Below are 444,602 nucleotides of genomic sequence, written 5' to 3' on the forward strand. Positions count from 1 at the left end.
AGTTCATTAGACATTTTAAGTATACAGTGCAGTCTTACCAGTTTTATTACACAACATTTCACCACATAAATAATTAAGGAAGTAGTATTAGTTTGTTAGTTATCTTATAATCCATTACAGTGTACAAAAAAAAAAAAAAAAAAAAAAAATGGCAGCAGCTGTGTTTGTATGAAACAAATTGACAGAATTAAGAAGTGGTCCACATAATATTGAATTAAGCTTTAATATCTTAAAAAAATAAAGTTTATTTATAAACCCAAATAGGAAAGTTTAGAGTTATCGAATAAGCATGTGTCCTATTCTCTGTCCTAAACTCCTGAAACATTGTTATGTCATTTTAGAGCAGTCAATGCAATTTATTGAAGAAGTCAATTAAATCTGTAAGTCGGGGTGAGTGTGTGAAAAAATTCAGATGTAATCCCCTTTGTAATCGCTGGCATTTTTCAGAAGTAACTGTAATTTAATTACTTTTTTTTTTAGTAACTGTAACTAATTACAGTTACATTTATTTTGTAATTAAATTACGTAATTCCGTTACATGTAACTAGTTACTTCCCAACACTGGGTATAGTATAGTATAGCAGATGGTATTGTCATTAGCCATGACAAAGACAGACATCTTTTATTTTTCTCTTCCGCAAACCAAAAAAGTTAGCAGGAAAGGACACTAGCCGCCATTTTTTTAAATTGATGTCAATGGTGGAGAGGCTTCAATAGGCTGAATGAACAGCTTTTTAGAGGAAATAGCTTATGATTTATTGAAACGACAGCCTATCAGCTAATCTTCAACATGTCTTAAACTAAACAATAGTTTCGGATTGAACTATTTTTAGAGTTTCTACTGAAATTTTTTTTTAAAAAAAGAGAAGTCACTGATTTTTGGATTCAGCTTTCAACACATCCCATTCATTCCTATGGTGTCCGCAAATTGCAATAAAGTGTCACACAACTCAGAAACAGAAATTCAATGACATTAATGCTGTAATGTTATGCTTTACCATTACGTTTTATTCAGTAGTAGGTAACACAAATCCTCTCATCTCCCAATAGTAAGACTTTGGTGTCTTTGGTGATCTTACTATTTAAGAAGTTTGGTGTGTGTGCTGGGATTATATGAAGTTGTGCAGTGTTCCTAATATAAAGATGGGAGAGCGGGTTGTCCCATGATCGGGAGGTCATAAAAATAAAATCACCATAAAAATCTTACTCATCATGAATGTACTGTAATGTAACAACACACACAGGATACAGACAGTGTACCTTGATCTTTGAAAGTCTGTCATTACCCTCCTCCTGCTTCTCACCCTCCTGGTGCTTATATTTGGAAGCCCATCCCTTTTTATTGTTTTATTGTACTGACTTTTAGCCCAACTCTTATTAACATAAGTTACACCACCTTGCACATACATCTTGTCAAAAAAGCACATAAAATCATCATAGATGTCACAATTACAAACCTACACACATGCCTTCACATTAAGAAACAAGAGAGAGTGGGAGATAACTAAGTAAAGCACCAGTTGGTGCAGTCAGTTACCTTTTTCTTTGAAGCCTTCCCAGTCTGCCCCGACTGCTCACTGTACTTTGAGTTTGGGATGTGAGGACGTTTTGTTTGCCCTTGTGTGTCCTTTTTCTCCATCTCGATCGCACGCAGTTTAATTTGGAGAGTTTTTTCAAATTCTGGTGCAATAAAATTGAAATGTTATCATGAACTGCAAACGTCTGTCTAATCATGTTTAAAGTTACCAAATCTAACATTAGTCCCAATTGAACTTCGCTAACATTAGCAAATTAGGTAGCTAACATGAACCAGAAAGCTTAGCTATTGCTAGTACCTAGTAAAATCCATTTACACTTCTTTAAGTGCAAGCAAAACCATTTAATATGTTGTGTAACTACATAATGTTAGCTAAATTCGGTGTGTAACATACTTGCTACGTCAATAATTCTGGCTCGGTGCACCGGCCAGGGTTTGCGGCCTTTTCGCCATTCCACCAGCTTCTCGGGTTTATCGGTCCTTTCAATAAAATCTTTATATGAAAAATTCCGGACACAGTCGAGGGCCAAAATACTATGGGCCCCTCTATCCTCACCCTCAGTCCATTCAAGTAGGACATAGCGGATCTCCAATGCTGATATCTCCATTTTTATTCCCAGCCGTTATCTTTCGGCGCGAAATTACGTGAATGCCGCACATGCGGATGACGTCATTAACTATGCGACGTAACTACGCCACGCTGCAGAGGCCGATCGGAGTAAACGCTTGCCAGTATAAATAATAACGTTAAGGAAATAAGACGCAATTAAAGAAAAGCAATAGATATGGATCCAGTACGTTACAAAAGGTACCTCATTGACGACGAAGCATCCGTTCCAGAATGAACAAAGAGAAGACGTAAACGAACGTAAGTATTGTAAAAAAACGTGCTAGAAGCTAGCTTGCTTTGTTAGCCAGCTATCAAAGCTATACCATGTAAACGTATGTGGCATAATTTCCCTTAATGTATGTTAAAGGGATGGTTCAGAGTATATTTGACTTCATTGCTATGCACTCCGAAGCCCATACCCCATACGTAGTTTTTTTTTTTACCTTAGTAGAACATTGAGGGAGAAAGCAGAGCTTTTCGAGTGGCTTGTTACAGCTGTACATGGAACATATGATGTATCTCGTAAATTGCACAAATAAACGTGCACGTAACATCGGAACATTTGTAAGTCCACCATGAGTGTTTTAAAAACACGTTTAACTAGAGAACTACTAGTCTCAAAAACTACAAGTCGACGTCACTTCCCTGGTTTGGGAAAAGCACGTAAAAGTCCTCCTACAAGTTGACATGCACACAGATGTAGTAGGAGGACTTTTACATGCTTTTCCCAAACCAGGGAAGTGACGTCGACTTGTAGTTTTTGAGACTAGTAGGGATCGGGTATGTTGTTTTTAAAACACTCATGGTGGACTTACAAATGTTCTGATGCAGCGTTTTGTGAGTACGTAACCTATTTACACTACTGTAGACGTTTGGTAAGATTACTTGTACGTTAAGTGGTGCAATTTACGAGATACATCAGATGTTCCATGTAGCAAGCCATTCGAAAAACCCTGATATCTCCCTCAATGTTCAACTAAGGTAAACAAAAAAACTCTGGATGGGGTATTTACATGGGCTTCGGAGTGCATAGCAATTAAATAAAATGTCCACTGTATACCCCAGAAAAAAAAGAAATGGTTTATGTTACTGTATTTATTCAAAACTAAAGAAAACAGTTAAAGTTGGAATTTTAGCCAGGAAAATATTGCTAATCCAATGTTTTAAATTCACAGATGAACCAACCCATACCTGGCCCTAGCTCTTCACCTGGGGAGCCAGTAGAGGAACATCTAGAAGACCCCACAAGTCCAACTTTAGACCAGAAACCAACAAAAGAACAGGTGGAACTCCTGCTGCTTGCATTAAAACTCAAACACAGATTAACAAATAGTGCCTTGGAGGACATCATGCGTCTTATCAACTTTAGTGCTGGTCCTGGTGGGGAATTGGTTAGTGGCTCAAAGTATCTTTTCTACAAAGCATTTGATTCCGTGAAAGACATATTAGAAGTACATTATGTGTGCAAGAGTTGCAATGTAAGCATGCATGAAGGTCCCTTTAATGTCAAGTGCCCAGTCTGTGACCAGGACACATCAAAAGCGCATGCACAGAAAGACCAGTGTTTTTTGTACTTGCCACTAAAATACCAAATTAAAAAACTGCTTGAGGACCACCAATTAGGGAAACACCTGAAACACCGTTTTGAGAAGAAGGATGCCTCCATCAAGGATATATACGATGGACATTTATACAAAAACCTATCACCCCTAGCATCACCAGAAAACATATCACTGACTTTCAACTGTGATGGAGTGCCAGTGCACAAATCAAACACAAAAAGTTTGTGGCCTATTTTATGTACTGTTAATGAACTGCCAATACAACTACGTGCAAAACATGTTATGCTTTGTGGCCTGTGGTTCGGTCAAAACAAACCAAATATGAACACTTACATGAAACCATTTGTTGATGAATGCATAGAGTTGTACTCTTATGGTCTTATATGGCAAAGTGAAAGTGGGGAAGTTGTCACAAGTAAAGTACTGCTTACTACCATGGTGGCAGATTCAGTTGCTCGGCCAATGATTCAGAACTTTAAACAGTTTAATGGAGAGTTTGGGTGTTCTTTTTGTATGCAGAAAGGAACATGTGTGTTAAAACGCAGGGGGCATGTAAGGGCTTATCCCTGTGAAAAAGCAGAGTTGAGGAATCCCTCCCAGACTGATGATCTGGTAGAAGAGGCTCTTGCTGGAAACCCCACTAAGGGAGTGAAAGGGCCTAGTATTTTGTCTTGTCTACCTGATTTTAATATCATTGATGGCTGTGTTCCAGATTATATGCACTATCAAATATGTGCATATATACTGAATATAGGTTTCATATATGCGCATATATCCTCATATAGGTTCTTTCCATGTGGGTATATACAAACAGCCCAAAATGTACCTATTGAAAAAGGTCCATATAAGAAATAAATAAATAAATAAAAACATAAAAAGGGACCTTACAGTTCCATCAAACTGTGTGTATATTATGCTTTTCTTTTTTCTTTTTCTTACAGTGTAAAGCAAAGAGTTTAAGATCGCCAAGTGTCTAAAATAAAATGTTAGCAGTATCTTGCCAGAGCAAAACAATCTTGAAAATAAACAATACTGCAGCCGCAGTAGGAGAGATCAAAATAGGGTCTTGTGAACTGGACCAACGTTTTCTCCTTATAGTTAAAATTAGTGGTTATTCAGTTCGTCAGGAGATAAACGTGAAAACAAAGATCACTTATACCAAATAGATTGAGTCACTTCGTCCAGTTATCAAAGCTACTCAAGTGGCAGCGGCTCCAAAGTGCTGCTCCGCGAACTCATTTGCTCTCTTTGGGTCCGTGAAAAAGTGTTCCATGCCGTTGAACGTGACCCGCAGCTTCGCGGGGTATTGCATGCCAAACCTCACTCCCGGTTTATCCTTCAGCAGCTCTCTGGCTCTTTTGAACAGGGCACGCTGTTTCACGACTGCAGGGGGATAATCCGGAAATATCAGGACCCTTTGACCGCAGTAATTGATCCGCTGCATCTCGGCCGCCTTTCGTAGTATTTCTTCCACATCACGAGTGTAGTGCATTTTAAGAATGAAGGGACGAGGCCGCTTGTCGTCACCAGGCCGGGGCCCATGCACTCTGTGGCATCTGTCGATAAGCGGAGGCGCCGCAAGCGATAGTGCGTCTTGAAGTTGTTCTACAAAATCTCTGGGTTTCTTACCCGCTTCAGCCCCCTCGTTTACATACAGGATCCGCAGGTTTTCTCTCCTACAACGCCCTTCCAGGTCGGTGCATTTGTCGGGGAGTTTGTCCACAACTTTATTTAGACGTCCAACGTCCCGCTCCAGCTTAGTGATCGTGTCAGCGGCACTGGACGCGTTGCGCTCCAGATCCGATAGCTTAGTAGCGTGCTCACTTGAAGTAGCTTTAACAGCTAAAATTGCGGTGTTGGTTTCGTTTTTGAGAGCTGTTAATTTGCCCCTGATGGTGGTTGAGAGTTGATCAATTCTTGTGTCAATTATGTCCACAATCTCCGTTTTTAGCGAGCGTAGTTTGGCATGGAGGGAAGCAATAGCCTGCAGCACTGTGGAGTTTGGAGCGTCTCCACCCGAGGACTCCACTTCAGGCGTTAACGAGGCTGCAAGGCCTGGTTCAGTATGGCGGGCACCCCTTGGCATGGTCGTAGTTAACGGTCTAATCAAATGTAACGGCAAGAAATGGTCGTGTAGTAATTTATTACAGTTTTTATATCGTTTGTAGGCTGGCTTATTCCATCTCAGACAGGTTTTTTTAAAGTTCGACTGCGGGAGCGCTGTAACTCGCGTCTTACTCAGGCATGGGTGAACAGGAAGTCCCTGCTGTTATCACTTAGGGTGTACTCACTTTTGTTGCCAGCTATTTCGATAAAAATGGCTCTATGCAGTTATTGTCGGACGACAGTAAATCTTTACTACTATACTGCACATTGACTACTGCATATTTTGCATGTCTCTCTTTGTTAACACGCTTGATTCAGATCATCAGCTCGTTAGAAGTGAGCTCTGCGCATGAACTGTGTTCCAACTGACATGGTCCATTGCTCCCTACTCCCTGAGCAGGGGAAATCCGTTTAAGTTTGCTTCCCTTCGAAACATTCATTCATGAATTTGCACTGAGCCATTGCCTGCAGCGTTTTCACACACAGACATAACTTTCTACAGAAGTTACAACCTAACAAATTTGTCTTCATCTGCATATGTTTAACCATTTTTAATTTTTAGGAGAAGTATATCTAAGTCCTTAATATTAATTTATATAATAAATAGCCTATAATAAATCAGTACACTCAAAGAGGTCATGTGTATGAGTCGACATTGTACTTATTAGTGCATATTGGTGAAAGTGCAGTACTTTTAATGAAATGTAGAATAAATTTCTTAAATTACATTGCTGTTATAATTTTGAGCAAAATAATCTTTTTTATCACTTTCAACATTAAACAGCATGTAGTTTGTACTGTTCTGTTGCGTTAACGGGAGCTGATTGCTGGCACCTGCTACCCATTTGCTGATAGCCAACTAGCACTTTACTCATTGGCTCCTCCAGGGAAGAAATCAGCTATAAAAGCCATCAAAAGGCACAAATGTGAGAAGGAAATGACAGAGATATAGAGTGTGTAATAGTTGAGATATTCAGTACAGGGAAAGAGGGAAATATTAAGTTGATTAATTTTTACAATCCATGCAAAAATATAGATATTAATCAGTTAAATAAAATAGCTGGGACTGCCTACAGGAAAGAAATATGGTGTGGGGATTTCAATGCCCATAACAGCCTGTGGGGTAGCAATCATACAGACACAAATGGGAACATAGTTGAAGAACTGATGGAAGAAAGATCATTGGTATGCATCAATAATGGACAGGGTACTAGAATTGATGTAAATAGGGGTAAAACATCATGTTTGGACCTTACATTGGTATCAAACAACTTAATAAATGTATGTGACTGGTATATTAAGAGTAATTCTACCCTAGGAAGTGATCACTATCCAATTCTTACTATAGTTAATACAAACATAAGCATTCAAGAAGGAAGTATAATCAATAGATGGTGTTTTGAGAAAGCGGAGTGGGAATATTTTAGGACATGCTGTGAAGATACCATAAACATAGTTTCACTACAAGGAGACATAGAGGAATGTACAAAGGAAATTACAGAACATATTTTTAATGCAGCAGTGTTAAGTATTCCAAAAAGAACAACAAAGGTTAAGAAGAAAGTGGTTCCTTGGTGGAATGAGGATTGTTGTAGAGTGGTAAGAGAACGAAACAAAGCATTTAGAACCCTGAAGAAGAATCTGACTCAAGAGAATGTTTTGGAATATCAAAGGAAAAGGGCAGAGGCACGCAGGACAATTAAATACACCAAAAAGAACAGTTGGAGAGAGTTCTGTTCCACCATAGGTAGAGGAGTAGAGTTAGGAGATATATGGTCTATGTTTAAAAGGATGAGTGGGAAGAGGAAAACTGTTAAAATTCCAGCTTTGAATGATGGGGAAAATGTGATAGTGACCGATAAAGAAAAGGCAGATCTGTTGGGCAGGACATTTATGTTAGTGCATAGGGGTGACCATCTTACAGACATTCATAAACAGTTGAAAGATCTTGCACTCAATGAGAATAAGGACATTAAGCTGAAGAGGGAGGATAACAATTCAACATTAGATGTGGACTTCACAATGTCGGAACTGAACATAGCTTTGCTAGGCACTGGATATACAAGTCCAGGACAAGATCAGTTATGTTATGCCATGTTTCGACAATTACCAATAGAATCTACTAAGTTAGTGTTAAGACTCTTCAATAAAATATGGAAGGATGGAATAATTCCAAATAGTTGGAAAAGTGCAGTTATTCTACCATTTAACAAACCTGGTAAAGATCCAACAAATCCTAGTAACTATAGGCCCATAGCACTGACATCTCACTTATGTAAATGGATGGAGAGGATAATAGTTCATAGGATATCACATGCTCTAGAGCAGAGAGGATTATTGACTAACATACAAAGTGGATTTCGAAAAGGATGTTCCACCACCGATGCTTTAGTAAGAGTAAGTAATGAGGTGGAGAAGGCATTGAAAATGAAAGAGTTGTTGACAATAGTATATTTTGACATAGAGAAAGCTTACGATACAATGTGGAGAGAAGGTCTGCTCATTAAACTAAGTAGAATGGGTTTTGGAGGAAGGATGTATAATTGGATAATGGACTTTTTAACAAATAGAAGAATTAGAGTTAAAGTGGGATCAGAGGTTTCTATGGAGTTTTATGTAAACAATGGTATTCCTCAGGGGAGTGCAATTAGCCCTGTTCTATTTAACATTATGATAAATGATATGTTCTCAAATTTAGGTGATCGTATCAAAACAGCATTATATGCAGATGATGGGGCCATATGGATGAGAGGAAGGAATGTGTCACATGTGTCAGAGAATATAAGAAAAGCAATAGGGAAAGTAGAAAAATGGTCATGTGATTGGGGGTTTAAGATATCAACAAGCAAATCTTGTTATATGATGTTTACAAATAAGCGTAATTGTCACATTGACAAGCTAACCTTATATCAGCAACCAATAGAGAAAGTTAATGAGTTTAAGTATCTGGGTTTATGGTTTGATAGTAAATATACATGGAAAACACATATAAAGCATCTTGAAACCAAATGCAAAAAAGTTATTAATTTACTCAGAGCTGTGGCTGGATGTGATTGGGGTGCAGATAGGCAATCACTAATTGACATATATAGAGCTTGCATGAGGTCATCAATAGACTATGGTTGCATAGTTTACAGTGCAGCAGCAAAAACAATATTAGAAAAAATCAATAGACTTCAGTATAGAGCATTACGTGTATGTATTGGAGCCATTAAGACCACACCTATTGATGCAATACTCATAGAAGCAGGAGAACTGCCATTAAAGTTAAGAAGAGAAAAACTTACTCTAGCATACTGGATACGACTAAAAGGAAGTGGGAAAGAAAATCTTGCAAAGGAGACAATACAAGACTGTTGGGAGTATTCCAAGTTTCAGAGACAGGGTTTTGGATGGAATGGACAAAAGAGAGCAATGGAATATGGAATGGAGTCCTTAGATTTCACTAAGTTCACCCCAGTTAGTAATATTCCACCATGGTTTTTTCCGGAGGTAAAGATAGATTTTAGTATCATAGAGAAAAAGAAAGAATGGAGAATGGAGGAAATAGGAATTAAAACAAATATTTATCTAAGAAACAGTTATTATAATTACCTCAAAATTTATACAGATGGATCTAAGAACAAACAAGAATGTGTGGGAATCGGAATACATATCCCAGAATTTAAAGTGAACATTTCCAAAAGATTATCTAATCAGCTCTCAGTGTATACAGCAGAAATTGTAGCAGTCATCATTGCGCTACAGTGGGTTGAAGAGGTCAGACCTGACAGAGTGATATTATGCACAGATGCCTTATCTGTTATAAAAAGCATACAGTCCATGACATCTGCAAGAGAAGATTTACTATTAGAACTCTATTATAGTCTATTAAGATTGCATAGGGGTGGTATAGATGTTCAATTTTGTTGGATACCAGCACATGAGGGAGTGAAAGGAAACGAATATGCAGACAAACTAGCAAAAGAGGCATTACAAAAGGAAATATCAGTTCCAATATTATTGGGAAAAGGTGAGGGAAAAGCAATAATCAAGAAGAAAGGTATTGAATTATGGCAGAAATGGTGGGAAGAAAACAAGAAGGGAAGAGGATACTATAAAGTACAAAAGTCTGTCAGTATTAAAAATTATAAAGAAAAGAACAGGAGGGAAGAAATTTTAATAACAAGACTAAGAGTGGATCACACAGGACTGAATAGCACCTTGTTTTTAATGGGGAAAAGGAATAATAATAATTGTGAAAAATGTGGGGTTACAGAAAACACAGAACATGTTATTTTGCACTGTGCATTGCACAAATTAGAAAGACGGGTACTTCAGGATAAGGTTCAAGAGGCAGGAAGAGAGTGGAATTTGATGGGCATACTGGGAACAGAAGGTGAGAGAGAAGGGATAAGGAGCACTAGAGAGGCATTATTTACATTTCTTAAAAATACCGGTTTAATAAGTAGAATTTAAGGCACAAAGACATGATGTTACACACTCCTGTACAGTAGGTGGCGGTATGCACCTTTAAGCTGGTTGCAATCCACCATAACCAAAAGAAAGAAAGAAAGAAAGACACCTTTCTCCCCACATAGACCTGCTCTGCAACCCTAAACTACTGTTTTTAGTTTTGGTGTTAACTAACTGATACACAGTGTTAAATGGAAAATCTCTGATAGTGTTTTAGTTAGTGTTGTTGTGCTCCTGCCTTAAGTTAAGCCATAGTTTTTTATTTCTTCCTGTTGAATTTAATGCTTTAGCTGTAATTTGTAGGAAGAAGGGTGCCATTTTCTTTTGTTAATCTTTTGGAAATTATGTCAGCAACTAATTTGTCTTTTGGAAAATGCACATGTCAGCAACTAATTTGTCAGATTCCTCTAATTCTGTAAAAACAAGTAGCTAACAGACGGAGCACAACAGACTAGGAATGCAAAAAAAAATATACATTTTGTTAAAATATTTGTAGTTGAAAATTTAAATGTTGCACATGCAAAATTTTAAACCCACATATAATTGTATTTTTATGATAGAAGTTACTGAAAATTAAATGTAAGCTAGCTAGTACAGCTTTAAATACTAGCTCAAATGTGTTCATGTGTAATCCTCTTATTAGTTAATCGGTAAATCATTTATACATCATATACATCAAACTCATGTATATTGTTGTTTTTTCTTTAGTAACTTTTGCCCCTGTTTCTTTACAATATCTCTCCAAAACTTCCATTGCTTTATCTATACGTTTAATACCTTTTACAATCAATGTTGCGTCGTCTGCATATTGAAATACTTTGTTTTGATTTTACTCCTTTTATCCAAGTTCTTTTTCTGGTCTATTTCCAGTTCTAAAGCTTCAGACACTACCTTGTATAATAATGCTGACACAGGGTACCCGTGTCTAATCAATCTTGTTATTTTAAAAAATCTTCAGTTAAAAACCCATTTACACAACTAGTTATATAAGAATCAGAATGGTTCACAAAAGATTTTTTTTTTTTTTTTTTTTTTAAGGTGCTCCTGGTACATACATGAACATATTTATGCATTATTTACTCTATATACGGCTGTATAAATAAAGAGAGATGCATATATTTTCATAATACTTGAGAAAGAGGCAATAATTAGAGATGTTCTAGTGCTTCTAGAGTGGTATCAGTTTGTTCTGAAGGATATCTGGAATGATGGTGTTGAAAGTGAAGACACAAAAAGGATCCTTGCATAAGTGGCATAATTATGTTTTGTCCAGACGTTGGATGTTGTAATGCAATGCCATATTGACTGCATGGGGGTCCAGCAAAGGTCGAGGGCAGGATTCCTCAAATCAAAAAGGGCCAATGCGCTGCAGAGTTTAGCTCCAACCCTGATCATACTCACCCACCTGTGAGTTTTTAATGATCCTGAAGACATTGATTAGCAGGCTCATGTGTGTTTGATCAGAGTTAAACTCTGCAGGAAAGTGGATCTTGTGGACCAGAATTGAAGATCCCTGGTCTAGGGTCTAATTTAAAGGTGCCATAGAATGGAAAACTGAATTTACCTTGGCATAGTTAAATAATAACAGTTCAGTACATGGACATGACATACCATGAGTCTCAAACACCATCGTTTCCTCCTTCTTATATAAATCTAGTGTTTGAAAAAGACCACTGAAAAATAATCAATTCCAACATAACACCGACTGTTACGAAACATTCCCGAGATCGTTAATAGTTACGCCTCCAACATTTGCTTCGCCCAATCATCACTAACGTCAGTACATCAGTAAAACAACGTGAGTCACAGAAGGGACACAGTTAGCTTAATGCTAACGGTAGTCTGTTACATAGCATTTCACTTACCACATAAACGGAGAGATGACTGTGCTGATGATGGTGAATGATTTACAGATCTGGAGAATCAATGTCAAGCAGCTGAACGTGTGTGGTAAGGGAGCACTCTCTCTGCATTATAACTTTACACAGAGCGATCACAGTAATGAAACTAAAATATCCGCGATTCAAAATGGCAGATTCAACAAACCGCATATCAAAAGCGGCTAGAGCTCCTAATTAAATATATATTTTTCTCCATGTGCGAGCTATAGACGAGCGGCTCTGTGAAACATACAATCAGAGCAGAGCTCATTAATATTCATGAAGCTTCCAAATAAGGCAAAAACATACTGTTTCATTCTAGGGACAAATTCTAGGGTTGTAAATGGACCTGTAAAACCATTTCTGGAGATTTTTTGCCCTTTCCTATGCCATATACCTTCGATGTAGATATCAGAGAACAATTTAAAATATTCTCTCAATGCATTCTATGGCACCTTTAACTCAAGTAGGCCAACACCAGTCTCTCAAATGCCTTCATGACCACATATGTTAAAGCAACAGGTCTGTAATCATTAAGTCCTGTGATTTTTATTATTATTTTGTTTCTTGGGTACAGGGATGGGGGACTGTACATAACTCCAGGGATCTGTTGAAGAGGGGGAGAGTGTTAATGGCTGTGTTGAGATATGGTCGGTATGGGTGTAGGGTGTCAGACCAGGCTTTTGTTTTGTCAAACCTGCAGTAAATATTGTTCAGGTCTTTAGCCAGTTGTTGATTGGCCTCAGTTCTGGGGGATGGGCTCTTGTAGCTGGTGATGGCTTACAGACCATTCCACACTGATGTCAAGTCGTTGCTTGAAAGCTGTTTGTTTAGCTTTTCAGAGTAGTTTAACTTTTCCACTCTTATGTCCCTATTCATTGTGTATTTGGCCTGTTTGTACAAGTCTTTGTCCTCACTCCTGTAGGTGTCCTATTTGGCCTGGCGAAGCTGTTTTGGTTTTGCATTGAACCAAAGCGTGTCATTGTCATTTTCCTCATACTCCACCTTACATCTGCATCTTAACCCTTTAGAACGTACGATCACACCGGTGTGATTTGTCTTGGCTGGTCCCTTATGCGTATGATCACACCGGTGTGATTCGAACGTTCGCCGCATCACGTGATCAGCTGCTGAATTCAAATCTGTTTTGGCGCTTTTGCTAGCTCTGAGCCAGATCGGAGGCGCTGAGTGCTTGTCATATTATCACAACTATTCAGTGTTTTCAACCATATAATGCTTATTTTAGGTTTCAGACATTTAAATAGACATAAGTACTAGCAAAACCATACATTTTTTAGTTTGTAAAATACACACTGATGTCTATGGAAGCGGCAATAATGATCCTACAAATATATTCTGACAGCATAATTTATTGATATCATATACAGATTATGCAGGTAACTATAAAGTTCACTCTCTTTTTCTCCCAGCTCACCAGAGACTTACTTTAATGTCTTTCGGGAGGAGAGGATGCATTTGCGTGTGTTAAATCCCACAGCTCGGATTCAGCGCGAACAAACATGGCGGCGCCCATCACCCGGTATAGATTAACTAACGCGGTCATTATAAAAGTATTTGGACTTTTAAATACATTTACTTACACATATTTCGAAATCGGAATATCAGATATTTCAAAATATAGCGAGCTTGCTTGTGAATATTAATAATAAAAAAGGGAAAACGAAATAAAAGCGATCCAAGTGTCTTACAGTGCTGTTGTGGCTGCGGTGTGTCACATGACGCGTCGCCATGGAAACAGTAATGCCAAACATTCCAAAATAACGGTCGCCTAAAAAAACTCACTCTTTGGGGTTAGATAGAATATTTTAAACTCACGTGTGAAAAGGTTAACATTGCTTTGTAGCAGCCTTGGTGCTACAGGACTTTACAGTCTTGCACATAATGCCCCTGTTCAAGACAGTCTCTGCATGTGGATTGAGGACAATCCTTTTTCTCATGTTCCACACTTGCACAAATCCTGAATGTATTTACTTGAAGTATTTCACTCATTCAGTCTTGAACTTTGTATTATATAGTAAAGATGTCACTTCTTGTGGAAACTTTGTCTTTTAAAAAAACATGTTCTGTCTGCCACTGTTGTCCCCAGGTGATATAATCTTCTTAGAGGCAAAATGGGAGTTACACCCCAATTGATCAGTTTTCAGATGATTTCTTCATCTTCTATATAGCTGGGCAGGGTAGGGTTCAACACAGCTGTCTGAAATTACCAAGTGCTACCTAAGAGGTTAATTAGCTAGTTTAGGTGTGTTTGATTAGGGTTGGAGCTGAACTTTGTAGAATGGTAGATCTCCAGGTACAGGTTTGGGCACCCCTGTCCTAGACGGTTTGTCTGATTTTCACCAAAATTGGCTCAGATCATCTTTGGACCATGTAGGCAAAAAGTTATGGAATTCAAGTTGATTAGTCAGACTGTTCTTGATTAACACACAAATGTATACCTGGTATTCATCACGTTGTGGGGACCAAATGTCCCCACAAGGATAGGAATACCAGTAGATTTTGACCTTGTGGGGACATTTCTCAGGTCCCCATGAGGAAACAGGCTTATAAATCATGCACAATGAGTTTTTTTGATGAAGTAAAAGTGTGCACAATCTCCTGTGAGGGCTAGGTTTAGGTGTAGGGTAGGTGTAGGGCGATAGAAAGTACGGTTTGTACAGTATAAAAACCATTACGCCTATGGAATGTCCCCATAAAACATGTAAACCCAACGTGTGTGTGTGTGTGTGTGTGTGTGTGTGTGTGTGTGTGTGTGTGTGTGTGAAATTGTAGGGTGGTTTTCGGGGGGTTTTTTTTTTTAGTTTATTTTCTGCATGTCTTCATTTGCCTTTTTCTTCCTTAAACCTTGTGTACACTTATTTTTTATTTATATATATATATTTATTTATTTTTGCCTTTTTTCAATTAAAAATACTCAATTACAAGTTCACTACAATGCATTGTAAGCTTATAGACCAGCTGTTCTTGAGAAGATTTGTTTTTTTGTTGAGGGATAAAAGGAGGGGATATAATATAAAGGGGTTATAAAATGCGTAATGTCAGTCCTACATATAATTTTTTATGTTGATTTATAAATGTCATTTACTTTTCTTTAGGCTCTTCACTAATGCTTTAATGGCGCAGTTCAATATGAAGGGGAAGGGGAAATGGGCAAGAAATCTTTGGAGAACACCGTTTATAGAGCAATAAAAGGTAAGCCCATATTTCATGTTGACCAAGTAAAGATGATTAGCTCCTGCCAGCCTGTGAATAATGATCTGATTGGACAAAACATTTCCTTTCCAGTTGACTTAAAATTCACCGCTAACTGTAACACAAAACCATTAAAATTGCCATGGTATAGTCCAGTATTGGCAGTTGATGCATAGTGTTGTTTTTGCTTACAAATATGGGGACTTGTGTACAGGGGCGGATCTAGAAAATTATTCATGGGGTGGCAAGGGGGTGGCATGAAACTTATGAGGGGTGGCAACACTGAAGCAAGCATCCTTGCATGTTTTTTTGTGGATTCAAGGAACGCTATTCTTTTTCGGTGTATACACCAGGGTGCACATTTTTACATTGTCCTATAAAAATTAAATAAAATCTGATGTGTGATTGACTTGAACCTGATATCTGGATTGGAAAGTCAGATTTAATTAGATGGTATGGTATATTTAACTTCTCTTTACTGAGTTCTATGCAAACCTGTAGCAAGTTTAAGTCTATGCCAAGTTTAATTTACAAAGCATGACAAACAATGCAGACTGCATATGGATACAAAGTCTCAGTGGATCAAGTTTCCTTAAGTAAAAAACACATAATAAATATACAGAAACCACATTTAAATCACCAACAATTATCTTCAAAATGAATAAAATAAAACACAGTATTCAGTGCAACAAGAGCAACAAAATGACCTTTTAAAGTATTCAAATATCTTGGAGGAGACATGAAAACAAATTCAATAATTTTAGTGCAAGTAAAGCAACAAAAGTCCCTTTAAATCCAAGTATCTCTTCTTTTTTAACAAACCAACAAATTAGCATGGACTGAAAACTAAATAACAAGGTTATGACCAACAGTTTATTTAACCATTCACACGTCAAATTCAAGCACTTTCAAGGTGCATTTTCAAGATTTTCCAGCACTGTGGTAAATGACATGTTCACATACATGAGTTCTTCATTTTAAAACTGATGTTATTGTGCTATTAAAAAACAACTGTCTGGATTGCATATAACATTGCCTAATATAAATAGCCAACATACAGTATACAAATTATATAATTTAAAATATTTAATTAATATAATTTACAGAGTATCTCCAGTATTTTTATTTTTGTATTTTTTAAGACCTGCACAAATAAAAGTAATACTGAATGAGTGGGGTAGGGCAATGTCTATGGGAACATATTAATGACTGGTATAAAATGACTGTAAAAAAAAACGATACTAAACTAAAATTCTAAAACTTGCAGTTCAAAAACAAGTTTTTCACAAATACATTGCACATTTTAGCCTAAAAGTACTAAAAGGTAGTCAAAAAGAATCTATAAAATTAATTATAACATTAATTTAACTAGCCCAAATAAAAAAAGACAATATTTTTAAATATAGAAAATCAGATAGGAGTCTAAATGGCAATCAAAAATATTTTTAATACACAAACAAACAAATATGAAGAATTTTTCTTTTTTTTTTTCACTATTTACAGTGCATCTGCAGAATTTTAAAATATCAATTTAGGGCAATGTATGACCCTTTTTAAGAGCTGCACAAGTAAAATGAACACAGTATGAGTGGGGTTGGACAATGTAACATACTGTATTAAGCCATAAAATGACATGACTTAGGCTGTAATTCAGATTTTCTCAAAAACAAAACGTCTTATACAATGGCATTTCAGCCTTTATACCTTTAAAAGGGATAAATCAAGTAAATATTTGATTATATTTATTTAAAACATAAATATTACTGTCTTAATTGTTTCGATTTTTAGAAAGCACATTAATTTGTTTCACATTTACAACTCTATGTGTTTGTTGCATAAAAACGTGGGTCGATATTTGCAATAATCTGACTATAAACATCTGAAAATTTGCAAATTGACATCCGTGCTGCGTTTTGACTTTTTTGAAACTTGCAGCGCGCATATTTATTCAATGACATCATTGCCTTTTGAAGTTTTATCCAGCCCTATCGCGATTCTCGTCTTTCCGTCCCCAACTGAGACCTCTTAAAATTATATTTAAGCATTTTCTTATTCTATTTAACGTATTTAAAGCTTTTTATGGCCTTAAATTTGATACAACTAAATTGAGGAGTTTAGAACCCGCAGGAGCCCTCTACTTTACGATAGTCCGTCGGGGAGGCTGGTGAAACATTTTGGTAGCCCGACAGGAAAACACAATAGCCGAGCTCCGACTACTAATTTTAAACATAATTCGTATTTGTCGTTTTCAAGCCATCGCGGACTGATGCGACAACCTCCCGGCATGTTTTCGCTTGATCGCTTGGCTTTTGACTAGCTCTTCCAGCTGTCCGTCCTTGGTTTCCAGGGCGACGCTGATAGATGATTGGGACTCACGCTATTTTTATCTCATCAAAATACAGAGTCGCTGCTGTAAATCGGTCAGGGAAACCCTTTTATTTTTAGAACACTAAGACAGTGCTGGGGTGGCAAATGGGGTAGATCCGCCCCTGCTTGTGTATGACTGCAGATTGCCTTTGCATATTTCTAATCATTTGTCTTTTTGTACTTGTGCAGATGCAGTCATGAAATTTTGTGCCACAGCCACAGAGGATTTTATACGGATAACCGCTTCAGAGCATCTAAAGCATGCACTACAACGAAGTGGAGGTGGAGGACACACAGCAGTCACTCAGAACTGATAATCATTTTTGGAGAATATTTTGTCTTTGCTGTTTTTAGTATAGTTGCTTGTTTCAATTTTACCACTATATACATTAAAATTTTATTGTTCAACCAAATATATATATATATTTTTTTTGTACAGACCCACGCAAGGTGGCCTGTGTAACTTTTTTTTTTTTTTTTACCACCAATGCTGATTTACAAAAGTTTTGATTGACATGTTTAATTTACAAAAGTGCGTAGTTTTATAATGCACAATATTGTTCTTTGATATTAATGGTAGCTGGCAGAAATTAAACTAATCGCTTATTGATGTTTGTGCCAGTTAAAAACAATAAAGCTGGAAATGAGTGATTGAGTTGTGATGTGACTACAGTTTTTTAAGCAGTATAAAATGTCAAATGTTTGATGTAGAAAATGCGTCCACAACGACTTCATTTGACCTAGAGTTAGCCCTTATACAGAGGTCCTGTCAATACTGGACGTTCGGTAGACGTTGAAAAAAGACGTCATCTGGCGTCACAGTCTGCACCTTAAGACAACCAAATTTAGACGTTAAAAAATGACGTACAAAAGCCATTTGAACACGTCTTTGCATAGTTTAAACGTCTAAAATGAGTAAGTTTGACATATAAAAGACGGCCACATTTGGCATTAGTTACAGATACAGCCCTCATACAGAGGTCCTGTGTACGTCAATACTGGACGTTCGGTAGATGTTGAAAAAAAGACGTCATTTGGCGTCACAGTCTGCACCTTCAAGGGACTGAAATTGGACGTTCAAAAACGACTTACAAACAACGTCGTTTGGACGTGTCTTTGCGCAGTGGAAAAGGTCGGTAATACACAGTTGTGTTATGTGTATGTAGTGGAGGGTTCATAATCTTATTTCCTGAATAGAGTTTGGCTTTTAGATGCCATAATCTATTGAATTCATTTCATGGAATACAATCCTTCAATATGTAACATTAATGTAATTCTATCTTGTAGACAAGGAGGGCAGAAATAAAAATAGCTGTGATGCTGGCAAATCACATTATACCACTGGCTGTCACAGATCATCTCAGTCCACTGATAAAAGAGTGCTTCAAAGACTCTGCTACTGCACAGGAGTACAGATGTGCAAGGACCAAGACCACCTATATTAAAAAACACACTGGTAATGCAGATGAGAGAGAGTCCATACACCCTTGTTACAGACAGCTCAAATGACACAGGTAAGAAGGAAACGTGGTTACATTTTGGTATAAACTGAATTACATTTTCCCCCTCTTTCTCTTACTACAGTAGAAGTCCCAGAGAGCAGCCATTTGGCTTTTCCACCTATAAAACCCACAGGACAGCCGATGGGTTGGAAGGCTTTTAGCTAATATCCTTAATCAGCTGTGAACAGATGCTTTTGTTATGTAAACAAGGTGGGGCCATGCTGAGCCACTTCAAGAAAACTTGTGTTTCACTTTGCCATCTTGGGGAGAAATCAACACACATGTTTTTTTCCCCTTTGTTGCTGAGATTTATTGATAAAAACAGTACAAAGTAAAATAAAAAAAACAACAACCAACCATTTGTACACATATTTACAAATAATAATAAAAAGTGAGTGAGTACATTCCAGCAATCACTCACAATCCTGGCACTGCCATGGTATCTCCCATCTGCATTTACCACATGTGTATCTGTAGCAGTGAACACATCGCACAGTGGCATGATTGTTCTTGCATTGGTGTTTGACCTGACACATGGCTCTTTTTCCTGGGCTAGGTGTGGAGGGTTGTGTCGTTTACTAATATAGTCCACCTTACAGAGATAATGAAAAGTAATGAGTGACTTCCGACACTGACGAACAGCAGCTGTTAATGAGCAGAATCACTGATTGACAGAGAAACAAGACAAACACAAGGGCTGCGTTCGAAACCGCATAATTCCATACTATATAGTAGGCAAAAAGCAGTAGGCGAGCAAAAAAGTATGTTTGAATGTTCAGTATTCATAAAAGAGTAGGTGAGAATCAGTAGGCGAGTGCACTAATTCTCGCGAGATTCGGACGAACGTCTACTTAAAGTGCGTTCGAATATGCCTACTTACCTACTATATAGTAGGAAAAAAGAGTACGTGAAGAAAGAAGTACGTTCGAAACCTCAGTATTCATAAAAGAGTAGCCGAGAAATCCCCGGATGTCCTACTGCTTCAGCCCAGATTCTGAAGTGTTCATCTGATGCACACTTTTCAATCCCAGGAGGCCACAGGAGGCCAAAACGTCATCATCGAACGTGATTGGGAACCTCAACGAGAGTGTTAACAAATGTGAGTATTACAAACCAAAACACGGTTCCCTGTCTTAAAATCGTATTTGTTGAGCTGTATCGTAAACTGCTGATTTGCATAAGGTGTCAAGACGTGTAACGTTAAAGTATATTTGTGATTTCGCTGTAAAACACGTTTTATTACGTATAGCGACCGTAGCATCTTAAAGATGATTACTAAATGTTTAACAACTGACAGGAACATGTTCTGAGAGAATTAAATGAGCACAGCACAACACCAAACAGACATCTAAATGAGTGATGGACGTTATGTGAGTTTATGTAGAATTCTCTGTTGTCAACACTGCTTTAGATTAATGTAATGTAAATAAACATATAGTTAGTAAACAAGTAAACATGAGTTATCTATTTCATTTGTCTATTAGTACTGTTGATAAATTCAGGAGCATTTGTATTGGATAAAAAGCCAATGAACACAACAGCTACCCCATAAATGTAGTATTGAGCACACGAATCAGAGGGAACTGAATCTTGTGTGGATGTTACAGGGACAGATGAGACAAGTATGCTTGTCTGGTGAAGAGTGACTGATGAAGCAGTGCTGCCATCAAAGGCTTTGAGTGAGTACACTACAGACATCTATTTAAACCTTAATTTGCAGTTTTTTTAATAATAATAAAAAAACTTTAAGCACTTTTCTGATTCTAGATTTCTGTGCCTTTGTTGCAGGTATTTTGCGGTGGAGCAGGACCTGAAAGGAAAGGTGACAGCAGCATTTGTGGGGAAAAAAGTTAAATCTGTAACTTAATATAAAGTTTGGTCATTTTGTTACTTCTAATACAGAGATCAAATGAAATTGTGCTGTTAAAATGACAACTTTTGTATTGTATTTGTGCATCTTTGTATGATCTGAAATGTCTGCTGCAGACTGGTGTGTGCAGTGAGAAAAGAGAAATTCACTGCAGCATCCTGGAAATGGTCAAGTGCCATCGATGAGACCCTCCATCACTCCACCTGCCCTTTGTCTCATCTGGACCAGATGTTGCTGTGGTCTCTTCATCCTCAGAGACCAAAGAGCCAGCGAGAGCATCTAGAGAAAGATTAAAATACCAATATGTCTGAATAAAGCTTTGTTCCATGTGTCTTTATTTATGTTCATGGTTATTTTATTATTTTACTCATATATCCATGTTGTTATCAGTAAATGAAATATAAGTTTCATTAACATATGCATTAATTAATTACTTGATTTAAAAAAAACATGCTTGTTTTACTAAAAAATATAATTAATTATAGGTCAGCATTTATTATTTTTATAATCAGTGCATTCTGAGGTAATCTTAATTTCTAAGCAGTCATACTTACATTTTTTGAGTGTAAAATCCTCAAAAAACACCTCCAAACACAAGATCTTCAAGCAGCTGATCCACGTCTCCTTTGTGCAGATATTGCAAACATGGAGGAAGATGTACTAGGTAGGGTTGTTGTGTTACTGATGCCATGAGGTGTTTGAGCACCTGTTGTGCTTATTTTCATTTTATTACTAATACTACCTAACTTACAATTACAGGCTCAGGGTAAATTGGTATTTATCTTTAACAATGAACAATCATAATGGGAAAAACTAAAAACATAACTATTAGGCTTGCTTACATCATAGTATGCAATTATATACACTGGGAAATATGATTAAATATCTCTGAATAATCAAAATATTCACATCATCGTTTATCAAAAATTGGATTTGTTTTTGTTATTGATAAGCCTCAGGGATGAAAAGAGAAATTCAACAAGAATTTAAGCTAGCTTTGCGTATGGATAAACAATTTTGAATACAAAACAAAATAAATAACTTATTCAAAAAAATAAGAATTTGGGTTTTCCTAACAAAAATTATTTCTTTAAGAATTAAAAAATACAAAAACCTAAATGAACCCAAAACGTATCCGTTATACTACAATCACAATAAAAGAACAGCTGTTTCTTCAACATGACCACAAAATTAACAAATTTCATCAATATCAAAATATTTATAGAAAGATGAATTAAACCTGTCGCTATATGTTAAGTTGTTGCACTTGTCATAACGTCGTTGGTCACATGATAACGTCAACATGGCGGAAGACGTGCAGATCACATCCATACTCAACGAGATTTGGCTGTAGAGTACGTACTAGTGATGCGTGGATGGCGGTTATATCCGCGGGCGCTACGGATAATCCGCGGGTCGGGTGGGTCGGGTAATAAAAAAATGCATTCTGATTATTTGCGGGTGGGTCGCGGGTGGATGAGATAAATCAATAATGATGCAAATATTAACTACATTTTCTAAAACTTGAACGTGTTTTAAATATGTTTTTCATCAGGCAGAGACGATTTCATTTGTGTGCGTGTGTGTGTTTGCCTGTTCTAAGTTTTTGGTGACAGAAACGTTGACATTCCATATAAAGTTTGAAGGGAGTTATGCCTGTGCTAATGCTATTGAGCACGGTAATGCAGCGGTGTAGTGCATTGGTCGCTTTGCGTTTACCCACGTCTCTGATGCGCATCATTCAGAAGTGTCCTGCATTAGCGAAAATCACGACAGTCCAACACATGAATAGCTAATTCAGTCGCATGTTAATAAATTGAAATATTCCCTAAAAACACCCAGTAAAGACAGTGATGTGGTCAGGACCGTGGCGCCGGCTTCTTTTGAAATATATTTGACGATTTTGCCTGATGCGTCCATGCTGCCTGTTCATTCTTACGCGAAAGCATGTCAGGCTAGGCGCGCAGTGGTAGGCTATAATTATTATTGATTACTTATTTGAATCAGTAGATTATAATGAAAACAATACCTTAAAAATGAAAAGAAGCAGATTTTTACACTCAGACCTTTCTTAAACTGGTGAACCCCTGTAAACTTCAGTCCAAGCATGCGTTCAAATACTAAGTTCAGAGCGGCTCTAATAGAGAGAAAACCCGACCGATTTCGTCAGAGATTGCGGAGAGTCGCATCCAGATGTCAGTTAACGTTATTCTTTTCTGCATGGATTTGGCTTAAAATCATGAGTGATAAACGTATAAGTGTGCAGCGATTTGCAGATCAGCTGAATCAATCTGCTGTTAACATGAACCATCAATTTATCATATCATCATGCAAAACTAAGAATTACAATAAGTGTAATATGACGATCGGGTGCGGGTCGGGTGCGGTTATCTAAATCAGAGAAAAATATAGGTGCGGGTGGGTGGCGGGCGGATAATTTATTTGAAGCTGCGGATTCGGGTGACGATTGAGCCCATCCGCGCATCTCTAGTACGTACTCTTTTAGCGCTCGTTAAGTAAGTACTTATTGAAATTAAGTACCTACTCATTGAGTATGCGGTTTCGAACGCAGCCACGAACTATATAACTGACTTCAGCCACAGCCTTAGATGAAATCAACTGAAAATTTAAACAACTCAACACACAGCTTTACCAACTTCACACATTTCTTACCGGACAGATTTTATTTCTGTCAGATGTCTATAGAAGATCTTATTCAGAATGAACAGATGTTTAGATGATGATGTTTTGTTTTGTTTGACGATACCATTGTGGAGATCAGTGTTTGCTTTAATTTAATTGGGCTCCGGACTCTTGATATTTAAACATAGATTTTTTTTTTTTTGTTGTTGCTGCAACTGGTTTTTTAATGATGCATTAGCCACAGTAATGCTGGTCAGTTGATGTTGGCTATTTTTAGTTGAGCATGAACATGATCTATAGTTGTTGTTGTTTTTTTCCACCAAGTGTGTTACAGTACACAGCAAAATCCCCAGTGTTAATTTAACACTCTGAGTGTGGACACATATAGACACTAGGGTTGGGCATCTAAGGTATAATGCCGATCCGATACACATCTCGATACAAAGTATCCGATCCGATATATTAACGATACATTTGTGACATATTGCGATGCAATACGATACGATTCACACCCATATCACGATACGATGCTATAATTCAGCACTAACTAATTAGATCAAGTTTATGTGATGATGTGAAAGAGGATGCGGTGCCAGTGAATCAGTTTGATTATTTATTAACAAAGTAAAACCAAGACTTTTTGATTATGTATATATACATTTATTTTTATATATATATATATATATATATATATATATATCAATTTATTTATTTATTTATATATATATTAGACAGATTTAAAGCTCCTGGACTGACCGAATATCTACTGTTTGTATCCATCATAAAATGAACATACAAATGAAAAATACAGCAAATACATACTATATCTGTTGATGCTGGTGCTCATATGTGCATAAACACCACTGACCCTTACAAGATCCACCTCTATGGGTGAGCATCCATTATAAAACACCCACAAGACATTCATTTTGACAACTATGCAAATATTTAAAAATTTCACACACTATGGATCAGAGCCCCGAAAATATGACTAGTTTACGAATCAACAGCGGACTTATGCGTGCCTAGACTCCGATATGCAAGAGTGTCATTGTTACTATTACTCTGATCGTCTTTACTTTCACATTAGTGCGAGGGTTTGTTTCATGCAGTCAAGAGATGAAGTAGAGACCCATTTTTCCGCGGGAGTATAGGTTACTTTTATGTAGGCTTTTGCTGGTGGGAGTGGGACAAAAAAACATACATTTCTGCAGGAGCGGGACTAAAATATCCGTCCCTTGCAGGTCTCTGATGATGTTTGCGTGCCACGGTTGAAAGTTTCGAGCCGCCGTTCAGTCTGTATTTAACAGTGCGTTGAGGCTTGCTGCGCCGAGTCCAAAGCAATCAATCACAGAACACGAAAGAGGCCGTGCTTTAACCATTTTAGGATAAAATTTAAATTAATTTTAAGCCATCTTGCGGGCCACCGGTTGAGAATCCCTGCTCTATGTGACTTTCTGGACACGCCCCGGTCTCTGTAGTGTTGTGATAGTCTATGTCATTCACGCAGCAGTGAAGGGAGACGTGCTTGCGAAACAGTTCAGAGGGGAGAAAACAATCTAACAATATTTTCCACTTTCTAAATAATAAAAGTATTGTATGTCTACTAATAATTATAAAGAAATAAATCGGGATTTACCGATGCAGATATGTTAGAAACGATGCATCGCGATACAAATGCCAATTTGTATCCGATGCGCACTTTTTAAACCGATGCATCGCATCGTTAACGTTTTAAACCGATGCACCGAGTGAATCAGGGAATCTTCCCATCCCTAATAGACACTGAAGCAGTTTTGAAATAAACGAGATAATTAGGTGATTAACAAAGTGATGATTGATCATTATTGAAAATACCTGATGTTAACAAGCAGAATCACCAAATGAGAAAACCAAAAGTTTTAAGCAACCATTATAGTGGTCAATGTTTGCATTAGTTGGGCTCTTGACCCTTAAATCTTCAATATTAGGTCTTGTCTGCCTGCTGTATTTGAGTTAAAACAGCCAGATAAGCTCTTCTTATCAGGTGATGATTATGTTTTAACATATTCATTGTTTAATGTGGATCACCTAGTCTCTCTTAGGTTTTTTTTTTTTTTTTTTTGCTAATTGTGATAGCCTTTACAAGCTATTGAAGATCCAGCACTACCTATACTTTTTGGAAAGATTTTTTTACAACCCGTGTTTCAAATCGGCACACATAGACATCAAGAACCAGTCCATGAATCTCAACAATGGTGACGAACGGCATATTCAGATAAACAGATCAACTCTGAACTCTCATAATTTATTCATGCCGCAATGCATGATGGGAGTCATGGATGAGTTCTGATTGGTTACAACATGCTTTTTGATGGTCAATGTTGTTGTGGTTCTCACGCTGATTCTTCATGTTGACTTTTTGATGATCTGATGACTTTTGCTCTTGGCTTGTCTGGCTGTTATAACTCAGTAATTGCAGTCAAACAAGATCTAATATTGAAGATTTAAGGGTCAAGAGCCTAACTAATGCAAACACTGACCACTATAATGGTTGCTTAAAAATGTTGGTTTTCTCCTTTGGTGATTCTGCTTGTTAGCATCAGGTGTCTTCAATAATGATCAATCATCATTTTGTTAACCTAATTATCTTGTTAACTTCAACACTGCTTCAATGTCTATAGGTGCGTTCCATTCGACCGTAAGTGGACTGCGAAGTGGACTTCATAGGGTATTCCGCCATCTTAAGTGAGATTCCATTCCGAAGGGAGCGAACATGTTCAGTTCGAAGGGCACTGCGAACGGCATAGGGAATAAGGGAACATCGGTACATCACTTCGCCGAAGTGCAGCGGGAAAATCTCCCAACTGTCTTTGCGCACCGCGTCATCAGTCAGAACGATCTTTAACCAACGATGGAGGAATATACTTACAATTGTAAGTATTTATACATGTTTTGTTATTATTATACAAATGTTAGTATTTTTTATGTTTTTGGGGATGAATATTATATTTGCACATATGTCATGAGAGTCTTTATTTTGAAACAATAATTATAATGATGGTTAAGGTTTACCTCAGTGAATGCGACGCTAGCCAGCTTAGCTAGTTTGTTAAATAAAGTTATGCTATTTTAGTTTAGGCAAGTTTGGGTATCGGTAAAATAGTTTTTTTTTTAATCTGCTTGGACACGTACTATTGTGTGTGTGTGTGTGTGTGTGTTGTTTGTCTGTGTGTGTTGTTTGTCTGTGTGCTTAGGGTCTAGAGAACAGACTGTTGAGTTCATTAAGTTAAGGAGCCGGCATGAGCGCCTCTTTACAGGGAAAAGAAATGCTGCAAAATATGGATGGGAGTAGGTTATATAAGTGTTATTGATGATTATAGAACATATAATGAATTATATGAGCCTCTCTTAAATACTACTGTGATTTATACAAAAAAAATATGTAAATCATTTGTATAAATCATTTCTATATTATTTTACAGAACAGTGATTCAAGAGATGGGGCTAGAAGGAAAGGTGTCTGTCCAGCAGGCATCTAGGAAGTGGGAGAACTTAAAAAAAAAATACAAAGTAAGATATTACTATATCAGCTTCTGTATATGAATATAGTACAATATTCCTTTTAATCTGTTTTAAAATGTTTGTAACATAGAGATTACACAGATTTAAAATAACTAATATATATATATTAGTTCATGTTCCATGAAGATTTTTTGTAAAATTCTTACTGTAAATATATCAAAATGTAATTTTTGATTTGTAATATGCATTGTTAAGAATCTAATTTGGACAACTTTAAAGGTGACTTTCTCAGTCTTTTTTATTTTTTTGCATCCTCAGGTTTCTGATTTCAAATAGATGTATTTCAGTCAAATATTGTCCTATCCTAACAAACCATGCATCAATAGAAAGCTTATTTATTGAGCTTTCATATGATGTATAAATCTCAGTTTTATGACTGGTTTTGTGGTCCAGGGTCACATATACATATACATATACATATATATATATATATATACATATATATATATATATATATATATATATATATACATACACACACACACATATACATATACATACACACACATATACATATTTATTCATTCTCATAGGAAACGAAGTACCCACCAACTGGGTCAGGACGAGACAATGGAGAGGAAACTGCTACATCATGGCCATGGTATAATGCCATGGATGAGGCGTTAGGTCAGAAGGCATCTATATCACCACCACTAGTAATGTCATCACTACTTTTAAATGAAGACCTGACCATCATTTCTCCCACTCACTTTACCATCCCTCCTGCTATGGCTTCAGTCAACAGTCCTCCTCCTATGGCTTCAGCCACCAGTCCTCCTGCTATGGTTTCAGTCAACAGTCCTCCTCCTATGGCTTCAGTCACCAGCCCTCTTTCTATGGCTTCAGCCACCAGTCCTCCTGCTATGGTTTCAGTCAACAGTCCTCCTCCTATGGCTTCAGTCACCAGCCCTCTTTCTATGGCTTCAGCCACCAGTCCTCCTGCTATGGTTTCAGTCAACAGTCCTCCTCCTATGGCTTCAGTCACCAGCCCTCCTTCTATGGCTTCAGCCACCAGTCCTCCTGCTATGGCTTCAGTCAACAGTCCTCCTCCTATGGCTTCAGCCACCAGTCCTCCTCCTATGGCTTCAGTCACCAGTCCTCCTGCTATGGCTTCAGTCAACAGTCCTCCTCCTATGGCTTCAGTCACGAGCCCTCCTGCTGTGGCTTCAGCCACCAGTCCTCCTGCTATGGTTTCAGTCAACAGTCCTCCTCCTATGGCTTCAGCCACCAGTCCTCCTCCTATGGCTTCAGCCACCAGTCCTCCTGCTATGGCTTCAGTCAACAGTCCTCCTCCTATGGCTTCAGCCACCAGTCCTCCTGCTATGGTTTCAGTCAACAGTCCTCCTCCTATGGCTTCAGCCACCAGTCCTCCTCCTATGGCTTCAGTCACCAGTCCTCCTGCTATGGCTTCAGTCAACAGTCCTCCTCCTATGGCTTCAGCCACCAGTCCTCCTCCTATGGCTTCAGCCACCAGTCCTCCTGCTATGGCTTCAGTCAACAGTCCTCCTCCTATGGCTTCAGCCACCAGTCCTCCTCCTATGGCTTCAGTCACCAGTCCTCCTGCTATGGCTTCAGTCAACAGTCCTCCTCCTATGGCTTCAGTCACGAGCCCTCCTGCTGTGGCTTCAGCCACCAGTCCTCCTGCTATGGTTTCAGTCAACAGTCCTCCTCCTATGGCTTCAGCCACCAGTCCTCCTCCTATGGCTTCAGCCACCAGTCCTCCTGCTATGGCTTCAGTCAACAGTCCTCCTCCTATGGCTTCAGCCACCAGTCCTCCTGCTATGGTTTCAGTCAACAGTCCTCCTCCTATGGCTTCAGCCACCAGTCCTCCTCCTATGGCTTCAGTCACCAGTCCTCCTGCTATGGTTTCAGTCACCAGTCCTCCTGCTATGGTTTCAGTCAACAGTCCTCCTCCTATGGCTTCAGCCACCAGTCCTCCTCCTCCTATATGGCTTCAGCCACCAGCCCTCCTCCTATGGTTTCAGTCACCAGTCCTCCTGCTATGGTTTCAGTCAACAGTCCTCCTTCTATGGCTTCTACTGCCAGTCCTCCTCCTATGGCTTCAGTCACTAGCCCTCCTGCTATTGTTTCAGCCACCAGCCCTCCTCCTATGGTTTCAGTCACCAGTGCTCCTGCTATGGTTTCAGTCAACAGTCCTCCTCCTATGGCTTCAGCCACCAGCCCTTCCACAAGTTCTACACCTACCAGTTCTGGTATTCCTCCTACCAGGCGACCAAAAAAACGTTTGGCAAATGAAATTTTAGATTTCCTTAGAGAGGAATCTTCCAAAGAAGAAGAACGAGAGAAAAGATTTGTTGATTTTAATGAGAAATTTTTAACCCTCTTTGAGATGTTTGTGAAAAAATAATTTCTTTTCTCAAAAGCATTAGGGATGAATGCTTCACTCTAACTTCCTATTTCTATTTTATAATGTTGTTTATGGTTTAAGCAATATTTGAGTAATATTTATTTGTTGTATTTGTTCATTTTCAAACACAAACCCCCCACACAAATATGTTTGTTTATTTATTAATAGTGAATTGTATGTTTGTTTATTTATGGAGAATTGTAGGTGTTTATGTATTCTATTTGTATTAATGTAAATTCATTAAGATAAACAAAAAAATAAATTTTATGTTATGTAGTAATTAACATTTAATCAAATTAATTAGTTGTCAAATTCATTCATCCAGTATGTCTGTTATTCATTCATCCAATGTGGCCCTCTGTGAAAAAATACATGTTGTTGAAATTCGCAATGCTAATCTGGCTTTACCACAGACAACTAATATAATAAATGTTAACGTAACTACATTATATTGGGCAAATTTCCTTAATTTCTTGAATACTTAGATTTTAATCCAATACTTCCCTGAAGTATGATGACGGCATCCCGTCAAAAAGCTTCTGTCACCACCTCACATGAGCACACAGGTCTTTAGCATCTATACACTCTCACCGCCCTTTTCAGCTGTATAGTCTTTTAACACTATCCCTGTCTTTGCGGTGTTTTTTTGAGCATAGAATCTTTAGTACTTATATTCCTCAGCTGTGCAGAATATACCAGACATCACTCCCAAGTTGTTCTTTGAAAGAATGAAAGTGGTCACAACAACTAAGAGAGACTCCCTGAACAGAAAGATCAAAATCACTCAAGTCTTCTTCACTGTAATTGGTTATATTGGTCTTGTTTTGTCATATGACTTAGTTATACAGTTTGAAGCACTTTTTTGGGTAAGTATATTCTTTAATCATGAAGACATGGTCTTTGATTTGAGGTTCCTTAGTCTGCACTTTTCTGAACATTTTATGTTGAGCACACCCTTTTGACCATTAAACAAAAATTTCTATCACAATGTAAAGAACATTCTCTGAAAATATAACCTTGATATCTTTAATATTGACTGAGTCAAGGCCATGTCAAAGACTTGCTCTATTTCTCAGAAAAGAAGTGTAGGTAAACTGAAAATCCTGTTTTTTTGCGACATTCTAATGTTAAGAAAATATTTGATTTAAAACTGCAATACATTTGAACCAAAATTATCCTGGTTAGACAAATTCAAAGATTCTCTCATTTTCAGTGATACATCACACATTTTGTATGGGTTAATTCTTAACATTTTTTAAACGTGTCTTATTATTATGTGCATGTCCAAAAACACACACAAAAAATGGAATGAATAGAATTAGCTGGTGTGGATTGATATTTGCAGTTCCTAATGATATAAACTAAGTTTCTGAACCAAATGATATGAGATTCAGTATGTTCTGCTCCTAAAGTAAACCCAGAGACGATTGAAATTAAAAAAAAAAATTTTATTTCACACATTTGTTTTTTTTACAGAATAAGGAAACATAGTAACAATTAAATAATAATTTCAGCAATTATTATGTTACATTTATTCATTTATAATTGCATATACAAATAATTCATGAGTTTATATTTTTCATGCACCTTTTCTCATTGAATGTTTTGTTTTGTATTTTTTGTCTTCACTCATAATCATGGTGTTGCAGGGCAATGGGTCTTTGAAGAGGAGCAGAAATCCTGGCTGCCAGCTCATCCCTTCTGGCAGATCCTCTACTTTCTGCCACATGACGTGATGGTCTGGTAGGCTCCATCGGCTCATTCACAACATCTCCTACGCCGAGGCAGATATTGTGCAGCATTGTGCAGGCAATTACCACTTTTGGGACAACTAATTGATCTAGGAGTAGAGCCTGAAGAAAAATTGCTCTCCACTGGCACTTCATCCTGCCAAAAGATGTTTCCACTACGCATCTTGCCCTCGAATGGTGTCTGTTGAACCGGGCTTGTACTGCTCCCTGGACTGGTTCCCTGTAAGGTGTAATTATGCTGATAGGATGGTCAATGCAGGGATAACCTCCATCACCCAACAAAAAATGTCCAGGTGGTGGATATGCGGCAAGCTGGTAAACTGGGCTGCAACGCAGGACTCTTGCATCATGTGTTGATCCAGGGTATCCACAGAACACATCAATGAACCTGCCATTGTGGTCACAAATGGCTTGCAACACAACAGAATGAAAAAGTTTTCTGTTGAAGTAACAGCTGGCATCTCTTGGTGGGGCTTTTATACGTATATGGCAACCATCTATAGCACCCAAAGCCCCCAGGAAGGCATTATGGTTTGCCAACCTGGCAAAACCTTCGCTTACTGCGTTTCTTTCATCTTCTGTGGATGGGAGTTTTATAATATTGCCTCTGTGGTGCAAGAGGGACCTCAGTACCTCTCTTATTGAGCGGAAAACTGTGGTCTTGGGTATTGAGAATGCCCGGCAGACAACTCTGTAGGAGGTGCTGCAAGCCAACCAGAAGATGAATACCAGCACCTTTATGGTTTGCCCCCAGCCATGGTGTCGATCCTCTTGAAGCATGCTCAGGAGTGCATTTAGGTGTAAGGATTAATTAGCTCAAATTTATAATGATTCAAATAATGAATCGAATCAAGAGATTCGGAACTTGATTAAATTGATTCAGAGTTAATAGATTACACTTCTTGACCATTCGTCTGGCGAAGTTGTCAATTCGGTATACTGTATCAACTCAAAAAGGTTTATATTATGATCCTGGCCAAGATCATAATTAAACCAAAGTATTACGTTAGGAAATTTTTAAAGCTGAGGTAGCTTGATCTAAACACAGATAGAACTTTGTGAACATAAAATTCAAGACAATTCTTTTAATGAAACAATGATTTATTGACTACTCTAAGACACAAAACTAATCTCTACTAAAACACAAATAAACACACACACACACACACATACATTCACACTCACACTCATACAGTTCCGGGGATGAGAAATTACTGAGTTGAAGAGAACCCCAAATGTTCTAGTATCTTAACTAGTTCTTAGATCGCAACCTTAGAAAATCAAAAAAGCAGAGACTTAGCTTTTAACTACTTAGGGAGTATTTTGCACAGGTTTCAGCAAAGTAAAGAGAGATCTTGTTACTTGCGTTAGTGCCGGGAACGGGGGTTCCGGGGGCTCGTCTGAGCAAAAGTTCTGGTTGGTTGCTGGTCGATGACGTAGTTTGGGAGATCCTTCAAAGTTGAGGATTGGGTTGCTGGAGCCGATCTTTCGGTTGCCTGGTTACGCAGGTTGATGCGCTGGAAGTTCTTTTGAGTCGGCGTTGCGAGACTTGGAAAAGTTCGGCAGTCACGAAGCTTCAGTTCTGTAGAGTTTTGATGGCACCGTCGCGTGCTTGGTCGAGTGGTCGAGCGCAGATGGAAAAGCACTCAAACCACAAGAGGCGAAAGGCGTGAGACGAGAGCTGAGAGCTCTGAGTTCGCTTAGTTTTCTTGCTTTTTGCATTGAGTTCTGTTAGGAACATGAAGTTTTAAACGGGCCGCTAGGGCACGTCCCATGATGCTGGGATCCAATGGCATTGCTAAAGGGGCGGGTCTCGCCAACCCCTTTCTGTCCTGTAATTCCTTCTGGTTGTGACTTATTAGGATATGGATTTCTCTGCAATTTTTGTCATTAACTTCAATAAACTATTTATGCACAAAGTATACAAAATATCATTTTCTCATTCACTCAGTGTCACGTGGAGATAAAGGAGGTCTGGGTCCAAATGCAGGAGAGTAATGAATTTAATAATAAAACAATAAACAAAGCAAACAAAGCCAACACGGCAAACTAAACATAAACTTAAACATAAACTGAACAAAACAGAGAACAAGGTCTAGAGCTGGAGCAGGAACACAAAATAACATTGAGGACAAAAGACAATGCAGCCAGCATGAGTAGTGGGAAATGAGTGTTCTTATAGACCAGATGTGATTGTGAACAGGTGTGCGTGTAATCAGTGATAACGACTAGACAGGAGTGTACAATTAGGGATGTGTGTGCAGGGAAGGGAAAACAGCGACCTCAGGTGGCTGAGGGGAGCCCCACAGCCCAGATCATGACACTACCCCCTCCCCACGGAACGGCTCCCAGACGTTCCACAAGTCTGGAGGGTGGAGGAACGGGGGAAGGCAAATCAGGGGGAGGGACGGCGGGCCAGGCCCGTGCAGCGCAGTCACCGCCGCGTCAGGAACAGAAAGCACGGTCGCCGCAGTGTCAGGAACAGAGATTGCGGTCTCCGGCGCGTCAGACACGGAGATAGCGTTCACTGCCGCGTCCGGAGCAGAGAGAGCGGTCACCGCCGCGTCCGGAACAGAGAGAGCGGCCACCGCCGCGTCCGGAACAGAGAGAGCGGTCACCGCCGCGTCCGGAGCAGAGAGAGCGGTCACCGCCGCTTCCGGAGCAGAGAGAGCGGTCACCGCCGCGTCCAGAACAGAGAGAGCGGTCACCGCCGCGTCAGGAGCAGAGAGAGCGGTCGCAGCCGCGTCAGGAACAGTGAGAGCGGTCACCGCCGCGTCCGGAACAGTGAGAGCGGTCACCGCCGTGTCCGGAACAGAGAGAGCGGTCACCGCCGCGTCCGGAACAGAGAGAGCGGTCACCGCCGCGTCCGGAACAGTGAGAGCGGTCACCGCCGCGTCAGGAACAGTGAGAGCGGTCACCGCCGCGCCCGGAACAGAGAGAGCGGTCACCGCCGCGTCAGGAACAGTGAGAGCGGTCACCGCCGCGTCAGGAACAGTGAGCGTGGACCCTTCCGCCTTCCCACGGAAGAGCCACTCCACCCCCACTGCAAAGCCGGAACGCCGTCGCGCCGACTCGGCCCTACAGGCCTCCATCTCGGCCAGTTGGAGGTAAATGACCTCCTCGAACCGAGCTGCCGACGCCGCCTCAAACGCCGCCGCCTCCTCAGAGAGAAAAAAAAAATTACTCCCCGCTGGACCCATAGGTGATGTCTGCATTCTGTCACGTGGAGATAAAGGAGGTCTGGGTCCAAATGCAGGAGAGTAATGAATTTAATAATAAAACAATAAACAAAGCAAACAAAGCCAACACGGCAAACTAAACATAAACTTAAACATAAAATTAAACAAAACAGAGAACAAGGTCTAGAGCTGGAGCAGGAACACAAAATAACATTGAGGACAAAAGACAATGCAGCCAGCATGAGTAGTGGGAAATGAGTGTTCTTATAGACCAGATGTGATTGTGAACAGGTGTGCGTGTAATCAGTGATAACGACTAGACAGGAGTGTACAATTAGGGATGTGTGTGCAGGGAAGGGAAAACAGCGACCTCAGGTGGCTGAGGGGAGCCCCACAGCCCAGATCATGACACTCAGACAAACTGCAACCGCCAAGATCATTCATCCCGTATCAAACAATAGTATATCGCTTGCATGCTAATACATTTGACAACTTCCTTTCCTAAAGGCATATAATGCATAGGTTAAACTCCAATGATCACATAAAACACATAAAGCATATAAAAGAAAACATGAAAACATATGAAACTGTTGAAAAGCTGATTGTTTCTTAAAGATTGTCTCTTAAAGTTTGTCTTTGCAGTGTACGTATCTCTATTGAGAGACGGGGTGTTTTGGAATGTCAGAGGAGAGGGGGACAGGAAGTCTGAAAAACCATGTGAGTCACGCTGGACGCATCATGTGCCATGCCAGCTTTATTTCAGAAGACTGGAGGTTTGTTTCTTAGGTGCTCTGAGACAGAGAGTGTTTTCTTCTCTCTGGATGCGTAAGACGCAGATCTCAACAAAAGCGGTCCATACAATTAGCGTCTGGTGATCATCATGTGATGGTCATGTGTCAGCATTTTGACTGAGAAAGAGGGTCCTTTTGTTTCTTTGGAATATGGCCATTTCTGTTTTGTACGTTGTTCAACCAGGATTCCTACATAGGGATTCACGACTGAGGCGATAGTCTGGTCTGGTGTCATTTTCCTCATTAAAAAATAAATGAAGCACTGGCACAGTAGGATTAAATTGAATGTATGCTGCTGGATTTTCATCCTACAATATAAATGGAGGGTCACACAATTAATAAACTTCCATACACTGATTGTGAAGTCATTCTATTCAATGCTACTGATTTATGTTATTAACTACCTTAAGAAAATTTCCCATGGTTTTACCACAAATAAAACAAAGATAGCAGTATAGTTAAGCCATGGAAACCATAGTATTTATAGTAATACTAGGTGGTGGAGCTAGTTGCTTAACTTACCTGTTCAAGGCTACGTTTACATTAATCCGGATACATTTGAAAACGGAGTTTTCATTTTAAAACGCTCTCCGTCCACACTAGCGTTTCCAAGCGTTTTCCAAAAGTTTCTCATCCACACTAAAACGTAGGAAAACTTTAAATTCGCCTTACTGGGCATGCGTAAAGCCTCCAAAATTATACAGACTGTAATAAATTTTCACGCAATTCTTCTGGCGTGATAATTCACGGAAATATCTCATTATCCACTGACGCGTCTATATCACGCTCATTCATATTTTATCTGAAAAGCAGTTGTCTCATGTTTTGCAGGACAGCAGCTGTGAGTAAATTTTCCGTCATCATTTTAGGACTGTAATTTGAAGAGTGTACAAGGTAAATCTCTTTAGCAGCAGTGTGACAGTGAATAGCACAGGCCCAATTACTGGTGGAAACATAGATATCTATTGGTACAATATGTGTCACATGACTATAAATATGCGTCATCATTTTCAAAAGCCTCCTGTTTCACAGTCCACACTACAACGTGAAAACGGCGTTTTCTAATTTATCCACTTTGGCCGGAGTTTTTAGAAATAATCGTTTTCTGTGATAAAAACGGGGTTTTCGTGTAAATGAGAGGCCAAACCGCAGGGAAATATCTGCGTTTTCCCTTCGTGTAAACGGGGCCCAAGAGTCATAGCCAGAAGAAGCCTTCTCCTAAGAAGTCTTCGTCTTTGAAGTCTTCTTTCATATTCATTACGGAGTAAAAATAGGTATGACAAAGTAAAAGCTGCGAGAAGCAGCTGAGGCTCTGTCATTTTTTTATAGTTTAACGGCACCTCAGGATTGTTTACAGTACGGCTGTGCACGCGAAGAAAGCGCACGAGATGAGACATATACAGTTATAATTACCATAGATTATAAAAACACAGGTACGCTTAGTTAAATAAGTTTATTTTCATATTGCATGACACTTACAATTGAGCTTCAGATCGACTAATAATTAATTGTTTAAATTGTCAATTAAATATATAAGTATATAATACACATATAAATGTTCATTATATTTATCAAATACATATTGTTTGATTTGTATATCTATAGTATAAATGTTTTAAATGTGATAGTATAATTATTTACAGTGTTTATTTATGTTATATTATAATCTGCGTGACTCTGCCGTTGGCTTTGTTTGATGACGTTGCAGGGCGTTCCAAATGAGCGATTTTTGTCAGCGAAGTCCACTTCAACGGATATACCGTGCTAAGGGAGTAGGGAGCAGTGAACACTGCGTAGGGACCCTGTCGATCGGAACGCACCTTATATGTGTCCACACTCAGAGTATTAAATTAACACTTGGGATTTTGCTGTGCAGGAGATTTTTTTGTAACATGGCAATCAGAAAATAAGGACTCAACAGATAATATTTATGACTACTATAGAATTTATACTCAAATGGAGACATGAAGAGTCAGCACATGAATCTCAACAATGGTGAAAATTCAAAAGTTTCATGCTGCAATGCAAGGATGTTTTACTGTAAATACAGCTCAACTCAAATGTTTTCAGAAAAATTACATTTTTTGCCTAAACCCATATATTTTGTTTATATTCAATTCATCCTGTTAAGATGGTCTGTTGGCTCATTCTGAACAAGTTAAACAATGATTGTTAAATGAAACAATATTGTTGTTCATACATTCAAAGTTTATTTTATTTTTTTCAAAACGCTACAAATCCATTCTTTTTTTCTAAAACATTGCTCGTTTATGTCTTAAAAAAAACAAAACAAGAGAACATGCAACATATGGCATAAGGGACTCATACTATAAATTAATATAAATCTTTATTTTTAATGTCATTCTTTTAGTTTGTTTAGACTTTCAGATGCTGCCTTTCCACTTGCGTTATGTCCAGGAGAAGTATGGTCCAGTCCTTGTAAACCTTGTTTGGTCTTTCATAAAACAAAATTTATCATCAGCTTTTAGTTTGCGTGGTTTAGTTTGAAAACTCCGGTGTTGCGTTTCATTGTAAATGGACCAAAACTTTTGGAGAATTTTGAAAACGAAGGCGTGGCTGTCCACATTCTTTCTGCATATCCTTGATGACCGACAGTGTCTACAATTACATCTTGATCGTTGCTGTACCCATAGATATGTATAAGTAGGTTCCCATTCCCCTAGTCTGTGTTTTGTAACCACAGGTGCAGTTATCACTGCCTCATTCAGGCCATCAAAATTGTTAATCGAGTTTAAAGCTCTCATTTTGAAGATGTAACATCTCTCGCTTCAGAGCGCCGCCATGTTAGATTGCGTCGAACGCTCGCCGAATTCTTATTGGTCGAGAGGATATATCACATTTAGATAAAAAACAGGTTTGGCGCTTATAGCATTTTGGAAAGAAACTGCATCTTGCAGTACATTTTAAACAAGGAAATAAAGCGATTTGGCATGAAACATTTATGGAGCAGTGAATAGGTCCAGTACACTGCAAAATGGCATCATTAACTAATTTTTTGGGGAAAAGAGCTCTTCAATTCAAGGTCTGCTGTGGTAAACTATGGAATGTGGGATCAGGTGTGCGTTGACCACGGCAAGGAATTCTACTTGACACTCTTCATTCAGGAAATTCTTGCGTCCTACAGACATTGTCAGGACAAACTACCATACTACAAGAGCATGTCAACAAAGGTAAAAAAAAAATAAAAATAAATAGAAAGAAAGGAGTATGCTGACATTTCAAAAACATTCACACATGTAGTTGTTGTGGACTGCGCCTTGGTTACATTTAGTTATTTAATTGATGCTTTTATCCAATCAACTTACAACCGAGAACTATATTCAAGCTACAATTCAACAAAAGCCTTGGTGTAAAAAGTGTAAAATTAAAGCTACATTTTACTTACTCCAAAAGGTCTCTAAAATATTTTCACCCCTTACTATGCTTCATAAACACATTCACATTTGTTTGTTCTATAGAATCATAAAGTTGAGCGGTGTGGCCTGAGGTTAATAGCAGGGTCAATTACCCACTGAAAGAGGCCCTTATCCACCTTACCGACCAAGAACTCCTGGACATGGACTGCAACATCAGCAGATACTGTGTGTCTAACCTGACTAGACAACTGTCTGAACTGGGCATGAGGAGAGTAATTGACTCTTGGAATGCACACAGAATTCCTGGTATGGTAAAACCAGTTACAGAAAAGAAAAATCATAAACTTTCCTCAGTTGCAATGTATTTTATTGTAACAATTTAATTACAGGAAAAGGAATACCTAATTAACTAGCAAGAAATGGGTGTCTGAAAAAAATCCAAGAGGGGCTACTACCTCACGCGCCTGAAGCAGCTGACCTTTATGCAGAGGAATTGGGACACCCCTTAACAAGAGTCTCCACCTTGGAAGCAAGCAGACCCATTCCGAAGTGAAGAGAAGTTGAACGTCTTTTTGGGCAAACATATCCTGATATGTCATATCTGTACAACTGTGTTGTTAACAGGGATTTTAAACCTTTTCAAGATGATTTGATCCACCTTGTGAACTTGTCTAAATCTCACAGTACAACTATGCATGTACAGCATTCATAGCTGTATAATAAGGGGATAATGTATAGAACGACAGTCATTACTAGGAAAACAAGTCCTTAGGGGGCGAACCAGACCCTGACACGACGTGGAGGTGTCTTGCTTAGCACTGAAGGGACTTATTTTCTCAATAATGACTGCCGTTCTATACATTATCCCCTTATTGTATAGCTACTTGGCAAAAGACAGAAACTTCACATAACGTGTTTTTTTCATTAACATTTTTTCTTGACCTCTGCTAAGAAACAAAGTTTACCAAAAGCTACTTGCCAAAATGTAAACATAAACTTCACCCCATGTAAAAAATTGTTTAAAAGTATTTGTTTGTTACTGTTTTGCTTCTGATAAATAAAAACATTCTTTGTAACACAGTTTACATGATTCAAAAAGGTATTTTTTTCTTGACAGTGGTCAATTATACAGCACAATGGTCAATTATTCAAAAAGGTCCGACCTCCGAACATTGGTGAGGCCGATCAAGTGAACAGAATATTTTACAGGATAATGAACAGCATCACTAACAATAACAAAACAAAGTGTTTAATCCACCTTAATTATCTCCTCAAGATTGTTATAAATGGTTAAATATTTTCTCTTAGTATTTCCAAATTTATGAATTAATCTATCTTCCCCTTCATATGCTGCAAGTTTCTGTGCCAGATAAAGCAAAGCATCACCTAACCATTTCCAAGCTTGAATTTAGACAGTGGACTTTATGTATGCTTCTTTCTTCCTCCTCCTGACACGCTACAGTTACATAGGCCCAATCAGAAAAGAATCCTGAACAAAAATGAAGGTATATGAATAAAAGAACTTTGAGGATTTTCTTCTGTGGAATTATGAAACAAAACTTGATTTTTTGAGCTAACTGGCTTGGTCTGGAGGATGAAAAACTAATGAAGAAGTGTAATATGTTAAACGCATAGCATCTTTTTCCATGAGAAATGGATTACTGTTTCTCAGGAACAAGACTAAGCCCTGGTTTGTGGCTAACATTTCCAGTAGGCCATAGCAGAAAAAGAGTGTTCTTCTTAGTACAAAAGACATAATGTCATAAAGGGTTTGAATAATGTTGATACTGCAGTGGTTATTAAAAGTGGCATTTTGTATTGAATAAAAACAAAAGAAAACAAAAAAAACGAATCTGTTTGCTTCAAGGAACACACCAACTTTTAGGAGAAGTAGCTTGTTTGAAAGTGTAACAATCAACATACCCTTGCAAACAGAACAGGTGAATGCAGCACGAACATGCTCAACTTGTGTCTCCATCAAGACGTAAATGTTTCTTTACTCGATGGCCAGCTCAGACAGGTTTTTTATAACTTGAGTCACATCTTGGAGCGACTGGGCAGCCATCACAACCTCTTCTATTTTATCAGAAATCTCCTGATGGTCCATTGATTCGTCACCTTTTCTGCTAAAAACAAGAACAGCAGTAATAGCTTTGAGTTATTTGTTTTATAGACCAATTATTTTGACAGTTCATTTGTTTAAGGGTGCTTACGTCGATCTCCTTTTTTCCAACTCTTCATATCGGCAAACTGCTGCTCTGGCACTGCAAGGATTTTTCTCGCATTTCTGCTTTCAATAGATTGAGCCTATAGAGAGGAAACAATAATATTTCAGATAAATAGATCCATGAATGCATAGGCAGTCAGGCAAGAAAAACATCCAAATATCTATGATTGAAATGACCCAGTACTTTTTGGAGGGACCAATGTAAGCAACACAATATTCAAACCTTCGAAAGGGGCGCCTAGCTTGCAAAGGTTTAAGAACCCCTGATCCACACTACAAAGATGAAGACATTTTTTTTTAACCTCTGGTTTCCTCCGAATCTAATTTCCCTGTCCGTCTGTCAGCACCAAGGGGTCATAGGCTCCTAGGGCATCTTGGACTTTTGTCAGAACGCTCTGCACAATGGCATCACCCTCCATGAACCTGATGACGATCATTCCGCTGGGCTGAAGTTTTCCATGTACAAATTCGGCCATGAACACAGATCTGGAATATATTCAAAGTAGATTAGTAGATACCCATTTACTTCAAGGCTGAAAGACGGGACTAATGCTAAAGACAACATATGGAGTACAATGTCACAGCCAATTAGGTTAACTGGCAACATGAGTTTGTACATAAAAGAGCATAATCTAAGCATCAGTAAAGATCTGGATTTGTTCATTACTTATTTATCAGAAGATCCGGACAAATTTTTAAATGCATATAATTCTCAGTGTATTTCAGTGTATTTTGTGCATTTCTGTACTTTCTATTACTTCATTTATTTTGTGCAAGTGAGATGAATAAAGACCATATTTTTCATGAATCATTATCTCTCTGGTGATTATAAGCAGCACACACAGTATTTAACTACATGTAAAAATACACAAAATTAGCTATATTAATTTGTTTGTGGTACCTACAGTTACAAATGTAAAACATGTGATAATAATATTAATTGAGCAATTGATGTAAGGTAAGTGAAAATATATGCGCAGAATTGAGAAAATAGTACTAATGGAGATAAATTGTAGCCTATCACAGCTAGGCAAACGTGTGAATGTTCACGGTGCATTTTATGCAAACAACTCTAATCGTAGTTGTAAATCTATATTTACAGTAGGCATAATTGTCATTGCGTATGCAGCATGAGTCAAATACAATCTTCTGTTCGTGAACAGTTGTTTTTCATTCATTATATGACTATGCATCCGTGCATTTAATTGCCATTGGCTCGTGTGATAGTAATATGGATCTTAGTAGTATTTTAAGTGATACTAGACAATAATAATAATTGATACCCGCACGACGGTGTAATTTACTTCCGGGTAAAGATAGGATCAGTCAAATTAAATACAATAAATGTACAAATAAATATTACAAATTAAAAACGATCGGAAATGCGTCCAATTTTCTAATACTATTATTTGATGACAACAATACATTTGGAAAACAAAATACAACAATTTCTGCTTTTTTTCTTTTAAACAAAAAACCAAGCTGCAAAATTTAAATTTTAAGCTTTAAAAAAGCTTTAAATTTAATCAGTCATTCCAAAATATAATAATGAATGAACGAAAAAAAGTACACGGTCCGTGTACTTTTTCGTTCATTCATTATTCTATTTTGGAATGAAAGATGAAATTTAAAAAAGGGTGCAGCTTGGCTTTTTGTTTAAAAGAATAAAAGCAGAAATGGCTGTATTTTGTTTTCCAAATGTATTGTTGTTATCAAATAATAGTACTAGAAAATTGGACGCATTTCCGATCGTTTTTTAATTTGTAATATTTATTTGTACATTTATTGTATTTCATTTGACTGATCCTATCTTTCCCCGGAAGTAAATTACACCGTCGTGCGGGTATCAATTATTATTGTCTAGTATCACTAAAAATACTACTAAGATCCATATTACTATCACACGAGCCAATGGCAATTAAATGCACGGATGCATAGTCAGATAATGAATGAAATACAACTGTTCACGACAGAAGATTGTATTTGACTCATGCTGCATACGCAATGACAATTATTCCTTCTGTAAATATAGATTTACAACTACGATTAGAGTTGTTAGCATAAAATGCACCGTGAACATTCACACGTTTGCCTAGCTGTGATCGGCTACAATTTATCTCCATTAATAGCCTACTATTTTCTCAATTCTGCGCATATATTTTCACTTACCTTACATCAATTGCTCGATCAATATTATCATCACATATTTTACATTTGTAACTATAGGTACCACAAACAATTTAATATAGCTAAGTTTGTGTATTTTTACAGGTAGTAAAATGCTGTGTGTGCTGCTTATAAACACCAGAGAGATAATGATTCATGAAAAAGATGGTCTTTACTCATCTCACTTGCACAAAATAAATGCAGTAATAGAAAGTTCAGAAACGCACAAAATACACTGAAATACACTGAGAATTATATGCATTTAAAAATTTTGTCGGGTTGAAGTCATCCCCCGGATCTTCTGCATCCACTCAGCCTGTACGCAGCCTCAACGGGGAATGAGACGAAACGGTACAAAAATGCACACAACGATGAAGTGCTGAGTCTCCTCTCTTGAATCCTAAAAACACTCAATGTGAAAAAATATCTCTGTGACGACAAAATCATGGATCAGATTCATTACATGTTGTTTAAAGGGCCAAAATGGGTCAGCCTCCGAGAAGAGGACATGACCTCCATGAAACTGTGTTTTTTTGACAAGTGGTTAGGTTTAGGGGCAGGGGTTGGGTTACGTGCTCGTAAATGTGTCTGTTGTGACTGTTTGCATTGAAAAATCACACCCCAATACATATGCAATAATGGCAATATTATTACCCAATAGATCATTTAATCATGACGATAAAATTCACAGTGCCTTTCGCGTCAGCTTATTGAAGCCAAGGGTTTCTTATTTAAAGTAGTGGAGGACCCTGCACGTCCAAAAATGACGCTGAAGGGGTACCCTGTGCGTCAAAATGCGACGCCAAAGGGTCCTGGCCAAACGTCTATATGTGACGACTTGGGAGTGAGACTGTGTTGCGCGAGCGCACATTCAGCTCTGCAGGCCTGGTGCTATGCGTATTTAAACCTCCTCTGATGCTCATTTTCCTGCATTAGCCAAAATAATGACAGTCAACCACATCCAGTCATATGTGAATTAAAGTAAATATTCGCTAAAAACACACAATAAAGACAGCAATGATACAGTCAGGACTGTGGCACCGGCTTGCTTTGAAATGTATTTGGTTATTGCGCCTGATGCGTGTGCGCCCGCTGCTTCTACCGCACCCTAGTCATTTAAACAGTATAGCCATAATAACGAAAACAATACCTTACAAATAAAAAGGAGCCGATTTTTATGATCAGAACTTCCTTAAACCAGTGAACCTGCAAACCTTTCAGTTCAAGTAAACGAATGCGTTCAAATAGAAAGTTTAAAACGATATTTATAAATGAAGCATATAGCCTACACACTTTTCTTCCGGCACCACTAACGTTACACCACTGATTATCTTGTTATTAATATGATTTGATTTATGGTTCATATTCATAATCGTACAGTATGTTGTTGCCAGTTTAAAGGGCGATGTTTCCAAGCACTTTCGGGCTAAAAAAAGCTGTTTTCATTTGCATTACAATGCATAGTATGTTTATTTAATGGTCGCGGGTGCGGGGCGGGTTGTAAAAATAGACACAGTGGTGCGGGGCGGGCTGGCTCGGGCCAAATAATTTCATAATTGCGGGACCCGAGGGTTGAAAAAAAAACAACAACCCGCGCATCACTATGGGCCAGTACTTCAGGTGAAAACTTCCGGTGATCTGACAGCGAGAGCGAGAGACAACAGCGACCGAGTTCCATTACCACAGAGATATTTTTTCACATTGAGTGTCTTTAGGATTCAAGAGAGGAGACTCAGCACTTCATCGTTGTGTGCATTTTTGTACCGTTTCGTCTCATTCCCCGTTGAGGCTGCGTATGGGCTGAGTGGATGCAGAAGATCCGGGGGATGACTTCAACCCGACAAAATTTTTAAATGCATATAATTCTCAGTGTATTTCAGTGTATTTTGTGCGTTTCTGAACTTTCTATTACTGCATTTATTTTGTGCAAGTGAGATGAGTAAAGACCATCTTTTTCATGAATCATTATCTCTCTGGTGTTTATAAGCAGCACACACAGTATTTTACTACCTGTAAAAATACACAAACTTAGCTATATTAAATTGTTTGTGGTACCTATAGTTACAAATGTAAAATATGTGATGATAATATTGATGAGCAATTGATGTAAGCTAAGTGAAAATATATGCGCAGAATTGAGAAAATAGTAGGCTATTAATGGAGATAAATTGTAGCCTATCACAGCTAGGCAAACGTGTGAATGTTCACGGTGCATTTTATGCAAACAACTCTAATCGTAGTTGTAAATCTATATTTACAGAAGGAATAATTGTCATTGCGTATGCAGCATGAGTCAAATACAATCTTCTGTCGTGAACAGTTGTATTTCATTCATTATCTGACTATGCATCCGTGCATTTAATTGCCATTGGCTCGTGTGATAGTAATATGGATCTTAGAAGTATTTTTAGTGATACTAGACAATAATAATTGATACCCGCACGACGGTGTAATTTACTTCCGGGGAAAGATAGGATCAGTCAAATGAAATACAATAAATGTACAAATAAATATTACAAATTAAAAAACGATCGGAAATGCGTCCAATTTTCTAGTACTATTATTTGATAACAACAATACATTTGGAAAATAAAATACAGCCATTTCTGCTTTTTTTCTTTTAAACAAAAAACCATGCTGCACCCTTTTTTAAATTTCATCTTTCATTCCGAAATTGAATAATGAATGAACGAAAAAGTACACGGACCGTACACGGACCCCTATTATTATTATTATTTCATTTTGTTTGAGAAACGGAAAAAACGAAAAGCTTGATTTTTCGTATTTTTGTTCGTGGGTAAAACACATGAGCTTATTGCTTGAATATTAATTTAACATGCCTGGGCGGCATTGATACTTAGTATGATTATTTATTATTTATTATTAAATTTTATATTTAGCTGAATCAATCCATGAATCCGTGGATTATAGGCTACTGTGGAAATATGCTGCACTGGCTCTGAGTGTAAGCACAATAGGTTACAGATAATGAACTCACACGGGAAAGACTCTACACTACCTCTTGTTGGATTTATACTTATTAAATAAACACAATTTTGTTTTTGATTCATTATTGAAGTAGACCTTTCAAACTGCATAGAGACATAAATTGCAAGACCGCACCCTTTATTTTTACAAAGGCAATTTGTAGCGTTTTGTTGTTATTGTGAAAGTACATAAAATAATGCAGACATTTATATTTCTTTGCTCTGTAATCACAATGGAAGGAATCCGACCGGAGAAGTGCAGTGTTGCGATTTATATATGAGACTTGCAAAGAAACGTTACTGTGACTAATTTGCAGAGCGGTACATCAGACGAACATTTATTCTGCGTGATGGGATAGACAGTAGACAGGCTGAGTTGAAAAGTTGCACAAATATTAAAGCATAACATAAGCACTCTTTCATGAAAAAAAAAAAATTATAATTTATAATAACAGAACGAAATTATCATCATCATCATCATAACACGATCAAACGTCATTTTTCTTTAATTTATTTCTGATACTATTTAGGCCTAATTTTCTGTAAAATCAAACTTTCATCCAATATTCCATGCTCAGAGTAAGAAATAACAGTTTTGATCTGATCATCTTAAATCCTCTGGGTCTGAGGGCAGATTGGAGATTAATCCTAATAAACATGCCGCTACCATTGAAACAATTACATTAAAATTATTAAAACAGTGTATTTCTATATGTGTGCATCCTCCTTTAGGTCAGGACTGTGGCGAAGCTCGCTCACATAATGCTGTCAATGCTTAGCTAAACGCTTAGCTCGCTCACATAATGTTTATAACAGGAACATCAGATAATTTTTATGACACAATATGTCATTATAACGAAGAAAAGAAGTCGTTTTAACAAGAAAATTGTCCTTTTATGAGAAAAGATGTCGTTTTAACGAGAAAAGATCTAGTTTTTACTAGAAAAGATGTTGTTTTAATGAGAAAATATGTAGTTTTTACGATAAAAGATCTGGTTATAACCACATAGCTGAGTGGGGAAAAAAATAAGTGTGTGGCAGCAATGCGTCACCGTATCAATCTGCCAAAACATTTCCCTCAGACTTTAACTTCACGTCTTGAGCTAACAGAGGCGGACAGAGTACACAGCTTCACTACTTAAAAGTACAGATACCCCTTGCTAAATTTTACTCAAGTACAAGTAAAAGTACTACAGTCAGATGTCTACTTAAGTCAAAGTACTGAAGTACTTGTTTTTAAAAGTACTTGAGTATGAAGAGTACATTTTCTAAATATTGCATTACTACTGCCACAGTGATTACATTTATGTGCAGAAACGTCCTACATGGAGATATGAACATTTTTGATGTTAATACCTGAATGTAAGAGAATGTAAAAGGAATTGAAAGTAAAATCAAGTCATTTTCATATTTTTAACCATGTTGCTTCATTTAACATGTAACACAAGGCAATAGCACAATGGCAACGCTCAGACATTGCATACTCAAGAACATTAAAGCAAATGCTCAGCTTACATTTAATGTGTAATATCAGAAAAGAAAATTCAGCTAACAATTGTGTGTACATGTGAGTTTCTCTGTTTTTTCATCAATCAAATCAATAAACCTAAACCAGCTAAGAAGGCAAAATAGCAATGTTCTGACACACCTCAACTTTGTTGTTGACATTACGTCAATCTGTCAAAGCACTCTGAAAACGCTAACCTAACGTTACTATACTATACTATACTGAGAAGAATCCACAATGGATAAATATTTAAAAATGTCAAGTATTGATAATCCCAAACAAACAGCAAAGTGAGGAAGTACGATGAAAATTATATTGTGTATGGATTTATTAAGAACAGCGGTGGGAAGCCGATGTGCGTTGTGTATCTTCAGGTCTTAGCAAATTAATCGATGAAACCGGTTAAGCTAAAGCGCCACCTCATAACCAAGCACCCGGAGTATATGGATAAACTGAAGGAATTTTTCGTCCGATAAAGCGAAGGGTATCACCACCAGCGAACAAAAATGACTAATTTGGCCACAACATCTGAGAAAGCACAGAAGGCTTCTTATTTTAGTAGCCCAGCGAATTGTACAGTGCAAGAAGCCTCATACAATCGCACAAGAACTGATCCTCCCAGCAGCAGTCGATATGTGCGAGATAATGCTTGGGACAGAGGCAGCAAATAAATTAGAAAGCATACCCCTCTCGTATGACGCCGTGAGGCGGAGGATTGGTGACCTGGCTGATGACATCCTATCACAACTTGTGGGGAGACTTCGTTGCTGTGAATTTTCCCTTCAGCTGGATGATCTACTGATGTGGCCAGCACAGCACAGCTAATCGCTCTTATCCGCTATCCGTGGGATGGAACAATTCTAGAAGACTACTTGTTCTGCAAAGAAGTACTGATGGGGCAGCAGCAATGATGGGCAGAAAGAGTGGTCTTGTCGCTCGGATAAAGGCAGTAAACCCCAGAGTGAAATCTGTCCACTGTATGCTGCACCGAAAAGTGCTCGCCTCCAAAGGTATGGAACCAGACCTGCACTTTGTGTTGAGCACAGCTGTGACTGCAGTTAATTTTGTTAAGTCGAGGGCATTGCAGTCGTGTTTGTTTAAGCAAATTTGTCGGTTGATGGATGCAGGCCATGACACACTTCTTTACCATTCTGAAGTGAGGTGGCTCTCCCGTGGTAAGGTGCTTCAGCGGGTTTTCGAGCTACGCAGCGAGATGTCAGAGTTCCGACCCTGAGTATGTTGCCTAGTTGGCCTTTCTGGTGGATGTATTCAACATTCTCAATAGCCTCAACCTCTCCATTCAAGGACGCTATGCATCCATCCTTGACGTTAGCGACAAAATCACAGCATTCATGAAGAAAGCTGAGCTATGGAGAAGAAGACTTGGAGATAGAGTGACCGACATGTTCCTTCAACTCACTGATTACCTCAACGCAAACATGCCACCTCTCACCTCACTGCACAAAGAAAGCACATCACTTCCTACTTCAAGTATGTAAACACAGATGTTTGGGACTGGGTGCGAGATCTGTTTGCTCTATCAGCAACATGTAGCCTCTCTAGTAAAGCAGAGGAGGAGTTGGTGGACTTATCTTGTGACCGGTCTTTGAAGGCCCGATTCCAGCAGGTGAGCCATGCAGACTTTTGGCCCTCCCTCTCACGTGAGTATCCTGAGCTAACAGCACAGGCCATGCAGATTTTGCTCCCATTCCCTACCACTTACTTATGCAAGTCATCTTTCTCAACTTTGACTGCAATGAAGATGAAGTACAGAGCTTGTCTCCATGTGGAGAATGATCTTAGAGTCTGCTTATCATCCATCACGCCAAGACTGGACAAACTATGTAGTGAGAGACAGCCACACCCATCTCATTAGTTACACACCATCTTCTTAAGGGTAGGCCTACATATGCATCTCTTTCTGTTTAAGAATATGCATTAGTTTCATCTTTTTTTTCCTCCCACCACTGAATTTGATTCACTCTGTTTAAGAGTACATGAAGCACTTGGCCTTTGATTTCTTTGTTTGTTTGTTCACACTATTTGATTAATCAAAAAGGTGATGTTGTACTATTTAGTGTGTATTGTGTTCCACTGTGTTACTGCAGTTAATTGTTAAACTGGGTAAACATATACTCTCTGTTTATTGCCTGTTACTGCATTGGTGCATTGTCATTGTATTTTATATTTTAGCACTATATTATCCATATCAAAAATCATTTTGCACTATTTTCACTGTGTTCCACTATGTTGCTGCAGGGTTAATTTTTACTTGTACCCCCCTCCACCCCTATCCCACACACACACACCAGTTAACATTCTTTTAAACAAACTTGAAAATTATGCAGGCATTAATGGTAGTGCACTGGCTTGGTTCGAATCGTACTTATCAGACCGTCATCAGTTTGTGGCAATAAATGAAGAGGTATCATTTAAATCGCAAGTGCAGTATGGAGTACCTCAAGGCTCAGTACTAGGGCCATTACTTTTTACGCTTTACATGTTACCCTTGGGAGATATCATCTGGAAACATGGTGTTAGCTTTCATTGTTACGCTGATGATACTCAGCTCTATATTTCTTCGCAGCCTGGCAAAACATATCAATTCGAAAAACTAACAGAATGCATATGTCACAATCTCAGGCAGGAACAGACGAACAACGACGTAGTAAAAGACGAATATTTAATAAATCCAACGGAATACAAGCAGACACAGGAACAGCAGGGTAAGACATCCATATAACATTAAAGACCGACAGGAATACAGGGGAAACACACACCTTATAAACACACAGACTAATTACACAGACAGGTGCAGACAATGACAATGGAGAAACCAAAACACTCAGAACAGCGGGGAAAATGGGAAAAACCAAACAAGAAAGTCCGGGGGTGTGACAGCATAGCTGATATTAAAAACTGGATGGTGAATAACTTCTTACTGTTAAATCCTGAAAAAACAGAGGTGTTAATTATTGGACCTAAAACCTCCACAAGTAATAACCTAAAACACAGTCTAATACTAGATGGCTGCTCTGTAAATTCGTCGTCTTCAGTTAGGAACCTAGGCGTCCTATTCGATAGCAATCTCTCCTTTGAAAGCCACATTTCTAGCATTTGCAAAACCGCATTTTTCCATCTTAAAAATATATATTGAAATTACGACCTATGCTATCAATGTCAAATGCTGAAACATTAATTCATGCGTTAATGAGCTCAAGGGTAGATTATTGTAATGCTTTATTGGGTGGTTGTTCTGCACGCTTAATAAACTCCAGCTGGTCCAAAATGCAGCAGCTAGAGTTCTTACTAGAACTAGAAAGTATGAACATATTAGCCCGGTTCTGTCAGCACTGCATTGGCTCCCTATAAAATATCGTATAGATTTTAAAATCTTGCTAATTAATTATAAAGCCCTCAATGGTTTAGCTCCTCAGTACTTGAGTGAGCTTCTATCGCATTATAGTCCCTCACGTCCGCTGTGTTCTCAAAATTCTGGCAATTTGATAATACCTAGAATATCAATACGCTGTCGACACGTCACTTCCTGTTTGTCCTAGCGTGCACCTTGAGTTGAAGCTCCGTCGAGTCAAATTACTATTTTCTATTTTTAAACCTAAAAACAATTCTATACACCATCGTTCTTGTTTTTCATAACATGTGAATATACCCGTCGTGTGGTACAACAAAAACAATCGGAACGCCTTGTTATCATTAGTTTTTATTTTTGCTTTCCCGAGTCTGCTACTAAGCTAGCTTATAACCCGTTTAGCTTTGCCAGCGTGGTCGCGGCTAATCTTGCATACATCGTTTATTCTCTATTCACAAACACTTAAACTGCTTACTCACTGTTACTTGCTTTAATGGCGAATTTGTGTCTACCTTTGAGTGCAGGTGAAGACACGTTCGAGCTGCACTCGGTTCTGATGGAGCTGGAGGCAGTGGAGAAGCAGATCCAGGAGCTCCAGGCAAGACAGATTCAGCTGCGAATCCGAAAGGATGCTCTGGAATCTGTCCGGGTAAGTGTACAGCTCGATCCTAACACTCCCATAACCTCTACTCCGTGTGATTCTCTGCACAGATCCGCCGCACCCAGGACGTGATCCTCCCAGATGTCGTTCACTCCGGCGCCGGGACACCACGGACCCTGGGTGCAGCAGCAGAGGAAAGCGCGAGCCAGACCCCGAGCCAGGACCTCTCCCCCTCCGCCGCCCCCGGTCTTCGAGATCTCCACCCGGAACCGCTTCGCTCCCCTCCGCGAGACGGAACGCGACGCTGTGATCGTCGGAGACTCCATCGTCCAGTACGTTTGTGCTAACTTAGCTAACGGTAAAGTGCACACTCGCTGTTTCTCTGGTGCTCGCGTTGTTGATGTCTCTTCACAGATACCTGCCATCCTGAAGGACGATGTGAGCGTCGGCGCGATCGTCCTGCACGCAGGGGTGAACGACGTCAGGCTGCGGCAGACGGAGGTCCTGAAGAGGGATTTCAGGAGCCTGATCGAGACGGTTCGCAGCACAGCGCCCGCGACGAGAATCATCGTGTCAGGACCGCTTCCCACGTATCGACGTGGACACGAAAGGTTCAGTAGACTTTTTGCTCTAAATGAATGGTTGTTGTCATGGTGTAAAGAACAGAAACTGCTCTTTGTCAATAATTGGAATCTTTTCTGGGAGCGTCCTAGGCTCTACCGCGCTGATGGCCTGCACCCCAGCAGAGTCGGAGCAGAACTCCTGTCGGACAACATCTCCAGGACGCTGCGCTCCATTTGACTAGTAAGCAATTCTTCAAATAGTTGCGTTGATGGCTTTTGTTATGCACATTTAAACGATAGTATTGGTGCTGTCCAACCTATAAAGACTGTGTCTGTTCCTCGAATAGTGAGGTCAAAACAAAAATTTAATGCAGGATCTAGAACAAATCTAATCGTGATTAGACCAAAAAAATGCACAATAAATGAACAAAATCAATTTTTAAAGCTTGGGCTCCTAAACATTAGATCACTCGCACCCAAAGCACTTATTGTAAATGAAATAATCACAGACAACAGTTTTGATGTACTCTGCTTGACTGAAACTTGGCTAAAACCAAACGATTATATTGGTCTTAATGAGTCTACTCCACCAAACTACTGTTATAAGCATGAACCCCGTCAGATTGGTCGTGGCGGTGGTGTTGCAACAATTTATAGTGATATTTTCAATGTTACCCAGAAAACAGGGTACAGGTTTAATTCATTTGAAGTACTCCTACTCAATGTTACTCTGTCAGATATGCAAAATAAATCTCTCCTATCTCTTGCTCTGGCTACTGTGTATAGACCTCCAGGGCCGTATACAGAATTCCTAAAAGAATTTGCAGATTTCCTTTCTGACCTATTGGTTAATTTTGATAAAGCATTAATTGCTGGGGATTTTAACATTCATGTTGATAATACAAATGATGCGTTAGGACTTGCGTTTAATGACCTGTTAAACTCTTTTGGAGTCAAACAAAACATCACTGGGCCCACTCATCGTTTTAATCATACACTAGATCTAATTATATCGCACGGACTTGATCTTACTGATATAGATATCATACCTCAAAGCGATGATGTTACCGATCATTTCCTCGTATCGTGCATGCTGCGTATCACTGATGTTAACTATATAGCTCCGCGCTATCGTCTGGGCAGAACTATTGTTCCTGCTACCAAAGATAGATTCGCAAATAACCTGCCTGATTTATCTCAACTGCTCTGTGCACCCATAAATAAACATGAACTAGACAAAATGACTAGTAACATAGGCACTATCTTCTCTAACACATTAGAAGCTGTTGCCCCAATCAAGCTAAAAAAGGTTAGAGAAAAACGTACTGCGCCATGGTACAACAGTAATACCCATTCTCTCAAAAAAGAAACTCGTAATCTTGAGCGTAAATGGAGAAAAACTAACTTAGAAGTTTTTAAAATTGCATGGAAAAACAGTATGTCCAGCTATAGACGGGCTTTAAAAGCTGCTAAAGCCGAGTATATCCACCAACTCATAGAAAAAAACCAAAACAATCCAAGGTTTTTATTTAGCACAGTGGCTAGATTAACAAATAACCAAACACCTCCTGACCTGAATATTCCTGCACAGTTTAATAGTAACGTCTTTATGAATTTCTTTACTGATAAAATAGACAACATTAGAAACACAATAACTAATATAGATACCACAGCAACTGATACTTCAACATTAGTCATTACACCGGAAGAAAAACTCCAGTGCTTTAAAACTATAGAACAGAAAGAATTAAATAAACTTATCACCACATCTAAACCAACAACATGCCTATTAGATCCTGTACCCACTAAATTACTAAAAGAGTTGTTACCTGTAGCAGAAGTACCGCTTCTTAATATTGTTAACTCATCGTTATCTTTAGGTCATGTCCCAAAACCATTCAAACTAGGGGTTATTAAACCTCTTATTAAGAAACCACAGCTAGACCCTGGTGAATTGGCAAATTACAGACCAATTTCTAATCTTCCATTTATGTCTAAAATTCTAGAAAAAGTTGTGTCTGCTCAATTGTGCTCCTTCTTGCAAAATAATAATATCTTTGAAGAATTTCAGTCAGGTTTCAGGCCCCATCATAGCACAGAAACTGCACTTGTAAAAATCACAAACGACTTGCTACTTGCGTCAGATCAAGGCTGCGTCTCATTGCTAGTTTTACTTGATCTTAGTGCTGCGTTCGACACTATAGATCATGAAATACTCATAAATCGATTACAAAACTATACAGGTATTCAAGGGCAGGCTTTAGGATGGTTCAGATCATACCTGTCCGATCGCTACCACTTTGTTTATTTAAACGGGGAGTCATCGCAGTTATCACCAGTAAAGTATGGAGTGCCACAAGGATCTGTCCTAGGTCCTCTGCTATTTTCAATTTACATGTTACCCCTCGGTAATATTATTAGGAAATATGGGATTAGTTTCCATTGTTATGCTGATGACACTCAACTATATATTTCAACAAGACCAGATGAAACTTCTAACTTAGCAAAGTTAACAGAGTGTGTTAAAAATGTGAAAGACTGGATGACCAATAATTTTCTACTGTTAAATTCAGATAAGACTGAGATATTACTTATTGGACCAAAAAACAGTACACAGAATCTCTTAAACTGCAACTTGCAACTAGATGGATGTACTGTTATTTCCTCTACAGTCAAAAATTTGGGTGTTATATTAGACAGCAACCTGTCTTTTGAAAATCATATTTCCTATGTTACAAAAACAGCATTCTTTCATCTTAGAAACATTGCTAAGCTACGGAACATGTTACCTGTTTCTGATGCAGAAAAGTTAGTTCATGCATTCATGACGTCTAGACTGGACTATTGTAATGCACTACTAGGTGGTTGTCCTGCTTCTTCTATAAATAAGCTACAGGTAGTCCAAAATGCAGCTGCTAGAGTCCTTACCAGGTCAAGAAAATATGATCATATTACCCCAATTTTACAGTCTCTACACTGGCTACCTATTAGGTTCCGTATCACTTACAAAATATTACTTCTTACCTATAAGGCCCTAAATTGTTTAGCTCCTGCATACCTAACTAGTCTCCTACTACGCTACAATCCCTCACGCTCCCTAAGGTCGCAAAACTCTGGACTTTTGGTAGTACCTAGGATAGCAAATTCCACTAAAGGAGGGAGAGCCTTTTCTCATTTGGCTCCCAAACTCTGGAATAGCCTTCCTGATAACGTTCGGGGTTCAGACACACTCTCTATGTTTAAATCTAGATTAAAGACTCATCTCTTTAGCCAAGCATTCACATAATGTATCTCATAACGTTGTAATTTCAGTTACATCTGATCAAATGCACATTAATATTCCTCAGCTTGGGCTAAACACATCATTTTTGTTTGGTCGGAAGTTGGAACAGCAGCTACGCTAATTATTTCTTTGTTTCTCTGTCTCTGCCACGGGATTTCCATCCCGTGGTAACTAGGGTTTACACAAGATTCAGCCCGGATTCAGAAGAAGAGATGATGCCAACCCCTCAGAGGACCGCAGATGATGCCAGCCTTGAAACAACATACAGCACTACATAATTTTCCTACATTCATTCATTCATTCATTTCATTTTATTTAAGTGTCATACACAAGATTTGTGCCCAGCCCACATGGGCTTATAAGACACTAACATTTCAAATAAGAAGATGACCATATACCATTATAAACAATATCATTACATCTTTGGATAGAGCGTTCTTTGCCTTAAAATCCAAGCTTTCTCCACAAATGTTGCGACACTAAACCACTCATTATCAAACAACCAGCCCAACATATCCCCTTCAGACAACCAAAATAAATCAGGATTCTTACATTGAATCTTTTCAAACAAAACATTTCTCAAATCATTATACAAAGGACAGTAAAACATAAAATGAAATTCATCCTCAACTAAACTCAAATCACAGACAGCACAAAGCCGGTCTTCCTCAGGAACCCCTTTATACCGACCCACCTCCACCTCCAAAGGCAACACTCCTACTCTGAGCTGCGCACACAGAGATCTCTGTCTCCTTTTCATATTACAATTCACATAGGGCTCTGTAGACAAGCAGTCCTTAAATTGCACATAAATTCTCAATTTAGGTTTCTTTAACACTTCTAACTCCCACTGCTTTTTATAAATGTCAAATAATGTTTCTTTAATAGTAGATATCTTAAATTGTAAATTATTCTGAAATAAAGTTTGAGAGTTTACTTCATATGAAATCTCATGAACCTCTTTAGTCCAGGGGTACCCATTGGCTTTATCCCAGTTAAAAACTTTCCTGGTAAGTCTATAATCAGGTAGGCTCACCAGGCGGTTCCACAGTCTAATCATTTCCACCCGTTGCTTCACCACACAGGGCTCCCAACCCATATCTCCCTCTACAGCTACCTTAGGGGCGAACCTATGAACACCGAGAAAACAACGTAAAGCTCTATACTGAACAGAATTACACTCAGTACCCTCTATAAATCCCCACACCCCAGCAGCATAAAACAACACAGGTACAACCATAGAATCATATAGCCGCGTGAATATAGGGAAACTCAATTCAGGACATACCATTAATTTATTAATCACTGATCCCAATGCCCTTCCAGCAGATTCCCCTAAAACTCTCCTACCCACAGAAAACCTCATATTTTCTTGAAAAACAAAGCCAAGGTACTTATATGTCGCAGAATAATTCAACAATGTTTGACCAAAATAAAATGCATAATCACTTTGGCAAGTAGATGGCTTTCTAAAATGCACAATTTGAGTTTTCTCTGAATTAATAGAAAGTCTCCATTTGGTACACCAATCATTCATAATATTCAACATTTTTTGCAACTCAATTTCTTTTTCTGCAATCAACACAATATCGTCAGCATATAAAAGAATACTAAGATTAAGGTCTTCAATAATTATTCCCAAATTTGCCATTTTAATTTCTTGAGCCAAATCATTAACATAAAGAGCAAATAACGTTGGAGAAAGAACATCTCCTTGTTTTACCCCAAACGGAGTAGGAAACCAACCAGTCCTTAAATCATTCACCTGAACACAAGCTACTGGTGCCTTATACAAGGCTTTAATTGATCTATAGAATTTACCGTTAATCCCATAGTTAATCAATTTATACTCCAAAAGGTCTCTATTTATCCAATCAAACGCTTTTTTAAAATCAACAAAACAAACAAATGTACTTTTTCCCTCCTGGAGCCGTGCTCTCACCACAGATGATAAGACATAGATGTGTTCAATACATGCCCTATTTTTCCTGAATCCATTCTGCTCATCGACCAGTATCTGATTCTCTTCAATATACTCACAAAGCCGATTGTTCAAAATGGCAGAATAAACTTTATAAACTGTACTCAGTAAACTTATGCCTCTGTAATTCAGAGGTATTCTGGGGTCCGCCAGAGAAGACTTGGGGATAGGCTTAATGATGGATTTATACCACCCTGATGGAATGAAACCACTACAAAAACAATTTGTAAACAAACAATGCAGAGTATTCAAGAGCTTGGGACATTTAAGAACTTCATTTGTCAGTTCATCCTCTCCCACAGCTTTTTGTAATTTAATCTTTTCAATTACCTTCTGTACCTCCGCCACTGTAATCTCACTATTTAACAAGTCATTTGTTGAAAGCAGTGGTAAACAAACGTTGTCCCCTTCAAGAACCACCTTGGCCTTACAGATATTCATAAAAAACTGGTCATCAAACTGATAAGTGCAACTTTCAGCAAATAAATTGCTATAATCTGCCTCCCATCTTTCCAACACCTGAACAGTTTGAAAGACAGATTCTCCACTCTCTGTAATAATTTCAAGTGGGATGGGTTTTTTTTTTTTCTTAGGACCAAGTTTATTTAATTCTTGCCAAAAGTATTTAGGATTACTATTTTGAAACTGCTCCAACTGAAGAATTTTCCCCCTCCTATAACGCCTTTTATGAGCTCTGAGTTTTCTATCAAATTCAGATTGACCACTTCTAAAAGCTCTGTATAACTCCTGCCTAGAGGTAAGATCTTTACATTTCAGGTATTTTTTCTCAACCATACGAAGACTTTTCCATACACTTTGCAGTTCATTATTCCAGTATGGCTGTTTAATTCTATACTGCCTTTGTTTAGTTCTACTATGCATGTCAATTTTTGGTCCGTATTTATTAATTTCCTTATCTAATACCTTACAAAGACGTTCATAACAGTAATCCATGTTGTCCTGTGTTTTTTCTCTAAGTTGTAAATCCTCTCTTATACCACTTAAAGCATTATCACAAACTTCAGACTCCAGAAAATTATCATGCAACTTTCTTATCAATCTTTTCGTTTGTAGCCCAAACTCAATATCATTCCTAACACACAAAGTCTGCTTTGTTTGAAAACGCAGATAAAGCACCGAATGATCAGGGAACTTACATCTATCATCTATCATATCTATTACCTGTAGCCCATTTTTTTCCACCAGATCATGAGGGGTAAAAACACTAAATTCAGAGCATGTTTTTAAATCCACATGTGGGATCACTATATAATCCACCACAGCCCTCCCCTTGATTGATACAGAAGTAAAGCCATCATTTTCAGGGTTAACCCTTCCATTCAGAACACAGCATTTAGAATCTCTGAGAAAATCAATAAAACTTTCTCCGTGTTTGTTTAAGCTTGCATCCAAGACAACTCTAGAGGGGATATCATCTTCATCAACATAATCTCTAAGGTGCGCAATGCGACTATTTAAATCCCCACATATATAAATAGCATCAGCATCAGCAGCATATATTAATGACAACAGTTGAGCAAAAAAAAGGTCAGCATTACGACCCCATGTTGAGGTTTCTGGAGATAAATAACATGACATTAGCATAAAAGAATACTGAGAAACAATATGCTTAAAGTATAAACACAAAATTCCATCAAATGTCTTATCAATGGATTTTATAATATAATAATTCAAAAAGGTGGTTTTAACAAAAACACCCACACCTCCAGAGGCTTTTACAGCTTTTTTGTGTACCACCCTATTATGTCCAATCCAAACAAATCCACTAAGTTCAGGGGTAATTGTAGATAAATGGGTTTCATTTAAAGAAATAATGTCTGGCTCAAGAGACAACAGCAGATGCGCTCTGAGTTTACAGTTATTTAACGTCCATCCATTAACATTCCAATGAACCAAAACAACACAGTCAGCACTTACAGACTGGGCATGGTCTCGTCACACCCGAGGGCCTCTTCCTGCAGTATCCTCTGAACCAGCACGCTTAACCAGTCGCCCATTACCGGCCACATAGTAATCCTTTGCAGCAGGGATCTCTCGAAGAAGAGTCCTTAGATTAATCTCCATCATCCGCTCCGCGTGTGATTTTACAGACGATATAAACACTCTTCTGTATATATCACTATCTTTGAGTTTAAACTTCCTCCGAAGCACCGCAACTTTATCCCGAACCGTCTCTAGCTCCACTTTCACCAGTGTAGGCTGCCGTCTTCCTCTCGCCCCCTACAAGTCGATTACAGCACATAACCATTGCAATTAGTGTTCATCATCTGTTTGATTACACAGTTACTGAGTTTAATATTTATATCATATGTACATCGACTCAACATACAGTATTCACCACTAATAAGCTACTAAATATATTGTAGTAGCCTAAAACTTTTGTACAGCTGCTCTGCAACAATTTGTATTGTAAAAAGCGCTATACAAATAAACTTGAATTGAATTGAATTGAATTGAATATCAAAATCAACTGCCGGCGGCAGATCATTTTCTTATCTAGCGCCTAAACTCTGGAACAATCTACCAAACACTGTTCGGGAGGCAGACACACTCTGTCAGTTTAAATCTAGATTAAAGACACATCTCTTTAACCTGGCTTACACATAAAACATTAACACATTCCTATAATTCAAATCCGTTAAAGGATTGTTAGGCTGCATTAATTAGGTCAACCGGAACCGAAAACACCTCACATTACATCTGATGCACTCGTTGCATCGTAAAAAGAATGGCATCTACGCTAATATTAGTCTGTTTCATTCTTATTCCGAGGTCACCGTAGCCACCAGACCCAGCCTGTATCCGGATCAGATGGTCACTGCAGTCCCCCGGATCCAGTCCGCACCAGCTTAGATCATGGATCACCATCTAGAGATGACTTCAATAGCCATGGATGTCAACCAGATGAGCTCCAGAGACGATCATCAATGAAGACCTCGCCAACCTAGATAGCCATCGGTACTACACCACAGGAACCTGATGAGTTCTCTACAATTAGACATTGGTACAAACTGCTGGTTCCGTCTGGCCAGAGGAGAACTGGTCCCCCGACTGAGCCTGGTTTCTCCCAAGGTTTTTTTCTCCATTTCTGTCACCTGTGGAGTTTTGGTTCCTTGCCGCTGTCGCCTCTGGCTTGCTTAGTTGGGGACATTTTCCAGCAATATCGTATACTATTTGAACTGAACTGACGATGATCTCACTGAATTCATTGATGAACTGCCTTTAACTGATAATTGATTATCTTCAATAATGCGTTACTTACACACTGTTGTTCTGTTTTAAATACTGTGCAGTTGCTTTGACACAATCTGTATTGTTACAAGCGCTATATAAATAAAGGTGACTTGACTTGACTTGAATTGAGATGTCGTCGTTTTAGATAGCAAAGAGTAATGAGGTTTCTTTTAAAACGTAAATTAATTAATTATATTTACTTAATAATTAAATAAAACGATGTTATTGTGAATATTACAGTTACTTGTTTATCATTGTGTCAGTGTTTTTCCGCTAGAACAACAGTGATGAAACGTGATCTGTAGAGCAGTTTGTCCGTTTAGGGCTACTGTAGAAACAATACGGCGACTTCCATGTGAGGAGACCCGCGGTGTATGTAGATATAAACTGATAATTCTAAGGTAATAAAAACATAATGGTTCATTAAGTAAGGTCTTTATAACATAGTTATGTATACTATATTGCATTTCTGTCTAGAGATCCTCTTAAATATTACACATTGCACCTTTAATATATACAGAATAATTTTATTTCCTCATATAATGTGTTAATATCACAACAGGTCATCAGAAGTGCTCTTTTTCAAACATGTAAGCATATTTTCAGTTATGTTATTAAACTATTTGTAATATACAAATCCTTCTCAGAAAATTATTATTCTGTCATGTCATTATCATTATTTTCTGTAATGTACTGATAAACATTAGACTTTCATATATTTTCATATATATTTTATATGGATTCATTACACACAACTGAAGTAGTTCAAGCCTGTTCCCAGAGTGCTGTAGCAAGGCACATCAGTGGGAAGTCTGTGGGAAGGACAAAGTGTGGCAGAAAACGCTGCACAACGAGAAGAGGTGACCGGACCCTGAGGAAGATTGTGGAGAAGGACCGATTCCAGACCTTGGGGGACCTGCGGAAGCAGTGGACTCAGTCTGGAGTAGAAACATCCAGAGCCACCGTGTACACCGTGTTGGAGCACTTCATGCTTCCATCTGCTGAAAAGCTTTATGGAGATGAAGATTTCATTTTTCAGCACGACGTGGCACCTGCTCACAGTGCCAAAACCACTGGTAAATGGGTTACTGACCATGGTATTACTGTGCTCAATTGGCCTGCCAACTCTCCTGACCTGAACCCCATAGAGAATCTGTGGGACATTGTGAAGAGAAAGTTGAGAGACGCAAGACCCAACACTCTGGATGAGCTTAAGGCCGCTATCGAAGCATCCTGGGCCTCCATAACACCTCAGCAGTGCCACAGGCTGATTGCCTCCATGCCACGCCGGATGTAAGCAGTCAATTCTGTAAAAGGATTCCCGACCAAGTATTGAGTGCATAACTAAGTGATGTTTTATAAACGCGTTTCGGGAGGAGCTCGCGCAGATAATTAACACGGCCAATACATCATTAGTAATCAGTCTCCCTATCTAATCAACACAGGGAAAATCCCTATAAATAACACAACAATCCTACCTTCCTCATCTCTTGTCTCGTCAACACTTTGGCACATCCAACCACCGAGAACATGTCCGAGATCACCTTTTATCCAGAGGATAACGCTTTTGAAGCAGCACGAGATCCCGTAGCAACCCTAGCCGCAACTAAGCCACCACCGCCCCGCAGGATCCTACAACCGAGCCCGCGGCTGCACCACGGGGCCGCAGGCCTTCTCGCAACGCCATCACCGGCACCTTCCCCGGCGTCTTCCGACGCCCCAGCCTTCTCATCCGCTCCAGCAACAGCGAAATGGACCGTGGCAGGTCTGCGGCAAGCACTCGCCAGCCCCAGCGCAAACATCCCGCGCCGATCTACCAAAGCGAACGCCAGCCCGTCGCTCACGGCTTCGATCACAACCCAGCAGCTTCTTCAAGCCGCCGCGGTAGCGTGAGTTTACCGCCGCAGTCTGCAAAAGTCCCATTCACAGCCCATGCCTCAGCACACTCCCCTTTCCTTCCCATGGCCGGCAGCGCCGTCATCCAAAACCAACGCGAACATCCCTCCACTTATTGCGCAAGCCCCAGCGCCCGCCATTCCTCCCCTCCCCCCTCTTTCGTCCATTACAGGGATTACGTCTAGTGTGATTTCGAATCATTTTTACCGACTCGGATCTTTGTGGCTCGTTCAGCAAATGAACGAATCCTTTTTCGAGTCATTTCATTCATTTCGTTGATTTTACAAAAGCTACATGTTATTTCCAAAACACATGTTCTAATTATACAATCTGATTCCTTTTGAAGCCTTATCTGCCCCAATCTCCAATCTGCCTTTGCCTAACCTGAATTAAAAAAAAAAAAAAAAAAAGTCACTGTGCTTGGCTGGCCAAAGTCGACATCGCCTCTACCCCAAAGTCATGCCCATCCACCCAGATTTTTGGCACCTATTCAGTGTCTGCTGGCAGAATAATATTACTTCACTGCCTCACTTCTGCTGCAGAAGCAGCCCTTAATTTTTCAACATGTTGTCAGAGGCAATTTGCTGGATCCTCTCCAACAATCATGACATACAGTTCCCAGTTCATATCCTAAATGACTTTCTGATCATCTTGCCCCCCGACTCCTCCACAGCTGCACATTTTTGACTACCCAAAAGCCCTTCAGCAGACCCGAAGAGAAAATCGATAGAACGATTCTGGGGACTTCCTCACTCTTAACTAACCGTTCCAAGCGCAAGCTTTTAGGCCATTTAAATTTCGCAATGCACATCATCCCTCAAGGCCGCCCCCTTCATCTTCCATCTACCCTTTCTCACATCCTCCGCCCACGCCCTAGAGAACCAAATATCCCTAACCGACCCATGCTGCAACTAACTCAGTCTGTGGATATCCTTCCTTAAACAATGGAACGGATAATCCTTATATAAAAACCTGATTTCTTCCCCAACCGACATCCAACCGCTTACAGATGTCACCCCCTCCATCGGTTTCGGAAGTGTTTTCCAAGGCCGCTGGTTCGCATCCACATACCCCCCCCCCCCCCCAGCTGCCAGATTTCCGCATCAGCTATCATCCTCAGCGCTAATTTGAGCTATACCCTTCAGTCATTGCAGCTTTTCTATAGGGTAAAGAATGGCCCGTCACTAGCATCCTTGTCTATTGCGACAACGAAGCTACCGTGCACCGCGTCAACAAAGGCCGCTCCCATTCCCCCACTCTAATGCCTTTTGTTAAGACGCCCGATTTGGATTTCGGCTTGCGACCAATTCATTATGACCGCAAAACACATTCCTGGGTCTAGAAATCAATAGTTAACTCTCTTCTCCTTTTTTCCTTCCAGAAATTCAGATTCTTGGTGCCGGAGGCGGACCCACTCCCTACCCCAGTACCTCCCTATTCAGAGCTGATATTCCCATAAACCACCCCCTGAGACCCCTCCTCGAAGCTTCCCTCAATTCCATTCTCCAAGCCGTTTCCCCCAGAACCCTCCAGTCCTACCTAACAGCGTGGAGATGTTTCAAAACATTTCACGCGGCTTACAAGCTATCGTTCCCCGACTTCTCCTTGCTAGCTACCACCTCCTTCATCTCCTATCTTAACGCCATCAAAAACCTCCAAGTCAGCTCCATTAAAGGATACCTTAGCGGCATTCAATTCTTCCACAAATTTCTATACGGCTCACCTTCCACCCAAATTTCCAATTCCCAGACAGCCCTACTTATTAAAGGTATACAAAAAACCCACCCCACCCGCCCAGACACCCGCCCAGACACCCGCCAACCTATAACACTGAAAATACTATCAAAGTGCATTTCCACCCTCCGAAAAGGTTATCAATCCATCCACATCGCCCGCACGCTAGACGCCATGTTTATCCTGGCTTTTTCGGCTTCCTCAGATGCTCTGAGCTCGCCATCACATCTAGCTTCAACCCAGCCATCCACCCAACCATTTCTGACCTAGCAGTACTAGGCAGTGAAGCTATTTCCTATTTCATTAAACAAAGCAAAACAGACCAATCCAAGAGAGGCCACTTCATTTACATCTTCAAACCTCCAGTCGCCCATCCAACCTTTCCAAACCCTCCTAGCTTTTCTCCAGATCATGAAATCTAAATCAAAAAAAAAAAAAAAAAACATCTGACCCCCTCTTTACAGACGACTCCAATCGTCCTGTCACCCGTTTCTGGTTTCAGAAACCCCTTAAGTCTGTTTTACTCTTATCCGGCATCCCAGCCGACAACTTCTCCAGCCATTCCTTTCGAATTGGCGCAGCAACAACAGCAGCCCAAAAAGGCCTCTCCCAGCAGCAACTCGGTCGCTGGTCGTCAGAAGCTTTCAAGAGCTACATCCGATCAGACCGCTCCCACATCAAAGAAGCCCACCAAACACTATTAAGCTAAAACAATCATCCCAGTCCATTCCCTACCCACCCCCACTATTTCGTACCCCGTACCGCAGAGCCCGCTTCCGCAGAAGCCTCTAGTCCCCTTCCTCACACCGCAGTGCCAGCTCCCTAGCCCCCCCTTTCCCGCCCACCCCGCCCATCCCTTCCCCCCCTGCCCCTCCCCCCCATCCCAGCTCCCTAGCCCCCCTTTCCCGCCCATCCCGCCCACCCCTTCCCCCCCTCCCCTCCCCCCCATCCCAGCTCCCTAGCCCCCCTTTCCCGCCCATCCCTTCCCCCCCTCCCAGCTCCCTAGCCCCCCCTTTCCCGCCCCCCCCCCTCCCAGCTCCCTAGCCCCCCCTTTCCCGCCCACCCTGCCCATCCCTCCCCCCATCCCAGCTCCCTAGCCCCCCTTTCCCGCACGCACAACCTTTCACTCAGCTTATTATCAGTAAGAGGGAACTCGTGAAGTGATGTTTTATAAACGCGTTTCGGGAGGAGCTCGCGCAGATAATTAACACGGCCAATACATCATTAGTAATCAGTCTCCCTATCTAATCAACACAGGGAAAATCCTTATAAATAACACAACAATCCTACCTTCCTCATCTCTTGTCTCGTCAAACCCATCCTCCACCCTGTCTCCTCACCTTCAGCCCATAGGGGGAGCGCTTATAGGGTTCGGGCCAGTGCTGAGCTCGGACCCCTCCCCCTGGGCGGGGGAGAGCCCCGGGCTCGGCAATTACCACAGAGCTCGAGGCCCTCTCCCGGACAGCACGCCAAACACGCACAATCTTTCACTCAGTTTATTATCAGTAAGAGGGAACTCGTGAAACATAATTATTTGAAGGTTGACTTTTTTTGTATTAAAAACACTTTTGTTTTATTGGTTGGATAAAATATGCTTATTTTTTTGAGATAGGAATTTTGGGTTTTCATGAGCTGTATGCCAAAATTATCAATATTAAAACAATAAAAGGCTAGAACTAATTCAGTTGTGTTGTAATGAATCTAAAATATATGAAAGTGTAATGTTTATCAGCACATTACAGAATATATTGAACTTTATCACAATATGATAATTTTTTGAGAAGGACCTGTACAAATGTGTTTTTTTTAAAAACAATTTATATTGAATATCTCTTTTTTTGTGAGCACTGCAGGTGGAGTTAGCACATAGCACAGGAATAAAAATCATCAGTGGACTTCAGCCCTGCAGGCCGAAACTCTTTTAATGGCCCTTTTTTCACCGGAGGTGCTGATCCACAGCAATTGAATGAAAGGTAAACAATTTTGAAGATCAGGTCAAATTGTTAGATATGTCAAATAAAGTATTTTAGAATGGCTAATTCTACTTCTCTTTCATTGGTTTTACTGTCCAAAAGATACCAATAAAAATCTCTCTCAATAGCATATATTTTGAATCCTAATGTTAAGATGCACAAAACCTTTTGGAAATCTAAAACTAGTCAGAAGACTGTTGCATATCCACTGTACCGTATTCAAATGTTCATGTATTGTGTTTTGTCTTTTGCAGGAGGACAGAGCAAAACTGACTGTTTAGACAGTTTAGGCCTAATTTTCAGAAAAGACTCAATCATGTGTATTGTGAGCAGATTTAATTTACCTATAACATAAACTTTGTTCAGCAAACAAACAGAAGCTTAACCATACTTGCTTGATGTGCAAAACAAACTTAGTTTTTTATGGAAGCTCAAACATGATGTGTAATAGCAAGGAATGAACCCCATTGGTCCTCATACATCAAGCAAGCTTGCTTGAGCTTCTATTTGCCATTACTGATGTGTGCGTTGATTTGTTTCTATGTGGATATGTGATGGACCACCCCTTTAAAATATAGCTGTGATTTTTGTCTGTTACAGAGGCAGTGAACTGGTTTTCCAATGTGTTCAAGAAGGCTTTGAGGATTGGAGTGAATTCTAAGCTGGGGGAACTGAGACTGCTTGAAAGCTGTACATGTTTTAGACATCAAATAAAGAGTTGCTTAAAAAAATGTTAGATGTGAATGTATTTTCTTGGACTGAAATATATGGAGGGCAAAATATATTTTTTTATGATTTTAAAATATATTTTTAAAAACATATTTTCAAAAATATACAAAAAATGGCCAAAAAATTTATTTGTAGAAAATATATTTCTGTAAAAATATTCTGTTGATGCTCAATACCATGATGCTTGTCTATAACTTTAAGTCATTTTTATTGATTTGTGCAGATCGGCTTTTTAAAGAAAAACAACAGCGCACCTTATAACAAAGTCATTTCACCCGCATTATTTTCCTCCTTTCGGCGCTTCACACTCCAGTCCAGCGGGTGGCACTAAGACACTAACTTCTGTTTGACAAACACCATTAAACATAAGAAGAAGATTAGTTACACTGCGTTCTCTGTTGTTTTGTCTGATTCTGTTTTAGTACAATCTGTGAGAAATGTAGTTTCTGTAAACAGAAAAGTACAGTTTTGAATCAGATCAGTAAATACCTTTGCTATTCTCATCCTTATATCTGTGACTAGGTTTTGAAGCAAGCAGGAATATCTGGAGAAGTATGAGCTGAACTGAGATCTGCTGCTGTGAAGATGTTTATTAAAGTAGAGAGTGAGGAGAACACGAGTGAACTAGAAATCTGGAAAATAAAACATGAGGAACCAGAGCCTTTGAAAATAAAACATGAGGAACCAGAGCCTTTGAAAATAAAACATGAGGAACCAGAGCCTTTGAAAATAAAACATGAGGAACCAGAACTTTTAAAAATAAAACTTGTGGAACCAGAACATTTTAGAATAAAACAGGAGGAACCAGAACCTTTGAAAATAAATCAGGAGGAACCAGAACCTTTGAGAATAAAACAGGAGGAATCAGAAGCTTTGAGAATAAAACTTGTGGAACATGGAGGTTGGTGTTTAATCTTCATTCATCTTTAGTGACTGTTTGTGGTACATCAGGCTTTCATAATACTTCATAATGAGCTTTAATAATACTTACAGCAGTTTTAGATTTAGTTAACTGTAATAGAAACAATCTTTAAAGGGGATCAGTTTGTTGAAAAGTATATATGGGGGCAGTAACACTTTCGATGAAGCCCCATTCATAATACATTACAATGGTATTTTTAAGGCACTATAATGAACACATAATGCATTATATAAAAAAAACCCTAAGTTATATCATCTCATGAATAATCATAACAATTTTAATACATTATAATACTTGAGTATTTGTGGTTCTAACCTAAGATTGTGATTATTTATAAGACACAATGGACGGCATATTAAATCTAGGTAATTTATAATGTATTATATCATATCACATTTATTTTTTACATTATATTTTACAGTTTTATTTTGATGGTCCCTCGGTCTATTAACTATAAGCAACTTTCCAACTACATGTCAACTAACACTCCTTTATTATTATTATTAGTCTAGAATTAGTAGACTTAGGCTAGGTAGAAAATTCACATACTTGCAAAGTTACATATTAGTTTATCCTTAGGGGATCCATCAAAATATGGTGTTAGAATATATTTAGCATAATACTAATAATAATTACTGCTAGCTGTCATGCAGTTGCAGAGTTACTTATCAAAAGCTGTCTAAAGGGTACCATCAAAATAATCAAACTGATAATACAAATGTGTCATGTTACACATTCATCTGATACATGATGATACGAGATGATACAACATACTATAAGATTTTTATAATGCATCATTAATTCATTATAATTCCTCAAGAATACTCTTATAAAGTATTATAAATGCAGGCTTCACAGAAAGTGAATTATTTTTTTAACAGATCAAACAAGGCTGATACAGAAACAGTAGTGTTAACTAAAGTCATGGTGGTGAGGAAGAAATAGTCCAATGCTATTACATCATTAGTTTCAGGGTTTGTACAACATTTTGGGAGAGAAGTTCAAGAACTTTTCAATGACTTTTAAGTATTTCATACAACTATTTTCAGCTCTTTAAAGCTCTAAAATAATCCAGTTTAAACGAGGTGTTCTCTGATTGGCCAGCTATCCGTGGTTTGTGATTGGCTGAATACCTCAAGTGTGTGTTGGAAATGTAACACCCCTAAACATGTCGTGATGCCATTTCTTGGTGCATCGAGACAGAAATGATAAAACCCATTATAAATTAGGCATTTGATGCATACATTATTGTTTATATTGATTCTTGATTTTGATGATTGATTATAATGACTCATACTGTCTTTTTATGCATTTTGTCACGGCGTGTAAACATAACCCCATGTCTGCATTTGCAAATGTAGAACGTGAAACAAGCACTACCCTACACTGCTCAAAACTCGCATTCAATAGTCAGTACTGAATTCTTTAATGTACTTACAGGCCGTCAGTCGGAAGCACCGACCCACTTTATAGCCTTAATTTTATATTTAAAACATTAATCTCAGCTCTAAAACTTTTAGTTTAGTTACTTTTTTATATTATCTGTTTTATATATTTAATACTTAGTCAGTTTGGTTAACTTTGGTTAAATCTTTTATGTTAATACTGTGCAGTGCACAAAACTTAAGATCTGAGAGATGGTTCAAGTCAGTGTTCATGATGTTAAGTTTAGAGATGTTGTGCATCCATTTATTATTAGTGTGACATTTTAGCATGCAAATAAAGGGGAGAACTTTAAGATATCGACCCTAAAAGTCGGCCAAAAAATCGGTAGCACATATCGGCAATCGACTGACGCTGACCTCTAAACATCGGCATCGTTTATAGAAAAATCCTAATCGGTCGATATCTACTTTAAATGATCATTATTTTTGATATCCCACACACCAGCTCTACCAAATCTGCTTCTGGCGCCACCATCTGTAGGACTTATTGGCACTGCTGTCAAATGTTAGTTTGTTCATGTTTTTCAGCTTATAACAAGTTCCTAAATATGAATCATTTTACTTTCATTTCAGAGTCGATTAAAGAAAAAGAGGAGAATGAAGAATCAAGTCAAGTTGAGGAGAAAAATCATTTCAAAACAGAAAAACCTTTGAGTTGCTCTCAAGTCAAACAGAAAGATTTAAAGAAATGTTGCACCTGTAGTCAGTGTGGAAAGAGTTTCACAAGAAAAAGAGATCTTGAGCGTCACATGAAAACTCATACTGGAGAGAAACCATTCACTTGTGATCAATGTGGGAAGAGTTTTTCACGCTCATCAAGCCTTAAGGAGCACATGAACATCCACACTAGAGAGAAGCAGCACACATGTGATCAGTGTGGTAAAGTGTATTTAGCAGCTTCAGGTCTGAGGTATCACTTGAAAGTTCATACAAAGGTGAAGCCACATTCATGCCATTTGTGTGGAAAGAGATTTTGCCGTCTACAAAGTTTGAAAGTATATGAGAATATAAATACTGGTGTGAGAGAATGCATGTGTTCAAAGTGTGAAAAGATTTCTATTTCGGTAACTTGTTTAAAACTGCATAAGAAGATCCACACTAGAGAGAAATCTTATGAATGCTCACACTGCAACAAGCGATTTAGTCGTTCAGGAGACCTGAAAACACATGAGAGGATCCACACTGGAGAGAAACCTTATGAGTGTTCACACTGCAACAAGAGATTTAGTCAGTTAGCATGTCTGAAAACACATGAGAGGATCCACACTGGAGAGAAATCTTATGAGTGTTCACACTGCAACAAGAGATTTAGTCAGTTAGCATGTCTGAAAACACATGAGAGGATCCACACTGGAGAGAAATCTTATGAGTGTTCACACTGCAACAAGAGATTTAGTCAGTTAGCATGTCTGAAAACACATGAGAGGATCCACACTGGAGAGAAACCTTTTAAGTGTTCAAACTGCAACAAGAGATTTAGTCAGTCGGTACATTTGAAAAGGCATGAGAGGATCCATACTGGAGAGAAACCTTATAAGTGTTCACACTGCAACAAAAGTTTTAACCAGTCATCATATCTGAAAATACATGAGAGGATTCACACTGGAGAGAAACCTTATAAATGCTCACACTGCAACAAGAAATTTAACCAGTCATCATATCTAAAAATACATGAGATGAACCACACTGGAGAGAAACCTTATAAATGCTCACACTGCAACAAGAAATTTAACCAGTCATCATATCTAAAAATACATGAGATGAACCACACTGGAGAGAAACCTTATGAGTGTTCACACTGCAACAGGAGATTTAACCACTCATCATATCTAAAAATACATGAGAGGATCCACAAAAGAGGGAAATCTTATGAATGCTCACACTGCAACAAGCGATTTAGTCAGTCAGCATGTCTGAAAACACATGAGAGGATCCACACTGGAGAGAAACCTTTTAAGTGTTCAAACTGCAACAAGAGATTTAGTCAGTCAGTACATTTGAAAAGGCATGAGAGGATCCACACTGGAGAGAAACCTTATAAGTGTTCACACTGCAACAAGAGATTTAGTCGGTCAGAACATTTGAAAACACATGAGAGGATCCACACTGGATAGAAACCTTATAAGTGTTCACACTGCAACAAGAGTTTTAGTCGGTCAGAACATTTGAAAACACATGAGAGGATCCACACTGGAGAGAAACCTTTTAAGTGTTCAAACTGCAGCAAGAGATTTAGTCAGTCATCATATCTGAAAATACATGAGATGATCCACACTAGAGAGAAATCTCATAAGTGTTCAAACTGCATCAAGAGATTTAGTCAGTCAGTACATTTGAAAACGCATAAGATGTTTTACCCTGGAGAGAAACCTTATAAGTGTTCAGTACATTGGATCCTCACTGGACAATAACCGTATCATTTAACTGCATGTGGGAAGCGTTTTATTCGTCATCTGCTATACACAGTCATGCAGAAACAATCTTTTTTATTTTATTTTTTTTTTAAATCTTGTGTGTATCTCTGGCAGATTTACACATACTGGTCTGACATGTATATGTATACCCATCCCTACTTGTAAATTAGTAGGAGTGAGATCAGTCTCATTACTTTTTTATTAATACATTATATTTACATTTAATATTTTACAACATTGCTGTCAACTGATTGTATTTGCATAAGAAATTTTTTTTTTTAGCTTTAATAGTTGAAAGCCATGATGTTTTAGGTTTTGTTCGAAATATATAAATAATATCAATGGGATTGAATTAAAAGCCTTTATTGTCTTTGTATTTTTTTGCATACAGTGAAATTATGATCATTACTGCTGACTGGTGTTAGAAAACATGTACCACAGACAATATATGAGACTAGAGACTACAGACTGTACAGTATCATTATAAAAGTATATACAACAACCGATGTGATTTCCCTGTGGGCCACTGTACAATGTGCGTTGGCCCATTGCATCTTGTTACTCACCTGTGCTGTTTTGGAAAGCGCAATATTTAAATCCATTGGGGATGATCGTGCAGTAGTAATATTATTTCGTTTGGCTTCAGTCGGTTTTGTCAAGAGCTCTGGTTTTTGATTCTATTTATTAAATGATGAGCTGTTTCCCCACAAAAGCTGTTGTTTTAGCATAATGAACCCATCACCTCTGTTGACATTTAATCAAACTAAACAGCCTCTGGTTTCCTTCCCTGCATACTGCCGAAGCAGCAGCATTAGCCATTTAACTTTTTTGGCTAAAGGTTGAAGACCTTACCCCTTGAGTCAAAAGCAACGTCTTTACTAATAATCCACAGGCAGGGAAATTCACAGACAGGAATGGTAGGAACACACAAGAGGTAACCTTGCAGCCGGACACCAGAACACGAACACAAATCAAATAATAAAGACAGGTTAACCAGACAAAGAAAGATGATGGGAATAACTATATGACAGGAAAACCAAATATGGGTATATGGGAGAAATCAAGACAGAGAGAATGATGGGGGTGTAACATTATTCCCCCCTCCCGGAAGGCGCAACTTGCCGTAGACAAGGAATGAAGAAAAAAGTGGACTGGAGAGAATGGAGAGGGCTGGGAAACAAAGTCTATGCAGGCCCAGGTGAAAAAAAAATATACTTAAATGCAATTAAAATACACTTAAATACCCGCAAATACATTTTTAGTACATTGTTTTTTTTGTGTTAAATAAAAGTTTGATGGTTATACACTATAAATTTACTAATTAAAAGTATGTTTATACTTCAGTAGGACTTTAGTACACTTGACAAAAGTATACTAAATACCAGTAATACTTAAATATTTTTTAGTGTACTACAATAAAGTACACTACAGAAAAAACATCCAAAAGAGTTTTATTAGTGTGTTTTTCAAAAGTGTGCTTTAAAATGCTTTAAACATTAGTTGATTTTTAGTACACTGTTTACATACTAATCTTGAGTTTAAAATAAGTTAATATATAAAAAATCTATTAGTAATGTATTGTAGTAGAAGTACATTTTCCCAAAAGTTGTACTTAAGTACACTTAATATGAATGCATTATTATCACTAACACTTAAATTGATTTTGAGTGTGGTAATTTTAAGTTTACATTAAATTGATTTTATTAAAAATCTATTAGTAATGTACCGTAGTAGAAGTACATTTTCTCAAAAGTTGTACTTAAGTACACTTAATGTGAATGCATTATTATCACTAACACTTAAATTGATTTTGAGTGTGGTAATTTTAAATTTACATTAAATTGATTTTATTAAAAATCTATTAGTAATGTACTGTAGTAGAAGTACATTTTCCCAAAAGTTGTACTTAAGTACACTTAATGTGAATGCATTATTATCACTAACACTTAAATTGATTTTGAGTGTGGTAATTTTAAGTTTACATTAAATTTATTTTATTAAAAATCTATTAGTAATGTATTGTAGTAGAAGTACATTTTTCCAAAAGTTGTACTTAAGTACACTTAATATGAATGCATTATTAGCACTAACACTTAAACTGATTTTGAGTGTGGTAATTCTCCCAGGTTAAAAAAAAGTGCACTAAAATACACTTTATTTAAGTATACTTAGTACACTTTTCAGTAATGTACAAAAGTGCTCTATTTTCGCACACTAATTTTGTACTTATTGTACTAAAAAACTGTATTAAGTATATGTTAAGATAAACTTAATACCATCTAAGTGTACTCAACTGTGCTATTTTGAGACACCATGAAATTGAACTAAAATGTGCTTTTAACATACTATATCTGTATTTAAAAATATATATTTAGTTACAACTAGAAATACACTTAAACCTTACTTTTGAACATTTATAAATATATTTATGACTAATTTAAAGTATAGCAATAATATATTAAAAGAATATACAAAGTGTGAAAAAAAGTGTGCTAAAATACAATTTAAGTACACTTAGTGCACTTCCCTAATGTACTTAAAGTGCTCTATTTTCGCACACTAATTTTGTACTTATTGTACTAAAAAATAGTATTAAGTATATGTTAAGATAAACTTAAGATCATCTAAGTGTACTCAACTGTGCTATTTTGAGACACCATGAAGATGAACTAAAATGTGCTTTTAACATCTCAGCATTTCCAAAAAATGTATTTTGTTATCATTTCTAATAGGATTGAAACATATTTCATAAACCTTTAAGTATACTAATTATACATAAAAAATAAACTTACTGATTATTTAAAATACATGAATAATATATAACAAATGTATACAAAGCGTATTTATAATGTATTGCCCAGATATTTTTATCAATAAAAAATACACTTGTTGATTATTTAAAATACATGAATAATATATGACAAATGTATACAAAGCGTATTTATAATGTATTGCCCAAATATTTTTATCAATAAAAAATACACTTGTTGATTATTTAAAATACATAAATAATATATAATAAATGTATACAAAGCATATTTATAATGTATTGCCCACATATGTTTAATAATAAAAAATACACTTCTTAATTATTTAAAATACATGAATAATATATGATAAATGTATACAAAGTGTATGTCACGCCCTTGGACTGTTTGTCTTGGTTTTTCCCAGTGTTTCCCCCATTGGACTGTCTGTTTGGTTTCTCCCATGCCCTTTTTTGGTCTTCCTGCTCATTAGTGTGATCCCCTCCACCTGTTGTTGTAATTATCTCCCCTTTATAAGTTTGTTTGATTTCCTTGTTTCTTTGTCCGGCTACAAGCGTTACACCTATGTTCCTTCGTTGTGTGCGTGTCTTCTCCCGCCATTCCTGTCTATTGTTACTCTGCCTGAGGATTTATTGAAGACGTTATTTTTTGCTTCCCTACACGTTTCGTGACAACGTATTTATAATGTATTGCCCATACATTTTTATTCATTATAATACACTTATTAATTAATTAAAATATATCAATTATATATAATAAATTTATTCAAAGCGTAATTATAATGTCTTGCCCACATATTTTTATTAATAAAAAAATACATTATAAATACGCTATGTATACATATATTATTCATGTATTTTAAATAATCAAGTGTATTTTTTATTAATAAATATTTGGGCAATACATTATAAATACGCTTTGTATACATTTGTCATATATTATTCATGTATTTTAAATAGTCAACAAATGTATTTTTTATTAATGAATATATGTGGCCAATACATTATAAATACGCTTTGTATACATTTTTTTATATATTATTATTGTATTTTAAATAATCAGTAAGTTTATTTTTTATGCATAATTAGTATATTTAAAGGTTTATGAAATATGTTTCAAATGTATTATAAGTGGTAACAAAATACATTTTTGGAAATGCTGAGATAGTATGTTAAAAGCACGTTTTAGTTCATCTTCATGTTGTCTCAAAATAGCACAGTTGAGTACACTTAGATGATCTTAAGTTTATCTTAAGGAGTACTTAAGAATAACTTTTAGTATATTAAGTACAAAATCAGTGCCCGAAAAAAGAGCACTTTAAGTACATTAGGGAAGTGCACTAAGTGTACTTAAATTGTATTTTAGCACACTTTTTTCACACTTTGTATATTCTTTTAATATATTATTGTTATACTTTAAATTAGTCATAAATATATTTATAAATGTTTAAAAGTAGGGTTCAAGTGTATTTCTAGTTGTAACTAAATATATATTTTTAAATACAGATATAGTATGTTAAAAGCACATTTTAGTTCAATTTCATGGTGTCTCAAAATAGCACAGTTGAGTACACTTAGATTGTATTAAGTTTATCTTAACATATACTTAATACTATTTTTAGTACAATAAGTACAAAATTAGTGTGCGAAAATAGAGCACTTTTAGTACATTACTGAAAAGTGTACTAAGTATACTTAAAGTGTATTTTAGCACACTTTTTTCACATTTTGAATATTCTTTTAATATATTACTATTATACTTTAAATTAGTCTTAAATATATTTATAAATGTTTAAAAATAGGGTTCAAGTGTATTTCTAGTTTTAACTAAATATATTTTTTAAAATACAGATATAGTATGTTAAAATTCAATTCAATTCAATTCAAGTTTATTTGTATAGCGCTTTTCACAATACGAATCGTTGCAAAGCGCTGTACAAAAGTTTAGGCTACTACAATATATTTAGTAATTTTAGTATTTAGTGGTGAATACTGTATGTCAAGTCGATGTACATATGATATAAATGTTAAAATCAGTAACTGTGTAATCAAACAGATGATGAACACTAATTGCAATGATTATGTGCTGTGATCAAACTTGTAAGAAAATTGTGTAGTGCTGTATGTTGTTTCAAGGCTGGCATCATCTGCGGTCCTCTGAGGGGTCGGCATCATCTCTTCTTCTGAATCCAGACTGAATCTTGTGTAAATCCTAGTTACCACGGGATGGAAATCCCGTGGCAGAAACAGAGAAACAAATAGAGAAATAATTAGCGTAGCTGCTGTTCCAACTTCCAACCAAACAAAAATGATGTGTTTAGCCCAAGCTGAAGAATATTAATGTGCATTTGATCAGATGTAACTGAAGTACAACGTTATGAGATACATTATGTGAATGCTTGGCTAAAGAGATGAGTCTTTAATCTAGATTTAAACATAGAGAGTGTGTCTGAACCCCGAACGTTATCAGGAAGGCTATTCCAGAGTTTGGGACCCAAATGAGAAAAGGCTCTCCCTCCTTTAGTGGACTTTGCTATCCTAGGTACTACTAAAAGTCCAGAGTTTTGAGACCTTAGGGAGCGTGAGGGATTGTAGCGTAGTAGGAGACTAGTTAGGTATGCAGGAGCTAAACAATTAAGGGCCTTATAGGTAAGAAGTAATATTTTGTAAGTGATACGGAACCTAATAGGTAGCCAGTGTAGAGACTGTAAAATTGGGGTAATATGATCATATTTTCTTGATCTGGTAAGGACTCTAGCAGCTGCATTTTGGACTACCTGTAGCTTATTTATTGAAGAAGCAGGACAACCGCCTAGTAGTGCATTACAATAGTCCAGTCTAGACGTCATGAATGCATGAACTAACTTTTCTGCATCAGAAACAGGTAACATGTTCCGTAGCTTGGCAATGTTTCTAAGATGGAAGAATGCTGTTTTAGTAACATAGGAAATATGATTTTCAAAAGACAGGTTGCTGTCTAATATAACACCTAGATTTTTGACTGTAGAGGAAACAACAGTACATCCGTCTAGTTGCAAGTTGTAGTTTAAGAGATTCTGTGTACTCTTTTTTGGTCCAATAAGTAATATTTCAGTCTTATCTGAATTTAACAGTAGAAAATTATTGGTCATCCAGTCTTTCACATTTTTAACACACTCTGTTAACTTTGCTAAGTTAGAAGTTTCATCTGGTCTTGTTGAAATATATAGTTGAGTGTCATCAGCATAACAATGGAAACTGATCCCATATTTCCTAATAATATTACCAAGGGGTAACATGTAAATTGAAAATAGTAGAGGACCTAGGACAGATCCTTGTGGCACTCCATACTTTACTGGTGTTAGCTGCGATGACTCCCCATTTAAATACACAAAGTGATAGCGATCGGACAGGTATGATCTGAACCATCTTAATGCCTGCCCTTGAATACCTGTATAGTTTTGTAATCGATCTATGAGTATTTCATGATCTATAGTGTCGAACGCAGCACTAAGATCAAGTAAAACTAGCAATGAGACGCAGCCTTGATCTGCCGCAAGTAGCAAGTCGTTTGTGATTTTTACAAGTGCAGTTTCTGTGCTATGATGGGGCCTGAAACCTGACTGAAATTCTTCAAAGATATTATTATTTTGCAAGAAGGAGCACAATTGAGCAGACACAACTTTTTCTAGAATTTTAGACATAAATGGAAGATTAGAAATGGGTCTGTAATTTGCCAGTTCACTAGGGTCTAGCTGTGGTTTCTTAATAAGAGGTTTAATAACTGCTAGTTTGAATGGTTTTGGGACATGACCTAAAGATAACGATGAGTTAACAATATTAAGAAGCGGTACTTCTGCTACAGGTAACAACTCTTTTAGTAATTTAGTGGGTACAGGATCTAATAGGCATGTTGTTGGTTTAGATGTGGTGATAAGTTTATTTAATTCTTTCTGTTCTATAGTTGTAAAGCACTGCAGTTTTTCTTCCGGTGTAATGACTAATGTTGAAGTATCAGTTGCTGTAGTATCTATATTAGTTATTGTATTTCTAATGTTGTCTATTTTATCAGTAAAGAAATTCATAAAGACATTACTATTAAACTGTGCAGGAATATTCAGGTCAGGAGGTGTTTGGTTATTCGTTAATCTAACCACTGTGCTAAATAAAAACCTTGGATTGTTTTGGTTTTTTTCTATGAGTTGGTGGATATACTCGGCTCTAGCAGCTTTTAAAGCCCGTCTATAGCTGGACATACTGTTTTTCCATGCAATTTTAAAAACTTCTAAGTTAGTTTTTCTCCATTTACGCTCAAGATTACGAGTTTCTTTTTTTAGAGAATGGGTATTACTGTTGTACCATGGCGCAGTACGTTTTTCTCTAACCTTTTTTAGCTTGATTGGGGCAACAGCTTCTAATGTATTAGAGAAGATAGTGCCTATGTTACTAGTCATTTTGTCTAGTTCATGTTTATTTATGGGTGCACAGAGCAGTTGAGATAAATCAGGCAGGTTATTTGCGAATCTATCTTTGGTAGCAGGAACAATAGTTCTGCCCAGACGATAGCGCGGAGCTATATAGTTAACATCAGTGATACGCAGCATGCACGATACGAGGAAATGATCGGTAACATCATCGCTTTGAGGTACGATATCTATATCAGTAAGATCAAGTCCGTGCGATATAATTAGATCTAGTGTATGATTAAAACGATGAGTGGGCCCAGTGACGTTTTGTTTGACTCCAAAAGAGTTTAACAGGTCAGTAAACGCAAGTCCTAACGCATCATTTGTATTATCAACATGAATGTTAAAATCTCCAACAATTAATGCTTTATCAAAATTAACCAATAGGTCAGAAAGGAAATCTGCAAATTCTTTTAGGAAATCTGTATACGTCCCTGGAGGTCTATACACAGTAGCCAGAGCAAGTGATAGGAGAGATTTATTTTGCATATCTGACAGAGTAACATTAAGTAGGAGTACTTCAAATGAATTAAACCTGTACCCTGTTTTCTGAGTAACATTGAAAATATCACTATAAATTGTTGCAACACCACCGCCACGACCGATCTGACGGGGTTCATGCTTATAACAGTAGTTTGGTGGAGTAGACTCATTCAGACCAATAAAATCATTTGGTTTTAGCCAAGTTTCAGTCAAGCAGAGTACATCAAAACTATTATCTGTGATTATTTCATTTACAATAAGTGCTTTGGGTGCGAGTGATCTAATATTTAGGAGCCCAAGCTTTAAAAATTGTTTTTGTTCATTTATTGTGCATTTTTCTGGTTTAATCACGATTAGATTTTTTCTAGATCCTGCATTAAATTTTTGTTTTGACCTCACTATTCGAGGAACAGACACAGTCTTTATAGATTGGACAGCACCAGTACTATCGTTTAAATGTGCATAACAAAAGCCATCATCGCAACTATTTGAAGAATTGCTTACTAGTCAAATGGAGCGCAGCGTCCTGGAGATGTTGTCCGACAGCAGTTCTGCTCCGACTCTGCTGGGGTGCAGGCCATCAGCGCGGTAAAGCCTAGGGCGCTCCCAGAAAAGATTCCAATTATTAACAAAGAGCAGTTTCTGTTCTTTACACCATGACAACAACCATTCATTTAGCGCAAAAAGTCTACTGAACCTTTCGTGTCCACGTCGATACGTGGGAAGCGGTCCTGACACGATGATCTTCGTCGCGGGCGCTGTGCTGCGTACCGTCTCGATCAGGCTCCCGAAATCCCTCTTCAGGACCTCCGTCTGCCGCAGCTTGACGTCGTTCACGCCCGCGTGCAGGACGATCGCGCCGACGCTCACATCGTCCTTCAGGATGGCAGGTATCTGTGAAGAGACATCAACAACGCGAGCACCAGAGAAACAGCGAGTGTGCACTTTACCGTTAGCTAAGTTAGCACGAACGTACCGGACGATGGAGTCTCCGACGATCACAGCGTCGTGTTCCGTCTCGCGGAGGGGAGCGAAGCGGTTCCGGGTGGAGATCTCGAAGACCGGAGGCGGCGGAGGGGGAGAGGTCCTCGCCCGGGGCCTGGCTCGCGTCTTCGGCTGCTGCTGCACCCAGGGTCCGTGGTGTCCCGGCGCCGGAGTGAACGACAGCCGGGATGATCGCGTCCTGGGTGCGCCTGACCTGTGCAGAGAAGCACACGGAGTAGAGGTGATGAGGGTGTTAGTATCGTGCTGAATACTTACCCGGACAGATTCGAGTGCAGTCTTCCTCTCCTGCAACTCAAACTGCCGTTTGAGCAACCCCTGGATCTGCTTCTCCACGGCTTCCAGCTCGACCCGCACCGCGTGCAGCTCGAACGTGTCTTCACCTGCACTCAAAGGTAGACACAAATTCGCCATTAAAGCAAGTAACAGTGAGTAAACAGTTGAAATGTGTGTGAATAGAGAATAAACAATGTAAGCAAGATTAGCCGCGACCACGCTGGCAAGTGCTAAACGCGCTATAAGCTAACTAAGTAGCAGGCTCGGGAAAGCAAATAAAAACTAATGATAACAAGGCGTTCCGATTGTTTTTGTTGTAAAACACAACAGGGTGTATATTCACATGTTATGAAAAACAAAAATTATGGTGTATAGAATTGTTTTTAGATTTAAAAATAGAAAATAATAGTTTAACTCGACGGAGCTTCAACTCAAGGTATGCGCTACGACAAACAGCACATTTTAGCACATTTTAGTTCAATTTCAGGGTGTCTCAAAATAGCACAGTTGAGTACACTTAGATGGTATTAAGTTTATCTTAACATATACTTAATACTATCTTTTAGTACATTAAGTACAAAATTAGTGTGCGAAAATAGAGCACTTTTAGTACATTACTGAAAAGTGTACTAAGTATACTTAAATAAAGTGCATTTTAGTGCACTTTTTTTTTACCTGGGTAGCTTTTCACCACACACCAAGCATAACGGAGTCGGTGACGTTGCATCCCCGGTGAAAGTAAATCCAAATGAAATATAGCTTTCACTGTATTGCCTCGAGGTCACCGTCTTTGCTTTCTTTTGACCTCCATTCCTACTAGTGCCTTCATCTGGGTCCGAATTTTGTCCAGGGCCCAGGTCGGAGTTGACATTTTTCCTTTTGTAAAACTTCTCCATCACTGTCTCCGTATTCTCACTAGCCACAATGCCACTGTCAATGCTACCTGTCACATCCAGACATCACCCATTCTCGTCTTGAAATACAAGGCAATTAGCTATCTGCTGTCACCTACTTATATGGAAGAGTGTGACATGATTTAGGGGCCGTTCACATGAAGCGTCTTTTGCGCGCTCAAGTTCGTTGTTTCAAATGTAGGCTCGCGGTAAGCCCGCGTATAATGGAAGCGATGCGCTCGTTTTTTCCAGACGCGTCCGATTTTTAATGCTGAAAATCCATTTATCCTTTGCTGAAACTTCTACGTATTTATGGAGAGCGCAGGTCATGGTTGCATAGCAACGGCAGACGCTACCGGAGCGCAAGCGCCCGAGCTCTTTGTTGATAAGAAGGAACGCGTTTTTAGGCACGACATGTGAACGGCCCCTTACTCTGCCGGTGTCACTAGACAGCGTAGACACTCGACAATGGCATATTATTCGCAGACAATAACTTATTTGTTTTCAAAAAAATTTTTATTTAGACCAATTAGGGGAAATATTATAATTTCCCACGGCACACCTGACGATCTCTCACGGCACACTAGTGTACCGCGGCACAGTGGTTGAAAAACACTGGCCTACACAAATCATGCTTGTACTTTTATAAGTTTATTTACAGATTAATTAATTTATACCTTGCTTAAGTAAAATATTTCTTATGGTTTTCGTAGCACAAATTGATTTATTTTATGAAACTGTCCAAAAATCGCTTGGACATCTGGGATGCAAAAGAAACATTTTCCACCTTTGACCACAAGATGTCATTTACGGTTGGGTGTCGTTTGGGGTTTTTTCGATACCGGTGCCAAATCGATACTTTTAAAACGGTACCGGTGCCAAAACGGTGCCTGAACTGATACTTTTTAAAAAAGCCACAAAATGACACAAGAACATCTTTTTATTGGACAAAAAATTTCTTTAAAACGAAAAATTTATTAAACAACAATATTATTAACAACAATAAAACCTAAGCACCTAACCCAACTACAATAATTTAACAGCTACAAATTTCAGCAATTCTTTTGCAGAAATATGACCATATTTGCCTTCTCTGGCAAAATAGGACACCTCTCCTATCTTATTGCATGTCCTGGTATGACTAGGGTAGATGGCAGGGTTGTGGCTAGAAGGGATACAGCTCCGACTGGAAACTAACAATGAAATTAATTGTTCTACCTAAAATATTGTGTTTTTTTAATGTCTACACCTACCCCAACCCCAAACTTAGCCCTTACTATAATACAAAAACAGTATTATTGTTGCACAGTGTGATAAAAATAACGTTAGATTGATGTGCGCATGCCCAGTGGTCAGATCTGTCTCCCTTCCAGTCTAAACCAGGGGGCAGAGGGGGATGCTTTTGAAAACCTTTTTTCTCTTCCTATGGGTGGGAGGTTGACCAAATTGTTTGTGTAATCTGTTACGTGTCACGTCATGAAATGTTTTTCATATGAGAACTGTCTAATGTGATTACAATTTCATAAAAAACATTGTAAGTTAGGCCTATTAATTGTAATGATTTCATTTCAAACAACGAATAAATTCTATAGAGAAAGTGAGCAAAGTATAAACTATTTGAAACTATTTACGAATTAGTAAACCACTGCGTCGCAAAATGATTCACTGTTTCGAAGCACTCCAATCAGATCGCGAATCATTTGATTCAAATCTAAACTTAAAAGCAAGTACGGTGAATCATTTGATTCAGAACAGGACTTTAAAGCGCTGATTGCGAAAAATTTCATCAGGACGTAGGAAAGCTTCATGGTATGCTTTATCCCCACCGAGAATAAAAATAATGCAGGGCTGCACAGACTAGAGCAAATCACGTCCTGCTGATAGAGCCAGCTGATGTCCGCAAACTGTCAAAAACGGTCCATCCCTCTGCTTTCAAGTTTATTCCATGTGCCCTCAAATGTTTGACGTGTTTTCCCCTTTACACACAACTGTTGTAAAATGTGCTGCATGTCGCGGTGTCTGAATCATTTCTCGTAAAATATAGCCACACTTTAGAACATTTAGTTTTTGCCATTTTAAGTTAAGCGTGTTTCATGTAGCTAACGGCAGACCAGCTGCTGCAGTCAGAGCAAGAGTAACGATAGCTGCTGCATTCACGCGCTTCTCGGATGATTTCATTTCCCGACGATTTGTGCTTTTAATTCGAAATGTGAAAATGGATGTCTTGGATTTGTATCATCAAAGCTTTCCGACGTTCACGTGAGTTTTCTCATTCAGGAAATAATTTTTCAGATTATTCTGACACCCCATGAATGCAGTATTTAAATTTAACTAGCGATCATGCATGTTGGCAAATCAATGCTTCTTACATCCGTGTCATAGCACCAGAAGGCAAATATTTCAACAGACAGTTCAGGCACTTAAGTGGCACCGAAATGAGAAAATTCGCGTTCTGTTTCGGTCTGGTACATATTGGTCATATGGGTTTCAGTACCCAACCCTACTCATAGAGCTGGTGACCTATACCTGCCATTATATGACTGAGACTATAACGATTGGACTTAATCTCAAAATTGAAACTGATGAAGAAAAAAGACACCTACACCTTAGAGGCCCTTGGGGTAAGCTGGTAAACTTAAAATTTCAATTTAGAAGTGAACTATCCCTTTAATTATTGCTTGTTTGTCTGAAGCCTAATGAACATACAAAATTTTGCCAATTTTGCAAGCAATTTCTAATTTCTCTGGGAAATAAACTCAGTAAGCCAGTAAACTGTCTTATCATTTAAAAATTAGCTTAAAAATTAGACAAAAAGCACTTTTTGTACCAGGTAGTATATCACTGTTTCATGGAATCACAGTATGAAGTTGTCATGATCGGGGCTGTGGGTCTTCCCTCAGCCTCCCGAGGTCGCTGTTCCCCTTGCACTGCACTCCTCTGATCGTTCACATCTGTCCTGTCATTAGCACTGATTTCACTCACATCTGTTCACAATCATCTGGTCTATAAGAACTCTCACCCTTCACTCCTGTTTCATGGCTGCATTGTCTTCCGTCTTGTATGTATTTTGTGTTCCTGATCTGGCCTTGACCGTGTTCCCTGTTTTGTTTATTTAGTATTCAGTTTATGTCGTGTTGTGCCGTGTTGGCCTTTTGGTTTTGTCTTGTTTGTTATTATTTTCATTAAATATTCTTCCCCTGCACCTGGACCCAGACCCTTTCTCTCTAACGTGACAGAATGCAGCCATCCCAGATGGGTCCAGCGGGGAGGATTTTTTTTGAGGAGGCGGCGTCCCCCCGTCCCCCCAACGAACTCTGTTCTCGACACGGCGGGGATGTCTTTTGAGGCGGCGTTGGCCGCTCGATTCGAGGAGGTGATCCACATCTACCTGGCCGAGATGGAAGCCTGTAGAGCTGAAACGGCGCGACTGCGTTCCCGCTTTGCGGTGGGGGCGGAGAGGCTCTTCCGTGGGAAGGCAGAAGTGTCCGTTGTCTCCATTCCTGACGCGCAGGTGACCGCGCCCTCTGTTCCTGATGCGGCGGTGAACGCCATCTCCATTCCTGACGAGGCGGTGTCCGCTATCTCCGTGCCTGAGGTGGCCGTGACCGTGCTCTCTGTTCCAGACGCGGCGGTGAACGCCATCTCCATTCCTGACGAGGCGGTGTCCGCTATCTCCGTGCCTGACGACCCGGAGACCAAGACCTCTGTTCCTGACGCGGAGGCGACTGCGCTCTCTGTTCCTGACGCGGAGGCGGCCACGCTTTCTGTTCCTGACGCGGAGGCGGCCGCTGTCTCTGTTCCTGACGCGGAGGCGACTGCGCTTTCTGTTCCTGACGCGGAGGCGACGGCGCTTTCTGTTCCTGACGCGGAGGCGACGGCGCTCTCTGTTCCTGACGCGGAGGCGACTGCGCTTTCTGTTCCTGATGTGGAGGCGACCGCGCTCTCTGTTCCTGACGCGGAGGCGACCGCGCTCTCTGTTCCTGACGCGGAGGCGACGGCGCTCTCTGTTTCTGACGCGGAGGCAACTGCGCTTTCTGTTCCTGACGCGGAGGCGACTGCGCTCTCTGTTCCTGACGCGGAGGCGACGGCGCTTTCTGTTCCTGACGCGGAGGCGACTGCGCTCTCTGTTCCTGACGCGGAGGCGGCTGCGCTCGCTGTTCCTGACGCGGAGGCGACTGCGCTCTCTGTTCCTGACGCGGAGGCGACGGCGCTTTCTGTTCCTGACGCGGAGGCGACTGCGCTCTCTGTTCCTGACGCGGAGGCGGCTGCGCTCGCTGTTCCTGACGCGGAGGCGACCGCGCTCTCTGTTCCTGACGCGGAGGCGACCACGCTCCCTGTTCCTGACGCGGAGGCGACCACGCTCCCTGTTCCTGACGCGGAAGTGACCGCTGTCTCTATTCCTGATGCGACACTGACTGCCGTCTCTGTTCCTGACGCGGACGTGACCGCTATCTTTGTGCCTGACGCGCCGGAGACCGCTATTTTTGTGCCAGACGCGCCGGAGACCGCTATCTCTGTTCCTGACGCGGAGGCGGGGCCGGCTCGCGTTCCTCGGGTGGCAAGGCCGGTCCATGGGACTCCGCTGCACGGGCCTGGCCCGCCATCCCTCCCCCTGAGTTGCCTTCCTCCGTTCCTCCTCCCTCCAGACTTTGGGAACGTCTGGGAGCCGTTCCGTAGGGAGGGGGTACTGTCATGGTCGGGGCTGTGGGTCTTCCCTCAGCCTCCCGAGGTCGCTGTTCCCCTTGCACTGCACTCCCCTGATCGTTCACATCTGTCCTGTCATTAGCACTGATTTCACTCACATCTGTTCACAATCATCTGGTCTATAAGAACTCTCACCCTTCACTCCTGTTTCATGGCTGCACTGTCTTCCGTCTTGTATGTATTTTGTGTTCCTGATCTGGCCTTGACCGTGTTCCCTGTTTTGTTTATTTAGTATTCAGTTTATGTCGTGTTGTGCCGTGTTGGCCTTTTGGTTTTGTCTTGTTTGTTATTATTTTCATTAAATATTCTTCCCCTGCACCTGGACCCAGACCCTTTCTCTCTAACATGACAGAAGTATGAAGGAAAATAATCATATAAAATATATATATACTTACATCGGCTTTGGTCTCCTTTTTGGTCGATTATCCTCCTCTTCCTCTTCAGACTGTAGATCTGATGTGTTACACATCAGAGATTTCTTCAAGAGTCGACGAGCATCAAAGTAGCCATCTAAATTAATTTGATAAACTTTAGTAGTGCCATACTAACAGCAAAAAAAGAAACAAATAATAAACAACAAAGCATTATGAAACGTCTAGGTTACGAAGGTAACCCACGTTCCCTGAAGGAGGGAACGGAGACGTTACATGGGATCTCGCCTGAGAGACCGATCATCTCTGAGCCTTATACAAAAAGGCCAATTGTAAATTGGCGAGTGGACGTGCGCGCCGGCCACGCCCCGTACATACGGGTATATAAGATGGCCGCGCGCATCACTCAGTTAGGCTTTTGCTGAAGAGCCGGTCGAGCCGGCGTCAGCGCGACGTCAGGACGTGGCAGGGGAATGTAACGTCTCCGTTCCCTCCTTCAGGGAACGTGGGTTACCTTCGTAACCTAGACGTTCCCCTTCAGTCGAATCACTTCGACGTTACATGGGAACTAGCCCTATGGAAAAGGCCACGACCCTGACGCCGCGTTACGCAACAACTTCACGTGCTGACAAGTATACGTGCCGGCAGGCGAAGTGTAACGTAACCTTCCCAACGCCCTGAGGCCCAATAAGGGGGCCCTTCCAGGGATGCCAGTTGTACTGAAGCATGGGTTGGGGGGGCGGAGCACATGAAATCTTTACATGTGGAAATGAGAATAATTCAATATATCCATAAAGGTTTTTAGGGATACACGAGGGAAACAGCGGTCTCCTCCGCTGGAATAATAAAATCTAAGCCACAACCTGCGGGGCGAAGGAGACCCAGGCAGGATCACAGTCAGGGACTACTCCGCATCTAGGCCGGACTGCGGGGCGCGGAGGACCCAGGGTTCGCCGGAGGGAACATTCTGGGAAATAGCGCACGGATCCACGTGGGAATGGCGCAGCAAGCCGACACCAGCCATCCTCCCGCTCGCCTAAGTCTTACGTCAAGACACGGGAGGATACGGCCTCTACGCGGAGGTTGTAAAACCTAGCGAAGGTGTTGGATGTCGCCCAGCCCGCAGCTCTACAGATGTCCGCTAGTGAGGCGCCATGAGCCAACGCGTAGGATGAGGCAACACTCCTAGTGGAGTGGGCATGAACACCTAAGGGGCATGGCTCTCCCTGATATAAGTAAGATAGGGAGATGGCTTCTACCACCCAATGGGCCAACCTCTGTTTGGAGACAGCATTCCCTTTCTGCTGACCTCCGAAGCAGACAAAGAGCTGCTCGGTGCGCCTGAAGTGCCGAGTACGGTCTACGTAAGTACGCAGAGCACGAACGGGGCAGAGCAGCGCAGAAGCTGGGTCTGCCTCCTCCGGGGGCAGAGCTTGCAGGTTCACCACCTGATCGCGGAAGGGCGTGGTGGGAACCTTGGGCACATAACCGGGCCGGGGTCTCAAGGTGACGTGAGAATCTCCGGGCCCGAACTCAAGGCACGTTTCGTTGACAGAGAAAGCTTGTAGGTCCCCTACCCTCTTGATGGAGGCCAGTGCAGTCAGGAGCGCTGTCTTAAGAGACAGAAATTTTAGCTCAACTGAGGCAAGTGGCTCGAATGGGGCGTCCCGTAGGCCACGGAGGGCGACGGAGAGATCCCAAGAGGGTATGAGGTGCGGTCTGGGAGGATTAAGTCTCCGGGCACCTCTAAGGAACCTCACGACCAGTGGGTGCTTACCTAGGGATGTTCCATCTACTGCGTCATGATACGCCGCAATAGCAGCGACGTAGACTTTGAGAGTCGAAGGGGACAGCCTGCGCTCCAACTTCTCTTGCAGGAAGGAAAGCACTACTGCAATCGTGCATCTCTGGGGGTCCTCATCTCGAGAGGAGCACCAGTCAACGAACAGACCCCACCTCAGAGCATAAGCCTGCCTGGTAGAGGGGGCTCGGGACTGAATGATGGTGTTTCTCACGGCCTGGGGAAGGCCGGCGAGGTCTGACGCGTCCCGTCCAGGAGCCAGACATGAAGGTTCCACAGGTCGGGACGCGGGTGCCAAATCGTGCCCATCCCCTGAGAAAGAAGGTCTTTCCTCAAGGGGATTTTCCAGGGAGGGGCTGCCGCGAGGGAAATGAGTTCTGGAAACCAGGTCCGGGTGGGCCAATAAGGCGCGACCAGCAAGACCTTCTCCTCGTCCTCCCGGATCTTGCACAGGGTCTGTGCAAGGAGGCTCACTGGGGGAAAGGCGTACTTGAGCCCCGGAGGCCAGCTGTGTGCCAGGGCGTCTCTGCCGAGGGGAGCCTGGGTCAGAGAGAAAAAGAGCTGGCAGTGGGAGGTTTCGGGGGAGGCGAACAGATCTATCTGAGCCTGGCCGAATCGACTCCAAATCAGCTGGACTGTCTCGGGGTGGAGCCGCCATTCTCCGGGGTGGGTGGACTGCCGTGAGAGCTGATCCGCTGCACGGTTGAGTTCCCCTGGAATGTGAATGGCACGCAGCGATTTCAGCCACGTTTGACTCCAAAGGAGCAGACGGCGGGCGAGTTGTGACATGCGAGGTGAGCGAAGGCCGCCCTGGCGATTGATATACGCCACAGTCGCAGTGCTGTTGGTGTAAACAAGCACGTGCTTCTGACGCAGCGTCGATCGGAAGCGACGAAGGGCCAGAAGCACGGTCAACAACTCGAGGCAATTGATATGCCACTGCAGCTGAGGTCCTATCCAGGAGCCCGAGGCTGCTTGCCCGTTGCATATAGCACCCCAACCCGTGGTGGAGGCATCTGTGTGCACCACGACATGCCTGGAAACCTGTCCCAAGGGAACTCCGGCCCGAAGGAAGACAGGGTCTGACCACGGGCTGAAAAGGCGGCGACACTGTGGGGAAACGCCAATCCGAAGTGTGCCACGGTGCCATGCCCGTCTTGGGACTCGATCGTGTAACCAGCGCTGAAGCGGTCTCATATGAAGCAAGCCCAGCGGCGTGACCGCGGCTGCAGCTGCCATATGCCCCAGGAGCCTCTGAAAAGTTTTGAGAGGGACCGCTGGTTTGTGTCTGAATAAGTCCAGACATCTCAGCACCGACTGCGCGCGCTCGTTTGTGAGGCGGGCTGTCATATTGATCGAGTCCAGCTCCACGCTGAGAAAAGAGATCCTCTGCACTGGGGAGAGTTTGCTCTTTCCTCGGTTGACCTGAAGGCCCAGATGGCTGAGGTGCCGGAGCACCAGGTCCCTCCGCTCGCACAGCAGATCTCGTGAGTGAGCTACCAAGAGCCAGTCGTCGAGATAGTTGAGAATGCGAAGCCCCGACTGCCAAAGAGGGGTCAGAGCGGCTTCCGCAACCTTGGTGAAGACGCGGGGAGAGAGGGACAGGCCAAATGGGAGGACCTTGTACTGATACGCTCGGCCTTCGAAGGCAAACCGAAGAAAGGGTCTGTGACGAGGAAGGATCGAGACGTGAAAGTACGCGTCCTTCAGGTCGATGGCTGCAAACCAATCCTGGGGACGAATGCAGGTTAGCATGCGTCTCGTCGTGAGCATCTTGAACGGAAGCCTGAGAAGGGACCGATTCAGAGCTCTGAGGTCCAGGATGGGTCTTAACCCACCGCTCTTTTTGGGCACGATGAAGTAGGGACTGTAAAACCCTGACTTCATCTCGGCTGGAGGGACTGGCTCGATTGCGTCCTTCGCCAGTAGGACTGCAACCTCCGCACGCAGGACAGTGGCGTGCGTGTCCGAATGGACAGTAGTAAAATGGACACCTCTGTACCTGGGCGGACGCCTGGCGAATTGAATCGCATAGCCGAGACGTACCGTCCGTATCAACCACCGCGAGGGGTTGGGGAGCTGAAGCCACGCGCTCAACCGGCTCGCTAGCGGTATCAAGGGAACGTTGACCGACGTGACCGCGGTGGGGCAGCCTAAGGGGGCGGGGGGAAGGGGACTGACCCCAGAGAACGCTGAGTTCTGGGGGAGAGTCTGGCCGCGAAAAGCAGCGCTTACCTTCTTCCCTGGATCCCGCGCTGGCGATGCCGGGCTCCGAGTCCGACGTCGAGGAGTGTAAGTTCTGCTCGAGAGGGGAACTCGGGGCCGAGGCCCCAGAGGTGAGGAAATTTGCTCTTTCTGTGAAAATGTGGGTACCGTCGGTTAAATTCTGTGTGCACAGAAGCTCCCGGCCCTCCACCAGGAGTGGGGAAGTGGATGCCACAGACCCCCGAAGAGCAATCTCCACCACCTCTGGGTTGCCCGCATCAGGGACGCCTCGCAGGTTTCTTGCGGGGGGTTTTCTTAGCCGGTCCCTGAGAGGCGGGCGGCGCCGCTCTCCTGCGGCCGGCTCTGCGCCGGGTAGCCATCCCGGCTTCGTGACCCTCGGCGGGAGCTGGAGTTGACCTACTGGCCGCAGGGGGGCGCCCTCGGCGACGGGCAGGCGGAGGCGGGGCCACCGGCGGCGGGATGTTGACTTCGCGGCGGGGCAGAATATGCTTGATGGCCTCCGTCTGCTTTTGGACTGCCGAGAATTGCTGGGCGAAATCCTCGACAGTGTCGCCGAACAGGCCGCTCTGGGAGACGGGGGCGTCGAGAAAGCGAGCTTTGTCGGCGTCCGCCATCTGAGCCAGATTGAGCCATAGGTGTCGCTCCTGGACCACGGCTGTGGACATCACCTGACCAAGAGACCGCGCCGTGACCTTCGTCGCTCGAAGAGTGAAGTCGGTGGCGGCGCGGAGTTCCTGCATCACTTCTTGATCAGGACCACCCTCGTCCAGCTGTTTCAGCGCCTGCGCCTGGTAGACCTGTAAGGTGGCCATGGCGTGGAGGGCAGAGGCAGCCTGTCCAGCAGCGCGGTAGACGCGGCCCGCAAGGGCGGACGAGCGCTCACACGCTTTGGAGGGTAGATGCGGTCGGTCCCGCCAGGTGGTGGCGCCACGCGGGCACAGATGCACCGCGACAGCGCGCTCCACCTGGGGAACCGACTCGTATCCCCGGGCTGCCCCGCCATCGAGGGTGGCGAGGGGGGAGGATCTGGGGCGGAGACGCGATGAAAACGGCGCCCGCCAGGTTTTGACCAGCTCCTCATGCACCTCCGGAAAGAATGGAACGGAGGGAGGGCGCGGCGGAACCGCAGGCGCCCCCTTCAGGAACCAGTCGCCAAGCCTAGAGGGATCGGCAGGAGGTAGATCTGACACCTCGAGGCCGATCCCCCTGGCGGCACGGAGGAGCATAGCCGACAGCTCAGCGTCCATGTCAGCCGGAGCAGCAACCACGGGAGGGCGCTGGCCCGGCGAGATATCCGCCTCGCCGTCAGACTCACCCTCTGACGCAGCGACAGACATCTCTTCCTCTGGAGGAGCGCCAAAGGAGATGCTCGGCCCGGATACCGGGGAAGCATACTGCTCTGGCCACTCAACGGGGCCACGCTGGGGTGCAGACGGCCACGGGGCTTTGGAAGCCGGCGGCGCGGTCTGCACCGTAACCTTTAAATCCCCCCTTTGCCTCGCCACGGCGGCCGAAAAGCACTGACGGCTTAACGGCGGGGCGCAGAGGGGAGCCGTCTCGCAAAAGAGCGGCGGTTTTTCAGCGTGACCATGGTCATGCACTCACAATGCTGGCATGAACCATCCGTGAACGCTGCCTCAGCATGCTCTAAGCCCAGGCATGTGAGGCAGTGTTCATGTCCGTCCTCAGAAGTGAGGAAACTGCCACATCCAGTAGCGCACGGCCAGAATACCATCCTGAAAAGGACGCTTCACGGCCGTGAGAAATTCCTCTTATAGATCCTGGTCTGCCCAGGGAGGAACCGCGGCACTCTGTGCACTGCTGGGGCTGCTCGCTGGAGCGCAGGAGGCTTTTAATGGCCATTAAAACGGCCGCCCGCAGGATACCGCTGACGGCTGCCAAAGACACTCTTTTAGTCAATCTCTTTTAGATGGCAGCACGTCAGCGGAGAAGAGCTCAGGAACGTTGTCTTTCCTTCAATCGAAGTTGTAGAGGCTCGAGCAGAAAGGCTCTGAAAGCAAAAGTCTAACTGAGTGATGCGCGCGGCCATCTTATATACCCGTATGTACGGGGCGTGGCCGGCGCGCACGTCCACTCGCCAATTTACAATTGGCCTTTTTGTATAAGGCTCAGAGATGATCGGTCTCTCAGGCGAGATCCCATGTAACGTCGAAGTGATTCGACTGAAGGGGAACTGATTTTTTTTATTACATATTAGCAAAATATTTTGATATTTGCTTACAATAGCCTTACATTTATAATTAAAAAAATAAATTATCATACCACACGATTTAGTAACTCTGACATCATGTGTTTCCCAGTCAGGCCCAGGGTCCGCAGAATTTTTTACTACCCTGTTTACTCTTTCATCATTTCGGTAGTTTGGCCAATAGACAACGCCATCACTGAACCACTTTTGTGGCACCACTGCTACAGTTTTGTTGATAATGTAGTATTTCAGCGAGAATCAGACAATTTAGGAGACTCGATCAGAAGTTAAAACACTTTTACGTCTACACACTCAAATTCCACAAGAGGCCTCCGTCATAAATCTGACGTTTGATAGCCTGGCGCCAGAACGCCAGCCTGAAGCAGACCTTACTAACCAAGAACAAAATTAACACAAAGACACTTCTTCATAATCAAATCCTTCGAATAAGGAGATTGTCAAATTTGGAGCAAGTAACCAAGATTAATGGTCAAAGAGATGCACATTTTGAACATCACATGATTAAAGTCATTAGCGATATGGTTGGTTTTCCCCCACACACAGGACACAACGGAAATTCCTTCCCTAAACTTTTGACCTCCCAGCTTAGAGAACAGACCCTCACAGAAGGGCACAGAAAACTGTCTATTGATGTACATATGCACCCAAAATTATGCTTAAAGGACTCATGAGCAACTCATCATTTCTCTGCATAATTTCCTATTCATATATGTAACCCATAAATTTGTCTATTATGTTTTAATCACTCATTGTGTATGTCCCTTTTGATAACTCTTGAATAGTTTAATGGTTTATATTGATGTTTGATATGTCCGAGTTGGAAATCGCATTCTCAAAATGTTCCTGTAATTCAATTCTTTGCGAAATGTATTATAGTCTTGTTATAGAAATCATGTCCAAATTTATCTCTGCAAAGAGCGGGAATTTGGGATCACGGGACTAATAAGATAACATTGTGATTTGTGGTTTGGAAGGTGAAACCAGCAGCCCACCGGAGTTCAGCCAATGTTCTAATTGGTCAAGACATCATTTTGGGAGGTGTCCAAAAGCTGAGTTTAAAAACTCAAGGACACCCTCAAATCTCTCTCTTATCTCTTGCAACTTTTCTCACACCTTACAACGCTCTTCACGTGCTTCGCGCCGCGGCGTCTCGACGCCGCCTGGCCTGAATGCCAGCCTCCTCATCTAAAGGAAACATGAGGAGATCATTCCACTTCTGTTTTTTCTTTAATCTTTTTTTTATTTCTTTCCGTTGAGAGTTTCGTGTCTAGTTAAGTTTGTGCAAGCCGCGACCGACTTAAACGTCTTCGCGAACCTGAACTTTAACAGCGCACGCACATCTCTCATATCCAGCCAACGCCCAAGAAGACATCACATTGACCGACCACCAACCAATCAGCAACCTCGGGAAAACCCTTTCTGGAACGAGCGACGAAAGGAATTCCCTTCACAGACAAAGGCAACGCAAGTAACTTCCAGGTTCAAACTGAACTGGTGCATTTGATAAAGTTTAATAACCTCTTTGAGAGACTCAATACGAGGGTTAATTAAGTGATTGATGGTTGTTCAGGTCTAAGCAAATGCACATTGCTATAACTTGGGACTTCATATGTTCATTCCTTTAAACTCATTCTTTCCTCACTTTCTCTTTCTGCAACCTGTGTGAATGCGTGTGTTTATGTTAGATTAGTTTGTATGTGTTAGGTTTATCCAATAAATTCATATTTTTATTAAGTATCTTGTGTTTCGTGCTTACAAGTTATTGCCTTAAACTGCTGATTTTGCTACTGTGCTTATATATAGTGTTTTCACTATATTCTGGATAGTAATATCCATTGCAGAGTTTCTGTTAGACGACTTGTGAATGAATCGCGCGTCGACTCTGAAACAGCCGTAAAACAGCGATTCTGTTCAAATTCCCTATTGAATCATATTCGATTCCCTTTGAGCTAAATTATAAATTATTATGTAATTAATCCCTATTACAATCTTACATATTTATTTAGGGTTTTCTGTTTGTCTTGGTGATAGTGGTGAACAAATACATCAATGTTAAAAAATCTGGATATTTTGGACATTCCTCAAATAAATATTAATATATATACACATGTTGATACATTACTTGCCTTTTACTTTTAGAGATTATACACTGGAGTCTGTTCATTTTGCTGTTGATCTATGAAGCAAACTGGTTGGTAAGAAAGGGGGAATTTTACCCAACTGCTGGGGCAAAACGCCCCCTTTGTACAAAAATATGTTCAGTCAAAATACTAATTAATAATGAAGGCTGAGCAATTTTAATATTTGGTGAATAACTCCTGCCATAGTCACTCAAAACCGGGATGGCAATTCTAGTCACATTTATGTTTTGTTTTCACTGTAATGTCACATTTTCCCCCACTCTACCCTATATATATATATATATGTAAGGGATAATCAACGGTTTGCCGTGCGTTAAAGGATTTTAAATGCATGACGTGGAGGCTAATAACCACCCGACGCGAAGCACCCACTTATATCCCACTTATTCCATGGTTATAGACAAATTATAGACAAATTAAAACTAGGATTGATATTTGCAGCGCAAAATTTGACTGAATGGATTAAAAAAAGACGGTTATTTTCGTCAGTTATGACACGCAGCTCTAGCATTCTGGCCGCTTCAAATCAGACACAGAGATTAAATAGTCCGGTAAAATCACATTTATTTGAATGAAATATAGCATTTGTTTCAGTAGATTATCGATCGACCAAGAGTGAGTGTGAAGGCAAGAGTGATGACAGTTGTGTGTGTGCGTAACGTTACCTGCCTGCATGCTGTGCGTCTCTCTCTACAAACAACAATGCATTCAAAAACAGCAGCTTTACCACCCCGTTGCTGAGGAATATAATGTAGCGATCTAGTATCTAGGATATTGTAATAAGGATCGCAGGCAAACGCTGACAAGAAGTTTATGTATGTGCGCAACACAATGTGATCTGCGACCTCTCTCTCTCTCAATCTCTCTCTCTCTGTGCCTTTGCGTGCATCAATTAAAGCAGCGCATTAATATAGAACGGTGATTAAACTGACTTGGAACTACCTGTGCATTAAACGGTTTTACTGCACACCTGCCAGCCAATCAGAATCCAGTATCCAGACATTCCATGGAATAAATATATATATATATATATATATATATATTAGGCTAATTCCATAATATTGTTACAACTGAACCAAATGCATGATGTCTACACACATTATTCATTAATATATTTTATTTATCTTTAAGAATGAAAACCAACCTGTTTGTTCCTCAGTATCTTCATGTTTGACTCTGAATGTTTCTTCAATCCTCATGTCTTCACTCTCCTCTTTAATAAACACCATCTTTGTTTGTTCCTCAATATCTTCTTGTTTCAATGTTTCTTCAATCTTCATGTCACTTGGATCTCTGTTGATTCTCCAGGAGTTTTTCTGTGTGTTTGTACACTTTGTCCTGTTTAAGATGACAGTAATTAATAGAAAGAAAAATCAATGCAAACTAAATCTCTGGGTGAGTCTCAATCAGCTCCTAGTTCAGTAGTCAGTGCACAAGTAAGACAATCAGAGTGTTAATAGACTTATATATAAAATTTATAAAATATACAAATTACCAAAAAGGTTTATATTTAGGCAGGCTATTTTTAATTTATAACTGGTATTCAATTATTTGTTCATCATATCTAATATATTACACTTTCATGAAATCATTCAGAATAATTAATAGAAAGAAAAATCAATGCAAACTAAATCTCTGGGTGAGTCTCAATCAGCTCCTAGTTCAGTAGTCAGTGCACTAGTAAGACAGTCAGAGTTAATAGACTAATATATACATTTGTAAAAAATATACGAATTACCCAGAGGGTTCATATTTAGGCAGGCTATTTTTGATTTAGATATGGTATTCAATTACTTAAACATTATGTCTCATGAAATCATTCTCGGTTGTGATTCACTCGTTTGTGTTTGTTGTTGTCGTTTGTAGTTCGCGTGCCGCTGAATCGAATCACTGAATCATTTCACAAATGATTTGATTCAAAAGATTCAGATTCTCAGTTTCTCTCATCACTTCTTATCATCACACGATTGATTCATGATATAGAGAGCGAAATGAGACGCACATTCTCTGTTACTAAAGGCTAACGTCTCCAGTATCTCTAAAGCATTACAACGTTATATTTAATAATGATGCATTTACTTTACATAGCTTGTAAAAAACGCTTTATTGATGCAACAATGTCCATTGGTTTAAAAACTTTAAAAGCACAAACCTTTCTTCAGGTGACTCACAACAGATAAGGAGCGCAGCGCAGCTTTATGACGTCACATCACCAGAGCAAAATAAAAGTCCCATTGGTGCACTGCTCTCTAGAATCACAAACTCATCATAGAAATGTTGTATATAGAATAGAATTTCGTACTCATATGATGATGCTTTTTTAAAAGTTATTAACATCGTGAATCTATTAATATTATTCTCTATTTTTATGTACATTTATAACACTTTGTTTTATGTTGATATACCTTGCCATTAAAATCACATTAAACTAGTTCATGCTGCTGTTACTGTTACAAAGAGGGTGTGTTGGCAAATTTGAACTATCACTCTTCTGACTATTGTAATCAATCTCTTGTTATTGTGTTTGTTTGTTTATTCCTTTTGGAAAGTTGCTGAAACACTGTCAGGGTTTTTATTTTTATTTTGCTATTGAAGCAAATGTGTCAGTTTCTATTTACCACTACAGAAGTTTATTTATAAGGAAATATGACTTAGATTTCCCCAGAGTATTATTACTTTTTTAAATTTGTATATAATCTGTGATAAAATATGATTATAATATAAACAAGTAACATATTAAGATTTCAGTTTTGGAAATGCATTTACAAACAAAAGTCATTAATAACAGACCCACACTGAAAATGAACAAATCCTCTGTAAGGATTAGATGGAAAGATATGGTCTGTATCTGATCTTTTCTATTTCAATGGTAATGTTTTTTTATGGTGATTTGGTTTTAAATACATTTTATTTTATTTTATTTGCAGTGTAAAGGAATATGGTTAATTCATTATTACCTTTTCAGTTTCGTTGATTGGCAAAAATATGCCAACATATTCAGTTCACTCCATTTCTTAATGAGCTCATGAGCTACATCTTCAATATCTACATGATTATAGTGAAATTAAAAGCAATATACCTGCAGTATCCAGTTACACCTGTAGTAAACTCAGGAGAGAAGATCAGGAGACTCTTGTTTGAGCTGGTCCTGTGTGTCGCTGCAGTCATCCAGACTGACTAAAACACTCAATCACTGGAGTTTTATTCAGATTTCAGGATCGTCATTAGAAGATAAAATATGCAAAGGATGTAAGCAGTTACAGGAATTTGCCCAGATTTTCAGCGACTCTAATCCAATCAGCAGAACAATAGACTCATTATGACAGAGATCAGGGAAAGTCTCACCTTCAGCCTCTGCATTCATATTTAACTCAGATATTGATCAGAAACAAAGACACCAATTAAAGAAATGAGGCAGAAACATCAACAGCCAATAAAGACAAAAGATGACACTTACCATCATTTCACATTCATATTCACACACTCCTAAAGCTAAATATATTCATTTAAAATTTAAATGCCATTTATCTTTCTGATCAACACAATGAAAACAGTGACAGGAAAACCAAATTAGAGAACACCATTAGAGAACACCAGGACAAACAAGGACAAGGAGCACATTGTAAAAAAACAACAACAAAAAAACTCAAGAACAGTCCATAGGTGTGACAATCATTACTGCAAAAAACACAATTATATTGGTTGAAATAAAATTATTGCTTAGGAAATTAAGCAGAAATTTTCAATTGTAAATGAACCTCTTTTGCTTTAGGTGTCACAAGGAGGAGTCAGAGACGTGCGGATCCATTTGCAAGGCTTTATTAGAATAGTCAACACGCAGGAGTAAACGCCAGAAAACAGGAACAACGTAGGTAATCCGGGAAACAGTTCAATACTCAAGCAGTGGTCGCAAATGGCAGGCAGCAGGAATCAAAAACGGGGTACACAGTCCAGAGTCATACACAGGCAATCCAATCCAGAGAAACACGCTTAGAATAATGACCATGGGAACAATTAGACTTCGCAAGGTGGCTGTGTGTGAGAGTGGCTTAAATACATGTGGGTAAATGATAAACAGGTGTATGCAGCAATCAGTTCTGTGGGAAATGAGGAACAGATGTGTGCAGTGATTGGTGCAGTGGCTTATGGGGATTGTAGTCCATGAAGTGTGGTGCAAGAGTTCATGAAGACAGGGAAGACCAGATACGTTACATAGCCCCTCCGCAAGGAGCGGCTTCCAGACGCTCTAACCACCTTAACAATCTTGAGGGTGGTGGAGCGGAGGCGGAACAGGGGGAGGGATGGAGGGCCAGGTCCATGTAGTGGTACTGGAACCACGAAATGAGGCGGAGCCGACGGAGGGAGAAGCCATGGAGGAGGAAGGGTTGGCTCCTGCATGGGGCCGACCGACGGAGGTAGAGCCGGTGGAGCCCGAGGCGGAACCGGAGAGTCGATGGTCCTGGGCGACACAGAGGATCCGGAGGGCCAAGGCGGAACCCAAGGCTCTGGCGACCCCGGCGGAGATGGAGGTCCGGAGGTACGCAGCGGAGCCGGAGTGACAGAGGATCGAGGCTGTGCCCACGGGAGGGAGGAGGTCCACAGAGCCGGCAGGACGGAGTGACGAGGCGCAGCCGGAGGAGTAGAGTCCAGAGGCGAAGGTGGGGTGACGACTGACCGGGGCGGAGCCGGAGAGACGATGGAGCCCGGAGGAGCTGTTGGGCCGACAACGGAGACGAGGGAGCACAGAGCCGGGGTGGAGCCGCAGGGTCGGAGGACCGAGGTGGAGTCCAGGACTCTGAGACTGGAGGTGATGGTGAGGGGTCCTTCAGTCTGGACACCGATGGCGACTGGCAGTCCCACGGCAAGTCCTCTGCCACGAAGGTGGGATGGGGGTGAGTAGAGGGACTGTCAGGAGACAGAGGTGGCAGGACTGGAGCAGCAGGGAGGGTGGGTGGGAACAGTCCATGCTTGAGCTCCGTGACCAGAACCGGGCAGACAGGAATCTCAGGACGACTGGATGTAACCAGCGGAGTCTCTGGAAGGCTGGGCGGAACCAGCGGAGGCTCTGGAAGGCAGGGCTGAACCAGCGGATTGTCTGGGAGACTGGGCGGAACCCGCGGAGTCTCTGGAAGGCTGGGCGGAACCAGCGGAGTCTCTGGAAGGCAGGGCTGAACCAGCGGAGTGTCTGGAAGGCTGGGCGGAACCAGCGGAGTCTCTGGAAGGCAGGGCTGAACCAGCGGAGTGTCTGTAAGGCTGGGCGGAACCAGCGGAGTCTCTGGAAGGCTGGGCAGAACCAGCGGAGTCTCTGGAAGGCTGGGCGGAACCAGCGGAGTCTCTGGAAGGCAGGGCTGAATCAGCGGAGTGTCTGGAAGGCTGGGCGGAACCAGCGGAGTGTCTGGAAGGCTGGGCTGAATCAGCGGAGTCTCTGGAAGGCTGGGCGGAACCAGCGGAGTCTCTGGAAGGCAGGGCTGAACCAGCGGAGTGTCTGGAAGGCTGGGCGAAACCAGCGGAGTCTCTGGAAGACTGGGCGGAACCAGCGGAGTCTCTGGAAGGCAGGGCTGAACCAGCGGAGTCTCTGGAAGGCTGGGCGGAACCAGCGGAGTCTCTGGAAAGCAGGGCTGAACCAGCGGAGTGTCTGGAAGGCTGGGCGGAACCAGCGGAGTCTCTGGAAGGCTGTCTTGAGGAGCGGGCTCTGGACGACGCTCTTGAGTAGCGGGCTCTGGACGACGCTCTTGAGGAGCGAGCTCTGAAGAACTGGACGACCCCAGCGGAGATTCAGGAGGGCTGGGCGTCTCCAGCGGAGACTCTGGAAGAGCAGGCTCTGAGCGAGCGGTCACTGGAGGGCGCTCTGGCGGCGCAGTCACTGGAGGGCGCTCTGGCGGCGCAGTCACTGGAGGGCGCTCTGGCGGCGCAGTCACTGGAGGGCGCTCTGGCGGCGCAGTCACTGGAGGGCGCTCTGGCGGCGCAGTCACTGGAGGGCGCTCTGGCGGCGCAGTCACTGGAGGGCGCTCTGGCGGCGCAGTCACTGGAGGGCGCTCTGGCGGCGCAGTCACTGGAGGGCTGGTTGGGAGACCAGCTGCTCGAGCCGACAGCAGCGGTGGGTCCTCCACGCTAGAAATTAACCTAGGATAGGCCCTTTTTGTAGCAGGCTCTGGCGTGGTAGACTTCTTGTGCTGAGGCTCGGGGCTGGCAGACATCTTGTGCTGTGGCTCTTTTAAAACATCCACAGTAAAGGGAGAGCCACTCAATCGCAGTGCAATGTCTATATAATGTCCCAAAGTCCAATCAGGTTCATGAAGTGGCATTAAAGAGTGGAGTGGCTCAGAAAGGCCTCCATGAAAAAATATCATCAGGCATAGACTGCTCATTGAAGTCTGATTAGTTAGTTCAATAAAGTCTATGATGTAGTCCTCTATGGGACGCTCACCCTGACGGAGACGCATGATTTGAGTGGCTGGGTTCATGGTGAACTGCTGGTGGTGAAATAAAGCCGCTGGATCCGGGTTGTGGCGAAGTCTTCTGTCACAAGGAGGAGTCAGAGACGTGCGGATCCATTTGCAAGGCTTTATTAGAATAGTCAACACGCAGGAGTAAACGCCAGAAAACAGGAACAACGTAGGTAATCCGGGAAACAGTTCAATACTCAAGCAGTGGTCGCAAATGGCAGGTAGCAGGAATCAAAAACGGGGTACACAGTCCAGAGTCATACACAGGCAATCCAATCCAGAGAAACACGCTTAGAATAATGACCATGGGAACAATTAGACTTCGCAAGGTGGCTGTGTGTGAGAGTGGCTTAAATACATGTGGGTAAATGATAAACAGGTGTATGCAGCAATCAGTTCTGTGGGAAATGAGGAACAGATGTGTGCAGTGATTGGTGCAGTGGCTTATGGGGATTGTAGTCCATGAAGTGTGGTGCAAGAGTTCATGAAGACAGGGAAGACCAGATACGTTACATTAGGTGTGTGTGAATACAAATGTAAAATGAGACTGTCATCTTTTGTCTGTGATACTCTTGATACTTCTGGCTCATTTCTTTAATTGTTGTCATTGTTAATGCTAATGAACACTTGAGTTGTGTGTGAATGTCTTTCCCTGATCTCTGTGATCATGAGTGCTATAGTTAGAGTACAGTATAGATCTGCTCACATCCCTTGAAAACTGTGTTTAAGCTTGTGATCTGAGAGCTTTGTCTTCATCTGTAAGAACAGCCTCCTGAAATCTGAATAAACTCCAGTGATTGAGTTTTTTAGTCGCTTTGGAAGTCGCTTTGGATAAAAGCGTCTGCTAAATGAATAAATGTAAATGTAGTCAGTCTGGATGACCACAGCGACACACAGGACCAGCTCAAACAAGTCTCCTGATCTTCATTTTCCTGCAGGTGTATTAAAGGTATTTTGTTTTCAAAACATTTAACTTCACTAAAATCAAAAAACTAATACAACATGTTTTTTTTTTCTGATAGATGTACTTCTAGTTAAAGTTTCTAATAAACAGTTTATTGTGTCTTGTATTTATTACCTAAACTTTTCACTGTTAATAAAAGAAGATATTGAGTGAACTGAATATGTTGGCATATTTTTGCCAATTTATCGAAACTGAAAAGTTAATAATGAATTAACCATATTCCTTTACACTGAAAAAATGTATTTAAAACCAAATTACCATTAAAAAATAAAAAAACATTACCACTGAAATAGAAAAGATCAAATACAGACCATATTATCATTTCCATCCAATCCTTACAGAGGATTTGTTCATTTTCAGTGTGGATCTGTTATTAATGACTTTTGTTTGTAAATGCATTTCAAAAACTGAAATTTTAATATTTTACTTGTTTATATTATAATCATATTTTAGCACAGATTATATAACAATTTAAAAAAGTAATAATACTCTGGGGAAATGTAAGTCATAATTCATTATAAATAAACTTCTGTAGTGGTAAATAGAAACTGACACAAATATATTTTTGTGTCCTCATTTGCCCTAATAGCAAAATAAAACTAAAAACCCAGACAGTGTTTCAGTAACTTTCCAAAAGAATAAATAAATAAACAAACAAACAAAATAACGAGATTGATTACAATAGTCAAAAGATTGATAGATCAAATTTGTCATCACACCCTCCTTGTAATAGTTAAACAGCAGCATGAACTAGTTTAATGTGAATTTAATGGCAAGGTTCATCAACATAAAACAAAGTGTTATAAATGTACATAAAAAATAGAGAGTAATATTAATAGATTTAAGAAGTAAGTAACTTTAGAAAAGCATCATGATATGGGTACGAAATTCTATTCTATATACAACATTTCTATGATATATTTGTGATTCTAGAGAGCAGTGAACCAATGGGACTTTTATTTTGCTCTGATGATGTGACGTCATAAATCTGCGCCTCGCTCCTCATCTGTTGTGAATCACCTGAAGAAAGGTTTGTGCTTTTAAAGTTTTTAAACCAATGGACATTGTTGCATCAATAAAGCGTTTTTACAAGCTATGTAAAATAAATGTAATGCTTTATTTAGTGTTACTGAAGACGTTAGCCTTTAATAACACAGAAGATGCGTCTCATTTCTCTCTCTATATCATGAATCAATTGTGTGATGATAAGAAGTGATGAGAGAAACTGAGAATCCGAATCATTTGAATCAAATCATTTGTGAAATGATTCAGTGATTCAATTCAGCGGCACGCGGACTACAAACGACAACAACAAACACAAACGAGTGAATCACAACCGACAATGATTTCATTAAAGTGTAGCATATTAGATACCATAAATAATTGAATTCCAAATATAGATCAAAATAGCCTATATATTTTATACCTTCAATATAAGTCTATTAATTTATTTATAATACTGAGTCTATTGAAGTCTATTAACTCTCTGACTGTCTTACTAGTGCACTGACTAGTGAACTAGGAGCTGATTGAGACGCACCCAGAGATTTAGTTCGTATTGATTTTTCTTTCTATTATTTATTCTCATCTTAAACAGGACAAAGTGTTCAAACACACAGAAAAACTCCTGGAGAATCAACAGAGATCCATGTAACACACTGTTAAGATGGCATTAATTAAAGAGGAGAATGAAGACATGAAGATTGAAGAAGCATTCAGAGTCAAACATGAAGATACTGAGGAACAAACAAACGTGGGGTTTATTAAAGAGGAGAGTAAAAACATATGGACTGAAGAAGCATTTAGAGTCAAACATGAAGATACTGAGGAACAAACAGGTTGGTTTTCATTCTCAAACCTGAAGTCACTACAGAAATGAATGATATTTATGAATAATATCACACAAGTGTAGAAATGTTTTGACATTTGAGAGAAGTTGAGATCACATACTAATGCTGCGTTCACACCGCCCAAACCGTCATGCGTCAGTTGCGGCAAGATTACATGTAAAGTCAATGGTTGAGTCCGTCAGAGGTCCGTCAGAGGCTCTGCGTTGCGTTGTGTCCGTTGGATCCGTCAACTTTTCAAGCGTTACCTGCGTTTCAAGCGTCAACGCAGCCAACGCAAGCAACGCAGAAGTTCAGCTAGTTGAACTTTTGACGGACTTAACGCACTTGACGCAGTGCGTCAACCAATGAGAGCGTCTCACTGTAGCGACGTCACCACACGTATTTTGAATGAAGCGGGAGCAGAAAAAATAACAACAAACAATTCTCTGCGATTGAAGACGGCTACAAACTTATTCTAGCCGTCTGCAATCGCAGAGAATTGTATGATCCGTCCTCGTTGTTGTATAAAGACAGGAATGTAAAGGAACTTGCTTGGATGAAGATCGCTGAAGAGATCGGGTTGTCAAATCTTTTCTCAACGTAATTATTTCCCATTTCGTTAGCTAGCAATACTTGTTCATGAGAGGATTCCAAAATGTCCAGTCCCAATAGTTTGCCATGGTTTATTCAGGGGAAGTGTGCAGAAAACTAGATGCGTTGGGTGCGTTGCCTGACGTTTGCGGTGTGAACGCACCAAAAAGCAAGCGTTGCCAGCTTCAACGTACATGCGTCAAACTAGATGCGTTAGGTGCGTTGCCTGACGCAGACAAAGTGTGCGGTGTGAACGCACCATAATGCTGCCTTCAAGTACAGCTGAGAAGATCTTACTTTAGCACTGGCCATTTGTTATTATGAGATTGTGCATTTAAGTTGTAACAATAATATGGAATTAGCCTAAACCAAAGTTATATTTTTTTCTGTAACATTAAACCTAGTATCTGCCTCTAAAATTAAAACCATTGATTTCTAGCACTTTGTCTACTTATGAAAAAGTAACAAAGCAAACCTTGAAATGTGAGTAATCATGTTTGGCTTCTGCTTGCTATCTACATTTGTTAATTTAATGTATTTGGTAAGCAAATAAACAAGTAAACACTTAGGTTACACCTAAATTAATCTGCATACAATTGAAAACAGCCTTTTTTATTTTCTCTATCCACATAAGCGTTTTCAGGCATTTTCCAAAAATTTTCTCATCCACACTGAAATGTCAGAAACGTTAAATTCGCCTTACTGTGCATGTGTGAAAACTCATAAAAGCTCTCTGAGACTATACAGATGGAACAGGTTACACTTTTTCATGCAGTTTTTCTAGTAAGATCATTTCATTTACCATTTTTTTGTAGAACAAGACAATGTAGGACATACAGAAAAACAGTACAAAAAACAGTGCTGTAAATATAAAGCAAGTCTGAAAAAAAAAAAAAAAATAAGCCAAAACAAAAGCACAAACATTGATGTTAAACTCTGATGTAATTATGTGAGGTGTAAGATTGTAATGTATAAGTTGCACAGCTCTATATCTTGTGTGCATATAAAGTAATTTAAAAATGGGATATAAGGAGGAAAATTAGAAAAAAGGAAAAAAAGAAGGAACAAAATATATTAAATATATAACCAGATAGATCTATATCTGTTGAAAATCAATATAATCAAGTAAATAAATAGATGACCACTGTTCAGGAGGCATCAGAGTGGAGCAGTAGGTCATACTTACACCAAGGTACTGTATTTTAACATATGAACAATAGAAACCAGTGGTTCTCAAACTGGGGTGTGTACACAAAAAACAAAAGGCAAAGATTTGGCATTAATTTAACTCTACCCCAACTTAAGGTGAAGGTGATGAGTTGGCTTAAGTTGGGCTCAGGTGGTTGTTCTGTGGTGTTTCCCATACATTGGTTAATTTGTGGCGACACAAATATCATTTAACATGACCACAATATCAAAACTGACCACCACAAATAGATTTTCCAAAAGGCTTTAACTTTGTTGAACAAACATGAGAACTGTACGTTTCAAAATCATTGTTTTATATCACTGTATCTCTGAAGGAAACCTTCAGAACATTCCAAGAGAACCTTCTTCAGAACATTTTCGATGTAATTTTCATTTTGTCTGTATGTAATGCCTGATAAAGCTACCAGTCTCAGATGGAACATGTGAGTTCTCTCGATCTGAGAGCCAAGTCTTATAGTTGAGCACAGCAGTGCTCTCCTCGCTCTCGAGAGTCGCCTATGAGTTCAACATTCCCAAAGTGAGCATCAAAGTTCCCTTCTCATCGTTTAGATAAGTTCTCCGCTCCCTGAAGCTGCGTAGGAGTAAATGCAAAGTCTTTAATAAAATCCTCAGGCAGGGTAACAGACAGGATTTTTCACTTTCAATTGGAAGTTTAAATTTAGTATTTTTTTTTATGTTTCCAGAGGCGTAATTATAATATTACTAATGTTTTTGACAGATATACTTTAAATCGAGTGATTTAATTTTTTTTAAATAAGATTTTTGAGAGATTAATGACCGTTTTCCACCGCTTCTCATCCTCTGACAGTCAGTTTTGGGGTGTTTTCCACTTAAAAGGTCAGTGTAACAGCCAACTTGTAGTATTGGCTAACATAATTGCCCCCTTCATAAAACCTCAGAAGTAATTATTGTGTGATGAATTTTCCATCTGTCGGTTGAGTGCGGAGTTTGTCCCCTTTCTTTTTCGTAGTCTCTTTCTAAATTTGTTGAATTTTATTCCCTGGGAGACATAAAAATGGTATATAATAATTGAGATCGGTCTGTATAGATTTCCTAGATTTAATTAATTGTATAACAGCCAACTTAATCTGGACACCTTAGTATAGGATCTAGCATACATGCATTACATATCTACATGTTGTGATGTTAATTGCTTTGTGCCATTAAACTGGGGTTAACTTTTATCTTTTTGTTTTTCCACCTTAGATCTAACAGCGCTGAAAGAGGAGAGAGAAGATCTAAATGAAACTGAAGAGAAAGATCAGTTTGAGAATCTTCATGATTTCGTATCTGGAGAAAAGTCTTTTTGTTCCTTAGAGTCTGAAAAGACTTCTAAACAAAAAAGTGCTCAGAAGACTGGAACTAGGAGTATTTTCACTTGCTATCAGTGTGGAAAGAGTTTCAAAGAAAGAGGACACCTTAAAAGGCACATGAGGATTCACACCGGAGAGAAGCCTTACTCTTGCAAGCAGTGTGGAAAGAGTTTCCAACAAGGACACCTTAAAATGCACATGAGAATTCACACTGGAGAGAAGCCTTACTCATGCAAACAGTGTGGAAAGAGTTTCACTGAAAAAGGAAAACTTAACAGACACATGAGAATTCACACTGAAGATAAGCCTTACACATGCAGCCAGTGTGGAAAGGGTTTCAATCGTAAAGAATGCCTTAACATTCACATGAGAGTTCACATGAGGCAACAAGGACAACTTGAAAGTCACATAAAAATTTACAATAGAGAAAAGCCTCACAGATCCCCTCAGTCTGGAAAGAGTTGCAGTGAAAGTGGAAACCTTGAAGTTCACCAGAATGTTCACATTACAGGGAGCCTTTTTACCTGCCAACAGTGTGAAAAGAGTTTCACTCGTAAACTATACCTTTACATTCACATGAGAGTTCACTCTGGAGAGAAGCCTTACACATGCAAACAGTGTGGAAACCGTTTCAGTCAAAAAGGAAGCCTTAACAGGCACATGAAGATTCACAATAAAGAGAAGTCTAACAGATCCCCTTATCATGGACAGAGTTTCAAACAAAATGTCTAGAATGGACATTTCCGGTCCTTGATTCTGATTGGCCACAATCAAAGCTGTTGTAAATTACTCTACAGACTTACACCTCTTTGTTTCTTAGCAACCACATTGTTGCAAGAATCTGCAAAATTGTTCCCTTGTCAAAACAATCCGAAAGGATTCCAATAAGAATCCTATACAGGGCTCCTACAATTATATAAATTCTAATTCACTTTTTAAAGCAATGTGTTTTGTCCATGGTACACTTTACTGTGTCAACTAGCTCTATTGTGTTGGACTGAGCTTAATGCATAAACGTGCAAGGAATAATATGGACTATAGACAATGTGTTTGCTCTGTCTACAATGTAAGAACTTCACATTTGTATATCAAGAATTGGAAGGAGAGCTCACAGGAAGTGCACTGTTTTTTGATTGAAGCCCAATAAAGGACACTGTTAGCAATTTAACATCAGTGTGCATGAATTTAATTTGCACACACCAGTTACTTGCTCACTTCTACCACCTACATTGGCAGCTTTGTGGAAGGCTGTAATAATTAGTTTTGGAACCAATTAGGAATGGTCTTATAGGATTGTCTTATAGGACAAGGCATAAATATGCTGCATGATCATTTCTACAGGATTTTAAAGGGATCCAATTTCATCTTAATTTTTGAAGGATTGTACTTAGTCATTGCATCTATTACAAATGTTTTGCAGTTTACTTAAACTCACCTTGAGTGAGTTAAGTGCAATAATTCAAAGAACCTAATAAGATTGATGAAACAAAAGACAAATCAATTAATGTTCTGTTTTAATGTCAATAGTGATTTAATTTAGTCTTTCTTTCACAAGTTCACTCTTACGGATCATAAACTGAGTGAAAGGTTATGCGTATCTGGCATGTTGTCCGGGAGCGGGCTCACTCGGCAGTAATTCCCGAGCCCGGGCTGAAGGTGAGGAGACGGTGTGGTGGAACATTGCTGAAAAAAGGGGGAGGAAGAAGTAGGTCTGCTTTGGTTATTTACAGGGATTCTTTCTCGTGCTGATTGGATAGGGAGTGTGATTACTGATGATGAATTGGCTGTGTTAATTATCCGTGTGAGCTCTTCCCAAAAATCCTGAAACCGAAAGCCAGGATAAACATGGCATCTAGGGTACGGGCGATGTGGATGGACTGGTAGACTTTACAGAGAGTGTAGATGCAAATGTTTAGAATTTTTAGGGTTATAAGTTGGCGGGTGTCTGGGCCAGTAGGATGGGTTTTTTGGATTCCTGGAAAAAATTGGATCCCGCTTAGGTACCCTTTGATAGACCTTTTTCACAGAAACCGGAAATACGCAATCGCAGGGTATGCAGACTTCCTGTGTAATGTCAACACAGCAGAAAGCCGGGTAATTTAAAATTAAAATGGAGAGAGTCTAAACAACTTCCCTCGCTGGTTTGCCAAAAATAACTTTTGCCGACCTGATAAGAGTCGTGGAGGAAAACTCCGTCACAAAGAGGAACAAATTGGATAAAGGATATACATTTTTCCACTAAGAGTTTATCCGGGACGTTCTAAAACGCTTAACATGGCTTAACGTACGTAAAAAACGACCAGGAAACCCCAAATTTCTGTCATACCTTACTTGGAACAAACACTAACTACTATCAAAAGAAAGAGCCCTTATCCCACAGATAAAGTGCATAATATCACGTTAAGCGTTTTCTCCCCCATAGAATCCCATTATAAGGAAACCGCTTGGTTTAACTTACCTTAACAGCGACCAGGGAAGACCAAACTTCTGTTAAATTTCACTTATAATAAACACTTTCTGTTCTCAAAAGAACGAGCTCTCATTCAGCATATAAAGTGATCGCCCCCCATAGAAGTCCATTATACAAAAAAAAAAAAAGGCTTAACGTGGCTTAAAATTTTACTTATAATAAACACTTTCTGCGGTCAAAAGAATGAGCTCTTATTCAGCATATAAAGTGAATAATATAAAGTGAATAATATCTCGCTTTTCTCCCTATAGAACTCCATTAAGGAAAAAGCTTAACATAGTTTGGTTTTCCCTGGTCGCTGTTGAGGTACGTAAACCACGTTAAGCTGTTTATAATGGGCTTCTATGGGGGAGAAAACGCTTAACATGATATTATTCACTTTATCTGTGGAATAAGGGCTCGTTCTTTTGATAGTAGTTAATGTTTGTTCCACGTAAGGTTTGACAGAAATTTGGGGTTTCCTGGTCGTTTTTTACATACATTAAGCCACGTTAAGCGTTTTTCACGTTGTTTAGCTGGTTACCGGCATACCGGGGCGGAAATAAGTTTACACAGCAATTACGTATTTCCGGTGCAAAATACGGAAGTTGTGAGAAAGGTCTATTGAGCCAAGTTGGAGGTTTGGATGATGTTTAGGAAAGATATGAATGTGGTAATCGATAGCAGGGAAAAATTTGTAAGCTGAGTGAAATGTTTTATAACATTCCATGCGGTTAGGTAAGACTGAAGGGTCCTGGGGTAGACGCCTTGAAGAATGGAAATAAGAAAAGCTTCTAGGAGAGGGGGTGGGGGTGTCAGGGGTATCCATGAGGTGTGGGACATAGCTGGTAGATTTTGGCTGGGAAGGTTCAGCAGATGGGTTTATGAAGGGGCAGGTGATGGTGGAGTGGGAGATGGAGATGAGCAATTCCACGCAAATGTCAACCTTACCATGAAAAAATAAAGTTTATACAAAAATAACAAAACCCAGTTTAAGTTTTGCATTTAGGTCTGTATTTAGCTGCATCAACGTGCTTTAATAGAAATTTGAAGGAAATAGCTATTTTTTCTACCACATATGATGGGTGCACCTATTGTAAAATTACAATTTCATTTGACTGTATTTCATGGTTTCAAATGAGAGATTAAAGACGGCCAATTTTTTTTTTATGTCAATAGTAAGTATTTTGTAGAAAGATGGAGGCCTGTATGAAAAGTAAATAAACTCACTTTGTCTAAACAGCAATGATTTTTGGATTTATAAGGGCTAGATGTATGACGTCAGGACGCTTCAGCGTTGTGTCACGTCCGTAACGTTTTAAAGATTAAGTTTATTTCATTTAGTAATTACTAATGCAATTAACTTGAAACTTTCTGTAAAAAGCCAATTTATGGCCATGATTATTATGATCAACAGCCCATCTCAATTCTTTGCTCTTATCAGCCAAAATAATGCGTTACGGACGTGACTCTTATGCTTCATATTAATTCATATGCATTCTGGCACACAAGTTGATGCCTGATAGCCTGTGTATTTCTATACTACTGTTACCTGTTTGAGGTTTTTCCTATCATTAAATTTTAGAAATTAATTCATTCTAAAATTTCAGAAATTGCATTCTCAACTAAAAACAGCACGGAGATAGACTGATTTTACTATGCGGGACAGAAATGCACAGGCGGACTAAAGGAAAAAATCGTCAAAACTATTTGAAATGTCTTAGAATTTCCATTGTCAGTATTATCTTATTTAAACATTTTATGTATTCAAATAACTTGTGTCGCTATCTGCGCTGCATTCATGCAGAGAGCAAGATTTTGCGGGTTCTGCGCGCATGCTGCTGAGTGAGCAAGAGATGTGCTGTGGGGTTTCTCATATTTGTCTAAATATTATTTTCGTCATTACAAATCTTGTTTGGTTTTATTGTCATTGCATGTTAAAAATAATTCACTGTTTTATGCAGATGCAAATTGCTAGATTGCGAATAAGATTAGGTGTTCCCATTTTATAAATATTTGTAGAAAATATATTCAGCATATTTAATAAACCTGTTTTGTGTCTTTATTATTTAATGCATAAGCGATTTATTAAAACAAGTTTATGCTGCGACATCTGCGTAATCTTGATTAACAGCAAAAAATGATCAACGAATTGGAGCGGCTTCGGCCCATAAGATCATTTTAAAACGTCAAATATATCCTTCAATTTGCAGGTTATAACTGCGTTTGTCTCGGATGTAGACTTGTGAAGATTTATTTTAATGCGGATCCCACACTCTAGCATTAACCTCATTTAAATATGTTATTACTGATATTTAAGTGTTTGTGCGGAAAACTAATGCACATGCATGACAGGGAGGTGCCTGCGTGGTCACTTTTTTCTGATAAAGCATTTTTTCTGATTATGAAACAACTTAAAATAATAATAATTAAAAAAAAAATAAAAGACTCAAAATTGGGGTGCATCTGCCTCATATACCTACATGAGAAATACAACTAAAGAAAGTAAAGTTTAATTGGTATTAAAAACATAAACGAAAACTGAATTGAAATTGATATTTTATGCTTTGTGAATTCTCCCTTCAGTAGATGTGCTCGTTTGCGCATATTGCTTCTTATCAGCGCATGTTTACTTCGTTGCTGATGACTAATCTGCTATGACAGTTTCAGGCTTACCATATACAATTTTAGAAATAAATTAATTCTAATAACATTTTAAAAATCACATTCTCAGCGAGAACTTCGTGGATATTTTTGCTGTCCGGGTATAAATATGCACAGGCGGACAGTACATTTTTTTTTAAGTCATATAATGTGCATTGCACTGAAAAAAGTATATCTAAGAATTTGTAGTTATGACATAATTAAGCCTTTGATGATAACAATAAAAAACATTGTTTGTCTCCTGACATGAATATATCATGTTGTGAATTATTCTACATTTGTTAAAATCACTAGTCATTTTGTTTTTTGTCCTCAACAAGCTGTATGTAAGTGGCTCAACAAATCTTATTGTGCAGACCCACACAACAAACAATTTGCTCGTTGTATTTACTGCGCCGCGCGTGGTGCATTCTGGGTATTTCGCGCCAACCGTCGTCCGGCACTGTCGAAAGCAGCAGCCACTGGAAAGCGGGAGACTGAACTTTAAGGTAAGAATTACGTTAATTTTAATAATATAGTTGGTAAATTTCTACAGTCTTTCAGGTTTTATATTGTTGTAGAAATGAATAATCAAGACAGATACAAATCAAGAGAGATTTGTAATTATGACTTTGTGTGTGCCTGGAAACTAATGTTAGCAAATTTTAAAATACTGGCTTCAAATGTATTTCACATTTGCTCACATTTGCAAGTGACAGTAATTTAAAGTAAGCAGGGATGGTTTTTTTTTTTTTTGTAGATATTTTTTTTTATTTTTTTTGTATATTTTTTTATATGTCAAGTGCAGGTCTTTCTTCTTAAATTTACGTGTATTTATTTATATGTTGAGAGTAGGACCTGAGCGATATCATGTGAGGTGGTGTTCGTTCTTGCGCGCGCTGAAACAAACTGGGTAACGTTACCCGGCTGGTTTGCTGCCAAAGATGTAGGCGAGTTCGCTTCCATTCAAATATATGGAATATGGAATCAAATAGCCACCAAGCTAGGATGAGCAGCTTCCCATATCAAAAGAGGGTTAATTATAATTTTGTGAGGTCTTACATTTGGGGACAGAAAGACGAGAATCGCGATAGGGCTGGATAAATCTAATAGGCAATGATGTCATTGAATAAATATGCACACTGCATGTTTTAAAGACTAATGCTGCAGGGATGTCTTTATATGAATGTATCTGAAGGGAACCGACTGTCCTCAGAAACGTGTTGTTGGCATTTTCATTTCATGTCTGATAAAACTGCGTTAAAGCTGCTTTGCTTACAGCCGTTACAAGGGAAACCGTAATATTTCAGCGCTCCTAAAGCGCCCCCTAGTGACAGAGCATGAATTTGCACGTCCAAATTTTCAGCTGTTTTTTGTCAGATTATTGTAAATATCCACCAATGTTTTTATGCAGCAAACAGAGTTCTAAGTGAAGTTAAAGAAGTTAATGTGCTTTCTAAAAATCTAAACAATTAAGACAATTATATTTATGTTTTAAATAAATATAAAGCATTATATGCTTGATTTATCCCTTTTAATGGTACAAAGGCTGAAATGCTATTGTACTGTATAAGATTTTTTGCTTTTGTGAAAACATGTATCTGAATTGTAAATCATGTCATTTTATGGTCTAATATGTTACCATACATCGCCCAACCCCGCTCATACTGGGCTGCGTTTCCCAAAAGCATTGTAAGCTTAAGTTGATCGTAGCTCCATTGGATTCAATGGGTCTACGATGTACTTAAGCTTACGATGCTTTTGGGAAACGCAGCCCTGTTCATTTAACTTGTGCAGCTCTTAAAAAGGGTCATAAATGGATATTTAAAAATTCTTTAGATACACTGTAAATAGTGAAATAAAATTAATTCATTGATATTTGATAATATTTGTTAATTTAAAAAAAATTTGATTGAGACTATAGACTCTTATCTAATTTACTATATTAAAAAAAGTTTTCTTTTAGTTCACCGTGAAATAAGCGCAGGAAGTTTGTTTGTTGTTGTCTTTGTTCGTTTCCCTTAGTTTGGCACCACACACATAACTACTTATGCTCTTACATATATCCAATTTGAGTTTAAGTTAAACTTGGATATTCACTTGGCTTATATAGTAAGATATATTTGAAATATCCATGCATCTTGTTTTATTAGAAATCTGCTGCATTTGGAGTCTTACAGTTTTAGTGGTCAGTTACTAACTATGTCATTGTTTCCTTACCAGGTGATTTGATTGTGTCAAGCACACTGGATGAAGGTATGTAAAAACAATTGCAATTGTTGTGGGGAAGGTGGGCAAATGTTAGATTGTATCAATTAATTTCAATTCAATTCAAGTTTATTTGTATAGCGCTTTTTACAATACAAATTGTTGCAGAGCAGCAATTAACAGTTTTAGGCTACTACAATATATTTAGTAGCTTATTAGTGGTGAATACTGTATGTTGAGTCGATGTACATATGATATAAATATTAAAATCAGTAACTGTGTAATCAACCAGATGATGAACACTAATTGCAATGGTTATGTGCTGTGATCGACTTGTAGGAAAATTATGTAGTGCTGTATGTTGTTTCAAGGCTGGCATCATCTGCGGTCCTCTGAGGGGTTGGCATCATCTCTTCTTCTGAATCCGGGCTGAATCTTGTGTAAACCCTAGTTACCACGGGATGGAAATCCCGTGGCAGAGACAGAGAAACAAAGAAATAATTAGCGTAGCTGCTGTTCCAACTTCCGACCAAACAAAAATGATGTGTTTAGCCCAAGCTGAAGAATATTAATGTGCATTTGATCAGATGTAACTGAAATTACAGCGTTATGAGATACATTATGTGAATGCTTCTTTAATCAGTCTTTAATCTAGATTTAAACATAGAGAGTGTGTCTGAACCCCGAACGTTATCAGGAAGGCTATTCCAGAGTTTGGGAGCCAAATGAGAAAAGGCTCTCCCTCCTTTCACGAGTTCCCACTTACATATAATTAGCTGGAGTATGTAAGCATGTTTGGCGTGCTGTCCGGGGAAGGGCTCCGAGCTCGGGAATGGCCCGAACCTAGAGTACCCCCCAATAAGCAATGTAGGACAGCCGCCAGCAGAGGACCCCCCAAAGCGCTGAGATCTGGCGGGGGCCGTTGTTTGGGAGAAGATGTTTGGTTAGCTGGCCGGGGGAGCCTTTCGTACTCTGATGGGAGAGGTTTTTGTATCAGGTCGAAAGGCTCTACCGGCTGCTAGTATGGATTACGGGATTTAGGGCGTCCGGTCGGGAGAGCTCAACCGATACTCAACGGGATGTGCACAGCGTTGGAACGGGTGAGCCCTACCGGCCGAAGGAGGAGCAGCGTGGTTGGGGCCCGATCAGGAGAACCCGGGTTGCCTTGGCCGGAGCAGCTTACGATGTTGGCATTAGGGCTCTACTGGTCGATCGGCCCCTATTGGTGCTGACCGAGAGGACCCATGAAGCCTCCGACGGGAGATCAAGACTCAGAACGTCAGACAAGTGGGTCTTCTTGGTTTGGCAGGTAAAAAGGTTTTGGGACGCCTGGTGCGGGCGACTCTCGCGACATACGATGGGAGACCAATGCAAACGGCATCGCATGGATAAGTCTCGCTTGCAGGCGCCAAGTAAGTAACCCGACCGGGAGAACTCTGCCGACGTCCGACGGGAGACCAAGGCTCGCGACATCGGACGGGTATGCCTCGCCGGCCGGGAGGGCAGAAAGGAAAACCCGACTGGGAGGGCTCTCGCCAAGCATACGAGGGGAGATCAGGACTCAGAACCTCGAATGGGTAAGCCTCGCCAGGTGGGGGGAAAAGATGTGAAGTTGGCCTGAAGGGGCTCAGATAGTGTCCGGCGGGAGGCGGAGACTTGTGGAGTCGGACGGATGAGTCTCGCCGACCGTCGGACGGAACGGAAAAATTGCAAGGTCGGTTTGGCTCTCGCAGCGTCCGATAGGAGACCAATGCTCACGGCATCGGACGGGTAGGCCCCGCCGACTGTAGGGAAGAAAAGTGCAGTTGACCGGGCGGGGGCCCCTTGCAGCGTCCGACGGGAGACCAATGCTCACGGCATCGGACGGGTAGGCCCCGCCGACTGTGGTGTCGAAAAGGTTAGGTGTCCGACCTGGGGGCCCCTGCGCATCGGACGGGAGACCAATGCTCACGGCATCGGACGGGTGGGCCCCGCAGGACGTGGGACGGAAAGGTAAGTTGTGGTCGGGGGCTCCTTGGGTGTCTGACGGGAGGCCAATGCTCACGGCATCAGACGGGAATACCTCGGCGACCGTAGTGAGGAAAAGGTCAGGGATGGAAATTTTTTTTTTTTTTTTTTTTTTTTTTTGGTAGTTGAAGGAAAACATTTACGAGCGGAAAGGCTCTCGCAGGGTCTGACGTGAGTTTAATACTCGCGGCTTCAGACAGGTACGTTGCGCCGGTAGTTGAGAGTCGAAAGAGAAACCGGGACGCTCTAGCAGCATCTGACAGGGAGTTCGATACTCAATTTGAGTTGTCTAAAAAGGGGTAGATGCTTTGAGGATTACTTTACGTAAAATGTTTGCCAAATCCAAAAGCCGCTTCTGATAACGTCAGAAAATCTTGGTGCTGCTTGCATCTGAAAGTTAGGTATATGACATAGGCTTCTTGTGTTAACGTACCCTAAATAAGTGCCATGGTTCTGGATGGATGGCATAGCTTTAAAAGCTGAGGTGATGTCGACTTTTGCCAGTGTGAAGACCCATGATTTAACGAATTGGTTGCACGATCAATGTCCTACTATTGTGAGAGAATTCGTGAAGAGGATTTTTTTTTTTTTTTTTTTAATGCGGAGTTATGCGGAGCTGACAGATAGACTGGAGGGCATTTCGTACCCAAGAATTATGCTAGTAGCCACTTCGATTGGCTAATGTGAAACCCTCGTTTAATTCATGCCACCTACGGGGGAAATGCTGGTTATTTGTGAAATGACTGAATGTAATGATAAATTCGGAGGAGTGCTAGCTTTGATGTCCGCATCCAAGGATTTGCAATTCCAACAAGTCTGTTGTAAAGAAATAGCCAAATATTAAAGATTAAGTGGTAATTTCAATTGAATGTGATTTAGTCAAACGAAAATGAAATTGCACGGTGACATGTAAAAACAATCGTCAGCTCATTGGTGCTCTACGGTCTGCTACAGGAATTGGAGGCCAGCTGGCTTGATCTGTGGGCCACGGGATGGGAGTCTGGAAGAACCCGTGTAGCCTGCATTGCTAGCAGAGGCAGCATCACAGTAGTGTTTGCTACAGGAGCTGGAGGCCGCGTCATTCCATAGACTTACATTCATATGTGAATGGATAAGACTGGAAGCACGATCTTGCACGAGAAATTGCTGCATTCTTAAGTTCAAGCTTTGTGAACTTAGAATAAAAACACATTTAAAACCGCGTGCTGTGGGAAGGTGGGGCGGGTAGATTGTATGTTGCAGTATGGTAGTGTTACCAATTGGACAAATTGTTACCAGATTTTGCAACTTCTCAGATTACCTTAGTGACGTCTTTTCCAAAGCACATAGCAACATATTTAGTAGGGCTGGGTAAAAAATATTGATTCTCCTATTTTAATCGATCTTCAGTTGAATGCAACTATATCCATTCGGGAGATCCCCGAATCTATTCTTAATGCAGGTGCTTCACGTAAGAGGATATGAATATTCACCTCTCGTCCTGAAGGTGTCACTAGTGTTCCTGCTGAGAGAGTTTTCTCAACCGCTGGTGATCTAATCACAGCGCAAAGGAGCTGCCTTAGATCAGATCAGAACATGTTGATCAGCTGCTTCTTTTGCAGAAAAATGATTAGGCTGTAATTAAGAACTGTTAGTTTTATGGACAGTTAGAATGTTTTGTATAAGCAGACAAAGGCTTTATGATGGGCCTGTTTTGAGTGTTTTGAATTTAGAAAAAAGTTTTATTTCTTAAACATGTTTGAAGTTCTTAATGGATTTCACTGTTGCGCATTTACAGGTTTTTTTTTTTTTTTTTTTTTTTTAACAGTAATGTGCATTTTGCAGTTTGTTTACATGGTGTACAATGGATGCACATATTTATGACTTCTTGTTACAGTGTTCATTTAAAATAAAAGTCGTTTAAAATAACAACTGTGTGCCCCTATTATTAATGTGGATGTGTATTTCAGTAATAAACTTAAGTAGGAGAGTTTCAGTTACCAACATTTATATCAAAATATCACATGTCTGCAAAACTAACATTTTAAATGAAATAGATATCAAAACGAATCAAACCATAAAAATAAGAATCGAATCGCCAAATTGGTGACAATACCCAGCCCTAATATTTAGTGAAATATCCTATAATTGTAAAAAATTTAGCAACTTCAGGCATGCTTTGAAAATAAGATGCTAAAAAGACATTTTCCTCTTAACCATGCAAAGTAATAAGTGTTGAAAAGCTAGCCTAGTGGCACATCCGCTAGAGACTTGGAGAGAGGTGCTTGCAATATGCACATCACGAGTGCTTAGTTGCACTTGCTCTGTTTATTTATTTATTTATTTTTATTTTAATATTTATTTATAGTCATTTAGGCAAACACTTATTTCTTGAAAATCGATCTTTTGTCAGATTATGAGTGAAATGTGTAATTTAAAATTAAAAATAAAAATAATATTAATTCAGAAACTGAGTAATTTGTTGTGTTTTACGGAGTTTCTTCAATCCTAGGTACAAAAATTACATTGACATCATTTTATGTCACATCGTTTAAAAGCCTTTAGCAAAAAATGACCTACCTTTGCAACTGTTTCTAAAATTTATTTGCAACATGACCTGTGTCTCTAGCGGAGACGTCTTCAGGCTATAGTGTCTGCTACGAGAGCTGCATTCGATGCTGTGGCCGGGAGAGCCACGTTAAATGGTTGAGCCAAAGCGGGCAGTGAGTGGCTTTGGTGCGATGAGCTCTGGGGCGCGGCCCAGGCTCGTTGAAGGCCTGCCGGTGAGACCCAGTGCACGAGCCGGGTCTAATGCGGGGCGGTGGTGGTATCGAACGAGGGGAGTACGGGGCTTTGCGAGTTTGCTGGAAATATTGGCTGCCCTGCTGGAGTGGATTTAAGAGTGAGGTTGGCTGATTGAAGGGAAACGAATAACTAAGATCGTACGGATTCACTTTGTTTATCCTCCGCGAGGACGGTGCGTCGGAATTGATCAGCGTTTGCCTCAGGCATTAAAAACGATCCACTTTCCGATCGGAGGAATTGTTGGCCCGGCCGGATGACAAGAGGATGCCGGGGAAGAAGTTTGGAAGTGACGCCGGTGGGGGCGAGATTACGTTTTAAGGGCTTTGGTGAGAGCGTGTGTGGCTGGTCAAGCAGAGACCGCGATGAATCCTGTAAATCCTGGGAAAGATCTGTGATGTCATGGCAAAAGGTGCAAACCGAATGCTGATAATCCGTCAAATGGGTAGAGGTGAGTCGGCTGTATTTATGCATGATGTAGATTGGCTTGAGTGAGTTCCAGCTGTGTTAATTAGGCTAAGTATCTGACGTGCTCCTCCCGAACTTTGCTTTAAGAAGCATCATTTAGTGGACTTTGCTATCTTAGGTACTACCAAAAGTCCAGAGTTTTGCGACCTTAGGGAGCGTGAGGGATTGTAGCGTAGTAGGAGACTAGTTAGGTATGCAGGAGCTAAACAATTAAGGGCCTTATAGGTAAGAAGTAATATTTTGTAAGTGATACGGAACCTAATAGGTAGCCAGTGTAGAGACTGTAAAATTGGGGTAATATGATCATATTTTCTTGATCTGGTAAGGACTCTAGCAGCTGCATTTTGGACTACCTGTAGCTTATTTATTGAAGAAGCAGGACAACCACCTAGTAGTGCATTACAATAGTCCAGTCTAGACGTCATGAATGCATGAACTAACTTTTCTGCATCAGAAACAGGTAACATGTTCCGTAGCTTAGCAATGTTTCTAAGATGGAAGAATGCTGTTTTTGTAACATAGGAAATATGATTTTCAAAAGACAGGTTGCTGTCTAATATAACACCCAGATTTTTGACTGTAGAGGAAATAACAGTACATCCACCTAGTTGCAGTTTAAGAGATTCTGTGTACTGTTTTTTGGTCCAATAAGTAATATCTCAGTCTTATCTGAATTTAACAGTAGAAAATTATTGGTCATCCAGTCTTTCACATTTTTAACACACTCTGTTAGCTTTGCTAAGTTAGAAGTTTCATCTGGTCTTGTTGAAATATATAGTTTAGTGTCATCAGCATAACAATGGAAACTAATCCCATATTTCCTAATAATATTACCGAGGGGTAACATGTAAATTGAAAATAGTAGGGGACCCAGGACAGATCCTTGTGGCACTCCATACTTTACTGGTGTTAGCTGCGATGACTCCCCATTTAAATAAACAAAGTGGTAGCGATCGGACAGGTATGATCTGAACCATCCTAAAGCCTGCCCTTGAATACCTGTATAGTTTTGTAATCGATCTATGAGTATTTCATGATCTATAGTGTCGAACGCAGCACTAAGATCAAGTAAAACTAGCAATGAGGCGCAGCCTTGATCTGACGCAAGTAGCAAAGTCGTTTGTGATTTTTACAAGTGCAGTTTCTGTGCTATGATGGGGCCTGAAACCTGACTGAAATTCTTCAAAGATATTATTATTTTGCAAGAAGGAGCACAATTGAGCAGACACAACTTTTTCTAGAATTTTAGACATAAATGGAAGATTAGAAATGGGTCTGTAATTTGCCAGTTCACTAGGGTCTAGCTGTGGTTTCTTAATTAGAGGTTTAATAACCGCTAGTTTGAATGGTTTTGGGACATGGCCTAAAGATAACGATGAGTTAACAATATTAAGAAGCGGTACTTCTGCTACAGGTAACAACTCTTTTAGTAATTTAGTGGGTACAGGATCTAATAGGCATGTTGTTGGTTTAGATGTGGTGATAAGTTTATTTAATTCTTTCTGTTCTATAGTTGTAAAGCACTGAAGTTTTTCTTTGGGTGTAATGACTAATGTTGAAGTATCAGTTGCTGTATTATCTATATTAGTTATTGTATTTCTAATGTTGTCTATTTTATCAGTAAAGAAATTCATAAAGACGTTACTGTTAAACTGTGCAGGAATATTCAGGTCAGGAGGTGTTTGGTTATTTGTTAATCTAGCCACTGTGCTAAATAAAAACCTTGGATTGTTTTGGTTTTTTTCTATGAGTTGGTGGATATACTCGGCTTTAGCAGCTTTTAAAGCCCGTCTATAGCTGGACATACTGTTTTTCCATGCAATTTTAAAAACTTCTAAGTTAGTTTTTCTCCATTTACGCTCAAGATTACGAGTTTCTTTTTTGAGAGAATGGGTATTACTGTTGTACCATGGCGCAGTACGTTTTTCTCTAACCTTTTTTAGCTTGATTGGGGCAACAGCTTCTAGTGTATTAGAGAAGATAGTGCCTATGTTGCTAGTCATTTTGTCTAGTTCATGTTTATTTATGGGTGCACAGAGCAGCTGAGATAAATCAGGCAGGTTATTTGCGAATCTATCTTTGGTAGCAGGAACAATAGTTCTGCCCAGACGATAGCGCGGAGCTATATAGTTAATATCAGTGATACGCAGCCCTTGACTAGGGCTGTGACAAGATCTTGTGACACAAGATCTCACAAGATGTGACTGGTCTTGTGAGAATGTGACGATATCCTTGCAAAACATTTTGCAGTGTTTAACTTAAGCTGCATGATTAATTGTTAAATGTCACATTGGGGTTGGGCGATGTCGACCAATTTGGCATTGTACGATGTCTAATGTGAAACATCGCAATAGGTGATGGCCCATCCAAGTGTTTCCATATTCCCAATGTATTTGAATGATAAACTGTTATTTATAATGTATACAAGGCTTTGTATTGTAAGTTTGTGTTTCAATGGAAAAAAATATATTCTCTTGTTTTTTGTTCCAAGCTCTGTTCGTTATGGTAAAACCATGAAAAAGACATATTTGGTGTAGTTTATTTAATCCAATTTAATTGAAATTATTTTGATTTTTTTTTTCTGCTGTTTTTGTATGCTGTAACAGCCAGAGTACAGCAGAGCATTACCAGTTGACGCCACACGGTGGCGCCCCCTTTTTATTTTGTCACTGCGTAACACCTTTAGTAATGTGGACGCTGGTGAAAGCTACCTGCATCTGAGAAATAAATGAGCAATGTGAAAATCCCTCCACTTTGTCTCCTTCATCGCTATTTTATTTCGTTACCGGAATTGTACTAATAGCTTCGTGGCTTGGCTTCCCTCCATCTTCACGTTACAATGCCTTTTTTATTAGTGTAAACAAACTAGTTTGTGTAATTCTTTTGTAGTTCACTGTAATTTGTATTGTGATCAGAGGTGGGTAGAGTACCCAAAATCTGTACTCAAGTAAAAGTACAAGTACTTATGAAAATATTTACTCACGTATGTGTAAAAGTAACAATTTTAATAGTTACTTGAGTAAGAGTAAAAAAAAAAATATCCGATGGAAAAAGTACTTAAGTATCTAGTTACTAGTTACATGTGATCTGATTGATGTGAAAAGAAGACCCTGTATTTCAAACTGTTTGGAAAGCTTCCACACACCTCTCCTTGAAAACAAGCTGAAGTAAGGTGTTTATATATATATATATATATATATATATATATATATATATATACACATACATACACACTGTGGCGTCGCCAGTGTTCTCCGTATTGCCTTTTTGTTTGTTTTTTATTTTCTTCCCTTCAGTCCGCCTACAAAACACATGACAAATTAAGCGAAGACCAATTAGGAGAACGTGTGTGTCTATATATAGTGCACGGTTTTGAGACAAAAAAGGAGGTTGTACCGGAACTTGGGGAAAAGGAAGTTGAACCGGAACTGTTGCGTCACGTTCCTTCGGGAGGCAGCCCTTGCGGGTGGATTTGGCGGATTGTGGATTTCTGGGAAAGTTGGAAGAGGTGTGCTACCAGTTTAGCCTGTTGGCAAAGGACATTTTACTAGTGGATGTCTCGTTGGCCATTTGGGATTTCACAGGAGGTTTTCGTCATACTTCAAAAAGCGGCTTTTTGGAGCCAGGAAAAGGAGCCGAAATAAGCCGACGCCACACATGTTCCCAAGCCCTTCACATCTAGCCATCCGTGCTGCCAGCTTGGTCAGTGTTCGCTCTTAATCATCGTCACACATATTATACAATGCACTCATTGCTCACTCATATTTAGAAACTTATTATTCATTTAGTTTTTTTTGTTATTCTGTTTTGATTTGTTTCATTATTTCTCTACCTTTGTAGTGAAATTATGTTTTTTGTTCATATGATGCGAATGTTACCCTGCCTGCCCCATTAAAAGCCAAGAAAATAGTATTTACTTTCTCAGTTGTATTGTTTTTGTGATTAAGTTAGTATTATTTTATTTATTTTTTTTGTATGTAACGGATGGTAATGTGTAGCGTGCTATCCGGGATAACTATAATGAATATGTGACAAATTTATTTGTCTGGCGCCCGAACATCAATAACTAATTTTTTTTTTCTTTCTTGTGAGGTTTGTTGGTATGTCAAGTAAAGTTTGAGTGCCGACGTCATTAACAAAGATTAGTGGTCTAGTGGTCCGGACACAGCGTCATCACACGGGCGACCTGGGTTCGCTTCCCGCATCTGATGAACTTTTATTCATTTATTTTTTTTTTTTTTATAAATGAATTACTTTTTTGGGCAACCACCGTTACAACACACACAGGGCTCACAAAATTTCTGGTAGCCCTTCGGGCAGGTACTCTTCAGATTTTGGTAGCCCGAAAATTTATTTAACTAGCCCAAATAAAAAAAGACCTTTTTTAAAATATAGAAAATCAGATAGGAGTCTAATCAAAAATGTTTTTAATACACAAATATAAACAAATATCAAAGAACAAATTTTATTTCATTATATTTATTTCATTTAATGTATCTGCAGAATTTTTAAAAATGAATTTAAAGCAATTCATAACCATTTTTAAGATCTGAAAAAGTAAAATGGGATTGGACAATGTAAAGTAGAATATTAAGCCATAAAATGGCATGATTTAAAATACATATACAGCTTCACACAAAAACAAAATATGTTACACTATGGCATTTCATCCTTTATAAAATTAAAAGGGATACATTGAGTATATAATTTATTATGTTTATTTAAAACATAAATATTACTGTATTTGTTTAGATTTTTAGAAGGCACCCTAACTTTTTACATTTACAACTCTGTGTTTGCTGAAAATTCCAGCGACACGTTTCTGAGGACAGTAACGGAGGAATGCCATCAAATGTAGCGAAGTAAAAGTTTTTTTTTTTCACTATAAATGTACTTGAGTAAGAGTAAAAGTACCTATCTTTAAATATACTCTAAAAGTACTAGTTACCCCAAAAATTTACTCAAGTAAATGTAACCAAGTAAATGTAATTCGTTACTACCCACCTCTGATTGTGATCGCTAACAACTTCCTTGTTATTATTTCCTCATTATAATAATAAAAGAAGTAAAGATGCAGAAATTGAAAGCATACATTTCATTTGGCTATATAGTGCGATTAAGTGTGTTTTTCGCGAGCACATAATGATCATTTTTTTCTGTGTTACAGACTTTTAAATGACAAAAGTACTGAGACTAAAGTTTATAGTTTGAGTATAAACACTTATTGTCTACAGTAGCGATCAAAACAAAAGTATCTTTAAACCTTGCACATATTGTAACGCTTATCCTCTTCTGCCAGGAGGCGGCGACAACTGCCTGTTTAAAAAAGTATTTATCGTTGATTCGTTTATTCAGGAGATTCCAATAGTGAAACAAGTCTTTATTAATTGAGACACTGACTCTTTTTTTTTTTCAAATATATATTTTTAAAAGACTTACGCAATGAGAATTTTGTCAAACCACTAATAATTTATTTTTCGATTTTTAAATCTTCTTATCATCAGAATCATGATCTCAAATAAAATAAATAAAATATAAGTTTAATTTCATAAAGTACAAGTGGATATCAAAATAGACCTACATTTGTTTTATTTAGATTCTCAGTTGAATAAAATACTATTTTCTCTATTTATTTAATCGTTGTGGATTTTTATTTTTTTTTTTTTTTTTTATCTTGTCCCAGTTAACTTTCATGTGTCACCTGACAAGGAGGAGTTTGAGTTTATCAATCCTTTACTTACTTTACTTACAGGTGTACTTTGAATGTTGTTGTCGTTGTATAACTGAATAAAAGCAGCTCTCTGTAACATATCAAACTTTAAAATAGTAACTATGCTCACATGATAGCTAGGTTTGGTGCTACGACAAAGTTTTATTTTTATTTTTTATATATATTTTTTTCATTTCATTTACACAAGCCATCCCAGGCCTGGTTTCAGAGTGCACTTTGAAAGGCCCAGTATATAAAATGAAGCCTTTTGATAGTTTTTTTTTTAATGTGGAAATAGTGGCCAAAATGGGTCACCTTCAGAGTTTATACAATGACTGTAGAGAATTTTGGTTAGCTCAAAGAATTTAAGATGATCAATATATGTGTGTATATATGCATGAGACTGTTTCTCTCATCACATATACACTGCAAACTCCACCAGGTCTTACGACCAATGAATAGGATGAAATGAGTTATTTAAAACATACATTTCAGTCAGGGAAAGTAGTTTAACTCACAGGAAATCGTGTATAATAATCGTCATTAAATATACGCGATTTCCAATTTCTGATCAGTAACAGTAATGATGATATCGACTTGTTTCTTTGTCCAGCAAATTACTCAGCGATACTCATTACTCTGACGTTGGCCCGTCGTCACGGCAACGCATTTTACTAACCAGAACGGAGTCAAAACAATTGAACAGAATAGGGCTTAAGGTAGCAATATGAGATCGAAACAGTTTAAGTGACTATGGCCATGTAAGCATTCAGCACAGAGAATCATTATATGTGAATATATGGTTGTTTATTAAACTATTCTACTTACAAACGATCGCACATAGACAAACATACATAAAACACAAATAGACAGAGAACGCGTGAGAGAGAGAGAGTAAGAGAGAGAGAGAGAGAGAGAGAGAGAGAGAGTAAGAGAGAGAGAGAGACAGAAAGTGAGTTTGCAAAGGGACAGGAATGAAACGGTTCTGAACATCCTGAAATCGTTTCTTTTATAAAACGCCTTAAACGCAGCTATCTACGTTTGTAGAAAGGACGGATACTTGCAAGCTTGTTGTTGTTGTGCATTGTTCCGTTTGTGTTCAGTTCAGAAAGTCCTTTCCAGTTCCTTGAGAGTATTGCAGGCCTCATCATCTCCTCCGCTAGGTGAGACCCCCCCCCCCATGGATCTGGGGGGAGGTGCGGGTGACGTGTCTTTGTGTCCCGAAGGCAAGAGCGAGAGAGAGATGAGGTAAGGTTTATAAACCTGTAGGTCGTTCACGCCCACAGTTGGACCTTGTCCAATCCGGTTGATCTGAGTTTTGGAGGGAAGATTGAAAGTCTTTGTCTCTCACAATGGGGTTTCGCATGTGAAAGCTGATTGGTTGTTTGGCCACAAAACTTTCAAAAGTTCAATAATACCTATAAAGCAAGGAGTTATTAAGATGCCACAAACATTAACATTTAGGGAATAATAAATGCTGCTCATAGACACCAAACATGATCTATGTATCTTCTCGTTTAACTGAGTGATTCTAAATGTGAGAGTCTTAGCATGCACGATAATTCACCTATTGCGGATTAATGTTTGAGGCCGACATACATAACAGAAACAACAATATAAGAAAAGGTAACACATTGATACGTGTACATTTCTATATAACTGTATGTGGGACTGCATGTCTGAATAAGGAAAGTCTATCTTTCCCTGAATTCCTGTAGGAGTCTTATCTTGATGGTGGGGGGATGAGCTGGATAGTGAACAAAGGACTGGCTCATAGCACATAGGTGTTAATCATGGGGGAGAAGTCATTTAAGGAATATAACTAGTTATTTCATGTCTGATTGGCTCCATGCACTACATATCCCCTCTTTCGAATGTTGTTGTCCGTCCAACAGACAACAGCGAGCGACGTCAAAGGTGCGGAACAATCAGGCATGCACCCGGCACTCCTGGCTGGAAGAGAGAGGTGGCTCTCTGGAGGTTGGTGCTTCAAGGAGTGGCTGTGGTGCCGTGGTCGACGTTATCAGGTGTGATAATATAGACAGTGGCAAGGTATGGGTCCTCGAGCTTTGTGCAGCAGGTGTCGAGGCACTGTCACTTGTCATCCTGACCCAGGTTGGTCTGTGTCAGGTGGTTGTTATCTAGTATCTGTGGTCCCTGCAGTCTGGAATCGCTGGTTGGACTCTCACTTGTGAGAGGGCAGGTAGTTCCAGGGTTCGCAGAGAATTGTCGTAAAGATTTTGTAGTGTAAAGAAGTTTCCGATGGACCCGGTTAGGGTGCAGGAGGGCAGCAGGTGTCTGTTATCCCGCTGTTTTGCTCAAATGTCATCAGGCGTCTGATGTTGGGGGTGTCGACACTGACTTGAGCGGGTCTGAGTTGTGTTGGTAGGGGTTTTGCTGTTGGGCCTGTGGGCCCGTTGCTCCATTCAACATTGTCTGGCTGCTCCTGAGGTGTCGGCTGGTCTCATGGGATGCTTTTTCCTTTTAGGAAGTCTAATGCGGTGTTGCGTTGGGCAAGGAGTCAGAAGTTTACCTTTCAGTACTTCTCAGTGGAGTTTCATTCAAGGAGCTCTTTGTTAGCATCAGAAACTCTGTTCTGGAAAAGCAGGTGTGTCCAGCTGTCCTTGTGGGTGTCGGTTAATTTTGGTACTCGGAGACTTGCAGGTTCAGTTCATTTACCTCCTGTCTGAGGCCCTTGAGGGTGTGGGCCAAGGAGAAGACGATGCTGCTCAGCTCCTGGTTGTCCAGGCTGGATGCGAGTTGTCCATTTGTCGCGGTCCTGCTGTTCCTTTCTCTGCCATTGCAGGCCGTTGGCTGCTTTAGGCTGAAGGATGCCGTTCTCTGTACTCTGCTGAGTCTCCAGTTGGTCCTGGTGAGTGGCAGGGCTGGATGTCCGAGACACGCTGGTTCACAGTTCCTATTGTGAATCTCGCTGGCTGCGGCATGCTTTTGGTTTCCTGCGCTCTTTGGATGCAGGTGTCGCACTCAGGCATGTTTCACTGAAGTACTGGTGAGCAATGTAGGTGGTGACAAGGGTGGTCTCTTAGTTGACACGGGTGTCGTTTCTGGTGCCACCTGGTGGTAAACGTTCACAGATGTTTCTCGTCGACTGACTGCTTTGCATCGTAGAGAGGCTGTGTCGTTTGAAATCCGCTGGTTTCGAGCTGGCATCAAACTTAGCATATTCTGATGTCCTCTGTCACTGCATGCTTGGCAGTGCGCCACTTCTGCGTTGGTAGTGGCTTTGGTACTCTGGTGTGTTCTGCACGGTGCATCTTGGGCCTACATCAGCAATGACCCCCCTTTGTTCCTGGAAAGCTGGGAGCTGTGGCGGTGTTTGGTTATCAGGAACAAATGTGAGGATGTGTCATCTAGATGCGGCATGTGTGTGACATCACTGAGTTGTTTTCGGCTTAGTGCCTTAGTGTGGTCGGACAGTGCAAGGTTGAGTGTCAGCATTGGCAGAGGCTGCTTTAGCAGAGCTATTTTGTAGGTGGAGCCAGTGTGCATGGGTGTGATGCAGGCGGCGTAGCAGCGTGAGGGGTTTGCTTGTGGCTTAGAAGCGATGCTTGGGTTGGGTGGGTGGGTTTTTTGTTGTTGAGAACCTTAGGCAGCCACAAAATCCCTCAGTTTTTTACTGGGCCTTTCACTGTTTTTCCACGAATAGCATGTAATGTTCCTATTGTGATGGCAATGCTTGTCTGAAGCAGGTGTTGATGCTCGGCTCTTTCAAACTGAGTGTTGTTGTTTGAAACTGAGCTTAGTCTACTTTGGGTCTATGCAGGTTAGCAATTTTAAGAGGGAGTTCTTGTGAGTCGCTGCGACACAAGGGTTGATCCGATTGCCGTCACTCGTGCTGTGATGTCATGTGGCCCGGCTTAAGGTGTTGCAGTGGGACAGGCTTGTCGTTTTCCACTAGGTACCTGCTCTGGGCGTGTCTTGCCTCGCTCTTTGGTCTATAAGCACATGGGTTTGTGTGCGTGGGACCCTTGGTCTGCAGGCATTGATAGTTATAAACATCACACGTTGGTGGCAGGTCTCTGTGATTCCCTCTGTCTTTTGGTGCGATTGGCACATCGCTGGATGGTTTGTGCAGCGCAGCTGTTGTCATCTGGGTGCTGGGCTCTGCTGAGAGCCTTGTACATGACATTAGTTCTGCATCATCGTCATATGTGGAGAGCAGCTTGGCACCACTTCTGAGTGGCCATTTTCCTTTAGGCTCTTCATGACGGAATTGTTTAAAGTCTTTGAAATACCTGAATGGTATGTACACTGCAAAAGATTACTTTTCAGAAAGGGGGTGTGGCTTCTAGAGTGGGCACTGCTTCACGTATTCCATTGAATGTGTGTGCAGCGTTAGGGTTTTAGCCACACTGTGTTTTGAGCCGAACAGTGACCCCTTTTGGTGAATGCAGGTAGTTCGTTCGCCAGAGTGTAAACATCTGGGAGTAATCTTATCTAGCAAGGCTTTCTCGCAGTTGAGGGAGTATCGTAGGGCTGTGAGAAACAGGAAGTAGCAGGTTTTGCATTGTCTATTCCAGGTTAAGTTCAGAGCACAGGTGTCCTCAGTGTTGGCCTGCACTGATCTCAGATCACTCCCACACAGTGATGTCGCTGCGTGTTCAGCTCCCATACACCACTGTATGTTTGTTCACCTTGGTCAGTCAGACGTCCCCCCTTGGCATGGGGCAGCTGGACAATCACTTTGCTAATCTTTATTGCCTTCTGATGCTTGGCTGTTTTCCGGCGGTCTGTAGAGTCCGCTGAATCGAGCAATCGCTGTACGGAAGAAGGCTGTAGCATTTGGGTGGTGACTCACAGTGTGATGTGGATATCTGAGGGGAAAGATTTTCTGGCGTTGATGCCATCTTCCCTTGGTGCCTGTCGCGTTGTCTCACGTAGGCTCAGATGCTGGTCGTAGCAGTCGTGTTCTTAGCTGCTGTATTCAGTTTTGACAGTTTTGACTGCTGGGACAAATGGCTGGGGTCCTGTTAGCTGGAGGTGGAGCTAAGCAGATCTGTCTCGTGGTCACACTGGGCAAATGTTCTTGCTTAAAAGTCAATGTTTTGCAGACAGGCGTGTGTTGTAGCCTACTGCAGTGTTCAGGAAGACAGCGTTTTGTGGTGACAGCTGTCAGATTCCCGGCCAGCTTGCTGGCGTGTGAGGTGTGAACGGTGGGCTGTTAGGCCCGGGAGAGATTTTGTGTTGAGCTCTCCTGTTTGTTCATATTGTTATCTGCAAGAATTTGAGTTCTATAAGGTGTGCTGGGTTCATTGTAAAGAGAGCTTCCGCTGTTTAGGAGTGTTCTCCTGTACTGCTCTCTGCGCTCAGTCTGTGGGGGGTGTTGCAGGCGTGTCTTGAAGCTTTTCTCCTCTCTCCTCGTGTAGGTCCTTGTCCTCTTCATCCGCTATCTCTGAACATCCAGATGGTCTAGGCGGTTCTGCGCGCTGTCCTGGTTCCGTCGTGGGTGAAGCTTTCTCCGCTGCGGCTTTAGTCAGACGATCTTGTTGAGGGCGTGGTCACTGATGGTCCGGGCTGTAGATGAGTTGATTGGTTCTCTGCAGCCGTAGCTCTTGACTGGATCGTGATCCATTCGCCTGTGTGCGTGGTCGTCCGGCTGTTCTCCGCTCAGGGGCTGTAGTCACTAGACCCAGGGCAGGATGGCATCTTTGCCTTGTCTGGACTGGATGGCGAGACTGGATGGTGACATGTTGACACAAATAGAGAGGGAGAGACAAAGCACAACGAGCCAATGCAAGTCCGTACAGAACTAATGAGCTAAAATGTTGCTATGTGTTGGCGCACTTAACTGATGTCATCAGATGGTGACGCACTAAACGCTTATTATCCTAGCTGTAAAGAAGGGGTCAGATAGTTTGTGTGGGTAAACACAGGAAACTATGAGTAAACTTAATGATGAGCGATTAACTTTGGAGCTATTCAGTTCATCGGTGTAGTTACCACAAGATTTCACTGATGTTCAGACAGGTTCAGTCTCTAATAGGGAGAAAAATAAAAACAAAATCCATCAGAAAGAGAGGTATAAAGGGTTAAAGCAAAAGAGAGAAAGTGAGCTGACTGCCAGCCCTGAGGTCAGTGACGGGGCCCACCGGGTGGGGGCGCTATGGAGTCGTCACACCTGGGAAATGGCAGAGCTGAGAGAGCAAAAGAGAGAAAGGCCCCCCTGGGATGGGCCGAATTACCCGGGGTAGTGAGAGTGCAACTTGATCAATTTGGTCAAAGTTTAAATTTAAATCAAGACTGTTTAATCAAAAATTTAAAATGAGCAAATACGATTATAATTGCTAAAGGGAGAGTTGAATCTAAGGCGGTGAAATAATTAAAATTAAATCACACACACAAGAGAAAAAACATACATTATGTTAATTATCATTATGGTTTAAATAACAATAATTAATAATGTAACATCAAAAGGAAAAGAGAAGGGAGAGACTGACTGGGACTATCTATAAGCGTTGTTGCTCAAAGAAAAAAAAAAAAATAAAAAAAAAATAAATAAAAATAATATGAAATCAGGCATAGGTATTGGAAGAGGTTTTAGACAGACTTCTATCTTTTAATAGAAGGAAATACCTTTTATGCGGGATTTCAGATTCCACCTTGTGTGGATTTGAACGCGCATCTAAGCGCAGTTACCATGGCGATGCGTTATCGCGGGTGTATATTTCTTGTGTCCGTTTTACTGAACACAGGTACATGTTTTGCAAACTTTAACTTAATAGGATGCTTACACTATTAAAAGGTTGCTTTAGTTACGATGCGTGCACCTTGATCTTGAGTCAGCCTGCTGACACAAGACTTGTATGTGCTTTGCACAAAACAAATAAATAACACTCGATCAAGATTTGTACAGTAATAACGCGAAGTTGTTTACTATATTAAATCTATTCGACGAGCAAACGGGGTCAACCTAATCAGTTAGCTAAGCTGAGGTTTTAACCCAAAGGAGCAAGATAGCTGATTAGCATTGGAGTGCACATCAATGGCTAATCTATCTACACTCAAAATATAAAGATATGGCCATTGTAAGGTGAAAGAGGAACATCGCTCAATCAGCTTCTTCACGCAAAAATAGAGGTTTTCTTCGCTCAATTTAGGGTGGCTTTAGGACGCTCTATAAAAGATTTCTTCGTTTTATAGGGTCAATATATAAACTGCAGTTAAGTTACATCTTCAACAGCGGTTTAGTCTCTCTGTGCGAGAGGCTCAAACATCTGTGAAGGTGTTAAAGGTGGGCTTGGCCACACCGTTCTAACACGCACACACACACACAAACAAAAGAGACGCGAGTCGCGAGCCGAGTTTGAATACACAAGCATGCAGACACACAAATTATTCCTGAGCTGCTCACATCACATAGTTTAAAACTGCCCCGCATTCTAACGCCAATTAATGTAGAGAATTTTGGTTAGCTCAAAGAATTTAAGATGATCAATATATGTGTGTATATATGCATGAGACTGTTTCTCTCATCACATATACACTGCAAACTCCACCAGGTCTTACGACCAATGAATAGGATGAAATGAGTTATTTAAAACATACATTTCAGTCAGGGAAAGTAGTTTAACTCACAGGAAATCGTGTATAATAATCGTCATTAAATATACGCGATTTCCAATTTCTGATCAGTAACAGTAATGATGATATCGACTTGTTTCTTTGTCCAGCAAATTACTCAGCGATACTCATTACTCTGACGTTGGCCCGTCGTCACGGCAACGCATTTTACTAACCAGAACGGAGTCAAAACAATTGAACAGAATAGGGCTTAAGGTAGCAATATGAGATCGAAACAGAATAGGGCTTAAGGTAGCAATATGAGATCGAAACAGTTTAAGTGACTATGGCCATGTAAGCATTCAGCACAGAGAATCATTATATGTGAATATATGGTTGTTTATTAAACTATTCTACTTACAAACGATCGCACATAGACAAACATACATAAAACACAAATAGACAGAGAACGCGTGAGAGAGAGAGAGTAAGAGAGAGAGAGAGAGAGAGAGAGAGTAAGAGAGAGAGACAGAAAGTGAGTTTGCAAGGGACAGGAATGAAACGGTTCTGAACATCCTGAAATCGTTTCTTTTATAAAACGCCTTAAACGCAGCTATCTATGTTTGTAGAAAGGACGGATACTTGCAAGCTTGTTGTTGTTGTGCATTGTTCCGTTTGTGTTCAGTTCAGAAAGTCCTTTCCAGTTCCTTGAGAGTATTGCAGGCCTCATCATCTCCTCCGCTAGGTGAGACCCCCCCCCCCCCCCATGGATCTGGGGGGAGGTGCGGGTGACGTGTCTTTGTGTCCCGAAGGCAAGAGCGAGAGAGAGATGAGGTAAGGTTTATAAACCTGTAGGTCGTTCACGCCCACAGTTGGACCTTGTCCAATCCGGTTGATCTGAGTTTTGGAGGGAAGATTGAAAGTCTTTGTCTCTCACAATGGGGTTTCGCATGTGAAAGCTGATTGGTTGTTTGGCCACAAAACTTTCAAAAGTTCAATAATACCTATAAAGCAAGGAGTTATTAAGATGCCACAAACATTAACATTTAGGGAATAATAAATGCTGCTCATAGACACCAAACATGATCTATGTATCTTCTCGTTTAACTGAGTGATTCTAAATGTGAGAGTCTTAGCATGCACGATAATTCACCTATTGCGGATTAATGTTTGAGGCCGACATACATAACAGAAACAACAATATAAGAAAAGGTAACACATTGATACGTGTACATTTCTATATAACTGTATGTGGGACTGCATGTCTGAATAAGGAAAGTCTATCTTTCCCTGAATTCCTGTAGGAGTCTTATCTTGATGGTGGGGGGATGAGCTGGATAGTGAACAAAGGACTGGCTCATAGCACATAGGTGTTAATCATGGGGGAGAAGTCATTTAAGGAATATAACTAGTTATTTCATGTCTGATTGGCTCCATGCACTACAATGACAGAATCTATTTTATTAGCCAGTGTATTGTTTAGTCCTACAATAATGTTTTAATGGACATGACTTTGCCCAGGCAAACCTTCACAGAACCCTTTGTCAAAAATTACTCAGGGTAAAACTAATATGGGTGAACTTTGAAACAAGATTCCACATATAAATATGCTTAATTTATATTTTTTATTTTTCCTCCAGCTATTACCTTGTATGAACCATATGACATTTTATTTTTACAACAATTTATGGAAAAGTTGTCAGCTTCATTTATACAGTGCTTTGAACGATACAGAATTTGTTAAATCAGCTTTGCAGTATTAAATTCCCTATTTTATAAGAATAATAGTGTCAATATTTCAAAAGGGCAATAGTAAACACTCAATTTTCAGTTAACAGTCAGTTCCTCATTGATTCAGTGATGTCATCCTCCAGCTCAGTTCAGTTCAAATAGTATCTGTGCAATCAATCAACGATATTGTTGGAAATGAATTGAAAATGCTCATCTTTGAAAATACTTTATTTCTTGCTGTTCACATCAATACCAGTGAAAATACACCACATTCTGTGTATGCGTATTGGTCAAACAAGCCATAAGGCTGTATTTAAAAACACTGGGTCATGTGGTTAATTTCACTTGAAAAGCACCAACAGAACAGGAAATCAAGTTATTTGTCAACTGTGATAACATACAACATAAAGTTAAATCATAACATAATTTTTCTGTTGCATACTATCTAATCCATTATACAAGTACTTAATATAAGTGTAAATGTACAATGCGCTTATAACGGAGTACCATTAAATGTAAGAGTTTTACTACTCTTTTTTAAATTAGAACAAAGATATGTCTAAAACAAAATAAAATAGTTTGTTGAAAACTTAGTTCAAATGTAATTCCTGTTAAAACATTTTTATATCTTAATTTATATCTGGTTTACCATGTTTAAAGCAAAAAATTAAAAAGTGCATCACAGTTTCCCTAATGTTTAAGAAACATGATTTAAGAGACAATTTTTCCTGTTTTATCTACAATCTATCTAGTTTCACTGATGATTAGGACATAACTATAAGGGACAGGAAATCATTGGAAATACCCATGTGTCCCAGTTTTTTAATATTCATATATTTTTACATTCATTATATTGAGGTGGCATTTCTGCAGGATGGTGATACATGGCAGGGTTGCTGACCACAGATATCTGCAAGAAAAACAGTTATTGCACCAGTTACTCAACTGCTACTTATTGTACCGTTTTACTCAAAGTCCTGAGCTTCTCTTACCTCTGAGTTGTTAAGATCATGGTAATGATTAGGTCTAAATTCACAGGGCTGTGGAGGAAGGCAAACTTGCGGAACAAACGGGACCTTTGGAAAAATGAACATAGTAGTATTTTATGACTTCTTAATATGAAATGCCATACATGCAATAACTTTGGCTGACAGTTCCAGCATTGCAGCTTTTGCTATTAGTAGAGATGCTGCTGCTAAACACTCTTGAAAGTTGCGCAGATTCAGGTATATCACATACACACTAATCAATCTGCACATTAATGGCTCAAGCCTCCATTATTAGCTTTAAAATGACGTTTCGGAATTAGGGAGGCATAAGAAAAGTAGTTCAGCAAGAAGGAACATTTTAAAGACAAAAATATTTGAACAATTTTTTTAAAGGGCCTTTCACACTAAGTGCGATTTTGCACTGTGAATATACATTGTGATAATGCTCCTGAATCAAAACAATAGATCCCTATGGAGCTGTTCACACCGGGAGCCTTCAATCTAGGGGTAGGCGATACCACTTCTTTTGTTTTCGATGCGATCCCGATACTTTTCAAGGCCAGTATCATTGATATTGATACTGATGCGATACTTCTAAACTAAACTTTCAAATTATGAAATGTATTAAATCACTAAGAGTAAAATAGGTAAGGATAACCACTTAACTTTTGTTACCAACCTTGCCCGTGTTCTTCCGCCCGCTCATTATATTGACTCTCACACTTCACCCTGGACTACACTTCCCATCTCCCATTGCACAGACTGCACTTTCACCCGCCAATCATGAACCGTATAAATACGAGGCCATTACAGTCATTCACTGCCGAGTATTGAGTTTGCATTGCAACCAAACAAAGCGTTTCCCTTGTTTTCTAGTCTTGTCTTTTTGTGTTTGCATTCCTGTCTGGATCTCCCGTCTGTCTATTTGGATTACCCGTTTGCCTAGCCCCCTGGATTGCGTTCGCTGCTGTTATCGACCCTCATCTGTTTGGATTACTCTTGTGTTTTGCCCTTATTATATCTGTTAGCTGTTTTTGTTTACACATGGTTCAAATATGTTTTAAATCTACAAATTAAAACCATGGTTCATTTTCATAAGGCAATGCCAGTGTTTTTAATCTCACAGTGAAATATTTCTATTAACATTACAGAATAGAATATGATCAATATGAACTTTTAATTTAAATAAATGTAATTGCAACTATGTAGGCTACAATTTTAATTTCATTATTGTGAAAAAACCCAAAAATGTTTTTTCTGTCCTCTGATAAGCATTGTTCTGGGTTGCCGTTTCCAAAAGCAGAAGCTTTCTTATGATACTTTTGGGAGGGGTTCAGTTGACAAAGTTTGTGAACTCCTGACTTGATGCATTGCTTACCTGTGGAGGACAACAGTAGCAGCTGGTGGCTTTACAGGCAAATGCGGACAGATAGATGGAGATGATGAACTCAAGGAAGGCAAATATCAGCAATATACTACGGATTCCCCAGTAGAGGGTCTGAGAGAAAATTCAACATTAGTACAAATAATACTATATAATATTTATAGTAGAGCTGTCAACCAATTCAAACTTGTAATATAATTAATTACACAATGTTGCGATTAATAAATCACCTTAATTGCATATTAATCACACATCAAAAGTATTTTTTTTTTTTTTTTTTTAAGACATGCACTGTAAGTGTTGATTTTAAAGGCAAGCAGGCCTTGAACTACTGGCCTAGAATACGAAATACAGCATTTTTGGCAGTACTTGATGTGTAAACCCAAATCCTTTTAAAAACGTTGTGTATACATGAAACTTTTTAAATACACAAGGGACAAACTTTTCAGTTTTTGACTCCTTCAAAGGGCTGATTCTTTCAGGAATTAAATAAATGGCTCTCCTTCTGAATGGGCTATTGAAATGGTGCTGGTCAGACCAATCTGTGTATTATATCAAACTTAAATGTCAAACACTTATGAGTCTGCAACTATATCAACTATAATGTCATACAGTGATTGGTCTGAGTAGAGCTGATTCAATTTGAACACACCTAATGAAATGCAAGATGATGTACATTGGTCTTGGGGCGGGGTGAGAGTGTTATTAGTGTTAAAAGTTTCAACGTGTTATTTTTTCCAAAAGGAATTAATTCGATTAACATGATAAATCGACAGCCCTAATTTATACAATTTATACACAGTTTACAATTATGTCAATGCTTTCTTGAATTGTTAATTATCAGTAATAGATCTTTAAACCACTTCTGAAATGTTGTGCAGATTAAGGCTTGACTTTTCACTGACCACACAGTCATCTTATTGTGATTACTAAATAAATGTGAACGTAAAAGTTTGTGACATACCTCATACTTTGCTTTAAAATAAGTACAATCATGACCGTGACAGTGCGTGTCAAATGGTCCTAAATCAAAATCCAATGAAATTAAAATAAATACGCTTCCTGCAGTTAAAGCACTGAAAATGTTCATTCCAAGTGAACCGTTCACCTAGAAGCAGAAAAAATGTATTAATACATTAGAAATAACTATTATGGAGAGTGATACAAAATAAACAGAGTCAAGAACCAGTGGCTCATGTAAGTAATTAATACAGTTTAAATGTGTCTTTCAAAAAAAATTGTTTTTTGGTTACTTAACAGCAAAGAGCAGTCAATATTCACTGATAGTGTAGGTTACAGCAAACATGCTGGTGTCAAAAGCATCAACTGGAAGCCTCATTATTTTGTTAGTCCAGAGAAAAAATAATAAAAATCTGGATCATAAGTTCACTCTCGAGGGAACTTTGAAATGTGTCTTCTAGGGGTTGCTATGGGGAACACCATCAGCATGGCTTGTAAAACCGTTCCCCATAGCGACCCCTGGAGGATGCAGTTCGAAGTTCCCTCAAGAGGAAATGTCTCTGGTTACATATGTAGCCATGGTTCTCTGAGATAGGGAACGAGACACTACGTCCTCTTGTCTCATCACCATGCTTTGGATGTAAGCATCAGATGAAGAAGCAAATGTTGTATTCTACCGGCGCCCCTTTATACTGTGGTTGCTCCGGTAGTGAGCAGGGTTGCTCCGGTAGTGTAGCCTTTGTAGGCTACAGCACAGTAGGATAGCATTAAATACAAAAATAAACACAATTAAATCAGACAAAATGGTAACCACTTAGCCAACTTACCGACAGTAGAACTCCAAAAAAACAACAAATATATAAGGATAATAAACAACAAAACGACATCTGACAGGCAAATCATGTGGTCTTGCAAATCCAGCTGCTTCATTTCTGAAACGCTCCTGGTGAGTTGTAACCGTATATAGAGGATGAAAAAAAGCTTGTTGGGGCTGTAATGTGCCACAGACGTGCGCAGTGTAAATAAGAGTCAGATTTAGAATAACTAATGATAAATAAAAACTTGCTGATATAACCCTGCTGAAAAAAAACAGCTAAAACTAGCCTAGGCTGGTCTTAGCTGGTTTAAGCTGAAAGTAGCTGGTCTCCAAGCCTGACCAGGCTGGGAAAGTGGACAAAACCCCTCTAAAACCAGACTGCTGACCAGCGAAAAACCAACCAGGTTGACCAGCTAAAACCAGTCAACCAGCCTAGGCTGGTTTTAGCTGTTTTTTTTGTTTTGTTTTTTCAGCAGGGAAGTGCAATCATTTCAAATGAATGTCCAATAAATACTATAAAATAAGCATTAAAATAAACCTTCCTGACTGTGTTGCTTCCCCTAGGCTCTGCTTTGGGGTTTTTTATTCTTAAAATACTGTAGTCAAATCTTCACAATGCTTTGATAACTTTTTGTCAGAAATATCCTTAGCTGTGATGTGCATTTATGTGCCTAAGTTTTTGAACCTCTCTGTCAAGTTTGGGGTCTACAAATTACAGTCATAATCTCCACACACTTTTAGGGCCGAAGGAAGAAGAAATCATTACGTAAAAATGGCACAAACACATGACAGGGTTCCAGCGCCTGTGCTTGGACCCATAAAAGTAACAGTTTACATACCAAACACAAACTGGAAGGGGAATTAAATTTGTTTTCTGCAGCAATGGAGAGAGAGCCTGAGATGATGTACTGAGAGGAGAGAGAAAGACAAATATTGAGGCTTAAGTTGGAATATTTAGCTTGTGTTATATAAGACAGAATACTTTGTGTTTTTACACTGATAGATCCCCAGTAAGTAATACCACTGAAGACAAGGATGGATTCTGCATGAACTGTAGACACAACACCACACAGGAAAGTGAACAGACCAATCATTATCTGGACAGTCTGTGAGAGACAAAGAATGCACAGAGTAAATTTTTGTAAATTAAAACATTTTTCAAATTTTTAGAATCATTATAAAATGTACATTTATAGCAGTTGTAGTTATGACCTTATGATTGTACTAAAAAAAATCCAAAACATTTTCAAAGAAGAGAAATTTAATATCATTCTTCTCTGTGACGTCTTTAACTGGAACCGTGTAAGTTTTATTACTCTGTAAATGATTAACCTTATTATATAATGGTCTTTCGTGGTTTGTCACCAACGCAAAACATTGTGCAATAAAAAATATTGTCAATGTTATGTCTGTTTTTTTAACCTCACACATAAAAGTCAGTTATTTGGGTTAATGAAAAATTACTCACCCCAAGGGCTTTTGGCTGGCTTTTCAGAAATGCCTGAAGTCCATGAAGAGATGAATCTGCTGGTATCTGTTGTACATAAACAGGCACAGGAGCATTTGTCACAGTCCCAGCTGGTGTGGTTTGTGTCGGTGGTTGAATGTGGATGACAACCGTTGAAGAGCTCATGGTGCTGGACGTTCTTGTTTCTGAATCTGAATCAGGAAATTAAAACGTGAAGGATGTGATTACAAAATAGAAATCCATTCAATAATATTTCATTATGTCTGCATAGTAGAAATCAATTTAAAGATAAGTCATGTGTATAAAGGTAGTAAGATATAGTGTAAGTATTTAATTAATTTTACCCGGGAAAAAAATCCTCTCCTCAGTTGATTTTTCGCACTTAACTCTGTAGTCGAACTTTGCTCTATGGAGCTCAGCTGATTATTAGGAGGGGTGGCACAGCTGGCTAATGCTACCAGGAAATATATCTTCCCTTTCATAAGATAATAAGAAGTTTATCTACTAAGATAATAGAAAAAAAAAATGTGTTTATGTTGTACTTTATAAGAAGTATTCTAGATGCACTCAACTACACACTCAAGTATTTATCTTACAAGCAAATAAGGAATTTAGCTATTTTCCCAGCTTTATATATTTTTTTTAGCTCCCTAGACCTCATGACTGGAGGGGTCACCTGCCAGGTGATGGGTGACGACATGGGTGGGGTGCTCCACATTTAACCAAAACCCCGGACCGAGCCAACCTCGATTCAGTTTCAGCAGGTCTGCCACTGCAACAGCAATTCGGCCATCAAACCAGAGGCCAAAACCTAACAAACTGCATTATTTTGAACTCCTTGAATAATTCTTCCGACTGTGTGTAAATAAAACATAATTTTTGTATGCAAATATACTGAATGAAAGACCAAGTGGAAGACCAACAGCCCTAAAAATACATGTTTGTTGTCCAATATGTGCTCTCTGACCCCCCAAAATCTCTTTCAGCTTGACATGAGAATACTCAGTTTTCAGAATTTAGCAATTTTATATGGGATTTTTATAATGTCAAGATACATCGATTCAAGAATATGGGTGAACTCCACAAGGAATGGACTGAGGCTGGGGTCAAGGCATCAAGAGCCACCACACACAGACGTGTCAAGGAATTTGGCTACAGTTGTCACATTCCTCTTGTTAAGCAACTCCTGAACCACTGACAACGTCAGAGGTGTCTTACCTGGGCTAAAGAGCAGAAGAAATGGACTGTTGCCCAGAGGTCCTAGAGTCTGGAGGAAGGGTGGAGAAGCTCATAACCCAAGTTGCTTGAAATCCAGTGTTGATTTTCCACAGTGTTCCTTATGCTGACCAGGTTTTTAAAGATGCTGATTTCATTTTCCAGCAGGATTTGGCACCTGCCCACACTGCCAAAAGCACCAAAAGTTGGTTAAATGACCATGGTGTTGGTGTGCTTGACTGGCCAGCAAACTCACCAGACCTGAACCCGATAGATTCTCGGTAATGTCAAGAAGAAAATAAGAGACAAAAAAATGCAGATGAGCTGAAGGCCACTGTCTAAGAAACCTGGGCTTCCAAATCACCTCAGCAGCACCACAGACTGATCACCTCCGCTGATTTGAGGCAGTAATTAAAGCAAAAGGAGCCCCTACCAAGTATTGAGTACATATACAGTAAATTAACATACTTTTCCAGAAGTCCAACAATTCACATAAAATGTTTTTTTTTTTTTATTGGTCTTAGGATGTATTCTGACTAGTTAAGTGAATTGGTGGGTTGCTGTTAATTGTGAACCAAAATCATCACAATTAAAAAAAACAAAAGACTTAAACTACTATAGTTCCTTGTGGATAAACGGCTAAAACCAGCATAGACTGATTGGCTGGTTTTAGCTGATCAACCAGCATGGTTTTCGCTGGTCAGCAGGCTGGTTTTAGAGGGATTTTGGCCACTTTCCCAGTCTGGCTAGACTGGGAGACCAGCTAAAACCAGCTACTTCCAGCTTGAACCAGATACAACCAGCCAACCAGCCTAGGCTGGTTTCAGCAGGGGTCTGCATTGAATTTAAAACATGTTTCACAATTTGAGTTGAATTACTGAAATTAACTTTCTCACAACATTTTAATTTATTGATGTGCACATGTATTAAACTTTGATGTGGATTTATAACTCAAAGGTTTGACACATGGGACTACAATAATGTGTTCATTGGTGGCAAGAGACAGTTCTTCTCTGAAAGGTGGGAGCAAAAGTGTGAGGTTTGAAAGGGTAATGTAGTGTTTCAAGTCATGTGTTTTAGGGTCATGTGGAGTGTGTAACAAAAGGGGTGGGATTTTGTGAGTAGGGTTGTATTAAAAGGTGTGGTTTAAGGTAATGAGTTTATAGCTGTACTCAAAGGTGTATGTTTTGGGGTCTGAATCAAGCAGTGTTGTGAACTCAGTTTTGTACTACAGAGGTTTGTAAGGTAAGCTGATCTTGTGTTTTGTGTGTAGTTCATATGTTGTTGTGGTTATTTTGTCATGAGTCATTTGTAATTAACTAAAATGTGTTGGGTTTGCAGGAAGAAAGTCTTTCCACGTGTGGAGGTAAAATAATTTTTGAGAATCAGAGAGCAGTTCTGTTTATTAGTAGTAAGTATAAGGAGTCTTTGTAATTGTGTGTGTGTGTGTGTGTGTGTGTGTGATATGTTTGGTGGAAGTGCATTTACTGTTTTTGTTTATGTTTCGATAAGACAGTCTGCAGAAGGGAACTCCAGAAGGAGATGACAGAACTAGGAGTGAAGGCCATGAGGAAAGTAGCTGGGCTGGATGCGGAACGAAAATATCTCCGCAAAGAGTTGGCAGATACTGTCTGTAGATTGGACAATACAGAAATGGAGCTGGAAGTAGCAAGGCCTGCCCTGGATTCTGAAAGAGATGGCGTGTAGAAAGATTTTAAAAATGGTTTATATCATGTTTTGTTTGGTTAGTTGTCAGAATGTGATTTTGTTGTTAGAATGTGTGGAGATTGAATGTACAGATTGTTTGTTATATGTATTAAAGTTTGTAACATTGTTTTAAATCCACATATTTTGGAAGTTGAGTTGGAGAGTGGCAAAGAAGATGGAAGTGAAACTGGAGGCATGGATATTGTGCAAGAAGAGGATGTACTCAAAATGAAGGCAATTTACTGTTCTAATTTCTGTGTATAGTTTGTTGGTGGAATGTAAATAGTAATGTTTAAAGAGAAATAAGAAAATAAAATAATTATAATAAAACAAAATGCGCTCAAAGACAAGCCAAGCAAAAAATAAACAAATAAAAAAGAAAAAAAACAAGATAAACTGCAGGTCTCATGGAGGTCATGAGAAATTCTCTTACCATGTTACAAAGGAAGGCTAAGGCTGCTAAATGCAAATACTATAATGATCTGCAGTGTTGGAAGTAACACATTACAGATGTAATGTGATTACAGTAGTACATTACTTTTTGCTGTAACACAGTAATATAATTGCTATTGTAACAGTTGTGTGCCTTGAAACAAAAGGCGGCTGCAATTGCTTAAAAAACGATTTAGGGGTCGATGAAGTTGATAAATGGCTGGTATCTAATCCAGTATCAAGAATTGTGTATCATACTGCTACAGACAAATGTTTATTGCTATGGACAAAGACCAGTTGTTCCACCACTGCATCAGAGTGCCTGGAAGAGGTCAGTGATAGAAAGTTGATTGTCCCCACAGTGAATGAATGAATGAATGAACGAACGATGCATAAATATAGCGCTTTCATTGTGTATTGCCATACACCCAAAGTGCTTTAGAATCAAATGGGGGATCTCTCCTCAACCATCACCAGTGAGCACAGTAACATGGCGGAACTCATTCTATGATGCCTATGCTCGAATCACAGAAATGCCTTTTACTGACATCAATAACCTCTGCACACAGCTTCAGATTAAATGTGAAGCACGCTGTGTCTTGCCAGCTCACCCCATGCCAAGAACCCCAACATACTACAACAATAGCTTGGACTGCCTGCCCGACCCAAAATACCCCAGAATCAGAAGCTCCACCCTCGTCCTTAGCCCAGAAATGCTGGCTGCTTCCGAATCAAGCTCTGCAGTATTTTCAAACCCGCTGGCTGCTTCACACTCAGCCCTGCTAGCCATTTTTTTCTTGAGTCGAGAGATGACTCCAGCCCCAGACCAGAATCGAGAGATGGTTCTAGACCCAGCCCCAGTCACATGATGGTTTCTGACACTCACCTGAGTAGAGAAAGAGACTCTGTTGCCATATCAAGCACAGTGAGGGCTCCTGTTTCTACGTAAGGCCTAGTGATTGCTCCTTTTCCTACAGTCAACCAAGAGAGGGCTCCTATTCCCATGTCCAGCCCAGAGAGAGACTTTCTTTCCCAGACTGGCCTGGAGAGTGCTTCAAGTCCAGCTCTGTGAAGGCCTCTAGACCCATAATTCCCCCCAAGGAATTTGAGGAGGGAGGGGGGTATAGGGGTCCGTCCATAGTGGCCGGGCCAAGGTCAAGGCCACAGAGGCTGTTCTGACATTGCTCCCTGGGCTCCCTGCTCCACTATGATCCCCTGGACTGTCTGATCCGCCATGGCTCCCTGGACTGTGTGCTCTGAGCTCCCTGCTCCACCATGGCTCCCTGGACTGTCTGCTCTGAGCTCCCTGATGCACCATGGCTCCCTGGACTGTCTGCTCTTTGATCCCTGATCCGCCCGGGAGACCCTCCGCGTCTCCTTCTGGTACCAGCTTCTAGGGGTTTTTCCACCATTGACTCTGCTGTAAACGTTTTGATATGGTTCTAATTTGTCAAATATGGGTTTTGCTGTTCGATTAGGCATTCCTTGTAGCTCTCTTTTCATGTTTTATGAGTTCTTCTTCACATGTGTCAACTTTTTGCTTCCAGTATCAGACTGCCAAGCTCTCTCAGTTTTTGTCAAATATATTGGTGCTGACTAATTACATTCTTTTTCTTGTTAAACAGTCTGAAACCATACTCAAAAATGCAGTGGTCTTCCTTAATCGCAACTGTAACCCCGTCTAAAGTCGCGGGTCGCGTTTTTTTGGGCTTGTTTCTAAAGTGTAGTTGCTTATTTGGGCTTGATCCCAGCTCCATAATTCACGAGTTCCCACTTACATATAATTAGCTGGAGTATGTAAGCATGTTTGGCGTGCTGTCCGGGGAAGGGCTCCGAGCTCGGGAATGGCCCGAATCTAGAGTACCCCCCCCCCCCCTATGTATATGTGTAGAAGGAACTCGGAGTGAGGAGATGGGGTGGTGGAGGGATGCTGATAATCCGTCAAATGGGTAGAGGTGAGTCGGCTGTATTTATGCATGATGTAGATTGGCTTGAGTGAGTTCCAGCTGTGTTAATTAGGCTAAGTATCTGACGTGCTCCTCCCGAACTTTGCTTTAAGAAACATCATTTCACGAGTTCCCACTTACATATAATTAGCTGGAGTATGTAAGCATGTTTGGCGTGCTGTCCGGGGAAGGGCTCCGAGCTCGGGAATGGCCCGAACCTAGAGTACCCCCCAATAAGCAATGGATTGTAGGACAGCCGCCAGAAAGAGGACCCCCCCCCAAGCGCTGAGATCTGGCGGGGGCCGTTGTTTGGGAGAAGATGTTTGGTTAGCTGGCCGGGGGAGCCTTTCGTACTCTGATGGGAGAGGTTTTTGTATCAGGTCGAAAGGCTCTACCGGCTGCTTGTATGGATTACGGGATTTAGGGCGTCCGGTCGGGAGAGCTCAACCGATACTCAACGGGAGCACACGGCGTTGGAACGGGTGAGCCCTACCGGCCGAAGGAGGAGCAGCGTGGTTGGGGCCCGATCAGGAGAACCCGGGTTGCCTTGGCCGGAGCAGCTTACGATGTTGGCATGAGGGCTCTGCTGGTCGATCGGCCCCTATTGGTGCTGACCGAGAGGACCCATGAAGCCTCCAACGGGAGATCAAGACTCAGAACGTCAGACGAGTGGGTCTTCTCGGTTTGGCAGGTAAAAAGGTTTTGGGACGCCTGGTGCGGGCGACTCTCGCGACATACGATGGGAGACCAAGGCAAACGGCATCGCATGGATTAGTCTCGCTTGCAGGCGCCAAGTAAGTAACCCGACCGGGAGAACTCTCGCCGGCGTCCGATGGGAGACCAAGGCTCGCGGCATCGAACGGGTAAGCCTCGCCGGCCGGGGAGGCAGAAAGGAAAACCCGACTGGGAGGGCTCTCGCCGGCATACGAGGGGAGATCAGGACTCAGAACCTCGAATGGGTAAGCCTCGCCAGGTGGGGGGAAAAGATGTGAAGTTGGCCTGAAGGGGCTCAGATAGTGTCCGGCGGGAGGCGGAGACTTGGAGTCGGACGGTTGAGTCTCGCCGACCGTCAGACGGAACGGAAAAATTGCATGGTCGGTTTGGCTCTCGCAGCGTCTGATAGGAGACCGAGGCTCGTGATCGGACGGGTAGGCCTTGCCGACTGTAGGGAAGAAAAGTGCAGTTGACCGGGCGGGGGCCCCTGCAGCGTCCGACGGGAGACCAATGCTCACGGCATCGGACGGGTAGGCCCCGCCGACTGTGGTGTCGAAAAGGTTAGGTGTCTGACCTGGGGGCCCCTGCGCATCCGACGGGAGACCAATGCTCACGGCATCGGACGGGTGGGCCCCGCAGGACGTGGGACGGAAAGGTAAGTTGGGGTCGGGGGCTCCTGGGGTGTCTGACGGGAGGCCAAGGCTCACGGCATCAGACGGGAATACCTCGGCGACCGTAGTGAGGAAAAGGTCAGGGATGGAAAGTTTTTTTTTTTTTTTTTTTTTTTTTGCAGCAATCGACGAGAGTTCAATACTCAAGGCATCAGATGGGTAGACGGAACTGGTATACGGAACTGAGGGGCCAAGATTTGCTTGACAGGAAGGCTGTTGTAGCGTTTGACAGGAGTTTAATAATCACAGCGTAGACGGAACGGAAAAAATTTGCAAGTTCGGTTAGGCTCTCGCGGCATCCAATGGGAGACCAAGGCTCTTGATCGGACGGGTAGGCCTTGCCGACTGTAGGGTGGAAAAGTAAGGATGACTGGCCGGGGGGCCCCTGCAGCATCCGACGGGAGACCAATGCTCACGGCATCGAACGGGTAGGCCCCACCAACTGTGGTGTCGAAGAGGTAAGATTGTCTGGCCAGGGGGCCCCTGCGTATCAAACGGGTGGGCCCCGCCGAACCTACGACAGAATGGTAAAGTTGTGTGGTCGGGAGGTTCCTGGGGTGTCTGACAGGAGACCAAGGCTCACGGTATCAGACTGGAATGCCTCGCCGACCGTAGGAGGGAAAAGGTTAGGGATGGGAAGATCCAAAATGTTTTTTTTTTTTTTTGTAGTTGAAGGAAAACATTTACGAGCGGAAAGGCTCTCGCAGGGTCTGACGTGAGTTTAATACTCGCGGCTTCAGACAGGTACGTTTCGCCGGTAGTTGAGAGTCGAAAGAGAAACATATTTGCACCACCGGGATGCTCTAGCAGCATCTGACAGGGAGTTCGATACTCAATTTGAGTTGTCTAAAAAGGGGTAAATGCTTTGAGGATTACTTTATGTAAAATGTTTGCCAAATCCAAAAAGCCGCTTTTGATAATGTCAGAAAATCTTGGTGCTGCTTGCATCTGAAAGTTAGGTGTACGACATAGGCTTCTTGTGGTAACGTACCCTAAATAAGTGCCATGGTTCTGGATGGATGGCATAGCTTTAAAAGCTGAGGTGATGTCGACTTTTGCCAGTGTGAAGACCCATGATTTAACAAATTGGTTGCACGATCAATGTCCTACTATTGTGAGAGAATTCGTCAAGAGGATTTTTTTTTTTTTTTTTTTTTTTTTTAGGCGACAATGCTTGGAAACAGGGAGTTATGCGGAGCTGACAGATAGACTAGAGGGCATTTCGTACCCAAGAATTATGCTAGTAGCCACTTCAATTGGCTAATGTGAAACCCTCATTTAATTCATGCCACCTACGGGGGGAAATGTTGGAAGGTTATTTTGTGAAATGACTGAATGTAATGATATATTCGGAAGAGTGCCAGCTTTGATGTCCGCATCCAAGGATTTGCAATTCCAACATGTCTGTTGTAAAGAAATGGCCAAATATTAAAGATTAAGTGGTAATTTCAACTGAATGTGATTTAGTCAAACGAAAATGAAATTGCATGGTGACATGTAAAAACAATCGTCAGCTCATTGGTGCTCTACGGTCTGCTACAGGAGTTGGAGGCCACTAAAAAGAAAAAAGGGGTTATTAGTAGTTGCAGGAAAAAGGCTGAGATCACGCAGAGGCAGCCTCACGCTGGCTTGATCTGTGGGCCACGGGATGGGAGTCTGGAAGAACCCGTGTAGCCTGCACTGCTAGCAGAGGCAGCTTCACAGTAGTGTTTGCTACAGGAGCTGGAGGCCGCTTCATTCCATAGACTTACATTCATATGTGAATGGATAAGACTGGAAGCACGATCTTGCACGAGAAATTGCTGCATTCTTAAGTTCAAGCTTTGTGAACTTAGAATAAAAACACATTTAAAACCGCGGTGCTGTGGGAAGGTGGGGCGGGTAGATTGTATGTTGCAGTATGGTAGTGTTACCAATTGGACAAATTGTTACCAGATTTTGCAACTTCTCAGATTACCTTAGCGACGTCTTTTCCAAAGCACATAGCAACATATTTAGTAGGGCTGGGTAAAAAATATTGATTCTCCGATTTTAATCGATCTTCAGTTGAATGCAACTATATCCATTCGGGAAATCCCCGAATCTATTCTTAATGCACATGCTTCACGTAAGAGGATATGAATATTCACCTCTCGTCCTGAAGGTGTCACTAGTGTTCCTGCTGAGAGTTTTCTCAACCGCTGGTAATCTAATCACAGCGCAAAGGAGCTGCCTTAGATCAGATCAGAACATGTTGATCAGCTGCTTCTTTTGCAGAAAAATGATTAGGCTGTAGTTAAGAACTGTTAGTTTTATGGACAGTTAGAATGTTTTGTATAAGCAGACAAAGGCTTTATGATGGGCCTGTTTTGAGTGTTTTGAATTTAGAAAAAAGTTTTATTTCTTAAACATGTTTGAAGTTCTTGATAGATTTCACTGTTGCACATTTACAGTCTTTTTATTTATTTATTTTTTTTACAGTAATGTGCATTTTGCAGTTTGTTTACATGGTGTACAATGGATGCACATATTTATGACTTCTTGTTACAGTGTTCATTTAAAATAAAAGTTGTTTAAAATAACAACTGTGTGCACCCTATTATTAATGTAGATGTGTGTTTCAGTAATAAACTTAAGTAGGAGAGTTTCAGTTACCAACATTTATATCAAAATATGGATCACATGTCTGCAAAACTAACATTTTAAATGAAATATTGATATCAAAACGAATCGAAACCATAAAAATAAGAATCGAATCGCCAAATTGGTGACAATACCCAGCCCTAATATTTAGTGAAATATCCTATAAATGTAAAAAATTTAGCAACTTCAGGCATGCTTTGAAAATAAGATGCTAAAAAGACATTTTCCTCTTAACCATGCAAAGTAATAAGTGTTGAAAAGCTAGCCTAGTGGCACATCCGCTAGAGACTTGGAGAGAAGTGCTTGCAATATGCACATCACGAGTGCTTAGTTGCACTTGCTCTGTTTATTTATTTATTTATTTTATTTTAATATTTATTTATAGTCATCTAGGCAAACACTTATTTCTCGAAAATCGATCTTTTGTCAGATTATGAGTGAAATGTGTAATTTAAAATTAAAAATAAAAATAATATTAATTCAGAAACTGAGTAATTTGTTGTGTTTTACGGAGTTTCTTCAATCCTAGGTACAAAAATTACATTGACATCATTTTATGTCACAACATCGTTTAAAAGCCTTTAGCAAAAAATGACCTACCTTTGCAACTGTTTCTAAAATTTATTTGCAACATGACCTGTGTCTCTAGCGGAGACGTCTTCAGGCTATAGTGTCTGCTACGAGAGCTGCATTCGATGCTGTGGCCGGGAGAGCCACGTTAAATGGTTGAGCCAAAGCGGGCAGTGAGTGGCTTTGGTGCGATGAGATCTGGGGCGCGGCCCGGGCTCGTTGAAGGCCTGCCGGTGAGACCCAGTGCACGAGCCGGGTCTAATGCGGGGCGGTGGTGGTATCGAACGAGGGGAGTACGGGGCTTTGCGAGTTTGCTGGAAATATTGGCTGCCCTGCTGGAGTGGATTTAAGAGTGAGGTTGGCTGATTGAAGGGAAACGAATAACTAAGATCGTACGGATTCACTTTGTTTATCCTCCGCGAGGACGGTGCGTCGGAATTGATCAGCGTTTGCCTCAGGCATTAAAAACGATCCACTTTCCGATCGGAGGAATTGTTGGCCCGGCCGGATGACAAGAGGATGCCGGGGAAGAAGTTTGGAAGTGACGCCGGTGGGGGCGAGATTACATTTTAAGGGCTTTGGTGAGAGCGTGTGTGGCTGGTCAAGCAGAGACCGCGATGAATCCTGTAAATCCTGGGAAAGATCTGTGATGTCATGGCAAAAGGTGCAAACCGAATGCTGATAATCCGTCAAATGGGTAGAGGTGAGTCGGCTGTATTTATGCATGATGTAGATTGGCTTGAGTGAGTTCCAGCTGTGTTAATTAGGCTAAGTATCTGACGTGCTCCTCCCGAACTTTGCTTTAAGAAACATCATTAAGTTGTCAAGCAGATATTTTCTATATGTTATTTAAACCATAGACAGATATAAACAATTTAAACGTAGGAGTTTGTCTAGACTGTTCCCTCTGTCCCTCCCTCCCCTTTCCTCATACACACAGCAGTTTTTTCCCCACCCACATCCTGCTTCTAATTGGCTCTGACCCAGATGGCAACGAGTACTAGCCAATCATAGGCAGGGCAGGGCAATCTGTTTTTTCTGGTTAGGAAAACGTGAGTGAGTGACGTTTAAATGAATGCGCGCGAGTTGCGACTGATGGTGACTGACTGGATTGTAGGATAGTTTTTTTGGAGGAACAAATGCCCGAGACAAAGTGGGCGAAATACGGCATGATATGATATTTATTTGATATTTATTTGTGTGTGCACATTTTTCTAATGTTTTTCAAATGTTTTCTAATAAAGTTTTCTAATGTTAAATAATGTTAAAAGGTGGTTTAACTCCCTCTTGTGGTCATTGTCCTGAAGGTCAGGGGGGAGAAAAATAAATAAACTAACGTTACTGTATTGACAATCTGTATCCACAGTTTAAAATCCGTCCCCACGGATTGTAAAACTGCACACAGTTTATTTATTTTTCTCTTCCCTGAACCTAGGGGGGCTCCGTAGAAAAAGTCGCTTGTTTTGGGCTTTTGCTTATTTATCTCGCGAGATCTGGCAACACTGGCAGTCACAAATCTTCAGGCCAGAGCTAATTTGAGTCCAGTCAGAGCAGAAGCTTTGAATCAAGTCAAGACTCAGTGCAAAGATTTCCTTATAGCAGTGTCAAAAGAAGCAGAGAGAAAAACGTAGCGAATGTATAGTAATAAGGAAATGAGTGTTTCAGTTCCACTTGAAGAAGAGCCATCTGTCTATATTAATCCAGTTTTTAAAAAAGGGGGATGGTTCTAGAAGGTATACCAAGAAACATGACTGCTTGTATTGTATTCAAGTAGTTCAGAAAATGTCAAGACACTTGTCGTGTAGACCACAGTGATGTGGTGAAGGTTGCAAAGGCATTAAGTTTGCCAAAGAACTCGAAATAAAGGTAACAGCAGTTAGATTATATCTGAATCAAGGGGACCTTTGAGCATAACATTGAAGTTTTGGAAAGCTGCAAAAGGCAAACTCATTCCATGGAAGCAACCAAAGAAAAAAACTGAAGAACAAGAATTTGTACACTGTTTACTGCTATGGAGTGTTCAGAAAAGGAGTGATATGGTAACATTTAGAGGTCTGCAATTTCAAGCCTCAGAGTAAGACATCTAAACTAGGTAAAACAAGAGTTCAGGCGTTGTTTGCTTGTGCTCTTTGCTCCGACTTGAAAACTCAAATTAGCTCTGACTTCATGACTTGATTCTGCTCTGACTAATACACAACTTTGGTTTATTTTCCAGGGATAAATCCAAGCTGCAAAAATGGTCATTGCTTTAATATAAATATATTTTTTTTATCTCAAATATTTTAGTGGGTGGTGATTATACTTGTCTAGGTGGGTCGTGAAATGAAAAAGTTTGGGAACCCAAACTGTTTCTCTGAACAATAGACTACTTTGGTTTATTTTCCAGGGATAACTCCAACACTGCAAATGCTGTCATTGCTTTCCCCTGTGTTTTCCGTTCACACCAAAAAAAAAAAAAACTTGCTGCTGCTGCTTATAATCAAAAATTTGTTGCGGGAAAACACAAAGGAGGTGCCACCGCTCACAGTTCTGCAAAAAAAAAAGAAAAAAGAAAAGAAACAAAACTCGAGTAAGGACAATCTTGAGAATAAGTTAGACACAAATCGGTTTTAAGGATTGTGACAAAATTCTGAAAAACAAGACTTGGTGGACAGTGGTTCAGATCTTCAGGTTGAAAAACATGGATCATTAGGAAAGATCAATGGGATGCATCTGGAACTAAAGATGACTTTGTAGTTTGCCATCTAGACTACATTCATTGCATTGAATGAATGTCTGTATGTGATGCTCACAAATGTCCTTCCTCTTTCCAAACTGGAATGTTGCTGTAGTGTATGTACTATTTTTTGTTGTTATTTTGCAAATATCTTGGGTTTCATAATGTCAGTACAAATCCAGCATAAAGCTTCAGAGTACCAAATCAAGTGCTTGATTTACAAATTCTCAAACAATTGCTTAATACAGGTTACAAAACACCCAAGCACACACACTCAACTGACAACAAGGCATGCCGAGAGACATTTAAATCAGCTGGGCGGCACCTGATTGGCTGCAGAGAAGACTCCCTAATGATGACTGACAGGTGATTTATCCAATCCATGAGGACCTGGGAGTAAGACAACAAATCTATCTATTTGTGTGTGTATGTATATATATATATTGGTGCATCTAAAAAAATGAATATACTGAAAAAGAATAAATTACGGGTATTTCTTGTTCTTTGAAACCACAATAATGGGGAAGACTTCTGACTTGGCAATGGTCCACAAGACAATCACTGAGACCTTTCACATAGAAGGTAAGTCAAACAAGGTCATTACTGAAAGGGGTAGCTGTTTACAGAGTGCTGTATCAAACTATATTAAATGCAAAGTTGTCTGCGAGGAAGAAATTTGGTTGGAAAAGGTGAACAAGCAAAAGGGATGACTGCAAGTTTAAGAATACTGTCAAGCAAACCCGATTCAAACACTTGGGAAAACTTCACTAGGAGTTGCATTTCATGTTGAAATCATGGTCCCTGAATCTGTAGAAAGACTGGAGAGGCACAGAATCCAAGCTGTTTAAGGTCCAGTGTGAAGTTTCTGAAGTCAGTGATGATTTGGGATGCTGTGACATCTGCTGGTGTTGGTCCACCGTGTTTTATAAAGTCCAAAAGTGACTGAGATCAGATTGTGTGGTTGGTGTGCTGGGATCCGAAGGGTGGCTTCTTGACAGCAGGGTGCACATGCGCCACAAATTAAATATTAACTATAATTATCTTAATAATCGGCTCATCTTGACTACATTAACAGAATATTAGAGATGACAGAGGAAGTGTGTGTGTTGTACCTTAAAAATTAAGGGATAGTTCACCCAAAAATGAAAATGTAATGTTTATCTGCTTACCCCCAGGGCATCCAAGATGTAGGTGACTTTGTTTCTTCAGCAGAATACAAACCAAGATTTTTATTATTATTTTTTTTTTATTAATTATTTGAAAATAACAAAACAGTGGTATGGGTGTCTCACAGCAGAATATACAACCATCCATCAGCTTGTATTCAAAGAATCAGTGAAGGGCAATAGCACATACACACACACACACACACACACACACACAAAAATAAATAAATAAATAAATAAGATTTGTAAAAAATAAAATTAAAAGAAAACATTCAATATACATTCTCAAGAAAATCCCATAGCGGACACCAGATACGCCAGAAATCATCAGACCTCTGACGCAAGTCACAGGTTAGTTTTTCCAGAGGTGGGAAAGTAGCAATTTGATTCAGCCACATATTAATCGAGGGAGCATGAGGAGTGGACCACAACAACAGTATACATTTTCTCGCCAGATAAGTACTGAGATGTAACACAAGTTCTAGATTATGACTAAGGCGTAATTCGGTTTTACAGTTCAATAAGTAAATACTTGGGGATAAATCAAAAGTTTTACAGATCTTCTGAACCCTTTTATGTACTTCTTCCCCGTACGCCTTAATCATGTCACAGTCCCAGAATACATGCATCACAGTACCAATATTAGACTTACATTTGAAACACAACTGGGAAATGGAAGGAAAAATCTTGTGGATACGGACTGGTGTTAAATAAGTCCTATAAATGAATTTAAAATTTTGCTCATGGTTTGGTATCGAGGCATTTCTAAAAAAGACACCAGAACAGATCGACAACCATTCTTCATCACTGAAATTAGTATCAAAGTCTTTTTCCCATACCGCTTTCAGGGAGTCAAAAGAGGAGGTGCCAACATTAGATAACATAGTATAAAAAACAGAAATCTTCTCTTTGAGAGAAAAAGAAGAAAACAATTGTTTCTCTACGTCACAAAGATCAAAACGTATTCGTTCATCCTTTAGAACCGATTCCAGAAAATGTCGCAGTTGCAAAAATTTGTAAAAGTCATTATTGGGTAAATTAAACTCCTGTTTTAACAACTGAAATGATTTTAGACTGCCATTGTCAAATAAATGGTCCAACACCAAGATTCCCCTCAGTTTCCATGAGCGAAATCCAATGTTCTGAATAGCAGGGGGTAGGTCAGGGTTAAATGAAATAGGAGATTTTAAGGATGAGATATATGTAATAAATACTTCAAAACATCTTGTAAGTACTGAACACTGATTTAAGTTTATGTACATTGTTAATAAATGGTAAGGTGCATAGCAAATTTGGAAAACATCTCGTAGACTCAATCCCTACCCACCGTAAATCCATTCTATTAAGAAACCAGTTTAACATATTTTTAATCTGGGCAGACCAGAAATATAACTGGAAGTTAGGGAGCGAAGCCCCTCCTAATTCCCTGGGTTTCAATAAAAAAGAAAATTTGAGTCTAGTTTTTTTTTTTTTATTCCAAATAAATTTTGATATGTGGGAATTTAACTTTTTAAAGAAAACTGTAGTCAAATAGCAGGGCAGACATTGAAATAAAAAATTCAACCTTGGTAAGATGTTCATTCTTATTACATTGATCTTACCAATAAATGAGATGGGGAGATTTGACCAGTCTGATAAGTCTTGACTAATTTTAGAAGTTAATGGGGTATAATTAGCTTTAAATAAATCACATAAGTTAGGTGTTATATTTATTCCCAAATATTGGAAACCAGAAGGAGCTAAACGAAATGGAGAGCCAACAGCGGCTTCGGGGGTGTCAGAGTCATGTCTGTGTATTGTCCTGTTCTGTCATGTTTTCCAAGTGTTTTTCCCCCATGTTTCTAGTTCATTTGGTTTAGTCCTTGTTTCTCCCCCTTTTTGGTTAGTCCTTTTGGTTCCTTCTATGCCCATATTTGTATTTCCCCCTCGTCATCCTGTTATCTCGTTTGTGACCACACCCCCGTTTCAGTGTATTTAAGAGTCTGTGTGTGCACTCCCCATTTGTCCGTCAATGATTCTGTTACCCCTGTTTGCTTGTTTACATGTGCTCATCTTATACTCCCGGTTTTTGTTTGTTTGTATTAGTTACAGTGTTTTATTTAATAAACTATTTACGTTTTCATTTACTCCGGTTCTCCTCATCATTCTCCACTCCACAACCCAGCCTGATCGTGACAGATTGACGGACCAAAACAGAAGATGAATCGGGCTGAGGCAGACCTGGTGAGACTGCGGCAGGGCGGTCAGAGTTTGGAGCGGTATGTGGCGGATTTTGTCGAGCTCTCACATCAGGTGGGCTGGCCCGATGCCTCTCTCGGTGCCGTGTTTCTGATGGGGCTGAATGATGAGACAATTCGTTGTGATTCTCCTGCCTGTAATTTCTCCTTGATCGAACTGATCAATCTCATTCTTTATTTAAATTGCTCTGATTTTGAACTGGAAGAAGTAAAGAGTGTCCGGTCTCATCGTTCAGTCCCCTCTGAAACACGTCACGTCGGGTCAGCCTATCCCAAGCCGAGAATCCCCACATACCGTGCCAATAGATCGGACCGCCAGCCCAGTCTCCAATCTCCAGTCATCCATCAAAGCTCCGCTGCTGTCCTCAGCCTGATGCGGCCGGCCTCCTCCCCGCGCTCTCATCTACCGGCCTCCGCCCAGCGCTCTAGTCTGTCGGCGGCCACGCCAGCTCACAAGATGGCTGCCACGCCAGCTCACAAGATGGCTGCCACGCCAGCTCACAAGATGTCTGCCACGCCAGCTCACAAGATGGCTACCATGCCGGAATCTGCACGCAAGATGGCTGCCACGCATGAGTCTGCGTGCAAGATGGCTGCCACACATGAGTCTGCACGCAAAATGGCTGCCACACAGGAGTCTGCCTGCAAGATGGCCACCGTTCCTGAGTCCTCGGCCAAGATGGCCACCAAGCCTGAATCCCCGGCCAAGATGGCCGCCGTTCCAGAGTTCCCGGCCAAGACGGCCGTCGTTCCTGAACCCTCGGCCAAGATGGCCGCCAAACCTGAGTTCCCGGTCAAGATGGCCGTCGTTCCTGAACCCTCGGCCAAGATGGCCGCCAAACCTGAGTTTCCGGTCAAGATGGCCGCTAAGCCTGAGTTCCCGGCCAAGATGGCCGTCGTTCCTGAACCCTCGGCCAAGATGGCCACCAAACCTGAGTTCCCGGTCAAGATGGCCGCCGTTCCAGAGTTCCCAGCCAAGATGGCCGCCGTTGCTGAGTTCCCGGTCAAGATGGCCGTAGTTCCTAAACCCTCGGCCAAGATGCCCTCCTGAGCCGGAGCTCTCTCCTGCGCGCCCTTCCGTGCTCTCCTGTGTGGACTATACCCTAAGTTCCCCCAAGAAAATGTTGGGGGGGGGGGGGCTACTCCCCTGATCGGCCATGGCTACCTGGACTGTTTACCCAGCCATGGCCACCTGAACTGTTTACCCAGCCATGGCCACCTGGACTGTTTACTCGGCCATGGCTTCCTGAGCCTCCAGATCCGCCATGGCCTCCGGAACTATTGTCCCGGCAATGGCTGCCTGAGCCGCCAGATCCACCATGGCCACCTGGACTGTTTACCCGGCCATGGTTTCCTGAACCCCCAGACCCGCCATGGCCACCTGAGATCCCAGATCCGCCCTGGAGACCACCTCTATGTCCCCTGTGTCCTCCTAGCGGTCTTCGGGACGCGCCTTCGGGGGAGGGGGGGTAATGTCAGAGTCATGTCTGTGTATTGTCCTGTTCTGTCATGTTTTCCAAGTGTTTTTCCCCCATGTTTCTAGTTCATTTGGTTTAGTCCTTGTTTCTCCCCCTTTTGGTTAGTCCTTTTGGTTCCTTCTATGCCCATATTTGTATTTCCCCCTCGTATCATTATCTCGTTTGTGACCACACCCCCGTTTCAGTGTATTTAAGAGTCTGTGTGTGCACTCCCCATTTGTCCGTCAATGATTCTGTTACCCCTGTTTGCTTGATTACATGTGCTCATCTTATACTCCTGGTTTTTGTTTGTTTGTATTAGTTACAGTGTTTTATTTATTAAACTATTTACGTTTTCATTTACTCCGGTTCTCCTCATCATTCTCCACTCCACAACCCAGCCTGATCGTGACAGGGGGGTGCATACAAATATAAGGCCTGAGATTTATTTAAATTTATCTTATATCCTGAAACTGTACTATATTCTCCAATAATGGAGATAATTGCATCAACAGAAGTCTCAGGGTATTTGAACATTAACAAAGATAATAAATACTGTAACAAATGTATTGCTCATTGTTAGTTCATGTTAGTTAATAATACATTAACTAATGTTTAATAAATTAACCTTATTGTAAAGTGTACCCAACCAATCATACGATAACATGATTCATTTACATTTTTAACATTATTTCTTAACAAAAAGGCAGCCTATGAAATCTAATCTAATCAATCAGAAAATGATTGAGGTGATTAAAAAACTGTCATTACACTATCTGCCTCAGGAGATGATTGAGGTATGAAGAACTGTGAGACAGTGCTTTGATTTCTGTGACCTCTGGCATTGCGGGAATGTTGCTCTCCCGAGGCATGCTGTCGCACATCTGACAAGCCACCGTGCGCAACAGAGAACACCCGCCGACAAATTGTGCAATTGGCTTGATATTCATTGCCCCTGACACTTTCCAGCCAAGTATTTGATTCCTCCCACTCTCGTCTGTACTTTTGCATCCGCTTTCGTTTCAGCGCTGGACGCGGGGGGGTATCTGGAGCAGCCTCCGCCATTCTTTCAAATTGACTCTCTGAGTGCTAACCCGCCCTCCTCTGACTCTGATTGGCCGTGACCCTAAAACAAACCAATCAATCCAACAATGGCAGCAGCGAGTATTACCCAATCAGGGGCAGAATAGGACTTCACAAATGATTTGCATGAGAGATGCTGCATTGAAAACAACTCCGAAAATACGGGACAAACCCCGTCCTGTATTGATTCAAAACGGGACGCGCTATTTTATTCTAAAATACGGGAGGATTCCGTATTTTAAGGGACGAGTGGCAACCCTAGATGCATGCCAGATAAGTGTTAGTATTTCGTTGTTTTTAGCGTCTTTAAATCAAATTTTAACAAGTTAAACACGGTTAATCACGCACTGCTTTTCCTCTTTGACCATTATTTTCAAATGATGCACACTACAGATGCACACTCGTGCTATATTCAAATTTCAAAGGGGACGCGTCGACAATACCTTATGTTTATGTTACTGGGAATTCTTAAAGGTGCCATAGAATGGAAAACTGAATTTACCTTGGCATAGTTAAATAATAACAGTTCAGTACATGGACATGACATACCATGAGTCTCAAACACCAACATTTCCTCCTTCTTATATAAATCTAGTATTTGCAAAAGACCACCGAAAAATAGGTCAATTCCAACATAACACCAATATAACTGTTACGAAACAGTCGGTGGAGATCATTAATAGTTACGCCTCCAACATTTGCATCGCCCAATCATCATTAACGTCAGCACATCAGTAAAACAAGGCGAGTTAGCTTAATGCTATTGTGACGTAGCGGTACAATTTGAAAACCAACCTTTTACCAGTAAAGAAGTCCGACTATGCCACCCTAGGAATTAATTCTAGGGAACAATACTCAAAACCCAAAAATGAAGTAAATTAAGCACACAGGTTCGGTTCCCTCATAGAAGTAAACAGAAGACGTGGGTGCAGTATAAAAATACAAATTTTATTAATACAAGAATGTTTTAAAATGGACAATAAAAATGTCAGGAACAGCAGGAGACTCCACTTTAAATGGAAGAAAATGAAATTACAAAAAGAATAAATGTGGATAACACAAAATCAACTTTAAATATAAAAAACAAAATAAAATAAATACCAGCAGGGCTGAGGCTCCCAACGGCAGGAAACAAAATGGGGTCTGGTTTTACAAGAGCACACTTCCACGCACACACACACCAAGGTGCACTCAGATCACACTACCACACACTCGAAGTGGTACACAGCACGCAATAAAGAAGAACCACCACCACAAGGAGGAAGATCCGTTCACCCGTGGGACCCCAGCTCCTGCAATAAACCAAAAATAAATAAATAAACTATAACAAATAATCACAATTAAACATTCAACTCAACATACAATATAAACAAATGATAATGACGGTTAAAGCAACTCCAAACAAAAATGAGTAGCAATACTACATGAAACTAAAAGAAAACATTTAGAAGAAGCAAATAAATTGTAATGAAATTACAAAGCAACTTGGAGGCAGATGTAACTAGCATACAAATCAAGTTGCATTAGTAAAGGAAAAAATAACATAAAACAGTATTACACAACAATATATTTGTGTATATATATATATAATAAAATGAAATAACAAAAACAAGGCAAAAACAATTACTCACAACAGTATAAACAAAAGAAAACGGAAAAGTCACAAAAGGAAGAGGAGTTATTCTCTCAAACTGAGATCGTCGTATTCTCCATGCTGACACACAGTCGCACACACAAAGAGGGCACTAAGCACCGTAAAAAACCAGACGAACAGTCCCCTTTCATTAACGGTGATGGCGGCGTCTGCACAACAGTATGCACAGGAGGACCGTAGGATTGTAAGAACGTTTGCAGCGCAAAGCAACTGTACATACAATATAAAAACTAGATGAAACGATAGAACGAGAGGGAGAATCCGTCAAGGTATCACACTGAATAGAAAATATACCGGCACAGATTTATCAATCAGTCCACCGATAGCACAATAGGGTACAGGAAATCATACCTAGTCAGCATGCAGCAGGGTTAGCAGCACATCACGCTAGCACAAGATGAATTTTATACAGATGCACATACACATACCTGAGAGGCGAGCAGTCATTAGATCCCTAACGCAGCGCCGAAAACACACTGACATCCAGACAAAACGACACTATAAAGTTTACAAACAAAACACTTTAAAAGACCAACCAGTTTTAAAAGTACAACCTGTTACAGCACAGCGCGCTTACCTGTGACCACCGTAAACACGGGCACAAAGGGGAAAGTCGGACGTGACGCACCCCGGGCAGCAACCAATCAGACTTTATATTGAGGATACTGATCGCTGATAGGCAAATCCGGCTGTCAGTCACCTAATTTCATTACACTAGCGCTAGCCTGTTACATTGCTATACATAGGATTTCACTTACCACATAAACAGAGAGATGACTGCGCTGATGATGGTGAATGATGGAGAAATAACTGCGCTGATGATGGCGAATGATGGAGAAATAACTGCGCTGATGATGGTTAATGATTAACAGATCTTGAGAATCACTGACGAGCTCAACTTGTGTGGTAAGAAGCACTCCCTCTGCATTGTAACTTTACACAGAGCACATGCATCACAGTATGAGCATCATGACACTAAAATATCCGCGATTCAAAACGGCAGATTCAACAAACCGCATATTAAAAGCGGCTAGAGCTCCTAATTAAACATATATTTTAATCCTTGTGCGAGCTATTGAGCTCTGTGAAACAGCCAATCAGAGCGGAGCTCATTAATATTCATGAAGCTTCCAAAAAAACAGAGCATTTTCATTCTAGGGGCAAATCTTAGGGTTGTAAATGGACCTGTAAAACCATTTCTGGAGAATTTTTGCCCTTTCCTATGCCATATACCTTCTATGTAGATATCAGAGAACAATTTTAAATATTCTCTCAACGCATTCTATGGCACCTTTAAGTCACATGTAATACACATTTGAACTCATTCGTATATTATGAAGTATCATTTTATTATCTTTGCCTTAGTTTAATATTATGAATTTCAATAAACACATATAATGTGTTTATATTTGTGTGTATTCATATAGGCTGCAATTGATTGTGGGTTACAAGCACACACAAACATGCAGTGTTACACTAAAAAAGTACAATTAAAAAGTAATTAATCAACAGAATCAAATAAAATCCTACAGGACAAAAGTCGCTTTACCACTATCGTGCCGAACCGTTCTTGGAACGTTTGGGTACGGTTCCAGTTGTGTTTCCACCTGAGCCTGGTACGGCACGGCACGATTACAAACCGTTCTCGGCCCGGAATTCTCGGGACGGTTAGACAACCATATATTCATATTTTAAATTTGCAAAGAAAGCCAACAAGAACTGCCTCATAAATATGGTTCCTTGTGCTCCAGTAGAGTTAAAAAAAGCTTATTTTTCCGGCTAAATGAGCTAGTGCGCATGCGCAGTACTGAGCACACGACTAGAGCGCCGATTGTTTCTATAGCAACCGGGACTTCTAACGGCAGCTGCAGTGACGCGCTGACTTATCTAATCAACGTTTGGCTCTTTCACTAAGAAGGTGGGGCTTCGCGGCCATAATGAACGTTGCATTTTTCCCCATTCAAAACTATACGAGTGACATGTCTTGCGTATTCTATAGTCTTTGAACCTATTCACTCCCTAGCAACCATCCAAACACATAGCAGTTGTCTAGCAACCACCCATAACCACACAGCAACTGCTTAAATTTATATGTCTTGGATTTAAAGGATTAGCTCACTTTCAGAACAAAAATTTACTCACTAGAGGTCGACCGATATATCGGCCGGCCGATATATCGCGCCGATATTTGTCATTTTTTAATATATCGGCATCGGCCGATATCCTTGTTTAGTAGCGCCGATTTAAAGTCAGGCACATCCGCGGGCAGTCCCATGATATTGATGCGGTGGAATGTGCTGCTGCCGCGTGTGAAGGACCCCAAGCCAAAACTTCAAGAAAAGGTTCAACAGTCCTGGGAGATAAAGGTAAGGCTTAAATTCTGATATTTCAAAGTCCCATAGTCATATATTTACTATATATTACTAGTGAACTATGAAGTGTTGCTTCACTTAGTGAAAGAAAAAAACCGAATAATAATAGAACCGTCTGGTACTGGCATAATGCTACAGCTGGTTGAAGGTTCGCTTACTTGCAGTTAACTTTAAGGACTGGAGTCAAAAACAATCAGCAGCTTGCTGCTACGTTATTCCGCCCCGCTCACAGACAGCACAGTACAGTCAGTGTATGACATTTATTCAGAAGCATGGTTTGATGCAGACTAGTTATGCGCGGATGGCGGTTATATCCACGGCCGCTTCGGATAATCCGCGGGTTGGGTATTTAAAAAATGCTTTCTGATCATTTTTGGGTGGGTCATGGGTGGATGAGACAAATCAATAATGATGCAAATATTAACAACATTTTCTAAAATGTGAACCCGTTTTAAATACGCTTTTCAAAAAGTTTCAAAAAGTTGCAGTGACAGAAACAGTGACATTCCAGATAAAGTTTGAATGGAACGGGAGTTGCCTGTGTTAATGCTACTGAATACGGTAAAGGTTTTCTCCAAAAACACCCAGTAAAGACAGTGATGTGGTCAGTACTGTGGCGCCGGCTTACTTTTAAATATATTTGATGATTGCGCCCGCTCCAATTTATTTGAAGCTGCAGATTCGGTGACGTTTGAGCTCATCCGCGCACCTCTAATGCAGACAATAGCCGGGTTTCCATCCAACTTATTTGCATTAATAAAAGGTTCAGCTCAAGAATACGATATGCGCATCTGCCTGTGTTTCCATCAACTATGTAATCAGGGCTCTACAGTGCGACCATTTGACTAGCATTTGCGACTGAAAATTACTGTGTGTGACTTTGAAAAAATATTTAGGAGCACCATGTGCGACTGACCCGAACAGCATATTGTTTGCGCTCAAGGGAACTTCAAAGCTTTCTACGTGTTTTTGCAACGTTGAGTAATGTATCACAGACATACCTCACCAATCCCTTCATAAACAAAGTGTAGAGAGACTGTGCAGTATAGCGAGCGTCGTAGATTATAATAGAGCTTTGTGATTTCACGAACTAAGATGAGTGATAGCTTTTAATAATTTTTAAGGAAGTTTGTAAATGAGATATTGATTTAATACAGCAGTTAAATAAACAATATTTTATTATTAAGTGACTTAAATTGTCTGAATATAACATTATTGCCTGATTTTGCTATATTTCGTCGTCAAAAGTAGTCTGAAACAAGTCACAACTGAGCCGCTGCACATCTCCACTCAAACACAGCGGTGTTTCATTTATGAATGAACGAACCTAATGAAACGATTCAATTTCCCATTCATAAAGACGGTCAATTGAATGAAGCAGCTGCTCAAACGAATCAAATGAATGGTATGATTCAGTAATTAAATCAGTGTCTTGCCTCCACCTGCTGGCAGATCTTTAAAGTTTTTAAAATCTTAAATTATTCTGTATTCAAAATTTTACATTTAAAACATTAATCTCAATATGAATTTATGAATTTGATTGCACGCATGCCAACTCTGAGCCTCATTTAACACATGAAAAGGTAAAAACAAAGGTTTAAACAAAATTCCCTGTAAATCACTTTAAGGAGTCAAATATCACCTCGTAATGGGAAGGGTAAACAGTCAAAATTTCAGGAGCACATTCTAAACAATAATCAAAAAATCTGATTAAAAAGAACAAGAAAAGTAAGCGTAGAGCCCTGGTAATGCAAATAAAATGGACATCAGCCTGATAAACTGACATGTTCTGACCAATGACTATATATACACGTCACAATTATTTTCCTCATTAAACCTGTCTAACGTTAACCGTCAAATGTCAGAAATCACTAAGGGTTTAGCACTGTTCTTGCATACATGGCTGTGCAACATGACAGTTTTTATTTTTATTTTTGTGATCACTACATTATGGTACTTTGGTTTGTAATTTGTAAGCAATCTGTTAACAACACAAACAACACATTAGTGAATGGTTTTGGTTCTTTTACACTTTTCTTCAATTAGAGTGTAATTGTTATAATGTGAATTGAATATTGGAATTATAGACTGAATTGAAGATGAAGGCACTACTAAAATGCTAACCATGAATGTTTCTTCTGTTTAGTAATGCTGTCTGATGGCTGAACAAAAATCTAATCCAGTATGGCAGCATTTCACAGGGCCAACTTCAGGGAAAGCCAGGTGCAATATCTGCAATGGAATGGTGAGCTTGGGAGCTGAAAAAGGTAGAAAGAAAAACACCTCTAATTTGTGGAGTCACCTGAGGTGTCACCATCTCCAGGCTTACAAAGATGCACAGAAAGAAAAAGAAAAAGCAGCTGCCTCTGCCTCTACTGCCAATGTATCTCAGCCAACTCTAACAGAAATTTTTGATGCCCAACGTAAATGGCAGAATTCGGATCCTAGGTCAAAAAAACTTGACACTTTAGTTACGGAAATGATTGCCACAGACAATCAGCCATTTACATTTGTCTCAGGTATTGGTTTTCGGAGGCTGGTGGCTGCAATGGAGCCCAGATACAACCTAAAAACTGAGAAGCACTACCGCACAGACATCCTAGATGGTATAGTTGCAAAAGCTGAGAAGAAAATAAAAGCACTGATTGCAGAGGATGCTGGCCCTTTTTTGTCTTTCACAACAGACTGCTGGTCTGAGGACACTGAAGCACTGATGAGTCTAACATGTCATTTCATTGACGACAACTGGGAAAGGAAACAAGTCGTCCTAAATGCCAAGGCCATGTCTGGCTCCCACACTGGGGAGTACATCAGCAACTTGTTCATCAGCCTTCTAAAGTACTGGGACTGGGGTTGCACTTGTGCTCCGTGATAGTGGTGCTAACATGGTTAAAGGCCTCAGATTGGCAGAAATACCTGATCTCAACTGCAGCACACACACCATACAGCTTGTGGTGACCGATGGCATCAACAGTCAGCGAGCAGTGCTGGACATTAATGCCAAGTTAAAGAACATCGCTAAACATTTCAACCACTCTGTGCTCGCAAAGCAGAATCTGAAAAAAATTAAAAAAGAACTTGGCCTCCCCCAGCACAGTCTCATTCAGTCTGAACCCACTTGCTGGAACTGCACGCTCCACATGATGCAGAGGATGCTGGAGCAGAAACGAGCACTCAATATCTATGCTGGAGAATATGGAAAAATTGCGACTCCAGCTGCAGATCAGTGGGACATAGTTTCTAATTTGATTGACACGTTGGAACCTGTTGAGGAGGTCACCTGCGAGATCAGCAGGGCAGAGGCTTCCATCTCCAGTGTCATCCCAAACATTGCTGTGCTGAAGATGGTGCTTCAGGCAGAGGGTCCTAACACGAGGGGAATTAAAACACTGAGAGACACCATGCTGCAAAGCTTGCAGAAAAGGTTTACAAGGATAGAGGAGACAAAATATTTGGTGTTAGCGACACTGCTGGACCCTCGTTATAAGGGTCATGTCTTTTTTGCAGTGGACACACTGACCAAGGCAAAGCAATGGATAAAAGAAGAGTATGCCATTGTGTCCGAGCAACTGAAAACAGCCTCCACTGAAGACCAAGGATCAGATCCGAAACAGAGAAGAGTGGAAGATGAAGAATTACCTGGTCCCTCTAGTGTTCTTGAACAAATGTATGCAAACATCTTGGGGCCTCATGCAACTCCTACTCAGGAGGGTGACGATGAGCATCAGATCTCTGAGCAGCTGGATCAGTATCTTTGTGAGCCATTGCTTGACAGAAAGACTAGTCAACCACTGGAATGGTGGAAACAGAATACATCCCGCCTACACCTTCTTGCATCACTGGCAAAGAAATTCCTCTGTCCACCCCTTTCCTCTGTTCCCAGAATGAAATGAGGGGTTTGCTGCTATGTTATTTGAACAAAATAGATTTTTTTTATGCTGCTAAGTCAAGTGCATGAAAACCTTTATTCACAGTTGGTTACTTGAGGACTTTGTTTTATATAAAAATGCAGGAAATTCCAAAAGGGCAGAAAGTTAGAATGCACTTCAGATGTTCTGTGTCATTTATACCGAACACAAATGTTGCTGGTTGCTAGTGTGTTTCAGCACGTCAACATTATTTTTTTTATTATGTTTTGTATATATTAGTTTTTATTTTTATATTTTTCAGTTTAATTGATTTTTATTTATAAAGTTGTATTTATTTTATTTAAATGTATATTTAAGTTTATTCATGTTCCAACAAACTTGAAAAATTCTGCTAGATAAATGCTCTAAAACATTTATGTAAATGATTCAGGTTTTTTATATTACCTGTTTTATTTATAAGTCAGTGTTCAATAAATTATGTTAAGTTTAGAAATGTTGTGCATCCACTCGTTATAAGTGTGACCTTTTAACATGCAAATGAAAGGTAAAACTTCAAGATATCGGCCCTAAAAATCGGCCAAAAATATCGGCAGCACATATCGGCCATCGGCTGACCCTGACCTCTAAACATCGGCATCGGCTGTGGAAATGTGCCCAGAGATCACTGACCGAAAGGATTGTTGAAGAAACACCTCAAAATGGTCCAAATCAGGTCAAAGTGGATGAAGGAAATTACAATGAGAGGGACATTGGGATGCTCTTGAGTGTGCAGAGACTGAAGAAAACTGCAGTTTAGGACATAAGGGTGAGGATGATGGGGTCAGTAAAGAAAACTGTGGTCAGTGAGGAAAACTGCTGCTTAGGGCTTGAGAATGTGAATCAAAAGCATCCAGCCTCGCTTACAACATTTTTTTCAGGATTGGGCAACAAAACACCTTGTTAAACACAATGCCATTGATGACCTTCTAAAGGGACTTAGACAAAATGGACATCCAGAGCTGCCGTCAACAGCAAGTATCTTGCTGCAAACTCCTAGACATAAAAACGGTGATGAAATCAGGGATGGAGTGTTTACTTTTAACTTAAGAAGGGAGTCTTACTGAGCAGTTGCAGCACTATCCAAAGGTTGTAATTAAGGGAATAACAACGCTGGAGATATCATTTAATATAGATGGGATGCCCATTTTCAACGAGGCTAATCTATGTGCCATTCACCTGACACCCATCAGAGTCTTTCTGGTGGCACTGACCCTTGGTCCTTCTAAACCAACAGATTTGGATTTTGTTGAGGAAGCGATAAAATAAATTCAGGATCTCTTGGATAATAGATTTGAAGGAAAACAAATTTAAATTAGATGTGTTGTCTGTGATGATCAAAAAGATTAGACAATTCTCAGGGTACTATGGATGTGATAAATCCACTCAAAACGGTGTGTGGGTTTCTGGGCGAATAACATTCCCAGACGCAGACAACCTCACTCTACGCACAAATGACGCATACCATGCTGAAATGACAAGTAGGCAGACTGATGATGCCATTTCAGTTTCCCCATTTGTAAGGCTCCCTTTGGGCATGATCAACCAATTTCCAATAGATTATATGTACCATGCCTGCCTGGGGGTCATGAAAAAACTGATCACTGATTGGATGAGAGGACAACGGAATGTGCAAATGTCAGCTGGACAAATTAACAACAGAGGTGATGAATTTGAACTGTTTTGATGCTTGCAGCGCTTTCCTTTTTTGAGAACTTAAGCGACTTGTTCTTCAGGAAAGAAGCCACTTGTTCAAGTGGCTAAACGTCTGATGGAGATGTCTAATTTTCCACAGGCTCCATCTGTGGTGATGACAAAGTTCAAAATCACAAGGCCTAACAATGCTTTTATTCTCAATGATGGGAGGTGTTGCACAGCCATCATAGAGAGGAAGGAGATGGATAAGTCAGGCTCACTAATGCTATTGTGCAAGGTTTTTGAGAAACCTCAAGCACTTTTTGAAGACCCATGTGACTCACAAATGATCGGCTGATTTAAAATGCAGTCAAGACAATCCACAATTCAACTAATCCCAGAATGGCAGCTAACAAGAACTGCCATAATGATTGAAGAAAACCAGGAATATTTTTTCCTGGCCATCTTGCACACACATTGACTCCTTTCACTTTTCCCTATCCCTCCTTCCTTTCCCTTTCTTTCCTTTCCTTTCCTTTCCTTTCCTTTCATTCTGTAGAAATTGTCCCAACCACTTGGTTGTAGGAAACCATTGAAGTATTTGTTTATTCATTAAACTTTAAAGGAACATTAACTTACAGTGTGAAAATCCAGTGCAAATGCTAATGCTTTTTTTTTCTCAAAATTTGAGAAGGTTCTTGTTGGAAAAAAAAAAATAGTTAAGAACACGTGTAGCGTATTTTACAGACTCCTATGCTAAGGCCTTCCGGAAGTTACAACTTGCTACTGAGACATCAAATATTGAAACTGAGGATGCAACAAGTAAAAAGAGGGCACATAAAAAAAACGAAAAGGTTTCAATCTGAAACTGAAATTTCTTCAGATGGTAGGTGGTCTTAAGGTTACTTAATATTACTGAGTACTTTATTGTATAATTACACTGTAACAAGGACACCTTAAAAAATGTAACCTTTTTATGTTTTTAATTTGGTTTTGCACTATTTGTATAAGTCAGCTAACTAAACTAACAATGGATTAACATTTCATCCAAACATTTTTTTTTTATTACATTTACTAAAAAACTTGAAATACTTTACATAAAAATGCTCCAACAGTATTCCAACAAATGTAGTTGACTAACAGAGCTGGCTGAAAATGTCAGGAATCAGGCTTCTGTGGCTCCCTCTGATGGCCACCGGAGGGCACCCTCTCCAGAGTATTAACCATTTTTTTGCCCAGGTGTTTCTCATCATCCCTCCTATATAAACTGCTTCCAGACACTCACTCTTCGCAAAGTCTTGTATCGCCCCCGGTTGCATTTCTGAGTGTTTATATCGTTATTGGATTATCTGTGTGTGTGACCTTGGACTGTTGTTTCGTTCTGTGATTCTCTGCTGCCTGCCTTTGAACCTGTTCGCTTTGGATTACTCGTTTGCTCAGCCAGCCTCCTGCCCTGACACTTCGCCTCCCTGTGTTTACTCTCGTGGTTTGTCTCTGTTGTTCCTGATGCCGTTTCTGACCCTTGCCTGTCTGACCATGATATTGTTAATAAAGCTGCAAATACTGTAGATCCCCTTTGCTTCTCACCCTTCATTACAGAATAAACCATTTCATCATCATTATTATTATTTATTTAGCTGTTTTCAGCCTGTATGTTTGCTTCTGTTGTTTTTGTCATCACTGACATTTCATCTTTGGGTTAAGTGTTAAGGTGTATGTGCATTTCTGACTTGTCATCGTGGCTCTGCATGCAGTTATTTTTAAAAATACTTCAACCTTACTTGAATAAGACATTTTGGTAAAACTTTCTATGAAGCCTGTATTTCTAATACATTCTAAGGGCATTCTTAATATATACCAATTCATGAATAATCTTAACAACAATTATAATAGAGCTAATTAAGATGGCGCCATGTATGGCTACCATGGTGTGGAGCTTTCCCATTTTTTTACTGTTTTTGTTTGTTCTGTGTTTAGTCATTCTCTTAGTGTCAGTTTTAACAGATACGAACTACTAGACATATGGCAGCACACACCAGACAATTTTTTTTTCAGTTTTTTGATTATTCAGACGCTTTGTTAGAAGCGTGCCCTTCCAGTTGGAGGGGCAGCGATCCTACTTAAACACGTGTTCAGGCGCAAACGAGGGAAGCGTGCGGGCAGCCTGGTTAACCTCTGCGAATGTGGCTTCCGTACAGCGCTTCCTAGTATCCATCTAGCGAATCTCCGATCCATTCCTAACAAAATGGACAAACTTCTCATCAACCGTATAAACAAGGACTTTTCAAAATCCTTATTCTTGGGGATTTTAACAAAGCAAACCTTTCCCGTGAACTGCCTAAATACACACAGCACGTTACATGTCCGACCAGAGACAGTAATATATTAGATCACTGTTACACAACAATTGAAGAAGCATTTCAATCTGTCCCATGGGCAGCTTTAGGGCTCTCTGATCACTGTTTGGTTAATCTTATACCAACCTACAGGCAGAAACTGAAAGCAGCTAAACCTATATTAAGGATTGTTAAAAGATGGACTAATGAAGCAGAGCAGGATTTACAAGCCTGTTTCTGCCTCATTGATTGGAGCGTTTTTGAAGCTGCCACCACAATTCTGGATGAGCTCACAGAGACTGTAACTTCATATGTCATTTTCTGTGAGGATATATGCATCAGGACATTCTTGTCATTCAATAATGATAGAGCATGGTTTACAGGGAAACGTAAACAGCCTCATCACGCCAAAGAGGACGCTTACAGAAGTGGGGATAAAATCTTGAATAACCAGGCCAGGAACAGACTAACAACAGCACCGCTGAGGGTGAGCTTGCGCAGGACTCTGGGGACTTAATAGACTGTTCATCTGAGATCATCACAAATATAAGCCAAGTTTAACCCACCTACCCCCCCCTATCCTGCCTTATCCATTCATCCATGCTGCATCTGCCATGCCACTGCTGTCCCCTGACAGCCCCTCTGCTCACCCTCAGCCCACCATCTGTGCGGTGGGCTTGCCGCAGTTCTGCCAGTCTCCTTTGGCATCGTGGCTGGAGGATCCCTCTTCTTCGCTTCCAACCTCAGAGTCCCGGAGTCTGCCTAGGCCCTCCGACACAGCGGCTCCACCCCGGCTATCAGCTCCCTCGTCTCCTCCGTCACCCGTCAGCCCACCAGCTCCACTAGACTCCCTCGTCCCTCCAGCTCCGCCTTGGTCGGTCGTCGTCCCGCCCTTGCCTAAGGACTTCTCCAGCTGCGCCTCGTCGCTCCCTCCCACTGGCTCCGTTGGGCTCCTCCCTCCTGCTCTGCCTCAGTCCTCTGTCACTCCGGCTCCGCCTCTGACCTCCGGATCTCCACCTCGGGCTCCACCGCCACCTGCTTCACCTCGGTCGGTTGGCCCCCTGGAGTCGACAGCCCTTCCTCCACCATGGCTCCTCCCTCCGTCGACTCCACTGTGGGTCTCCATCATGGATGCGGCCTGGGTCTCACCTGGCTCCTACTGCTCCAGATCCCTCCTGTCTACTCCTTGGCTCCTCTCTCCGTCGTCACAACCTTGGACTGTTCTGTTTCCTCCTTGGCTCCTCCCTCCGTCGTCACAACCCTGGACTGTTCTGTTTCCTCCTTGGCTCCTCCCTCCGTCGTCACAACCCTGGACTGTTCTGTTTCCTCCTTGGCTCCTCCCTCCGTCGTCACAACCCTGGACTGTTCTGTTTCCTCCTTGGCTCCTCCCTCCGTCAGCACCACCCTGAACTGTTAATCGCCCTCCTTTTCCGCCAAAATCTCCTCCCGTATAGACTCTGTGTTGTCCAGCCATTATCCGAGGGGCGAGTTTTGTAACATCCCTGTCATTCTGTCAGTTTTGGTTTAGTCCGTATGCTCATATTTGGTTTTTCCTGTCTATTAACATCATTCTCATCACCTGTCTTTGTAATTAGCAACCCTGAGTTTTCATTTCGATGTCTGGCTTCAAGTGTTACCAAGAGTGTGCATGTGTGTTCCTCTTGTACCTGTCTGTTGTATTCCCTGCCTGTGGATTAAGGAGAGACTTTGCATTTTGATTCTACTTTGTGTTGCGCATTCCTACATGCACCGTGACACTATTATTGTTTATACTATTAATATTATTTTATATAATGTAAATGTGTTGAGACTGGTACCTTCTCTTTCCGGCGATGCTATTAGAGGAGAGAGGCAATGCAGAGCAAGCAACGCTGATAGTGCCTGTGTGTTTTGTGTTTTAAAAAGATAGGTACTATCACCCACGACAAAAACCAGCTTTGTGTGGAAAGTTCTTTATTCACATAAAAATTACACAATGCAGAGGCACAACCGCTACACATGGATGCTGGTTTGAGCTGGTCCTTAGCTGGTCATGAGCCAGTTTAAGCTTGGCATGTGCTGGTCCTGAGCAGGAGCTAGTTGTTTAGGACCAGCACATGACCAGCTTAATCCAGCATCCATGCTTCAAGACCTACCTAACCAGCATATGCAGTTTTTTCCAGAGGGAAGGAGAGTCTAAAACAGACATTTCATGGACAGTGAAGATGCAATAAGGTTATTTACCATCAAGACAATTATCGTCTGTGACTCCCAGTTTTTCTTTTTACAAGAGTCAGAACCTAAAAAAAACTCCTAAAATGTAAAGCCATCCCTACTCCATTTAACATAACCAGGCAATTTTGGTATTGAACTTTAGATTTCCCCCAATTTATTTTAGCTAAAGATGCCTTTTTTCATAACACTGAATACAACCTAATACTGTCATGATCTGGGCTGTGGGGCTTCCCTCAGCCACCTGAGGTCGCTGTTTTCCCTTTCCTGCACTGCACTTCTGATAGCATTCACCTGTCCTTGTCGTTAACACTGATTCACTCACATCTGTTCACTATTATCCGGTCTTTAAATACTCTCACCTTTCTCTCCTGCTTCATGTCTGCATTGTCTCGTGTCATGTTGGTTTTTCTGTTCCTGAATTCCCTGACTTAAGTTTATGTTCTAGATCTTGTTTATTTTGTGTTTTAGTTCTTAGTTTGTACCGTTTGGCCTCTTTGTTTGTTTATTTTGTTATTATTTAATTAAATCACTCAACCTGCATTTGGACCCAGACCTCATCCTTTATTTCTCGTGACAGAATGCAGACATCACCTATGGGTCCAGCGGGGAGTTTTTTTTTTTCAAGGAGACGGTGACTGTGCCCGAGTGGGCGGCGGCCATCTGCGCTCGTTGGACGGCGGAGGCGGCAGCGTCCGCTGTCTCGGTTCCGGACGCGGCGGTCGTCGAGTAATCACAGTAAGGTCATCAGCATAAGCAGAGAGTTTTTTGGGTTTATTATAAGAACCTCCAATATGTAAACCTTTTAATGAAGTCCTTAATTTACACAATAACGGTTCAATGATTAAACTGTAGAGTTGATCCAAAAGTGGGCAACCCTGCCTTATTCCTCTGCGAACTTTAACAGGTGTACTTAACCCTCCAGGCACTTTTACCATGCATTCTGCTTTTTCATAAAGCAATCGAATCCATGAAATGAAACTATTTCTAAAGCCATATGCGCTTAAAACATCAAACAAATAAGGGATTTTCTTGATCCAGGGTTAAAATTCCTAAATCAGTGTTAACACTGAATAGTCCCTCCCTGAAAAGTTTGTGTGCAAACACCTTTAAAGACACATGCGACTTCAAACAAAAGACTTAATTATTTCCACAGATTCTCTCCTTTTCACACTAGACATAAATACACTGCACAAAATGCTTTTCTTACTTAGATTTTTTTTGTCTCGTTTCCAGCCAAAATATCTACAAATTCTTAAATCAAGAAGGATTTTCTAGACAAGAAAAAATGATCTTGTTTTCAAAAAAGCAAGTCAAAATTAAGTGCATTTTTGCTTGAAACAATCAAAATAATCTGCCAATGGGGTAAGAAAAATAATCTTGTTTTCTGTTTGAAATAAGATTTTTTTTCTTACCCCACTGGCAGATTATTTTGCTTGTTGTAAGCAAAAAATCACTTAATCACTTAAAATAAGAAAATAATTTTTACTTGTCTAGAAAATTGATTGAGAATTGATTTAAGAATTTTCAGATATTTTGGCTGGAAACAAGACAAAAAAATTAAGTAAGAAAAGCATTTTTTGCAGTGTAGCCTTTATACAAATATAGAGACGGGGGCTGGAATGAAGCCTGTAGAAGAGTGCATGAGGCAATTTCCGGATGCCAGGCAAATATGTTTTCAAATTACTTGAGATTAACCTGACTAAGAATGATTTTGGGCTCTGAATTTAATTCCTAATTTCATTTACAGATAAAAGGTACAGCGATGGGCAAAAAGTTTGCTCCATCCTATGCAAATTTATTCATGGCCTCCTGGGAGAGAACGGCGTTGGCCTCATGTCCTCTCAAAAATTTCTGTTATTTCCGCTTCCTCACTGATATTTGGGGAGTTTGGAGGCACAGTGTAGAGACTTAAGAGCATTCACGGACCACTTAAACAAACACCAAAAATCCATCACAGTGAAATACGAAAGCAGCACACAACAAGTTATGTTTTTGGACGTAATCAGCTACAAAGGACCCAAATTTGAGGAACAGAACAAATTGGACTACAGAATATACTTCAAACCCACCGACACACACTTTTGCACAAAATCAGCTTTCATCCCCAGCTCACATTCAGAGGAATCTTCAATTCGAAATTGTAAAGATTTCATATAATCTACTCATAAGAAACCCTAATTGACATACACCTAATGATTTCTAGCCCTAATTAACCTCATTTAAATGAATGGCCCTTTTCCCTGACACCTAAAGATAGTGACTAAACTAATTTAAATTTTTCCCTCTTTACTTTTACACCTAATTGGAATACCCCTTCATTTTTTACCACCATTCTTTTTAAGGCCTTGAAAAAGAGTTAAGATAAAGACTAAAAACATGCACACAATTTATAGCAAATCCAGTTAAAAAGACTCAAGTTAAAGATATAATTATTCCTTTGGTTTCCATTTATTCGCAAAATAGAATCCAACTGAACAAGGATGTTAAAAAGAATTTTAAAAAATTCACAAAAGATACAAACTATTTACAAAGACACAGGCCAATTGCGGCATATAAGAGAAATACTCTTGTGAGTAGCAAGATTCAGTCTTCTGAGCCCAAATCTAAATATGGGGCATATAAACACATGGTGCATAGGAAGCTGGTGCGAAACAAAATGTCCAAATAAATTTTTCAGTTAATTAATTTGTCACCAATTGCATTGATCTCATTTTCTGAGGTAAATGCCAAAAACAGTAAGTGGGACAGACAAAGAACCAACTACTGTTGAGGATTTACAAGCACACATACAACATCAGAAAATAAAATAGATAAGTGAAGATTTGTAGTTGGACATTTTTTAATCCATGGCTTATTAGCCCTCAGAGTCACACCTTTGGAGTCGAATCCTCTCTGGACACTCGGTGAAAGATTGAGAGAGAATCTGGATTGAGATACTGGATACTGGACTGACACACTGAATTCTTGTTTTTGCTTATGTGGATTATTTTTTTATTTTGTTTTTTGGACTAAATAAAACGAATGGATCTTTTGTGTGAGCATTCTGTGACAGGAGGACCTTGGTGCCTAATCTCCATACTCCTCCTAAAAATACTAAATATGTTCATAATATCTAAAAGAACCTTTTGAGCATTACATGTGTAAAAGATAACCATTTTATAGGTTTTTGGTGCACTTTGGGAGATTCCAGTGTTCTCACACTGCAAAAAAAAAAATGCTTTTCTTACTTAGATTTTTTGTTTTTTTTCCCCCAGCCAGAATATCTAAAAATTCTTGAATCAGGAAGGATTTTCTAGACCAGTAAAAATTATTGTCTTGTTTTTAGTAAAAACTATAAGTTCAATAGTGTCAGTGGTGTGAGGGTGACGTCATTGGCCGACGCCCCCACGCTACTATATAGCTGTGGGACATTGCTCCTCTAATGCTCGACACAGTTGTTACAAGCTTGCTTCTGAAAGATTTCCAAACAATCAACATTTCTGTTTCTGCCTGAGGAAGTGGTTAACTTTGTAATGTTGCAATAGCAGATAACATTAAATTATATAGGATTTCATCAGTTTTAACTTAGTAAACACTGTTATGGCGAGATACAGAGACAGACTTCAATCTAACTATATGTACATGGAGAATGTGAGATTCACGTCAGTCCTACCTGTTTTTACTCGACAAACACAAATACACATGGCTCGTGCTCGGAGTTGGCAATGGGGATGAGGAAGGGAAATTGAATTTGAACTTCCACGGGATTACGAGAACTATCCTTACCATCCCTATGATCTCCCAACCCGTTTCCATGCTCTTTTACGTGATCACTACATATATAACGGCAATCAAACAGATCATCGTTATTCTAATAATTCTTTACATCAACCTAAAAGAAACAATGTCATATCTAGATCTTTCCATGACAGTTACCCACAGAGACCGGCTGGTCGATGGGATAATTCTAGAGAGAGAATCACACAAAACAGACATTTTATGAAAAAACAATACAGACAAAGACAAGTAAATAATTGGGAGTCTGACAATAGTCTAGTCAGAACAATTCCCAATGACAATACAAGGACAGACAGACTTTACAAGGATCTTGACTCAGATTTTCCAAAAAGAAGAAACATGAGAGCTAGCCGAAGAAATAGAAGAAAGGCTAAAATTATGTGTATGAGAGCGGCTGAAAGAGACAAAGAATCATATAGGTTACACAAGAGAAATAGATTTATGTTTATGAGTCCAGACCATTTAGACCGGAGTGTGGAGTGGGAGAGATTTCTATGTAGAAGCTGCTCGTTTCAATACCAACAGAGGCTCCCATCCTACTTATTACTCAAACAGAGCTGGTAAGGACATTAGGATTGAGCAGCCTCCAAGAGACATCTACAGGAACAGACCAAGATGTCGCCTCCCTCAGAAAAACACAAATAGGAGGGAGAAACGTAAGAGATATTTTGACAACCAAAATAAACCAAAAGACAAAGTCAAAAATAACTGTATTCCAGCTGCACCTAAGCTTAGGACAATTGCAAAACTGATGTACAATTACATCAGTACTTGAAATTAAAAGTACACTGAATAAGATGTGTAAAAAGAAGATAATCAGTGGAAAACAGAAGGAATATTTGATCAGACCAAGAAGATTTTACATAAAGAACCAGAAAAATGGAGTAAACCCTTCAAAATTGTGGCGCATTGTGAAAGTGAACCTTACTACACAGCAGAATATATAGAACATTTTCTAGGGCCTATCTCACAAAAACATGAGAGTTATCTTAAGGAGATTATATTGGATTTGTATCTCCATCCACCACTGGAACCTGCTCCTGCTACTTCCTTTTTCCCCACATTACCTCCACCACTACCACCGCCACCCTCAACAGAGCATCATCTTGCTCCTCTTGCTTAGGATGATGCAGAAGATTGTTTCGCAGATGAGGAGGAGGAGGAACAGCAGGAACAGGAGTTTATAGTTCATTGCTGACTTTGTTTTAAAGAAATAAATTAGTTTTAATAAATAGCTGCCACCCCCTCCTGAAAAGTGTGTGCAAACACCTTTAAAGACACATACAACTTCATACAAAAGACTTAATTATTCCCACTGATTCTCTCCTTTTCACAATAGACAGAAATAGCCTTTATACAAATATAGAGACAGGGGCTGGAATAAAGGCTGTAGAAGAGTGCATGAGGCAATTTCCGGATGCCAGGAGGCTAGACAAATATATTTTAAAGATTACTTGAGATTAACCTGACTAAGAATCATTTTGAATTTAATTCACAATTTCATTTACAGATAAAAGGTACAGCGATGGGCAAAAAGTTTGCAAATGCAAATATATTCATGGCCTCCTGGGAGAGAACGGCATTGGCCTCATTTCCTCTAAAAGCCTTTCTGTTATTTCCGCTTCCTCTGATATTTGGGGAGTTTAGACACAGTGTAGAGGACTTCAGAGCATTCAAGGACACCAAAAATCCATCACGGTGAAATATGAACGCAACACACAACAAGTTAATTTTTTTGGATGTAGTCACCTACAAGGGACCCAAATTTGAGGAACAGAACAAATTGGACTACAGAGTATACTTCAAACCCACCGACACACACTTTCGCACAAAACCCGCTTTCATCCCCACCTCACATTCAGAGGAATCTTCAATTCACAATTGTACAGATTTCATTGAATCTGCTCTCAAGAAACCCTAATTGACATACACCTAATGAATTCTAGGCCTAATTAACCTCATTTAAATTAATGGCAAACCAGCCCTTTTCGCTGACACCTAAAGATAGTGACTAATTTAACTAAATTTGTCCCTCTTTACTTTTACACCTAATTGGAATACCCCTTCATTTTGTACCCCCATTCTTTTTAAGGCCTTGAAAAAGAGTTATTTAAGAAAAACACTAAAAACATGCACACAATTTATAGCAAATCCAGTTAAAAAGACTCAAGTTAAAGATAAAATTATTTCTTTGGTTTCCATTTATTCGCAAAATAGTATCTAACTGAACAAGGCCGTTAAATGGAATTTTAAAAGATTCACAAACTATTTACAAAGACACAGGCAAATTGCGGCATATAAGAGAAATAGCAATTTTCTTGATACTCTTGTGAGTAGCAAGATTCAGTCTTCTGAGCCCAAATCTAAATATGGGGCATATAAACACATGGTGCATAGGAAGCTGGTGCGAAACAAAACGTCCAAATTAATTTTGTAGGTCCAAAATAACGTCCTCCGCTGTCACCAACTGCATTGATCTCATTTTCTGAGGTAAATGCCAAAAACAGTAAGTGGGACAGACGAAGAACCAACTACTGTTGAGGATTTACCAGCACACATACAATATCAGAAATAAAATAGAAAAGAGAAGAAATGTAGTTGGACATTTTTTAATCCATGGCTTGTTAGCCCTCAGAGTCACACCTTTTGGAGTCGAATCATCTCTGGACACTTGGGGACAGATTGAGAGCAGAGAGAATTTGGATTAAGACACTGGATACACTCTATCGGAGGGATCTGAATGAGGCCTAGTCAGTTTCTCTGGTGGTTTTTTAGAACCAACACTAAACAGACGCCTAAACCTAGCCCTCAGTATCCTTGAGGGTAGCTCACCGAATGATTAGAGCCCTGAACCACTCACAGCCTTCAACCTAAGGTCACTCTGCTGGAAAAAAAAAAAAAAAAACAGCTAAATCCAGCATATGCTGGTTGGCTGGTTTTAGCTGGTCAACCAGCCTGGTTTAGCTGTTTTTTTTCAGCAGGGCACTATCCCAAATAAAATTTCCCATCATACCTAACACCTAAAGTCAGTACTCCTTAGTATCACAGCCCTTTTCCCTGACACCTAAAGCTAGTGAGTAATTTAACTAAATTTACCCCTCTTTACTTTTACGCCTAATTGGAATATCCCATACATTTTTTTTTACACTAATTAATAATGTATTGTGACGAGTCGGCTGCCTCCCCCCTAAATATCATCACCACCCCGTCCCTTATTCGCCGCCCTTCTCCAGGCTCCCGACGGGAGTGGGTGTGTAGGGGAGAGGAGGGGCGCGAAAACATCCCGGGCTGGCGGCGTGTGATGGGGAGCACCTGAATGTAATGAAGCCTCATCACCGCCGCTGTTTAAATGCCGAGCGCGCCTCTCCTCAGGAGACCGGTCTCTCCCCCGTGCATGCACACTGGTGTCCTCGCGGGTCCAGGAAGGGGTGAAGAGGGAATCCCGCGCCGCCAAGAGGACGAGCCGCCGGACCCGTGGTCCAGTTGAAGACCGCACCAGAGACGGCCGACGGGCCAGGATGCCGGGCCGTATTCCCCGCTGGAAGTACCGGACAGCTCGAGAGGGACGAAGCCGCAAGAGATGCCGCCGCCCCTAGCACCCCGGTCCAGCGCAAGGACTGCGTGCGGCCGCCGGACTCCGCCCCTTACCTGGACCCTTCCCTATCGGACACTGCCCATCCTTCATGAAACCCCAGCACTCGAGGACACCAGATCCCCCTTTTATTTGGACACTTTATTTTCCCTTTGGACACTTTCCTTTCATTTTTTTGTTTAATAAAAGCCTCTCCGAGGCCTGACGCCACACCCACTGTGTCTGTCGTTCGTCCCTCCCGCCACAGTGGTGGAGAATGCAGGCAAGGCGGGGCTTAGACAGCGCAGTGGGCAACACCTGATGACGTCATCCCCTCTCGCTCGCAAAAGTTCGTGAAAACCCGGACGGGGACAGAGAAACGACGGAGACGGCCTCCCAGCCGCAAAAGGGGTAAGTAATGTTTCAGTTTGAGTCACTTATCCTGCGGTTGGTTGAGGCTGTCGACTAAATGCCGGTTTTTCTGTCCCTGTTCCGGTGCGCTGCGAGAGGGAGCGTTGCCTTGGAGAGGAATCCCCGCCCACTCCGACCGCTGGAGCCTGGATGAGGAAGGTAGCACTCCTGCGTGGGCGGCGACCAGATGACGGGGATGTCGCTTGGAGGGGGGGTGTGACGAGTCGGCTGCCTCCACCCTAAATATCATCACCACCCCGTCCCTTATTCGCCGCCCTTCTCCAGGCTCCCGACGGGAGTGGGTGTGTAGGGGAGAGGAGGGGCGCGAAAACATCCCGGGCTGGCGGCGTGTGATGGGGAGCACCTGAATGTAATGAAGCCTCATCACCGCCGCTGTTTAAATGCAGAGCGCGCCTCTCCTCAGGAGACCGGTCTCTCCCCCGTGCATGCACGCTGGTGTCCTCGCGGGTCCAGAAAGGGGTGAAGAGGGAATCCCGAGCCGCCGGACCCGCGGTCCGGTTGAAGACTGCACCAGAGACGGCCGACGGGCCAGGATGCCGGGCCGTATTCCCCGCTGGAAGTACCGGACAGCTCGAGAGGGACGAAGCCGCAAGAGATGCCGCCGCCCCTAGCACCCCGGTCCAGCGCAAGGAGCGCGTGCGGCCGCCGGACTCCGCCCCTTACCTGGACCCTTCCCTATCGAACACTGCCCATCCTTCACGAAACCCCAGCACTCGAGGACACCAGATCCCCCTTTTATTTGGACACTTTATTTTCCCTTTGGACACTTTCCTTTCATTTTTTGTTTAATAAAAGCCTCTCCGAGGCCTGACGCCACACCCACTGTGTCTGTCGTTCGTCCCTCCCGCCACAGTATGCAATTCATTTTTGCAATTAGCACCAACACAACATGTGTTCTGCAAGGATGTGATCCTAACCTTGTTCTCCATTTTCCTCATTAACATACACATAAATTAGGCTTTTCTTCTGCCAATTAGGGATGGTTTGGGTGTTGGCAGTGGTGAATCCTGCTCCACAAAAATGGCATCCTTAACATGTGTTTGTCCAATTATCATTAATTGATATCTTTCACAAAAATAGTTTGATATTTTACATCTTACTTAATGTTATAGACACAGAGAAAATAAACACTTTTTAGACTCCAACAATCAGGATTTTTACCTTTTTACTGGACATACACGTAAACAAAGTGATGATTATCAAGCAATGGATGATCAGGCCCAATATATAATTTGACCCATTATTTATATTTAAGTTTTAAAATAGCCTCTTATATTAATTTAAACATATTATTTTATAAATAATTCATCCCTTTAAAACAAAAAGACATTATTATTTTTCCTGTGGATGCCTCACACAATTATTTATTTTGAAAACACTTTTTAGGGAGGCAGTCCAAAAAGATAGCACAAAATAGCTATTCTTGTGATTTCAAAAAGGAGGACCTTGGTGCCTGATCTCCATACTCTTCCTAAAAATACTAATAATGGTGCTTATGATATATAAAAGAACCTTTTGAAGATTACATGCAGATGCAAAAGATGCAAGATGGCGCCGTTGTGTGTGGCTGGCCGTTTGCTCCCTGGTGTGTTTTCTCGTTTGTTTGTTTTATTATGTTTTATGTTAGTTATTCTACGAAAAGCCTCGTCACTTTTAACGTATGATAGACAAACTCTGCTTGACATTAAATATACTACCGAGGAGCTACTTCATCATGTCCAAAGTGGCATTCAGTTTGTTCCCCCACCATCGCTGAAGTCTATACCTGACTGTTTATGCCGCGCACCGTGCCTTCTACCGGGGAGGAAACGTCACAGGAGACGAGGTCGACGTGGAGGCATCGCGGTTAAGCTTAAACTGCTTCTATCATCGGGATCCCTGGCTGGCGTGGGCATATGCGCGCATGAGGCAAGCTTCAACCGCTTCTCTGTGCGACGTGCACTTGAGCCAGCATATGCATGGATTGTACAGATTGTGTCAGATAACTCAGATCAACCTACTATGGTTCGTTCACCTCGTCTTTGCCGGGGCGGAGTCCGTTTCGACAACCTTCGCTTGCTGAGCCGGGCATCACAGTCGACTGTGGACTCACTGCGGATTAGGATGGCTCTGATCAACGCGAGGTCAATGGTAAACAAGACGTTTATACGTTTATATTAATGACTTCTTTACTTCCCGCGATCTTGACTTTATGTTTGTCACTGAAACGTGGCTCACTCCGGGGGATCTGAGCCCGATGAAGCATGCCATTATTCACCCACTTCTTAAAAAGCCCAATTTAGACCCAACAGTATTATCAAATTTTAGGCCAATCTCTACCCTTTCTTTCATGTCCAAGATCCTAGAGAAAATAGTTCTTCATCAACTGCAGAGCTTTCTAAATGGAAATAATATTTTGGAAGCATTTCAGTCAGGTTTTAGAAAACACCATTCTACAGAAACAGCACTGGTAAAGGTTTTAAATGATATTTTATTAACAGTGGACTCTGGCAAGTCGGCAGTGCTAGTGCTGTTAGATCTTAGTGTTGCATTTGACACAGTTGACCATGCAGTTCTCCTTTCAAGACTGGAGTATTGTGCAGGCATTCAGGGAGATGCTCTTAAATGGTTTCAGTCTTATTTCACTAATAGAAGCTTCTGTGTCAATATTGGAGAATTTACGTCAGGCTCTGCCCCTTTAACTTGTGGTGTTCCACAAGGCTCTATTTTGGCTCCGATTTTATTCTCACTGTATATGCTTCCACTAGGGTCAATTTTTAGGAAATACAATATTTCTTTTCATTGTTATGCGGACGATACCCAGATTTACATGCCCCTTGAATCTGATAAGAGGAGTATTGATACTCTTCTGGCTTGTCTTGCCGACGTGAAAGCCTGGATGTCTGCAAATTTTCTTCATCTTAATGAAAATAAAACGGAGATTATAGTTTTTGAATCTTCCAAAGCATTTAGCTCCTCTGGTTTAGATCTTGGTTCACTGTTTCCACTTGTCAAACCATTAGTGAAGAATTTGGGTGTGTTCTTCGATAGCTCCCTTAAATTTGACAAACAGATCAGTTCTATAGTCAAAAACAGTTTTTTCCCTCTCAGAGTCCTAGCCAAGGTTAAACCATTTCTTTCTTTTAAGGACTTTGAAAAAGCTATTCATGCTTTTGTTTCAACAAGATTAGACTATTGTAACTCCCTTTATATGGGCATTAATCAGTCATCTCTGAACCGTCTTCAGATGGTACAGAATGCCGCTGCTAGGCTTCTTACAGGTGTTCGAAAACGCGAACACATTACTCCTGTTTTAATTTCTCTGCACTGGCTTCCAGTGCGTCTCAGGATTGATTTTAAAGTGTTGTTACTGGTTTTTAAATGTCTGAATGGATTAGCACCTGTATATCTCTCTGAGTTACTCTCACTTCATAATCCAGTAAGGTCTCTGAGGTCATCCAACCTGAGACAACTAAATGTTCCGAGGGCCAGGTTGAAACTCAGCGGCGATCGTGCCTTTGCTGTCGCTGCACCAAAACTCTGGAATAGTCTACCTGTTAATATTAGAAGTGCTACCACGGTACCTGAGTTTAAGGGAAAGCTAAAAACATATCTTTTCTCTCTGGCATTTCAGTAATCTCACATGTGTATTTAGTGATCTTAAGTGTGTAACTTATTATGTTAGAATTTGCTTTTATTAATTTATGTAATTTTTTTTTTTTTTTTTGTATTACTGACTGATACTTTGTTCAGCACCTTGGTCAACAATTGTTGTTTTAATGGTGCTATATAAATAAAGCTGACATTGACATTGACATTGACATACATGAGGCAGGTTTTTGGTGCACTTTGGCAGAGTCCAGTGTGTATCAGTGGTGTAAGGACCACTATATAGCTGAGGGAGGTGCCACAATGTTTCATTGCTCCTCTAATGCTCGACACAGTTGTTACAATCTTGCTTCTGAAAGATTTTCTAAACAATCAACGTTTCTGTTTCTGCCTGAGGAAGAAGTAGTTAACTTTGAAACGTCGTAATAACAGATAACATCGAATTATATCGGATTTTATCAGTTTTAACTTCGTAAACACTGTTATGGCAAGATTTGGAGACAGACTTAAATCTAACTTTATATACAGAGAGAATGTGAGATTCACGTCAATCCTACCTGACGAAGAACCACACTTTTACTTGACAAACACAAATACACATGCTCGTGCTCGGAGTTGGCAATGGGGATGAGGAATGGAAATTGAATTTGAACTACCACAGGATTACGACAACTATCCTTACCATCCCGATGATCTCCCAACTCAACAACAGCCCGTTTCCATGCTCTTTCATGTAATGACTACATATATAACGACAATCAAACAGAACGTCGTTATTCTAATAATTCTTTACATCAACCTAAAAGAAACTATGTCAGATCTAGATCTCTCCATGACAGTTACCCACAGAGACTGGCTGGTCGATGGGATAATTCTAGAGAGAGAATCACACAAAACAGACATTTTATGAAAAACCAAAGAAGACTTCTTTCCACAAGAAAGAGTTTTTGTAAACACACAATACAGACAAAGACAACAAGTGAATAATTGGGCATCTGACTAGTCTAGTCAGAACAATTTTCAATGACAATACAAGACAGATTTTACAATGATCTCAACTCAGATCGAACAAAAAGATACGAGAACTAGCCGCAGAAATAGAAGAAAAAGGCTGAAGTTAGGCATATGAGAGTGGCTGAAAGAGACGAAGAATCATATAGGTACATGAGAAAGTGATTTTCCTCTAGAGTATGACGCTTTTACCCAGGAGGACCACACTGTTCATGAGTCCAGACCATTTAGACCGGAAGTGTGGAGTGGGAGAGATTCCTATGTAGAAGCTGCTAGTTTCAATACCAACAGAGGCTCCCATCCTACGTCCTACTCAAACAGCAAACAGAGCTGGTAGGGACATTAGGATCAAGCAGCCTCCAAGAGACATCTACAGGAACAGGCCAAGACGTCGCCTCCCTCAGAAAAACATAAATAGGAGGGAGAGACCTAGGAGAAAGTTTGACAACCCAAATAAACCAAAAGGCAAAGTCAAAAACAACTATATTCCAGCTGCACCTAGACTTAGGACGGCTGCAAAAATAATGTACGACTTAATCAGATTTGTTCATCCTTGGCCGATTCCATTAAACCTGCAATGCCCAATGACAAATTGAAACATCTCTTAGAGTGCAATGCAAAGAATTGCTTCGTACACAGCACAGCATATCCTAGAGGAGCACTATGAAACTCTAGGGGAAGCTGCTATGACTGACTTGAAGGAACGTACTGACCAAACAGATTGGCACCAGGCTTTAGAGATTTGGGCCAAGTTTGAGCCAACAAAACTTTCTGAAAAATCCAAACAGATATTTTTCTATTCTATAGAAACTCTGTTTACAGCTCAACTTTGTGACAAATATGAAAGAAGGGACCTAGAGAGACATTCTCAGACAGCTGTAACGGTAGCTCCCCATTCACCAAAACAATATTGCACACACAAGTAACACACTGAAGGTGCAAAAGACAAAAAGGGACGGAAAGATTATATGCAAGAGAAAGAAGTTGCTTGCACATCACGATCACTGCAAATTGCTCAAATTGAGCAACCAAAAAGAGTCACAGTGGCTCCTCCAACCCCAACAACACCAAAATCAGTGGGGAGGCCTTTCAGGCACATAAACACAGAGAGAAAACAAATAGATTGGAGCCTTAATCTTAAGAAAAAATATATTATCATTAGTGACTCAAACGTTTCCGGGATTTCCGGTGTTTAGCATGTTGGACCTGCTTTCCAGGTGCTAAATTTCAGCATGCTGGTAACCTAATTAAAAAAGCTACAATTGCCCTCAAACCGGAAATACTGGTATTGTTTTTCGGGATAAATAACAGGGCACAAAGATGTTTCACGATGGCAAGAAATGCACAGGGCCTATCGGCTGGCCAGAACACCCACAGAGATCGTGATACCAGTGGGGAACTACAGCAATCTCCTGACCGAGGAAGAACAAAAGTTACTGGAGGAGATTAAGGAATATATTAAGAACCAATTTCAAGTAGAGAGTGATGCAGTGCATTGGACATCAGGAACAGCTTGTGTGATGCTTGAGCACTGTGTGCGGTCATTAAAGAAACAGAAATTGGAATTGTTACAAGAAAAATCAAAAACAAAAAGTCCCATTTGCCAGGGGATCAGAGTGGACACCAGCTTTATCAAGCCTGCCACCACAGGTCGACTCCATTGTTTAGTAAAGGCACAAAACTTAATTCCAAGAGCTATTAAAAACTTAAAGAAAAATAGGGAAATTATTATCAAGCCAGCTGACAAGGGCAATGTCACAATCCATGTTCCGTGTTTTCCCCCAGCCTTAGTTCCTGTCTTTCCTTTTGTGGTCTGTTTCCTGTTCTTGTTAAGTTAATTGGTTATTCTGTTCACCTGTGTCTATTAATTATCCTCATTAGTTCCTCGTTTGGTTAGTATTTATAGTGCTTCCCTTCCTGAGTTTCTTTGTCTTGTCTTAAAGTCATTTATGTTTTAAAAAGAGGTTGTGTTTTGCTTTCCCGCTTTTGAATGATTAAATATTCAGTTTATTTTGAAATTCCTGACTTCTCATATTTTCCCTCCTGCAACCCGGGACAGGCAATGCGGTTGTTCTGATGAACAGGGAAGACTAACTGTGGGAAGGTGAGACACGGCTGGAAGTGGAGGAACACTACAGCACACTTCCAGCCCCCATCTATCCCCAAACAGTACTTGAAATTAAAAGTATGCTAAATCAGATGTGTGAAAAGAAGATAATCAGTGGAAAACAGAAGGAATATTTGATGGGGTCCGGGACTAAGAAGATTTTATCTTCAACCTAAAGTACATAAAGAACCAGAAAAATGGAGTAAACCCTTCAAAATTGTGGTGCATTGTACCTGACTGTGATCTGAAAGTGAATCTTACTACATTACCCCGCATTACCTCCACCACGGCCACCCTCACCAGAGCATCATCTTGCTCCTCCTGCTCAAGAAGATGCAGAAGATTGTTTTATTTTATTTTATTTGTCCCTAATTTTGTTTGTATTTATTTATACGCTGTGCAGACAGAGCGAGAATGGCAGGCAAACATCAACAACCTGTTTCAATCTCCCATTCAAACTGCAGGTAGATGCCATCCTCAGGTGCTGGAGCTGCGTTGCGGCAGGAAGATGTCAAACGGCATAGAACAGAGGTGGGACAGTTGAAACAAAATGACTAATTTGATGCAATATCAGTAAAAAGCGATAAATGGCACTTTAGCATGTAGTGCGGTATATAACGTCTTGCGCCTTTTGCGCTTCGTTCCGTGGTTTATTTATATAATATTGTTGGATGCTGTGTGCTTCTTCTTTCTCTTTGTGTGTGTGTGTGTGTGTGTGTGTGTGTGTGTGTGTGTTACCTGCTGGGTTTACTGTATCACTGAAATTGGTCAAGTTACGGCTTATTTTAGCCTTCTGATCAAGAGATTAGTACTGTTGTTGCGCTACATAACGCTACATAATGGTGGGTGCCATTTTATTTCTGTAAATCTATTTCTCCTGTTTTTGCTTAGTTAGGGAATTAGTGTACATTTGTTGTTAATTTTCTTATATTTTTTATTTATTTATCAAACTTTTTGACTCGAGGGCCACATTAAGTGAGGGGCCGCATGATATGTTTATGACAAATAAAGCTTTGAATTTTTTTCGAAATTCTAAATGGAGACTCACTACTGTACTGGCAGTTCAATTCTTGCACCATTTCTTTTTTTTTATGAGCACTTTATGACACAGATAAGTTGCAGTTTTGTGTTTGATGCATAAATACATACATTGAAGTATATACATTCACTGTAAACATTTATAATAAATGCACAGCCTAAATATTTAAATCGAAACTGAAACTAGCGGCATGGTTGCAGGAAAACGCACAAAACAAATTCGCCCTTTCTCAATACTCTCCAATCCTACTGTGTGCGATTTGAGCTTGATTGCTTTATAAATCACCTTGAAAATCACAGCATGTTTCAGATGATAAAAAACAAGAATTGCTATCCAGAAATTGTATCCTTTCCAGTACTCTATCCATTTTCAAATGTGAAAAAGAACAAAGCATATCTTTGCAAAATAAAACCACAAATGATTTCCATGTCTTCCCCACGAAATTACAGTGCCTGTGAGCAGGAGGATAACACTGCCATTTGTTCTCCTTCTGGAAAGTCTCCAGAGCATTTTAAGCATTTCTTTTTGAAACATACAAATCCAAGGCATTTTTTCAAAACAAAAGAGCACTAACACAAGTAACTTATTTACAATTGTGCCAGTTTTGTAGGGTATATATTTTGACCCCTGGTTTAGACAGTTTTACTCCCTAACTAGTTAGAGGGTCCTTTCATTTGTGGTTTTGGCTTTTCTCCCTCCTGAAGTAAATTATATATATTTCCTATTTTTACTTTGTCAATACTTTTGTTAATAAAATATGGAACTTAACATGTATGTCGTGCAAGGCAGGGGACTAGTACAAACTCACCCCAAACAACTTTTAATTTACACTTTTCTTTGTTATTCATTTACTGTACACTTTTCTTTGTCAGACTTTTACATCTGGGACATAACAAGGTGTAGTTAACCCCCCAGACACTTTTACCATGCAATCTGCTTTTTCATAAAGCAACCTTATCCATAAAATGAAACCATTTCCAAAGCTATATGCACTTAAAACATCAAACAAATAAGAGATTTTCTTGATCCAGGGATAATATTTCTAAATCTGTTTCAGCACTGAATAGTCATTAAGCTACGCATATATTTTTAGACTGTGATAATTAAATGATGTTAGGTTTGACAGCTGTTGTGTTGTGCTGTTTTGCAGGATACAGAGTTCAGAGGAGAAGGGACCCCCAAATGTTCATCCATCTCCTTTCCCCTCACTACCTCCTCACCAGAGCAGCAGGAAGAGGGGTGATTTTTATTTTTGTATATAGTTAAATAATAAAGAAGTTTTAATATATAGCTGTCACTACTTCCTAAACAGCCTAAACCCTCACCAGAGCATCATCCTGCTCCTCCTGCAGAAGATTGTTTTGTTCATTTATTTTGTCCCTCTCTGCAGTATTTCGCAGATGTCGAGAAGGAGTAACAGCAGGGACAGGAGAGATTTTTTTTTTCGTTTATAGTTCTTTGCTGGCTTAGTTTAAAAAAAAAAGTTTTAATAAATAGATGAGGATCCTGCATTTAAGGACAATGCACAACCTCAGTTTCCCCACAGAATGAGCTGAAAGAAATTGGCTTTGATGATTCTGATGCAGCATTTGCGTTTTTATATATAATTCCATATATTTTTTTTTACATTATAGCATGTAATACACATCTATTCAAATGTAAATATTATAAAAAGTACAAAAGTAAAAAAATAAATAAGGAAAAGTGAAGCATTAATGCAAACTAACTAATATTTCCATCAACCACCGGAACCTGCTTCTGCTATTTCCTGATGAAGAAGATATAATGAATACATTTGCCGTGGTGCCTTTAAAGGGATGGTTCACCCAAAAATGAAAATTCTGTCATTAATTGCTCACCCTCATGTTGTTACAAACCCCTAAGACATTGGTTTATCTTCAGAAAACATATTAAGATCTTTTTGATGGAATCTGGCTAAAACACATCCCTAAACTGTAGCACCTTCAAGTCTAATTCTATTCTTCTTCTTTTTTTAAACTCTAAACTTATACTCTTTTAATTTACTTATTGCTTGTTTTCTTTCAAAAAACACCCTTGACCTTGAAAACATTTTGCCGCAGAGAACTAGTCAACAAAGGCATGAGTTCACTATTGAAGAAAGTTTATTAATACCCATTTGAGTAATTCTTAAAACATAAGTTAATAAATAATGAAAGAGAAAAGCAAGTTGGCTCTAAACCTTCATGTTTAAAATTATTCAACCCCCAAAATAAATTTTGGTGCAGACTCCTTTATTCTTTACAATTGCCAATAAACTGCTTGGAAGTGCTTAGAAGCTTATGCCATCTTTCTACTGCAGTCTTGGCCTATTTTTCGTCTGAATAAGCTTTCGGAAAACTGACAATCTTTGGTTTTCACATGACCCCTGCCTTCTTCAAATTTAACCAAATATTTTCAATGAGAATTAAATCTGGAGACTGAACAGGCCACTCAAGAACATTCTACGACTGATCCCTGAACCAAGCTTGAGTAGATCTGGATGTTTACTTTGGGATGATCAAGTTCAAATGGTCTTGTAAGGACATTGATGAACCTCCTGATGTAGTCTGCTCTTGTATTACCTTTTGTGAGAACATGATTATCACTATTAAAAGTCTATCCCACTAATAAACCTTGGATGTCAAAAGCAGTTAAACTCAGTCTACAGAAGAAGAAGTTGGCTTACAGTCAAAGTGACACCTTAGAAAGAGTAGCAGCAAAAAAAAAAAAAAAAAAAAAAAAAAAAAAAATTCATGTGGAAAATGCTTGACCTGTTCAGAGGCTTTGTGTTCTCTCTCACACATACCCCATTTCACACCCTCTGAACTCATGAACCAGACATACCTAGTGTTTCAATCTAAACATGTTTGAACAAAAGAATGGGGTTATGAACTTTAATCTATACTTTCACATTAATTAAAAGTTTATTTGTATGAAAAAACAAAATAAGTACAACTAAAAAAAGTAATACGTTAAAATAAATGAATATTTTTTGTGTAGATTTTCACATATTTTTATTTGGCTGATGGTTGGGATTTGGAGGATTTCACTTGTTTGAGTGCATTTGCCTTTAAAGACAATAATCTTTTCCAGGATTATGGTGAGTACGAATGATTGTAGTAGACATTAATTAAATTAATTTGTTGTATGCAATTTAAATATTTACAAATCACTGTAATATTACTATATGTACAGGGATATAAAATAAAGACAACTAGACAAAGGAAAGCACAGTTTAACATTACTGTGACCAAACATAGAGTATTTGTGAGGGAGCAACTTAAATGCGTAGACAAACGAGGATAATTAACTAGACACAGGGGATGGAGGTAAACTAATAAGGCTAAACGAGACTAGGAACATGACCAAATAAGGGCACACAGGAACTAAACCAAAACAAAAGATGGGAAAACACAGAAACTGAAAGTGTGACAAGTAGAGTACTAACAGCCTAGGGCTGCGTTTCCCGATAACGATTGATCTTAGCGCTCAAGAGCGTTTTCTACGAGTCATTTTGCGAACGTTAGTTATTGTTTCACTTGCGTTTCCCAAAAATGAACTTAACACAATTGCACCTAGCCCTGCTTTAAGTGCTACTTAGGAGTCGCTATCCGTTGGTCAAGTGCTGAAACGTCACGCTGTAGAATGGCTCGTTATTGTTGCACATGCTGTTATCAATCCATCTATTTTTTGATTTCCGTTTCTTCTTCTACTTGTGTGAATGTATATTCAACTCGAATAACATAAAAAGTCCTGTATTTATTCTTGAGCAAGTTTAAAAACATAAATTAACTGGAAATGTTGTACTGTAAAAACACTGTCTTGCTCCAATCTCGCATAAAACAAATTCCAACAGTCCTTGCCGGAAATGACATCAGCATCATTTTCGATATTTATATGAAACCTTAATTATTTAAGTAGAATTATTTATCAATTTCTTTATCAACAATTGCTTATCTCACTTCAAAATAAATAAGTAAGTAAATAAATAAACAAGCTTTTACATTTATTTTTGAAAAGTTTAGCCTAATTATCTCCACCTGATGTGCATTTGCTAATAGGACAAAAATATAAATAAGCACAATACCTAGGGGTGGAGACACTAGCAAAATGGCTGCAACCAAAAAACAAAGAAAAGACATTTTTCAAAAAGAGGAAATTATTATTATTTTAGAGGAGGTGGAGCTACAAAAACATATAATTTTCAGCAGGTTTAAGGGCAGTCATACAAATAAAGAAAAACAAAAAATGTGGGACGATATTGCTACAAAACTTACTGCAACAAGGGGGATTAAAAGATCAGGGAAGGAGGTCAGGAAGAAGTGGCAGGACTTTTCAAGCCTAGCTAAAAGAAAGAGGGCACTGCAGAGGACAACAATTAATAAAACAGGTGGTGGGCCTAATGACGCCCCCGTTCTTACAGCAGAAGAAGAAAAGGCACTGTCAATTCTTGGAACAACTGCCTCAGATGGGATTTGTGGTGGTATTGACCTCCATGGAGGAGTAGGGTTGCGTCAACCTGAACCTGAGTCAGGTCCATCATGTTCGCAAGAGCAATCAGGTTCACCTCCTATTGACAGACACCTACCATCTCCCAGTCCTCCCAACAGTCCAACAGTCCAACCTCCATCTTCAATTGTTCAGGCTACAGCCACAACACCTCAGCGATTTGAGAATGTCTGTGGTTGTAGTCAGGACATAGTACAGCTGGAGCGAGAGAAACTAGATGTTCTAAAAGATATCAGACAATCTCTTGAAGAGGCCAATGAGATGAACAACAACTTTCAGAAGCAAATCATTGAACTTAAGAAGGCCAAGCTGGCTTTGGAAGAGAGGAGACTTTCACTGGAGGAGATGAGATTTGCAAGACCCTCCATTTCAGTGCCAATTATCTTGCCAGATGAGTCAGGTAACATTGTTCAATGTTGTTTAATCATGAATAATTATATGTTTAATATAATATGTTGTGCAACATGAAATATTATTTTATTATTTTTACACTCATCACATTTTGCAATGTCTTTTGCAGATCCTGGGGAACAAACTACAAACTTGAATCAATAAAAACTGTTTAAATGCATGTTAAGGCTAAGGCTCAGTGAAATACTATAAAGCAGAAGAATTCTTATTATAAGTGTTTCAAATTTAAATAGCAACTTGTAGTACCTTTTTAAAAAAAAAAAAAAAAAAAAAATATATATATATATATATATATATATAAAAAACATGCAAGCCCTATGGGCTAGTTTCACAGACAGGGCCAGGATTAGGCCATAGTTCAATCAGATTTAAGTAATTTTTTATAAATGTGCCTTAGAAAAAACATCACTGGTGTCCATCTTGAGACAAAACAAAGGGACTGATATATTTTAGGATCAGTCAGTGCAAATGTCCTTCAGTTGAAAAAGCTCAGACTTACATTTTAGTCTGGACTAGGCTTAAGCCTTGTCTGTGAAAAGAGGGGTATATATTTTACTACAGCTTGAGTCTTGAGGGTGTGTGTGGCAATATAGTATTAGGGCCTATCTATTAGCCTATCCATATAGGTGCAGAAAAAAAGTTTAATGTGCAAATTCTTTATCAGCACTGTTTTATATAAATGTACTCTCCATATACATTTATAAAAGCACAACCTTTGACCATTATGAATCTAACGAGAATAAATTCAGGGAAGAGGTAATTTATGCAATTTCTAAAATCCAGTGATTCAGTTTCTTCAAGTGGGGCCTTCTGCAATTAGAGAAATAGATGACAATCAGTGTGTGACATGTGAATATTATCACAGCCTGAAAAACTTTAATCATATGGTTCCTATGAGCAATTTTAGGATAGTATATAAAGTTCACACTTCAGTAGTCTTGCAGAGAAAATCATGGCTGCACTACAGCGAGTTTTCCAGCTGAGAGTGAGGCAAAGAGAAAGGCAAAGAGAAAGGCAAAGACAAAGACAGAGACGACCAAGGAGTACACTATGTACTATAAATGCCTTCATCAGGCAGAATCAAAATCCTCTGGATATGCTTGATGATATGGCTGTCATTGACAGATACCGTCTGCCACGAGGAGAAATAGTCCAGCTGCTCAATGTCATTGGGCCTCAGCTGATGCGTGCTACAAGGAGGAATTTTGCCTTGTCCCCTGATGTGCAACTCTTAGCTGCTCTGAGATATTATGCAACAGTTTTCTTCAGGTACTTGGAGATGGACTTGGACTAAGTAAACCATCTGTGTCCAGAGCTGTACAAGCAGTCACCTATGCACTGCTTCCACTTGCGGCTGAACACATCCAATTTCCAGCATCAAGACAGGTCATGTCAGACATTCAGGAGTATTTTTTAACACATTACCATATACCACAAGTCATTGGAGTCATTGATGGTACTTTAATTCCCATCAGTATGCCTTCTGTGGATGGCCATACATATAAATGCCGCAAAGGTTATCCAGCAATCAACTGCCAAGTAATCTGTGATCTTAAGTGTTTAATCATAGACATTGTTGCAAGGTGGCCTGGGAGCACACATGACTCCTATATCTTTACCAACTCATCTGTGGGTCAAGAGGCCCAAAACTCAGAAGGACAGTGGAGGCTGCTTGGTGACAGCGGATATCCATTGAGGCCATATCTGTTCACCCCTGTTGCTAATCCTGTCAGTAACAGTGAGGCACATTTCAATGAGGCTCACCGTGTTGCCCGAAGTATTGTGGAGCGCACTTTAGGAAGGTGGAAGCTACGCTTTCGGGCTATTCACAAGTCCAGTGGTGGTCTTCTGTTTGTGCCACAAAAGTGCTGTGCTGTAATAACAGTAACAGCTATGTTGCACAACATTGCAGTGAGGGCAAGAGTGCCCTTGGACATCAGGGAGGAAGATGAAGAGGTGGAGGAAGAGAATGAAGTTGAGATGAGACTTCATGATAATCAACCAAGACATGTTCAATACATGGCTGGGTTTCATGCACGTCAGCAAGTCATTGACACATTTTTTTGAGTTCCTCCTTTATTTGTGTCATCTTTAAAGCACATTAAATATTTTCTGTTAAATACAACATATGTACTACCCTCGAAATGTCCATATACAACAGTGTACTTTTTTTCATTCTAACAATTGTCATTTTTATTTTTTTCTTTATTCGTTATTATTTCTATATTGAATTGTGTAATGTGTAGAAAATATAAATGAATAAAAATATACGTACAAATAAAATGAAAAATGACTTTGAAGAGAAGTACATTTTAGGTGCAATTTGCCGGTTGTCCAGCAGGTGCCCTCATAACTCTGTCTCCTTACGATGCACTTAAGGCTTTACGATTACTCCAGAGCACTCGTAGATCTACGAAGATTTTCAAGTGCTACTTAAGTTACGATGTTTTTGGGAAACAGACCGTAATATTAAGATCAGTCGTACGATCATTTTTACGAACAACTTAGGCTTACGATGCTTTTGGGAAACGCAGCCTAGGCTGGTTGGCTGGTCTTAGTCTTAGCTGGTGAAAGCTGGTTTTAGCTGGTCTCCTAGCCTGGCTTGTTTATATATATATATATATTTATATATTAAAGTTTATTAAAGTACACTGTTCTTAAAACATTTGCTGCATGGATTAAAAAAGATAATAGTTCTTGAGTTGCAGCAAATCCTTTATATTTTAATAAACAGCTTAAAATTAAGCCATTTTATTTAGTCTGCTCTGCTGTGTGCTATCCAGCACTTCCCAGCCCAACAGTTAATTTATATTTAAATTAATTTTTTTTACAGTTATTTTCATTTATGCAGTTGGTACAACAACAATTATTAAATCTTTGTGTAAAGAGCTTAAATGGTGGGGAATCTAAAGCCACCGAAAAAGAGTTACATGAAGTAACTGCACACGATGAATGGGTATGATTTGACCTGAATCATTTACCTGTTGGCCTCTTATTCTGCAGGTAAAACCAGCAAGAATGACAAAGGTCCAGGAGGGCCATGACTTCCATCTGGAAGTTTTACTATGGAGAGATGAGGTCTTGAGTGAGCTCTACTTCAGAGACGAGGAAGAGCTCACACTGCCTCAAGGCATTTCTCAAGAAAAATGGAAAGGGGAAACTAAATTCCTTGTTGTACACAATCGTCAAGGTACATAAATAATGCAAAACACATTAGCCGTTTCTTTTGAACTAGGGATGCACAATATTGGACTTTAGGGCTGTCACTACACTGTTAGCGATTTTTGTAAATTGCACAGTATTTAACTGTAAAATGAACTGTATTTTACTGTAGAACAGTTATACAGTATAGTACTGTATTTTAAAGGTGCATTATGGGAAATATCTGCTTGGCGCCATTAAAATACAGTATTTTTAATTTACTGTAAATGGAAATACAGTAAAAAAATGCGCGCGAAATCTAACCAATCACAGAAAGGCATTTACTCACTGCCTGGAGGAAGAAGAAAGCCAAGACACAGATGCAAAAAGCTGACAGTTGCAAAGGTGTGTACACGTATTCCTGCGTTTCTTCTACATTTCTTAATAAGAAATTCTTATATATTTTTAGTTTAATTAATAAAAAAATAAACAAAACAAAACGTGCGTCTGTGCGTCACTTAACGATGCGCAGTTACGTTACCTCACACATAACTTAGTGTTGAGGCGAGCTCAGAGGGCTAGACAACTGGTGAAAACGCGTTTGTGAAAACACTAACTTCTGTAAAAAAAAATCACATTTCTTTCTTTTTTTCTTTGTAACGGATTTTCACCATCGAAGTCGATCTCTGTCTCTATCGTGGGCTTCACCACGTTGGGTAACGTAACAGGTGAGTGTCCATGTGAACTGTTAGCCGACAGACCAAGCTTTTGTGGGTTTAGTTTGAATAGTTTCGTCGTTGATTTTTTTTACCACATGAAAATGTACAGCATGCATTTATTTCTAGCATAAAACCGTACGATGTTCAAATGCAAACACTGTGGCGTCTCTGTGGAGACATTATACGCCTTTATTATTCATGCAAAAGGGCACAAAAACATTGCGAACTTCAGATTTTCATGTGCAGTTTCTGAATGCCCATGCACGTTTAAAAGCCTCTCTGCACTTCGGTCCCACATGTATCGCAAACACAGAAAGTCCGCAAAAATAAGGTCTGAACAACATGATTTGAGTTATCGATGCAGCGTTGAAGGCTGTACATTCGTGTCCACCAAATTCGCCAACCTTTGTGAACACCTGAAGTGGCACATTCGAGATGGTAAAAAGATCGAATGTCCGATGACTGGATGCAAAAGGTATTTTAGAGTCAAGTCATCATTTTCAGCACACCTCAGTAGAAACCATAAATGCGATTTTCAGAAATCCGTCTGTGCAGATATTACTGAGACTTCTGTTGCTGTTGCTGTTCCAGATGTGAATAACCTTAGTGAAGGCTTTGATGATGTGGAATTTCAAGATGGTCCAGCCATTCAGCCTGACAAAGACACATTTTTGATAAATTTGGCTTTGTTTTATTTGAGGATGCAATCAAAAATGATTCTACCAGCCACAACAATTCAGAATTTAATTGATGAGTTCATGGAGGTGCATACAAATAGCATGACACACATCTTTTCCAAAGTTCATGAAGAATTAACAAAGCTAAATATTCTGGACTCTCAAATAAAGGAAATAATAAGTGGGTTATCTAAAGAAAACTTACTTAAGATGTGTAATGAGGGATATTTTAAGTCAGATCAGAAGTCCTTTTTCAAAAAACATTTCAATTATGTGGAGCCCGTGCAAGTATATCTAGGCTGTGATGCAACTGGGAAGGAGCGCTATTTCCAGTATATACCAGTAAATGAAACTCTGAAGGCATTTCTGAACAATGGATCTGTTAGAGAACAGTATGATAAGACCAAGGGGCTGACACAACAAAATCCTCATGTACTTCATGATATAAGGGATGGGAGAAAATTCAAAGAAAATGCTCTTTATAAAGAGTATTCATCAGTTGTCTCCTTGATTTTATATCAAGACGCATTCGAGGTAGTAAACCCCCTTGGTTCTGGAAGAAAAAAGCACAAACTGGTTGCTGTGTACATGACACTTTCAGAAATCTCTCCTCACAATAGATCATCTATTGATCCTATGCAGTTGGTCATGCTTTGTAGAGAGGAAGATTTTAAGTTTTTTGGGCAGCAACAAGTTTTCAGTCCTCTTTTGAGTGATCTCAAGGACATGGAGGAATTTGGAATTGTGCTCCAGAATGGAGAAACAGTGAGGGGAACAGTGATTGCCATTGTTGGAGATAACTTGGGGTCACATAGGGAATTTCACTAGGGTGGTTTCACTGAGAATTTCAGTAAGAGTACACATTTCTGTCGTTACTGTCTTGTAAACAGACACATGTTTGAAAGGAAAGGCACAGAGTTAGGTCCTACAAGAACAAAACAGAGTTACCAAAACAGTGTGCCAGTATCTGAGGGACCAAAAATCTGTGATGGTGTCAAGTTTGACTCTGCATTCAACTGCCTAAAACACTTTCATGTGTGTGATCCTGGGCTTCCTCCATGCTTGGCACACAATCTTTTTGAGGGAGTTGTTTCGGCAGATCTGGCTTTATACATCAAACAACTTGTCACTGTAGGGAAGCATTTTAGCTATGTCCAGCTGAACAGGAACATATCAAGCTTCAAGTACAGTGGAAGTGACTCAAACAATAAGCCATGTGAAGTAAAACCTGATGGTTTAAAATTGACAGGACATGCAGCTCAAAACTGGTGTCTGCTTCGATTACTTCCATTACTAATTGGGGATCGAATAAAAAATCCAATTGATGATGAAATTTGGCAGTTGTGTTTGAAGTTGAGGGAGATGGTTGAAATGATATGTGCACCGAAAATCCATCATGATCAAATAGCCTATATGAAATGTCTGATTGAGGAATATGTGGACTTAAGAGCTGCCTTGTTTCCAAATGCACCACTTAAACCAAAACATCATTATTTGCTTCACTACGCTGAACTCACGCTTAAATTCGGACCACTGATTAAACTATGGAGTTTACGATTTGAAAGTAAGCATACCTATTTTAAACAGTGCGCCAGAAAATTGCGAAATTTCAAAAACCTAGGGAGTACACTAGCCGAAAGACATCAATTAATGCAAGCCTATTTGAGTGCTGGCTCTATCTTTCCTCCAAATGTGCAAGTAGGTGAAGCAGAAGAGTTTCACAGTCACGTATACAATGCCTGCATTCAAACAGCTGTAAGGATGCAAGGCCTTCTTGACTCCACGTTTGTAACATCAAATGCTACATACAAAGGAACTACGTACAAAACGTCAATGGTTGTTGTGCTAGATTACACAGATGATGTGTACACATTTGGGAAAATTGAAATGATTCTGATACACTTCTCAAATGTATTCTTTGTTGTTCATAAGTGTAGATCAGTAACGGTTATTGATCTGGGTCTGCACTGTCTGCAGCAAGAGTCAAATCCTGAATATATGTGTGTAAACGCAGAGAATCTAGCTGACTATTACCCTCTGCCTGTGTACAAACGCTTTGATGCAAATTTTGTTGCACTTCACCACTCTGTTTGTCTTAGGTAAAAAGGTAAAAGATGGAAGCTGTCATCAGAAGTGTCCTCCCAATGCTGGATAATGATCGACTGAATGACTTAGTATCAGAATTGACGAGAGTTGGTGTGAAAACAGACGATGACCTCCAATATGTCACATCGGATGACATCAAAGACTTCGTTTCGCCAATAGATTGCAGGAAACTAATTCATTCCTTCAAAAGCAGAGGTTAGTCATTTGTATTCAATTGTTCTCATAAATGTATATACCTCTTGCAGAATATGCTAAATGTTAATAATTTATAGATAAGATAAGAGGGATCATAAAAACGGTATGATCAAATTTACAGTATGTTAAGTATTGTCCTGAATAAACTATTTCACATAATATATGTTTATATAGACTCCACAAGACAAAATAACTGCATTTATATATGACCCCTTCAAAAGTTTACATAAACTTGAATCTTAATACTGTGTTGTCTCTTGGATGATCCACAACTGTTTTTATCTTTCGTCATAGTTGTTCATCAATCCCTTGTTTATCCTTAGCAGTTCATCTTTCTGCTGTTCTTCAGACAAATTCACCAGCTCCTGCACTTTCTTTTGTTTTTCCAGCATCTTCTGCATATTTGCATAAACTTTCCAAAGTGACACTATGATTTTTAGTTTCATCTTTTCACACCGAGAACAATTGAGGAACTCATACATAACTATTACAAAAGATTAAAACATGTACTGATGCTTAAGAAGGCAACACAATGCATTAAGGGGTGTAAACTTTTCTCATTTTGTTTACAGATTTTTTTCCTATTTAGTATGGCACTTCAGAAGCTACATAAATATTTACCCAGTATAAGTACAATTTACCCTGATTATCCAATTCAAAAAGTTACTCTCCAGTTCTTAATGCATTGTGTTCCTTTCTTGAGGATCAGTGAATGTTATCATCTGTTGTAATAGTTATGTATGAGTCTCTCAGTTGTCCTCAGTGTGAAAAGATGGAACACAAAATCATTGGATTCAACTTTGGATTTCAATTTCAATTTTCATGATCCCTCTTATTTTATTAAAAGTATTAACATTTTGCATATTCTACAAAGGATATGTTAATTTGTGAGCACAAATGTATATGTAATATACCAATAGATTGCAGGAAAGTACTTAATTTCTTCAGAAGCAGAGGTTAGTCATTTATATATGTAATATACCAATCGATTTCTTCAGAAGCAGAGGTTAGTCATTTGTATATATGTAATATACCAAAAGATTCCAGGAAAGTGATTTGCTTCTTCAAAAGCAGATGTAAGTCATTTGTATATATGTAATATACAGTTTTAAAAATTGCTTATGTGTCACGTATCTGGTCTATCCTGTCATCATGTACTCTTGCACCACACTTCATGGACTTCATTCCCCACAAGCCACTGCTCTAATCACTGCATTCACCTGCTCTCACTTTACTGATTACTGCTCACAGCTGCACCTCATCACACTGTCTGCATTTAAGCCACTCACACACACAGCCACCTTGCGAAGTCTTATTGTTCCTATGGTCGTAATTCTAAGCGTTTATCTCTGTGTTGGATTATCTGTGTATGACTCTGGACTGTGTACCCCGTTGACGATTCCTGCTACCTGCCATTGCGACCATTGCCTGTGTATCGAACTGTTTCCTGGATTCCTGTTTTCCTGGTGATTATTTCTGCCTGTTGACTATTCTCAATAAATGCTGCAATTGGATCCGCACGTCTCAGTCTGACTCTCTGTGACAGAAGACTTCGCCATTACAAGGATCCAGCAGCTATTGTGGAATTATCCGGTTCAGCCCAGCCTTCCAGAGCCTCCGCTGGTTCAGCCCAGCCTTCCAGAGACTCCGCTGGTTCAGCCCAGCCTTCCAGAGCCTCCGCTGGTTCAGCCCAGCCTTCCAGAGACTCCGCTGGTTCAGCCCAGCCTTCCAGAGCCTCCGCTGGTTCCGCCCAGCCTTCCAGAGCCTCCGCTGGTTCCGCCCAGCCTTCCAGAGACTCCGCTGGTTCCGCCCAGCCTTCCAGAGACTCCGCTGGTTCCGCCCAGCCTTCCAGAGACTCCGCTGGTTCAGCCCAGCCTTCCAGAGCCTTCCAGAGCCTCTGCTGGTTCAGCCCAGCCTTCCAGAGCCTCCGCTGGTTCCGCCCAGCCTTCCAGAGGCTCCGCTGGTTCCGCCCAGCCTTCCAGAGACTCCGCTGGTTCCGCCCAGCCTTCCAGAGACTACGCTGGTTCCGCCCAGCCTTCCAGAGACTCCGCTGGTTCAGCCCAGCCTTCCAGAGACTCCGCTGGTTCCGCCCAGCCTTCCAGAGCCTCCGCTGGTTCAGCCCAGCCTTCCAGAGCCTCCGCTGGTTCCGCCCAGCCTTCCAGAGACTCCGCTGGTTCCGCCCAGCCTTCCAGAGACTCCGCTGGTTCCGCCCAGCCTTCCAGAGACTCCGCTGGTTCAGCCCTGCCTTCCAGAGACTCCACTGGTTCAGCCCAGCCCTCCAGAGCCTCCGCTGGTTCCGCCCAGCCTTCCAGAGACTCCGCTGGTTCCATCCAGTTGTCCTGAGATTCCTGTCTGCCCGGTTCTGGTCACGGAGCTCATGCAGACAGAAGACTTCGCCATTACAAGGATCCAGCAGCTATTGTGGAATTATCCGGTTCAGCCCAGCCTTCCAGAGCCTCCGCTGGTTCAGCCCAGCCTTCCAGAGCCTCCGCTGGTTCAGCCCAGCCTTCCAGAGCCTCCGCTGGTTCAGCCCAGCCTTCCAGAGACTCCGCTGGTTCAGCCCAGCCTTCCAGAGACTCCGCTGGTTCAGCCCAGCCTTCCAGAGCCTCCGCTGTTTCAGCCCAGCCTTCCAGAGCCTCCGCTGGTTCAGCCCAGCCTTCCAGAGCCTCCGCTGGTTCCGCCCAGCCTTCCAGAGACTCCGCTGGTTCCGCCCAGCCTTCCAGAGACTCCGCTGGTTCAGCCCTGCCTTCCAGAGACTCCACTGGTTCAGCCCAGCCCTCCAGAGCCTCCGCTGGTTCCGCCCAGCCTTCCAGAGACTCCGCTGGTTCCATCCAGTTGTCCTGAGATTCCTGTCTGCCCGGTTCTGGTCACGGAGCTCATGCATGGACTGTTCCCACCCACCCTCCCTGCTGCTCCAGTCCCGCCACCTCTGTCTCCTGACAGTCCCTCTGCTCACCCACATCCCACCTTCGGTGCAGAGGACTTGCCGTGGGACTGCCAGTCTCCATCGGTGTCCAGACTGAGGGAGCCCTCACCATCACCTCCAGTCTCAGAGTCCTGGACTCCACCTCGGCCCTCCGACCCTGCGGCTCCACCCCGGCTCTGTGCTCCCTCGTCTCCGTTGTCGGCCGTCGGCCCACCAGCTCCTCCGGGCTCCATCGTCTCTCCGGCTCCGCCCCGGTCAGTCGTCGCCCCACCTTCGCCTCTGGACTCTACTCCTCCGGCTGCGCCTCGTCACTCCGTCCTGCCGGCTCTGTGGACCTCCTCCCTCCCGTGGGCACAGCCTCGATCCTCTGTCACTCCGGCTCCGCTGCGTACCTCTGGACCTCCATCTCCGCCGGGGTCGCCAGAGCCTTGGGTTCCGCCTTGGCCCTCCGGATCCTCTGTGTCGCCCAGGACCATCGACTCTCCGGTTCCGCCTCGGGCTCCACCGGCTCCACCTCCGTCGGTCGGCCCCATGCAGGAGCCAACCCTTCCTCCGCCATGGCTTCTCCCTCCGTCGGCTCCGCCTCAGTTCGTGGTTCCAGTACCCCTACATGGACCTGGCCCTCCATCCCTCCCCCTGTTCCGCCTCCGTTCCACCACCGCCTCCGTTCCACCACCCTCCAGGTTGTATTAGGTGGTTAGAGCGTCTGGAAGCCGCTCCTTGGGGAGGGGCTCTGTCACGTATCTGGTCTATCCTGTCATCATGTACTCTTGCACCACACTTCATGGACTTCATTCCCCACAAGCCACTGCTCTAATCACTGCATTCACCTGCTCTCACTTTACTGATTACTGCTCACAGCTGCACCTCATCACACTGTCTGCATTTAAGCCACTCACACACACAGCCACCTTGCGAAGTCTTATTGTTCCTATGGTCGTAATTCTAAGCGTTTATCTCTGTGTTGGATTCTCTGTGTATGACTCTGGACTGTGTACCCCGTTGACGATTCCTGCTACCTGCCATTGCGACCATTGCCTGTGTATCGAACTGTTTCCTGGATTTCCTACGTTGTTCCTGTTTTCCTGGTGATTATTCCTGCCTGTTGACTATTCTCAATAAATGCTGCAATTGGATCCGCACGTCTCTTACTCTCCCTGTGACATTATTTGGGCTTTAAGCCAGTTTTTTTAAAGTCAATGAAGTAGAAATATGTACATTTTGTCATTATTAATGTGCTGTTATTTAATAATTAATCACATTTCTTTAGTACATCTGTTAAATAATATTTTTATGTTTATGATTTCATTTAGGTAATGAAAATGTTCTAGCTACTTCCAACTCTTCAATATCCGCTGCGCATGGATCCAGTTCAGTTACAAATCAGAGTCCCACATCCACTCCAGTCCCAGTTCAAAGTGCAACGTGGATGTCAAATTTTCAGATTCCATGGGGTAAGATGACACCAAATTTAAGAACAAGAATCATGTTCGCTGAGAAGTGGCCCAACCCCTGCTTACACGTTTGTGGAAAGAAATACTATCAACCTCTCTTCTGCTTGAGCCTTGTGAGTACACAGCTACGCTGGTGAGATATTATTAACCTCTTCTCTGCCTGAGCCCTGTGAGTATACAGCAATACTGATGAAATATCATTAACCTCTTCTCTGCCTGAGCCTTGTGAGTGTACAGCTACGCCGGTGGAATATTATCGACCTCTCTTCTGCTGGAGCCCTAATTCTCGCCTCTCTACTTACCGTTTGAGTCTGGAAGTATGCAGCATTGCTGGCAAAGTAAGCTTTTAAACTACGGTCTCCCTATTGTGCACCGACGAAAGTATCCTGTACTGAGAGGAATCCTTACCTTCCTACTTACTGTCTGAGTCCCGAAGTATGCAGCATTGCTGGTGAAGTAAGCTCGTCAACCACTGCCTCCCTATTGTGCACCAACGGAAGTATCCTGTACTGAAAAGGAATCTTACCTCCATACCTACCGTCTGAGTCCTGAAGTATGCAGCATCGCTGGTGAAGTAAGCTGTTGGATTATTGTTCCATTACTGTGAACTGACGAAGTCATCTATCTGTAGTGGGAAGAGGACCTGGAAGACGTTGAAGTCCATTTCGTCTGAGTTCATTGATAAATTGTGTTCAATAAAGATTGTTATTCCTTGGAAAATCGTTTCTTTTGTCTGCTTCGTCCAACTGTTGCGGGCCTGTGGTGTCGGCTCCTCGCGGTGGTTGGTGTTCAAAGACGGGGGCGGCTGGTCGATTCATTCGCAGTCCGCCCCCGTGACAAAAGTGGCGTAGTCGGCAGGGTATACCACCGTGGGTTGTAGCGGCCACAGGTACGCGATGGTGGACGAAGAGGCACCAGCGGCTCGTCCGCAAGTCATGCCGATCTTTATGGGAGCTCTTTGGGCACAGCGTTATGGAGGGCCAGGATCGGAGTTGAGTTTGCACGATTGGAAGGCACAGACGGAATATCTGGCTGGATTACAGGGACCGAGAGGTACGGCGAATGGAATTGAAGGAACACCGGTTCTAGGGACTAGAACCGATTGGTAGGGGGGGATGTCACGGGTGACAAAAACGCCTAGTGAGCGGAACCTTTTTTTTTCGGACGAGGTATGAGTTTCCAGAGGGAACGATTCGGGTGCGACACATCTCACTCTGACTCCGGGTGTGGGAGAAACATTGGCCGGCCTGATTAGCGCTAACACACGGCAGGTGTGTGTGCTTCATGAGACAGACATAAAAGGACCATTCAGAGAAGCTTCTGGAGAGTTTTTGGGGAGAGTTTCGGGGGGAGTTTTCTGGGAGAGCGTTGTTTTTATCTGGGAGGTTTTTCTTGGGGGGGTTTGCTTTCGGGGAGAGAAGTTGGTTGTGCCAGGGCAGTTCCAGACACAAGTTTGTTTGTGGAAATTTGCTGGGAGCGGAAGTCGCCCATTGACGTCTACTGGATGAATTTATCGATTGGATCTCGGCTGGGAAGAGAGAGAGAAAGTTAAGTGAATGGATTCCATCTTTCCAACATTCAGAAAGCTTGAAGATACAGCATATGTAGATCTTACTGGTGGGGAAGCTATGTGTTTCAGAGTGTGCTGAAGAGGAATCGAGAACTGAATATCCCCGACGTGAGTGGAACGGATGGATTGAGGCTCGGATCAGCCCTATTGTGTGAGTGAATTGCAGTGCTTTTGTCTCATTGATATATATGGACTCATTGCTGTGGATTTGAAGTGAACACAAGTGTGGTGTGTCTTCGCTGAGAAGTGGCCCAACCCCTGCTTACACGTTTGTGGAAAGAAATACCATCAACCTCTCTTCTGCTTGAGCCTTGTGAGTACACAGCTACGCTGGTGAGATATTATTAACCTCTTCTCTGCCTGAGCCCTGTAAGTATACAGCAATACTGATGAAATATCATTAACCTCTTCTCTGCCTGAGCCTTGTGAGTGTACAGCTACGCCGGTGGAATATTATCGACCTCTCTTCTGCTGGAGCCCTAATTCTCGCCTCTCTACTTACCGTTTGAGTCTGGAAGTATGCAGCATTGCTGGCAAAGTAAGCTTTTAAACTACGGTCTCCCTATTGTGCACCGACGAAAGTATCCTGTACTGAGAGGAATCCTTATCTTCTTGCTTAATGTCTAAGTTAGGAAGTATGCAGCATTGCTGGTGGAGTAAGCTTTTAAACTACTGTCTCCCTATTGTGCACCGACGAAAGTACCCTGTACTGAGAGGAATCCTTACCTTCTTGCTTAAAGCCTAAGTTAGGAAGTATGCAGCATTGCTGGTTGAGTAAGCTTTTAAACTATTGTCCCCCTATTGTGCACCGACGAAAGTACCCTGTACTGAGAGGAATCCTTACCTTCTTGCTTAATGCTTAAGTTAGGAAGTATGCAGCATTGCTGGTGAAGTAAGCTTTTAAACTACTGTCTCTCTATTATGCACCGACGGAAGTATCCTGTACTGAGAGGAATCCTTACCTTCTTGCTTAATGCCTAAGTTAGGAAGTATGCAGCATTGCTGGTGGAGTAAGCTTTTAAACTACTGTCTCCCTATTGTGCACCGACGGAAGTATCCTGTACTGAGAAGAATCCTTACCTTCCTACTTACTGTCTGAGTCCCGAAGTATGCAGCATTGCTGGTGAAGTAAGCTCGTCAACCACTGCCTCCCTATTGTGCACCAACGGAAGTATCCTGTACTGAAAAGGAATCTTACCTCCCTACCTACCGTCTGAGTCCTGAAGTATGCAGCATCGCTGGTGAAGTAAGCTGTTGGATTATTGTTCCATTACTGTGAACTGACGAAGTCATCTATCTGTAGTGGGAAGAGGACCTGGAAGACGTTGAAGTCCATTTCGTCTGAGTTCATTGATAAATTGTGTTCAATAAAGATTGTTATTCCTTGGAAAATCGTTTCTTTTGTCTGCTTCGTCCAACTGTTGCGGGCCTGTGGTGTCGGCTCCTCGCGGTGGTTGGTGTTCAAAGACGGGGGCGGCTGGTCGATTCATTCGCAGTCCGCCCCCGTGACATATAGATGGCAGTTTAGCATGTAGTGCGCTATACAACGTCTTGCGCCTTTTGCGCTTCGTTCCGTGGTTTATTTATATAATATTGTTGGATGCTGTGTGCTTCTTCTTTCTCTTTCTGTGTGTGTGTGTGTTACCTGCTGGATTTACTGTATCACTGAAATTTGTCAAGTTACGGCTTATTTTAGCCTTCTGAACAAGAGATTAGTACTGTTGTTGTGCTACATAACGCTACATAATGGTGGGTGCCATTTTATTTCTGTAAATCTATTTCTCCTGTTTTTGCTTAGTTAGGGAATTAGTGTACATTTGTTGTTAATTTTCTTATATTTTTTATTTATTTATCAAACTTTTTGACTCGAGGGCCACATTAAGTGAGGGGCCGCATGATATGTTTATGACAAATAAAGCTTTGAATTTTTTTCGAAATTCTACATGGAGACTCACTACTGTACTGGCAGTTCAATTCTTGCACCATTTCTTTTTCTTTTTTTTTTTATGAGCACTTTATGACAGATAAGTTGCATTTTTGTCGGTTGATGCATAAACGCATACATTGAAGTATATACATTCACTGTAAACATTTATGATAAACGCCCAGCCTAAATATTTCAATCGAAACTGAAACTAGCGGCATGGTTGCAGGAAAACGCACAAAACAAATTCGCCCTTTCTCAATACTCACCAATCCTACTGTGTGCGATTTGAGCTTGATTGCTTTATAAATCACCTTGAAAATCACAGCATGTTTCAGATGATAAAAAACAAGAATTGCTATCCAGAAATTGTATCCTTTCCAGTACTCTATCCATTTTCAAATGTGAAAAAGAACAAAGCATATCTTTGCAAAATAAAACCACAAATGATTTCCATGTCTTCCCCACGAAATTACAGTGCCTGTGAGCAGGAGGATAACACTGCCATTTGTTCTCCTTCTGGAAAGTCTCCAGAGCATTTTAAGCATTTCTTTTTGAAACATACAAATCCAAGGCATTTTTTCAAAACAAAAGAGCACTAACACAAGTAACTTATTTACAATTGTGCCAGTTTTGTAGGGTATATATTTTGACCCCTGGTTTAGACAGTTTTACTCCCTAACTAGTTAGAGGGTCCTTTCATTTGTGGTTTTGGCCTTTCTCCCTCCTGAAGTAAATTATATATATATATATATATATATATATATATTTCCTATTTTTACTTTGTCAATACTTTTGTTAATAAAATATGGAACTTAACATGTATGTCGTGCAAGGCAGGGGACTAGTACAAACTCACCCCAAACAACTTTTAATTTACACTTTTCTTTGTTATTCATTTACTGTACACTTTTCTTTGTCAGACTTTTACATCTGGGACATAACAAGGTGTAGTTAACCCCCCAGACACTTTTACCATGCAATCTGCTTTTTCATAAAGCAACCTTATCCATAAAATGAAACCATTTCCAAAGCTATATGCACTTAAAACATCAAACAAATAAGAGATTTTCTTGATCCAGGGATAATATTTCTAAATCTGTTTCAGCACTGAATAGTCATTAAGCTACGCATATATTTTTAGACTGTAATAATTAAATTATGTTAGGTTTGACAGCTGTTGTGTTGTGCTGTTTTGCAGGATACAGAGTTCAGAGGAGAAGGGACCCCCAAATGTTCATCCATCTCCTTTCCCCTCACTACCTCCTCACCAGAGCATCATCCTGCTCCTCCTGCAGAAGATTGTTTTATTCATTTATTTTGTCCCTCTCTGCAGTATTTCGCAGATGACGAGAAGGAGGAACAGCAGGGACAGGACTGATTTATTTTTTATTTTTTTTGTATATAGTTCTTTGCTGGCTTAGTTTAAAAAAAAATGTTTTAATAAATAGATGAGAATCCTGCATTTAAAGACAATGCACAACCTCAGTTTCCCCACAGAATGTGCTGAAAGAAATTGGCTTTGATGATTCTGATGCAACATTTGCTTTTTTATATATAATTCCGATTTTTTTAACATTATAGCATGTAATACACATCTATTCAAATGTAAATAATATAAAAAGTAAAAAAAAAAAAAAAAAAGCAAAAAGCAAATAATAAACATAAATGACAAAATTTACATTAATGCAAACTAAATAATATTTCCATCAACCACTGGAACCTGCTTCTGCTATTTCCTGATGAAGAAGATATAATGAATACATTTACCGTGGTGCCTTTAAAGGGATGGTTCACCCAAAAATGAAAATTCTGTCATTAATTGCTCACCCTCATGTTGTTACGAACCCCTAAGACATTGGTTTATCTTCAGAACACATATTAAGATCTTTTTGATGGAATCTGGCTAAAACACATCTCTAAACTGTAGCACCTTCAATTCTAATTCTATTCTTTAAAAAAAAACTTTCTAAACTTATACTCTTTTAATTTACTTATTGCTTGTTTTCTTTCAAAAAACACCCTAGACCTTGAAAACATTTTGCCGCAGAGAACTACATTTTGTGAAAACAACAAAGGCATCAAGGCAACAAAGGTTCACTATTGAAGAAAGTTTATTAATACCCATTTGAGTAATTCTTAGAACGTAAGTTAATAAATAATGAAAGAGAAAAGCAAATTGGCTCTAAACATTCAAGAAATTTTGGTGCAGACTCCTTTATTCTTTACAATTGCCAATAAACTGCTTGGAAGTGCTTAGAAGCTTCTGCCGTCTTTCTACTGCAGTCTTGGCCTATTTTTCGTCTGAATAAGCTTTCAGAAAACTGACAATCTTTGGTTCTCACATGACCCCTGCCTTCTTCAAATTTAACCAAATATTTTCAATGAGAATTAAATCTGGAGACTGAACAGGCCACTCAAGAACCTTCTACGACTGATCCCTGAACCAAGCTTGAGTAGATTTGGATGCTTACTTTGGGATGATCAAGTTCAAATGGTCTTGTAAGGACATTGATGAACCTCCTGATGTAGTCTGCTCTTATGTTACCTTTTGTGAGAACATGATTATCACTATTAAAAGTCTATCCCACTAATAAACCTTGGATGTCAAAAGCAGTTAAACTCAGTCTACAGAAGAAGAAGTTGGCTTACAGTCAAAGTGACACCTTAGAAAGAGTAGCAGCAAGAAAAACAAAAAACTAATTCATGTGGAAAATGCTTGACCTGTTCAGAGGCTTTGTGTTCTCTCTCACACATCCCCCATTTCACACCCTCTGAACTCATGAACCAGACATACCTAGTGTTTCAATCTAAACATGTTTGAACAAAAGAATGGGGTTATGAACTTTAATCTATACTTTCACATTAATTAAAAGTTTAATTGTATGAAAAAACTAAATAAGTACAACTAAAAAAAGTAATACGTTAAAATAAATGAATATTTTTTGTGTAGATTTTCACATATTTTTATTTGGCTGATGGTTGGGATTTGGAGGATTTCACATGTTTTAATGCATTTGCCTTTAGAGACAATAATCTTTTCCAGGATTATGGTGAGTACGAATGATTGTAGTAGACATTAATTACATTAATTTGTTGTATGCAATTTAAATATTTATTTACAAATCACTGTAATATTATTATGTATACAGGAATATAAAATACAGACAACTAGACAAAGGAAAGCACAGTTTAACATTACTGTGAACAAACAAAGAGTATCTGTGAGGGAGCAACTTAAATGCGTAGACAAACGAGGATAATTAACTAGACACAGGTGATGGAGGTAAACTAATAAGGCTAAACGAGACTAGGAACATGACCAAATAAGGGCACACAGGAACTAAACCAAAACAAAAGATGGGAAAACACAGAAACTGAAAGTGTGACAAGTAGAGTACTAACAGCCTAGGCTGGTTGGCTGGTCTTAGTCTTAGCTGGTGAAAGCTGGTTTTAGCTGGTCTCCTAGCCTGGCTTGTTTATATATATATATATATATATATATTAAAGTTTATTAAAGTACACTGTTTTTAAAACATTCGCTACATGGATTAAAAAAAAAAAAAGTTCTGCTACACACAGACAAAAATGAGTTGCAGTAAATCCTTTATATTTTAATAAACAGCTTGCTGTGTGCTATCCAGCACTTCCCAGCCCAACAGTTAATTTATATTTAACTTAAATTGTTTTACAGTTATTTTCATTTATGCAGTTGGTTCAACAACAATTATCAAATCTTTGTGTAAAGAGCTTAAATAGTGTGGAATCTGAAGCCACCGAAAATGAGTTACATGAAGTAACTGCACACGATAAATGAGTATGATTTGACCTGAATCATTTACCTGTTGGCCTTGACAAAGGTCCAGGAGGGCCATGACTTCCATCTGGAAGTTTTACTATGGATCGATGAGGTCTTGAGTGAGCTCTACTGCAGAGACGAGGAAGAGCTCACACTGCCTCAAGGCATTTCTCAAGGAAAATGGAAAGGGGAAATTAAGTCAAGGTACATGAATAATGTACAGTAATCGACTGTTTTTTTTTTTAAACGGACCTAAGTGAACTGTAGCATTTAAAATGAAATGATCTGTTATTTTCTAAAAATAGTTTTTGCCTCAAATACTCATCTTCTCTTACTCTGAGATGCAGATGCATACTTTTTGCACTTCGGTTTAATAGAGTTAGGGTATATTGAAAAACTTCTCACTTCCATCTCATTTTCTCCCTCATCTTCAAAATCATCCTACATCGCTGCAAAAGTACCAACCCAGTGTTCACAAAGTGAATTTGCAAAGAAGGTCAAACACCCTTTACAAGGTAAAACAGTGATGTAGGATGATTTTGAAGTTGGAGGAGAAAAATGAAATGGGAGTTTTTGACATACCCTGTTTGAAAGAGTTAATTTGTAAATGTAAATTGTATTTTTGTTGAAATCCAGACTACTCAGTGAAAGGTGGAGACTGCTGTGGTGGAGATTGTGGGGTCTCAGATGGCTGGACAGCGATTTTGAGGAGTTTGCGGTCCCAGCCGACCTCTACAACGGCGGCATCGAGGAGCTCATTGAAAGCCTGCCAGTGAGAGCAGAAATAAAACACATTCACAAACGAGCTATTGATGTTTCCTTGGTTCAGTCTTAAGTTTTTTTAGTTTAGTTTAAATTATTTACTATTTTAGTTCATTTTTGTAGTCATACGTTCATTTAGTTTATGTAGTAGCTGTGTACATTTAGTAGTAGTTAGTAGTTTATAGTATTTCATTTAGTTGTAGTAGTTTAGTTTGTTTACATATAGCTTGTACATAGTTTATAGTAAGATTTGTTTTCGGTTCATTTAAATCTTTTGGTTGCATTTAATTTGGAAATAAAAATGTTCGTTTATTTATGATTTAAATGTATATATTTTATTTTAAAAGTTGTTAGTCTGATATTTTCACACACATACATTTAAGTTACCTCAACAGTCAGTATGTGTTACTATATGTTTAACTGTAGAGCACATGCTAGCATTAGCATCAACATTTTCAGCCTGTCACAAAAAAGGAAAATTTCTCGTTTACATTTTGTAAATTTTTCATGATGATTTTCCCTTTGTGTTTTACTCTTAGGATGGCAACAGAACATTGTGTAAACATACCATACTGTAGTGTCCTTACCTTTGACTACTTTTCCAGATCTTCTCTAGGAAGTGAGGACAGGCAACCAGGTTTGACTGCGGTAAAGTTAGTTTCATATTCGCACATTCGGACTTCCGCGTTCAATAACTTTCTAATTATATGTCCAATAAAGTATTTTTTTGCTAATTCTGTTGAGCGACATAATTGTCAACCTACTACATTTTTCACAATCGACCAAAATGGCCAAGTATTGTTTTAATGGCATACTTACTTGCGAACGTCCACTGAATGTCAAACGTATTTTGGCAAACAAGATAGGGACCGTCTAAAAAGTTGCAATTTTTTTTCTCATTGTGTGGAAACAGACAACTACATTTTAGCCAACTACAGATGTACCAGCAAACAACATTATTTCTTGTAATGCTATAGATTTTCCTTCAGCAACAATAAAAAATTGCATTATAATAATTGTGTTTGAAAAGAATTTAAAAAATCATGTAGCCAACATGAATTGTAATTTGTGAACAAGATAAGTGGCAAATTACCTGTAATCGCCTGAACATAGTTAATGTCTTCATTTTACAACTGTTTTTACTTATTTATTTGCCTTAAAATGAACAAGAACTGTGTTGGTTTTAACAATAATATGATTTATTTTAATAGGTTTTGAAAGCATGGATCAGCTGCTCCAAAGCAAGTTGGAACATCTTGTCTGGACCCGACAGAAAATACTAGAGCCCATGTCTTGCTGTTTTATTCACTTCTGTTTCTCTGATTTAAAGTGTGATAAAGACTTAACAGTGTAACAGTGTTCTACAGGTATTCAGTTAAAAGAACGGCTAACCTTTTATGTGTTCCTGTTGTGTGACAAATGCATTTCATATTAAACTCTCACAATATTACAATTGACGTGCATTGATTGATGTTTACAGTCCTGCAAAATATCACTGTCCATAGTACTGAATTCATCAGGTTATTGACTAGTACTCAGAAAACATGAGAGCAAACAGGGTTTTATTTTGGGTGAACATTTCAAAAACAAGTGGAAAAACTTGATGATTTATAAGTAATTTGTGTCTCACATATATATTCAATTTGTATCATCACTGTGTTTTATGGGTTTCTTTAATGATACATCATCCAGTTCAATAACTTTTGAAAAGAAGGTCACAATGATCTAAAACAAGTGGCTAAATATTTATTTGGCCCTAAAGAACACACTACAAGTCTTTAATGTTCAACTATTTGCTGTAATTGTTTAATTTCTATCATCAATGTATTCAAAGGGGTTCTTCAATGGCACAGCATCCAGTTCAATAACTTTTGAAAAGAAGGTCACAAGGATCTAAAATAAGTTGCTAAATATTCATTTGATCCTAAAGAACATACTACAAGTCTTTAATGTTCAACTATTTGCTCTAGTTGTTTAATTTCTATCATCAATGTATTCTATGGGGTTCTTCAATGGCACAACATCCAGTTCAATAACTTTTGAAAAGAAGGTCACAATGATCTAAAATAAGTTGCTAAATATTTATTTGGCCCTAAAGAACACACTACAAGTCTTTAATGTTCAACTATTTGCTCTAGTTGTTTAATTTCTATCATCAATGTATTCAAAGGGGTTCTTCAATGGCACAGCATCCAGTTCAATAACTTTTGAAAAGAAGGTCACAATGATCTAAAATAAGTTGCTAAATATTCATTTGATCCTAAAGAACACACTACAAGTCTTTAATGTTCAACTATTTGCTGTAGTTGTTTAATTTCTATCATCAATGTATTCTATGGGGTTCTTCAATGGCACAACATCCAGTTCAATAACTTCCCAGACAGCACACATACGTCGGGCCGATGTCGGCCCGTAAGCAGAACGTCGGCCTCATAAACTCTAAGATCTAAAAAGGATCGGCCAGGCGTAGGCGGGTGTAATTTGGTCAGTGCTCTACTTTGCCAGCTCATCAAAGGTCGGCTCTGAGTCGGCTCACGACAGAAGGCCGATGCCGCGTTTTTCTGTTTGAACTTGTACGGTTACTCGTCTCTTAGCAACCCACCAGAAAGATGGCTACACCTCCGGCGACATCCGTGGCTTTCAGGTAAGTTTTCACTTGAGTTAAATTGGAAAAAATATATTATTTTGTTAATTTTGTGACACTTTATAACTAGTAAGGCGCTTGGTGCACTGTAGTACAGGTAAAAGACTTTGCGTGAGCCCTACTTGAGACTTTGGCTCGTTTCCAAATAAGGTTAACTTGTTTAGCTAACGCTAACAGATTTTATTTTACTGTGTTTCCAGCTGTTTCTCTGAGGGGACGAGCTAACGTTAGACACTGAGCAGCAAAAAGCTTAGTTCAGAGTTTGTTTTTAGTTTTTATTTCAGTAGTGTTACACTACTTTGTCCTAACTAACGTTTTTCGTCGTGTTTTTCACTCTGTTACAGGCTGCCAGAAAGTCTCCGTCTCTACGGTGAGCCAGCTATTGTTTTTTTTTTTTTTTGATTCTTTATTTATTTAACATTTTTGATTTATAACTTTTTACAAGAGCCCAAGATCTGCCCATATAAACAAAACAAATAAATAAAATAAAATAAATAAGTAATAAAAAATAAAATAAATAAATATACACTCAGGATTTCAAGAGGTCTGATACAATGACAATAATGTCCAACCAAAATTGTATTGTCTTTCTGGTGGCACTATGTATTTTGGCTGTGGTATATTCCAAGCGAGCGATGTCCAGCAAGTATGATATCCACGTCAATCTAACTGGGGTTGATGGTTCCAACCACATTTTTAAAATAACCTTTTTGGCAGCAGTGAGAGCAGCAGACAGAATCCTTTTTTGATTGACAGATAACTTCAGCGAAGAATCGTCCAACAAAAGAAAAAGCAGTGGGTCCTTTTGGATCTGAGTTTTCAAAAGATCCGACAATAAGTCCTGTACCAAGGACCAGAGCAAGGCAATTTGGGGACAGTCCCAGAACATATGTATATATGTACCTTGACTAGAGCTGTTACACAGGTGACAGAAGGGATCAGACTTTCTTTTCATTTTATATAATAGACAGGGAGTGGCATATGCCTTGTAGATTAATTTATAATGGATCATTTGGTGAGCTGGGTTTTTAGAGGTAACAAAACAATTTCCCCAGACTTTGTCCCAGTCAATCACAGTGTTAAGTTCTCTTTCCCAGAAACCCTCAATTGGAATGTTTGAATACTGTCGAACCACAAGTGATTTATAAATTATATTCACAATACCTCTAGAAGCCATACTAGAATCTATCCAATTTACCATAGGGTGAGGAGATATTTTAGTTGACCAGGGTACTCCGTAAGCTTTCAGTGCAGATCTTATTCTTAAGTACAGAAAAAAAGAAAATCCTGGGAGCAAGAACTCATCCTTTAAGATCTGAAAGGACTTGAGCCCATAATCGTTGTACAGGTCTTTTAGAGTGTGAATACCACATTCAACCCAGCATTTGGAAAAGAATGGTTTATTACCAGTACAAAGATTATTATTACGCCAAATAGGGGTAGAGTCACTATAAGAATCTAAAGCTCCCATAATCTTCTCTGCTGCTTTCCAGGTTTTGATGGAATGGCATATAATTGGACCAAACTTTTCCAAAACTTTCTTAGATATTCCCGTAAAGGGTAAATCCTGTAAACGCAATGGGTAAATAATTTTAGTTTCTAAAATCCGCCATGGGACCGGGGAGTCAACATCTAGCCACGTCCTAAGTGGTCTCATCTGGTATGACAAATAATAGGACCAGAAATCTGGTAGGGATAGGCCACCATGAGATTTTAGCCGGTGCATAGATTTAAGACGAATTCTAGGCCGTTTATTATTCCACAAGAATTTGGATACTGCTGTATTGATCTCTTTAAAATAGCCAGTAGGTGGTGTCAGAGGTAACATTGAAAATAAAAAGCTTAGCCTCGGAAGTATATTCATCTTAAGGCGAGACACGGCAGGTGAAAACATCGTTTTTTCATGCAGTGGTCAATTTTGAGATTTTGGGCCAGTTTGCCCCTTTAACATGTAAGCTTTCATGTCAAAATAAAAAATATGTCAGCATTACACATTAAGGTGGTTATTTCATTATATTTTGTCGACTTGCGCCTTTAGATTTCTATCGGAAATCACCAAAAGTTAACATTCTAACGCGAGCTCCCGTGCCGTCTCCATTCACAGAAACAGTCATGCCTGGTATCATTGTAAAGCTCCCAGTCTCGTGCACAGCGCTGTTTAATCCAAATATGGGCATTTCCTTTGTAGAAATAACCAACCGCGAAAGTTTGCCGGGGAATCTACAGCTGAAAACCACATCTGGTTGGTCGATGTGAATTTCCGATTACGTTATCGGTGCACAGGCGCCACACTTCGTTGTTTATTCTGCACCTGAGAGAAAATGCCGACAACACCGAAAACAGCTCATAAAGTTTCACAGAAAAGATGGCAACAGCTGTCACTTGCAAGAAAAAAGTGGCTAGTAAAAAGAAAGTAAACAACAGATTAGACAATGAAACCCCATCAGCGAGTGCCTCATCGCGTAAGCTATCATTTGGAAAGGGAAAGAGAGAGTCTGTTGGAGGGAATGACAGCCGCGCCACACAGGAATGGCTCATAATTCACGTCGCACGATTGAATGAATTAGTCAATGGTTTGTGTTGTCCTAACTGTGCTGGATCAGGGTTGAAAATTAACATCGATCCACAGAATCATGGGTTCTGTAGCAGTGTGTTGCTGGAGTGCAGTCTGTGTGAGAGAGATAGGTACTGCAGAAGTGTTTACACATCTACGCGTCTGCAAGACGAGTCTAGGAACGACGTTGCATTTGATGTGAATGTGCGGATGGTGCTCTTAGCACATGAATTAGGAATGTGGTATGCAGCTCTCAAAAAAATCAGCAAGGTGTTGGGGATACCTTCCGTTCACCTTAAGACTTATCAGAGACACAACAGAAAAGTGACAGGTATGAAAAAGGTTGAGCCAGAAAACAAAGCAGTGTAGTGTCTAAATGCCAAATGCTTTTGTCTTGTGGATAGTGTCAGAAGTGAAAGAGACATTACATTTATATTTCCCCTCATAATGCACACTATAGCATAAAAATGTAAACATATTTATACATACAATATTAACAAATAAATGTTATGATATTCAGTATATTTTGTTGGACAGATTTACTTTCTCACACACACACACACACACACACACACACACACACACACACACACACACACACACACACACATAACATAATCATGTCATAATCATATAAGAATCCACTGTCTTTTACAAAATAAGTTTAGTTATATGTGCAATATGATTAAAGCCTGATTAAATCAACGTTTATTTATACAGTATTTGTTTCATTGTAGTTGCAGAAATTGAGAGAGGCTTGGGGTCATTGCACAGGGCCAGGGAGCAGATCAGGCAGGCTTATGCTGAGGTTGACGCAGATATGGCAAGATTACTGATGGAGGATGAAGATGCAGTTATAAACATCAGCGTGTCTTTTGATGGTACCTGGCATAAAAGAGGTTTCACATCAAATTATGGCATTGGAGTGTGCATTGACGTCCTTACAGGTCTAGTAATAAACTTTGAGGTCTTGTCCTCCTACTGTCATGCATGTGCCTTGAAGAATAGTGCCAAACGAGAAGGAAAAATAACAGACCAGGAATTTGAAAGCTGGAGGGAGGCACACACTGACTGTGCTAAAAATTTTGCAGGCTCAAGTAAAGCAATGGAGCAAGAGGCAGCTAAGAGGATGTGGACCAGGTCAGTCAGTTGTCACCAGGTGCGATATACTGAGATGCTGTCAGATGGAGATAGTGCTGCATTTAAGGAGGTGGTTGCCCTCAACCCATACCCTGGACATGAAATTGTGAAATTGGAGTGCATAAATCATGCCCATAAGCGCAGGGGTACAGCACTTAGGCAACTAAGTAAATTAGGTAAATTAGGGGGCAAGGGCCTGGGCAAGCTGACTCCCCCTAAATGTAAGGCCTTGCAAAAATTTTACAGGGGGGCTATTTTTAACAACCGGGGCTCCGGAGATAAAATGATAGCTGAGATCTGGGCAGGTCTCCTTCACAACATGTCTAGTGATGACAATCCATTACATACAAGGTGCAGTCCATCGTGGTGTTGGTACAGGAGAGCAGAGGAGAATGGAGAGTCCCACAAGCATCACACTAAAAACTTTCTGTCACGTGAAGTGGGAAAGAAGCTTATCCCTGTGTACTAGTGATGCGCGGGTCGTCTCATAACCCGCGGGCCCCGCGGGTCGGGTTGGGGCGGGTAAAGAAACTGTCACTTTATTTGCGGGGCGGGTTGGGGCGGGTCATTAAAAACAAAATAAAATAAAAAAATCAATGTATATTGCGTGCAATACCCTATAGCCTATATTACATATTTGGGAATATCTATTTTCATATTTTATTAAGTTCTTTAATAAGGTTATCAACACCTCACGTCACGAAAGCGCCAAGCAGCTCCCGCTGCCAGCCACAAGCGCATCAAGCAAACGCTCATTCGGCTCTGCAGGCCTGGTGCTATGCGTATTTAAATCTCCTCTGATGCGCATTATCCTGCATTAGCCAAAATCATGACAGTCAATGTGAATGAATGTAAATATTCGCTAAAAACACACAATAAAGACAGCAATGATGTAGTCAGGACTGTGGCGCCGGCTTGCTTTGAAATGTATTTGGTGATGGCGCCCGCTGCGTCTCCTGCACCCTAGTCATTTTAAACAGTGCATAATAACGAAAACAATATCTTACAAATAAAAAGAAGCAGATATTCATGGTCAGAACTTCCTTAAACCAGTGAACCTTTAAACCTTTCAGTCCAAGGATCCAGTAAACGAATGCGTTCAAATAGAAAGTTCAAAACGATATTCATAAATGAAGCATATACTGTATACCCACATCTCTTCCGGCACCACTAACGTTACACCACTGATTATCTTGTTATTAATATGATTTGATTTATGGTTCATATTCATAATCGTACAGTTTTGTTGCCAGTTTAAAGGGCGAAAAGCACTTTCGGTTTTCATTTGCATTACAATGCATAGTATGTCTATTTAATTGTAGCGGGTGCGGGGCGGGGCAGGGGCAGGTTGTAAAAATAGACACAGTACTGCGGGGCGGGCTGGGGCGGGCCAAAATAATTTCATAATTGCGGGACCCCCGGGTTGAAAAAAAACCCGACCCGCGCATCACTACTGTGTACCACCGAATGTCCAGTGACAGTCTGCAACAGCGCATGCAGCATGGAGGCACTCAAAATGCAAATGATTGCAACTCATATGGGCCCGATGTCCAAAAACAGTATTTGTGGGAAAAGCAGAGTTCAGGCTGCAGCCAGTATGGCTATTGCCACTTTTAATGATGGTGCCTCTGCCATGCTGGCTGTCATGGATAAGTTGTGGCTTCAGTGTACAGTTATCACTGTAAATGCATGCAGTTACACTGACATGGTTAGACTTTCAAAAGCGAACATTTTTCAGTCCACCCGTGTGAAACGCAGGCGCCAAAGCGTAAGCACAGCCAAAAAGGTGAAAAGACACCGACAGGAGATCGAAGAGGGGCCTACATATGGTGCAGGCATGGACATTTAGGCTGTAAACAGACTGGGAGCTGTTTATTAGATTCATTTAGTTATAGATGGACATACAACAAACAGACAGTTTGTTTGCAGTTTTTGTGACTGCTGTTATGTGTGTTTTGTTATGGTTGTTCTCTTCAGCTTAAGGCTATTTTTATTAATAATTTATTAATTTATCAGTTTCCATGTATTTTAAATATTACATGATATTAATAAATATATATTAATAAACTGAATATATATTTGTGTTTGTTTGTTCTGGGTTTCAATAGAAATTTATGAAATTATACAATATAAAACTTTAAAGGCCGTTTTCTCAAAATGAGTTTTTTCTCACATTCAGAGTCAGATATATCCACTTCAGTAGCACCTACAAGCACCAACTTTTCCAGACTTATACTTAACTATATTCTGAAGGCTTTTACAGAGGGATTTGTTGATATATCATTCCTATCCTGAGTTATAGGTCCTTTTACTCAAAAAAACATGGCGAAAATAGATTTTTTTAAGGCTATTGTCAGTATTCTCTAATTTACTAAAGCACAAAATAAAATATCCAGAATCCCCTCTGAAAAAGTCCTTTAATCTAATATGTCAACAAATAGAACCAAGAATTTTAAACCTGGACCTTTCCAATTTCCAGATTTTGTTTTTGTAAATATATGCAAATTAGCGTATATTTAAGCATATAAGGCCTCATTTGCATATTAAAACATACATTTACACAAAACTTGTAATACATTTTTTTCTTATGTTTATGCCAGTAATAAACTGGAGAAGTTTCACAGTGATATCTTCTAATTTAAAAAAAATCCCTATTCACCTGTAGTGTCTCGCCTTAAAGAGTATAATTTCTGCTTTTAGCAGTCCAAAGTTTGTAATGAAAATAAGAAACCATTACATTTGTTTCAATGCATTATTTTACACAGCGATTGCGTGGGAATAAGTGTTGTTCACCATAAAATATTCAGTATCTAGAAGGAACAAACTAATTCCTTGTAAACTAGTCATCATAGCCTTCACATTCTTCAGGGCTGCAAACAGAGGTATGGTCAAAAAGGAGTGAGATTATCGAAGCCCGTGCCCCCGCAGCAAATATCATATAATTACATTGCCACCAACCTCTGCCATCCAGGGCTCACCCTATACACACACAAAGTTCTTTATATGAAAATACACAGATTCTGTGACATCAAAAATGTTACAGCCCTCATCCACTTTCTGCACTGTAAGTGCCTGGCTCTCATCAAATTCTCTCATTTTGCAAATGAAAAGTTGCATATTTTAGCCTTAGTGTAGCATAAAGCGACCTGACATCTATAATCAGGACGTCTGGATACCCTATACCAGGGCTATTCAATTAGATTCATTTGAGGGCCGGATTATCGAACTGAAAATTTGAAGGGGGCCGTCCCGATCTCTTTCTAGGGAGGCCTATATAGTTACATTGAAATGCATATTCACTAAAATTAACTAATATTACCAACACCAGCATCTATAAAAGGTTGACATTAGTGCTGTCTATCAAAAAAAAAAAATCACACATTTTTCTGTAATTAATCATGATTAATTTCATATTTATATATTTATATTGTCATAATTTATATCTGCCGTAATATGAGCGTACTTTGTTTGTTTTCTCTACATAATCGATTCACAATTGAAGAAAAGTGTTGTTTGTCTTAGAGGACCAAACGTCCATGTATACCGTTTCAAGAATGACAAATGCCAGTTTAAAAAAATTCGCGAGTAAATCGCGGTTAAATATGCGCGAGTCATTGCAATGATTGACAGTAATAACCGGACCAAACAGCTGACAAAATGATGTCAAAAAAGAGCTTAAATGATTCAGACTAAATTCAGATAACAAAACTACAGCAGTAACAAGTTTGTGTTGGTTAAATAAAGGCTATTTGATAGATTTTACAGTTCAAGATAAAACTTAAAAGATGTTATTCAATTTAATAAAATATTTTAAATTCCTATCAATTCATAATTAACGTTAGTGCATTTTTTAATTATTATACCATAAATATTTAACGTATTTGTAGTGAACTATATATTAGTATTTACATAATTCACCCTTATAGGCTGTTTGTGTGTGAGCTTAATGACTTTCTGCACTTGCTATACTATAAAAGTAAAAGGTAAAAGTACTACAATTTATTATACTAGTATTTAATAATAAATTAAAAGCAAGACGTCTTGAAAAATATAGGGAGACAGCTGCATAATAAATAATCCTATGCTGCCATCTATTGGTTATATGGGGTAATTCCATATTATTTTAGCCAAAAATAGACGTTGTTTTCCGTGAAGTCATTTTTTTCCGATGCCCTTTTTATGAATGAAAAGTGAGTCCTTGAAGTACATTTTATTTCACAGCTGTAGAGTTAGAAAATAATAAAGGCTTTGAAATATTGCAAGATTTTAAAAATGTGTTCATGACTACGAAGGCAAGTTAGTGATTATCAAGAATACGATTAAGATGTCCTTGAAAGAGAAATATGATAGCTGGCTAACGTTAGCCTAAACACGTTATGATAGTGTTTAGCTGTCAGCATTTAAATGTACAACTATGCAGATACGGTAAGTATGAGATTACCAGGCTCCGCATTTAAATTATATGTTGTTAAATAATATGAAACTGAATGTTCATGCCGCTAACATTGTTTATAATGTTGCAATTATAATTTTTCTCAGTTTCTGATAAGAACGAGGCACTAGATCAGTCTCAAGAGTGTCCACCTAATATATAGCACATATAAAATGAGCTTCAACGGAAGTTTACGAGCTGGCTTATCTTTATGCGGAAGTTCTAAAGAACGCTCCGTGCATAAGGTCAATTGAAAGCCAATATTTTCAGCATTTAATAGGCTCTGAAATATATAAAAACTTTGAATTTAGGTAATTTTAAAACGATCTTCACATAAACTATAAATTGTTTATAAATAAACTATACAGATTATTATTGCCATATACTGGCTATAATCGTGATTTTATGTATTTTAATTTGACATAAGTGTTTGTTTACCACAAAGTATATTTTGTCCATCAAAATAACATTAAAATTGGATCATAAGAGCTTTAAACTGATGAAAATGGTTGTGCAAAATGCTTGAAAGTCATTTAAAAGTGCTTAAATTTCTCTCTCAAAAGGTTGTACAAACCCTGAAATGAATACAGTAATAATATTCGACTATGCTTAAGTTGGTGTTACTTCTGACATAATTTGAATGATTCTCCCTAGATCTTGCAGCTACCTAATTAATTCTTGGCGAATTCAAACACTTTTCACTGGATCTCGCAGCACTGTGCAGTTACAGTGTCGCAAAATCAAATTTGGTTCTCGAGTAAAGGCTGTTCTGAGCTCGGACAAGCGTGTTTGCGTTGCGGTCCCAGCTGATAAACGGTCCGCGCTCCGCAGCTCAAACGTGGCGCGCTTCAGTTTCTCGTTCGTTTTGTTTGCCGTTTTATGTTTCTCATTTGAAACAGTAATAGTAGCGCTTATGAGTTAAACAACGCAGTGGTTGCGCCAGTGCGACCGCTCACAAAATTTCGCCGCACCAGCAGAAAAAATGCGACCATTTGGTCGCAGCCCTACAAGCGGTCTCCGGTAGATTGTTGTTGTTCTTGGCTCTCTTGCTTTTCTTTTTTGGCTGGCCCGGGCCAGTGTTGCCGCCTAGTGGACAAACTAATTAGTGCAAAAACACTCCACATTAGTGCAAAAACACCCCCCCCCCATCACCAAAAAAACTCATCGGATCTGCACGATTCACACATGTCCCCCACACAGCCGTGAAAAAGGCGGCATCCGCCAAAAGGCGCGCCGTTTGCATCCCTGATTCTTTCTGATTTGCGTGATCCACCTCTATCAAGCTAGGTAAATATGTTTAACGTGAATTCTTGCTTAATATGCAGTTATATTACGGACAGTTGGCCTGAATTGATCTCATGATGGAGCGGTCTTGAAGCGAGTGAAAACCACGACGCTCCGACTTTTAAAAAATCCTCTTCTCCCTACATTCAAAATCACACCGCTCCACTCCGCGCTCCACTCACATACTCTGCAAGGGACGGATTTTTTAGTCCTGCGCCCGCTGGCTCCCGCAGAAATGTATGTTATTTCGTCCCGCTCCGCCCGTGATATTCGTGTTTTGTCCCAATCCCCTAAACAAAAGCCTGCATAAAAGTAACCTATACCCGTGTGGGAAAACAAGTCTCTACTTCATCTCTTGGGTGCATGAAACAAACCCTTGCACTAATTTGAAAGTAAAGACGATTAGGGTAGTAACGGTAGTAGCGTAATGTATGACACTCTTGTACATCGGAGTAGGCACGCACAACTCCGCTGTTGATTCACAAACTATTCATGCTATCGGGGCTCTGATCCATATATTTTTGCGTGAAATTTCAAAATAATGGCATAGTTGTGAAAATGAATGTCTTGTGAGTGTTTAATAATGATTGCTCACCCATAGAGGTGGATCTTGTAAGGGTCAGTGGTGTTTATGCTCATATGAGCACCAGCATCAACAGATTAAGAATGTATTTGCTGTATTTTTCATTTTTATGTTTATTTTATAATGGATACAAACAGTAGATATTCAGTCAGTCCAGTTAAAAAGGACAGGTTTCGTGAGTGGTGTTTTGGCATCTCCCTGTTGTTCTGTTTGGCAGGTTCACTTACTTAAGAAAAAGTACTCTGAAGTTGTAAAGAATGTCTGAATTAAAGAATTCAGGAGCTTTAAATCTGTATATGTATATATATTTTAAAAAGTTAGAACTCAGCAGAGGGTTTCCTTTTAAATTCAGCTTTAATTTAAAGTTTGTTTGAGGTTTTTTATAACATGCAGTAGAGGAATAAGAAGGCAAAACAAATGTTTTGGTTAATAAAAAAGGTTGAAAAAATAAACACTTTTAGAGGAAATGTCAGGCATAGGAGGGCCTTGCAAAATTGACCCGAGAAGGAGGTGGGCCCCCGGCGTAAAAAAGTTTGAGAACCCCTGTTTTAGACAGTACTGCCACAATCAGGTGAGAACCAGTAATCAATCCAGTAATCAGGCGCTATTTGACAGGCTTCCCGTGAGTGTAAGTCTACCCCTGAGTTAGCATCTGCTGTGAATGCATGTGGCCTTTCACAGTATTGAGATGGTGCCAAAACTGCAACGGATTGACTGCGCACTGTAGCACGATGCTACGTTTCTTCAAAAGCATATTGTGGAGACATTTTATTCATCCACGAACAAAAATCGTCATATTGCACACCCCATCACAAATATAATAAACACATCAACAGGCTTTACGTTATATATTACATCAGTGCATTTAATGGCCATCATGCCATCAACCATCACTTAGCATTTCCTTAATAAGGATGGAAATTTTATTTGCTTATTAAACCACACGCTTAATCACTTCTCAGAAATCCTTACAGTACTCACCCAAAGAGAAGAGAGATGTCCTGCTGCATTGTAGAATCCCTGGTAACTCCAGCTGACCAGCTCCACTCTAGAAGCGCATAACCACCAGAGCCACAGTATGGAAGTGAGGGGCGGAGCTTATTTAAATAGAGTTGTGCTAAGTATACACTTAATTAAAAAAAATTATTACATTAACCATATTATTAGATCGTTTTCTTAAACTACATGATATATTAAAACAATTTTAAACAGCAGAATATAACATTGTGTCATTTATAAATGATTCTGAATTGTTAATCACTATTTCAAAATAAAAGTTCCAGGATTTTTCCTGATCACATTTGTACTCATTTATTTTCATATTTAGCATGTTTATTTTGCCTTAATTTATGTTTTACATGATCTTTTAACTTTTCATATTTTTTTCTGCACAAGATTTAATAACATGCTAAAAATTTAAATACTATGCCTACAATTAATTTTAATAATTGTATAATAATAATAATAATACAGTATTCATTTTAAATTTCTTTTTCACGATGATCCATGTTCATAACAATATATACTGTATGCTCACCTTTTTTGGACATCTGTTTTACAGAGAGCTCTTGTTGCTACAAAATCCTCAATGCTTATCAGTCCAAATGTTGGCCTATGTTGTCAATTATTTACCTTACAAGTATTTCTTAAAGATTTTCACATTAAACAATGAATGAAAATACTGTATATTTGTTATATGTCTTAATCTTCTTACATCCAAATGCCAGCCATTAAACTTGGTAAAACATCTTTTTCTGCATCTTTTGAGACGATAAATAACTTTTCAGATATTTTGTGTATTTACCAATGTAAACTGGGAATAAGTTATACTCCTAATTTCACTGTATACAGAAAAATACTAAGACAATAAAGACTTTTATTTCAATTCCATTTAAAAGCTTTATTTAGATATTTAAAACAAAGCCTAAAATACCATGGCTTTCAACTATTAAAGCTAAAATAATTTTCTTATGCTCAGTTGACCACAACTCTAAGCAAAATGATCATTACTGAAAGAAAAAGTGAAAACTAATGAGATTGATCTCTCTCCTACTAATTTACAAGTAGGGATGGGTAAACACTGGCCAGAACAGTATGTGTAAATCTGCCAGAGATATACACATAAAACCAATTGATTTTGCATGACTGTGTATAGCAGATGATTGAATAAAATGCTTCCTACATGCAGTCAAATGATACGTTTATATTCCAGTGTGGATCCTCTCATGTATTTTCAGATCTGATGACTGGTTAAATTTCTTGTTGCAGTGTAAACACTCATAAGGTTTCCCTCCAGTGTGGACCATCTCATGTATTTTCAGGTTTCCTGACTTACTAAATATCTTGTTACACTTATGACTGATGTAGACATCGTTTCACACTTTGAACACAGCAGTATTTATATTCTCATATACTTGCATACTTTGTAGATGCCGAAAACCCTTACCACACAAATGACTTCACCTTTGTATGAATTTTCAAGTGTTTCCTCAGACCTGAAGCTGCTAAATACACTTTACCACATTGATCACATGTGTGCTGCTTCTCTCTAGTGTGGATGTTTAGGTGCTCCTTAAGGCTTGATGAGTGTGTAAAACTCTTCCAACAATAAGCACAAGTGAATGGTTTCTCTCCAGTATGAATTTTCATGTGACGCTCAAGACTTGTTTTTCTAGTGAAACTCTTTCCACACTGAGCGCAGGAACATTTCTCTTCTCTTCTTTTCTTTACATTTTTCTGTTTGACTTGAGAGCAACTTGAAGGTTTTTCTCCAGTTTTGAAATTATTATTCTCCTCAACTTGACTTGATTCTTCATTCTCCTTTTTTTCTTGAATCAACTCTGAAATAGAAGTAAAAATGGTTTATTTTCAGTAACTTGTCATAAGCTGAGAAACATGAACAAACTAACATTTGAGAGCAGTACCAACAAGTCCTACAGATGGTGGCACCAGAAGCAGATTTGGTAGAGCTGGTGTGTGGGATATCAAAAATAAAGATAAATTAAAGGGGTCATATGATGCGGTTTCCTTTGGAGTGTTACAAGATGTTTGTTCACAGATAAGATTTGTGAAGTTGCAAACACACCCCCACTTGTCGATGTCACAGGGTGAGTAGATCAGCATAATACCTCCCACATGTATATGGAAAGAAAGCAGGCTTAAGTTTACCGGCTGTAGTAGTGTTGCAGCCGCCATGTTGTGGAAACGCAGTGTGTTTCATTGCGAAAGGGAACATACTTTGTTTGGCCTTTCAAATGAGGACAGAACTAGAAATCAGTGGTTATACTTAAAACACTGTTCTGGAACAGTACAATCAATGCAAATATTCGAGTGAGTGATGCACATTTCACGGAGGACTGTTTCCTGAAACTGGGAGAGCAGATTATAATGTTGCAAGGGGTGTTTGCGCTTCTGACTGGCGGCCTATAAGTAAGTTTTCATGTTTAAATTCAGTACTGACTTTTCAAACACAAGTTTTGAGCAGTGTAGAGTAGTGCTTGTTATTTCTCATGCTAGAATTGCAAATGCAGACTTGGTGTTACGTTTTGCGTGCGACGCAACAAGTAGTGTTAAAAGAAGAGAGGCTCCCCGTCAGGTTTCTGTAGTGGTCCTCACGTTCGCTTTACACGCGAAAGGTCCTCTGTTTCAAACTGAGCGGAAACAGCTTTTTGCCTTGGACGTAAAACATTAATTGTTTGCATCGTCAGACGAGAGATTTAGTAACCTTTTCCTTTATAGGTTTTTCAACAAGCGATCACCACAAGATTGCTGGCTGTCTTCTCTGCACAAGTTTCTGTAGTGTAATGGTTATCACGTTCACCTCACACACGAAAGGTCCCCAGTTTGAATCTGTTTTGAAACAGCTGTTGGCTTTTTCCAAAATTGTTTAAGTAGGGATCTACTGCTTTCTTCGTAAACACTACAAATGCCTTCTGCCAAGTGGATTTACCGAGCAGAAACAGAGTTTCTCTTTTGTGGGAAAACATGAAATGTTTGCAAAGTCAGGTGAGGTGTTTAATTATCTTTTCCTTAGTTCGCTCTTCCACAAGCGATCACCAGGAGATTGCTGGCAGTCATCTTTGCACGGGATTCCATAGTGTAGTGGTTGTCACGTTCGCCTCATGCGAAAGGTCCTCAGTTCGAAACTGGGTGGCAACAGCTGGTGGCTTTTTCCAAAATTGCTTAAGTAGGGATCTGTTGCTTTATTCGTCAACACTACAAAGGCCTTCTGCCAAGCCGAGTTAAAAGAACGGTGGATCCTAATCAAGTTTCTGTAGTGTAGTGGTCATCACGTTCGCCTAACACGCGAAAGGTCCTCGGTTCGAAACCGAGCAGAAACAGAATTTCTCTTTTGTGGGTAAACATGAACTGTTTGCAAAGTCAGGGGAGGGATTTAGTTATCTTTTCCTTTATTCGTTTTACAGCAAGCGATCACCAGGAGATTGCTGGCTGTGTACTTTTTGCAAGTTTCCATAGTGTAGTGGTTATCACGTTCGCCTCACACGCGAAAGGTCCCCAGTTCGAAACTGGGTGGAAACAGGTACTGGCTTTTTCCAAAATTGCTTAAGCCAGGCTCTGCTGCATTCTTAGTCAACACTACAAAGGCCTCTTCTGCCAAGTAGTGTTAAAAGAAGAGAGGCTCCCCGTCAGGTTTCTGTAGTGGTCATCACGTTTGCTTTACACGCGAAAGTTCCTCGGTTCCAAACTGAGCGGAAACAGCTTTTTGCCTTGGACGTAAAACATTAATTGTTTGCATCGTCAGACGAGAGATTTAGTAATCTTTTCCTTTATAGGTTTTTCAACAAGCGATCACCACGAGATTGCTGGCTGTCTTCTCTGCACAAGTTTCTGTAGTGTAATGGTTATCACGTTCACCTCACACACAAAAGGTCCCCAGTTTGAAACTGTTTTGAAACAGCTGTTGGCTTTTTCCAAAATTGTTTAAGTAGGGATCTACTGCTTTCTTCGTAAACACTACAAATGCCTTCTGCCAAGTGGATTTACCGAGCAGAAACAGAGTTTCTCTTTTGTGGGAAAACATGAAATGTTTGCAAAGTCAGGTGAGGTGTTTAATTATCTTTTCCTTAGTTCGCTCTTCCACAAGCGATCACCAGGAGATTGCTGGCAGTCGTCTCTGCGAAGGATTCCATAGTGTAGTGGTTGTCACGTTTGCCGCATGCGAAAGGTCCCCAGTTCGAAACTGGGTGGCAACAGCTGGTGGCTTTTTCCAAAATTGCTTAAGTAGGGATCTGTTGCTTTCTTCGTCAACACTACAAAGGCATTCTGCCAAGCCGAGTTAAAAGAACGGTAGATCCTAATCAAGTTTCTGTAGTGTAGTGGTCATCCCGTTCGCCTAACACGCGAAAGGTCCTCGGTTTCGAAACCGAGCAGAAACAGAGTTTCTCTTTTGTGGGTAAACATGAACTGTTTGCAAAGTCAGGGGAGGGATTTAGTTATCTTTTCCTTTATTCGTTTTACAGCAAGCGATCACCAGGAGATTGCTGGCTGTGTACTTTTTGCAAGTGTCCATAGTGTAGTGGTTATCACGTTCGCCTCACACGCGAAAGGTCCCCAGTTCGAAACTGGGTGGAAACAGGTACTGGCTTTTTCCAAAATTGCTTAAGCCAGGCTCTGCTGCATTCTTAGTCAACACTACAAAGGCCTCTTCTGCCAAGTAGTGTTAAAAGAAGAGAGGCTCCCCGTCAGGTTTCTGTAGTGGTCATCACGTTTGCTTTACACGCGAAAGGTCCTCGGTTCCAAACTGAGCGGAAACAGCTTTTTGCCTTGGACGTAAAACATTAATTGTTTGCATCGTCAGACGAGAGATTTAGTAATCTTTTCCTTTATAGGTTTTTCAACAAGCGATCACCACGAGATTGCTGGCTGTCTTCTCTGCACAAGTTTCTGTAGTGTAATGGTTATCACGTTCACCTCACACACAAAAGGTCCCCAGTTTGAAACTGTTTTGAAACAGCTGTTGGCTTTTTCCAAAATTGTTTAAGTAGGGATCTACTGCTTTCTTCGTAAACACTACAAATGCCTTCTGCCAAGTGGATTTACCGAGCAGAAACAGAGTTTCTCTTTTGTGGGAAAACATGAAATGTTTGCAAAGTCAGGTGAGGTGTTTAATTATCTTTTCCTTAGTTCGCTCTTCCACAAGCGATCACCAGGAGATTGCTGGCAGTCGTTTCTGCGAAGGATTCCATAGTGTAGTGGTTGTCACGTTTGCCGCATGCGAAAGGTCCCCAGTTCGAAACTTGGTGGTAACAGCTGGTGGCTTTTTCCAAAATTGCTTAAGTAGGGATCTGTTGCTTTCTTCGTCAACACTACAAAGGCCTTCTGCCAAGCCGAGTTAACAGAACGGTGGATCGTAATCAAGTTTCTGTAGTGTAGTGGTCATCACGTTCGCCTAACACGCGAAAGGTCCTCGGTTCGAAACCGAGCAGAAACAGTGTTTCTCTTTCGTGGGTAAGCATGAACTGTTTGCAAAGTCAGGGGAGGGATTTAGTTATCTTTTCCTTTATTCGTTTTACAGCAAGCGATCACCAGGAGATTGCTGGCTGTGTACTTTTTGCAAGTTTCCATAGTGTAGTGGTTATCACGTTCGCCTTACACGTGAAAGGTCCCCAGTTCGAAACTGGGTGGAAACAGCTACTGACTTTTTCCAAATTTGCTTAAGCCAGGCTCTGCTGCATTCTTAGTCAACACTACAAAGGCCTCTTCTGCCAAGTAGTGTTAAAAGAAGAGAGGCTCCCCGTCAGGTTTCTGTAGTGGTCCTCACGTTCGCTTTACACGCGAAAGGTCCTCTGTTTCAAACTGAGCGGAAACAGCTTTTTGCCTTGGACGTAAAACATTAATTGTTTGCATCGTCAGACGAGAGATTTAGTAATCTTTTCCTTTATAGGTTTTTCAACAAGCGATCACCACGAGATTGCTGGCTGTCTTCTCTGCACAAGTTTCTGTAGTGTAATGGTTATCACATTCACCTCACATACGAAAGGTCCCCAGTTTAAAACTGTGCTGAAACAGCTGTTGGCTTTTTCCAAAATTGTTTAAGTGGGGATCTACTGCTTTCTTCGTAAACAATACAATTGCCTTCTGCCAAGTGGATTTACCGAGCAGAGACAGTGTTTCTCTTTTGTGGGAAAACATGAAATGTTTGCAAAGTCAGGTGAGGTGTTTAATTATCTTTTCCTTAGTTCGCTCTTCTACAAGCGATCACCAGGAGATTGCTGGCAGTCATCTCTGCACGGGATTCCATAGTGTAGTGGTTGTCACGTTTGCCGCATGCGAAAGGTCCCCAGTTCGAAACTGGGTGGCAACAGCTGGTGGCTTTTTCCAAAATTGCTTAAGTAGGGATCTGTTGCTTTATTCGTCAACACTACAAAGGCCTTCTGCCAAGCCGAGTTAAAAGAACGGTAGATCCTAATCAAGTTTCTGTAGTGTAGTGGTCATCACGTTCGCCTAACACGCGAAAGGTCCTCGGTTCGAAACCGAGCAGAAACAGAGTTTCTCTTTTGTGGGTAAACATGAACTGTTTGCAAAGTCAGGGGAGGGATTTAGTTATCTTTTCCTTTATTCGTTTTACAGCAAGCGATCACCAGGAGATTGCTGGCTGTGTACTTTTTGCAAGTTTCCATAGTGTAGTGGTTATCACGTTCGCCTCACACGCGAAAGGTCCCCAGTTCGAAACTGGGTGGAAACAGGTACTGGCTTTTTCCAAAATTGCTTAAGCCAGGCTCTGCTGCATTCTTAGTCAACACTACAAAGGCCTCTTCTGCCAAGTAGTGTTAAAAGAAGAGAGGCTCCCCGTCAGGTTTCTGTAGTGGTCATCACGTTTGCTTTACACGCGAAAGGTCCTTGGTTCCAAACTGAGCGGAAACAGCTTTTTGCCTTGGACGTAAAACATTAATTGTTTGCATCGTCAGACGAGAGATTTAGTAATCTTTTCTTTTATAGGTTTTTCAACAAGCGATCACCACGAGATTGCTGGCTGTCTTCTCTGTATAAGTTTCTGTAGTGTAATGGTTATCACGTTCACCTCACACACAAAAGGTCCCCAGTTTGAAACTGTTTTGAAACAGCTGTTGGCTTTTTCCAAAATTGTTTAAGTAGGGATCTACTGCTTTCTTCGTAAACACTACAAATGCCTTCTGCCAAGTGGATTTACCGAGCAGAAACAGAGTTTCTCTTTTGTGGGAAAACATGAAATGTTTGCAAAGTCAGGTGAGGTGTTTAATTATCTTTTCCTTAGTTCGCTCTTCCACAAGCGATCACCAGGAGATTGCTGGCAGTCATCTCTGCACAGGATTCCATAGTGTAGTGGTTGTCACGTTTGCCGCATGCGAAAGGTCCCCAGTTCGAAACTTGGTGGTAACAGCTGGTGGCTTTTTCCAAAATTGCTTAAGTAGGGATCTGTTGCTTTCTTCGTCAACACTACAAAGGCCTTCTGCCAAGCCGAGTTAAAAGAACGGTGGATTGTAATCAAGTTTCTGTAGTGTAGTGGTCATCACGTTCGCCTAACACGCGAAAGGTCCTCGGTTCGAAACCGAGCAGAAACAGAGTTTCTCTTTTGTGGGTAAACATGAACTGTTTGCAAAGTCAGGGGAGGGATTTAGTTATCTTTTCCTTTATTCGTTTTACAGCAAGCGATCACCAGGAGATTGCTGGCTGTGTACTTTTTGCAAGTGTCCATAGTGTAGTGGTTATCACGTTCGCCTCACACGCGAAAGGTCCCCAGTTCGAAACAGGTACTGGCTTTTTCCAAAATTGCTTAAGCCAGGCTCTGCTGCATTCTTAGTCAACACTACAAAGGCCTCTTCTGCCAAGTAGTGTTAAAAGAAGAGAGGCTCCCCGTCAGGTTTCTGTAGTGGTCATCACGTTTGCTTTACACGCGAAAGGTCCTCGGTTCCAAACTGAGCGGAAACAGCTTTTTGCCTTGGACGTAAAACATTAATTGTTTGCATCGTCAGACGAGAGATTTAGTAATCTTTTCCTTTATAGGTTTTTCAACAAGCGATCACCACGAGATTGCTGGCTGTCTTCTCTGCACAAGTTTCTGTAGTGTAATGGTTATCACGTTCACCTCACACACAAAAGGTCCCCAGTTTGAAACTGTTTTGAAACAGCTGTTGGCTTTTTCCAAAATTGTTTAAGTAGGGATCTACTGCTTTCTTCGTAAACACTACAAATGCCTTCTGCCAAGTGGATTTACCGAGCAGAAACAGAGTTTCTCTTTTGTGGGAAAACATGAAATGTTTGCAAAGTCAGGTGAGGTGTTTAATTATCTTTTCCTTAGTTCGCTCTTCCACAAGCGATCACCAGGAGATTGCTGGCAGTCGTTTCTGCGAAGGATTCCATAGCGTAGTGGTTGTCACGTTTGCCGCATGCGAAAGGTCCCCAGTTCGAAACTGGGTGGTAACAGCTGGTGGCTTTTTCCAAAATTGCTTAAGTAGGGATCTGTTGCTTTCTTCGTCAACACTACAAAGGCCTTCTGCCAAGCCGAGTTAACAGAACGGTGGATCGTAATCAAGTTTCTGTAGTGTAGTGGTCATCACGTTCGCCTAACACGCGAAAGGTCCTCGGTTCGAAACCGAGCAGAAACAGTGTTTCTCTTTCGTGGGTAAACATGAACTGTTTGCAAAGTCAGGGGAGGGATTTAGTTATCTTTTCCTTTATTCGTTTTACAGCAAGCGATCACCAGGAGATTGCTGGCTGTGTACTTTTTGCAAGTTTCCATAGTGTAGTGGTTATCACGTTCGCCTTACACGCGAAAGGTCCCCAGTTCGAAACTGGGTGGAAACAGCTACTGACTTTTTCCAAATTTGCTTAAGCCAGGCTCTGCTGCATTCTTAGTCAACACTACAAAGGCCTCTTCTGCCAAGTAGTGTTAAAAGAAGAGAGGCTCCCCGTCAGGTTTCTGTAGTGGTCCTCACGTTCGCTTTACACGCGAAAGGTCCTCTGTTTCAAACTGAGCGGAAACAGCTTTTTGCCTTGGACGTAAAACATTAATTGTTTGCATCGTCAGGCGAGAGATTTAGTAATCTTTTCCTTTATAGGTTTTTCAACAAGCGATCACCACGAGATTGCTGGCTGTCTTCTCTGCACAAGTTTCTGTAGTGTAATGGTTATCACATTCACCTCACATACGAAAGGTCCCCAGTTTAAAACTGTGCTGAAACAGCTGTTGGCTTTTTCCAAAATTGTTTAAGTGGGGATCTACTGCTTTCTTCGTAAACAATACAATTGCCTTCTGCCAAGTGGATTTACCGAGCAGAGACAGTGTTTCTCTTTTGTGGGAAAACATGAAATGTTTGCAAAGTCAGGTGAGGTGTTTAATTATCTTTTCCTTAGTTCGCTCTTCTACAAGCGATCACCAGGAGATTGCTGGCAGTCATCTCTGCACGGGATTCCATAGTGTAGTGGTTGTCACGTTTGCCGCATGCGAAAGGTCCCCAGTTCGAAACTGGGTGGCAACAGCTGGTGGCTTTTTCCAAAATTGCTTAAGTAGGGATCTGTTGCTTTATTCGTCAACACTACAAAGGCCTTCTGCCAAGCCGAGTTAAAAGAACGGTAGATCCTAATCAAGTTTCTGTAGTGTAGTGGTCATCACGTTCGCCTAACACGCGAAAGGTCCTCGGTTCGAAACCGAGCAGAAACAGAGTTTCTCTTTAGTGGGTAAACATGAACTGTTTGCAAAGTCAGGGGAGGGATTTAGTTATCTTTTCCTTTATTCGTTTTACAGCAAGCGATCACCAGGAGATTGCTGGCTGTGTACTTTTTGCAAGTTTCCATAGTGTAGTGGTTATCACGTTCGCCTCACACGCGAAAGGTCCCCAGTTCGAAACTGGGTGGAAACAGGTACTGGCTTTTTCCAAAATTGCTTAAGCCAGGCTCTGCTGCATTCTTAGTCAACACTACAAAGGCCTCTTCTGCCAAGTAGTGTTAAAAGAAGAGAGGCTCCCCGTCAGGTTTCTGTAGTGGTCATCACGTTTGCTTTACACGCGAAAGGTCCTTGGTTCCAAACTGAGCGGAAACAGCTTTTTGCCTTGGACGTAAAACATTAATTGTTTGCATCGTCAGACGAGAGATTTAGTAATCTTTTCTTTTATAGGTTTTTCAACAAGCGATCACCACGAGATTGCTGGCTGTCTTCTCTGTATAAGTTTCTGTAGTGTAATGGTTATCACGTTCACCTCACACACAAAAGGTCCCCAGTTTGAAACTGTTTTGAAACAGCTGTTGGCTTTTTCCAAAATTGTTTAAGTAGGGATCTACTGCTTTCTTCGTAAACACTACAAATGCCTTCTGCCAAGTGGATTTACCGAGCAGAAACAGAGTTTCTCTTTTGTGGGAAAACATGAAATGTTTGCAAAGTCAGGTGAGGTGTTTAATTATCTTTTCCTTAGTTCGCTCTTCCACAAGCGATCACCAGGAGATTGCTGGCAGTCGTTTCTGCGAAGGATTCCATAGTGTAGTGGTTGTCACGTTTGCCGCATGCGAAAGGTCCCCAGTTCGAAACTTGGTGGTAACAGCTGGTGGCTTTTTCCAAAATTGCTTAAGTAGGGATCTGTTGCTTTCTTCGTCAACACTACAAAGGCCTTCTGCCAAGCCGAGTTAAAAGAACGGTGGATTGCAATCAAGTTTCTGTAGTGTAGTGGTCATCACGTTCGCCTAACACGCGAAAGGTCCTCGGTTCGAAACCGAGCAGAAACAGAGTTTCTCTTTTGTGGGTAAACATGAACTGTTTGCAAAGTCAGGGGAGGGATTTAGTTATCTTTTCCTTTATTCGTTTTACAGCAAGCGATCACCAGGAGATTGCTGGCTGTGTACTTTTTGCAAGTTTCCATAGTGTAGTGGTTATCACGTTCGCCTCACACGCGAAAGGTCCCCAGTTCGAAACTGGGTGGAAACAGGTACTGGCTTTTTCCAAAATTGCTTAAGCCAGGCTCTGCTGCATTCTTAGTCAACACTACAAAGGCCTCTTCTGCCAAGTAGTGTTAAAAGAAGAGAGGCTCCCCGTCAGGTTTCTGTAGTGGTCATCACGTTTGCTTTACACGCGAAAGGTCCTTGGTTCCAAACTGAGCGGAAACAGCTTTTTGCCTTGGACGTAAAACATTAATTGTTTGCATCGTCAGACGAGAGATTTAGTAATCTTTTCTTTTATAGGTTTTTCAACAAGCGATCACCACGAGATTGCTGGCTGTCTTCTCTGTATAAGTTTCTGTAGTGTAATGGTTATCACGTTCACCTCACACACAAAAGGTCCCCAGTTTGAAACTGTTTTGAAACAGCTGTTGGCTTTTTCCAAAATTGTTTAAGTAGGGATCTACTGCTTTCTTCGTAAACACTACAAATGCCTTCTGCCAAGTGGATTTACCGAGCAGAAACAGAGTTTCTCTTTTGTGGGAAAACATGAAATGTTTGCAAAGTCAGGTGAGGTGTTTAATTATCTTTTCCTTAGTTCGCTCTTCCACAAGCGATCACCAGGAGATTGCTGGCAGTCGTTTCTGCGAAGGATTCCATAGTGTAGTGGTTGTCACGTTTGCCGCATGCGAAAGGTCCCCAGTTCGAAACTTGGTGGTAACAGCTGGTGGCTTTTTCCAAAATTGCTTAAGTAGGGATCTGTTGCTTTCTTCGTCAACACTACAAAGGCCTTCTGCCAAGCCGAGTTAAAAGAACGGTGGATTGTAATCAAGTTTCTGTAGTGTAGTGGTCATCACGTTCGCCTAACACGCGAAAGGTCCTCGGTTCGAAACCGAGCAGAAACAGAGTTTCTCTTTTGTGGGTAAACATGAACTGTTTGCAAAGTCAGGGGAGGGATTTAGTTATCTTTTCCTTTATTCGTTTTACAGCAAGCGATCACCAGGAGATTGCTGGCTGTGTACTTTTTGCAAGTGTCCATAGTGTAGTGGTTATCACGTTCGCCTCACACGCGAAAGGTCCCCAGTTCGAAACTGGGTGGAAACAGGTACTGGCTTTTTCCAAAATTGCTTAAGCCAGGCTCTGCTGCATTCTTAGTCAACACTACAAAGGCCTCTTCTGCCAAGTAGTGTTAAAAGAAGAGAGGCTCCCCGTCAGGTTTCTGTAGTGGTCATCACGTTTGCTTTACACGCGAAAGGTCCTCGGTTCCAAACTGAGCGGAAACAGCTTTTTGCCTTGGACGTAAAACATTAATTGTTTGCATCGTCAGACGAGAGATTTAGTAATCTTTTCCTTTATAGGTTTTTCAACAAGCGATCACCACGAGATTGCTGGCTGTCTTCTCTGCACAAGTTTCTGTAGTGTAATGGTTATCATGTTCACCTCACACACAAAAGGTCCCCAGTTTGAAACTGTTTTGAAACAGCTGTTGGCTTTTTCCAAAATTGTTTAAGTAGGGATCTACTGCTTTCTTCGTAAACACTACAAATGCCTTCTGCCAAGTGGATTTACCGAGCAGAAACAGAGTTTCTCTTTTGTGGGAAAACATGAAATGTTTGCAAAGTCAGGTGAGGTGTTTAATTATCTTTTCCTTAGTTCGCTCTTCCACAAGCGATCACCAGGAGATTGCTGGCAGTCGTTTCTGCGAAGGATTCCATAGTGTAGTGGTTGTCACGTTTGCCGCATGCGAAAGGTCCCCAGTTCGAAACTTGGTGGTAACAGCTGGTGGCTTTTTCCAAAATTGCTTAAGTAGGGATCTGTTGCTTTCTTCGTCAACACTACAAAGGCCTTCTGCCAAGCCGAGTTAACAGAACGGTGGATCGTAATCAAGTTTCTGTAGTGTAGTGGTCATCACGTTCGCCTAACACGCGAAAGGTCCTCGGTTCGAAACCGAGCAGAAACAGTGTTTCTCTTTCGTGGGTAAACATGAACTGTTTGCAAAGTCAGGGGAGGGATTTAGTTATCTTTTCCTTTATTCGTTTTACAGCAAGCGATCACCAGGAGATTGCTGGCTGTGTACTTTTTGCAAGTTTCCATAGTGTAGTGGTTATCACGTTCGCCTTACACGCGAAAGGTCCCCAGTTCGAAACTGGGTGGAAACAGCTACTGACTTTTTCCAAATTTGCTTAAGCCAGGCTCTGCTGCATTCTTAGTCAACACTACAAAGGCCTCTTCTGCCAAGTAGTGTTAAAAGAAGAGAGGCTCCCCGTCAGGTTTCTGTAGTGGTCCTCACGTTCGCTTTACACGCGAAAGGTCCTCTGTTTCAAACTGAGCGGAAACAGCTTTTTGCCTTGGACGTAAAACATTAATTGTTTGCATCGTCAGACGAGAGATTTAGTAATCTTTTCCTTTATAGGTTTTTCAACAAGCGATCACCACGAGATTGCTGGCTGTCTTCTCTGCACAAGTTTCTGTAGTGTAATGGTTATCACATTCACCTCACATACGAAAGGTCCCCAGTTTAAAACTGTGCTGAAACAGCTGTTGGCTTTTTCCAAAATTGTTTAAGTGGGGATCTACTGCTTTCTTCGTAAACAATACAATTGCCTTCTGCCAAGTGGATTTACCGAGCAGAGACAGTGTTTCTCTTTTGTGGGAAAACATGAAATGTTTGCAAAGTCAGGTGAGGTGTTTAATTATCTTTTCCTTAGTTCGCTCTTCTACAAGCGATCACCAGGAGATTGCTGGCAGTCATCTCTGCACGGGATTCCATAGTGTAGTGGTTGTCACGTTTGCCGCATGCGAAAGGTCCCCAGTTCGAAACTGGGTGGCAACAGCTGGTGGCTTTTTCCAAAATTGCTTAAGTAGGGATCTGTTGCTTTATTCGTCAACACTACAAAGGCCTTCTGCCAAGCCGAGTTAAAAGAACGGTAGATCCTAATCAAGTTTCTGTAGTGTAGTGGTCATCACGTTCGCCTAACACGCGAAAGGTCCTCGGTTCGAAACCGAGCAGAAACAGAGTTTCTCTTTTGTGGGTAAACATGAACTGTTTGCAAAGTCAGGGGAGGGATTTAGTTATCTTTTCCTTTATTCGTTTTACAGCAAGCGATCACCAGGAGATTGCTGGCTGTGTACTTTTTGCAAGTTTCCATAGTGTAGTGGTTATCACGTTCGCCTCACACGCGAAAGGTCCCCAGTTCGAAACTGGGTGGAAACAGGTACTGGCTTTTTCCAAAATTGCTTAAGCCAGGCTCTGCTGCATTCTTAGTCAACACTACAAAGGCCTCTTCTGCCAAGTAGTGTTAAAAGAAGAGAGGCTCCCCGTCAGGTTTCTGTAGTGGTCATCACGTTTGCTTTACACGCGAAAGGTCCTTGGTTCCAAACTGAGCGGAAACAGCTTTTTGCCTTGGACGTAAAACATTAATTGTTTGCATCGTCAGACGAGAGATTTAGTAATCTTTTCTTTTATAGGTTTTTCAACAAGCGATCACCACGAGATTGCTGGCTGTCTTCTCTGTATAAGTTTCTGTAGTGTAATGGTTATCACGTTCACCTCACACACAAAAGGTCCCCAGTTTGAAACTGTTTTGAAACAGCTGTTGGCTTTTTCCAAAATTGTTTAAGTAGGGATCTACTGCTTTCTTCGTAAACACTACAAATGCCTTCTGCCAAGTGGATTTACCGAGCAGAAACAGAGTTTCTCTTTTGTGGGAAAACATGAAATGTTTGCAAAGTCAGGTGAGGTGTTTAATTATCTTTTCCTTAGTTCGCTCTTCCACAAGCGATCACCAGGAGATTGCTGGCAGTCGTTTCTGCGAAGGATTCCATAGTGTAGTGGTTGTCACGTTTGCCGCATGCGAAAGGTCCCCAGTTCGAAACTTGGTGGTAACAGCTGGTGGCTTTTTCCAAAATTGCTTAAGTAGGGATCTGTTGCTTTCTTCGTCAACACTACAAAGGCCTTCTGCCAAGCCGAGTTAAAAGAACGGTGGATTGTAATCAAGTTTCTGTAGTGTAGTGGTCATCACGTTCGCCTAACACGCGAAAGGTCCTCGGTTCGAAACCGAGCAGAAACAGAGTTTCTCTTTTGTGGGTAAACATGAACTGTTTGCAAAGTCAGGGGAGGGATTTAGTTATCTTTTCCTTTATTCGTTTTACAGCAAGCGATCACCAGGAGATTGCTGGCTGTGTACTTTTTGCAAGTGTCCATAGTGTAGTGGTTATCACGTTCGCCTCACACGCGAAAGGTCCCCAGTTCGAAACAGGTACTGGCTTTTTCCAAAATTGCTTAAGCCAGGCTCTGCTGCATTCTTAGTCAACACTACAAAGGCCTCTTCTGCCAAGTAGTGTTAAAAGAAGAGAGGCTCCCCGTCAGGTTTCTGTAGTGGTCATCACGTTTGCTTTACACGCGAAAGGTCCTCGGTTCCAAACTGAGCGGAAACAGCTTTTTGCCTTGGACGTAAAACATTAATTGTTTGCATCGTCAGACGAGAGATTTAGTAATCTTTTCCTTTATAGGTTTTTCAACAAGCGATCACCACGAGATTGCTGGCTGTCTTCTCTGCACAAGTTTCTGTAGTGTAATGGTTATCACGTTCACCTCACACACAAAAGGTCCCCAGTTTGAAACTGTTTTGAAACAGCTGTTGGCTTTTTCCAAAATTGTTTAAGTAGGGATCTACTGCTTTCTTCGTAAACACTACAAATGCCTTCTGCCAAGTGGATTTACCGAGCAGAAACAGAGTTTCTCTTTTGTGGGAAAACATGAAATGTTTGCAAAGTCAGGTGAGGTGTTTAATTATCTTTTCCTTAGTTCGCTCTTCCACAAGCGATCACCAGGAGATTGCTGGCAGTCGTTTCTGAGAAGGATTCCATAGTGTAGTGGTTGTCACGTTTGCCGCATGCGAAAGGTCCCCAGTTCGAAACTTGGTGGTAACAGCTGGTGGCTTTTTCCAAAATTGCTTAAGTAGGGATCTGTTGCTTTCTTCGTCAACACTACAAAGGCCTTCTGCCAAGCCGAGTTAACAGAACGGTGGATCGTAATCAAGTTTCTGTAGTGTAGTGGTCATCACGTTCGCCTAACACGCGAAAGGTCCTCGGTTCGAAACCGAGCAGAAACAGTGTTTCTCTTTCGTGGGTAAACATGAACTGTTTGCAAAGTCAGGGGAGGGATTTAGTTATCTTTTCCTTTATTCGTTTTACAGCAAGCGATCACCAGGAGATTGCTGGCTGTGTACTTTTTGCAAGTTTCCATAGTGTAGTGGTTATCACGTTCGCCTTACACGCGAAAGGTCCCCAGTTCGAAACTGGGTGGAAACAGCTACTGACTTTTTCCAAATTTGCTTAAGCCAGGCTCTGCTGCATTCTTAGTCAACACTACAAAGGCCTCTTCTGCCAAGTAGTGTTAAAAGAAGAGAGGCTCCCCGTCAGGTTTCTGTAGTGGTCCTCACGTTCGCTTTACACGCGAAAGGTCCTCTGTTTCAAACTGAGCGGAAACAGCTTTTTGCCTTGGACGTAAAACATTAATTGTTTGCATCGTCAGACGAGAGATTTAGTAATCTTTTCCTTTATAGGTTTTTCAACAAGCGATCACCACGAGATTGCTGGCTGTCTTCTCTGCACAAGTTTCTGTAGTGTAATGGTTATCACATTCACCTCACATACGAAAGGTCCCCAGTTTAAAACTGTGCTGAAACAGCTGTTGGCTTTTTCCAAAATTGTTTAAGTGGGGATCTACTGCTTTCTTCGTAAACACTACAAATGCCTTCTGCCAAGTGGATTTACCGAGCAGAGACAGTGTTTCTCTTTTGTGGGAAAACATGAAATGTTTGCAAAGTCAGGTGAGGTGTTTAATTATCTTTTCCTTAGTTCGCTCTTCTACAAGCGATCACCAGGAGATTGCTGGCAGTCGTTTCTGCGAAGGATTCCATAGTGTAGTGGTTGTCACGTTTGCCGCATGCGAAAGGTCCCCAGTTCGAAACTTGGTGGTAACAGCTGGTGGCTTTTTCCAAAATTCCTTAAGTAGGGATCTGTTGCTTTCTTCGTCAACACTACAAAGGCCTTCTGCCAAGCCGAGTTAAAAGAATTTGGATTGTAATCAAGTTTCTGTAGTGTAGTGGTCATCACGTTCGCCTAACACGCGAAAGGTCCTCGGTTCGAAACCGAGCAGAAACAGAGTTTCTCTTTTGTGGGTAAACATGAACTGTTTGCAAAGTCAGGGGAGGGATTTAGTTATCTTTTCCTTTATTCGTTTTACAGCAAGCGATCACCAGGAGATTGCTGGCTGTGTACTTTTTGCAAGTGTCCATAGTGTAGTGGTTATCACGTTCGCCTCACACGCGAAAGGTCCCCAGTTCGAAACTGGGTGGAAACAGGTACTGGCTTTTTCCAAAATTGCTTAAGCCAGGCTCTGCTGCATTCTTAGTCAACACTACAAAGGCCTCTTCTGCCAAGTAGTGTTAAAAGAAGAGAGGCTCCCCGTCAGGTTTCTGTAGTGGTCATCACGTTTGCTTTACACGCGAAAGGTCCTCGGTTCCAAACTGAGCGGAAACAGCTTTTTGCCTTGGACGTAAAACATTAATTGTTTGCATCGTCAGACGAGAGATTTAGTAATCTTTTCCTTTATAGGTTTTTCAACAAGCGATCACCACGAGATTGCTGGCTGTCTTCTCTGCACAAGTTTCTGTAGTGTAATGGTTATCACGTTCACCTCACACACAAAAGGTCCCCAGTTTGAAACTGTTTTGAAACAGCTGTTGGCTTTTTCCAAAATTGTTTAAGTAGGGATCTACTGCTTTCTTCGTAAACACTACAAATGCCTTCTGCCAAGTGGATTTACTGAGCAGAAACAGAGTTTCTCTTTTGTGGGAAAACATGAAATGTTTGCAAAGTCAGGTGAGGTGTTTAATTATCTTTTCCTTAGTTCGCTCTTCCACAAGCGATCACCAGGAGATTGCTGGCAGTCGTTTCTGCGAAGGATTCCATAGTGTAGTGGTTGTCACGTTTGCCGCATGCGAAAGGTCCCCAGTTCGAAACTTGGTGGTAACAGCTGGTGGCTTTTTCCAAAATTCCTTGAGTAGGGATCTGTTGCTTTCTTCGTCAACACTACAAAGGCCTTCTGCCAAGCCGAGTTAACAGAACGGTGGATCGTAATCAAGTTTCTGTAGTGTAGTGGTCATCACGTTCGCCTAACACGCGAAAGGTCCTCGGTTCGAAACCGAGCAGAAACAGTGTTTCTCTTTCGTGGGTAAACATGAACTGTTTGCAAAGTCAGGGGAGGGATTTAGTTATCTTTTCCTTTATTCGTTTTACAGCAAGCGATCACCAGGAGATTGCTGGCTGTGTACTTTTTGCAAGTTTCTGTAGTGTAATGGTTATCACATTCACCTCACATACGAAAGGTCCCCAGTTTAAAACTGTGCTGAAACAGCTGTTGGCTTTTTCCAAAATTGTTTAAGTGGGGATCTACTGCTTTCTTCGTAAACAATACAATTGCCTTCTGCCAAGTGGATTTACCGAGCAGAGACAGTGTTTCTCTTTTGTGGGAAAACATGAAATGTTTGCAAAGTCAGGTGAGGTGTTTAATTATCTTTTCCTTAGTTCGCTCTTCTACAAGCGATCACCAGGAGATTGCTGGCAGTCATCTCTGCACGGGATTCCATAGTGTAGTGGTTGTCACGTTTGCCGCATGCGAAAGGTCCCCAGTTCGAAACTGGGTGGCAACAGCTGGTGGCTTTTTCCAAAATTGCTTAAGTAGGGATCTGTTGCTTTATTCGTCAACACTACAAAGGCCTTCTGCCAAGCCGAGTTAAAAGAACGGTAGATCCTAATCAAGTTTCTGTAGTGTAGTGGTCATCACGTTCGCCTAACACGCGAAAGGTCCTCGGTTCGAAACCGAGCAGAAACAGAGTTTCTCTTTTGTGGGTAAACATGAACTGTTTGCAAAGTCAGGGGAGGGATTTAGTTATCTTTTCCTTTATTCGTTTTACAGCAAGCGATCACCAGGAGATTGCTGGCTGTGTACTTTTTGCAAGTTTCCATAGTGTAGTGGTTATCACGTTCGCCTCACACGCGAAAGGTCCCCAGTTCGAAACTGGGTGGAAACAGGTACTGGCTTTTTCCAAAATTGCTTAAGCCAGGCTCTGCTGCATTCTTAGTCAACACTACAAAGGCCTCTTCTGCCAAGTAGTGTTAAAAGAAGAGAGGCTCCCCGTCAGGTTTCTGTAGTGGTCATCACGTTTGCTTTACACGCGAAAGGTCCTTGGTTCCAAACTGAGCGGAAACAGCTTTTTGCCTTGGACGTAAAACATTAATTGTTTGCATCGTCAGACGAGAGATTTAGTAATCTTTTCTTTTATAGGTTTTTCAACAAGCGATCACCACGAGATTGCTGGCTGTCTTCTCTGTATAAGTTTCTGTAGTGTAATGGTTATCACGTTCACCTCACACACAAAAGGTCCCCAGTTTGAAACTGTTTTGAAACAGCTGTTGGCTTTTTCCAAAATTGTTTAAGTAGGGATCTACTGCTTTCTTCGTAAACACTACAAATGCCTTCTGCCAAGTGGATTTACCGAGCAGAAACAGAGTTTCTCTTTTGTGGGAAAACATGAAATGTTTGCAAAGTCAGGTGAGGTGTTTAATTATCTTTTCCTTAGTTCGCTCTTCCACAAGCGATCACCAGGAGATTGCTGGCAGTCGTTTCTGCGAAGGATTCCATAGTGTAGTGGTTGTCACGTTTGCCGCATGCGAAAGGTCCCCAGTTCGAAACTTGGTGGTAACAGCTGGTGGCTTTTTCCAAAATTGCTTAAGTAGGGATCTGTTGCTTTCTTCGTCAACACTACAAAGGCCTTCTGCCAAGCCGAGTTAAAAGAACGGTGGATTGTAATCAAGTTTCTGTAGTGTAGTGGTCATCACGTTCGCCTAACACGCGAAAGGTCCTCGGTTCGAAACCGAGCAGAAACAGAGTTTCTCTTTTGTGGGTAAACATGAACTGTTTGCAAAGTCAGGGGAGGGATTTAGTTATCTTTTCCTTTATTCGTTTTACAGCAAGCGATCACCAGGAGATTGCTGGCTGTGTACTTTTTGCAAGTGTCCATAGTGTAGTGGTTATCACGTTCGCCTCACACGCGAAAGGTCCCCAGTTCGAAACAGGTACTGGCTTTTTCCAAAATTGCTTAAGCCAGGCTCTGCTGCATTCTTAGTCAACACTACAAAGGCCTCTTCTGCCAAGTAGTGTTAAAAGAAGAGAGGCTCCCCGTCAGGTTTCTGTAGTGGTCATCACGTTTGCTTTACACGCGAAAGGTCCTCGGTTCCAAACTGAGCGGAAACAGCTTTTTGCCTTGGACGTAAAACATTAATTGTTTGCATCGTCAGACGAGAGATTTAGTAATCTTTTCCTTTATAGGTTTTTCAACAAGCGATCACCACGAGATTGCTGGCTGTCTTCTCTGCACAAGTTTCTGTAGTGTAATGGTTATCACGTTCACCTCACACACAAAAGGTCCCCAGTTTGAAACTGTTTTGAAACAGCTGTTGGCTTTTTCCAAAATTGTTTAAGTAGGGATCTACTGCTTTCTTCGTAAACACTACAAATGCCTTCTGCCAAGTGGATTTACCGAGCAGAAACAGAGTTTCTCTTTTGTGGGAAAACATGAAATGTTTGCAAAGTCAGGTGAGGTGTTTAATTATCTTTTCCTTAGTTCGCTCTTCCACAAGCGATCACCAGGAGATTGCTGGCAGTCGTTTCTGAGAAGGATTCCATAGTGTAGTGGTTGTCACGTTTGCCGCATGCGAAAGGTCCCCAGTTCGAAACTTGGTGGTAACAGCTGGTGGCTTTTTCCAAAATTGCTTAAGTAGGGATCTGTTGCTTTCTTCGTCAACACTACAAAGGCCTTCTGCCAAGCCGAGTTAACAGAACGGTGGATCGTAATCAAGTTTCTGTAGTGTAGTGGTCATCACGTTCGCCTAACACGCGAAAGGTCCTCGGTTCGAAACCGAGCAGAAACAGTGTTTCTCTTTCGTGGGTAAACATGAACTGTTTGCAAAGTCAGGGGAGGGATTTAGTTATCTTTTCCTTTATTCGTTTTACAGCAAGCGATCACCAGGAGATTGCTGGCTGTGTACTTTTTGCAAGTTTCCATAGTGTAGTGGTTATCACGTTCGCCTTACACGCGAAAGGTCCCCAGTTCGAAACTGGGTGGAAACAGCTACTGACTTTTTCCAAATTTGCTTAAGCCAGGCTCTGCTGCATTCTTAGTCAACACTACAAAGGCCTCTTCTGCCAAGTAGTGTTAAAAGAAGAGAGGCTCCCCGTCAGGTTTCTGTAGTGGTCCTCACGTTCGCTTTACACGCGAAAGGTCCTCTGTTTCAAACTGAGCGGAAACAGCTTTTTGCCTTGGACGTAAAACATTAATTGTTTGCATCGTCAGACGAGAGATTTAGTAATCTTTTCCTTTATAGGTTTTTCAACAAGCGATCACCACGAGATTGCTGGCTGTCTTCTCTGCACAAGTTTCTGTAGTGTAATGGTTATCACATTCACCTCACATACGAAAGGTCCCCAGTTTAAAACTGTGCTGAAACAGCTGTTGGCTTTTTCCAAAATTGTTTAAGTGGGGATCTACTGCTTTCTTCGTAAACACTACAAATGCCTTCTGCCAAGTGGATTTACCGAGCAGAGACAGTGTTTCTCTTTTGTGGGAAAACATGAAATGTTTGCAAAGTCAGGTGAGGTGTTTAATTATCTTTTCCTTAGTTCGCTCTTCTACAAGCGATCACCAGGAGATTGCTGGCAGTCGTTTCTGCGAAGGATTCCATAGTGTAGTGGTTGTCACGTTTGCCGCATGCGAAAGGTCCCCAGTTCGAAACTTGGTGGTAACAGCTGGTGGCTTTTTCCAAAATTCCTTAAGTAGGGATCTGTTGCTTTCTTCGTCAACACTACAAAGGCCTTCTGCCAAGCCGAGTTAAAAGAATTTGGATTGTAATCAAGTTTCTGTAGTGTAGTGGTCATCACGTTCGCCTAACACGCGAAAGGTCCTCGGTTCGAAACCGAGCAGAAACAGAGTTTCTCTTTTGTGGGTAAACATGAACTGTTTGCAAAGTCAGGGGAGGGATTTAGTTATCTTTTCCTTTATTCGTTTTACAGCAAGCGATCACCAGGAGATTGCTGGCTGTGTACTTTTTGCAAGTGTCCATAGTGTAGTGGTTATCACGTTCGCCTCACACGCGAAAGGTCCCCAGTTCGAAACTGGGTGGAAACAGGTACTGGCTTTTTCCAAAATTGCTTAAGCCAGGCTCTGCTGCATTCTTAGTCAACACTACAAAGGCCTCTTCTGCCAAGTAGTGTTAAAAGAAGAGAGGCTCCCCGTCAGGTTTCTGTAGTGGTCATCACGTTTGCTTTACACGCGAAAGGTCCTCGGTTCCAAACTGAGCGGAAACAGCTTTTTGCCTTGGACGTAAAACATTAATTGTTTGCATCGTCAGACGAGAGATTTAGTAATCTTTTCCTTTATAGGTTTTTCAACAAGCGATCACCACGAGATTGCTGGCTGTCTTCTCTGCACAAGTTTCTGTAGTGTAATGGTTATCACGTTCACCTCACACACAAAAGGTCCCCAGTTTGAAACTGTTTTGAAACAGCTGTTGGCTTTTTCCAAAATTGTTTAAGTAGGGATCTACTGCTTTCTTCGTAAACACTACAAATGCCTTCTGCCAAGTGGATTTACTGAGCAGAAACAGAGTTTCTCTTTTGTGGGAAAACATGAAATGTTTGCAAAGTCAGGTGAGGTGTTTAATTATCTTTTCCTTAGTTCGCTCTTCCACAAGCGATCACCAGGAGATTGCTGGCAGTCGTTTCTGCGAAGGATTCCATAGTGTAGTGGTTGTCACGTTTGCCGCATGCGAAAGGTCCCCAGTTCGAAACTTGGTGGTAACAGCTGGTGGCTTTTTCCAAAATTCCTTGAGTAGGGATCTGTTGCTTTCTTCGTCAACACTACAAAGGCCTTCTGCCAAGCCGAGTTAACAGAACGGTGGATCGTAATCAAGTTTCTGTAGTGTAGTGGTCATCACGTTCGCCTAACACGCGAAAGGTCCTCGGTTCGAAACCGAGCAGAAACAGTGTTTCTCTTTCGTGGGTAAACATGAACTGTTTGCAAAGTCAGGGGAGGGATTTAGTTATCTTTTCCTTTATTCGTTTTACAGCAAGCGATCACCAGGAGATTGCTGGCTGTGTACTTTTTGCAAGTTTCTGTAGTGTAATGGTTATCACATTCACCTCACATACGAAAGGTCCCCAGTTTAAAACTGTGCTGAAACAGCTGTTGGCTTTTTCCAAAATTGTTTAAGTGGGGATCTACTGCTTTCTTCGTAAACAATACAATTGCCTTCTGCCAAGTGGATTTACCGAGCAGAGACAGTGTTTCTCTTTTGTGGGAAAACATGAAATGTTTGCAAAGTCAGGTGAGGTGTTTAATTATCTTTTCCTTAGTTCGCTCTTCTACAAGCGATCACCAGGAGATTGCTGGCAGTCATCTCTGCACGGGATTCCATAGTGTAGTGGTTGTCACGTTTGCCGCATGCGAAAGGTCCCCAGTTCGAAACTGGGTGGCAACAGCTGGTGGCTTTTTCCAAAATTGCTTAAGTAGGGATCTGTTGCTTTATTCGTCAACACTACAAAGGCCTTCTGCCAAGCCGAGTTAAAAGAACGGTAGATCCTAATCAAGTTTCTGTAGTGTAGTGGTCATCACGTTCGCCTAACACGCGAAAGGTCCTCGGTTCGAAACCGAGCAGAAACAGAGTTTCTCTTTTGTGGGTAAACATGAACTGTTTGCAAAGTCAGGGGAGGGATTTAGTTATCTTTTCCTTTATTCGTTTTACAGCAAGCGATCACCAGGAGATTGCTGGCTGTGTACTTTTTGCAAGTTTCCATAGTGTAGTGGTTATCACGTTCGCCTCACACGCGAAAGGTCCCCAGTTCGAAACTGGGTGGAAACAGGTACTGGCTTTTTCCAAAATTGCTTAAGCCAGGCTCTGCTGCATTCTTAGTCAACACTACAAAGGCCTCTTCTGCCAAGTAGTGTTAAAAGAAGAGAGGCTCCCCGTCAGGTTTCTGTAGTGGTCATCACGTTTGCTTTACACGCGAAAGGTCCTTGGTTCCAAACTGAGCGGAAACAGCTTTTTGCCTTGGACGTAAAACATTAATTGTTTGCATCGTCAGACGAGAGATTTAGTAATCTTTTCTTTTATAGGTTTTTCAACAAGCGATCACCACGAGATTGCTGGCTGTCTTCTCTGTATAAGTTTCTGTAGTGTAATGGTTATCACGTTCACCTCACACACAAAAGGTCCCCAGTTTGAAACTGTTTTGAAACAGCTGTTGGCTTTTTCCAAAATTGTTTAAGTAGGGATCTACTGCTTTCTTCGTAAACACTACAAATGCCTTCTGCCAAGTGGATTTACCGAGCAGAAACAGAGTTTCTCTTTTGTGGGAAAACATGAAATGTTTGCAAAGTCAGGTGAGGTGTTTAATTATCTTTTCCTTAGTTCGCTCTTCCACAAGCGATCACCAGGAGATTGCTGGCAGTCGTTTCTGCGAAGGATTCCATAGTGTAGTGGTTGTCACGTTTGCCGCATGCGAAAGGTCCCCAGTTCGAAACTTGGTGGTAACAGCTGGTGGCTTTTTCCAAAATTGCTTAAGTAGGGATCTGTTGCTTTCTTCGTCAACACTACAAAGGCCTTCTGCCAAGCCGAGTTAAAAGAACGGTGGATTGTAATCAAGTTTCTGTAGTGTAGTGGTCATCACGTTCGCCTAACACGCGAAAGGTCCTCGGTTCGAAACCGAGCAGAAACAGAGTTTCTCTTTTGTGGGTAAACATGAACTGTTTGCAAAGTCAGGGGAGGGATTTAGTTATCTTTTCCTTTATTCGTTTTACAGCAAGCGATCACCAGGAGATTGCTGGCTGTGTACTTTTTGCAAGTGTCCATAGTGTAGTGGTTATCACGTTCGCCTCACACGCGAAAGGTCCCCAGTTCGAAACAGGTACTGGCTTTTTCCAAAATTGCTTAAGCCAGGCTCTGCTGCATTCTTAGTCAACACTACAAAGGCCTCTTCTGCCAAGTAGTGTTAAAAGAAGAGAGGCTCCCCGTCAGGTTTCTGTAGTGGTCATCACGTTTGCTTTACACGCGAAAGGTCCTCGGTTCCAAACTGAGCGGAAACAGCTTTTTGCCTTGGACGTAAAACATTAATTGTTTGCATCGTCAGACGAGAGATTTAGTAATCTTTTCCTTTATAGGTTTTTCAACAAGCGATCACCACGAGATTGCTGGCTGTCTTCTCTGCACAAGTTTCTGTAGTGTAATGGTTATCACGTTCACCTCACACACAAAAGGTCCCCAGTTTGAAACTGTTTTGAAACAGCTGTTGGCTTTTTCCAAAATTGTTTAAGTAGGGATCTACTGCTTTCTTCGTAAACACTACAAATGCCTTCTGCCAAGTGGATTTACCGAGCAGAAACAGAGTTTCTCTTTTGTGGGAAAACATGAAATGTTTGCAAAGTCAGGTGAGGTGTTTAATTATCTTTTCCTTAGTTCGCTCTTCCACAAGCGATCACCAGGAGATTGCTGGCAGTCGTTTCTGAGAAGGATTCCATAGTGTAGTGGTTGTCACGTTTGCCGCATGCGAAAGGTCCCCAGTTCGAAACTTGATGGTAACAGCTGGTGGCTTTTTCCAAAATTGCTTAAGTAGGGATCTGTTGCTTTCTTCGTCAACACTACAAAGGCCTTCTGCCAAGCCGAGTTAACAGAACGGTGGATCGTAATCAAGTTTCTGTAGTGTAGTGGTCATCACGTTCGCCTAACACGCGAAAGGTCCTCGGTTCGAAACCGAGCAGAAACAGTGTTTCTCTTTCGTGGGTAAACATGAACTGTTTGCAAAGTCAGGGGAGGGATTTAGTTATCTTTTCCTTTATTCGTTTTACAGCAAGCGATCACCAGGAGATTGCTGGCTGTGTACTTTTTGCAAGTTTCCATAGTGTAGTGGTTATCACGTTCGCCTTACACGCGAAAGGTCCCCAGTTCGAAACTGGGTGGAAACAGCTACTGACTTTTTCCAAATTTGCTTAAGCCAGGCTCTGCTGCATTCTTAGTCAACACTACAAAGGCCTCTTCTGCCAAGTAGTGTTAAAAGAAGAGAGGCTCCCCGTCAGGTTTCTGTAGTGGTCCTCACGTTCGCTTTACACGCGAAAGGTCCTCTGTTTCAAACTGAGCGGAAACAGCTTTTTGCCTTGGACGTAAAACATTAATTGTTTGCATCGTCAGACGAGAGATTTAGTAATCTTTTCCTTTATAGGTTTTTCAACAAGCGATCACCACGAGATTGCTGGCTGTCTTCTCTGCACAAGTTTCTGTAGTGTAATGGTTATCACATTCACCTCACATACGAAAGGTCCCCAGTTTAAAACTGTGCTGAAACAGCTGTTGGCTTTTTCCAAAATTGTTTAAGTGGGGATCTACTGCTTTCTTCGTAAACACTACAAATGCCTTCTGCCAAGTGGATTTACCGAGCAGAGACAGTGTTTCTCTTTTGTGGGAAAACATGAAATGTTTGCAAAGTCAGGTGAGGTGTTTAATTATCTTTTCCTTAGTTCGCTCTTCTACAAGCGATCACCAGGAGATTGCTGGCAGTCGTTTCTGCGAAGGATTCCATAGTGTAGTGGTTGTCACGTTTGCCGCATGCGAAAGGTCCCCAGTTCGAAACTTGGTGGTAACAGCTGGTGGCTTTTTCCAAAATTCCTTAAGTAGGGATCTGTTGCTTTCTTCGTCAACACTACAAAGGCCTTCTGCCAAGCCGAGTTAAAAGAATTTGGATTGTAATCAAGTTTCTGTAGTGTAGTGGTCATCACGTTCGCCTAACACGCGAAAGGTCCTCGGTTCGAAACCGAGCAGAAACAGAGTTTCTCTTTTGTGGGTAAACATGAACTGTTTGCAAAGTCAGGGGAGGGATTTAGTTATCTTTTCCTTTATTCGTTTTACAGCAAGCGATCACCAGGAGATTGCTGGCTGTGTACTTTTTGCAAGTGTCCATAGTGTAGTGGTTATCACGTTCGCCTCACACGCGAAAGGTCCCCAGTTCGAAACTGGGTGGAAACAGGTACTGGCTTTTTCCAAAATTGCTTAAGCCAGGCTCTGCTGCATTCTTAGTCAACACTACAAAGGCCTCTTCTGCCAAGTAGTGTTAAAAGAAGAGAGGCTCCCCGTCAGGTTTCTGTAGTGGTCATCACGTTTGCTTTACACGCGAAAGGTCCTCGGTTCCAAACTGAGCGGAAACAGCTTTTTGCCTTGGACGTAAAACATTAATTGTTTGCATCGTCAGACGAGAGATTTAGTAATCTTTTCCTTTATAGGTTTTTCAACAAGCGATCACCACGAGATTGCTGGCTGTCTTCTCTGCACAAGTTTCTGTAGTGTAATGGTTATCACGTTCACCTCACACACAAAAGGTCCCCAGTTTGAAACTGTTTTGAAACAGCTGTTGGCTTTTTCCAAAATTGTTTAAGTAGGGATCTACTGCTTTCTTCGTAAACACTACAAATGCCTTCTGCCAAGTGGATTTACCGAGCAGAAACAGAGTTTCTCTTTTGTGGGAAAACATGAAATGTTTGCAAAGTCAGGTGAGGTGTTTAATTATCTTTTCCTTAGTTCGCTCTTCCACAAGCGATCACCAGGAGATTGCTGGCAGTCGTTTCTGCGAAGGATTCCATAGTGTAGTGGTTGTCACGTTTGCCGCATGCGAAAGGTCCCCAGTTCGAAACTTGGTGGTAACAGCTGGTGGCTTTTTCCAAAATTCCTTGAGTAGGGATCTGTTGCTTTCTTCGTCAACACTACAAAGGCCTTCTGCCAAGCCGAGTTAACAGAACGGTGGATCGTAATCAAGTTTCTGTAGTGTAGTGGTCATCACGTTCGCCTAACACGCGAAAGGTCCTCGGTTCGAAACCGAGCAGAAACAGTGTTTCTCTTTCGTGGGTAAACATGAACTGTTTGCAAAGTCAGGGGAGGGATTTAGTTATCTTTTCCTTTATTCGTTTTACAGCAAGCGATCACCAGGAGATTGCTGGCTGTGTACTTTTTGCAAGTTTCTGTAGTGTAATGGTTATCACATTCACCTCACATACGAAAGGTCCCCAGTTTAAAACTGTGCTGAAACAGCTGTTGGCTTTTTCCAAAATTGTTTAAGTGGGGATCTACTGCTTTCTTCGTAAACAATACAATTGCCTTCTGCCAAGTGGATTTACCGAGCAGAGACAGTGTTTCTCTTTTGTGGGAAAACATGAAATGTTTGCAAAGTCAGGTGAGGTGTTTAATTATCTTTTCCTTAGTTCGCTCTTCTACAAGCGATCACCAGGAGATTGCTGGCAGTCATCTCTGCACGGGATTCCATAGTGTAGTGGTTGTCACGTTTGCCGCATGCGAAAGGTCCCCAGTTCGAAACTGGGTGGCAACAGCTGGTGGCTTTTTCCAAAATTGCTTAAGTAGGGATCTGTTGCTTTATTCGTCAACACTACAAAGGCCTTCTGCCAAGCCGAGTTAAAAGAACGGTAGATCCTAATCAAGTTTCTGTAGTGTAGTGGTCATCACGTTCGCCTAACACGCGAAAGGTCCTCGGTTCGAAACCGAGCAGAAACAGAGTTTCTCTTTTGTGGGTAAACATGAACTGTTTGCAAAGTCAGGGGAGGGATTTAGTTATCTTTTCCTTTATTCGTTTTACAGCAAGCGATCACCAGGAGATTGCTGGCTGTGTACTTTTTGCAAGTTTCCATAGTGTAGTGGTTATCACGTTCGCCTCACACGCGAAAGGTCCCCAGTTCGAAACTGGGTGGAAACAGGTACTGGCTTTTTCCAAAATTGCTTAAGCCAGGCTCTGCTGCATTCTTAGTCAACACTACAAAGGCCTCTTCTGCCAAGTAGTGTTAAAAGAAGAGAGGCTCCCCGTCAGGTTTCTGTAGTGGTCATCACGTTTGCTTTACACGCGAAAGGTCCTTGGTTCCAAACTGAGCGGAAACAGCTTTTTGCCTTGGACGTAAAACATTAATTGTTTGCATCGTCAGAAGAGAGATTTAGTAATCTTTTCCTTTATAGGTTTTTCAACAAGCGATCACCACGAGATTGCTGGCTGTCTTCTCTGCACAAGTTTCTGTAGTGTAATGGTTATCACATTCACCTCACATACGAAAGGTCCCCAGTTTAAAACTGTGCTGAAACAGCTGTTGGCTTTTTCCAAAATTGTTTAAGTGGGGATCTACTGCTTTCTTCGTAAACAATACAATTGCCTTCTGCCAAGTGGATTTACCGAGCAGAGACAGTGTTTCTCTTTTGTGGGAAAACATGAAATGTTTGCAAAGTCAGGTGAGGTGTTTAATTATCTTTTCCTTAGTTCGCTCTTCTACAAGCGATCACCAGGAGATTGCTGGCAGTCATCTCTGCACGGGATTCCATAGTGTAGTGGTTGTCACGTTTGCCGCATGCGAAAGGTCCCCAGTTCGAAACTGGGTTGCAACAGCTGGTGGCTTTTTCCAAAATTGCTTAAGTAGGGATCTGTTGCTTTATTCGTCAACACTACAAAGGCCTTCTGCCAAGCCGAGTTAAAAGAACGGTAGATCCTAATCAAGTTTCTGTAGTGTAGTGGTCATCACGTTCGCCTAACACGCGAAAGGTCCTCGGTTCGAAACCGAGCAGAAACAGGTACTGGCTTTTTCCAAAATTGCTTAAGCCAGGCTCTGCTGCATTCTTAGTCAACACTACAAAGGCCTCTTCTGCCAAGTAGTGTTAAAAGAAGAGAGGCTCCCCGTCAGGTTTCTGTAGTGGTCATCACGTTTGCTTTACACGCGAAAGGTCCTCGGTTCCAAACTGAGCGGAAACAGCTTTTTGCCTTGGACGTAAAACATTAATTGTTTGCATCGTCAGACGAGAGATTTAGTAATCTTTTCTTTTATAGGTTTTTCAACAAGCGATCACCACGAGATTGCTGGCTGTCTTCTCTGTATAAGTTTCTGTAGTGTAATGGTTATCACGTTCACCTCACACACAAAAGGTCCCCAGTTTGAAACTGTTTTGAAACAGCTGTTGGCTTTTTCCAAAATTGTTTAAGTAGGGATCTACTGCTTTCTTCGTAAACACTACAAATGCCTTCTGCCAAGTGGATTTACCGAGCAGAAACAGAGTTTCTCTTTTGTGGGAAAACATGAAATGTTTGCAAAGTCAGGTGAGGTGTTTAATTATCTTTTCCTTAGTTCGCTCTTCCACAAGCGATCACCAGGAGATTGCTGGCAGTCGTTTCTGCGAAGGATTCCATAGTGTAGTGGTTGTCACGTTTGCCGCATGCGAAAGGTCCCCAGTTCGAAACTTGGTGGTAACAGCTGGTGGCTTTTTCCAAAATTGCTTAAGTAGGGATCTGTTGCTTTCTTCGTCAACACTACAAAGGCCTTCTGCCAAGCCGAGTTAACAGAACGGTGGATCGTAATCAAGTTTCTGTAGTGTAGTGGTCATCACGTTCGCCTAACACGCGAAAGGTCCTCGGTTCGAAACCGAGCAGAAACAGTTTTTCTCTTTCGTGGGTAAACATGAACTGTTTGCAAAGTCAGGGGAGGGATTTAGTTATCTTTTCCTTTATTCGTTTTACAGCAAGCGATCACCAGGAGATTGCTGGCTGTGTACTTTTTGCAAGTTTCCATAGTGTAGTGGTTATCACGTTCGCCTTACACGCGAAAGGTCCCCAGTTCGAAACTGGGTGGAAACAGCTACTGACTTTTTCCAAATTTGCTTAAGCCAGGCTCTGCTGCATTCTTAGTCAACACTACAAAGGCCTCTTCTGCCAAGTAGTGTTAAAAGAAGAGAGGCTCCCCGTCAGGTTTCTGTAGTGGTCCTCACGTTCGCTTTACACGCGAAAGGTCCTCTGTTTCAAACTGAGCGGAAACAGCTTTTTGCCTTGGACGTAAAACATTAATTGTTTGCATCGTCAGACGAGAGATTTAGTAATCTTTTCCTTTATAGGTTTTTCAACAAGCGATCACCACGAGATTGCTGGCTGTCTTCTCTGCACAAGTTTCTGTAGTGTAATGGTTATCACATTCACCTCACATACGAAAGGTCCCCAGTTTAAAACTGTGCTGAAACAGCTGTTGGCTTTTTCCAAAATTGTTTAAGTGGGGATCTACTGCTTTCTTCGTAAACAATACAATTGCCTTCTGCCAAGTGGATTTACCGAGCAGAGACAGTGTTTCTCTTTTGTGGGAAAACATGAAATGTTTGCAAAGTCAGGTGAGGTGTTTAATTATCTTTTCCTTAGTTCGCTCTTCTACAAGCGATCACCAGGAGATTGCTGGCAGTCATCTCTGCACGGGATTCCATAGTGTAGTGGTTGTCACGTTTGCCGCATGCGAAAGGTCCCCAGTTCGAAACTGGGTGGCAACAGCTGGTGGCTTTTTCCAAAATTGCTTAAGTAGGGATCTGTTGCTTTATTCGTCAACACTACAAAGGCCTTCTGCCAAGCCGAGTTAAAAGAACGGTAGATCCTAATCAAGTTTCTGTAGTGTAGTGGTCATCACGTTCGCCTAACACGCGAAAGGTCCTCGGTTCGAAACCGAGCAGAAACAGAGTTTCTCTTTTGTGGGTAAACATGAACTGTTTGCAAAGTCAGGGGAGGGATTTAGTTATCTTTTCCTTTATTCGTTTTACAGCAAGCGATCACCAGGAGATTGCTGGCTGTGTACTTTTTGCAAGTTTCCATAGTGTAGTGGTTATCACGTTCGCCTCACACGCGAAAGGTCCCCAGTTCGAAACTGGGTGGAAACAGGTACTGGCTTTTTCCAAAATTGCTTAAGCCAGGCTCTGCTGCATTCTTAGTCAACACTACAAAGGCCTCTTCTGCCAAGTAGTGTTAAAAGAAGAGAGGCTCCCCGTCAGGTTTCTGTAGTGGTCATCACGTTTGCTTTACACGCGAAAGGTCCTTGGTTCCAAACTGAGCGGAAACAGCTTTTTGCCTTGGACGTAAAACATTAATTGTTTGCATCGTCAGACGAGAGATTTAGTAATCTTTTCTTTTATAGGTTTTTCAACAAGCGATCACCACGAGATTGCTGGCTGTCTTCTCTGTATAAGTTTCTGTAGTGTAATGGTTATCACGTTCACCTCACACACAAAAGGTCCCCAGTTTGAAACTGTTTTGAAACAGCTGTTGGCTTTTTCCAAAATTGTTTAAGTAGGGATCTACTGCTTTCTTCGTAAACACTACAAATGCCTTCTGCCAAGTGGATTTACCGAGCAGAAACAGAGTTTCTCTTTTGTGGGAAAACATGAAATGTTTGCAAAGTCAGGTGAGGTGTTTAATTATCTTTTCCTTAGTTCGCTCTTCCACAAGCGATCACCAGGAGATTGCTGGCAGTCATCTCTGCACAGGATTCCATAGTGTAGTGGTTGTCACGTTTGCCGCATGCGAAAGGTCCCCAGTTCGAAACTTGGTGGTAACAGCTGGTGGCTTTTTCCAAAATTGCTTAAGTAGGGATCTGTTGCTTTCTTCGTCAACACTACAAAGGCCTTCTGCCAAGCCGAGTTAAAAGAACGGTGGATTGTAATCAAGTTTCTGTGGTGTAGTGGTCATCACGTTCGCCTAACACGCGAAAGGTCCTCGGTTCGAAACCGAGCAGAAACAGAGTTTCTCTTTTGTGGGTAAACATGAACTGTTTGCAAAGTCAGGGGAGGGATTTAGTTATCTTTTCCTTTATTCGTTTTACAGCAAGCGATCACCAGGAGATTGCTGGCTGTGTACTTTTTGCAAGTGTCCATAGTGTAGTGGTTATCACGTTCGCCTCACACGCGAAAGGTCCCCAGTTCGAAACAGGTACTGGCTTTTTCCAAAATTGCTTAAGCCAGGCTCTGCTGCATTCTTAGTCAACACTACAAAGGCCTCTTCTGCCAAGTAGTGTTAAAAGAAGAGAGGCTCCCCGTCAGGTTTCTGTAGTGGTCATCACGTTTGCTTTACACGCGAAAGGTCCTCGGTTCCAAACTGAGCGGAAACAGCTTTTTGCCTTGGACGTAAAACATTAATTGTTTGCATCGTCAGACGAGAGATTTAGTAATCTTTTCCTTTATAGGTTTTTCAACAAGCGATCACCACGAGATTGCTGGCTGTCTTCTCTGCACAAGTTTCTGTAGTGTAATGGTTATCACGTTCACCTCACACACAAAAGGTCCCCAGTTTGAAACTGTTTTGAAACAGCTGTTGGCTTTTTCCAAAATTGTTTAAGTAGGGATCTACTGCTTTCTTCGTAAACACTACAAATGCCTTCTGCCAAGTGGATTTACCGAGCAGAAACAGAGTTTCTCTTTTGTGGGAAAACATGAAATGTTTGCAAAGTCAGGTGAGGTGTTTAATTATCTTTTCCTTAGTTCGCTCTTCCACAAGCGATCACCAGGAGATTGCTGGCAGTCGTTTCTGCGAAGGATTCCATAGCGTAGTGGTTGTCACGTTTGCCGCATGCGAAAGGTCCCCAGTTCGAAACTGGGTGGTAACAGCTGGTGGCTTTTTCCAAAATTGCTTAAGTAGGGATCTGTTGCTTTCTTCGTCAACACTACAAAGGCCTTCTGCCAAGCCGAGTTAACAGAACGGTGGATCGTAATCAAGTTTCTGTAGTGTAGTGGTCATCACGTTCGCCTAACACGCGAAAGGTCCTCGGTTCGAAACCGAGCAGAAACAGTGTTTCTCTTTCGTGGGTAAACATGAACTGTTTGCAAAGTCAGGGGAGGGATTTAGTTATCTTTTCCTTTATTCGTTTTACAGCAAGCGATCACCAGGAGATTGCTGGCTGTGTACTTTTTGCAAGTTTCCATAGTGTAGTGGTTATCACGTTCGCCTTACACGCGAAAGGTCCCCAGTTCGAAACTGGGTGGAAACAGCTACTGACTTTTTCCAAATTTGCTTAAGCCAGGCTCTGCTGCATTCTTAGTCAACACTACAAAGGCCTCTTCTGCCAAGTAGTGTTAAAAGAAGAGAGGCTCCCCGTCAGGTTTCTGTAGTGGTCCTCACGTTCGCTTTACACGCGAAAGGTCCTCTGTTTCAAACTGAGCGGAAACAGCTTTTTGCCTTGGACGTAAAACATTAATTGTTTGCATCGTCAGGCGAGAGATTTAGTAATCTTTTCCTTTATAGGTTTTTCAACAAGCGATCACCACGAGATTGCTGGCTGTCTTCTCTGCACAAGTTTCTGTAGTGTAATGGTTATCACATTCACCTCACATACGAAAGGTCCCCAGTTTAAAACTGTGCTGAAACAGCTGTTGGCTTTTTCCAAAATTGTTTAAGTGGGGATCTACTGCTTTCTTCGTAAACAATACAATTGCCTTCTGCCAAGTGGATTTACCGAGCAGAGACAGTGTTTCTCTTTTGTGGGAAAACATGAAATGTTTGCAAAGTCAGGTGAGGTGTTTAATTATCTTTTCCTTAGTTCGCTCTTCTACAAGCGATCACCAGGAGATTGCTGGCAGTCATCTCTGCACGGGATTCCATAGTGTAGTGGTTGTCACGTTTGCCGCATGCGAAAGGTCCCCAGTTCGAAACTGGGTGGCAACAGCTGGTGGCTTTTTCCAAAATTGCTTAAGTAGGGATCTGTTGCTTTATTCGTCAACACTACAAAGGCCTTCTGCCAAGCCGAGTTAAAAGAACGGTAGATCCTAATCAAGTTTCTGTAGTGTAGTGGTCATCACGTTCGCCTAACACGCGAAAGGTCCTCGGTTCGAAACCGAGCAGAAACAGAGTTTCTCTTTAGTGGGTAAACATGAACTGTTTGCAAAGTCAGGGGAGGGATTTAGTTATCTTTTCCTTTATTCGTTTTACAGCAAGCGATCACCAGGAGATTGCTGGCTGTGTACTTTTTGCAAGTTTCCATAGTGTAGTGGTTATCACGTTCGCCTCACACGCGAAAGGTCCCCAGTTCGAAACTGGGTGGAAACAGGTACTGGCTTTTTCCAAAATTGCTTAAGCCAGGCTCTGCTGCATTCTTAGTCAACACTACAAAGGCCTCTTCTGCCAAGTAGTGTTAAAAGAAGAGAGGCTCCCCGTCAGGTTTCTGTAGTGGTCATCACGTTTGCTTTACACGCGAAAGGTCCTTGGTTCCAAACTGAGCGGAAACAGCTTTTTGCCTTGGACGTAAAACATTAATTGTTTGCATCGTCAGACGAGAGATTTAGTAATCTTTTCTTTTATAGGTTTTTCAACAAGCGATCACCACGAGATTGCTGGCTGTCTTCTCTGTATAAGTTTCTGTAGTGTAATGGTTATCACGTTCACCTCACACACAAAAGGTCCCCAGTTTGAAACTGTTTTGAAACAGCTGTTGGCTTTTTCCAAAATTGTTTAAGTAGGGATCTACTGCTTTCTTCGTAAACACTACAAATGCCTTCTGCCAAGTGGATTTACCGAGCAGAAACAGAGTTTCTCTTTTGTGGGAAAACATGAAATGTTTGCAAAGTCAGGTGAGGTGTTTAATTATCTTTTCCTTAGTTCGCTCTTCCACAAGTGATCACCAGGAGATTGCTGGCAGTCGTTTCTGCGAAGGATTCCATAGTGTAGTGGTTGTCACGTTTGCCGCATGCGAAAGGTCCCCAGTTCGAAACTTGGTGGTAACAGCTGGTGGCTTTTTCCAAAATTGCTTAAGTAGGGATCTGTTGCTTTCTTCGTCAACACTACAAAGGCCTTCTGCCAAGCCGAGTTAAAAGAACGGTGGATTGCAATCAAGTTTCTGTAGTGTAGTGGTCATCACGTTCGCCTAACACGCGAAAGGTCCTCGGTTCGAAACCGAGCAGAAACAGAGTTTCTCTTTTGTGGGTAAACATGAACTGTTTGCAAAGTCAGGGGAGGGATTTAGTTATCTTTTCCTTTATTCGTTTTACAGCAAGCGATCACCAGGAGATTGCTGGCTGTGTACTTTTTGCAAGTTTCCATAGTGTAGTGGTTATCACGTTCGCCTCACACGCGAAAGGTCCCCAGTTCGAAACTGGGTGGAAACAGGTACTGGCTTTTTCCAAAATTGCTTAAGCCAGGCTCTGCTGCATTCTTAGTCAACACTACAAAGGCCTCTTCTGCCAAGTAGTGTTAAAAGAAGAGAGGCTCCCCGTCAGGTTTCTGTAGTGGTCATCACGTTTGCTTTACACGCGAAAGGTCCTTGGTTCCAAACTGAGCGGAAACAGCTTTTTGCCTTGGACGTAAAACATTAATTGTTTGCATCGTCAGACGAGAGATTTAGTAATCTTTTCTTTTATAGGTTTTTCAACAAGCGATCACCACGAGATTGCTGGCTGTCTTCTCTGTATAAGTTTCTGTAGTGTAATGGTTATCACGTTCACCTCACACACAAAAGGTCCCCAGTTTGAAACTGTTTTGAAACAGCTGTTGGCTTTTTCCAAAATTGTTTAAGTAGGGATCTACTGCTTTCTTCGTAAACACTACAAATGCCTTCTGCCAAGTGGATTTACCGAGCAGAAACAGAGTTTCTCTTTTGTGGGAAAACATGAAATGTTTGCAAAGTCAGGTGAGGTGTTTAATTATCTTTTCCTTAGTTCGCTCTTCCACAAGCGATCACCAGGAGATTGCTGGCAGTCGTTTCTGCGAAGGATTCCATAGTGTAGTGGTTGTCACGTTTGCCGCATGCGAAAGGTCCCCAGTTCGAAACTTGGTGGTAACAGCTGGTGGCTTTTTCCAAAATTGCTTAAGTAGGGATCTGTTGCTTTCTTCGTCAACACTACAAAGGCCTTCTGCCAAGCCGAGTTAACAGAACGGTGGATCGTAATCAAGTTTCTGTAGTGTAGTGGTCATCACGTTCGCCTAACACGCGAAAGGTCCTCGGTTCGAAACCGAGCAGAAACAGTGTTTCTCTTTCGTGGGTAAACATGAACTGTTTGCAAAGTCAGGGGAGGGATTTAGTTATCTTTTCCTTTATTCGTTTTACAGCAAGCGATCACCAGGAGATTGCTGGCTGTGTACTTTTTGCAAGTTTCCATAGTGTAGTGGTTATCACGTTCGCCTTACACGCGAAAGGTCCCCAGTTCGAAACTGGGTGGAAACAGCTACTGACTTTTTCCAAATTTGCTTAAGCCAGGCTCTGCTGCATTCTTAGTCAACACTACAAAGGCCTCTTCTGCCAAGTAGTGTTAAAAGAAGAGAGGCTCCCCGTCAGGTTTCTGTAGTGGTCCTCACGTTCGCTTTACACGCGAAAGGTCCTCTGTTTCAAACTGAGCGGAAACAGCTTTTTGCCTTGGACGTAAAACATTAATTGTTTGCATCGTCAGACGAGAGATTTAGTAATCTTTTCCTTTATAGGTTTTTCAACAAGCGATCACCACGAGATTGCTGGCTGTCTTCTCTGCACAAGTTTCTGTAGTGTAATGGTTATCACATTCACCTCACATACGAAAGGTCCCCAGTTTAAAACTGTGCTGAAACAGCTGTTGGCTTTTTCCAAAATTGTTTAAGTGGGGATCTACTGCTTTCTTCGTAAACAATACAATTGCCTTCTGCCAAGTGGATTTACCGAGCAGAGACAGTGTTTCTCTTTTGTGGGAAAACATGAAATGTTTGCAAAGTCAGGTGAGGTGTTTAATTATCTTTTCCTTAGTTCGCTCTTCTACAAGCGATCACCAGGAGATTGCTGGCAGTCATCTCTGCACGGGATTCCATAGTGTAGTGGTTGTCACGTTTGCCGCATGCGAAAGGTCCCCAGTTCGAAACTGGGTGGCAACAGCTGGTGGCTTTTTCCAAAATTGCTTAAGTAGGGATCTGTTGCTTTATTCGTCAACACTACAAAGGCCTTCTGCCAAGCCGAGTTAAAAGAACGGTAGGTCCTAATCAAGTTTCTGTAGTGTAGTGGTCATCACGTTCGCCTAACACGCGAAAGGTCCTCGGTTCGAAACCGAGCAGAAACAGAGTTTCTCTTTTGTGGGTAAACATGAACTGTTTGCAAAGTCAGGGGAGGGATTTAGTTATCTTTTCCTTTATTCGTTTTACAGCAAGCGATCACCAGGAGATTGCTGGCTGTGTACTTTTTGCAAGTTTCCATAGTGTAGTGGTTATCACGTTCGCCTCACACGCGAAAGGTCCCCAGTTCGAAACTGGGTGGAAACAGGTACTGGCTTTTTCCAAAATTGCTTAAGCCAGGCTCTGCTGCATTCTTAGTCAACACTACAAAGGCCTCTTCTGCCAAGTAGTGTTAAAAGAAGAGAGGCTCCCCGTCAGGTTTCTGTAGTGGTCATCACGTTTGCTTTACACGCGAAAGGTCCTTGGTTCCAAACTGAGCGGAAACAGCTTTTTGCCTTGGACGTAAAACATTAATTGTTTGCATCGTCAGACGAGAGATTTAGTAATCTTTTCTTTTATAGGTTTTTCAACAAGCGATCACCACGAGATTGCTGGCTGTCTTCTCTGTATAAGTTTCTGTAGTGTAATGGTTATCACGTTCACCTCACACACAAAAGGTCCCCAGTTTGAAACTGTTTTGAAACAGCTGTTGGCTTTTTCCAAAATTGTTTAAGTAGGGATCTACTGCTTTCTTCGTAAACACTACAAATGCCTTCTGCCAAGTGGATTTACCGAGCAGAAACAGAGTTTCTCTTTTGTGGGAAAACATGAAATGTTTGCAAAGTCAGGTGAGGTGTTTAATTATCTTTTCCTTAGTTCGCTCTTCCACAAGCGATCACCAGGAGATTGCTGGCAGTCGTTTCTGCGAAGGATTCCATAGTGTAGTGGTTGTCACGTTTGCCGCATGCGAAAGGTCCCCAGTTCGAAACTTGGTGGTAACAGCTGGTGGCTTTTTCCAAAATTGCTTAAGTAGGGATCTGTTGCTTTCTTCGTCAACACTACAAAGGCCTTCTGCCAAGCCGAGTTAAAAGAACGGTGGATTGTAATCAAGTTTCTGTAGTGTAGTGGTCATCACGTTCGCCTAACACGCGAAAGGTCCTCGGTTCGAAACCGAGCAGAAACAGAGTTTCTCTTTTGTGGGTAAACATGAACTGTTTGCAAAGTCAGGGGAGGGATTTAGTTATCTTTTCCTTTATTCGTTTTACAGCAAGCGATCACCAGGAGATTGCTTGCTGTGTACTTTTTGCAAGTGTCCATAGTGTAGTGGTTATCACGTTCGCCTCACACGCGAAAGGTCCCCAGTTCGAAACAGGTACTGGCTTTTTCCAAAATTGCTTAAGCCAGGCTCTGCTGCATTCTTAGTCAACACTACAAAGGCCTCTTCTGCCAAGTAGTGTTAAAAGAAGAGAGGCTCCCCGTCAGGTTTCTGTAGTGGTCATCACGTTTGCTTTACACGCGAAAGGTCCTCGGTTCCAAACTGAGCGGAAACAGCTTTTTGCCTTGGACGTAAAACATTAATTGTTTGCATCGTCAGACGAGAGATTTAGTAATCTTTTCCTTTATAGGTTTTTCAACAAGCGATCACCACGAGATTGCTGGCTGTCTTCTCTGCACAAGTTTCTGTAGTGTAATGGTTATCACGTTCACCTCACACACAAAAGGTCCCCAGTTTGAAACTGTTTTGAAACAGCTGTTGGCTTTTTCCAAAATTGTTTAAGTAGGGATCTACTGCTTTCTTCGTAAACACTACAAATGCCTTCTGCCAAGTGGATTTACCGAGCAGAAACAGAGTTTCTCTTTTGTGGGAAAACATGAAATGTTTGCAAAGTCAGGTGAGGTGTTTAATTATCTTTTCCTTAGTTCGCTCTTCCACAAGCGATCACCAGGAGATTGCTGGCAGTCGTTTCTGAGAAGGATTCCATAGTGTAGTGGTTGTCACGTTTGCCGCATGCGAAAGGTCCCCAGTTCGAAACTTGGTGGTAACAGCTGGTGGCTTTTTCCAAAATTGCTTAAGTAGGGATCTGTTGCTTTCTTCGTCAACACTACAAAGGCCTTCTGCCAAGCCGAGTTAACAGAACGGTGGATCGTAATCAAGTTTCTGTAGTGTAGTGGTCATCACGTTCGCCTAACACGCGAAAGGTCCTCGGTTCGAAACCGAGCAGAAACAGTGTTTCTCTTTCGTGGGTAAACATGAACTGTTTGCAAAGTCAGGGGAGGGATTTAGTTATCTTTTCCTTTATTCGTTTTACAGCAAGCGATCACCAGGAGATTGCTGGCTGTGTACTTTTTGCAAGTTTCCATAGTGTAGTGGTTATCACGTTCGCCTTACACGCGAAAGGTCCCCAGTTCGAAACTGGGTGGAAACAGCTACTGACTTTTTCCAAATTTGCTTAAGCCAGGCTCTGCTGCATTCTTAGTCAACACTACAAAGGCCTCTTCTGCCAAGTAGTGTTAAAAGAAGAGAGGCTCCCCGTCAGGTTTCTGTAGTGGTCCTCACGTTCGCTTTACACGCGAAAGGTCCTCTGTTTCAAACTGAGCGGAAACAGCTTTTTGCCTTGGACGTAAAACATTAATTGTTTGCATCGTCAGACGAGAGATTTAGTAATCTTTTCCTTTATAGGTTTTTCAACAAGCGATCACCACGAGATTGCTGGCTGTCTTCTCTGCACAAGTTTCTGTAGTGTAATGGTTATCACATTCACCTCACATACGAAAGGTCCCCAGTTTAAAACTGTGCTGAAACAGCTGTTGGCTTTTTCCAAAATTGTTTAAGTGGGGATCTACTGCTTTCTTCGTAAACACTACAAATGCCTTCTGCCAAGTGGATTTACCGAGCAGAGACAGTGTTTCTCTTTTGTGGGAAAACATGAAATGTTTGCAAAGTCAGGTGAGGTGTTTAATTATCTTTTCCTTAGTTCGCTCTTCTACAAGCGATCACCAGGAGATTGCTGGCAGTCGTTTCTGCGAAGGATTCCATAGTGTAGTGGTTGTCACGTTTGCCGCATGCGAAAGGTCCCCAGTTCGAAACTTGGTGGTAACAGCTGGTGGCTTTTTCCAAAATTGCTTAAGTAGGGATCTGTTGCTTTCTTCGTCAACACTACAAAGGCCTTCTGCCAAGCCGAGTTAAAAGAACGGTGGATTGTAATCAAGTTTCTGTAGTGTAGTGGTCATCACGTTCGCCTAACACGCGAAAGGTCCTCGGTTCGAAACCGAGCAGAAACAGAGTTTCTCTTTTGTGGGTAAACATGAACTGTTTGCAAAGTCAGGGGAGGGATTTAGTTATCTTTTCCTTTATTCGTTTTACAGCAAGCGATCACCAGGAGATTGCTGGCTGTGTACTTTTTGCAAGTTTCCATAGTGTAGTGGTTATCACGTTCGCTTCACACGCGAAAGGTCCCCAGTTCGAAACAGGTACTGGCTTTTTCCAAAATTGCTTAAGCCAGGCTCTGCTGCATTCTTAGTCAACACTACAAAGGCCTCTTCTGCCAAGTAGTGTTAAAAGAAGAGAGGCTCCCCGTCAGGTTTCTGTAGTGGTCATCACGTTTGCTTTACACGCGAAAGGTCCTCGGTTCCAAACTGAGCGGAAACAGCTTTTTGCCTTGGACGTAAAACATTAATTGTTTGCATCGTCAGACGAGAGATTTAGTAATCTTTTCCTTTATAGGTTTTTCAACAAGCGATCACCACGAGATTGCTGGCTGTCTTCTCTGCACAAGTTTCTGTAGTGTAATGGTTATCACGTTCACCTCACACACAAAAGGTCCCCAGTTTGAAACTGTTTTGAAACAGCTGTTGGCTTTTTCCAAAATTGTTTAAGTAGGGATCTACTGCTTTCTTCGTAAACACTACAAATGCCTTCTGCCAAGTGGATTTACCGAGCAGAAACAGAGTTTCTCTTTTGTGGGAAAACATGAAATGTTTGCAAAGTCAGGTGAGGTGTTTAATTATCTTTTCCTTAGTTCGCTCTTCCACAAGCGATCACCAGGAGATTGCTGGCAGTCGTTTCTGCGAAGGATTCCATAGTGTAGTGGTTGTCACGTTTGCCGCATGCGAAAGGTCCCCAGTTCGAAACTTGGTGGTAACAGCTGGTGGCTTTTTCCAAAATTCCTTGAGTAGGGATCTGTTGCTTTCTTCGTCAACACTACAAAGGCCTTCTGCCAAGCCGAGTTAACAGAACGGTGGATCGTAATCAAGTTTCTGTAGTGTAGTGGTCATCACGTTCGCCTAACACGCGAAAGGTCCTCGGTTCGAAACCGAGCAGAAACAGTGTTTCTCTTTCGTGGGTAAACATGAACTGTTTGCAAAGTCAGGGGAGGGATTTAGTTATCTTTTCCTTTATTCGTTTTACAGAAAGCGATCACCAGGAGATTGCTGGCTGTGTACTTTTTGCAAGTTTCCATAGTGTAGTGGTTATCACGTTCGCCTTACACGCGAAAGGTCCCCAGTTCGAAACTGGGTGGAAACAGCTACTGACTTTTTCCAAATTTGCTTAAGCCAGGCTCTGCTGCATTCTTAGTCAACACTACAAAGGCCTCTTCTGCCAAGTAGTGTTAAAAGAAGAGAGGCTCCCCGTCAGGTTTCTGTAGTGGTCCTCACGTTCGCTTTACACGCGAAAGGTCCTCTGTTTCAAACTGAGCGGAAACAGCTTTTTGCCTTGGACGTAAAACATTAATTGTTTGCATCGTCAGACGAGAGATTTAGTAATCTTTTCCTTTATAGGTTTTTCAACAAGCGATCACCACGAGATTGCTGGCTGTCTTCTCTGCACATGTTTCTGTAGTGTAATGGTTATCACATTCACCTCGCATACGAAAGGTCCCCAGTTTAAAACTGTGCTGAAACAGCTGTTGGCTTTTTCCAAAATTGTTTAAGTGGGGATCTACTGCTTTCTTCGTAAACAATACAATTGCCTTCTGCCAAGTGGATTTACCGAGCAGAGACAGTGTTTCTCTTTTGTGGGAAAACATGAAATGTTTGCAAAGTCAGGTGAGGTGTTTAATTATCTTTTCCTTAGTTCACTCTTCTACAAGCGATCACCAGGAGATTGCTGGCAGTCATCTCTGCACGGGATTCCATAGTGTAGTGGTTGTCACGTTCGCCTCATGCGAAAGGTCCCCAGTTCGAAACTGGGTGGCAACAGCTGGTGGCTTTTTCCAAAATTGCTTAAGTAGGGATCTGTTGCTTTCTTCGTCAACACTACAAAGGCCTTCTGCCAAGCCGAGTTAAAAGAACGGTGGGTCCTAATTAAGTTTCTGTAGTGTAGTGGTCATCACGTTCGCCTAACACGCGAAAGGTCCTCGGTTCGAAACCGAGCAGAAACAGTGTTTCTCTTTCGTGGGTAAACATGAACTGTTTGCAAAGTCAGGGGAGGGATTTAGTTATCTTTTCCTTTATTCGTTTTACAGCAAGCGATCACCAGGAGATTGCTGGCTGTGTACTTTTTGCAAGTTTCCATAGTGTAGTGGTTATCACGTTCGCCTCACACGCGAAAGGTCCCCAGTTCGAAACTGGGTGGAAACAGCTACTGACTTTTTCCAAAATTGCTTAAGCCAGGCTCTGCTGCATTCTTAGTCAACACTACAAAGGCCTCTTCTGCCAAGTAGTGTTAAAAGAAGAGAGGCTCCCCGTCAGGTTTCTGTAGTGGTCATCACGTTTGCTTTACACGCGAAAGGTCCTCGGTTCCAAACTGAGCGGAAACAGCTTTTTGCCTTGGACGTAAAACATTAATTGTTTGCATCGTCAGACGAGAGATTTAGTAATCTTTTCCAATAGGTTTTTCAACAAGCGATCACCACGAGATTGCTGGCTGTCTTCTCTGCACAAGTTTCTGTAGTGTAATGGTTATCACGTTCACCTCACACACAAAAGGTCCCCAGTTTGAAACTGTTTTGAAACAGCTGTTGGCTTTTTCCAAAATTGTTTAAGTAGGGATCTACTGCTTTCTTCGTAAACACTACAAATGCCTTCTGCCAAGTGGATTTACCGAGCAGAAACAGAGTTTCTCTTTTGTGGGAAAACATGAAATGTTTGCAAAGTCAGGTGAGGTGTTTAATTATCTTTTCCTTAGTTCGCTCTTCCACAAGCGATCACCAGGAGATTGCTGACAGTCGTCTCTGCGAAGGATTCCATAGTGTAGTGGTTGTCACGTTTGCCACATGCGAAAGGTCCCCAGTTCGAAACTTGGTGGTAACAGCTGGTGGCTTTTTCCAAAATTCCTTAAGTAGGGATCTGTTGCTTTCTTCGTCAACACTACAAAGGCCTTCTGCCAAGCCGAGTTAACAGAACGGTGGATCGTAATCAAGTTTCTGTAGTGTAGTGGTCATCACGTTCGCCTAACACGCGAAAGGTCCTCGGTTCGAAACCGAGCAGAAACAGTGTTTCTCTTTCGTTGGTAAACATGAACTGTTTGCAAAGTCAGGGGAGGGATTTAGTTATCTTTTCCTTTATTCGTTTTACAGAAAGCGATCACCAGGAGATTGCTGGCTGTGTACTTTTTGCAAGTTTCCATAGTGTAGTGGTTATCACGTTCGCCTTACACGCGAAAGGTCCCCAGTTCGAAACTGGGTGGAAACAGCTACTGACTTTTTCCAAATTTGCTTAAGCCAGGCTCTGCTGCATTCTTAGTCAACACTACAAAGGCCTCTTCTGCCAAGTAGTGTTAAAAGAAGAGAGGCTCCCCGTCAGGTTTCTGTAGTGGTCCTCACGTTCGCTTTACACGCGAAAGGTCCTCTGTTTCAAACTGAGCGGAAACAGCTTTTTGCCTTGGACGTAAAACATTAATTGTTTGCATCGTCAGACGAGAGATTTAGTAATCTTTTCCTTTATAGGTTTTTCAACAAGCGATCACCACGAGATTGCTGGCTGTCTTCTCTGCACATGTTTCTGTAGTGTAATGGTTATCACATTCACCTCACATACGAAAGGTCCCCAGTTTAAAACTGTGCTGAAACAGCTGTTGGCTTTTTCCAAAATTGTTTAAGTGGGGATCTACTGCTTTCTTCGTAAACAATACAATTGCCTTCTGCCAAGTGGATTTACCGAGCAGAGACAGTGTTTCTCTTTTGTGGGAAAACATGAAATGTTTGCAAAGTCAGGTGAGGTGTTTAATTATCTTTTCCTTAGTTCGCTCTTCTACAAGCGATCACCAGGAGATTGCTGGCAGTCATCTCTGCGAAGGATTCCATAGTGTAGTGGTTGTCACGTTTGCCGCATGCGAAAGGTCCCCAGTTCGAAACTTGGTGGCAACAGCTGGTGGCTTTTTCCAAAATTGCTTAAGTAGGGATCTGTTGCTTTCTTCGTCAACACTACAAAGGCCTTCTGCCAAGCCGAGTTAAAAGAACGGTGGATCGTAATCAAGTTTCTGTAGTGTAGTGGTCATCACGTTCGCCTAACACGCGAAAGGTCCTCGGTTCGAAACCGAGCAGAAACAATGTTTCTCTTTCGTGGGTAAACATGAACTGTTTGCAAAGTCAGGGGAGGGCTTTAGTTATCTTTTCCTTTATTCGTTTTACAGCAAGCGATCACCAGGAGATTGCTTGCTGTGTACTTTTTGCAAGTTTCCATAGTGTAGTGGTTATCACGTTCGCCTTACACGCGTAAGGTCCCCAGTTCGAAACTGGGTGGAAACAGCTAGTGGCTTTTTCCAAAATTGCTTAAGCCAGGCTCTGCTGCATTCTTAGTCAACACTACAAAGGCCTCTTCTGCCAAGTAGTGTTAAAAGAAGAGAGGCTCCCCGTCAGGTTTCTGTAGTGGTCATCACGTTCGCTTTACACGCGAAAGGTCCTCGGTTCCAAACTGAGCGGAAACAGCTTTTTGCCTTGGACGTAAAACATTAATTGTTTGCATCGTCAGACGAGAGATTTAGTAATCTTTTCCTTTATAGGTTTTTCAACAAGCGATCACCACGAGATTGCTGGCTGTCTTCTCTGCACAAGTTTCTGTAGTGTAATGGTTATCACATTCACCTCACATACGAAAGGTCCCCAGTTTAAAACTGTGCTGAAACAGCTGTTGGCTTTTTCCAAAATTGTTTAAGTAGGGATCTACTGCTTTCTTCGTAAACAATACAATTGCCTTCTGCCAAGTGGATTTACCGAGCAGAGACAGTGTTTCTCTTTTGTGGGAAAACATGAAATGTTTGCAAAGTCAGGTGAGGTGTTTAATTATCTTTTCCTTAGTTCGCTCTTCCACAAGCGATCACCAGGAGATTGCTGGCAGTCATCACTGCACGGGATTCCATAGTGTAGTGGTTGTCACGTTCGCCTCATGCGAAAGGTCCCCAGTTCGAAACTGGGCGGCAATAGCTTGTGGCTTTTTCCAAAATTGCTTAACCCTTTGAGCAGTACGGTCCCACATATGGGATTCTAATTTCTGTGCCCCTGGGAGTACGGTCCCACATATGGGATTTAGAACGTTCGGTGACGTCACGCAGCTGACAAATTCAAACTGCGCTTTGGCGCGATGGCTGGCGCTGAGCCAGAGACGGCGGAGCTCTGCACTTGTCATACAATCACAACTATGCAGTGTTTTTAACCACATAACGCTTATTTTAGGTTTCAGACATTTAAATACACATAAGTACTAGTAAAAGGAGACATTTAGAGTTTGTAAAATACACACATAGGTCTATGGAAGCAGCAAATAACCATCTATTCAAATATAATTTGCCGATGTGTTTTATTTCTATCACATACACATAGGCAAAGTAACTAAAAGGTTCACTCTATTACTCTTCTAGTTCACCAGCCACTTACTTGCATGTATTTCGGGAGAAACGGATGAATGTACGTGATGTAAACGCGGCTGACAGGACTCTCTGAACTGCAGCGCGAACAAACATGGCCGCGCCCATCTCACGTTTCAAATCACGATCCAGATCATTTACATAGGGTTTTAAACGATGAAACACACTAATTCACACATATTTGTGAATCGGAATATTAGATAGTTCATGGCATGGTAAGCAAGTGTGTGAGTATTCTGGATAAAAAAGGAAAAAACGAAATTAAAGTGATCTATCTGTCATACAGTGTTATTGTGGCTGTGTTGTGTCAGGTGACAAGCATGACGCGTCGCCATGGAAACAATAAGGACGAACGTTCTAAAATAACGGTCGCTTAAAAAAAACTCACTCTCGGGGGTCCGCTAGAATATTTTAAACTCACCACTGAAAGGGTTAAGTAGGGATCTGTTGCTTTCTTCGTCAACACTACAAAGGCCTTCTGCCAAGCCGAGTTAAAAGAACGGTGTATCGTAATCAAATTTCTGTAGTGTAGTGGTCATCACGTTCGCCTAACACCCGCGCGGCAGCCGTGAATAGTTTAGCTAAACGGCCCTAAACCGTTTCCCATTCATTCTCAATGGTAGTGCTGAAACACTACGGATGCAATACACTTTCGGCCGCTAGCGCCCTTTTGGCGCACTTCCTTGTTTCTGCACCAGCGCCAACTTTGAATTCGCCATTAACACATCCACACTCGGACAGTACAGTCGCGATCTGCTACGCTGTTATTCGGAAAATCTATCAAAGGTAAGTTACTTTATGTACTTTTTCATGTTGTTAATGCTGAAATCACGTTAGTTGTTAAATGAAAACCGCTGCTTCGCTCCGTGAGGTCTTGGTTATTGATAAACGTTATCATTTGGGGCATTATTTACTGTTAATTATCATCATAGGATGATCTGCTCGCAAAGTTTTGAATGGACATGCCCGTTTTATATATTCGTGTGTGTTGTTTCGTGTCGTAGGGTTAAACAAGCCTGTTAGTCAATTTCTGACAATGTTGTGTTGATACGACGATCTGCTCGCAAACTTATGAATGAACGTGAGCGTTTCATGCATATAATTTCTATGCCGTGGGGTTAAATAAGCCTATCAGTCCGTTTCTTACGATGTTGTCATTACATTACCTCAACATCGCTTGTTTATATGAGATAAATAACGAATGAACGATCGTTTTTCCATTATTGCCAATAGTTGTCATATCGTGACGCTAAATAAACAATGTACATCACATAATTCAACTAGTAAATAACTGTAATAAGTGTTTAAACATCGCTAGGAACTGTACTAGTACTGTTGTACTGTTGTAATGAGCCTTTAGAACTGCTTTACTGTTAGACTAATGCATTGCAGTGACCAAAATAGCCTAAGCAACAACTATTTTTACCATTTCAGACTGGAGCATTTGTAACTTTTATCAGGACAATTACTATGGTATTACCATAGTAGGTTGTATGTGTGCGTGTCTATGTATGTGCCTGTATGATCACATACTAACCAAAATAGCATAATTAAGAGTTATTTATATAATTTCAGACTTGAGCATAAATTATTTTCATCTTTTAGTAGGACAATTACTATGTTAATACTATAGTAGTGTGTGTGTGTGTGTGTGTGTGTGTGTGTGTGTGTGTGTGTGTGTGTGTGCTCATTCAAAGATACACAGCCTACTGTGGTAATACCATATTAATTGTCCTGAAAAAAGTTTAAAATAATTTATGTTTCAGTCTGAAATAGTATAAATAGCTGTTACTAAGGCCATTTTGCTCACTGTAATGTATAATTAGTCTGAGAGTAGGACAGTATCTTTAGTCTCTCATCTCTAAACTTCAGCCACGTAGTTCAAGAGGTCAAGTAGACAATGCTTTTCACACCTCTTTCATCCTTATCTGCTCTGTGTGTGTGTGCTCATTCAGGCAAACACACCTGCACTCCCCCACGGACACAGAGCAGTTAAGGGTGAAAGAGGTGTGAAAAAGCATTGTCTTCTGACCTCTGGAACTATGTGATTGAAGTTTGGAGATAAGAAAAGAACAGCAACAAGATCTGGCCCAGTAATTTGAGTCTGATAACTGTGCAATGAAACAGATAGTGATATTTCATGGTTTGACAATATCTTTTTAAAGTATCTTCTGAAATAACCCTAAAATTCTATTTTTGTTTGATGGTAGATCATGCAGAGGAAATTCCAGTTTTTCCCAGGGAGAATCTCTGTTGTGTTCCGCAAGGGACCACTTGGATTTCTTCTTCAGGATCCATCTGAGGAAGCCAGGCGGATTAAGAATGACCCAACTCTGCAGGACAAGTCTGCGCCCATGAGGCAGAACCTTGTGCGGCAAAATGCCCTGACAGTGGTACGTCAGAGAGGAGGGGATGCTTCCGACAAGAAGGAGGTCCTGGGAGACTACATCCTGCAGTTTGGGAAGTACAAAGGGAAGTCTTTCCGGTGGCTGTTGGAAAATGATGTAGGGTACATTTTGTATCTCATCAAGAACCTGGAGAAGGAGGAGGCGTCAGGCATCCCTAAAGCTGAGGGGCATAGCAAAGACAGTCTACTGTCCTTTGTGAACTATGCTTGTAGTTTTGAAGAGATCCAGTCTCTTCTCAGTTATGAGGCCAGTAAAGTGGTTGTTGTGCCAGCCTCATCAGAAGATGACCAGCTGGTTGGCTTTGGTTCCCGGGCCAAGAGCACCTGGAAGGAGATATGGGACAGCAAAGCGGATGGCTATGCAGACTTTATTATGAGGAAGAGCTGCGTCCCAGGGACACGTATGCACAAGCTGCAGCAGTACCTGCGAAAGAGACAGCAATCCACCCACCCCTCACCTGTTTCTGCCTCAAAATCCCCAGATGAACCCATGGGTAAATAAATGTTTATTTTATTGTAATGTATACTTGTTCAGTAGTAACTAGTATAACAATAAGTTAGCTTTTATTTAAGGTAAATAAACCTCAGTTTGTAGGAACATGACATGAACTGAAACGTAAATATTAAAAAAAAATGTTTTCAATACAGAGATGGAGAAAGATGAGGACCTAGAGCAAGCAATGCTGAGCATCACCCCCTCCAAGCTACAGGTGCAAAGTAAGTTAAGATTTTTTTCTTTTAGCATTTGATTTCTACTAAACGTTTATCTTAAAAAACTGTTATAACTATTTAAAAAATGTACATTATTGTTTTGTGTGTTTTCCCCAACAGCTGCCTCTCCACCACTGCCACCACAATTCAGTATAGAGATGGAGAAGGATGAGGACCTAGAGCAAGCAATGCTAAGCATCACCCCCTCCAAGCTACAAGTGCAAAGTAAGTTATTTGGATGATTTTTGCTGTTTTTTTTCATTTGCACATATCGAAACATGTATCTGTCTGACTGTATGTCCACCTGTCTGCCATTCTGTTCATCCATCTGTCCATTCATCTGTCTGTCTGTCTGTCTGTCTGTCTGTCTGTCTGTCTGTCCATCCTCCTGTCTGTCTATCTCTTTCTCTGTCTGTCTGTCTGTCTGTCTGTCTGTCTGTCTGTCTAGTGCCAGTAAAATATTTCAAAATTTTAAGACAAGGCTTTGAAGTTAGTGTGTACATCTAGATTAATGCTTTGTGTGTTCCCCAACAGCCACATCTCCACCACTGCTGTCAGCTGCTGAACTGGAACGGTCTAACAAAGCAGTAAAAGGTGTTTCCGCAGGAGGTTCAGCACTGAGAAGAAAAGCTGAACATGAATTGAATCCTCCTTTATTATGTTGTTTGTGTTCTGGCTATGTTCTAGCCATGTTCCAATAACAGTGTGTTCGCCGTTGGCATATACTAACTGTCCTAAGGACTATGAATTGATTCCAGTCTGGGTAAGTACTTCTTTTATTATGAATTTTACACTGTTCTTTCTACATTTTTCCTTCCATCTTCAGATGATTTTGTTTTCAGTCAATAGATGTGTTCAACTTTGGGTGAAAGGTGAATTCAGTAGCTTTGTGTCTTTATTAACACCAGCTCTTTTATGTTTCTAATTGTAAAATGTTCTATATTTCAGTAACATCTGCTGCCCTCTCCAAACCACCTGCTGATGGCAAAAGTGGCCTTCAAGAATTGTCAGGATATGGTAAATAAATTACAGTTCTGATCACCAATTTAACTATTTGCCTTGTTTACAAAAGTAATACATTTGTTTTTTTTTGTTTTTTTTTTGTTTTTTTATTTTGTGATGTGTCACAATACTTTTGTCCACAGTACCAGCTCAGAAGACACCTGTGCCTCTTCCTAAAGAGTTGAAGTTTCTTGTCCAAGAGCCAGCCTTTTTGGAACAATCAGAGCCTTCAGTACCAACTACAGGTGTGTGATATTTATTTACTTTTACTTAGCATGTCTAGTGAATCACATTCCACACTAGAAGATGTTTCACTCTTTTGTTTATATATATATATTAATATTAATAGTCTATCTATTATTCTATTTGCAGAGCCATTGTCTTCTGCTCCTGACACTTTGTCAGTGACCAGTCTGGATCCTCTACAGCAGACAACTCAAGGTAAGCATCTAAATAATTTTTCACACATATGCCTGATTAATATAAAGTCTGTACTTATTCTTCTTTATTTCAACCAGGTACAACAGCCCATCCCAGAAATCCTCCTCCACCACTTGGTTATGACCATGATGTCCGCCAATGGAAGTGTTCCCAGCAGCAGAGGATCTGGATGAAGACAGAGCTGGAATCCATGGGCCTGTGGCCTGGCTCGATTCCTGTTAGCAACCCCATGAAGACCGTGTCATTGTGACGTTTACCTCCTCAGCCAGAACTAATGGACACCATCACCGATCTGCCATCTCCTAAATATTTCCAGCTTCATCCATTTTTTATTTGGAAGCCTGAAAATGATACCCTGATGGCCAGGCTGAGGAACAACTACACTCTGCCATGCTTTGAAGGGTGTAGACAGCCACAGGTGACATCTGCAGGAGTTGGTAGACCTCGTGTGATTGCAGGCATCACAAGTCAATACTATCTGTTTTCTTCACGTCTGTGCTGCAAAGTCTGTAAAAAAAAATGGTATGCAGACAACCCACAGTGGCTGGAAAAGCTCCCCAAACGCTTCACAAACCTGTTGCCAGCTGTTCTCACTTATAAGAAGGCTGTGTGTAAATCTCTGTTGGATGAACTGCGGCGTACTGGTAAATCACCCACAGACATGGCCAACCAGGTGATGGAAATGATGCATCTTAAATATGAACGTGCTCACTTGGCCTACCTCCTCAGTTGTCAGAATATCTTGGATGCTGAGGCTGGAAAGTATGGACAGAGAAGCATCACAGGATTCCTGAGAAAGGAGACCCAGCCTGCTCCCTTTGGCGAGTATGCTGATCCCAATGGATGGAGTGGAATTGCTGTGTCTGCACATTATCTCACTGACTGTCTCCTGCACGAGTATCAGCGCCAAGAGAGAGCTATTATACAGCTCCTACAAGGAACCTTTGGGCAGGCATTTCGTTCCGGCCACACCCGAAAGGTGGCCAGGAAGGTTACATTTACTTCTGGCACAATGTCATCCTATGCCATCATGAATGAAAGTTGGATGATCTTATCATGGGTGATGGTACAGTCAGAGACGGAAAAGTCCCTGGAGCCCATGTACAGGGGACTCGCAAATCGGTACCAGACGGCAGGAATGGAGAAGGCACATTACCAGTGGGTTGACAGGTAGGCTTGATAATTCTGTACCTTGCCTAAGACATATCACATAGAGAATGTATACATCAGTTAATACTATTATCCTGACTGATGAACAGATCCATTGACTGATTTTAACATTAACATTATACTTTTCTGTTTTTTTCCCCAGAGATTGCTGTGCACCATTCAGAGTGCCAGACTCTCACAAAACAGAGCACCTGAACTGGGAAGCATGGCAGACTACAGATGACATTATTGCCGAAGCCACTTCTGGAAACTTAGAGAACAAGTGTGCTTCCAGATCTTTCTACAATCAGCACATCATGATCAAGCTGGACCTGTTCCATTGTATGAGGCGCTTCCTCCGTGAGTGTGTTTCTGAGCATCATGCCCTTTACAGCTCCTTCTCCCAGTTCTTGTCTGCTGCCTTCTGTGTTGTGGATCAGGAAGATCTGCAGAAGCTCAAGGATGCTTACGCATTTTGTGGTATTGAGCCTGCCAACCCCACAAAGCAGCACATTCGGGAACACTGCAGAACAAAGATCACACAGCCTAAAGAACTTGTGAGGAGGGTCGAGGATGTTATGCACCATTTTCATTTGGCAGGAGATCCTGATGGTGTTCCCCTGTACAAACCGTCCATGCTAAAAACATGGCTGTTAGAATAAATATATATTCTATAATCGCCGAGAATTAAGATTCAATCTGAGTTGAGCCACACAGCACAGGTACGGGAACCCGGAGCCAAGAATGACAGACACAGCAATAGTGCATTTCATTCAAGACTGGTTTATTGAGGATGCTACACCAGGTTATAAAGTGGAATATAGGGAAGTGAAATCTGACTGTCAGCAGAAAGATGGAAAGGGTACGAGATGTCCCAGACAGTCCCATGATCTGTCATTACATCATTGTCTATATTCCAAATACAATAGAGAACACAGGTTACAATGTTAAGAGACATATTACAAAGGACACAGGATGTTATAGAATCTTACAATGGCCACTTTAAGACAGAATGTCTTACCAACAAACAATCCTGTGTCTTCATGTTAAAACACATAATTCCTATCAATGTTAAATGTGGACACACAGATACACTTCATATTCATCATTGAGTATATAGTTATATATCAACTCTGACTAGACCTGTGTCTAGACTTCTTTCCGATTATGCCCTTCAGATTCTAGCTGATAAATACCATCATAATTATTGTACTCATCTTCATCTACTTGATTGAACAGTGAGCATAACTTTATAAGTTCCTCTTGTTGTGATGGATGTAGTAGTATGCATAATGAAATTGCCAATACACTGCATTAGACATGGAGCGATTAGTAACACAATGAACATCAAAACAATAACTGGAACAACAGTGGTGAAACTCCAGGTTCCCCATTTGCCCCAGAGTCCGTCCCGCCAGGAGTCCAGGAGTCGACTCTCTTCGGGTCCGGGATGGATGTCTTCATGTGGGTGATGATATCCGTGATGTTATCTAAATTGTCTGGAAGATCCTCTCAAGAATTATTTCTTTAATTAATTCTGGTTCTTCTTCCAAACTGCTCTTGCTAGTTCAACAACTAGTGTCAAACACTAGAATAGCTTCTAAAACCGGGCACTGATTGAAGCCATCTAATGGTGGATAATCCATCAATCAGAATAGGGCCCTTAGTGCATACAGGGTTGTATAAGAGTTAACACTGTTTGGCTCAATGGACCATCTATCTTCCTGCTTTGGATAACCCCCACCTCACTATAAGAGGTAGTTCCTTCCTCAGCTTAGTCAGTGTTTTCCTCCTCCCTGTTAGGCAGTAAGGGGAATCCCCTTTACCAGGATTCTATTTTAAATTGGAGCTTGCCTGCTCTCCTGAAGAACACTTCTTCAGTCGTGAAGCATTTATCCACTGTGGCTGGTAATCCGCCAGAACTCCGGTCCTGGTTACGGCAATCACAGTGGCTGGTCCGAGGTACTTCGGTTCTCCTACCCTCGTTGACTTTAAACTTGGGATCAGCACTCTGGCCTGGAACGAAATAGTGAGTAGGCTGTTCTGAGGGGAGAGGAAAACACAAAGAAACATCAGCACATATAGAATTGAGCTTCTTGATTAGGGAAGTCACGTAGTCCTCCTGCACCACCTCCAGGTCACCTAGGGAAGTAATGCTTGCGCGGCCTTTGACCCAAGGGGTCAGGAAAGGCCTACCCATTAGTATCTCAAACGGTGAGAGTTTAGTGGTGGAAGATGGAGTCATTCTTATTTCAGTTAATACTGCAGGTAGTAAATCTACCCATTTCTTCCCTGTCCCGATCGCGGCTTTTGTTAGCCTTACCTTAATAGTCCTATTAAGGCGTTTCGAATTTGACGACAATTGCTGATACAGTATGTGGAAATGCCAATCAAGGGACAATGCTTTGGCTAGGAATTGTGTTACCCTAGACGCAAAATGTGTCCCATTATCACTCTCAATTGTAGTAGGTATGCCAAATCGAGGAATTATTTCTTTGGTTAGGATCTTAACCACTGTTTTTGCATCTTCCCTTACACAAGGAAATGCTTCTGGCCACTTTGTAAATCGGTCAATTATGATCAACAGGTACTTCAAGTTACCTATAGGTGGCATGTATATACAGTCAATCTGCACATTCTGGAAAGGCGCTTCTGGATGTGTTAGTGCGTTATGCTTAATCGGTTTATGCGGATTTACTTGTGCGCACGTCATACATAAATCTAGAATAAGCTTAGCTGTTTTGTGTACGTCTGCAATGCAGAACAAACGATTGATTACTTGTACTACTTTTGCACAGCTTGTATGCGACAGGCCATGGTGATGTCTAATAAGAATCACCAATGCCAACTTTGGAAGTGCTACCCTTCCCTTCTCATCTCTCACAATCCCGTCTTTATCCGGAGCACATCCGTGCTCACTCCAATGTTGCAAGTCAGTTTGTGTAGGTTGACTCTGCAAAATCTTAATGTCATTGTCAGGTACATTGGTTATATGGACAGTCATAGTTACTTGACTTTTGTTACTCATGTTGAACGGCGGTTTAATTTGTGCCTTGGCCGCTTCCTTCGCCGCTTCATCTGCTTTCCTGTTCCCTACAGCCTGTTCATCATCTCCTGCTGCGTGACCTTTCACCTTTACTATGGCCACTTCGGCAGGTAGCTGTACTTCTCTAGTTAGCTGTCCTATTAGATTCAAATGTGCTATTGGTTTACCATCTGCCGTTTTAAAATCTCTTGCTTCCCATGTTTTAGCAAAATGATGAACCACCCCCCATGCATACTTTGAATCAGTGTAAATCGTTACTCGTTTTCCTGCCATCAGCTCACATGCTCTTATTAATGCTACTAACTCAGCAGCTTGAGCCGAATTGTAGTCCAAGGCAAATGCCTCTATTATTTCCCCTATGTCTGATATCACAGCATACCCACAAAGGTAGACACCATCAGAAGGTTTCGAGCATGATCCATCAACATACATATGCTCCCCCCCATCCAGAGGCGAATCCGATAGATCGGCCCTGGAAGAACAAGAGGCAGTCAATTCAATTGTACAATCATGACTTTCATCATTTTCTACCATATCGGCCATTCCCAAAACTCCTAATAAAGCAGGATTAATTGACGAAGTTGGCCAAATGGTAAGATTTTTTGTGGCCAGCAGGATTGCCTCATAGCCTGAACGTCTTTGTGCCATCATGTGTTGTGTCTGCATGTTATGCAAAATTGCTCCCACCTGATGTGAGGTGTACAACGTCAATGGATGTGACAGGACAATTTTCTCAGCCATCTGTACAACCATAGCAGCCGCTGCTACAGCACGAAGGCATGCTGGCATACCTGAGACTATATTATCTAGCTTCTTAGACAGGTATGCTACTGGTCTATACGTGGAACCATGCTGTTGCACCAGGACCCCCATGGCTACCTCCTCCGCCTCTCGGACATGTAGCTGAAAATCCCGTCGGAAATCTGGAAGGCCGAGTGCAGGAGCCGTTGTGATGGCTTTCTTCAGTGCATTGAAATGCAGTTCAGCCTCATCAGTCCAGTTCAAAATCATTCTTTGTTGGGCTTTGTGATCAATCAAGCTTCTGAGGTGCTTGTCATGTATAGCACAATCAAGTATCCAAGATCTGCAATAGTTCACCAGTCCCAGGAAACTTTGAAGCTACTGCACAGTCTTTGGGGACTGCATTTTCCTGATCATCTGGACCCTGTCCGTCGAGATCGCCCGTAGACCTGGCATTATCATGTGTCCCAGGTAGGTCGGCTTAGGTTGTACCCACTGGAGCTTTTCCTTAGAGGCTTTGAATCCGGCCTCCGCCAGCACGTTGCAAACCATGATTGATGCTCTCACGCAGTCTTCCTTGGTCTCAGCCGAGACCAAAATATACACAGACTGTGGAAGGCAAGTCAGTCATTTTAGCGATTGTCCTCTGCACAGCTACCAAGAAGCTGGCAGAGTAGGTCATGTAGCCCTGAGCAAGGCGTGTCCAGGTGAACTGCGTGTTCTGTAAGGTAAAAGCTAAGATAGGCTGAGTCTCTGGATGCACAGGTACAGAGAAAAAAGCTGCACACAAATCAATGACTGTAAAATATTCATGTGTACATGGAATTACAATCTGGACGTCAGGTACAATTGGTGCAAGTGGTGTTATCAATTCATTTATGGCCCTCAAATCTTGAGTCAAACGCCATGTTTTCCCATCAGCCTTCACCACTGGGTTGATGGGTGTGTTATATGGTGAATGTGTTGGCATGAGGACACCCTGCTGGACAAAATTGTCAGTCAATGGTTTAATACCCTGTTCCTTGTCTTTGGACAAAGGATATTGCTTAATGTAGACTGGTTTGTCAGTCTTGAGCTTAGCTTTATAAGGTTCCATATCAATAAAACCTTTATGGTCCTTATATTGTGACCACAATGATGGATCAATCATGGTCTCTACCCTTTGTGGTAAGCCAGACCTGGGTGTGGCTACATGTAAATCGTTGAGTTCTTCCCAGACCGGCATGGGGTTTACTGAAGCCTGTAAGCTTGATAGGAAGGAAAACATAACTTGGTTATCCGTGAACGTGATATCCATATTCAATTTGTGCATCAAATCTTGCCCTAATAAATTTAGTGGGGCTCCTGGGATGATTGTAAATGCATGAAAAAATGGTTTAAACCCAGGAGCTCTAACCTCCAAAGGAGGAGTGACAGGGCATTCAATGTTAGTTCCTGAAATTCCCACAGAGTTAACTTTTTTACCAGTAAGAGGACTCTCGTAGTGCGCAAACGTCATTGAGGACCGGTCAGCCCCCGTGTCAAGGAGGAAAGTCTGAGGCTGACCGTGCACCGTTAATGTAAAATAAGGCAAATCTTCATCATTATTCAAATATGTGAGGGTCATTCTGGACAATTTGGAACTGACATTACTCTGTGGGCCTCCCTATTGCCAAGTGGTTGGGTAATCTGAGCTTACTACTGCTCTTCTCTGTTGTGGCTGCAACTTCCTCTTATTCTGCTCTCTCTGCATCTGACCCTTCAATAACCAGCAGTCTTTCTTAACATGACCGGGGGCATTGCAGTGAAAGCACACTATTCTTGGCTTTCTTGGTTGAGCCAAGCGTGGTTTCACTTCTGCTCTTTGGCCATACTGGTTCTTCTGAGACTGCTGCTCATTGAACATTACCATTTCTGTCTTAACTACAAATCCCCCAGATGAATCTAGTTCCCTAATTTGCTTCCCCAATTCATCTGTGCTCATATCAAGCAAATTTGTAGTTGTTATTCGGATTAATTGAGCCTGCTTTGGTTGCATATTGTTTAATAAAGTGTTGGTAAACAATGACCCCATTGCTGCATGGTTTATTGGGAGTTTAGACTCTTCAGTCCATGCTTTCTTGAACCTCAGATAAAAATCTGAGGCAGATTCTTTCGGTTTCTGCTTAGTATTTGCAGCAAATGATAAATCTTGTCTACTGCCTACACGCTTATCCAGAAAAGCTCTCAATTCTTTAAAGAAAGTGTCATGGTTTTCAGGCTTTTCCCAGAAAATTTCATGAGGGCTTGCAGCAGTAGCTGAGCCCGATATCACATCATTATCACGATCCAATGTTGGACAGGCTGAAATCAAATCTGCTTCAGAAATATCTGCCTCCAAAGTTCTTGCTAACACTGCTCTATAATCTGCCCCTGTGAAATGTGCGTATCTTGTGTGTGTTCTCAAAATAGTAACAAATTGGCTGGGATTCTGAGGAGAAGGCAAGCTTTTTTGCATATTGCTTCCATATCTGCCATTTTTATCGGTCTAGTAGAAATACCGTTACCTGATCTTAACCAAATCATTGCTTACTGATTGGCTTTAGGCTCTAGGCACATAAGCCGTGACCTGTTTTTCTCTGGACCTTCATCCCAGACTCTTTTCATATTTTGCCAGACACTATAACTCTTAGTCATATAGTTATAATCCCAATTTGGGTCTCCCCATCCCTCTTTTACCAGACTCCTGGCCAACTGCATGCCATCATCTGTGAATGAACCCTCTCGTGGATACGGTATCTCAATTTGTGGTTTCATTTGCTCAGACCAACCCGCCATATTACTAACGTACGGTTCCGTGTAAAATCCCTGATTATTTTGGTACATAAAATCGACTGGCGTCTCCCCCGGTAACGGTCTTGATACTGAACCCCCCATCTTCCACTTTTAGAAAAGGGTTAGTGGTTAGTAATTTTGTGCACGAATTTCCTGTACTGTATTGCCCAACCTCAACTGTAGTACATGTATCGTATCTGTGACCTTGGGTGGTGTCCCTATGTTCTGGGCTTTCGCCAAACTTGTCCAGCTTTCGCCAAACTGCATTCGGGTCACCCCTAACCACCTTCTTTATTGGGTGCTACCTATGTTCTGGGCTTTCGCCAAACTTGTCCAGCTTTCGCCAAACTGCATTCGGGTCGCCCCTAAAGCACCATCTTTTACTGGTCACAAATCTTTCAACATGCAGTAACAATTGAAATAAATGTCATAAACAGACTCAAAAAATTTTTTCTGTACTTCCCGCGAAAGAAATGACGCTGCCGTGACCAAAAATATACAGTGTGATCAGTACTGTATATCCAATCACTCTGCGCCGATAATTACTTCTGTAACTACCGTTGCTAAAACAACCATGGAACGACCTAACATTCCACTAGCGACTAGTGATTCTATTAATTGCCCTCCTTCGTTAGTAATAAAATTACCGTTGTCAGTCGCAAATTCAGCGGCTCAACAATGGAACGACCTAACATTCCACCAACGACTAGCAATTAACCAATCTCGGTCCCTAACACCGTCCCCAGGCCCCTACATAGCCATAGGGTATGCAAAACGATACCCCTCTAATATAGGTCCTATTTTACGAGATTATCTGGATCCTACAGAGGCATAAAGTAAGCCAAAAACACTTACCCCTCTATTGTAGGTCCGTCCTTTGATTCCCCGGCGCGTCACTTAGGCATACAGCGGGTTCACATTCTGCGAGGATGTCTAAGTGATCCAGAGGTTGCCGGTGAAATCTTGTACAGGCATGGTGGAACACAGCAACTGAACCACGTTCAGGGTGAGGGGGCCAAAGTTCCAGTATGGATCCCCATAAGAGGAACTTCTCAGCAAGAGGGGTACCACTTCCACCAGGCTCAGTGGGTCACTGGCACACGTGTCTCCTCAGAACTGTTTCGAGCTCAGGGGATGACCGGAGTGGCACGCTGGAATTTTCAGCGTCTGGTGGACCTAAAACAGCCAGGTGTTCAGCTTCCAGCAGCCTTTGATCCAGCTCTGATGGCAGAGATGAATACAGTCTCAGAAAGGCTGTTAGGTGTGCCAAAGTATCCTGCCCTTTGGGTATCTAGCAGAGATACTGGAGAAAGATTTGGGCTGGAGTATGTTGAACCTGGATGTCGCCCTGTTGTCCTGGACTGGGAAAAGCACAAGACCAAGACGACTGAAGTACATCCAGCTGAGCAGAGTGACACATCCACTGCCATGTCGCAATACACTTCTGGTCCTCTTGATGTGACTCCAAGTCCTTATCTAGAGTCAGGTAAACTTTTACAGACACAGGAACTGAAAAGACATATATGCTTCATTATATATATATTTACAAAGTGTTTCATTTTCTGTTGTTGTTTCTGTTGTTGTTGTTGTTGTTGTTGTAGTGACCGCCAGTTCCCAGCCTGTCCCCTTGCTGTCCTCATCTTTTCCATGCAAGGCTGAGCATTCTTCAGAGACAGGTGAACATTTGTTAGACACACAGTGTCATGTCATCCCAGTATCTCATTTGTATTTTTGTCTTAAAAATGCATTTACAATTGTTTACTTGCTATTGTAGTGACCTCCAGTCCCCAACCTGTACCTTCTCTGTCCTCATCTTTTCCTGGTCACGCTGATCTTCGTTCAGAAACAGGTGAGTAGTAACAGATGGTCAAACCAAAAACGTTTCTGCTATTTATCATCTTGGCTAAATACTGATTAAATGTTAATGTGATTGTTGTAGGTGCCACATTCACACCACCTTTGCCCATGAAAGCCTCACCTGCTAGCAGCCGCACTGGACCTGTGAAGACTGGTGGTAGAGTGTTTGTGTTAGATCACAAAAAGTGGACAGCCCCAATGAAGGAGACCATTGACACTTTACTAAAGAAACACCATGGAAAGAAGGACATGCTTAAGCTTGTGGATCAGGAGTATGCAGCAATGGTCCACAGTTCCTGTACTGACCCTAACAGCATGCTCCATTCAACCACAAGATTACACATCTCACAGTATGTCAAACACCTTGCAAAACTCTTAAACACCAGTTCTTCCTTAAATACAAGTCCAGAAAAACTTGTTGAGACACAACAACTCTGGTATTCGCTGACAGAGGGTATAGTGAAACTACTAGTGTTCCAGTTACAACTGTGACTCCAGCAGTCATGCTCACACCTGCACCTCCTCCAACCACACCTATGACTCACGTGGCTGTTGAGAAAATTGTGGAAGAAATTATAGAGAGACAGCAACAGCAGCTGCAGCAAAAGCAACAGCAACAACCCACCGAACAGAAAAAGAAACAAACAAAGACCTGTCTCGCCTGTGGACAGCCCAAATCTCGGTACGAGAATGATGGCTCCTCCATTCACTTCTTTTACCAGCAGGGTCCTGTTAGATACTTCTATTGTTCAACAAAGGTTTTTACAACCTACAGTGCAGAAGGTCTAACAAACCAAAGAATGCCTTTTCAGGACTTTATGGAGACAGAGTTTTTTCAGAGGGAACTGGAAGCCACAAAAAAACGAGTTGAGGAGAAAGGGCAACAGAAACGGAAGAGGTCTGATACGCAACCTCAACCCACTGGTCGCCTGTGCAGATTCTGCAAAATGGAACTGAAGCAGGGCCCAAACAGTCCACATGTTCACACGGGCTTTCCCGGGGTATCAGGGAAATACATATACTGTCCTGCTAAAGTCTTTTTTATTTACAAAGATCAGGGCATGGACAAAGAGTTGACCTGGAAAGACTTTAAAGATTCTGCTTTTTATGAGGCAGAAAAGCAAAGATGGATTGCAGAGAAAGGAAAATAAGTCTTTTTTTCCTTTTGTTTTCTGTAAATAATTATATATGTTCTTTGGATTTATTTAGATTTCATTGATAGTTTTTATTGTTTTATAGTTTCACCTACTTCATATAACTCTGTAACTATAATAATAACTGATTAGAAACCTTTTAATCCACAACTCATGTCAATATTTTTATGTCATATGAATTAAAATGTTGTTTTTTTACTTTTAAATCTTTTGTTAATTTGATGTTTGTAGATTAAAACCTGACATTCATAAATAACATTTATTTCTGCTTATATTTTTATTATACAAATACATAAAAATTTAATTATGTATAAATTATATAAAATTTAATATAAAGTTGCTGCCTTATTTTGTACATTTGGAATTTGCAGAATAACATGACAAATATATATTGAATTTTGAATAACATTTATAAAGTTCAGTATATATATAGTAAATACAAAAATAAAATATATGAATATATAAATATGTTTTACATATAAATATATATAATATAAAATATATTTATTAACATATGTCAAATAAAACATTTATAAACATAACATGACAAATAAATATTGAATTTTGAGTAAGATTTATATATGTTTTATTAAATCTGATGCTGTCCAAGGTGCTGATTCAATACTGTAGCTACTTTGGCCAATAACCACACATAAAAGAAATATAAATAATTGTTTCATGTAAATAATGATGTAACGTTTTTACTGGAAGGCTGTAGGGTGTCTTTTTGTGTTTACATTTGCTTTAAGTTCACATTTGAGCAGAGCGCAAAACTGCAGTGAGCGGGATTCGAACCCCGGTCCAGACGTTTACCCCAAATAATGTGAAAAAATCTGATTGGTTGTTGGTGTAATTCAAAACCTTGGACAGCGGCAACAAAGCTTGCATTTCATTGGCTGTCAGCATGTTCCAACTATCCACGGCTGGCCCCCGCGTGGCAGGCGAGAATACTACCACTGAACCACCAATGCTCGGCTGGGAGACTTTCGGCCTTCACATTGCCCTGGATTTAGTAATGGTGCGTAACTGTTACACGTCAAATCCAGGTAAAGGGGGGTTGGGTCAATATGCAAAGTTTGGAGCTCCTTCTAGCAAATCAGGCTTGGCCTTCAAGGCTCATTTTAAAGAATCCCACACACATGCAAACACACACCCCTTACTTAAAAGAACTCTGTTCCTGCATTTGCCCGGGAATCAGAGCCAGGCCTCCTGTGTGGCAGGCGAGAATGGATGATGGAAGAGACTTTTTAACTTTTACTCCTCCCATTTGGAGTGAGGGGGAGACGAAAATCTTATCGGCACCCTAGATTACCCTTTGTGAGTATAGTGGTTTACCACAGGGAGCGCACATGCTCAAGCGCATGGGCACACAACTCGAGTTTCTCTTCATAGACGCATAAATCTTTCGCCTTTTACTAAAGATTTCCGTGGAGGGGAACCTTTCTGAGTGACCTGTATTTTTGGGTGCTCTGCTCACAGCAGAGCTGCACTGCAGTTTCAATAGCAGACTAAATCTGACCACACACCAATGTGCATTGGAGCAAAGCGTGCTTTCTCGTGGACCGTGTTTGCAGCCTTTGCGCTTCCTGTGTCGCAACTTCACATTTTTTTTCAGCCAGCATGGAAAGACAGCACTCTCATGACATGATGGGATCCAAACCTTGGGCTTCAGCTACTTTGGCCCTGTCAGTGACTTATGTACTTCCAGCATTCTTTTCTGCTCGCAACAGAGCTGTATTGGAGTGTCAAGAGTAAAACTGGCCACCAGCCAATGGGCGGTGGAACGAAGCGCGCCTCACCACGTTCTGTACTTGCGGCCTTTGCGCTTTCTGCGTCGCAGCTCCAGATTTCTTTAGCCCGCATGGAAAGACAGCACTCTCTCGTACATGACGGGATACAAACAAAGATGGCTTCAGCTCCTTTTGCCCTATCAGTGACTTGTGCATTTCAAGCATTCTTTTGAGATGGCTAAAAGCTGGAGTCGGGAACTTGCGTTGGCTGTATAGTGGTGAGCATAGCTGCCTTCCAAGCAGTTGACCCGGGTTCGATTCCCGGCCAACGCATTTGTTTTGGCTCTGGCTGACGTTGAAGCAGAACTCCTTCTGTGACCTCTGTCAGCACCAAAATCTTTTGGATGAGTCGTTCAGCAGCAGCAAAGAGCTGGGTCTCCCCGTCGGGGAATCGAACCCCGGTCTTCCGCGTGACAGGCGGAGATACTGTCCACTATACTAACGAGGAGCTGTACCCGCTGTGCTTCGCCCCCAGCCGACTTGACTTCACCGACATCAGCATAAGGAGCCACTACTCCATGAAAAAAACAAATCAACCTGCCTTGATCTTATTGAGTCTCCCAATATCTTGAATGCTACACATTACAGGGGGTCCTCATTTGGACCACTTTACTATTATTACTATTTTTTTTTACTTTTCATAATGGGAACATGAAAAAAAGGATGGGAAATCATGTGGCAGTAACATCGCATTTACGTGGATCATATCGCCCACTGCTAGAATTCTACCGCTGAACCACCAATGCTCGGAAAGGAGGGAGAACGTTTGGAATTAACACCGCATTTACGAGTATATTGCCCACTGCTAAACTTCGTCAACCTATAGATAAAGTGAACAAGTTTTATAGGCATTTGACGAATATAGACGGACTAATGAGTTTCTGAAAAGATTCGGCAGGGAACGGGGGTTGGTCGGTATGCAAAGGTTGGAGCTCCTTCAAGTAAATCAGGCTTCATTTTAAAGAACCTTACACACATGCAAGCACACACACAACTTAATTAAAAGCACTCCGTTCCTGCATTGGCCGGGAATCGGACCCGGGTCTCCCGCGTGGCAGGCGAGAATACTACCACTGAACCACCAATGCTCGGCTGGGAGACTTTCGGCCTTCACATTGCCCTGGATTTAGTAATGGTGCGTAACTGTTACACGTCAAATCCAGGTAAAGGGGGGTTGGGTCAATATGCAAAGTTTGGAGCTCCTTCTAGCAAATCAGGCTTGGCCTTCAAGGCTCATTTTAAAGAATCCCACACACATGCAAACACACACCCCTTACTTAAAAGAACTCTGTTCCTGCATTTGCCCGGGAATCAGAGCCAGGCCTCCTGTGTGGCAGGCGAGAATGGATGATGGAAGAGACTTTTTAACTTTTACTCCTCCCATTTGGAGTGAGGGGGAGACGAAAATCTTATCGGCACCCTAGATTACCCTTTGTGAGTATAGTGGTTTACCACAGGGAGCGCACATGCTCAAGCGCATGGGCACACAACTCGAGTTTCTCTTCATAGACGCGGAAATCTTTCGCCTTTTACTAAAGATTTCCGTGGAGGGGAACCTTTCCGAGTGACCTGTATTTTTGGGTGCTCTGCTCACAGCAGAGCTGCACTGCAGTTTCAATAGCAGACTAAATCTGACCACACACCAATGTGCATTGGAGCAAAGCGTGCTTTCTCGTGGACCGTGTTTGCAGCCTTTGCGCTTCCTGTGTCGCAACTTCACATTTTTTTTCAGCCAGCATGGAAAGACAGCACTCTCATGACATGATGGGATCCAAACCTTGGGCTTCAGCTACTTTGGCCCTGTCAGTGACTTATGTACTTCCAGCATTCTTTTCTGCTCGCAACAGAGCTGTATTGGAGTGTCAAGAGTAAAACTGGCCACCAGCCAATGGGCGGTGGAACGAAGCGCGCCTCACCACGTTCTGTACTTGCGGCCTTTGCGCTTTCTGCGTCGCAGCTCCAGATTTCTTTAGCCCGCATGGAAAGACAGCACTCTCTCGTACATGACGGGATACAAACAAAGATGGCTTCAGCTCCTTTTGCCCTATCAGTGACTTGTGCATTTCAAGCATTCTTTTGAGATGCCTAAAAGCTGGAGTCGGGAACTTGCGTTGGTGGTATAGTGGTGAGCATAGCTGCCTTCCAAGCAGTTGACCCGGGTTCGATTCCCGGCCAACGCATTTGTTTTGGCTCTGGCTGACGTTGAAGCAGAACTCCTTCTGTGACCTCTGTCAGCACCAAAATCTTTTGGATGAGTCGTTCAGCAGCAGCAAAGAGCTGGGTCTCCCCGTCGGGGAATCGAACCCCGGTCTTCCGCGTGACAGGCGGAGATACTGTCCACTATACTAACGAGGAGCTGTACCCGCTGTGCTTCGCCCCCAGCCGACTTGACTTCACCGACATCAGCATAAGGAGCCACTACTCCATGAAAAAAACAAATCAACCTGCCTTGATCTTATTGAGTCTCCCAATATCTTGAATGCTACACATTACAGGGGGTCCTCATTTGGACCACTTTACTATTATTACTATTTTTTTTTACTTTTCATAATGGGAACATGAAAAAAAGGATGGGAAATCATGTGGCAGTAACATCGCATTTACGTGGATCATATCGCCCACTGCTAGAATTCTACCACTGAACCACCAATGCTCGGAAAGGAGGGAGAACGTTTGGAATTAACACCGCATTTACGAGTATATTGCCCACTGCTAAACTTCGTCAACCTATAGATAAAGTGAACAAGTTTTATAGGCATTTGACGAATATAGACGGACTAATGAGTTTCTGAAAAGATTCGGCAGGGAACGGGGGTTGGTCGGTATGCAAAGGTTGGAGCTCCTTCAAGTAAATCAGGCTTCATTTTAAAGAACCTTACACACATGCAAGCACACACACAACTTAATTAAAAGCACTCCGTTCCTGCATTGGCCGGGAATCGGACCCGGGTCTCCCGCGTGGCAGGCGAGAATACTACCACTGAACCACCAATGCTCGGCTGGGAGACTTTCGGCCTTCACATTGCCCTGGATTTAGTAATGGTGCGTAACTGTTACACGTCAAATCCAGGTAAAGGGGGGTTGGGTCAATATGCAAAGTTTGGAGCTCCTTCTAGCAAATCAGGCTTGGCCTTCAAGGCTCATTTTAAAGAATCCCACACACATGCAAACACACACCCCTTACTTAAAAGAACTCTGTTCCTGCATTTGCCCGGGAATCAGAGCCAGGCCTCCTGTGTGGCAGGCGAGAATGGATGATGGAAGAGACTTTTTAACTTTTACTCCTCCCATTTGGAGTGAGGGGGAGACGAAAATCTTATCGGCACCCTAGATTACCCTTTGTGAGTATAGTGGTTTACCACAGGGAGCGCACATGCTCAAGCGCATGGGCACACAACTCGAGTTTCTCTTCATAGACGCGGAAATCTTTCGCCTTTTACTAAAGATTTCCGTGGAGGGGAACCTTTCCGAGTGACCTGTATTTTTGGGTGCTCTGCTCACAGCAGAGCTGCACTGCAGTTTCAATAGCAGACTAAATCTGACCACACACCAATGTGCATTGGAGCAAAGCGTGCTTTCTCGTGGACCGTGTTTGCAGCCTTTGCGCTTCCTGTGTCGCAACTTCACATTTTTTTTCAGCCAGCATGGAAAGACAGCACTCTCATGACATGATGGGATCCAAACCTTGGGCTTCAGCTACTTTGGCCCTGTCAGTGACTTATGTACTTCCAGCATTCTTTTCTGCTCGCAACAGAGCTGTATTGGAGTGTCAAGAGTAAAACTGGCCACCAGCCAATGGGCGGTGGAACGAAGCGCGCCTCACCACGTTCTGTACTTGCGGCCTTTGCGCTTTCTGCGTCGCAGCTCCAGATTTCTTTAGCCCGCATGGAAAGACAGCACTCTCTCGTACATGACGGGATACAAACAAAGATGGCTTCAGCTCCTTTTGCCCTATCAGTGACTTGTGCATTTCAAGCATTCTTTTGAGATGCCTAAAAGCTGGAGTCGGGAACTTGCGTTGGTGGTATAGTGGTGAGCATAGCTGCCTTCCAAGCAGTTGACCCGGGTTCGATTCCCGGCCAACGCATTTGTTTTGGCTCTGGCTGACGTTGAAGCAGAACTCCTTCTGTGACCTCTGTCAGCACCAAAATCTTTTGGATGAGTCGTTCAGCAGCAGCAAAGAGCTGGGTCTCCCCGTCGGGGAATCGAACCCCGGTCTTCCGCGTGACAGGCGGAGATACTGTCCACTATACTAACGAGGAGCTGTACCCGCTGTGCTTCGCCCCCAGCCGACTTGACTTCACCGACATCAGCATAAGGAGCCACTACTCCATGAAAAAAACAAATCAACCTGCCTTGATCTTATTGAGTCTCCCAATATCTTGAATGCTACACATTACAGGGGGTCCTCATTTGGACCACTTTACTATTATTACTATTTTTTTTTACTTTTCATAATGGGAACATGAAAAAAAGGATGGGAAATCATGTGGCAGTAACATCGCATTTACGTGGATCATATCGCCCACTGCTAGAATTCTACCACTGAACCACCAATGCTCGGAAAGGAGGGAGAACGTTTGGAATTAACACCGCATTTACGAGTATATTGCCCACTGCTAAACTTCGTCAACCTATAGATAAAGTGAACAAGTTTTATAGGCATTTGACGAATATAGACGGACTAATGAGTTTCTGAAAAGATTCGGCAGGGAACGGGGGTTGGTCGGTATGCAAAGGTTGGAGCTCCTTCAAGTAAATCAGGCTTCATTTTAAAGAACCTTACACACATGCAAGCACACACACAACTTAATTAAAAGCACTCCGTTCCTGCATTGGCCGGGAATCGGACCCGGGTATCCCGCGTGGCAGGCGAGAATTCTACCACTGAACCACCAATGCTCGGCTGGGAGAACTTCGGCCTTCACATTGCCCTGGATTTAGTAATGGTGCGTAACTGTTACACGTCAAATCCAGGTAAAGGGGGGTTGGGTCAATATGCAAAGTTTGGAGCTCCTTCTAGCAAATCAGGCTTGGCCTTCAAGGCTCATTTTAAAGAATCCCACACACATGCAAACACACACCCCTTACTTAAAAGAACTCTGTTCCTGCATTTGCCCGGGAATCAGAGCCAGGCCTCCTGTGTGGCAGGCGAGAATGGATGATGGAAGAGACTTTTTAACTTTTACTCCTCCCATTTGGAGTGAGGGGGAGACGAAAATCTTATCGGCACCCTAGATTACCCTTTGTGAGTATAGTGGTTTACCACAGGGAGCGCACATGCTCAAGCGCATGGGCACACAACTCGAGTTTCTCTTCATAGACGCGGAAATCTTTCGCCTTTTACTAAAGATTTCCGTGGAGGGGAACCTTTCCGAGTGACCTGTATTTTTGGGTGCTCTGCTCACAGCAGAGCTGCACTGCAGTTTCAATAGCAGACTAAATCTGACCACACACCAATGTGCATTGGAGCAAAGCGTGCTTTCTCGTGGACCGTGTTTGCAGCCTTTGCGCTTCCTGTGTCGCAACTTCACATTTTTTTTCAGCCAGCATGGAAAGACAGCACTCTCATGACATGATGGGATCCAAACCTTGGGCTTCAGCTACTTTGGCCCTGTCAGTGACTTATGTACTTCCAGCATTCTTTTCTGCTCGCAACAGAGCTGTATTGGAGTGTCAAGAGTAAAACTGGCCACCAGCCAATGGGCGGTGGAACGAAGCGCGCCTCACCACGTTCTGTACTTGCGGCCTTTGCGCTTTCTGCGTCGCAGCTCCAGATTTCTTTAGCCCGCATGGAAAGACAGCACTCTCTCGTACATGACGGGATACAAACAAAGATGGCTTCAGCTCCTTTTGCCCTATCAGTGACTTGTGCATTTCAAGCATTCTTTTGAGATGCCTAAAAGCTGGAGTCGGGAACTTGCGTTGGTGGTATAGTGGTGAGCATAGCTGCCTTCCAAGCAGTTGACCCGGGTTCGATTCCCGGCCAACGCATTTGTTTTGGCTCTGGCTGACGTTGAAGCAGAACTCCTTCTGTGACCTCTGTCAGCACCAAAATCTTTTGGATGAGTCGTTCAGCAGCAGCAAAGAGCTGGGTCTCCCCGTCGGGGAATCGAACCCCGGTCTTCCGCGTGACAGGCGGAGATACTGTCCACTATACTAACGAGGAGCTGTACCCGCTGTGCTTCGCCCCCAGCCGACTTGACTTCACCGACATCAGCATAAGGAGCCACTACTCCATGAAAAAAACAAATCAACCTGCCTTGATCTTATTGAGTCTCCCAATATCTTGAATGCTACACATTACAGGGGGTCCTCATTTGGACCACTTTACTATTATTACTATTTTTTTTTACTTTTCATAATGGGAACATGAAAAAAAGGATGGGAAATCATGTGGCAGTAACATCGCATTTACGTGGATCATATCGCCCACTGCTAGAATTCTACCACTGAACCACCAATGCTCGGAAAGGAGGGAGAACGTTTGGAATTAACACCGCATTTACGAGTATATTGCCCACTGCTAAACTTCGTCAACCTATAGATAAAGTGAACAAGTTTTATAGGCATTTGACGAATATAGACGGACTAATGAGTTTCTGAAAAGATTCGGCAGGGAACGGGGGTTGGTCGGTATGCAAAGGTTGGAGCTCCTTCAAGTAAATCAGGCTTCATTTTAAAGAACCTTACACACATGCAAGCACACACACAACTTAATTAAAAGCACTCCGTTCCTGCATTGGCCGGGAATCGGACCCGGGTCTCCCGCGTGGCAGGCGAGAATACTACCACTGAACCACCAATGCTCGGCTGGGAGACTTTCGGCCTTCACATTGCCCTGGATTTAGTAATGGTGCGTAACTGTTACACGTCAAATCCAGGTAAAGGGGGGTTGGGTCAATATGCAAAGTTTGGAGCTCCTTCTAGCAAATCAGGCTTGGCCTTCAAGGCTCATTTTAAAGAATCCCACACACATGCAAACACACACCCCTTACTTAAAAGAACTCTGTTCCTGCATTTGCCCGGGAATCAGAGCCAGGCCTCCTGTGTGGCAGGCGAGAATGGATGATGGAAGAGACTTTTTAATTTTTACTCCTCCCATTTGGAGTGAGGGGGAGATGAAAATCTTATCGGCACCCTAGATTACCCTTTGTGAGTATAGTGGTTTACCACAGGGAGCGCACATGCTCAAGCGCATGGGCACACAACTCGAGTTTCTCTTCATAGACGCATAAATCTTTCGCCTTTTACTAAAGATTTCCGTGGAGGGGAACCTTTCTGAGTGACCTGTATTTTTGGGTGCTCTGCTCACAGCAGAGCTGCACTGCAGTTTCAATAGCAGACTAAATCTGACCACACACCAATGTGCATTGGAGCAAAGCGTGCTTTCTCGTGGACCGTGTTTGCAGCCTTTGCGCTTCCTGTGTCGCAACTTCACATTTTTTTTCAGCCAGCATGGAAAGACAGCACTCTCATGACATGATGGGATCCAAACCTTGGGCTTCAGCTACTTTGGCCCTGTCAGTGACTTATGTACTTCCAGCATTCTTTTCTGCTCGCAACAGAGCTGTATTGGAGTGTCAAGAGTAAAACTGGCCACCAGCCAATGGGCGGTGGAACGAAGCGCGCCTCACCACGTTCTGTACTTGCGGCCTTTGCGCTTTCTGCGTCGCAGCTCCAGATTTCTTTAGCCCGCATGGAAAGACAGCACTCTCTCGTACATGACGGGATACAAACAAAGATGGCTTCAGCTCCTTTTGCCCTATCAGTGACTTGTGCATTTCAAGCATTCTTTTGAGATGGCTAAAAGCTGGAGTCGGGAACTTGCGTTGGTGTTATAGTGGTGAGCATAGCTGCCTTCCAAGCAGTTGACCCGGGTTCGATTCCCGGCCAACGCATTTGTTTTGGCTCTGGCTGACGTTGAAGCAGAACTCCTTCTGTGACCTCTGTCAGCACCAAAATCTTTTGGATGAGTCGTTCAGCAGCAGCAAAGAGCTGGGTCTCCCCGTCGGGGAATCGAACCCCGGTCTTCCGCGTGACAGGCGGAGATACAGTCCACTATACTAACGAGGAGCTGTACCCGCTGTGCTTCGCCCCCAGCCGACTTGACTTCACCGACATCAGCATAAGGAGCCACTACTCCATGAAAAAAACAAATCAACCTGCCTTGATCTTATTGAGTCTCCCAATATCTTGAATGCTACACATTACAGGGGGTCCTCATTTGGACCACTTTACTATTATTACTATTTTTTTTTACTTTTCATAATGGGAACATGAAAAAAAGGATGGGAAATCTTGTGGCAGTAACATCGCATTTACGTGGATCCTATCGCCCACTGCTAGAATTCTACCACTGAACCACCAATGCTCGGAAAGGAGGGAGAACGTTTGGAATTAACACCGCATTTACGAGTATATTGCCCACTGCTAAACTTCGTCAACCTATAGATAAAGTGAACAAGTTTTATAGGCATTTGACGAATATAGACGGACTAATGAGTTTCTGAAAAGATTCGGCAGGGAACGGGGGTTGGTCGGTATGCAAAGGTTGGAGCTCCTTCAAGTAAATCAGGCTTCATTTTAAAGAACCTTACACACATGCAAGCACACACACAACTTAATTAAAAGCACTCCGTTCCTGCATTGGCCGGGAATCGGACCCGGGTCTCCCGCGTGGCAGGCGAGAATTCTACCACTGAACCACCAATGCTCGGCTGGGAGAACTTCGGCCTTCACATTGCCCTGGATTTAGTAATGGTGCGTAACTGTTACACGTCAAATCCAGGTAAAGGGGGGTTGGGTCAATATGCAAAGTTTGGAGCTCCTTCTAGCAAATCAGGCTTGGCCTTCAAGGCTCATTTTAAAGAATCCCACACACATGCAAACACACACCCCTTACTTAAAAGAACTCTGTTCCTGCATTTGCCCGGGAATCAGAGCCAGGCCTCCTGTGTGGCAGGCGAGAATGGATGATGGAAGAGACTTTTTAACTTTTACTCCTCCCATTTGGAGTGAGGGGGAGACGAAAATCTTATCGGCACCCTAGATTACCCTTTGTGAGTATAGTGGTTTACCACAGGGAGCGCACATGCTCAAGCGCATGGGCACACAACTCGAGTTTCTCTTCATAGACGCATAAATCTTTCGCCTTTTACTAAAGATTTCCGTGGAGGGGAACCTTTCTGAGTGACCTGTATTTTTGGGTGCTCTGCTCACAGCAGAGCTGCACTGCAGTTTCAATAGCAGACTAAATCTGACCACACACCAATGTGCATTGGAGCAAAGCGTGCTTTCTCGTGGACCGTGTTTGCAGCCTTTGCGCTTCCTGTGTCGCAACTTCACATTTTTTTTCAGCCAGCATGGAAAGACAGCACTCTCATGACATGATGGGATCCAAACCTTGGGCTTCAGCTACTTTGGCCCTGTCAGTGACTTATGTACTTCCAGCATTCTTTTCTGCTCGCAACAGAGCTGTATTGGAGTGTCAAGAGTAAAACTGGCCACCAGCCAATGGGCGGTGGAACGAAGCGCGCCTCACCACGTTCTGTACTTGCGGCCTTTGCGCTTTCTGCGTCGCAGCTCCAGATTTCTTTAGCCCGCATGGAAAGACAGCACTCTCTCGTACATGACGGGATACAAACAAAGATGGCTTCAGCTCCTTTTGCCCTATCAGTGACTTGTGCATTTCAAGCATTCTTTTGAGATGCCTAAAAGCTGGACTCGGGAACTTGCGTTGGTGGTATAGTGGTGAGCATAGCTGCCTTCCAAGCAGTTGACCCGGGTTCGATTCCCGGCCAACGCATTTGTTTTGGCTCTGGCTGACGTTGAAGCAGAACTCCTTCTGTGACCTCTGTCAGCACCAAAATCTTTTGGATGAGTCGTTCAGCAGCAGCAAAGAGCTGGGTCTCCCCGTCGGGGAATCGAACCCCGGTCTTCCGCGTGACAGGCGGAGATACTGTCCACTATACTAACGAGGAGCTGTACCCGCTGTGCTTCGCCCCCAGCCGACTTGACTTCACCGACATCAGCATAAGGAGCCACTACTCCATGAAAAAAACAAATCAACCTGCCTTGATCTTATTGAGTCTCCCAATATCTTGAATGCTACACATTACAGGGGGTCCTCATTTGGACCACTTTACTATTATTACTATTTTTTTTACTTTTCATAATGGGAACATGAAAAAAGGATGGGAAATCATGTGGCAGTAACATCGCATTTACGTGGATCATATCGCCCACTGCTAGAATTCTACCACTGAACCACCAATGCTCGGAAAGGAGGGAGAACGTTTGGAATTAACACCGCATTTACGAGTATATTGCCCACTGCTAAACTTCGTCAACCTATAGATAAAGTGAACAAGTTTTATAGGCATTTGACGAATATAGACGGACTAATGAGTTTCTGAAAAGATTCGGCAGGGAACGGGGGTTGGTCGGTATGCAAAGGTTGGAGCTCCTTCAAGTAAATCAGGCTTCATTTTAAAGAACCTTACACACATGCAAGCACACACACAACTTAATTAAAAGCACTCCGTTCCTGCATTGGCCAGGAATCGGACCCGGGTATCCCGTGTGGGAGGCGAGAATTCTACCACTGAACCACCAATGCTCGGCTGGGAGAACTTCGGCCTTCACATTGCCCTGGATTTAGTAATGGTGCGTAACTGTTACACGTCAAATCCAGGTAAAGGGGGGTTGGGTCAATATGCAAAGTTTGGAGCTCCTTCTAGCAAATCAGGCTTGGCCTTCAAGGCTCATTTTAAAGAATCCCACACACATGCAAACACACACCCCTTACTTAAAAGAACTCTGTTCCTGCATTTGCCCAGGAATCAGAGCCAGGCCTCCTGTGTGGCAGGCGAGAATGGATGATGGAAGAGACTTTTTAACTTTTACTCCTCCCATTTGGAGTGAGGGGGAGACGAAAATCTTATCGGCACCCTAGATTACCCTTTGTGAGTATAGTGGTTTACCACAGGGAGCGCACATGCTCAAGCGCATGGGCACACAACTCGAGTTTCTCTTCATAGACGCATAAATCTTTCGCCTTTTACTAAAGATTTCCGTGGAGGGGAACCTTTCTGAGTGACCTGTATTTTTGGGTGCTCTGCTCACAGCAGAGCTGCACTGCAGTTTCAATAGCAGACTAAATCTGACCACACACCAATGTGCATTGGAGCAAAGCGTGCTTTCTCGTGGACCGTGTTTGCAGCCTTTGCGCTTCCTGTGTCGCAACTTCACATTTTTTTTCAGCCAGCATGGAAAGACAGCACTCTCATGACATGATGGGATCCAAACCTTGGGCTTCAGCTACTTTGGCCCTGTCAGTGACTTATGTACTTCCAGCATTCTTTTCTGCTCGCAACAGAGCTGTATTGGAGTGTCAAGAGTAAAACTGGCCACCAGCCAATGGGCGGTGGAACGAAGCGCGCCTCACCACGTTCTGTACTTGCGGCCTTTGCGCTTTCTGCGTCGCAGCTCCAGATTTCTTTAGCCCGCATGGAAAGACAGCACTCTCTCGTACATGACGGGATACAAACAAAGATGGCTTCAGCTCCTTTTGCCCTATCAGTGACTTGTGCATTTCAAGCATTCTTTTGAGATGGCTAAAAGCTGGAGTCGGGAACTTGCGTTGGCTGTATAGTGGTGAGCATAGCTGCCTTCCAAGCAGTTGACCCGGGTTCGATTCCCGGCCAACGCATTTGTTTTGGCTCTGGCTGACGTTGAAGCAGAACTCCTTCTGTGACCTCTGTCAGCACCAAAATCTTTTGGATGAGTCGTTCAGCAGCAGCAAAGAGCTGGGTCTCCCCGTCGGGGAATCGAACCCCGGTCTTCCGCGTGACAGGCGGAGATACTGTCCACTATACTAACGAGGAGCTGTACCCGCTGTGCTTCGCCCCCAGCCGACTTGACTTCACCGACATCAGCATAAGGAGCCACTACTCCATGAAAAAAACAAATCAACCTGCCTTGATCTTATTGAGTCTCCCAATATCTTGAATGCTACACATTACAGGGGGTCCTCATTTGGACCACTTTACTATTATTACTATTTTTTTTTACTTTTCATAATGGGAACATGAAAAAAAGGATGGGAAATCATGTGGCAGTAACATCGCATTTACGTGGATCATATCGCCCACTGCTAGAATTCTACCACTGAACCACCAATGCTCGGAAAGGAGGGAGAACGTTTGGAATTAACACCGCATTTACGAGTATATTGCCCACTGCTAAACTTCGTCAACCTATAGATAAAGTGAACAAGTTTTATAGGCATTTGACGAATATAGACGGACTAATGAGTTTCTGAAAAGATTCGGCAGGGAACGGGGGTTGGTCGGTATGCAAAGGTTGGAGCTCCTTCAAGTAAATCAGGCTTCATTTTAAAGAACCTTACACACATGCAAGCACACACACAACTTAATTAAAAGCACTCCGTTCCTGCATTGGCCGGGAATCGGACCCGGGTCTCCCGCGTGGCAGGCGAGAATACTACCACTGAACCACCAATGCTCGGCTGGGAGACTTTCGGCCTTCACATTGCCCTGGATTTAGTAATGGTGCGTAACTGTTACACGTCAAATCCAGGTAAAGGGGGGTTGGGTCAATATGCAAAGTTTGGAGCTCCTTCTAGCAAATCAGGCTTGGCCTTCAAGGCTCATTTTAAAGAATCCCACACACATGCAAACACACACCCCTTACTTAAAAGAACTCTGTTCCTGCATTTGCCCGGGAATCAGAGCCAGGCCTCCTGTGTGGCAGGCGAGAATGGATGATGGAAGAGACTTTTTAACTTTTACTCCTCCCATTTGGAGTGAGGGGGAGACGAAAATCTTATCGGCACCCTAGATTACCCTTTGTGAGTATAGTGGTTTACCACAGGGAGCGCACATGCTCAAGCGCATGGGCACACAACTCGAGTTTCTCTTCATAGACGCATAAATCTTTCGCCTTTTACTAAAGATTTCCGTGGAGGGGAACCTTTCTGAGTGACCTGTATTTTTGGGTGCTCTGCTCACAGCAGAGCTGCACTGCAGTTTCAATAGCAGACTAAATCTGACCACACACCAATGTGCATTGGAGCAAAGCGTGCTTTCTCGTGGACCGTGTTTGCAGCCTTTGCGCTTCCTGTGTCGCAACTTCACATTTTTTTTCAGCCAGCATGGAAAGACAGCACTCTCATGACATGATGGGATCCAAATCTTGGGCTTCAGCTACTTTGGCCCTGTCAGTGACTTATGTACTTCCAGCATTCTTTTCTGCTCGCAACAGAGCTGTATTGGAGTGTCAAGAGTAAAACTGGCCACCAGCCAATGGGCGGTGGAACGAAGCGCGCCTCACCACGTTCTGTACTTGCGGCCTTTGCGCTTTCTGCGTCGCAGCTCCAGATTTCTTTAGCCCGCATGGAAAGACAGCACTCTCTCGTACATGACGGGATACAAACAAAGATGGCTTCAGCTCCTTTTGCCCTATCAGTGACTTGTGCATTTCAAGCATTCTTTTGAGATGCCTAAAAGCTGGAGTCGGGAACTTGCGTTGGTGGTATAGTGGTGAGCATAGCTGCCTTCCAAGCAGTTGACCCGGGTTCGATTCCCGGCCAACGCATTTGTTTTGGCTCTGGCTGACGTTGAAGCAGAACTCCTTCTGTGACCTCTGTCAGCACCAAAATCTTTTGGATGAGTCGTTCAGCAGCAGCAAAGAGCTGGGTCTCCCCGTCGGGGAATCGAACCCCGGTCTTCCGCGTGACAGGCGGAGATACTGTCCACTATACTAACGAGGAGCTGTACCCGCTGTGCTTCGCCCCCAGCCGACTTGACTTCACCGACATCAGCATAAGGAGCCACTACTCCATGAAAAAAACAAATCAACCTGCCTTGATCTTATTGAGTCTCCCAATATCTTGAATGCTACACATTACAGGGGGTCCTCATTTGGACCACTTTACTATTATTACTATTTTTTTTTACTTTTCATAATGGGAACATGAAAAAAAGGATGGGAAATCATGTGGCAGTAACATCGCATTTACGTGGATCATATCGCCCACTGCTAGAATTCTACCACTGAACCACCAATGCTCGGAAAGGAGGGAGAACGTTTGGAATTAACACCGCATTTACGAGTATATTGCCCACTGCTAAACTTCGTCAACCTATAGATAAAGTGAACAAGTTTTATAGGCATTTGACGAATATAGACGGACTAATGAGTTTCTGAAAAGATTCGGCAGGGAACGGGGGTTGGTCGGTATGCAAAGGTTGGAGCTCCTTCAAGTAAATCAGGCTTCATTTTAAAGAACCTTACACACATGCAAGCACACACACAACTTAATTAAAAGCACTCCGTTCCTGCATTGGCCGGGAATCGGACCCGGGTATCCCGCGTGGCAGGCGAGAATTCTACCACTGAACCACCAATGCTCGGCTGGGAGAACTTCGGCCTTCACATTGCCCTGGATTTAGTAATGGTGCGTAACTGTTACACGTTAAATCCAGGTAAAGGGGGGTTGGGTCAATATGCAAAGTTTGGAGCTCCTTCTAGCAAATCAGGCTTGGCCTTCAAGGCTCATTTTAAAGAATCCCACACACATGCAAACACACACCCCTTACTTAAAAGAACTCTGTTCCTGCATTTGCCCGGGAATCAGAGCCAGGCCTCCTGTGTGGCAGGCGAGAATGGATGATGGAAGAGACTTTTTAACTTTTACTCCTCCCATTTGGAGTGAGGGGGAGACGAAAATCTTATCGGCACCCTAGATTACCCTTTGTGAGTATAGTGGTTTACCACAGGGAGCGCACATGCTCAAGCGCATGGGCACACAACTCGAGTTTCTCTTCATAGACGCGGAAATCTTTCGCCTTTTACTAAAGATTTCCGTGGAGGGGAACCTTTCCGAGTGACCTGTATTTTTGGGTGCTCTGCTCACAGCAGAGCTGCACTGCAGTTTCAATAGCAGACTAAATCTGACCACACACCAATGTGCATTGGAGCAAAGCGTGCTTTCTCGTGGACCGTGTTTGCAGCCTTTGCGCTTCCTGTGTCGCAACTTCACATTTTTTTTCAGCCAGCATGGAAAGACAGCACTCTCATGACATGATGGGATCCAAACCTTGGGCTTCAGCTACTTTGGCCCTGTCAGTGACTTATGTACTTCCAGCATTCTTTTCTGCTCGCAACAGAGCTGTATTGGAGTGTCAAGAGTAAAACTGGCCACCAGCCAATGGGCGGTGGAACGAAGCGCGCCTCACCACGTTCTGTACTTGCGGCCTTTGCGCTTTCTGCGTCGCAGCTCCAGATTTCTTTAGCCCGCATGGAAAGACAGCACTCTCTCGTACATGACGGGATACAAACAAAGATGGCTTCAGCTCCTTTTGCCCTATCAGTGACTTGTGCATTTCAAGCATTCTTTTGAGATGCCTAAAAGCTGGAGTCGGGAACTTGCGTTGGTGGTATAGTGGTGAGCATAGCTGCCTTCCAAGCAGTTGACCCGGGTTCGATTCCCGGCCAACGCATTTGTTTTGGCTCTGGCTGACGTTGAAGCAGAACTCCTTCTGTGACCTCTGTCAGCACCAAAATCTTTTGGATGAGTCGTTCAGCAGCAGCAAAGAGCTGGGTCTCCCCGTCAGGGAATCGAACCCCGGTCTTCCGCGTGACAGGCGGAGATACTGTCCACTATACTAACGAGGAGCTGTACCCGCTGTGCTTCGCCCCCAGCCGACTTGACTTCACCGACATCAGCATAAGGAGCCACTACTCCATGAAAAAAACAAATCAACCTGCCTTGATCTTATTGAGTCTCCCAATATCTTGAATGCTACACATTACAGGGGGTCCTCATTTGGACCACTTTACTATTATTACTATTTTTTTTTACTTTTCATAATGGGAACATGAAAAAAAGGATGGGAAATCATGTGGCAGTAACATCGCATTTACGTGGATCATATCGCCCACTGCTAGAATTCTACCACTGAACCACCAATGCTCGGAAAGGAGGGAGAACGTTTGGAATTAACACCGCATTTACGAGTATATTGCCCACTGCTAAACTTCGTCAACCTATAGATAAAGTGAACAAGTTTTATAGGCATTTGACGAATATAGACGGACTAATGAGTTTCTGAAAAGATTCGGCAGGGAACGGGGGTTGGTCGGTATGCAAAGGTTGGAGCTCCTTCAAGTAAATCAGGCTTCATTTTAAAGAACCTTACACACATGCAAGCACACACACAACTTAATTAAAAGCACTCCGTTCCTGCATTGGCCGGGAATCGGACCCGGGTCTCCCGCGTGGCAGGCGAGAATACTACCACTGAACCACCAATGCTCGGCTGGGAGACTTTCGGCCTTCACATTGCCCTGGATTTAGTAATGGTGCGTAACTGTTACACGTCAAATCCAGGTAAAGGGGGGTTGGGTCAATATGCAAAGTTTGGAGCTCCTTCTAGCAAATCAGGCTTGGCCTTCAAGGCTCATTTTAAAGAATCCCACACACATGCAAACACACACCCCTTACTTAAAAGAACTCTGTTCCTGCATTTGCCCGGGAATCAGAGCCAGGCCTCCTGTGTGGCAGGCGAGAATGGATGATGGAAGAGACTTTTTAACTTTTACTCCTCCCATTTGGAGTGAGGGGGAGATGAAAATCTTATCGGCACCCTAGATTACCCTTTGTGAGTATAGTGGTTTACCACAGGGAGCGCACATGCTCAAGCGCATGGGCACACAACTCGAGTTTCTCTTCATAGACGCATAAATCTTTCGCCTTTTACTAAAGATTTCCGTGGAGGGGAACCTTTCTGAGTGACCTGTATTTTTGGGTGCTCTGCTCACAGCAGAGCTGCACTGCAGTTTCAATAGCAGACTAAATCTGACCACACACCAATGTGCATTGGAGCAAAGCGTGCTTTCTCGTGGACCGTGTTTGCAGCCTTTGCGCTTCCTGTGTCGCAACTTCACATTTTTTTTCAGCCAGCATGGAAAGACAGCACTCTCATGACATGATGGGATCCAAACCTTGGGCTTCAGCTACTTTGGCCCTGTCAGTGACTTATGTACTTCCAGCATTCTTTTCTGCTCGCAACAGAGCTGTATTGGAGTGTCAAGAGTAAAACTGGCCACCAGCCAATGGGCGGTGGAACGAAGCGCGCCTCACCACGTTCTGTACTTGCGGCCTTTGCGCTTTCTGCGTCGCAGCTCCAGATTTCTTTAGCCCGCATGGAAAGACAGCACTCTCTCGTACATGACGGGATACAAACAAAGATGGCTTCAGCTCCTTTTGCCCTATCAGTGACTTGTGCATTTCAAGCATTCTTTTGAGATGGCTAAAAGCTGGAGTCGGGAACTTGCGTTGGTGTTATAGTGGTGAGCATAGCTGCCTTCCAAGCAGTTGACCCGGGTTCGATTCCCGGCCAACGCATTTGTTTTGGCTCTGGCTGACGTTGAAGCAGAACTCCTTCTGTGACCTCTGTCAGCACCAAAATCTTTTGGATGAGTCGTTCAGCAGCAGCAAAGAGCTGGGTCTCCCCGTCGGGGAATCGAACCCCGGTCTTCCGCGTGACAGGCGGAGATACAGTCCACTATACTAACGAGGAGCTGTACCCGCTGTGCTTCGCCCCCAGCCGACTTGACTTCACCGACATCAGCATAAGGAGCCACTACTCCATGAAAAAAACAAATCAACCTGCCTTGATCTTATTGAGTCTCCCAATATCTTGAATGCTACACATTACAGGGGGTCCTCATTTGGACCACTTTACTATTATTACTATTTTTTTTTACTTTTCATAATGGGAACATGAAAAAAAGGATGGGAAATCTTGTGGCAGTAACATCGCATTTACGTGGATCCTATCGCCCACTGCTAGAATTCTACCACTGAACCACCAATGCTCGGAAAGGAGGGAGAACGTTTGGAATTAACACCGCATTTACGAGTATATTGCCCACTGCTAAACTTCGTCAACCTATAGATAAAGTGAACAAGTTTTATAGGCATTTGACGAATATAGACGGACTAATGAGTTTCTGAAAAGATTCGGCAGGGAACGGGGGTTGGTCGGTATGCAAAGGTTGGAGCTCCTTCAAGTAAATCAGGCTTCATTTTAAAGAACCTTACACACATGCATGCAAACACACACACAACTTAATTACAGTTTTTTCCAATTGCTAACACACTAAAATGACATGCACAGCACAATTATTTAAACTGACACACAGAGAACAAAACTTCTTCTCAAGTCTCCAAAAGTCTAAACACATTTTCTGCTTTACACACATTTTGTAATTCAAAATGACACTTTTTAAATGCACTGAAAACAGTTCTCTGCATAAGACACAACAATCTGACATAAAGTCACATGCTTGCCATTTCAAAACACTGCTATTCAAAATTACACTGCATGAGCTAATTGGCCAATTACATGTGCCACCTGGCCAAACACCTCAATGGTTAATTGTGAACACTTCAATCAGGATGTAAAAAGACCACAGGTGAGAACCTTTTTTTTTTTTTCTTTTTTTAACTGTAATATATTTTTTCTGAAATTTTATTTTGCAGTCTACTGTTTTTTGTAAGAATATTTTTGTTCAGTCCCATGTAAATATATCTGCTGTGCATATGTTGCACTGACTTGTTTACTGTAGTGAAAAAAATATAAAATAAAAAAATGTTGCAACAGGATGTGTGTGTATCTGCATATTTCTGTGAATGTGAACAATCTGATACATATTTTAGTATTATGGCAAAGCATACTAAAGATGGGGGTGCTTTCCATTATGCCCAAGAGTGTGTAGTTGGTTAGGCAAAAATCTGGTAATATGAATGAAGTGTGTGCCATTTCATGCAAAAGTTTGATTTTGATAATGCTATGTGTAGTTTCGGTTGCAGTGCTTCATTTTACAGGATATATGAGGTATTTTGCAGTTTGGGTGTGTGGTTTTGTGAATTGTGTTAAGTATTTTGATAAAACCAGACCAGTTTGAAAAATTGTGTGTTAGCAATTGGAAAAAACTGTAAAAGAACTTGAAATTTCAGAATTTGAAAACGCAGCACTCAGGTGTGCTATAAAAGGCAGCAGGTGAGTTCACCTGTATTCATCAAAAATGATGTGGATGAAATCTTATGGCCTGATCCAGCCAGACGGAAAGATGAGGAATAGTTACAGTATTTGTGTTGCTTTTTTTTCAGAGTCAAACTGTATGTACTTCATGCAGTAATTTTTATTTGTCTACAGATTTTATTTGTTTCAATGATTTCATTGTTGGTTGATTACTGTAACTGATTATTGTAAGAAATACTGTATTTCTTGAATTGAAATAAATACTTGAAATATTCAGTCTGCAGCATCAGTGTTGTGCAGTGCTTGGTAAGTTTATAGTAGGCCTATTTGTGTACATTCTCCCTATATCTCAAACTAATCATGATGAATGTTGTGGGTTTGTCACTATTTTGTTTTGCCATCGAAATGATCCCTTACATAACAATGTCTGCCCAAAAATCTAGCACATGCTATTTCCTAAAATTAGTTTTTTTTACAAATGTGTTTTTTATTTATCACAGCAGTGTGAAACTGTCTGCAATAGTGTCTGATCATTGAGGGTTAAATGAAAACTAATAGCATTTTCACAAATATTTGTATATGTTTTGACTGAAATGTGTATGTTTTGACTGAAGTGTGTCATTTTGCAAACAATCTAGGAATTCTGCAAATTGAGTGTGGTATTTGGATAATTGTGATTATATTTTGAAAAAAAGAACCCGGTTTTCAAAATTGTGTGTAAACAATTGAAAAAAAACTGTAATAAGCATAATATATTGTATATTAATTTATTAATATGTATTACAAATACTGAAAAGAGAAACGCACAATGTATGAAATTGTGACCATGTTTATTCATGTCAACTATAAATATAGGGAGCAGAAACCAATTTGGATTAAAAAAAAACGAATGGACAAAAAAGTATTCAATTTGATGTATGCAAAATATAAGTGTGGTTAGAACGATTGATAAATTACAAATTATTTACAAATGTACTAAAATAAATAGTGCAAATATTTTTACAAGAATTATTTAAAAAAATTCCATTAAATTGTTTAAAAAATTAAGTATTATAATTATTTACATGTATTATTAGAGCTGATATTAATTTGTTAGAGTGTGGTACTCTTCAAAACATGGAGTGGCACACAATGGAGTGTTGCATGGCACACTCATGTACTTTGTGAGGTGCCTCTTCTGAGAGCTGTAGAAGCAGAAATTGCAGTGCTGCCTAGTCCTGTTGCCTAGGGCAGTGGTCTGTGGGACTTCAGCATGAAAATGTGGCTGTTCAGCACAGCAGTGTCAAGCAGATAAAAGAAGATCTTCTCATACCACTTTCTTGTTTTCCTGACACACTCAAGAAAGCCTTTTACCATGTCAGCCCTGTCGACTGCCCCCATCTTTTTGTTGTATTCTAGGACACAATGAGGCTTGACCTTCCTCTCTCCAGTGACATGGTCAACTTTTCCTGTGGCTGACATCTTGGAGGAGTGTGCCGTGGTAAGCGTAAGAACATCTCTCTTATCATGCCATTTTTCCAACAGCTGTGTTCTGTTCTGTCTGCACTCAACTTGCCCTTTTGTAATTTTTCCAGTGAAAACCTGCATTCCTACCCTGTTGGCTCCCACAGTTCCACAGGCCCCTTTGCTGTGAGAGAGGAGCTGCTGAAACAGTGATGGACTGATGTACCAGTTGTCCACATAGAGGATGTGGTCCTTTCCTAGAAAAGGTGGAAGTAGGGTCATTACAACCGAACCAGAAATGCCTAACCCCCTCATAGTGGCAGATGTCGGTAGTGGATCCGGTATAAATGACCATGTCTTGCACATATCCGGTCAGCACATCACACAAGACAAAAAACTTCACTCCAAATCGGTTTCTTTTCGTAGAGATGTACTGACAGAAGGCCAGCCTACCTTTCCATTTCATCAGTGATTTGTCCACGCAGAGATCTTTATATGGGACAAAAACATGACAAGAGGAGGTAACTGCAGTAAATATGTGTCTTATTTTGTGCAGTGGTTCCTGCTGACTAGCTGTTGCATTGTTGGAGAAATGCAGACAACGGAGGAGCAGGAGGAAGCGGTCCTGTGAAAACAGTGTTCCAACGAAAGGGGTCTGCAGTAACGGGTCGGTGCTCCAGTAATGCTGGAGAGATGGTTTTCTGATAACTCCTATCAGAGGAGCTGCCACCAGGAACAAGTACATTTCTTTGATGGTAGTTGACACCCACCTTGCCATCTTTCCCAACACCCCTGGTGCCACCTTCTCCTGGAGTTCTGAGGCATACCAATTTGTTTCCTCCACAATTTCTCCAACAAGCTCTTCTGTAAAAAACAGCTTGAAGCACTGTGGCAGAAGCAGGAGGGGTTTGCAATCCAGACTTCGAGCTGTCAAAGGTGACAACTGGTCCAGGAGGGGTAAAGTTGCTGGTAGCTGTCCAGGTAGAGCTTACCTGCTCTGCTAATTTGGATGTCTCTCCCATGATAGATGTTCTATAAGGCAAGGTGAGAGCCGCATTTGAGCTGCAATTCAGAGAATCGAATCTTACAATGCCTCAATTCATCCACTTCTCCGGAAATACATGAAAATAACAGGCTGGTGAACTGGGAGGAAAATAGAATAAACTTTATAGTTACCTACACAATGTGTGTCTGATATAAATAAAACAATTTATAATTGAAAGTAATTGAATAGATTGTTATTGCCGTTTCCATTGACAGTGTGTATTTTACGAACTATAAATGTATGGTTTTGCTACTACTTATGTAAATTTAAATGTCTAAAACTTAAAATAAACAGTATGTGGTTGAAAACACTGAACAGTCATGGCACTGAGCACATCTGTCTCTGGATCGGTGCAAGCCAACACGAGAAAGCAGATTTAAATTCAGCAGCTGATCACGTGACGCACTGAACATTCGAATCACACTGGTGGTGTTCTTTTTAAATGACAAAATGTATTCTCATAGCTTCATAAAATGACGGTTGAACCACTGATGTGGACAATTGGACAATTTTGTTGATGTTCTTCGTACATTTTGGGGCCTTAAACATGGTATAACCCTTGCTATCCATGGAGATGCAAAAAGCAACTGTCTACAAAGTTCTACCAATGAGCAACACCTTTGATATTCAGGGAACAGACTGGGAATTATAGACCCGTCATCTTGCAGATTCTACATCTTCCATCAAATGAACTCTCTGGGACAGCTACATCTGTAACAAACAACAAGTCTTACACGTTCACCAATGTCAACAAGAAACTACAACCAAAAACATATTTTTAACTACATTAGAGAATCAGAATCAGAATGAGCTTTATTGCCAGGTATGTTTACACATACTAGGAATTTGTTTTAGTGACAGAAGCTCCACAGTGCTAGGCCTACAGAATGACAGTGACAAGACAATACATATTATACAAAGAACAATATACAAGTATACAAGACAGACAATGTGCAAAAATATCAAAGACATTTGAATGGAAGTAAGTATGTGCTTTAAATAAATAATGGAAAAATGAATAAAGAGTGGATAGTGTTGTATGTTCCACGATCAAGTGTTCATGAGATGGACTGCCTGAGGAAAGAAACTGTTTCGGTGTCTGGGTGTTCTAGTGCTCAGTGCTCTGTAGCGCCGACCGGATGGTAACAGTTCAAAAAGCGAGTGTGCTGGATGTGAGGGGTCCAGAGTAATTTTGGCAGCCCTTTTTCGTACTCTGGATAAGTACAGATCTTGAAGGGTAGGGAGGGTTGTACCAATGATTCGTTCAGCAGTCCGGACTATTCAACGTAGTCTTCTGAGATCAGAATTGGTAGCTGAGCTGAACCAGATGGTAATTGAAGTGCAGAGGACGGATTCAATAATGGCAGAGTAAAACTGTTTCAGCAGTTCCTGTGGCAGGTTGAGCTTCCTCAGCTGGCGGAGGAAGTACAGCCTCTGCTGGGCCGTTTTAGCAATGGAGTCTATGTGAATGTCCCACTTCAGGTCCTGTGAGATGGTGTTGCCAAAGAACCTGAATGACTCCACTGTGTAGACAATGCTGTTCATGATGGTGAGTGGGGGGAGAGCAGGGGGGTTTTTCCTGAAGTCTATGATCATCTCCACAGTTTTGAGCATGTTGAGCTCCAGGTTGTTAAGACTGCACCAGACAGCCAGCTCTTTAACCTCCTGTCTGTAAGCAGACTCGTCACCGTCCTGAATGAGGCCGATAAGTGTGGTGTCGTCTGCAAACTTCAGGAGGTTGACAGAGGGGTCTTTAGAGGTACAGTCATTAGTGTACAGGGAGAAGAGTAGTGGGGAGAGGACACAACCCTGAGGGGCGCCAGTGCTGATAGTACGGGTACTGGATGAGAATTTTTCCAGCCTCACTAGCTGCTGCCTGTCTGTCAGGAAGCTGTTGATCCACTGACAGACCGAGGTGGGCACAGAGAGCTGAGTTAGTTTGGGCAGGAGGAGGTTTGGGATTATAGTGTTGAAGGCTGAACTGAAGTCCACAAACAGGATCCTCACATAAGTCCCTGATTTGTCCAGATGCTGCAGTATGAAATGTAGACTCATGTTCACTGCATCATCTACAGACCTGTTTGTTCGATGAGCAAACTGCAGGGGGTCCAGAAAGGGTCCGGTGATGTCCTTCAGATAAGCCAGAACCAGTTTTTCAAACGACTTCATGACGACAGATGTTAGCGCCACAGGTCTGTAGTCGTTAAGTCCTGTTATTTTGGGTTTCTTTGGAATGGGGATGATTTCCGAGCGTTTCAGAGAGGCGGGGACTTCACACAACTCCAAAGACCCATTGAAGATCTGTGAGAAAATGGGGGCCAGCTGATCAGCACAGGTTTTCAGACAGGTTGGTGTCACACCGTCAGGGCCTGGTGTATGGCTGCACGATTTGGAGAAAAAAATCTAATTGCGATTTTTCTGATCAAAATTGCGATTTGCGATTTAAAATGCGATTTACTACTATTTCATAAAAGAGCTACAGGTTTGATATGGTGGTTTTAACAGCACCAAAGAAAGACCAAGCATAATCACAAAGTATGCTACACTGTTCTACTGTTTATTTAAAACCTCTTAAACATTGCTGCCTTTTTTAAAATAAAGTTGTCAGTTATCATGAGAAAGAAAATAACTACAGTATCTTAAATAAAATTAAATTAAGAATTAAAATTCTATAATAAAATATTATTAAAATCTTTTATAATAAAAAAAAATTTATATATATATATAATTTTATAATAAAATATAATTAAAATCTTAAACTTTTAGGAATCCAAACACACTGTAAACAATTTTACATCAGTAAAACACTGATAATAAGAGACACTTTGTTGGGAAGTTGAGCCGCTGCTCCCGCTCATCTTTTCCAAGTAGCGTTAACGTTATTTGCTCAGTACATGCAGTAGAGACCTGCACTCCTACGGGAGTATAGCAGGACCGACTGCGGCGCGGGACAAAACTTGATGGGCGAGTGTGGCTGTTCGGGACGCGGGAAAATAAAATGATTTGCGGGACCCCCGCAAAATAGAAATATCTAAAAAGCAAAATATTGTTATTCATCTATTGCACAAAAGCAGCAAGAACAACTAGTATACAACTTACAGCTATGATTAGTAAGCACAAGGATAGGCAGTCATCAGAGGTGTTTAAGTTAGAATCCACTCACTGCTCAAACATTCTTGCACAGTGCTGAATATTGCGTGCTCGCGAATTAAAACACACGAAGTGTAGACATTGTGAAAGATTCATTGTGCATAATATTCATTGTGTTAGAGCTTTATGAGATGGCATATGAACTGAGATGTCAACTTTAGCTTTGTCTGCTTGCATTCTGCTATGGATACACACAATAGCTCATGCTTGCTCTTCTGTTAAGAATAACAGTGGTTTGTGAATGTTGATGCTTAGCCTATATAACAAATATTTTATCAGGAGCGTTTATGCTGGGGTTTTTTGAAATTACGAGATGTTACAAAACTGTTTCATGTAAATTTAATTGATGTACTGAAAAAAAACTATATAGGTTACTTTTATGCGGGCAGGAGCGGGACACAACATGAATGTTGAGGCGGGAACTGAACGAGATAAACATATTTCTGCGGATGCGGGACTGAAAAATCTGTCCTGTGCATGTCTCTACATGCAGTGTTAAAATGCCCCCTATTGGTTAAACTCTGCATCAAACGTAATATAAGCATGAAGACGTAATATGAACATGAAGTGACCTGTCAAAAACGACTTATATGCTTGTTACCACATTTGATAATCAATCGAAATAATCGCAGCTCTTGTGATTTGAAAATCGCACCCTTTCAAATCGCGATTTCGGTTTAAAAACGATTAATCGTGCAGCCCTAGCCTGGTGCCTTTCTTCTTTTGTTCTTTTTGAAGACCTGGCGCACCTCATCTTCACTGATTTGAATGGGAGTTGCAGGAGTGTGGGAGAGGGGTGATGTTGGAGGTGTAACCTACAATAGAACTCATTCAGATCGTCTGCCAGTTGCTGATTCTGCATAGTGCTGGGGGATGGTGTCTTGTAATTGGTGATGTGTTTTAGACCTTTCCACACTGATGAAGAGTCACTGGAATAATATTGGTTCCTTATCTTTTCGGAATAATTTCTCTTTGCCACTTTGATCTCCTTTTCCAGTGTGTATTTGGCCTCTTTATACAAGACTTTGTCTCCTTTCCTATAAGCATCATCTTTGGCATGACGGAGCTGTCTGAGTTTTACAGTGAACCATGGTTTGTCGTTGTTGTAATTTAAGCGAGTCCTGGTAGGAATGCATAAATCCTCACAGAAACTGATATATGAAGTAACAGTCTCTGTAAGCTCGTCCAGATCGGTGGCAGCAGCTTCAAAAACACTCCAATCAGTACAATCAAAACATGCCTGTAAAACCTGCTCTGTTTCACTGGTCCATCTCTTTACAGACTTTGCTACAGGTTTAGCAGATTTAAGTTTGTGCCTGTAGGTTGGTATAAGATGAACCAGGCAGTGATCAGAGAGTCCCAAAGCTGCCCGTGGGACAGAGTGATATGCATTCCTTATTGTGGTGTAACAGTGGTCCAATATATTACTGTCTCTGGTGGGACATGTGACGTGCTGTCTGTATTTTGGCAGTTCACGGGAGAGATTTGCTCTATTAAAATCCCCAAAAATGATTAAAACAGAGTCCGGGTGTTGTTGTTCTGTCTCTGTGATGTGATCGGTGAGTTTCTGCAAAGCCAGGCTTACGTGCGCTTGCGGTGGAATGTACACACTCACGAGAATGAACGAGCAAAACTCTCACGGCGAATAGAACGGCTTACAGTTTATGAAAAGCGCTTCAACATCAGAACAGCATATTTTCTTTAACACGGTTACATTTGTACACCACCTCTCATTGATGTAAAAGCACGTCCCGCCGCCGCGCGATTTCCCCGTCGATTCTGCGTCACGGTCTCCTCTGAACAGCTGATATCCCGGTAGATGAATCGCGCTGTCCGGTATAGCCGTGTTCAGCCAGGTTTCCGTGAAACACAGAGCAGCAGAGTGTGAGAAGTCCTTATTTGTCCGGGAGAGCAGAAGGAGTTCGTCCGTTTTGTTTGGTAGAGAGCCTGGCAGTGACATCCTGAATCCACGCTAACGAAGCTTCACGAGCGCGCACAATTGGGAGCACTGGTCAGTGGGAAGTCATATGACATTACCAAACTCTCCACCAGGGATTTCAGAGGTGATTTGTATTTGACAGCAACTCGATTTACAGAAATGAAACAGGTGGCAGATCTGTCTGGTCCAGGCTTAGATTTGCCATTTACAATTGATGAAGAAGTAACTACACTTACTGCTAACATTAATGGTGCTGAGGTTAGCATTCATTTGTTGGGTCAAGTGTTATGCCTGGCAGAATGACTTTGATGCAAAGTTTCACCCTTGTGTAAGATGTGGGCTGCTGCAAAGGATTGCCAGTTTTCAGCCCTGTGTCACCGCAAAAATCTCTGTAGCAGGTGACTTTGGTGAAGATGACTTCAAACTGTCCAATTCAGTTTTGAATAATTATTTGGAGGAAGAAGGACTGGTAAACTTGCTCTTGGATGCACAGAATGTTGAGGAGCATTTACTGGAAAGGAGGATGTGTTCTTTCAAGATATAGAACAATGTAGTGATGGCATTTAGCAAAGTGAAGGATGAAAGTAAGTCTCAAGCTGAAGGTGAACTTGAATGAGCAAATTTGCTTGGAGTAGATCAGGAAGGTGAGATGGAAAGTTGGTTTGACGAGTGTGCAGAAATGGGAAGTAAGGTTTTGTTGCCTGAGGCTATGCCAACTGAAGCCAAGAAGTTAGACAAACCTCCTGAAGCTGGCAATTTGTTGGATAAACCTGCCAATTAAGACCAAGATGGCAGCGCGTACACATCGCGAGGCTCAGTGTCTCTCCAGTTTCTGTAAATTTGCAGTATTTTACCTGCTCATTTCGGGTCTGTTCGTACAGAACAGTCATGCCTTTACATCGTACACCCGACTGGAGCTTTTGGATATTGGTTTGTACATTCCCGACAGTTTTATCAGCAATCTTCGACTCGTCCCTGAGATCGCCAGAACACCCGAGGCTGCGCACTCTACCCGGCCGGGCGGAAGTGCTCGAAGGCGGCGTCGAGACCTTAAACAAAGACGGGGGAAGCGTGGAGGACTAAGAGCTAAGCTAAAGCTAACACCTCACCGGCTCTCTTTACCCAACATTTTCCTTGCTAATGTACGGTCGCTGGTGAACAATACAGACGAGATTCGACTCAACCACAGCAAGAGACTTTGGAACTGCAATGTCATGATCTTCACTGAAACATGGCTAAACAGCGATGTATCGGACAGTGCTATTGCTCTAGCTGAGCATCACACATTCCGGGCAGACAGAACGGCGGATGACTCCGGTAAGACCAGAGGTGGAGGATTGTGCATTTATGTTAACAATGCTTGGTGCACGAACTCTGTTACTATTGGGAGACACTGTTCAGCTAACCTAGAGTTTCTCATGGTTAAGTGTAGACCGTTTTGTCTGCCACGGGAGTTTACCTCCACCATTATAACTGCTGCTTACATTCCTCCTGACGCTGATGCCAAGTTTGCTATGAACGAACTTCATGCGGCCATCAGCAAACAACAAACTGCTCACCCGGAGGCTGCATTTATTGTTGCGGGGGATTTTAATCACTCAAACTTAAAGACAGTACTCCCCAAATTTCACCAAAACATTTTCTGTTACACCAGAGGAAACAAAACTTTAGACCATGTATACACAAACATGGCTGAAGCCTATACTGTGACCCCCTCCCCCACTTGGGACAATCAGACCCCCTTTCTTTGTTCCTCACTCCCAAATACTCACCCCTCATCAACCGTGTGAAGCCATCAGTGAAGACCATCAAAGTGTGGCCAGCGGGGGCAGACTTCACACTCCAGGACGGGTTTCTACACACTGACTGGAGTATGTTTGCTTCTCAGGCCACCTGTGGCTCTCACACGGACATAGACAGCTACACCTCCTCTGCTCTGGATTACATTAATACTACCATAGACAGTGTTACAACCCAGAAACAGATCACCACATACCCAAATCAGAAACCATGGATGAACAAGGAGGTGCGTCTCCTGCTGAAAGCACACAACACTGCCTTCAGATCAGGTGATGCACAGGCCTACAGCACTTCCAGGGCTAATCTGAAGAAGGGCATCAAAAAGGCCAAGCACTGCTACAAACTTAAGCTAGAGGAGCGCTTTTCTAACTCTGACCCTCGACGCATATGGCAGGGCATTCAGGCCATCACCGACTACAAACCCAGCCATTCCACCCCCACAACCACTAATGTACTCTTCCTGGATGAGTTAATGACTTTTAAGCTCGCTTTGACAGAGACAATAAAGAGACTGCCACCAAGTTCACTTTGTCAACCGACCACTCACCCATCACACTAAACTCCTCTGACGTACACACCGCACTGAGCCAGATCAACGCACGCAAGGCTGCTGGACCAGACAGTATTCTTGGGCGCGTACTGAGGGCATGTTCAGAGCAGCTCGCTGGGGTATTCACAGACATTTTTAACATGTCCCTTGCCCAAGCAAGCTGTACCTACATGTTTTAAATCCACCTCCATTGTGCCAGTGCCGAAACACTCCAACCCAACGTGTCTGAATGACTACCGCCCTGTAGCACTCACACCCATCATTATGAAGTGCTTCGAGCGGCTGGTCCTCTCGCACCTCAAGGACTCCCTCCAATCCTCACTGGACCCACATCAGTTTGCCTACCGTGGCAATAGGAGCACAGATGATGCAGTCTCCATAGCTCTACACTCTGTACTCACACACCTGGACAATATAAACACTTATGCACGAATGCTGTTTGTTGATTTCAGCTCAGCATTCAACACTGTCATGCCTTCTAAGTTAATCACCAAACTTAGAGACCTGGACATTAACACTTCACTCTGTAACTGGATTATGGATTTTCTGACCAACAGACCTCAGCATGTTAGGTCAGGCCACATCTGCTCCACTACTGTCACGCTCAACACTGGAGTACCACAGGGCTGTGTGCTGAGCCCCTTCCTCTATTCCCTCTTCACCCACAACTGCAGGCCTGTGTAATAACCTAACTCCATCATTAAGTTCGCAGACGACACTACGGTGATCGGTCTTGTATATCAAGCGTCCTTTCCCATGTTCCTTTCAGGGTATCCGTATTTGACGAGAAGAAAGCCCAGAAAAAAATCCAGCAGTAACTTAATACAGGCATATACCTGGGGTGACCACAGGGTGAAAGCCTGGGAGAAAAAAGCCTTAAGGGCAGAAACCTCAGTCCAGGAAACAGAGCCAGGTCAGATACTTTTATGGTTACCAAGTAGGGATGGACTGCAGAGAGGTGACTTTCAAGATTCAGAAGTCGGCCTAGCAGTTATACAATGGGCCCTAGAAATAGCAAGCCACTATGAGCAGGAAGTGGTTATACAGTGTAAAACCTCAGAGGCAGAGGGGATTATGAGCACTGTGTGTAAGAAACATATGGGCAAAATTAAACTGTATACTATGAATGGAAAAGGCCTGAAAAAGTCTCAGGGTGAGACTCCAAATATTGAAAAGGTTAGAATATACAAAGAGGCAATGACAGACTTTCACAATGCACATGAGTTCCTGCTTACTTTACCACCAGTAGATGATGACAGAGATAGTGTTGTCACAATAGCTGACCCACACCCACCTCGGTCAGCTATTACAGAAATACAGATACAACGGATAATGATCCGGATGTATGTATGAAGGATGGATAGAAAATACCTCAGGTGGTATGGTGGTAATACAGGGAAATGCACAAATGGTAAAGGGATCAGGAGCAGCTGGTGCAGTTTTTGGATGTTTAGGGGAAGAGGCTCTTAAAGAAATAGAGAATATGAGGTTTAGATTAGGTCCTCAACAAGCTGGAACATTAAGAGTTACTAGAGGTTCTCCAAAATGGGAGAGTATAGCACATACTGTAATGACTGACTGTAATACACAGACACGCAGTAAAGAACAAAGTGTATAAGAGCAGATTGTTAATAAGAAACATAATTCAAGAAGCTGTGAGTAGAGGTAACAGAGAAATACATATGACCCAAATGAGTCTAGTGATAGAGGGTCTTATAGCTGGAATAATAGAACTCTCTCAAGAGAACTATGTAACTATAAATCTCATTGTTACAGAAAGAGATCAATAGGAAATTAAACATTATTATTAAAACACAAAAAGAGAGGTACGAGGAAAGGTTAAGAATATTAAAACATACACAGTGAAATGAGCAGTGTATAAAATACAGTGTTACATGTTATTAATTCTAAAAGAGTTGAATTAATAACCAACAGTGCTAATAAATGTTCCTTTGCAGTGTAGTTGCAGAGGTGCTACGTGGTGTAATTATAATTTTACACTTAAAGTGTAAAAACCCCGCCAAATCATCTTTGCCCCTCCCCTTTTACCCATCGTGACGTGAAGATGAAAACGCAATTTTATCCAGATGCCATCTGCAAGGTAAGGCCTTACTCTTTCTATACGTAAAAAATATCTTTAAGTACTCATTAAATACTTTATTATAAGTGAAGATGCTTGTCAAATTAAGTTCAGAAGTATGTGAAAGTTTCTCACAGCGATTGAAACTTTCCGATTTTCCGGATGAAGGTAATTGCGTTTGTAATTATATACTAAAAAAGAATTAAGCTGACAATATCGGTGGCGTTTACACTATGCGTTTGCATAGCCACTAAAATTTAATCTTATTTCGGTTCGTTAAGAGCCTTCGTGAAGTTCGGCATCAGTGTCTCTAGTAACGCTAGGCCCGAGGTCAGGCTTTACGATGAGTCTGGTGCTTAAATGGACAAGGACACAACCGATTTTGGGTGTTATGTATATCGTCAAAATATACGTAATTGAGCAACGTTATAGGCAAGTGACGTGGTTGTTTGTGCTTTGCAGACGTCCATGGAGCATTAAAAATATTACGCCTTAAGGCTTAATTCAAATTTATTTTCATGTTGACCGTGATTGAAAAGTCAACCATTAAATTTATTTCAATTAATTTGTATAAAGGTTGAGATGCACTCCTTTCCATTATTTTTTATTTAAGCACATAGCACTAGTGTCTTTTGCATGAGCAATGGACCTAAGCCACATGATGGGATTAGCGCAACGGTTAACGTAATGCTTCACAGGGAATTTAATGACTCGAGATGCACCGAATGGCCGGTCAGAAATCGCAATCGGCAGTTTTTTCGGCCAACCTCATGTCTTGCCAATCCTTGTTGACATAGGCGCATGCAATCTGCTTGTTGAGTTAATATACAAAATATATACTATATATACTTCTCACCACCGCGTCTGGGTCACATCCACGAACACATTCAGGTGTTTTTTTTTAGGAAACACAGTTCAGATAACATTGCGATCACAAACGGAATTTAATTTTGTAAATTTACAAGTAATTAAAATTTTGTTAGCAGTAACCTTACCAGGATGTGACAGTTTGTCATTCATTGTTTATTAATTATTTTATTTTACCTGCAAAGTTTATAGTTGAATAAAATTTTTACAAACATGCATTGAAAAACTTTGGTATACATTTTCAGACAAAAAAAAACTTTGTTGCACTTAAACCACTATAGCACTTCTGTTGATGTTATTGCTTCTGTTGTTCTCCTTGAATTATCAATTATTAACAAACAACCACTAAACTTAAGCTGGAAACTTACCTGAACCAAGACTAATTTTAGTTTTTTTTTTTATAATTCTTTGTCAACAGAATTGACCCATGATCCTCCAGTGCCAAGTAAAGAAAGCTTGTTTAATATTTCAAGCTAAGAATCTGATGACACCATTCTTCTAAGTGATGACAGCCCTAACAGATGAAGCAGGAATTGTGAGTGTATGTCTGTGCCTTGGATATTACTTAGTAAGATTTTAGAAAAAATGTTTCTATAAAAATTAAAACTGAACCGATCACTGGTTCTGTTCATGTCATTGGTGATCCATGCCTTTTCAAGTTTTTAAAAAAAATTATATTTATTATATTTTAAACAGTTTGAAGAAAGTGTCTTGTGTTCTGACAATATCACACTCTCATTTGTGTTAATACATGAAACTAAAGTGCAAAAGTTATGTCGAGTTGGAGATTTGATCCAGGTGCCGAATCACAATGTGACTATACAATTATGTTCACAATGTTTTCTGACATGGATATGGTTGTTTATTGTGCTCTGAAATTTTGCAGATGGTCAAAAAAATTCTGCAGACTAAACCTGGTGGGAATAGCATCCTCAGAGAGTGCAACAAAACCAAATGCTTATCTGACAGCAACAGGAGAAAGGTGGTCAATAAATGACTGAAAAGCACAGGTAACTTGTATTTTAAGTATTCTTTATTATAGTGGTCATGATTTCCTGTAGCAAATGCCTGTGAAACTGAAATTCTCATCTTGTTGATGCAATTTTATAAAGTGTAATGTGTTAACTACTTGACATTTTAGAAGTTAATAATATTTTTTCAGCATTATTGTTTTTTTTTAAATCTGTGGTAATTTAATAATTTCAGATGACAAAGTCATGTGAAATCCTTAGTCAAAATATATGTGAACACTGTTTGACAGAATATATGCTTCAATTCATATTTGATTGTTTCTCTGTAATATTACAGATCATCTCCACCCAAACAAGTGAGAGAACTGTATGCTCAAGGAATCATTGCCCTATGGATCTTTGGGATCCATATGCAAAGCTTGAATATGTAAGTAAATTAAAGTAGTAATTATGTGGTAGATGGATGTCTTTTTTTTTTTTACTTTAAACTTTTTTTAAGGAACATTATTATGACCCTCAAAGTGGACAAGGGTACCTGTCATGGAAAATTAAGAACATTCAGAGGAACAGTGCACCATCAGAGACCCGTAGATGTGTCCCCCAGCCTTTTAGTGGTGGCCCATTGTCAGGGAAGCAAACAGACAGCAAGGTAAGTGAAGGTAAGTATGTTTATTTAATAACAGCAGTGCAAGACGTGAAGCAGGTTGGTGGATCAGGTGAGTAATGGCGTTCACAGACTGAATTCAGGGATGCGTAGACTGGTGATGGTTAATGGTTCTCTTCCTTTGCAGGATGGACGGATGACAGACAGCAACGGCCACACTGATGTGGCGACTGACCAGAGGGCTTATGGCACACACTCACGTACTCCGAAGATCGGGACTGGCGTACGGCACGATCGTCCTCGACGATAGGATCTGGACAGAAGACTTGTAGAAGGACAAAGACAGGTGAGTAGACACAGGTAAGAATCTTTTACCGAAGGATTAGAAGATACTGGCGTGTAGGAGAATAGCGTTCGCTGTGTAGAGCTTCCGCTTTGAGTCCGCTAGGTCAAGACGAGCCCGGACATTGAGTGGAGTGTGAGGAGTGTATTTGAAGGTGCCTGGGTGATTGCGTGCAGGTGTGGCTTGTTAGAATTCAGGTGACAGTGAGCGTGGTGTGATAGCTGGTGAAGAACTTGACCAATCCGTGACATTACCCCCCTCCCCAGGGCCCACTCCTGAGGGCCTGGACCTCCGGTGCCGTGGTGGCCTGCCTCTTCCTCGGGGAGCTGGTTGCTCGGGGTGATTTGCATGGAAGTCCTCCAACAGTGCCGGGTCAAGGATGTCGCCTCTAGGAACCCATGATCTCTCCTCTGGGCCGTATCCTTCCCAGTCTACCAGGTACTCCAGCAGACCACCACGACGTCGGGACTGCAGAATTTCTCGAACCGTATACACAGATCCTTTGTCCAACAGCAACGGGGGAGGGGGTTCCTCTTCTTGGCCAGGTTCTGTGGAAGAGACAAGAGGTGGGTGCCAGGGTTTTAACAAAGAAACGTGGAAAGTGGGATGGATCCTGTACTGCGGGGGTAACTGGAGTCGGTACGTGACTGGATTGACCTCCTCCATGACTGTGAAGGGGCCAACAAACAAAAGTTTTTTGGAGGGCAGTCACAGACGGATGTCTCGTGTTGAGAGCCAGACCTTGTCTCCTGGAACATAGACTGGGGCCGGAATCCTTCTTCTGTCGGCAGTGGACTTGTATCTGCGAACTGCCCTCTGAAGATGGTGGTGAGCCTCGTCCCAGACTCTCTCGCTTTCCCGGAACCAGTAATCCACTGCGGGTACCTCAGATGGTTCACCATTCCAGGGAAACAGAGGAGGCTGGAATCCTAGGACGCACTGGAATGGTGTGAGGCCGGTGGTTGCTTGCCGCAGTGAATTCTGGGCGTATTCCGCCCAGCCCAGAAACTGGTTCCAGGATTTCTGGTGAGCATGACAAAAAAGGTCCGGAGGAACCGCCCTACTTCCTGGATCTTCCTCTCCGTCTGGCCGTTGGTCTCCGGATGGTAGCCAGAGGAGAGGCTGATGGCCACACCTAGGAGCTTGAAGAATGCCTTCCAGACTCTTGAAACGAATTGAGGTCCCCTGTCGGACACTATATCCTCGGGGATGCCGAAGTATCTGAAGACGTGATTAAATAGCAATTCTGCGGTTTCAAATGCAGTAGGGAGGCCTTTCAAGAGTAATAACCTGCAGAATTTGGAGAAGCGATCCACTATGACGAATACACAGGTGTTCCCATCCAACGAGGGCAAGTCTGTCATGAAGTCCACTCCTAGGTGTGACCAGGGGCGGTTAGGAACTGGCAAGGGATGGAGTTTTCCGGCGGGTAGATGTCTGGGAGTCTTGGATGTGGCACACTCCTTGCAGCCTTTCACGTACCTCCTCACATCCCTTGCCATGTCCGGCCACCAGAAGCGTTCGGACAGCAGCGAGAGAGTTTCGTTGGCCCCCGGATGTCCAGTGCCCGGAGAGGTATGTGTGACATGGATCTACCCGTTGGATCCTAGGGATGTACTGACGGTCTGGTGGACAGCCCGGCGGAGGTCGGGGATCGGGAGTGGCGACGGCTGGAGGGGCTGTCCATTCGATGGGACTGACAATTATGTCTTCGGGGAGTATCGTGGAAGTGACCTCAGGAGTGTCTTGGGAATCATTGATCCGGGAAAGGGCGTCAGCTCGGACGTTTTTGGGACCTGGGCGATATGATATGGTGAATCAGAATCTGGAGAAGAATAGGGACCATCTTGCTTGCCGGGGACAGAGTCGCTTAGCTGCGCGAAGATACTGGAGATTCTTGTGGTCTGTGAGGACTTGGAACGGATGGTTAGCACCCTCCAACCAGTGTCGCCACTCCTCCAAGGCGAGTTTGATGGCTAAGAGCTCTCGGTTCCCGATGTCGTAATTCCTCTCTGCTGGGCTGAGCTTCCGGGAGAAGTAGGCACATGGATGGAGTTTTCTGGGTGTTCCATGGTATTGTGAGAGGACTGCTCCATCTCCAGACGTGGAGGCGTCCACCTCCACTACAAAGGGGCGATCAGGATCCGGATGAGTAAGTAGGGGTGCTTGAGTGAAGGCGGTCTTTAAGGATTGGAAGGCTGCGGCTGCTTCCGACGACCAGATGAGAGTTTTGGGCTTGCCTTTAAGGAGGTTTGTGAGCGGAGCGGTGATGATACTGTACTTGTTAATGAACCGTCGATAGAAATTGGCGAATCCAAGGAATCTCTGGAGTTCCTTCATGGACGTTGGAGTTGGCCAGTCGGTTACAGCAGAAACCTTCCCCTCGTCCATGCGGACCCCCTGCTGGTCAATGATGTAGCCTAGGAAATGGACTGACTTCAGATGGAAGGTGCATTTCTCGGCTTTCAGGAAGAGCTGGTGTTGTCGGAGTTTGTGGAGGACCTCCGCAACGTGGTGCCGATGTTCTTCCTCACTCTGGGAGTAGATCAGGATGTCGTCTATGTACACGATCACGAATCAATGAAGAAACTCCTGGAGGACTTCGTGAATTAAGTTTTGGAATAAGGAGGGGCGTTGACCAATCCGTACGGCATCACCAGATATTCGTAGTGGCCAGTTGGAGTCACGGATGCGGTCTTCCACTCGTCCCCCTCACGTATTCGCACCAGATTGTAAGCGCTGCGGAGGTCCAACTTAGTAAAGATGGTAGCGGCCCTGAGTTGTTCGAGGGCCGCAGGGATGAGAGGAAGAGGATACTTGAAGGGGATGGTGCTCTGATTGAGGGTTCTGTAGTCGATACACGGCCGCAGCCCTCCATCCTTCTTGGCCACAAAGAAGAAGCTGGAAGCAGCAGGGGAAGTGGAATGACGTATATAACCCAGACTGAGAGCCTCCTGGATATACTCCTCCATGGCCTTTGTCTCCGGAAGTGACAACGGGTAGATCTTACCTCTGGGCAAGGGCGCGTTGGGAATCAGGTCAATCGCGCAGTTCCATGGCCGATGTGGAGGTAGCTGGGAAGCTCTCTTGGGGCAGAAGATGTCCTGGAACTCTGAGTAGATTTTAGGGATATTCGTAGATCTCTTTTCCATGGGGCTTTCGATGGACGTGACGTAGACGGGTACTGGAAGTGGAATAGGATGAGGAAGATCTGGAAAACACTCTGAAGAACACTTCTTCCCCAATCGCATTACTTCTCCGGAGCCCCAAGAGATGATGGCATCATGCTTCACCAGCCAAGGGCGCCCTAGAATGATGTCCATGTGAGCACCCTCCAGAACCAGCAGCTGGATGTTCTCTTTGTGAAGCACTCCGACTTGAAGTTGGATGGGTTCGCATTTACGCTGAATACGGGGTCTTACTGAGAAGGCATTGGTTATGGGTTGAATCTGGTAGACACTGACCGAGGCTTTGGTGTTGAGCTGGAGCTGACGACAGAGGGAGCCCGAGATGAAATTTCCTGCTGACCCGGAGTCGATGAGTGCGGGGACTGAAACAGAAGAGTGAGGTGTGGTTATATTGTGAGGGGGTTCATACTTTCTTCATCCGACCGGATGACACTCACCGCAGCTCTGATGGGGCGAAGTGGACAACTGAGTCGATTATGTCCACCGGCTCCACAGTACAAACAGAGACCCCGGGGCAGCCTCCTCTGTCGTTCAGCAGCGGACAGTCTACCAGATTCGAGGATCATGGGTTCTGGTTCTGGAGGGCTGGCAGGTGCAGATGGAGGGAGGAGTGCAGTACTTTTGAGCTCAGTATGGGATTGGTACGATTTCATTCGGTCTGAACATCGGAGGGATTGCTGGATAAACTTTTCAAGACCCATAGTGTTGTCCAACGCCGCTAGTTGGAGGCGTAGAGATGGTTCTAAACCAAGCCGGTAGGTGGTCAATAAAGATCGCTCATTCCATCCACTTGCCGCCGCTAGGGTGCGGAAACGAAGTGCATATTCCTGAGTAGTCATCATACCTTGCGAGAGATGGTAGAGTTGCTCGCTGGCAGAAATGCCACCATCCGAGTGGCCGAAGACCTCTTTAAAATGGGAAATGAAGGCTTGTAGGGAACGAGTGGCCGGTCCAGCTTGATTTAAGATCGTATCGGCCCATTGAAGAGCGGGTCCTGTGAGCAGAGAGACGATGAAGGCGATTTTTGATTGATCTATAGGATATAGAGAGGGTTGCATGGTGAAAATCAATGAACATTGCAACAAAAATCCGCTGCACACAGTAGGGCGCCGGTCGAGCCATGGGACTGGAGACTCCAGTAGTAGAAGAAGTGAGCGGTGGTGACGGTGCCGGAGGTGCAGAAGGTGTAGATGAATGAGCCGCGGTTAAAACTTTCCGCAGCGAATCCACCAACTCTTGGAATGGATCGAGTGCACTCATGCTGTAAACTGTGTCGGTCCGGGCTTCTGTCAGGGAAGCAAACGGATAGCAAGGTAAGTGAAGGTAAGTATGTTTATTTAATAACAGCAGTGCAAGACGTGAAGCAGGTTGGTGGAGCAGGTGAGTAATGGCGTTCACAGACTGAATTCAGGGATGCGTAGACTGGTGATGGTTAATGGTTCTCTTCCTTTGCAGGATGGACGGATGACAGACAGCAACGGCCACGCTGATGTGGCGACTGACCAGAGGGTTTATGGCACACACTCACGTACTCTGAAGATCGGGACTGGCTTACGGCACGATCGTCCTCGACGATAGGATCTGGACAGAAGACTTGTAGAAGGACAAAGACAGGTGAGTAGACACAGGTAAGAATCTTTTACCGAAGGATTAGAAGATACTGGCGTGTAGGAGAATAGCGTTCGCTGTGTAGAGCTTCCGCTTTGAGTCCGCTAGGTCAAGACGAGCCCGGACATTGAGTAGAGTGTGAGGAGTATATTTGAAGGTGCCTGGGTGATTGCGTGCAGGTGTGGCTTGTTAGAATTCAGGTGACAGTGAGCGTGGTGTGATTGCTGGTGAAGAACCTGACCAATCCATGACACCCATCTGCACAGAGAGAAGCTTCATCCAGCACAGAAGTTTTCCTGACCGAAGAACAGTGTAGGGAAGCTGTTTCTCTTATGAAGCATACTTCAGAGGAGGTGACAGTAAAGGTCAAGATGAGGGAGAATTTTCAGTATCGTCGCAAGATGATTCACGACCCAAGCAGATGCACTGATGTGCTGACCGAATTTCCACATTATATGGATATCAAAGGCCTGGTAAGAACATTTGAGTTCTTAATGTGATTTGGATTATTTTTCTGTGAAATAAGGACAATGTAAAATATTTGTGGTGATTTTAAAGTTTTATCGATTATTCATTGTAAAGATAAATCGTCGCCTTAGAATTATAAGGTTCTATCTGACATTTTTGTCAAAATTGAGTTATTCACATATTCTTATTCTGTGACAACTTATTTACATTATGTGATGGTTTTTTAAAAAGTTGTGTACATTTTAGGACTTTTTATTTAAAAGAAAAAGGTTCTATCTACAGAGTCGAACTATAACTTGGTTCTATAAGGTTCTATCTGTGAGCCAATCAGCACTTCGAATGCAAACAAGAGGACCAATCAGGATCAACTTTCTTTGTCATGTCACTGGACTGTTCCATAACAGCAGGAAAGATTAAACGTAAAACAACAATTACACGTCTGTAGAATCAATGAGTGCAATTCACATTTATTCCTCAAAGTGGCAGTGTTTAAAACATAATGATGGCGTGATTTATTTTTACTCATAATTACCGCTACCGGCATTATATACATTACCGGCATAAAACAAATAATAGTATCTGCAACTGGCTTGAATGGCTTTACTGCAGAGCAATTGCATAATGTAAAGTACTTAATGAAATATAAGTTTCACTGTCATTTGATGTTGAATGTGATCAATAGCGATCAAACTGTTGTTATTAAAGATGTTGAAAACGATAGTTTTGCGAATATGGTTGAATATGGCTTTTTGTGGAATAAAGTCCTGGTCAGATGGATTAGAGTAGCTGATTTTTTTTAACTGTTTCTGCAATAATGTCTTTAATTACCCACTATAATTATAAAATTAACATCTGCTCTGGACAAAATATTCAGCACTGCCTTTTATGCCTAACTTAAACAAGGAAAAATATTTGTCCTATTAAATAAATGTGATGAAGAAAGCATTAAAGCATTAAATTCTCATACATGTTGACACATTGTTACAACAGTAATTTATGTTTTAAAACAAATTGTAAGTAAACTACTTTTATTTCTTGAAAATTGTTGCTTTAATTAATGTTTTGCAAGATAGAACCTTATAATTCCAAGCAGAAAACGACTTTTTAGAATTAGAAGGTTCTATCTGCATTTGACCTGTTCCCAAAATCCCCATTTAAAAATCTGAGAGGATTTTGATATTGTACATTTAGAATACATTTAGGGTCTCTGTCATTCTCATGTAGGAAAGAGACTTGTTCCCCATATCATTTTTGCTATATAGAATGCAAAAACTTTGAAGCTCAATATCTCAAAACCACTCGGAACGCAGATAGAACCTTATAATTCTAAGGTGACGAAATACATTTGCACTTTTTACAAATTTGCTTTGTTTTTTTTCTGCTGGTGGGTTTTACAGATCGAGCTGGATTTTGCTTGTCTTTTTGGTGAAAAGACAACAGTTACGTTTTTAGAGGGGTGACCAACTACATTTATGCAGAAAGTCATTCGGCAGAGCAAGGGGCCTAACTCCTCAAGAACTTCATGATCTGATTCATTGTGCAGAATCAGCTTTGGATACTGAATCAGATGATGACGGTAAGCTGGTTTTTAACAAGTTAATAACATGATTATGTACCCTTTTAGATCCCCCCCCCCCCCCAAAAAAAAAATCATCCTGTCTCTTAGGATGGGGCAGCGGTCTGGCTTTGATTCTTTTACTTCACCTAATTCCACCATCAGCACAAGGTCGCAAGAGAAATGGGAAAATGTCGGCATCTGATGCTGAGAAATACATTGTGGTCTTCAAAAAGGTCAATTTGAGATTTTCTGTATGACCTTTCTGCTTCAACTGCAACCTATTTGTAAAAACCTCATTGTAAAACTAACGTAGAAACAAGCAAATGGAATGTTAAGGATTGTCTTTGTTTTATTTTTAGGCAGGGACTAACATACTTGAGTCAAGGAACATCTTGACTCGATTAAAGAGAGCACCCAGCCCTACCTGTTTGCTGTCGGGACAAAGTAAAGCAGCACTCATGGATACTACATCATCCTCAACAAAAAGCTATACCATGCGAGTGGTCTTGCTGCCTTCGATGTACTGCTTAAAGCCCACTTTGTGTTTGGTGCCTTGTACAATATGGTGCTTCACAAAATCTATACCTTTATACAAACAACCATTTTTGAGATTGACATTGGCAAAGTGAAAGAGAGTCCAAAAACATTACTCTGACACTTGCAAGAAACATGGGAAACCTTCAATCATGACAGAATAGTGCTTGCACCAGGAAAGACTGTTTCTCTCTGTAACTTGGGTGAAAATTTACAAATGGCAAGTTGAATTTTCCTCCTCAAACAGATGTTCTCTCGGTTAAATGGGTGAAGTTTAATGGAACTGAATACCGTTTGGGTTTAATTATTTGTGAAGAAGTAGACATTGATTTGTCAGTGTTTTATAAAATCAAAGATGTTGTCAGAAATGAATTTGTGGTACTGGTTGCATCAAAACAGTTTGCTTTGCTTGTCTTTGCCTATAGAATTGAACCAAGACAATGTGAATCCTTGAAAGTGTTCAGTGTCACTGAACTAATTTATTACAAACATTTTGATATGCAAATATCTTAAAGGTCTGAATTTCTTTTGGTTTGTTTTACCTTACTGCAGTCTTGTTAAAACTTAGCTGTCAGTGCAGGTTTTATTTCAAAATTGATGTTTTTATATTTTATCTGTGTAATTTTATGACAACTCTAACTGTACATGTTTTAAAGTAGCCACTTTGCCCATTTTGTAAATAAACATTTAAATGTTAACAACTGTGTAAAGTTTTTTTTGCAATATTTAAATATATTTAGGGGCCAAGCACCAAAGGTGCGTAGGCACCTATTGTATCCGTTAGCGTTCTTTTTCTTCCGCTCTGGAAGTCTATGGAAGCCTATAGAACCGCTTGCGGGAAAGTTGTGTAATTTGGCACACTGATAGAGGACAGTCCCAACATTAAACATAGCAAGTTTGGAGTCTCTAACTCAAACTCTCAAGCGCCACCACTTGTCCAAAATTTTACTTTGTTTTTGCTAATAACTTTTGAACCGTAAGCCACAGAATCAAAATTCTTTTTTTCTCTGAATCATTGGCTCATGTCGAGTCGAATGTACACCAAATTAAAAAAATCAAAAGGTTTAGTTTTTTTTCTATAATTAATTGTTTGAAAAACCTACTTTTTCGAACTCGTCCTAGACGGTTTGTCTGATTTTCACCAAAATTGGCACAGATCATCTTCAGACCATGGTGGCAAAAAGTTATGGAATTCAAGATTTTCAGTTACACCGTTCTCGAATAATGCCTGAACAAATTCTTCGAAAAAGACGCAAAAATTGATGTAAGGCTATATCTCCGTAACGGTTTGGCATATTGAGACCAAACTTGCTGTGTGTTATAACAAGCATGACCTGAGGCTACCTGCAGTGTCTCGGCACAGTGCCACCTAGTGGTCAGGAGTTATGAAAAATGGCTATTTTTGCTTACAACTTCTCAAGGGTTTGGCCAAAAATCTTGAAACTGGTCGCATTAGATTTTGAGGAGCATGCCAAGTCGTACCATATCCAATTTTCCCATGTTGTTCAGTTTGCGAGTCGGCCATTTTGAATTTTGTTATAAAATGCTATATTTTACAAATAAATTGACATATCATTACGAAACTCAGTACGTACCTTCAGCACCATGCCTTGACAGTGCTCAAAAAGTTTGTATGCAGCGCCACCTTGTGGTCAAAAGTTATAAAGAAATTCAGAAAAATGTTAATAACTTCTGTTTAGATTAGCCTATTATAATGAAACTGGTCTTGATATATTCCTTGGATAATGCTGAGAACATCGATACTAATTATGTCAGAATTGGAATAACTTCCTGTCCGCCATTTTGATTTATGTTGAAAACCTACTTTTGCGTACTCCCCCTAGACCGTTACTCTGATTTTCACCAAATTTGGCTCGGATCATCTTCAGACTGTGCTGACAAAAAATCATCGATTTCGTGTCGATGCCCAATAGGAAACGGTTTTCGTTTAGTGCATCAACAAATTTGCTGAAAAGATGCCAAACTGCATCTGAGGCTGTATCTCTGCAAAGCTTTGACATATTTGCACTAAACTTTGTATGTGCCATTGATACCTCACTCTGACTACGCCACATCAATTTGATAACAGTGCCACCTATTGGTCAAGAGTAGTAAATCATTCATTAACCTTAAATTATTAAATTTCCAAAAATGCTAATAATTATTGATTGAATTAGCCTATTATAATGAAACTGGTTTCAAAAAATTCCTTGGGTCATGCCAACAACATAGATACCAATTATGCCAAAATTGGCCGAACTTCCTGTCCACCATTTTGATTATTGTATAAATCTTACTTTTTCAAACTACTTCTAGACCGTTGGTCGGATTTTCACCAAATTTGACTCGGATCATCTTCAGACCATGCTGACAAAAAGTTATGGATTTCGTGTTGATATTTGAAACTGCTTTCATTTAACGCATCAACTAATTTGCTGAAAAGATGCCAAATCGCATCTGAAGCTGTATCTCTGCAAAGCTTTGGGATATTTGCACCAAATTTTGTATGTGGCATTATCACCTCACAGTGATTACACCACAATAATTTGGTAACAGCGCCACCTATTGGTCAAGAGTAATAAACCATTCATTAACTATCAATTATAAAACGTCCAAAAATGCTAATAACTGTAGATAGCATTAGCCTATTGTAATACAATTAGTCTCAAAATATTCCTTGGGTCATGCTGACAACATAGATGCCACACTGTGCTGATAAAAAGTTATGGATTTCATGTTGATAGATGAAACCATTTTCGTACAGCCCCACAACAAATTTTAGGTTTGATGCCAAAATGACTCTGAGGCTTTATCTCTGCAAAGCTTTGACATAATGACACCAAACTTTGTGTCTGCCTTTGTCACCTCACACTAAACACACCACATCGTTTTGATAACAGCGCGACCTGTTGGTCAAATGTAATAAGCCATTAAATCATGTCAGTAGGCGTTCTACATTATTTTTCTGTCGTTTTGACTAAAATCATCTTAAAATGGCTTCCTTTCACTCATTGTTGCAGTTGGTCTTATGTTCCATGCCATCCTTAGCTCCTCATTTTCCCTTTTAATGCTTGGCCCCGTAATTGCTGTTTGCAGCTATATTTTTAATACATATTTTGCACTGAATAAGAACACCATGAATAACACTTAACAGAGTAATCTAAATAAAAAAAAATAACACCAGAGGTGTCAAGTGCCCCATAGTGTTAAACTTATACTACAATAACAAGTGTAAACAAATATTCTCTCAGTGTTATTTTTTTAACTCTTTCTGGTGCTTTATTAACACTGTCACAATCACCAGCTGGAGTGCCCGGCAGCCCCACTAGAGGGCACTCCAATATGGACTCTTTGTTATGTGTTCACTCAACCCACCATGCTTTGCCCTTATGTGTCATGTTCTCATTGGTTCTCCTGCTCCATGTGTCTGTCTCCCATTGGTTGTTTCTGTCATGTGACCCCAAGTGTTTGGTATAAAGCCTTCCCTTCCCCCTCTGTGTGTACTGATCGTTGTTAGCATTTATCGTAGCGTTTATCTTGTTCATAGTTTCCTTGTTTCATAGCCTTGTCTCAGTTCTGTTTGTTTCCTAGTCTAGCCATAGTTTATCCCAGCTTCATAGTTTGTTGTTATTTCTCACTTTGGACTGCTCATCTGGATTTTGACCTTCTGCCTGTGTTTTACGGATTACTCTTTGGATTATCTTCATTTGTTACTGTTTGCCTTCTCTGACCCTGCCTGTTGTGACTACGTCTTTTCAAATAAAGCTTGCATTTGGATCCATCACCTCAGACTCCCATTGTTACACACTATAAGTTCTACACTACAGTCAGTGTTATTTTTACTCTCGATAGAATGGGACCATATGTGCTCCAAAGAAGTGTTAAAAGTAAATCTTTAAGTGTTGTGTTGTTGACACTGCTAATTTTACTGTGTGGCAAGAGCGGGATGCACAAGAATTACAGACTTAAATAATGGAGAACATTGGAAAAGTCCAGAGTAAATGTGTAATAGCACAAACATTAAGTCCATAAGGATTACAAAAAGAAAAAACAGAGCTGCGGAACAGAACCATGGACGTTGTTTTCCTAGAGTGGACATTTCAGCAGCAGTAGACATGGAACCAGAAGAGGGCTCGATTTTAACTTTCAGAACTCCTGTGCTGGAAGGGTTTGAGACTATTTTGAAAAAGGCACTATATCACATTTGTGTGAAAGTGTCTCACTACAATGTGCTGAAGGACTGTAAAGAGACAAAGTGGTCAGATTTGTTCAGACCAGACTCAACCCACAGGGGCTGTTGGAGGTCCTTGTATAAGCCTCCCATAGAGAAACGCGTTGCGGATCTTCAGTGGAGGATTGTACATTGGGCGATAGCTACAAACAGATATGTGGCACACATTGATCCATCATTAGGAAAAGAATGTATTTTTGTGGTACTGAGGAGTCAGTGGATCACTTATTTTTAAATTGCTCAAGGCTGAGAGGATTGTTTCAGATTTTAAATGGGTGGGTTAGAGATTTGGGGGTAGATTTTAATGATAAATTATTTATTTTTGGACCAAAATATATCGCATCAGACAGGAAAAAAGTCTCATTAATCAACTTTGTGATAGGAGGAGCAAAAATGGCCATATGGCTGACACGCAAAAGAAAACTGAAAGGAGAGGGAGAAGTTTTTCCTGAAGTGGTTTTTAAGGCCTTAATAGCAAATAGACTGAAGGCAGAATTTGCATATTTTAAAATGACCAATATCTTGGATAGTTTTACTGAAATTTGGGCTTTAAATGATGTTTTGTGTACAGCGTTGAATGAAAACAAGTTGTTTTTACATTAATGGATGAGTCTTTTATTTATTTATCTGTTGTTTTCTTTTGTGTTTTTTTTAATTGAAAATGAAAATTGAAAATTTTTGTAAAATGTCAAATATTGGTTGTTGTTAATGTTTTTAAATTTGTTTATTTAAATATCAAATTGAAGTATGTTTATATAATGTAAAAATAAAGGTGTATCAAAGGTCTATCTATCTATCTATCTATCTATCTATCTATCTATCTATCTATCTATCTATCTATCTATCTATCTATCTGTCTATCTGTCTGTCTCTGGCTGTCTGTCTGTTTGTCAATGTATCTATCTATCTCTGTCTTTGTCTGTCTGTTTTGTCTACATGCATCTGAATTTTATCTGTTCAAGCAAAAACTGAACTACTTTTACATCTCCTACTTTTCAGGACTCAACTTGCAGCCATGCACTTCAATAAGAACAGTCTAAGACCACACGCAATGACAGCTGCAGGGGACCCCCGATGGCTCATACAGTATCCACACTACAGAAGAGGAGAGTACACAGTACGACTTCTGAAAAGAAATCCCACATTCGGTATATATCTATCTGTATGTCTATCTATTTCTCTCTCTCTCTCTCTCTCTCTCTCTCTCTGTGTGTGTTGCATGCTGGGAGTGAAGGTGGTGTGTGAGAGGCACATATGGGAGCGTGAAGTTCTAAAACTTTGCTGTATATTCCTTTTTTTTCCTTTTTGAGGGGGATTTATTTTATTTTTTCCTTCTTTGGGGCACTGATATATTAGTTAGGTTAATTTATACACAGCATTTTAGTGAGGCGGGATGGCGTCTACCCCTGTAGGGGAAGAGCCATCTCTCTCGCTTAGGAATGGTTTCAGGTGCGTTCCCGAGGCAGGTACTATGATCGAGGACGTGCTGTTAGCAGCAGGACAACAGGAAGGCCATAAAAATAGTTTCTGCCTCTCGCATGAACAAAGCGGTTGTTGTTTTTCTAAAGAATGAACAACTAGTAAGTCGTTTAATTGAAATGTGGGTGAAAGAAAGTTTTGTGCCCATTATACCCCTGCATGCTCCAGCTACGAAGGTGATAATTTCTAACGTGCCACCGTTTGTCAAAGATGATGCGATAGTACAAGAATTAACTCGGTTTGGAAAGATGGCAAGTGCCGTTAAAACGATACAGTTGGGGTGTAAATCTGCCGAACTTAAACATGTCTTGTCTTTCAGATGGCAAGTGTTTATGTTTTTATCATCCCCTACTAAAACACTAGATACTTTGTTTCAAGTAATGTGTGGGGAAAGCTCTTACATGGTTTATGCTAGTACTGACAGTCTGCGTTGTTATGAGTGTGGTGAAACCGGTCATAAGAGATTTTCCTGCCCTCATAAACAACAAGCAGAGGAAGTTGCAGGGATGTCAGGAGTGTCGGGTGTGAGCAGTGCAGAGGAAAGGCCACTGGGCAATGTAGGGGCTCAAAGTGGGGAAGGACGAACGAGGGAAGTTGATGGTGGTGATACCAACATTAACATAGTGGAGGTGAATGACAGTGCTTCTGGTAGTATACTTAATAGGAATGAAGAGGATGCGTTTAACCTCTGTAATGTTACTGTTGCGTTGGATCACAAAAATGATGGGATTAAATGATGAGGTGGAGAAAGATTCAGAAGATGAGAGTATTCGGGATGATGATTCATGCACTGATGTAGATTATAGTAAACCTGGGGATTTTTATTCTGTGGATCAGATAAATAACTTTCTAGATGAAACTTAGGGGAAGTCTGTTGATATTGAAGAGGTTTTTCCTGATTTAGATAAATTTGTTACATCTGTAATGAAAGCTCGGAGGGAATGTAGCGTTGAAGTTTTGTCACAGCAAAAAAGGTTCAGGCTAAAGAAGTATTTGACTAGCCTAGACAAGTTCGTCATGGATCGTGGTCTGGGAACCACATGTTCATTTTCTCGTATTTGAGGTGTGGTTTACAAATGCCCAGAGCCGTTTGTTGGGCGATACAAATGTCTATCAAATGCGCCTGTGCGTAGCTCATAGCCAATCGTTTCAATTGTACCGGATGACGTATGTAGAGCGAACGCCAAAAGTTGCTCTTTTTTCAAAATAAACTTGCATTCTAAACTACTTAGAACACTATCTAAGGCTGCATCGAAATATAACTTCGCATCTGCTGCCATGCTGGATCCATAGTTATAAACAAACTGCTTCGGTGAGTCGCATAGAAGGCGTGAATAAAATCGCACTGCGCGCAAGGCAGTATGGGGAAACCCAGGCTAGTATTTGACAGCAGTCAGGCAAAAAATTAAAAATGAAAAGGTTAGACGTCGTTCTACTAGGACAAATTCTAAATAAGTGCACATGGGGACTTGGCATTTACTCTATTGTCTTCTTTTTTTTCTTTTTTCTCTTTTCCCTGTTTACTATGGATGTTCTCAAAGTAGGGTCCTTAAATGTAAATGGGGCTAGAAATAGAAGTAAATGGTTATTATTAAAAGAATGTATAGATTTAAAGGGTTTTCGAGTTATGTTTTTACAAGAAACACACAGTACTGTAGGATTTCAGCGCGAATCAGACAATTCAGGAGATTCGATTAGAAGTAAAAACACTTCTACAGCCTCAAACTCCACAAATTCCAGCAACTCCAGCATGACCAGACCCCTGTCATAAAATTTGTCATTTGACAACCTGGCTCCAGCCAGCCTGAAGCAAACCTAACTAACCAGGAACTTGCAACATTAACACAAAAGGACCCTTGTTGATAATCCCAAATTTGGGGCAAGTAACCAAGATTAATGGTCAACGAGATGCACATCTTGGACATCACATGAGGGAAATCACTAGTAGAGACTGTGCGTGGTGGGCTCCCCCACGCACAGGACACAGACTAAATTCTTTCTACACCCTTTTGACCTTTTCCTCCCTCACAGAACACATCCTTACATCCACAGTATGGCACAGGAAACTGCCTGTTCACATAAAATGATGATAAAAAGGACTCATGAGCAACTCATCATTTCTATGCATAACTTCCTATACTCTTTGTAACCCATACATTTGCCTATTATGTTTTAATCACTTATTGTGTATGTCCCTTTTGATAACTATTGAATAGTTTAATGGTTTATATTGATGTTTGGTATGCGTGAACTCGAAATTGCAATCTTGAAATGTTTCTATAATTCAATTCTTTGTAAAATGTATTTTAGTCTTGTTATCGAAATCATGTCCAAATTTAACTTTGCCAAGAGCGGGAAAGTTGGGACCACGGGACTGATAAGATAGCATTGTGATTTATGGTTGGGGAGGAGAAACTAACCTTACCCCGACTTAGGACAATGTTCTAATTGGTCAAGACATCATTTGGGATGTGTCCAAAAGCTGAGTTTAAATACTCAGGACACCATCAAATCTCTCTCTTACTCCTTACTCTTATGCTCTCAATCTCTTACGACTTTGTGCCGCCGCGTCTCGACGCTGCCTGGCCTGCATGCCAGCTGCTCCTCTAAAGGAAACATGAGGAGATCATTACACTCCTGTCTTTTACTTTAATTCTTTATTTCTTTCCGTTGAGAGTTTCGTGTTCTTGTTAAGTTTTGTTCAAGCCGCGACCGACCCAAACGTCTTCGCTGACCTGAACTTTAACAGCGCACAACTCGCATCCTCAGCCAAGCCAACGCCCAAGACTTCACAAAGGACCACAGAACTAACCAATCAGCAACCTCGGGAAGGCCCCCTTTCTGGAACGAGCGACAAAGGAATTCCCTCTACACAAGGCAACGCAAGTAACCTCCAGGTTCTAACTGAACTGGTGCATTTGATATAGTTTAATAACCTCTTTGAGAGACTCAATACGAGGGTTAATTAAGTGATTGATGGTTGTTCAGGTCTAAGCAATTACACATATTGCTATAAACTTGGGACTTCATATTTTCATTCCTTTAAACTCATTCTTTCCTCACTTTCTCTTTCTGCAACCTGTGTGAATGCGTGTGTTTATGTTAGATTAGTTTGTATGTGTTAGGTTTATCCAATAAAATCATATTTTTATTAGAAAAGATAAGTATCTTGTGTTTTGTGCTTACAAGTTAATGTCTTAAACTGCCGATTTTGCTACTGTGCTAATATATAGTGTTTTCACTATATTCTGGATAGTAATATCCATTGCAGAGTTTCTGTTACACGGCTTGTTTAATGAATCGCGGGTCGACTCTGAACAGCCGTAAAACAGCGATTCTGTTCAAATTCCCTATTGAATCATATTCGATTCCCTTTGAGCTAAATTAAATGTACTTAATCCCTACTGTACTGAAGACAATGAAAGTGATTTGGGAATGTGGTGGGGGGGGTGATTATGTGTTAAGTCATGGTACTAACCTTTGTGCAGGAGCTGCAACACCTAGATGTAGAGTTAATATTTTGTCTAAATCTGAGATAGTAAAGGTGGGAATCAAGGTGGGAATCAAGTATAGGGTTTTTAATCTAATTAATGTTTATGCCCCTACAACGGGTAGAGAGAGGATTGATTTTTTTCTTAAATTTAAAGATGTGGTTTCTTCCTTTTCTATTGATGATTTTCTGATAATTGGAGGAGATTGGAATTGCACTTTGGATTTTATTTATGACAAGAATGGGGAGGAACCCTATTTTATGTCAGCCTCTTGTTTAAAAGAGATTGTCACAGAGTGTGGCCTTATTGATGTGTGGAGGGAGAAAAACAAGGAAATTAAACAATATACATAGATAAAAGTGACAGAAAATAGGATAAGTACAGCACGGTTAGATAGATTTTATGTTAAGAATACAATGCGTAGTAGAATGGAAGAAGCATGTAGAAGCCCAAGCTCAATCTCAGATCATCATTTAATTTCACTAAAGTTATTTTTAACTCAAACGATCCCTCATTGTTTTTATTGGAGATTTAGTAATAAGCTGTTGGATAACCTTGACTTTCATGAAAAGTTTGAAATTTTTTTGGAAGCAGTAGTCTGAACAAAAAAGCAATTATGAAAATCTTCTTCAATGGTGGGAAGTGGGAAAAGCCCAAATAAAGCTTTTCTGTCAGCAGTTTTCGTCACAAATTTGGATTAGTATTAGAAAGAAAATGTCTCAATTAGAAGAAGATATCTTTGTTTTATATGATTCACTGTTAAATAAGAATGATATTGCAGTGCAAGAGAAACTGTTGTGTAAAAAAGAGGAGTTAAGGAATATTTTACATGAAAGAGTGAAATCAGCACCTGTTAGAACAAGGTTTACTACCATCAATGATATGGATGCACCTACAAAATATTTTTTCAATTTGGAAAAAAAAAACTGGCTTATGATAATCCAATGTATTGTTTACGAAATCCTGATGGAAGTTTTACATCTGACCCCCTAATGATGAGAAGACTTGCTATTGAATTTTATTCAGAATTATATGCCAAAGAGGACATTGATCTTGAAGCAACATGTGAACTTTTTAATGACTTACCAACTTTAAAAGAAGAAGATAGACTGTCTCTTGACCTTAACATCACTTTTGAAGAGATAACTGATGCGGTAAAGCAACTTTCAATAGGACGTACACCAGGCTATGATGGACTTACAGCTGAGTTTTATAAGTCTCTTTGGGGAGTAATTGGACAAGACTTTTTTTTAAAGTTTTGGAAGAAAGTTTTAAGTTAAAGGTTCTGCCAAAAAGTTGTCAAAGAGCAGTCCTTACTCTTCTTCCAAAGAAAGGAGATTTGTGTTTGCTTAAAAATTGGAGACCTGTTGCTGTTCTCAATTCAGATTATAAAATATTGTCTAAATGTATTGCAAATCGACTCAAAAAAGTACTGGATCTCTTGATTCACGATGACCAGACTTATTGTATTCCAGAAAGATGTATTTATGACAATTTGTTTTTAATGAGAGATCTTTTAGAATATTTAAGATTGTACAATGTTAATGTTGGAATTGTATCTTTGGATCAAGAAAAAGCATTTGATCGTGTCGATCATCAATATTTGTTTCATGTATTAAAATGCTTTGGCTTTGGGGATTAGTTTATTTCATGGATAAAATTGTTGTACAAGGGATCTGAGAGTATGCCCTTACGCAGCAAAAATATATTTCTCAATATATTATGTGACAATATATTTCATGTGTCTGTGTCTCCATATATTGTGAAATTTACATAGTAATATATCATATGATATATTATATAATAATATATTATATATATTTAAGTAATATATTGCAATATATGGAACAATACTGCAATTATTGCCGTTTTCATATATTGAATAAATACATATTATTATACTATTTAATATATTGTTATGTATATTGAAATATATCCCACATTATATGAAATTATATATTGGAAGAGGCATTGTATATATATTAGGGATGCACCGATACCACTTTTTTGGAAAACGAGTACGAGTACGAGTACGAGTACTTGCATTTCAGTACTCGCCGATACCGATACCGAGTACTTAATAAAAACATGATTTAAATTTACAGGTAACAGCTTTAGTCATATAATTTAACAAAAAAAAAAACCAAAAAAAAACAACCAAGGGACTAGTTTAGAATTAAGAACATTTATTTAAAATGAAAAGCATGTTGTCTGCAACATATTACAGAATAAATAATTATAAAAAAAATTTAAACAGTGACAGTGCAACTCAAGTATTTTTTTCAGTTTGTTGTAAACTCTGCCGCTTTGGACAACACAAGGGGCATTAATAAACATCTTTGCTATTTAGTGCACAATATTTGAATAAACTAACAACATCCACCAACATAGAACTGTGGCAGTCAGTGCAACTGAGGTAGGTATTAACATCAAGTCTAAGACGACTCACTTAAATGGAGCCTATTTAGAAAAAGTGAGTGGCAGTTTTTTTTTTTTTCACGAAAAGTAGCTTTTCTGCATTATCAGCAGTCAGCTTGTTTCTGTTTTCATCTATAATGTGTGACACTGAGCTAAAAAGCCTTTCACTTTCCACACTGCTACATGGGGCTGAGAGGTATTTATGGGCCATTTTAGCCAAAGTGGGGAACCTGATTTTGTTGACACCCCAGTACTTCAGAGGACTGTCTTCACGAGGGCTTGGGGCCTCTCCGAGGTATGTTTCGAGCTCAATGGCAGACCCTGCTGCCAGCGGCTGTGCTGCCTGGGGCTGCTCCTTAGCGATTTCTTCAAATACAGTGTCCAGACTGCTGCTAGTGCTGGCCTGGGCCTTGAGAAAAAGTTTAGCAGGAGGTTCTGCAGCTTCTGCCCGACTCCCCTCTGCCTCAGCTCTGGACATCTAAAGCTCCTGCTTCAGGTGCAGCTTGGCCTCCGGAGCAGTGTTGTTGGAGAAGAAGCGATCTTTATACCTAAACAAAATTCATGAATGTATTAATATGTGGAAAAATAGGACTGATTTTAGTTTCCCCTAAACCACTGTCACAAATGCCAGCCATTTGGCTTTCTGGTAGTAATAAGGGAAATATATTTCATAATATATATTGCATACATTTGTATGTGTGTATTTTAGTTACAAAAATATAATATAATACTTCAGATGGAAATTAATCTTACATTTAGTACTGTAGTTTATCATTGAATACCTATAGCACACAGACTTTACCTTGGGTCAAGTATGGTGGAGATGAAGTACAGTGGGTTGGTCTTGACGTCACTGAAGCGCTTCTTGACAGCTGCCAGTAAGGTTGCTTTCATTGTCTTGACGCCGTGGTCCTCGTCTGTTTCTCTGATTAGAAGTCTCACTAGCACAGCTGAGATGACATCAGAGGCTAGTGCGTCTTAGCTGCTCACTTTTTTAGTTAGTTCCTCAAAGGGGGCGAGGATGGCAACAGTCTTCTCCATAAGAGACCCTTGGTGAGCGGTGAGATAGTCAGGGAGTTCATGCTCGGACACAAACACCCCCAGCACTCGCTTTTGCTCAATGAGGGACTGGAGCATGTAATACGTGCTGTTCCAGCGCGTCTGTACGTCCTGCTGCAGTCTCTTTATTGGCTGGTTGAGCTGTCCCTGAATGTCCTCGAGGCGGGAGTAGGCTAAGGCTGAATGTTTAAAATGCCCAACTATTTTCCGCCCCACTGCTATAGCATCAGCTATGCTCCTCTGTGCTAATAAGCCCTCATGAACAGCCAGTTGGAGCGTGTGCGCGACACACGGCAGACTTGGGAGCCCTGCGTCATTCATAGCTTTAATCATGTTTTTGGCATTGTCACGAAGCACAACATGTACTGATGTTTTAGGTATACCCCATGTCTGGAGCATTTCCTCAAACACATGCACTATAGCCTGGCTGGTGTGCGAGCCGCGGAATTGTTTCGCATGTAATATGGCTCATTGCGGCGTGAAACTCTCGTCTATCCACTGGGAGGTTAGGCTAATTAGCGACACGGGGCTAACACTGCTTGTCCAAATATCCGTGGTGAAACTAAACGCAGAGGAGGCTTGCAGTAGGCTGTGGATATGTTTTTTCACGGAGTCGTGTAGTTTAGGCAGCTCCGTGTCAGTCATGTAGCGGCGGCTTGGGACATCATATCTGGGCTCCAGAACATGGAGGAGACGTAGGAATCCCACATTTTCTACCTCCGAGAGTGGCTGGTCACTCAATGCAATGTACTCGATAATTGCCTGTGTTATTTTCACAGCACGTGGATTGTCTCTGGACATTTTCTCTCGTCTTGCAAGAGTTTGCTGCAGCGTGGGTTGCATTGGTTTAGAAGCATGGGTAAACTCTTTGTACTCGTTGTCGTGTTGGGATTTTAGGTGCTTGATTAAATTACTTGTGTTAAATGCGCTACCTTTTGAGCCTCCTTTGGACAATTTCGCTGAGCACAATTTGCAGTCCACCTTTGTTTTGTCGTCTTCATTCACTTTGAAATAGTTCCACACGACTGACATGTCTCGCCTCGCCTTCTCCCCGCTCTGAGCTGCAACTGGGGCCTGGGGGCGGGCCCCTTACACGCTGCTCAAACATAGACACTTCTCAGACCGTGGTATCGGTCTCCGGTATCGGGGGACTTTTAACGACTACAAGTACTTTAGAAAATGTGGTATCTAGGCCGATACCAGATACCGATATCGGTATCGGTGCATTCCTAATAACATGTGTTTTTCCTTAAGCAAAGGCTTTTAGGGAGAGAGGTGAGAGTGAGGGGCGAAGAGAGGGGGTTAGGTCAGCGTGGGATTGTTGGCTCTCTTTGAAGATTGCTTCTCCAGATTAGTTTGCAAAATTAACCACTCGCTATCCCTGTTTGCAGGTGAGAGGGTAGTGTTGCAAGAGAAACCGCCCGCTTACCTCGAGCTTCTCTGTGTCCCCATCCGCTGTCCGTTTTTCGGTAAAGCACGAGCTCGGCTGTATTGTGGCGCGCAACCAAAGGCATCGCTGGGATTCGAACGCAGGATCTCCTGTTTACTAGACTAGCCTGGCAGCACGTTCGCCCTCCGGGAGGGCGACTCAGACGATCCAGGCTTCCAGAGAAGAGGCCAAGGGTTGGCTGACCGTGCGCTGGACATCTTTAAGGCGTTTGCCGACAACTGAGTCTGGGCGATTTGCAAAATTACCCACTCGCTGCGCTAGCTATCCCTGTTTCCCGGTCGCTTTCGGAAAAGCTTGCGCTTGCTGGACTGCAAAGTCGCCCAAGGCACCGCTGGGATTTGAACCCAGGATCTCCTGTTTACGATACAGGCGCTTTAACCAACTAAGCCACGGCGCCAAATCGCATGCAAGGCTGTCGGGAGGGTGACTCAGAGGATCAAAACATCCAGAGGCGGGCCAGGTGCTGGTACGCTTAAAAGAGAATGTCTACAAATTTCTACTGCCTGAGGGCAACACTGCACAGTATGAGAGTTACTAGAAAGCCAAAAGCCACGACTCTGGTGGGACTCGAACCCACAACCTTTGAATGGCCTCGTCTGGCAGTCTAGAAGTCCAATGCGCTATCCATTGCGCCACAGAGCCCGTAAGGGGGTAGCAAGCAGAGCCGCGTGAAGGCTGACCTTTCGGGTCTGTGGCCGTCCAACGGTAAGAGAGCGCAGGCTCTCTCTGCAGGAAGGACAGGCCCTAGGGTCTCTGCACAATTGCGGTGTCGTTTGAAAGGCAGAGGCACTGTAAGGGCCTCAGGTCCAAGGGAGAGCAAAAAGATCCAACCTGTCGTTTGCAAGGCTCCGCTGGGATTCGAACCCAGGATCTCCTGTTTACTAGACAGGCGCTGTAACCAACTAAGCCACGGCGCCACTCCTCTTGTTAGGCGTGGGGAGGGCAGCTCAGAGGATGCATGAATCAACACTTCGAACATCCTGCTGCCTCCACTTGATGCAAGACAGTGATTGCCATACCAAAAATGAATTGGTTCTTGGGCATGTTTTGTTACCTTTTAAATATGATTGACTTTTTTTTTAATCAATGTACGCTGAGAACAGGAGGCCTCAAAATGGTTTCTGCTGTGCGAGGGCAACACTGTGCAGTATGGGCTTAACAAAATGGCAAAAAGCGTGACTCTGGTGAGACTCAAAACCACAACCTTTGAATGGCCTCATCTGGAATTCTAGAAGTCCAATGCACTATCCATTGCGCCACAGAGCCGGTCAATATGCCAGTCTGGGCCACTGAGGGCTTTTCTTACAGATTTGTGCCTATCCAGCTCAGCCGAGTGGCACGCTGTGCTGGCAGAAAGACAGGTCCTCAGGTCTTTGCACAATTGAGGCACGGTTCAAAAATATACAGTGTAGTTGGGGTCTCCCATCCAACAGTGAGGCCAGAGACAGCCACCGGTGGAAAGGCACCGCTGGGATTCGAACCCAGGATCTCCTGTTTACAAGACAGGCGCTTTGACCAGCTAAGCCACGGCGCCACCTCGGTTGGATCCGTTAGCCTGGGATGCTATCCTTCAAAAGCAGGTGAGAGGGTAGTGTTGCAAGAGAAACCGCCCGCTAACCTCGAGCTTCTCTGTGTCCCCATTCACCGTCCGTTTTTTGGTAAAGCACGAGCTCGGCTGTATTGTGGCGCGCAGCCAAAGGCATCGCTGGGATTCGAACGCAGGATCTCCTGTTTACTAGACTAGCCTGGCAGCACGTTCGCCCTCCGGGAGGGCGACTCAGACGATCCAGGCTTCCAGAGAAGAGGCCAAGGGTTGGCTGACCGTGCGCTGGACAGCTTTAAGGCGTTTGCCGACAACTGAGTCTGGGCGATTTGCAAAATTACCCACTCGCTGCCCTAGCTATACCTGTTTCCGGGTCGCTTTCGGAAAAGCTTGCGCTTGCTGGACTGCAAAGCCGCCCAAGGCACCGCTGGGATTTGAACCCAGAATCTCCTGTTTACGAGACAGGCGCTTTAACCAACTAAGCCACGGCGCCAAACCGCATGCAAGGCTGTCGGGAGGGTGACTCAGAGGATCAAAACATCCAGAGGCGGGCCAGGTGCTGGTACGCTTAAAAGAGAATGTCTACAAATTTCTACTGCCTGAGGGCAACACTGCACAGTATGAGAGTTACTAGAAAGCCAAAAGCCACGACTCTGGTGGGACTCGAACCCACAACCTTTGAATGGCCTCGTCTGGCAGTCTAGAAGTCCAATGCGCTATCCATTGCGCCACAGAGCCCGTAAGGGGGTAGCAAGCAGAGCCGCGTGAAGGCTGACCTTTCGGGTCTGTGGCCGTCCAACGGTAAGAGAGCGCAGGCTCTCTCTGCAGGAAGGACAGGCCCTAGGGTCTCTGCACAATTGCGGTGTCGTTTGAAAGGCAGAGGCACTGTAAGGGCCTCAGGTCCAAGGGAGAGCAAAAAGATCCAACCTGTCGTTTGCAAGGCTCCGCTGGGATTCGAACCCAGGATCTCCTGTTTACTAGACAGGCGCTGTAACCAACTAAGCCACGGCACCACTCCTCTTGTTAGGCGTGGGGAGGGCAGCTCAGACGATGCATGAATCAACACTTCGAACATCCTGCTGCCTCCACTTGATGCAAGACAGTGATTGCCATACCAAAAATGAATTGGTTCTTGGGCATGTTTTGTTACCTTTTAAATATGATTGACTTTTTTTTAATCAATGTACGCTGAGAACAGGAGGCCTCAAAATGGTTTCTGCTGTGCGAGGGCAACACTGTGCAGTATGGGCTTAACAAAATGGCAAAAAGCGTGACTCTGGTGAGACTCAAAACCACAACCTTTGAATGGCCTCATCTGGAATTCTAGAAGTCCAATGCACTATCCATTGCGCCACAGAGCCGGTCAATATGCCAGGCTGGGCCACTGAGGGCTTTTCTTACAGATTTGTGCCTATCCAGCTCAGCCGAGTGGCACGCTGTGCGGGCAGAAAGACAGGTCCTCAGGTCTTTGCACAATTGAGGCACGGTTCAAAAATATACAGTGTAGTTGGGGTCTCCCATCCAACAGTGAGGCCAGAGACAGCCACCGGTGGAAAGGCACCGCTGGGATTCGAACCCAAAAATAAATAATAATAAAATAAAATCAGGAAGCCAACACTTTTCCACACTACTGTATGTGTTTTTGTTTTAAATTAAGTATGCTTGTACAGCACTTTAGTAAACACTTGTTGTTTTTAAAAGTGATTTAAATTAGATGAATAAACTTTGACATTGGCTTAACAGGTCAGTGTAACAGCCCGTTTTTTGATTGGCTAACATAATTGCCCCCTTAATAAAACCTCAGAAAGAATTGTGTGATGAATTTTTCTTTTTTTTTTTTCCTCGTCTCTCTCTAAATTTGTTGCATTTTATTCCCTAGGAGACAAAAATGGTACAGAAACATTGAGATCAGTCTGTGTATAGATTATAGATATATGTAGATCCTAAACTCTGTCATTAAATTTCCTAATTTTTTTTTTATTATTAATTGTATAACGGCCAGCCTAATCTCTGTAGGGTACCGGCTGAGAAGGATCAGGTTTGGACACCCTGGTATAGGATCTAGCATACATGCATTACATATCTACATGTTTTGATGTTAATTGTTTTGTGCCACTAAACTGGGGTTAACTTTTATTCCTTTTTTTCCACCTTAGACCTAACAGCGCTGAAAGAGGAGAGAGAAGTACTGAATGAAACTGAAGAGAAAGATCAGTTTTTTTGTTCCTTACAGTCTGAAAAGACTTCTAAACAAAAAAGAGCTCAAACTACAGGAACTAGGAGTTATTTTTCTTGCGTTCAGTGTGGAAACAATTTCACTCAAAAAGGAAGCCTTAAAACACATATGATTATTCACACTGGAAAGAAGCTGTACACTTGCCAACAGTGTGGAAAGAGTTTCATTCTAAAAGGACACCTTAACAGACACATGATGATTCACACTGGAGAGAAGCCTTACACATGCAAACAGTGTGGAAAGAGTTTCAATCAAAGAGGAAACCTTGAAGTCCACCAGAAATTTCACACCATGGAGAACCCTTTTACCTGCCAACAGTGTGGAAAGAGTTTCACTCTAAAAGGAAGCCTTAACATTCACATGAGGGTCCACACTGGAGTGAAGCCTTACACCTGCTCTCAATGTGGAAAGAGTTTCGCTCAAAGTGGACATCTTAAAGTCCACCAGAAAATTCACACGATGGAGAGCCCTTTTACCTGCCAGTGGTGTGGAAAGAGTTTCAATGAAAAAGGAAGCCTTAACAGACACATGAGAGTTCATACTGGAGAGAAGCCTCACTCATGCAAACTGTGTGGAAAGAGTTTCAATAAAAAAGGAACCCTTAACCTTCACATGAGAGTTCATACTGGAGAGAAGCCTTACTCATGCAAACTGTGTGGAAAGAGTTTTAATCAAAAAGGAACCCTTAACAAGCACATGAGAGTTCATACTGGAGAGAAGCCTTACACATGCTCTCAGTGTGGAAACTGTTTTAGTCTAAAAGGAAGCCTTGACAGGCACATGAAGATTCATAATAGAGAGAAACCCAACAGATCCCCTTAGTGTAGAAAGAGTTTCAAACAAAATGTATAGAATGGAACGTTCTAATTCAAATTTTGAAGCATTATGTTTTGTCCATAGTACACTTTAAGCTCAGTCCAACACAATATAGCTAGTTGACACGGTAATGCATAAAAGAGCAAGGAATAATATGGATGTGTTTGCTATGTCTACAATGTAAGAACTTCACATTTGTATCATGAATTGAAAGATCTCACAGAAGGTGCAGTTTTTTGGTTGAAGCACAATAAGGAAAGGAAAGGAGGTGACGTGAGGCCAAGTATGGTGACTCATACTAGGAATTTGTGCTCTGCATTTAACCCATCCAAGTGCACACACACACACACACACACAGTAGTGAACACACACACACCGTGAACACACACCCGGAGCAGTGGGCAGCCATTGCTGCAGCGCCCGAGGAGCAGTTGGGGGATCGGTGCTTTGCTCAAGGGACTCACCTCAGTCGTGGTATTGAGGGTGGAGAGAGCGCTTGTGATTCACTCCCCCCACCTACAATCCCTGCTGGACCTGATACTCGAGCCTGCAAACTTTGGGTTACAAGTCCGACTCTCTAACCATTAGGCCACCGCTGCCCCAAAAGCATAGCGCGAGCCAGCCAGGAGAGTTTAAAGGGATAGTTCACCCAAAAATGAAAATTTGATGTTTATCTGCTTACCCCCAATGCATCCAAGATGTAGGTTGCTTTGTTTCCTCAGAAAAACACAAACGAAGATTTTTAATGAAAACCGGTGCAGTCTGCCAGCCTTATCATGGACGTGAATGGGCACCAAACCTTTAAAAGTAAACAAAAACATGCACAGACAAATCCAAATTACACCCTGCGACTCATGATGATACATTGATCTCTTAAGACACGAAACGAACAGTTTTTGTGAGAAACTGAACAGTATTTATATAATTTTTTACCTTTGATACACAGCCACGTCCATCTGTAATGTGCACGAGTTTGGCATCAGTCACGTCACATGAGCACGCGCTCTAGCGTAGAATACGCAAACGCCGTAGGGGGAAATCAGTGAAAAGTCCCGGATGAGTTTGTGCAAACTAATGTAATCTTTTAGCTTTAAATCGGTTTAAACAATCAGGATACGCGCAAGTAATAACCATTTTGAATAGCCGCTATATCCACAATCTCTGTGCTCTGTGTAAACAATGAGTGTCGTATACATGCAACAGATCGCTTACGGCGTTTGCGTATACTACGCCAGAAGCGCGTGCACATGTGACGTGACTGATGCCAAACTCGTGCTCAGGAGAGATGGACGTGGCTGTGTATCAAAGGTAAAAAATGATACAAATACTGTTCAGTTTCTCACAAAAACCGATCGTTTCGTGACTTAAGACATCAATGTATCATCATGAGTCGCAGGGTGTAATTTGGATTTGTCTGTGCATGTTTTTGTTTACTTTTAAAGGTCTGGTGCCCATCCACTTCCATGATAAGGCTGGCAGACTGCACCGGTTTTCGTTAAAAATATTCGTTTGTGTTTTTCTGAGGAAACAAAGTAACCTACATCTTGGATGCATTGGGGGTAAGCAGATAAACATCAAATTTTCATTTTTGGGTGAACTATCCCTTTAAAAGACATTGTTAGCATTTTTAACATCACCGTTTCGGGCTACAACTACAACCCTTGTTCCCTGAGAAAGGGAAGGAGACACGAGGACATACAGAGGAAGGCTCCTCCCTCTGTCATCTCCACCTTGGACTCTGTTAATCATTTTCCTCCTGGATGTCCATTCTCCTCCTGTTGTTCCATCAGTGCAAGGATGCACCTTCCAGAAGGGGGATGATATGCCAGGGATATGGACCTGTTTTTGTTTCTGTGTGCCCTTTTTTGGTTGCGTTCCTTTCCTTTAGTCCAGTTAGTCATTCTGTGCACCCGTGTTCCCCAGTTACCCCATATATTAAAATCAAAGTCTGTGCATTCTGTCTCTGTTGGGTCTCTATTTTCCAATACGTCTGTCTTTCCTATTTCCTTGTGTGGGTTACCCTGTGTCTTTGGACTATAATAAACTGTTCCTTTGATCTATGTCTCCGTCGTTCCTCCCAGCACAGTATCTTGACATCAGTGTGTTCTAGTATTGGAGCAATTTTATTAATAGTAATGAGTTCAATTTGTGGTGTCCGAGACAAATTAGTACTGCTCATGAAGAACACACTGCCAGATTGAAATACACAGAATGATGTCACAATGACAGAGTCATTAGCATAAAAAAGAATGTTTGAAATCTTTGATCTTCAATTGAAGCTTCTGAATGACTCTTGTGCAGATTTAAGCCTCAGATTTCTCTCCTAAACACTCACTCTAGTAAAAGTTTTCTTCCCACTTACGAGGAAGCACTAGGGACCAGAAATAAATTCTAGGGCCGCCAAATTCTTTGGCTGGTTGGTGGATGCAGGAGGCCCCTTTAGCGTCCTAAATGCTGGGTGTGGTGTAGTGTGTTGTGTTTGGTGTAGGGTGTGACACAGTCATTGACAAAAGAGGAGCGGAGCTGTATTCTCTCCAATCAAATGAACAGTAATGGTTTATAGCAGGGGTCCCCAAACTAAGGCCCGCGGGCCGAATGTGGCCCACCCCCACATTTGGACCGGCCCTCTGAACAATGCCAGAGACATATTTTGAAGATGAAAAATTAAAATTAGAAGTTGTAAATATATGTTTTACTTTTATCATATCGGTGTTTGATTATAAAGGTTGGCTTTCAAACTACAATTTCCCTCAGTCATTATCATATAGCCTAATTATTTGTTAAATTCACCTACAGATTGGTACATTTAACAAACTGTGTCATCGCAATTGAACAGGTGATGCGCGAGGCAGCTAGAAAATTCAGAGCGATGACAAAATGACTCAATAGCATTTAAGGAGAAACTAGCACTGCTTGTGGGACAGGTGCGAAAGCAAGACTTCACTCATCTCCCAGTTACCCAAAGTTTTTCAGCTGAGAACCTGGATTTTTGGTTAAATGTGAGCCAAATCATCACAATTAAAAGAACCAAAGACTTAAACTACTTCAGTCTGTGTGCATTAAATTTATTTAATACACAAGTTTCACAATTTGAGTTGAATTACTGAAATAAATGAACTTTTTCATGACATTCTTATTTATTGAGATTCAGCTGTATATCTTTTGAAAATAAATTATCAGTTGTCAGTGTGGTGCCTAACAAAATAAACTATTCTAGCATTAAAAGGTAGAATAAATAAATAATTAAAAGTAAAATCATAATAAAATACTACTACTACTAGTAGTCAGTCTGGCCCATCTGTCTTTCTTTAATAAACAGACTGGCCCCCCATTAAAGAAAAGAAAAAATATTTGGCCCTCTCAGAAAAAAGTTTGGGGACCCTGCTCTGGCGTGATGTGTGGACAGCAGTATGCACATATTAAGATGTCCTGCAGAGTCTTGAAGAAGATGGCCTGCTGGATATCTCCAGAGGACAGGGACCATCACTCCCTTCACACTGAGGGAAATATGAGCCCCCAGCAAGTGTAGGAGGTGGGACTTCTACATAACAACATTCACAAGCCTGATAATGTAGAGGTAGGAATTATTTTCATTTCTCTCATTTATGATGATACAGATAGTGTGCAAATGTAATTCGATTTTTGTAATGATTAAATGCTTAATCCCTAGGATGTGGATGTTGACATAGACTGGGAGAGTGCCATCTTCCATGAGGAATCATTTACACAATGTGGAGTTGATTTTACTCATGTCATTGTTTCTGTCCTGAGTGGTGATATTTAGTATAACAGCACTGTGATGGTTCACATTCTATATCACTTTGCTTGTCTGTTCATCGCTAATAGTTTAATTTTTTCAAACAGTACTCTTTTTACAGAGTACACATACTCTTACATCATTAATTTCAAATGAATTATTATAGGTCATGGGTCGGAGGGAGAAGCAGATTTATTAGATAAGACAAGGATCAAAAGACAGGAGTCTTATGCATTATAAAAGAACGGCCTTGCTTGATTGATTTACTTTTTTTGTGACATCTAGTGACAACACCTGGTGACGTTTTGTGCTGCTAATTAGCATTTTGCAGAAGAGCAGACAAACGTCTTGCTAAAGTGGTGAGTAAATATTTCATAATCAAACATAATATCGCTTGAAAATACCATTTTACACATATAATGAATTGACAATCTGTCTGCTAATCTTCAACATTTTTTACTGTAAACTATACTTATAAGGATCTAAAGTAGTCAGCATTTAAAGTGGATCAAAACCTTTCATCAAAGATGTCCTAAAACCAAAACAATACTCATTCTTGTCTTACGACGACTTTGATTAACTTTTTTGATTCCCTTTTAATGTAGAGTACTATATTGCAATGTGAGTTGTGATTTCCAAGTGGTTCAATATGAGCCTTGAAAAATAAAAAGAGGAAGCAACCAGATAATAACAAAGTGCAACTTTACACTGTAATTATATAAGTACGTGACAGATTTCACTGCCTGTAAATTTGGGCCTATGTTGACCAGTCATTGACATGTCTACTCATTTGGCCCTTAGAAGAATAAAGTTCCTTATTAATAAAGTGCAGAATATCTCGTTAACTATGTGCCATACATCAATCGATTCTCTGCAATCACGCTTCCCTAAACAACCTCCACTTTAGGCTACAACATAAATCCCCCTTTGAAATGCTGGATATAACAATTGACAAATAACGATCAAACTAACTTATGCAACATACACAACCAAGGGAACCAACAAAAGGCAAAGTTACTTGTTAAAATTACTAGGGATGCACCGATATGGAAATTTTGGCCGATAACGATAGCCCTTTTATATTTGGAGGCCGATAGCCGATATATAGGCTGATAAATATTTCTTTCTGAGAATAATTGCAAAAACAACAGGCAAACACATACAGTGAACAACTGATTTTATTTTAAAACTCTAAGTTCAAAAAAGTTTGAATAGATCTCTGGTCTATAGTTACTATTCATTTCTATGGCCAACTTTATTTGACATAAAATTCATTGCTTGACAAAAAAACAAAACATAAATAAAGCAACAAAGTCACTGAACACCATTAGTTGCATAATCAAAATATGAATCAAACAAAAACATTTGCAATATCTAAATAAAATGTTAATTCTGATACAGCAGGACTTCAGGGCTCACAAAATTTCAAAATCTCTGGTAGCCCTTTGGGCAGGTACTCTTCAGATTTTGGAAGCCCGAAAATTATTTTAACTTCAATACACAAATATCAACAAATATCAAGGAATGAATTCTGCAGAATTTTTAAATATCAATTTAAGGCGATGTTTGACCCTTGTAAAGAGCTGCACAAGTAAAATAAACAGTATGAGTGTGGTTGGACGATGTACGGAAATATTAAGCCATAAAATGACAAAAAAAAAAAAATCGTATACAATGGCATTTCAGCCTTTATACCATTAAAAGGGATTAATCAAGTTTCTAATGTATTATATTTATTTAAAACATAAATATAAATGTCTTAATTGTTTAGATTTTTAGAAAGCACATTAACTTCTTTCACATTACAGCTCTATATGTTTGCTGCATAAAAACATGGGTCGATATTTGACTAAAAACAGCTAAAAATTTGGACGTGCAAATCAATTCTTTGTCACACTTTAGGAGCGCTTACATTTTAGTATCGGCTGTACACAACGCAGCATTATCGCTGTTTTATCAGCATGAAATGAAAATGCCGACGACACGTTTCTGAGGACAGTCGGTTCCCTTCAGATACATTCATTTAAAGACATTAGTGCCGCGTTTTGACTTTAAAACGTGCAGCGTGCATATTTATTCAATGACATCATTGCCTCTTAAAAGTTTTATCCAGCCCTATCACAATTCTTGTCTTTCTGTCTCCAAATGTAAGGCTTCTTAAAATTATAATTAGCCCTCTTCTTTTACTATTTAACCCTTATGCGGTCTTCGGGGTATTTTTTTTTTTTTTACCCCAAATGGCTTTTGCTAAAAATAAAAAAGTTATTTTTGTCCAAGAGTTATAAGACTTTGTAAAACTGTCAACACTTTCTGGATCTACAAATAAAAAATAAAAAAGTTGGAATGATAGCATGATTTTATGTTGGTGTAAAAAAAAAAGTCACACTCATGGTCTTTGGGGTCTCTGCAACAAAATGCAATTTTGTAACAAAATAATAGTTAATTTTTTTTTTCCTGTTTATAATGTTTTTAGGAGGATTTATGATATTTTTTTAATTTTATATAATTAATACATATTTTTATACACAATTTTTTGTATATATACTTTTTATTCAAAATTCACTTTATAAAAGACCCACGTCTAACTTTCATTCATGGGGATAACATGGATAATTTCACATGGTTTAGTTTAGGATTTTTGCACATCTTTTGGAAAATCCTGTTTTAAAGGGCAAAAAAAATTATTTTACCACTAGATGGCTGCAGTGCTTTATGCTATTTGACCAACTGAAAGGTATCTTTTCACAAGTTTTTTTCAGTTGAGATCATATCTTCATATTATGAAATACACAGGACACACACAAATACATTTGTGAGACCATCAAAACTGCTCTATTATAATTTTTTCAAATAAAAAAAAACATTTGCTGTAGTTGCATTCTTATGTTCATATTGTGTACTGCTACTCAATATGTAATAGAACTTATTTGTTTCAGTGCAAAATAATGCTGAACTTTGACAAAAAATAAATTTCATAGTTAGAATTGTGACTTCATAATTTGTAGCTTTGAACTCAACTGAAACAATTTATGAAAAGATTTCTTTCTGGTGGGCAAATAGCAAATAGTGGAGCTCTGCAGCCATCTAGTGGTAAAAGTGATTATTATTTTTACTTTTAAAACTGTGATATGTCTCTTATTGTTCGGGGAGAGGGTTTTTTTCTTTTTCTCTCTCTCTATTATCTCACAGAGCCTGTGGTTGGATCGCGCTGTCGTCAATCATCAATCCTGAGTAACACCTGAAGGACCAATCAGACGTCAATGGGCGCGTATAAAGACGTGGATGTGACGTGAGATCGGGAGGAGCGATTGCTTTTCATTTGTTTGCTCTCCCACGTTTGCTTGTCTTGCTCTCGTTTTGTTATTTCTGCTGAATTTGAATTATCGTGTGTTTGAGTTTGCTCTTGTTAAACTTTACTCTTGTTTTGATTATCCATTTGGACGCGTTTGCGCTGTGACTCGACTCTCAGTCCTACCTCGACACATGGTGATGGGACCAGCTCAGCATGTCACGTGACTTACATCTTACTACACGCAGGGTAAAGTTGTCTAGACACACTAGTTATCGAGCGGATGCCCATCTTTGTATTTATGTTTGTGAGTCAGAGTAGTCAGTGGCGTTTTACGCTGAAGATGTTCTTTTCTTTCATTTCTTTTGTTTAGTTTAGTCTTGATTTGGGGCTAGTTAGAGGATTTATGTTTTATTATTTTCTTTCTTTTAGCACCGCTCTTGTCCCTCACTTTTGTTGTCTTTCACTTGTATATAATTTGTAAATAGATTATCGTTGGATTTCTTGAAGGTATCTTGGGTTTATTGTTTATATGATTGATTGATATTATTCTTATTGAGAGCTATGTAAGTGTATAACAGAGAATCTCACTAAACGTAAAGTCTGAATCCGATTGTCTCTGTCTGTTCTTTATTAGTTTCACACATCCACACTTCCAAAGCAGAGAAAAGTACTGAGCTTGATTGTTCTTTTTTATCTATTTAAATTTTACCTCCCAAAACCCTAGATGCCAAAATTAGGGAGTCGTAACAACTGTATTTTCCAAAAGATGGGCAAAAATCTTCACCAAACCATGTGAAATGTGGGTCTTTTATAAAGTGAATTTTACATAAAAAAAAAAACAGTTTTTGTATAAAACCCATTTAAAAATATATTTATCTATTATTTATATTATATATATTTAAAAAAATATAACTAACCTACTAAAAACTGCTAAAAACTTTAATAAACACAAAAATATTTTTATTTAAACTATTATTTTGGTACAAAATTACTTTTTGTTTACCGCGGTAAAAAAGAACCCCGAAATTCTCGAGTGTGATTTTAAAAAGAGGACAGGTTAACATATGAACAACTTTTTATGGCCTTAATTTGATATATTTGATTTTTTTTTTTTTTTTTGTCAACTACTGGCCTAAGCCAGTCTTTAAATCTTGTGTCCTCCAGCCAGAGGTTCGAAATTTGCATTTCCCCAAATTTAATTTGCGCACGCATGATATCCCTCAGGTCCTACCTCTCAACGCATAAATAAATAAATCCATGCAAATTTTAGAAGAAAGGCCTGCACTTAACACAAATTGACAATGTATCTAAAAAAATGGTGTCGAAAATTTTATCCCTCGTCAGATGACGTTTATTACTTTTTAATGCCCTTAATTTTGGCTCATTTCATTTACTACCTTTTACAACCCCGCAGACACCATGGCAAACAAAGTAACTAAATGGCTGTTATGGTCCATCAATCTGTTAATTGGAGGAGCGGAAGTCCTCAGAAATAGCGAACTTTTAACAATTAATTGCGCAGCTCTAATGTAAACACTGCAAAATGTTGCGAGGATATTGTTACGTTTCGCGAGATCTGGTGTCACGAAATCCCGCCACATCCCTAGATGGCATGTCATGACGTGCACAGAATGCGCTTTTGTGTTGTGTGTGTGTGTGTGTGTGTGTGTATATACATATATATATATATATTGAGACTTTAAATTTTTTCGGTAGTTACCAGCCCTACTTGTGACACAGAATGAGTTCGCAAATGATTTTTAAATTTTCTTTGATAGAAAAAACTCTCTTTACACCAAAGACATTTGTAAGGTTTTTCTCCAGTGTGAGTTCTCATGTGGACTTGAAGGATTTGTTTTTTGGAATATCTCTTTTCACACAGTTCACACGGGAAAGGCTTCTCTCCAGTGTGAGTTCTCATGTGTTCTTTAAGACTTGCGTTTACGACAAAAGCCTTTCCACACTTCAAGCAAATGAAAGGCTTCTCTCCCGTGTGAGTTCTCATGTGGACTGGAACGCTTGATTTTTGAGCAAATCTCTTTCCACACAGTTTACAGGCGAAAGGCTTTACTTTGGTGTGAACTCTCACGTGAACCGTGAGGTGTCCTTGCTTCCTCCAATTCTTTCCACAGTAAAGGCACATGAAAGGCTTTGTTTTTCTGATGTGAGTTTTGACATGTTGCTTTAGCTGTTTCCAGTCTGGGAAAACCATTTTGCATCTTTCACTTTGACATACGATCTTTTTAGAGTGAACTCTCATGTGCTGATAAATGTGTTTTTTGCATCTGAAACTCTTTCCACACTGACCACATATGTAAGGCTCAAGACATCCTTGAGTGGCATTTCCTGAGGAAGTATTTTCAGTCTTTATGGACATCTCTTCTGCTGCATTCATTTCTTGACTCTCCTCTTTCAGTGCCGTCATGTCTAAAATGAAAAAGACAAACACAAATGAACTCCAGCTCAATAGTACAAACAACAGACATCAAAATAAGTTGAAAAATCAAAGCATTAGAATCTAGAAAATAGAAAATTTTTGCTAGATCCTATATTAACCCGAAGGCAGTGTTAATTTCATTAACGAATCATTTGTGTCTAAATTTTTTCAACGAAAATGAAACAAAAACTCGTTTTGAATAACAAAAACTATGATGGAAATCTATTGACATTTTCCTCAACAAATAAAAACGAGAACAATGTAAAATGTACAGTACCTCCCATAGATGTGGCATTAGAAACACCCTCGCATTAGCGTTAACTACCCTGATAGCACACGTACATCACAGAGATGTCTATTTGACGTCTGCATTTACATCTTGAAGATGTATTTTTTAGATTGTTTGCTCATCTGCAATGCGCCTATTGGACCTTTCTATCAGATGTCAAATAAACGTCTGTTAGATGTCTTTAAGATGTTTATGAATCAGAATGAATGTAAAACTGACAACTTACAGACATTGGCCAGACGTTTGCACACAGCAGATGCTTCCCAGATCAAGAGATCTTTTGTGATATAATAAAGTACCCAGATAGCACACGTACGTCTGCAAGTCTGTTAAAGATCTCTTGATCTGGAAAGCATCTGCTGTGTACAAACGTCTGGCAGATGTCTGTAAGATGTCAGTTTTATATTCATTCTGATTCATAAACATCTTAAATACATCTAATAGACGTCTATTTGACATCTGATAGGAAATGTCCAATAGACGTATTGCAGATGAGCAAACTTTGTCTTGCAGATGTAAATGCAGACGTCAAATAGACATCTCTGAGATATATGTGTGCTATCAGGGAAGGATTTCTGATGATGATGATGACCGTTATCACACGTCATCACACTCTTGTGAAAAGGGTCCCTTAAGAGAAGGCTTCAACATTCAGTTAAATTTGATTTATCCATCCTCTATATTAATGTTCCAATGTGAGTACAGCATAATAAAATAATTTTTAACTGAACATCAAATTGTTTAATTAAGGTTTATACATGTTATTACAATTGTTTATACAAGTTGAAAGTAGGATCTTCTTAGGTGCATTTTCAAAAATGTTACTTCAGTTGTTTTTAATATTTATTTATTTTGTGTTAAAGGAGTAGTTCCCTTTCAGAACAAAAATTTACAGATAATGTACTCATCCCTTTGTTCATGTCTTTCTTTTTTCAGTCGTAAGGAAATTATGTTTTTTGTGGAAAACATTTCAGGATTTCTCTCCATATAATGGACTTCTATGGTGCCCTGAATTTTAACTTCCAAAGTGCAGTTTAAATGCAGCTTCAAAGGACTCTAAACTTTCACAGCCGAGGAAAGAAGGGTCTTATCTAGCAAAACGATTGGTTAAAAAAAAAAGTTTAATAGCTATTTCTTAACCACATTTTAACTAATGTGTCAAAAGCCAAATATAACTGTATGCACACACTTTTCCTTAAATACAACTGACAGTTTTAAAAAAAATTATAATTGTGATAAATTTATGCACAACAGTATGTCCAGGTTGATTGTCCCAGATCACCAGTTAATTATGCATAAATCGAGGACTCCTATTAAAGAAATGTTGTTGCAAAGAAGAAAATTAAACAATGTAACTAGAGTCCGTTCATTGTCCATGATTTTTTTTAACCTTTTTATGTTTAATTAGGCTCAGAGGTGCCATGCGTGCAATAAAATTCATAAATTCATGTTGAGATTAATGTTTTAAATATAAAATTTTGAATACAGAGATCTGCCAGCAGGTGGCAGCAAGAGACTGATTTAATTACTGGATCATATTCCTTTGATTTGTTCGAACGGATGGTTCATTCAGGAATAAAGCAAGTGACTCTTTATGAATAGGAAATTGAATCATGATACTGTCTACTTTCCCGAGCGTCTCGCATGCTGGCTCCGGGCCATCGGCCAGTCCTCAATGTCGAGCCCTGATTTGCATAGTTGTCAAAATGAATGTCCTGTGAGTGTTTTATAATGGATGCTCACCTATAGATGTGTACCTTGTGTTTATGCACATATGAGCACCAGCATCAACAGATGTAGAATGTATTTGCTGTATTTTTCATTTGTATGTTTATTTTATAATGGATAAAAACAGTCAGTCCAGTTCAAATGGACAGGTTTAGTGAGTGTTTTTTTGTCATCATATATATATATTTTGTCAACATATATATATATATGTTAAAAGCCAGGACCGAGCAGAGGGTTTTCTCAAGTAAAAATTCAAAAGTATAGCTTTAATTTAAAGTTAGTTTTAATATGGAGTTTTTTTTATAGCGTGCAGTAGAAGAATAAAAAGGCAAAACAAATGTTTTGGTTAATAAATAATGTCAGGCATAGGGGGGCCTTGCAAAATTGACCCGAGAAGGAGGTTGAGACCCCCTGATATAAACCACTTTAATTTGGACACTCGTAACATCTATAAACATATTCATTTCTGTAGAGCTGGACATTTTAATAAGGATCAAATGATTTAGTTCAGCTTGAGAATGAAAACCAACCTGTTTGTTCCTCAGTGTCTTCTTGTTTGATACGAACTGTTTCTTGTATCCAGAAGTCTTCACTGTCCTCATCAACAAAAGCCATCTTGACAGCGTCGAGTCGATTTCAGCAAGTTCTCCAGAAGTTTTTCTGTTTTTGGCGGAAAGAAAAAGAAACACAAACTAAACCTCTGGGTGCGTTTTTAAATCGCTCCCTTTTTCAATAGTCAGCACACTGGAGTCAGTCAGAGAAATATAGAGAGATAAAAACAAACTAGCACTCAAATGAATAGAAAACACCAAATATAGAATTAATATTTCTATGTATGTTTTATGTTTACATATTTGCACGTTATATTTGATTACACTTTGATAAAATCATTTGTTGTCCTTACACATGCTAGTTCTCATTTTGAGCAGCAGGTTTCATCAGGAGATTCATAACAGTGAATCATTTTGAGAATGAATTTAGTTGTATTTTACACCTCATGAGCCATGTTTTTCTTACAGGTTTCTTAAATTATACATACTTAATGACAGCCTTCAAATGCTCCCTTGAATTGAGAAGCAGCTCTCTTTCTCTATCACTACTTTACTTTGCCAATGGTAGAACTAGTGTTTATGATAAACTGATTCGCGATAGAGGAAGTGAAAGAGATGCACAAAATAACCTTCGTTTTTATCACTGGGTAAAACATATTAACGTTTTATTCGATAAAGATTAATTACACAATTTTATATTAAATTGTCTAAATGAGTTGTGACGGCTTTAAACGACAAACGACTCTAAATGATCAAAAACAACAAACCTTTCTTCTGCTGGACTGCAGAGCGTCGTCTTCTTCTTTTAATTTTATGGTGGGTTGCGAACCAACTTCAGAGGTGCATAGCGCCACCTACTGTGATGGAGTGCGAAGAGGATGCTCTAACTTCTTCCATATCCAATAATATAACCCCCAATTCTTAATAAATTGAATGACTGCATTTATTTGTTTCCTTGAATTTGGACCCTCACCATCAATTTGTTACAGTGAATTCCTGGTAAGTCCAACAAAGAAACAACAGAAAACACCTCCTTATCAAAAAGTGTTTTTCATTCTAAATTATACTTCTTATTCCAAGAAAATATGTCCATATTCACATAAGCCAGAAATATGCTTTTCTACAATATACAAAAAATTATTTAACCCACAATGCCCCAACCTCAGTCTACATTTTAACTGAGTCTCTATGGGATGGACAAGTACAAAAACATTTGTTTGTAACTTTAGATTGAACAGAAACATGTGTCTATCCTTGATTTCCTTTTTTCATCCCTGGTGAAAAAACCAGCTAAAACCAGCCTAGGCTGGTTGGCTGGTTTTAGCTGGTCAACCAGCCTGGTTTTAGCTGGTCATAGCTGGTCGCCAGGCTGGTTTTAGAGGGGTTTTGGCCATTTTTCCAGCCTGGCCAGGCTGGTCTTAGCTGGTCAGGCTGGAAAACCACCAGCTAAAACCAGCTACTTCCAGCTTAAACCAGCTAATACCAGCCAACCAGCCTAGGCTGGTTTTAGCTGTTTTTTTTTCAGCAGGGATCCTCTCTGCCATTCCTTTAGTAAACTTGATTATGACTTTTCAGCATCTTTAATTGGTAAAAACCATGTCAACATATTCAGCTGTTACTCCTCATCTTCACTTTTAACAGTGAACAGTTCAGATAATAAATACAAGATAGAAACTCAATCTCTAGAAGTGCATTCATTAAAAAGTATAATTGTGTCATATTAGTGTTATGATTTCAGTGAAGTTAAAGAAAATACCCGCAATATCCAGTTAGACCTGTAGTTAACTCTGAAGAGAAGACCACAAGACTGAGTGAATCTTCATCAGATCTTGATTGAGCTGGTACTGTGTGACGCTGCAGTCATCCAGACTCACTAAAGCACTCAATCACTGTAGTTTTAGACAGATTTCAGGATCGTCATTAGAAGATAAAATATGCAAAGGATGTGAGCAGTTACAGGAAATGCCCAGATTTTCAGCGACTCTAATCCAATCAGCAGAACTATAGACTCATTATCACAGAGATCAGGGAAAGTCTCACCTTCAGCCTCTGCATTCATATTTAACTCAGATATTGATCAGAAACAAAGACACCAATTAAAGAAATGATGCAGAAACATCAACAGCCAATAAAGACAAAAGATGACACTTACCATCATTTCACATTCATATTCACACACTTCTAAAGCTAAATATATTCATTTAAAAATTAAATGCCATGTATCTTTTCTGCTGAGTTTCTAATGCTTTTTTTTGCAAAACATTTTTTTTTTTTTTTTTTTTTTTTTTTTTTTTTTTGCAGTATTTATTCCGTAGACACATCTGTTTTAAATAACTATCAGCCTAATTCTGTGGTGGAAAATTTCAGTCAGGTTTTAAGTCTATTCATAGCACTGAGTTTACAGAAGATTTGTCATTTTCAGTGTGGATCTGTTATTAATGACTTTTGTTTGTAAATACATTTGCAGCAACTGAAAACTAAGATCTTAATATGTAACTTTTTATATTGTAATCATATTTTAGCACAGAGTATGCACATTTAAAAAAAAGATAATCTGTGGAAATGTAAATGATATGTCATTCACAATAAATAAACCTTTGTAGTGGTAAATAGAAACTGCGACACATTTATTTTTTTTGTTCTCATTTGCCTCAATAGCAAAAGAAAAATAAAATCCCTGACAGTGTTTCAGTAACTTTCCGAAAGAGGAATAAATAAATTACTACACAAACAAACAAAATAACAAGATATTGATTGCAATAGTCAAAAGAGTGATCGACCATTTGTCATCACATCCTCTTTGTAACAGTTACACAGCAGCATTAACTAGTTTTATGTGAATTTAATGAATAGGTATAAAAACATAAAACAAAGTGTTATAAATGTACACACAAATTGAGAATAATATTAATAGATTTGCGATGCTAGTCACTTTAGAAAAGCATCATCATATGAGTATGAAATTCTATTCTATATTTAACATTTCTATGATATATTTGTGATTCAAGAGAGCAGTGCACCAATGGGGGTCCCGGAAGTGGCGTGGAAGAGGCTCGGCCACCGTAGGAACGAGACTTTACACAAAGTTTGACTGGTTGTCGGCTAAACCTTTTGAAAAGTTTACGCGGGAGGAAAAGTTGAAGAAGCGATGATAAAAGTTCTTCGAGTTGCTGTCACCTAATGAAGAGAAGACAAGGAACTTTTTTGGAAGAAATGGGGAAGCGTGACAAAGCGTTGACAACGATGTCGGGTAGGCAAAGCTGTGCTGGAAATGGGCCAGAATGGGCTTACTCGGATGACACTGAGAACGAGGATCATGTGGAGTTTAGTCAGGAAATAGATGGAATAAGAGAGAAACGGGGTGGTGAGAGTGGAAAAGCGGGGTCAAAGAAATTCAAAGGGATGACGACTAAAGTTGATGGAAAGGATGATAATCCGAAGATAGATGATGAGTTCAAAGTAATACTTAGATTTGGTGAGGAAAATGGAGTGCTTGGTATGAATCCAGTGAAGTTGACTACGATTTTAAAAAAACCAAGTGGGAGATGTCAAAATGGCCAAAGTGTTGAGGGATGGAAACCTTTTAATAATATGCAAAAATGAAGATCAAAGAGAAAGGGCCTGTAGAATGAAGGAGGTAGGAAGGCATAAAGTAAGTAGTGTTAGTCGCGTGGAGAAGAGAAACATGTGGAAGAGGGGGGTGATTTGGGGCATTCCTGTTGATGTAAATGTGGAAGAAATAAAAGCAAACTTAAAAGGAGGGAAAGTGAAAGATGCCCGAAGATTGACCAGCTTTAAGAATGGGGTGAGACAAGTAAGTGAAAGTGTATTGTTGGAATTTGAGGATGAAATGCTTCCTAATAAAGTATCCCTGGGGTATATGATGTATAATGTGAGAGAATACGTGCCTAAACCTTTGAGATGTTTTAAATGTCAGAGGTTTGGTCACACAGCCATGAATTGCAAAGGGAAAAGAAGGTGTGCTAGATGTGGGGAAGACCATGACTATGAGAAATGTAGAAAGGATGTACAACTGAAATGCTGTAACTGTGGAGGGAATCACAGTGTGGCATATGGGGGATGTGAAGTAATGAAAAGGCAGGTTGAGATCCAGCAGGTCAGAGTTAAAAATAAAATATCATATGCAGAGGCTGTTAGACTGGTGAATCACAGGGAGGAAAGAGTAGTAAATGAGGCAAGTGAGAATCTGAAAAATGATCAACATGAACAGAGTAAAGAGGGCAAAGTTCTGGTTGATTTAAGGAAATTAATCATTTTTATAGCAGGGGTCATCAATGCTACAACGGAGGCGAAGTCAAAAACGGAAAGGATACAAATAATAGTAAAGGCAGCAGTGAACCATCTTAGTCTGAATGATTTGTCCTGGGAAGAGGTGAGGAATGAGCTAAGTGCTCAGGCCAGTCAGGAAGTTTCATCTGTTGGCTGATATTATGGTCCTTATTCTTCAATGGAATGCAAGAAGCTTGGTGGCAAATGGACAGGAATTAAAGTATTTTATTAGTTCGTTACCAACTGCACCTGATGTAATTTGTATACAGGAAACATGGTTATCACGGAAATTAGATTTTAGTATATGTAATTATGTTAGTGTAAGAAATGATAGGGAAGATGGTGTAGGGGGTGGGTGTGCTACATTTATCAAGGAAAGTATTCCATTTCAAGTTATATCAAAAGGAAGGGAGGAAGAGTATATTATTGTTAAAATATGGACTAAGCAAGATAAGTTTTCTGTGGCAAATTATTATAATCCATGTAGAAGATTAGATGGTGATAAATTAAAACAGATTGTTGAGCTAGCAAGTGGCCGCACTATTTTATGTGGAGATTTTAATGCCCATAGTTCATTATGGGGAGGGGGGAAAACAGATGTAAATGGTCTAATAATAGAACAATTGTTGGATGAGTTTGATCTGGTATGCATTAATAATGGGAGAAGCACAAGAATAGATGTTCACACAGGTAAAAGTTCAGCGCTTGATTTAACACTGGTGTCAAAAGAGGTGGCAGGTATTTGTGAGTGGGAGTTATGGGAGGAGTCTACTATGGGTAGTGATCATTTTCCTGTTTTATGTAAGTTATGTGTGAGAAAGGATGAGAGGGAAGAGGGAAGAGAGGAAAAATGGATATTAAATAAGGCTATGTGGGGTAAATTTGAATATTTATGTGAGGTGGCAAGTAGTGAAGTTGATTTAAGCCAGGATATAGATGAAATTGATGGAAAATTTAAAGACGTAGTGCTTAGAGTGGCTAACTTATGTATTCCAAAAAGCAAAGGAAAAATGAATAGGAAACCAGTTCCATGGTGGACGGAAGAATGTGGGAAAAGCATTAAAGTAAGGAATAAGGCATTTAAAATGCTGAAGAATAATCTTAACTTCCAAAGATTAATAGAGTACAAAAAGGCCCAAGCTCAAGTTAGGAAAGTAGTTAAAAAGGCAAAAAGAGACAGTTGGAGAGAATATTGTAATAAAATAGGTAGAACGACTCCATTAGGAAATGTGTGGGGAATGATAAGGAAAATGAGGGGAATTAGAAAAGACTGGCAGTTTCCAGTATTAAAATCAGGAGAAACCATAGCAGTAACAAATGGGGAAAAAGCTGATATCATAGCTAAGGCTTTGGTTGAAATTCATAGTTCTAATAATCTGTCAGAGGCTGGCAAAAGAGGGAGAGAAGTGACTAGAAATTCATACCCAGAGGCACTTATAAGGAAAGAAAGTACAGAGGAAGCTTTGGATTACCCTTTTACATTAAGCGAAATGAAACGGGCAATAGATAAAGCTAAGATAACTGCTCCAGGAAAAGATCAGATTAGTTATAGGATGTTGAAACAGTTTGGAATTTTAATGCAAATGAAACTGTTAGGTTTATATAATAAGAGCTGGGAAGAAGGGAGATTACCAATAAGTTGGAAAGAGGCTATTATTATACCTATAGTAAAACCAGGTAAGGATCCAACAAATCCAGCAAACTACAGGCCCATTGCCCTAACGTCGCATGTGGGGAAAATTATGGAACGGATGATTGTAGAAAGAATGACATTTTATATAGAAAGTAAATGTCTTTTATCCCCCTACCAAAGTGGTTTTAGGAAAGGACGGGGAACAATGGACCCTGTGGTTTGTTTGGAAACAGAAATTAGAAAAGCTTTGATAAATAAGGAATCGGTTATGGCAGTTTTCTTGGATGTGGAAAAAGCTTATGATATGGTATGGAAAGAGGGGCTACTGATTAAATTAGATAAAATGGGTATTAAGGGAAGAGCTTTTAATTGGGTCAAAAGTTTTCTATTTGAAAGGTATATTCAGGTTAAAATTGGTGCTTCAGTGTCTAATAAATTTAAAGTAGATAATGGGACCCCGCAGGGTAGTGTGATAAGCCCATTACTTTTCTCTATTATGATCAATGATGTTTTTAGTAAAATAAAGTATGATATTGGGAAGTCATTATTTGCTGATGACGCTGCCCTGTGGAAAAATGGCAAGAACTTACTTTTAGTACAAGAGAAGATACAGGAAGCAGTAGGTTTAATTGAAGAATGGTCTTATGCATGGGGTTTTAAATTTTCAGTGGAAAAAACAAAGATGATGGTTTTTACTCAAAAGAGGGATAAAGATGCTAAGGTGTTACTGTATGGAAATCAAATTGAGCAGGTAAATTCCTTTCGGTTTTTAGGGGTAACATTTGACTCTAAACTAACTTGGACAGAGCAGGTAAGGAAAGTAGAGGAAAAGTGTAAGAAGATTTTAAATATAATGAGGTGCTTAACTGGGATAGAGTGGGGTTCTAGTAAAGGAGCCTTAAGAGGGGTGTATGTGGCTTTAATAAGACCAGTGATGGAATATGGAAGTATAGTGTTTAGATCTGCGTCGAAAACAACACTAAAGAAACTGGAAAGTATACAAAATCAAGCACTGCGAATTTGTTGTGGAGCAATAAGGTCCTCACCGGCTTGCGCATTGCAAGTGGAGGTGGGTGAGCTACCATTAAGCTTAAGATTTGAGCAACTGATGATGAATTATTGGGCCAATCTAAAAGGTCATAATGAAAGATGGCATCCTACAGTTAAGTGTCTTACCCCTTGTTGGGAAAGTGGGAAGGCTAAGACAGAATGCTTTGCTTGGGCATCTAGTAAAATAGCAATTGAAATGAAATTGCAGGAGAGTAAGTTCAGTCCTACTGTTCCTTGTTCAAGGACGCCGCCTTGGTTGTTTTCACCACTAATTATAGACTTCTATATTCAAGGAGAAATAAAAAGACTTAATGGGAAAGGAAACTGGGTTGAAAAAGTGGAGGCTAGAATAAGGTCTATATATAATTCATTTATAGCTGCATTTACGGATGGCTCAAAAGATCCTAAGAGTGGTTTTACCGGTTTTGCATTCACTATTCCAGAACTAAAGGTAAATGTTAAGGAAAGAACCTCTGATCATCTGACAGTATTTACTGTGGAAATGTTAGCTATTTTAAGGGTATTACAGTGGGTGGAACAAAACAAAATTGCCAAGGTTTTAATTTGCTCTGATAGCCTATCATCATTAATGTCTCTTCAGTCGGTATCATCTAATAACAGACTTGATATTGTGTACGAAATATATGAGACTGTATACAGACTGCAGCATATTAATGCAGCGGTCAGATTTATGTGGATTCCAGCTCATAGGGGGATTGAAGGAAATGAAACAGCAGATATGTTGGCTAAGCAAGCTTTGAAACTTGACAGAATTACAAAAGTGGCAGTAAGTAAAGCTGAAGTTAAAGTTAAAATAAAGGAAAATGTTATGAAGACATGGCAGAGACAATGGGATGAAGGAAAGAAAGGGCGGCATTTATACAATATTATGCAAGAAGTGGGGAAAAGGAAACCTACAGGTCGATGTGCTAGAGAAAGTAGCATTATTTCGAGGTTGAGATTAGGACATACTGGATTAAATAAAACTATGTATTTATTAAAAAAGCACCCTTCAGGTATGTGTGATTGTGGAAGGGGAGAGGAATCAGCGGAACATGTGATTAGTGAATGTGTCAAATATGAAAAACAAAGGATAAAATTAAAAGAGGAAGTACTGAAGTTTGGAGAAAACATGTTGAGCCTTAAAAATCTTTTTAAAATCGGAGAGCAGATAATGGGAGATTTGTTTAACTTTTTAAGAGAAACTGGTTTAATGAAAAGGATTTAATAGATTGGTAAAGTAATTATAAAGGTAGGAAGAAGGTAAAGTAAAGGTTTTTTTTTTTTGTTTTTTTTGTTTTGAGTCATACCGTGATTAGATGCTTACATTTCTGGCCCACACTCCAGCACAGTAGGTGGCGGATATGCACCTTAAATGCCGGTTGCCACCCGCCATTAAAAAGACGAAGAAGAAGAAGAAGTGCACCAATGGGACTTTTATTTTGCTCTGGTGATGTGACGTCATAAAGCTGCACCGAGCTCCTCATCTGTTGTGATTCACCTGAAGAAAGGTTTGTGGTTTTGAAGTTTTTAAACCAATGGACATCTATTAAAGCGTTTTTTACAAGCTATGTAAAATAAATCATCATTATGAAATATAACGTTGTAATGCTTTAGAGTTTCTGAAGACGTTAGCCTGTAGTAACAGAGAAGGTACGTTTCGCTCTCTATATCATGAATCAATCGTGTGATGATAAGAAGTGATGAGAGAAATTGAGAATCCGATTCATTTGAATCAAATCATTTGTGAAATGATTCAGTGATTCGATTCAGCGGCACGCGGACTACAAACGACAACAACAAACACAAACGAGTGAATCACAACCGAGAATGATTTCATGAAAGTGTAATATATTAGATATGATCTACAAATAATCGAATACTAAATATAAATCAAAATAGCCTGCCTAAATATGAACCTTCTGTGTAATTCGTATATATTTTGTAAATTGTTATAGGCTACTGATGTCTACTAACTCTCTGACTGTCTTACTAGTGCACTGAATACTGAACTAGGAGCTGATTGAGACGCATCCAGAGATTTAGTTTCCATTGATTTTTCTTTCCATTAATTATTCTCATCTTAAACAGGACAAAGTGTTCAAACACACAGAAAAACTCCTGGAGAATCAACAGAGATCCATGTCACACACTGTTATAAAGATGCCGTTTATTAAAGAGGAGAATGAAGACATGAAGATTGAAGAAACATTTAGAGTCAAACATGAAGATACTGAGGAACAAACAGGTTGGTTTTTATTCTCTAAGATGAATTCACTACAGAAATAGATATGAATTATCAGGGCTCTCAAGTTTTGGAAAAAGTTTGGAGTGAGATTTTATCTGTTAGGGTAGGAGCCACTCAAATATTTGCAGCAGCGGCCCCTCGGCCCCACACAATTCTCTCCAGTTTTTGGTAAAAGTTCAACTATCTATTGTTCATAATTAACCAGCACAAAATAAAACATATAACAACTGGTAGATCTGATAAGTCAAATTCATAAAAATAAAATGTTTTAAATATTTCAAAAATATGCATATGTATCAAAAGTAAAAAAAAGAATTTGGCCCCAAACGAGCAAACTAAACAGCAGTGCTCAATGCACATACTGTAAACATACAGGAGGATTGCAGAACTTGCTCATAGCATGTATGTCAATCTGTGTGTGTGTTTGTGAAAGAGAGAGGGTACATATTTCAGCTTACTAATGTCATTTTGTATTTCAAGTGTTTATTGCACACTTTGATGCCTTGATGACAGTGGTAGGGGCTTGAACTTAGCTAGAGTAATTAGTTACGTGTAACTGAATTATGTAATTTAATTAAAAATGACATTTAACTAATCTGTTACAGTTACTGAGAAATAACAAATATAGTTAAATTACAGTTACTTTTAAAAATGTTTACAATTACAAAGTGGGTTACATGTAAATATTTTGATTGATTTATTTCCCAAATCGCATTGACTGCTTTAAAATAGAGACACCAATGTTTCAGGAGTTAAACAGAGGTGCTAAAGATTTTGTGGTGGCTGTGCTTTAAAATTAAATTATTAAAATCTTAATTCAAGTGATGAAGGATTTTGTAAAATTGACAGTAATTACTGTAAGGTAAACCTGTCTGCTTAAAAAGTTTTTAAAAGTATTATCAGCTGAAAACATTCCTTAGAAATTTAGTAATCAAATGTAATGTTACATTACCTCTAAAGCAATTGAAATAGTTACATTACTTTTAAATTACATTTTAAATAGGGAAATTTAATCTTTAGCCTATTACAGCCCATTTCCAAAATAACTTCCCAACAATGTTGATACATTTGTGTTTTGAAATATATAAAACAATTTATTTTATTTGGATGAATTTGTCTGTCTTTTTTTAGCAGATTTACCAATTATCATGTCTTTTCCTTAATTTCAGGCCCACAATTAGTTAAAGCTGTTGAAGAACTAATAATTTTGCACAAATTTGGCTATAATCCCCAACATCAGTTCTCACTATCTTTGATCACAGGCAAGTGATTTTGTCTAGGAATCGTAAAATGGAAAAAAAATGAAAAACCCTGCTGCATTTATTTAGTTTCTAGTAAATACAAATGGCAACGTCCGCTCCGAGACCGCAACGTGACCACCTCCTCAACTGTAATGGTGCGTTCACACCGGACGCGAAAGAAGCGGCAAGCGCGAGTGATTTACATGTTAACGGTGCGTTCACACTGTCACGTAGCGAGCGGGGCGAAGCGAGCGTTTTCAATTCATTCATATGGAAGTTGCGCGTAAACGATCGCGTGGTGCATTTTGGGATTGGAAGCGGCGCGGAGAAAGCATTGAGAGCAGCTGAGAGCGTCAAAAGGTTGGGCATTCCTCAACTTTATGCAAATCTCGAGCACAAAACGCCGGGCGACAACCAATCGCTGTGAGAAGTAGGCAAGGGAAGATTATGATGCGTGTTTTCGAAACTGGTGGATTACTGAGCTGAAATCACATATTATTGACAAAGTCACGCAAAAATGCACTTTGCATGCTTTCATTACATGCCAGTGTTAAGTTTGCGAACCGCCGTTAAAAGAAGACAATGGAACGTAAATGGGGTGTGAACATTGTTTTTCAGAGGCGTGCTTTGCCCTAAATTTGACACACCCCAAAGCAGTGGTGTTGTAGCGTTGCCAGCGGCACTGAGCGCAAATTTGACGCTGTAGTGTGAACGCACCGATAAATGCTTCCACTGCGAGAGAAAGCGGCAGCCCCGCAACGATTCCACCGCTGGCCTTGTCCTGTGTGTGCGCGTCTACGTAGCCTAGCGACGAACGTGATTGTAGCGGGATCACGTAATATACCAGAAAACAGCAAATTCTAATTTTTTGGCTGGTAGGTGCCATTTAACTCTCAAGACAGCTATGAGCTTGGCAGAGTACTTCTCTCTGCAAAGCCTGCACCTCGTACATTAACACCATATAGCGGGACAAGTTATCCCTTACTTTTCAGCGTGAGAAATACAAGGTGTGGCGTGAGAGCGTGTGAACTGGTTGAAATGCGTGTGTCTCACGGTGAATGCGTGAGACTTGAGAGCCCTGAATTATGAATAATGTCACACAAGTGTAGAAATGTTAAGACATTTGACAGAAGTGTTGAGATCACATGGCAAATACTAATGTTGGCTTCAATATTCTGCTTTCACACTGAACATGTGTTATGACATCATGCATTTAAGTTGTAACAATAATAAGAAATAAGCCTAAAAAAACCTATATATATTTCTGCAATATTAAACCCAATATCTGTTTCTAATATTAAAACCATTGATTTCTGGTACTTAGACACTTTAAGAAAACTATTTATGTTAAAGTTATTTGCACAAACCTTGAAATGTAAGTAATCAGATTTGGCTACTGCATGCTGACTACATTTGGTCATTTAAAGTATTTGTAAGCAAATAAAACAGACAGCTGTAGCTAAAGCTACATCTAAATGAATCCGGATAGAAATGAAAACAGCGTTTTTTGTTTTAAAATGATCCACATCCACACTAGCGTTTTCAGGTGTTTTCCAAAAGTTTCTCGTCCACACTTGAATGTAAGAAAGTGTTAAATTTGCCTCACTGTGCATGCCTGAAACCTCAGAAAAGCTCACTGAGACTATACAAACGGACCAGATGACACTTTTCATGCAATTTCCTCTAGTAAGATCATTTCATTTGCCAAAAAAAAAAATAATATATATATATATAGTTGTTTTAGACAATGTAGGACATATAGAAAAACAGCACAAAATAGGAGAAAGAGAGCTGTAAACATAAAGCAATTTGAATTAAAGACAATAAAACAGAAAATAATTCAAATATTAATATAATTAAGTAAATAAATAGATGACCACTGTTCAGGAGCATCAGAGTGGAGCAGTAGGGCATATTTATAAAGAAGGTGCTGTACTTTAACATGAGAACAGTATAAACCAGTGGTTCTCAAACTGATGGAGGGGTACGTGAACAAAATGCTGAGCTTTGGCATCAGTTTAATTCTATCCCGACTTTAAGTAAAATAAAGCAAGTACTTTTCACAAGAAAAATGCCACTTTTAGTTTAAAAACAGGAACATTGGAGTGAACAATTTAATGACATTAGTTTTCCTTGATAAAAATGCTGTCTCAGTGTGGACAGAAGGCCAAAACAGAGAGAGAACGAAAGAAAAAAAAAGCGTTTTCAAATGAAAATGTATTAGTGTGGACCAGACCTAAAAGATCAAATGGGGAATGACTTTATGGCATCAGTTTAATTCTCATCGGTCTGAACTACTATTAATATTGTATTCTAAAAATAAAATAAATAAACTTTTCTTAAAGCTAAAATCGTAATTTTATGCGTTTATTCCCAAATATACTTTCATAGTTTTTTTATCATACTTATTTTTATATAAAAACAACTTTAACTTAAATTACATCCATCAATTTAATGTGAATAATACCACAGATTTGCTTATTTATGTTACAGCTGATAACACAAGATGCAGTTTTTAAATGAAGGGAAAACAAAATCCAATCCCACATGTCCCTGTGTGAAAAAGTGTTAAAACATAACTGTGTTTTATCACACCTGAGTTCATTTTCTCTAGCCACACCCAGGCCTGATTACTGCCACACCTGTTCGCAATCAAGAAATCATAAATAGGACCTGCCTGAATGAAGTAGACCAAAAGGTCCTCAAAAGATACACATTTTGAGATCCAAAGAAATTTAGTAAGTTTAGGGGGCAAACACTTTTTCAAACAGGGCCATGTGGGTTTGGATTTCCCTTCATAATAAAAAACCTCATTCAGATACTGTATGTTGTGTTTACTTGTGTTATCTTTGATTAATATTGTAATTTGTTTGATGATCTGAAACATTAAAGTGTGACACATGCAAATAAATAAATAAAATCAGGAAGGGGGCCAACACTTTTCCACACCACTGTGTGTGTTTATTGTTTTAAAGGCGCCATAGAATGGAAAATTGTGTTTACCTTGGCATCGTTGAATAATCAGAATCAGAATCAGAATCAGAATCAGAATGAGCTTTATTGCCAGGTATGTTTGCACATACTAGGAATTTGTTTTTGTGACAGAGCTCCACAGTGCTACAGAATGACAGTGACAAGACGATACATATTATAAAAAGAACAATATAGAGGTATACAAGACAGACAATGTGCAAAAATAGCAAAGACATTTGAATGGAAGTAAGTATGTGCTTTAAATAAATAACGGAAAAATGAATAAAGAATGTATAGTGTTGTATGTTCCACGATCAAGTGTTCATGAGATGGATTGCCTGAGGAAAGAAACTGTTTCGGTGTCTGGTCGTTCTAGTGCTCAGTGCTCTGTAGCGCCGACCGGATGGTAACAGTTCAAAAAGTGAGTGTGCTGGATGTGAGGGGTCCAGAGTAATTTTGGCAGCCCTTTTTCGTACTCTGGATAAGTACAGATCTTGAAGGGTAGGGAGGGTTGTACCAATGATTCGCTCAGCAGTCCGGACTATCCGACGTAGTCTTCTGAGATCAGAATTTGTAGCTGAGCTGAACCAGATGGTAATTGAAGTGCAGAGGACGGATTCAATGATGGCAGAGTAAAACTGTTTCAGCAGTTCCTGTGGCAGGTTGAGTTTCCTCAGCTGGCGGAGGAAGTACAGCCTCTGCTGGGCCTTTTTCACAATGGAGTCTATGTGAATGTCCCACTTCAGGTCCTGAGAGATGGTATTTCCAAAGAACCTGAATGACTCCACTGTGTTTACAGTGCTGTTCATGATGGTGAGTGGGGGGAGAGCAGGGGGGGTTTTCCTGAAGTCTATGATCATCTCCACAGTTTTGAGCGTGTTGAGCTCCAGGTTGTTATGACTGCACCAGACAGCCAGCTCTTTTACCTCCTGTCTGTAAGCAGACTCGTCACCGTCCTGAATGAGGCCGATAAGTGTGGTGTCGTCTGCAAACTTCAGGAGCTTGACAGAGGGGTCTTTGGAGGTACAGTCATTTGTATACAGGGAGAAGAGCAGTGGGGAGAGGACACAACCCTGAGGGGCGCCAGTGCTGATAGTACGGGTGCTGGATGAGAATTTTCCCAGCCTCACTAGCTGCTGCCTGTCTGTCAGGAAGCTGTTGATCCACTGACAGACTGATGTGGGCACAGAGAGCTGAGTTAGTTTGGGCAGGAGGAGGTTTGGGATGATAGTGTTGAAGGCTGAACTGAAGTCCACAAACAGGATCCTCACATAAGTCCCTGATTTGTCCAGATGCTGCAGTATGAAATGTAGACTCATGTTCACTGCATCATCTACAGACCTGTTTGCACGATAAGCAAACTGCAGGGGGTCCAGTGAGGGTCTGGTGATGTCCTTCAGATAAGCCAGAACCAGTTTCTCAAACGACTTCATGACGACAGATGTTAGCGCCACAGGTCTGTAGTCGTTAAGTCCTGTTATTTTGGGTTTCTTTGGAATGGGGATGATTTCAGAACGTTTGAGAGAGGCGGGGACTTCACACAACTCCAAAGACCTATTGAAGATCTGTGAGAAAATGGGTGCCAGCTGATCTGCACAGGTTTTCAGACAGGCTGGTGTGACACCGTCAGGGCCTGGTGCCTTTCTTCTTTTGTTCTTTTTGAAGACCTTGCGTACCTCATCTTCACTGATTTGAATGGGAGTTGCAGGAGTGGGGGAGAGGGGTGATGTTGGAGGTGTAAATGGTGTCTTTTCAAACCGACAATAGAACTCGTTCAGATCGTCTGCCAGTTGCTGATTCTGCAAAGTGCTGGGGGATGATGTCTTGTAATTGGTGATGTGTTTTAGACCTTTCCACACTGATGAAGAGTCACTGGAATGAAATTGGTTCCTTATCTTTTCGGAATAATTTCTCTTTGCCACTTTGATCTCCTTTTCCAGTGTGTATTTGGCCTCTTTATACAAGACTTTGTCCCCTTTCCTGTAATAACAGTTCGGTACATGGACATGACATACCATCAGTCTCAAACACCAACATTTCCTCCTTCTTATACAATACAATACAATACAGTTTTTATTTATAGAGCACAATTTAAAAACAACCGAGGTTGACCAAAGTGCTTTACAACACTATTAATAAATACACAGTAAGACAGACACAAATTATAAAACATAATATCACACAAGGTGTAAACACAGGCGAGGTTCCTAAGGCCAAAAACACAGAACAATAGTTCAAGGGATGTTGAACGCCAAGGAAAATAGATAGGTTTTAAGAGTGGACTTAAAAACAGACAAGGTTGGGGCAGTTCTGATGTGAAACGGGAGATCGTTCCATAACTTTGGACCAACAACAGAAAAGGCACGGTCACCTCTGGTTTTTAGTCTTGTCCTAGGCACTTGCAACAAATTAAAATTAGTGGATCTGAGTGATCTTGATGGAATGTAAGGCTGTAACAAACCAGTTAAGTACTGTGGGGCCAGACTATGTAAAGATTTAAAAACAAACATTAGGATTTTGTAATTTTCTCGTATTTGCGCTTTCCTGTGAGAAGCCGGGCTGCTGCATTTTGGACTAACTGCCAACGAGAGACACAAGACTGAGAGACACCGACATATAAAGAGTTGCAGTAGTCAAGCCGAGATGTTACAAATGCGTGCATAGCTATTTCAAGCTTCTTTAGAGATAGAAATGGCTTTACTTTTGAAAGAAGACGAATATGGTAAAAACGAGACTTAAGCACTGTACTTATCTGCTTATCAAATTTGAGGTTACTGTCAAACAAAACACCCAGATTTCTGACACATGAGGTACTGTACGGTGATAGAGATGTACTTTTGAAATCATGTACACATTGATCAGTAGGACCAAACACTATGAATTCAGTTTTACTCTCGTTGAGGCTCAAAAAGTTTGTTGCCAGCCAAAGTTTTAGCTCCTCCATACAATCCAGAATAGGCTTAAAGGCATTCTTATTTCCACGCTTTAAAGGAATATAAATCTGAGTGTCATCTGCATACAGATGGAAAGAGACCCCATATTTACTAAAGATAGACCCTAATGGAAGCAGATAAAGAGAGAACAATGCTGGACCCAGAATCGATCCCTGAGGTACACCAGATCTTAACTGTATCTCAGAAGAGGAATGGTGCCCAATATTGACCACAAACCTCCTATCAGAAAGATATGACCTAAACCATTGTAATACATAGGTCACCCCCGTAAACCAACGCACGTTTCAAGACGCGAAATTAGAACGTTATGATTGACCAGATCAAAGGCAGAGCTGAGGTCTAACAAAACCAAAGCCGTAAACTGGCCAGAGTCCGTAGTCAACATGACATCATTTAAAACTCGTAAGAGGGCTGACTCCGTGCTATGGCAAGATTTAAAACCAGACTGAAACTTTTCATAAATAGAATTATAAGATAAATGTGACTGAAGTTGGTTTAAAGCAACTTTCTCAAGGATTTTAGATAAAAAAGGCAAATTTGAAATGGGATGGAAGTTAGACAGCAGTGTGGAATCGAGATTTGTTTTTTTAAGATTAGGTCTCACTGTAGCAAGTTTGAAATCATGGGGAACAGTCCCAGTTTGGAGACACTTGTTAATAAAAGACAGCAGATCGGGGCCAACAGTGTCAATAATCTGCCTGAGAAAGCGTGGTGGAATAACATCCTGGGGACACATTGTGGATTTCAAACTAGACATAGTCCTAATCAAGGTGTTCAGGTTCACAGACTCAAATTCAGACCAAATAGAACCAGAGTATGGAGCGTCAACCAATTTGTATGATGACATTGACAATGTAGCTGTTATTTCAGAAATCTTATCATTAAAATAAACAGCAAAATTCTCACATAGAGTGACAGATACCTCAGGAAAAAGATTAACTTTTGGATGAAGTGCAGTCTCGATAGTAGAAAATAAAATATTTGGCTTATAGCTGTTTTGTGTTATTAACTCTGAGAAATATTTACACTTTGCTGCTTTAGCAGCTCGCTGAAAGGCGGAAAGAGAGTCCCGTAGGATTTCATATGAAACTTGTAATTTGTCTTTTTTCCACTTTCGTTCTGCCTTTCTACAAGCCTGTACAAGCCAAGGGAACGAATAGTATCATTATGCCAAAGTACTGAATTTTGCTTACGTTTTCTCACCCTTAGTGGTGCGATAGAATTTAAGATATTTGAACAGTTATTATTAAAAATACTAAGATGTTCATTGGCATCCCAGCAACAGGTGAGAGAGTTCATAACCTGGGTAGCACTTAATAGTTCATATTTCGAGGAGAATTCTTCACTTGAGCGATCCGTAAAAATACGAGTCCAGCGTAGCAGTGATGATTGATTTGGATGATTTCCGTCGAACATCATAGAAAACCGTATAGGCAGATGGTCAGATATACCAGCGTCCATGATCTTTATATCCAACAGTGACAGACCACGAGATGTATGTCCCTGAACATGAGTAGGTCCAGTCACCCATTGCACAAAATCAAAGGAATCAAGTAAACTAAAAAAATCCTTTGAAAGTGGTTTAGAGCCACAACACACATGGATGTTAAAATCTCCCAGTATTAAAATCCTGTCATAACTAATGACAATTTCACTCAGAAATTGAGCAAATTCATTAAGAAAATCCTTATTAACATTGGGTGGTCGATAGATGACGGCAAAAACAACAGGGTTCACTAGAGAAAGTTGAAACAGCAGAACTTCTAAACAGTTATGAGGCCCAGTTGATAGTCGGCTGCAGAGATACGAGTTTTTGAACACTGTAGCCAAGCCCCCACCACGGCCAGATAACCGAGGTGAATTTAAAAAGCTACAGCCCGGGGGCAGGAGTTCGGTGAAAGGACTTAAATCACCAGGTTTAATCCAAGTTTCGGTGATACATAAAGCATCCAGAGCATGTAGAGTAAAAAAGTAATTTAAAATAAAAGTCTTATTTACCAGAGAGCGTGCGTTGATTAAATCACATGAAACGGCAACTCTCCCTGGGGTTGTGTGGATCTACGAATCGGTCGAAGGTTAGACTCATTTACTCCACCACGACGAACACGCGGAGGAAAACAGCGCAGAGAAACAAGGCTGGGGACAACTTGTCGTAGCCAATAATACGATGCATCCAGCGAACGCCAATGAAGACGTAACCCGCGGATCATCCCAGTCCCAACAGATCTCAGACGAGCTGCAACTCCACCTCGCTTTCCGCGTTTCCTCCGTCGCTTCCTTTTCCAGGGTAAGTCAGTAAGATGGCGACACTGGCAAGCAGGGAAAATGCAGGAATGAGTGGGCCACGGAGAGGGACAAGGCGCACAAGCGTCAATCCTAGGTGACGCTCAAGTGTCGGTCCTAGCTGTTTCAAAAGCCATTTGAATGTTCAGAAGTGTTTGGCGGTCATACACCAACGCCGTTTCACAGGTAGTAGTTAAAACAGACGTTAATAAAAACATAAGCACTAAAAACAACAGAGACAGAGAGAGCGAAAGACGGCGTTCCAGATACAACGGCGCCATATTGACACCAGATTCTTAAATGTAGTGTTTGCAAAAGACCACCGAAAAATAGGTCAATTCCAACATAACACCGACTGTCAGGGGCGCCACAGCCAATTTTGGGCCCTATGACAAAATATGAGTTTGGGCCCCCCCTACCACACCAAAGCAGATCTGTGGGGGCCTCTAAAGTGCGTGGGCCCTTAGAATTGTCCTAACCCCCCCCCCCCCCCTAGTGGCGCCCCTGCCGACTGTTACGCTATATTCCCGATCATTGATAGTTACGCCCCAAATATTTGCATCACCCAATCATCAGTAACATCAGTAAACCAGTAAAATAAGGCGAGCCACTGAAGGGACACAGTTAGCTTAAAGCTAGCGGTAGCCTGTTACATTGCAGTACAGATGTACATACTGTTACATTGCAGTTAGATTTCTCTTACCACATAAACGGAGAGAGATGACTACGCTGATGTTGACGAATGATTAACAAATCCTGAGCATCACTAAAGCATCTACTTGTGTGGCAAGTCTTTGTGTCGCTGCAGTATAACGTTACACAGAGCACATGCGATCATGCACTATAGTGAGAGTAAAATGTCGGAGATTCAAAACGGCAGATTCAACAAACCGCATATTAAAAGCAGCTAGAGCTCCGTAATTAAATAAATATTTCCTCCATGTGCAAGCTATTGAGATGAGCAGCTCTATGAAACAGCTAATCAGAACAGAGCTGATCATTAATATTCATGAACCTTCCAAATAAGGCAATAACAAACCATTTCATTCTTCATTTTTGTGCTTTCCTATGCTATATACCTTCTATGTAGATGTCAGAGAACAATTTAAAATATTGTTTCAATGCATTCTATGGCACCTTTAAATTTAGTATGCTTGTACAGCACTTTAGTAAACACTTGTTGTTTTTAAAAGTGATTTAAATTAGATAAATAAACTTTGACACTGACCTTTTTCATCTGACGGTTGAGTGGGGAGTTTATCCCCTTTTCTTTTTTTTTTTGCCTCGTCTCTTTCTAAATTTGTTTCTAAATTTTATTCCTTAGGAGACAAAAATGGTACAGAAACATTGAGATCAGTCTATATATAGATTATAGATATATATAGATCCTAAACTCTGTCATTAGATTTTCCAGGTTTTTTTTTTTTTTTTTTTAATTAATTGTATAACGGCCAGCCTAAACTCAGTAGGGTACCGGCTGAGCAGGATCAGGTTTGGAGACCCTGGTATAGGATCTAGCATACATGCATTACATATCTACATGCGTTGATATTAATTGTTTTGTGTCATTAAACTGGGGTTAACTTTTATTTCTTTGTTTTTCCACCTTAGACCTAACAGCACTGAAAGAGGAGAAAGAAGAACTGAATGAAACTGAAGAGAAAGATCAGTTTGAGAATCTTCATGATTTCGTATCTGGAGAAAAATCTTTTTGTTCATTAGAGTCTGAAAAAACTTCTAAACAAAAAAGAGCTCAAATTACAGGAACTAGGAGTTGTTTTGCTTGCGTTCAGTGTGGAAACAGTTTCACTCAAAAAGGAAGAATTCACACTGGAGAGAAGCCTTACACATGCAAACAGTGTGGAAAGAGTTTCACGCTAAAAGGACACCTTAACATGCACATGAGAATTCACACTGAAGAAAAGCCATACACATGCAAACAGTGTGGAAAAAGTTTTGCTCTAAGTCGAAACCTTAAAATGCACCAGAAAATACACACCATGGAGAACCCTTTTACCTGCCAACAATGTGGAAACAGTTTCACTCAAAAAGGAGACCTTAACAGACACATGAGAATTCACACTGGAGAGAGGCCTTACACCTGCCAACAGTGTGGAAAGAGTTTCACTCTAAAAGGACACCTTAACAGACACATGAGAGTTCACACTGGAGAGAAGCCATACACATGCAAACAGTGTGGAAAGAGTTTTTCTGAAAGTGGAAACCTTAAAATCCACCAGAAAATTCATACCATGGAGAACCCTTTTACCTGCCAACAGTGTGGAAAGAGTTTTAATCGAAAAGGAAGCCTTAACAGACACATGAGAGTCCACACTGGAGAGAAGCTGGGGAACAATAGTCTGTTAAGGGGGGGGAAGAAAAGGAAGGAGGGGGAAGAAGGGGGGAAAAGAGAAAAAGAAAGGAAAGAGAGAGACAAAAGGAAAAAATTAGGAGAAATGAAATGAAAGGGAATTTTATCTCTTTGTCCTTTAAAGCAATGTTTTTGGAGTGTATATTTACAATAAATTATCTGAAAAAAAAAAATGTTTTCTCTATTTTCCTGTACATTTATATGGGAGTAAGGATGATCACAAGCTTCCCAGTTCATATTACACTGTTGCCATACATTGAAGTGTTTACTGAATGATTTATTTATCAGTAATTATCACATAAATGATGTCCAAATGAATGAAATTATTTCTGAAATTACAAAAATAATATTTTATTAGATTTATATTACTGATTTATATTACTGATTGTTGATATTTTAAGTTTTTGCACTTTAAATATATTTCTGCTGTAGTTATGTTCTAAAACTCATAGTAAAAAAAAATAGTAAATTTATTTATTAAATAATCCCCAAATTTATCAACATTTTTTAAAAGGGCCTATAACCGTTTAATGATACTGTAACAAAGACATACAAAAGGAGTTATTTAATCATGACCAAACTTTTATTTTTCAATCAGTCATAGCCAATTATTCATTATTCTTTTTTTCTTATAGTTATGTTGCATGTGCAGAAAATGAATAATACCTCTTAATAATACTTTCTATTGTCCATGACTCCTGTGCATTTTTTGCAAGTGCAAAAGAACAGAAAGCACAGACCAATACACATAAATAAAATTTTAAAATGACAATGGCTCTTGTTTGCCTTTGTGAGTGCAAAACAACAGAAAGCACAGACCAATACAAATGAATAAAACTTTAAAATATTAATTACTACTGTGCATTCTTTGCAAGTGCAAAAGAACAGAAAACAAAACTATACTTTTAAATAAAACTGTCTTAATGTCCATGGCACTAGTGCATTCAAGTGCAAAAGAACAGAAAGCAGAAAACAATACACATAAATAAAACTTTATCCCCTTTTTTTTGGACTCTTATGGATGGCACAGAGCTTGAAATGGTCTCTATCAGGCGACAACAATCTGGCCACTGGGCAAGTGGGGCAGTGGTGGTGAATGTATGCCTCTTCACGCTCTCCACCCCTGAAGTGAACCTGTGTCCAGCCTGCTCTGGTGTCTGGCAGCAAACATCACTCTCTTCTTATCGTAATCCAGCAGGTTCTGCCAACTATATTGCTCACCTAAGCAGAGAGAGCATATAATACATGGCAAATGAGAAAACAAAACAAGTGGTAGTGTCAACATGTGACAGGTCAAGAAGAGAAACTGACCTGATGCTTGGTGAGAGCCAGAGATGGCTGATTCCTGAGCTCCACAAGATATTCCGCAAGGCTGTCCACTTTGTCCAGCACACCAGCAATATCCGAAGCCTAGGAGAAAAATACAAACAAAAATAAAATTAAATGAACAACATTATGAATACAGTGAAGTGGGACAAAATAAAAAATAAATATATATATATATTTTTCTAGATGTTTTTTTGTCAACTTCAGACAAAAAGCTACAGGTCAGCACGAATTATTATTTTTTCCTTCGAGAGCTATCAAAAGCAGGGTGACAAAAAGTGGCTTAAGCAGGAAACACCAGATAGGTTTGTGGTGTCTTGGGGTACAACGGTAGCATGGCTGAATGCAGATCAGACGGTTGCATGTTCCAATCACATCAGTTGATCTCTTCTTGACAACCATAGTATAAAGTCTACAGCCCTTTACCGTGACTGATATGCAAATTGAATCAAAGCAATCTTGTAGTGCAACGGTAGAGTGTCTGGCCCCAAATCACCTTGAGGTCAGACGATCTGTTTTTGATCTCCTGAGTATGAAGTCCAACATCAAGAATGTTCCTTGAGCACTGTATATTTACTGATTTGCATTCTGTGTCAAGGCGGTTAAGCAAAATACATCACCTCTGGGTTCAGGACCTCGTGGCGCAACGGTAGCGCGTCTGACTCCAGATCAGAAGGTTGCGTGTTCAAATCACGTCGGGGTCACGTGATTTCTTGTTGACTTCTAATGTGAAAAGAAGTCCTGTCGTTGTGTGCTGCAGTGGTTTCCAATCCCACCGTTCTGTATGTCTCCCTTATTAAACACACCTGATTAAGATCATTGGCTAGTTAGGAGAGAGCTCCATGAACTCATCTGGTTGTGTCTGAAAAAGGAGACAGACAAAATATGCAGGGCCGCGTTTTCCAGAGTCATCGTAACCCTAAGTTGATTGTAACTCTATTGGTTTCAATGCGTCTACGTTGTATTAAGGATTGCAATGCTTTTGGGAAACACAGCCCAGAGCAGGGGGTCACCAGGATCAGGAAACCACCGGTGTACTGCGATAGATTTGTATCTTGACCTGTTATTTTTATTAGCATATAATCAAAGGAAAATTCGGGAGTATATATGGCAAGCCGTTTTAGCTTAAAATATTCTAAGTGTTACTCGTCGTAATTGCATTTTTACTAGTAATAATTAAATTAGAGAGCTCTATAATTACATTTTTACTAGTAACAATTATAATTAGAGAGCTCTCTGATTTAGTTAGAGAGCTCTGCAATTGTATTTTTACTAGTAAATTCTGAATTATAGAGCTCTCTAATATAGTTCTTACTAGTAAAAATGCAATTACAGAGCTCTCTAATTCAATTCTTACTAGTAAGAAATCTAGTTACAGAGCTCTACAATTGTATTCCTATTAGTAAAAATGCATATTCATTAGATGCTAAACATAATCGCGATTACACCCATTTCTCTTTCTAAATCCCGCCTGCGGTGATGCACTTAAAAAAAAAAAGCCCCTTAATTAATAGCGTTTTCATTGTGTTAGAATGACCATAAAACTGATATGACAGCTTGGATATGTTTTGTTTTTTAAAAATATTTATTCATTAGATTCATTTACATAATAATTGTCATGAAATACTTAAAAGTAAAGCACACAAATGTTCACTCTAAAAAAGTTAATGTCGGTCAAAATGTCTGGTATGATCAAGTTTACCAGACAAAATTTCATATAATTTTGGTGTTTATTATGCACTGTAACATGCATGCAAATTTTTGAGCTACATATATAGGCTAATAGGCTAGTTGACACTAGTTGATAAAATGTGTTGTTGTTGTTGTTGTTATTATTATTATTATTATTATTTTGGTCAAACATTGGGAAATAAATTTGCGATATTATGTTTAATCGATAAGCAATTAGGAGATATATTTTGCTGAGTATGCTATTGTCCTGGAATCATGGCTGGTTTTGTCCTGTCTAAAACCGCCAGTAGGTGGGAGCCCAACCCTGTCATAAATGAAAGATTAATTTAAAACAGATTCATAAAATGTCACCTGTTTTTTTTTTTGTTTTTTTTTACTGGATAAATTTTTGAGCCCTCGATTTTACCGGAAATACTATGTGTAGACTGCGTGCTGAGTTTTTAACTAAACCGTCCAGTCCAGGATAAGGCGGAATATCGTCTTTTACGTTGAATACCCATTTACGAAATGGAAGCACTAGCCGTAGTCAATGCAGTGAGAAGAAAAGTTTTATCAATCAAACGCAATTTTCATCGTGGAAACTGTAATTCTTATCATTTGAGTGTGATTGACTCATTGCTTAACAATGTCCAAAGAATCGGTCAAGATAACCCAGAGAAAAACAGTGAACTCCTTGAAAGCCTAAAGGTGCGTTCACACCAGACGCGAATGAAGCGGCAAGCGCGAGTGATTTACATGTTAAGTCAATGCAAAGACGCGAATAGCCATCCTGCGGCGCGAAACGCGCGAATAGCGCGAATGGCGCGGCGCGCATTGAGCGTTTCAAGCGATTGCCGCGCCATTCGCGCGAGTTCAGAAATCTGAACTTCGGCGGAATTCCGCGCCGCGGTAACCAATCAGGAGCTCGCTGTAGTGGTGACGTGATCAGTGAGCGGAGGCTAAATTTTTTAACAAAGATGGAGGAGAAGATTATTGTTGCTGTGTGCGGACACCCGGAATTGTACGACACAACCTCGTATTTTTATAGAAACAGGAATAAAAAGGATCTTGCTTGGAAGAAAGTGAGTGAAGAGGTCGGAGAAACTGGTAAGTTATAAAAAAGTTCTTTACTCATTATGCATATTGAGACTACAGGTTAGCTAAAGCCGGCATATCGCCGTATTTTCAACTAATTTCCAGCTCACTAGTCAATGTGTTTATTCAGAGGAAGTATGCAGGAAAAAGTGGAAGTGTTTGAGGGACACTTATTTAAAGGAGAGGAGAAAGGAGATGGAGAAGAGGAGTGGGTCAGCAGCAGGGTCAGGAAAAAAGTGGCGGTACTCTGCGGTCCTGTCTTTCCTCGACCCCTTCGTTTCTCCCCGTGAAACAAGCGGGAATATGGAGAGGGGGGATGAGGATAGTCAGGCCGCAGAGGGCGAGACAGAGGCAGCAGCAGGGACAGGAGGTTTGTTGACAAGTGCAGCAATACAAGAGGGCATATAAGTTTTTTTTTTTTTTTTTTTTTTTTTTTTTTGGCAATGAAAAGTTTAAAATAATTTATCTTTGATTGGTGTAATGTGCAATGTTTTTAATGTGGTATTAATATTTACTATTTTCATGACAGAGATGACTTTGGAAAGCAGTGAGCCTGGGTCCCCTCTGCCTGAACCTGCTGCCTCTGCCAGCCTTTCCACACCTGCTGCTGTACCCACAGGTGTGTACAGGCAATAATGACCATGTGTACATGCATGTTATATTAATAACTAATAGCCTCATGCAACACTGAAGGTTTATGGATGAGTTTAATCCTTGTCTGCATTCTCATTGTACAAAATGTGTTATCATTTCAGTGACACCAAGAAGAAGGGCTCGGCGAAGGCCCAGAGAGGAGCCATCAGAGGTGGAGCAGCAGCTCCTGGAAGCTCTCAGGAGCCGTCCCGTTGCTCCGCCGCCGCCTCCACGCTCCGAGGATGAGCTCTTCCTCTTGAGCCTGGTTCCTTCCCTGCAGAGAATGCCACCTCAGACGAAAGAATTCGTCAAATTTCAAATTTATAAATTAATTTATGAAAGCAGCACAGTTGTGCTTAATTTGGAACATTTGGAACCTGCAAACTAGTTTTAGAAAAGAGGCAGCAATCTCTGCAGGGAACGAAGGAGATGTTCTCTCCTGTAGCCTTCTCCTCTCCTTTATCTAATCCCTCACTCTTCCCCCTTCCAAGCAAGATCTTTTTTATTCCTGAATGTAAATAATGTTAAATGCTTAGTGTATATAGTTTTATTGTGTAAATATTTTATATAATTGTATTGTAATGTAATTTCTTTTTATATATAAAGAATTTTTTTATATAATGGCCAAAGGTTTTGATGTTTTACTTTGTGCACAACATAGTAAATCAAACATAATAAATCAGAAATTATATCGTTACATGGCAAACATTTGTATATTCATTCTAATTATATCCGGTTGCAAATCCACTCAGAGTAGTATAGTCAAAAATTATTTATTTGTGATTGGACCAGTGTTTTGTGTAATGTTCATGGAAATGCAACAATGAGACAGATTACATAAAAAAAAAAGAATATTTACAATAAAGGGTATGGTATGGTATTATTTATTGCCATGTCAGCAACAAAAGGCTATCTTCAGGGCAAACAACGTGTAATGCATATTTACAAGAGATAAACATAAAAGACATAAAACAACAGGATATAATAAACAAAAACAATAATAAACAAAATACAAAAACAATTACTCGGTCGGTTGCCATGGGACTGCTCCTTCCTCAGAAAAGTGAGCCATGAAATTCTCCCTGACTCGGAGGGCCTCTCGTGCAGAATTATTGGCTGCAACCCGACCGAGACATTGCAGCGAGTCCTCTGACCCTTGAGCCGTTCCCCTCACAGCAGGTGCCTCCGCAGATCTCCTCATGAAGTTGTGGAGGACACACGTCGCCTTCACACACCTCTCCAGAACATCAGGCTGAACTTCTATGAGGCGACGATACATCCTCCACTGTGAAGACAGGATCCCGAACGCGTTCTCCACCACTAGCCGGGCTCTGGAGAGACGATAATTAAACACCCGTTTCTCTCTTGGAAGTGTGCGTCCAGGAAACGGCCTCATGAGGTTTTTCCGGAGGGGAAAGGCCTCATCTGCCACAAAGACATAGGGCAGGGGTCCTCTGTGGTCAGCACCAGGAAGAGGACGGTCAGGTGGCAAATGGAGGGTACCATCCCTGAGTGCCTGACCAAAGGCTGAGTTGGCCAGAGTCCCGCCATCACTCGTCCGCCCGTATCCCCCAACATCAATCACCCGGAAGCAATATTCAGCGTCCACAACAGCAAGGAGAACTAAGGAAAAAGTTCCCTTGTAGTTGAAGAACTGGGATCCGGTGTTGAGTGGTGCCTTTATGAGGACGTGCTTGCCGTCCAGTGCTCCACAGCAGAGCGGGAAGTTCCACCTCTCCTCAAAGCCCTCTGCGATGGTCCTCCATTCATCAGCGGACGGCACAGCCATGAACTCCTCCACTAAGCAGTCCCAGATTGCAGTCACCACATCTGGGACAATCTTGCACACTGTGGAGACACCAACACGGAAGCTGCTGGCGATGGTCCGGAAGGAGTCTCCAGTGGCAAGATATCTTATAAGAGACAGAAAATTAAAATTATTAATTATAAATATGTATAATACTACTGTGTGTAACATCATTCCTTGATAATATTTTACCTTTATTTACCATTTGCCCTGTTTTTTAGCCAAGCTACATTGCAAAAACAGACTATTTCTGAATATTATAATATTCAATAATATTTCACACACACACACACACACACATATATATATATATATATATATATATATATATACACACAAACACACACACACACACACTAGTTGTCATTTCATTGAAGTGCTGTATTGTTAACTGCGTGTTCAGTAGACTATATATGAATAAAAGTTATTCATATTTATAATTAAAATTATTAATTATAAATATGTATAATAATAATGTTTGTGACATCATTCTTTGATAATATTTTACCTTTATTTACCATTTGCCCTGTTAGCTAAGCTACATTGCAAAAACAGACTATTACTAAATATTATAATATTCAATAATATTACACACACAAGTTGTCATTTTATTTATGTGCTGTATTGTTAACTGCGTGTTCAGTAGACTATATATATGTATAAAAGTTATTCACTTACCGGAGGCAGATGGACAGGCGCTCTGCAGGTGGAATAGAGCGCCTGTAGTTGGTGTCTTGGAGGGAAATCCTCCCACCGACACGGGACAGCAGGTCATCAAACTGGGACCGGCTCAATCGGAAGTACCGCTGAAACCGGCCGTCATCCAGGCGCAGCTCTTGGAGGAGTCGGTGAAACTCACCAAGCTGGGTACGCCTCTGAAGGATCTGATGAACCCAGAAACGACGCCGAACAACTTTACGACGTTTTTCAGCCTTCCACAACAAATAAAGCGCAGCTACTCTCTCAACGAAATCCATGTCAGCCATTTTGCAACGAACAGACTGGCGGCCAGGCAGCAGAAGCCCCTCCCATGACGCGAATTCGCGTCTGTTGTGAAGTTGTTTGCACGCGCGAATGACGCGAATTTTACCGCGCGAATAGCGCGAGTAAACTCAAATGTTCAAGCGGTCAACTACGCGCGAATAGCGCGTTTTTTCCGCGCAAGTCGCGTCCGGTGTGAACGCACCTTAAGGATACTACAGACAGCCATGACTTCGAGGCATCAGCAAGCGCCTTCCACCGCTGCTCCGCTCATACGAACAGGTTTATTATTGATATACTATAGAGTGCACAACTTGTTTTAAAGAATACGGATGGATTTCTAAAGTAATACTTTACTGTAGAACCTAGAAGATAAATTAATTTATGTATAATGGAGAGTAATACATCCAGTGGTCGAAATGGCTACAATTCACATGGGAAACTTTTGCTTTTGATGTGGGTGGTGGGGACAAAGAAGTTCATCAAAGTTGTTCTAAGACAACACGGGGTATTGTTTTGGTTTTAGGACAACTTTGATCCACTTCAAATGTTTATATATGTATGTGTGTGTCTGTGTCTGTGTGTGTGTGTGTGTGTGTGTGTGTGTGTGTGTGTGTATATATATATATATATATAAAAATAACTACGTAATGATAACTTGTGTTCCTAATTTAAAATGTAGGAGCATGGTCAAAAATATAAAAGCACATTCTGAGCAATGACAAAAACTATTATTAGGCAATATTTGATTCCTTTAAGTGATCTTTAGGGACACCTTTGTAAAGACATTTTTTTAACCTGTTAGCATTTAAAACACAAGACCTGCCATCCTTCAGAGCACTCTCCAAAACTGTGCCTCCTCTAAAACACCCAAATACAGCGGCCGAGAGCTTACCATACTACAACAAATGCAGATAGTAAAAACACCAGCAAATCCATCAGTGACAACATGTTACAAATCACGGAAACGCTTTCCATCACTTCTTTAGTTATGTCTTGAATACAGCATTAGCTCATGGTTTGAGTAAAGATAAGTCAGTCTTACACTTTCCAAAAGTCATATTCAAATAAAATATATTCTAGATAAGCTTTACCAAATGATTGTTGTTAAAATGGGAAGAGACTTTTAATTAGCATAAAATGTGTTTCTGGATTAATTCACCAAACATATTGATATAAAAATCAAGATGTAAATAAACAGTTTTAGAACATTTAGCCTTATTTCTGAATATGTAGATCTAAACACAAAACATGTTACATATACAGGTCCTTTTCCAAAAATTAGCATATTGTGATAAAGTTCATTATTTTCTGTAATGTACTGATAAACATTAGACTTTCATATATTTTAGATTCATTACACACAACTGAAGTAGTTCAAGCCTTTTATTGTTTTAATATTGATGATTTTGGGCATACAGCTCATGAAAACCCAAAATTCCTATCTCAAAAAATTAGCATATCATGAAAAGGTTCTCTAAACGAGCTATTAACCTAATCATCTGAATCAACTAATTAACTCTAAACACCTGCAAAAGATTCCTGAGGCTTTTAAAAACTCCCAGCCTGGTTCATTACTCAAAACCGCAATCATGGGTAAGACTGCCGACCTGACTACTGTCCAGAAGGCCATCATTGACACCCTCAAGCAAGAGGGTAAGACACAGAAAGAAATTTCTGAACGAATAGGCTGTTCCCAGAGTGCTGTATCAAGGCACCTCAGTGGGAAGTCTGTGGGAAGGAAAAAGTGTGGCAGAAAACGCTGCACAACGAGAAGAGGTGACCGGACCCTGAGGAAGATTGTGGAGAAGGACCGATTCCAGACCTTGGGGGACCTGCGGAAGCAGTGGACTGAGTCTGGAGTAGAAACATCCAGAGCCACCGTGTACAGGCGCCAGGTCAAGCCACTTTTGAACCAGAAACAGCGGCAGAAGCGCCTGACCTGGGCTACAGAGAAGCAGCACTGGACTGTTGCTCAAATTTTGCATGTCATTCGGAAATCAAGGTGCCAGAGTCTGGAGGAAGACTGGGGAGAGGGAAATGCCAAAATGCCTGAAGTCCAGTGTCAAGTACCCACAGTCAGTGATGGTCTGGGGTGCCATGTCAGCTGCTGGTGTTGGTCCACTGTGTTTTATCAAGGGCAGGGTCAATGCAGCTAGCTATCAGGAGATTTCTTCATGTTCTTCACACTTCATGCTTCCATCTGCTGAAAAGCTTTATGGAGATGAAGATTTCATTTTTCAGCACGACCTGGCACCTGCTCACAGTGCCAAAACCACTGGTAAATGGTTTACTGACCATGGTATTACTGTGCTCAATTGGCCTGCCAACTCTCCTGACCTGAACCCCATAGAGAATCTGTGGAATATTGTGAAGAGAAAGTTGAGAGACGCAAGACCCAACACTCTGGATGAGCTTAAGGCCGCTATCGAAGCATCCTGGGCCTCCATAACACCTCAGCAGTGCCACAGGCTGATTGCCTCCATGCCACGCCGCATTGAAGCAGTCATTTCTGCAAAAGGATTCCCGACCAAGTATTGAGTGCATAACTGAACATAATTATTTGAAGGCTGACTTTTTTTGTATTAAAAACAGTTTTCTTTTATTGGTCAGATGAAATATGCTAATTTTTTGAGATTTTGGGTTTTCATGAGCTGTATGCCCAAAATCATCAATATTAAAACAATAAAAGGCTTGAACTACTTCAGTTGTGTGTAATGAATCTAAAATATATGAAAGTCTAATGTTTATCAGTACATTACAGAAAATAATGAACTTTATCACAATATGCTAATTTTTGGAAAAGGACCTGTAGTTATATTTTAATAAAAATCAGTAATTTGCCATCTTTACGTGAAATATTTAGCATTTTTCCTGGTATCATGCTGTGATTTTTCTAAACCTATACAACCAATAAAGTACAAGATTCAACTCAAGACGTGAAAAAACACATCAGACAATCTTTATTTCAAGGTTAGTCTTTTTCTTTAAAAAAACAAAACAAAAAAAACAATTACTTTAACACACACATTTAATAAATATATACAAACTATATATTGTCCAATGTCAAATACTTTCAAACCTTTTAATTAAAAAAAATCTAGTACTTGTTTGATTCTCCATAAGCTGAGGAACAGCTGCGCTAAATTAAAGTGTTTGAATTTAGCTATTATATATAATATATTATTGATTTATTTATATAGTTTACAAGTGTTTCAATGCATTTTGTCTCTTTAAAGATGTTCCTCTGTTTCGAACAAAGTCCCTGATGTTCTGAGGCGTTCGACTATGCAAGATACGTCTCTCTGCTTTTTTGCTGGAGTGACATTCCTTCAGTGTGGCGAGATGGCCCTTCAGTATATGGGTTTTGAAGTGCCTGAATACTGCTTGCTCCTCCAGTTTGGTCCAAGGCCTTTTTACAAAGCCTGTCCTGATACACGCTTGAAAAGAACCAAACAAAAACAAGATCAAATGTCGAAAAAAATGATATGAGAATATGAAAAATGTCATTATAGACTTCCTATCTGTATCTAGCCAATTATGGGTTTTGAAAAATAAACAAATAAAATTGTTTAGTGTCATTTCAAACGGTTAAAACTTTCACTTTCACTACATACCAGAAGTGTCATCTTGCTCAGGCTCATCTTCACACGAGTCTGTTGTTCATTTCTGCAGATTCTACATGAGGGAGACAAATGCCATAAAATATAAAATCAGAGGCTGAATTTTATTTTGGAAAATGGGTGAACTTACCCCCATTGGTTACTCCTATGGGGCGATTTTTTTTTTTTTTTTAGGGTATGTCTAAAAACTCCCAACTCATTTTCTTCTCCAACATCGCTGTTTTCCCCCAATTTTTTGTAAAGGGAGTTTGATCTTCTTTGCATGTTCCCTTTGTAAACAATGGGTCTGTACTTTTGTAGCGGTGTAGGGCGATTTTGAAGTTGGAGGAGAAAATAAGATGGGAATTTTTCGACATCATGAGTGCACAGTGCATGGTAGAGATAGACAAGACGAACATTTGACGTTAAAAAGTACATAAATGTTAATTTTTTTAGGAAATGACAGATCCTTCTTTCTCAGCTGGGATTGTTTAGAGTCATTTGAAGCTGCATTTGAAATGCATTTTGGACACACACAGACACCATTGAAGACCACTATATGGAGATAATTTCTGAAATGTTTTCCTCATAAAACATAATTCCTTTACAACTAAAGAAAGACATCAACATCTTGGATGACAACGGGGTGAGTACATTACCTGTAAATATTTGTTCTGGAAGTGAACTACTCCTTTAAATATTATAAAAATGTAAATACCTTGGATTTCATCGAGAGATCGTCCTTGAAGTTCTGTAATGTTGCCTCTTTCTAATGCTAGAAGCATTGTGGAAATTTTTGCGATTGGAAGGGTTGCAGCTGGCAGTCTATAAAACTTTCGATGAACTCTTATATCATGCCCCAAAAAATCAGCAAGCTGGTCCATTTCATTATTTTTCAGATTTAGTATCTGTGATGTTGTCGCCACTTGTTTTTGTAGTTGAGTTGACCTCAGGTATTCGGGATGCCTGGCTCCAGATTCCTGTGCAAACTTTCGAATACAGTCATGACCTCTGAAAAATGACAGACTTTTTGGTACTGCAAACAAGAATCCATTGTCATCAAAGACCTTGCAATCTTTTCTCTTTTCTACAAGCAGCTGGAGTGCTTTTACAAGATCTGATGTCAACAAAACAGCAACTTTTCTGTCTTTTTTCCCCTTGAATTCAACCCTACTTAAGTAGGAACATAGTCGTTTTTCAAAGTTTGACAGTCCGAATTCAGGAAGAACTGGTGAGGCATCCCTTTCAAGAAAATGTTTCAACTGCATTTTGGAAACTTCTCCAGGCTGTCGTCGATTGAAAAGAATGACTCTAGTGAGAGTGACTCTGGCAAGGTCAGAATAGTTCTGAATTGTAGAAGATTTTTCTAGGTTTTTGTAGGCTGAATCCGAAGCACTTTCAAGATGTTTAATCAACTTTTGCATGTCTTTGGTCAGCGGCAGATTCACTTTCTTCTTGTATTTCTTTTCTTTTGCAGACATCCTTGCAGTGCAAGACACACACTCTGTCCACTTTGCCCGGTACAGTGTTTGGAATTGTTCTGTACAGTCGCTGAGCTCCTTATTTCCAGCAATGATTGCATTGCCCCGGATGATGGAGCTGACTTGCAGTAAGTGCCGTCCGATCTTTAATGCTAAACTTGGTGCTCTAAATGTCTTTTCATCCTTGCTAAATCCTGCTAGCTCTTTTGCAGCTTGAACAGCAGCCATAAAATTCTCTGGCTTTATGGCATCCTCCAAGGTGGTAATGGAAGTGTTCTTTCGAATGCTTATCAAAAATCTGCCAAGGTCACAAATGTTTTGGCGTATATATCCATGCCTTGATAAGTCACGTCCATGTTTATTGTAGAGAGATTGGGCAAACTGTAAAAGACATGGGTCATGTTGAACCACACTTACAATTTCATCATCTCTCATTCTTCTGATGAGTTTTAAGACGTCATCCGATACGGTACCTGAAAATGCAGCCTTGGCCACTGCAGCAAGACCCAGTACTCTCTTTGTGCATTGATCATTTTCGTGACGTTCTCTTTTGGCTGAGCATGTTTTCATGTGCCTCCAGAGTTCCTCACGAACAAACATCCCATGGCAATAAAGACAGTACTCATACTTGTTGGAGTCCTGTTTTACAGAAAAACGTTTTACTTTCAGGACACCCGTTCCTTTCTTCAGGACATCGTTGTTGTGCATGAAGTTGCCTTTGTTTCGCAATGCCTGGAGCAATTCCTTTCTTTTTCTGGAGTGAGCTGGGAAACTGAGTGCTTGTGCAATTTCGGCGTCTTCATTTTCATGCACTTTAAAATGGCGAGCTATTTTGTTTTGTGCTTTTCCACAAACAAAACAAAAATTTTGACCACCTTTGGATACAGTGGTTATGTCATGCGAAAACGAGACTGAATCACTTGGTGTATCCCTTGCTTCAGTAACACTATTGGGACTTGAGTCGTTCGAAGAGGACAGATTCTGAATAAATGAATCTTCTGGTGTACCATTTAGGCTGGATGAATCCAGAGAGCTCTCTGTAATGTTGCTGACAGGGATTTCTAAATCAATTTCTATGCCTGAGTTCAAGTCAGATCCTGATTCAGGCACAAACTCTTCACCTGACATAATTTCTTCCTTACTGCTTTCAGGTAAATCCTGTAAAAAAAAAAAAAAAATTGCAGGCAGCATTATTAGTTTAATCTTTCACTATTAGCGACGGACTGTGTACAGGTTCGAGTACTTTTCAGAAATTTAGTTTAGATACGCATTTAAAATCCATTTTTTTTAAAGTGAAAATTGGGTCATGTTGAACCACACTTACAATTTCATCATCTCTCATACTTCCTCTTTTGGCTGAGCATCTTTTCATGTGCCTCCAGAGTTCCTCACGAACAAACATGCCACGGCAATAAAGACAGTACTCATACTTGTTGGAGTCCTGTTTTACAGAACAACGTTTTACTTTCAGGACACCCGTTCCTTTCTTCAGGACATCGTTGTTGTGCATGAAGTTGCCTTTGTTTCGCAATGCCTGAAGCAATTCCTTTCTTTTTCTGGAGTGAGCTGGGAAACTGAGTGCTTGTGCAATTTCGGCGTCTTCATTTTCATGCACTTTAAAATGTCGAGCTATTTTGTTTTGTGCTTTTCCACAAACAAAACAAAAATTTTGACCACCTTTGGATACAGTGGTTATGTCATGTGAAAACGAGACTGAATCACTTGGTGTATCCCTTGCTTCAGTAACACTATTGGGGCTTGAGTCATTCGAAGAGGACAGATTCTGAATAAATGAATCTTCTGGTGTACCATTTAGGCTAGATGAATCCAGAGAGCTCTCTGTAATGTTGCTGACAGGGATTTCTAAATCAATTTCTATGTCTGAGTTCAAGTCAGATCCTGATTCAGGCACAAACTCTTCACCTGACATAATTTCTTCTTTACTGCTTTCAGATAAATCCTGTATAAAATAAATTGCAGGCAGCATTATTAGTTTAATCTTTTACTATTAGTTGCGGACTGTGTACAGGTTTGAGCACTTTTCAGAAATTTAGTTTAGAAACGCATTTAAAATCCATTTTTTTTAAAGTGAAAATTGGGTCACATTGAACCACACTTACAATTTCATCATCTCTCATACTTCTGATGAGTTTTAAGACGTCATCCGATACGGTACCTGAAAATGCAGCCTTGGCCACTGCAGCAAGACCCAGTACTCTCTTTGTGCATTGATCATTTTCGTGACGTTCTCTTTTGGCTGAGCATCTTTTCATGTGCCTCCAGAGTTCCTCACGAACAAACATCCCATGGCAATAAAGACAGTACTCATACTTGTTGGAGTCCTGTTTTACAGAACAACGTTTTACTTTCAGGACACCCGTTCCTTTCTTCAGGACATCGTTGTTGTGCATGAAGTTGCCTTTGTTTCGCAATGCCTGAAGCAATTCCTTTCTTTTTCTGGAGTGAGCTGGGAAACTGAGTGCTTGTGCAATTTCGGCGTCTTCATTTTCATGCACTTTAAGATGTCGAGCTATTTTGTTTTGTGCTTTTCCACAAACAAAACAAAAATTTTGACCACCTTTGGATACAGTGGTTATGTCATGCGAAAACGAGACTGAATCACTTGGTGTATCCATTGCTTCAGTAACACTATTGGGGCTTGAGTCATTCGAAGAGGACAGATTCTGAATAAATGAATCTTCTGGTGTACCATTTAGGCTGGATGAATCCAGAGAGCTCTCTGTAATGTTGCTGACAGGGATTTCTAAATCAATTTCTATGCCTGAGTTCAAGTCAGATCCTGATTCAGGCAAAAACTCTTCACCTGACATCAATTCTTCTTTACTGTTTTCAGGTAAATCCTGTAAAAATAAATAAATTGCAGGCAGCATTATTAGTTTAATCTTTTACTCTCTTTTACTTTCTCCTAAACAGCAGTGAATGTATTTAGCTAAGAGTTTTCTCTTAAAACCCATTCACAAAGCTGTTGAGACAAACATTTACTAAGGAATAGAGAGAAGTCTTAGGCACTGTTTACATGAAGGGAAGATGCAGATATTTCCCTGCGGTTTGGCCTCTCATTTACACGAAAACCCCGTTTTTATCACAGAAAACGATTATTTCTAAAAACTCCGGCCAAAGTGGAGATTTCTGAAAACGCCGGTTATGTGTTGCCATGTAAACTGGGAGAAACTGGGTTTTAGGTTCTCAAACATCACAATATGCGCCAGAAAATGCTTAACGTCATGTGAGCGCCCTATTTGGTCAGACTACTGTTATGCGGTCACCAGTCAGTGTAGAGAAAAAAGTTGCCCTCACCCTGTACTATTTGTCTGATGAGGGTAGACTTTGTGAAACGGCGTATTTATGCGGGTTGATATAAATGAAAAGTTTTTTGAAAACAATGTTGTGTGCACAATGTTATTATTGAAAACGGAATGGAGGAAATATTCGTTTCTCTAAATACCCGGCTATGTGTAAATGTGGTCTTAAGCTAAGAGTAAGGGGCGGGGTTGACCTCGTTACTATGAATGATGTCAGCATGCTTATTAACTATGCGGACAGTGATTGGCTGATAGGGGAGGGGTTTCTGTCAGAGATACATTCATAGAAACATTGTATTGTCATATTCAAATAAAAGTAAAAAAAAACTTAGCCATTTACAAATATGATTTTAAAATGCAGGCTAAGTATCACTAATTAAACAAGTATATGTTCAGATAATTGTCAGCATCTTACAATTAGAGGACATACATATAAACAACCTTTTAATAAACAGAGTAGAAAAATCATGGCTGATAATAAGACATGCAAACGTAAAAGAAAACCAAACTGGATTCAGGAACAGCTTCTTGTCCAACTTGTTAATGAAAACAAGGATATAATCAAAGGAAAATTTGTAGTTGAGATAACCTCCTAAACAAAAAAAAAAAAGATGCATGGGAAAACAAATGTGTGCAAATAAATGCAGCATGTTTCTAAACTGTTTATGTTCTTAGGCAGACTGCGGGCAACAGCCATTTTAGCCCTGCTGGAAAAAAAACAAAAAAACAAAAAAACAAACAATAGAAACCATCACAGAATTTAAAGTGGTTTTACTGGTTGTAATAGGATTTGTACTGGTTTTAATTAGGGCTGGGTACCGAAACCTGGCGCCAATACGGCACCGGTACCCATGTGACCGGTATGTACTGGACCGAATCAGAACACAAATTTCGGTGCCTCATTTCGGTGCCACTTAAATGCCTGAACAGTTGATTGAAATATTTGTCTTCTGGTGCTATGACACGGATGTAGAAGCATTGATTCATCAACATGCATGATCGCTAGTTAAATTTAAATACTGCATTCATGGGGTGTCAGAATGATCGGAAAATGTATTTACTGAATGAGAACACGCACACGAACGTCAGAAAGCTTTGATGATAGAAATCCAAGACATCTTTGTAGTTACTATCCATTTTCACATTTCGAATTAAAAGCAAAAATCATCTGGAAATGAGACCATCCGAGAAGCACTTGCTCTGACTGCAGCAGGTGGTTTGCTGTTAGCTTAGCTAGCTAAATGCATCTAACTTAAAATGCCAAAAACTAAACATTCTAAAGTGTGGCTATATACGGAACATGTTACCTGTTTCTGATGCAGAAAAGTTAGTTCATGCATTCGTGACGTCCACACTGGACTATTGTAATGCACTACTAGGTGGCAGTCCTGCAACTTCAATAAACAAGCTACAGGTAGTCCAAAATGCAGCTGCTAGAGTCCTTACCAGGTCAAGAAAATATGACTATATTACCCCAATTTTACAGTCTCTGCACTGGCTACCTGTTAGGTTCCGTATCACTTACAAAATATTACTTCTTACATATAAGGCCCTTAATGGTTTAGCTCCTGCATACCTTACTAGTCTCCTACCACGCTACAATCCTTCACGCTCCCTAAGGTCACAAAACTCTGGACTTTTAGTAGTACCTAGAATAGCAAAGTCCACTAAAGGAGGGAGAGCCTTTTCTCATTTGGCTCCCAAACTCTGGAATAGCCTTCATGATAACATTCGGGGTTCAGACACACTCTATGTTTAAATCTAGATTAAAGACTCATCTCTTTAGCCAAGCATTCACATAATGTATCTCATAACGTTGTACTTCAGTTACATCTGATCACATACAGATCAACATTCTTCAGCTTGGACTAAACACAAAATTTTTGCTTGGTTGGAACAGCAGCTACACTAATCATTTCTCTATTCGTTTCTCTGTTTCTGCCACGGGATTTCCATCCTGTGGTAACTAGGATTTACACACGATTCAGTCTGGATTCAGAAGAAGAGATGATGCCAACCCCTCAGAGGACCGCAGATGATGCCAGCCTTGAAATAACATACAGCACTACACAATCTTTCTACAAGTTTGATTGCAACACACAATCATTACTATTAGTGTTCATCATCTGTTTGATTACACCATTACTAATTTTAACATACATTTATACCATATGTACATTGACTTGACATACAGTGGTCACCACTAACAAGCTACTAAATATATTGTAGTAGCCTACATTTTTGTACAGCTGCTTTGCAACGATTTGTATCGTGAAAAGCGCTATACAAATAAACTTGACTTGAAACTTGACTATATTTCACGAGAAATGATTCAGAGACTGCGACGTGCAGCAAACGTTTTACAGCTGTTGCGTGTGAAGGGGAAAACGCGTCAAACCTAATGAAACATTTGATGGTATGTGGAATAAACTTGAAAGCAGAGGGATGCACCGTATTTGACAGTTTGCAGACATCAGCTGGAGACGTGTCATATTTTGTCAGAGACGGCAATTATGTGATGTGATGTAGGAAAACCCAACACATGGTGAAATTTTACCTTTTTTAGGTTTTGACACCATATGAAAGCTGAGTTCAGGCCCCTTTCCAAAACTTTTATTTTTTACATAACCTACGTTATGGCTATCTTAGATTGGGTGATAGCGATGATTTTCAGGAATGGGACACAAGCATGCAAATTAAGTATTCAGGTGTAGCAACCTGCCCCAATTCACCAATCCTAATCCAATCATCATAACTACTCAAAGACTGGGCAGAGGCACCAAGAGCCATTACAAACAAAAGGTGACATCTCAGTCATCTGGCTCATTTGACTTACAATAAGAGAACAAGAACATCTTGCTACACACAGTTCAGGGCTCGCAAAATCGCTAGCCCGACGTCCCGGGGCTATTGTGTTTTCCAGTCGGGCTACCAAAATGTGTCACTGGGCTGCCCGATGGGCTATCGTAAAGTAGACGGCTCCTGCAGGTCCTTAGAAACTCCTTAATTTAGTTGTATCAAATTTAAGGCCATAAAAAGTTTTAAATATGTTAAATAGTATAAGAAAAGTCTTAATTATAATTTAGGAGGTCTTACATTTGAGGACGGAAAGACGAGAATCGCGATAGAGCTGAATTAAACTTCAAAAGGCAATGATGTCATTGAAGAAATATGCTCACTGCAGGTTTCAAAGTCAAAATGCACACGGATGTCTTTATATGAATGCATCTGAAGGGAACCGACTGTCCTGAGAAACGTGTTGTTGGCATTTTCATTTCATGTCTGATAAAACTGTGTTAATGCTGATTTGTGTACAGCTGTTACTATGGAAACCGTAATATTTCAGTGCTCCTAAAGCGCCCTCTCTTGACAGAGAATGAATTTTTATTTCCATATTTTTTCAGCTGTTTACGGCCTGTTTTTATGCAGAAAACACAGAGTTGTAAATGTAAAAGTTAATGTGCCTTCTAAAAATCTAAACAATTTAGACAGTATGTTTTAAATAAATATAATAAATGATATACTCGATTTATCCCTTTTAATGGTATAAAGGCTGAAATTCCATTGTATAAGAGATTTTGTTTTTGTGTGAACCTGTATCCGAATTATAAATCATGCCATTTTATGGCTTAATATCCTACAGTACACTGTCCAGTCCTACTCATACTGTTCATTTTACTTGTGCGGATCTTAAAAAGGGTCATAAATTGCCTTAAATTTATATTAAAAAATTCTGCAGATACACCAAATAGTGAAATAAAATTCATTCCTTGATATGTTTATATTTGTGTATTGAAAACATTTTTGATTGACATTTACCCCCAGTTTCACAGGCAAGGCTTAAGCCTAGTCCTAGATTAAATGTAAATCTGAGCTGTTTCAACTGAAAGAAACTTGGACTGACCGATCTTAAAATATATCAGTGCCTTCCCTGCTGAAAAAAACAGCTAATACCAGCCTAGGCTGGTTGGCTGGTCTTAGCTGGTTTAAGCTGGAAGTAGCTGGTTTTAGCTGGTCTCCCAGCCTGGCCAGGCTGGTAGGGCTAGTTTTAGCTGGTGGTTTCCCAGCCTGACCAGCTAAGACCAGCCTGACCAGGCTGGAAAAGTGGCCAAAACCCCTCTAAAACCAGCCTGCCTTCCAGCTATGACCACCTAAAACCAGGCTGGTTGACCAGCTAAAACCAACCAACCAGCCTAGGCTGGTTTTAGCCGTTTTTTTCACCAGGGTTTGTTTTGTCTCCGGATGCACAGTATAGTTTCTTTCCTAAGGCACGGTTATAAAAATAACTGAAATGTCCTAATTGAACTATGGCCTAATCCTGGTTTAGGCTAAGCCCCATCTACAAAACCGGGCCTTAGACTCCTATCTGATTTTCTATATTTATATATATATATATATATATATATATATATATATATATATATATATATATATATAAAGTCTTCTTTAATTTGGGCTAGTTAAATTATTTTCGGTCTACCAAAATCTGAAGAGTACCTGCCTGAAGGGCTACCAGAGATTTTGAAATATTGCGAGCACTGCAGTTTGAGAGAATCATTTATCTTACGTCATCATAGTTATCTTAAATGTTAAATACAATGTGCCTTACCATAGTATTTCATGTGATGCTATGTCAGAACGTAAAATCAGCATATTTTAAACAGATTCTTAAATCCCACAGTTGGAAAAATAATGTGTTAAATGTTACTTACATACACACTCTTTTTGTGGAAACAGCATGAATTCCACACATCAGAGCACACTGTACAAAAAAAATAAAATAAATAAATGCATCCATATTAATAAACAAAGATTTGCCTCACCTGGATTACTTATTAGAATGTATTTTACCTTTTTATTGTTATAAAATATGAAGCATAGTCAAGCATAGCCATCTCACAGTCATACCTCAAACATTTAAGGTCTCTCACACTTGAAAAAATTAACACTGGGTAATTTTGAACCATGGAAAATCTTATTTTACATTACACATCATTCATAATTTACCTCAAGTGTGAACAATGAACCCTGGTCATTCATAATCTGTTGTGTCACACTGTACAGTCTTCATCACTGGGTAACTATTATTTGCATACTTGCAGTGTAAACAGTAATGAATAGATAAACACAAAACTATATTTGTTTTTTGACCATTGAAAATAGGTTGGATACTAAATTTAGAGCTGCACTTAGATCTCAATATCTCTGAGATAAAACAATATCAAGTTTCGAGAAGCTACGTTGCTTAAGAACCAGAATATAAAATTATATTAATACTTCTTGAGTTGCAAACACACAAATTTATGAGACTCAAACAGGTATGTTCTATACAATTATTTTTATAGAGCGAAAGAACATACAATTCTAATGTCAACATTATTTCTTATATAGACATTGTTCTTTAAATAAAATAAGCATCCGCTGAATACAAAGTGACCAACATTTGGTTTTCAACCACTGAAAATGGGTAACATTGGACACGGAGCCTCATTGAGATCCCCATATCTCGGGGACTGAATGATGTCGGGCCTTGAAAATTAAGATTCCAAAAGAAAAGTTTATTAACAACTAGAATCTAAAACCATACTGCGATATCTTTAATACTTCTTGAGTTATAGGCACCAAACTTTGGAAAAAGAATATTTATGGCACTCAGACTGGTATATTCAATGCATTTGTCTTGACAGAAAGAAATGAGATACATCTCTAGTTTTACCATTATTTGTTTTTCAGACATTCCTCTTTAAAAGAAAATAATTGGTTTTTGACCACTGAAAATGTGTAAATTCTAACGATTTACTCTTGGTGCCACATTGAAATTACAATATCTCTGGAACCGAATCTCATAGGGCTTTAAAAACGAAGTTGCCACAAGGAAAGTTGGTTAAGACCCCATATCTAAAAGGGCATTTAGATATCTTTAATATTTCCTGAATTACAGGCATGGAGAAAAACTTGAAAAGCTGCTTCCCCATTTTTAAATGATCCCTGTGGACACATAATGCAACAAAGACTGCTAAAGTCAACAAATTTGACTAATATAACTACCAATTTCTGTGTAAAAAGTAACGTATGATGCTGCCATCTTTCTGAAGTCATTTTGACCCCCCTCTGCACAATAATGGATAACTCAGTAAATATTCATCCAGGACATTTAATATTTTGGCTTTCATCATTATACAGGTGTATCTTTCTTCAGAAAAAACATTAGCAAAATCAAACATTTGAGCTAGGGACGTTTTAGAAATTTGGTTGCTTTGACATGGAAGATTAATCTATTATTAAATTACACAGTGAACACCAAGCAGTGTTCATTTACACTTAATTCTTACATTTCCGTGGCTAAAAACTAAGGTTAGGCCTTACTTTATTTGTGGCTTTGTTGTATTTTGTTTATTTGCTGTTATTATATCACTGAGAGTTCACTTCTCTTTAATGCCACTTTTACTTATGCTGCTAGTGGTATCGAATAAGTACTTTGTTTTATGAAAATATTAGTATTATTAAAATACTTTGTTTTGGCATGTCAAATAAAACCAGACTTAATTTCTCTAGTGAACCAATGAGCTGTGGACACTGATGACTTGCATAATAAAATAAATAAAATAAAATCAGGACACTCACATGACATTCTTCAAAAATACAGACTGAATATCGAGACTGACATTTTAATAACAATCAAATGAGAATGAAAACCAACCTGCATCTTCTTGTTTCAGACTGAACACTTCTGCAATCCTTATGTCGTCAATCCTTGTGTCCTCACTCTCCTCTTTAATGAACGCCATCTCTATAATAGAGTCACGTGCATCTGAGTTGCTTCACCAGGAGATTTTTCTGTTTAGTGTAATGATTAAAATGAGAAAAAATGAACCGATAGAAATGGGTGCATTACAATCAGTTCCCTAGTTCAGTAGTCAGCACACTGCTAATGAAGTCAGTCTAATGGCCTTAAATGAACTAATGCATTAATTAATATATACATTATATATTTATATTTCACAAAAAAAAGGTTGCTGGGTTTTTGTATCATTTGCTAGGGCTGTTTGAAAATGTGCAAAACAGGGCACTGAGACACTTCTTTTGGATACTAATGGATATAGAAGTGTCCTAATAACAAAAGCAAATCCATAAAAATAAAAAAAATCAGATCAAAACTAATAAAAAAATAGATATGCTGTTCAGATCTCATGCCAGAATATACAAGTACACACACATTAAAAAATTTACAATTCTGTTTCAGAGAAAGAGCAACTGTGATCTATTTCAGATGAAAACACTGTAATGTTTCTTTCACAGGATTCTCACTCTCTTTTTTTTTTAAAAGTGCACATTAACATTTAATAAAGCATTAGAATCTAGCATTAAACAATAATTAAGCTATTGTACATCGTTAGCATTGACTACAAAACTTTTAAAGCTCAAACACAAACCTTTCTTCAACAGAATCACAACAGGAGCGCAGCGCAGCCTTATGACGTCACACCAAGACGCCAAAATAAAAGTCAACACAAAAGTCAGAAGTGCTGGAAAATTGACGTGCAACAAAAGTAAACCACTCAAACAAAAAAAGAGCATGTATTCAGAGTTTAATTTCTTTTTAAAAACACGTTTAAAGGTATGTTGTCTAGTTGTGCACTGAAAATAACTGCTAATGAAAGATTAGCAACTAGTATTTAAGAATCTGTCTAAAAGGCAGTAAATAAAACTTAATGTTTGTGTGGGCCACAGGATATTCAAAAATAAACAAACAACAATAAATAGGTAATCAGTTATTATTAGTTGTACAACAATTTGACTTTAAAAATAAATCACACACACATAAAAAAAAAAAAAAAAAAAAAAAATATATATATATATATATATATATATATATATATATATATATATATATATATAATTTCCTTTATAGTTTACTTTTGTTGTAAGTTAATGTTCCAGCACTTTTAACATCTGTTTTGAAAAGGACTTTTATTTTGGCGTGGTGATGTGACGTCATAAGGCTGCGCCACACTCGTGCATCTGTTGTGATTCTGCTGAAGAAAGGTTTAACCATTCACATTTTTAAGTCAACGCTAACTTTTAATTGTTGTTCACGGTTATACTAAAATGTTCTAATCTGACGTTAATGCACGTTATTTGTGAGAGCAAAGCACATCAGCAAATGAATGAAAGATAAGCTGCATCTCATTTCACTAAATCTGTGAAAGAAACATGAGAGCGTTTTTATCTGAATATAAATTACAGTTGCACGTTTTGTGAAAACGATACATTTATATTTTTCTTCTGGCATGAGATGTGAACATTTCCAAATTATTTTTTAATAGTTTTGATGTCTGTGGATTTGTTTTTGTCGTGAGAAAAGGGAGCTTTTTGAAATTGCTTGTTAGTTTAAAGAGTTGCTTTCACGGATTAAACACTCAAATAAGCACATTCTGCTCAAAACTGTACATGCAACAAGAACAACAAACAATTCTTACAAACCAACTGCAAATAATGTTAATTAAGTTTATCTAATGACTAAATTACAGATAATTTTGTACCTTTGTCTGTATGTGTATAATTAGTAGTTCAGTATTTCAGGCCATTAACTATGACTGTGACTGACTCCATTAGCAGTGTACTGACTACGGAACTAGGGAACTGATTGAGAAGCACACAGAGATTTAGTCTGAACTCGATCTTTTTTTCTTTTCTTTTTCATTTTAATCATTACAGTATCGAAACTACACAGAAAAAAAAGCTCCTGGGCAACTCAGATGCACGTGAGATGGCGTTGGTTAAAGAGGAGAGTGAAGACGTGAAGATTGAAGACATAAGGATTGCAGAAGTGTTCAGTCTGAAACAAGAAGATGCAGGTTGGTTTTCATTCTCATTTGATTGTTATTAAAATGTCAGTCTCGATATTCAGTGTATATTTTTGAAGAATGTCACGTGAGTGTCCTAATTTAAGTAGTTTTATTTGACATGGAGCCTCATGTGTACAGACATGTTGAGATCACATGTCCAGACAAATACTAATGCCGTCTTCGAGTACAGCTGAGAAAACACTTCTTCTGTTCGTTATTGTCATACATTCAGTAAGGAATAATGCACAGCTAGCTGTGCTTTAAACTGTTTTAATGGAGGCGACCCAACGCAAAGTCCATTAGAATTATTTAATGCAAAGTTAGCTGTCCATCATCCCGCTTAATACCATGGTCATTTGCCAGTTAAAGCTGTTAATGTTGTTTGCAGCACAGCTGTGCTATATTGGGACACCATGAATATAAACTAAAATGTGCTTTTAACATACTTTCTCTGTATTTAAAAAAAAAAGTGTATTTAGTTAACGCTTATAGTACACTTGAGCCCATCTTTCATTCATTAGGACACTTAAGCCCTTTTTAATTAAAAGCACATTTTAGTTCATATTCACGGTGTCCCATAAAAAACACAGTTCATGAGTGTGATTCTAAGTTTATCTTAAGAAGTACTCTCCTTGTGCAAGAGAGAATAACCCTTGAGTAAGGGTTACAAGTAGAAGTCGACCGATGTTTTGGTTTTGCTGATTAATCAGCACCAATAGTCCACTGACAAAACTATTGTTTATTGGCAAAAATCCATACCGATAGTTTTTTTTTTTCTGTTCCAGCAGTGGTTTAGAGCAGTGGTTCTCAACTCCAGTCCTCGGGGCCCACTCCTCTGCACATTTTGTATGTCTCCCTCATTTAACACACCTGATTCAGGTCATCAGTTCATTAGGAGAAAGATCCATGAACTAAACTGAAAGATTCAGAAACATACCAAATGTGCAGAGCAGTGGGCCTCGAGGACTGGAGTTGAGAATCACTGGTTTAGACGCATGACACTGCGTGCTGCACAGAGCGGGACACTTCAAAGGCAGATTTAAAACATCGACAACGAAACTGTGTGCAAAGTATGCTGTCGTGCATGTTTTCACGTCATTACTAAGCAATAAATTTGTTGACTGCCTTATCTTGGTTTTGATGTCAGTTTCTTTGTGCCATTAAACTGCTTTTGCATTTGTTTTGTTTTTTCTAGACCTGATTGAGGAGAGTCAAGAGCTGAAGGATATGGAAGAGAAAGAGCAGAATGAGAAAGATCATTTAAAAATTAGAGAAAAGAAGATAAAATCTAACAGGATTTTTACCTGCCATCACTGTGGAAAGAGTTTTAGTCGAAAACGACATCTTAAGGTCCACATAAGTGTTCACACTGGAGAGAAGCCCTACACCTGCCAACAGTGTGGAAAGAGTTTCGCTCAAAAAGGAACCCTTGTAGTCCACTTGAGAACTCACACTGGAGAGAGACGATTTTTCTGTAAACAGTGTGGAAAAAGTTTCACTCAAAAAGGAAACCTTGATGTCCACATAAGGAGTCACACAGGAGAAAAGCCTTACACTTGCTCTCAATGTGGACAGAGTTTTACACAGAAAAACAACCTCAATTGCCACATGAGCATTCACAGTGGGGAGAATTTGTTCACCTGCCAACAGTGTGGAAAGAATTTCATTCAAAAACGAAACCTTAAAGTCCACATGAGGATTCACACCGGAGAAACACATTTTATCTGTAATCAGTGTGGAAAAGGTTTTACTCAAAAAGGAAACCTTGAAGTCCACATGAGAATTCACACTGGAGAAAAGCCTTTTATTTGCTCACAGTGTGGACAAAGTTTTGCACATAAAAGCAACCTTAAACGCCATATGAGAACTCACAGTGGAAAGAGCTAGTTCTAATGCCAACAGTGTGGAAACAATTTCATTCACAAACAAAACCTTAACGTCCACATGAGGATTCACACTTGAAAAAGACATTTTTTTTTTTTTTATTGATTCATATATGCACATCTAAGTTAACGTTGACACCTAGAGGATGGATACCCGAGCCGAGCCCGACGGTACCCGACAGAACCCGACGGGTCGGGCCGGGTTCGGACAGATATTTAGAAAGGATGCTCGGGTTCGGGTCGGGCTCGGTCACCTCAGCGCGATAGTGCGCCCGTGTTATAACGGCGCTTTTTGCCCAGTGTGCACTGATGCTCTCATCTGTTGACATTTCCGAACGCTTTTTTTACAGTGGCTTAATAAAAGCGGGCTTTCCACACAAAAAAGTGCATGTGTCATTAGTATGAGTAAAAAAGAGATTTTAACTGTGTCGGGCTGGGATCGGGCTCGGACATAAATATCTTAATGCTTGTCGGGCTCGGGTCGGGTTCGGTTACTGCTCTGTCGGACTCGGGCCGGGCTCGGACAGAAAAATGCGGCCCGATCCGCACTCTATTGACACCACTGCTGAATGTGAGCCAAATCTGATTGTCCACCTTCATGACCCTTTCTTTTATTTGCATCATTCGTCTTTTTTATACATTATCTTGAGGCTTCATCTGACCATCTCCTTTGCTTAGAAGCATTTATATTTACAATTAGTCATTTAGCGGACACGTTTATCCAAAGCAACTTAAAAAAAAATGACAACAGAATCAATCAAACCAACAAAAAAGCCATAGCTTGTAAGTGCTATTATTATTTTTTACAATAATAAATAATAATAGTTATATAAATACAAAGAAAAGTAGATAGAATAGGCAACAAATATAGAACACATTTGTGGTAGACTAATCCGTGTATCATTCGTCTATTCGGTTTTTTGGGGGGGGGGGTTTTTATATTGAAAGAAAAAACATGAGAAAATAGCTCAGAGAAGGCACAACAACTTGCTCTGGAAGTTTAGTTGGTTTTATTTGACATCAATTGATACTCAATATTAATGAAATAAACTCAGCAAAAACAAAGTTATGACTTCTGTGTATTAACACTATGGTCTGCACTTGACAGTGCACTTTGTCTACTGTTCTGGGCTGTGATTGTGTGGTTGTTTGATAAGAATAAGATTAAATATATTGGCAATAAACACATTAATTAATCAATACTGATCCTAGGTGTTTTTACTTAAAGTAGTCAAGACGATTTCATTTATATAATGCACATTTACATTTTTGTATTGTTCTTAAGTTAAAAAAATTAGATGAGAATACTAATATTTAAAATCTCTTTTAAGATTTTAAGCGCCTCGGCCAGGATGAGTACCCACATAGGTTGCAACGGTATTACAATAAAATTTGTATTTTGATTCTTCCTATAATAGGTCACAGATCATAAAAATTAAAAGTACACATTGACACCAAACTTCATTACGCATCTTCATTTCATTTTGTGAAGTATTCCAATCACTAGGTGCGGCAAACCATAAAGCTTTAGTTTGTACAGACTGTGTGATGTGATTGTAAAGAATAAGTTTCTGTGATGTTAGAGTGAATCAGACAGTGATAAAGTGATCAGAACTGCACCAAACTAAACAACCATAAAACCAGAGATCCTTTCATGTAGCTCCACCACACTTCACTTTTTTTAAAATAAGCAAATAAAGTGATAGACATAAAGAGAGAAAAAAGATATGTACCAAGGTAATGCAGTAATTGTGTACAGTAAAAAAGAAGAAAAAAAGGCACAGCATAATACAGGAGGCTCCTCCACACTTCTTAAAGGATGCATTGAGAGAATATTTTAAATTGTTCTCTGATATCTACATAGAAGGTATATGTCATATGAAAGGGCAAAATATCTCCAGAAATGGTTTTACAGGTCCATTTACAACCCTAGAATTTGTCCCTAGAATGAAATGCTCTGTTATTGCCTTATTTGGAAGTTTCATGAATATTAATGAGCTCTGCTCTGATTGGCTCTTTCACAGAACTGCTCGTCTCAATAGCTCACACATGGATACAAATATATATATAATTAGGAGCTCTCGCCGCTTTCAATATGCGGTTTGTTGAATCTGCCATTTTGAGTCGCGTACATTTTAGTACTGATTACTGTGATGCATGTGCTCTGTGTAACGTTATCATGCAGAGGGAGTGCTTCTGACCACAGAAGTTCAGCTGCTTGTCTGTGATTCTCAAGATCTGTAAATCATTTGCCATCATCAGAGCAGTTATTTCTCCATCATTCCCCATCATCAGCGCAATCATCTCTCTGTTTATGTGGTAAGTGAAATCCTATGTATTGCAATGTAACAGGCTAGCGCTAGCATTAAGCTAGCCATGTCCCTTTAGTGGCTTGCCTTGTTTTACAGATGTGCTGACGTTACCAATGATTTAGCAATACAAATGTTGGATGTCACGGTACACACATCCGCTGTGTTCTCATGTCTCGTGATCTGTGTGTTTGTGAGTGTTGTACGTCATGCTCGTCAGCACAGCTGCCAATCAGTCCCACACCAGGTGCTGCTCATGACCTCAGCCTACATATACTCTCCGCATTCTCTCTTCCTTTGTCAGATGAATCACCCCGGACCTTGGCTGTGTGTTGTTTGGTGAAGCCTTGGCGGTGCAGGCAGAGCGTGAAGCCTTGGCGGTGCAGGAAGCCTTGGCGGAGCAGGCAGAGCAGGAAGCCTTGGCAGAGCAGGAAGCCTTGGCGGAGCAGGCAGAGCGTGAAGCCTTGGCGGTGCAGGCAGAGCAGGAAGCCATGGCGGAGCAGGCAGAGCAGGAAGCCTTGGCAGAGCAGGCAGAGCGTGAAGCCTTGGCAGAGCAGGCAGAGCGTGAAGCCTTGGCGGTGCAGGAAGCCTTGGCAGAGCAGGAAGCCTTGGCAGAGCAGGCAGAGCGTGAAGCCTTGGCAGAGCAGGCAGAGCAGGAAGCCTTGGCAGAGCAGGAAGCCATGGCGGAGCAGGCAGAGCAGGCAGAGCGTGAAGCCTTGGCAGAGCAGGAAGCCTTGGCAGAGCAGGAAGCCATGGCGGAGCAGGCAGAGCAGGCAGAGCGTGAAGCCTTGGCAGAGCAGGCAGAGCAGGAAGCCTTGGCAGAGCAGGCAGAGCGTGAAGCCTTGGCAGAGCAGGCAGAGCGTGAAGCCTTGGCGGTGCAGGAAGCCTTGGCAGAGCAGGAAGCCTTGGCAGAGCAGGCAGAGCGTGAAGCCTTGGCAGAGCAGGCAGAGCAGGAAGCCTTGGCAGAGCAGGAAGCCATGGCGGAGCAGGCAGAGCAGGCAGAGCGTGAAGCCTTGGCAGAGCAGGAAGCCTTGGCAGAGCAGGAAGCCATGGCGGAGCAGGCAGAGCAGGCAGAGCGTGAAGCCTTGGCAGAGCAGGCAGAGCAGGAAGCCTTGGCAGAGCAGGAAGCCTTGGCGGAGCAGGCAGAGCAGGAAGCCTTGGCAGAGCAGGAAGCCATGGCGGAGCAGGCAGAGCAGGAAGCCTTGGCAGAGCAGGAAGCCTTGGCAGAGCAGGCAGAGCGTGAAGCCTTGGCGGTGCAGGCAGAGCAGGAAGCCATGGCGGAGCAGGCAGAGCAGGTGGTTCATAAAAGGGTGTCACGCCCTTGGGAGGTTCTGCCGTGAACGACACCTCCTTGGAAGGTTCTGCAGCTGGTGCTGCCACCTCTGGAGGCACTGGAGCAGCAGACTCATGGTCAAACGAGGCCTCTGGAGTAGACTCGTGGACAGACGAGGCCTCTGTAGCACAGTGTGCAGCCCATACACTCAAAATGGCGATGGCCATCACAGGCAGCGGAGTGGATAGAGGGAGACCCGCAGGGCTATTGGGTGCAGGGACCACCGGGATGCCAGCAGCTCTCACTGACATCATTGGTGGGTCCATCACACTTGCAATCATGACATGACTAGGCTCTGAAGGATAAGGCGAGGCATGGTGTGGCTCTGGCAGATCAGGCGAGGTATGGCGTGACTCTAGTGTGGCGGCCATCTTGTGAGCTGGCTCTGGAAGGGCAGCCATGACAGATGTAGACTCTGGAGCAGCGGCCATTTTGTGAACAGGCTTTGGGATGGCGGTCATCTTGTGAGCATACTCTGGAGCGGCGGCCGTTTTGTGAACAGACTCTGGGATGGTGGCAGGCATGGCGTGAGTAGGCCCTGGAGCGGCAGGCTTGGCGTGAGCAGGCCCTGGAGCAGATATGATGTGAGCTGGCTATATATATATATATATATATTTATACCTGTTGAGTAGATTGAATAACTTAGGCCTCTTTGTCAATATTTTTTCCCAAAATAGAATATATAAAATAGCATACTGACATTTTGTCTCGGCCCTAGCGCTTTGATGGCAGCTTTATCCATCCTTATACTGCCTGAAGGTGTTATCCGGAAGAACGGTATGGTCACAATATCCAGATTTGTTGCTTTAGAGCAGACCGGATCGGAGAAGCCCGCAGGACGAAAAAAATATCCAGGTTAGTTTATAATTAAAATTAATATGACTTAAATAGGGATGAACCGAAACGTATTGGCCGAAATGCTTGCGTGTTTTGTCAGTAAAGCCCGCTCTGTAATTAGCGGTAAATGCCATCAGGTGCATGATTTCACATTGAGGCGTATATACTGCACACAGCCGTTGTTCACTGACGAGCTGCGCAAATTCACACTGATAATGAACATGGATTTGCGCAGCTCGTCAGTGAACAACAGCTGTGTGTAGTATATACGGCTCAACGTGAAAACACGCACCTAATGCATTTCGCATTTCGGCCAATACGTTTCGATGCATCCCTAGACTTAAACATCCAAATTGAAAGGTACCAAAAATTTTACTATAACATTAAAAAAAACCCTTAAATTAATACAGTAGCGTACAGTTACACTTACTGAGGCTGTGGCGAACGTTCTTCAGTTTCACTGCTGTACCATTCTTAGAAGCTTGCGAAAATGCGGTTAGTTTGTCCAGTGAAAAACGTACAACTTTATGATATTCGTGTCTTCCGCTCTGTATCACAGCAGTGAAGTACTTGTTGTTCTTTTCAGTTTTTTGCTGGAAACACGCTATGTAGGTAACCTTTTATCGTACAATCCTCCACTCTCCGCGCTTTCACAGGGCTGGCCATGGTTATCTTGCTTCTCTGACGTTCCTGCAGCAATGGTGGGAAATACTGAGCCAAAACACTCTATATGACCATGTATTATTGCTGAATTAATTTGAACCTGCATGATATCAAAGCAATGTTTTTTATTTTACCGAAACAACAAAGGTCCGACCAAGTCCCAAACCCTATCTCGCTCCTTTGATACCTGTGAATGTTTAAGTTTTTGGCATTAAATGTAGGCTCTTATAGGCTATGTGCAGCAAGTCCTGTGACGTACTTCCGTTTTCCACAGTGATCGGCAGATCAGTTTCTGGTTTACTTCATGCTCCTGTTACAGCTGCGGTAAAAATTATGCAAAGTGAACAAACAAGAGCTGTAACCATAATGAAAAACCCCAAAATATAACGTCAGAGATGTATTCAAGTTACAGAAAACGGTGGCCGGTTCAAACAACCATTGCTGTGTGCCACTTTGTACAGGTTCCAGCCGATTTAACAGTGAACTTCCACCACTTTCCAAAACATAACAGCATCCGTGCGCAGGAGCTTCTCAAGATCAAGAGGACAGGGTTTTCCGTAACTCCGCATACAAAGGTATGCAGGATACATTTCACGAATGATCTTATCCGCACTACTGCTAGGGTTAAACAGATTTTAGATGCAAGTGCTGTGCCATCGTTGTTTGAATGGAACGGCTACACGAAAAGCAAGATGCGGGCTGGCGTTTGGGAGCTTTGCACTCGTCCCACATGCAGTGCACTACAGTCCATGCAGTGTACTACAGTGTACACAGTAGTATATACAGAGATGGAGGTGGTGGGGCAGCATGGAAGGACAGGTCTGTCTTAGCTGTTGCTAGTTGCTGGTAGGACAATGGTCTTCCAGCTTGAAATGGGCCAACCAGAGGAATTTCACAGCTGATGCCCATGCTGCAGATCATCGGTGCCTCAGCTGTGGAGAAGTTCTTATGGGCTTCTGTCACCTAGGCATGTAATAAATCTTAATTATCATACCATAAACTCTTCCCATTTTTTCAATGTAGTGGTGTGCATGGCCTCACAACACTAAAAATAGCTTTGTAATCGAAAACCCTTCTGTAAACAGCTCCTCATAAAATTGTGAAATACATGTATATAAATTTAAGTTGAGATCATATCATAATGTCTTTTAGAATTTTATCCTGTTACCCCTAACTGAAGGACAAAGAGATCAGGTAAATCCCCACTCAGGCCTTTGTAGAGTGTGCTATGTGAAACATAAAACTTTTCTCAAAAGATTCAAACATTCATGCAGGACTCAAACATTCATGCAGGACACTGTAATAAATCTACAATGTTCAGCTTTTACCTTATGCCCTCTTTTGTTCCTCCACACTTTGGTTTTGCAGATAGCACAGTCATCTTATCCACAGGTCCTGGTTTTATGCCCTATCAAATAGCACAATATATAGCTCAGAAAATATCACCAATACGTATATAATGAGTGTGCAACAGATAGATATGCCTTTTATTGTCACTTACCAAAGTTCTGGGCTTGTCCCATTGTTGTTCTCCCTCAGTACAGCTCAGCATTGGGGGGACCACAGGTACCTTCAGCTGAGAATAATGTGCAGACTGGAAAAGTAAGGCTACACAGTGGTTACATAAAGCTACTCCAGCCACACATGTGCACCTGTGATGCACCAGCTCCACAGGTCTGGAATCTTTCAGGAACAACTGTAAAAGTAAAATGTCAAAGGTAGTATTTATTAAACTGGGCTTACTTCTTTTAGACACAGTCTGGGTTTATGTTAATCGTTCCTATCTCTATTAGCCACTGAGCAAATAAAGTGTTTTGGATTAATATTTCGAATGCACTACATCAATATTATGCCTTATACCTACAACACCAGCTTACACCTTAAAAAATGACTGAGTTTAGGTAAAACACATGAATAATTAGTGACAGGAACGATAAGATGCATATGGAACTGATGAGAAAAATATGAATCAGTACGCAATAACCAGTGGGGATCAGCTAAGTAAACTTACCAGCCTCCTCTTACCACTGTTTTCATCTAGCTGCATCCCCAGGAACATCAGGAAACCTGAGTTATAATAACTTACCGTACTGATAACAACATTACAGATTGAACATGAACGCATGCAGTAACCCAGTGGGGACCAGCAAGGTCAGCTTACCTGTTATTTTAACCGTTATTTTCATTGTGAGCACATTTTAGAGTTACATTCTAATGTACGATATTGCTAGGTCCCCAAGAACATCGGGAACACTGGGTTTCTCAAGCAACCGCTGCTGTCTTATCTATTCTGGCTTCACCATACACTCAAACTGTGAGGCTTCTCAGCTTTCTTCATGGACCTGTAACACAGCGCCCTGACAACAACTTCACACGTGCCCTGATCTTTGTCTGACACTGAGAAAGACACAAAGTTGACAGAGTTTGAACAACAAGAAATACGAAACAAACACAAAGCTTAAACATAACGCGTCACCAACATTAACTGGCTGGATAGCATCGCCACATAATCTACTTACACTCAAACTGGTGCAAGTAACTGGATATATAAAGACGAAAACCTTTTTCCCGTTTGCTCTTGGGAGCGGGGGAGTGGGCATCCACGATACGGTGAACATCGTTTATTGATATTTTGGCAGGTTCTGTAAACATCTTGTAAAATTCATGGTGATGCGATGAAGCAGGAAGTTGGAAACTGGAAACTGATCTGCCGATCCCCGGGAAAAACGGAAGAACATCACGGGACTTGCGCACAGAGCCTATTGCCCACTAGGAACTTCTCTACGGCTCTGTTCAAATCTAACTTCCTGTATGTCTTGATTGACAGGAGTTCTTCACTGACAGGAAAGCACTTTTAGTGAATCAGGTGCTAATCTATTACTTACGGAACATTGTCTTCTGAAGATTGGAGGTCTCAAAGCTCCTCTTCTGTCCACGTCCAACCCAGTTGAATAATGACGCAAGTCTGTTTGTGAAAATGTGACTTAACATTCTTCGCACAGTGTCCTCTAATTTTTGTCCGCCCAGAAGTGATAGCTGGCAAATCTAATAAAATAGAAAGCAATATTCACATAAATATATAAATTCACATTAAACCAGACAAAACATTCAGTTAACTTTTTTTAAATAGACTAGTGATATTTGAGAGGTGGCCTGACCATAAACAGTTTTGTCATTCTCTGTTGGCTTTTCTCATCAAAAGTGTTTCCATCTGCTGCCTAAACTTTTTTTGTGCATATATGTTTTTGGAAAACATTAATGATTGCTGGTGGGCTGGTTTGAGTATTTCTGTTACTGCTGATGTCCTGTTATTTTTACAAATATCAATCTAGAATTTATATTTTTAAAAGAGATTTATAGATGTTAGAAATCATGAGAGAATGGCCTGACTAGTCCAAACTGATAAAGTCCAGAGCAGGAATAAGCAACGTTGGTCCTGGAGTACGAATGTCCTGCAGAGATTAGCTCCAACTCTGACGTACATGCTTGTAGCACTGGTAATTCCGAAGACCTTCATTACCTTATTCAGGTGTGTTGGAGGTTGGAGTTAAACTTTGCAAGACAACAGCAAGAACATCATCTTCCAGCAACCTCTCAAGAGCATCAAAATTTTCCAGTGGTACACACCAGTGGTAAAGACAAGCTGCATTCAATGTCATTTGGGACAGGTAAAGGGGCCCCCTGTAATTTTTGCAATATTGCCCTCTGTTCTCACAGCTCAGTTTTTAATTTCCATTAAAACCTTTAGAATGCTCCGATTAAAAGAACACAATTCTAAAAAAGAAAGATAAACTCAAAAGCCATTGGACTCATTAATGGCAGCCATTAGCTGTGGTTAATAGTTTAAATTAAAATGTGAAGAATTGTTTTGTTTTGGATCATTACCATTGGTATGATCACGCTTCTTGTCCTCCTTGATGTGCTCTATGTGGATTTTCTGAAAAAAAATGTAAAAAGGAACATTAATAGTAAATACCAGCAGGGAAAGCTATAGGATGGATTTATCCTATAGATAGTCAAGATTTATTACTTAAGTATTTTAAGCCTGTTTAATTTCCACCTAAAAAAAATATAACTATTCAAAATGAAGAATTGCTATGAGATTAACATAAAGGTATAGTCTACCCAGACAGCACACATACGTTGGGCCGACGTCGTCCCGACTTACAAAACTCCATCAGCGCAATATCGCTGAGAGATCGTTTGCTAATCGGCAAGACGTCGCCGCAATGTCGGCATTTGATCGCAAATGCTCTCCGGTCGATGTTCGGCCGATGCAGCTTTAAATCCCCGCTGCTCTGCGTGGTCGCGGTTCACCGGCGTTTTGCTCATCCTTATTCTAACGTACCACCCGCGGCAGGAGCCGATGGTTTACACCGCGTTCCAAATTATTATGCAAATTGGATGTAAGTGTCATAAACACACAGTTTTTTGTTTTTCAATTAAACTCATGGATGGTATTGTGTCTCATGGCTCTTTGGATCACTGAAATGAATCTCAGACACCTGTGATAAACAGTTTGCCAAACGAGCCCAATTAAAGGAAAAGTACTTTAGAAGGATGTTCCACATTATTAAGCAGGCCACAGGTTTCAAGCATTATGGGAAAGAAAAAGGTCTCTCTGCTGCCGAAAAGCGTCAAATAGTGCAATGCTTTGGACAAGGTATGAAAACATTAGATATTTCACGAAAACGTAAGCGTGATCATTGTACTGTGAAGAGATTTGAGGCTGATTCAGAGCACAGACAGGTTCGTGCAGGTAAAGGCAGAATGAGGAATGTTTCTGCCAGACAAATTCATCAGATTAAGAGAGCAGCTACTAAAATGCCATTACAAAGTAGCAAACAGGTTTTTGAAGCTGGTGGTGCCTCTGGAGTCCCGTGAACACCAAGGTGTAGGATCCTCCAGAGGCTTGCAGTTGTGCATAAACCTACTATTTGGTAGGGATGGGACAAAAAATCGATTCACCTAACTATCGCGATTTTTTTATTTACGATTTTAAAATTGATTTTTTTTTACACCAGAATCGATATTAATTCATATTAAATACATAGCTTTATTTTAACAGCTTTATTTTAACACATAAACGTGGACGAAAGTTACGTCTTTTATTTCAGCAGAGGGCGATGTGTTGTATCGGTTACATGATGTCACATCTCTTACCAGCAAACACAGCAAGAGATATACAGCCTGCACCATCACTAGGGGTGCAACTGATCGAAGATGATCCGTGATCTGTACATACCAGGTTTATAATTTTAAACGTTAATTGACATCTGGGCCGATCGGAATCTCAACTGAGCTCGCGCCTGTCAAGAGAGGGAGGTGGGGGTGGGCTTGCGTGCCATGTAGGCCATTATTGGACAATTCTTATAAATGACATTTTTCCTGGACCAATCTCAGCGCTTGCTTCAGTATCTTGAAACACACTGCCATCTGTGTTCGCGCCTGTCAAGAGACACCTGACCTAATGTGGAAACTCTTATGGAAATTGAAATGACCGTATGCACGGAGCGTTCTTTAGGACTTCTGCATAAAGATAAGCAGCTCGTAAACTTCTGCTAAAGCTCATTTTATATGTGCTATATATTAGGTGGACACTCTTGAGACTGATCTACTGCCTCGTTCTTATCAGAAACTGAGAAAATGATAATTGCAACATTATAAACAATGTTAGCGGCGTGAACATTCAGTTTCTTATTATTTAACAACACATCATTTAAATGCGGAGCCTGGTAATCCCGTACTCTCCGTATCTGCACAGTTGTACATTTAAATGCTGACAGCTAAACACTATCATAACGTGTTTAGGCTAACGTTAGCTAGCAAGCCATACTTCTCTTCAAGGACATCTTAATCGTATTCTTGATAATCGCTAACTTGCCTTCAAAGTCATGAACACATTTTTAAAATCTTATCACAATATTTTAAAGTCTTTATTATTTTCCAACTCTACAGCTGTGAAATAAAATGTACTTCAAGGACTCATTTTTCATTCATAAAAAACTGCATCGGACAAAATGACTTTTTGCTGAAAACGTCTTTTTTAAAAATAATATGGAATGACCCATATAACCAATAGATGGCAGCAGAGGATTATTTATTATGCAGCTGCCTTTTAAACTCCCTATATTTTTCAAGACGGCTTTCTTTCTTATTTATTATACAATATCTAGTATAATAAATTGTAGTACTTTTACTGCCCTTAAGTGTATATATATATATATATATATATATATATATATATATATATATATATTATAGCAAGTGCAGAAAGACATTAAGCTCACACACAAACAGCCTATAAGGGTATATTATTTAAATACTTATATATAGTTCACTACAAATACGTGAAATATTAATGGTATTAAAATTAAATAATGCACTCAATATGAATCGATAATTCCTATATATTTAAATATTTCATATAATTTAATAACTACATCTTTTAAGTTTTATCTTTAAATATATTAAATAGTTTGTGAATGTATTTCAGTTTCTCTCCATGGCGTTTGCGTGCGTGTGTTTGTGAACCCTTGTCCAGGCTAAGAAGGAAAAAATAATGTTTTTCAGTATAATATAATTTATACTGAACTCCCCCACCCCCCCACCCCCGCGGACACTGTCACCTTTTTTCCTCTGATGAGTTTGAAGGTCTGAAATATTCAGTTTGTTATAAACTGAAATAAAACAGGAAAAATGCTAAAATGTTTTTTTTATTGTGTATATATTGTGTACTATTCACATTTTTCCACATGGTCTAGAGAGAAAAAAACAAAATCGCAACACATTACAAAATCGAATCGCAATACTTGTAGAATCGGAATTCTTTAAAAAAATCGCAATACATATCGTATCGACACCCAAGTATCGGAATCGTATCGAATCGGGAGGTAGGTGTATCGTCCCATCCAGGGTATATACAGCAATCCTTAAGTTAAATTTACTACTTTTTAATACCTTTTTTACTACCTTCAGAATTTTTTTTAAAACCATCACGACACTGAATTGCAAGTGTTAGTCAGCGACCTTTCTATTATTTACACAGATTTTGACATATATAACATACAAAAAAAGAATAGATTTAGAGACTGATGTTGACAACATATTGCACATATTTATTTCACTTAGTAAATAAAAATAAAACAAACTACATAAAATGTGCAATGGAGAGAATGGATAGTTCCAGCACACTGGCTGGCATTCACTGCAAGTTGCTGATTCACAAACTGGCATCTTCTATGAACTGCTGCTGATTCACAAACTGGCATCTTCTATGAACTGTTGCTGATGAACAAACTGGCATCCACTACATGAACTGGTGAACTATTGTTTGCACTTGTGCTATAGGCCTAATATGAACTTGTGGGCATAAAATCCTATGGCAAGTGCCTTAATTCCATGGCCTTTTCCTCAATAGTTTTGTCCATTTTGACCAGTTCCTCTTTTTTCTCCTTGTGTCTCCTTCTAAGTGTGTTTGATTTGGTGATTAGCTGGGCCATTTTTGACCCAGCTTTCCCCTCTGCCTCCTCGGCCAATTTGTTGGCATCATTTTCAAGGATGGCACAGACTTCGTCCAGGACTCTGCGTTGCTGCTTGAGCTCCTGTAGTTCGTCCTCTGCGGCCTTCCTTTTCTGTGTTTGAGCATCACTCTCCCTCTTTTTACGCTCTTGCTCCAGGTAGAGCCTGTACTGGGACCTTGCTGAGGCCACAGAAGCCAGCAGGTCCTTGGTTAAAGGCACCTTGAGGACACCACCACAGCTACTGACATTGTCACAGATTAACCTCAGTGCCTCCAAGGATTCACCTAGAAGGTTACAGGTTTCCACCTCCTTGTTAATGGAGAAGCCCCTCTCCACGGTGGCTTGTCCCTGTGAAAGAAGTAAAACGCTCTGGCAGAATCTCAACAGGTCCATGTAGGATGGGCTGAGGGTCAAGTGTAGAAACACATCCACACGTTGCTTGAAAGGCTGGAAAGAGCGGAATTGTTCACCTCTGCCCTCAAGAGACAGCAATGATGTAAACTGCTGAATTATTACATCACCTACAACATAGACAAAGAAATTAAGTTAATTAATAGGTCATTTAAATTTAGTAGTCCCAGTTGGCCTATCAGAACATTTGGCAATACATACATCACAACATCATGTTATAACATCTAAGTAGAGCTAGGAATGTGTAAGGCTTCTTCTGAACTTATTAATTTGATAAAGCATTGACACTTCCTGACTGTTGAGAGGAGAATGCAGAAAACCATCTTGCTAACACACACTTCTCACACAAGGCTTTAATCAATCTGAATAACCTATGCACTTTGACTGTCCCTATACAATATCTTCTTACTAGCTGGGATGCCACCTGCCAAATGTTTGCCCTGGAGGAATGTTTGCACTATTCCCTTCATCTGTCTGATGCACCAATCGGGATCTCTGTGCATTCTTGAAGGGTCCAAGCATGCAATCTGCCTGACCACTTTGAATTTCAGGGGGCTTTTCTCCTGTAGCTTCACAACAACCTTAACCAGGCCCTGTAAACATTCTCGCCTGAAGGTGAGCACAGAAAGCTCACCAACCTTGAATCCTGGTTTGCTCTGAAGTTCCTAACAAATGAGGAACATTAGTGAATGTTCACTGCAAATGCTTTGGAAAATAATTTGTTTTACTTATTTATCCCTATTTCTTTTTCATCTTCTTATTACTATTAATTTGAGTAGTAGTAGTTGTAATAGCAGCCTAAACACAGTAGTAGCAGTAGTAGTACTACGAAATGACAGAAGTTAATTTTACAACATACATCCTGGTTCTTTGTGAACCAGTGAACCAAAACACATGTGCATCTCTAGGGGGAAAAAAAATTAAGAAAATTACCTTGATAGCAGATTCTGCTCCCAGGCCTATGTCTACACTCTTTGGGGAGACCAAGTTCTTTTCATCTGTTAGATCTATTTTGATCAGCTGCAGGGGTGTGAGGTCCTGGGTGAGCTCTCGTTGAACGAACCGCCTCAGTAAACTCTTAAAATTCCAAAACAAGCAGTTAGTAATCCAACAATTTACAAAGATTCACCAAATGCAATCAATTTTATAAAATATTTAATGATCATTACCATCAGCAGCTCAGTCAAATCTTTTGCCAAGAAGGGCAACACTGGCTCATCAGTTTGGAACTTTGTCAAGAAGGGGTTGAAAGTTCTTGCAATAGCCAGAAAAAACTGGAGTTTTGCAATAATGAAAGGATCCTTTTGTGCAGCTACTATGGTGTCATATGAAGCTGTGCAGGGGACTGGAACCTTCTTTTTCTCTGAAGCATCCACATACGTCTTCAGCACTGGCCAAACTTCAACTGCCCTTTCCGCCACAGGAACGTTTTCCACCCATCTATGGCCACAAAATGGTAAGGGAAAGCAGGAGGACCCCGTCAGGCTAGTGAAATCTTCTCTCCTGGCAGGAACATTATGAAAGAGGAAGTGCATGGCTCGCAGAAGTTTTTCCAACTGCCACATAGTAAAGCCTGCCTTTAAAGCATTGTGGACGGTGTGAAGTCCACAGCTTCCAACAGTAACAACCTGGGCACCTCCATAGAGCTCTGCATGTTCTTTCTGGAGTAGATCCACCAACTTGAAATTCACATTGGGGCCATCCATTCCAACTGATAGCAGTTGCCTCATATTCAATTGTGTGACACATTCCTGTGAATCGACACCAGGAGGAAATCTGTTATAAGTTATCATTCAGACACAGTGAAATAGATCTCAACATTCACAAAGGTTGGTTAAGGAGAAGCATTATTGCCAGGGATGCAAACACATGTATGGTCAAAAAAGAGAGAGGTTATCGAAGCCCTCGCCCCACGGCAAATATCCAGATACTTACATAATTGTGATGAATTTAATCCTTTGTAAGTTATAATTTTGCAGTGTAAGATTACAGTTAACACCGTTAAAAATTACATAAATGTGTTATGTATTTTTATTTAACTTAGTGAGTGTATAAATCAGCAGCAAAAAGTAATTCTTGAAAAAATCTGCAGTCATTTTATAAAATCTAAACATGTTAATAAAAACAAATAATATTACTATTAGTACTCTTATAAAATTCAATCAGGCAATCATACATTTCACAATTTTATATTTATATATGAATGTCAAGAATTCAGAAGTGTGTATATTTATATAGCCTACACTACACAGAAATAATACACAATTAAATTATGCTTATTTTAAATCTATTGAGCAGGTTAAGTATAAAAAATATAGGCTTTTAATAATCTTTCAGTGCGCAAAACCATGATAATATGAAACGCTTCAAAACAGAGCGCACAAAGTGCGTATGCGCATTGCGGGTGCAGAATGATGTGCTCAAAGCAACATGGAGTCACAGCAAGTGCGCATTTAAAAGTTCACGGCACAAAGCGAAGAAATGTCGAGCGCACAAATCCTAGTGTATATCTGTCCAACAGTTTATTTATCATTTGTTTCTTCAAGAGTTTTAAATTCCAGTTATTGTGCGTTTGATGCCGATTCATAGTCCTTGTGTGTGTGATCTAACAGGCACACGGTAGCGAGTCGTTTAAAACAGCAACAAACTCCAACAAAATAAAGTCATTTTATGCAAATCCACAGCCTTTTCTCTACAGATCAAGCATTTTAATGTGAATATATCATATTGGAGAGAGTTTTACCGTGCATCCTGCTGTAACCGGAAGAGGTGCACGCGCTGTTTGAATAACGTTACTGAATGGAGAATGATTGACAGCCGCAGAGGAGGGAAAACGAGTTTCCGTAAACTTTGATGTTGTAAATAGACTTCTGTCCCTCACATTAAGCTATGGAATGCCTTCAGATGACTTTGTCACCCAAACTGACGTGAAAAAAGTGGGACGCGCCGAAAAGCGCGCTGTTTGCATCCCTGTATGCATAGTAACGTACACATTTGATTTCAATTAATAATTGGTAATTCAGCAATTAAATTATTTAGTGTTTTTTTCCAACAACAAAACCTTAGCCAAATATTACATTTCTATAACTGTGATGTTGAATTTAACAAAATACTAAAAACATAGTTTTCTTGTACCTTGGAGCTATACCCCACAGGTCAATAAATGCAGGTGGGCCTAACGTTACAGGTTTCATTCAAGTAACTTAACTGCAGCACTTTGGCCAATTTTATTATTTTGTGTAACCAACAGTAAATTAGCCAACATCATCCTATAATATACAAAATCTTTGTGAATAAATAACTCTTCAAATGAGTGATCACAGGATACCGCGTAAGTAGGGCTATATAAAAAAGAACTTACCTTTATGTGATGCAACAAATCTTCTGCCCTTCCATGTCCCAAAAACTGAGATCCAAAGTATCTGGATTGGACACGGTCATCCTCCCAGTATCGAACATGAATGTCAAGCTGTTTTTTCTTTGACGCCTGATTGAGGCTCTCATCAAACATCAACACGAATGGCCCAGCCTTGTTGATGCCATCAACAAGTTGTTTTTTGAAGAACGATGCTAATCCAAATCTGATGATGTACCCGGTTTTGTCTTTACCACACGTGAATGACTTTGCGATGTCAGAGTCGGGAAACATCTCTTTAAACAGCTCCGAAATTCCTTCATTGGAGTTCAATGAGTGGTGTTTAACTGCAGTGTTCAGACACCACAGAGCCTCCGCGCGCAGTGTTGGTGTGGCGCCCATGGCCACCCGGAGGTCAGACGTTGCTGGAGCCGTAGCGTTGGCCAGTAGGCCTACAGTGGCACTAATTTGCGGCGGTGGTGGTGGAGGTGCAGCCACACAGACAGCTGAGATTGGTAGAATTAACTGCTCTCTCCGAGCACGCATTCCGTTTTTATGTTTAGTGGATTGCATATGCGACCGAAGAGCGTTAGCTCCCATCCAGTTGACATTGATGTTTTTTTTTACACACCGAACAATAAGCCTGCCTGTTATTCCCTACTACAGGCCTGAGCCAGTCCTTAAACGCTGGGTCGTTCACCCAGCTACCAGAAAACTTGCATTTGCCCATGAAGACGACGATGGTTGTCCAGTCGTTGAAGATATGCCTTGAAGCAAGTCTAAAATAAAACGTAAGCCAGCCACTTCTGTGTTCTGAGATGTTGCCGAACGACCACTGAATATGACGTCAGCATCAAACATAAGTTGAGATGGAGACGAAAGATCTTTGATCATGTCCCCAGATATGCTAAAGCCCATATTTAAATGAACGCGAACGCAGATAGAATTTCAATCAGAATAGGACACCTGATAGTCTGAAAAAATAATACCTAATTTGGAAAAAATAATACCTTTGAGACCACATTTAATACTTTTAATGGCCTTAAATTTGACAATTTTGATTTATCACTTTTTAATACTTTTTAAAACCCCGCGGATACCCTGCCCATCCCTACTATTTGGCCACTCCTAACCAATGCTCACAAGCAGAAACGGTTGCAGTGGGCCCAGACATACATGAAGACTCATTTTCAAACAGTCTTGTTTACTGATGAGTGTTGTGCATCTTTGGATGGTCCAGATGGATGGAGTAGTGGATGGAACATGTCCCAACAAGGCTGCAACAAGGAGGTGGCGTTTTTGGCCGGAATTGTAGGGAGAGAGCTGGTTGGCCCCTTTAGGGTCCCTAAAGTTATGGAAATGACCTCGGCAAAGTATGTCGAGTTTTTGACTGACCACTTTCTTTCATGGTACAATAAGAAGAACTGTGCCTTCCGTAGCAAAATCATCTTCATGCATGACAATGCACCATCTCATGCTGCAAATAATACCTCTGTGTCATTGGCTGCTATCTGCATAAGAGATGAGAAACTCATGGTGTGGCCACCATCCTCCCCTGACCTCAACCAGATTGAGAACCTTTGGGGCATCCTCAAGCAAAAGATCTATGAGGGTGGGAGGCAGTTCACATCAAAACATCAGCTCTGGGAGGCTATTCTGGCATCCTGCAAACAAATTCAATCAGAAACTCTCCAAAAACTCACAAATTCAATGGATGCAAGAATTGTGATAGCGATATCAAAGAAGGGGTCCTATGGTAAGATGTAACTTGCCCAGTTAGGATGTTTTTGATTGAAATAGATTTAGATTTCAGTAAATATGACCACCTAATGCTGCAAATTCAGCAAATGCCCATTTTCAGTTCTTTACAACCTATACAATGTTTTAACTCTGTTGTGCATAATAATGTGGAACAGTGCATTTTCAGTTTTCCGTCATGCAGCAGAGTTTTGCTCATAAATAAACTAGGGATCTCTGATAAATCTTTTACATATATTAGCAACTTTGTAACATACAAAGTGGATTGAAAATTGTTGAACTTACCCTTTAGTAATGTTAACGGATTGTGTTTAACTGAACACTTCACTAGAGACTTTAGTAATGTTTTATCAGAAAAGATTTTAAAATTTGTATCATATAACTTAAAACATTTTAACTGCTGTATAGTGTTTGCTCAGATTTTTTGTGTGTGTGTTCATGTAACTCTTGTAATATTGTACATCGGTTTTTGCCATGAAGATAGATTAGATTCTGATGTGGCAATAAAAATAGATAATTACCTTTATCTTTGAGCTGCTGTCATATGGACATTTCTTTGTTGCTAAATGATCTTTCCCAGTAAGTCTCAGTCACCTCTTTTTTTTTTCCATTGTAACCTTGGAAAAATGCATTTTCTGTAAACCTTCTTTCAAATGATAAGTATTATGAAGTGTGTATATAATTATAGAGCAGTTAACCATGGTTTTACAATAGCAAAATGTAGCAACCATAAGTAGTAAATAAGTTTTTTTTTAGTTTTTTGGTTCATAAGGTTTTGATACCATGGTTTTGTGGTAACCATGACTGTAGTTACCATATTTTTTTAAATCTTAATAAATGTGGTTGCTATGGTTTTACTGCAAATACTGTAGTAATGGTTAGTTTTGTACTCACTGTGGTTTTACTGCAACAGTCATTGTTAAACAACGGTTATTGTAGTAAGAAATATTGATTTCGTTTTTACTATGGTTTTACTGTAAATGCTGTGGTAAAAAAAAAAACATAGTTAATATTTGAAAGAGTGAATGCTTCTCATTTGTATGTCACTTTTGATACAAGTATCTGATAAATGTAAATGTATTTAATGTCTTTCTTGAAAATGTTAATAAATAAGCAAAAGTTATTGAGAGTGATTTGGTATGTATTGTTTTATTATACACCGCGTTCCAAATTATTATGCAAATGATATCTTTCTCTGGTTTTCATAATTAGTCAATGCAAATGACAGTATAATTTTTAAGTCATCAACCATTAGGGTATAATTCGAATTTTATTGAACAAACCTCCTAATGATAACAGTATTTATTTCAAAAATAAAAAAACACAGTATTTTGTCATTTTGTTGATGCAAAAAGTGTTTTTGTCAAAACTCATCATTTCATTATGAGTCATCCTGCAGAGTGTTGCTTATAAGTAAAAAGGGATTTATAGGTAAACATAACTCATTTACAGATTTACAGATATTAGAAACACTGCAATAATACAAAGCGGGTTGAAAATTGATACCCTTAAAGGCAATATAAGGATAATATTTCACAGTTTTGTGTGTCCATGTACAATTGGCATCATCTGAAGGCTTGTTGAGTGTTGCGGTCTTCTGAAGTCTTCACAAGTAAGGCTGGATCCGATCTAGAACTGGCGTAACCTCTGGTAACCTTGGGATGGGCATCCAGAGAAAGAAACACTAAAGCAAAAGAAGAAAGATTAGCATAGCAGCTGTCATATTATTTCAGACAAAGCATGATTTATTTAAATTACATATAACTGTAGTGCAATGTTTTGAGATGTGTTATGTGAATGCTTGGCTAAAAATGTGTATTTTAAATTAATTTAAACAAAAAGATTGTACCTGACCCCCGGATATTATCAGGAAGACTATTTTAAAGTTAAGGAATAAAATACAAAAAATGTGCTTATATACTTTAGTGGACTTTGATACATTCTCACTATTATCAATAGTCCAGAGTTTTGTAACCTCATTACAGGCCAAGTACTATCGCTGCTGTTGCCCGTATTTGTGTTCATTGTGATCTGGTTTAATCACAATAAGAATTTTTATAGAACCCTTGGTAAATATATTATTTGCCCTCAGTATTCAGGGAACAGACACAGAATGGACTACATATGCCACAGTATCATTTTAAGGGTTAGTTCACCAAAATATGAAAATTCTGTCATTAATTCCTCACTCTCATGTCATTCCAAAGCTGTAAGACCTTTGTTCATCTTCAAAACACCAATTAAGATGTTTTGGATGAAATCTGAGAGCTTTCTGACCCTGCATATACAGCAAGGGCCCTGACACGGGCAAGACACAGAAGGGAAGTAAAAGCATTATTAAAATAGTCCACGTAACATCAGCGATTCAACCTTCATTTTATGATGCTACGAGAATACAAATTTAGTTTCTTTTGTGCACAAAATTACTCTCATAGTTTCATAAAACTACAGTTGAACCACAGATGTCACATGGACAATTTCAACAATGTCATTACTACCCTTCTCTGTCTTGACCGTGGTGGTAACCTTGCTGTCTAAGCAGGGTCAGAAAGCTCTTGGATTTTATAAAAAATATCTTAAATTGTGTTCAGAAGATGAAAGGAGGTCTTACGGGTTTGGAACAACATGAGCGTGAGTAATTAATGACAGAATTTTCATTTTTAGGTGAACTAGCCCTATAAGTGGGAGGGACATCATAACTAGGGGTGGGAAAAAAAATCGATATTGCAATATATTGTTGTGCTCTCTGTCGCAATAAATAATCGATACACTAACGACCAATATCGATATTTTATTACAACACAAATGATTAATTTACCCGTCGTCAGTGTCACTGTCACTACCCAATATCTACCATTCTGTTTGCGGGGGGCGCTGTTCGAGTAAATAGGGGTAAAGTGGCGGAAGCAGCGGCCAGTGAAGAACACAAGTTATCTTACAACAACAGAGAAGAAGCGCAGAAAAAAAGAGAAGTGAGAAGAATGGCGCAAGATAACGAAAAACAAATCAAAGACGCACCCGCTAGTTGAGCATGCTGATCAGTTACGCCTGTTTCACACATACTCCGTCTGCAGTGCGTATGCGTTGAGTATTTTTTTCCGCACCCATGTTAACGGATTAGAGCGTTCACACTGCACGCGGTTGCTGTGCAAGTGCATTGAATAATACGTTGTTTATTATACGTTGAGTTTAAACGTGAATATATCTAGAATTGTATTAGTGTACTGTGATAAAAGAGTATCACAATGCTGAAAAAGCACGTTTGTATTTGAAATCAAAATAACGGATAAATGGTGTGTTTGTGGTAAACAGCCGCGGATCAGGAACGGACTGCAAACGTGTCCTGTGTGAAAGCAAAACGAGTCCGTGCTGCTTCTGCATCGCATACGTAACGCACACGGACTGCATACACACTGCAGACGGAGTATGTGTGAAACAGGCGTTAGTGTTCCTCAAGAAGAATATGCCTTGATGAGACCACTGTCCAGGTTAACATAAAGCACTTTACAGTAACTTACTACTGACGTTTCAGTATCATGGTTTACACATGTTAGTTAATGTTCATGTTGTTTTTTAATGTTCAGGCACTTTTATCTGTCTAGCTGTACAGTGTTTACATTTAAGACCAGGAGGCAGTGAGTTATTATGCAAATGCATATTTCTTTGCACAGTGTTGGAAATGTTGGCATTAATAAATGCATAAGATTTCCTTATTATGGGTATTTTTTTCTTTTTCAGTCACATATATCGTGATATATCGTTGATGAAATTTCTTCCAATATATTGAATATCGTAGATATCGTGAATCGTGATATTATCGATATCGTGGGCCACATATCGCCACAGAATTGAATCGTGAGTTACCTGTATCGTCCCACCCCTAATCATAACTGTAATGTGCACTTCCTTTCAAAAGTTTGTCTTTGAAATAAGACGCTTCTGCTCACCAAGGCTGTATTTATTAGATCAAAAATGAAGTAAAAACAATAATATTGTAAAATATTATTACAATTTAACAGATTTTTGTGAATATATTGTGAACTAAATGTCTTTTTATCAAAGCTGCATTTTCAGCATCTTTACTTCGGTCTTCAGTGTGACATGGTCCTTCAGAAATCATTCTAATATGCTGATTTGCTGCTGAAAAAAAACATTTTTAATGTCTAATTATCAATGTCTTATTATCAATTATCAAAAGTTAAAGGAAACATTTCTGTTTCAAATAAATGCTGTAAAAAAAAAAAAAGAAATTTAAAGATTTCTGAAGGATCATGTGACCCTGAAGACTGGAGTAAAGATACTGAAAATGTAGCTTTGCATCACAGAAATAAATTAGTTCTCTAACTATATTATAATAGAAAACAATCATTTTAAATTATATTAATTTTACAATATTACTGCTTAACTCTATTATTTATCACAATACACAAAGCTGTGGTGGGCAGAAGAGACTTTACCATACCAAAACTTACGAAACTTTTACTAAATCATTGGTTTCCAGCACTTTGGAGAAGAAGGTTCACTCTGAGTCTGCTGATGTGCCACAGGCCATCATCATGGAAGAATCTAGGAGCAAAACATGCAATTTGTCACAGAGACCACAATATTTAGCATGCAGTTGCTGGTTTATTAGAAGGTTAAACAAGTTAAATTACAGGTACAATGCAGAAAAAAGAATACATAATATACTACAATTATATAACAGAATATGTTTTTAGTGTTAAGTAGTTACATTTGGCTGTGAAAAGCTTACTATATTACTATAATAAATAAATATTTAATTTAGCAAAAGAGCTTCTTCGGTTCACCTGTATTTCCTGCTTCTGTCAGCAGCTCTATTCAGACATTTTGAAACCTTGGAGCTTCCCTTCTGTTGTGGAGGCTTTATTTCTGTCCTCCTGAAAGAACATATTTTGTCAGTATGTGTTTACCTTACAAGATCAAAAAGCATTTTCACTTGTTTTCAGCCATTTAGGTTCAATAAATGAGCCTACTTCCAATAACCCACAGACAATCTGTCAGCAAAAAAAGAAAAAAAGTTTCATAAACAAGAGCTCAATCTCAGGAGCTAGCATACCTCATCTGTGAGATGCTAACGAACTTTTTCGAAGACATTAAACCATTTCTACAAAGTAAATATTCAACAAAAACGAGTCAATTACAAGTAAGGAACAGTTATATGTAATACTTGTGTGATTTTAAGCACTAAACTTACCTAAAAGCAGCGACGACAACAGCAGCGAGAGACGGAGTTTTAGTGTCAGGTGTCTTGCTGCAGCCCCGTTTCCATGGCAACCTCTCCAGCGTAAACTTAGATATTCAACATATTAAAATACGCAAAAAGTCACGCAGTATTTACAAAAGTAAACATCTAGAATTGAATCATTACATTATTAATCTAGTTTCATTAAATCATTATCCAATCGTGAATTTAAAACAGATTTTGAGTTTAAAAATGAACCGCAACAATAACATTAGCATGGCTCACCGTAGAGACGGAGACTTTCTGGCAGCCTGTAACAGAGTGAAAAACACGACGAAAAACGTTAGTTAGGACAAAGTAGTGTAACACTACTGAAATAAAAACTAAAAACAAACTCTGAACTAAGCTTTTGCTGCTCAGCGTCTAACGTTAGCTCGTCCCCTCAGAAAAACTACTGGAAACAGTAATCCGTTAACGTTAGCTAAACAAGTTAACGTTATTTGGAAATGAGCCCAAGTCTCAAGTTGGGCTCAAGGCAAAGTCTTTTTACCTGTACTACAGTGCACCAAGCGCCTTATTAGTTATAAAGTGTCACAGAATTAACAAAAGAATATATTTTTCCAATTTAACTCAAGTGAAAACTTACCTGAAAGCCACGGATGTCGCCGGAGGTGTAGCCATCTCTCTGGTGGGTTGCTAAGAGACGAATAACCGTACAAATTCAAACAGAAAAGCACGGCATCGGCCTTCTGTTGTGAGCCAACTCAGAGCCGACATTTGATGAGTTTTACTCATGTAAATGTCTCCCCCTGCTGGGTTTGCGTTGCATGGCGTCCTTCTTATGATCGTGGTAAATATAAGTCTAATTCCTCACAGCATATCTTCATTCAGAAACAAACTGTAACCAAGATGAACTTGAAGTCATGTTGCTTTGTTGCGGTGATGTGGGAGTTTTCTCACGTACAGATACTCCGGTCCTTGCCGCGCTTGTAGCACATGGCTAATTTGCATATCTAAAGGGATTTCACTAGTGGGCAAGGTCACATTAGAGATAATTAGTTGAACTGGATAGACTAGACATCTCCTTGGTTTCATATAGATTAATTTATCACAGATTATTTGTTTTTGATAAAACTTACTTCGTCTAAAAGCATAAATCTCAAGCTTTCAGTAGATACCACTTTTCTGTTTGTGTGCTAAGTATTCACCGAGTTTGAATGATTTAAGTGACGCATTTCTAAAAGAAGTTCGCGGAGACAGAGAAAACAGAAATCACCCTGTTTTTTTTCTTTATTCTCAAAAAAAAGCACAACTTTCTGCTGTTCTTGTGAATGTGCACAAATAAAAGTACACACTTTACAGTTTCCAATGATGTAAATCTCTAATTTGTATGACTAAAACCGACAGAGCATTTTTAGTGTCTTTTACCACGATGTAACTTCAAGACCGAACCATGAGACTGAGGGAACAAACGACTTTTAAAGGCTGGCAGAGGAGTTTGATGAATAAACAAGAACAGGTGATACAAACAAGATAATGAGCGGGAAGTCCAAATATGGGAATAAGTGGCAACCAAAACAAACTGAACAATAAGGGAAGAAAATGGAAGAAACCAAAACATTGGAACCACGAAGGGAAAAAATACTAGGAAAACTATGGCTCACCTTCACCCAATATAACGAATTCCCGGACATCCCTATTCATCAATGGCATTTAAAAAACCCATCCCACTCGCCCAGACACCCGCCAACCTATAACCCTAAAAATGCTGACCAAATGCTTCTCCACTCTCCATAAAGGCTACCAGTCTATCCACACTGCCCGTACCCTAGATGCAGTGTTTATCCTGACTTTATTCGGTTTCCTTAGATGCTCTGAAATCACTATCACATCTAACTTTGACCCAAACATCCACCCAAACATTTCTGATCTAACAGTGCTAGACAACAAAGCCATATCTTACTTCATAAAGCAAAGCAAAACAGACCAATCAAAGGCCACTTCATCTGTATTTTTAGCCTCCAATCGCCCATTCAACCATTTCAAATCCTCCCAATGTTGTGGTTTCCCTTTTTTAGTCGGGGTGAAAGAGGCAGATGTAGAAGACAAGGTAGGATGGAGAAGGATGATCCGCTGTGGCGACCCCTAACGGGAGCAGCCAAAAGAAGTAGTAGTTGTGGTTTCCCTTTTCTTCGACTGAAGAAACATTCTTAAGCCTCGGGTTTTGATACCAAAAAGAATAATCACAATCAACAATCAATCAAGCCGAGCCCTCCACAGAGAACCAGGCTCTGCTGCCGAAACAACCTAGCCAAGCCATCCATAGAGAACTAACTTAGCTTGGTTGAGGCAGGTTTCTTATACCTGCCTTCTCACGCACACATGTCAAATTGAATTATTGGGGGGTCCTTGGATTTACCATTATTATTATAAACAGATGTTCTTCCCCACCATGGACTAGCTAGAGGCCCCTAACATAACAAGTTCTTCCTTACCCTGGCCTCTCTAGTGGGACACGGCCTAGCCTCAACATAGATTTTGTCTAATGTTAAAACAAATCATATAGCTTCATCATATGAGGTCCACCATATGTGACTTCTGCAATGTCTGTACATTCCATTCTTCTGCAGGCCCTTACACACCCAGACAGATACATTATTATAATAGTAGCTTAATTAGTTCACATTTTGACCAATACAAATCTTCAACATTAGCCTTTCTTCAGCTCAGGAAATCCCAATATAAAAACCCTTCTGATTCCCTTTTTACAGACGCCCAGCTTCCCGATTCTGGTTTCAAAAGCATTTTAAGTGTGTCCTGCTCCTATCCGGAACCCCAGCCGATAATTTCTCTAGCCATTCATTTCGAATAGGCGCAGCAACTATTCCCTAAGCATAAGCAGCCCGAAAAGGTCACTCCCAACATCAAATCCAAACACTCAGTTGCTGGTTTTCGCAAGGCTTTAAGAGTTACATCCAATCAGACCATTCCCACATCAAGGAAGCCCACCAAACCATAATCACTTAATCTATTTTGCACAATCCATCACCTGGAACCCCCACATCAGCCCACCTTGACCCCATTTCAACTACCTCACCCCTCAGTTCATGCCCGTAGCCCCCTCCTTTCCAAATGGCCACAGCAACACCCTCTTCCACCGGAGCCCCTTCCCTTTATGTGCCTGTCAAAGCTTCCTTTTTGACGGAAACTGTTTCCACACTGATTGCATGTGTAAGGCTTCTCTCCAGTGTGAACTCTCATGTGTATGTTTAGGTATCTTTTATGAGTGAAACACTTTCCACACTGTTGGCAGATAAAAAGCCTCCCTTGAAGTTATTTCTGGTAACTTTAAGGTTTCCACTTTCATTGAAACTCTTTCCAGACTAAGGGGATCTGTAAAGCTTTTCTTTATTGCACTTTTTTATGTGACTTGCAAGGCTTCTTCGTTGACTGAAACTCTTTCCACACTGGTTGCATGTGTAAGGCTTCTCTCCAGTGTGAACCCTCATGTGAATATTAAGGCATCCTTTACGAGAGAAACTCTTTCCACACTGTTTGCATGTGTAAGGTTTCTCTCCAGTGTGAACTCTCATGTGAATGTCAAGGCCTCCTTTTTGAGTGAAACTCTTTCGACACTGTTTGCATGTGTAAGGTTTCTCTCCAGTGTGAACTCTCATGTGAATGTCAAGGCCTCCTTTTTCAGAAAAACTCTTTCCACACTGTTTGCATGTGTAAGGTTTCTCTCCAGTGTGAACTCTCATGTGACTATCAAGGCCTCCTTTTTGAGTGAAACTCTTTCCACACTCCTTGCATGTGTAAGGCTTCTCTCCAGTGTGGATCTTCATGTGCCTTTTAAGGTGTCCTTGTTGTTTGAAACTCTTTCCACACTGACAGCAAGTGAAAATACTCATAGTTCCTGTATTTTGAGTTCTTTTGTGTGTAGAAGTCTTTTCAGACTCTAAGGAACAAAAATATCTCTCTCCAGATATGATATCATGAAGACTCCCAAACTGGTCTTTCTCTTCAGAGTCATTCTGTACTCCCCTCTCCTCTTTCAGCGCTGTTAGGTCTAAGGTAGAAAAACAAAGAGATAAAAGTTAACCCCAGTTTAATGGCACAAAGCAATTAACATCAAAACATGTACAGTGCAATGCAAGTGCATGTACAATGCACTTATTTCAGTGTTTTATTTTTAAAAAATTTGTAAAATTTGCAAATCTGCAAAACTATTATACTGTGTCAGCGCTTGTTTACTTGTGTAAACCTTGTCCACTCCTGACAGCAAAATAATTTTTGTATGACTTTCTAACATTTACATATTCTTATGAAGAATAAACACTGAGGAAAACACATCTCAAATATATTAAATGGTACAAATATATTTGCCATGGTGGATCAATTTGATCTATAATTGACATTAAGGACTGCTTCTCACATCTGTGGTTCGGTTCATTTGGTCTGGACCAAGGGCAAAAAAAATTATACATTGTAGCATTTTCTGCCGTTTAGGGTCCTTTTCACACCACACTGATCGCTCTTGTCCGAACCAGTTGAAATGAACCAAAATGCAGTCATGTGATAAAATCCACATCACTCGTTGGCCAGATCGTGTCATTGAACCGCTGATCTATAATAGAGAATTATATAGATCAGCGTATTGAACGTATTTTCTAAACTGTTAGGGCTCATGCTCGTTTTTTCAAATGTAGACGTGCGGTATGCGCGCTCAGAATGGAGGCGCGCAGGCGGTGTGACGCGCTCGTTTTTTCCATTCGCGAACGCGCCGCATCGAGATAAAAAACATTTCAACTTTTCAGGATGCTGCAAGCACACCGCAGGTCATGTGACATGAACCAACCAATCAGCTTCATCCTTTCCCTTAATTACATTGAAAGCACTGGCAAGTTGGAGAAACAGCTTATCATAGCTGTACAGGAATAAACATTTTTGAATAAATATAATAGCAGAGCTACTGCAAGTGATTTTTAATGCTGAAAATCCATTTATCCTTTGCTGAAACTTTCGCGTATTTATGGAGAGCGCAGGTCATGGTTGCTTAGCAGCGGCAGACGACACTGGAGCACACAGCTACAGAGCAGTTTGGACAGAAAGAGAAAGCAGCGCGCCTAGCGTTTTCCACACGTTTTTAGGCACGACATGTGAACGACCCTTAAACAATGGGAAAGATTGTGATGTTCTTGTGAGTTTTCGAAAGTTGGGACCTACATGATCATCAGACCAAATTTATGAGGCTCCACACCTCCTCACAACTTTGTCCGCGAGCTGTCATGGGGCTATGTTGCGAAAGCGCTAACTGTCAACAAATACTTGTACTCATCCCATAATGAACAGCACAGCAGACTGTGGCAGCTGGATTAGTCCAAAAAGGCGCAGTGCTTTGTGCGGTTGGGTCTGTTCTAGTTTGGTTCATGTTCTCACCACAAACGAACTCTTCAAGGAGGTCTCGGTACGCTTTTTTGGTCCGCTTTTGGTGCGTACTCGAGTGCGATTGCTACATTCACACCTGCCCAAACGAACCGCACCAAGAGGGAAAACGAACTCTGCGATTCAACCTAACTAAATAAGGCAGGTGTGAAAGCACCCTAAGAATAAGCATGCACATCAAATTCCCTTTACGTTGCTTCTCGCCTAAAAGGGCGTGGTTTAGGCCTATAAAAACCGCTCGCAGGCAGCCATTATCTGATTTTTCATCCTTCAAGCGAAGCACACGCATCGCTGGAGCTGGAGAAGAAGCCGCAGTCAACTGCAAGCATCTCAGCGGGACGAGCCACTGAAGCTGCTGGCCACTCCGCATTCCGTGCCTTCCTGCTGTGCTTTCCCCCCCCCCCAGCCGACAAAGCTCGCCGGTTCGCGCGCCAGCTTCACCGATCTCGTCAGCTCCCGTATCGGACGTTAAATGGCCGTTGTCCGACGCTGCTGACGAAGGGACTGTCATGGAGGAGTGGGTGGATTCCTGCTCTATCCTGGAGTCGTGCAGTGAAGATTGGGAGAGCTCTGCTGACCTCGCTCCCCCCACCCACGCTCCGTCAGGTACAAGAGCTTCGATTGAGGCAGAGTTAATGAGGATCCTCACACAGGCCACGGCGAGCTTGGGCCGAGTGGTCCTCACCAGAACAGCCCGCTCACAACCGGCGGGATCGCTGTTTTCTGCCAAAAGGGGAGCGCGCTTCAAGCGCGTCTAAACCGGCGCCTTTTCTTCCTGAGTTACATGAAGAACTGGCTAAGTCCTGGAGCGCCCCCCACTCGGCAAGAGTGCGCCCATCCTCTTCCTTGGCGTTCTCTACTGTGGATGGCGCCGAGAACAGAGGATACCTCTCAATGCCGCCGGTCGAAGAGGCGATTGCAGCCCACTTGTGTCCGCCCTCCGCTGGACGGTGTGCTAAGTCGACGCTACCTTAAAAAGCCTGCCGCCAATCTTCAAACCTGCTCCGACGCGCGTACACCAGCGCTGCACACTATGGCCACGCTGCAGATATTCCAGGCTGACCTCTTCCGAAGGCTGGATGAGGAAGGGCCTGAAGCGATCTGCGTGCCGGACTTACGAAGCGCCAAAGACCTCGCTCTCCACGCTACAAAGTCCACAGCACAAGCCATTGCACAGCACATGCAACATGGCCGCGCTTACGGTATCTGAGAGGCATTTGTGGCTGACGCTTTCCGAAATGGCCGAGTCCGAACGCACCGCGTTCCTCGACGCTCCACTTTCACCCGCTGGCCTGTTTGGATCCTCTGTCATAGATTTCGAGAGAGATTCGCAGAGGTGCAGAAAGCGTCTCAGGCGATGAAGCACTTCCTGTCAAAGCGTTCCAGTTCTGCAGCTGGCCGTGGAAAACCGCCTGCGCAGAGCTCACGACCTCAGCCACAGCCCGCTGCCGCAGCATCGCAACATCACCGAGCGCAAGGCACGAGGCCGCGTTCCCGCTCTTCTGGCCGCCGTCCCGTTGGGCGTGGCCCGAGGCCCAAAATTGAGCTACAGCCTGAGCCTCCGAAGCTGTCCTAGCAAAGCTAGGAAAAAGACGATGCACGAGTCCCGCTGTCGCCGGACCCCCACCAAAGGCATTTGCTCGTTCAGTTCCAAAAAATGTGACTGTTCCAGTGTTATATGCAGTCAACAAACCGGCTCAGTCGCCCGTTTGCCTGTACTCAAAAGCCGTCGATTGCGCTTCACATGTGGTAAACGTGCCCACTTCACAGTGCCCACAGACATCACATTATGCACGCCCCAAGGTTTCTGTAAAAACGAAACCAAAAGGCGTTCCCTATATGCAGGTGAACGTTGTTTGCAGTGTGTTAAATGTGCCTGTTGCCACACAACCACATCCACACACAGACATAATAGTTCCCGCAATCAGCGCCCGCACCCCGAATGTCTCGAGCAAGTCTCTTGTGCCACAGCACACCGAAACCACTCCGTTACTGAACGAACGGAGCACGCTTTGTATTCAACCTCTAGCTATTCATGCAAACGCATGGGAAAAGCTTCCAGGGGTTTCGAAATGGGTGCTGGACATTATAAAAGGAAGCTATTCGCTACAGTTTCACCGACACCCGCGCCGCTATACTGCGCGCGTCGAGGCCACAATGCAGACAGAAGCAGCACACCTGCTTCGAGCCGGAGTGGCGAAACTATTGAGCAAAGGAGTCATAGAGCCCTTTCTCAAGCTCAAAGCGAAGGAGGGCTGTACAGCAGATATTTCCTGGTACCGAAAAAAGACGGTGGTCTCAGACCCATATTAGATCTAAGGCAACTGAACAAAGCGCTGGTGAAGCGTCGGTTCAGGATGCTCACGACCAGAAAAATCCTCGCGCAAGTTCGCCAAGGAGACTGGTTCGTGTCAGTGGATCTGAAAGACGCGTATTTTCAAATACAGATAGCGTCACGTCACAGGCGGTTTTTGAGATTCGTTTTTGAGACTGAAAGGCGTGCGCATACTGAACTATTTGGACGATTGGCTGATTCTAGCGCAATCTCGCTTAGTGCTTGTGGAACACACGACCATGTTGCTCGATCACCTCAAGAATTTGGGTCTCAGAGTCAATTGGGCAAAGAGCTCTCTGTCTCCCAGTCAGAAGACTTCCTTCCTGGGCACAGAATTGGACTCGCTGTCAATGATAGCGGGGCTCTCACCACAGCGCGCAGCAGACATTCTGCGCACAGCGGGCTCGTTCTGCTGCGGCCCGTCTGTCCCGCTCAAAAACTTTCAGAAAATGCTGGGTCTCATGGCCTCAGCATCATCAGTTCTCCAGCTGGGTCTGCTCTGCATGCGCCCACTGCAGTTCTGGTTGAAACCGCGCGTCCCACGTCAAGCATGGGCATCCGGTCGGCTTCGTCACACGGTCAATCAGAAATGTGTCATAGCCCTGAAACTGTGGAAAGTAGTCGACTGGTTCCAGTCAGGTGTAAGCCTGGGGACTGCCTCTAGAATAAAAGTGGTGTCTACGGACACGTCCACCTCGGGATGGGGGGCTCTGCTCGAGGGCAGAGCGTCTTTTGGCCAGGGGTCAGAACGGGAAAACCTCCTGCATATCAACTGCCTTGAAATGCTGGCAGTACAGAACGCGCTGACGCGCTTCTGTCCCCAAATAAAGGGAAACCATGTACTAGTCCGCTCGGACAACATGTCAGTGGTTTCCTACATAAATCTCCAGGGCGGCCTCAGGTCCAAAAACCTATACAGATTTGCAGAACGCCTCCTGGTATGGGCTCAGCGCAACCTGCGCTCGCTGAAAGCAGCGCATGTGCCGGGGCTTCTAAACATAGGGCCAGACAGACTGTCCAGGAAAAACGTTCCAGCAGGCGAATGGTCTCTACACCCACAGACAGTACAACTACTGTGGAAAAAATTCGGCGGAGCGGAAGTAGACCTGTTCACGTCTCTGAACAACGCTCACTATCTGGACCTTTCTGTGGTACTAGAGGCCATGAAAGGTGGACCATTCGAGCCTCTGCAGACGATTGATTTGAAATACCTGTCTCTTAAGTTCGAGTTTGAACCTAATGACTCTAAAGTCATACTCAAACCCAAACATGGTTACGTTCCAAAATCACTCAACACACCGTTTAGGGCACAGATCATCACTCTGTCAGCCCTACCGGTCACTGATGAGGAAATGGACGCGAGCCTCCTATGCCCAGTCAGGGCATTACGAGCTTACATGTCTAGCTCGTCTGCTTTTAGACAGACAGAACAGCTTTTTGTTTCGTTATATGGTAGGGTTGTGACGATGAGGAAATTTCCCCACCGGTTAATTGACATGTGACAACACCGGTAATACCGGTATCACCGTGGGGGTGGGGCTTTCCTAGGAACGAAGACGAGAGCATGCACTATAATTAAAAACTATGCTACAATGCGTCATATTTCATTTATCACGTGAGGAGAACGAGAGGAGTCGAATTTACAGAAAGAGAATGGCGGACGATTTAGTGTCAAAACGCAATGCAAAAGCGCCTGTTTGGCAATATTTTGGGTTCAAAGTTTTTTTTGTAGTTTCGTTGTCGTCCATTCAAACAATTGACGCCGAATTGCCAATACCGGCAAAACTGAAAGTGAAAGCATAATACGCACGCATTTATAAGCTATTTAAAAGCAGAAAAAAAGAGCTCTTTATTGCCAAACAGGCGTTTTGCATTGCGTTTTGACACTAAATCATCCGCCATTCTCTTTCTGTAAATTCGACTCCTCTCGTTCTCCTCACGTAATAAAAAAATGAAATATGACGCATTGTAGCTATGTTCAGTTTTTAATTATAGTGCATGCTCTCGTCTTAAGTAAATTATTTATAATTATATTTTCCATTTAATTCAAATAAATATTTAATAAAAAAACGAATAGGCATACTTTAAAAAAAAAATGTGGGGACGGTGTCACGGTGGAAAAGTGATGTCACCGGTGTTGCGTCTTAAACCGGTAACACCGTCAACACCGTCTATCGTGGCAAGCCTATTATATGGGCGTCCCAAGGGACTGGCCGCGTCGAAACAGAGCTTATCCAGATGGATAGTTGATGCTATTGCGCTGGCATATGCTTCCAAGGGCATGCAGTGCCCGCTAGGTGTCAGAGCACATTCTACGAGGGGCGTGGCCTCATCGTGGTCTTGGTCGAGTGGGATTGCCTTGCAAGATATTTGTACGGCGGCGGGCTGGGCCTCTCCGTCTACATATATAAGGTTTTACAACCTGGAGATTCCCGCCTTACGCCGGTTTCACACCGCAAGTGTGAGCAGAGCGTCAGCGTAACTACAGCGTTACTGCAGCTGCAGACTCGCAAGAGTATTCACACTGGAAGCGTTTGTAGAGCGTGCATGCAGCTGATGTAATCAGTTTTTATCTATGAAACTGATTACAGGAAATATGAAATTGATAATGAAACAGCAGAAGCAGCTTCAACCCAATAATTATTGGTGGGATCATAAAGCATATAGGGGAGCGTGGGCCACAAACAAAGCATTTTGGCTCGTTTATATGTCTTGTGTGCTATGAGAACTGTGTGTGGAGTGTTTTTCTGAATGTTTCATCTATTTGCGCACATTATTTTGAACTATACTGTACAGCTGTGTGTTGCGATTAGGGTCGTAACACGCATGGTTGCGATGTGTTCATTGTCAAACTCAAAACAGATTTTTTTATTTTATATATATATATATATATATATATATATATATATATATATATATTAATGGCATTATTTTATTTGAGAAAGTTAATAATTTTATTTTATTGACCAAATATTTAAGTTTGTCGTGTATATTTTTTTCATTCGATCAGATAACATTTTAAGCTGTCATTTGGTGATGTTACAACGTGCTCCTCACGTGTTACATTGTATCCCACCAGCTTGGCATGTTGTCACACTTCACTTCCCTTCTTTTGAGGTAAATAAAAAAAATACGTATACACTGTAATTATGAAACAAAGCGACATATTTGTACTAGACAAACAACATTTACACTAACTGAGAAATGCAAGAAGTGTTACGTTGTGCTCCCCTAATCATAAAGCTGCACACGAATGAGGTAAAATATGGGTAGCACTAGATATGTGTATTTTTTTTTTACATTTTTCATTTATTATTATTATTATATTTTATTATTGTATTTTACCTTTATTTATATAGTACTTTATACAATCCAAGACTCAATCAAAGCAGCTTTTTCTCGATGCAAAATAAATAATAATCTGCCGTAAAACATTTAGTAAGTTTCTGGCTTTTTTTAATACACCATGCTTGCCTTGCAACCAAAC

At 40.8% G+C, this 444,602-nt stretch overlaps 8 protein-coding genes and 104 non-coding genes across 113 annotated transcripts in view; 93 read left to right on the forward strand and 19 right to left on the reverse strand.

Annotated features, from left to right (window-relative positions):
* Nucleotides 1–67,433: 67,433 nt before the first annotated feature.
* LOC141325651 (uncharacterized) lies at nt 67,434–72,890 on the forward strand. Its single transcript, XM_073834415.1, has 2 exons — nt 67,434–67,948; nt 69,988–72,890. Exons 1-2 carry the CDS (start codon nt 67,633–67,635, stop codon nt 71,526–71,528), a joined length of 1,857 nt encoding a protein of 618 aa, XP_073690516.1. The 5' UTR covers nt 67,434–67,632; the 3' UTR covers nt 71,529–72,890.
* A 31,353-nt stretch (nt 72,891–104,243) lies between these two features.
* Nucleotides 104,244–350,955, forward strand: LOC141325654 (uncharacterized). Its single transcript, XM_073834419.1, has 4 exons — nt 104,244–104,419; nt 107,552–107,853; nt 190,916–190,930; nt 349,471–350,955. Exons 1-4 carry the CDS (start codon nt 104,244–104,246, stop codon nt 350,199–350,201), a joined length of 1,224 nt encoding a protein of 407 aa, XP_073690520.1. The 3' UTR covers nt 350,202–350,955.
* On the reverse strand, nt 135,248–141,068 carry LOC141325663 (membrane-spanning 4-domains subfamily A member 15-like). Its single transcript, XM_073834428.1, has 8 exons — nt 141,000–141,068; nt 140,656–140,846; nt 140,183–140,293; nt 140,027–140,095; nt 138,375–138,518; nt 137,405–137,524; nt 136,030–136,113; nt 135,248–135,947 (listed from the first exon to the last, which is right to left on the reverse strand). The coding sequence occupies exons 2-8, from the start codon at nt 140,818–140,820 to the stop codon at nt 135,867–135,869; spliced, it is 774 nt and encodes a 257-aa protein (XP_073690529.1). The 5' UTR covers nt 140,821–140,846; nt 141,000–141,068; the 3' UTR covers nt 135,248–135,866.
* Nucleotides 229,930–230,002, forward strand: trnav-aac (transfer RNA valine (anticodon AAC)). The gene has a single exon. It is a non-coding gene; the product is annotated as a tRNA-Val (tRNA).
* On the forward strand, nt 230,129–230,201 carry trnav-cac (transfer RNA valine (anticodon CAC)). The gene has a single exon. It is a non-coding gene; the product is annotated as a tRNA-Val (tRNA).
* trnav-cac (transfer RNA valine (anticodon CAC)) lies at nt 231,185–231,257 on the forward strand. Its single transcript has one exon. It is a non-coding gene; the product is annotated as a tRNA-Val (tRNA).
* Nucleotides 232,041–232,113, forward strand: trnav-aac (transfer RNA valine (anticodon AAC)). The gene has a single exon. It is a non-coding gene; the product is annotated as a tRNA-Val (tRNA).
* On the forward strand, nt 232,240–232,312 carry trnav-uac (transfer RNA valine (anticodon UAC)). The gene has a single exon. It is a non-coding gene; the product is annotated as a tRNA-Val (tRNA).
* On the forward strand, nt 233,096–233,168 carry trnav-aac (transfer RNA valine (anticodon AAC)). The gene has a single exon. It is a non-coding gene; the product is annotated as a tRNA-Val (tRNA).
* trnav-cac (transfer RNA valine (anticodon CAC)) lies at nt 233,295–233,367 on the forward strand. Its single transcript has one exon. It is a non-coding gene; the product is annotated as a tRNA-Val (tRNA).
* Nucleotides 234,151–234,223, forward strand: trnav-aac (transfer RNA valine (anticodon AAC)). The gene has a single exon. It is a non-coding gene; the product is annotated as a tRNA-Val (tRNA).
* trnav-aac (transfer RNA valine (anticodon AAC)) lies at nt 235,195–235,267 on the forward strand. Its single transcript has one exon. It is a non-coding gene; the product is annotated as a tRNA-Val (tRNA).
* Nucleotides 235,394–235,466, forward strand: trnav-uac (transfer RNA valine (anticodon UAC)). The gene has a single exon. It is a non-coding gene; the product is annotated as a tRNA-Val (tRNA).
* On the forward strand, nt 236,250–236,322 carry trnav-aac (transfer RNA valine (anticodon AAC)). The gene has a single exon. It is a non-coding gene; the product is annotated as a tRNA-Val (tRNA).
* Nucleotides 236,449–236,521, forward strand: trnav-cac (transfer RNA valine (anticodon CAC)). The gene has a single exon. It is a non-coding gene; the product is annotated as a tRNA-Val (tRNA).
* Nucleotides 237,305–237,377, forward strand: trnav-aac (transfer RNA valine (anticodon AAC)). Its single transcript has one exon. It is a non-coding gene; the product is annotated as a tRNA-Val (tRNA).
* trnav-cac (transfer RNA valine (anticodon CAC)) lies at nt 237,504–237,576 on the forward strand. Its single transcript has one exon. It is a non-coding gene; the product is annotated as a tRNA-Val (tRNA).
* On the forward strand, nt 238,360–238,432 carry trnav-aac (transfer RNA valine (anticodon AAC)). Its single transcript has one exon. It is a non-coding gene; the product is annotated as a tRNA-Val (tRNA).
* On the forward strand, nt 238,559–238,631 carry trnav-cac (transfer RNA valine (anticodon CAC)). The gene has a single exon. It is a non-coding gene; the product is annotated as a tRNA-Val (tRNA).
* Nucleotides 239,415–239,487, forward strand: trnav-aac (transfer RNA valine (anticodon AAC)). Its single transcript has one exon. It is a non-coding gene; the product is annotated as a tRNA-Val (tRNA).
* On the forward strand, nt 239,614–239,686 carry trnav-uac (transfer RNA valine (anticodon UAC)). The gene has a single exon. It is a non-coding gene; the product is annotated as a tRNA-Val (tRNA).
* On the forward strand, nt 240,470–240,542 carry trnav-aac (transfer RNA valine (anticodon AAC)). The gene has a single exon. It is a non-coding gene; the product is annotated as a tRNA-Val (tRNA).
* On the forward strand, nt 240,669–240,741 carry trnav-cac (transfer RNA valine (anticodon CAC)). Its single transcript has one exon. It is a non-coding gene; the product is annotated as a tRNA-Val (tRNA).
* Nucleotides 241,525–241,597, forward strand: trnav-aac (transfer RNA valine (anticodon AAC)). The gene has a single exon. It is a non-coding gene; the product is annotated as a tRNA-Val (tRNA).
* On the forward strand, nt 242,569–242,641 carry trnav-aac (transfer RNA valine (anticodon AAC)). The gene has a single exon. It is a non-coding gene; the product is annotated as a tRNA-Val (tRNA).
* Nucleotides 242,768–242,840, forward strand: trnav-uac (transfer RNA valine (anticodon UAC)). The gene has a single exon. It is a non-coding gene; the product is annotated as a tRNA-Val (tRNA).
* On the forward strand, nt 243,623–243,695 carry trnav-aac (transfer RNA valine (anticodon AAC)). The gene has a single exon. It is a non-coding gene; the product is annotated as a tRNA-Val (tRNA).
* trnav-cac (transfer RNA valine (anticodon CAC)) lies at nt 243,822–243,894 on the forward strand. The gene has a single exon. It is a non-coding gene; the product is annotated as a tRNA-Val (tRNA).
* On the forward strand, nt 244,678–244,750 carry trnav-aac (transfer RNA valine (anticodon AAC)). Its single transcript has one exon. It is a non-coding gene; the product is annotated as a tRNA-Val (tRNA).
* Nucleotides 245,355–245,427, forward strand: trnav-aac (transfer RNA valine (anticodon AAC)). The gene has a single exon. It is a non-coding gene; the product is annotated as a tRNA-Val (tRNA).
* trnav-cac (transfer RNA valine (anticodon CAC)) lies at nt 245,554–245,626 on the forward strand. The gene has a single exon. It is a non-coding gene; the product is annotated as a tRNA-Val (tRNA).
* trnav-aac (transfer RNA valine (anticodon AAC)) lies at nt 246,410–246,482 on the forward strand. Its single transcript has one exon. It is a non-coding gene; the product is annotated as a tRNA-Val (tRNA).
* On the forward strand, nt 247,454–247,526 carry trnav-aac (transfer RNA valine (anticodon AAC)). Its single transcript has one exon. It is a non-coding gene; the product is annotated as a tRNA-Val (tRNA).
* trnav-uac (transfer RNA valine (anticodon UAC)) lies at nt 247,653–247,725 on the forward strand. The gene has a single exon. It is a non-coding gene; the product is annotated as a tRNA-Val (tRNA).
* On the forward strand, nt 248,508–248,580 carry trnav-aac (transfer RNA valine (anticodon AAC)). The gene has a single exon. It is a non-coding gene; the product is annotated as a tRNA-Val (tRNA).
* trnav-cac (transfer RNA valine (anticodon CAC)) lies at nt 248,707–248,779 on the forward strand. The gene has a single exon. It is a non-coding gene; the product is annotated as a tRNA-Val (tRNA).
* trnav-aac (transfer RNA valine (anticodon AAC)) lies at nt 249,563–249,635 on the forward strand. Its single transcript has one exon. It is a non-coding gene; the product is annotated as a tRNA-Val (tRNA).
* Nucleotides 250,240–250,312, forward strand: trnav-aac (transfer RNA valine (anticodon AAC)). The gene has a single exon. It is a non-coding gene; the product is annotated as a tRNA-Val (tRNA).
* trnav-cac (transfer RNA valine (anticodon CAC)) lies at nt 250,439–250,511 on the forward strand. The gene has a single exon. It is a non-coding gene; the product is annotated as a tRNA-Val (tRNA).
* Nucleotides 251,295–251,367, forward strand: trnav-aac (transfer RNA valine (anticodon AAC)). The gene has a single exon. It is a non-coding gene; the product is annotated as a tRNA-Val (tRNA).
* trnav-aac (transfer RNA valine (anticodon AAC)) lies at nt 252,339–252,411 on the forward strand. The gene has a single exon. It is a non-coding gene; the product is annotated as a tRNA-Val (tRNA).
* Nucleotides 252,538–252,610, forward strand: trnav-uac (transfer RNA valine (anticodon UAC)). Its single transcript has one exon. It is a non-coding gene; the product is annotated as a tRNA-Val (tRNA).
* Nucleotides 253,393–253,465, forward strand: trnav-aac (transfer RNA valine (anticodon AAC)). Its single transcript has one exon. It is a non-coding gene; the product is annotated as a tRNA-Val (tRNA).
* trnav-cac (transfer RNA valine (anticodon CAC)) lies at nt 253,592–253,664 on the forward strand. Its single transcript has one exon. It is a non-coding gene; the product is annotated as a tRNA-Val (tRNA).
* On the forward strand, nt 254,448–254,520 carry trnav-aac (transfer RNA valine (anticodon AAC)). The gene has a single exon. It is a non-coding gene; the product is annotated as a tRNA-Val (tRNA).
* On the forward strand, nt 255,125–255,197 carry trnav-aac (transfer RNA valine (anticodon AAC)). The gene has a single exon. It is a non-coding gene; the product is annotated as a tRNA-Val (tRNA).
* Nucleotides 255,324–255,396, forward strand: trnav-cac (transfer RNA valine (anticodon CAC)). The gene has a single exon. It is a non-coding gene; the product is annotated as a tRNA-Val (tRNA).
* Nucleotides 256,180–256,252, forward strand: trnav-aac (transfer RNA valine (anticodon AAC)). Its single transcript has one exon. It is a non-coding gene; the product is annotated as a tRNA-Val (tRNA).
* On the forward strand, nt 257,036–257,108 carry trnav-aac (transfer RNA valine (anticodon AAC)). The gene has a single exon. It is a non-coding gene; the product is annotated as a tRNA-Val (tRNA).
* On the forward strand, nt 257,235–257,307 carry trnav-uac (transfer RNA valine (anticodon UAC)). Its single transcript has one exon. It is a non-coding gene; the product is annotated as a tRNA-Val (tRNA).
* On the forward strand, nt 258,091–258,163 carry trnav-aac (transfer RNA valine (anticodon AAC)). The gene has a single exon. It is a non-coding gene; the product is annotated as a tRNA-Val (tRNA).
* On the forward strand, nt 258,290–258,362 carry trnav-cac (transfer RNA valine (anticodon CAC)). Its single transcript has one exon. It is a non-coding gene; the product is annotated as a tRNA-Val (tRNA).
* trnav-aac (transfer RNA valine (anticodon AAC)) lies at nt 259,146–259,218 on the forward strand. Its single transcript has one exon. It is a non-coding gene; the product is annotated as a tRNA-Val (tRNA).
* trnav-aac (transfer RNA valine (anticodon AAC)) lies at nt 260,190–260,262 on the forward strand. The gene has a single exon. It is a non-coding gene; the product is annotated as a tRNA-Val (tRNA).
* On the forward strand, nt 260,389–260,461 carry trnav-uac (transfer RNA valine (anticodon UAC)). The gene has a single exon. It is a non-coding gene; the product is annotated as a tRNA-Val (tRNA).
* On the forward strand, nt 261,245–261,317 carry trnav-aac (transfer RNA valine (anticodon AAC)). The gene has a single exon. It is a non-coding gene; the product is annotated as a tRNA-Val (tRNA).
* On the forward strand, nt 261,444–261,516 carry trnav-cac (transfer RNA valine (anticodon CAC)). The gene has a single exon. It is a non-coding gene; the product is annotated as a tRNA-Val (tRNA).
* On the forward strand, nt 262,300–262,372 carry trnav-aac (transfer RNA valine (anticodon AAC)). The gene has a single exon. It is a non-coding gene; the product is annotated as a tRNA-Val (tRNA).
* trnav-cac (transfer RNA valine (anticodon CAC)) lies at nt 262,499–262,571 on the forward strand. The gene has a single exon. It is a non-coding gene; the product is annotated as a tRNA-Val (tRNA).
* Nucleotides 263,355–263,427, forward strand: trnav-aac (transfer RNA valine (anticodon AAC)). The gene has a single exon. It is a non-coding gene; the product is annotated as a tRNA-Val (tRNA).
* On the forward strand, nt 263,554–263,626 carry trnav-uac (transfer RNA valine (anticodon UAC)). The gene has a single exon. It is a non-coding gene; the product is annotated as a tRNA-Val (tRNA).
* Nucleotides 264,410–264,482, forward strand: trnav-aac (transfer RNA valine (anticodon AAC)). Its single transcript has one exon. It is a non-coding gene; the product is annotated as a tRNA-Val (tRNA).
* On the forward strand, nt 264,609–264,681 carry trnav-cac (transfer RNA valine (anticodon CAC)). The gene has a single exon. It is a non-coding gene; the product is annotated as a tRNA-Val (tRNA).
* On the forward strand, nt 265,465–265,537 carry trnav-aac (transfer RNA valine (anticodon AAC)). Its single transcript has one exon. It is a non-coding gene; the product is annotated as a tRNA-Val (tRNA).
* trnav-aac (transfer RNA valine (anticodon AAC)) lies at nt 266,509–266,581 on the forward strand. Its single transcript has one exon. It is a non-coding gene; the product is annotated as a tRNA-Val (tRNA).
* trnav-uac (transfer RNA valine (anticodon UAC)) lies at nt 266,708–266,780 on the forward strand. Its single transcript has one exon. It is a non-coding gene; the product is annotated as a tRNA-Val (tRNA).
* trnav-aac (transfer RNA valine (anticodon AAC)) lies at nt 267,564–267,636 on the forward strand. Its single transcript has one exon. It is a non-coding gene; the product is annotated as a tRNA-Val (tRNA).
* trnav-aac (transfer RNA valine (anticodon AAC)) lies at nt 268,608–268,680 on the forward strand. The gene has a single exon. It is a non-coding gene; the product is annotated as a tRNA-Val (tRNA).
* trnav-uac (transfer RNA valine (anticodon UAC)) lies at nt 268,807–268,879 on the forward strand. The gene has a single exon. It is a non-coding gene; the product is annotated as a tRNA-Val (tRNA).
* trnav-aac (transfer RNA valine (anticodon AAC)) lies at nt 269,663–269,735 on the forward strand. Its single transcript has one exon. It is a non-coding gene; the product is annotated as a tRNA-Val (tRNA).
* trnav-cac (transfer RNA valine (anticodon CAC)) lies at nt 269,862–269,934 on the forward strand. The gene has a single exon. It is a non-coding gene; the product is annotated as a tRNA-Val (tRNA).
* Nucleotides 270,716–270,788, forward strand: trnav-aac (transfer RNA valine (anticodon AAC)). The gene has a single exon. It is a non-coding gene; the product is annotated as a tRNA-Val (tRNA).
* On the forward strand, nt 270,915–270,987 carry trnav-uac (transfer RNA valine (anticodon UAC)). The gene has a single exon. It is a non-coding gene; the product is annotated as a tRNA-Val (tRNA).
* trnav-aac (transfer RNA valine (anticodon AAC)) lies at nt 271,771–271,843 on the forward strand. The gene has a single exon. It is a non-coding gene; the product is annotated as a tRNA-Val (tRNA).
* Nucleotides 271,970–272,042, forward strand: trnav-uac (transfer RNA valine (anticodon UAC)). Its single transcript has one exon. It is a non-coding gene; the product is annotated as a tRNA-Val (tRNA).
* Nucleotides 289,829–289,944, forward strand: LOC141327119 (U5 spliceosomal RNA). Its single transcript, XR_012354434.1, has one exon. It is a non-coding gene; the product is annotated as a U5 spliceosomal RNA (small nuclear RNA).
* On the reverse strand, nt 290,625–290,696 carry trnad-guc (transfer RNA aspartic acid (anticodon GUC)). Its single transcript has one exon. It is a non-coding gene; the product is annotated as a tRNA-Asp (tRNA).
* LOC141327336 (U5 spliceosomal RNA) lies at nt 291,736–291,851 on the forward strand. The gene has a single exon (XR_012354637.1). It is a non-coding gene; the product is annotated as a U5 spliceosomal RNA (small nuclear RNA).
* Nucleotides 292,357–292,428, forward strand: trnag-ucc (transfer RNA glycine (anticodon UCC)). Its single transcript has one exon. It is a non-coding gene; the product is annotated as a tRNA-Gly (tRNA).
* trnad-guc (transfer RNA aspartic acid (anticodon GUC)) lies at nt 292,532–292,603 on the reverse strand. The gene has a single exon. It is a non-coding gene; the product is annotated as a tRNA-Asp (tRNA).
* LOC141327337 (U5 spliceosomal RNA) lies at nt 293,643–293,758 on the forward strand. The gene has a single exon (XR_012354638.1). It is a non-coding gene; the product is annotated as a U5 spliceosomal RNA (small nuclear RNA).
* On the forward strand, nt 294,264–294,335 carry trnag-ucc (transfer RNA glycine (anticodon UCC)). The gene has a single exon. It is a non-coding gene; the product is annotated as a tRNA-Gly (tRNA).
* On the reverse strand, nt 294,439–294,510 carry trnad-guc (transfer RNA aspartic acid (anticodon GUC)). Its single transcript has one exon. It is a non-coding gene; the product is annotated as a tRNA-Asp (tRNA).
* Nucleotides 295,550–295,665, forward strand: LOC141327338 (U5 spliceosomal RNA). Its single transcript, XR_012354639.1, has one exon. It is a non-coding gene; the product is annotated as a U5 spliceosomal RNA (small nuclear RNA).
* trnag-ucc (transfer RNA glycine (anticodon UCC)) lies at nt 296,171–296,242 on the forward strand. Its single transcript has one exon. It is a non-coding gene; the product is annotated as a tRNA-Gly (tRNA).
* Nucleotides 296,346–296,417, reverse strand: trnad-guc (transfer RNA aspartic acid (anticodon GUC)). The gene has a single exon. It is a non-coding gene; the product is annotated as a tRNA-Asp (tRNA).
* LOC141327120 (U5 spliceosomal RNA) lies at nt 297,457–297,572 on the forward strand. Its single transcript, XR_012354435.1, has one exon. It is a non-coding gene; the product is annotated as a U5 spliceosomal RNA (small nuclear RNA).
* trnag-gcc (transfer RNA glycine (anticodon GCC)) lies at nt 298,894–298,964 on the reverse strand. The gene has a single exon. It is a non-coding gene; the product is annotated as a tRNA-Gly (tRNA).
* On the forward strand, nt 299,364–299,479 carry LOC141327122 (U5 spliceosomal RNA). The gene has a single exon (XR_012354437.1). It is a non-coding gene; the product is annotated as a U5 spliceosomal RNA (small nuclear RNA).
* On the forward strand, nt 299,985–300,056 carry trnag-ucc (transfer RNA glycine (anticodon UCC)). Its single transcript has one exon. It is a non-coding gene; the product is annotated as a tRNA-Gly (tRNA).
* Nucleotides 300,160–300,231, reverse strand: trnad-guc (transfer RNA aspartic acid (anticodon GUC)). Its single transcript has one exon. It is a non-coding gene; the product is annotated as a tRNA-Asp (tRNA).
* On the forward strand, nt 301,269–301,384 carry LOC141327123 (U5 spliceosomal RNA). Its single transcript, XR_012354438.1, has one exon. It is a non-coding gene; the product is annotated as a U5 spliceosomal RNA (small nuclear RNA).
* On the reverse strand, nt 302,065–302,136 carry trnad-guc (transfer RNA aspartic acid (anticodon GUC)). Its single transcript has one exon. It is a non-coding gene; the product is annotated as a tRNA-Asp (tRNA).
* On the forward strand, nt 303,176–303,291 carry LOC141327124 (U5 spliceosomal RNA). The gene has a single exon (XR_012354439.1). It is a non-coding gene; the product is annotated as a U5 spliceosomal RNA (small nuclear RNA).
* trnag-ucc (transfer RNA glycine (anticodon UCC)) lies at nt 303,797–303,868 on the forward strand. Its single transcript has one exon. It is a non-coding gene; the product is annotated as a tRNA-Gly (tRNA).
* Nucleotides 303,972–304,043, reverse strand: trnad-guc (transfer RNA aspartic acid (anticodon GUC)). Its single transcript has one exon. It is a non-coding gene; the product is annotated as a tRNA-Asp (tRNA).
* Nucleotides 305,083–305,198, forward strand: LOC141327339 (U5 spliceosomal RNA). The gene has a single exon (XR_012354640.1). It is a non-coding gene; the product is annotated as a U5 spliceosomal RNA (small nuclear RNA).
* trnag-ucc (transfer RNA glycine (anticodon UCC)) lies at nt 305,704–305,775 on the forward strand. The gene has a single exon. It is a non-coding gene; the product is annotated as a tRNA-Gly (tRNA).
* Nucleotides 306,990–307,105, forward strand: LOC141327125 (U5 spliceosomal RNA). The gene has a single exon (XR_012354440.1). It is a non-coding gene; the product is annotated as a U5 spliceosomal RNA (small nuclear RNA).
* Nucleotides 345,924–345,997, reverse strand: trnat-cgu (transfer RNA threonine (anticodon CGU)). The gene has a single exon. It is a non-coding gene; the product is annotated as a tRNA-Thr (tRNA).
* On the reverse strand, nt 346,153–346,242 carry trnar-ucu (transfer RNA arginine (anticodon UCU)). Its single transcript is given in 2 exon segments — nt 346,153–346,188; nt 346,206–346,242. It is a non-coding gene; the product is annotated as a tRNA-Arg (tRNA).
* On the reverse strand, nt 346,444–346,517 carry trnat-agu (transfer RNA threonine (anticodon AGU)). Its single transcript has one exon. It is a non-coding gene; the product is annotated as a tRNA-Thr (tRNA).
* Nucleotides 347,061–347,134, reverse strand: trnat-ugu (transfer RNA threonine (anticodon UGU)). Its single transcript has one exon. It is a non-coding gene; the product is annotated as a tRNA-Thr (tRNA).
* Nucleotides 347,563–347,636, reverse strand: trnat-cgu (transfer RNA threonine (anticodon CGU)). Its single transcript has one exon. It is a non-coding gene; the product is annotated as a tRNA-Thr (tRNA).
* trnar-ucu (transfer RNA arginine (anticodon UCU)) lies at nt 347,792–347,881 on the reverse strand. Its single transcript is given in 2 exon segments — nt 347,792–347,827; nt 347,845–347,881. It is a non-coding gene; the product is annotated as a tRNA-Arg (tRNA).
* trnat-agu (transfer RNA threonine (anticodon AGU)) lies at nt 348,083–348,156 on the reverse strand. The gene has a single exon. It is a non-coding gene; the product is annotated as a tRNA-Thr (tRNA).
* Nucleotides 350,956–355,122: 4,167 nt separating the features above from the next.
* On the reverse strand, nt 355,123–362,365 carry LOC141325659 (uncharacterized). Its single transcript, XM_073834424.1, has 2 exons — nt 362,229–362,365; nt 355,123–359,671 (listed from the first exon to the last, which is right to left on the reverse strand). The coding sequence occupies exons 1-2, from the start codon at nt 362,311–362,313 to the stop codon at nt 358,944–358,946; spliced, it is 813 nt and encodes a 270-aa protein (XP_073690525.1). The 5' UTR covers nt 362,314–362,365; the 3' UTR covers nt 355,123–358,943.
* Nucleotides 362,366–365,492: 3,127 nt separating this feature from the next.
* LOC141326027 (uncharacterized) lies at nt 365,493–383,386 on the forward strand. The gene is made up of 3 exons (XM_073834734.1): nt 365,493–365,708; nt 371,314–371,470; nt 382,533–383,386. The coding sequence occupies exons 1-3, from the start codon at nt 365,493–365,495 to the stop codon at nt 383,384–383,386; spliced, it is 1,227 nt and encodes a 408-aa protein (XP_073690835.1).
* Nucleotides 383,387–385,250: 1,864 nt separating this feature from the next.
* trnaw-cca (transfer RNA tryptophan (anticodon CCA)) lies at nt 385,251–385,322 on the forward strand. The gene has a single exon. It is a non-coding gene; the product is annotated as a tRNA-Trp (tRNA).
* An 8,521-nt stretch (nt 385,323–393,843) lies between these two features.
* On the reverse strand, nt 393,844–397,040 carry LOC141325649 (uncharacterized). Of its 2 annotated transcripts, XM_073834413.1 has the most exons (3): nt 395,126–397,040; nt 394,423–394,483; nt 393,844–394,245 (listed from the first exon to the last, which is right to left on the reverse strand). In XM_073834413.1, exons 1-2 carry the CDS (start codon nt 397,014–397,016, stop codon nt 394,452–394,454), a joined length of 1,923 nt encoding a protein of 640 aa, XP_073690514.1. In that variant the 5' UTR covers nt 397,017–397,040; the 3' UTR covers nt 393,844–394,245; nt 394,423–394,451. The 2 variants fall into 2 exon arrangements, 1 of the variants encoding a protein (XP_073690514.1); XR_012353799.1 differs by having other exon boundaries at nt 394,423–397,040.
* A 10,288-nt stretch (nt 397,041–407,328) lies between these two features.
* Nucleotides 407,329–410,313, forward strand: LOC141325662 (uncharacterized). The gene is made up of 2 exons (XM_073834427.1): nt 407,329–408,069; nt 409,256–410,313. Exons 1-2 carry the CDS (start codon nt 407,982–407,984, stop codon nt 409,945–409,947), a joined length of 780 nt encoding a protein of 259 aa, XP_073690528.1. The 5' UTR covers nt 407,329–407,981; the 3' UTR covers nt 409,948–410,313.
* Nucleotides 410,314–434,709: 24,396 nt separating this feature from the next.
* The window catches only part of LOC141325658 (uncharacterized), a 16,326-nt gene continuing 6,433 nt past the window's right edge, over nt 434,710–444,602 (reverse strand). The window contains exon 2 of the mRNA XM_073834423.1: nt 434,710–437,404. Within this exon, the coding sequence (XP_073690524.1) occupies nt 436,719–437,404 (686 nt within the window). The 3' untranslated portion in view covers nt 434,710–436,718. The remainder of the gene's footprint in view (nt 437,405–444,602) is intronic.

This window comes from Garra rufa, chromosome 2, assembly GCF_049309525.1.
Source record: "Garra rufa chromosome 2, GarRuf1.0, whole genome shotgun sequence".
Lineage (NCBI taxonomy): Eukaryota > Metazoa > Chordata > Actinopteri > Cypriniformes > Cyprinidae > Garra > Garra rufa.

What these genes read in the sequence shown, in the direction of transcription:
- LOC141325651 (XM_073834415.1), top strand. Translation starts at nt 67,633, where the DNA reads ATGTTTATTAAAGTAGAGAGTGAGGAGAACACGAGTGAACTAGAAATC. An exon ending in AAAACTTGTGGAACATGGAG is followed by an intron (nt 67,949 to 69,987) that starts GTTGGTGTTTAA and finishes CTTTCATTTCAG; the next exon opens with AGTCGATTAAAGAAAAAGAG.
- LOC141325654 (XM_073834419.1), top strand. Translation starts at nt 104,244, where the DNA reads ATGGCATTAATTAAAGAGGAGAATGAAGACATGAAGATTGAAGAAGCA. An exon ending in ACTGAGGAACAAACAGGTTG is followed by an intron (nt 104,420 to 107,551) that starts GTTTTCATTCTC and finishes TAAACAAAAAAG; the next exon opens with TGCTCAGAAGACTGGAACTA.
- LOC141325663 (XM_073834428.1), bottom strand. Translation starts at nt 140,820, where the DNA reads ATGAGCTCTTCAACGGTTGTCATCCACATTCAACCACCGACACAAACC. An exon ending in CCCCTTCCAGTTTGTGTTTG is followed by an intron (nt 138,519 to 140,026) that starts GTATGTAAACTG and finishes TTCTGCTTCTAG; the next exon opens with GTGAACGGTTCACTTGGAAT. An exon ending in GCTACTGTTGTCCTCCACAG is followed by an intron (nt 136,114 to 137,404) that starts GTAAGCAATGCA and finishes ATTTTTCCAAAG; the next exon opens with GTCCCGTTTGTTCCGCAAGT.
- LOC141325659 (XM_073834424.1), bottom strand. Translation starts at nt 362,313, where the DNA reads ATGGCTTTTGTTGATGAGGACAGTGAAGACTTCTGGATACAAGAAACA. An exon ending in AGACACTGAGGAACAAACAG is followed by an intron (nt 359,672 to 362,228) that starts GTTGGTTTTCAT and finishes TTTTCATTTTAG; the next exon opens with ACATGACGGCACTGAAAGAG.
- LOC141326027 (XM_073834734.1), top strand. Translation starts at nt 365,493, where the DNA reads ATGTCGGGTAGGCAAAGCTGTGCTGGAAATGGGCCAGAATGGGCTTAC. An exon ending in AGATAGATGATGAGTTCAAA is followed by an intron (nt 365,709 to 371,313) that starts GTAATACTTAGA and finishes CATCTTAAACAG; the next exon opens with GACAAAGTGTTCAAACACAC. An exon ending in AGATACTGAGGAACAAACAG is followed by an intron (nt 371,471 to 382,532) that starts GTTGGTTTTTAT and finishes TTTCCACCTTAG; the next exon opens with ACCTAACAGCACTGAAAGAG.
- LOC141325649 (XM_073834413.1), bottom strand. Translation starts at nt 397,016, where the DNA reads ATGTCAGGTGAAGAGTTTGTGCCTGAATCAGGATCTGACTTGAACTCA. An exon ending in ATCTCTCGATGAAATCCAAG is followed by an intron (nt 394,484 to 395,125) that starts GTATTTACATTT and finishes TCCCTCATGTAG; the next exon opens with AATCTGCAGAAATGAACAAC.
- LOC141325662 (XM_073834427.1), top strand. Translation starts at nt 407,982, where the DNA reads ATGGCGTTGGTTAAAGAGGAGAGTGAAGACGTGAAGATTGAAGACATA. An exon ending in TCTGAAACAAGAAGATGCAG is followed by an intron (nt 408,070 to 409,255) that starts GTTGGTTTTCAT and finishes TGTTTTTTCTAG; the next exon opens with ACCTGATTGAGGAGAGTCAA.